Source organism: Podarcis filfolensis (assembly GCF_964270895.1).
Source record: "Podarcis filfolensis genome assembly, chromosome: 12".
Lineage (NCBI taxonomy): Eukaryota > Metazoa > Chordata > Lepidosauria > Squamata > Lacertidae > Podarcis > Podarcis filfolensis.
In genome coordinates, this window is record NC_139614.1 from 48,890,630 (window position 1) to 49,339,170 (window position 448,541).

The following is a 448,541-nucleotide window of genomic DNA, read 5'->3' on the forward strand; positions in this document are numbered from 1 at the left end:
TGGTTTAACTGCGCACTGTGTGAAGAAGCACATAGTGTTTTGACTCCTGCCCCGATGTTGCTACATTTCACGTGGAGAAATCAAGAAAAATGGAGCAGAAGAGCAATTCCGCTATGCACAAGCTTTTTTTATGAGTAGCAAAGCTTTAGACCACTGCCATGATTTTAAAACTTGCCTGATCTCCTTGAGGATTCCTTTTCCTCTTGAGGTAAAGCTGTGCCGGCTCTTGCTCTGAAACGGCAACAACAAAATAACAGCAGCCACCAACCAACTCTTTCTAATAGCCAGCTAATCAATTTGAGTTACTGTACACATTAGTAATGCCTGTCTAATTCTAGTTCAAATTAGGTTTTGGCAGAGAGTGAAGTACAAGACATCCTGTCTTCCTGGAGCGGAGCTTGGATTTACAGCTCCCTGAGGAATGTCGCAAGAGGAAATCCCGTCTCGGCGCGTGCATGCACACACCTTTCCAGTTTGACTCTTCCCCCTTCTCAAAATAAATCCTTGATTGGATACATTAAGTCTTCTATTGATGAAAATGCTTCTAAGCTGGCATCTTTGTGGTGAACTTTCCCCCTCCCCTTTGAAATTCAGCAGATTTGTATCTCTGGGAATGCTGAGAACTTCGGAACTGTTGATGATGCTCGAAAGGGCCGCAGGCAAGTGAGGTGGGGCTGGGATCAGGCTCTGGGTCAAATTGCTCAAATTGCACAGCTGCTTTGGATGCAAGGTCTTCACGAGGCCTGATTTGTCCCAAGTGGCTTGTGGGTTTGGCTGACAGCAGCCTAGAGAGACCCCTTGATCAGCAAAGCCTAATCTGCCTTGTTTGCAGGACTCAAGGTCTGAAAAATGCATGCTAGGCAATCATGATCTGAGATAAACACACATGTACCTGGATGTCATATTACACAGCCCTTCCCAGCCTCCTCTGCTCACCTCCTAGCAGCAGTGAACAACAACAACATCCTCAGCAAGCAGAAGTGACCTAGTGGAGCAATATGTATTCCTGCACGCGTTGTAGCTGTTTAAAACACTTTCGCGTGTGTGTGCGTATTAAAGCAAGTGTCTTACTTCCCATGTAGGCAGGAAGAAAGAAGAGCGATGAACTGTACTAGACTAGGCAATGCCTTTTTAATCATGGGACTTTTTTTGCACCTAGGGGTTTAGTGACACTTGAGTCCTGGTGTAACTATTCTCTATGCAAGCACTGCTCCAGGAAGACAGGATGTCTCTATGTTCTGTTCTCTCTGTTGGATAACAGGAGTAGGTGGATATAGGTATCTGGGAGGGCGGGGGGAATGTTATATATAATGAAATCTGTTAATGGTATATGTTTCTAAATGTGTTTTAAATCGCTTGGAGACCTTTGGGTAGCAAGCAACTCACAGGTCTAATAATAATGATAATAATAAGGTGGCTGTTCAGGCTGTTCTTGATGACCTGTTCCCGATGAAGTCTCTCTTAACTGACCAGCTGTGGCTACAACCCCTTTCCACTTATGCAGCTGCAGCATTACAAAGGGAGTCGCTTTAGGGGAGCTGCAAGCCAGGAACTCTTTTTAAACTTGCTGCAAGCATGTTTATTGGTCGATAACTGTTAAGCAAAGCATCGATAGCTTTGGCAAACCCACTAGCACTGTTGAAAAAGCCTCCACCTTGGGGCTTGTTTACACGAAACCTTGCCTAGCCATTCACTTCAGCCTAAGGCCCACTGGCAGCTTGACTTGACCGCTTCAGGCTCTGTCGCCGTTCAGCCTTCGCAAATCATGTGCTTATTATAGTCTATTAAGGAAACAAAATTGATTGAATTGTTTCCTGGAAAACTCCCTTCCCCCATCCCGTCCCCCTTGCTACGTGACATTAAAACATGACCAAGAAGAAAGGGGAGAGGACTTGCGTCCACCCCTCCCTTTAATCGCATCTAAAAACATACGGTGTGCAAAGTCCGAGAAAAGCCTCGCGGAAAGCTTGCAGATTATAGCTCTCGCTGGAGCAACATTGAGAGGCACAATAGTGCAGGTTTATTGCTGGCACGTTTAACAAAGGAGGGATTAAGGATGGACATTTTGAAAAAAGTTGACACAGGCAGGGAACCACCTGCCTGAGAGCTGGGAGTATGGGAAAAATAAATTGCTGCCAAAAGGACAGGTAACCATGGAGCTACTCAGCCCGGTCTCATAGCCAGCAGCTTTTGCCACAGGATTGCACGTTTGCCTTGCCACAGTAAAGCGAGAGGACCAGCTACAGTGTGAAGGTGCTGATGTCTGCATCAGCGCTGCTCGTTGCAAAGGGTTCCACACACTTGCCGTAGTAAACGGACAGAATGAACTGCAGTTTTTATATAAGTTGATATCTGCATCAATATTGCTTGTTGCATCGGTCTTCTCATTGTTCCCTGCACTCCATCCATCCCCATTTACTAGAGACAGTTCCTTTTTTTCTGGGACGAATCCCAGATAAATCACTCCTCCCCACCCCACTCCCAGTTTTTGCTTCTGGAGAAGTCCTGTTCAATTTTTGTGAGGGCAAATTGTGAGGACTGCTCCTCTTTGGGTTTCAGCTTTCTCCCCAGGGTTCTCTAGAACTAAGATATCTGAGTGGACAGGTACATACTGCATTTAATGCCCAGACATGTATCGAATTTGAATTGAACTTTATTACGGCCACTGGCCCATCACACAACAGTTTCCCATACCAACATAATGTACTTAAAACTCCAATTTTAAAACCGCCAAAACTTACAAAAAACAGACAAGAACCAAAGCAAAACAAAAACAAAAGACCAACATCATACATTACACTAAATTTGTAACATAAACATCGCCCTCTACTCATAAATTAGTAGAAGACATCAATGGTGATATCACCTAATTACATCCTAAAACATAGATCATAGTTTAGAGGGATTATCCGAGCCGCACAGGAGTCCGTTTCTCTTCTTTAGGGATAGAACGCTGATCAAGAATCTGGCAACCATGAGTGATCTTAAGGGGTCATCATCATTTAATAGATATCTCAGTTTGGCTTCATTTGTATCATCGGCAATTCCCTTTAGATATTGAGCAAGAAACTTGCTCCTGGCCGATGAATGAAATGCACAATCAAAAATTATGTGATGCAACGATTCCGGTGCCCCACAATTACAATCACATAAGAGCGATATCTGTCCATTGGAGAATCTATTTCTCAGCACGTTCGATGGGAAGGTGTTGAATCTTGCCTTTACAAAAGCATATCTATGAGCCGAAGAAGTTAAGGAATTCAAATAGTTTGGGAGCCTTAAGAGGGGTAATAAACCAAGGTTTAGAGGTGAGCAGGTACCATTGCCCAAGACCATTTTCTGCTGCAAGTCCATCTCCTCTAGTTTACAGGCTACTGTTCTTTTAGCTGGAACTATATCCTGCTCTAGTAATTTGGATGGGGAGATTCCCATTGCCGTAATTTTCAGTTGTAAATTTTTTACCCATGGGCTCTGGAAATCATCTCTCCACATGCATTGTATCAAGTACAAGTTTGGGAGATTGTGCCATAGAGATAACCAGTGACAAAGTATGTGCTTCCACAGAGCGTTTTCCAGGGATACAATATTAAGTTCCATGCGTAGCGCTGTATTACTTACACAGTTGGGCAGTTTCAATATCCCTCTTAAAAACTGATTTTGAATAACCTCTAGGTGGGATAAGTTGACAAAAGTCCCCCAAATTGAGATGGCATAAGCAATTGTTGGGATCACCTTGGCCTTGAAGACTTTCAGCGCCGATGGGATATGAAGGGCCCCATCGGTGAAGAAAAATCGCAAGATCGCCAAGGAGATAGCTTTGGCTCTATTTGTAACATAGGCTACATGGGCCTTCCATCTGAGGTTATGTTGTAACCAAACTCCCAAGTATTGGAATCTATAGACTTGTTCGATGGATCCTCGCATGCACAAACATTAAGGTGCTATGTAACACTCACACAGCATTTCACAGTTTGACCTGCTGATAGTAGATGGTTGGGTTTCTTTTTCGAGCTCATCTTTAACCCAGTGGTTCTCAAACTTTTTTCTCTGGTCTACACATTCAGAATAAACATTTGCTTTGTGCCACACTGTTTTATTGGCAAGAAATAGATTGGCAAACACAACTAGGATTGTCCTCCGTTTCACTTGATGTTCTTGCTTTCATTTTGAAAAGGTGTCTATCCACAGTCTGCACATTTTTTATATATTATGCAATACTATACTATACTATGGGACGTGGGTGGCGCTGTGGGTTAAGCCACTGTGCTGCTTGGACTTGCCGATCGGAAGGTCGGCGGTTCGAATCCCCGCGACGGGGTGAGCTCCCGTTGTTCGGTCCAAGCTCCTGATAACCTAGCAGTTCAAAAGTACACAGTGCAAGTAGAAAAATAGGTACCAATCCGGCGGGAAGGTAAATGGTGTTTCCGTGCGCTGCTCTGGTTTCTTCAGAAGCGACTTAGTCATGCTGGCCACATGACCTGGAAAAACTGTCTGTGGAAGTGGACAAACGCCGGCTCCCTCGGCCAGTAAAGTGAGATGAGTGCCACAACCCCAGAGTCGTTCGCGACTGGACTTAATTGTCAGGGGTCCCTTTACCTTTTTATACTATACTGTACTATACTATACTATACTATACTATACTATACTATACTATACTATACTGAAATGTTTAAATGTTTCCTTGATTGTCCTTGAATCTTCCCCCCACAGTTTCCATCCTCTCCTGCCACACCAATGTGGTGCGTCACACCCTTTGAGAACCACTTTTTTAACCTAAAGAACAAGCACCTGCTTTTCTTTTAAAGTGCCTGCAGAGTAAATGAATGCAGCAGTCAAAGCAGAGCAGCGTTCGTCAACCTGGAGCCCTCCGGATGTTTTGGACTACCAGTCCCATCAGTCCCACTTGGAATCCATGCTCAAACGGCTATGCCCATGCCTGCACACGTGCGCACTCACAGACACGTGACATGGCGATGCAGCTGTACAACCTGTGTAGGAGGAAGCCTGTGCTTGCTCCTCAAACCAGGACATGCCTGAAGCTCAACACACTAGGCGGGGGAGGGGAGAATACATTAATTATCCAGCTGTGATTCGATTACTAGAAAGCAGAGGAAATGGGGCTAGCTGCATGTCCATGTATCTGGTATGAAACACTTACTTAATTCAATCAAGGTTTATTAAGCAGCACAGAGGGTGTGGCTGGAAGAGAGGAAGAACAGGCCAGATATGAAAACGGGGTCTGTGCCCACAACACTGTCCCATGTAAAAAATTAAAATTAAAAAATCAGACGTGTTTTTTAAGAGCACAGCTGACTTCTCAAACATTCGCCTAGAGTCTAGACCCCATACGCTGCTGGAAAAGTATGGGTGCTTTAAAGTTAGCTCTTTCATGTCAGCTGTCCCCAACAGCCTAAGCCAGGCAAACTCCAGCCCTCCAGATGTTTGGGACTACAATTCCCATCATCCCTAGCTAACAGGACCAGTGGTCAGGGATGATGGGAGTTGTAGTCCCAAACATCTAGAGGGCCGGAGTTTGTCTGTGCCTGGCCTAAGCCCTTCTGTCCCTGATGTTTGCTAAAAAGGCGAGAAGGGGCAGCAGCCATAAGCAGCAGGTTATCAATGCCTTTTCAAGTGCCAAGTCCTAGTGAAGCAGAGCAGAATGCAGGGTTTGGGCGGGGGGCAGACTTGACCAGCAGCCTAGGGTGGAGGGAGGGAGGGAGCAAGCAAGTGGGGAAACAGACAGGCAGGATTCAGTGTGGAACAGGAATCCCCTCCCCAAAGGCCTGGCTTTCAGGACCACAGACAGAGCCCAGGAGCAGATGACTTGCTAAGGCAAGAACAGCAGTCTCAACTGAGCCCTTTTATACTCCCCGGCCCAGATGGAGGCTGGTCTGTTAGGGAGAATGGAGCAATGCCCCAGCAACCTCATTCTGACTCCAGCCAGCTTCCCACTTATTCACAACTAGTCCAGGAGGTGGCACTGCTTTTTGACTTCCTTCTCCTTAAAACTCAACAGGGAGGCTGGCAGATAGAATTGGTTGGCTCTGGCTGTCCCTGATGTCAGTCACCCTGCCAGTGGACACCAACGATCACTGCCTTGTGCAAACTACAATCCCTCTCACTTTCTGCATCTTGAAGAGCCTTGAAGGCGCACCCCTCTGGCTTGGAGCCTGCCACTCTTGCCACATCTCCAAGATCTTATGCCTTGGAGGATCACAGGGTAGAGTACAAATCCCTTGGGAGTGTGGAAGCTGCCTTCTCAGTGCAACCAGGCTTGGGAGTTGCAGTCTCTATAGGCATAGGAGGTCCTTGATGGTTGGAATTGGGCTCAGCAGTGGGGTTTGAGCCCTGCGCCTCCTCAGTCAGCACCACTGATGCCTCACCCCTTTGGGTCCATGCCCAAGTTCATGCTGGATGTCAAGGTCATGGCACAAAGCTTTTTTTAAAAATATATTTTTATTGATTTTAACATATAAATTATAAAATGTACCACAAAACTTATCACTTATACAATCTTTTTAGACTTCCATCAGCACCTCTGATGATCCACCGTTTTAACCACTTCTTATGCGTTTCTTAACTTTATATTTCCTTTATATCTCTTAACAAATCATCCTTCCCCTTCTCCATTTTTGCAATACTTCCAATAATACTCCTCACAAAACTTCTTGCAAACCTACAAACGTCTGATCTTCACAAATACTTTGCAAGTAGTCCGTAAATTTACTCCAGTCTTTCGTGAATTTCTGGTCCCGCCGGTTTCGAATCCTTCCTGTTAGTTTATCTAGTTCTGCATAGTCCATTAACTTCATTCTCTATTCTTCAATCGTCAGTAATTCTTCTTGCTTCCATTTTTGGGCCAATAATATTCTTGCTGCTGTTACTGCATATAAGAAGAGCTTACATTCCTTTCTATTTATATCACTCCCCACAATGCCCACTAAAAATGCCGGTTTCTTTATGAATGTATATTTCAACATTTTTTTCATCTCATTATATATCATCTCCCAGAAGCATTTCACCTTTTTACATTCCCACCACATGTGATAAAATGTTCCCTCTTTTTCTTTACATTTCCAATATTTATTACTGGTCATGGCACAAAGCTAATGCACAATCCATACCCGACCCTAGCATGGTGCTATATGCAAAATACACACTCTGTTTTTTCTCATTCTCCCTTCCCTTCATTCTCATTCTTTCTGGGGACCTTGCAGTATGCTCTCAAAACCTAGCATCGCTGTCAAATTCCATCTGCAACAGAATTTATAGAACAAACATTTGGGGTTCTGCTAAGACAAACAAACCTGCCAGGATGCACCGTTGCTCTAATCAGGTCGGTGTTGCCTATCTGTGTGATGCTTTGCGCCGGTGAGCAAAATATCCTTGCAGAAGGCTACAAAACTGAATAGCAATGCATGAAAACACCTGGGAGGGGGTGTAATTCAAACGAGCAGGGTGTTAATTAGCAGCACTTCAAGATCCGAAAGCTGTGACTCTAACCTATGAAAAAAGAAATTCACAACAGAATTCCCCTCATTTCCATTTCACACATCCTCCCTAAAAACCTTCTGAAAGCAGCTTGAGCATTAGGAGTTTGCATAAAATGTAATAAATATAGAAATAGTTGCTGCACTATCAATCATACATAACTATCTGTTGCTATGACAGTGTTGAAAAAGAAAGTTTAATTTTAAGTTTGTGGCACCAGTGTCTGAACAATCTGTAACCTTTGAACCTTAATTTTCACTGCCTTTCTTTTAATGGGAAAGCTGCCATTTCCACAAATTCTGTGTCTTCATCCCTTCCTTGATTCTGTGTGAGTCTCCACACGTAGGCAAGACAGTTTCAAATTCTGGCCATTTTTAATTCAAATAAAAATTTAAATAATTAACTTCTAAAGCAATTTTCCTTGGGAAAGCCTTTATGGCACTTGTCGCTATGTTGCTACGATGGTGTGATTTTAAATGGTTTTTCTATGTGAGTTGAGTTTATATTTTTCCTTTTATGCTATGGACACGATCCAATTCATAGTTCAACTGATTTACCCTGGGGGAGATCTAAGCATGTGCTCCAATTCAAATGAATGAGATTTCAAAGCTTTGGCTGGATGGTGCTGCCCCTTCCCGCACCCATTTTGGCATGCCATTAGAGGCTTGTGGGGTTTTTTTGGGGGGGGGGAATACAGATTTTTAAATGAAAGCATATTATAAAAATATGAGAAGAATCTCTCCCAAAGCCTGCAAAATATTTCCAGATATCTTTTTCATGGTCACTCATCACTAAATATAACACAGACATATGCATACACATATTTATATTTCCCACAAGGTTATGCAGCAAATTATACACTGTAAGGCTGCCATTCTTTACACACCTACCTGGGAGTCAACAGTTCTTACTGCTGGGTAGACATGCGTAGGATTGCACACATTCCCCCCCCCCCCCAATTGGTACTGCTTTTAGTTTTGCTAGACCTGCCTATCAAATGAAGGAGATGGGGTGGTGATGAGCTACTGTCTATTGGAGTGCATTAAACAATTAAGGCAACAAACAGGGGGATTACTAAAGGAAATTCATCACCTTTCCTTTTATTACCTTGCATTAAGATTCTTTTCTCCCAGATGGATTTTTAACAGTTGTGCTATTTCAAAAGATGAGATAGCCCCCATTAACAGCTTCCCAGTGCAACAGGACTGCTTTTAAATAATACCACCATTGTTGCACACCAATCATGTTCTTTCTTTTTTCCTTTTCTTGTTAGCAGCAGGGTTCCCAGCTAGATAAATGAATGAGCAAAGTTATCAGGTGGGGTTGAGAGATTGTGTAACCCCTTCAGCAGTGACATAGTAGCGTGTAAAGATGATGATGATGATGATGAAGTAGAGCCGAAATTTGAGAGAGGAGAAAAAAACGACAAATCTGTATTTCTGAACATTCTGTTTTTATTATTATAGAAAATAAGAACTGAGATTGCAGTTTTAAAATTTGTGCACATGCAGTGAACTCTCTTCTCCAGGCCGGGTGGGGAAGAGGGAAAAGGCTCACCCCTATGGCCAACTTGGTAGTGGCTTCCAAACTTAGACAGCTTTCATGGGGGTTAGACATAAATGGAGGACGAGGCTATCAACAGCAACTAGTAATTGTGGCCGGCTGAATATTACCTCCAGGATTTATATGCATCAGTCACGGTTACTGGGCAGGAGAGAGAGCCACTGTCCTGATATCCTGCTTGTGGGCCTCCCAAAGGCACTTGGCTCGCCACCCTCTGAATAACAGGATTCTGGACTAGATATTTTCTTTTACAATACAGTAATCTTTATTGTCATTGTCCCATACAGAACAACAAAATTGAAAAATCTACATAAGACATTCAAAAACCAACAAGCCTGCTATTCCAGCTGTCCCAACCTGATTAGCCCCCTAAAAATTCCGATACCCCATTTTAAAATACAAAATATTCCCATAGAGACTCCTTAAAGGTAAAGGGACCCCGACCATTAGGTCTAGTCCTGACCGATTTTGGGGTTGCGGCGCTCATCTTGCTTTATTGGCCGAGGGAGCCGGCGTACAGCTTCCGGGTCATGTGGCCAGCATGACTAAGCCACTTCTGGTGAAACCAGAGCAGCACACGGAAACGCTGTTTACCTTCCCGCTGGAGCGGTACCTATTTATCTACTTGCACTTTGACGTGCTTTCGAACTGCTAGGTTGGCAGGAGCAGGGACCAAGCAACGGGAGCTCACCCCGTTGCAGGGATTCAAACCGCCGACATTCTAATTGGCAAGCCCTAGGCTCTGTGGTTTAACCCACAGCACCACCCGCGTCCCATAGAGACTCCTTACCCCGCATTTAAAACCAAAATCACATTTGGATAGAAACTGTTTCTCAGGTGGCTAGTCCTAGTCTTTATAATTCTGTACCTTCTTCCAGAAGGCAGAGGCTGAAAGAAATCGTTTCCGGGGTGTGCACTGTTAGTTTCTGTTTCTCACTGTGCAGCTGCTGGGAGTCACAGGACTCTGTTTACATTCCAGAGACCTTCCAATCTCACGGGAAAGGAGACGGGATGTGACGTTAGTGGTTTCCTGTTTCCTTTGTTCCTTTGTTCTGTTGCTCTCTGTTCTCACAGGGAGAGGATGTATATTTCTTTGCTCTCTGCGTATCTAGAAAATAAAGCATAGCAATGTAGCTCATACTATCTCATCCTTCCGCGTGCTGTTTTGATGCTCTGCTGGGACGACGTGCCTGAGGTCTTATTAAAGGATCAGGTCTTCAATTAACCATTGGGAGGCGATTCCGAAGGTGAGCCTTATCAGCTCAGTCGAACGGAGATTCCGACATGCACTACCTTGCACTATCTCTGCAGCTTTCTTACGGCACCTGGAAGCATAGATTTGATCCAAGGTGGGAAGAGTGCACCCAGTTATTCTCTCCGCAGTCTTTCCACCCTGGACAGCATTGTTTTTTCCCTGACCGTGCAGCTCCCAAACCACACACACAGACCATAAGTTAATACACTCTCAACAGTACAATGGTAAAATGCCATCAGCAGGTCTTTGGAGAGATTGTTTTTCCAGAGGATTCTCAGAATATGCTTTGCTTATGGTCTTTGTCTGTCCTTATGGCTGGCTTTCAGTAGTACAGAAAGCCAGACCCATCTCCCTAGAGGAGCAAAGCAAAGCAAAGTCTCCATTAGGCTCTTAGCAGTTGGTCCCTTACCTTTCCCTCCCCGACCTGTCCACAGTGATCCATGCGACGGTCACCTCCAGGCTTGACTACTGTAATTCGCTCTACGCGGGGCTGCCCTTGAAGCTGTCCCAGAAACTCCAGCGGGTGCATAATGCTGCAGCGAGGCTCCTCACGGGGTCTCTGCCATGGGAGCATATTCACCCAGTGCTTTTCCAGCTGCACTGGCTCCCGGTGGAGTACAGGGTCAGATTTAAGGTGCTGGTTTTGACCTTTAAAGCCCTTCACGGCCTAGGGCCCTCGTAGCTACGGGACCGCCTCTCCCGGTATGCCCCACGGAGAGCCTCAAGGTCCATAAACAGCAACACCCTAGTGGTCCCGGGCCCTAAGGAAGTTAGATTAGCTTCAACCAGAGCCAGGGCCTTTTCAACACTGGCTCCGGCCTGGTGGAACGCTCTGCCTCATGAGACCAGGGCCCTGCAGGATCTGATTTCTTTCCGCAGGGCCTGTAAGACAGAGTTGTTCTGCCTGGCCTTTGGCTTGGAGCCAATTTGATTCCCTCCCCCACTTTCTTTTTCCTTTCTCCTCCTGTGATGAGGCTGCATTTTAATATTTTAATGTTTCAATATTTTAATGTTCTATTTTAATCTTGTTTTTAAGTTGTATTCATTCAACTTGTTTTTATTATTGCTTGTTAGCTGCCCTGAGCCTGGCCTTGGCTGGGGAGGGTGGGGTATAAATAAAAATTATTATTCTTATTATTATCCTTTGACTCGTGCTTTTCTGCTCCAAGCTCTTCTCACAAACATAGGTAGAATCTGGAGCACACAAGCAAAAGCTGGGAAACAGAGTGGGAGCCAGAGTTGGAGCTCACCGTGTGCTCCTTGTGTGAGCATGCTGCCTGTTTCACTCTGCCAACAGACGGGGGATAGCATGCGCCATCTCTTTGAGTTCTCCTTGGCCCCCAATACCCTTTTGAGGACAGAAAACCAAAGTGCACATTTATCAGTTTTCGTTTCCAATCTAGAGCACTTGCCAGTTCTGCACATCTATGTCCAAGCCCCGTGGGCCTTGTTGCACCTCCTTTAGGGACATAAACACAGACACATGGACACGTTTTCCTAGGGATTATTATCTAACATTTACATTAGGATTGCCCTTGAAGTCCACCGCTAGAGCAGAAGCTGCACTTCTTTCCTGGCAAATAAAATATTGGGCAGAGAGAGGAGGGAAAAAACATTGAATTATAAAGATTTCAGAACTAGAACTTCCTGAGACAAAATTAGTGGATTCGTGGGTGAATACGTTCTCAGGAATAATAGCATTTTGGGCATGCACATGTTTGCCTACACTAACAGCTATGAAGATTGGAACAGGCACGATGTTTAATAGGAGAAAAATGCAATACTGTCTCCATTCAGGGGCGCCTCTTTATTTTCTCCTACCTAAGTGGTTTGGTGCCATTCATTTCCATGGGGAAAAGTAATATGCAATCTCCAGAATGAAATGAACTCAACAACCGCCCTTCTCCATCCAGGTTAAATTGCCCTGCGCTTTTTCGGACATGTTCTGCTGTTATCACAGTGACTCTCATCACTCTTTCTCTCGTTTCGAAGGAACAACACCAGTGACCTTATGGCTCTCCATATTTCGGAGAACCAGGCAACTCTGTTTCCAAAACCTTTTCCGAACAACAACAGTGAAAGGAAAAATAAGAAATAGTGCCAAATAATGTCTGAACAGATTTTATCATTTGCACACCACTCTCCTGGGGTTTTGTTTTTTGGGGTGTGTGTGTGTGTGTGTGTGTGTGTGTGTGTGCTGGAGCTTGTCAGTGGCATACTTTTAGATGTTGAAGCCTGCCATTATGTTTGTCTAAGGCACTTTTAGGAATTCTAAAGGTAACAAGTGGATTGTGAAGTGATCAAAGAGTGGGGGGCAACAAGAGGAAGCAATTCTCCATGTGTGTACTACAAGCTGGCTACCTAAGCTGTTTGATCCTTAGCTTCTGTGTGTGTGAGTAGCTCCCCTCCCTCCTCCCACTTTAAAATCCCTACCTGTGCCTGCAGCTGAACAGGAAAGGTCAGTTCCATTTCAAGGCTGTGCAAATAGAGACTGAATCATTTAGCAGTGACTCATGTGAAAATTAACTTGATGCAAATGCTAATTTGACAACCTGAAAATAGGGAGGCAGTTTCAGCCAGATCAAACACTGGGCTGCAGAAGGGTGAGTATATGAGTGTGTCTGCCCTTCACTGTAGTGGCTGCTCTATGAATCAGGGATTCCCCAAATTGAGTCTTGTTCTTTTCCTTACACTCACCAAGCCTGGGCAAGCCACTCTCAGCCCCAGACTGCAATCTTCCAGGGTTTGTTGATTTAGTGCATTTCGTTACCTCCTTTCTGCCAATGCAATCAAAGCGGTTCGTGGTTTAAAATAATGGCTTACAATAACAGAGACGTAATGCAAAAGGGGAAAGCAGGGGCAGACATTGGTAATCTTTTGCAATATGGCACGCCGTGCGAGGCCAAAATTTGGCATCCCCCAAATGGACCTTCTCTATTATGGATCTTCTCAAATTTGCAGCTTCTTGGCTCAGTGTCCTGTGTGGTGCTGGAGAAAGGGAAGAGGAAAATAAGAAACATTCAAGTACCACAGCTGATGCGGGAAACAGTTCTGGGAGGGAAGATGACAAATGGCAGCTGGTCCCTCCACACTGATGGAGGCTTCAGTGTGAAACTGAATCACAATCTATCAAGAAGTTGAATTCTATCCATATGGGTCTGAATAGAAGAAATGACTTCCTACCTAGCCCACTGCAGATATTAATTAACTCAGCATTGTCCAGTTGGTTGTTTTAGTATCCGTGTTGTAAAGGCTCACCCTGCTTATTTTGCACACATTCTAACTCTGATTGAAGTGCCATTATCTGCATGTCTTGCATTTCATTTCCTTTGACCCCCACCGCCTACAACTCCACCTCCCTTCTTACAACCATGTGCCTATAATATATGTGTAACTGAGGATTAAACTGCATGAAGTGCCATAATAAAATGTGTTTGTGTTTAAGGTGTGATAAGACTTTTTGTTGTTTTCACTGCAGTAGACTGGGTACAGGTAAATATATTTAAACAGAAACAGATGTAAGATGACCAGAATATGGGATCGAGCTTTGTGAGGGCTATCCTAACAGCTCATTCCGGAAGAGCTGGTTAATGGGTGCTGGATGCATTTGAGAGACACCATTTTTGATGTAATTAATAAATCGTTGTCACATTGTATAAAACAAATCTGTTCCAGTCAGTTCTTCTGAGGGTCTGAGATGATGTGTTAACTTTTCCCAGCAGGGCTATGTGTCACACACTCTTTGATACCAAAGTTTGATAATGAGTTGGAATTGCAGAATAGCATTGCTTTATCCCCATGTTGCATACATAGAATCAGCTCCACATCCTATATATATTTATAAAGGTAAAGGGACCCTTGACTGTTAGGTCCAGTCGCGGACAACTCTGGGGTTGCGGCGCACATCTTGAGGGAGCCGGTGTGTGTCCGCAGACAGTTTCCGGGTCATGTGGCCAGCATGACAAAGCCCCTTCTGGTGAACCAGAATAGCACACAGAAACACCATTTACCTTCCCGCTGGAGTAGTACCTATTTATCTACTTGCACTTTGACGTGCTTTTGAACTGCTAGATTGGCAGGAGCTGGGACCGAGCAACGGGAGCTCACCCTGTCATGGGGATTCGAACCGCCGACCTTCTGATCAGCAAGCCCTAGGCACTGTGGTTTAGACCACAGCGCCACCCACGTCCCTATATATATTTATAGTGGGCCTCAAAAGAATGCTGAGGTATGTGGAATGCTTAACTGGTATATAACTCAAGACAGAACCCTCAACAAAACAAACCAGTCAAGAAGATCAGCCAAGTGACATTTGAAATGCTCTTTCTTGTTGGGTTGCAAATTATGAGCAGAATCAGGAAGACATTTCCTTTGCCAAAATTGGAGCCTCTAAAAAAAAAAAAAAAAGTACAAGTCCTTGCCTGCTTTCAAAGTGATCTCTGAAGGACAGGACGTATTATTTGGATGAAGCTTATTGATTGGTTGCTTCTTATTCTCTCTTTTTCTCTGCGTTTGAAATCATTTTTGCAACACAGACAGGGAGGAGGGGAGGCTGGGGGGGGGAGAGGGAGAGAGAGAGAGAGAGAGAGAGAGAGAGAGAGAGAGAGAGAGAGAGAGAGAGGAAAACACCTGCTGCCCCTTCTCCACAAACTTTGAGATAAGAATAAGCATGATTTGCAAATTTGACCCCATATATATGAAACTGCTTGGGCTCCTGCTTGATTAAAGGGATTTTATTTGATTAAATCTGCATTCATTTGCATGCACGGAGGGGAATTTTGCTTGTAGGTTGTATATGGAGCAGAACGTACCATCTTGAAAAGTCAGTCTTTCCTGTGTGTGAGAGAGAAAGGGGGAAAGCATTGGCTAAATGAAGATTTTATATGCCTTCTCCTGTATTTGTTTCTAGAACTAATTGACAGTGCTCGGGCTGCTGGTGTTTAATGCCCTAAACAACTTAATACCTCAAATATCTGAGAGATTGCCATGTTCCTTACAGACTCTCTCAGGTGTTAAAGGGGGGGGGGTAGTTCTACACCCCCCCCCGAATTTCAGTGTGTGTCTGGTGGCATGGAAATGGGCATTCTTTGTGGCATCCCCTACATTCTGGAATTCCTTCCCCACAGAGGTGTGCCTGGCTCCTTCGCTACACTACTTTCTGTGAATGATAAAGACATACCGTATTTTTTGCTCTATAAGACTCACCTTTTCCCTCCTAAAAAGTAAGGGGAAATGTGTGTGCGTCTTATGGAGCGAATGCAGGCTGCGCAGCTATCCCAGAAGCCAGAACAGTAAGAGAGATCACTGTGCAGCGATCCCTCTTGCTGTTCTGGCTTCTGAGATTCAGAATATTTTTTTTTCTTGTTTTCCTCCTCCAAAAACTAGGTGCGTCTTATGGTCTGGTGAGTCTTATAGAGCGAAAAATACGGTACCTCTTTACCTTAGCCTTTGATACTTGAGATGTTTGTTTGTTTCTGTGACTGTACAGTGATACCTTGGTTTAAGAACAGCTTAGTTTATGAAAAACTTGGATTAAGAACGCTGCAAACCCGGAAATAGGTTTTTTGGTTTGTGAACTTTGCCTTGGAATAAGAACATGTTCTGCTTCCTGTTGAGTGTGTTCCGTTTGTAAATTGAGTTCCCCCCTGCTATGGGACAGCACACCTTGGTTTTAGAACGCTTTGGTTTAAGAACGGACTTCCAGAACGGATTAAGTTTGTAAACCAAGGTACCACTGTAATTTGATTTAACTGTTTTAAATTCGGAATTATAAAATTGTTGCAACCTGCCCTGGGACCTGCTGGTGAAGGGCAGGTAATAAACTCAACAACAACAACAATGCAGCTTAGGGCAATTGTCAGCAAGACAAAAGGGTTAAATATCCCCTACCCTTGTGCTGTGGTCCTGATCCTGCTCACCCCTTGTTCCCGTGATTGCTATTATTACAGGAAAAACAGGCACATAAATGCATTTACACATTTCATGTCACGTGTACTTTAGCCCTTGGTCTGGTGTATATTATGTACAGCTCCTAGCAGCATAGTAGCAGGAAAGGAGCAAGAATATGGTCATTCTAGGGCTACCTTTGACTGTTTATTTCAGGCATTAAAAAGAAGGAGATGGGGATATGAGCCTTTTACTACAAAAAGGTTCATGGATGGAAGCTTTCCTGCTATGAATGAGCTTCGTTAAAGGTAGTCGTGTTCTTACTTGGAGCCAGTGTGGTGTAGTGGTTAAGAGCAGTGGACTCGTAATCTGGGGAACCGGGTTCGTGTCTCCGCTCCTCCATATGCAGCTGCTGGGTGACCTTGGGCCAGTCACGCTTCTCTGAAGTCTCTCAGCCCCGCTCACCTCACAGAGTGTTTGTTGTGGGGGAGGAAGGGAAAGGAGAATGTTAACCGCTTTGAGACTCCTTCGGGTAGTGATAAAGTGGGATATCAAATCCAAACTCTTCTTTCTTCTTCTTACTTACAGAAACTTTACTATATGGTGAATGGTGTGCATGGCTGACTAGAGAGAATAAACTCTCAGGGGGCTGAGAGTATGGCGTGGTTATTGCGTGCAGCAATTTAATCAAGTACAGCGCATGGAAATGTAAAGCATCATCATTGTCCTGAGGAAAGCGCATGTGCACACACACACACACACACACCACTCCATAGCAAAAATATATGATTTTTAAAAAATCCTTTCATCAAATGCTAAGTGAAAGGCACTGTCAGGGGGGAAATATAGCCTGCTACAATTAACAGTGACACATTTTAATGCTATCCGGAAAAATGAAAGCATGATGAAAGCCATCAAGCATTCAGTTTTAATTGTCCCTGCATTCTCTCAGAGGGTTTTTGCCAAAGGACTAAGCATTAAATGCTTCCTGGGGTTTCTTTTTAGGATGTAAATGGGACATGTGTCCTGGATAGTGTATCTTCAGCTGAATATGTTTGGAAATAAAAAAAAGGGGGGGAGCTTATTCACTTACTGAACTTAAGGGTTGCTGTTGTTCAGCGCTAAACGCTTGATGTTCTGGCTAAAGAGAACACGCATCAGGGTTTTAAATTTTTTTTTATTTTGGGTGAAAGTGGGGAACTCCCACAAAATCTTGAGGTTGCACTTGCTTCTGAAAGATCTGTCTCACTACACCAGTCCTCTGGCATTGTGCCCACCAGTACCTTCTATCGTCTCAGTAAGCATCCCCTCAAAAATTCACAGTGCACAAGAGGCTGCTTGCTCTTCCTGCTCAGCTGCTGTTTGACCTCGCTTGGCCTCTCCTACATTGAACATAGCCCATTAAACATGTCCATATTTGACTGGATGCCAGGACTGAACACCCACCTTCCCTTTTGTTTCTAAACAGAGGGAAAGTGCAAAAAAGTCTCTGTGCAAGCAAGCACAGAGCACAAGCGAGATGCCTCTTCCTTCACTAATACTACTACTACTAAATTGTTTATACCCCGCCTATCTGGCTGGGTTTCCCCAGCCACTCTGGGAGGCTTCCAACAGAATATTAAAATACAATAGTCTATCAAACATTAAAAGCTTCCCTAAACAGGGCTGACTTCAGATGTCTTCTAAAAGTCTGGTAGTTGTTTTTCTCTTTGACATCTGGTGGGAGGGTGTTCCACAGGACGGGTGCCACTACTGAGAAGGCCCTCTGCCTGGTTCCCTGTAACTTGGCCTCTCGCAGTGAGGGAACCACCAGAAGGCCCTCGGCACTGGACCTCAGTGTCCAGACAGAACGATGGGGGTGGAGACGCTCCTTCAGGTATACTGGACTGAGGCCGTTTAGGGCTTTAAAGGTCAGCACCAGCACTTTGAATTGTGCTTGGAAACGTACTGGGAGCCAGTGTAGGTCTTTCAAGACTGGTGTTATGTGGTCTCGGCGGCTGCTCCCAGTCACCAGTCTAGAGGTTTGGTCTCTCTTTCTTCTTATTTAGACAGGACAACCATTTCATGACTGGCACCTGTAGCATTTTCTCAAAACTCTAAATGTGCCCAATGGCCCCAAAAGTCTCTGAAAAGAGAGGTTCCATATTTAGCTGCCATTGCTTATATCAAATCCATTTTGATCTCATCTGAGCTATTGGCTGTCAGCATAGCCTTGTGGTAACAAATACCGCAAGTTGATCTTTTTCTTTGAACCGTAAGTGTTCTTGGGATGTTCTGAAGCATGGAAAGGGTTGTTTTCAAAATGTGCAGCTTATCTGGTTCAAAGTACTTGATGTTGCTGAGCAATAGATCCAGAAATGCAGTCACCATTATCCATTCCGAAAAGGTGGGAAAGACCTACCCAGATTCCTGACTATTCATCTGCATGTCAACAGGACCTTATAAAATAGCATCATAATAAAAAAAGGCACACGTCTCTAGCAATCTTCCCTCACCCACCTGAACCTGAGGGAAACTACGTTGCTTTAATTGCTTTGGTTGCTAAGTAATAGAGGCCTTTCAAGCCTCCTTATGGCAAAGAGGAGGAAAAGTGGAGAGTCCTGTGGAAAATACATCTTGAGGCAATAGCATTTCCATAAAGCAAAGTAACTGTTGCAGCCATGGCTTGCTTGAGATTTCCCGAGCAACACCAAAAAACCCCCAAATCCCCTTAGAGAAAAATACAAAAATAATACCAAGCCCTTTTCAGATAACTTTCACAAATGTTTATGAATTCCCTGTTTCTTCTACTGTGCCCACACATAACTTAGGTGAGTGGTGCCCAAACTTTTTTCAAAGAGGGCCAGATTTGATGAAGTGAAGGGCCGTGAGGGCCGGCCAAAAGACCGACCAAAGTTGCTGAGCTTTTTTTAGGATTGAAGTTGTTGTTTTTTTAGGGTTTTAGGATTTTACCTCAGGAAATAAACTGCCACAGGGGCTGGATTAAGCCGACTTAGGTTGTTCCATGGCTTCCGAGTCTTAACTTGACAGAGTAAAAGTAGCGTCCACCAACCAGGAGCAAAGGAACCAAGTGGAGACACTAGGGCAGAGTTAGCAGGATCTGACTTGGAAAGCTGTCTTCTCTGAATCTCCTGCTAAGGCAGGAGAAGCAAGGAGGCAGCTCCAAGCCCCAGTTCAAATCAGTGACTCCCAGCCTTTTTAGAATGGTGGCCCACAAGACCAAATTTACTTGGGATGATGACCCGTCGATTTATTGAAGCTGAATGTTAGAATATTCAGGGGAAGATAAAAGAATGTGCTTCTTTAGGCAGTGCATAGTTAAACAACAGAATTTGCTCACACAGGAGGCAGTGATGATCACCAAGCTGACTGACTTTAAAAGAGGATTAGCCAAATTCACAGGATAAAGCTATCAGTGGTTATATTCTGCCTCCTCAGTCAGAGACAGAAATGCTTCTGCATACCAGTTGCTGGAAACTGCAAGAGGGGAGAGTGTTCTTGTGCTAGAATCCTGCTTGCGGGTTTCCTCACAGGCATCTATTTGGCCACTGTGAGAATAGGCTGCTGGGCTAGGTGGGGCATGGGCCTGATCCAGCGGGCTCTTATGTTCATACGGATTTCGGATCACTGGTCTGTGGCAGCTGTCGGTTTCATGCATTTTAGCCGCCTCTTTGCCTCTTTTATAACCATTACTGGAGACATCCAAGCAAAATATGAACTTAATGCCCCTATTAATGTGGAATTCGTTGAACTATTTATAATGCTTACATAGTTATTCACAGTTTTGTTTATGGGAATGCAAGAACACCAACCACCTGGTTGTGGGTTATTGCTTCATAAGCTATAAAAAATGTATTCTAAAAACTACAGTTACGCAAGCAGTGTTAGATCTGAAGAACTTCAAACCGCCTTTGCTTAACTACTGACTAACCCTGGCAGAAAATCCAGTGGCGATTTGATGGTGGTGCAGGGAGTCATTTTGAATGACTGCCACAGCAGGTACCAAAGGCAAGCTGCGGTGGTGGTCACTCAGGGTGGCTCCCTCTGTGAGCACCTTTTGCTGGCCCACTCTGTTTTTTTTTTTATAAATCATTTTTATTGATTTTTCCAATAAAAAACATCCAATTAATATATCCAATCATAATACTCCAGTTAAAATAAAAAACTAAAAAAAGACCAAATTATAGTCCAGCTGCCAGACAGGAGTTAAAATGCAAGACTCAAGCCTACCTGCAGTTTGGTTACAAGCATGAAAGCAGTTTTGTTATACATATGCAAACAAAATGAAAAGTCGCGCGAGAGATTCATCATACCAGCTAAGGCTCCCAAGCAGTAACTATTTTGAGTTTACTTATATAGCCTGTGACACACTTGAAGGTCATGGCCCACAACTTGGGAAATACTGGCTTGAAGTATTCCCCTTTCCCTGAGAGAGAATTGCTAGGGGTTCTGGATCCATCCTTTTCATTATCAGGGTCTGAGACGCAGGATATTTGATGGCTCTGCACTCTGCTTCCGGAATAAAAAAGGTAAAGGGACCCCTGACCATTAGGTCCAGTCGTGGCCAACTCTGGGGCTGCGGCGCTCATCTTGCTTTATTGGCCGAGGGAGCCAGCGTACAGCTTCCAGGTCATATGGCCAGAATGACTAAGCTGCTTCTGACGAACCAGAGCAGCGCACGGAAACACCGTTTACCTTCTCGCCAGAGCAGTATCTATTTATCTACTTGCACTTTGACGTGCTTTCGAACTGCTAGGTTGGCAGGAGCAGGGACCGAGCAACGGGAGCTCACCCCGTCACGGGGATTCGAACCGCCGACCTTCTGATCGGCAAGTCCTAGGCTCTGTGGTTTAACGCCACCTGCATCCCGCTTCCAGAGTACGTGGTGTCTAAAACTGAGGCCTCACTTCTCCCTGCAACTTGCTGAAGGCAGACTTGTAAGAGCAATGTAACAGGACAGAATAGAAAGATCTTTCCTCTAAGCAAACGCTTGCAAGAGCCATTGCCATTGCCTTTTCCTCTAGAACAGGGATGGGGAAGCTGTGGGCTTTCAGCTGCTGTGGGGTCTCCCAGCTCCCATCAGTCCTAGCCAGCATGGACAATGGTGGCTCACGGCTACCTCGAGATGAGGGACGCACCCGTGTATTTATGTAAAGCCAGTACTACCACGAACCCTTTAGATTTGGCAGGACATGCACGTAAACACATTCCTTGCGCTTATATTTCGATTTCCCAAAACCGCCACCCTTGTTCTGACAGGTGTCCATTAGAGCTAAATCTCAAAACAACTTACCGAAAGGAGGGAGCTGCTGCCACGACACTTAGCGAGGAAAAGCTCTTCTTTCAGACACGCCTGCCCTTATCTCCCATCAGCCAGCACCTTCTCCACACCATTCCAGGCTCAGATAAGTGATGTTCTTATACCCTGAAGGTCCGTTCGCATGGTGACATGCTGTTCCCCACAGTCCCATTGAAGGGCTTGATATGACACATTCTGGGACCTCGTGGCAGGCAGAACGCTGGGCGGACACGGGGCGGGGACTGGAATAGCTGGGCAGCAACTCCCCAAGTATTGATGTGAATCCTTTAGCAGTGTAAAATCCGTTAACAGTGCAAACCCTGCAGCGCTTTAACACCCAGATGAATAAGACGGCCTGTTTCTCCATCCCAGAGGCCCCAGCCACCTTTCTTCATACAGTGGTACCTTGGGTTAAGAACTTAATTCGTTCTGGAGGTCTTTTCTTAACCTGAAACTGTTCTTAACCTGAGGTACCACTTTAGCTAATGGGGCCTCCTGCTGCTGCCGGGCAATTTCTGTTCTCATCCTGAAGCAAAGTTCTTAACCCGAGGTACTATTTCTGGGTTAGCGGAGTCTATAACCTGAAGCGTCTGTAACCCAAGGTGCCACTGTATAAAGAAACAGTCAGTTCCAGCTGAATTTGATGATGTCAACCAAAGAAATACTCTGCCTCCTGATTCCCACTGCAAATGTGTCACTTATTGGGTGAGATCAACACCACAGACTTAAAATGATTCAGCAGTCGCTCCACCTGCATTGCGGGGGGTTTGGACCAGATCAAGGTTTCCCAAACTTGGGTGTCCAGCTGTTGTCGGACTACAACTCCCATCATCCCTAGCTAGCAGGACCAGTTTTCATGGATGATGGGAATTGTAGTCCTAAAACAGCTGGGAAACCCTGGACTAGATAATCCTTGAGGTCCCCCGAGGCTCCCTCCAACTCTATAATTCTATGATTCTCAGGGAGCTCTGGGAAGTCTGAGAGGAGGCAATAGGAAACCCAAAAAAGTACAATTTCCAGGACTGTGGTTGCCAAGATTCTATTACAAATTATAGCATTCGTTCTGGAAAGCTATTGTTTATTTACTTATTTTATTTGTGCATCACTTCCCACACAAAAGTCTCAAAGCAGCTCTCAACAATAAGGAAGACAACATAAGTACAATGTGTAAAACTAAGCCAACTTGGTATCTCCAGGCAGGGTGTGGGGCAGGTGGAATGTCCCCTTCCCGAAACCTTGGAGTGCTGCTGCCAGTCAGTGTGGACACTATCAAGCTGGATGGACAAATGGTCAGTATAAGGCAGCTTCCTATGTTCTTATGTTCCCCAAGCATAGGAAGTCATTTCAGTAGCAGCTTGTAAATAAACCAAGTCTGTCATGTGTGGCTTCTCAACCCTGAAAATTATTTAAGTGTGTAGACTGGGGTGGGATATTATGGGCTGTTCTAGGGTCCTGCAAGGGTAGCCTTTTACACCTCAAACCTGCACAGTCAAAAGCCACTTAGCCACTCACGTCTTGTATATTAAGCAATTCTCTATGCACAAACTCCTGAGCAATTTCGCACACCTACACAACAATCACAGTCTGGAAAATGGTAGTGTTTTTAAATAGGAATATGATGGTAATGCACTGGGGGTGGGAGCTTTAAGTGCTTAACCTCTTGTGCCACGAACGCTCTAGGCTTTCAACCAGCCTGCCAGCACAGCCTTTTTAGCAGGACAAAGGGATCTGTTGGACTCCAATGCCCATGAGCTCCAGCCAGCAGGGCTGGGGGCCAGGGATGATAAGGATTATAGTCTTAACAACCTCTGAAAGGGCACAAGTTTCTCATCCCTGCTCTAGAGAGCAAGGGCACTCTCCAGGTTGTGGTGGTGGTCTGTGTGCTACCAGCTGACCCCCCAAATAGAGCGACACCAGACTTATAAACCCATCTTTCTAGGTTAGCCCCTCAGTCTGAGCAAACAGTGCAGGCTCTCTTTCACCTAACACCACGTTGCTTTGTACCCACTCTGGCCTAACTCGCTTTGTTTATCCGATTTGCTTTCGGATCTCCAGAATCCATGATTTATACTTCCTACCTCTGGTTCACACAAGACCATTTGTGTGGTCCGGGAGAGGACTGTTATTGTGATAACTATTTTACTATTAGGCTGTCTGTCAGTATGCTCCTTATTACATTTTGATCACCAGTGTTTTGTAATGTGCCTTGAATGTTGCACACCACCTTTTGATAAAGGGCGGTATATGAATCGAATAAATAAATAATGGATAAATTGAGTTGTGTCGGATCCAGAGTCTGTGGCCACCTGCCACAAACTAGGCCCCAGGCCCAGCTGTTGAATATATAACCAAGCCCATGTTCTGCATGTATTTACTTAAAGCTGAATTCAGGGGGGGGGGACCTCAGACTTAGAGGCTGTGTGTGGCCCTTCAGGCCCCTCTACCTGGCCCTTGAAACACTCCTCAGGCTGCACCCCAGAAATTGCCTGGTTTTATACCCCCAAGTGTTTCCCCCTGGCTGGAATGTGCCCTTGAATGCTGATAATGCCTCTTGCCTGCCTGGATGGATGTCAATCTTGAGGCCTGTGAGTTTCCTCAGGACTCATAAGCAGGAGATAAGCCCCAGCTGCAGCTTCCTGGCTGAATTTCAGCCTAGAGATCCCTATCTAAGGAGTGCTGCCATAGCCCTTTCTCCCAAGGCCCTTGAGGAGCCAGGGTGCTGCTTTGTGCTGGCTAGCAAGGAGAAGAGAAAGCAAGGGAGGCCAGCAAATCTGCCTGCATGCCTTGCCCATCTTGAGGCCTGTGAGTTTTTCCCTGTTTGTTTCTTGCTCTGTTGCTTCTATGGATAAACAGTGGGCGTTTCTTGTTGCAGATGCTTGTGGGGAGCAAACTCAATGTGAGAGCCCTTGAGAGCTGGTGTTAAGTTGCTCAAAAGAGTGGGGTTGGTTTGCACAGAATGGGGCTTTCTTCCTGTGAGAGGCCAATGGGGAGCGAATGGGCTGCCATAAGTGAAAAACAGGGCGGGAATGGTTGCCAAGTCCATTGGTTGTTTAATCTGTTTAAACGTCCTAGGTTTTGTTTTTTCCCTAGCTGTTTGGTTAGACTGGAAATCTAATGCTTTTGACAATGTCGTTTAGCTTGTTTACCTTATGACAGAATTGTTACTTTGGTGTTGGTTGGACCAGTTCGTCTGATTTTTGCGTATTGTTTTTCTTGTTACTTTGTTCCCTGCTCTGGGCCTGGAAATACTCCGTGAAGAGCAAGCTATAAATACTCTTAAAAAGAAAAAAGAAAAAAAAGTGGCCATTGGGTTGAATTAGGCTTGCCACCCCCGACTTAAACCACTGAAAAATGACAAGGATGTATCACAGCATGGAACATTGTTTTTCCCGTTGCAAATTGTTGTGCTTACTCACCAAAACAGCAATGCAATTTGTTAGAATCCAGGCATAGTATATATGTTTTGAGCAGAAATAGCTTAAGAGTATTGTATTCCTTTCATTTGCCGGCTTCGCGTGAGGCAAATGGTTTGAGCAGTAGTACTCTGAGGAAACAGTCTAGCTGAAAATGTTCTTCCAGGTAAATGAATCGGGAGTCTCTTAACCCATATTTGGTTCTTCTGGGGAATATCCCACAGCCATGTTTAAACACATTTACATTTTCTCAGGAGTCGGGTACTTTTCCTGTCTCCCACAACTCCTGGGAAAACATAAATGACTTTAAACATGGCCACCCTGACAAAACCATGGTGCAGCCATTTTGTTGTTTCTGCACGTTTTGCTATTGACCATTCTAAGCCTGCATTGTTGGAGGAGGCCCTCCATAGTTTTTTTTATTTAATTTTAATGCTTGCATGTAAAGTGGCATTCAAAACAGAAAAAGAGAAAGCTTTATGCCCTTCCGTTCTTCCTGGGAATTATCGCAAAGAGCGGGAAGATAAAAGTTGCCCAAAAATGGGCATCGAGAATTTGACAACCTGTTCTCCGCCCTCAGTCTCACTTGGGCAGCAATTGAGTTTTCATGTCCTGCTGCTGGCTGGTGAAGTTTTAGCAATGACATACCCAGCTAGGAATCGAATCACTTTGATGCCTTATCTCCCGAGATAAGGTTTAGTGGCCTGTTTGGTGGCTGTTGTAATGCTACTTTAACAGCTTCTTCTTGAAGTGTCACGGAAGTGCTTTATTGCCTATTGTGAGAATGGAAAAGTTGACACCATCCGCAGCAGCAGCAGCCTTTTGCAAGATGGCTGCCAAGGGCCCCCAACAAAATGGCCGCTGCCTGGTCGGTTGAAACTTGTGCCTTTTGCTTTCCCCCTACAATAACTGCCACTGGGGGGTGCTGCTTGAAAAGAAGATGGTCTTCATTGAAAACCAGATGTTCACTTTCCATGGAGGATGAGAAGGGGTGGGGGAGACAAGCTGGGCCGTGGGAATTCACGGTATCAAGGGGGCAGATCCCACCCACCCCAAATATAATGGCCCCTGTCAGAAGACCTGTGGCATACTGCTTCCTGCAACTGGGAAGCTTTAAATTTTGTGGCTTTAAGAGCAGAAAGGCATCCACACTGGCTGGGGGATGGGGGGTTCATCTTTTAAGAAGTGGGTAAAATTAGATATAATGTTATTGCTGCTGTGAAATCATGACCTCTTGAGCTCAAAATAAGAGGCATTTGCCTAGTAAGGCACCCCCATTGAGAGTTTTTCTCTCCCCCCCCCCCACACTGAGATTCTGCAAATCTCTGGATAGCAAATGCAGGACAAGGTGGGAGAAAAAGGACAGTTTTCCCTGGCTTAAGAGGCAACGTTTTTTGGGAGCAACATTTTTAGGTGGTTTCTACAGCTAGTGCTCGGGGTGTCCTGAGCAGAGAGAAGCTCTAAAAATTCTCACTTTCTCTAAGGAATTCTGGCCAAAAAGAACCCCCCTTAATGCATCTATCTCACTACCAAGGAAATGTAACAAGCAAATAGAAAGAGGACCTATCCAGTTGACGCTGACACAAAACCCCACACATACACTATAAAAAAGAAAATAAGTTTCACCCCCCTCCTCTTCCCCCTTTTTTCCTTCTTTTTTCCTCTTCTTCCCTGACCTTATACTGTACTCAACACTGTCTCACAACAAATGTAATGGAACTGTAGAAAGAACTTTACCTGAAAAAAGAGACAATGCATGTACTTTTGTAAACCAAGAAAATATTTAATAAAAATGATTTTAAAAAAGTAATAAAGAAAACCCCAGTATACACTATGTAAACACCACACATTTAATGCACATCCTCCCCCCCCCCAAAAAAAATATTGGGAACTGTAATTTGTTAAAATACAAATACCTCAAAAGCCCACCTTTTCTGTGTTGTCTTTGGCACACACAAAGCCTTAAATCCCCATACCGTACCACAACTATAATTGGGGCTAAATATGGCCTTTCATTGAGTTACGCATACCTATCTCCAGCTCACTCTCTTTGTTGTCTCACCTCTGCTGAGTTTTACATTCCTCAGGGCAAATACTCTGTCCTCTTGTACTTTGTAAAGTGCAATGCACATTTATTATATTATTGCCAGTATATGTATTAACTTCTGAGAACCCTTTAAGCAGGGCAATGATGGTAACCTCCCTCCCCCAATATATGACTCCCAGCACCTAGTGCTCAGGTGGAAGTTCCATGACTAACACATGTTGTTCAGAGAGATCAACTTCCTCCATGAATGTAACACGGGGTAGCCAACATGAAGCCTTCCAGAAGTTTTCAGTTTCAGCTTCCACCATCTCTGACCATTGACCAAACTTGCTGGTGCTGATGGGACTTGTATGCCACAACATTGCGGGGATTGGGGTGGCAAAACATAGACTAACCTTTTAAAACACACACACACGCCTGAGCTTTAAATGCGGAATCACTAGTCGTTTACATGACACATTTGCTGGGATCTTGGAAAGACGTCCACAGTGAACAGCTTCAGAGTTGGAGATCTTCAACTCAGTATTGGATCAGGACTGGTTCAGCTGAGCTGGCGATTTAGGAATTACATGACGGAAGATTTGCATGTTGTTTTGGCACCACGGCGTGTAGGGAATCGAAAGCAGAGAGCCAGCCTTCTGTCTCCAGAAGGCAGAGGGCGCCATTTGCCCATGCTTGGTAATTTGAGGATAGCCAGTCGAGCAACCAAGTTAATCCTTTTGGCTCACCTGCCATGAATGCTCTGCGTTTGGGCCAGGAATTCATTGGGCACTGTGAGCTTATTTTGGCAGGGCACAAATTCATGCCCTCCCATATTTTGAAGATGAAAATGGGGGCAGTCTTGTCTTCATGCAACACCCCCCACACCCTTATCACACTCCCTCCATGTTGACGAAGCCTCTCCTCTGAAGAATTTGATCTCAGAAACAGGTGTGGTAGCAAACTAAGCATTAATTTCCTTTAAAACAGAAGAGAAAAGCAGCATTTGTGTGCTAGAGCCTCCGGGGGCCATTGCGTAGATCAGATCTCCCTCTCCATGCACAGAGGAGGTCTTCCTCTCAAATCTACCCCTCTGAGTGTGCCGAAATCTCTGCTGCCTTTGCCATTCTGATGTCAGCTCTCTGCCCTCGGTAAAAGCACAAAGCAAGCATTCAAACTTTGGGACCTGGCAATAATAAAGAAACTAACATGAGAGACCCAAAGGCAACAGATTTTCAGCAACTTGGAGTGACCACCTTCTTTTCTGTTAATCGGAAGATGGTGAAACTCAAGTATACACAGATCTGGGACTCATAACTGGTTTGTTTAAATTTGTAACGGCAGTCTGGAGTTGGAAATGCTACTTTTAAGGATAGTCCCCAAGAGGACCTAAAAGTCAGAGAAATGCAAAAGTATAATTTAGAAATCATTCTCCTCACCTGCATCTGGTATTTGAAGTTAGTGTGCGGTACTATATATGGCTATACAGTTGGGTATTGTTTATGCTGGAATATTTAGGAATATTTTGTTTCTTGCAGTAAAACTTTCCTAAAACTTTAAAGGATAGTGTGTTCTGCTGGATCCAAAGCCCTTTTGTTCCTCTGACACACCTGGAACAGGAGAAGAGGTTGTCAGCCAGCCCTGGTGCATTTATTATCACTTACATTGGAAGCAGCAGGAGGGAAAATCCAGGAAAACAAATCATCTGAAGAAAGGTGGAAAAGGGGAAATGTTGGCTCAGTTTTCCACTAACAGTCGTACCTTGGTTTTCAAACAACTTTGTCCTTGAATGTTTTGGCTCCCAAACGCTGCAAACCCGGAAGTGACTGTTCCGGTTTGCAATCTATTTTTGGAAGCCGAACATCCCGACGGGGCTTCCGCGGCTTCTGGTTGGTTGCAGGAGCTTCCTGCAGCCAATCAGAAGCCGAGCTTGGGTTTCTGAACGTTTTGGAAGTCGAATGGACTTCCAGAACGGATTCCGTTTGACTTCCAAGGTTACGACTGTACTTGTTCCTCTGCCTCAGATTCTCCCTCTCCTGCCTCTGTGTGATTGCCCTACCCTGGTATGGTCCAGTCCAAAAGTTAAGCATTTTTCAAACCTATTTATTTGAATGGGAAATGGTTTACCCTCAAACTTCACTGTTTCGTGACAATCGATGGGCTCTGAAAGTGCTTAATTCTGGCTGGAGCTGGCCTTTAATGTTCCACAGTAGGCCTTCATTTTGTTTTATTTTACTTCGTTTCGAAATAGATCTGGTGGTGCTTTTTATAGAAATGGCTGCCACTCAGAACACACTCAAACATTTTATTATCTGGATAAGCAGCTGGGAGAGTGGGAATGGGATGGAAGCTGGTGCAAATATCCACACATTAGCAGTCTTAAAAAAAGAAGGCAGCCTAATACCCCAAACCCAGAATAGCTACAGCAATTGACTGCAGAGAGGTATGAGAAAATAGGGGCTGTCCTATCTTAATGGGGGAAGTTGGACCGTGTGCAAGCTAAGGAAAGAACCAGGGCCAGAGATCTGATGGCTTATTCAGTTGATCTATGATACAGCAACGTGATGAATTATAAGCATGCTGGATATGCAACTTCAGAATAGCTGCCATAACTTGGGGTCAGGGGATATGGCAGCTAGATCAGGGTTGGGCAGGCCTTAAGGCTCGCAAGATCCACTTTGCTTTTAACTGGAACACAAAGACCCGCCAGGTGGAGGGCTGGTACAAAAGATATGCACTTAGTACATGGCAGCAGGGGTATAAAACTCTGCATGTTGTGGATATGGTGAAGTTTTCCTTGCTCTCTTATACAGTGGTACCTCAGGTTACAGACGCTTCAGGTTACAGACTCTGCTAACCCAGAAATAGTACCTTGGGTTAAGAACTTTACCTCAGGATGGTAAAAGTTCGAGGGTCTGGCACAGTGGCAGTGGGAGGCCCCATTAGCTAAAGTGGTACCTCAGGTTAAGAACGGTTTCAGGTTAAGAACGGACCTCCGGAACGAATTAAGTTCTTAACCCGAGGTACCACTGTAATACTGTGAGCATGGCTGGGGCAACCCAGTCTGATGGGCGTCATATAAATAATACAATTATTATAATTGCTATTACTAGGATCTGGGGACATGTTGGAAGATTCGGGACAAAAGGAACTAACTCTTCACACAGCCCTTAGTTAAACTGTGGGGCTCGTTTCCACAGGAAGTAGTGATGGCCACCAACTTGGATGGCGTTAAAAGACGTGTTAGAAGCATCAGTGGAGGATAAAACTATCTGTGACTACTATGAACAAGTGGCTGTGTCCCACCTCAACTCCCAGAGGGAAAGCCAGTTGCTGGGAATCACATGTTAGGAGAGAATGCTGTTGCAGCTGCTGGAGGGTGGAGACTGCTGCTTGCCGGCTTCCCATGGGCATCTGGTTGGCTGCTGTGGGAACAGTGCTGTGCTAGAATTCTGAGCCCAAGAATTTGTACCCAAACGGACCCCTTCCATGCAAGGATTCACTCCTGGTGGGGTGGGTGGGTGCTGAGATTCATTTTGTTGCCATTGTTAAACTTTTGGGAGTCTGACGCCCTTGCCAATCTACAGTGGTACCTCAGGTTAAGAACTTAATTCATTCCGGAGGTCCGTTCTTAACCTGAAACTGTTCTTAACCTGAGGCACCACTTTAGCTAATGGGACCTCCCGCTGCCACCGCATGATTTCTGTTCTCATCCTGAAGCAAAGTTCTTAACCTGAAGTACTATTTCTGGGTTAGCGGAGTCTGTAACCTGAAGTGTATGTAACCTGAAGCGTCTGTAACCTGAGGTACCATTGTACTTGATCTCAAGATGCCAAGAGACCTATCAGTAGATCCTGGATCTACTGTCTGCCCACCCTGAGTTAGAATGGGTGCTTTAGTCGAGCTTTCTGCATTGTTGGGGGATTAGGTGACCCTAGAAGTCCCTTCCAACTCTACAAAAAGATAAAATTTAAAAAATGATTCTATGTATGTGAAGAGCTCCAGGCAGATTTGTTGCAGTTTTCTGTTGCTGCTTTCTTTAAAAAATAATAATTCATCTTGTTAAGCGCCTAGTAATTTTAAAATCTGATATTAATTAATTGAATTAAAATAATCAAGAGCTTTCTAGGTGATCAGCCTGACCTTTATTTAGCACTAAATGGGATGTGTAAGAGATTCATTAGGATGGATGTTATAAACACATTAATAGAAATTGGAATGTAAAAAAGAAAACCCACATAAATTTTTAGAGGAGTGAGTTCAAAAGTGTGTGTGTGTGTGTGTGTGTGTGTACACACATTTTGATTGCACCTGAGATTTCTTGCAACGAACACTCCACATCTCCAGTTAAAAGGTTCTTAGTGATCCATCACCATACCTATTTCCTGCTGTGGAGATGGGGGCGTGATTAACAAAATCAATCCTCCTGGCAAACTGGGAATATCCCCTCCCTCGCCCAAGTTTAGGATATTCCACCACTCTTCAGCAGTTTCTTTAAGTGGCTCACGTAAATGTAAACAAGCTTTAATAACAAACTGAGAGAAAACCTTAAGAAAATAACATAACGTCTGAGAGAAACTAAAACAGCATCATGAGGCAAGAAAACAAGAAGAGACGGTTGGTCCCACTTAAGTGACGCTCTTAACGGAACACACATTGAAGGGAGGGGCTGATACCGAAGCAAAACACACAAGCCCCGCCCACCAGATACCAAGCACTCTACTATTCAAATTAGGGCCCAGTGTTTTTCTTACATTTCCAACCTCTGTCAATTTCATTCAAACATGTTATGTCCCATTGCAGCATAAATTTAGCACTAAATTTTGCATTTAGTGCTCAAACCCATTAATCTGTGATTTTTTAAAAAATCCATATGAAAATTCATTAAATACACATTTTATTATTCAATATGAATGTGTGCTGGTTGCAGAGCTAGTGATTTCCTCTCAGCTACCCAGTGAGCCTCATAGCCAAGCAGGGATTTGAACCCAGGTCTCCCTATTCCAGGTCCACTACACCACATCAGAGCTCTCTCTTCACCTTCCCTTTGAATAGTTTTCTTGTATTTAAATGCATCACATGGAACAGGAATAAGAAGAGTGAAGCAATTGGACCTTATCTCGTCCTCTACCTGTTGCCGAAGCTGCATAGGGCACAGAGAGATGCAGAAGGAGACATGATCTAGCCCATTTTCAGGAAGATTAAGTCCTCTCCTTCGGATTAGTAAGAGGACACCGCTGCAAATGTGTCCGAATTCTGGGAAACGGCCCTGACCAAGAGTCTGTAACAGTATCCTCCTAGCCTCTGAGCCTCTCTCCATCTCCAGTAATCTCTACGTCTAAAATCAATACGGCTGCTGAACCCCATCCATTTGTCATGAGTGTTTGTTTCCTGTGATTTCTTGTCCTCTTGCCAGGTAAGTCCTTGGCTAGCGATGCAGGCCAAGTCCCGCTGCACAAATGTGCCAATGTGACTGCCAGACGGCGCGATGCTGGCTCCCGTTACAGCCATATCAGAGAGGAAGCTGGCTTGGGACGTGAATTGTGTTTTTTTCCTAAAGGCCACCCAGTGAATCTTGGGGCACGGTTACATGAAGCTAAGGCTGGAGACAGACGGTCATTTCTAAGAGGCTCGGAAGCTGTTTGAGAGGCCTCGTTTCCCATGGTGTGCAGCAACACATTTATTTTGCCACTCGGCAAACGTGCAAAGTGTGTGCAAATGGTACAAAACTGTAGAAAAGAAAAAGCACCTAACAAGTCAGAGCCAGGAGTGGGGAGGCCACCAGGAAAGGGCCATTGGTGGACCTCTCAATCAGTAAGAACAGAGGAAACTGCCTTCTTCTGAGTCAGACCACTGGTCCATCTACCTCTGTATTGTCTACATTGACTGGGAGTGGCTCTCAAGGGTTCCAAGTGGGAGGAGAAGAAGAAGAAGAGTTTGGACTTGATATCCCGCTTTATCACTACCCGAAGGAGTCTCAAAGCGGCTAACATTCTCCTTTCCCTTCCTCCCCCACAACAAACACTCTGTGAGGTGAGTGAGGCTGAGAGACTTCAGAGAAGTGTGACTGGCCCAAGGTCACCCAGCAGCTGCATGTGGAGGAGCGGGGACGCGAACCCGGTTCACCAGATTACGAGTCCACCACTCTGAACCACTACACCACACTGGCTCCCTACCTGGAGATGCCAGGGATCAATACATGGGTCCTTCTGCATTCATGATACATGTTCTACCACTGAGCTATGGCCCTTCCTCAGGTCAGAGAAGATGGGGCACTCAGAACGCAAAATGCACTTGCCCGATAACCCATGCAAACAATCCAATCCATGTGCTAATTGCTTTTTAAAAAATGTCAGCCCTATACCTTATGTGGTGTCTGTTCCACTGTTGAACAGCTCTTACTGTAAGAAAGTTCTTCTTTAGTCGGAAACTCCTTTCTTGTAACTTGAAGCCATTGCTTCAAGTGGAGTAAGTGTGTAGTGCTCCATCATTCAAAGTAGCTTCAACTCGGGGTGCGTGTATGTGTGTCTCATCCGTTTCCAGGCTAATGGAAGGGATCATATTCAGCCCCTGCAGTACACATGAGGCATGATCTGCTCAGAAGTTTTCACACACAAGAGCAGTTATGTGCAGCCACATTCTGTTTGCAGTCCAGCACAAAGATGTGGTCCAATACATTTCGGCACCTGAGGCAAACCATGAAATGTCACATACTGCCACCAGGGAAGAAGGGCGTTTGTGAATATCTACATCAGGAACAAGGGAGGAATAGATTTTTACATCAGGTCAGGACGGGGGCGGGGAGACCAGTAGGAATTCCCATTTTCCAAGAGGCCACTGTAGTATAATAATAATAATAATAAATATTTTTTTTGTACTCCACCCATCTTTCTGGGCTGCCCCAGCTGCTCTGGGTGGCTTTCAACAGAATATACAAAAATGCAACCAAAGCACCATGGTGGCAGGGGGAAGCTGATGAGGATCCAGCGTCCAAGGAGCACTTAACAACTGTTGCTACTACCATGGCAACAGCAGGGGCAGTGCCTTCCTCGGAGGCTGGATCTGCTACCCCTGTGGATCCTTCCGCCTGAGGCAGCCACCTCATCTTGCCTCATGGATGAGCCAGCCCTGACTACACAAGCAAAGAAAACAGGAGGTGGTCTGTCATGGCTGACTGGTGGACTTGGTTCATCCTTGAGTGAAACAGGCATTGCGGATTTTCACAGCAGCCCCACAAGAACCTGCAGAACCTGCTTGCTCAAAGACAGGAGTGGTACAAGGTGTTCAAGCACCTTGAGCAACAATGGTTCTGTCTCCAAACGTCAGCGACTGCCTCCCCTTTTCCCACCTCGCCTTTGCTCTTCATCTCCCGATTCCTCTCCCCGTGACTTGCAATGCAATTGTATTTCAACAAAATCCTCTCTGCAAACAATTAACAATGCTATTTCCTGGGTTGGTGTAATTCCCGCTGTATATTTAACAGAGCATTCGCTTCGGTGAACACTTGTATTGCTTGGAAATCCTTAAGTGTTTTATAATGCGCAGTAGGGAAGGCCTGCAAAATCTATGATCCATCAAGCCAAATGCACCACATGGGTACCCTAGCTTGTTCAAGTGCTTGACAAAGGTGTGCCACCCGGGGGCTTCTGTTTTTTTTTTTTTTAATAAAATATTTATTGAAATTTTACAAAAACATAAATTTACAAAATACAAAAAAAGAAAAAAACATGCAAAAATACATAAAAAATAAAAAATAAAAATAAAAATACAAAGTACAAAAAACGAATAGATACAAAAGAGTTAAAAACAAACCCATTTTTTGTAACTTTTAAACTCATTAGCTTGTTTCCTTGACTTCCTCACACCTCCCCTTTTTGTATTCCCATTTAAATAATCAAATCAGCAAATCCTTACCCTCTTTCGTTTATCTTAACTCTATATCTTAACATATTATAGCTCTATATTTTCATCCATTATCAACTCATTTTTGCATATTCTTATGAACTTTGTTGCTAGTGCCTCTTATTTTCAATCCAACATCATTTTTAACATTCATTAATTTTACAGTGTTTCTGAAGATAGTCTTTAAATTTCTTCCAATCTTCTTCCACCAACTCTTCTCCCAGGTATCGGATTCTGCCAGTCATTTCCGCTAATTCCATATAGTCCATCACCTTCATCTGCCACTCTTCCAGGGTGGGTAAATCTTGTGTCTTCCAATACTTTGCAATGAGTATTCTTGCTGCTGTTGTTGCATACATGAAGAAAGTTCTATCCTTCTTTGGCACCAATTGGCCGACTATGCCCAGGAGAAAGGCCTCTGGTTTCTTCAGGAAGGTATATTTAAATACCTTTTTCATTTCATTATAGATCATCTCCCAGAAAGCCTTAATCTTTGGGCATGTCCACCAAAGGTGAAAGAATGTACCTTCATTTTCTTTACATTTCCAACATTTGTTATCGGACAAATGATATATTTTTGCAAGCTTGACTGGTGTCATGTACCACCTGTATATCATTTTCATAATATTCTCTCTTAAGGCATTACATGCCGTAAATTTCATACCGGTGGTCCACAACTGTTCCCAGTCCGCAAACATAATGTTATGACCAATATCTTGTGCCCATTTAATCATAGCAGATTTAAGCGTTTCATCCTGTGTATTCCATTTCAACAGCAAGTTATACATTCTTGAAAGTATCTTAGTTTTGGGATCTAACAGTTCTGTTTCCAATTTTGAGTTTTCCACCTGGAAGCCAATTTTTTTGTCCAAATTATAGGCCTCTCTTATTTGATAATAATGAAGCCAGTCTCGCACTTTATCTTTTAATTTCTCAAAACTCTGCAATTTCAATTTATCTCCTTCTTGTTCCAATATTTCCCAATATTTCGGCCATTTGGCCTCCATATTGAGCGTTTTCTGAGCCTTCGCTTCCATTGGTGACAACCACCTTGGGGTTTTATTTTCCAGTAAGTCTTTGTATCTTATCCAGACATTGAACAATGCTTTCCTGACAATATGGTTTTTAAATGCTTTATGTGCTTTAACCTTGTCGTACCACAAATATGCATGCCACCCAAAAACATTTTTAAAACCTTCTAGGTCCAAAATGTCCGTGTTCTCAAGAAGCAGCCAGTCTTTCAACCAGCAGAATGCTGCTGATTCATAGTAAAGTTTAAGGTCTGGCAGGGCAAATCCGCCTTTTTCCTTTGCATCAGTTAATATTTTAAATTTTATTCTGGGCTTCTTGCCCTGCCAGACAAATCTAGAAATATCTCTCTGCCACTTCTTGAAACAGTCCATCTTGTCCAAAATTTGCAATGATTGAAATAAAAATAACATTTTTGGCAATACATTCATCTTCAATTCAATTCAAAATCCTTTATTAGGCATAGCACACCACACATTATCAAACAAACATCATATACAGACTGTATAAAATACGGGCTCAGCGAACACAATTTATCCCAGTCTTTACAGCTGCAATTCGACCCAACAAGGAAAGCTTCAAATTTGACCATATTTCTAAGTCTTTTCACTTCTGTCCAGCATTTCTCATAGTTATCTTTAAATAAGTTTAAGTTCTTAGCAGTCATATTAACCCCCAAATATTTTACTTTCTTAGCTAATGTTAAACCAGTCTCCTTCTGAAACCTCTCTTTCTCAATCGGTGTTAAGTTTTTCTCAAGAACTTTAGTTTTTGACTTGTTCAGTTTAAATCCTGCCACATGACCAAATTCTTGAATCAGTTCTAATACTCTTTTCGTACTAGATTCTGGCTCCTGTAACGTCAAAGCTAGGTCATCTGCAAAAGCTTTCAATTTGTATTGTTTGGCTCCGACCTGAATACCTTTAATCAGACGGTCCCTTCTAATCATATTTAACATAACCTCCAGGACCGAAATAAAAAGCAATGGGGAAATTGGGCAGCCCACCCGGGGGCTTCTGATGCCTGAAGCAGCGGCCTCACCTGCCTCATGGCTGCGCAGCTCTGCTTCCTTTTCACATGCTCGAAAGCCTTTTTTCAGGGGGAGAGGGTGGTTTTGTTCCTTCAGCAAAGTCTCCCCTCCTCTGCCTAATCACTACCTATGCTATAGATTTGTAAAATATTTGTGTCATGGTTGTCTTTGACCCTTGTCCAATTTCAGCTGTGCTAGACTCATAAATATCTGTCTCTCTTTCTGCCTCCTTCCTCCTTTTTCCTTTTCCTTCCCACAGGCAGCCTGCGTGAGTCTCATCCTCCCTTGCTTAATAACAGTGAGTCACTATTCACACAACACTAAATTAAGCTGCTAATTAAATATGAGGGTTTTCTTGTTAAGGCTCTAGACACGCTGTACTTAAACAGCACGCTAAATTATTATTTGCTTGCATCTTTCCTCAACTTAAAAGCGGGGGGAGGGGGGGGACAACGACTTTTCATTCAGCTTGACTGAACCGAAGACAAGCCCGCGCTTGCAGAGGCACAGATTCCAATTCTCTTTGGGCCTTGAGGTTGTGCCATTTTTTTTATTTTAAATCCAGATTCTACAGAAGCTGTGGAAGTGGTTTGAGTTTGCTGTATAAAAATTCGGCTGGTTATGCCAAGTGCTTGCAATTTAGGAAAAACGCAAATGAGTATGGTTCCAAACTCTGCCCCTTTCTTCCTCCCAATTTCAATTCCAAAATGCCGCCTCCCTCACCTCCTTCACAGCCTCGCTTTTTCCATCAAGCCATTGGCATCACCCTCTCACTTTCTAGAAAAAAAGCCAAAAGTTCCTGGAACTTCAATAAGCACATCTCTCTCTCTCTCTCTCTCTCTCTCTCTCTCTCTCTCTCTCTCTCTCTCTCTACCTTGCATTCCTCTGGTCAGAAGAGGGCAGGGTTGAATCTAGCTGATAGTCAGGGGAAATACACTTTGTACTTTCCCATTAAACCCCAAGACTTTGACCTGCTCCCCCCACTCTCCGCCCCACCCCTGAGAGGCAGCCATGAAACTTGCTCCAACCATGTAAGCTTAGAATCGCTTATTGTAGCTGCGTCACATTGCTAACATGTTCAGCTTGTAATTGACTATAATCCCCAAGGCCTGTTTCACGACTAACAAGTGACAAAAGGTTGACGAGCCTTTTCTGTAGCAGTTCCAGAAGTCTCAAACGAGTTTCCTGTGCATTACAACATTGTACCTCTTTGATGAGTTTTGGGAAACCTCCTGATTTTTGCTGCTCACTCCTCAATATGGTGTAGCTCAAATTGATTTCTGGCCATTGTTTGAATGATACTCCAATAGTCGTACCTTGGAAGTCGAATGAAATCTATTCCGGAAGTCCGTTCAATTTCCAAAATGTTCGGAAATCAAAGCACAGCTTCTGATTGGCTGAAGGAAGATCTTACAGCCAATCGGAAGCCGTGGAAGCCCTGTCGGACGTTCAGCTTCCAAAAGAAAGTTCAAAAACAGGAACAGTCACTTCCAGGTTTCGATCGTTCAGGAGCCAAAACGTTCGAGAACTAGGCTGTTCGACTTCCAAGGTACAACTGTAGTATGTTAGTCTCATTTGCAAGGGTGAAGAGAGGCCTATTATTTAAGGAACAGCCACAGTGGATTAATTTGCATGGCAGACATGCTTCAGAAAATTTGATCACTGTTTCAGCCATCTGTCTTGCTTGTCTCTTCAAACTCTAAAGAAGCTGCTTACTTATTTTTAGATTTTTTAAAAAATTTAAAAGCAAAGCATGGATATTTTTGCATTTAGAATACAGTGGTGCCTCGGGTTAAGAACTTAATTCGTTCCGGAGGTCCGTTCTTAACCTGAAACTTCTTAACCTGAAGCACCACTTTAGCTAATGGGGCCTCCCGCTGCCGCCGCACCGCTCTGCACGATTTCTGTTCTCATCCTGAAGCAAAGTTCTTAACCCGAGGTACTATTTCTGGGATAGCAGAAGCGTCTCTAACCTGGAGCGTCTGTAACCTGAAGCGTATGTAACCCAAGGTACCACCGTATTTCATTTAGAACAACAACTTGTGGTCCTCATCCCTGACACAGAAGCACAAGGAACTCTCTCTTTCTCTCTAGCAGCTCAGCTCTTGCAAAGCTTAGCTTACTGGCAACCTTTCAAATGAAACTGAACAGAAGGAAGTCAAACTACTAGAAGGATTCAGATGCGAAAGAGATTTGTAGGAAACCAGTTGGCAATCCAATAGTTACACCGAATGTTCATTCCTGTGGGCAAGGCAGTTGCCTCCTTGAGCTAAAGAGGTCATCCGATTCATTTGCTAGAAGGAGAAGCTGTGGCTGGTCTTGTCTTCTTGAATTTTGGTGCTTGGGGAGGGCGGCGGCATGGAATCTTTTCAAATTCTTGCAGTTGAGCAAGCTCTGGTGCATTTGCCATGAACGAGCAGCTGCCAAGCCTGGTGAGGGAGGGGGAGCGGGGAAGGAGTCTCCACATCAAAGGCTGCCACCTTCATCTTCATATTTACTACTCCTGTATAAGTCTGCCAAGTTGCAACCTGGTAATGGATGCCATTGATCTCTGCAAGAGGGGTGTCCCTACATGTTTCTCCAGATTGTGATTCTTTGGCCCATCAGCCTCCCTCACCTGCTGAAGTAAACAGGACTTCCGATGTCCCTCACAGCGCAGAGGCATTCAGGGAACCCCATCTGAGAAAGGAGAGAAGTATAATCAGTGAAGCTTTTCTGCCTGTAAGAAGGGGGGAGGGACTCACCTGCTTAATTTCTGCAAGTCAGGCTGCTGTTAAGGGCATAGGAACAGTGCCAGTTTTAAAAAAGAAAGTTGGCAACTCAGAGTCTGAAACATGAAGGGTGGTGAGAGGGGAAAGGGATGAAGAAAACACTTGTGTACCCATATTCCATGGGTCAAGGCCTGCTGATAATATTTTTGGCTGATTTGGGGCTGGGCTGGGCTTTTTAGCCAACCTGCCTTGTACATTTGCTAGTTTGAGAATTGCACAGAGGCTTACAAGCCTCTGTTAATCACACAGACACGGTGTTTGCGTTAAGGGGGGAGAAAAACCCCACAGACCCCTGAGCTAACCTTTTCTTTCTCAGACAAATGGTCTTTTGTACTGCAGCTGTGTGGTATTTTCCTCCTGCTTTTAAATTGGTTCCTTGATTTCTCTCGTTCCTTCTTTATCTGCTCTCGGAGACTTTTCCTGATTAGAAGAGATTTTGCACTTCACTACTTGATTAAATAATGAATACATTTCTGTTTGATTTGCCGTTGCTTACTTAATTAAATTTCTTTTCAGTGCCCCAATTTTCATTATAATTTCAATTTTGCATTTAATCACTGTGTTGTTCTTTGCTGCCACCTTTCCTAATAGGGGTCTATTCTCCTGTCAGAACGCTCAGCAGAACTCAGATGGGAATTACATGCATATATCAAGGGCAGAAAAACATACCTTCTACTGGTGCAGTTATTTTAGAAGTTAATGAGGGAAGGGAGAACTTAGCAGAGGCTGGAGCAATTTTTTGGTCCACGTGTGTCTCAAAGAAAACTCCATCTAAATAGTCACGGGAAGTAGCACAGAAGTGGTTAGAGCTCTGTATAATCTTGGGGAAGACATTTGTGGTGTGTGAATCTTGCGAGCGCTAGGGGAATCAGGTCAGGTGAGACCAGAATGATCAGCTGTCCCTAGTTTAGAAGTAAACCACATTTGAATCCTTCTGGCACTTTGACCTCCTCCTGCTCAGCTTCAATTGTTGTCTGTAGGAGAAACTTTGCAAGAGCTCAGCTGCTAATAAGCTAAGCTTTGCAAGAGCTCAGCTGCTAGAGCACAGCAAAATTCCTTCCTCTGTGCCAGGAACGGGGAACCTATGTTATGTGGATCTATAACTCCAATCATTCTTAACCCCTGGCCATCCTGGCTGGGACTGATAGGACTTGAAGTCCAACGTCATTTAGAGGGCAACAGGTTCTCCATCTGTGGCCTGTGCTTTTGGGTTGCATCCCGTTCAATGGCCCAGAAGATATTTCCAGTCAATCGTGCCTAAAGTAATGATTTCACCTGCTAATCAGGTGTGTGTACATGTGCATGCACACACACATGTGCTTTGTGTTACTCCCCATCTTATGTATCTAGCTAGCAGGGCCAGTAGTGAGGGATGATGGGAGTTGTAGTCCAAAAACAGACGGAGACCCAGATTTGGGAAACCTTGTGTTAGAGGGCACCTTTTTGCTACGTACCATTACAGTCTCTATGAATACGTATCACTTAAAAGTTATCTCCAACATAAACCCTGTGCCAAGTAAGAACCGTGAATGTTAGTTGAGAAATGCTGTCGGTGGCCATTGACTCCAACAATCTCCTGTGGAGACCAATCATAGTTTGAGCGTACGTTTCATTCACATTTCAAATGTAATACACTTCTGTGTGAGCTGGCACTTAGTAGCTATATTTGGTCATTTCTTCTTCTTCTAATGGACCCGTCTAGCTCAGGCCTACACAACTTGCAACCCAAATGCAGGCCGCTGGCCACATATTGCAGCTCCAGGCAACCCGGTGAGGCACACAGGCTCCTTTGCAAAGGGGGCATAAAGGACACGGGCGCAGATGCATGTCCTTCCCAAGGGAGCCTAGGTACGTCTCTGCAAACCAACGTCCAAGCTATCACCAGAATTTTGCATGTAAAATGCTAGGGAATACAGATTGGAGGCACATTCTCTACATTTAGCCTTACTTGGAATTTATGCTTACTTTAAAAAAAAATAATAATCATCATTTTTTCGATACAAACAACAACCGCAAAAGACACATACAACAAAAACCATATTAACAATAACACAATTTGACAATTCAAATATGACTACACCTTTTTAACAATATTTTCCCACCTCTCTCTCCTCCCCCACCTCCCACCATTATCCGCCTTATCGCTTAAATATTCATTCCAGATTTCTTCATATTTATCCATTCTTAATTTGCGTCGACATGCAATTCGTTCGTATGTAGCTAATCTGCCCATATTATCAATCCATGTGCTCAATGGAATCTTTTTGCGGCTCTTCCAATTCATCAAAACAAGTTTTTTTGCTTCTAATATAGCACGGTACATCCATTTTTTTTGACCCCTTGAAATCTCCCATGTTTCCGGAATATAATTTAGAATTAAATTCAATTCCCCTAAATAACATTTTTATCATTATTATTACTCTTTCTATATTTATGCTTACTTGAGGATTACAAAAATGCTCTCTGTGTGGTTTTGATGGGCCTAATCTGGTTGTCATTGAGCAAAGGAAAGTATGCCCAAGGGGACAATGGAAGGATACCAATACCCTGCAGACCCACCTTTCCCAACCTGCTGCCTCCCCAGATGCTGCTGGACTACAACTCTCACCACCTCTGACAATTATTGGCCATGCTGGCTGGGACTGATGGGTGATGGAGTCCAACAACTTCTGGAGGGCTGCAGCAGAGCACCACCTCTGCAGCAGAGCACCAGCCGCATCACACCATCCCGATAATAATTAGCCGTACCCAATAAGAGGCAGTGCGGTGTAGTGGGTAGAGTCTTGGACTTAGGCGAGGGAGACCTGAGGTTCAAATCCTACCTTAGTCGTGATGCTTAACTGGAGAAGTGTAAGCCGCTCAGTCTTTCTCTCGCACACCTACCTCACAGGTCTGTTGTGAAAGCAAAATGGTGAGGTGGGTTCCTGAATGCCACCTTGGAGGCAGGGCATAAATAAAATGTGAAATAGGCAGCTGCCATCTAGTATTGATTTCACCCCCACTTTGTTATGGCTTTGCCGGAAGATCCTGAGAATTAGTTTTGGTGCAGAAGACAATTCTATTATAGGTTCCTAGACAACCCAATGAAAGCAATGACAAACCTAGACAGCATCTTAAGAAGCAGAGACATCACCTTGCCAACAAAGGTCCGTATAGTAAAAGCTATGGTTTTCCCAGTAGTGATGTATGGAAGTGAGAGCTGGACCATAAAGAAGGCTGATCGCCGAAGAATTGATGCTTTTGAATTATGGTGCTGGAGGAGACTCCTGAGAGTCCCATGGACTGCAAGAAGATCAAACCTCTCCATTCTGAAGGAAATCAGCCCTGAGTGCTCACTGGAAGGACAGATTGTGAAGCTGAGGCTCCAATACTTTGGCCACCTCATGAGAAGAGAAGACTCCCTGGAAAAGTCCCTTATGTTGGGAAAGATGGAGGGCACAAGGAGAAGGGGACGACAGAGGACAAGATGGTTGGATAGTGTTCTCGAAGCTACCAGCATGAGTTTGACCAAATTGCGGGAAGCAGTGGAAGACAGGAGTGCCTGGCGTGCTCTGGTCCATGGGGTCACAAAGAGTCGGACACGACTAAATGACTAAGCAACAACCGACAACCCAATAACAGTACCCAGAATTCCCTGAGGCAGAGATGTGACCATTAAGCCTATTCAAGCCTTTGGTTTAGCTGCGCCCTAAGGAATACGAGCCCTGCCAAGCAGAAATGAAATGCTCTGGGGGGATGTGGGTGTGTCCTATGATTGACAGCCAAGCTCCCCGAGAGGCTCAGATTCCACCCAGCAGAGGGCAGCATCCACACACCACGTCAGCCTGCAGACAGATCCGGTGTAGGTGTTAATTGAGGCGCAGGCTTTTGATAGCATGCAAGAGCCACCTGTAGGGAATTCCTCCTTAAAAGTCCTTGAGGCAACTAGCTAAATAACACGGAAGAGAGAAGCCTCTTAACAGGCGCTTTGTTAAACCCACTTCTGCAAATCGAGCAAAATAGGCATAGCTGCCTTTCTGAATAAGGACTCTTGTGCAATTTTTTTTTATTCTTCCCCCGGAGGAGTCTGGAAAGGCGACATGCTTGCATATTCTATGCCCTGCTGTTTTGCAGCTCTCTTTGAATCCTTCTCTCTCCCCCCCCCACCCCCGCACTCCGTCTCATATTCTCCAGCTGTTCCTAATTACCAGGGACGGGCTCTCTTCCTTGTTACCTTCCTCCTGACTCTGTTTATGCCCTGGAAGAGCATCTTGTTGTTTGAGGGGGGAGGCACTCTGGGAAGGCGCCCGTTGACAACCTCCACTATCGTGGAAGAGGGAACAAACGCTTGTTTTCTGCTGCTCTGGAGGGCTGGGCTCGAACCTTTGGCTTCAAGTGACAAGAACGGAGATTCCGACGAAACATACAGAACTGAATCACAGGGGGTTGGACTAGATGACCCGTGGGTCCCTTCCAACTCTGTGATTCTATGACATGGGCTCACTGTAGCTCAGTGGGAGAGCACCTGCTTAGCAGGTACAGCAACCACCAGGTTCAGCCATCATCTCCAGGTAGGCCTGGCAATGTCCCCTGCCTGAAACAGGATCAGCAACAATGTCTAGACAACACGATGACCATAAACATACGTAATAGACAATCTTTATAGAATTCCTTCAAACCATAACAAGTTCAAAATGTCTCGAAGTCTCTGGAAATCTTTAAATGAAGCGAGGTACCAAACTTTGTACAATGAAGGACAAGCTGTGAAGCTTTGTGTATTCAGCAAATATGACATCCAACACTGAACAGTGATTCCAAATATTGACTACTGTTTCGCAGAATTCTTCGCCAGCGTGGTGGGAGGATATAGAATTGCTTCATAAACCCATCTTATTTCGAATGAATGTATGTAAATGAAAATATCAAATGCTGTGGAATGGTGCTCATGTAATAATGTAGGCACTGGAACAGGATCAGGCCAATGGCTCATCCAGTGCAACATCCTTTCCTCACACAGTGGCCAACCAGATGCATGTAGGAAACTCACAAGCAGAACCCGAGCACAAGAACACTCTCCCTTTTTGTGGTTTCCAGTAACTGTTATTCAGAAGCCTGATGGAGGTGGGGCGTAGCCTCATGGCCAGTATCCATTGGTAGCTTTGCCCACGAAACTGAAAATGCCTCTGCCTTCCACTGACACCTTCCATGCCCAGCCACAAGGGTGGAGAGCATCATGCCCAAATGAAGCCCCTCCACACACCCTAGCCCCCCGGCACCCTCCACAAGCAACACCTCTTGCTCAGTCACACCCGCTCTCCCTCAGACAGCACCCTCTTTCCTCAGGCCTCACACCTCACTGGCCCTTCACATCCTTCCAGCAGGTTTTGCCTGGTCCTTTAAGCCTGACCTCTCGAATTCAAGTTACAAGAAAGGAGATTCCAACTAAACACCAGGAAGAAATTTCCCACGGTAAGAGCTGTTTGCCAGTGGAATGGACTACATCAGAACGTGATGGGCTCTCCTTCCATGGAGACGTTTAAGCAGAGGTTGGGTGACCATCTGTCATGGATGCTTTAGCTGTAAAGGTAAAGGGACCCCTGACCGTTAGGTCCAGTCACAGACGACTCTGGGGTTGTGGCACTCATCTCGCGTTACTGGCCGAGGGAGCCGGCGTACAGCTTCTGGTTCATGTGGCCAGCATGATTAAGCCGCTTCTGGTGAACCAGAGCAGCACACGGAAACGCCTTTTACCTTCCCGCCAGAGCGGTACCTATTGATCTACTTGCACTTTCTACGTGCTTTCGAATTGCTAGGTTGGCAGGAGCAGGGACCGAGCAGCGGGAGCTCACCCCGTCATGGGGATTTGAACCGCCGACCTTCTGATCGGCAAGTCCTAGGCTCTGTGGTTTAACCCACGGCGCCACCCAGGGGTTGGACTAGATGCCCCTTTTTCCACTGGTCCTGCCCACTGCTGGCATGTGGCCCTTGGAAGGTTGACAAGAAAGGAACACGGCCCTCAGCCCACTGACCTACCACTTTCTTACTGTGTATCATGGTCTCACCTGCCCCTGTCCCAAAGGGAGAACCCCGGAGGCTGCTTTTGCTCAAATAGCTTCCTTTTCCTGCAGCATATTTATCACAAAATGGGAGGAATGAAGTGCCGGCAAAGTCGGAACCCTCCTCCCTCCCCTGTCTCTGCGTGACCTTCTCTCCCAGGCCTGCTCAGCAAAGCACATTATGAAACGCCAGTGACAATTTCCCTTAAACTGTAATATGCTGTAAATGCATGTTCTAACACACACAATACCCTCTGCGTTTCTGCCGTGGAAAAGTTCACGGGAGTTCAGTTTGGGCAGAATTAGAGGAACACGACCCATTTTCCTGGCATTTTCCGAAGCAGGCTCCTCCACCTTCTGAGAATGAAAACAGCAGTCCTGCAAACTGCCAAACACAACATGAATGTGTCTTTAAAAGAAAACACAGCTAAATGAAATATAAATGCAATAGGCATATGAAGGAGCAAGACTCCAGTAGGGAGGTGTCTTGACCCTCGGCTCCCAGCAGCCATGTTGTGGATGCCACCTGGGCTGCGACCGAAGCCCTATCATGTGGCTCAGTACACAGTCAGCTGGCCCAAATGGCCAGTCCCTATCCAACAGGCCCTATAAAACTCCAGTCTCAGAGCTTGCACCTCTCGTAGATCCAGAATGGAACCTGCCAGATCAGCATCCGGCCATCAGGGCAGAGTGATTGCATGTCATTTATGAATACTTCCTGTGGAGCTTCTCAAAGCCATTTAACAATAAAAGCATACATAGCAATATTAGAACAGTCAAAGCAATTTCAAATGCAGGTTAAAAAAAATGGAAGAAAATCTACTCTTAAACGGCTTGTTGGAAAATGAAGGAGGCATGAAAAAAGACAATAGAGATGGTGCCTCTCCTCTTTGTAACAGAGCTTCTTTGCCAGTCACACCTCACTAGACTACAGTGTTGTCTGATACTGGCTAAAAAGAAGAATCCATTTATCGGGCAACATTATAGTCAATGGAGTGCTGAATATTGATAGTTAAATGTTTGTGTTTGGATATCTAGGTAATGTAAAGCTGTGGGTTATTGTTTCTTTGAGGGATACTAAAGCAATGTATTTAAAAATTCTTGTGCACGCTTGTAAAGCCTTTTGAATTAACATGTTTTTCAAAAGAAATATATTTTTTAAAAAGTTTTAAAAAAATAGAGATGGTGCCTGTTTAATATGCAACAGGAGGAAGCTCCAAAGTGCAGGTGTCGCTACACTAAAAGCCCAATTCCACTCTAAAGGTGCAAGATCAGATCTTTTCTGCTTGGCTTGAGAGCATTCCTTAGCAGTTTATAACAGGCATAGGCAAACTCGGGCCCTCCAGATGTTTGGGACTACAATTCCCATCATCCCTGACCACTGGTCCTGTTAGCTAGGGATGATGGGAATTGTAGTCCCAAACATCTGGAGGGCCGGAGTTTGCCTAGGCTTGGTTTATGAGGCTCTACCTTGATTTGCCAGGCACAGCCAGGCTCTGTCACCTGGCCCACTGGCTGCCATCTTCTTGCTCATCAAATTTGCAGATAGGATGGGAGACACCTGGATTACTAGCAGTACATGTGAAAAGGATCTAGGGGTCTTGGTGGACCACAAGCTTAACATGAGTCAACAGTGTGCTGCAGCAGCAAAAAAAAGCTAATGTTATTCTAGGCTGCATCAACAGAAGTATGGTGTCCAGAACAAAGGAAGCAATAGTATACCGCTTTATTCTGCCTTGGTCAGACCAGACCTGGAGTCCTGTGTCCAGTTCTGGGCACCACAATTTAAGAAGGATGTTGACAAGCTGGAATGTGTGCAGAGAAGGGCAAGCAAGATGACCAAGGGTCTGGAAACTAAGCCTGATGAGGAGCGCTTGAAGGAGCTGTGTATGCTTAGCCTGGAAAAGAGGAGACTGAGAGGAGATATGATCGCCATCTTCAAATATCTTAAGGGCTTTTATATGGAGGAGGGAGCCTGCTTGTTTTCTCCTGCTCTCGAGGGTAGGACTTGAACCAATGGCTTCAAGTTGCAAGAAAGGAGATTCCGATTAAACATTCGGAAAAAACTTTCTGACAGTAAGAGCGGTTCAGTGGTGGAACAGACTCCCACGAGAGATGGTGGACTCTCCTTCCTCAGAGGTTTTTAAGCAGAGGTTGGGTGGCCACCTGTCACTTATGATCTAGTTGAGATTCCTGCATTAGGGGGGTTGGACTAGATGACCCTTGGGGTCCCATCCAACTCTAAGATTCTATGGTACAGCTTTAAATGTATAGTGTAGATGGAGCCCTGGTAACAGCAACAAAACACTGTCCGGCTGGCTGGCATGGTCACCCACTAATGCTTGCCGAATCTCCTTTTAGAACTTAAGCCCTTGGCCTGAGAAAGCAAACTGGGAGTCAAGCCACCGACATGGATTTACACCTAGGTTACACCACCTGTTTCTCTGGCTGCCAACCCAAAAGGCACTTTCTGCACCTTAATCTCTTCTTACCTGGCCTTGCGGGAGCCGGCCTGAATTTCCAAATCATGTTTGTTTTAATTGGCTCCTGACTTTTTTGTGCCATTTGTTGAATGCACAAAAGGAGAACCTAAGAGGGGCATTTGCCGGGGGTGGGGAGATGAGGGAAATGAAATTCTATAATGAAAAATCTTGTATATTTAATAATAATTTTTTAAAAGCCTAGACCCTAGCCATTCAGCTAATGGAGAGTGAAGGGCAGGAAGAATGAGAAAATTGCTTTGTCTATGGGCTGTCTTTTATCACTCCCTTTTATTATTCAGCCACTCAGATATTGCTGGAAAGCCTTTCTCTCCCTGAATGCTCTTTCCCCCTCGCTGAGGGGTAGTTTTTCTTGCTTAGCATCTTATCTCCTGCCTGTGCTGTGTAACCATTAGTGGGCAGAGTCTAACTGCATTTTCATCCAAGGCAGAGACAGAGAAGCCTTCCAGGTACAGCACTTGCTGAGCTGAGCTAGGGATGGAAAATTTGCCAGTTTCTCTTCTCTTTCTCATTTTCCCAATCTTCAGTCTAGTTTGTTACATCTCAGCATCCATTTGCAATGTATTTTACACACACACACACACACACACACACACACGCCTCCATCAATGGTTGTAATTGAATAATATTTTAGATTTGGAAGGTCATGATAATAGTTTTGGGTTTGCAAGCTTATTTGTGGTATGAAAAGGTGAAAGTACATAAAGGTTTCACAAACCACATAATTAGGAAAAAAATGTATAGAATATGGGATAAATATAAAAACTTATTGGAGACCAAAACACCACTTTGGCTTTCGCATTTGGAAGCCATAGCAGTGAAAAAGAAAAAGAAATATGTTGGAAAGTTGGGTGACTTATAGAAATTTGCTAAGAGAGGGAGGGTGGAGAATTTAAATTTAAAAAGTTTTAAGGATTTATCAGGGGGGTTGACAACAGGGATACAATATCATCATTTGAATGAAGTATTTAAAAAGGATATGAAGCGAGGATATGTGGAACAACTATCACAAATAGAGAGAGAGAGACCTGTTAAACTGCGATGTTAAAGTGACGTCTAAAATGTATAAGATGTTATTGGAATAGGAGGCAAAGGACAAAAAAGTGAAATCTTCAGTACTACATTAGGCAATAGATATTGGTCATAATATAGTAATGGAAGCATGGGGACTATTATGGAATACGGATATAAAATTTGCAGCATGTTATCATTTTAGAGAAAATTGTATGAAAATGTTATATAGATGGTACCTAACACCTAGTAGATGGGCAAAAATGTATAAATCAAAATAGAATAAGTGTTGGAAATGTAAAGAGAAAGAAGGTACCTTTTCCCATATGTGGTGGTCTTGTAATAAGGTTAAAGCTTACTGGGAAATGATATATAGTAAATCGACAAAGATGTTTAAGACAGCATTTGTAAAAAAACAGAAGATTTTCTCTTCGGAATTATGGGATCAAAACTACCTAAACAGTATTGAAATTTATTTATTTATGTATGCAACCACAGCTGCAAGAATGTTATTTGTAAAAACCTGCAATTTCAAAAACATATATGAGATATATATGAGAATAGATGAATAAAAGAATAAGATAATTTGGAGTATACAGGAAAGGATGAAAATAAATGCAAAGAAACGCAGGAAGAGAGGGAAGGGAGTCGGAGTCTGAAATATTAGAATTATTGCTGACTAATTGCTGTAACGTATATAAATGAGAACTATAAATAAAATTATTTTTTAAAGTCTTCATGAAAATTCAGCAGCATTTTAGAGTGCATTTCTCCTAATTCACATGTTTTGGTGTGGAATTTTGCAAGGAATTTCCCATAATACAATACTTTTTTATATGTTAAGGTAATTAATATTTGCATTTTTATGCATGTTCTCCCCTAATAGACGTTTGGGGGTGGGTCTGGAAAATGGCATTGCAAAATTCAAGGGTAGCTATATGTTCAGTTCATGGATTGTTTCAGGATGTGCAAAGGAGAGGTAGGTTTTCATTTTAATGTAATGGTCCCATTCCTATTGGTCAAGAATTATGGGAGCTGTAGTCTAGGTAGGAAGAGGCAGTGACATAACCTTCAACTTTTATGTGCCTGCGGCAAAACCTGGCCGCTATCTCTCAGCCACTCACCCCCACCACTCTTGACCGAGCTCTTTCACTCTGTTTTGGGCGCTGCTACCTGAAGCAATTAATTCACTCTTCTGTATGGTAATGTTGGCTCTGGGCCATGCAATCAAACAAAGAATAATCCAACCGCATTTTGACCTTTGCATGATGTGTCTGCACATTCCTTTCCAGGGAAGTTGCAAGAACGTCTCATCCCTGTGATGAAGAGGAGGGACTTGATGTCTGGGATTTAGGACATAGGAAATGAATGAGATCACTGGTCCGGCTTGCTTAGAATTGCTTCTGAATATCAATTCCTAGGGATCACGATTGTGGAGGCGGCTGCTTCGCTTGAGCCCTCATTGCGGTTTCCCCCTAGGCTTCTGGTTGGTGGCTGTGAGAACATGATGCTGGAATAGTTCAGCCTCTGGCCTGACCCTGCTAAGCCCTGATGTTGGGCCACCTCAACCAAGATTTGTAAAAGTTCAGGTTGGAATGACACACACAGGCTTAGCTGCTTTTCGTTCCAGGGTAAGGGAGGGCGGCGGTTACTCGCTTCTGTGTTTCTGACCTACATAGGCTTCTCCTTGATTATAATAAACATTCTGCTGAAAAGCCATGATGAATAAACAGAGCTTCACGGAGCCTGAGGTCTGACTCTACCCTGGAGTTTAAATTCTCAGGTTGTAAGCAAATCGGCTCACCAAGGCATTTGCTGGAAGGGTTGACGTTGCAAAATTTTAACCTTTCAAGGACAATTTCCCTTGCATCCCACCTCTTCATAATCTCTCTCTCTCCTTCTCCCCCCACCCCCATTTCTTAAAAAGAAAGCTCAGTATTTTCTGGATGGAGGTTTCTTTGTTTTTTAGGTTTGAGGGGTATGAAGTGGGTGGGTTCTGAAGCCTACCCGCGGTGGGATTTACGTCTCTGCCCCTGGTACAAAGCTGAGTATTATGAAAAGCAGTGGGTTTTTTTGCATAGTGATCAGCGTGTTGTGCAAATAGAGGGAAGATTCCTGTTGTGGTGTGCTGCTAAGCACAAACTCCTTCTAACAGGAAAGCTCCAGGGTGACAGACACATCTTGGAACACATCTTGATGCTAGATTTTTGTTAAAACGAGTTGAGATTGAGTGCAAAGAGAACTGAGTCCTGTGTAAACAGTACTTGGTTTCCACTGAATGTTTCAGAATTCTGCACTAAGGCAGCCCAAATGCAGAATTCCGCAACCTGTGTATATGAAATTGCATTTCCCTAATTTATTCAGCTGGTCAAGGGGGGAGGGTCTGGGCATGGAACCCCAACTTCTTTAGACGATCTGTCAGATACCAGTTTCAACTCTATGAAGCTATTTACAGCAGAATCCTGATGTTGTCTACTCAGAAGTAAATCCTATTGAATTCAATGAGGCTTACTCCCTGGTAAGTGGGGTTGGGATTGCAGCCGTAAACTCTGGAATCTTAATTCAACATGCTTCTTATTGTGAGAATCTGAAGGTTGATCCATGCATGACTTTACATCATTTTACATCGTTTTCTCCCCCTGTGGTTTCGACCTTCCAGCGATGGACAAACCTGTCAGCTTTGATTCCTCATTTTTCCCATTTTAAGTTTAGTTCTCCACATTACCACATCAGTTTGTGATTTTTTAAAAAGAATCCTTAATTTGTTTTTTAAAAATCCTTATGAAAATTCGCCTGCAGATTTCTCCTAATGCATTTGTATTGTGGTGTGCAATTTTGCTCAATATGCATGCTTTAGAATACTTTCCCTAATAGTTGTATTTCCATTACTATAATTCATTTGTCTGTGTTACTTTTACTAATTTACAAGCTTAATTCCAGTATATGCACACACACACACACACACACACACACACACACACACTTATACATACATAGATTTCTTGACCGGAGAACTGCATTTCAAAATTCGGAGAAGTTCAATTTTTGAGGCATGCCTGTGGTTCAGTTCACCCATTGTTTCAGGAAGTGCAACTTAGATTTGTCTTTAAAAGCGAAACTAAATTGAATTACTCTCCCATACCTACTTACAGAGGAAGACGAATATGGCGTCCATTGAAAAGTGCAATGCATCAGGTGGTACCAGGTTCTACGATACCCTTCCACAAATAGGACACAGAGTATCCTATCTATGATGCCTGTTTTACACCTGCGGAACATCCGGGCATGCACATTTATGTGTGAATTCAGCCTAAGATGTTGCTCTTGCTCCATCCTTGATGAGAGAGCCGTAAGAGCTTTGGATCCCTGTGCAATTATTTGCTCAGGAAATCATCTCATTACTTGTCAAATTTCTCCTTGGCTGTTACTTTCACATAAGGCCGACTAGATATGATGATGCTATAATGGTAATTATGCCAGGTTCTGGCTGTGACACAGAATCGTTCACCATTCGTGGAGGATTTCATAGAAGGTAGCCGTCATTTCCACCCTGGCTGAAGAGCAGTAATGATTTGTTGGAGATTGTAGTGGTGTTAGTTGCTTCTGAGAAAGCTTGTTCAGCGCCTTGGGACCTAATCAGCATGACTCAGCCAGACCTTAACGAGGTTGCTAAAGCAACCCGACATGTCGACTGTATGATCTGGAAGTCGACAAATTATTCCAACCACTTGGGTGTCTTACGTGCCCAGTATCACCGGCGTGGCTCAGCAGAAACCCTAAATAGTGCGGGAGCACAGCGCCAGGTGGGGCATAATAATTCACTTCTGGCCAACAGCTGCATATTGCAGTTGCAAACTATGGAAGATGCACAGCTTGTGGAAGATGTTTCTACCACCTGCGCGTCAACCAAGACTCTTATATAAACCAATAAGGGGTCACTGGGCTGCCAGTAACATCCTCTTGGTGGTTCTCGAGCTGAGACTGCAGAAGAGCCTGTTCCTCTCATCTGGGTCTAAAGACTTTTGCTATGGCACAAGGGTAGGTTTGCCTGCCAAAGGAAAATTATGGTCTGGCTCAGAGTGGAGGGTGAGAAAGCTTCTCCCCTCCATTTATTTTTATTTTTTGGTTCGCTCTCGGCTTGTTGCCAGATTTGTGTGTATGTAAAACACAATCTGGGGTTGGAAGACCATGATTCTGCATTACTCTGCAGTGTGTCCATTTGGAAACAGATGTAGGTGGTTCCAGTAGCGTGGGTATGTATCCACACCTTCCCAGGGACGTGGCAGGTGGGTATATATACCAAGTTTGCAATCACCACTTCCTTTTTCATTTATGTGGGGCAGGTGCAGGGAGGAAAACCAAACAAGGGGCATATTTTCACATCCGGATCAGTGAAATACACTCACCCTTGTGGATGGCAGGATCCAGACTCAATCTAGGTTGAAAGCAGCATGTTGAGGATTGAGAAAATCTACATTTTTTGTTCTATGAACAGATTGGTGTGCCCACTGCCGATGTTGTGCCCACTGGTGTGCCCACTGAAGTTGCCGTCCTGTACATACCTATCTGGGCCCAAATTCCATTGAACTCAGTAGGGCTTACTCCTGCGTAAACATGCATAGGATTGCAGTGTAAATAGGTTTACCTTACCCAGACACCTAAATAGTAAAGGGTGTTTTTTTGTTTTTTTACAGGCACGGCTGAGTAAAAAAATAAAATAAATCAGTTTCAAATGAGCTGGATGGAGTCCTTTGTTTACTGCATGGCAATCCCTCTGACTTGTAAACTGCATTGGCAGAGAGTTTGAGGCCATTAAGATTCACATTTAATATTTACAAATCCCTATTTATCTCTAAATGCCTTTCTGCCTGTGCTATCAGCGCTCGCCTGCCTTGCCTCTGTGCGTGATGTGTTACGTTGCACCCTGATTACGCTTAGGAGAACCTGCAGGCAAAATCTGGCACAAAAGTGTGTGTACACTTTCCCAAATCATGTAGGCTACTGCCTTAAAGAGTGCAGAGCTAAATGTATGTATTTTTTTTTCAAATATATGTATATATATAACAGGTTTTCAGCTGAACGGAAGTTTGGAATGTAAAACAGGAGCGGATCATCTGCTTACGTTGCCATGATGGGTCCTTCTGTGTTTTCCATGAGTCTAGTGCCTTGATTTGCCAACAAAGGTCTGTATAGTTAAAGCCATGGTTTTCCCAGTAGTGATGTATGGAAGTGAGAGCTGGACCATAAAGAAGGCTAATCGCCGAAGAATTGATGCTTTTGAATTATGGTGCTGGAGGAGACTCTTGAGAGTCCCATGGACTGCAAGAAGATCAAACCTCTCCATTCTTAAGGAAATCAGCCCTGAGTGCTCACTGGAAGGACAGATCCTGAAGCTGAGGCTCCAATACTTTGGCCACCTCATGAGAAGAGAAGACTCCCTGGAAAAGACCCTGATGTTGGGAAAGATGGAGGGCACAAGGAGAAGGGGACGACAGAGGATGAGATGGTTGGACAGTGTTTTCGAAGCTACCAGCATGAGTTTGACCAAACTGCGGGAGGCAGTGGAAAACAGGAGTGCCTGGCGTGCTCTGGTCCATGGGGTCATGAAGAGTCGGACACGACTAAACAACAACAACAGTGCCTTGATACAGAGAAGCTGTTTTCTGCATGCTTCCCTTATGAGGGGCCACTGCATGTGAAAGGCACATGGGCTAGGGATCGGAGAGGAATTCAATTCTGTTCGCATTTAAAGGCAAGCCTACCAGATTTGCCCTTTCTGAAACAATAGGCAGACCAAAGCATGCCCATCCTTTGACACCCGCATTTCTCTGAATTTTTCAATACAGTTCTCGGTACAAGGAATGCATAGGAAAATGAACCTACTGGAGTGATGTGTGCCTAAAAATGCACATAATCGTTAACACACAAAAATGGTTTTTTTAATGGGAAATTGGTTTATCAAAAAAAGTCTATTAGATAACAATGCATGCAAACACATATATATTAGAAGAAAATCAGCCTAAAACGCTGATGAGTTTTAATGAGGACTTAAAAAGAAAAGTTGCAATGTGATGTGGTAATGTGGAGAGCTAAACTTAAGATTGCAAAAATGAGAAACAGAGGGAAACCAAAATTGCTTGATTCAGCTATCCCTAAACATGGTTCAGAGAAACAGATAGTGCTGTGGTTTGGCAGAGTAAGGTTGCAGATGCTGAAATGCAGGTGAACTCCAGAATGAACTGGGGTTTGGGCCACTTTGTGATTCCCGGCATGCATGGGCATCTAGAGAAGCACATAGGGAATTTGCAGCCTTCACACTGTGAATGGGGGTCTTCCCAGCCATCTGGTAAATATGACAGAGGGAACAGTTCTGCAGTTTTAGACTCGGGGTTTTATAGGCGCCTGCCTCCTTAGAAAGTGAACAGGGAGAAGGTTATTTTTTTCTCTCTCTCTCTCATATAATAATAGAACCCAGGGCAATCCAATAAAACTGAATGTTGAAAGATTCAGGACAGGCAAAAGAACTATCTTTCCCACAAAGAACGTAGTTGATCTATAGAATTTGCCCCCGGAATTATTGATTTACATACAGCTTAATGTCAGGGTGACTTCTATGCACTCCTTCAAGTACGCTGGATGTTAAGTTGTACAGATTTTTTAAACATTAAGGCCAGTACTTCAAATTTGGTCCAGTAATGCGTAGGGTTGAATAATTCTGAGCTGAGGAGTTTGTTTCCGTTATGGCTGTGTTGGCTGGTGGGACACCTAGGGGGTATTTTGGGGGGGCACCAGTTTGGGAAGGCTGCCTTGGGATGACCTCACCTCCCTCTTGTTGTGCACCTTGAGGCCCCACCAATGCCACAAAGCTCGTGGTGTGGGTCCTGTTTATATTTTTTTAGCTAGAGATTTTTATTTTATTTTATTTTTTTAAAAAACACCCTGTGAGAGGGAGAGAGTCCTTTCCCCTGATTGCTCCACTTCTAATCTTGCTCCAGGAGGGCTTTGTGATATCTGGGATAGAAGGTTATGTGACCTTCAAGTGTGAACAAGCTGATGGAGGCGCAGAGGAAGGGATAAGCCCCTGAAGTGATTCTGCAAGGAATGATTTGGTGACAAGGTGCTGAAAGCAAGGCTGTCAAATTCACAGCTGTCAGGCCATAGGTACTTGGAGATGGGGCTGCAACAAGGGGGGTGGGTAGTCAACACAGTGCCCTCCAGATATTGATAGGCCCCAGTTCCCACCATCCCTGAGTCCATCGGCCTTTCTGATGGGGCTGGTGAGAGCCCAGCTGACTCCGGCTCCAAAAGCTGAGGCCGCTGAGGAGGCCCAACACCATCTTGTCTGTGAGTCCTGGAATATCTGCTCTCCCCTGCCCTGCCTCACCTCTTTCAACCTACAAAAGTTGAGGACGCTGAACAGACTCTTAGGCCGGGACATTGTTTGGGGTTTTTTTGCTGGAGTTTTTGTTGTTGCTGTTATTTTGATATTATTTTTTTGCATCTTTATTTTTTGATACTACGATTTATGTGGAAATTTTTTCAGTTTGGTTGTGTACATTTTGACATGTTTTACTCGTTGTTTATGACTCCTGTGTTTGCAGTGATGTAGATCGTTCCGTGCTGAAAGCTGCCTTGAGCATGGTTTTAACTAAGGAAAGGAGGCATACAAATAGAACGAAGATGCAGAGTGCCACAGGTCCTCCCGCCCCTCCTTGAAAGTAAAAAAATGGCCACATTCACACCATGCATTTAAAGCACCAGAATACAATCTTAAGCTCTCATGGCTCCCCCCAAAGCATTCTGGGAGCGGTAGTTTGTTGAGGGTGCTGGGAGTTGTTAGGAGGTCCCTATTCCCCTCACAGAGCAACCATTTCCAGAGTGGTTTAATACAGGGAAATCTGTGAATTGTAGTTCTGTGAGGGAAACAGGGGCCTCCTAACATCTCTCAGCACCCATAACAAACCAGAGCTCCCAGAATTCCATGCAGAAGTCCATGGCTGCTTAAAATTGGTATCATAGTGCTTTAAATGTGTGGTGTGAATGTGGACCACTACCCCACACTTATGGATGAACACACTGCAGAGCTGATGTGAGCTAGCAATAGAGAGACCGAGTTGTACTGTGGCTTTTGCCTGCCTTTGGCCAGCATAGTGTGCCTTGGTGGGAGGTTGGGGCTTGCAACCCCTCCAAAACCCCCACCCCTCTGTGGGTCAGAAAGCTGACAAGATCTGTGGTCGGCTTCTAGATTTCACCTAAATCAAAATTTCACGACAACTTTGGACGTCACTGCTTGGGGGAAACCTCGGAGGAATTTCGAGTGGTGTTTTGGTAACAATGTTTAGTGAAGATGTCCAAGGTTTTTTTTGGGGGGGGGGTGCTCTTGTGTAGACCATGGAGGATGAAAGGAAGTAAAAAAAAACGAGCCAACCAGCAGGTTCTTAGCGGGACAGTCCTGGCAACCACAAGGAGTCAGCGGGCCCAAAGAAATGCCTTGCCTTCTAGATTCAAACTATGTGTGGTTCCTCGCTGGTGTGATTCTTTCTGTTAGTGTTTTCCTTAATGCAGAGCAGCTGTGGAGGCTGTGATCAAGGACAGGAGAAATTCTGGGGAGTGGGGAAGCTCAAATTTGTGCTCAAATTCGTGTGTGCACACACACCAGCAAGGTACATTTCCACCCGTGGTAGAAAATGTTTTGGGAACAGTTCTGGGTACTTTTCCTGTGATGCTTATTATCCTGAAAACACACACCAAACAAATATATTGAAAAATTTAGTCTGTTTGTTGATTGTTGGTGTGTAAAATTCCAAGGCGACGTTGAACCTTATATGTTATTCTCACTCATAAAATCTGACATCCCGCTTAAAATACAACAGTAAGCCAGGACAATAGATGTACACAGCGATCTTTAAACTGTACTTTTTGTATATGCAAAAATGCTTTTATGAAATTTTATTTCATGTTTACATATGTAGATGAAACTTTACTTTTGCTTTTGAAAACCCCGAAACGAAGAATATCAACCACATATAAAACTAAAAACAGCTGTTCTTGAAACAAAAACGCAGTCTTCTTTACCACAGTCTTGAGTTAAGGGTCTGGTGGCAGGGGAGGGGCCTGCTTGACCCTTTCCCTCCCTCCTCTTTGCTCAAAACTGGCTCTACCTGCCCAGTTGCTTTTTTATGTGCTGTTTTCTCACTGTGGAGAGAGATAGAAGTGGGATTGCACCAAATAGCTGGCAGGGAAAGGGTTCAACAAGCCCCTCGCTTTCCCTGATGCTGCTCCTCCACTTACAGCCTTGCTTTAAAAATAACAACCACGACCCTTCGAGGGAAAAAAGTTACACGACCCGATTGTCACATGCCATTTGAGCGCGAGTCCTTTTTTTGTTTGTTTCCTCAGCCTCTTTGGTATCACCCAGAGGCACAAGAGCAGTTGGGTATCATGTCCGCCTGTCGTCTGGTCTCCATCAGGGTGTTGGAGCTGATGGCCTGGAAGCTTTGGAAAGTTTTTTTCCCCCCTTTTCAGTTGGCTGATAAAAAGGGCAGCGAACATTCTCAGTATTACACGTTCTGGAGCACCAATCTTATCGGCTCCACTTAGGGTGCATTCTATATGTACACTGCAGGCCAGCAGTCAAGAGTGCCAAGCTGAACTATGTGGAGCAAGATTCCTGGCTGTGCGTAGGGGATGCGTAGTGGGCGGCGAGCAGTTGCCGTATCACGTTGCGGGTCATGGAATCTGTCACATTAGCAATGGGACGGGGGACCCTTTTTTCAGGGCCGTGTTCCCATCTGGGAAAGCTTCTGGGGGCCAGAGGCAGAAGTGGGCAGAGAAAGGAATGTAGGTTTTACCTTTATGCAGCCAGCAGGTTTCTGCACACACAGCCCTCTGTCCTGTATCCTGGGAGGTTTGTCGGAGTTCCAAGGGCACATTCCAACCAGGCCAAAACATTCAAACAGGATGCAAAGTAGGGCTGGGCAGGGTGTGTGTCCTGGCAGAGGGGGTGTGGCCTGGGGCAGAGTCTCAAGGGCCAGAAAGAAAGTCCCCAAGGGCCACATTTGGGTCCCTGGACCTGAGGTTCCACACCCTAGTTTTAGGAACTGTGGAATCTGACTGGCTTCCTCTTCTGTGTTCTGAAAAAACCCCACAACCCTTCATTTTAGATGCTTTTTCTCTTCCCTTCCAGCGCAGCCAGTTCATTTAATTTTTTTTGCAATGCTGCCAAGGCAGGATAAGATGCTCAAGCGTCTTCATCAGAAAGAACACAGAAGGTCTCTGATTGTGGTGGTGTCAGAAGGAGCATTTTAATTAATCTGTGCGTCTCCTGACTGTAGCCTGATTCATCATTGCAGCTATTAGGCTTGGCTGAAGCCATGTGGAAGGGCCTGCTTTTGTGGCTAATAGCTGGCCCACATAACCCGTGGCTACCTAGAGGTCTTGCTCTTGATTTGTTGGGTATGGAACGAGCCTGCAAAAGGAGCTGCTTGCTTTTCCTTTCTAAAGAGACTCCGGTGTTTCCCACCGAAGCTTGCGTCTTATTGTAGAATCTTAGAATTGGAAGAGTCATCTGGCCCAACCCTCTTCAATTCACTTCTTCCAGCCTTTTTTCTGGGGGAAGGAGAGAGGACAATCCCCACCTGCAGCAGGCCAACTTAGAACCATAGAATTGTAGAGCTGGAAGGGACCCTGATGATCATCTAGACCAACCCCCTGCAATGCAGGAATCTTTTGCCTTGCCCTGGATCTGACATCATATAGTGTGGGGCTGGAGGGAAATAACCTCGCAGGGCCAGAACAGAAGCCCTGGTGCACCTGATTTGGGCAGTGGGATGAAGGTTCCTGCATCCTTGCCTTTGAGAGCAGGACACACCCACCCTGCAAAACCCACCCACACAGAACCTTAGTCAGTAAAACAGGCTTGCTCATCCCAATGTGCTACAACTGCAACACTTGATTAAAGCTTATGGATTTGGGGCAGGGGGAGAAACACATAAAGTCACATTAAGCAGCCTTTGATGCTGCAGCAGAAATCCATAAAGGCTTTGTAAACGGCTATGGGCTGGCGGGATTCATATACGAAGGTAAGTATTGTTTAAAATAGATTGGAGAGAACTGTTCGGTCTCGATGAGCAAAGTGTACCGTGGGGAAACGGCTGTCCAGTGGGATCAATATATTGAAGGTAGTAGCCCAGGCAGAGTGCTTACTGAGAAACACTCCTGATGAAAGGGAAAGCTAGGCAGCCATTTCCACCTATGAATAGGCTTTATCTTGCATCTCCCTCTCTCTCTCCATAGATATATTTTAAAAATTGCTTGGAACCGTACTTTTAGAGCTCACATTGATTTGCAAAGTCCCTGAAGCAGATGTATAGAGGGAACTCTTGGGAGATCTTTTGTCGGGGAGCTGCGAGATTCTGATCTTGGGTGGCTCAGTTCAACCTAGCTCAAATTATTACATTATAAAAGGCAAGAGAATACAGGCAGTAGGGGGTGGGAGGGGGTGGTGGGGAGAAACATACACACACACACAGAAAGAGAGAGAATTGAAGCAGGGCCCACTCCATCAGATCTGCTTAAAGACTAGCTGCCTTTGGCTCTCCACCGCCACCAGGAAGCAGCCATTCCATAAGGATGTAGCAGAGAGGGGAAAGTGGTCAACATTTCCCAACGTTACACCATTGAGTTGGATTTATGGCGCTGCAGAGGGGTTGTTTTGTGCTTGTTGGTGCAGCAATTTGGTGGGGTTTTTTGGGGGATATTGAGCGATAGGCCAAGCTTTCCGTAAGCTGCTGCAAAGATATTTAGGATGGTTTGGAGGTCATCCTCTGAGTGTGCGCACACTACAAGGCAAATCTTAAAAAAAGAAAGTAGTATAAGCACTGATAGCTGGGGAACACTGGTCTGCAAGCACTCCAACTGGTGTCATGGACTTTGAAGAAGCACAAACTCAGGGCGAAAAGGAGAAACGAGCTAAGAGGAAGGCATGTTTGGCAAATCCTCATCGTGATCAACTCCCATCCAGAATCCTATGTCCCCACTGTGGAAGGACGTGTGGATCCAGAATTGGCCTCCACAGTCACTTACGGACTCACTGTTAAGACCATTTTCATGGAAGACAATCTTACTTGGCTACGAGTGATCGCCAAAGAAGGAAGCAGAAAGGGAGAGAGATGAGAAGCAGGGCCACTCCATCGACTCAGCTGACTTTGGCTGTCCCTCTCCCTCAACTGTTATCTTGTCCTTACGTCAGGCTGCAGCAGAGGGAGAGGTCCAAGATGGGGTCACCCCACTGACTCTGCTGAGAGGCCAGATCCTTTTGGCTGATTGTTTCCCTGAAATGTCTCCATCCCAGCTTTCAGGGTTTCCCTGTGTCATGGGCTAAGTCAGGTGCACACAAAAGTCTTGCAGGACATCCTGGTCCCCCTGTTGGGCACCTTGTGGACGAAGAAGGAGATGCTTAATTTTTTCCCTTGTACTCTGCCTTGAACTCCTTAGGAGGAAAGGTGGGGAATAAATGATGACAATGATGAAACCTATTTGTTAATCATCATCATCATCATAATCATAAATAAGAAGTAAGTCTCTTTGTGTAGGGGCTTGCATTTAATAATATTTATACCCTGCCCATCTGGCTGGGTTGCTTCTGCCAAAAAAGGAAGAGAGAAATGCAAAGATGAAATAAGTAAAAAAAGTGCTCCACTTTCACTTTGTGCTTGGAGCATGATGCACCAGAACAAGCCACATCTCAAGGCAAGCAGCAAAAGTTCATGCATATCTACCCAGGGTCTCCTTTACTGGGCAGTTGGAGTTACCATGACTTTGTTTAGTAAAGAAACAAGTGTGTTGCAATGCCCCCTTTCTCTCTCCCCCGCCCCCCTGCAATGCAGCATTTTCCCAGGATGTTTTGGGAATTGTTGCCATTTTAACACCTGATACGGCTCGTGCTTTATTGCCCTCCCGTTGTCGGAGGGCCAGAGTCGCTGTCTGCTTTGCATTCCCCGATTCTTCGGCGGCTCCCTGGGATACACTTCCCAACTTCTGGCTCGCCTTTCAGAAGCGCCTGTAAAGAACAGACAATAATAAACATGCAGCCTCTTACCCCACAGAGCAACCATCTGATATTTAGGAGTTTAAGAGTTCAAAGAGGATTAAATCATCACTGGCAATGAGAGAGAGAGAGAAAGAGGAGAGGAGGAAAAAAAAAAACCCCAACCCACCATGTTCTTGCTTTTCAGAGGTGGAATTGGCAGCAGCTGTTCTAATATTTCATGCGCTGAAAAAGATGGGAGCTCTGATGGGGAGGTGGTGGTGGGATCGCTCAAGAGTTAGCCTCCTGGCTACAAATGGAATGGGCCTTTATTCCTTGGGAGAAAGTAGGTGCAGCAGAAAGAGAGTGTGTGTGTGTGTGTGTGTGTGTGTGTGTGTGTGTGTAAAAACAATGCTACATACACAAAATTACGGCTGCTCACGCACCCCTGGGTTTATTCACCAGTTCCTGACTCTGTGCTGCAACCATTCATGCATGTTTGCTCCTCCCTCCTGATGCTCTTCATGAGACACTGGGATGTAGAGAGACCTGCTTCCTAGGCAATGGTTGGTGGTACCCATTGTGGCTGGTAGGGCGGAAGGCAGGGAGCCAGGCAGTAGGTGGCGCCATAGCCAATGGCCAGTAGAATTGGTTAATTCTAGATTATCTCTTGAGTTCTACAAGAGCAAAACTGAGCCCAAGGAGGAGGAAGGTGACAGCCAGTGCTATCCCTTGGACTGGTTGTAAGTAACAAGGGAAGACAGCGGCTGTCTGAGGGCCCCATTCATCCTAATGGACAAGCCTCCACTGTTTCTACTTACCATAGCACAGTCATCACCTGCTAGATATCATGGCCTATAACTCCCACCAGCCCCATCCAACAAAATTAGAGGGCACCTGCTCAGCAAAGGTTGCCATAGTAACCCAGTAGCGAGCACCAAATCATCCCTTCATCGACATGCTCTGTGATACACAAGGAAGCTGGGATCAAAACAAGTTTAGGGACCTAACATAGTACAGATGGGGCACTTTAAAAGGATCCGGAAGGGGGTGGGAATCTGCAATTAGAGAAATGTTCAGATATTAACCTCATTTCCCTGCAACTCAAAAGGACACACATTTGTGTGTGTGTGTGTGTGTGTGTGTGTGTGTGTTTACATGTGTATAGCATAAATTAGTACATTTTTATTTTCACAGTGCATCTCATTCCCAAAGTACTAAAATATTCAGAATCCCAAATAAGCCTGAGTTGGCTGGCAAGCTTCAGTGTAAACTACAAACCTAGTACAAAACAGGAGTATTTTCCAAAACGGGAAACTTTTGGGGCACTTTTAATTCATCACATCTGTGGGTGCTTCCTCATGGGAGTTTAAAACTTTAAAAAGGGGTGGGGTTTGCTGGAGACAGATGTTTTTTTAACATACAGGATATTCCCCAAAAAGAGAGAACCTGGATTAATCCCTCCATAAACACCCATCTGGAAGCACCATGTAGCTAAATAGTCTGGAAGTTCTCTTCTCTCTTAAGTTTCTTCTTCTGTCTCTATTTCTCCTCCTCTATGTCTCCTCTCAAGAGGTGGTCACCTGCCTGCTGACGTGACCTAACTGTGGCTTAGAAACCCACATTTGAGGACCACCAGCATTGCAGCAAATCCCTGCTCCCCCTTGCACAAGGGTTGCATCCAATATTTGTCATACTCATAGTGGACCCATCGAAATCAATGGACCCACATTAATTTCAATGGGTTTCTATTGTTAACATTGGATATGACTAGGGATGTGTGGCATCTTTTCCCGTTTCACCCGGTATTCATTGCATGCATCAGTTTCTCTTCTGCTGCAGTTCAGCTTCTGCTGTGGCGAAATTACACAAGTTACATAATTACATTGTTAATGACTATTATTCTTATTAAGTGTACTTCCCACCTGCCCTGCTTCCAAAGGAACCCCATTGTCACCTTTTCCTCAGTCTGTACCACTGCCCCAAGGGAGAAAGCAAACTCAGGGTAGCTGAGTGGCTTTGCATTCAGAAGACCTCTGGGTAGGGTTGGGAAAAGACTCATTGGAGAACCGCAGCTGGTCAATGTAGGCAATAATGAACTACATGGATCAATGCTTAGTTTTTCTGCTCCTCCTTCTTGCTCATCTCCTTACTTGCTTGCTGAGAGAGGGCAAGTGAACAGGCATCAATAGCAAGGACGGGCGACAGCTAGGAGGCATCAGGAGTTGACAGTGAGTCCCCTATTGGTGCATGGGGCCCCATCAGGTGCCCAGTGATGCCAACCCCTGGCGTGCTTTGTTGTGTGCTAGTAAGGGACTGATTTTCACAGTAAGAACGCGGGGACGCAGATGGCGCTGTGGGTTAAACCACAGAGCCTAGGACTTCCCGATCAGAAGGTCAGCAGTTCGAATCCCTATGACGGGGTGAGCTCCCGTTGCTCGGTCCCTGCTCCTGCCAACCTAGCAGTTCGAAAGCACATCAAAGTGCAAGTAGATAAATAGGTACCGCTCCGGCGGGAAGGTAAACAGCGTTTCCGTGCACTGCTCTGGTTCTCCAGAAGCGGCTTAGTCATGCTGGCCACATGACCTGGAAGCTGTACGCCGGCTCCCTTGGCCAATAAAGCGAGATGAGCGCCGCAACCCCAGAGTCGGTCACAACTGGACCTAATGGTCAGGGGTCCCTTTCCCTTTACCTTAAGGGACTGATTTTCACAGTAAGAATTCCAGAAGCAAAGCCCAGAGTGGAACTGGAGAGGTGTGCAAACTGCTGAGGATCCTAGCAGCATGCATAAGATTGCTGCCATCTCTCTTCTGCATTCATGTTGCTCCCAAATGAGTAATTGCTGCCCAAGATCTGCACTTTCCCTCCCTCGAGCTTTGCACCCACCCAGAATCTGTGCCGGGAAATACACTGTCTGTTGTTGTCACGGTAGCTCTTGTTCGCCGGAGCGCTGAGAAACCGCCATGGCGATAACGACGACTAATGAGTTTGCAGCCTATCTCCTCTGTGATAGCAGCAGCAGCTGCCGGCAGGTCCCTGTGACATTCTGGAGTTGTTCTGTGAGTCGGCAGAAAAACTAATCCCTATAACGGAAGAGAAGCATGCCTCTTTGAGGATCAAAATCATGGGGGAATCTCTCTGAGATAAAAGCGCACATAAAATGTTGTTCAGCTCTCTGGGATACCCACGATTCTGCACAAGTACAGAATTTAGTATAAAGCACTTCATTTAGCCTCCTGAAAGATTTGCCTTTAGTTTTTCCCTGTTCCTTTTATTTTAAAAAGAGCACAGCTATGGTCTTGGCAGCGTGTGATTCTCAGACACCCAAGGAGAGGGGGGGGGGAGGTTAAGGGTCAGGGCTTCAGTACTGCCAACATGTTTCACTTACAGCAAAATCTGAGCTGAAAGTCTCGCTGTAGGAATTTCAAGAGAAGCAATACAACCGTGGTTGGATCCGTACATTTCCTCAGGTGGGATTCGTTCCTCCATCCTTCTTGTAACTCCCAACTGCGGGAAGCGAAAGAAATTATGCAAAGGAAGCAAAATATGCACAGGTTGCAGAATATATGCAGGTTGCAGAATCAAGCTTTTCTTGGTGCTGAACTACAGAGGTGCATCTGTTATTTGAGAGTGCAGGGGATCCACAGTGCCAGCTGGAGGGCCTCCTTACTTTTCCTCACTTCCATTTTACGTGAGGCTCGGAAAGGTATTTCCCCCGGAGAAGCCAAAAGGCCAATAAGAAAAGTCCTAGAGCAAATTGTTGTGGAAATCATGCATCCCCCGCTCTAGAGCTCCACCAGTGATGAAGCCACTCTGAGCTTTCTCTTTCACATCAGTGATGGGAAATTACTCCACATGTGCAAAGGAATGTAGTTGAGGAGCATGGGAGCTCTACACCCAGACACACAAATTGGGCTTGTGTACATGAATCGGGACAAAGAAGCCAAAACTTGTTTCATTCAGCAATGAGGAAGGAAAGGAAAGGAAAATTTGAAAGACAATTGGCACAGCCTTTGGAGCCTTCCTTTTTGCTCTGCACTGCTAGGTAAAAAGGTAAAGGTAAAGTGACACCTGACCATTAGGTCCAGTCGTGGCCGACTCTGGGGTTGCAGCGCTCATCTCGTTTTACTGGCCGTGGGAGCCGGCATACAGCTTCTGGGTCATGTGGCCAGCATGACTAAGCCGCTTCGGGTGAACCAGAGCGGCGCACGAAAACGCCGTTTACCTTCCCGCCGGAGCAGTACCTATTTATCTACTTGCACGTTGACGTGCTTTCAAACTGCTAGGTTGGCAGGAGCAGGGACCGAGCAACGGGAGCTCACCCCGTCACGGGGATCCGAACTGCCAACCTTCTGATCTGCAAGTCCTAGGCTCTGTTGTTTAACCAACAGCGCCACCCGCGTCCCTGCACTGCTAGGTAGGGTGGTCCAAAATTAAAGAATGAACGCCATGGCAGAGTGAGTCCACCTTTAGCCCAGAGCTCTAAGCCACTTTTCTCATTTGGTTGTTATTTATTAAATTTCTATTACTCAGCACTGATGCTCTCATTTGATACATTGGAATGACCCAGTCACACATGCTAGAATGACTTGCCCTCAGAAATCTCCCACTGCATTTCTGTGTTCATAGCTCTTCCAGACACACGTCTTCCTGCTTTCCCCCAGGTATAATAGAGAAGTTCCTTCCAGAATACCTCTTCCTGTTCTTCAATAGATAACATGATCCAGGCATGACACTTCCTGGCTTCTTTGTATGCAGTAGAGAAGCCCCTCTAAGTATGCCTCTTTTCGGGTGCAAGAGGCAAGCACCATGCCTCTTCCACAAGAAACGTGCCTTTCATTTTGATTCAGAAAAACAACAACACTGTACTGCAGGTCTGAGAAGTTTGAAAAACCACAGAGTGGGATTCTGTTTCAGCTCAGGCATGTTGATTTTAAGTCTCCCGCACGTTCCTTGCCTCGGTGACGGCTTTGTTAATTAAAGCAAGGTTAGCCCGATCCAATTCATGCTTTAAGTGACTGTTTAACAGAGACGGTTTTGCCACAGGGATGTCAGCTGTGGATTTTGTCTAATTAAGGGCCTAATAGACGTGTCACTTTGCCTTAGGTGGGCATTTATAACAAGCAAGTCTTCCCATGGCGGCTGTGAAAACGAGTGCTGGAATCTGTCCCTCTCGACTCTTCCGATTCAGAGGCTCTGTGAAGCGGGCTTGGAAAACAGTTTGCAGATAGGAATCCTCTGCAGTCCTGGAGGCTGCCTGGGCGCCGGACCCCAAGGGGTTAATGTTGTGTGGCAAATGACCGCATCTTGTGGGGCTTGATTGCTTTTAATTAAAAAAATTTTTTTTAAAGGATTTATGTTGGGATTAAGTGGGATAATTATTGATTGATCTCTGCCTTGTAAACTGAAGAGCATTTGGATTTATCACTTTTTAAGTAGGAAATCGCTCTCTGCTCTTTCAACAAGGGAGCCTGTTCCCAAGCCCTCTTGACCACTTTGCTTTCCCTGAAAGAGAAATCAAATCCTGCCACTCCATCTCCTGCTCTATAGCTTTCTCATTGCTGCAGCTCCAGGAATCGATTGCAGGGATCTCTTCCTGGGACAAGTGGTCCCTATCTATCACCGACCTTCCAGCAATCAGAAATGGGTACCTTGTGTTCAGTGTAGCCCTGCTTACAAGGCAGAGGCTGTATTTTCTGGGCCCTCTCTTCCTGGTAAATCCCCTTCTCCGCATTTTGCCTTATAAGGGAGATATATTGGGGATGCCCGTCGGTTAACTGTGTGCTGGAACTGTCCTTAAAAGAGGTATTCCTTTAATTAAAAAAACCCAAAAACCTTTTTTCCCATTATAAAACAAACTCAAATCAGATTACAATAAAATATGTGAATGCAAGTTGGGTTAAAAAGGGAGAGAGTTCAAATTACAATTTAAAAACTCAATTCAAATGACTAAAATCACTTCCATGCATTCATAGTGCAAGTCTATGCACATCAATGCAGAAGCAAGTCCCATTGAGTTCAGTGGGACTTACTTCCAGGTGAGTAGGAGACAAAATGCGCTCTCCTAGACAGCCACCTCCCAGGTGTCCTACATTTAAGTTGCAAGAAATTGATAGTGAGTCCAGCCGGATCCATTATGAAATGAAACATCCTGTTAAATAAATGAGGGAGGAGAGGAATAATTGCTTAATGCTTCAAAAGCTACTGCAGGACAGATGTGGCAGGTCTCCCTCGCGAGGGAATCCCACTGACAGGGGCTAGTCATTGAAAAAACACACAATTGCTGGTTATTAGCTCAGCCTCTCTACTGGAAGACAGCCACTTGCAAGAGCAGTCGCTCAAGGCTGGGCCACCTCAGTCTTGGAAGTCCAAGGCTGAGGTTGAAGAGGAGTCTGGAAATGGGTTCCTATGGCCAAAGCTGTGAGGCCTGTAACTTTGAGCCCTTTGCACAGCGGGCAGAGGTTTACTGTTTGCGGTGGGACCCATTTTTCCTGCACAACTTGATCCTTTGCTGGTTCTCTTGGTTGCCCTTTGGCTTAGTCCCCTGCTCTACCCCTTAGCTCTTACTGCTGGCTTGAGCCTCTGGTCTTCAACCTATACCACCCTCACAGGCATACTTAGTAAGGAAGAGAAACAGTGAAGATGGTTGTATTCTGGCAGGCCATTGGGAATGGAATGGTTTGGTTTTTTTAGGAAAGGGCTTTAATAGTTCTGTGCTTTTTTTTATTTTTACCATTTTTAGCACCTGCATTTTAACAGATTTGTTTTCATGTTGCATTTAATTCTGTTTGAGTTTAATTGCTTTTGAATTAATATCTTTTTGCATGTTGTCTGCATTGTTCTAATTTGCATAGGCTGCCTTGAGTCCCAGTCTGGGGAAAAGGCAGGATGATGGTGATGATAAATATTAATAAATAATAATAAATAGTGCTAATGCAGGTAGTTCCCACTTGATGACTGCCTACCAAGACACCCCCCTTTCACAAGGCTTCACAGGCAGTTGGATTGTCCCTGTTTGACTTTAAAGAACATAACCTTGGAGAAGATGATGTAAACCAGGACAAAAACTAGTTTGGTTGGAGGAGGAGCCCTAAAAGAAGCTGCTGGGTGGTGGGTGGTGCTTAGCAGAATCAAGCAGTTTTCTGGCTTTCGGGACTGGCTGGACCAGTAAATCACTGGCATGCCTTCCGGAGAAGGGTTTGGATTTGATATCCCGCTTTATCACTACCCTAAGGAGTCTCAAAGCGGCTAACAATCTCCTTTTCCCTTCCTCCCCCACAACAAACACTCTGTGAGGTGAGTGAGGCTGAGAGACTTCAAAGAAGTGTGACTAGCCCAAGGTCACCCAGCAGTTGCATGTGGAGGAGCGGGGAATCGAACCCGGTTCCCCAGATTACGAGTCCACTGCTCTTAACCACACTGAAAGACAGAGAGAAACACAATGACTTGCTCATTGCAAACATCCTTTTTGCTGGCAATCTCAGGCCAGGAAACGGAGGGCTGTGTCTGACTCAGCAGTATAAGTCATCATTGCGTTGTGTGCACATACGGACACACACACACACATGCCATCCCTCGCAACTTGACTGCCATTGATCCGTGAAGAGGATGCCGGGGCCATCTCGCATGACTGCAGCTGTGCTTCCCCGCGAAGGCGAGAGGCATCCAAAATGTATCTGCATCCCACTTGGCAGGGATTATCAAATGACACCTTGGGCTAAAAGCGATCCTTTGGCAGAGGCAAGAAGTTCAGGGTCCAGTGACCCTTGTCACAGAGCATGGCCCCCTCTGCTCCCCAGCAAAAATAAAATCAAAACCCTTTTGGTTGAGTTGCATGGAGAGAAAGGAAACACCATTATTATGTTGAAGTCCCAGTGTTTCTCAAACTCTCCAGCTGTTGTTGGGCTACAACTCCCATCATCCCTAGCTAACAGAACCAGTAGACAGTAATGATGGGAATTGTAGTCCAACGACAGACCCAAGATCGAGAAACACTGTTTAAACAAACAAACACGACCAACATTTGAAAGCCCTCGTGGTGCAGGTTGATTCGGATGAGCATTGGCACTGGTTTGTCATGCCAAAGTGACAAGCTGCGGAACTGGGGGCGAAGAGGGGGACCCTAGCTCAGTATTGGAGCACCTGCTCCTTGCATCCACAAATTTCCTGGTTCTGTTCTCAGCACCACCCATTAAAAGATCTCAAGTAGCTAGTGATGGCAAGGACCTCCTCTGCTTGAGAGCCTGGAGAGCTGCTACCAGTCAGGGTGGGCATTGCTGAGTGCTGTGTTACGGCCAGTATATGGCAGCTTGATAGGTTCAGTGGAAGGCACCTTGGACTACAGCTCCCATCAGCTTAGGCCATGGTTGGCTAAGACCAATGGGAATTGTAGTCCAAAACACCAAGTTGGGGAAGGCTGATTTAGGGGCTGGCAAGCAACTGCAGAATACGTGTACTTAGGCCTCAGGCCTCAGGTACAGTGCACAGCCTCAGCCTTAGTCATAGGACTGGCAAACATTATGAAGCTTTTGTTATTGTGACTTCCCTTTGTACTGTTTTTCTAGAAAAAGAGGTGCCAGAACTCACCATTAATGGCTCCCTTGTTCTCTTATAATGGCAATGGCATCCACTTGAGAAGTGCCAGAACTGAAAAAAAGCCCTAGGTGTCTACTAGACCCCTGTTGTTAAACCTTGGGTTGCCCAATGTTGTCGGACTACAAAACCATCATCCACAGTCAGCTTAATGAATAGTCAGAGATGAGCTGTAGACCAACAACATATGGGGACCCAAGGTTGAAGAACAATGCACTGGACCATTTGAATCACATAACCACATTTCTAGGGACTGGCCATCACTAGAATGAAACATGGCTGTTTTACACATTCAACATCGAACACCCCAAGGATGGATCTTTTGGAACATTGGACTTTGAACAGCAGGTCCCCACCTCCATTGGAAGGAGGAGATACAAACTGGGCAAGCCTTTTGATGCTCTGGAGTATCACATGTTGAAATAGTAATCAAGACCACAGTCTAGTTGAGAGCAATATACACTGAAGCTCAGCTTCGGTCATTGGAACTTAGATCCTAATCGAAACACAGGAAGCTTGTCTGATACTGAGCCAAATCTTTGGTCCATCTAGTGCAGTATTCTCTACTCTGACAGGTAGAAGCTCCCCAGAGTTTTATGCAGAAGTCTCTCCCAACCCTACCAATTAGGTGCCAAAGATTAAACCTGAGGCCTTCTGCACCAGGGAGTAAATACTCTCCCAGTGAGCTACAGCCCATCCTGTCCTATCTATCTCTCCAGTGGATTGTGGCCCAAAGCTGGGGTGTGTGTTTGTCTGTTTCTAAACACATTTTTTTTTCCTTTCATGGGCAAAAGCCCTACCTGTCCTCGGCTCCCCACAGGCTCCACAGCCTGACCGTAAACATTTTCCTCATATTCCTATAAGTAGCTTAACTATATCCAGTCAAACATAAAACCAGACAAAAGGGATTAAAATATTATCCTAAGGCAAGGGGAAAATTGAAGGCATTTACCTGAAATCCATACTGAGCTGGCATCTCCGCTGTGCTGATGGAGCAGTGTCTTTCTCTCCCGCAAAGGGCCTTGCAAGGGTCCTGTGCTCAAGTAGGTTCCACGGGTATTAACCACAAAGAGGACTATTCAGCACTGCGGCACCTGCCGTGCAGTGACAACAAGGCCTCCCCCCCCAGGTTTTAATGCACCCACAAGGCAGCACCAGCTTACTTTTTTCTCCCAACGCCAGGGGTTGGGGAACCTGTGACTCCAACTCCCAAGACAGCCCAAGACTCTGTAACCAGTATTCATTTATTGCAATTACTGCAGTAGTTGGAGATGGTGGGAGCTAGAGTCCATAAGATGCATGAAGCATAGCAAGCTCAAAATGTTCTATTTAGAACAATCTCAAACAACCCAGTGGGTGGTTTCATTTAGCTGAAGAGAGGAGGGATATAATGCGGGGCAGCCCAGTCCGTGTTTTATGTATATTTCAGTTGACCAAGGTCTGGAGCATTCCAGCCCAGATCTCAGTGCAACAGTACTCTGTGCATGAATTGTTGTTGTTGTTTAGTCGTTTAGTCGTGTCCGGCTCTTCGTGACCCCATGGACCAGAGCACGCCAGGCACTTCTGTCTTCCACTGCCTCCTGCAGTTTGGTCAAACTCATGCTGGTAGCTTCGAGAACACTGTCCAACCATATCGTCCTCTGTCGTCCCCTTCTCCTTGTGCCCTCCATCTTGCCCAACATCAGGGTCTTTTCCAGGGAGTCTTCTCTTCTCATGAGGTGGCCAAAGTATTGGATCCTCAGCTTCACGATCTGCCCTTCCAGTGAGCACCCAGGGCTGATTTCCTACTGGGGAAAACCATAGCTTTTACTATACGGACCTTTGTTGGCAAGGTGATATCTCTACTTCTTTGTCTTTGTCCATGGAGTTTTCTTGGCAGGGATACTGGAGTGGCTTGCCGGTTCCTCCTCCAGGTGGATCACATTTGGTCTAAACTCTCCACTATGACCTGTTCATCTTGGGTGCCCTGCTCAGCATAGTTAATAGCTTCTCTGAGTTATTCAAGCCCCTTCGCCACAGCAAGGCAGTGATCCAGGAAGGGGGTGCACGAATTAGGGGGACCAAAACCTTTCATTTTAGCTCAAACACCAAGCACAAGGAAAGCCTACTAGAAATCAATGTCTTTAGCTGCCTCTGGGTCCAGTCGCTAGAGTTATTTTTGTAGGACCTGGACCAGAGCTGCTCCAGACCATGGTGAACTGAAGCACACCTAAAACTGGAGTCGCTAACATTACAGAATCCAGCAATGTCTGGAGGGCCCCAGGCTCCCCCCACCCTGTTCTACACTGCAGGTGGATGCATGCCTTGCAATGTGTGGTGGAGATTGCAAGAAGAATCTAAGAACCAAAAGACCTGCATAGACAAGCATCTTGCTTCCTACAGTGACCCACCACATACCTATAAGAAGCTCTCAAGCAGGACATGAGAACACTTGCTTGCTCCCAAGCGACTGGTCTTCAGAAGCAGGCATGCTTTCTCTGATCATGGCTAGTAGTCAGGGATGGGAGAGAAATCCAGTTCCGTTTGTATTTAAAGGGGAATTTATGGACTTTCCAAAGCAACGTGCAAATCCAAACACAGCTATCCTTCAAAATTCGCACCGAACCGAATTTTGCAGTGCAATTCTCCAACCAAGCGATGTTTACAAAAATGCAAATATTAGGTGAAAATATGCATAAATATGAATATATTGATGGAGATAACTTACAAAAGTGTGTGATATTATGGGGAAATGCTGGCAAAAAGTGCACATTAGTCAAAACTGTGCACAAAATGTTTTTATTAGGGAAAAAATTGCAGTAAAATGCTGCTGAATTGCCATGGAGGCTTAAAAAACAAACAAACCCAAAACCAAATTGCTGCAGAGATGTGGAGAACTGAATTTAAGATTGGAAAAACAAGAAACAGAGAACCAAAATTGGCAGACCCTTCCATCCCTACTGGCAGTCATTGCACCACAAATTTGTCTAATTCAGGTTTAAAGACCTCTGAATTAGTGGTCATCGCAGCAATTTGTGGGAGTTAATCCCATAGCTTAGCCACGTGCTGTGTGAAGAAGCCCTTCCTCTTGCCTGCCCTGAATCTTCCACAGAGAAACGAGTGACTTACGTTTCCACATTTCACCGCCCGTTGACTCATCTCAGAAGAGGACTCACTCGTGGGTCCTATGAATCTCCCAGTGCGTGGGTGAGTAGATGTACAGGCTCCATTTTTCTCAGCAAGACAACAGGATAATAAAAAAACAAGACCCGAGCTGAGGATTTACTTGTGAACACACGTACTTCCCTGTGAGCAAAGGTTGCATCATTTAGAGAAAAGGCGACATGGTAAAAATATATAGAATTATGCATGGTAGAGAGAAAGTGGATAGAGAAGAGATTATCTCCCTCTCTCATAAGACTAGTGGACATTAGTGAACCTGAATGATGGAAGATTCAGAGCAGAGAAAAGAAAAGCATTTCTTCAAACGGTGCCTAGTTAAACTGTGGAACTCACTGCCACAGGGAGCAGTGATGGCCACCAAATTGGATGGATTGGGCTTTCAATGGCTTCCAGCCACAATGGCTGTTTCTGTAATCAAAAACAGCATGCTTCTGAATCTCAGTTGCTGGAAAACTCTGGAGGGGAGAGGGATGTTGCACTCGGGTCCAGCTTACAGGCTTCTCCAAGGCATCTAGTTGGCCACTGTGAGAACAGGATGCAGGACTAGATGGGCCCTCGGCCTGATCCAGCAGGGCTTGTCACATCTTCTTATGTTCTTCCTACTTAACCACATATTTTGTCACACTTCTGTAGCCAGCTAACACAGCAGGTCACACTCACACACTAGTAATTGACTTCTTTGTATACATGCGCCCACCGATGCCATATGATCATGGAAGCATAGCTGATGGCAATAAGAGACGGGTCCTTCTCAGTGGTTGCACCAGTTCTGTGGAACACTTTGCCCCATGAAGCATGAGTGGCCCTTTCTCTGGCTGGCTTTCTCCAGTTGGTGAAGAGAAGTCTATTCTTGGAGGCTTTTGCCTAAGCACCTGTTGCAACGCTTGTTTTACTTGTGGCCTCTGCCTTTGCTGTGTTTTCATGCTGTGCTCTTTATTGGTGCACTGTGTTTGTATCAAGATTTTATAAAGCTGCAAGCTGCCCTGAAAGATCCCAGAAAGGTGGATAGAAACCTCTGTGTATCTGAAAACATGTGCAGGTCTCCACCTGCTAGAGCAGCAGTTCTCAACCTGTGGGTCCGCAGATGTTGTTGGACTACAACTCCCATCATCCCTGAGCTCTGACCTTGCTAGCTAGGGGTGATGGGAGTTGTACTCCAACAACATCTGGGGACCCACAGGTTGAGAAAGGCTGTGCTAGAGCATAAGGATCTCCCCACAGCAGTGATGGGAGAACATGCCGCCCTTCAGATACATTGGTACCTCTGGATGCGAATGGGATCCATTCTGGAGCCCCGTTTGCATCCTGAGCAGAACACAATTCGTGTGTGCGTGGGTCGCGATTTGCCGCTTCTGCGCATGCGCATGACATCATTTTGAGCATCTGCACATGCACAAGTGGCGAAACCCGGAAGTAACGCATTCCATTACTTCTGGGTCACCGCGGAGCGTAACCTGAAAACGTTCAACCTGAAGTGACTTTAACCCGAGGTATGGCTGTATTGCTGGACTGCAGTTCCAAACATTCCCACCTGTTGCAGCCAGTGCTCAGGGATCACGAAAGTCGCAGTTCAGCAGCCGTTGGAAAGCCACAGGTTTCCCCTGGTTCATCAATTCAAATGGCAGGAACTTCCTTTAAGACTCGCTTGCCAAGATATGCAATGCACCATCTTTTCTCCAAGCAGCATGTGAGCCATACAAAGAGGCACACCAGTCAAATCCTTAGTGATTAAAACGGGAGCACTGTTTGCCTCGGGGTGGCAGAGGGCATTTGATTTGGATGTCTGGAGCCCCAGAGAGCTGCAGGGTCTTAGTCATGAGCATCCACTGTGTAGAGCTTGGGAGTGTGAACATTCTCTCCCAACACTTGCTCATTCTCTGGGCACCTGCCTAGCTTTGCTCAGATATGTGCCACCCAAGAGCAGCTGATTTTGTGACAGCTGCAAAGCAGAGGTCATGTGGGGTGCCCTGCATAGGACACTTCCTATATCGGAGCACCTCAACAGTACATGCTAAGATTTTGTCCAGCAAGTTTTCTTTACGGGGTTTGAAGTTCCAATCAGGTCTCGTGGTTGAAGTCAGGAATCCAACTAAAATGCAGGATCAGTTGGAAACCCCTTTCAAGGACTGGCATCTGCAGTAGGGTTGGGCAATATCTGGTTTTCAGCATCGTGATATATCATCAGCTAAGCATTGTGATGGGACGCGGGTGGCGCTGTGGATTAAACCACAGAGCCTAGGACTTGCCGATCAGAAGGTCGGCGGTTCGAATCCCCGTGATGGGGTGAGCTCCCGTTGCTCAGTCCCTGCTCCTGCCAACCTAGCAGTTCAAAAGCACGTCAAAGTGCAAGTAGATAAATAGGTACCGCTCCGGCGGGAAGGTAAACGGCGTTTCTGTGCGCTGCTCTGGTTCGCCAGAAGCGGCTTAGTTATGCCCACATGACCCGGAAGCTGTATGCCAGCTCCCTTGGCCAGTAAAGCAAGAGGAGCGCTGCAACCCCAGAGTCGTCCGCAACTGGACCTAATGGTCAGGGGTCCCTTTACATTTAACTAAGCATTGTGATATACCAATACACCACAATGTCTGAAATAAGGATGAAGCTATGTAGAGGCATCGGGTGCCATCTTCAAAAACAGGCATAGGCAAACTCTGCCCTCCAGATGTTTTGGGACTACAATTCCCATCATCCCTGACCACTGGTCCGGTTAGCTAGGGATGGTGGGAGTTGTAGTCCCAAAACATCTGGAGGGCCGAGTTTGCCTATGCCTGCTCAAAAATCTAAAGGGTTGTGACATGGAAGATGGAGCGAGCTTGTTTTTTCCTGCTCTGAAGGCTAGAACATGAGCTTCAAGTTACAAGAAAGGAGATTCTGACTAAACATTAAGAACTTTCTGGCAGTAAGAGCTGTTTGACAGTGGAACGAATTTTCTTGGAAGATGGTGGACTCTCTTTCTTTGGAGGTTTCAAAGCAGGGGTCGCCTGGCCATCTGTCTCGGATGCTTTAGTTGAGATTCCTGCATTGCTTGCATTCCTTGGGTCCCTTCCAACTCTACGATTCTATGAAGAGGAGGATGCCAGGTCAGCATCAATATCAATATCAATAAAATTCAAAAATTCAGGGGTCATTTTTTTTGGAGGGGAAAAACCCAGTCAGTAGACATCAAGTGATCACCAGGGCTAACTGGCCAAGTTAGTCCTACTAGGGCCAGCAAGGAGACCAGGGAAGAATTTAAATGTGGGGTCCCAGAAAGGGTTTCTTCATAGAAGAGGAAAGGGGGAAAGGGAATAGAGAATCAGGCTAATTCAAACTGAAGGCCAGGCGGAATAGCTCTGTCTTACAGGCCCTGTGGAAGGAGATCAAGTCCTGCAGGGCCCTAGTCTCGTGGGACAGAGCATTCCACCAGGTCGGAGCCACCACTGGAAAAACCCTGGCCCTAATAATAATAATAATAATAATATTTTTTATTTATATCCCGCCCTCCCCAGCCGAAGCCGGGCTCAGAGCGGCTAACAACAGTAAAATGATAAAACATTCTAAAATCATTTCATTATAAAATTAATTCCAATCAGATTAATGACAACCATTGGGCTAGAGTTCTGTGAGGATTGCCAAAAAGGGAGTCAGGCTGTGCCCTGGCCAAAGGCCTGGTGGAACAGCTCTATCTTGCAGGCCCTGTGGAAAGATTTCAAGTCCCACAGGGCCCTAGTCCTTGTGATAGGGCGTTCCAGCAGATCGGAGCCACAGCCGAAAAAGCCCTGGCTCTGGTTGAGGCCAGCCTAACCTCTCTGTGGCCCGGGACCTCCAAGATGTTTTTGTTTGAAGACTGTAAGGTCCTCCGTGGGACATACCAGGAGAGGCGGTCCCGTAGGTACCAGGGTCCTAGGCCGTATAGGGCTTTAAAGGTTAAAACCAGCACCTTAAACCTGATCCTGTACTCCACCGGGAGCCAGTGCAGCTGGTATAGCACCGGGTGAAGGTGATCTTGCAGTGAGAACCCCGTAAGGAGTCTCGCCGCGGCATTCTGCACCCGCTGGAGTTTCTATGTACTTGAGACTTTCAAAAGTTCTTGTAGGTGCCCCTCATCCCTGGTGTTCCTGTGTTCCTTTTCTCATTACGGACAGAAAGTTCCTTTCCCTTTGTGGCGACGGCATTGCGCTTCCCCTGGTGTGTGTCTTGGCTGTCTTGCTCAGACAGGCAGCAGGATACTTGATCCATCAGATGTGCAGCTGGGCTCCAAAGAAAGAGACTGCAGAAGTATGCAGCCCTGTGGAGCCACAAGGCCACCCCAGCCATGCTCAGCATGGCTGATGAGAAATGCCCAGGCGGGACAACTGCGGCTGTCGGTCAGCTTTCCGATAAGACCCCACAACACCCGCCCAGCCCACCTGCTTATGCATTCTGCTGAGTTGAGCTGGGAGGATTCTTGCTAAGCAGGCAAGTGGCCCGGCATTCCTTCTGTGGACAAGGACCAAAGCAAATGAGCCAAGCTCCACACTTAATGGGAGACAGGAAATGGGTCCCAGAAACAGTTTGCAACTCAACCAGCTGCTAAGCTGTGATAAAGGGGCTTGTCTCTGTGCATGTGCAGATGGCCTTTACCTCCATGGGAAGGCAAAACCCACTCACCTGCCATCTGCTCAGGTGCGAAGCTGCGTCATGAGTGAAGTGGCCATTCACTGGGCGAAATGGCATTTTGTTTCAGAATGCAAAATTCATTTTTAGAATTATTATTTGAACCTTTTGCATTTCACCTTGGGCAAAGTACAGGGTTGTCCAGTACAGCACTTTTTAAAGTGTTCCTCACTCCACAAATCCCTCAACAGTGAGTTTTCAAAAGCAAATGCAAGCGGCAAGACCTGGCTTGACGAAATACCTTTATCCCTTACGTCCACAATTATTTTCAGATTTAAAATATCTTGGGACATGTTCTTGGGACGTTTCAGTCTTGTAAAATTAATTCCAGTACTCAATATGGGTGGGGGTGTACAGTATATGGAATTGCCTCCCCATCTCTCTGGATTTCCAGAAAGAGACAGTCAAAAGGGGACAATCCATCTGTGATATTCATTCTCTCTCTCTCCCTCTCTCCCTCTCCCTCTCTCTCTCTCTCTCTCTGGCAGAGGAGTTTGCATTTGTCCAAAAGCTTCCATTAGCTTTGCATTCCAGTTATAATCTGCCATCCCTAACATGGTAGCATCTGTTTCGGAGCTAGTATTATATAACCGCAATTGGCTTGCATTGGGATATGTTAAAATTGTGGGTGGGGGCAGGAGGGACATTTCCTGATTCCAAATGAGAGAGGAAGGGGGTGGGGGAGAGACGGTTGATGGCCCATGGTATGTCTCTCACTGCTATCTGTTCTGGATTTTTATCACAAACCCTTTTTGTTCAGGGTTGCTTCTGCAGCACAGATAATGTTTTCAACTTTGCCTTGATTACATCGCAAAGCCCCCTTTGAAGAGATCTCACACTAATTTGGGGCATTAGCCACTGGCTACAAAGTACAAAAGTGAACATATGAAAATCGTGATGCATGATGATGATGGTGATATAATAAAACACCCTCGAACGACGAGACAGTGGGATTATTTGCAAAACACATCCTGCATGTCAGATCGGTCAGGAGGCTAAAAATATTTCTTTCTGTCTTTTTTCTTTTTTAAAGTGACTGGCAAATAGCATTAAAATGAGACAGACGGAAGCAGATAGAAGGGATTATGAAGCAGCTCACTTAGGATTGTGGAGTTCATTCCAGTGGCTGTTTTTTGCAAGTAGGCAGAAAGACCCCGATGCCTCTGATCACACCAGGGTTGCCAACTGGCTAGAAAAATAGAGCTCAGCCAGCTCCTGTGTCTCTTAATGGCAGCTTGATCTGCAGCTGGGGAGGTCCATTTCAGTTCCTCTCAGCTTCTCATTTTTCCAACTTGAAGTTCAGTTCTGAACATTTCCATATCAGTTTGCAATTTTTTTTAATTAATTTTTTTTAAGCCTTATGAAATGAACCAGAATTTTAGTGGAAATTTATTATAGTTTATAACAACTTATGTGGAACTTGTTCAATTCGATTATGCATTTCTAAAATATTTTATTTCTGGTCATGAGAGAGAGGAGGATCTCTCTGTTGTGACGTCTCATTGGTGCAGTGCCCTCCCTAGGAAGATTCACTTGACACCAAACCTGATGTCCTTTTTGAGCCAGGAGAAGACCTTTTTATTTGCCTAGGCCATCCATACAATCTGGTTTGAATGTTGCAACGTTTGTTTGCTTAACAGATTTGCTAGCACAATTTTATCATTGGTTGTTTCAATGCTCTAGCTAACTGTTCAGTTGTAAACTGCAAATGTACATGTTTTCATTGTGAATTGGACTTTCTTTTATGATTGTCGTGTGCCCCCCTGGGAGTCATCAAAGAGATTCCCAATACGCAAGTGAAAAGATGGACACTGCTGCTGTTTTGGGCAGTACTCCATGTTTTTAGCGCAATGCAGTGTTTAATCTAATGTAAATCTATTGCCCAAAGAGTAACCCCACCATGAGATAAAGTGATGGGAAAGGCTTAACAACCCTGTGGTTGTGTGCCGTTGGGCCACGACTAAAGACTTAGGAGCTGGCCCGAAAAGCAAAGAGGCAGCCTCCTTTAGGACTTCCATGACAATGTCCATCTCTACAGGGATAGGGTAGTGTAATGGTTATAGGGGTTGCTCGTGCGTAAGTTACCGCCACTCTAGGCTAGGTTGCCTGGTTAAACCTTTTCTGTCTGGACAGCCCTTCACTTCGTGGCTGTTTCAGTCGCTAGCAGAATCCGTCAGTGGGCGTTTCTTGAACCTCTTCCAGCAAATAAGTTCTTTGACGCCAAGTCGCCGCCTACTCTCCCTGCGCGGAAGTCTTCTGCGCAGGGTGGGTGTGGGCAGCGGAGGACCCATGCTCTCCTCGCTGGTCTCCGGCGAGGAGTCTGGGAGCCACCTCTCCGCTTCCCCCATCTGCCCCCCTTTATCCCTGGTGTTACGCTGATTTCCTTCCCCAGCAGATGAGCTGCCTCTCTCCCTGCTGGGCCCTTCTCCAGCATCGCTTTGGAGCCTTGCCTCCGCCTCTAGCTCTGATGGCAGTTTCCTGACAGGTAGCAAGCCCAGCTAGAGGGCTTTGGGTTGCCCTGTCTATGCCTGAGTTCCGCTATAAGAATATGACTGCAACGCGTCGTCTTCGAAACTCAGAAATAAATAAGCCATTCGCCTTACAGGCAGACCTGTCTGACTCTTCAAGCAGATTAGCAAGGAGACAAGTGCTTGGGACAAAAACCCTTACCTGTATCCATGATGAGCAAAACCAGCCACTTGCTAGGAGAAGACCCGGGTTGTCTGTACAAATATGTGGGTGAGTCACAGTAGCTGACTCAGATCCGCTGGCAAAGTGCCTCCGGTGTGTGGCTTTTAAGCACAAAGACATTCAGGACTGGGGCATAGCTATAAAAGTGGGCCAGGTGACTGGCATCGGAGAGGGGGAAATTGCACCCTTCCTAATGGAAGGGGGTCTTTTATTTAGCCTGTTGTGTTACATGTAGCATTTTTGCAGGGCAAGGACTACAGGCCACATCTCAAGGAATGGGTCTGCCTCTTTTACATGTGTTTGGTGGCCAAGCATGCTGTCTGCCACGCATGATGGCCCCACAGCGCATTGCAGAGGATGCTGGAACATGTAATGCTCTTCATGTAACCTCCCTGCAAGCAAAGCAGCACGAATGCATACAATCTAATCGCCGTGTAAGCTCTGTGATATGAATGGGAAAGTCCCAACCCAGTGAGAAATCGAAGCCTAAGAGGACCTCTGCACCTGGGTGAATGTGCCAAGTACAAAGAGCATGGGAAAGAATGACCGTCCTTTCAAGCATGGCATTGATTCCACACACACTCCCGCAGCACTAGTCCAAGCCCAGGGCATGTGAAGTTACTTGAGCTCCTGGCTTGTCAGGCTGCAAAAATAGCTCACACTGAGGACCTGACAAAAGCTTACCTACTGCTCTGCAGTCCGGCACCTTCACTCGTCACCCTGGGGCTATCAGCACCGTTGGAGGATTATTATTAGTTTGAGTTTGCTCTCTGCCAACGGCTGTTCGGTTTCCACAGCCTCACCCCCCCTCCCTCGTGCTCCTTATTTAACACATACACTATCTGACAGGTCACAAAACACAACCAGGGATTTGTGTTGAGCTTGTCGAGTCATGAGTTGTTCTGGCCTATCTCCGATGGAGAGCTTGGTTGCAACAATTTCTGGTTGCAGTTTCCCATTGCAAGGGTGCCCCCGAACACCTGTTGGTGGGAAACCCAGACGGGAGAGGGACCAGTCTTGCCTGGGGCCTTCCCAGGGGCACCAGGTTGACCACTGTAGGAGTCACAGTGCTGGAGTAGGTTGATATTTGGTCTGATCCTGCAGGCCCCTTCTTAGCTTCCTCATCACTGCTCTTGAAATATGTTCACAACTGCTTGCTTTTAAGGCTGCTGGTTTGAACTGGGACTATTGTTTTATCGCCCCTTTGGCTCTGTTGAGCAAGGGAAGATCAGACTCCTGAAATCTCGACAAGGCCCCAGCTCTGCATTGCTTCCTCCTTCCACAGCCCCACCTCCAGAAGTGGCAACTGGAGAGTAGGGGCCAGGGTGGGGGAGAGGGAATCCTTCACAAGCTCAGTTTAATGTGACCTAAAATTAATGGAAGTCTTTCTATAGATCATACCACACACTTCAGAGCAAGCTTTTTCAAGTTTAGCAATTAACCTCCCGATAAAAGGGTTACCTGAGAAGGATTCATTGATTCACCTTCTCTTAAGATGCAAGAGCCATAGCGGTCTGCATTTAGCTGCAGAAGAAGACACGAAGGTATTGCTGCAGCTTTTGGGACAGCCAGGCCATTTGGCACCAGAAAAGCGTCCTCTTCTGAAGGTATCCAGTTCATAAAAGGATGTAATCAAATCTCCATTTCCTGGATGCAAAACAGTGTCTGCGGTTCTGCGGTATCAGCTTATGATTAGCCAAAATATAAGTTTCACAGCCTCATTGGGGGCTGTGAAATTTGCTTCACTTTCCTCAATATGGTTGTGTTGTGGGTTTTTTGCCCCAAAGTGCCAAAGTTCACAGGAGAAAGGGAGTTCATCATTTCATTGCCTAGACACCCATGAGGCCCCTTCCTCTCTTCCCAGTCAGTGCCATGAGTTGGATCACCGCAGGGGAAGTGATAGGGCCACCTGGTTGTCTAGGCAACAGGGCTGGTCCATTTTAGGAGAAGTGTGGCAACTATCTCAGGCAGCTAATTTTGGGTGACATGAAAGGGCAGGACACTTGTTAGTTCTTTAATTTATTATGACTGTGTTTTTACTGCCAGGGAGTGGAAAGAGGTGCTTCTGGGATTCTTTGTCTCACTTGACTGTACCTTGGCCTATGGGCACGAAGCACCTTGGCTTGGGGACCAGGGAAAGGCATCATTTGCTGTTCCACCTCAGGCAGCAAAGATGTCTTAGGCTCTCCTTCTCATCCAGTGCTATGGCTGTGACTCATTTATCCTGAAGGTGGCAAAGTTTGCAAACAGCTGCAGAAAAGGCAAATAAACGGCATACAGCAGTTTTTAGTAGTATTATTTTTTTACAGCAGGTATTTTGTGCCCTACTTATTGTAGCCTCTGTTACAATCCTGTTTTTGCAGTTGGACGATCTGGAACCGCCTTATGCTGAGTGGAACCCAATGACCCAGCATGGCCCAATTGTGCAGAGCCCTTATTCAGGTGTTGGAATTTCACACTGGATGGGCTGTTGCAGAATGCAACCATGTTGGGAGCAGGGCTAAAAGTGTGGTCCTGCGTCTTTGTTGAATTGGCAAGGCCCTACATGAGTCATGCACGAATAGGTCTCATGTATATGTGTTTTGAACAGGAAATGGTGTTTTGTTTTCTGTTCTACAGAATGCCTCTCCTAGTATTAGCCTGCCTGGTTCTAGGAGATCCTTTGTCTTGTAGGTCTGGAGGAAAGGCTTTGAGTTGTGACATCAGGGCTGGATTAAGCAAAATAAGCGCGTGCTTAGGGCATCAAGGGAAGGGGGGCACCACATAAATTTCCCATTGTTGGATTTTTCACATTACTGGCCACATTCATTTTCTCTGTTCGAGTATATTAAAAATCCCAACAGAACAACTGTGTAACAAAGCAGGATGGATGCCTTATCTCTACTAAGTATAGAAGCAGATGTGTTATGTAAGATTAGTTTTGAGGATCTGATCAAAGACTTTGCAATCAGGAAAAGTAGATTTTAAAAAAAATATAACTAAAGTGGAAGTACAGAAAATGAAACATCATTTTCCATCGTACTGTAGGTTTTGTTTCATTTTAAAAATAACAATTTATGTTAAAGGTAAAGGGACCCCTGACCATTAGGTCCAGTCGTGGCTGACTCTGGGGTTGCGGTGCTCATCTCACTTTATTGGCCGAGGGAGCCGGAGTACAGCTTCTGGGTCATGTGGCCAGCATGACTAAGCCGCTTCTGGCGAACCAGAGCAGCGCACTGAAAGGCCATTTACCTTCCCGCCGGAGCGGTACCTATTTATCTACTTGCACATTGACTGCTAGGTTGGCCGGAGCAGGGACCAAGCAACGGGAGCTCACCCTGTCACGGGGATTCAACCCGCTGACCTTCTGATTGTCAAGCCCTAGGCTCTGTGGTTTAACCCACAGGACCACCCGCGTCCCTAACAATTTATGTTACAGGTTATTATTATATATATTTGAATTAGATGTATGTGATGGCAGCAAAAGGTTTGCTTTGGGCCTCTAAAGGTCTTAATCCAGTTCTGGGCAACATAAGACACGGCCTCCTCTGTGGTGGCACCTCAGTTAAGGAATTAAGACAATGTTTAGTGCTGGAGTTTTTGCCAGGGACGATGGGAATCATAGTCGAACATATGGAGAGCCATAGCTCCCCTGTCCCTGCTGTGAATGTTCTTATCCTTGATTAATTGTTCTAATCTTTTTCACAAAGTCATCACAATTACATAACTGCATGCTATATTTAGAAGCACTTGGTTCATTTCAGACAAGATGGAGAAGCACGAGAAGCAGGCAGCATCAGACAGTTGAGCACCTAGTTATCACGCCACATATCACCATGTCTAGAATGAACTGCAGTGATCAAATTTCAGAGAAGTGGGCGGAGGGCAGGGATCATCCTTATAATTAGGTGTTTTGCCCTCAAAATTGCCAGATGTCGTTTCGTTACACTCGGGGGAATCTCATATGGTACTTCCTTAACGTGGGGAGAGCCTGCCTCTGTTGCACCGTTGAGGAACCCTTTGTTTAACCTCCTTGGGCAATTCTCCTCTTATGCTGTCAATAGCAGTTCTTCCACATCAGTTAACCAGTCTGGTCTCATAAAAACAACACTATTTAATGCTGATGAACTCGAAGCTTGTTCAGCTTGAAACGGAATTATCGGTGAAAACAGATCCCAGCAGCCGGTCACTTTGACAGCGTCTGGGCCGCATGGTACTGCGTTTTTGGGGGCGGGGGGGGGACTTTCGAAAGCCAGGAGCCTTTTTTTTATATATATAGAAAAGGAGTCGGAGCAGATCCCTTGCTGGAAGCAAAGCACATTCTTGAAGCATGGTAAAAAAATAGTGCTTTTATTGGCAGGTTTACAAGCAGAATCCATTAGTGTCTAATATCCTGCAGGATAGAACAAAAATAAAAATAAAATGCAACCCATGTCTTGCTTTATCTGACGTCACTTCCTTCCTTCTGCGCTCCCTTGGTTATCAACTGCCAGGAAGCGGCTGATGATTCCAGGCGGGTGTCTCTGTGGTAATACAAGGTTAGAAATGTTGCTGACTCAGTATTTTGCCTTGCAACCTAATTTTCTCGGCAAGCAACTCCCGTCATTTTTTTTGGGGGGGGGGGGCGGCATCTCTGGTTCCTAGTTCATCACGTAGAGCATTAGCATCATCAATCTCCGTGGAAAAGGAGACAATTTTATATTTATATTTATATATATATTTATATATATTTTTAAGTAAAAAAATATCAAATATAATAAATTTATGAAAGACCATTCACAACATATACAATAAGTGTTACATTGCTGCTACGGGAGCTACGTGATTCCTCCGCCCATCTCTCTCTCTCTCTCTCTCTCTCTCTCTCTCTCTCTCGCCTTCACTCTCTTATTATAGAATGCAAGGTCATACATTGCCGTAAGTAAACGCACTAATATAAGTAAGACCTTAAAATGAAAAGTATGCGGTCAGTTTTTATCTGTGTATAGTTATAAAGTACTTACTGTGTTACAGTCTAGCGTCTCCATAAACACACCACTGCTAGGACAGCCCCAGGACCTTGTGCTGGAACCCCCCGGCCCCCTCCCCGGCCCCTCCCTGTGCATATAGAAATATAAACATTGAGCAAAGTTGGAAAGAGAAGGGTCAAAGGTTAGACGTCTGCCAACGCCTTGACATACCCTGGTTCAGGGCTGACCTCCCTTCCTGCGTCCTTTGCAACTAATGTTTAACAAGGCTGCTTCAACTGTTGTGTGGTTACATTCTGTAAACAATATTCTTAAAGTGTCCTAAATGAAAAACTCAATATATATTTTTTTAAACCATCGACTCTTTGTCTCTGTCGGGCGACAACTGATCGTCTAGATGCTCGTCGCTTTTGCTAGAGTCGGTCAACCTTAGCTGGAAGTTGTCGCTGGTGCCCCTGGTGACGCTGTCGTAGGAAGGAGGGAAGGAGGTGGAGGACAGAGTTTCTGACTTGTTTATCGGCCTCCCGTAGTTCTCGCTCATCATGAACGCGATGAGGCCTTCCCTCTCGGGAGCGTCCTCCCCTAGGTGGCAGGCTTTTTGGCGGTAGAGGAAGGAGGCCTGCTTGAGGGAGCGTTGGAAGAGATGGCTCCTGTAGGCTCTCTGAATGACGATGGCAGAAATTTCTTCCTGTTTCCGCCTGAGTGTGGTTGTGATGGGTTCGTAAGAAATCTTTGAGGGGTTGGCAGCCATGAATTTCTCCTCCATCTGTATCTTGAGGGCGTCCATCTCCCCAGACTCCCCCAGCACTCTTTTGGTGAAAGCAAACAAAATATCTAAGCAATGGATCCTGTCCCCACTCACCATGGGGAGGTCCATAGCTATGAGCTTGATCTTATTTGGTTTCGCAATGCGTAAAGGTTCTGACAGAGCGTCCGCGAAGTTGGAAAGCGCGGCATACTCAATAAACTGAGTGGCTTCGGGGTCAAATTTCTCCCATATTTCATAAAACATATCAAAGTCGTCCTCACTTAGAGGCTCTGTGCTCTCTTCAGTAGCGACACTGAAGTTCTCTAAAATAATAGCTATGTACATGTTTACAACAATGAGAAAGGATATAATGATATAAGTAACAAAGAACAGAATTCCCACTGCGGGGCTGCCACAGTTTCCCCTCGAGCCATTTGTATTGATATGGCTTGGATCACAATATGGCGGCCCAGTGTTCAAAATGGGGCTGAGAAGACCATCCCAGCCGGCGGATGTAGTGATTTGGAAGAGACAGAGCATGCTATTGGGAAACGTCTGGAAGTTGAACATGTCGTCGATCCCATGCTCTTGCTTAACGTAGGCAAAGTTGGCCATGCCGAAAATGGCGTAAATGAACATGACCAGGAAAAGCAGGAGGCCGATGTTGAACAACGCAGGGAGGGACATCATTAAGGCAAAGAGAAGAGTTCGGATTCCTTTGGCTCCTCTTATAAGTCTCAGGATGCGGCCAATCCGAGCCAAGCGAATGACTCTGAAGAGGGTTGGGGAGAAGAAGTATTTCTGGATGATGTCAGAAAGTACAGAGCCTTGGGGGGGAAAGGGAATAACCAGTTAGTTAACCAGCAAAGGTTATGGCGTTTTGGTTGAAAGTAGCATCTCAGGTTTACCAATTAAGGGACATCCCTGCTGAAGCTCAATTGAGTATGCGAGTAAGGATCCGCACAGAGCTCAGTTGAGCTCTTGCATCCCTTCTTTCCTTCCTTTGGGGGGCCTCGATACACACATGCAAGGGCATCTCACCACGTTGCCCTTGGGATACCAGGAGGCTTGTTCATAAACCCAAGAAGAGTTCTGCTGGATCAGACCAAGGGTCTATTTAAGCCAGCATCCTCCTGTTGCTCTGTCCCTGCTCCTGCCAACCTAGCAGTTCAAAAGCACATCAAAGTGCAAGTAGATAAATAGGTACCGCTCCAGTGGGAAGGTAAATGGCATTTCCGTGCGCTGCTCTGTTTCGCCAGAATCGGCTTAGTCATGCTGGCCACATGACCCGGAAGCTATACACTGGCTCCCTCGGCCAATAAAGCGAGATGAGCGCCACAACCCCAGAGTCGGTCACGACCGGACCTAATGGTCAGGGGTCCCTTTACCTTTACCTTTTACCTCCTTCCTACAGTGGCCAGGGCATAAGCAGGGCATAAGCATAGCCCTCTCCCACTGTTCTTTCCCAGCATACTGCTTCTGATCATGGAGGCAGTGTATAGCCAGCATGAGTAATAGCCATTGGGAGCCAGCTCATGGCTCCCTTACATCCATCCTGTTGAGTAACCTGTGATCTAAAACGCTGCAGAGGAAACCAACAGCACAGGTGAGCCTTCTGCACCATGGGTTCAGCCCAGAGGCCATGAACTGCTATACAGATGTGCTGCAGACACACTGGAGTAGGCCAAAGAAGAGTCAGCATGCTCCAGTGTGTCACTGCTCCCAAGAAATATTCACATGTGGTTTACCCCTGAAGCCAATCAGGCCACGTGGATCTAGGCAAATCCACCACTCCAAATTCTGTATCTGTTGAGGGTTTGACTTACCCACTATTGATAGAATTACGACGACAAAATCAAAAATGTTCCACCCGTTGGTGAAATAGTAGTGCCTCAGAGCCACCATTTTCAATATGCACTCTGCAGTGAAGATGGCAACAAAGACCATGTTGATTTTGTAAAGGATGTTCACTTTTTCTGGGCTCTGGTCATCAGTTTCCACCATCATGGTGACCATGTTGAGGCAGATGAGGAGCATGATGCAGACATCAAAGGCTTGATTCAAGACGGCATCAAAAATGAAGCCTTGATACTTGTTCTGGAAGATATTAGAAAGACACGTTAGATCAGTGGTTCCCAAAATGAGTGGTATGGCTTGGGGGGGGGGGGGTTACCTGGAGGTTTCCAAGAGATAAGGGAGTGGCGGGGGGGGGGGGGCCAGGCGGTGCCGGAGGTACAAATGACTATCAGACTTCGAAAAGCTAGTATCCCTGAATCAAGCTCATCAGTTAAACTGAATAGTTTTGATTGGATTTTGATACTGTTTTGAATTTTATTGTGTCATTATTAGTGAGTCGTGCAAACCACTACTCTGAATAATGCATTTTTTATAGGGTACGGGGCACTGGGGATGAGCTTATGCAAACTACTGCAATAGATCAAAGCAGCCAACTCAGATAGTGCCATATGTTTGCACCTATTTGGGCCTGAAATGGAACTTTTATGCAGTTTGGGTGTTCAGCAGTGGCCGGCAGGGAGGGGCACCTAGGCACACAGCGGTGGGCTCCTGACAACAGTATAACTGGCAAGTCTAGGGACTGTGCAGGGTCAGGGTTAAGTGGCAGTGACATCAGGCAGTTCGGGAGCCCTGGTGGAGCCAGTTCAGCACTTCTGCTGGTGTTCCTTCCCCACCCGCTCTCTATTCTGGTACATGGTAGTGCCCCTGCCAGGAGGCCAGGTCTGCAGCACCACCCCTCCTTGTCACCAGCTCCTGTAGGTGTTCACACTTGCACAGCACCATATGAAAGTGCGGCAGTTGTCAGGAGGACTGTGATCCTAGCAGCTGCCTCAAATATTTGTTGGTTGAAGCAGTTGTTGGCCCCAGAGGTGGCAAGTCACAGGGTGGACAACCCTACCATGCAATTTGAAATAATAATAATACCCCACCCATCTGGCTGGGCCTCCCCAGCCACTCTGGGCGGCCCACAGCACATATAAACCATCCAACATTAAAAACTCCCCAGCGCAGGGCTGCCTTCAGATGTCTTCTAAAAGTCAGATAGTTGTTTATTTCCTTGACATCTGGTGGGAGGGCGTTCCACAGGGAGGGTGCCACCACCGAGAAGGCCCTCTGCCTGGTTCCCCGTAACTTCGCTTCTTGTCATGAGGGAACCACCAGAAGGCCTTCAGAGGGGGTGTTGGTCCAAAGCATTCTTTGGAATGGAAGAATAGCATCATGTTTTTGGGTGACAGAGTGCCCTACCCCAAACACTTTCCATTCAATTCAATGGGAAAACTCCAAAATATTTTAATAGAGCTCAATTTACAAACTTTTTTTTTCTTGATTGGTGCTATAAACCTCTCTAGAAATATGACAGGATGCTTGTGTAAAAATATGTGTAATATTTGTAATAATAAAAATATGTGTAATAAATAACTACAATGGATATGATTCTGGTGGACATTTTTTTGAAGGGGTCAGTTGGTATCAACTAAAGAAATCCATAGAATGCCTCACCACTGGCCGTGGGATGGGTTTTTGGGGTTTCTTGGATCCCAGTTTTTTCATGGCATTGTAATATTTTTTCTGTTCCTCCGTCATAAAGATGTCTTGTCCACCTAAGTATAGGGAGATAAAACTAACATTAATTTGGATGGCAGAAATGGCTGTTTGTGGAAAGCAAAACCATTTTTAATTACTGAAGGTCTCCATTTCCTTCCCTTCCTTTCCCTCCATTCCTGGTAGCAACCATTAAGCTATCTAATTATATCTCAGTAAGAATTAAAACTGTGCGTAGGTATCCCGAAGAAAGTTTGTTAATCATTTTTACTGAGATATTGATCCTATCAAAATTCAACAGCTCCATGGAATTGAAGAAGTGCTGTCTGCCTTATCAGTTATCAGCCAGCGGATGACCATGAAATTCCACGAGAAATATCACCAGAGGGGTTAGTCTGTGACTAAATCGCACTTCCCAGAGCAATACATAAACTCAAGCACAGCTCTCCTTCAAGATGCAAACTTCTCTAAATTTTGAAATGCAGTTCTCCAGCCCCAAAAATGGGTGTATGAGAAGGAAGTGCACATAAAAATGCACGTTATTGGTGAAAATAATACACAAAAACGCATTGTATTAAGGGAAATATTGCCGGAAGGCTAAATTGAATACAAAATATGCACATTAGGAGATTGTTGCTGGCATCCGTCGCAAGAGAAAATGGTGTGCGCCTCTGGGGTGAAGTCAAATTGCTGCATCAGCAGCACTGAAGAGGCTGCTCTGACGCACAAGCCTAGGCTGTGTGTATGGAGGTCCTGGGCTGCCCAGATAACAAGACCCCCCTCTCAGCCTTGTTGATGTGGTCCAAAGGAAAGCAGAGCAAGACGTTTGACACCAGCTTGGCTGTAGGAAATGCCAGAAGGAGATATAGAAGACGCCATCTAAGCATCTTAGGGACTCCACTCCAGATTTCTATTGGGTTTACTCCTTCGCCTTTTCTTCTCCTGAATACATCCCACAAGGCAGCAGAGGTTTACAATAAGAGTTTTTCTTCTCTAAGTGCAGGGTAGGGACCACAGAAGGAAGGACGTGTCCCCCACCAGACCTACTACCCCTCCCCTAACACCCCATATGCCCCACATTAGGAGAAATGAATGGTAAAATGCTGATGAATTTTCATGAGGACTTGACGGGGGCGGTATGGAAATTGCAAACATATGGGAAATTTGGTGAACTGAATGTTAGACTGGAAAACAGAAAGGGAGAGAAACCAAAACTGACAGATTCATTCCTCCATCCTAAGAGGAGGAACTGATACGGATTATTGGGCCAGCATTTTTCAGAACCAGATTAGAATTCATTGTTTTTCAGCAGTGATTTATTTATTGCATTTTTATGCCACCTGTTCCCCAAGGAGCTCAGGGTAGTATGGCTTGGACTATGTACTGGCCACAATATTTCCATGTTTATTTCAATTTTGGAATAGCTACATACAATTAGCTGAGTGCTTGATTGCATTTCCTCCATCTTTTCATTGTTACCGTTTTGCACAATGGAAGTAATATATAACCCCTTTCCTTTCCTTTTTTTGTGGTCCTCTTTGGTCATTTGTGCAAACTTCAGGAGATACTGCTCACTGACTTTGTCTTTTCCCTTCTGAGTATTTTGTTTGGGAATAGGTGCATCACAACATACTGACCAGCAGTTGAATGAAAACAGGTGACAGGGAGAAGCCCACAGCTCAATGGCAGAACACTTGCATTGCACACAGAAGGTGCCCTCAGGTTCAATCTCTGGTATCTCTAGCTAGAAGGATCAAGGAGGAGGAGACAACTCTGGAGAGCCATGACTGGTTGAAGTAGACCATCATGGGCTGGATGGACAACTACTCTGGCCTCTAAGAATTAACCAGATCACAAGGGGAGGAGGAACCCTACCCAATCACTGTCCTGGCAGTCTTGCATCATTGCGCACTCAGGTCCTGCTTTCAGGCTTCTCATAATGGGCATCTGATTGGCCAATGTAAGAAGGGGATGCTGGACTAGATGGGTTATTGGCTTGACCCAGCTGCAGGGCTCTTGTGTCTTTCAGGCGGAGGTCTACCTGCTACCTGATGCTTCCAACCAGAGATGGCAGGAATTGGATATTGGGCAAAGACCATGGTCCACCACTGAGCTATGGACATCCCTGCCCCACTTCCACAACTCACAGCTGCCTGGTTGACAAGGTGTTACTTATCTTTTTCTTTTGCTGATTGAAATTGTCAATGATAACACCGATGAAGAGATTCAGAGTGAAGAAGGAGCCAAAGATGATAAAGATCACAAAGTAGAGGTACATGTACAAGTTATATTCCCAGACGGGCTGCTCCTCACGCTGCAAAAAAAAAAAAGCAACATGGAGAAAACAAAGAAAGGGTGATGAATGTCCACTGGCATCCTAAACTAAAACCAAGGTGTGTGTTTCCTACTTTGAAATGCACAACACATTCTATGCAGCTCAGAGAAATTATTTGGCTGCTAGGTGGATACCAGGCCTCACCTACTGCATAGCCTATGACATCTGAAAAGAATTACTTAAAAAACTCTTTTTTCAAATGACAGTATTTGCTCATCACGAATGTCTCGACCTTCAGTTGGGAGTTGGTGGAGGGCCTGAGCCAGTGGGCACAACTATCTCCACATGATGAGTGTATGCATATTTGTTGTGTGAACTGAGTTTTAATTATGTTAGCCTGATGGCTATTTCTTTCGATGGGGCTAATTGCATTTAATGTGTCTCTTCTGTTAAAAAAAGAGTTAATGCTAAAACAGTCCAAATTTCAAGGGACTCTGGTGTTTCTAGTTGCCAATTAAAGCATGATTAAGTAGTAAACTAAATAACACACATCATCAAAAAAAATTAGTATAAGAAGAAAAGTCCAAATTGATGCTAAAACATGAGCAGAAGTGAGAATGATTCACTGGAAAAATCTTCTGCACAAGCCTCATCAATGAGCATCACTCACGAAGCTTCCCTTTTAGTACAATGTAGGGTGCTCAGAATGAGTCACCTTGGCTTTTCTGTGCATCTCCCATTTATTTTGATGCGGGCTTTGCAGGAGAACTTCCCAGTAGATTGTGTACATTACCGGCAAGCAGGAGACACTGGTTCAAACACCAAACAAAGAAATAAAATAATGCAAGACGTTAGTAGACAAAGTCCTTTATCTGAGCAGCCCACCTCTCGTGAATCCACCGCAGCATACATAATTTCCATCCAACCTTTAAAAGTTGCCTAGGAAAAAGAAAAGCAATGCATGTAATTAAGACAATCATAATATGCATTTGCGTTAATGGTTACTTTATAGCTTTGTACCTTATTTGCACTATTATGTGGGGGGAAATATTTTTCACTGTTAGTACAATAAAAAAAAACCAAACCACCCCATGGATTTTGGCTTATGTAAAGGAACAGAGTTAGCTATTGAGCAGGTTGTCTTCTATTATGGGGGATGCTTGTTTAATGACTGAAAGCAAGCTTTTAACAGGCACCAGCTTAGATCCTAAGACAAGTTAGCTCAAGAAAGTTCACAAAAGGCTGCCATCCTCTTCTCGCTGCCCCACTAAACAGCCATGGCGTGGGTCAGAGGCAGCATTGTGCTTGCTGGGACCGGGTGGGGTGGCAGTGGGATGAACTCTGGGGTAATCACGTGTGATCTGAAGCACTGGTCTGTGTGTGATAGGGAGAAGGGAGGAAACAGGAGAGGCAGTCCGCTTTGCCCTAAGTAGCACCCTGGTTTGTAATGGCACACATACTTCCAACCTGTGTGGCTGATGTCCATTGGTACTGGTAGGTGAGAGAGCTGGGAGGCCAACAGTAGGGGGCGCTAGAGCCAATGACAAGCAGAGCCAACCAGTCCTAGTTTTGTCATCCATCCCCCCATCCCTGCTGAGTTGCGCAAGGGGAAACACTGAAACTAAGGAGGAGAAGGAAGGTGACAGCGCCACCCCCTGGACTGGATGTAAGTGAGAAGGCAGGGCACGTGAAAGCTAGTTGGAGGTGCATTGCCTCATTTCCTCTAATGCACCAGCCTCCCTCAGCAAAACCTGAGTGTGCTTTTTGGAACCGACTGATTCGTAATATGAAAAAGGAGGGTTGAGAGGCCTGAGGCGATACAGCAGCTTGTTTCACTGAAACAAATGATGATTTAATCCTGTACTATTGATCCCTTTTGCAGGTGGTTTAATAGTTGCTTCCCAATGTTTCTGTAATCCTGCGGGTGGCAACCTGAGCCTCTTCTAGTCCCTTCCCACTTAAAAGCCGACTCTCTTGCCCAAAAGAGGTTAGGAGGAGGAGAAAGAGGTTGAACTGCCTGCTCTGTGGAACACTCGCTCTCCAAATTGCTCTAATCTTTCCTCACAGCTCTCTCCCATTGGCAAAGCAATCTTCCATCTCTGCATGGCATTCCCATCTGGGGGCATGATTTGGCCAAGATTCCAGCTGGACTATAAACGGGGCGTTTAGCATTGGAAAAAGAAAGAACCCGACAATTTCTGAACTTCACAATTACGGTTCATGAGCTGATCTGGATGGTAATAAGGCATTGTTGGATAGCAGAGCTGTCAATTATAAAGCTGTTTTGTCCCATCCAGCTCCCCTCCCCTTCTCTCCCCCCCCCCAACTCCTGAGGAGCCTAGTAGTAAGATAATCCAGAGCTCAGTTAGGCTTCTGGAATCCTTCGCAAGACACTTCTGCAAAGAAGTGGTGATATCGTGAAAGGCAGGGGTGGGAAACGTAACTGGGAGGGAAATAAAATTACGGGGGAATTAGTAACCACTTACAGACCAGATCTGAAGGTGGTAAGATCTTTATGGGAGTGTTGTGTGATATTGTCCTGCATGGCACAGGTCCAGCTAAAATACTGTCTGCTATTGAAATTAGTTATAGGCTGGTGTGTATGTGTGTGTTGGGATGAGACTTAACTGCTGATAAATTCATCTTGGGGTCAAAGCTTACAGCTGATGATTAGGCTATTGCATAGAAGGCATGTGCCATCAGACTGTGGCTAACTCTGAATCAAACTAAAACAAAACAAGACCAGATAAGCAACACAGGAAGGCAGTGATCTCAAGTTTGTGCCTGAAAGGGGTCAAGTTATGCTTTGGCCCAGGAGGCCAATGGGCCAGCTATGGGAGTGGGCAAGCCTAAATCACCCCATAGGGCTGGTGGTTGTCCCTGCCTGTGTAGGAAACAAACAACCCCCTTGTCTACTATGTCATCACCACCACTTCCCAAAGCTGGTTGCAAAACCTTAAATCTCATCTATCTATGACTTTGATACAGCAAGCTCAGCTCTTGTGAACTTTACCTCCAAGGCCAATAACATTGTTTGGGAAAGCTGAGAAATAGTATGGTATGGAACTATGTCTGTTCCAGTGCAATGGGGAATAGTTTCTTGGTCCTATGCACTGCCATCTGGTCTGGTCTCTTGCCTAACAGAGAGGCTGTAGCTCAGAGGTAGAGCATATGCTTTGCAGACATGAGATCCCAGCTCAACCTCTGGTCCCTTCATTAAAGCAGGGGTGAGAAGCCTTGGGCCCACAGCCTGAACGTGGCCCCCTAGGCTTTTCTACCTGGCCCTTAGCACTCTTTCCAGACAGCACCTCCACTCCCTGGTGCCACACCTTCACCAGCCTTGCTCAAATGCTTTTGCAAAAACCTCTGATTTTTGCAAGATTATACTGTAGTTTACTGTATAAAGGCAAGAGTCACATCTATTCCTCTGTCTGCTTTTGCCTCTGGCCTTTGCCTGCCACCAGCACAGGGCCCCCAAGAGGCTTCTCCTGGGGGAAAGCAATCCCCGGTCTTAAGAAGGCCCCCCACCCTTGAATAAAAGGATCTTCATGCAGCAGAGCTAAGCAAGACCTATACGCCTAAGCAGCTGCCAGTTTGAGCACACAGTACTGGGCTACATGTCCCAGCCAATGGTCTGCGTCAGCATAAGGCAGCTTCATATGTCCACAGGAAATTCTGCTCAGCCCCCTCTCTGACTTCTGGAATTTCATTAGGCAGCATCACCCACACACTTTCTAAGCAACCCTGTCTCCTTGGAGGATGAAGAAGAAAGAAAGCCAACGTTTCCCAAGGAAGTTGAATGAACTGGGAGGGCCAAACCCAAAATGCTCTTTCCAATCTCTCCATCCTTTCTGCATCCTGCGAAGTGGGCAGGCAAGCAAAGGATTTGTCGTTGCGCAGGGGGCTACAAAAGCGGGGGCGGGGGGGGGGAGATCATATAGAGAAGAACTTAGTGGCATGGTGACCGTCAAGGGAGAAGCAGGATCAGGCCGGAATAACAGGTGCAAGGTTATACTCAGCCTGCAGTGCTGTATCACAGATACAAAGAACAGGCATTCCTGACTTAGCCTACAAACACACCATGTGTTTAAAGGACATTTGAAGCACATGACTTCACTCAAAGAGTCCTGGGAACTTTAGTTTGCCTTTTATAGAGCGACAAACCTGCTTAACAAACTATTGTGCATAAGCAGCCTTGGTGAGGCTGGAGCATGTTCAAAAGACACAGACCACTGTATCCTGAGCATGTTTACTTGGAAGTAAGTCCTGCTGAGTTTAGTGAGACTCGCCTCCTAAGAAGTAGAGCTTCCAACTAAACATTAGGAAAAACCTTATGATGGTAGGAGCTGTTCAACAGCGGTATGGACTGCCGTAGGAGGTGGTGGACTCTGCTTCAGTTAAGGTTTATAAATAGAGCTTGGATGGCTACCTGGCAGTGATTATTTAGCTGCAATTCCTACTTTGGACTAGATGCCCTTATGTTCCCCTTCCAACCCTATAATTCTATGGTTCTGTGATAAGTGTGTGCAGGATTGCAGTGATAGCATGCATTAGACTGAATGCCAGGGGGGCAGATTGCTCCCCATCAAGAAGGCCTGTGGCCCCCCACAATTCCATCTAGTACTAATGGGGACACAAAACGGTGATCCATCGCAGGCCCTCCCAAATTCATGTGTCAAATTTTGCTTCCTCTTTCGTTTTAGAGTGCTCTTTGCTATTTTAAGTCCCCTGTCTGAATATTACTAATTGCAAGTAGGGAGAAACAAACAAAAAGGTTGGCTCTCAAATTGTGCAGAGTCTAGAAATATTTGGTGCGTCATGACATCGATCTATGAAATGCCCTAGTAAATTTAGCAGAAAGTTAGAAACTGCAACACAGCACACAATGCTCCCTCTTTTTTCAAAAGAGACTGTTTCTATCGGTATAAAAAGCCACACATTTGCAAGCTTTGCTTTCAGGGTAGAAACAGGAAAAAGCAGGGATATATTTGCTCTGCAGTGTTCAACATGCAAGCTAATAAGTGCATCTGGTTCACCAGGTGTGGGCAGTGAAGACGGGGGCCTCCAATCTAATACTCTCTTCTGAAAGTAGGAACTCCCCTACTACACACATTCAGGCCTGGATTGACTCATCATTTCTGGATTCATAAATCAGGAAAAAGTGTAGAGGCTGAGTCTTGCTCCTTGAGTCATCTTCCCTCACCCTCTCTTCCATTTCTCCCATTACACACCAACTTCTGCACCAACATCTGGTCTGCATTAAGCCATAGTGCCCCATTATGCCCAAACTGGGGGACACTGGCTTAACATTGGCTAACAAAGTAGGAAGTAAGTCAGGATGTGATCTGAATGCTCAGAGATGTCTGGAAGGGCACAACAGCTTCCAGCATAGGCTCATCAACATTCTTTGCTCGGTATTCACTGAAGAGTGCAAAGGTCATATAAGAGCAAAGCATGTAAAAAACTTGGGGAGGCATTTGAACTGGTAGCGGAACCGGTGGTGACATATTTGCCTTAAATCACCTTCCCACCACCAAATTAAGAAACAACTTGCACCACTTTTCTCCTGACCCTGACTAGCCATCTCAGTCCTGGACCAGTGTCTGACTGTACTCATGAACTATTTATTTATTAATACCAGATATTTACTAGTTGCATTCCAGGGCCGAGCCATCATGGCACAGCGGCACACAAAGAGGGATAAAAACAACAGAAGCTTCAGTAAGCAGAATATGAAGCATTTTGCGGATACGGAGAAATAGGTGCCCGATTCTGATATGCTAAGCTCTCTTGTGCAATAGTAAAAATATTTTAAGACTCTCTTGAATGCCTGAAGAGGCTGAGTGAATATTAAATGGAAGAGAGTTAGTTCCATAACAACAACAACAACAACAACAACAACAACAACAACAACAACAACAACAACATTATTTATACCCTGCCCATCTAGCTGGGTTTCCCCAGCCACCACCAAGCAGGACCACCACCAAGAAGGCTCTGTCTCATGTGCTCTCCAACCTATCTGATGGGAGTTGTACTCCAGAACATCTGAGCCAGGTGGAACAATGGACAGATATGATACAAGGCAGATTTCTGTGTGCTGAAGGTCACTAGCTGAGAAGGCCTTTTCCTCCCCCCTTAAAGGGGTTAGATAAAGGCACATTGGAGAAGTCTATCCACAACCATTAGCCAAATTAGGGAAACCAAACCTCCATGATCAGCAGCGGTATAGCTCTCTGTTCCTGCTGATGGGGACACATAACAGGGATTGGCTATCTTCATTTGGCTGGTTATTGATTTAGAGAACTTGTTTGAGGGGAGAAATGTCCTGGATCCGCAGTAGTGCAAGTGGAAATTCAGCTACACGACTTTCCCTGACCACTGCAACCTCTTGCACCCACTGGAAAGCTATTTCATTGTGGAATGTCATCTATGAAGAGCAACCACTCACACGAGCCCCTCCCCGCTTCTCTCTGCTGATTTCCACCTCCCTCTGCAGTCTTCCTTTGGGGAAGGGCTGTAGCTCATGCTTTGCTTGCAGAGGGTCCCAGGTTCAACCCTAGTATCTCCAGGTATGGTGGGATAGAGACCCTTGCCTGAAATCCTGGACAGCCACTACCACTCAGTGTAAGCCAACAGCCTGACTCTGTAGGAAGGAGATTCCTATGTACAACTCATGCTATTCCAGAGGGTCCCTCAGATTTCGAGAATCATCTGGGGGGCTGCAGTGGAGGTATGAGAAAGACCCTTCAAAAGATTTTTACTCAAGCTATTCTAACCCACTGTTTCTTGGATCAGATTTGTCTGAACTCTACCCTGGACATCCTATTTTCCACACTGTTTTATGATTCAGACTCCTTTATCGGATCAATGCTGTTGCTTCCTGTTTGAAGTTTATTAACTGTTATCTTATTGTTTGTGTTGAAGGGTAGCTTATAAATTCCTTAAATTAATTGATGTGCAACCCTACCCCAATAACAGGCATACTGGCATAACAACATGGAAGATTTAGACAGTTCATTGGTTAGATTAATCAGTTCAAACTGTTTCGACTGGCTAAATGGATTCCTCCAATTAATTGGCCAACAGATCTATCTATCTGAGCTTCAAGTGCCATACATGTTCTTAGAAAAGGCATTCCAGTAAGGATGGGGCGGAGAACCCGTGGTCCTCCAGATGTGGCTGGATAACAGCTGCTTCCATCCCTGACCACTGGCCATGTTGGTTGAAGCTCATGGGACTTCAACAACCCTTGGAGGGCTACAAGTTCTCCATCCCTGCTTCAGAACTATTGGGTTGCCCTCCCCAAAAGGCAAATTTATGCAAATTGATTCAATTACTCAATCATCTACAGATCCAGCTTCACTGAGTGCTAAAAATGTACCTTTTCTCTAATGCCCTGGACTTGCCTGTGGTTATTGCCAAATAGGCTTGGGAGTGCCTGGTTCATCGAACAGTCTACATGATTATTGACTTGCTACTCTGTTAAGGCTGAAGATGGTCTTACGGTTTTGTTTTGCTGTGTTATACATTTGACCATTTGTGAACCACTCTGTGCGGGGTGTGTGTGTTTAAATTAAGAGTGGTGTATAAATGAATTTATTACTAAATAAATACATTGACTTAAGATTCCTTCGGTCAGTGTGACTGCCTAATAACAACATGAATAAGTAGTAGTGAACTTACCACCTGCAGCAGAGCCAGGTAGCCTGCGCCAACATTATCAAAGTTGACCCTCACTTTTGTCCAGTACAACTCTCCAGTCTCATTCAAGTTTTGGCAATCGCTCTTGTTGTTGACCAATGATTGGTTCATAGGGTCATCACCTATCGTGTTGTTAATGCATTTCCCAAACTTCCCAGAGAACAAGTTGACTCCCATGATGCTGAAGATGAGCCAGAAGATAAGGCAGACAAGCAGGACGTTCATGATAGAAGGGATGGCGCCTACCAAAGCATTGACCACCACCTTCGATGAATGAGAAGAAAGAACACAGTTATTGCAGGGGTCCGGCTTTAAGTCACAACTCCAAAGTTGCTACTCTACACCCACTATCCTGAGTTAGGCTGGGAAAAGCAGAATGACATTCAATGTCTTTAGCAAGAATGATGTTAAACTAGTAGAATACGTTCAATGGATTCATCTAGGATCCTTCAACTGAGGAACATCCTCTAAACTGTCTATGTATGATGAAGGCCCTGAATGAACACAGCCTAGTAAAGACTAGGTAACACAATGCCCATAATACTGAGTGTACAATGTGTTGGCTGCTTTTGATGACTGATGGAAAATCAAGTTGCCAGCTCCTGACCCAGGGACACCCATGCTTTTTAACAGCTCCGAGGAAACGAGAAATTACTCAGAAGCACAACAGGAGTTCTGCTTTCTACAGCTGAGTGGGGAAAAAGACCAACTGCAGTGCCAGAATGCAAGCCACGGTACCCATACGTACATTGTTTGAATGAGCTGGAGCAGACAGAGCAATAGTGAAGCCTCTGGTTCAAGGCTGGCTACAACTGGTGCCAAATGCGGCCTGCTTCCTAGTTTATTCAGCTAGTCAGAAGCATGTTACTTTATACACGGTTATCAAGCTGCAACCCTATACATACTTACTTGGGAGTAAATCCCATTGAACTCAATCAGACTTCTAGGTGGACATGTATAGGATTCACAAGTCCTTTGGATAGATTGGCTATTTTAAAAAATATTTTTTGACAGCTATCTCCTTGTGCTGCGTGGCATTGATCCTCAAAGGTCTAAGATGGAGCAGCCACCCTCCAGGTGTTTTTTAGACTAATTAATGAAATGATATAAGTCCATAATGGTGTACTACCATCATAAGCAGCCCAATTTACATAACTGCTTAAACTAGTTCATTGTGGCTGAAGGCAAGACTCATAATCCAAACCTTAACATAATCTTCAACTGGAACAGCATTGTTCCTCAAAGGTCTACAACAGGGATAGCCAGCATGGCTCCCTACAGTTAATGTTGGAACTCCAACTCCCATTGGCCCCAGCCATATTGACCAATGGCCAGGGATGCTGGGACCTGTAGTCCAACTTCACCATGTCAATGACTCTCGATCTAAAAGTTAAATATAATCTGGGCTGGAGGCCAAGACACCACTGATTAGAAAGCAAAGACATGCTGGAAGGGTCATGGTAATAGCCATGGCCTATACATTCTATCCAGTCAGTGTTCCAAGTCCTGTGGCAGAGGAACAGACCCCTATATACACCTTGCACCTAAAACTGCCTTCCACAACCCTCAAAATGTTGCTGGACTCCAATTCCCATCAGCCCCCAGCCAGCATAGCCAATGGAAAGGGATGATGAGAATTGTAGTTCAAAACATCTGGAATGCACCAGGATGGGGAAGGCTGACTTAAAGCAATATGTGAGGTATCCATGGTGCTGATTTGCACAATCTTTCTCCCCTTTTGTAAGAGGAACGAATTAGTCACCACCTTCTATTTCACATATTACTTGAAATGGAAGATGGGGGAAAGGGATGCATCCCTGTCCCTCCAGTCCTAATTTAGAGTTGGATTGCCATCCTGTAAGTGGGCCAACTGGGTCTGCCACTATTTAACCCTTGATTTCATTTCCCCAGTACACAGTATATTGCCACCTCCCGCATCTTATTATCTACAAAAATCTACATTTTTTTCATGGACTGTAAAGAGGATCAGAAGCAACACAACATGTTTAATCGGGCATGCAAAATAATACTGTACAATTAAGGATATGATAATGTACGATCCGGCCCAAAGCCCAATGATGTCAGGGAGAATGATGCCGATTGACTTTTGGAAAGGTTTGGGACCAAATAAGACATAGATCAATCAAGATAATACCATCAAGGGAAGAAAAGTCACATTTGCAATATGGTTCTGAAGCAGCAAAAATGAATTATGTAGCAAACACATAGTGTCGTCCCTGGCAGGAAATAGTATAATGGCAACATGCATTCCAATGGACAATATGACCATCAAATTACGGACACATCACTCAATATTTTGAACCACCATATGTACAGTACAAAGGGTTTACATGCATGCAGAGCATTACACTGGGGCCCAATCCAGCAAAAGGTAAGTCACGATCCAGCAGCAGAATGGAGCTTAGATGCATTAACTTAAGTTCTATTGATTTAAAACTGTGCTTGGTTCAGTCGTGGCAAACTTTTGTTGGACTGTTTCCATCTTACTGAGATATATTAAAGGCTTGGGAAGTCTTCTATAAATCTGGCATTATCACAGACACTGCCAACTCTTCGTCAAGACTGAAGTAGAGGAGTGCAATAATTGGTCTACCCTTTGTGGCTTTCTCTGAATTTGCCTCCTTCTGCTTTTCCGAGAGCTCCTGACTTAACCTTCCTCCCCTTCTGCTTACATTTTGGAAACTGAGACAAAGTGGTAGTGAACTGGGGAGGGGATAACATTTTGAGTCACGTGTGAATTAAATTACGGGAAATGTCACTTCTTGTCCTCTAACAGGCCAGTGTCTGACTTTCTGACAAGCCCATCATATAACATTGATTTCACCATTAGCATTTGCAGTGTCTGTAAAGGAGAAGAATAGAAGGAGGATCACAAGACTCTATATACATCAGAGGAAGGCGATTTGTTCTAGTGCATTGGAAAAAATACTAATGATGATGACTTTTTAAAAAATGTATTTTAGAAATCAAGGATAGGGCAGTCATTTGTTTTAATTGTGAACAAACATTCTTCTTTTGTAAGGGGGGGGGAGGGAATGTGGCCCTCCAAATGTTGCTGGACTCCGAATCCCATCACCCACAGGTCAACGGTCGGGGTGATGGGATTTGTAGTCCCAATAGCATCTGGAGAGTCTCAAGTTCCCATGTGTTCTGTTGGTATAGAACATTAGTACTGACACTTGCAATGTAATGATTTGCTGGGGCAACCCAATCAGATGGGCAGGATACAAATAAATTATTGTTGTTGTTGTTGTTGTTGTTGTTGTTGTTGTTATTATTATTATTATTATTATTATTATTATTATTATTAAACACTGGCTGCCTCTCGTTTAGTACGTTCTAATACAATATCGGCCGTATAAAGTTGTGCTGGTTATCCCTGGAAGGAAACAGGAGGGACTGCTGTGGGACAAAGGATTTCTATGGAAACAGAAGAGATGTGGTCATTGACTATCCTGCAGGGAACTGGACCGTGTGTCAGGAATGCGGTCAAGGTGTGACTGGGGTGCACAGTAATAATAATAATAATAATAATAATAATAATAATAATAATAATAATAATAATAATAATTTGTACCCTTCCCTCCCTGGCCAGAGCCGGTCTCAGGGTGGCTAACACCAGTAAAATTACAATAAAAACATAATAGAAGAAAAAAACACCCCAATTTAAAATACAGGTTAAAATACAATTTAAAATGCAGCCTCATTTTAAAAGTAGCCCATAGATCAAAACCATAAGGGGAGGGCAACATAAGGGTCAGACTGAGTCCAAACCAAAGGCCAGGCGGAACAGCTCTGTCTTGCAGGCCCTGCGGAAAGATGTCAAGTCCCGCAGGGCCCTGGTCTCTTGTGACAGAGCGTTCCACCAAGTCGGGGCCAGTACTGAAAAGGCCCTGGTTGAGACCAATCTAACCACCTTGAGACTTGGGACCTCCAAAGTGTTGTCATTTGTGGACCTTAAGGTCCTCCGCGGGGCATGCCAGGAGCACTCATGTGAGCACTTAAGCTCACATGAAATAGACAATAGCATCCATGAGAGTGCACATCTGCGTTGTGCTGATAACAGGACCGGCCGGCCCATCAGGTGGACTGAGGCAGCCACCTTGGGCAGCAGAATCTCACTGTAGGTGCCCCTACAGATGCCATGGAAGCAAGAAGTGGCAGCTTCCAGCAAGATCTCACTGTCTGGAGGTGCCAGAGATTAAAGCTGGCAAAGCATGCACTCTGCCACTGACTTATGGCCTCTCCCTAATTAGCCTTAGGCTCTGTCCCTGTTGTATTCCCCTCTGGTTTCCTTTTGAAAGGAGGGCAGGGAAAAGATGTGCAAAATTATAGTCTGCTTTTCTAAGTGGCACTTCATTTCTTATGTCCCAAATTCAGATACGCAAAACTCCAAATCGCAGTTTGGCTCTCATTATGTGCTTTGCTTTTATTTTTCTACAATATCTGCTCCCTTATCTATTTGGAAAATACAATCTCTGTACTGCTTTTATGTTTTGCAACTCTGATTATAGTCTCTCTGTACTTTTCGATTTTGCATGAGTAAAAAGCTTAATGTAAAAAAAAACAACCCCCAACTGTTTTAGAAAAAAAGTTAAAGGAGAGCAGGGGAGGGATGTGAACAATTAATCGTAAAGCTCTCCTATGATTCACTGTCGTTTGTCATTCACGGCTGTTCCTTCATCATAAATCAGTCACTGTATTGCTGGCTCGAGGAAGAAATAGCCTTCATGGTAGCCTGGAAAGCAAGAGTGGTAGAACATTTTGTGCTCAACAGCAGTGTAGCCTGTGGTGGTTATGAGTGAGAGCTATGCATGTGGATGTGTTTATATCTGCCCACCTTTTTTGCATGAAAACCAGGAGATAAAATACTTTGGGCTTGTATGTCTAATGTCCAGAAACATTTCGTTTAAGAGCTGCTTATAGTTTGTGCCCGCTCGTGCGTTTCTGTGATGTCTGTGGCATTTTTGTTGACCCAATTAACATTATTCAAATTAAAAGTACAGTGGCACCTCTGATTATGAACTTAAGTCATTCCGGAGGTCTGTTCTTAACCTGAAACCGTTCTTAACCTGAGGTACACTTTAGCTAATAGGGCTTCCTGCTGCCGCCACACGATTTCTGTTCTCATCCTGAGGTAAAGTTCTTAACCCAAAGTACTACTTCCTGGTTAGCGGAGTCTGTAACCTGAAGTGTTTGTAACCCGAGGTGTTTGTAACATGAGGTACCACTGTATTAAGAAAGCAGCTCCTGTTCGAATACTGGCCAAAACAAAATCTTTTGTGATGACTCCGTGTGTGGTGAATGCAACCACACACATTTGGTCCTTGTTCAATGTCCCTCTGTGCCAACCCAGAACTACTGCGAATACACTGCATGGCACACATGTGAGATTTTAAGACTTGAATTTCCAAATGAGGAACGCTGTGGGAAAAGGGACATGCACGCATTCAAGACACAAGCATGCGGGTTAAGCAGGGTGGGGGTGCAAAAGGATCCACCAGGCCATGCAATGCCCAGCCTTCTCTCTCCCTTCTCTCCTGTTGCCTTCTGAACACGTCAAAGAAAGCTCATTCAGGTAACAAGACAAAGTACAAAAAACTTGGACACAAAAACATTTGGAGGGCAAAGCTACCCATGGCTACTCACTATGTGCAGGGACACAAGACACAATAAGAGATTGAGTGTTGGGGGGGAGAGACTCATTTAATTTCATTGTACAATGACAATAAAGGTATTATTATTATTATTATTATTATTATTATTATTATTATTATTATTATTATCATCAGTTGCTGGGAATCACAAATAGGAAGGAGTGCTGTGGCACTCAGGTCCTGCTTTCAGGCTTCCCAGAGGCATCTAGCTGGCCAGGATGCTGGACTAAAGAGACCTTTGGGCTGATTCTCCTGTTCCTTGTATGTCCCAGGGCAACAAAGCACAATTCTCTTTGACACCCATTGATGGCAGTAGTTGGGTGTTTAGAAAAACGTGAGGTTATTACCATGACTCAGCGTCATGGTAATTTAAGAAAGCTTGTCCTTCTAGAGCAGCCGTTCTGGCCTTGCTAGCTAGGGATGATGGGAGTTGTAGTCCAACAACATCTGGGGACCCACAGGTTGAGAACTGCTGTTCTAGAGTCTAGGATGTTTAACCTAAGCTTCTTTTCCTTTCCTTTAGCTTCACTGAAAAGAATGCAGATTGATCGCTTCTCGGCCTTTTGGCTAAGATCAAGTGTAGTAAGAATGCAGATTGTAAAGCACCTGCTCTCTCCAATTGTATATGTGTCAAAAAAACAACAGATCTGTTTCCTCAGTATTTTCTGACTTGCGGAGGCCAAAGGAACCCAAACTGAGCTCAGACTGAATGAAGGACAAATGAGAAATGACTTTATTCATGAGATTAGAAATTCTGCAAATGGCCTTTTATAAAAGAGCTCCCGATCTAGGTGGGACTATGAGAAGGGGCGAGGAATTTAACCTTTTGTTGAAGTCCTGCTTTGGATCACTGTTCTACCCGCCCCCCCAAAAGCCATCCCCATTGCTCCAGTTCAGGAAATGAGGAGAGGCACCTGGTTGCTGATAGAAGGATTGAGAGCCAGCGTGTAATAATTAGGCATATTGGACAATTACTAGGGAGATCAGGGTTCAAAAACCCCCTTAGCCATGAAGCTGGCTAGGTGACCAGTCACTGTCACTCAGCCTAATCTGCCTCACAGAGTTATTGCAAGGAGAACATGGGAAGGTGTGGGAGAACCATATATGCTACCATTAGCTCCTTGGATATAAATGCAATACAACAACAACAACAACAACAACAACAACAACAACTGTCACATCTAGTTTGCCCCTGAAAATGACACTTCAACTCCTTGCTTGGACATAGGGAGTTGAATCTTCTCCACCTGTTGCAGCGAAACAGCAGCTGCTGCCAGGACAAAATGCCAAAACAGAAGGGTTTTTTTAATGAAGCAGAGTGAGTGGTGATGCAGGGCATATGTATTCGTATCTGAATATGCAACATACTTGGGTCCCCGTTGAAGCAGTTGGGCATGCATGGCTACAAATGTACACATGCATTCCTTCAGGTGCTGGAGGGTATGTGTGTATGTCTTGAGCCACGGGTCCCCAAAACCCTGGTTTTGGAACCTGATTTCCTACAATGCCAACACTGCGGGCACTCAGCAAACCAAGCAGACTACCAAGCTCTGTAGGTCAAGGCCACCCTCTAGGCTTCAAAACCAGCCTGAAAGGTATCAGCCAACCTCCATGACCAGGCTGTGAGCCAGCTCCTCATTCTGATGCCATAAGAACAGAAGATGAGCCATAGTCCAGCACCCTGTTCTCACAGTTGCCACCCAGATGCCTGTTGAACACAACAGCACTCTGCCCACCTGCAATTCTTGACAAGTGGTATTCAGAAGCATCATGTCTCTCATCACAGCAAAGGTAGAACATAGCCATTGTGGTAAGTAGCTTCTACTTCTGCCTCGTTTTGCCCTCTGATCCAGAACTAGGCCTGGGCCACATTCTGTGTCTGTGGACCATTGTCTGCCTCTCCAAATCTGAATTCTGATCTGCCTGTGCTAGAGCCCAGCTATGGGCCCCAGTATATCTGAAGGAGTGTCTCCACCCCCATCGTTCAGCCCGGACACCGAGGCCAGGTGCCGAGGGCTTTCTGGCGGTTCCCCCACTGCGAGAAGTCAAGTTACAGGGAACCAGGCAGAGGGCCTTCTCGATAGTGGCACCCGCCCTGTGGAATGCCCTCCACCAGATGTCAAAGAGAACAGCAACTACCAGACATTTAGAAGACATCTGAAGGCAGCCCTGTTTAAGGGAAGCTTTTAATGTTTGATGTATTACGGTATTTTAATATTTTGTTGGAAGCCGCCCAGAGTGGCTGGAGAAGCCCAGCCAGATGGGTGGGGAATAAATAATAAATTATTATTATTATTATTATTATTATTATTATTATTATTATTATGCTGTCTCTGAGCTTGGGCAAGTTTTGACAATAGCCCTCAGCAACCTACTCTATTGCATGTGTGCCACAGTTCAATGTCTCACTGTGTAGCCCACCACTGCACGAACCAGTCCTGAGCCAGAGTTTAGAATAAACACAGGAAGGAGGGCGGAGGATGGAGCGACTACCTAGGTGTATTCACAGAGATCAAGGATGGGGAAACTTCATTTGACCCTTGCCTCAAGGTACCTTCCCTTCACATTCAGTCCTGATGCTCTGATTAGCCCACCATCACAGGCCCCATTAACTTCAAAGAAGTTTCGCCAAGTCCACGGGCTTGAAAACCAGGCTATTGTCTCATAATGTGTTCCCACAGAATGAACCTACGAGCTATTATCCTCCTTCCCGCTTGATGTATTTGTACTGGGGTATTAAAACTACTTAATACATGTCTTATAGGGGCTGAATTTCCTTCTGCACTCTAGAGCATATCGTCAGCTGGTAATAATGCCAAGTTTTACTGTCCGTAAGCCATGGTTTAAGTGTGGCTAAATCTACTAAAAATAAAATGACTTGATTTTCCTGGGGCGTGTGTTCGTAATTATTCCTCACTCAAATCTGACCAAGTAAATGCACCAAGAGAGGAAGAAAAGGGCCCAGTCCAGCACAGCAGGCACTAGGGGTGGAGGAGAAATTCGACTCACAACACATTTCCAGCTGAATGTATCAGATTAGCACTTTCAGAAACCAAACACAGCTAGTCTTTGAAATTTGCACTTATGTGATTTTTGTGATGCAGTTCTCCAACCGAAACATGCAAAAATGCAATTATTCAGGAAAAAAGGTGCATTAAATGAAGGTATTTGTGAAAATAGCGTACAAAAATGCATATGCTTGAAAAAAAATGTACATTAGTCTAAACTGCATATAAGTAAAGGGACCCCTGACCATTAGGTCCAGTCGTGACTGACTCTGGGGTTGCAGTGCTCATCTCGCTTTATTGGCCGAGGGAGCCGGCGTACAGCTTCCGGGTCATGTGGCCAGCATGACTAAGCCGCTTCTGGCGAACCAGAGCAGCGCACGGAAACGCCGTTTACCTTCCCGCCAGAGCGGTACCTATTTATCTACTTGCACTGGTGTGCTTTCAAACTGCTAGGTTGGCAGGAGCAGGGACTGAGCAATGGGAGCTCACCCCGTCGCAGGGATTCGAACCGCCGACCTTCTGATTGGCAAGCCCTAGGCTCTGTGGTTTAACCCACAGTGCCACCCGTGTCCCTAAAACTGCATATAGAATTGTGTTAATTAGGGAAAAACTTGCACTAAAATGCTAATGAATTTTCATGAGGATGTTTTTTTCTTTAAGCTTGCAAATTGCTTCAAAATGTGGTGGGCTGATTTTAAAATTGAGAAAAGGAGAAAAGGAGAGAACCAAAACTAGCAGTAACACATGCACAGAGTCAGAAAGTAGTTGTCTGCCTTGGTGGTGAAATAGGAGGCTTGTGTTCAAATCACAACTAAATTATCCTCAATTTTTAGGGCGGTCCTGTGCCCAACTTTACAGACAACAACCCTCTGGTTTGAGGGCAAACAGGCCTGCTGCTCTTTCCCACCAGGCAGAAATCCACTGTTTGCCCTATTTAACTGATAATAATTCTTTCTAAATTTGCACCTATGTATATCAGGCTTCCTCAGCCTCAGCCCTCCAGGTGTTTTGCTTAAATAAAATAAAATTATGGACCTTGTTAAAATGAACATAAGGTATGATTTTAACAGAGACATTATGCAGAGGTTCAGTTGGTTTAGAGCGCCAGGCAAGGGCTTTTTTGTGGTGGTTTCCTAATGGAAGAACTTCCCTTTTATAGTACAAGCTCCATTCCTGGTGGCATTTGCGCAAGCAGTGAATACATTCTAAATCTTAATTAATTCATTATTATTATAGAACTACACAATGTTTAGAAGGCATCTGAAGGCAGCCCTGTATCAGGAAGTTTTAAATCTTTGACATTTTATTATTATATTTTTATGTGCTGGAAGCCGCCCAGAGTGGCTGGGGGAACCCAGCCAGATGGGAGGGGTATAAATAATAAAATCATTACTGTACTACTATTACTATTATCTGTATGGCTTGGCAATATATAATTGAATTTTTTTAACTTTTGCTTTTTAAGATTTATGGATTGTATCACCAACATTTTACTCAGAGTAAACCTATGGAAATTAATGGGCCTAAATTTGTCATGTCCACTCATTTAAGTGGGTTTAATTTGAATATAAATAACACTGGACCTAATTTGTGCTTTAATTTGTGTTACATGGTGGTCATATTTCATTTTGTTCTTTCATGTAAATCCCTTTTGGGGAGGGAGAATTGCAACAGCTGAAAAGCAGCCTTTATTTTAAACACACACACACACTGGAACAGCTGAGTGATGATTTTGTTTATCTGATGACTTCTCACTTTTTGATTCAAATGATTTCTCAAAGCAGAGAAAACTAAAAAACAACAACTAACAAACAGTGCAATCCTATGTAAGTCTACTCAGAAGTAAGCCCCACTGAGCCCGCTGGGATTTACTCCTGGGGAAGTATGTCTAGGATTTCTGCCTAAACCTGCAGTGTCAGCTTAGCAGCAGGCAAGAATATAACAAATGGGACTAAGCTCCACTATACTTGGAAGCTGAAATCCTGCTTTAAAAGAAAACCTGTGTAGGCTGCCCAAGCCCTGAAATTTGATGACTCTTAAGAGGTAATAATTAGAAGAACCTGCAGGACTAAGAGGCCTCACAGCAGTTTTTAGGGTGCCCAAATTGTAAGCAGCTGCAGAAGAAATGGATTTGGCAAAATGGGCATTGACCGATGTCATTACCTCTGCATTGATCTTTGCACTTTTAGTATACCAAAACGAACATAACTCAGACACACTCATATAACCAGTGCATCTGAACAAAGGCATTAAGCCCCTTTTAAACATATTGCATGTATGCTTGATTGACAGAGGTGGCCTAACAAAGGAAAGGAAGTGGTAAATAAACGTCCTGAACATATGGAGGGCACCAGGTTGGCTGATCTGACCCTATGACATATTTTCCAGACTGATATATTTTAGAGCACATGAACACTTTGCACCAGCCTTCCCCTGAGTGATGCCAGCACCCAGAAGCTGGGGCCGATGGGAGTTACATAGAATCATACAATTGTGGAATCCTGACAAAATGAATCTTACAAGCAACATTGGTCCAAATGCTTTCCTAGACAGAAAATTATATATGCAAATATGGCACAGACATGCACAAGGGAACCAAAAAATACAGAAGGGATTGCAATCCTGCACACACACACACACACACACACACACACACACACACACACAAATGCTATGTTCACAAACAAGTGAGGGCGTAAACAAGCATATTAATGTCTACATCTCCAATTGCAAAGGTGCTTTGAAGGAAAGCAAGCCATGGGCTTCAAATGCAAACTCTTTCTTCCAAACATTTACATATTTGACAGAACATCACATGCTAGCAATGATAATTTGGCACATTTGTGAGCATTTGCTTTAAAAGGGGAGTGGGGAGAAACAGCCATATCTGCTTATTGCAAACGCTCCTTTTCTTTTCTTAAAAAGAAAAACATTTTGTTGTTTTTGACAATGTATTTGCACAACGGAAATCTGCACTTTTTGTTTCCGAATTTGAACTTTGTGGTTTGCATCACCTCTATTTACATGCATCCAGCTCAGAACTCTTGGAAATAGAGGGGAGCTTGAAACACGGCAAACACAGAAACACAGAATGGGAAGTGGGGCAGAAGACCATCAATTCCACCTTCCCAGCTGAAGGCAGGATCCTTCACCCATTGTGTGGGTCCAAGCAAACAGCAGGCCACTGGAGGTCACAAGCCATGAATAGGAATGAGCAAGGTGCAACTCATCATGTAAAGCCAATGCTTCCGATACCTGCATGCAAATGGCCTGAATGGAAACATGCACACACTGTTTATGGGATGGCAAGTGACATGTGCAATGAAATGGAGAAGAGGAGAGAGGCGCAGGGAATGGCATGCATGGCAAGCGCAGCTAATCCAGGCATTTCTTGAGCAGGAATCCTCCAAATGATTTGGCCACATTTCTTTTATGTTCACGTTTAAATGCAGCTGTAGTGCACACTGTCTTTTGGGGAAAACTTTCCACCTGGTTACGGGTTATTTGGGTTTCTAGAAACTGAAATTGGGTAAAGGGTGTGAAAACAAATTTGTGCATGAGAGGCGAGAGGCTATAGGGAAAGCCAGCCCATTCTCAGGGTCCATTCTCAATCCTTAATCCTACATAAAGATCAGTGCTGTGTGTTAAATCTCCGCCAGGCCTGGTAAACTCTAGAGCCAAGATGCAAACTATGGCCACATCCACCCCATACATTTAAAGCGTTCTTATTACTCTTTAAGAGTCATGCATCCCCCACCCCCAAAATCCTGGGAACTCGAGTTTCAGTGTTTCCTAAGAACTCTCAGCTCCCTTACCAATGATAGTTCCCAGGATTCTCAGGGGGAAACCGTAACTCTTAAAGTGGAATAGAGTGCTTTGAGGGCTCATCCAGACTTCCTTTTGTGCTGCGTTTCTAGTCACAGGCCTGCGCCTTACAGCACCATGAAGGTAGCGCAGTCGGTACAGCATGAGACTCTTAATCTCTGGGTCCTGGGTTCGAGACCCAAATTGGGCAAAAGATTCTGGCATTGCAGGGGGTTGGACTAGATGATCCTTGGGATCCCTTCCAACTCTACAATTCTATGTCTGAATGCTTTTTTATTCCCCGTGAAAACCCACTCTTTACTGCTGAATTGGAGCAAAACAATTCAGGAAAACCTGAATTGCCGTTTGTTCACATTTAGTGTTAAAAAGCTACTGGGAAGAATGGAAAAAGGGGGTTTGGACACAGCGCTTTAAAGCACAGACGTGCACATAGAAAGTGAAGGGCAAAAAGCTTGGATGAGCCCTAAATGTATGCAGTGGAGGAGACAAAAAAGCCTCAGAAAGACTGACAACAGCAAACATGAAAATATGTTTGGTATTGCCTTCTGAAAGATGAATTCCAGGCACCCAAATGTATTAGCATTCCTATGGCAACTCCCCAAGAGCACCAGGTTGAGGAAGGCTATTGTAGCCAATATAACTTATGGCTGATTCATGCATTTGACATTTTTAGGTTCAAGAAATATCTGACTTGTGGGTTAGGGATATCACATGTATGTACTTTCAGTGGCTGGGTTCTTGTGAACAAACATGGCAGTGGGAGCCTAATCTTTCTCTTAACACTGCCTTGGCGTTGGTTTATTGGGCGGCTAGCCCATTTCAAGCCATGTGCACCATTTGCAGCAGGTGCCCTATGGTTTTATTACACCATTTAAATGTGGGGGGTTTTCGGTAGCTGAGTTCAAGCAGCAAAATGTTAATCAGCTCATGCGCTGGTCTAGATACAGACTGAAGTAGTAAAATATCTTGGTTTAGATGAGACTATAAGCATAGGGAATGTATGTGCACTGGAAACTGGGTGGTGCCCTCATGCCATGCCCTCTCCTTGGGCACACTTGAGACATAACATTTGCCTAACACCTACATCCACGAAGCCCAGAACAGCTGGATTTAAACTGCCCAGTTTCCCAGCCCTTTGCAAATATTACTTCCAATGTGTGGCCATTTGGTAGTCACAGAAGCAGGAGTGGCACACATGCTAGATAGGTGAGATCTTTTCCTGACGTGGGGATGGCTCTCTGCATTTAGACCCTTGTTCAAATAAATAGCTTCAGGCAGAAGAGGAATCTTATCTGTCTATGTTAACTCTTAATGCAGGATATAGTAGGAATGAGGAACCGTAGAACTATATAGTGTACCAATTTGGACATCACAACAAACCATAGTTTAGCAGGCAAGTATGAGATGCAGGCTTAGACACTCTTCCTCCCCTCCCAGAAGCAAAGCCTATGGTTTTTGCTTAACCAGTGGTTTATTTTTAACCATGGCTTCTTTGAAATATGAACTTCAAACCATGGTTTATGAAGCTGGCTTGTTCAAACAAATCACAGTTAATACTATCGTTTAGGGTTCTGATATCAGTGGTTAATCAAAAGTGGAAGCAAAAGTTTCTGAACTCTACTTTGTAGCTGCGCTGGAGGAGAAAAGGGGGAAATGCATGGACCGGGGGCTCACCTAGGCTCCTTCGCATCACTATGAACCATGGTTTGCTGTAACACCCAAAGGCAGCCTTTCTGTGAGGGGTCAGATTGATGGCAACGTTTGCCTCACCTTCTGGCAGCTTTTGTGGGTGCACAAAAGGCCACCTTAAAGCTGGAGAAGCCAAATTGTTTTCTTTGGAGCACCTCATTACTGAGGCAGGTTTGTCAGCCAGATGTGCGCCCAGCCTGAAATGTGTTTGTAAAGTGCTGTAGGACAAGGAATGCGGCAGGATTAGCTCATAAGGGAATCCACCAGGGTGGGCATCAGTCAAAGCTGAAGCTACTCCTACAAGCAAGCTGGATGAATTTGTCAGAGGAGGAGGGAGGCGAAAGAGGGGGTATATTGCAACATATGGCATTTATCAATTGTTTCATTTACAGCTTAGGATGAAAAACGAAAACAAAAACACAATTAAGGAATGAATGAACAAATGATGGAAGGAAGGAAGGAATGATGGCCCTCACAACATGCTGGTGGATGTCCATGGACAGGTGGGCTTCGATGATGGGTCATGTGGGTTGTTGTTTTAACTGAATCTTACCCTCATCCCTTCAAATCGTGATAGTGCTCTTAAGGGTCTCAGCGCTCTGAGGGTCCTAAGGGATTTAATGGGACCCATTTCGGAGTATCCAAGTGTGCTAGCTATGAGGCTTACTAATGAGACCTGAATGGAGAAACAAAATGGAAAAGTCCAAACCATTAGCACAAATCCTACCATTCAGCTTCTCTTCTCTGGATTTTCACCTGTAAAGATAAGCCTGGTTAATCAACTGATGAAGAAAGAGCCTAAAAGGAGGAAAAATATATAGCATTAACCCAGCACGAAGGCAGCGGCAAAACAACCCCATCAGCATTCTCATGTATAAAAATCATTTCCAGGAGACCTTCAGGATATAGACCCCATTCACTGATTTCCAGTGCAAAATGAAACCACAAGACTTCAAAACCAGAGGGAACCCCCGTCTTAAATGTTGTCTTACTTTCCTCAAGGTGAACACATGGAGCTCCAACCGATGTCAAAAGTTGGTCAGAAAAAGGAAGAAAGAAGGACCAGCAAAGTCTAATTCTGGCAGTGTTTTCCTGAAACACAAACTTTTTTGTGTGTGCAGTTGATTTGATTTTTATATATATAATTGAATGGAAACAGCAGAGATGTGGGCACAGCTCCCATTATTAAATTATGCAAACACTGTAATTTTGTGCCCTCAAGATGAATCACTTTGCAAGACCCAGCCATTTATTACGATCCTTTGAAAAAGAATGCCATAGCCTGTGATGTATCTCTGTAATACCCAATTTCGTTGTGTGTGTGTGTGTGTGTGTGTGTTTTAAATGGTGTCACTATGTTACACCCTTCTCTAGAAAGAACTGTAGCCATTGCCTTGCTTTGGATTAGCAAAATGAAGCCGCCATGTGCCACCTTAAGGAAAGACTGGATGGCCCGTTAACCTGTGGGAAAGAGAGAGAAGGTGCTGATTACTGGAGGTGAACACACTTCATAGACACTGAAAGACGACAACCCTTACCCTTATGCTCTCAAATCGGGACAGGGCTCGGAGGGGCCTCAAGGCCCTCAGCGTCCTGAGGGATTTCATAGCGGCCAGGTGGTCATAGCCGAGAATTGATCCTATCTGGCAAATAACTGAAATCTGTGCAGATCGAATGGAATTTGAAATTATTGGTCAAGGCGAGCAAAGAGAGAAAGGAAGAGACACAGAGAGAAAAAGGAACAGCACAATCAGGGGGAGATTCTGAGAACCCGGGTAAACTCACTTGGCCGTTTTGATACAAGTGCAGGTGTAGGTTGTGAGCGAACAGGGGCTACGTTTCTAACGAAGTGTCTGCTTCACCGTGACTCAATGTGCCACGTGGCTCACCAAAGTGCTTAAAGTGGGCTGTGCAGTGGAATGAATGCCCAACTAAACACTCATCTCTGGGGTCATTGGGATGAAAGAGGGGTGGAAGGCCAAAATCTGGGGAGGGTGGGAATAAAATTGAGAAGTTGGGGTTGGGACAGGGGACCAGCAGGATAAGTGGCAGTGTGGCTGCCATCTTCCTTGCTCCCAACAATGCCTCAGGTACAACACAATGCAGGGCAGTATCCAAAGAAGCAGATCTGCTGGCTCAAGGACTTTTGAGTGGGCAACAGAACTTCCCCTCCCTCTCCTCCCCTTGCATTCCCCCAAATTTGTTCTAGGTTTTCTTCCAACCCTCCAGAGCAGATTTGCGGGGAGTACAGGAGATGTGAGGGGAGAGGAGGGAAGTTCTGCTACACAGGTGGAAATCATTGTGCTAGCTAGTGGATCTACTTTATAGTGTCATTCCAAGGAGACAATTGGACAAAACATAGCCACCTGTTGGACCACCAGTAGAGGCCCATCATCACCTCTTGGGACAGTGCCCAAATGGTATTTTAAAAGGGTGGAGGTGCTGCCACTGTAGCTTGTCCCAAGAAGCCTCCGCTCCAATTTTTCAATTTTCTCCACCCCGCCCCCCAGTTTTCTGCCCCAAGTACTCCCCACTCTTCCTCCTCACCGTCACAAGGTTTTTACAAATCAAATTAGGTTGTTTTAGTACCCAGCTGCTGGTTGGTTTATGTTTGTGTTTATCACTCTGATTTTACGGCTATTTTATCATTTTATGTGGTGATTTGTTATGCTTATCTTTACAAGATGAACTCTGCTGCTTCAGTCTTTAACGTACCTTGTCCTGGGCTCCCTTGGGAGGAAGGGCGATTCACAAAACCAACAGCTGAATTGATTAAAGTAACTAGATGCAATAGGGGCAACCTCCTTTCATTGACTTGTGCACCTAATTCATTCATGAGTAAGGCAAAACCTTGAGAAGGAGGCACAGCTGGGTGGGAGAACACCTGCTCTGGATGCAGATTGCCCACAGTTCCTGCACTGCAGGCGGTTGGACCAGAGAACCCTAAGAGTCCCTTCCAACTATGACTCTTGTACACTTAAACCGTGAAATGCACTACAGGTGCTGCTGTCCTCCTGACATAGATTTATCAGGTGTCTGTTCTGTGGATTAGGCAGGGAAAGGCTGCAATAGCTGGCAACTCTTTGCAGCCTTGGACACAGTCCATAGGTTGAGGTGAGTTGACTAAATACTCCGCTGTTGATTTTGGAGGTATTTCATTTCTCCCTGTCAAATTTTATTCATAGGAGAAACCTCAACCGTATAGGCTTGGCGCTTTGGACTTGATTAAATGTGACCTCGGAAGATATTTTTAAAATAATCAAACAGCTTTCAAAATCCGTGCTGACTGCCCCACATAGCCCAGGCAAACGCGGAAGTCAGCACTTTTCAAAGAGAGCTTCCCTGCCCCCTTACCTCCCCCCCCCATGCAAGCTTGTTAAGCAAGACCTGATTCTTTCCAACGCATCTGCTTGAGCCTCTCTCTCCCGATGAATGTTGCACCCATAATCCTGTCCTGCTAGAATGCCACACAGCAGTGCTTCCAAATGTAAGACTTCCATGCGCCTTCTAGTAATTTGTACGGAATTGGTTTTATGCCTCTGGAAATGCTTGCCGTCTCACTTCACACATTGTTCCTATTAATCACAATTCCCGTTTACAACATTTGTATGATGCCCAATAACAAAAGTTCTCTGAGAGAAAAGTAAAGGCAAGATTCTAAATGTTACGTCAACTTGGGTAGCCATACTCTCTTGGATGAGTAAAGCATCCGTTTTTTGCACAGGATAACACCCTAGAGCCCCGTGAGGCTGCAAGGCTGACCACTTTTTCTTCCTGACCTGAACTTACTTGCCAATGCAGCTGGAAGAAGTACTGTTAGAAAGCTGGGGTGGAGGGGAAGGTGGTCAATTCTGCTAGCAAAACCCAACATTGGTTGCTAGGCATGGAACTAAATTCGAGAGGAGGATGGGGATTAGTGAAATGGCGGCTGCTGTCACATTGGCACTGGTGGATACATAAAACTATTGTCAAAGAGCGAGCTGACAGTAAATCACACCTTAACTCCTTATTAGCAAAAACACAGTCTTTACGGACTTGGCTGAGTGTCAGGCCTAATGAGCAGCTCATCCTTGGTAGGTCGTACCCCATGATTCAGTTGCCAAGACTCAAAGTCCCTGCCTCTCCACAGCCATCTAAGTCCCCTCATCTCCAGGGCTTTCCCCAAATTTTTCCTGCATGTGGCCTGGCACTGTTCCACCCATTTCAGCCCTCTTCTGGTTCTGTAAGACAATGGGGGAGGTGAGCTTGTTGCAGCAGGAGCAGGAGGCACCCATGACTCTTCGCCAGCCTGACTCAACTCTTCCTCTTGGCTTCACCTGCTTCAGCTTCTGCCTCCGATTCTGGGCTTCTCTCTGCCACAGGCTCTCCCTGCTCACTAAGCCCTGTTACCTCCCCAGCTCCCAACACCTCTTCCCAGCCTTCTCCCTCTGACGCCAGGTTCTGATCCTGCTTTCCTTGGTGGTTCCCCAGCTGGTTCCTCCCACCATTCCTCTGTGTCGAACCAGTCCATGAGACCTATGCAGTTCCCCATGGGAAGGGTCACTTGGATGCCTCTTTTCCAGATGAAAGGGGCAGAATCCTCAGAGAGGACCCTTGATCCTATGAACTGCACTGAGGTTGATCATTTTAGGAATACAGGAAGCTGGCATACACTGTCCAACTATTACTCCACCTAGCTCAGCATTGTCCACACTGACTGGGTCTGCAGGGTTTCAAGCATGGGGTCTCTCCCAGCCAGACCTGGAGATGATGCAGATTGGTTGAGACTTACTGCATGAGAAGCAGTTGCTCTTCCATTGAGCTACAACCCTACCATTCAGGTAGCCAGCAATGTCCCTGCGACAGCAGCAGCCATTATGCAAATAACCATCTTCCACTGAGAATAATTTGCACGCCTAGCTTCCAATGGGAAGAGGCCGCCATGCTTAAGAGTCCTGGAAACAAAGGGCCAAGAATGCAAAGGCGAGGAACCACCAGCACTTACCCACTGACCTATCCAGCGGCAATGAGAAAATCTGGTTTAGAATTTACATTAACATCACATGCTCAATTTCAGTTGCTAAGCTAATGGGGCAGCCATTTCTTTCTCTCACCTTCACTGACCTCCCAGGACTGGTTGTGAGGATAATGAAAGGCGGCAAAACTGGATGGTGAACAGTGGCGTAGAACATAAATAATGAGCAGGCCATGTTGTTGTTCCAGACCCTCATTCATATCAGTTCGGAGCCAAGTGAAAGATAAGCTCAAACATCATTAAAGACTTCCTAGCATTTGTCCCAGGGGTATGGCTGCAGATATGTGGCATTATGTGACACCCAGCCTCGGAGAAGAGGGCACGCAAGGCGAATTCAGGCCAAAAATATGCAGGCTGTCCTCAGCCCCCCTTACCCTCGCTTCTTCCGCACTGAGCCCTCCCGTAATCCTCAGCGTTTATAGATATCCTGGCCCCACCTGTTTCATGCTCTCATTGGCTGCAGACATTTTTAGCTCATCACGGCTGGTGACTTAATGTTAAGCTTTGGGGGAAACCGGTTGCTGGGTATCCACTCAAGCAAAAACTCAATACCTTTTGGCATCCGGACAAACCAGAGCATTTCCATCAGGGCTCTGTTTGTCGGCAATTATTGACCGTCCCCTGTTCGTTCAGATCTGCATCCAAGGGAAGATGCAGAAATTGGAACATTGTGCCTGGGAGAGCCATCGGAAGCGACAGCTCAGGTCACAGACCTAGATCATGTCTACCCCTGTACTTTTAAACCGCATTTAAAGCAGATGCCCCCCCCACCGCAAGAATCAAGGGGACTCTAGTGTACCCCCTTTCAGAGCTATGATTTCCAGCACCCTTAACACACTAACATTCACAGGATTCTTTGGGGGAAGCCATGTGATTTCAATGGAAGGTGTGGATGTGGCCCTAGAGAGCCATGGAAGCACAGTCTGTGGAACCTCAGGGGCTGAGCCTTTTCCTCCTTCAACTTTCCCTCCACATCCATCTTTTGCCTATGTGTCTCCTCCATCATAAGGCCTTCTATTGGAATCTGTTTTCTATAACATACTGTACTACAAATATGTACAGTTGTAGATTGGTTTCCAAACAACTTAGTTCTCGAACGTTTTGGCTCCCGAACGCCGCAAACCCGGAAGTGACTGTTCCGGGTCTCTGAACTATTTTTGGAAGTTGAATGTCCGATGGGTCTTCTGCAGCCAATCAGAAGCCATGCTTTGGTTTCCGAATGTTTTGGAAGTCGAATGGACTTCCAGAACGGATTCCATTCAACTTCCAAGGTACGACTGTTGTCAGGGGTTCAGGAGCAGAAGGGACGGATGGAGAGGAATCGGAGGGAGAAGTTAGCGACGATAGCCGACCAAGGTCCCTAAGTCTCTCCAGCGAATCGGAGGATTCACAGAAAGGGGCTCCCGTGGGCAGAGCTGGGGGGTTGCCAAGAGGGGCACCTCAGGAAGGAGGGACCAGAGGGGATTCAGAGAGCAGCAGCTGGAGATCCGGACCAGCTACGCCACCAGAGAGCAGCAGGGGGGAGGAGTTCCAGGCACCAGCGACAGGCAGCTCTCCGGCAGCAGCCACGCCTGCGTCGGAGAGCGAGGAAACGGTAGAGAGGAGGGTCGGAGACAGCGCGCGCGCGCCAAGTTCAAATGTAACAGAGGGAGGCGCAATGAGCAGCCCGGAAAGGGAGCCAGGTCCTAAAGCCCGCCGAAGGGAGGGGGAGGAATCCGAAGGGTCCGCATCCGAGGCATCCAGGAAGGAAGGAACCCCGGGGGGTGGTAGGACCCAGAGGCGAAAGGAGAGACGCAAAAGGTGGAGCAAGGCTAGGGTCTTGAACTGGTGTACAGGAGGCGGAGATTCAGATGGGACTTCGCCGATCTAGGGAATAGACGTAGAGACGCACGCTAAGATTTGGAAATGGAAACTATACTTCAATAAAGACTTTATACCGTTCTACCGGCTAGCGTTGGTCCTTTGTGAGCCGGGACCTAGAGGCAGTCTCTGACAGTAAGTCCCATCTCTCAAAGTTTTCATCAGTTCTCTTTGACTCAAGCGGCGTGTGGGGAGCGAAGCAGGGAGGAAAGAGGACTGGTGCCTTGGGAGCTCACAAGAGTCAAGCGACATGTCTACTGAAGAGCAAATTGCTTCCCTGCAAGAAGCGGTAACGCAGCTCAGCGCAGAGATACTCGCCTCCAGGAAAAGAGAGGATGAAGCGGCTGCTGCATGCCGAGATCTCCAAGCCAGGTTGGACGTGCTTACTAAGCAGGCACAAACGGGGTCCAGATCCGAGGGGATCGGGTTGGGGAGGAGAGGAGGCAGCATTGTATCTCACTTCGATGGGAATTTACAGCAGTACCCCAATTTCCGAGCAGACGTGCAGTTTGCGCTGAAACTGCTGGAAAAAGAGTTTAGAGATGAGCAGGAAAAAGTGGGGTTTATCTTGTCTCATTTGCATGGAGACGCGAAAGCATGTCTGCGCAATCTGTGGAGAGATATGGACCCAGCGCTCCAGAGTTCAGCTGCATTCATTAAAGCGATGGATTCTTGCTTTCTATCGAAAATAGACATTGACATTGCCCGTAAGGACATATTTGGGCTGAGACAAGGGAAAGCCAGCGTGAGGCAGTATCACTCCCGCTTTTTTGCATTGGTCAATGCCTTGGGGTGGGACAAGGATTCCCCCCCCGTTAGAGATCTTTATTGGGAAGGATTGAACCCCCAAATCAAGGATGAGATAGCGCGGGGGGAGAGACCCAAAAGCACCCAGGAAGTGGTGGACAGATCGCTCGCAGTGGGGGTGAGGCTGGAGGACCGCCCATGGGACAGAGAAGAAGGGCGTTGGGGACGCACACCAGCCAGAGCGCCCTCCCTCTTGCCCAGGGATGTCGCGCGTGCGCAATCAACGCCTCCGCAAGCAGGGGGGGAGGAGCCAATGGAGATCGGCGGTGCTAGAGCTCAATCAGCCACCAGAGCCTTAACACCGGGAGCAGTCAAAACAAAGCAGCCTAGAGGGAACAGGAAGTGTTACATCTGTGAAAGTCCTAAGCACATGGCGAAAGAGTGTCCCCAGAGGCTCCACAAGCACACTGCAGCTTCAATGACAGTAATGGGAGCAACTCAGCAAAGTGAACCACAGCAGGGAAACGAAGGAGTCTGGCTGGAAACAGAAGCACTGGGGGCCAGCCAGGCGAGTCAGTAAAGAAGTCCCCAGAGATTTTGAAGCCCACGGATCCCCTCCCGCCCAAACCAGTGGTGCAGCTCACCGCATCGCTCCAGCTGCCCAGTGGTCTCACTTTAGAAGTGCCGATTACGATTGACTCTGGCAGTAATGCGGACTTTATCGCACTGGAATTCCTTCAACAACACAACATAGCGCTACTGCCAGCCACACTGCCCCTGAACGTTGTCACAGTGGATGGCAGGGAACTGCTAGGGGGGCAGGTGGTACAGCAGACACCACCTATGGTGATGCAAATTGGGAATCACCGAGAAATAATCAGCTTCAACGTCACCCAATTGTCGGACACGCCAGTAGTTCTGGGAATGAGTTGGCTACACAGGCACAGCCCAGCATTGGCATGGTACCAACGCCAACTGACTTTTGGCTCCTCCTACTGTGCGGAACACTGCATTCTGCCTAGACCAGAAGGGGAGGAGGATGACCCACAGTTACATTTGGGCACGCTGCAAGCAGTACCTCTCAAGTATTCTGAATTTTTGGAGGTGTTCTGCGAGAAGGAAGCGGACAAGCTACCCCCCCACAGACCCTATGACTGCAAGATTGATCTCCTGCCGGGGGCGACGCTGCCAACAGGGAAACTGTATTCCATGTCTGAGGATGAACTGCAGGAACTTAGGGAGTTCATAGACCACAATTTGAAGCGCGGGTTCATCCGGGAGTCGAAAGCTGTAGGGGGCAGCCCAGTATTCTTTGTGAAGAAGCGAGACACGCCCCAGAAGAGGCTTGTAGTGGACTTTCGAATTTTGAACTCGAAAACCAAGCCCTCGTCCTTCCCCATGCCCAAAATAGACGACCTGCTCGCGACGGTAAGGAAAGGACGCGTTTTCACCAAGTTGGATCTGCGAGGCGCGTACAACCTGATTCGTGTGCGGGAGGGCGACGAGTGGAAGACGGCCATGTTCACACCACTGGGCACCTACGAATACAGAGTTATGCCCTTCGGATTACAAAATGGCTCTCACTGTTTTCAAGCCTTTATGCATCACGTGTTGGCGGGACTCCTTTACAAGAAGTGCGTATGCTTCCTGGACGACATCCTGATATTTTCTGAGTCGCGAGAGGCGCACGAGAGGGATGTCAGGGAAGTTCTGCAGAGACTAAAGGAGCACAGGCTGTACGCCAAGCTGGAAAAGTGCCAGTTCGACGTGACGGAGGTGGATTTCCTGGGCTATAAACTGTCGGACAAGGGGCTCGCCATGGACAGCGCCAAGGTTCGCTCAGTATTGGACTGGAAAAGCCCGCGCAATCGGAAGGAAGTCCAGCGGTTTGTCGGCTTTGCCAACTTTTATCGCAAGTTCATCAAGGGGTTCGCTATGCAAACGGCGGCCATCACCGACACGCTCAGCTCCAAGAAGAAGAAGTTTCTCTGGACGGAGGAAGCGGAGCAGTCCTTTCAGAAACTCAAGCGTCTCTTCGCGTCCGAGGAGCAGCTGCTGCATGTGAATCCCAGCAGACCAATGAGGGTGGAGACAGACGCCTCAGACAGAGCCGTGGGAGCTGTACTGTTGCAACAAGACCAGCAGGGGGACTGGAGGCCGTGCGCCTTCTACTCAAGGAAGCTCAGCAAGTCGGAGCAGAATTACACCATCTGGGACAGGGAGTTGCTAGCCATCCATGCAGCGTTCAAGGCGTGGCGGCACTTCCTTATCGGAGCCAGACACACAGTGCAGGTCCGCACGGACCACAAGAATCTAGAGTACTGGCGCACGGCGAGGTTCCTGAATCAGAGGCACATTAGATGGGCAGAGTTCTTCGCGGACTTCGACTTCAAGATAGAGTACATCCCGGGTGACAACAACATCATGGCGGATGCCTTGTCCAGAAAGCCGCAATACCTCGAGGAGGAGGCACCGTCGGCAGCCAAGCACATTTTCGCACCGGAAGCGTGGGCTTGCGCTTCGGCGACCGTGGATCTGGACGCCGTACGTCGAGCGTTGCAGGAGGACCCCTTCGCGCAAGCCAAGATGGAGGAGGTGCACAAGGGCACGGTGAAGGACGACGAGTTCCAGATCAGAGACGGGTTGCTCATCCGCAAGGGAGCACTCTACGTGCCGGGGAATGACCTCCGCGCGAGGGTGCTGCAGCAGCTACACGACGCCCCCACTGCCGGGCACTTTGGCAGAGAAAAGACTGTAGAACTAGTGACCAGAGACTTTTGGTGGCCCAAGATGCGGGGGGAAGTAGCGGATTACGTCTCGAGATGCGACACCTGCCAAAGAGCCAAGTCAGTGCACAAACCGCCGGCGGGATTGCTGGAACCGTTGCAGACGCCGTCTGAGCCGTGGGAACGGGTGGCCCTGGACTTTGTCACGGATCTGCCCAGTTCGAGGGGAAAGACGGCAGTGCTTGTGGTGGTGGACATGTTTACCAAGATGGCACACTTCATCCCGTGTGCGAAGGTGCCCACGGCAGAACAGACCGCCAGGCTGTTCATAGACCACGTGTTTAAGGTCCACGGTCTGCCACGATCTATTCTATCCGACCGGGGGCGGCAGTTCATCTCGAACTTCTGGCAAAAGTTGATGGGCATCCTGAACGTCAAGATCAATCTAGCGTCGGCGAGACACCCGCAGACCAACGGACAAGCGGAGAGGGTCAACGCCATCATGCAGCAGTACCTGAGATGCTACGCCAATCAGCAGCCTAACACGTGGGTGGACTACCTGCCCCTCGCAGAGTTCGCTTACAACAATACGAAGCACGTGTCGACGGGGGTGACGCCGTTCTTCGCCAACAACGGGAGGCATCCCAGAACCTTCCCAGGTTTAGAGAGAGTGGGGGAGGGGGAGCCGCAGGCAGCGGAAGACTTAGCGTCAGAGTTGCAGGAAGTCCACGAACAGCTTAGGAGGCAGTTGGAACTGGCCAAGCACGCATACAAACTGCAGGCTGACAGACACAGGAGAGTAGGGGAAGACATACAGGTGGGAGACTGGGTCTGGTTAGCAGCGCAAGCAGTGCCGACCAAATCGTTGGCCAAGAAGAAGCTAGGGCATAAGCAGCTAGGGCCTTACCAAGTCCAGGCACAGGTCAATCCAGTGGCCTTCCGGTTAGCGCTTCCGGAGGGTTCCAGAATGCATCCGGTGTTCCATAGATCGGTGCTCACGCCCTACAAAGCACCGCATAGATTTCAGGAGCCAGGCACAGCACCAGATCCGCCCAGAGAAGGACCCAGGGAAGGGGGGTCGCCAAGAGGGGAGCGCATCAACGAAGCCACAGAGATTTTAGACTCGAGATGGGGGGAAGAGGGAGTAGAATACCTTCTTGCCAGAGAGGATACCCCGGCCAGCGCCAACAGTTGGGTGCCGGGCTATGCCTTGGACGAGCCTCTTCTCAAGGAAGAGTTCCATGCCATTTTCCCACACAGGCCCATGCCAGCCGAGTATTTCGACGACTGGCTCTTCACACCCACACTTTCAGGCAGCACGTTCCTGGGGTTCGACTCGGACGAGGAGACGGCACCACACATACGCTCTCCGGAGGGTTCAACCTCGGGTTCTGCCTCAGACCGCTCCTATTGGTGGGATACTCAACCAGAGGAGCAGTGGCGCAGGAAGTGGCTGGGGGGTCCCTGGCAGGCATCACCCTCAGAGGGGAACGGGGGAGAGATGGACATGGACGTGTTGGGGGAGGACGGGGGATTTGAACACGAAGGCAGGGAGATGGAAGCAGAGGAGATCGACGTCGACGAGCGCACGGAGGAAGAGCCAGACCTGCCCGATGTGATGTACGACACGGGGGAAGAACTGTATCCGGCACTCACCCCCGCCACGACGGAGCACCCAGAACCCACACCGGAAGGAGGGGAGGGGGGAAGGGGGGGCTTCGAGGGGGGGATGGATGTCAGGGGTTCAGGAGCAGAAGGGACGGATGGAGAGGAATCGGAGGGAGAAGTTAGCGACGATAGCCGACCAAGGTCCCTAAGTCTCTCCAGCGAATCGGAGGATTCACAGAAAGGGGCTCCCGTGGGCAGAGCTGGGGGGTTGCCAAGAGGGGCACCTCAGGAAGGAGGGACCAGAGGGGATTCAGAGAGCAGCAGCTGGAGATCCGGACCAGCTACGCCACCAGAGAGCAGCAGGGGGGAGGAGTTCCAGGCACCAGCGACAGGCAGCTCTCCGGCAGCAGCCACGCCTGCGTCGGAGAGCGAGGAAACGGTAGAGAGGAGGGTCGGAGACAGCGCGCGCGCGCCAAGTTCAAATGTAACAGAGGGAGGCGCAATGAGCAGCCCGGAAAGGGAGCCAGGTCCTAAAGCCCGCCGAAGGGAGGGGGAGGAATCCGAAGGGTCCGCATCCGAGGCATCCAGGAAGGAAGGAACCCCGGGGGGTGGTAGGACCCAGAGGCGAAAGGAGAGACGCAAAAGGTGGAGCAAGGCTAGGGTCTTGAACTGGTGTACAGGAGGCGGAGATTCAGATGGGACTTCGCCGATCTAGGGAATAGACGTAGAGACGCACGCTAAGATTTGGAAATGGAAACTATACTTCAATAAAGACTTTATACCGTTCTACCGGCTAGCGTTGGTCCTTTGTGAGCCGGGACCTAGAGGCAGTCTCTGACAACTGTTCTCAGTGCTTTTTAGGGGTGTGTGTACCCCTGCGTCCCCTCAGGAAAAAAACACTGACTGTACTACAAACCTGAGATATCGCTTCCTTCCTTACAGACCCTCCCGGGTGTCAAGGCCAGCCGCGGAGGCCCTCTTGGTAGCTACACCTCCCTCAGAAGTTCACAGTGGTGGTGGCCTTCTCCATTGCAGGCCCTCAGCTATGAAATTCCCTCCTCACAGAGGTACATCTAACTTTTAGCGAATGCTTAAGGCATACCTCTTCACCCGGCATACCTTTGACACCTGAAGGGCCCACCCTATTCCTGTGACTGTAATTTGCTTTGACTGTTTTTAATGTTTCATTGTTGTAACCCGCCCTGGGAACTGCTAATGAAGGGTCTGTAATAAATTTAATAGTAGTAATAGTAAAAAATAATAGCCATCCACCTTCCCCCTATTTGGTGCTGAGGATGGAGGCGGTGATGGGCCTTCAATTAAAATACAGACACGAAGTGAGCCCCAGGCAATTAAATCCTGCGGAAGCACTGCAAGCGCGGATTCTAACGCTTACCAAAATCTCTCTGAATCAACTGAAAATATGCAGATCAAGAATCATTAGCAAAGTAGACCAAACAATACTATTACTAATCAGCTGTGACAGGGAACGAGCTAAGTATGTAAATGTTGAAACTAAGCACTTTCTAGAGTAGTTTCAGATTCCGTTGAATCACCTGGTGTTAACAACTTCTTGGCAGGAAACATGTACTGCCTGGAGGCTAATTAGTAAAATGCTTCTTTTAGTGTCACTGACTGTGAATTTGCTCTTTTGGTAGCAAAGCTGCATTGTCTGACTGAGAGACGCAACATTATTCACTGTATTCTTCCTGCTTCCAGATTATATCATACATATATTGTTTGTGACCCACCAAATGGTGTGGGATGTTTCTGAACATTCAGTGGGCCTTCTCTTCTCTCTCTTCTCTCTCTTTCTCTCTCTCTCTCTCTCTCTCTCTCACTCACACACACACACACACACACACCCTATTCCTCCACCTATGACAAACTGTAGGCATGTGTGAACTTTCCCCTATTATTTGCATACTGTTGTGGTTGGCATCCATGTCTCTTGAGTGACAATGGAGTGTGCCTTTGGGGGTGAAGTCAAACCGCTGCATCAGCAGCACCAAAGGGACCTCCCTGGGGCAAAAGCCTGGGCAGTGTTTATGGAGGTCCTGGGCCTCCCAGACAACAAGACCCTCCTCTTGGCCTCACTGATGTGGTCCAAAGGAAAGCAGAGCAAGACGTTTGGCACCAGCTTGGCTGCAGGAGTTGCCAGAAGGAGACATGCAAGGCGCCATCCAACTGCCTTAGGGACTCCACACCGGATTTGACAAGGTTTTACTCCAGAGCCTTTTCTTCTGAAGATGTCCCACGAAGCAGCTCTTGGGGATGGGATGCTTATAGTGGTAGGGCCTCATTTTTAGAAAACCTCTCATAAATAGATTCAAGAGAAGCTTTCATTAATGTGATGTATACTGCTTTATTGTACAGGTATTTGGGCTTTTATGCTGGGAATCTCTTATGTTTACTTCCGTACCACAGTGCAATTATGTTATTACGTTTTTACGTCAACAATGCCTAGCGAATTTATTTCACGAAGTGTCTCATAGATGCAATAAATAAATAAAAAAGATACCTAGGAACCAAATTAAAACTTCTTTTCATTCAATGAGACTTATTTCCCTGTTTTTACCATTTTATGCTTTTCTAGTTGCTGTTGTTCTCACTTGCTTGCTTTTAATGATGCTTGCATCTGTAACTGGTTGCTGTTTTATTTATTTATTTATTTTAATTGTTCAGTGGTGTGTTTTTTTTTGTGTGTGTTTTTTGCTCTTTTTCTCACAAGTCACTTTGGGTACGACTGTAGAAAACTTGACTCATAATACTTTCAGATAAATGTCAGAAAGACCACTTGCCCCTGTAAAGACCTGAAAGATCAATGGGATCACCTGGGGAAATTCAGCTCGTGTCACCGCCCTAAAGAATATCATAGGGTGGTGATGTGGAAATGGGCATTTCCTGCTACTCCCCCTGTACTGTGGAGTGCCATTCCCTCTGCTATCAGTTGCTTCAGGTATCTTGTAAAGCAATATACCCAACCCTTTTGCCCAGGCAGTGCTGGATTTAGAGCAGAGCAGGTGGTTCTTCTGCACAGGGCGCTGAGCCGAGGAGGCACAAGGTAATAATATTAATAAACCTATATTTTTACAGGTACCTACCCAAAGTTGGGGGACGCGGGTGGCGCTGTGGGTTAAACCACAGAGCCTAGGGCTTGCCAATCAGAAGGTCGGCAGTTCGAATCCCCGTGTCGGGGTGAGCTCCCGTTGCTCGGTCCCTGCTCCTGCCAACCTAGCAGTTTGAAAGCACGTCAAAGTGCAAGTAGATAAATAGGTACTGCTCCGGCGGGAAGGTAAATGATGTTTCCGTGTGCTGTTCTGGTTTGCCAGTAGCGGCTTAGTCATGCTGGCCACATGACCCAGAAGCTGTATGCCGGCTCCCTCAGCCAATAAAGCGAGATGAGCGCCGCAACCCCAGTGTCGGCCACGACTGGACCTAATGGTCTGGGGTCCCTTTACCTTTACTTACCCAAAGTTAGTGGGCTGCCAAATTATGTGTTCGCTCAGGGCACCATATTACCAAAGTCTACCGTTGCCCTAGGTGTTGCCTGAACCTGTTTTGTGTGCTTGAATTCCTGTTTTATCGGTTTTCATATGCTTTTATATTACCATTCTATGCTGTATTTTTGTTTTAATTAAGTTGCCTATTTTTATGTTATGCAGTACTTAAGAGAATTTTAAAACATCAAATGGTTTATAAATGTGTTTAACTTAATAAACAGATAGGCGGATGACAGAGGTTAAAACATGTGACATGGCTGCTTGCATTCCTCCGGTCAGTAGAGGGCAGGGTTGAGACAAAGAGATAGTCAGGGGAAACACTTTGTGGTTTCCCACTAAACACCCAAGCTCTGCCCCTTCCTCCTGCACACTCTCACTCTCTCATCCTGCACAAGGCAGCCATGAAAGTACCTCACATGATTTAGGCTCAGACTCTAAAGCCATCCTTGTGCATATGAAGCAACTATAAATAAACAGCATGTTTTATTGACCAGTAGGATTCCTGCACATTTTATTTCTCCTCTTTTAGCAATGCTAGTTATGCGTTAATTAAAGAGATGGTGGGTGGTGGGTTATCTTCTGATTCCAAGCTACACACTCACTCACTCACTCACTCACTCACTCACTATAAGCCAATGGTTTTTTGTTGTTGTTTTTTTGCATTGTTGAATTATACTTTTCCCCATCCCTCCAAGTAACAGCCAATAAAGTTCACTGGGGACCAAATCAATGCACTGGTTTTTTACCATGTCACATCATCACACATTTTGAATTGTTAAACGTTAGCGAGGACATGTCTGATTGCTGAGGTTTTTTGTGGTGGCCACACATCAGCCCTAACATCAACGGAGAAGGAAGGCAAAAAAGGCTATACGTTTAGACAAACTCTGTGGCCTTCCTTAACTTGCTAAAGGCTTCTTTAGCAAGCTGGCACCATTGTTATTGCTAGATCCAGTGCCACATTGTTCTTGAAGCAATCTGCTGTTTCTCTTATAACAAAAATGCATTGGAAATCCACTACCTTCGCATAAAAGACTTTTAGAAACAACAACATACGATTTAAGTCTGGTGGTGGCTGTTTGGGAACAACTGATTACAGCAGATTGCGCAATTACTGCCAAGGCAACACAAACCTCCATCTTGCTAATCAACAGGGGGAAAAAATCCAGAAAACAATTAAAAGTCATTAGGAGACATCAATGCATCTACTCCATACGGCAACTTCTTTTTCAAGCCGATTTGGCAGAAGGCTGGCACTCAGTCTAATTCTTGAATGAGATGTTGTTAACCTGCTAGCCACTCAAGCGTTGTATAGAAGACTCTCTCTTTCTCTCTCTTTTGGCCCAGACGTGTGTGCATTTTGTTAAACTTGTATTGCAGCCAGACATTCTACACTTAATGGGGAAATCCTGGAAGAGGCATAGCTTTCCAGGAAACCATTTGAGAAAGCGGCAGAGCATTCACACACACACACACACACACACACACACATCCTCCACAAACACAAAGAGAGGGAAGGAAGAGCTTTGCTGCCTGTGACAAATGATGTGCATGCAGAGTTGTGCCCTAGAAACACTGTTGCTCTAGAACAGCTATGGGGAAACTAGCTAAGCCCTCCAGGTCTCAGAAATTTCATTTTGAGCAAACCACGGCCACCTTTCCTGGGGCGGACTTCGTATTTTGTAGGGCAAGGGAAAGTTCAAGGAAGAATCTTTGTTTGCACCCCTGGCTTGAATTCTAGCTACAGCTGCAAAGCATGAGCACACAAGGTCCGCTCTCGAGCCTTACTCTGCAGCCAAAAGTCTGCACTTTTTGGATTTGGTGCCTCTTTCTGTCATCCTGTGGAAAGTGGTAACTTTTGGCTACAAAGGAATAATCCATAGGCAAGCCAGGGATGTGAAGGAAGAGATGGGGCTGTGAAAGGAGAACCCTCCTTTTCAGCCACACCTTGACCTTTGACTCACCTGGTGTCATAGAATGTCAGGTGACTGACAGGTGGACAGGCCCATCCAACTATTAGAGTGGTCTGGCCAGATCTAGTCCCCCACTTCTCCTCTAGAGCCACATTGTTGTTCTAGAACCATTCATGACCCAGAACCACTGCCCCACACTGATGGGACCACTGAGGGTTTCCTCTGCCTAGGGCTGATTACAGATGAAGTGGAAGATCACTGACTGGGTTTCACCAAGCACTTGCAGTAAATACACAACCCGGGTGGCAACACCATGCTGATTGACACCAGTCCACATGGAAGAGCAGAATCAGTATAGTTGGTTCAGTTACAGCACCACCAAAGCAGCAATGGTAGCTCTCCGTGCCTTCAACAGGGGATGAAAGCTGGCCATGGCTCTCCTAATAATGGACTTGCATGATACATGTGTTTTTGAAGCACCCTGTTTATCACATTTACAGGTGCACATGTGAAAAACTTTTGATGCACACCTTAAAAAAAAGGTGGCAGGTGATCACGGCTGTCAGGGAATCAGGAGCAGGAGCAATGGGGAGAGAGGAATGGGAGAGCGAAGGGGAAGAATCCGAGGGCAGCGTAGGGGAGTATGACAGTGGTCCGAGAGATTCCATGAGCTTCTCCAGCGAATCAGAAGATTCCCAGAAGGGGGCGCCGATGGTCAGGGCAAGGGGGGTCCCAGGGGGGACGCACCAGAAACAAGGAGCCAGAGGGGAACCCCAAAACAGCAGTGGAGGATCGGGACAAGTTTCCCCACCAGAGCGTAGTGGGGGGGAAGAGTCACATGTGTCAGGGCCAGCGTCTCCTCCAGAGAGGGAGTCAGGGCTGACCACGCCTCCATCGGAGAGTGGAGGAACGGAAGGGAGGTCAGTTGCAGCTAGCCTCCCCGAAGGGGGAAGCAGTGACAGCAGCAGTGAAACGGTCAGGAGGAAAGCTGCTGGCTGGGCGCGCGCGCCAAGTTCAAATGTGCAGGCGCACGGGACAGCAGGAGACCCGGATGGGGAACCAGCTCCTAAAGCCCGCCGGAGGGAGGGAGACGGCTCAGGGGAATCAGCCTCAGAGGAGGCTAGAAGGGGCGAGACCCCGGCGGGCAGGCGGACCCAGAGGAGGAAAGAGCAGCGGAAAAGGTGGAGCAAGGCTAGAATCTTAAATTGGTGTCAAGGGGGAGGAGACTCAGACGGAGCATCAGCGGTCTAACGGTTGAGACGTAGAGCTGCGCGCTGCGGCTCTGGAAGTGAAACAACTTCAATAAAGACTTTTGTACTTAACAACGAAGCAGCGTTGGTCCTTTGTGAGCTGGGACCTAGGGTAGCTCTGACAACGGCTTACAGCTACAAGGGTTGTCCAACGCTGTGTGTGCAAACTTTTATTAGCACAATGAGACTTTCCCTTCTTCTCCCTGTGCAAACTTAAATTTTGTTCTGCAGAATCCTCCAACCCTCTAGATCAGATTTAGAGGTGGGGGAGGCTGCAGGGGAGAACAGAGGAAAGTTAAATTTGAGTAAGTGGAAGTAACAACAGTATTGGCTGTGGTAACTTTAGTATCATACAGTGCAACACAATGCATGATGTTAGGATTTTTATGCAGCCGATGCTGCTGGTGTGATTAGTATAAATCACATGAGATGTCTGAGAAGAGTGTGGGAACGGAAGCAAATCCATGCCTGGGAGCAAATGTTTCACGTCTGCAGCCCTCCACTGTGATTTTCAACTGAGGGAGAACTGGCATGTTTGAAAGAAAATTGGGAAGTGCACCTGAAGTTTGGCAGCTAGCATGGAAAGATTAAGGGTGGAACGTACAGAGAGAGAGAGATGGGAGAAGAAGGAAATGAGACCATGAAAAGCCAGAGCCCAAGTTACTAGGCAAAACTTTCTGAAGTGCAATGGACTATTATGATAATGGAGCTAATGTTTGAAGTCGCCTTTTGAAAAGATGCGGTGACATGACATATTCTTGCTCAGCAACCTATTTACAAGCTCAATTCCAGGAATATGAAATAAAGGCACTCAGCAAGAGAGCTGACTTTAGGCAAGGTGGTCAGAAGAAAGTGATGGAACGCCTGTTGTCAGAAATTGCTTTGTTTTATCTCACACATGGTTTTGCTGGTTATGGTGCATGGGCTGCTCAGATAATATGCATTTTTTTTTACGCAGCTTTTTCAAGTTTTGGTTCTTTTGCTTTTTGTGAAAGAGGCACATTGCTTTGAGATACATTGGAGCCCATTATCAGAGATCATCCTTCAGGGATTCTCTACTGGACAAAAATAGTCTTTAGTTGATGGATTATGGGAGCAAGCGAGAATCTGCTTCAATAATCCACAATGATGAAATGGTTTTTACTGCGCCACATGTAGAAATCAGTGTCAAAGACTTGCCACAGAGCTGGGTAAGTAGTGGCTGAGGGAGCAGGGGGAGGAATGCACCCCAAGCATTGGCTTTAAAACGAATTGGATTTCCTGCCCTTTTAAGTTGCTGATCTTGTTTTTAGATTTCAGGGTAAAACCGCACATGATGGGAAAGTTCCTTCATTTGAACTGTCTCTCTCTCTCTTTTTTTTTTTGCTTTTACAAAAAGCAGCCACATGGCCCCCACAATTTTAACTGGGCTTGTGGAAAAGGGAATCTAACTATTTGCCACTATGCAATAGCCCCAAATCAAATTGCCAGCTTTCAAAAAAAGAGAGAGAGGCAAAAAACTGCAGAAGGGAATATTTACCGTATTTTTCGCACCATAGGGCGCACCGGACCATAGGGCGCACCCAGTTTTTTGGGGGGGAAATAAAGGGGAAAAATTATTTCCCCCCCAGGCGCGGGGCTGGGGCGGGGGAAGCTCGAGCTTCCCCCGACCCCAGCCCCCAAACAGACAGCTCTCTGCAAGCCGTGGGAGCGCTCCCACTGCTTGCGGAGAGGTCCGCGAAGCCTGGGCGCGCTGAGTTCAGAGCGCGCAGGCTTCGGCATGCTGGCAACTCTCCGCAAGCAGCGGGACCGCTCCCGCTGTTTGCGGAGAGGTCCGCGAAGCCTGGGCGCGCTGATCTCAGCGCGCGCAGGCTTCGGCATGCTGGCAACTCTCCGCAAGCAGCGGGAGCGCTCCCGCTGTTTGCGGAGAGGTCCGCGAAGCCTGGGCGCGCTGATCTCAGTGCGCGCAGGCTTCGGCATGCTGGCAACTCTCCGCAAGCAGCGGGAGCCCAGCGCTGGGCTCCCGCTGCTTGCAGAGAGGTGTGCGAAGCCTGGAGAGCGTGAGGGGTCGGTGCGCACCGACCTCTCTCACTCTCCAGGCTTCAGCGAAAGCCTGCATTCGCACCATAGGACGCACACACATTTCCCCTTCATTTTTGGAGGGGAAAAAGTGCGTCCTATGGTGCGAAAAATACGGTAATGGTCATAGACATTTAAGCCTTCATGCTTCATCCACCACTGTTTGCAGGTTTGGGGAGGGGAAGCTATTGAAATCAGGGAATTGGTTCAAGCAATGTGTTAGATCCTCCCTCCCTCTGTACTGTGGCCCCAATGCAAATTGGTCCCTCTTCATAGTAGGGGACAGAATGCCCACCTTGTGTTTAGTTTGACTTTTAAGTAAAATAAATTCTCAGCCCCAGGCAACAACCACTAAAAGGGGACTCTCTTGGAGCCAGAAGGTAGCTCCACCTCACTGAATTTTTTCCTCCATTCTACTCAAATCACTGAAACGTCTCCTCATGCGTTAGGGTTCATATTTCATCTAAGCACTACTCTCAACACTTGAAAAGCCACAAGTGCTAAGTGTGACGTTGTATGCTGTAAGAATTTCTTTTTTCTTTTAAAAAGGAACTCTGTCCAAAATAAAGTGGTTCTCGGTATCAAAAGGTGAGAGGGAGGAGGGCCCATGTTTCCAAATTTAGGTAAATTAAAATATTAATAGGGAGGCTGGAAGGAGGAGAACAATATTACCTGTACCACATAAGATATTAAGGACACAGCAGAATATAAATGAGCAGGAAATAGATGGGCAGCACCCAATGGAAGACATTTGCACAGGAGGTGGACATTGACCAGTTGAGTCTGGAGAATACCTGATCTGTAAATGGTGTGTATAGGTAACAATGACATCATAATTAGTCTGCAGCATCTACAAATGCCATGTATTGTGTAAATAAGCCCCTTCCTACTGAAATGAGAGATGTGTGACCTACAATATTTGCTAAGCAAACCTACCTAAGAACATAAGAAAAGCCCTGCTAGATCAGACCAAAGGCCTATCTAGTCCAGCATCCTGTTCCCACAATGGCCAAGCAGACTGCTGTGGGAAGCAGCCCCCTAGTAAGACATGAGTGCCACCGCCGTCCACCCTAGTGCTCCTCAGCAACTGGTGTCCAGAGGCAAAGGTGAAAAGGTAAAGGACCCCTGGACAGTTAAGTCCAGTCAAAGGTGATTGTGGGGTGCGGCACTCATCTTGCTTCAGGCCAAGAGAGCTGGCGTTTGTCCACAGACAGCTTTACAAGTCATGTGGCCAGTATGACTAAACCATTTCTGACACAATGGAACACCGTGATGGAAACCAGATCGCACGGAAACGCCATTTACCTTCCCGCCACAGTGGTACCTATTTATCTACTTGCACTGGTGTGCTTTCAAACTGCTAGGTTGGCAGAAGCTGGGACAGAGCAATGGGAGCTCACTCTGTTGCAGGGTTTCGAACCGCTGACCTCATCAGCAAGCCCAAGAGGCTCAGTGGTTTAGACCACTGACATGCAAGATTATATGCAACTATCATAACTAGTATTCCTTCAGGAATCTGTCCAGTCCCTTTTTAAAACCATTGAAGCTTGTGGCCATCACCACAGCTTGTGCGGGCAAATCCCATAGTACTAAACGCATTGTGAAAATAAGTCCTTCTCTTTGTCTATCTGAAACCTTCCACATTTCACCTTCATTGGATAGTCAGCCCCTGGTTCTAGAATTAAGAGAGATGTAGAAAATCCAGGCTTTTCACGGTTGGTGACAAATTATGCAACAGCATAAAACCAATGAAACCCAATTTAGTAATGTGATGGCTGCAGAAACAGTTTACAACTCAGCAGCCCCAATGACCCACACACTATTGCAAAGCTGTGCAGTATGCAAGGCGCCATTCTTCTGATAGCTCAACAACCCTCTACCTAATAGCAGGAGCAATGTCTAACGCTTTGTGAGCATTGATTGCAGCAAAGAGTAAGCTAAGTGCCCCCCAAGGCAGTGCTGGGGTGCTGGGGTATGCTTGCAGCTGCAGGAAGAAGTGGCTGCCAGCCTCAAATGTTTCCACTGTTCTGTTTTCTGCAGAATGTCATGCCTTCTAATAGGCAACTGCTGCATCGTCCTGTCTCGTCCTTGGCCCTTATCTTCTGGGTTTGATTTTAAAAGGGGTCCCGGGCGAACATCAGCAGTGGGCCCTGATGGGATGTAGGGGACTCGGGCAGCTGAAGGAGAATGCCATGTGCTGACAGCAGGACTGATTGGGTAGCTAAGAACTTGCAAGGAACATGAAAAGGAATGCCACACTGCTACTACCAGGGCCACATATCCAAGCAGCATGTGAACTACATGAGTGGCAGGCAATTGGGAGGAAGGAACGTTTGTGCCTTGATCTCCTCAGCACCCTTGTCACAGCCACAGCAGTGGGAGCAGCAACTGTTGGGAACACAGTGAGGAGAGAAGCTGGGAAAAAGAAGAACCAAACTAAGAGTGAAAATGAGGAGCCCTTGCTTGGGGGAGGGGACCCACCTGCTCTTTGAGATCTTTTAAGGGATGCCTGCTCTTCCCCCAATACCATTCTCTTGGGCCCATAACCTATCATGGAATCTCTAGATGTGCCCAGAGTCCATAGAATCTCCAGGCTCTGGTCAGGGATTCTGGGGAGGGCACGTGAAATAGAGTTACAAAGGCAACATTTGTACCAAAAAAGACACTGGGAGAACCTTGGTTTAAAATCCCCAGAGTGATTAAAGGCCTTCTGAGGCAGAAATCTCTGCCTGAAAAGACTGGCTAAGATGTATAAAGTAAAATCAGATTTGTGTTGGAAATGTAAAGAAATGGAGGGAACTTTCTTCATATGTGGTGGGCACGTAAAAAGGTTAAAGACTATTGGGAAATGATTTATAATGAGATGAAAAAAATGTTTAAAACAACCTTCCCCAAAAGACCGGAGGCATTTTTGCTAGGAATCGTTCAGACAGAGGTTTCTAGGTGTCAGAAAAACTTATTTATGTATGCAACAACAGCGGCCCAAGTTTTGATAGCCCCAAAGTGGAAAGTGAGGGAGGTCCCAACTAAGGAGGATTAGCAACTTAAGATGATAGAATATGTGGAACTAGATGGTCCAATGTAAAGAATAAGAGAGCAAGAAGAAGATGTATTTAAAGAGGAGTGGAAAATCTTTGCTGAATATATGGAAAATAATTGTGAAAACACAGGCAGCATTAAGGTAAATTCAACAGTATAATAAACACTTGAGTGACGTAAGATAGGAGAACTGACTAAAATGGCTATAGTAAAATATGCAGCAATGGTGGATAAATTAAATGGATCACGGAAGGTGAAGTCGCTGTATGTATGGTATTGTGTAAGATGTTTATTTTGACCACAACCTTCCCTGCCACAGAGATGCCCTGGTGAGTTTCATCACCCAAACAGCTTTATGGTTAGGATAGAAGCATTTCCTAAGAACCAACCTAAATAAGCTCCCTCAAATTTGAAACCATTGCTCCATATGCCCTCTTCAGAAGTTCTGGTACAACAGTGTCCCTTTCTTTTACCTTGCTGAGAATCCTTAAAGCATGAGGTGGCCATATACATTTAAAATTCCTGTACTTTGAGTTTGGCAGAAATATCAACTTTGAATGGTTTCTTGTAAATGCGGTGAAGGGGGACTGCTATCAAAAATCATCACTGTCCCACAGTCTGGTATTATGTGGGAGTTTTGCTAAGGGCTCTCAGCTCAGATGTCACCACTGAATGATCCCTTTACCTCTCGCATCTATAGATTTCATTTTACAGTGAAAATAATGGCAAATTCTATCATTTCACTTTATACTTTTTTAAAAAGCCTAATTCCACAAGTGCATTTTAAGCTGTCCTTCATAGGACCCAAATGTAACTCAATCCACATTCAAACTGTGAACTGTGTTCACGTAGCTCAAAACTGAACTCATTCCACATTGCTTTATGAACCGACCCAGAAGAAAAACACAATACTTACATCTACAATGAGGAAATCAAGCCAACACCAGGCATTGGTGAAGTACTTCTTAAAGCCATAAGCTACCCATTTCAGAAGCATCTCTAGAACAAAGATGTAAGTGAAGATCTTGTCAGCATATTCCAACATGGTTTTAATGTTCTTTTTCTTGTCGAGGTAGATGTCTTCAAATGCCTGGAAGTAAAAAGTGGTGAATTAGAGTGCTACATTCTCCAGATGTTGTCTTTGGGGGGAATTCTTTTTCTTTAATAAAAGGCTCTGTGAATAAATGACTACATGCCACTGAATATTTATACTGATTATTACCCTGTCAGAATTGACCAATGAAGCCATATGGTGGCAAACAATGAATTCATGAATCTACTGTTTGTTCTGCAAGAAATACGATAATTTGCAACGCTGGTGTGTGTGGAGGGGTATATGCAGTGTTGCACTAGGATCTTGGGCAGAGATGCTTCCCATCACCTGCCAACTGATCCTTTAAACAAGAGATGTCGGGAATTCTTCCCTGGCTTGGATTTAACCCAAGCCAGAGAAGAACTCAGGGGTCTAATTAATGCTCGCTTCTTATTAGAGATGGGGATTATAAATGCCTGAAATTTATATCCAATCTTAAAGTAAAGCAAGCTTCGCTGGCATGTCTTCTCTCAACACACAACCACACATATTTAAAAGTCTAACGCAATAAGGGAAAATAACAGGTTTTAAGCTTACCAGAGCTCCACTGCTCAGGAGAATCATAAATATGATGAAAGTTTCAAACCAGCTGTGTTCAACTATTTGGTAGCACGTTTTCCTCAGTCTCCACCAAATCTTGCCAGGAAATTTTGTGGTGTCTACTGAACAGCACGGGAAGAATCGGACACAAGCTGAAATGATAAAGGAAGACCAGAAAGAGTTGTTTAATGCTAGGAGCTACTCGGAGGGTAGTCCCAATTTAAAAACAAAAGAAAGGCCTCCTGGATCAGGTCTATGGTTCACCTAGTGCAATAGCCCACCTAGTTCTGTTCCCAATGTGGCCACTTTTATCTGTCCTGAATCTGACAACATTCAGCATCACTGGATGTGCATAAGTTCCAGGGCAACGAAAGAGGGATAAAAACTTTTTTCTATCCACTACCTCCATGCCATGCATAATTTTAGGCACTTCTACCATGTCACCCCTTACTCGCCTCAACATTATTAAACGTCTTAATCTTGTACAGAGTGCTACTGTGCATGAATGCAGTCTTCAGTCCCTTCAGTTTACTGAAGTTCATTTCTGTCTTTCTGTTCATCTTCCACTTCGTTACAGACTTTCATAGACTCACACTGATGGAAGGGGTCTTGTAGGCCATCTGGTCCAACCCCCTACTCAATGAAAGAAACCCAGAGCTAGAGCAACCCCAGTAGATGGGTTTCTACTTCTTGAGGCAAGCGTTTCCATTGTAAAACCACTCTTGCTGTCTATCTCTTGGTGTTGAACAAAAATCTACCCCCTAGTAACATTAAGCCCATTAATGGGATACAACCTGGAGGAAACGGCCTCATGGCTAGTTTACAAATAACTGACACTCTTGAGAGTCCCATGGACTGCAAGAAGATCCAACCTCTCCATTCTGAAGGAAATCAGCCCTGAGTGCTCACTGGAAGGACAGATCCTGAGGAAGGACAGAAGCTGAGGCTCCAATACTTTGGCCACCTCATGAGAAGAGAAGACTCCCTGGAAAAGACCCTGATGCTGGGAAAGATGGAGGGCACAAGGAGAAGGGGACGACAGAGGACGAGATGGTGGGACAGTGTTCTCGAAGCCACCAGCATGAGTTTGACCAAACTGCGGGAGGCAGTGGAAGACAGGAGTGCCTGGCATGCTCTGGTCCATGGGGTCATGAAGAGTCGGACACGACTAAATGACTAAACAACAACAATCTATACTTATCCATAGTCTTGGTAAAAGAAATTATGTACACTATCTATTTTAGTCTTTATGGTTTTTGTTGAAATACATGGTTCCTATGACCCAATTTATAGCCTTTGGTTCTGCAAAAAACAGATACAGAAAAGAATAGTTCTACTATGATGAAAATGGTGAATTGAAAGGCATTGTGGGAAAAGGCCTTAACTGGCTAAGTCGGGGATGGGGAACCTGTGGCCCTTCAGATGTTATTCGATTCCAACTCCAATCAGCCTCAGCCAGCTTGGCCAATGGTCAGGGATGATGGGAGTTGTAGTCCAATGGCATCTGGAGGGCCATAGGTTCCCCATCCCTGAGCTAAAGCAGTAGCTTTGTCTCCTTCCTATACATATTCAATGGTGAATAACATCTAACTTACAATGTTCGATGTGACTCATTGACAGCAGGTACAGCGTTGCCAGCATCCCTGTAGCTCTGTTGGGCAATGTGTTCCAGAGATGGCAATGCTTTTGACGCCATTTAAACGATCCTTATCATTCACACAGACACTGTCACCTCCCCCCACAATAGGGAACATTTAAAGTCCTTTCCGTTGAATGCAGTCATTTTCTTTTCATAGTGGACAGGTCCCCTGCCCCGCCCCACCCAGCTCTAGGCTTTCATTCAAAAATCCTAACTTAAATCACAATAAAATCTCTCTCTGTGTGTGTACATGCATGCAAGCTGAGCGTAGTGTATACTAGAACAGCAGGCTTTTACTGCTGCTACAAGTGGAAGATAATTCCAGGTTGTCACAGCTCAGGAAAGCTCAGTCAGAGAAAAACATCTGCAAATGAATTAAAGGCTAGAAATGGCCAACTTATTGTACATTTAATAGAAATATTCTAAGCCTTGAGCAGAGGGCCAAAGGAGATGTGATGCTTATCACGTAGTCTGCCCATATGTAGCCGGTTTTTTAAAAATAGCAATAATTCCAAAATAGCCCACATATATCACACTCTTTTCTCCAGACAGTGTTTCACTGTTGACTTAGAAGGTGGGTGTGCTTGCTCTAGCCCCACCCCCTTTAATTCCATTGCCTTTTCATCCACTCTTTTATCACATAAACCACACTAAGAGGGTGGTGGGCTAAGGGAATCTATTATTTGCAAGATTTTTAACATGGGGGGATAAACTGGAAGAAACACCATGGTACCATGGCTTCTGTGGAGGCAGATCCACCAAAGGTGAAAAGAGCCGAAATTCAAAGCCAGGTCCAAATGACGCCCCCCCCAAGCCATGTGCCTGCATTTTCAAGGGAAGACCTACCCCTCTTCTGATGTACTGACCAAGAGCACCTCTGTGTGGTCTGGATTAAGGTGCTGTTTGTTTTCCTACATCCAGTCCGATGGTTCTGGATTTCCACAGTCTCACTTGAATGAGATGGACAGCTGGGATAGAGTTGGGTGTCATCTGCAAACTGGTGATGCCAAACCCCAAATCACCTCCACTAGTGGTTACATCTAAATATTAAGCATGGGGAACAAGGTAGGGGCATGCAGGACCGCAAAGGCCAACTGTTAAGGTATGGAATAGGAATCCACATGCTGGAGCTCACCATGAATGTCTCCCTTGTTCTTTTATAATGGCAATGGCGCCCGCCAGAGAGGTGCTGGAGCCCTGAGCACCACCATCTGGAACAAGCCATCCAGAAAGGTCTAGAACGAAACTGGTCTAGAAGTGTGCCCAGTTCAGTGGCATGGGGCTGAGAGGTCCAGCACAACCAACAGAGAAGTATTCCCCCTGTCCAGTTTCTGGCACAGGTCATCTACAGAGGCCGTTCCCTTCCCAAAATCAGAGCCAAAGCTGGATTGAAATGGATCTGGAGCCGAGAAGAGGGTGGAATGCTTAAGTCATTGTCTTACTGAACTATTTATTTTGTGCATTAAAAAGGTAAAGGGACCTTTTTAAGTGGCCGACTCTGGGGTTGCGGCGCTCATCTCGCTTTATTGGCCGAGGGAGCCGGCGTACAACTTCCGGGTCATGTGGCCAGCATGACTAAGCCGCTTCTGGCGAACCAGAGCAGCGCATGGAAACGCCGTTTACCTTCCCGCCAGAGTGGTACCTATTGATCTACTTGCACTTTGATGTGCTTTCGAACTGCTAGGTTGGCAGGAGCAGGGACCAAGCAACGGGAGCTCATCCCGTCGTGGGGATTCGAACCGCCGACCTTCTGATCGGCAAGTCCTAGGCTCTGTGGTTTTAACCCACAGCGCCACACGTGTCCCGGATTTTGTGCATTACGCTATACTAAAAAAAAGTACTGAAAACAGGAGACATCTAGAAACAAACAACTGAGAAATGCATACACTGGAATGCTTGCATCGTCATACCACACCCTTTTCTGACAAGTGAATTCATGTTGGGCTGTTACATCTAAGAGGAGCTGCCAAGAAAATGCCTGGGAACTACAGACATCCCCTTCCCTTGCAGAGCTTCTGCTACCTCATTTGATCATCCTTCACATGCCAAAATGCCGTTCTGCTGACTGCAGGGGCTCTTGCATTTCTTGCAAGTTATCCCCATCTGATCCCCACTAAGCAGGCTTGTTTCTGAATTAAATAATCCTCTGGGATATGCACGCTCGTGGATATATGACAGTTTAGCTCACCTTAGTCTCCCACTCTTCCCTCCCTCCCCACCTTCCAACACATCAGGAAGAACCTCATGGAACAATCAGTTGCAACAGAGACTCAAGGCTGTCAAGTGATTGCATTTGTTAACTGGAGAATTAGACAGCAAAAATCTACATTGCATCCCTGTCTTTTCAGTGGCAGGTGGAGTTGAGTGTTTACCAAACACAGGCATGTTTTCATCTTAAGAGTGAAAAAGGCATCTTGACTGATGCAATCAGCTCAAGGTTACAGGAAACACCCGTGAATCAGCTTGGTGCAATCCAGTGGTGAGAAGCAAGGGTGGAACTGGGGCAGCTACAAATCTATCTATCTATCTATCTATCTATCTATGCTTCAGGGGGCCAGTGGGTGAAGGAGACAGCCTCACAACAGCTTCTCCCTTCCCCTCGTTTGGGGGCCATCAACCCTCCTGGATCCCAAGGGCCGCTGGGACTGCTGAAGGATCTGTGCCTTGGATGCATGTTTTTTGCACCATGGCGGTGCTGGAGATTGCAGGACCCTTGATTTCTGTGGATTAGTCAATGGAGACAGGTGTGATCTGTGCTTTGATGGTGGTTTCATTAATGTGAGATTTTTTGTTTCACATATTGTTTGGGAAAGCACAAATTAGGTAAGTTCATCTTTCAGTGTGAATGGAATCAAATTTCTCCCAGATTCCTTCTTCCAGGTAACGGGTTCCATAATTAAACTACTCTTGCCATCATCAGTTTTCATGTAATGTTCAACCAACAAGTTTAGATCTGCAAGTTTAGATCTGCTTCCTGCAAGTTTAGATCTACTCCCGCCCTCTGGGGCAGCAGCAGATAGCAAGTTTCTGCCCTCTTTTCTGTGATTCTCCAGTGGAATAGCCCAGGAAAGCTGTGACAGTTCTGATCATGTGTTTCTAGCTTAAAGTCAGGAAAAGAAATGAAAGCAGCCCATCCTTACGTTCTGGGAAGCAGTCTTCTGGTTCCATCATCTCTTCTGCCAGCTCAGGCATCTGCTCCAGAAGCTCTGGCGGGATTGCCAGGTCCACTGTGCTTCCTTCCGACAGACTGATTTCATCAAACTTCTAGGGGAGAAACGGGGGCAAAGGTGAGGAGAGGAAGAACATTAATCAGTCTCCTCTTAGCGGAAGTGGCTGTGCTTTAAAGAAGGAGCCAGCGATGGATGATTCAGCCAGCTGGAGAGAGGATGAAAGGAAGAAAAGATTTGCTCATGCATTTTCATACAACACAGTGACCATTGCAAAAGGGATGCAGCATACGACAAATGAACAAAATATGTAAAAATGAAACAACTGCACAGCAGCGTTTTGTAATAAAGGAGACGTTTTTGCTTAGCAATTGGAAAGATTAAGATAAGTGCCAATTTCAAAGGAGATCTGTGTTTCTGTTTGCATATAGGTTCAGAAAATGCAAATTAAGTAAGAGTGCGTTAAAATGAGAACTGAATACTTTTTGTTTAAAAAATAGCTTCTATTAATATATAGCCCTTCCCAATAGAAATACAGAAATGTAAAACTAATGTGCCATGTGGCTTACCTCCCTATTCCACTTATAACATGTCATGGGTGCAGGTTCATAACCTTCTTCCAAGAACTGAATAAATTTACCCACCAGTCCTTAACTGGTCCTCCATGGGGGGGGGGGAGGTTCAAATACAGAGGAAAATAGCATGTCTGGAAGAAGTCTAGAATGCTTCTTCCTAACATCTAGTTTTCTTGGTGCAGTTAGGAGCATCCATCCACACCTTTCCCCACTGGCAGTCCTTGGTATGTCTTTTCTGACACACTCCCAGTTCATCTATGGTGACAGTAAGACCTACCAACTTGGCCAGAGCCTTCCACCATCTGAGAGCACATTCTAGAATACGGCCCATAATCCTTTGCAGAAGGCAAGATTCCTGGAATATGTGCTCATAGGTTCCTCAGCAAGCAGAGGCAGAAAATGTTTACTGCTCCCATGGATAAATATCACTTGGTGGTTCAAATCTTATTGCGTCCTCGGTCTTTAAACATTTTCATGAGCTCCTGTGCTGCCAAAGCACAAAGGGTGTTGGGTTTGTTGTTGCTTGTGTGGTTGATATTCCAGGATAAAAAGGAAGAAATATCAACCACCTAGCTTTCAAAGAGCAATCTGGAACTGCCTCCATATGGACAAATCTGCCTCTTCAGCAATGTCTGAGAGAAGAGATGATCTTTACCTTGTGGCTAATTGCAGCCTCCTGCTTCTCTCCCGCCCCTTCCCCCGCCCCAATTCAAATGAATCCACCAGACAGAGAGAAAGCACTACCTTCAGAAGAAGAGATTAAGGGCAGAAATAACAGCTCTCTGGAGATTTACGTGAAAAATGCTCCTAAAAAAACAAAACTGCAATGGAAATGAAAACATCTGAGCAGCTGATTATTTGGCTGCTGCAGACTTCCTGGGAACATAAAAGATGGGGCCATTTTCAGGAACTGAGATCCTGTTTCAAAGATGGATTATGAAGGGAGACCAAGATGGACACTTTTTAAAGAAAAGGTTTGGTAAACCAAGTTATATGGATGACTACAGCCCAAACTAGACAAGAAGTAACAAAGGCTGCATACACTAAAAATACATTTAAAGCATATGTCTTCCCCCCAAAGAATCATGGGAAAGCTGCAGTTTGTTATGGGTGCTGTAGCTCTGAGAGACTGCAAACTACAACTCCCAGGATTCTTTGCGGAAAAGCAATGTGCTTTTTAATCTATGGCGTGACCAAAGTTTTCCTTAGTAGGGAAATAATAGCTCTGGGTGGAATGGTGGTGGTGGTGGGGTAGTTAACCCCCTACAGTACTGAGGTCCCAATCCAAAAGCCCCTAGGAGCTGTAAAGATCTCCAATGTCTCATCTAGTGATGCCCTTAGAAAGTGACTACTTTTTGATATAACATCCCAGGGTCCCTGTTTGTCTGTCTTCTCCTATTAAAATGCTTGAAAAGAAGGCAGGGGGAGTTGGAACTACCATACCACACTTTGAAAAGAAGGAGTAAGCGCGATACAAGGCAGGCAATGCAGGAGTGCTTGCAGTGTTTGCTTTGATAACGATGGCCTGCTTTGAAGATGGTGATTTGGTGCTCTGGGAGAAGGTGCTCAAACCCATCCTTCAGTTCAGATTCCTCCTGCCCCCCAAAGTTAATCAGAGTAAACATCCTCACAGCAACCCCCAAATTAACACACCAGCCCATTGAGGGGCGCCTCACTAGAGGAAGGAGTTAAGCACCATCTCTAATAGCACTGTGTCTCTGATCTTTAAATCAGCTCAGCCAGACTTCAAAATGAGAAGGACCACCCAGCCCCCCTTTCTCATATGGTTTAGCTTTAAGTCCCTTAAAGAGACTCCAAAAAGAAAACATTAGATTAACCGAGCAGGTGAACAGAAAAAATACATTGGTTGTTGCATCAGCATGCATAAGCCCCAGCCTGATAACCTGACAGTGACAAAAGGAAAGATTATAATATCTGCAAAACTCAGCAGCACAGCCGCAGGAGGGATGAGAGAGGAACCAGAAACGAAGCAGCACAATTAAAAAGCAACAACAACAGTGCATTGCAAGCGATCTAAGAGCCATTTTAGAGTCATCCATATAAACAGAGGTGGGGGCTGGGGCAGTGAAACACTTTTGTGGTACGGAAAATATCAAGAAGCTGATGGCGTGGATCGCTGATTTGGACTTGTCCCTCCTCTATTTAGGCCTCAGTTTCACCCCTGTTCCTCAATTTGTAGCCAAAGTTTAGAAACCGGAGCATTCCGCTTGGCCTTACTCCAGTGTATATGATTCTCTTTTGAATTCTGCTTGTGATTTCTGCATTGCCTCCAACTCTTCTCTTGGCGGCTTGACAAAGCTGTTGGCGTGCTTCCTGGGTTGCCCCATGCGCTTGAGCTAGTTGCCATACGAGCCACCAGACATTTTAGCCATTGCGTGCTTCCCAGGGCTTGGACATGAAATTGTGGGTCCAGTTGTATGTGCTGTCCCACACGGAGCTAAGTCTTCAAAAATAGCATTATCTGGGCGTTGTTGCTGGTTGTTGCTGGCGTATGTCACCTCACATGAACTTCTGCCTCATTTTTCACTGTTCCATGGACAGGTGCCATGCTCTTTGATCTCCCTCTTAAACAGTCACAAATAGAATCTAATTGTGCTCTTTGGAGATGGCATTTGTGTTCTGCGCACATTTAAAGGTGGCGGAGGAAAGCAAGCTTGTTGCTGTTGCTGCTTCTTACGACCGGGCCATTCAGAAAGTCCGACTTGAAATGGAAGCATGCCATTTTCCTTTTCCCACTTTGTTTCGTATAGAGTGCACCTGGGTCCCAGGCAATGAGTTTCTTGTTCATTGAGTCGGTGTGCATCGATTCTCATGCTGAATGGGGTAAAACCATCCCCCTAACTACTAAATATTCAACTTTGTAAAAACGTGGTCTGCAATTCAACAAAGTTATATGCATGTGCTCTGTATGCAGCCGGGGATATATTTAATGTTTCTATGACAGGCTGAGCAGGCAAGGTACCTTTTAAGCAGAAAAACAGCTTGCTGCCTCAGTTAACTCGTATGTGTGGTTCCACCCCCAGGAGAAACTTCAGGCACCTCCAGTTATGCAACTTCCTCCCCCGTGCTCTGTAGGATGGTTGCATTTGTGAATGTATGCTATGTGCAACTGAATTTATGCTTAGGACTGAAACTGCTATATGGCCAGCTTTTCCTCCAAATGATAGACATGATTTCAGGCTATAGCAGAGAACCCAGCTCATAGCCTGAGCCTGAAACTTGGCAATTGAAACCAGCTTTTGTTTTTTCAAATGGTGCATTCTGGAATTCCATTCCTGGACATTGCATGAATTCTCTGCTTTTAATTCTCTCCATACTTACCACAGCTATTCTGGCCATTCTGTGTTGTTTTTCTTTGGCACCGGATAGGCTCATTTATAAAGGAAATGATCCCCAGCCCCATGCAACCCTCGCCAATTTCTATGGCATGCACTACAGAGTTCCAGCAACGGACAGCATGCAGAAAGCAGGCAGCAAACGGTTACCTCTTGTTCCCCTACTGGTGGGACCGGAGGCTCGTCCTTTGACTGTTTGTCCGTTTGCAACTCACTTAACTCTTCGCAAATCTCAGAGGCCTGGCTCCGAACAGCTGGGCTTTTGTAGCGCTGCCCTTTCAGTTGCTGTTGTTTGTCCTGGTGGAAATAATCCTAAATGGGTTTATTCCCCCCCCCCTTTTCCAGCATGCTCATTTCATAAGCAGAACACACAGACAGACACATACGGCCCCAGTGAGAACAGAAAAATCAGCATCAAATATGCTCATTAAAAGTGGCACCTCGGGGCAGCAAAGGGTGAAGGAACAAGATTGCATTTAATTAACTGTGCAATTTTTACAATAATTTCCATTGCACTTTGACAGGGTCATCAGACTCAGGCAAATTCAAACTACAGACCTTTGAGCTACGGCAGCTCTCTGGGAAACTCATGGCTTCGTTTGGCCAAAGCAGTTTTACTTGGTTCTTGGCCTTACTCCATGCTTTCCTCCGGGATTGGTCACAGCCCCTTCGTGAACCTCCCCTTCCTGTCAGCAGCACTGATTTTATGCAGCAACACACCACACATCTCGGGAAGATGGTGGATTCTGCTCCTTAATTAGCCCCTGCCCTTTCCTCTGGCCTCACTGCCCTTTGTCAGATACTCCAGGCTAATCTGCTCACTAATACATACCCTCCTGGACCCTCCCATTTTTGTGTCCCCTCCCGCAGAGCATTTCCTATTGGAAGAAGGGCTACTCCAATGGGACAAAACACACACACCCTCCACCGCCTTGAGAAAACCCCTTAATCCAGATTCACAAAAAGAAAAACACACACCGCAACAGCTCGGGGCCAAAAAACAAGCACCCCCATTTTGATCAGTGGGATGTTGGAGGGCCTGCAATCCCTGAGGGCCATTTGCCAGTTGTGGGGTTGGGCCAGAGAAAAAAGGAGGCAGAGCACTAAATGTAAATATTACCTTTGCAGAAGAGGCCAGAGGTGGTGAAGGACATCTTCTTGCCAGGGCCATTAGGGGGTTTGTCTGGGGAAGTGATGTGTTCTTGTGAGAGACTAAGGGTCAGACAGAGAGGTTTGGAGGTCTGCATTCAGGCCCTGGACCTGAGGTTCCTCACCCCTGTGCTAAGCCAAGACAAGACCTCCCAAGTTTGCATGTTAAAACTCTAGGGACTAAACCCTGTGCAGAACGAGTTCCTGAGCTCCTCAAGAGGAGGATAGGAGGTTGATGAGTTAGTTGGGTGTGGGTAGAGAAGGGTGAACAGTGGGGAAGACTGGCCCACTGCTCCATGTCCTTTCCTTTCTTCTGCGGCTCGGGCATGGTAGCCTGAGGAAGGAGGGTAGGTTTCAAACCAGCTGTCCCCAGCATTTAGAGACAAAAGAAACTGCTCACAACTCACATTAGATCGGAAGTGAAACAGACTGCTTCTCACCCAAGCAATTAATTGATGAACCAATACATATTTGCTCTTCAGAGCTCTCCACTAGGGAAGTCAAGGTGAAACATATCTCCATTATTTTGTGAGGGCAGTGTTTTGAAAAACTGGCCCATGGGAAAACTGGGAGCAGGAGCCAAAAGCATACTCCTGCAGGTGACCATCTCATCCTGCATGGAATTTTTCTGGGGGGCTCTGGCCCAAGTTTTCCTAGGGGCAGACCTTCAAAGCAGGGCTGAAGGACAGAAGACCCCTTCTGCAATCTGAGCCAAAGAAGAATTTTAAAACCTCTCCATTCTTAAGGAAATCAGCCCTGAGTGCTCACTGGAAGGACAGATCCTGAAGCTGAGGCTCCAATACTTTGGCCACCTCATGAGAAGAGAAAACTGCCGAGAAAAGACCCCGATGTTGGGAAAGATTGAGGGCACTAGGAGAAGGGGATGACAGAGGACCAGATGGTTGGACAGTGTTCTTGAAGCTACCAGCATGAGTTTGACCAAACTGCAGGAGACAGTGGAGGACAGGAGTGCCTGGCGTGCTCTGGTCCATGGGGTCACAAAGAGTCATAGAATCATAGAATCATAGAATCATAGAGTTGGAAGAGACCACAAGGGCCATCGAGTCCAACCCCCTGCCAAGCAGGAAACACCATCAGAGCACTCCTGACATATGGTTGTCAAGCCTCTGCTTAAAGACCTCCAAAGAAGGAGACTCCACCACACTCCTTGGCAGCAAATTCCACTGTCGAACAGCTCTTACTGTCAGGAAGTTCTTCCTAATGTTTAGGTGGAATCTTCTTTCTTGTAGTTTGGATCCATTGCTCCGTGTCCGCTTCTCTGGAGCAGCAGAAAACAACCTTTCTCCCTCCTCTATGTGACATCCTTTTATATATTTGAACATGGCTATCATATCACCCCTTAACCTCCTCTTCTCCAGGCTAAACATGCCCAGCTCCCTTAGCCGTTCCTCATAAGGCATCGTTTCCAGGCCTTTGACCATTTTGGTTGCCCTCCTCTGGACACGTTCCAGTTTGTCAGTGTCCTTCTTGAACTGTGGTGCCCAGAACTGGACACAGTACTCCAGGTGAGGTCTGACCAGAGCAGAATAGAGTCGGACATGACTAAACGACTAAACAACAACAACAATGTTCACCTCTCCTTTGAGGTAAGCTATAAGTGCAATCCTACATTCATTTTCCTGCGAGTAACATACTGTCATGTTTATTTCCAGGCCCAAGCCCAGTGAATGCAGGAGCCAGCCTCCACACCATGCTCCCAATCGAAAGAGAAGCAGATTTGTGCCCAGACGCCCAAGCTGTTCTCATTGCACAGGTCTTTCTGGCAACTCTGCAGAGTGGCTGTGTGTCAAGAGGGCTGCCCTCTCTTTACAGGGCTGCCTGGTCCAAATATAGTTTGAAGATTAAAAAACATAAGAAGAGAGAGCAGGGACCTTGAAGTGTGTTGTCAACGGTTGGCACCTGAACAACAGACTAAGCAGGCATGCAGATTACCTGATCAGAGTCTTCGCCACTATGATCAGATAGTTTGCATTTCTATTTAAATTACAATAACTGTTTCTAAATTTGCACCGGCACATACAAACAACAACAACAACAACAACAACAACAACAACAACAACAATAATAATAATTTATTATTTATACCCCGCCCATCTGGCTGGGTTTCCCCAGCCACTCTGGGCAGCTTCCAACAAAACACTAAAATACAATAACCTATTAAACATTAAAAACTTCCCTAAACAGGGCTGCCTTCAGATGTCTTCTAAAAGTTTGGTAGTTATTTTTCTCTTTGACATCTGATGGGAGGGCATTCCACAGGACGGGCACCACCACCGAGAAGGCCCTCTGCCTGGTTCCCTGTAACTTGGCTTCTTGCAACGAGGGAACCGCCAGAAGGCCCTCGGAGCTGGACCTCAGTGCCCGGGCAGAATGATGGAGGTGGAGACGCTCCTTCAGGTATACAGGACCGAGGCCGTTTAGGGCTTTAAAGGTCAGCACCAACACTTGAGCATATGCGGATTTTATGCAAAATCTAGGTTCTCTTTGGCTCTCCTTTTTGGGCGATGTGTGTGGCCATTGTACAACTGCATCAAACTGCCTTAACTCCCCTTGCTACTGAAACGCATTAACAACGCTCTGCCTGGTTTCAATGGTTTGCTAAGGAGAGCTTTGAGGAGGGGCTTTCCCTGCTGTTTAAAAAGGCAATTACAAGCAGAACAGGTTTTTTTAAACAATAGTTATTTCCAACTCTTTGCATTTGGCTCATGCCACATCCTCATGTTTTACTGCCCGTGCTTGATGAGCCTAATATTATTGATGTCACGGTTATTAGCCCACCTGCCATGGTTGGACAGTTCCCTCACTGCGGGGAACAGCACAGCAGAAACAGAGAAAAATGTTTCATTTCAGACTGAAATAGCAGTAAGGACAAAAGAAAGCTTTTTGGCTAAGTAATTTGGAGGCGGGGAAATAAATGCTTTCCGTTTGCCGAGTTCATACTATAACCACCCCCTTCAAACGCTGCTATGATCTTTCAGTAAATTTATTTGAGATTATATTACTGATTTCCTGCTGCAAAGGGCATGGGACTCAATGCATATTTTAACTTACTACAAATTGATTCAGTGCCCCCGCCCCCCCAGCCCCAAACTGTACCCTGGGCTTAAGAAAGTGCTGCAAGTAAATGCTGGGCATGTACTTTAATCAATTCTCCACAGGCCAAAAGATCACATTGATACAATCAGGGGAGCTGGAATTTTGTCTGCATCAAAAACAGTCCATAATGGACAAGGGAGAACCTTAAGCAGTGCAAGAAATCAGCCGCATTAACTTTTCATTTCTTTAAAATTGACATTCCCTCCCCCGAACGAATTGCAAGCATAATACAAATAATTTTATTCATACAGCTCTTTCGCACTAATTGGGGCTTTATGCAAAAGACAATAAGATGCAGCAGTTACACTTGAGGCACTCTGCATAATCAATGAAATGTAACATGACACAAAACAGCAGAATCCTGTACATGTCTACTCAGCTCCGAGTACACCATTGAGTTCAGTGGGACTTGCTCCCTGGTAAGTGGGCCAAGGATTGCAGCCATAATTCCAGTTGGAAAGGGGAAGTGGAGACAGAATTGCCACATCTCAGGAACTGTTCCTGCATATGGAGTTGGGGTGGGGGGCAGTTAATCTCTTTCTCAGAGCCTGTAGGAGTTACCGTATTTTTCGCTCTATAGGACGCACTTTTTCCCCTCCAAAAATGAAGGGGAAATGTGTGTGCATCCTATGGAGCGAATGCAGGGTCCTTGGCTTCAGCGATAGCAACGCGAAGCCTCCAAAGCGCAGAGGGAGCACTCCCTCCACGCTCCAGAGGCTACGCGTTGCTTTCGCTGAAGCCTGGAGAGCCGCCTGAAGCCTTTGGAGCGCAGCTGGACCTCACGCTGTGCTCCAAAGGCTTCGGGTTCCTTTTGCTGAAGCCAGGAGCGAAAGGAACCCGAAGTCTTTGGAGCGCAGCCCCTGTTCTGGGGGCTGGGGTTGGGGGAAGCTCGGGCTTCCCCCGCCCCAGCCGCGTGGCTAAAACGAAACCAAGACAGCCAGCAGGATCCATCCCGCTCGCTGTCTTGGCTTATTTGCTCTTTGGGGCTAGGGGGAGGAAATATATTTTTTTCTTGATTCCCCCCCCTAAAAACTAGGTGCGCGGTATGGTCTGGTGCGCCCTATGGAGCGAAAAATACAGTAAATCTCTGAGTTGGTCAACCAGAAGCACATGAGATCCACTCCAGCTTTTCTCCAAGGTTCTATGTTTACAAAGGCAATAAATAAATAAATCCTGTTTACCCCCTTCCCACAGCATTTTTAACATTACATTTTATCTGTATCATTACATTGCAACCACCCCCTAAAAAAAAAAGTTCTCTTGAAAATTCATCAGCATTTTAGAGCAATCATATCCAAATGTACACATTTTTGCAAGGGTTTTTGCCTTACATATCCACTTTTGCAAGCAATTTCCCCATATATAATGCATAATTCATTGTTTTCCCATGAACATGCATCTTATGCAGAATTTTCCATAATAGACACATTTTTTTGAATACATTATTCAGTTGGAGAAACTGCATCCCAAAATTCAGAGAAGTGTCGCTTCCTAAGGAAAGCTTTATTTTGGGTTGCAAAGTACAAATTAGGAAGGTTTGCATTAAAATTTGAACTGAATTGAACTCATCCCCCCCCCCATACCCGAACATAATTTACAGAATTTGAGAACACGCGGGCAGGAATTCTGCATTAAAATCAGTAAAAAAAATAAAATGGATAACTGTTTTCCAAAAGAAATAACTACATCACAGACAACTGCCAGGCCTGTTCCCTGCTCAACCAGATTTGTATGCATGTGTATGTGTATGTATATGTGTGCAAACACACACACACACAACTTTCTTTTGAATTCCAAACAATTCATTATGTTTGCTGCAACAATAATACTTTTATTGACAGCAAAGATCCCCCACTGTGGGATGCTTATGTAATCTGTTCGTAATTGTTTTATGTCAAGCGCTGAGTTGCCAAGGCAGTATTCATCATACTAATATTTATTGAATCAGTGGTTTTTGTAATTTATAAGGTAGAAAACATCAAGCGAGGCAATAAATTCATGCATACAAATGGAAACCGGGGTGTGAGCGTAGCTTTCCATGAGTTGCTTTTGGAGACAGGAATTTAAATTGTGTAACTACAGCCTCGTTCTCTGTGAAGAGCTCTCCCTGTGCTTTAGCACTACCATTTCAGGCTGCAGGCGGAAGTTCACAAGGCTGAGTACCTTACCATACAGAAAGGAGAGATATACATAGTTTACATAAAATAATCCTCTGTCCCTCCCTGCGCATCTTAAGGAGGAGGATTCTAGCCTAGCATTCACCTTGATATCTCATTTTTCATATGCAGGGACATTTCTATATTGAGAAACATCTGGCAAAGGAGCTCATACCTGCACTGTGAACCGTTGCAGCCCAGATACAGTTTTTCTATCTCAATAAGAACTGAGAACTTAAGGCTTCTGCTTAGACTCATGTAGGGTTGCCATATGTCTGGAATTTCCCAGACATTGCCGGGATCTGGCCATCGGAAACAGTGTCCAGGTGGAATTCACTTAAATGTAGATTTAGAAAGACTTAGAAGTGTAGATTTTGGCAAATTTCCTTTAAAATAGATTTTTACAAACCCAACAGCTTTGGGGCAAAATTAAAAAAACTCCACAGCTTTTGTGTCTCGATTTTCACTTTTTCAAATATGGCAACCCTAACTCATGAAAATATATAGTTCTGCCATCTGCAACCTGGTGCTGTCCAGATGTTATTGGACTCCAATTCCTATCAGTCCCAGCCAGCACAGGCAATTGTGAGGGCTGATGAGAGTTGTAGTCCAAAACACCTGGAGGGCATTAGATTAGGGAAGGCTGATTTATCTATTAAAGCCAATTTCTATACTGCTTTTCATAACATACGTACACCCCAAGGCAGTTGACAAGAGAATGTTGATGTATCCTCAAGGCCAGTTCACATATGGTCGTCACTGACTGCAGTAATTTGGAGGCAAGAAAATACAGTGGTACCTCGGGTTAAGTACTTAATTCGTTCTGGAGGTCCGTTCTTAACCTGAAACTGTTCTTAACCTGAAGCACCACTTTAGCTAATGGGGCCTCCCGCTGCCGCTGCGTCGCCGGAGCACAATTTCTATTCTCATCCTGAAGCAAAGTTCTTAACTCGAGGTACTATTTCTGGGTTAGCGGACTCTGTAACCTGAAGCATATGTAACCTGAGGTACCACTGTAAAATGCTTTCCATTTGTTGAGTTCATACTATAACTACACGCCTTCAAACATTGCTATGATTTCTCAGTAAATTTACATGAAATCATATTGTTGTTTTCCTGTTGCAAAGGGCATGGGGACTCAATGCATATTTTAAGTTATTATAAATTGATTCTGCGCTCCCACCCCCAGTCAAAATTGAACCTCTGACACCACCAACCACTGACACACGGGCCCCAGAGATTTGCCCATGATGTAAAAGGTTCTCCACCCCAATTTACTCATTTGTTTAAGAACCATCAAGCACTGACTTGAATAGCTCAACACAACACTCCCTTGGATTGATTTTGTCCAGCACTGACTCGTAGTTCAGACTAGAAGGCAGTAACCAGCTAATTAACCCTTTGCGCTAGGCCCAAATACAGTGGCAAGAGCCTGTTATCCCATCTCAATGCGGATCCAGACCTTGCAGATATGCCCCTACCACAGTCTATTGCTATATCTGAGCAGGAGTGTTCATAGAGGTGCAAACTGGAAGCTCACTTAAAGCTTACAAACCCTACCTGCGCACATTTCCTTTCCAACACTGACAGCAGCAGTTCAACAGTTGTGCATGCAGGTGGATGGCGGTTCTCTGAACATCTGAATCAGGAACAAAGTTAGTTTCAACTAATATTATTAAGTGGAAAGGTCATGTCTTTGTGATGGAGCACGTGCTGTGTGCATGCAGAAGATCCCAGCTCCAATTCCGGACATCTCCAGGCAGGGCTGGGAAAAATTCCTAGAGAGCCCCTTCCAGAAAGAGTGTAATTAATTCTGGGCTTGATGGACTAATAGGGTATAAGGAAGCTTCCTATGTTCCTAAGCTTCCTAAAGGTAAAGGTAAAGGGACCCCTGGCCACTAGGTCCAGTCGTGACCGCCTCTGGGGTTGCGGGGCTCATCTTGCTTTATTGGCCGAAGGAGCCGGCGTACAGCTTCCGGGTCATGTGGCCAGCATGACTAAGCCGCTTCTGGTGAACCAGAGTAGCGGACGGAAACACCGTTTACCTTCCCACCGAAGCGGTACCTATTTATCTACTTGCACTTTGACGTGCTTTTGAACTGCTAGGTTGGCAGGAGCAGGGACTGAGCAACAGGAGCTCACCTTGTCACAGGGATTCGAACTGCCGACCTTCTGATTGGCAAGTCCTAGGCTCTGTGGTTTAACCCACAGCACCAGCCACGTCCCCTTCCTACAGCACAACAAAACAGGGAACATCTGAGGATAAAAGGCTGGCTTTGGGACACCGTCACAACCCAAACAGGTTGGTTACATGGTCCTGCCATGCCATTATGTTCTGCACAGGATCCCTGATTACTGGGATTACTAGAAGATGAAGGACGTCAAGGCAAAGGAAGATGTCAGTAAAACATCAGCATCAGAAGAGGGGAGAATAACAGGCTGTAAATCTCTGTTTGGGAGGTACACTGCCCCCCACACACTCAGCAACCCCCTTTCCCATCAACAATGATGAATATTCAGTGCACCCTCAATCCCTAAATTCATACAAATCTCCCTGCCCGGCTTTATTTCCTCTAAAACATACACAACTTCATTCCTCTAAGGGTTCTGTTTTTAAAATTAGCCTTAAGTGGGAGAACTTGGCAGAGGGCAGCATTGGCAATGCTAATTTCTCCTGTTATCAGTTCAAAAGGCACAAGAGTGCTTCATAAGTGTTCATTGTGCAGCGCCCAAAGCCACTACCTTTAGCAGAAATTGCTCGTCGACGATGTTTTAATCAGCGTGCACTTTATTTTCCTCTTGGTAATTGGGCTCTCTCCACAATGCAATACGAAGAATCAGGTATTACAACATAATGGGTTGACAAACACGGTCTCTTAAAGACTGGAGTGCGCTTTCTAACATTCGCTGCCGATTGCCGCCCGCTCCCAGGCACTGCCTGAAATAACCGCAGAAGATGCTTTTCAATCAATTAGGGCTTTTTGTACATTTTCACCGTGATTGAGAAAGCCTCGTACCATCACGTCCACCCAAAGCGGTCGGAGGTGTCAGGGCAACCGAAGCCACCACAGCTTTACAGTTTCACTGTTTTGAGAAACCCGTAAGAAAAACGGAGAACTCGCACAAGAAATGACTTTGGAGCAGAGACTGTGGTTTGCAATCAGAAGCTATCCTCAGGCTCATGTGCTCTTGTCCAAAACCATATATAAAACTGGAAGATATTCTAGGCTTGAGCCAAAGTGGCATTTTAAACTTCACTACTGGCGCTGTGGGTTAAATCACAGATCCTAGGACTTGCCGATCAGAAGGTCAGCGGTTCGAATCCCCGCAATGGGGTGAGCTCCCGTTGCTCGGTCCCTGCTCCTGCCAACCTAGCCGTTCGAAAGTACGTCCAAGTGCAAGTAGATAAATAGGTACTGCTCCGGCGGGAAGGTGAACGGTGTTTCCGTGTGCTGCTCTGCTTCGCCAGAAGCTGCTTAGTCATGCTGGCCACATGACCCGGAAGCTGTACGCCGGCTCCCTCGGCCAATAAAGCGAGATGAGCGCCGCAACCCCAGAGTCGGTCACACCTGGACCTAATGGTCAGGGGTCCATTTACCTTTACCTTACTCAGGTTGTGGACTATGAACGAGTACGCTTCCCCTGCCCCCAAATTCAATGATTCTTCAGGATATCTGCACAAGTACTAAACCAGGTGAGGGTAGCCAATGGGTCTCAAACCCTTGGTGAGTAAAAATCTGGAGTGAATTCCCTAAGACTGATGGATGGCGCCTTGTATGCCTCCTTCCAGCAACCCCTGCATCCAAGCTAGTGACCAATGTTTTGCTCTGCTTTCCTTTGGACCACAGCAGGAAGGTCTTGTCATCTGGGCAGCTCAGGACCTCCATACACACTGCCCAGGCTTGCACCCCAGGGAGGTCCCTTCAGAACTGCAAACACAGGAAACCGCTCTACTAGAAAAATTAACCAATAAACTGAAACTGACACGGGGACAAACAGAAGAAGACGCCTTCACCCCGGTATGGCTCCCCTTTATCACATACACAGCCCAACAAGACAACGATAAAAATCCACCAACAACATACAAATCAATACGGCAAACCTGATCCAAAACACACCCCACCCCCACCCCACTCACATGTGAAAACAAAGACCACCACAGCCAACCACAAATGAACAACCGCATCCTAGGCCAACCCCAACCTCTCTCACCACCAAAGGAACACAAGTGAGCAGCAAAGAACCTGCACAAGCAACGCTGACACCAAACCCTACATATAGTAAGTAAAATAGAAACATGGTCTCCAGGTTTGAGGTTCTTCAAGCCTGAGCTAAAGGGAGGGGGCAGATTTGTGTGATTCTATGTGCAACAATACGTAAAAACTGAAGAACTCTGAGAAAGGGAGAAGCGGAGAGAGGGCTGGGCTGTGAGCTGTAAGCTGAAGGCAACTTGGGGTGCCAGAACTTGTAGACTCCTGCCTTGTAGGAGTGCCGGTGCTGCTTAACGTCACTTGTGCTCTATGTATATATTTGCAAATAAGACCGATATTACAAAACCACCATAAATTATCCAGCCTCCTCTACTCTGAAAGGAAGCCAAGCCATAAGAACATAAGACAAACCTGCTGAATCAGACCAATGGCCCATCCAGTCCACCTGTGATTCCCAGAAACTGGTATTCAGATACCTGATGCCTTTGACAGTGGAAGAAGTACATATCCATCATTGCTAGTAGCCACTGATAGCCCTGCCTTTCATGAATTTGTCTGGCCCTCACAAGTGGAGAGAGGGCTGTTACATCCATGTCCTCCTTGAGGGCTTCCCATGGGCATCCGTTTGGCCACTGTGAGATGGATGCTGGACTAGATGGGCCTCTGGTCAGATCCAGCAGGACTCTTCAGACTTTGCTAATGACAGCTGTCTACCCGCAAGCAACCTTCCTTAGCCAACATTGCAGGAGGAAAGTTTGGTGCATTCATGGGCAGAGCAAATGATAGGATCCAATAAATCTGCTTGTGAACCGTGTCTGAACTGAGTGGGCAGCTGAATACATGCCCCAGAACCTTGCAATATATGACAGATACTCAGAGATTACTTCTGCAAATGAAATGAAAGCTCTGATAATCTAGAGGAAAGAAGCACATACTTAAGTCTTGGGCATCTATTCAGTGTTTCTTGGTTTGTGGCTCCAGGATAGCACCAACAGCTCAAATCACACATGTAGGCACCCCCCCAAAAAAACCCCTTGATTATTTCTGAGTAGCAGTGTGACTTCTCCCCAAAAGCAAAAATTGTGTGAAATGCTCATTTCAGAGCAGAGTTTTTGCTCTGGGGGTGAAAGAGGGATCCTTGAAATACTACCCAGCAGACCATGAGTGACATATAGGCCAAAGTCTGGGCATTTGTCCAAATGCATGTTGTCAAATGAGCAATGCCTGATATCATTCATTCGAGTGCCATGGATTTTTGTGACTACTAGTGGTTTATTACATTTGTCTTCTACGGCTTCACATACCTTAGGTGCCATACTACGGCACCTTGTCCTGAATAAGCAACTCAGAAATCTTTGGGGCAAGAGTGTGTATGACAGCGTCACTTACACTGGAGAAAGTAAGTGATGGAAGGAAAAACAATGACCAGGTCTTAACTGAAAGGAGGGCAGGCATAGGAATACAGGGGTACTAAGACTCTGGGGTGGAGAGTGGCGGCAGAAGCAGCTCATTGTTTGGGGTGAGGCTACTATGCAAGAACACCAGACTGGCTCCTGCCAATGTGTTTGTGCTGCACTGACCTCACAGAACCACAGAAATGCAGAGCTGCGCTGGGGTATTGGAACTATATGACCCTTGGGATCACGTCCACCTCTACGTTTCTAGGTTTCTCTGATTCTATGAGATCAGCACAGGGCAAACACATTGGCAGGAGCCAATCTGGTACCCATTTGCACCGCACTGACCTCCACACCCCTCCGCCTCTCCCTCTTGGTAAGCAACCATGATCCACCTGTTGGGAAGCTAGCGTAGCAGATCCTTCCCACCTGGCAATAGTGGACAGAGAATCTTAAACAGTGTGCTGCGTTGTGTTGTGTGCATTTGCAAAGCAGGTGTAGTATCTAATATTTCTATTGCACTGTGGCATATTCTGAAGCTCATCGTTCACCAAGAACCTACTGAGAGGCAAAGGAGTCAAGCTGGGAATGCATAGAGTTCATAACTCACTGAGACCTGGCACCCTTGGGACTGGAAAGTCAAGGGCTTCTGCTGGAAGCAAAAGGCTGTAGACCAATGGCAGTGCACATGTGTTGCATACAAAAGGTCTCAGGTTAAATCTGCAGCATCTATGCGAAGGGCGTCAATAAATAGCACTGGGGCAGAAGTAACTTCTAGAGTCCCCTTCATGCATGAATTGATCTCCATGTTACAGGAGTCCCTTAGCTTAGACCACAGTGAGACCTCTTAAATGGAGTAACATCTGAAAGGGGCATATGAGTGGTGTTAGATCTGTAAGTGTTTTGCCTAGATGCCCCAATGGACTCCTGTTGACCTACGTTCCCTCCTGCCTTGACTCTAGGCTGAGTGAAATTTTTGATCTACCCTGTGGACCACCCAAACACAGCACTGTATATCATAGAATCATAGAATCATAGAGTTGGAAGAGACCACAAGGGCCATCGAGTCCAACCCCCTGCCAAGCAGGAAACACCATCACTCCTGACATATGGTTGTCAAGCCTCTGCTTAAAGACCTCCAAAGAAGGAGACTCTACCACACTCCTTGGCAGCAAATTCCACTGTCGAACAGCTCTTACTGTCAGGAAGTTCTTCCTAATGTTTAGGTGGAATCTTCTTTCTTGTAGTTTGGAACCATTGCTCCGTGTCCGCTTCTCTGGAGCAGCAGAAAACAACCTTTCTCCCTCCTCTATGTGACATCCTTTTATATATTTGAACATGGCTATCATATCACCCCTTAACCTCCTCTTCTCCAGGCTAAACATGCCCAGCTCCCTTAGCCGTTCCTCATAAGGCATCGTTTCCAGGCCTTTGACCATTTTGGTTGCCCTCCCACCCTCCCACTATATCTCCCTCCCACCCTCTTTATTGAGCTGTAGCTCAATGGCAGAGCTCATGCTTTGCATGCAAAGGGTCCCGGGTTCAATTTTTGGCATCTCCAGGTCAGACTAGGAAAAGACCCCTGCCTGAAAACACCCAAGAGCCACTGCCAATCAGTAGGAGACTAGGTGGGCCAATGATCTTGCTCAAGATACAGCAGATTCCTCCGTGCCATTGCGTTCCTCTGCTTTGCAGAATCACCACGGCTCAAATCTGATGCAGAACGGAGCATGGCTTAAAATAAGGATGTGTGTGCATGCTTGTGTGTCAAAATTAGAAGTTACATTTGGGTGCTTTAGATAAGTGCAAAGGCTTCCCTCGCAGCAGCAGGCAGCTCACTCATGTCCATATGACCCAATTAGTCAGCCCATCATAACAAATGTATACAGGCAACTTCCGAAGACAAGTGAGCAAATGATGCTGGTTTAGCACAGCCCCTGTGTGCTGCGCTCCAAAGGATGCCAGTGAAGAACAAAGCTGCCTCCTTGGTCAAAAATGGCAACAGTGAAATAGCCATAACACTCTGTGTGTGCACACGCACACATGCACACAAATGCACATCAAAATTCTGATTTCTAACCATTAAAAAAACCAACAAAACCATATTTCTAGACTGCCATTCAGGAGAGAATGGTCACGGGTCATTTTCAGGAATTTAAAAAAAATAAAAAAATGTCCATGCAAAAAAGAGTAAAAGACAATAAAACAAACATTTTAAATTACATGAAAACAATGAGAATCTTTGCCAAATCCCCAGTGTCCAATGGGATGAAACAGTTCTCGCTAATGGGGAAAGGGGTATGTCAGGGAAGTGCCATCAGCTCAGAGGCGAGAGGTGGAAGGGCAGTTGTGTTATAGGGAACCTCCGAAGATCTTGAGAAGCAGCTCCTCCTCTGGAGAGGAGGAAAGCCCTGCCTCCAGTAGGGAGGAGGTGCAGGGACCAGGAGATGCTAGGGAGAGCCTCAACACAGAGCCTGAGCAAAGCGGAGGGGAGGGAAGTACCCCCTTGCCAGCGCCCACTCTGCGCAGTAGGTTTCGGCGCAGGGAGGGGCGAAGAAGGTTGGGGGTCACGCGACTGTTATGCTGGGGGAGGTACAAGGACCGGCCACTCCCAGATTCTGCTAGCGACTGAGCCAGACATGAACTTGCGACGCTCTTCACTGTAAATAGTTTGCACTAAGAATAAAGCTTGGAAAAGACAGGTCGGAGTCTTGCCTGTTTGCTCTCGAGCAACCACACCACCACCTGACAGGGTACATAGAGACAGTGGACAGCATTCCACAACTCCCAAGTCGCCCAAGAAAAGGCCCTGCTAATGGTAGAAAGTCAGCCTTACTACCTGGGCGGTTATACGTGTACTCACTCACATATAAGTCCTATTACAGTGGGGTTTAATCCCAAGCAGCTGTGTAGAAGATTACCATCTAAAGCAGGGATGAGGATTGTCTGGCCCTCCAGATGTTGGACTCACCTGTTGGGTCAGGGATGATGATGTTTGACTACAACTACCAGCTGGAGGGCCATGGGTTTCCCATTCCTGGTTTCAAAATATACACTTTTGTGTGCAATTTTGCCTAAAACACTGGGGTTTTTAGTTGAGCAATTTTCCCTAAACCAGTTTACCCTAGTAGATGCAATTTTTGTACACATTCCTTGGCTGGGAACGGGACTGCTAAATTCAGAGAAGTGTGAATTTTGAAGGGCTGTGTTTTCAGTTGTTGCATTGTTTTGGAAAGTGTGAATTGGGCTGGTTCATTTTTGAGCACAATCTGAATCATATTTCTTCCCCATCCCTGGCACCCTATTCCAGCCTGTGCTGTGCCATTGTATACATCTCATGTGCTTTTCCCCCTTAAAACCAGTAAACACAGCATTTTGTGCAAACATTTATGTAAAGAACTTATTTTTGAGAACATGTTGTGTGCCAAAAACGGATTTCAAAATCTGGAGAAATATGTGATGTAACTGGAAGCTGCACTTTGAACAATTGGTGACTTTGGGAGCTCAGAAAGGGTCAGTCTGCTGGAAGAAGTGGACAAAGCAAATTTCTCCCCCATTTCTAACTCTACAATCCTATGATCCCTACAACAGAGTGCTATTAGATGTGAACCAGTCAATCCTACATTCAAGTCCCTTCCATGCCACAAAGACAGCTAAAGGTTTGGGCTAGACAGTACATAAGAACGCCCACACTGAGTCCATTCTGCTCATTATTGTCTGCACTGACTGGTAATGCCTCTTCAATCAGGATTCTTTCCAGGTCTGCCTGGAAATGCCATACTCTGAGTCTTGGGCCTTCTGAATGCAAAAGGTTTGCTCTACCATTACGTCACGGCCTTTCTCCAATGAGAGGAGCGAGAGACATGGTGCACCTGCCCAAATGGATGCCATATTTGGGTGCCATGGAAAACATCAAAGGAAATGTGATGTGTTCTTTTTGCTCCGCTCTTCCTCTTCCAGAGCTTCCTATTTAGGCACGGGATATTTTCAGAGGTGTGCTACTTTATTGCACTGCTCAAAACTGGTCCTTGCTCGGCGAAGGGGGCTGTTGTCCAGTGTAGGTCTGGATAACAGAAATACTTGTGGAAATTAAATTCTGTTCAGTTAAACTACACAACGCTCAAAAGCAGGAGAAACGCTATCTCACCATCTGAACTTTCCAATTGCTGTGCTCAAAAGCACAATGCGCCCTGCTTTCTTGAAATCCTCCGGGCTTCTCCCAAACTCAATTCCTGGACTTTTTTTGTTGTTGTTAAGACTGTTATCTGATGCTCTTCACTGGAGTGGGAGCTCAGGAACACTAGTACTCGACAAAAAGAAAAAAGAGTGGCCATTGTTGCTAATCTTTGATGTCTCTCTATACTATACAAGATCATGAAGGGCAACGATCAACTACAGCCCCCTTTAACTGAGTATAAATAATAATTTATTTATTTTTTAAATGTTTGACGGACTACTGTATTTTAATATTTTGTTGGAAGCCGCCCAGAGTGGCTGGGGAAACCCAGCCAGATGGGCGGCGTATAAATAATAATTTTTATTATTATTATTATTATTATTATTATTATTATTATTATTATTATTACAGGAACTCCTATACAGTGCTTGATGCAGCATGGCTTCATGGGATGGCAGCGGAAAGCAGAGAATGGGGAACTGGGTGCAGAACCCGGCTCCTGAGAATTGCAGGTTTCATTCGCAACAATCACAGAATAAAGTTAAGAGAAATTATGCAGGTGTGCTTGGTTTGCACAATTTAAGCCAAGGAAATTTAGTTGGTATAGAAAACAGATCATAGAATCATAAAATTGTAGAATTAGAAGGTACCCTGAGGGTCATCTAGTCCAACTCCTTGCAATGCGGGAATCTCAGCTAAAGCATCCATGGCAGATGGCCATCCAACCTCTGCTCAAAAACCTCCAAGGAAGGAGAGTCCACAATCTTCTGAGGGAGACAGTTCCACTGTGGAACAGCTCTTACTATCAGAAAGTTCTTCCTGATGTTTAGTCAGAATCTCCTTTCTTGTAACCTGAATCCATCGGTTAAGGTCCTACCTTCCAGAGCAGGAGAATACAAGCTTTCTCCATCTTCCATGTGAGAGCCCTTTGGATATTTGAAGATGGCTACCACATCTCCTTTCAATCTCCTCTTTACCAGGCTAAACATACTCATCTCCCTCAACCATTCCTCATCATGTTTTGTTTTCAGACCCTTGATAATCTTGGTTGCCCTCTTGTGCACGTGTTCCAACTTGCAAATATCCTTCTTAAATTGTGGCACCCAGAACTGGACATAGTACTCCAGGTGGGGTCAGACCAAGGCAGAACAGAGTGGTACTGTTACTTCCCTTGATCGGGACACTATACTTCTGTTGATGCAGCCTAGAGAGTAGCAGTAGGTTTTTTTTGCTGCTGCATCACACTGCTGACTCGTTAAGCTTGTGGCCTACTTAAGATCCCTAGATCTTTTTCACATGTACTACTGGCAATAATAAATGTGATGGCACATAGCTAACCAAATCTGGCAACGTGGCAACTTTGTGAAGCCAATTCAGATTCAGGCAATGGAACACTGTCCTCACTTTGAAGTGGCTTTGTGGCTCCTCACTTAATCTAATCTGATGAGTTATCTGGCATCAACACAAAAGGCAATTCATACTGAGGGTACAAAGCATTGTCTTCCCTTGAATTATGTGTTTGGAAGGAAGTTGTAATACAATTTTGTGTCAGATTGCATATCCTAGCATTGGTTTTTCTCCCTGGGTAACAAAACAAGCAGTTTCAGTTTCCAGGTTGAGATCCATAGCACTTTTGACAGCCATGTTGTGCTACCCACACAGAGACCCACTGAATAAGAACCCCCAAGGCAAAAGTCCCCCAAATACAACAATCTTCCACCCGAGTCTTTGGTGGCAGGCTAGTGGGAGAAATAATAATAATAATAATAATAATAATAATAATAATAATAATAATAATTCTATGCCGCTGTTCATCTGAGGATCACAGGGCACTTTAAAAAATGAAAACACAATCATGCATAACATAGTAAGAAACGAATACAATAACTGCTTTAATCAGTCGCCTCAAGTGATCCTACACAAAGCTGAATCATGCAAGGCCCCACGCTTTTCACTGACTGCTCGGCTCTTCAGTGGACTTTGGTATTGGATCCATTACGTTAACTGCACTTTGGGGAAATGCAGAAATAAGTATGTCAACATTCCGACTTCTCTCCCAGCCCAATAGGTTAATCGCATTGGCAAGCGGCCTTGTAATGAGATGGGTTCCTGTGCGTGTGGAGGGAATGGTTCTTTTGCTCCGGACTTGCCGTCACATGTATCCGAGTTCCTTTTGCCTGATTTATATCAGCAGCGACTCCCGAGACAAATCTACTTCATTACAGGAATCCCCCCCAAGGAAAAAATCTGGGGGCAGAATGGTGGGTTCCCCTGTGATGGATGTCAGACACGGATATTCATTAAGGAACACTGACCCATCTGCTGCCTTTGCCGTGTTTCTTGGGTGAACGACAGCAAATTCAACCCACAGAGGGAAGTGATGCAGAGAGCCAGTGCAGTTGTCATCTTGTGAAGGCTAAATATCAGCTGAATAGATTATAGGGAGATTGACTGACTATAAGGATTTTTTATATCAACATTTGATCGTATTCCCATGCTGTCTTTATGTCTTTGCCTTTTCTTTGAAAGCGATCTCTGCTTTTTCTGCTCTCTGGTATTCACGGGGAGAGGCCCAGCCGCCCTCGGAGCCAGGTGGCGTGGCAGGGGGCTTTGTGGGTCAGATGGGGCACTTGAGGGCAATTCAGGATACAGCAAGGCAGGTCAGGGAAACAGACCAAGAAACAAATGGAGGAGGCAAACCTAGCAAAGGAAGCAGGGCGAGGACAACTCCAGGGGGTAGCAATGGGCTACCCAAAGCTGTCCTGCTGCCCCATTCATTCATCCCAGATCTCAGTCACAGCACACTTGTGTTTTAATGTGTATACCAAAATCTTAGCTCCCTTAATTGTGGCCTTTGGAAGCCATTCGCTCCCCCAAACTAGTTTTCCTGGAGTCACTCTGGAGGCCGGCAGAGACATAGCCTCCTAGGAGAGGGTGGGGAACCCCGGGCCCGGAGGGACACATGGGGCCCTCCAAATCTCTCTGTCCGGCCCTCAGGACTTTCCATTCCCACGCCACTCATTTCATTGGCTCCACACCCTCCTCTAGCTGGAACACACCCTTGAAGTGTGGCACTGCCTCTTGCTTGGAGAATGGAGAGAATTGGGTGTCTAGAAGTCTCTGGTGTTTGCATGGAAGACTGTCTCGCCAGAGTGGTGCATGCTCTAGTTATCTCCTGCTTGGACTACTGCAATGCGCTCTGTGTGGGGCTACCTTTGAAGGTGACCCGGAAACTACAACTAATCCAGAATGCGGCAGCTAGACTGGTGACTGGGAGCGGCTGCCGAGACCTTTAACACCGGTCTTGAAAGACCTACACTGGCTCCCAGTACGTTTCCGAGCACAATTCAAAGTGTTGGTGCTGACCTTTAAAGCCCTAAACGGCCTTGGTCCAGTATACCTGAAGGAGCATCTCCACCCCCATCGTTCTGCCCAGACACTGAGGTCCAGCTCTGATGGCCTTCTGGCGGTTCCCTCACTGCGAGAAGCCAAGTTACAGGGAACCAGGCAGAGGGCCTTCTCAGTAGTGGCACCCGCCCTGTGGAACGCCCTCCCACCAGATGTCAAAGAGCAAAACAGCTACCAGACTTTTAGAAGACATCTGAAGGCAGTCCTGTTTAGGGAAGCTTTTAATGTTTAATAGGTTATTGTATTTTAGTGTTCTGTTGGAAGCCGCCCAGAGTGACTGGGGAAACCCAGCCAGATGGGCAGGGTATAAATAAATTATTATTATTATTATTATTATTATTATTATTATTATTATTATTATTACTATTATTACTATTAATATACCCTAAGGTACAAAGGTAAGAGTCACATCTATTGTTCTGCTCACTTTTGCCTCTGGCCCTCTCCTGCCACTGGCATGTTGCCATCAGGCTGAAATTTTTGGAAATAAGTGAACCTGCATCACAAAATTTGGAGGCGTCTATGGGGCTTCCTATGGCCTGGAGCATTTTCCACCAGTTAAGGTTGGCAAGTTATCTGTATCCTCTTCTAGACAGAGATAGCATTCCCACAGTTACCTGTGCTCCAGTAACGTGGGGCTACTGGGATGCATTGCAAGAGGAGCTGCCCTTGAAGACTAGCCTAAAACTTCAGCTACACGGCACCTACCACAGAGCCTAGGACTTGTCGATCAGAAGGTCGGCGGTTCGAATCCCTGTGATGGGGTGAGCTCCCGTTGCTCGGTCCCTGCTCCTGCCAACCTAGCAGTTCGAAAGCACGTCAAAGTGCAAGTAGCTAAATAGGTACCGCTCCGGCGGGAAGGTAAACGGCGTATCTGTGCACTGCTCTGGTCCGCCAGAAGCGGCTTAGTCATGCTGGCCAGCTCCCTCAGCCAATAAAGCGAGATGAGCGCCGCAACCCCAGAGTCGGCCACGACTGGGCCTAATGGTCAGGGGTCCATTTACCTTACCTTACCTTTACCATTCTAATAGGGCGAGGGAGCCCTATTGGAAGGGAGCACATCATGACAGGTTTGAAACAGTTACCCTGGATACCAGCCTGCTTCCAAGCACTCTCCCAAATGACAGTTCTTTCCTTTTATGTGCAGAACAGCTGAAAACCTGGGTAACTGCAGAACCAGCGTCTCCCACGCAAATATGCTTGGACATTAAGATCGTCCTAAGATGGTCTGCTCTGCATTCTCCTGCCTTTGAAGTAAGGAACCCAGGGATGGAGGAAAGGACTTTTTCCACCGGGGCTCCTTCTGTTCTGAAATGACCTCCCCAAGGAAACTTGCCTAGCATCTATTTGTTGTGGTGGCGGCAGCTGAAAGGACCTTTTCATCTAACCCAGTCTTTTTTCTGTCACCTTTCAGGTTTGTTTTAATCTAGAGCCCTGTTTCCGCTGTACTGGACAGAGCGCTGCTGTGGCTGTTTTGAAAACAGTTTTTGTTTTATGCCTTTTAAGAAGGTCTTATTGTAGGCTGCTCTGAAAGTCTTCAGACTAATAGAGCAGAAGGTAAATACTTTCAGCAACCAACCAAACAAAAACAAACAAACAAACAAACAAACAAACACTTCCTGCTCTCTGTTCTGATAACACTTCTTTCTCCTCCTGCAGTTCTGTGAGATGGCTCTGCGCCCGCCTCTTCCCACTGCCAGGAACTAAACACAAGTAAATCTGCTAATGGAGCCATACAAAAACAAACAAAGTTAATCAAGCACAAGCAATCAAGAACTAAGATTCGTTTCTTTGATCAGACAGATGCAGAACTACCGAGAAAACCAACTGCTGAAGGTTGGGAGGAATTAATTAATGCCGTACAGAAAATGTGCATTGGCCAACGATCAATGAGCTTGGGACAACTGATGAGCGGAAAGAATGAGCTTTCTTTACCCAGACAACATGCTCCAACTCCCAGAACCAACTTAAAAAAAAGAAGTGTTTAAAAGAAAATAGTTGAGATGCAAGCTAGCTCCTCAGGCATGTGGATTCTGTCTGATCAGGAATATTAGTTAGATGAGGCGAACACAACCATCCCTTGCGAAGCCACTGGGCTTCCCTTGACAAAGGGTCTCCTGCAGTAGCTATTCTGAGGGAAAGGAGGTAGTGGTGGTGGATGTTAGAAAGGGAAGAAATCATCAACAGTAGGGGATTATCAGATGATGGACAGTGGTCCCCCTGAGCTTCAGACAGGGTCCCCACCCCAGCTCTACCTGGAGATGGTGGAGACGGATGCTGTGGACCTGGGATAGCTCAGTCAGTAAAACACGAGACACCCACAGGATTGTGGGTTCAAGACCCATGTTGGGCAAAATATTCCTACACTGCAGGGCTTAGAATAGATGACCTTCCAACTCTACAATTCTATGAATCAGGAGCTTTTTGCATGCAAAGCTGGCACCCTCCCCAGTTGCAGTTGCTCCTATAGTGAACAAAATGGACCTTTGTACTGATCCAGCAATGCTGTCCTCATGGGAGGACATTCTGTGGACGGAGACTGTTAAAAACCACTTACGTGAGCCGGCAACTTCTAGGTCAAAAGTGGTTAATACAGAAGAAGAGTTTGGATTTGAGATCCCGCTTTATCACTACCCAAAGGAGTCTCAAAGTGGATCACAATCTCCTTTCCCTTCCTCCCCCACAACAAACACTCTGTGAGGTGAGTGAAGCTGAGAGACTTCAGAGAAGTGTGACTAGCCCAAGGTCACCCAGCAGTTGTATGTGGAGGAGCGGAGACGCGAACCCGGTTCACCAGATTACGAGTCCACCGCTCTTAATCACTATACCACACTGATTACAGGTGTGGGTAGTCAAGTATTCAAGTAAAATATTTCCAGGGCTGGAAACATTTCCAAACTTATTTGCAAAGCTTTTCTATCAGGTGGCCTCAACATGCTTAGGAAAGATATCAACCCAACTGATCTCATTCTTCAATGAACCTGATTGCACACTGCATCTGCGACATCATCAAGCCGCCACCACTAACTAAATATTTGGAGGCACAGCATGAAAATGGCGAGGAACCACTCAGATGAGGACTTGTAAGGTCGCAGCAACATTTGCTTAAGGGATGGAGAAATAAGGTCAACAAAAACCCCACTGGTGCAGCACTGAAAACTTCAGTATTGTCCTGTCTATCTTTGTGAGTCTAGGTCTAAATTATGCACATTTGCTTAATTATTCCTCCAGATGGAATAAGTCCTTCAAGAGGAATAATAATTAGATATGCACAGCTTTTGGAATGTTCTTCACAAAGACTGGGTGGAGGAGGAAATGGACTCCAGTTTGAACCCAGATAAAGGATTTGATCAAGGGCCTTTGAATCTGTGTGGATTGCAAGCTGTAAGAAATCAAGCCCAAAGCTGCATAATTTATGGTAATCCATTACTGTAGAATTTAGGATAGCAGTCTTCAAACTGTACTCCCTTGGATTCATCAGAGGTTCCCTGAAATGGGACCCAGATGGACAAGTTCAGCGGAGGCTCCGTGGTGGAAAGGATCATAAACGGAATAGAAGCCAAGCATCATTTGTGACTTTCTGGTGTTTGTTTGGCACTCTCAGTTTATCATTTCTTTTTTTGGAAAGATTTATTAACTGCTTAATTACAGAGATTTCTAACTGATGCACAGGACAACATTGAAGATAAAACACAGCCTAAACCCTCAAAACAATTCACAGAGAGACAGACAGACAGAAAATAGTAACTAAATTATATGCTGGGATAGGCTTGCTGGTTTGTTTGTTTTTTAAAGTTTTCAGCCGGTGTCTAAAACAATACAGCAAGGGGACCTGCCTAATGTCAATAGTTCATACAGGGCACCTAGTTAGATCTGTTGGGTCACTGCTATGTGAAAACTGTGCAAGGACCCTAAGGTGCTCTCTTCCCTGCAGTACGCAAAGGTCCTGATGGAGATGACCCCCAAATATGAAGAATTAAAAAAAGGAAAACAAAAGAATTGAAAATCCTTGGGCTAGGCAGCTGATGACCTGCACACTGATTCCAGACCCCACAGGCTTCTCAGTGAGAACCCCTCTTCTATCTCATCATTCTGCTGTACCCCTCATCCGCTTTCCCCTATGCATAGGGTTGCAGGTTGGCGGCAGCTGGAGAAGAAGAAGGAAATTTGATAGGAAATGGGGAAGTGTGGGGGAAATGGAACAGAAGTTTTGCTTCCCTTTATTATGCGGCACAGCGAGACGCTTCCTAGCAGAAGCAAAGGTGTGAAGAGGGCACAATATGCAGAGGGCTCCATAAAAGCTTCTGTTGCTGGAGGAAACAGGTCTTGACCAAAGAGTTTTGGTTCTGACAGGAGTTTGTGAGCAGACCAAATGCTGCTAGCCCTTTCAGTCGTTGATCAATTCAAAATTTCCCACAACCATGACCCTAAGGCCTGAGAGAAAGTGTTAGTCAAGGGAGTCTTCCGGTGTTCTCTCCTCAGTCTTTTACACGCTCACAACTGGCAATGTTTCACACACATTCAGTCTCTCTCTCTCTCTCTCTCTCTCTCTCTCTCTCTCTCTCTCTCTCTCTCTCTCTCTCACACACACACACACACACACTGTATGAAAAATGGGAATGCCATGAAAACACCCACTTCAGTGCACAAGATAAAAACCCTATCCAACTGCCCCAAAGACATCAAAAGCACATTAAAATGTCAAAAATGGAGACAAGATAAGGAACTCATTTACTGCCTTGTCTTCCAATGAAACATGCTGCCCCCTTTCCCTACACATCATCCCGAAGTAACATTTCAGTCTCTGGGATTCCTCAGAAAGAGATACACAATTCTGAGGCCTTGGTGAGGCTGATCGAACCAAGAAACTTTACAACCTTCTTACAAAGAGGCTCTCTTCCATTTTATAATTTGAATTATCGACAGCCATTTTTATAGTAATCACTTTCAGACATAAAAGCATTCACAGGGTATAAGAAACTGAGTCACACTATGACATTTCTCCCCGCTCGAAACTCCAAAGCCTGAATAAAAGCCCATCTCTACTTTGCCAAGGCTTTGAAGGAAACCACAACGCAGGCAGAAATGACGTTTAGAAAACATCTATTCTACAAAGCTGCACCAGTTTTGTGTGCTTTTTACTGTCACGGCTTTATCTAAAGAATCCTAGGTATTGTAGTTTTATGTGGATACTGAGAATTTTCTGCTTGGGATCCCTAGATCCCTCACAGAACTACAGTTCCCATGATTCCCTAGGAAAAGGGAATGACTGCTAAAATTAAGCCGGGGTGTAGTGATATGTCCTTGTAGGCCGCAGAAATTGTTGGAAGCTTGCTGAGAGGAGTTTGCATGGAATTAAAACAGATAGACCAAGGGACCTCCAGATTCCTAGAGCTTGGGTCTCTTTGCTGACCTCCCTATATCTTTACAGTTAGACTGATACATCTTAGGTTTCATCCAGTTTGCAACCTCCTCCTCCTCCTCACACCTCTCTCTGGGACCTTGGCTCTATCCTCTAGAAGCAAAGGAAGAAGCATAGCTGCCTCTCCCTTCTCCAAATTAGCTAGCTAGCTTAAAACAAGAAACTTTTTCTATCCGAGTTATGTGTTTCCTATAATAAACACCATTATTTTCTTACTCTACAAGCATCTCTCTGTGCGTGCAACTGAAACATGCAAAGTCTACTCTTTAGCCAAATTCACAAGCCATACACTGAACTCTCTGCATACCAAAAAGCTCCAACACATTATTCGGCTCCATTTCAATATACACAAACATCCCTGTTGTGACCAGGAGGCGCAAGGCCAGTAATATACAAAGACGAGTTGATCTTAAAAATTATATCCAGCTATAATATATCTTCAAATATACATCAAATATACTATAATACCAAGCCAAGCCAAGGGTGATGCTATGGCCGTACCCATGGATGTCCAACCTGCAGTTTGGGTGCCACTTGTGGCGTAGGCCTGGGCTTGTGAGGCTACCATAGATTAAGGATCAAATTTCAGCCTCTTCCCCCAGTACTGCACCACTGCTAGCAACAGGGCTAAGAAGGCAAGAGAAAACCTCCACCCCACAGCATGGGAAGCCACATAGCATGTGCTACAATAGCCATGTCTACCACACTGCCTCCAGGCCCCCAAAAGTTGTTCACCACATCAAAGAATTACTGAAGGATGAGCAGCTTACCTGGTCCGTTTCCGTAAATGTGCTCTGCTCATCATCTTCAATGTCAGACTCTCCCGGAGCAATGGGGACACAGATGGACAAGTTTGGGTTGGTCATGAAGTCATCGTTGTGGTCCACCTGCTGCTTCTCCCGGTTTCCCTCAACCCCGTCGCCACCGGTGTGGTTCTCCTTGTGGTGGTCCTCTTCCTTGCCAAACTCCATGCCCGTGTGGTTGTTGACGCAGTTGTGGACGACGGCTGGGTTCTGAGCCGCAAGCTTCATCATGGCTTTTTTTTCAGCCGTCGCCTTCGGCTGCCTGAGGACGCTGCAACAGAAATCCCACATGGCACGTTTGGCGTAATTGAGCCCCCTGTTGATGCGTGCAAAGGCGAGCTGCAGGTTGTTCATCTCCCCGTCTTCATCTGGAGCGGAAAGGTTATCGGCACTGAAGGAGCTCAACAGCAAGGCAAGGAACAGGTTCAACACCTGAAAGGAAAGGAAGGGGTGTCAGCCATTTTGTTTGGGAAATGGCCATAGCTCAAGTGGTAGACACAGTGTTTCTTAGACTTGGGCCTCTGGGTGTTGTTGGACTAAAATTCCCATCACCCTTGACCACTAATCCTGATTACAAGGGATGATGGGAGTTGTAGTTCAACAACAGCTTGGGACAGGCTTCCTGAGCCCACCCTCCATGCTGCAAGCCCGGATTTTATCACAGCACACAGAATACACACACAGCTCACCAACACTCATTTGCTCACACAGGAGAAGGGAAAACCTGCCCAAGCTTCATTCATTTTGGGAATTGAATGACCTACTTTAAGGGGAACCCTGACATATGGCGAGAGAATGCCTTCGACCACTGCAGTAATATTCCTCCTTTCGCACTGTGCTCATTCTTAATTTGCAGAGTTAATAGAAGTGCCTCCAAAATTAGGTGATTTAAAAGAAAAGAGCAGGGGGAAGGCAGGCAAGATGCATTTTGTTTTTGTTATATTTATATCTCACGACATGAATGCATGTGCAGTGATCTGGAATGAGTTATTTCGGATCTATTGGATTTTCAATGTAAATGTCTTAGATCAAGAGAGTCTAGATAGGAGGGACCTCCAGAATGTCCCCTTGTTCTTTTCAAACATCTTGAGAAGCAGAGCCCATCTCCCCTATTATAGCATCAAAGCAGACCATAGCTAGGAAGACATTTTCCCCTAACACTGAAGTCACTGGATCTGGGGAATTCCACCAGCAGCAGCCACACATTCTTCAACTGTGTCCCTAGCTGAAGTTTCATTACTTCCTTCCATAGAAGTGATCAGGTTGGCCATGGGTCTAACTAGAGATTGGGGAAGGGAGACCATCAGCTTTGTTCCACCCCTTTGTCCAAGCTGTCAGAGGTGGCCCTAACTTCCTTCTCAACTAGCCGGCAGAAACGCCACCTTAAACTTCCACTCGCCATTGGCTGGAGGAAAAGAGGGTATCAGCTTCTGATTCAGGCTCTTGATTCAGCCTTCCAAACAACTGCTAGAAGAAAATTCAGATGAAAATTGGCAAGGGATAAAACCTGACTCTCCAGGGACACCCAAACGGCAGAAGACAAAGTTGCAGGAAAGCAAAATGCTGCAATCCTATAATTCACATCCCCCCCCCCCCGCAGAAACCAATGGAAAATTTCTGAAGGTCTTGATGGACCACTTAATGATTTTTCTGCCTGTTGTAGCAATTGCATTGCACTGTGCCACATGTTGTATGGTATTTAATTGCATTTCTATTGCTTCTTTTATTTCCTATATATTGCTGCAAGCCACTGCAATCTCCAAGATACGGTTTATTTACACACATATATAACCTGAACCTCTGATGGAGGGTCTCACAGCAGTAACACTCCAAGAGGGCCTTGCTTCTCCCATTGCTGTGGCCTTGGATCCAAACGGAAATCTGCCATGGCTCCCTGACTCTCTGCTCCAGCTTGTTGCGTTTTGCAGGCTGCCACTTTTTCTCTCTCAGCTCACATCCCTGCGAACTGCAATCCTAAACAATTACTCTCCTTCCAGCTCTGGCATTTGTCCTGCCAACTAACCCAGAGCTGAGGGGATGGGGCCGGCCTACCCTTTGCCGACTGGCATAGACTTTGCCTTCTTAATGGCTCATCACCTTGCCTTTTGTTCTCCATAATGGCTCTTCTCCCTGGTGATTTCCTGAACCAGAAACTGGTTTGGCCTGTATTTTAACACCTTGCTAAGCATCTGGCAGCCCATTTTAATACTCCAAACATTGATTAAACTCTAGGAACTTAGGGGAGGATCTGGCACCCAGGAACTTAGGGGAGTCAAGGTGCCCACAAAATCATAGCAATACTGTATCCTGCAGAATTCATACTGTAGGACAATAAAATACAATATAAGAAATAAAAGTAGAAATAAAAACACAATTAAAAACAACTATGAATATGCAATGCCATCTCCAGTCTTCTACCAAAAATCCACCTGAATGAAGCTCATACACCACTTGTGGTCCACCAGCCATTTTGGGAACCCCTGCTGTACACCTTTCCCTGGCTAATAGTTCCACTGAATACAATTTGACTTTATTCTGAGCAGGCACACACTGGATTATGCTAAAAGGATATCTATGGAGAACATTTACTTATCTATTCAGAGCACCTATTGAGGGCTGTAGAAAATTTCCCATCTAAAATCCCAAAGAGCTGCTACCAGTCAGTGTCAATGATAGCGCGCTTGATGGACCAAGGCACTTTTCTATGTTCCATTGGCAGAAAAATATGGGTTTAAAAGTATACCACAATTATCTTTTTTTATGTCAGATGTGCCTAATTTGTTGCAAGCCACTGTTCTGTGTGTCTGCTAATTGAGAGATTGCCAGAAAGAGTCCTTTCCTTTTGCCTTGGTTCATGGGGAAGCAAGCAACTGTGGTGCATAAGAAGGTCTCCACCTGGAGGGGAATTCCCTGAGGGCTGGACTGGGACATCAAAGCATATTTAGGACTTTAAACATCAGCACCTGGAATTGCCAGGGGTGGCCCAGGGCAGTTCTTTAGAATAGCTGTAATCTGGCTGTAAATTGCTTTGAGTTGCCTTGGACAAGGTAAAGCGACTAACAAATATAATAAATAAATAATATTAAATAATATGGTCCTTGAGGTTAACCACAGTTAGTCATTGTCTTGCAACATTCTGAACCAGCTACAGCAGCCTTCCCCAACCTGGTGCCCTCCAGATGTTTTTGACTACAACTCTCATCATCCCTAGCCAGCACCACCATGGTCCTCAACATCTGGAGGGCACCAGGTTGAGGGAGATTGAGCTAGATTTTCTAAACAGTCCTCAAAAGCATCCCCATGTTGAGTGCGTGATAACTGTCCAGTTTGGAGGTGACCAAGGTATGGCACAACCTTGATGGCAGAAAGTGAGGAGGAATTAAAGAACCTTTTAATGAAGGTGAAAGAGGAGAGTGCAAAATATGGTCTGAACCTCAACAACAAAAAAACGAAGATCATGGCCACTGGGCCCATCACCTCCTGGCAAGTAGAAGGGGAAGAAATGGAGGGAGTGAGAGATTTTACTTTCTTGGGCTCCATGATCACTGCAGATGGTGACAGCAGCCACGAAATTAAAAGACTCCTGCTTCTTGGGAGAAAAGCAATGACAAACCTAGACAGCATCTTAAAAAGCAGAGACATCACCTTGCCAACAAAGGTCCGTATAGTTAAAGCTATGGTTTTCCCAGTAGTGATGTATGGAAGTGAGAGCTGGACCATAAAGAAGGCTGATCGCCAAAGAATTGATGCTTTTGAATTATGGTGCTGGAGGAGACCCTTGAGAGTCTCATGGACTGCAAGAAGATCAAACCTATCCATTCTGAAGGAAATCAGCCCTGAGTGCTCACTGGAAGGACAGATCCTGAAGCTGAGGCTCCAATACTTTGGCCACCTCATGAGAAGAGAAGACTCCCTGGAAAAGACCCTGATGTTGGGAAAGATGGAGGGCACAAGGAGAAGGGGACGACAGAGGACGAGATGGTTGGATAGCGTTCTCGAAGCTAGCAGCATGAGTTTGATCAAACTGCGGGAGGCAGCGGAAGACAGGAGTGCCTGGCGTGCTCTGGTCCATGGGGTCACGAAGAGTCGGACACGACTAAACGACTAAACAACAACAAGGTATGGACAATATATTTTGCAGGTATTCCCTGAACCATGAAGTCTACAAAAGCAGAGATCCTTGGGTGTCTGAATACCAAATTCCATGTGGCATTCCATGCCTGTAGAACAGAAGACTGCTGTTCCTGGCATTTCTTGGTCTCTTTCGGTTTAATTACGAAAATCCGTGCCTAAGAACTCTTGCAAGCCAGCACGACCTTAATTACACCGCTACCACTCGATCTGAAGTATCCTGTCATTATTAATCCATCAGGCACTCACCGTAATCACCGTGATTAGCATGAATGCATTTTGGCATCAATGGCACATATCCCATTGTCCGGCCGAAATAACCTCCGTCGGCCTCAGAATTGAACAGAAAGCTGCTTGAATTCAATGAATGGGGCCGAAGCATAATCCAAAAGGGGGGGACGGAAAAAGCTAATTTCACAATAGTAAAGTGACCTTTTCAATCCCTGTAAATTTCGTGTTCGGTGTAGAATGGCTTCACAGCAGGGATGGCATTACGGGTACAAGAGTGAGAAGCCACCTAATACATGCATAATGTGGAACACAACACAAGTGACTGGCTCCGTTCCACCCCAGGAATTCAAGTTCCCACATTTTCAGGTTCTGCCATGCCAAGCGCATTCTGTAAGGAAAAGGAACAGAGGAGGCACAGCAGCTTTATGGCATGGAGAGGGAGGGGGAAGAAGCAAATGAAGTTGCCTCTTTCTTACAGAGGAGGAAGGGAAGAAAGTTATACTTGAATTTCAACCATCTCTGAAGAAATGCCAGGAACCCCCGAACTTTCTACACTGAAAGTTCACCAACAGATAAAGCTAAAAAAAAAAAAAAAAAAGTTCCGCAACTTTTGAGAGAGGACCCTTTTGTGGTACATGCGTTCATATTCCAAAATGCCTCAATCACAGTACTACATCCACTGATAGCAATTACCAGAACCTATTGTTAACTGGAAGTGAGTGAATGCTCACTGGAATGACAGATCGTGAAGCTAAGACTCCAATACTTTGGCCACCTCATGAGAAGAGAAGACTCCCTGGAAAAGACCCTGATGTTGGGAAAGATGGAGGGCACAAGGAGAAGGGGACGACAGAGGACGAGATAGTTGGACAGTGTTCGCGAAGCTACCAGCATGAGTTTGACCAAACTGCGGGAGGCAGTGGAAGAAAGGAGTGCCTGGTGTCCATGGGGTCAGGAAGCGTCGGACATGACTAATCGACTAAACAACAACATTGTTAACTTTCCTGGTCTGCTCAGGCTTTTTTAAAGGTGAGAACAGGGTGACAGTGACAGTCCTGTCAATTTTGGTAGGGAAGCTGGTGTTACTTTTTCTCAGAGATTTTTGTCTCATAACAAACCTGAAGGATAAGGCAGTAATCAGTGGCTGCAGCCATCCAGATCTTTCCCTGGGGCAGATTCGCACCATACATTTAAAGCACATCCAATGCACATTGAAAGCACATCACTTCCCCTAAAGAATCCTGGGGACTGTAGTTTTCTTCCCACAGAGCTACAATTCACAGCACCGTGAACAAACTACAGTTCTCAGGATTCTTTGGGGGGAAGTCATGTGTTTTAAATGTGTGCTCGGTGTGCTTTACCCTAAATGTGTGCATCTACCCTAAACGGCCTCGGTCCAGTATACCTGAAGGAGCGTCTCCACCCCCATCGTTCTGCCCGGACACTGAGGTCCAGCGCCGAGGGCCTTCTGGTGGTTCCCTCATTGCAAGAAGCAAAGCTACAGGGAACCAGGCAGAGGGCCTTCTCAGTAGTGGCGCCCGCCCTGTGGAATGCCCTCCCATCAGATGTCAAAGAGATAAACAACTACCTGACATTCAGAAGACATCTTAAGGCAGCCCTGTTCAGGGAAGTTTTAAATGTATGACATATTAGTGTATTTTTGGTCTTTGTGGAAGCCGCCCAGGGTGGCTGGGGAAGCCCAGCCAGATGGGCGGGGTACAAATAAATTATTATTATTATTATTATTATTATTATTATTATTATTATTATCTCTGACCACTAGCCATGCTAGAGGGAGCTGGAATCGAAGGGATGGATTTAGACACTAGGAGAGGTTTAGTTATTACAGTATTGCTTAAACTTGGAAGCAAAGGTTGATTTAACCTATTAGAAACAATAATCCAGGATGCTTTAATGTGGAGTCGGTTTTCCTGGTATTGCCCCTTTTCTCCCCTTTAAAATCAACCACCACACACATATTGTTTTGGGAAGAAATGAAAGCAATGTTTACTTCCATAATCTACGTCTCGAAGCAGCAGTTACAGCAGCAAACACGGAGGCAGGTTTATAATGGCTATCTAAGTTGTGAAAATACAAAATCTAAGTTCAGAAAGATATGCAAATGTGGTCAGCTTGGAAGCATGATGAAGAAAGACGAGGAAAGGCTACCAAGGAAGGATGTATGAATGAATGGAGTGTTACAGCTTCCTGCCAAGGCAAAGGAAGTGATCTCACAGAGTTCTCTCTAGCAAATTTTACAGGAGAACTCTGTAAGCCTCAGCCCCTTCATGTGCCTATCTGGCAAAACATGAATTGTTGGTTTGACTGCAGTAATGTCCAACACCAACAACATCTGGTGGGCCACAGGTTTCTCATGCTTACACTAAATGCTGCTGTGAGTATGGACTTCAAGGTCACTTATGGCTCCCAGCAGCCTTTTAGAGTTATTCATTTATCTAGCTGGAGGCAACCACTCAGTTCATCTGCACTCAATTTTAAGCAGGTGACCCCCTTCACCCAGGTACCTAGTTAGGCACAGAGGACCTCTAAATCTCTTTCCGCCATGTTCCTTATTTAAGTCTTTTAAGTGTTCCCTTTTTCATAGCTGCGTAACTTTATCCTGGCACACCTGCACTCTTGCAAAGAGAGTACTTTTTCATTCTAGGTATCATTTATCATAGGCTATTTGCGTTCTCTTATAGACCTTTTACAACACACACACGTGCACGCAAGCACACACACACACACACACACAGATGCAGCATACTTAGAAGTCCATGCTTTTAACCAGAATAAAGTAAACATCAGTTATCATTGTTTGCCGCTGCTTTTTTTTCTTTCTGAACAGCCTGCCTCGGAGTCATGAAGTCTAGTGTTTAGACAGATCAAACCATTTTATATGCAATGCCCATTTGCTTGCTATCCCTTCGCTTATATTGTCTCTTCTGCTGCTCTTACTGTGAACGATCTTTAACAATACCCAGGGCGCGCTTGTATCTGTGTTTCCAATACAGGGATGCCTCGTGATGAATTAGCTCCTGCGCTCAGATGCTGCGCTACCTTCCGTGCTGTTTGGACGCTGCTGTTCTTGTGAAATGGATTGGCGCAGGGTTTCCCATGGTACTACTGACATAGCAACAACCAGCAGCAGGTGGATGTGCACAGGTCTACTTTGGAATCAACCCAGAGTAAATGGATTTAATTTACTGGATGGCCACAAAATTAATAGGCCAGCGGTCACCAACCCAGTGTCCTCCAGATGTTTAGGACCACTACTCTCATCAGCTGTGCTGGCGGGCTGTGGCTGATGGGAATGTTAGTGCAAAACATCTGGAGGGCACCAGGTGAGTAAAGCCTGGCCAAAGTTGTGTCCGAGGATGATAGATTCCATGGTGCAGTCTGAAGGCACCTACGCCTACCACCCTGCTGAAGCTAAGCAGGTCTGGTTGCGGTCAGTACTTGGATGGGAGACCTCTATGTTGCCTTGAGTTCCAGGATGGAAGAAAAGGCAAGCTATTAAGCCATTTCTCCCTTCCAGGCTCCTTTGACACCTCTCAGGAAGAAATGCACAAACAGGAGATACCCAGAGCTGCTCCTGTCCATCAATGTCCACCACGATAACAAGGCATCACACTTTCCCATTTGCGATTTGAACCCGGCATTGTTCAACAACCTGAGTTTGCAGGGGGAGAAGCCCTGTCACCTGAATTACATTGTCAAATCAGAGCAGATGCAACCTCTCTGTTGCTGTGGTTACTACCATTATTTGTACAACCATGCATTTCAAATCTGAATCCACACCCTTCCATCGCCGTGCATTTTGTTTTTTGCTCCCCATTTCCTTTACTGCAGTTTGCCGGCAGAGAACGTAAATCTACATTCAAACAAAGGTTCTCTCTCGACTACAACACCAAACAATGCATAAACCCACTCTCCTGTTCCCCCCTCCCCTTCCTGCCAAGAGGCCCCCTGTCTCTCAGAAATCATAGAGGTTATACCCAGTGTTGACAGCATTCACTCAACACCTTGCTTGGGGTCGCTCAAGGCAGAAAATCCTCTTGTAGGTTTGAGAGGCGTGTCATCAAGAAAATGGATTTTCCTGGCTCAGGGAGGCTCACGGGGTGAGAGTGAAACACAGCAGCATGTTTTTTAAAGAGCGCTGGGGCTGCTCGGCGTGTGCCCTCAACATCTGAAGGTGTGTTTTATTATTTGTTGATTTATTGAAAACGTTTACACTTTACCTTTCTAGCATCAGCCTGGGGGACTCAAGGCAGCATCTCAAAGGGATGGATGTGGACTGGTAAAAATAAAGAAAACTCAGTCCTGAGAAGAGAGGGGCTCTGCGGTTCTTCTGATCAGAGAGACTTTGCTCCGCTGGTACTAGATGAGGTTGCACTGCTCTCTTAAAGCAGGACTGTGGGACATCAACTCTTCTGGGCAAATGGTCGAAGACGATGGGAGCTGCAGTACAATAACATTTGAAGGGCCAAAGGCTAACAACTCCTGTCCCAAAGGAAGGCATTTGTATCTTGGGGGGCACAGGATTCAGCTGTATTATTGTAGGGTTAGTTAACCCCTGTGGCAAGAAGTGCCTTTCACCTGCTTAGGCTGGCAAGCTCACTGCAGTCTCTCCTGGACAGAGACAGCCTGGTCACAGTCATCCATGCTCTGGTGACATGAGGGGTTGATTGCTCTAAATGTGTTGTATGTGTATATTTCTTCGAAGCTTTGTGGGAAATTCAAAGATAAAGACTGAGCCCTCTGTGTGTGTGTGGACTCAACCCTGAGCAAACACTAGCAGGCTCTCTGCAGCTGCCTGAGGACCAGGTCAGGTTATGTCCCTACTATTGTCTCCTCTGTTTTGGATGGAAGTCTTCCCCATCACCTGCTGCATGGTCCTGTAGCTCCAGGTAGCAAAGGTGGTGTCCTCTAGATGATGTTGGACTCCACCTCCCATCACCCTTTGCCACTGACCATGTTGGCTGGGGCTGATGCGAGTTGGGAGTCCAAAAATGGCTAGAGGGCACCTCCTTGCCTATCCCTGCTTTAGATACAGATACTAGGAATTGATCTGTCACTGAGCTACAGCTACTCTGCACTTGGGCCAGCAGAACTGATAGCCAGAAAGTGGATGGCAAGCAAAACCTTCTAGCCTTTATGTCAACATATTGAGTATCTGGCCTTGTTTACTAAAATTGATAGACTTAGTGGGACTGGGATAGCTTCAACCAGCAGGGCCACCTGTGCTTTGCCTATGCCCAGCACAAACAGATCAGATTCCAGGAGACAGTCATTTGCATAATTTATTCCAATCACAGAACCTGGACATTCCGCAGTGCAGAATTCTGGCTTCCATGCTGCAGAAATTGTGTGTGTTCGGGCACAAATGTAGACACAGTCCTGGCAAATATGCTAGATAAGGTCCTTGTGAGAACACTACTATGGCTCTCTAATTTCTGAAATGGCGAAACACTGAATCAATTCATTCCTGAAATGCTGAAGCCAAAGAGGCTGCAAACGGAGATAGTACTGAAAGGCAATTTCATTGAATCAGCAATCTTACAGCTGCAAGAGGAAGCCAGAGACTCTGCTATCTAATCCATCTCCTCTGTGCCAACAGAGAATCATTCCTTGTAACAGGGGTATATTTCCTAGGTCTTTTGTAATATTGTCAAACCCAGAGTAAAGTTTATAAAAGGACGCACTCCTCCCAAAAGCAATTTACATGACCAGTTATCTGCTATATTGTTCCCTTTTGGGTTATTTCAGCTATTTGTGCTGGGCTAAGAGGCTTATTCCATCCCTCCCAGCCCACTTCCTCCTTTATCCTGTGCTGAAGTCATAATCCCATGCTTTTGACATCCTATGCTGCTGATGCTGGAATGACGGAGAGTTCACAACTTCAAGCAGAAAGAAAAGCCAGGAAGTAGAAGGAAAAGGATTTGAGAATAGGACAGTGCCTAACCACAACAGTAAACCACAGCCCACATGGCACTATCTCAGGCAAGCAACAAGGAGCGGACCCCCTTGTTTTTGGCAGAGATTCACAAGTATTGCTGCCGTTTTATTCCAGTATCCTGCCCTCCTTCCTAGAGAGCCCAGCATGGCTAACAACAGCCACAAAAAGCTTGCCTACTAGTCACCTGTTATGTGACTGCCACCAATTACTTCTCCTCCTCTGAGTTCCCAAGTGCTTGGGGCAGACACTTCTCTCCTTTGCACAGAGAGACTCCTGCCCTTGCAGATCTTCTCCAAATCCCAGTGCAAAGGTATTAAGTACATCTGTGTTACTGATAGAGGGCTTGGAAGAAGCATTGGGTCTTGTGCTGTGGCCAGGACAGGCTGCAGCTTTGAGGAGGCCACTGGCATAGAAACCTCTGGTGGTTGAGTGGACCTTCAGCTTGAGCAGGTGTCCGCTCTGTGGCCAGGCAGCCTCTCCCACCCCTCCCATGTATTCCCACCAGAGGGGAAAGCGAGTGGGTGAGTTTACGAAAGAGGAGTTGCGAGGGTGCAGACAGGGTGGTCACCACTATAACTGCCCACAGGGTTCCAGAGTGGATATAGCACCACTCAGGTGTTTGTTGCGAAACTGCAATGGAAGGTGGCACCAGTAAAGGGGAACCACAGTAGCGGTGGTCCCTCATCAGCCATGTTGCTTCACTGCCCTTGGCATAAGATAAGAAACATCAGGTGTCTCCCAGTGCTTCAAAGAGATGCTTGTTGTTTCTTACCTGCTCCAAATCTGAGTCAAACGAGAGCTCTGGGGATAGGATGTGCATGCTGTGAAGTGTCCTGTGCATCAAATGGGCAGGAGCGCTTCCATGTGGCAAGTCGATTTTTGGATCTGGCTATCAATCTGCATTCTGTTTGGGTGGTTCACAGGCTCAAGAAGCCTGAATAAGAATTCTAGAACACAAGGTGCCCATTTCCTTTGATGGGGGCATGACTGTCTAGAACAGGGGTCAGCAAACTTTTTCAGCAGAGGGCCAGTCCACTGTCCCTCAGACCTTGTGGGGGGCCGGACTATATTTTGAAGAAAAAAATGAACGAATTCCTATGCCCCACAAATAACCCAGAGATTCATTTTAAATAAAAGGACACATTCTACTCATGTAAAAACATGCTGATTCCTGGATCATCCGCAGGCCGGATTTAGAAGGTGATTGGGCCAGATCCGGCCCCCGGGCCTTAGTTTGCCTACCCATGGTCTAGAACACAGCACTTTTACGAGTATGTTAATATGGTGGCTTCCCACATATTCAATCTGGGGCAGGGCATACACCCTGAAGAGCAGGAAATGTCCAGGGAGGAAGAAAGCAGGTGCAATTCGGGACATGCAAAGGTGTGCCCACCTGCTCAACACACCTGCACAGCCAATGCCAATTCCTGCCTAGCAAGTTTGATTATTCCATACACTTCAGAGAGAGTGGTCAACATATACCCTGAAATAAAGGGTAACTGGCAACCCTGAAAGGAGCAAAGGATTCATTGTACAAACAGGCATATCGTGCTGCTGATTTAAAAACGAGTTCTGTCTCCTCTACTTACCATCCTGCACTCCCCGCTCTTTGTAAATTCCCTTAGTCAACAACTCGCAGTCCCTCTGGGCCACAACTGTGCCAGCAGCTGTTTCACTAGACCCCACCTTCATCTCCCACAGGAAAAAACACACATCTTAGCCTGTTTTTCTATGCAGTCCTTGGCCTAATTTCAAAAGCCTTCTGCACTGACCTCTGACAAGATCTCTGTTCTTCTCTCACAAGCCTGCTGGGCAGAGATGGGGATGGGTGGTGGCAGAAAGCACTGCTTAGCTTCAGCGCTACCCAAAATCCGCAGGAGGCCCCTGGCAGATTGAACCATATAGAACGTGGCCCTTGACTGGGAAAAGGTTGCCCTTGATTGGATCCAGCAGGGGCCACATATTCCCTAAAGAATTCACCTGAGCCACAAGGCTTATGTAGGAGAAATCAATACATAACAAATTTGTATCAACTGCATGGCATCACAAGCTTAGGTAGAAAATGGGGAGGCAGGAAGATTAGGTCATAGGAAGAAGCTAGATGTTCCATAACAGGTAAGCCTGCATAATAAATTAAGAAATTGCCCAGTAGCACCTAAGAGACCAACTAAGGTAAGCCTGCAGTTAGGATGGAGTGAGAATAGGGCAAGAACAGGGAGTCCATCTGCACTGCTGAAGGGTAAAAGAAAAAGGGCAATATTTTCTCGTGTGGAACAAGCCAAACAAGGGAAGTGAGATCTAGAGTTTATTTGAAAAGGCACGCTGCACATGGGCATTTAACATGACACAAACAAAGACAGAAATGGAAAGAATCAAAATACACATCTAGGGACTGTTTGGAACTTTTGACTCGGGGGAAGAACATGTGGATGACATCTGCAGTGTGCAAATGACAAATGCTCGGGGTAGCCATCAAGCCCAACATTAAGGGGAAAGGGGGAGAGCCAGTCAGGGGAAGGCAAGTTCAGAGCTGGACTACGAAGCAGCTGCGTAAAAAAGGAATGGAGAGATAAGTTTGGAGGGATTGTCTTGGGCTTGGACTGTGTTCTTTGGGGCTATCTTCTGGAGCATGCGAGATCCCAGGCTGATGGGTCGCCTTTACTAGTAGAAGACTGTCTTTTGAAGTATGAGAAACCTTTTGTCTGCCACCTGTTTGCTTGTGCAAGGGAGTGTGTGTGTGTCCTCAATAAAGCTTTTATAAAACTTTAAACTTAGTCATCTTGCCTGTACTAATTTGCGTCTGGATAATTTGAGTCTAGATAACTTGAGTCTAGATTCCCAGGGACCAGGGAAAGCAAAACAGTTAGGAGGTTTTAGGATGCCTTCAATCCTGATACCAACTTAAACACCCATGGAATTCTAAAACTTCCTAATTTTTAAATATCTTGTTTTTAAGACTCTGTGGTGAAGTTAGCAGTTTTTAGCTCCTGTATTTGATAGTGATTTTAGCTCTTTAATTTTTTAAAAATTATTATACTGGTGTTTGTAGGTTCCTTTTCGCTTGATGCATTTTTAAGCTTATTTTTTTAAGGGTCTCCCCATGATGTCTAGATAATTTGTTTTTTGAGGCAAATTATAAATGCAAATGATAAATAAATAAAATTAAAACTGAACTTGCACTCCCATTATGATTAACAGTCTCCCGTTGATTTCAATGAGATACAATTAACTTTCACTGAATCGGGGGCACAGCCTCCTCTATCACACAGAAACCTGTTCAGGGTTTTAACATCTTATATCAATATGCCTTCATAGCTGTACATTACCGACTGGGCATATTAACACATACCAGACTTAATTGTGGACACCGTAACTCATAGCGCAGTCCACATCAAGGTTGTAAGTTGTGAGCGATTAGTAAGTCAAATACAACAAAACAACAACTCAATCATAATCATGGATGTTGCTCATGAACTCTCAGAGGACTACATTTTAACCAGAGATTATGATGTTAATTTCTTGTTGGACTGTGGACTACAACAGTGGTCTTCAACATTTTCAGATGCAGGGGCCACCTTTAAACCCAAAACATACATTAGGGGATCCATTATTTAACTTTTTACCACATATGGTAAAAAGCATGCATTTCTCCTAAGATACACATTTTTGCATTCAATCTCACTGATATCCATGTACTACTAGTGAAAAACTGCACATTTCCCCATTAGTATGTGCATTTTTATCCATGTTTCCCTCTAATATGCATGTGTCTGTACACTTTTCTAGCTTGACAACTGCATTGCAAAATTCGGAGAAACGCAAATTTCAAAGGATAGCTGAGTTTTAGTTTGCATATCTTTGGGGGGGGCATGTGGCTCAAATAAAACACAAACCAAGTAAATTCCTCCCCTATCCCCGCAACATAGCCCTGCAAATGTCTTAACCAAGCTGCTTAAATGCAACTATCTTAAAGCAATGCAATCACTGCTTTTCGCTTGAAGATAGCGTAGGGCTAAGAAGAAACAGTGGGCAGCCACTCTCAAGAGAGGAAACTGGTTTATTTTTCATTGTGAAATGTATCTGAGCTCTGCTTTAGGGGATAGCTAACATTAAACCCCACTGCTTTGGTTCACGCTGTGTTACCTCCAGAACATAGTGTCCTCTTTCTCATAATGCTATTTGGAAATCAATAACAAATTCCTTCACTTTGTAAACATTTTATAAATGCAGAGAAGCATGGACCACAGCCATCTCCAGCCCCAGTAAGGAGATGGCTCTCTCGGTCCTCCACTTCAGAGAATCTCTGGATTCCACAGCAAGGTTTTCCCCTGCCTATTTTGGAAATGACATACGTGGGGTTAGGCTACGAAACCGGGGACAGAAGCAAAAGGCCAAGACTTGAATTTAAATGGGCACCGTGGCCGTACAACTTTTCAGAACTGAAGTCAAAACAATGAAACACTGATATGACCTCAAAGAATGGGAAGCGAGCAAGCGCAGACTTCATGATCAGGACAGCTGATGGTCAATATGCAGCGTGGCGGGCTTCTGAATTACATGGGCAAGTCAATTTGTCAGCATGTGACAGCAGCCACATCCCTGGAATGGCTTCAATGGGCCACCAAACCAGGTGAGGTAGCCAATGGGTCTCAAACCCTCAGTGAGTTAGGGACTTCCTCTGCATGTGAAGACAGGCTCTGGCAGATTGAGCAGATGAGACCAATACAGTGGTACCTCGGGTTAAGTACTTAATTCGTTCCGGAGGTCCGTTCTTAACCTGAAACTGTTCTTAACCTGAAGCACCACTTTAGCTAATGGGGCCTCCTGCTGCCGCCGCACCACTTGAACATGATTTCTATTCTCATCCTGAAGCAAAGTTCTTAACCTGAGGTACTATTTCTGGGTTAGCGGAGTCTGTAACCTGAAGCGTCTGTAACCTGAGGTACCACTGCAGTGGATCCAGTGGTCAAGAAGGCGGTTTCTGCGCATGCTGTACTGGGAAGTAAAAGGGCTGATGGGGTTCATTAACCTGGGATGGGAGCCCATGTAGGAGAAGGAAAACTTTGACCCTTGCAGGACATCTTTGGGAGAAGAAAAGGGCAAGGATTAAACCATACACAAATCCGGAAGCAAAGTTTCAAAGATGGTTGGATGGTGCCTTGTACACCTCCTTCTAGCAACTCCTGCAGCCAAGCTGGTGCCAAACATATTGCTCTGCTTTAGCTTGGACCACATCAGCAAAGCCTAGAGGGAAGTCTTGTCATCTGGGCATCCCAGGACCTCCATACACACTGCCCAGGGAGACAGTGGTTTGACTTCACCCCCTGAGGCTCGCTCCATTGTCTCTTGAGACAGACAGATGCCAACAACAACCAACGAAAGTGAAGAAACCTTCAAACATGTAGCCCTCCTTTGTTTGTGGATTAAGGTGGCACAATCTAGAAAAGAGCTTTTCCACTTGATTCTTACGAAGTATAAACTTATGGAGTATAAGCTTGTCCAAAGTGCTTTATAAAGCAACACAGAAATAGTAGTGGATGTGCTACTTGGGTCACTGTTCTTCGATCCACAACCAATGTCCCATAGCAGTTAGAACAGCCTTCCCCAACTGGACGCCCTCCAGGTGTCTTGAACTACAAGTCCTATCAGCCCCTGCCAGCTGCATCGCACATGCCTGTTGTACATACAGTGGTACCTCAAGTTAAGTACTTAATTCGTTCTGGAGGTCCATTCTTAACCTGAAACTGTTCTTAACCTGAAGCACCACTTTAGCTAATGGGGCCTCCTGCTGCCGCTGCGCCGCCGGAGCACGATTTCTGTTCTCATCCTGAAGCAAAGTTCTTAAACTGAAGCACTATTTCTGGGTTAGCGGAGTCTGTAACCTGAAGCGTATGTAACCCAAGGTACCACTGTATTACTGAGGCAATATATATGCCAATATTCAGCGAGCAAGTAAATGGAAAGTATTTTTATTACATTACAACTGAAACAGATTTTATTTCACCTGGAAATAAATAAATCTAAATAAGAATGCCAGCCACAGCGAGGATTTTTTTTTTCTAATTAAACACATTCGACTTGGGAATTCCTTGAGAATGAAAGGAGAGAGGAAAGGGCTCGCTTTTAATTTTGTATCCATCTGGTTTTCAGAAACTTTCCCCTTCACTTTCTCCCAGTTGGGCTTTACGGCTGTTCTAATTTGATGTCATTCGTACTGACAAGAAATAGATTGGTGCCAGTGTGATCTGTGGATAGAAAGTTGTGCTCCGACATATAAGGTCCCGGGTTTGTATCTTTCCTCTGCTGCAAAGCTGTTCTAGACACAGAAATCAATTGATACAGTCCTCTTGCAGAACTGTAGCACCTCAGAATGCACAGAGGGTCTCACTTGATGAAAAGACCCTTCAACGTTAAGATCTTCCTGGGTACAGAAAGAGAGCAAGGAGACTTTGGAATAGGATGCTTTCGGAGGAACAGACTCCCCTATCCACCCTGAGCTGCAAAAATCCCTCACGATAAATTTAATGCATCCACAACTATTTGAAAGCATTCTCTGACAATTCAAGGGCAGCCATCTGCCTCAGCTTTAGTTCCTCAACCCAGTTCATTACAGTGGTACCTCAGGTTAAGAACTTAATTCGTTCCGGAGGTCCGTTCTTAACCTGAAACTGTTCTTAACCTGAGGTACCACTTTAGGTAATGGGGCCTCCCGCTGCTGCCGCGCCGCTGCCATCGATTTCATTCTCATCCTGAAGCAAAGTTCTTAACCTGAGGTACTATTTCTGGGTTAGCGGAGTCTGTAACCTGAATTGTCTGTAACCTGAAGTGTCTGTAACCTGAGGGACCAATGCATACTTTCAACTGTAAAGGTAAAGGTAAAGGGACCCCTGACCATTAGGTCCAGATGTGACCGATTCTGGGGTTGTGGCGCTCATCTCGCTTTATTGGCCAAGGGAGCCAGCGTAAAGCTTCCGGGTCATGTGGCCAGCATGACTAAGCCGCTTCTGGTGAACCAGAGCAACGCACGGAAACGCTGTTTACCTTCTCGCCGGAGCGGTACCTATTTATCTACTTGCACTTTGATGTGCTTTCGAACTGCTAGGTTGGCAGGAGCAGGGACTGAGCAACGGTAGCTCACCTCATCACGGAGATTCGAACCACCAACCTTCTGATCGGCAAGTCCTAGGCTCTGTGGTTTAACTCACAGCGCCACCCGCGTCCCTTATACTTTTAACTGTAGTAGCCTGCTTAATACTGCTGTTATAAAAACGAAGTAAGGCTTCCAAAAAGGTTTGTAAATTGCTGTGGCAACTTTCTAAAATAATGTTATCCCTCTTCCTGAATCTCTTTACTTGACACAAGCAGAAGAGGGACCACCAGAAAGCTAAGGGAAGGGGAGATAATAGTCATGGACAACCTGTGGCCTTTCACCTGGGAAGAAGAATACTCCCTCTTCCTCAAAAAAGCAGCACAGAAAAGGATCTTTCAATGCAGAGTTGAGGGCTGGTGTGGCGGCAGCAGCCTACGGATCCATCCAACTGTGACATTTCAAAGAATACAGATACAGCGATAGGGAAAATTGGAACTGTCAAGCTATAGTCCCAGTTGTACACCTTTTTAAAGGCACAGGAACCCTGTCACAAAAAGAGGGACAACCCTAGAGGACGCAACTACAAAATGGAAGAAAGCAAGCAAAAGGTGTCAGCAGATAAGAAGAAATAGCAACTCAAGCTCTGCTGTAGCCCATCTTTAAAAGTCAGCTGCTACAACACACAGTCCTGCCATTTGGTGGGCAATTCGCTACTAACCCCCATCCTGCCCTCTTTCAACCTACTAAACTCTAAATTTTGCAGATTGCTTTGTAAAATTGTTTCATCATCTCTTAGGCCTATTCCCGCAGGGCAATGTACATCCCACCCCACATTTTATCTTCATAACAACTGTGTGAGGCAGGTAAAGTTGAGAGGCAATTAGCGGTCAAAGGATAAGGTAAGCTTTCAGCTGACTGGGGGGAATTGAAATCGAGAGCTCCATGGTCTAAGTGCAACTTACAAAACCACTGACTCTCTCTAAAACATTCTTTTTTCTAAAAAAGGAATTTGGAAGGACCTGGGGAGGGGGAGCTTTAAAACCGAACCTTAACACAGCACTAGCTAGCATCTTCGCAAGCAGAACAGAAGCAAACAAGCTTACAAATGGGATGACAATTGTTTTGAGTCTCTTGTGCTCGCTTGTGTCCCAGAATGTGCTTATTCATCTGCTAGAGCTTCCTCTCCTTGGCTAAGCAGGATGTGTCTGGAGATGAATTCACTTTGCTTAATGAGGTGTCCAAGGTGATGTAATATACTCCGACTTTTCTCTCCTTATCTCAGACGTTGCCTTGGGCTTCCTGGCTGCTTCCCAACTTTCTTTCTAAGGCGCTTTCCTAGAGCTATGGCTGTGTGCGTGAGTTGTTCTGCAATCATGCCGGGATAAGCTGAAGCGCTGGAACTGGGGCCCAATATTCAGCATCACAAGAACCTGTGCTTTTCATTCTATAAATCTAAGCAAGCCTCTAGTCCTTAAGAAAGTAAAGATAAGTTTGACCGTGCATGAGCCTGCAGCTTAGCAAAGCCGTATAAAACTCTGGAGGTTTCACTTTGTGGAAAGAGGATTACTTCTTCACCCAGTGCATGCTTAATGTATGGGACTCATGGCCACAAGCTTTGGCAATGACCACTGGCTTTGATGGCTTTAAAAGGGGGACTGGGTGCAGCCATGAACATAGCAATTGCTCCTAGAATTTATCTACACATCCTCATCTCACTGCTTCCCCGCACAGAAAACCACTCTTTAGCACTCAATCAGAGCAAACAGCAATTGGGTTTTCCACAAATTGCCATTTGCTCCCACTTAGTGGGGTTTCCCTGGGAAAGGCGCAGGGCAAGGGGGAAACCGTTCGGACCTGTGCTTTCTAAGGGACGAGCGGAAGTGTGGACAAGCCCTTAGTCACAGTAGGTAAAGGGACAGCTAAAATCCTTTCTATAAATAGATATAATTCATCTGCAAAGTATACACATTTGCAAAAAATTTCTGCTCTAATTCTGTCTTGTCTGTCTAAAAAGGAAAAAGCCCCCCCTTACCTTCCTAACATCCCGTCATGCTCTAGCGTGACCAAGAGAAACAAGATATCGCATGGGTCCATGCAGATCAAATCAGGATTGAGTCTCAATGTGTAGCAGGCTGCTAGAGGGGAGGTTTGTTGGCCCTTACCCCCAAATATCCCCGATGTACTCATTTACGTTCTCCCATATAAATGAATGGTTACTGCTCAATTTTATAGGGGGAAATTGCTGCGCTCCATTTCAGGACATGTTCCGCACAGCTTTCAAAGGCCCAGGAGCCTCTATCTTCTTTTGCATCTTGTCACCCTAGAATTAGCAGTCCTCATATCAAGGTTAACCCCTTGGGACAATATATTTGGAATAGAAGGGGAGCCCTTCGTTTACAAAGCCTTTGCCATTTCTCCTTTCACATAACACAGAATATTGTTCACAGGCACCGGAGGAATATGCAGTCAAGACTCAAGAGCAGAATCCACATGGGTCAAATGCTGGTGCAGCTTTTGCCCCGGAAGCAAGCGATTAATACTGTATTTTGAAAAGAGTGTAACAAGGTCAAGCAATTACAGCCCTGCGATAGAAGAACAGAGAGGAGACTGTGTGCTTTCACTCTCTAAACTTTAATGGGGGTCAGGGTGACCCAGGTAGCAACCCAACACATGGTGGAGGGTGAGGAATAAAGATTTCCCAAACATTGTACTTCAGCGTTTCTCAATTATGAACTGAAATGTGCATGTCCAGCATCAGAAGGAAGACACATCTTGGCCTGCAATTTAAAATCTGAATTATGAGACCAGTGTAAACTACACTGCATACTTCGCATAACCGATTCATCTTTGCTATCTTACATAATATAAATTAAAAGACGCCTGCTCCTTGGGAGAAAGGCGATGGCAAACCTAGACAGCATCTTAGAAAGCAGAGCCATCACCTGGCCAACAAAGGTCCGTATAGTTAAAGCTATGGTTTTCCCAGTAGTGATGTATGGAAGTGAGAGCTGGACCATAAAGACGGCTGATTGCCGAAGAATTGATGCTTTTGAATTATGGTGCTGGAGGAGACTCCTGAGAGTCCCATGGACTGCAAGAAGATCAAACCTCTCCATTCTTAAAGAAATCAGCCCTGAGTGCTCACTGGAAGGACAGATCCTGAAGCTGAGGCTCCAATACTTTGGCCACCTCATGAGAAGAGAAGACTCCCCGGAAAAGACCCTGATGCTGGGAAAGATGGAGGGCACAAGGAAAAGGGGACAACAGAGGACGAGATGGTTGGACAGTGTTCTCGAAGCTACCAGGATGAGTTTGACCAAACTGCGGGAGGCAGTGGAAGACAGAAGTGCCTGGCGTGCTCTGGTCCATGGGGTCACGAAGAGTCGGACACGACTAAACGACTAAACAACAACAACAAAATTGTGGTTTTGCAAGCTATAGGAGGGGCAAGGATGCTGAAGCTTCACCTACAACCACCAAAAATCTTATTCAGCCACCTTTGGAGCCTTGAAATTTCAGCAGGCCATTGCCTATATGCTTTCCAGAATATTTCTGTTATCATGAGGACTATAAACATCTCCCTATGTGTGTGTGTTTAGGGTGAGATTCTGAAGAAGGCAGAGGCTGCACTGACTACCCCATTCTAATCTTGAACTCCTATGGGACTTTGGGATACCACAGAGGCTGACATGCATTCTCATCCTTGGAATAATTTTGTTGTTTTTTTTTCTGGGTTACAACACTGCAGAGTTCAGATGTTTTATTTATCCGAGGGTGAAAGAACTTCCTGCCTCCAACAGCTAATCCCTCTCGTAGTTAATTGTGCTTGTTAAAAAAAAAAATGCTCCTGATCTCTTGAATAAATACACTCTTAACTACTTTGTGTCTGATAAATATTTAGAAGCCAGAGGATATTGTTGATTAAAGAAAAACATCCACTTTGGGGAAACCGGTTAGCAGAAATACAACGTTTAAAAACTGCAGCTTTTGCTTTCGCCCCTCTCTCCAAATTATAAGGAAATTAGTATTTCAAAGTTGTTGTTGTTGTTGTTTGCAAAAGGCTTGCTTCCTGTGGGGAAAATATTTATATTTAGATGCTAGCATCAGCTTGGATGGTAATCATATTGCCTTCCTGAAAAGCCTTGCCTCCGTGTCTAGATGGGATATAGGAAACTGTTTTCTACTGAGTCAGACTGTTGCGCTTGTCTAGCCCAGTACTGTCTACACTGACAGGAAGTGGCTGCCCAGGGTTTCAGACAGGAAGTCTTTCCCAGTCCTACCTGGAGATGCTAGGAACTGAACCAGGAATCTTCTACATGAAAGCCAGACGCTCTACCACTGAGCTGCAGCCTCTTTGCTATGCATTTTACAAAATTCAACTGGAAGCTTTTTGGTTATGCAAAAAAAACAACAACAGAAGACATCTGAAGGCAGCCCTGTTTAGGGAAGTTTTTAATGTTTGAAGTTTTATTCTGGTTTTAATGTTCTGTTGAAAGCTGCCCAGAGTGGGGAAATGCAGCCAGATGGGCATGGTAGAAATAAATAACAATTGTTGTTGTGTGTGAGTATTCTATTAATGTTTTAATTATTATTTTCTCCTGTGTCTTTAGCTATTCCTATTTTATATGTAAGTGGCCTTGAGTCCCTGGCAGGGGAAAGGCAGAGTATAAATAGAAGAAGAGGAAGAAGAAGAGGAAGAGGAAGAGGAAGAGGAAGAGGAGGAGGAGGAGGAGGAGGAAGAAGAAGAAGAAGAAGAAGAAGAAGAAGAAGAAGAAGAAGAAGAAGAAGAACAACAACAACAACAAGTAAATCCTGTCAAATTAAAAGGGACTTATTTCTTGTTCACTATGTGCAGAATTTCAGCCTTAGCATAGTGAAAGTTTTAGTTTTCTCTGTATGAACCTTCCAGGAAAGGGGCCCTCACTGAAACATACTGTGAGGTATTTGAAGACCTGACATTGATCAATTGCATGATTTATCTACTGACTAGTGAAATTTGAGAGGCTTCTTTCCAAAGACCAGCACTTTGGTTTTCAAACAGTTTGTGGTTAATTGCTCCTCTTTACAGTATTTGCTGAGTTTGGATAACATCCTTTCTGGGCCCACATAGGTATGGGGAGTAGGAACACATAATCAGTGAGCTGTACACATGACTCCATCAGAATTCTTTTTGTGCCCTATTTATGTGTACGTCCACTCCTGGGCATTGATAAAACACAGCACAACAAGAATCTTAATGCAGTCGTAAGTACAGCAACTTTATTTGGAGGAGTTTGTTGTTGTTGTTTGCGGAGTTATCATGGTGCACAGGCACCCCAATAAAGAAGGGGGCATGAGAAGAGACATGGAAGGAGACATGAATGAACTGAGAGCTTCAGCAAACTGCTTATGCACAGTTGTGTGTATGAAATTCAGAAATTAAAACTGGAACCTTGGAGTGCATTGCTTCCCCTAAAAAAAGAAGACCAGCTAACCTAATCCCAATATCTGGGTAGAAATTCCAATGCGGAGAATTTTAGAAGCATCTCCTAGCCCCTGATAAAATAGTGTCTCTTAACTACAAGAAATGTAAAAAATGTAACTGCTGGACTCTTGGTTATTTTCACATTAACTGTCACCTGCCAGCAGGAATTTTGTCAGGCTTCAGCAGAGGGTAAGCAGGCCAGACCACTCTATCAGTTCTGCTAAAAGACCAATTCTACTGGGCCTTTCCTTCCTCAGCTGCCACCTGACAGCAGACATTTCGTCAGGCTGCTGCAGGGAGAGAAAAGGACGTACTGTTGTCCAGTGCCACTGGGCACTGACAGGGCAGAAGCCAGGAAAACCAACAACAGGACCAGTGACAGGCAGAGTCAACAAATTCTAGCTTTGTCCCCATCTTCCTCCCTACAGAGTTGTACAGAGATTAAGGAGGAGGAACTGCTATGCAGGACAGCCTCCTAAACTGGTTGCAAGTAAGATGGTAGGCAGGTAGGGGGCTGGCTGAGGACAAACTGAAGTTGGTTGGGCACTGCTTCGTTCGCCCTAAAGAATCAACCTCCACTGAGTGCCTCCTCCACTGGATTTGCTGAGAGATTTGTTGCATTGTGTTCCAGATCTCCCTGAACTGTTGTTCCCTGTTTTCCTTTCATGTCTGCTTGTGGTGGCAGCTCTCTACAAATGACCAGTAAGTTGTCCAATTTATATGCACAATCTAGAACAGTGTTTCCCAACCTTGGGTCTCCAGCTGCTGTTGGACTACAATTCCCATCATCCCTGACCATTGGTCTTGCTAGCAAGGGATGATGGGAGTTGTAGTCCAAAAACAGCTGGAGACCCAAGGTTGGGAAACACTGATCTAGAATTCTGAACACATTCCACAAGCTTCCTAACATGGAGTGTGTGCGTGCACACGCATGCACACACACAAGTGAATGGTCCTTATCCCTCATCTAAAAGAAATGGTTTGGAGTGGCTCTCAGCATTTAAATCAGGGTCTATGGGTGCCCCTGTCCCACTAGCACTAATGAACCCATATGGCAATTTAGGCAGAGGAGGAAACCCATCTCTCAGATTTATGACTGAGGCCTGCTACTTTACAAATCACTTTCCCCATAAATGGTTGTACTGTCCTCTATAGCTCTCTGAGCTAAAAAGTGCCTGGCAAGTCCAGCTAATCTGCGCTTTCCCAGGCTTGTTCTTTTATTTCTTGTGCTCATCTTTGCCCGATCTAGATGCTCAGCCCTCAGCATCTCTGAACTCCTGAGCTTATGAAGCAGGGTACCATTCAGCCGTCACAAACTAAAAGCATGTTGCTCCTTTAAGAGGCCTGGAAATGCTTGCTCCATATTTCAGGAGATGGAGGTGGTGATCTGTCTGGAAAGCAGGGTGGTGACGAAACAGGCCCAGAGATAGATGGTGAACGAGAAGACTGAAGAACTAAGATCAGCAGGGTTATAAGACAAGATGGAACCCTATTGGTCCACTGCGTCACCTGACACTTGCTGAGTTGACACCAACAATACCACCTCTTGGTCATCAACAATCCTGATGAATACTAATACTACTACTAATAATAATTTATTTGTACCCCACCCATCTGGCTGGGTCTCCCCAGCCACTCTGGGCGGCTTCCAACAAAGATTAAAAATACATTAAAACGTCACACATTAAAAACTTCCCTGAACAGGGCTGCCTTCAGATGTCTTCTAAATGTCAGGTAGTTGTTTATCTCTTTGACATCTGATGAGAGGGCGTTCCACAGGGCGGGCACCACTACCAAGAAGGCCCTCTGCCTGGTTCCCTGTAGCTTTGCTTCTCGCAGTGAGGAAACCGTCAGAAGGTCCTCAGAGCTGGACCTCAGCATCCGGGCAGAACGATGAGGGAGGAGACAGGCTGGCAGCTCCCTTTCCTGCCATAACAACAGTGCCTGGGCTTTATTTCTGAAGTCCTTGGCTCAAGACCCCTGGGACCATACACTGACACAGCATCCAGATCTTTTATTCTGATGATATCACCAGATAACATGGATAGCTGGCTGCTGGTTGCTCTTCTGTGGCTTTTCTGCAAGGAGAACTCTTGTCCTCTTGGCTGGGATGCCTTCGGGATCTGACCTTCCAGTAAGGTATGAAACCGCGTGAATATCTCTTAGTGGTGGCACAGAAAATTCCAGGCTCTCTCTCATGATAAATGTATCAGGTGACCTGATTCATCTACTGTCTTGTTCAGAACTAAAGTGAGCAATTCGGTCACAAGCCCTGCATCTCAGGGTCGAAATTTCAGCATAGCTGTTTAGAGGTCAGAGCTCCTAATGTATTTCTCTCCCTCCCTCTTGGCAGCAAGATTTGTACTGCCAAGCAAGCATGTTAAGAATTTTCAAAATCACACCACAAAACTCCCCTCTGAGTGACAGGTGGCATCACATGGCCCCTTGGTGTCACCTCACATGATGCAACAAGGGTACAATTACATTTTGCTGGCAATCGCCGGGACTCCTGACAGAGTGCCGTTAACGAGACACTCCATCGTTCCTTAATAACTTGCCAAGCCACAGTTTGCTGTATTAACCCCGTGACCTTCATTTCCATCTGAAATGCGCCAAGCCATTTTGCAAGATCTAACTGTAAACATCATTACGCAAGGGTGGATAGTCCCGAAACCGTTTCGGTGCGAGTGTGTGTGGCTCATTCCACCCATTCCCTGATTCTATCAGACCCTTGACGGCATTTGTCAATGACACTCCAAATGCAACGAGATTACAGTTGTGCATCATAACGGCGCTAAAGAGAGCTATGCAGACCCTAATTTGGTGGCCGTGGTCAAGATATTCAATTCCACAGGGATGACTAACACAACCTGATGGGAAACTGGCAGCCTTGCCACAGTACTGCAATGTGCCAGAATGCATTTCAGGAAGTATGAGTTAATGCCAAAGGCTTAGGAATCGCTGACATGCTTTTCCAGCTACAAATGTTAACACCTAGATGATCACCCATATCTTAAATTCAAGCCAATATGAAGTTATTCTATACTGGAAGCATTCTACTGAGGCCTGGCTAGCTAGTAGGAGAGCTTTGTAGAAACACAACCAGCTTATAGATCTCAATACAGCAATACATTTAAAGGCAGGATAAGCAAGGATTGCCATTTGGGTGCCTTCCAAGTTTTTGGACTACAACTCCCATTATCCCTGACCATTGGCCATGCTGGCAGGAGCTGATGGGAGTTGAATTCCAACAACATCTGGAGGGTGCCAGTATAGAGGATTGTAAGATCTCCTTCTCAAACATACAATTACATGTGAGCTGCTTCTCTTTTGCGCTACCCTACATGGCTGTGGGGTAGGTGAGTGTGTGAATTCTACAATGATGTGCATGGGTACAATTGCATGAGAAGCTTGGGTGGTAGCCCACATGGTCCCATCTCTCTCTCTCTCTCTCTCTCTCTCTCTCTCTCTCTCTCTCACACACACACACACACACACACAAACACACACAAACACACACACACAGAGATTGCATGAGATACCATTCCAATGAAGCTGTTTCCATGTGGTTGCATGTGTGTATGAAGGCTGGCATTCCAAGTTTTGGGCAAAGACTACAGAAGAAGACAAACATCTCCAAAGCAGGAGCTATAACACACACAGGCAAATGCTATGTCTCAGTCTCAGGCACACAACACAGAGTGACCAATTCAAGAGCACAAGCCTTTGAACCATGGTACCTGAAAGGAGATCTATGGACCCCCAACTCCCTGACATACCACCACATGAAAAGGCAACACAAGAGATGCACTACCACCCTCTGAAGCTAGAACATGACTGTAGTCTTCCAGTTCCTGCCAAGACAAGCTCCTGTGCTGCATGTTGAGGATACTGAAAAGAGGCCCCTGAGGGTTTCTGTCTCAGTGTCCTGGTGCACAGAGCGTTTTCTGTGTCCACTGCTATCACCTCTGCCTTTCCCCGCCTGAGGTGTGTTCCCTGAGGAAGGATAAGGAAGGCGGCAGCAGTAGCAGCAGCAATGGAGGCTACTCAAGGATCTGTGCTAACACAACTCTAATCTGTTTGCTTCTGACAGGCTATGAGCAGGGCTGAGTTTTGCTCTGATCAACTTTGCACACAGTCGACTGGAGGAGTTCACGTTTGTGAGCTTCTCCGATAGGTTTTCTTGCGACACACACAATGAGTCTGCAATAACACATGTGGAGGACACCTTCTAGCCTAGGTTCCAGGCTCAAAAGCCACAACGTCCTAAACATGAGCCCCGGAGACCCTGAAAACCAGCGGCTGTTGTGAGTGGGGAAGCATGGCATGGCGGAGGAGAAACTCTTTCCAAAAGAAGAAAATGCCTTGTCGTACTTACCACCAGGTTGCCAATCACCATGACCAGTAAAAAGACCAGAAGACACAGAGGCTGCCCGGCTACTTTCATACAGTCCCACATGGTCTCGATCCATTCGCCACAGAGGATGCGGAAGATGATGAGGAAGGAATGGAAGAAGTCGTTCATGTGCCAGCGGGGCAACCGATCCGTGGTGCTGATTCTCGTGACGTGCTTGTAGTACAGGTCCCCAAAGAGCTGCATGCCAACCACGGCAAAAATGAAGACGATGATGGCGAGGACAAGAGTGAGGTTCCCCAGAGCACCCACAGAGTTCCCGATGATTTTAATGAGAGTGTTTAAGGTCGGCCAAGACTTTGCGAGCTTGAAGACCCTCAGCTGTAAACCAAAAAAACACAACCCAACAACTGAGAACTTGCAGATAAACAAACACACAAGACAACTCTGCGCCTAGACAAGAAAAACACAGGAGGATGCATTCAAAATGGCAAACCACACAAGATTTGACTAGAAACCCACTTGGGTTGGGATCCAGACTGAAACACTTTTGCTGCAGCTCAGCAGCAGAGGATACACTTTGCCTGCAAAAGATCCCAGGTTCATTCCCTGGAGAGTTGATGCCAGTTAATGTAGACAATATTGACCTATATGGCTCAATGTTCTAATTCTCTATAAGGCAGCTTCTGATGTTTCTCACACCCAATACAGAGCAGAGAACCCAATGGGTTACTTCACAAAAGGGATACAATGGGCTGCCTGACTACTTTTGCTGTACCAGTTGGGTTGATTTCGTTGCGATGGAAGGTTTTCAGAGAGGTAGAAACAACCCCCTCCCCTTACCCAATTAGTCCTAGAGCAGGCATATGCAAACTCCAGCCCTCCAGATATTTGGGACTACAACTCCCATCATCCCTAGCTAACAGGACCCGTGGTTAGGGATGATGGGAATTGTAGTTCCAAACATCTGGAGGGCCGGAGTTTGCCTATGCCTGTCCTAGAGCATCTTCTGTTACAGAAGAGGATTGGGTAAGAGAGAGGGATTCAAGAAGCACAGCAAACTAACACGGGACCATAATCTTAGCTATTTATATGTCATGGCCTGTCTCTGGAGCCCCCAGCATATTTAAAGCAAATAGTAAAAGCTACTGGCTCTTCCTTAACTGTCCCAATTATTCTCCGCAGTGTTGATATTTGCTTTGGAAAAAAGCAAACAGGCAAATAAATTATTAATCCTGCCAAGTGCTCCTGTCTTTTAGGTACATTTCAGAACCCTTTTGCCCTATGGCTGCTGCTGCTTTTTGGTGCTATTATCCATCTTCTTCTATGCCTTCAGAAACTTCGGAGTCATTTGCCCACAAACGAGGTCTGGCTGTGGAGGTTGTTTTTTGAGCTTCTGAGACATCATCACACTGGTGTTGTGTGACACCAGCAAAGCCATGTGGGTCACCAACCAAGGCCAGTTGGGTGACATGTCAGTGTGGACAACTGAGGGCAAAGACTGCAAGTGCCACGTAGGAAAAATAGTACTGAGAATAAGCACATCAAAGCAATATGAATATGCTCCTCAGAAAAGTGCAAAAAATAGCCTCCAAAGGAAGGCCTGGTGCAATATATATGAACATAGACACCAAACAAAAGTAAGCCGTTTCAGCTTAGCCATAGCAGGTTACCCTTAAGTCTGAAAATTGTTACTTTCAAATGGTCTTATTATGAAAAAGAGAAACAAGAAGTCATTTTTTAAATAATGCATGACAGAGCTGCAGTTTTCAGGTGAAAGAGTTGTGTGATTAAACAAATTCCCTCTAAAAACTGGTAAAAGGTGTTGCAATGGGTGTGCAAGACAGAGACAGACAGACAGACAGATAGACAAGCAGACGTAATACTTTACCAGTCTGAAGGAGCGTAACACAGACACATTTCCCATGCTTGAAAGACTTAGTTCCATCAGGCTTAGCGTGACAATTATACTGTCAAAAATATTCCAGCCCTGCTGAAAGTAGTAATAGGGATCCAGAGCTATGAGTTTGAAGACCATTTCAGCCGTAAAAATCCCAGTGAAGACCTGTGGAAAGGAACAGAATGCTAAGCTGTAAGCAGGCTTCTCCCGTCACAGGTGGCTCCCTGCAATTATGAGAGCACAGCTGGAGGAAGGGGGTTGCTTACCTCCCAAAACCTCCTTTCCCACCTGCCGCAGGGCGCTAGAAACTTTACAGTTTTAGCCAAACACCCAGAGCCGTCTTTCCCATTGGTGTTAGTGGCTCATTGCGCCAGGGCGCCGGCCTCTCAGGGGTGCCCTAGTGAGTGGGGGAGCTGTGCGACTTTGCCGGCAGCCTCCCCTTTCCCTGCACGCCCACCAGTTGCGCCCCGCCCAGTGGCGTAGCGTGGGGGGTGCAGGGGGGGGCGGCCGCACCGGGCGCAACATCTGGGGTTAGGGCAAATCCATGGGTTAGGGGGCGCAAATCCAAGGGTTAGGGGGCGCAAATCCACGGGTTAGGGGGCGCAAATTACTTGCCTTGCCCCGGGTGCTGACAACCCACGCTACGCCACTGGCCCCGCCAACTATATGGCTGGTGGGCGAGCAGCTTCCTTCCCAAGCCTCCTCAGGAGGAGAGTGATTCCCGCAGAAGCTTAGGATGGAAGAGCATGTCCGCCAGCACGTTTTCCTGCTTGATCGTCACCACCACGCCAGGGATCAGGGCGGTGGGGGAGGCAGAGGACATTCTCCACTGCCCCCTCCCTTGTTTTGGAGTTCCCTGGGGGGGGCATGCCGGAGAGATCTTTGCACCACGGCGCCAGATATGCTTAGGACGGCCCTGCAAACACCGGAGCTGTTTGAATCATGACCTCTTAATCACAGGGGCAAGGGTGTGAGCCCCACGTTGGGCAAAAGGTTCCTGCACTGCAGGGAGCTGGACTAGATAACCCTCCTGGCACATGCCAACTCTACAGTTCTGTGAGAGTAAATGGGTCCCTTCTGAGCTCACTCCACACATGCAGAAGCATGAAGTGGAAGTAGACAGGGTTTGGTTCAAGGATGCACGGCTGAAATTTGAGACCTTCTGGAAAGAACATATGTTGCATATCAATGAGACATGACCTATGCCCTGCTGCATTCCACAATGGCATCCCAGCCCATAATGCCATCTGCAGCTAAAAGCAGTCCAGTCTAGTCTAGCACCTCAAGATCCTGCCACTTTATTTCGCTGCAAGGGTGGACTAAGTCTTAGAGGGTTTTAACAAAATAGTTTTTATCAATAGTATTTCTTACAGTGCTGAATGGCACTTTTTAGTGGGAAGAAACTCCAATGAAAATCCTCATTATTACATATTTTTACATAGCTGCTTCTTTGTATATATTTTAAAATTTCATATATGGGTGTTGTTGTTTTTATGGCCTATATTTGCAATGCCTAAAAATGGTTTGGTGAAGTAAGTAAAGAATTTACAGAAGATTGGATGCCATACAGTCATTAGCCATGTTAGCTAAAAGGAACTTCAAGATTCCACTGTGTTAAGTGATGAGCACCTGCAGGCAACTGGCCAACCAATAATAATAATAATACATTTTATTTATACCCCGCCCTCCCCAGCTGGGCTCAGGGCGGCTAACAACCAATAATAAAAACAAGTTGAATGAATACAACTTAAAAACAAGATTAAAAGATATTAAAACATTAAAATGCAGCCATATTGCAGGCATAGGCAACCTTCAGCCCTCCAGATGTTTTGGACTACAATTCCCATCATCCCTGACCACTGGTCCTGTTAGCTAGGGATCATGGGAGTTCTAGGCCAAAAAATCTGGAGGGCCAAAGTTTGCCTATGCCTACACTATTGGAAGCAGGATGCTAGGCTGGACAGACCCTTGTCATTCCGGTTCTCCCTGCCTGAATGCACTGCATCCATGTTGAGAAGAATCTTCTTACCAGATTACCGATGTTGAGCACGTTCTCGAATTCCTCCGTCATCTTGTAGTGATCCATGGCCATGAAAAGAGTGTTCATCACAATGCAAAGGGTGATGGTGAGGTCACTGAACGGGTCCATGATGATGAACCTCACTTTCTTCTTGATCAGCAGCCACAGCGGGCAACACTCCCAAATGAGAAAGCGGACGGCAAAATGATTCCAGCAGGGGGGACATTTCTGTTGGGATTCCTCAAGCTCTAAGTGAGAAGGAGCAAGGCACACAACGCAGGGGTCAGAGAATGGCAGGCAAGCAAGGAAACGGACACATTCCATTGAGCTTTTAAGCGTCTCCATTCGGCTGTCAAGGCTCTCCATCCAGCCACACCTTCTGCCAAGGCCACATCCTCCAAACGGCCATGGCTCTGCACCTTCCACAAGTGCTTTTTCGCCCGGTTGGATTACTATGTCCCTGAACTGTGGGGATGTGGCTGTAGGTGGAACTCTCTGAATTCTGCATGGCTGCAATGCAGCCTACATAAGTCAAAGTAGGAGTTATGTCTGTTGCTCTGCTCACAATTGCTTCTGGCCCTAATCATCATTGGCAAGTGCCTCCCAGGAAGGCTGCTCAAAATGGAATGCAGCCACCAGGCTTACAAAGGCCCGCCACCTCTGATTTAAACCCAGTTATATTTCTTCAAAGGGTGGCGCTGTGGGTTAAACCACAGAGCCTAGGACTTGCCGATCAGAAGGTCGGCGGTTCGAATCCCCACGACGGGGTGAGCTCCCGTTGCTCGGTCCCTGCTCCTGCCAACATAGCAGTTTGAAAGCACGTCAAAGTGCAAGCAGATAAATAGGTACTGCTCTGGCGGGAAGGTAAACGGCGTTTCCATGCGCTGCTCTGGTTCGCCAGAAGTGGCTTAGTCATGCTGGCCGCATGACCCGGAAGCTGTACTCCGGCTCCCTCGGCCAATAAAGGCCGCAACCCCAGAGTAGGCCACGACTGGACCTAATGGTCAGGGGTCCCTTTACCTTTACTTTTTATATTTCTTCAAAAGGACAACTTACACCTTCAGGTGCGTTTCTTCATTTCGATCATCTGCTATTGCTATTGCCACTGCCGCCACCACGCAAATATTAATATATATAATAATATATTGTCTGCTAAGTTCCACAGCAAGTGGCAGAGCACATGCTTGATTCATTTATTCATTAATTGCTTTCATTTCTGCCCCGCTTTCGATATAGAACACTTGGCAGCTTGCAACATAAGCATACTTAAAAAAACACACCCATATTTACAAAGAACCTTAGAACAAACACATTGCCGAAAATACAGTAAACAGAGACTATAATAACTCTCTGCAGAATCATACCACAGAAATGACATTCAAAAGCCTGCCATTTGCTCTGCAGTTCAGTAGAATGGAGGCAAAACCACCCCAAAGCATCCATTGGCAAGAAAGAAGGCTAAAATTGTGGCAGTATCTGGACTGGAGCCTGGATAGCTTAGTTGGTTAGAGCGTGGCGGTTATAACACCAAGGTTGCAGGTTTGATCCCCATATGGGCCAGTTGCATATTCCTGCATTGTAGGGGGCTGGACTAACTTAGGCATAGGCAAACTCCGGCCCTCCAGATGCTTGGGACTACAATTCCCATCATCCCTGACCACTGGTCCTGTTATGGCTGGAGTTTGTCTATGCTTGGACTACCTGATCCTTGTTGTCCCTTCCAACTCTACAATTCTATGACCTCATTCTTTGCAATAGACATGAATTACTGCTAGCGTTAGCCAAAGAAAGACAGCAAATATAATTTTTTGAAGCAGACATGCAAGATCAGTCGCATATAGTCTAATCTATATAATAATAATAATAATAATAATAATAATAATAATAATAATACACCACCCATTTGGAGTATATCTATCTATCTATCTATCTATCTATCTATCTATCATCTCTCTATCATCTATAAGCAACAACACAGACATATAATACAGTGAGAAGAGCCATAGCTCAGTTGCAGAGCACATGTGTTGGAAGCTGAAGGTCCAGCTTCAACCCTGGTGCATCCAAGTGAGCAGACAAGCCAGCAGGTGAAGCCAGACACCTCTGTCGGGAACCCTAAAGAGGCACTGCCAGTCAAAGGAGATGGTCAAACAGTCTGACATGCACGGCGGCAGTTTCCTGCATTCCACTACTGGTTGTTGTAAACGAAAGCGGAATTCAACCTTGTCCAAATGACCTTGCTTCCTGCCGCTTGGCCAACTTTGGCACCACAGTGTGACATGGCAAATAACCGCGTCAGCTATATGTCTGTTCCTTACTAGCTTTAGTTTCTGAAAGCCACGGCAGTCATGACAGCCTTTCTTAAAGGTGACCCATGCAGAAATGCTTGGGCCACTGCCATCTTACATTTCTTCGTGGTTGATACAGAATTTAACAAGATCTTTCTCTCTCTCTCTTGAGCAGAGCAAGGTCAGGAACCACTGGATTGTTTAGATAAAAATCTCCCAACCCCAAACCACAGCATCTTCTTCTCAGGCCTGATCCAACATATGTAGCAGAACACTAAGGTGGCAATGCACTGCATCATTTCTGAATATAGATGGGGGGGTCACAATTTTAAATTAAAACCAAATTAAAACCAAACCCCAAAATCTTGCAAATAGAAAGCCAGCAGAGCAGGCAAACTGCTGCATGAGAACATTTCTCTGTGCCATATTCATTTTTTTATGTTTCTCTTCTGCGGGTAGAAGGCAGGATGTAAATGTTAAGAAGATAAATAAATAAATAAATGTTGTTTCCCCACATGGTGTTTGAACTGGTGCAGTCCGCTATAAAACACACACCACACACACCAGCCTCAGACAAGAACTTCCAAATAATAGCAGAAATTTCAGACATTTAGCCTGATTCCATTTTGGAGATTTTTGTGTGGGTGTGCAAAGCTTCTTTCCTTCGTACGTTCATAATTAGCAGCGTTCATGCAGTGCTGATAGCACAGCACATCTATCAGCTCCCTTTACAGAAAAGCAAACCTTGGAGGAGGAATTCTGAGGGCAAATCCTTGCACCCAAAGTTGGGTAGGAGATGTAGGCAGGAAATGCAGACAGACGTAATCAATAAATAATATTTAAAATAAAATGGAAGAGGAAAGGAAGGATCGTCTGATACCTAAATTAAAACTATTGGCTTCAGAAATATATTTTGAAGACGTTTTGCCTCCACAAGGAAGACTTTTGGCCAAAATGGGTTGGACAACCTTTAAGCTCTAAATCAGGGTTTCCCAAACTTAGGTCTCCAACTGTTTTTGGAGGACAATTCCCATCATTTCTGACCACTGGCCCTACAAGCTAAGGATGATGGGAGTTGTAGTCTAGAGACAGCTGGAGACCCAAGTTTTGGAAACACTGTCTAAATTATGTGTGAATGTATGTGTCTTCTAATGAGCTGAGTGAAAGACGATGAGTTATGGGGGTGCGGAGTGTGTGTATTCCACAGTGCTTAGTTTGTTTTTGGTTGTTAGTTTGTTAATGTTGTTAATATTGTTTTGCGGATTAGGAGTGCTGTAATGCTTTGTGAATTTCATAACATGACTCTTCTTTTGGTTGTGCTGTTTAGCCTGTTTTTAAACTGTTCTGTTAACAGTGTTTTATAGAAGCTGGTTGTTTTATGGATGATTTGTTAATTATTTTATATGATTTACGTTGTAATTGTGATGTTCCACTGTGTTATTATTTACTGCATGTAAGCCGCTTTGTGACTCGTGTGAGCAAAAAGTGGCATGGAAATATAATAAATGAATGAAAACGAATAAATGGCCACAGCCAGGCTGTGAACCCACTGACTTCTGAGAAGGCGTGTCTAGGACTGCACTGCCAAGTACCCAAATCTTGATCCCAGGTTTCCATGGAATTGAGAGAAGTAGGAGGATGGCTTCAAATTTGGGAGTGTGGGAGGGAAAGGCTTAGAACTGGTCTGGGGAAGGAAGTTCAAAACGCAATCATAGTAATGTTCCATGTTATAGAGGAAGCTACACGGGCATCTCTTGCAGCTGCTCCCATATCAAAGGTCCTATTCGGTGCGAAGCAACTGAGCTAGATGGACCACGGCCTGCCATTCTCTCAAGATTCTCTGACTGTACTTAAGAGAGAGCAGCTGGACTTCACGTCTTACCTTCCATGGCACTGGTAATGATGCTGACAGCACTCACAGCTCGTTGCCTTTGGAAACGTTCCTCAGATTGATCGACAGAAAGGCGGTGGGGTGACAGAAGCTGCTTCTTGTTCACTTCTTCAGATGGAGTGGTCTGTTTCAACAAATGCACCCAGTTAGCAACACGTAAATCCCGATTGTTTTATTAAATTGCCAGTTGGTTTCCATTTTTGGCCCTTCCAAATGATGCAGAGGTTGATATACTCGAGGAGACTAGCCTTTTATGTGCCTTTATCATATGGGATAGTTCAGTTGGTAGAGCATGAGACTCTTAGGATAATACGATAATCTTTATTGTCATTGTCCCATACAGAACAATGAAATTGAAGGGGGGGATCTACATAAGACATTCAAAACCAACAAGCCTGCTATCCCAGCTATCCCAACCTGGTTAGCCCCCTAAAAACTCTGATACTCCATTTTTAAAATACAATACACTCCCATAGGGACTCCTTACACTGCGTTTAAAACCAAAATCGCATTTGGATAGAAACTGGTTGGTCTTAGTCTTTATAACCCTGTACCTTCTTCCAGAAGGCAGAAGCTGAAAGAGATCATTTCCGGGGTGCGCACTATCTCAGGGCTGTGTGTTCAAGTCCTCACTTTGAGCAAAAAGATTCCTGCACCGCAGGGTGTTGTACGGTCCCTTCCAACTGTACGATTCTATGAGTTCTAAGGAAGATACTGCTCACTTAGCCTTTTAAGCTGCAGTTGTGTACAACAACATGTTGACAGCGGAAGGGGAGATACATTAAGATACCTTATAAAGCCTGGAAGGAGAGTTTTTGCCAGGTGCCTAAAGGATAACCGTGCTGGTGCCAGGCAAGCCTACCTGGAGAGGGAAATCCACAAAGAGTGCTGCCACCACTGAAAAGGCTCTGTTTTCCTGGTGCCACCTGCCTTACTTTGGCTAGTGGTGGCACTTGGCAGAATATGGTCTGAATATGACCTCAGCACAAAGTCCGGTTGATATGGGAGCTGATGTTCCTCCAGAGAACCTAGTCTTTCAGCTGTTTATGGCCTTTAAAGGTAAGCGCCAGCCCTCCCAATTTTGTTTGGAAATGGACCAGAAGCCAGATGGGAATAGAGTGTGTGATATACATCTAAGGAAGGAAGGGCAAGGAAGGAAACATGACCTGGGAATTAAACTAGGCCCACAGATCCCAAGGGACAGTTCTGTTGCCTCTTGGCATAGGAAAATGTGCCAAAGGTGCATTGCTTCATCTATTAGCCTCCTAAAGATGACTAAAAACCTAGGCAGGATAAGTGTGAAGAAGCTAGAGGAGGGGGAATACACCAGGGAGTGAGTGGACCACATCTCTCTCCATTTGGACTGATTGAAAATGTTTCCCACTTGAATTGGTCTAATACCATGGAGACAAATAAATTGCTTTACAATTTACATGTAAATGAAGATCCATAGCACTATCAAGTGCATCTGTCTTTTGAGAGCTTGCGGTTGGAAAGTACGGCAACAAGGAGAGAGGCTGCACTCTAAAGCTATTTGGGCACTGGTGCATCTTAGAGGTGGCGGCAAATTTCAGAACAGTGGCAGTTTGTAGACCTCACCTGCATTATGAGCCTCTGACGCTCAGGTCTGAGCCATAATAGGTTCAACACTGCTACCCGCCAGCCCTCCCTTACGAAAGCAGGGAGAGGTGTTGGGGAGGACTGATAAAAGTTGGGCATGGATATCCGGGGGATTTTTCAAGAGCATCGTTTGCTGCAAGGGTACACAGTACCATTCCTGGCACAATCCACTAAACAGGCAGGCATGGGAAACAACAACTTCCACACATCTAGGAAGGCCTAGGACCCACGTACCTAAGGGACCGCCTCTCCTGGCATGCCCTGCAGAGGACCTTAAGGTCCACAAATGACAACATTGTGGAGGTCCCAAGTCGCAAGGTGGTTAGATTGGTCTCAACTAGGGCCAGGGCCTTTTCTGTACTGGCCCCGACTTGGTGGAACGCTCTGTCACAAGAGACTAGGGCCCTGCAGGACTTGACATCTTTCCACAGGGTCTGCAAGACAAAGCTGTTCCGCCTGACCTTTGGTTTGGACTCAGTCTGACCCTTATGTTTCCCTCCCCTTATGGTTTTGATCTATGGGATACTTTTAAAATAAGGCTGCATTTTAAATTGCATTTTAACCTGTATTTTAAATTGGTTTTTTCCCCCCTATTAAGTTTTTACTGTAATTTTACTGGTGTTAGCTGCCCTGAGCCTGGCTTTGGCCGGGGAGGCCGGGGTATAAATAAATAAATTATTATTATTATTATTATTATTATTATTATTATTATTATTATTATTATCAGCCTGTTAAGCAGCACCAAGCTCTAAGGGTGAGTCTAACAATGCCCACTGTGCAGAGACTAGAAGGGGAAGCTGGGAGATCAACCTCCTCTGAGCTCGGTTTTCCAGAACTCAGAAAGACTCTGAACATTTTCTGGGAAATTTCCAAGAAAGCTCAGAAAAAGCAAAGTCATTATGAGGTGAGCCAGGTAAAGCTCACCCATCAGTGACAAAGCTTTAATTTGCCATGTACATCGGGAGCTTTTAAAGCATTAAAGATTGCTTAAGCAGGCTGCAATGTAAATGACAGACCTAATGCAACACAAGCACCAGAAATTGATGAGACTCGGGATGTAGCATAATGAACTATTGGCCTCGAACATGTAGGATTATATCCCAGAATGTCATCACCTGGGAGTTCTCTCTGCAAAGAAATGAAGCACCAACCCAACACTGAGAAATTTTGCCAGCCGGATCAAAACCCTTCTTGCTTGTCCTTAAGTCCTTCTGAAACTTTTACCCTCTCCATTTGCTTGGGGCAACATCTAATGGCAACTTGTTTGTTACCCAGTTCAGGAAAGGCTTTGTAGTGGAGCTTGGCACTTTTTTGTTTCTGTGTAGACTGAGAGCTTTATAGGACATGCAGACTCCACCTCTACCAGGCTTTCATCCAGGTCCTGATCCAGGCAAGTGTTCACATGAGTTTCCCTCTCCTCCCAAGTTGACGCACATACACCTAGCCGGGTACTTTGCCTAAAACTCTTGCCTGAGATCCTTCCTCCTTTGCTCTTGAAGCCTTGGGGGTGACAAGGAAGAGGAGTCATAAGACCATAAGAAGAGTCTCCTGGATCAGGCCAATGATCCATCCAGTCCATTCATTTGTCTAATCCTGCCCCCAACAGCAATATAGAACAGGCCTCCTCCATCTTCTTCATGACAGTCCTTCTTATTTTTGAAGATCACTATCATGTCCCTCCCCCACTAAATTTATGTTCCCCAGGCTAAGCAGACCCAGTGCTTTCAACTGCTCCTGTTAGGACTTGCCAAAGGCAGCCGTTAAAAGGTTCAAATGGACAGAGGCGGGCTGTGGAATCCAAGGCAGGCAACCAGGGGGTTGGGTTCAAAAGGGCAACACTATAGGGAGAAGGGGAATTGGCCAAGTGAGGTTCTCTCCAGTGAAACAAGTTGCCCAAACTGAGGAACAAGATTGGGGGACATAAACAGCACCTCGAAAAGAGGAATTGGCCTCCAGAGCCAGGACTGCTATTGCAGCCTAGGTGCTACCCCAGAAGTGCAGCGCTCAATCTGCCAGAATAGCTGTTGAGTCACAGCACTGGCAGTGCAGAAGCCATGATGCTGGATCCTTCCAATTTGTAGCAGTAGTTTGACACACACACACACACACACACACACACGTCTTACACACAGCCTGCCTAGCTGCAGAGCAAGAAAAACCAAAAGTTCAGTCTCCTAGTCAAAGGCTAGACTACTTATCCACAGAAGACAACCCCATCGAGAATATATTCAGCGAGCAGAGGGCATACTACTCCTATCAGAAGATGCCAAAAGAAAGCAAAACATCCAAGTCTCACACCATAAGGCTCTTGTTCAGAGGAGGGTACCCATTAGGCAAGCCACTATGTATCCTTAGCAACCCATTAGGATGCGTGCTGCAGACCACAGACACTTAGCCACAATAAATATTTTCTTCTTCTTCTTCAAGGTTCTACAAGACTCTTTGGGTAGTCCCAAGGCTAGTCACAGAGTCAAGCCACTGAAACCAATGGGCTTAACTTTTGTAGCAACACGGCTACCCCTCTGGAAGTCATTAGTGAAGAGGGTGAGTGAGGTAAGTTACATTGCTTCCATTCCATGTGTGGTTTTGATGATGGACATTCCTGCTGCACATGCTGAACATTTTCATCTGTCAACTTAGGCAAGCCGGCAAGCTTTGTTTTTCCTTGTTTGGATCTCCGTTAATGTTTTTTAAATGACACACAGATACCAGCTGGTGCGACCGTGGTAGGAACCAATCTGTGATGGGCAAGTTTTGATTTTACAAAGGAACAGGCTCCTGGCAGAGCAGGTGATACTCCTGGGGTAACAAAAGGAAGCTGACCATTTAACTGGCAGAACAGCTTGGGGGTAGGCTCAGTGCCACCCAAACACATGTAGATGCAGAGAGGAATTGTGAAGAACTACTTTCAGCAAATTCAGGGGGTGGGGTCTGACATGGACTGATCCAGGGTTATGTGAAAAATGCCCCCCATCCACAGCTCTTTCTTTCTTTCTTTCTACATGTGACTTAAAATCAGATACCGTTGGTCCATTTTAACAAATTTCACAGGGTCAGGAAAATAATAACTCATATTAGAACCAACAAATGTTCTGAATCCAGAATGAGCTTTCAAAGAATATATTGTGCATGTCATTAGAATCCAAGCTGCCTCTTTCATAAATGAAATCTCAGAATGGAATTAGACATTATGGTTACAAATCTGGTTTCAGAAAGAACGAAGGGCTTACCAGCATGGTATCTGGGGAAAGAATGCCCTGGACACTGTATTTTTTCTAGGTCATTTCTGGATAGAATGGGAGCAGGCAGCTGTAGGGTGGCGTTTTTAGTGCCAACTGCTATTCCCTCGCCCCATGATGCACACACAACACAATGCTCCAGAACAGTCCAACGTCAAGAGTATTCTAGAAAAATAAAACGGGCACTGCCAGAAGCTGCTGCTAAAATCAGCTCTGCTGCTGCTATCCCAAGGAATAAAAGCAAAATAACAGATTAAAAGGTAAGTACCAAAAAGTGCTGGACTTGAACAAATAAATAAGAAAACTGAAATATTTAATGATGAAATTAAATTAACAAAACAACAACACCACCATTTTGCACACCCCCATTTAGACATGATAAAATTCGCAGGACTGCCTCTGAGAAACAGCAACTCCATACCCTCTTCCAGTCCACAAAACTGGCAACCATCAGTCAAAGGCGGAGCAACATGCAATATAATGAATGATGTTATGGCACGTATTTCAATAGCTGCACACAACAGGGAAGTGGAAGGGAACTCAATACAGGGATCATACAGGGAATTGTGAATAGCAATTGCTCCTTTAGCACCCAGGAGCTAATGGTGGGACTTGGGTATCGAGCAAACACACACATACACACACACCCCGCTTGGGGAACTCCCTTTCAGTTTTCACCTGGCTTGACTTCTCTCCCCTTCTAGGCTTGCCATGGCCTCCTTTGCCGAGAGAGCAGAACAAAATGGAGCACCTTCGCACTGCAGAAATAAGAGGATCGGCTATGGGAGTGAGGCTAGTGGCATTGATTTGCTTCAGGCGGCAAAAGTGCCAAGGCTGTCCTTGTTAAGTCCCAGCTGGAAATTACCCTTCTCTTAACACTCCCATGCAACTATCCAATGCTTCCCGTTGTATCTGCTCTACATGCAGTAGAACATTTCCAGCAAGAACTGGAGCTTATTCTAATCATCTAATCACAGAATTTGCTAAGACTCATGCCAAGATGACAATCATCCAACTTCACCTGAGAAAAGTCTATGAAATCACTTCCCAGAACTCAAACAGCCGCAGCAGTCTAGAATCTTTGTGGTGAAAATGTTGCTTCCAAATATTCAAGATAGCTCAGTCAGTAGAGCATGAGACTCTTAATCGCAAGGTCATGGGTTCAAGCTCCATGTTGGGTGAAAGTTTCCTGTATTGCATGGGATTAGACTAGATGACTTTCATGGTCCCTTCCAACTCTGCATTTCTATGATTCTATGAATAAAATTATGAATTATGGTGCTGGAGGAGACTCTTGAGAGTCCCATGGACTGCAAGAAAATCAAACCTCTCCATTCTGAAGGAAATCAGCCCTGAGTGCTCACTGGAAGGACAGATCCGGAAGCTGAGGCTCCAATACTTTGGCCACCTCATGAGAAGAGAAGGCTCCCTGGAAAAGACCCTGATGCTGGGAAAGATGGAGGGCACAAGGAGAAGGGGACGACAGAGGACGAGATGGTGGGGCAGTGTTCTCGAAGCTACCAGGATGAGTTTGACCAAACTGCGGGAGGCAGTGGAAGACAGGAGTGCCTGGCGTGCTCTGGTCCATGGGATCACGAAGAGTCGGGCACGACTAAATGACTAAACAACAACATGAATAAAATGCCCTCTGCAGGGATCCCTGGGAGCTCTAGAGATCCCCAAAAGAGAATTTTTAGCACCCTTACCTACACTGCAATTCCCATAATTCTTTGGAGAACGTCATGACGGTTCAGCTGATATAAAGTCATGATGGTTCAACTAGTATGAAACTGATGTGGGTAGAATGAAGATCAAGGGCAGCAAATGAGGCTGTGACTTCCATCAGCCTTAGCCAGCAGGGACAATCGCAAAGGGTGATGGGAGTTCTAGTCCATAACATCTGGAGAGCACTATGTTCACTACTCCTTGATAGACAATGTAATCAAACAACATCTGGAGAGCTCACCCAGTGTGGAAGAAAGTCCTTAAAAACAATTCAACCACAACTGCTACAACACTGAACCACACTCATGTGTTCCTTTTTTTAGTAGGGTTATTTGAATCTTTCCAAAAAGAGTAACTGTACAAAGTCACAAGCTTGCAGCTCTTAGCTCATTTCACATGGCCTCAATAGATTAGATTCCAAACGCGCTTCGTAGAAGCAAGAACACCCTTCCTTCTGCATCACCAAAGTGAGCATCTGTTGCTATAGTGCCCTGGTGAAATTTCCTAGACGACCACTGAGGTGCCAAGAGTGTTTTCTGCTGGCTGCCCACTCCAATTTTCAACAGACATTTGTAAAAAAAAGGGAGGGATGCTACAGAAAGTAGCACGAGGGGAGAAGCAATAGTTTCAAGGTCTGGAATGGATAGGGCTGATGTGAAAAGTAACAGGAAGTTTCCCATCAGCTTCTGCAAGATTTAGACCAATATACCTCTTTGGGAAGGCTGAGTGTTCTCATCTCCTGCTGACTGAAGTGGGAGTCGAGAGCAGCACTCTCAGCTTTCAGGAACAGCAGCAGTAAATGAGCAAACTGAAGAACTGTCATTGCCATCGCTAAGCTGCTTGCATTCTTCAGATATGGTTCAGAAACTGTGTTAATGAGTTTACAAATAAATAAGGGATGGCTCATAAGTTGTTAGCAAACTTAACAGACAGAGTGAGTTGCCAGCAGGCTCTAATCCAGCCTTTTGCAGCCTGCTGTACTCCAGATGTTTGGGAATACAACTCCTTCAGTCTCTGACCATTGGTCATAATGACTAGTTCTGTTGGGAGAAATCTGGAGGGCACCAGGTTGGGAAAGGTTGCCTTAGTCCCCCAGTCAGCTTGGGCTCTGAGAGCTACAGGTGCCCCTAGGCTTCAGTACTGGTCCATCAGTTGATCCCAGTTGAGCTAACATGCCAACGGAGCCCACCAAGGCTTGTAAGACTTCCTTCTAAGCCAACTCCTCAATAATTCACTGCATTGAGTAGCAACAGAAATTCAGGGACTTGCCTGCTAGATCTGGTATCTGATCTCAGTCCACCGATGGCCATGTCTCCTGACTCCAGCTCTTGATTCATGTCTGCCTAGCCCAGTACATGAACTCCAGGCCAACCCTGACCACATCTCTTGCCTCTGGACCATTTGGCCATCACCTGTTTGTGTCAGACTAAGTATCTATTGCATCCTGCTACAGAGCCAAGTCCCAGGCCTGACACGGGTGCTATAAGTCAATATGGAACTTGACAGACACAGAGCATGAGCATTTTAATTTTGATGGACTTCCAATGAAGTTTATATAAACACCAAGTTTTTCTTAAGTAACAGTAACCGCAATGGAATAACTAGAAATAGCTCACAATCCTGATGGAACTTACAAGAAATCATGGGATAATAATTTTCCCAATGGCAGCCCCAGCCCTAGCCCCCGAGAAGAAAGAAATTATGGAACACTCTATCAATTTGGGCAGAGCCAGTCAAGGTATTATAAGATCAGGGCTCGGGAGCTAAACTTTGCCAAGATCAGCTGAAGGATGGAACAGAACCAAAAGCAAAGTAAGAGAGGAAACACTAGGGAAGACAAGCAAAAGGTGTTAAGATTCCTGCTCCATGATTACAGTCATGGGATTGTTGTCTATCACATGACGGTGTATGTTTTGACTCCACAGAGTGGGAAGTGACGGAGACAGGATGTTTGTGTTACTGTGTTCCGTGAAGTGGGACTATTGTCCTTTGTTCTTTCTCTTTTGCTGTCTGATGAGAAAGAAGAAGGAGCTAAGTCAGAATGCTCCAAGTGTTTTATATGTAAATAAATGTAGATTAGCCAAATGCTGAGCTACTGAGTTCTGCGCAAACTCTGCGGATCCCTAAGTGTGCTGATATCTGTTGGCATCAGTCGCTGTGATGTTCAGGCAGAAGAAAGCTTTTGAAGCTCCTGAATGATCGACCAGGAGGGAGAGAACATGCCAGTCAGGCATGTGTCTCTACCAGGGTCCTACTCCAGAGTAGGACGGGCTCGTGACAGAAGGTACCCTGGATAAAAGGATGCTAAGAGGGGCTTTTTTAAAACTGGATGTTGCATCCTTGGCCCTCAGAGGTGCCACTTCAAGAGTAAGCTTCAGAATTTTTTTTAGCATAGGCAACCACTAATCCCCAAGTCATCCTAGCCAAGCTCACAAATATCTCTAAGGCAAGGGCAGCCAATATGACGCCCTTGAGATGTTGTTGTTGGGCTAACTACATTTCCCATGATCCCTGACTACTGACCATGCTAGTTAGGGCTGATGGAGTCCAGCAACATCTGGAAAACACCATATTGGCTTATGCTACTCTAAGCGCCCATTGCAACAGAGATGTGTGTTTGGGGATACTAGGCCATTGGAATTCTCACTTTCAACCCCTAGTAGCTACAGTAACACATTGCCCAGGACTGCATCCATCAAACCTAACACACCTTAGCAGCCATGGATGGTGTCCCACCAAAGGTTTTAGAAACTTCCTGGGGTTTTTTGCTGCCAGTGTGGTAAACAGTTGCAACGCAGCACAGGGCTGTGCTTGGTTTGGTGGATGACAAAGAAAATCTGAACACAACATACAATAATAAGTAGACCCACCGTGTCACCTGTTCCAGGTTTCTCCGTAATAACTGGTGGCAGCAGCACGTCTGTCGGAGTCGTTGGGTCCGCGCTTCCTCCTCCTCCTCCTCCTCCTCCTCCTCCAATCAGCGAAACCACACCATTGCAATCCACCGAGCTGTTCCTCTTGCCATTTTGCGTGTAGTTTGGAGAGCTGTGGCTGGTTTGGCTCTGCACGCTCAGCCTCCTCCCGCTCCTGGGGACCAGCAGGGACCCACGCTGGCTCTCGCTCTCCCCGACGGTGCTGATATCGTCATCGGCAAAGTCCGCCTCCGAGCCAAGGTCCCTGCTGCGCAACCGGAAGCTGAAGACGCTCCCGTGGCTGGCCTTGCGCTTCACAGAGTTTTCCATGGACCCAGAAGTAAAACCCAGCACGGTCTTGAAGGAGCCAAACAGGGCGGAGGAAGGAAAGAAATACAAGGGGAGGAGTAGAAAGGAACGAATGTTACTACGCATTTACATAGAGTCAGAGAGGGTGTCTAATTCTACCGCTATAGTTTAGAACATTGGTTCTCAACCTGTGGGTCCCCAGATGTTGTTGGACTACAACTCCCATCATCCCTGACCACTGGTCATGCTAGCTAGGAATGATGGGAGTTGTAGTCCAACAACATCTGGGGACCCATAGGTTGAGAACCACTGGTTTAGAACAAAAGAATGGGCAATTCCCAGCCAGTAGGTCAAACGTAGAACATGGGGGGGGGGAGGCTTCCCTCATCTCCCCACCCTCTGCATGTAATCAGGTTTGAAAACATCCTGTTGGGAGCCAAGACTAATTGACACAAGGGGACATTGAAGAATACCCAGGGTAGGGAAATGGGGGGGGGGGTGGGGGCGCTGAGGAAAAAATAAAACCAAAACCACAGGCATTGTCTCAGAGAAACATTGGCTCTTCTCTAAGACAACAGACGCTGTTTTACTTCCACATTTGCAGGTACAGTGGTACCTTGGGTTACATAAGCTTCAGGTTACAGATTCCACTAACCCAGCAATAGTGCTTCAGGTTAAGAACTTTGCTTCAGGATGAGAACAGAAATCGTGCTCTGGCAGCGCGGCAGCAGCAGAAGGCCCCATTAGCTAAAGTGGTGCTTCAGGTTAGGAACAGTTTCAGGTTAAGTACAGACCTCCGGAACGAATTAAGTACTTAACCCGAGGTACCACTGTACGCATGGAATATTTGGTGAAAATTTAGTGGCCAACACAACTGCGTGAACTGGTCCCATGATGCAATGAAGTAAGAGGGGGGAAGGAATGAAACAGAATGATGGCATAGAAGGAGAAGCGAATCTTTCTGGTTGTTAAGGGGCAAAGAATCTGGTTCCCACTCTTTTTGCCAGTACAATTGGGGAACGGGGGTGGGTCAGAACTGATCTGCATTAAGACAACTTGTCCTCACCCCTTTCAAAAGGTGCTGAGCACCCATTTGCAAAGGAAATGCCCGCTGTAAGCCCAGCCCTGCTCCTTGTCGTGTTCTTTGCTTAGATGACAAATTGCTGGATGCAGAATGAAAAAGACGACTCATCAGTCGGAGGAACATGCTGAGAAACGTGCTGCTTTGTTTCACGTCCAGTCTGACTCTTTTTTCCTCTCTCTTTTTTGCATTCAGCATGCCAAAAACCCATTCAGAGCAGAGCAGAGCAGCTCATGCAGCCGCTTTGGCTTTAACAACCTTGTAATTAGTGAGGCAACCCACTCAATTAAGCAACAAGAATGAAGGCACTCGAAAAATAAACACAGTGGGGGGGGGAACCCCATTCATATATCACAGACAGAGCAGTAGTTCTGGGTGCATTTTCAAAGTCGTGTGCGTGTGTTGCTTATTTATCAAATTTATGTCCAACATTTGCAGGGCTTTCAGCGTGCCGATCGATTTTAGTGCTAACTCCACTAACAGCTAAGAATCTGGAAATTTTACACAGACTGCCTCTGTTAATTTGTCCAGTTCAGAAAATTGGAACACCTTGGGAAAGAGATGGATGCACAGCAAGGGGAGTTTCTAAAAGTCGCTGGTACGGTGGTCTTTATGACATGTCAGAGCATGGCTATTTCTCTTCTTTTTTCTGCTTGTCTCACAGCGCTCTCTATACCGCACAGGTTCAGCTTGTGGGACTGTGGATATGAACACAGGAACGTGGCCTGATCCTGAATCACACCACTGATCCGTCTCACCTAGTACAGTGGTACCTCGGGTTACATACGCTTCAGATTACAGACTCCGCTAACCCAGAAATATTACCTCGGGTTAAGAACTTTGCTTCAGGATGAGAACAGAAATTGTGCAGCGGCGGCACAGCGGCAGCAGGAGGCCCCATTAGCTAAAGTTGGTGCTTCAGGTTAAGAACAGTTTCAGGTTAAGAACAGACCTCTGGAACGAATTAAGTACTTAACCCGAAGTACCACTGTACAGTCTCCTGTAACTGGAAACAGCTGTTCAGGGCCCTGGGCAGAGGATGGTCTTTCCCATTCCTGATACTGTATGTGACAAAGTCCTTCTCCTGGAGGTCAAGGATTAAAGTAAACAGATCCAAAGGGGGTGGACAGAGAAGTGACCAGAGAGGTGGGTGCGCCCAGGGCACATGCTGAAAAATCCAAACATGTTCACAGGCCTAGAGAGGTTGGCAACCCTTGTACTGATCCAGCCCGGAGGGAAATCCTTTCCTATCTTCATGATGAGTGATTCCTTTTCGAGAGGAGTTTCCCCTTCAGTGCCACTTTTGGGAAAGACTCAGAGCTGTAGCTACAGGGGAAGGGGGCTAGCCAGGATTTTTTTGCCTCAGGTGAAGCCTCCAGAGGGGCACCATTGAGGCTCCCAGCCTGTGGGGGGTGCCAAACTGGGCCTTTGACCTGGGTGAAATAAGGCCTAATTTTACTCCTAGAAAGACTAACCGTCCTCTGCTGACCATCCTCCGATTCAGATTTTGGACCCTTCTGATCTTCCCCATCCTCTTCTCCCGCTGAGGATTTCTTCTTTCTTCTCCGGCTTCTTCGTTCCTTGGAATTTTTCGATGCCAAAGGTGACATTTCAAATGAGCTAAGTGACATCGAATCAATTCCTCGGGCTAATGCCTGGAAGGGGCAGAGGAACGAAACAGAAATATGCTACCTTTAAAACTATATTTATATAACACTTTATATATATAGCAGAGAGAGGGGGGGGGAGGGAGATCTTTAACTTATAGAGTTAGCCTCGTTCAAAACAATTTCAGCATTCCTCGCCAAGCAAAACTTGAAGAAAACTAAACACGATTCAACATGCTAGTGATTTCCCCCCCACAGTGGGTTTCACAAAACCCTTAAATCACAACAGTGCTTAGAAAATGTTTCCCTACATATAAAAGAGGAAACCTAATTTAGTTTTGAGCTGAGTTTTCAATTTGAAATTTGGTGAGAGTTGCAAAGTTCCCTGACCACACAACCGGCCCACACTGGCCCAATAACGGTCTGAACTGGGTGAAGTGGTACTATGACCAAGTGCACTCAGAAACCCTGTGTCTTGGCTGGAACTTGAATCCTGACTCCATCCCATCATCTACTGCCATGATTCTCAAGTGTGAGGCATTGCAGACTGCCCCCCCCCCAAAAAAAACATGTTCAAGAGTCATGAGCAAACATTGATAATGTTGAGGCATTTGAGCACAGACATTACCATGAGGGCAACGGAGCTGGACTTTCTGGGAAATCTCTGCTTCTCCCAAGAAAGCAGAAGCAACAGCCCACATTATTTCTGTTGATACAGATTTTTCTTTTTCTTTCCTGCAAGCAAAATCTTATCCTGCAAAGTGACAGAACCTGCTGTGACCAGGGATCCAGAGCGATAAACACAAACCATGGGCTTAAAGCACACAAACACACACACACGCCAGCCCACACGTACATAATACACAGATAAGATAGACTTTTCTCCTCTGCATGCCTGGACAGCATGCCCTCTGCGCCAGCTATCTGGAGAAATCGCTGCAGGAAAAGTCTGATAACACCAAGAGGTGCTAGAATTGGAGCAGAAGCCAAATTAGGTGGGGGAGCGGGAGAGAGAGTAAAAATAATAATAATAATGCTACAACACAGCCTGGAAACGAAACCAACTTCTCCACCCTGCGATAATCATGAAAAAAGGAAGCCAATAACTAGGAAAAGGACAATAAAATACACATTTGGGAAGAGGTCAGCATTGCATCCTTAACTGTGTCATATCCCTCCCCCAATGTTCCCATTATGTAAAATGAGGTGGGAGACAGAGATTGTACCATTCCGGACTATACCCACTTGTCTGTTGTTGAGGGGGACCTATTTTTATTTTCCTATTACATCCTTCCTCCAAGGAGCTCAGAGTGATGATCACCCACCACCACCACCCGCAACATCCTGTTCACTGCAAGTTCATCTTTACAACAATCCTGTGTGTTGAGGTCAGGCCAAGAGGATGCCAAAGTTCGCCCATGAGCTTTACAGCTAAGCAGGGATTTGAACCCAGGTTTAACGCAGCTCTTTGGTTATGCCGAATCACGGTACTTAATTAGCCAGCCCAAACACATTAACTTGGCGAAAGAACCTGGCTTGGCAAGCTTGCTCTTATATATTCTACCCACAGATACAGGATCCTGAGAATTGGAAGGGTATCAGGGTTACATCTAGAATGACCCCCACCCCCAAACTAATATCAAAATTAAGGTGGTGCAACATTCAAATCATTCAGTTGAAGTATGAAGTGGTATAGTACACTTCTGTGTACCTCGGGTTACAGCCGCTTCAGGTTGCATTTTCTCGGGTTGCGGACCGCTGAAACCTGGAAGTACCAGAACGGGTTACTTCCGGGTTTCGGTGGTCATGCATGTGCAGAAGCATAAGTGCCGAATCGCAACCCGCGCGTGCACAGACGCACAGATGTGGGTTGCGAACGTGTATCCCACACGGATCACGTTTGCAACCCGAGTGTCCACTGTACAGTGGTACCTCTGGTTGTGAACGGGATCCGTTCCGGAGCCCCATTCACAATATTGTCAGAAGGCAACCCGCGTCTGCAGGTCACGATTTGCCACTTCATGCGCGAGCAACGAAACCTGGAAGTAACCCTTTCCTGTACTTCTGGGTCACCGCAGGACGCAACCTGAAAACGCTCAACCTGAAGCAAACGCAAGACGAGGTATGACTGTACCTCATAATACCACAAACTGGGTCTTCAGGACAGTAGCATCTTCAGAAGGATGATCTGATCCACTGAATATGTTCTCACCTCTAAGTTTTGAGGGATTCTGTCCCCCACCCCCCGAGAGAAATCAGATTTAATTAACAGCCACCCACAGCAGCCGCAGGAACAAACGGCAAACCATCCCACAACAATTGATGCCAGCTTCATTCACGCTAATCAGACCCATTGTAGTATTATACTCAGCAGCAGTGCTCCTGGCCTACAGTTGGTGAGCCTCTTTATTTGCACAAGAAGAGCATTGGCAGTGTTTAAACAGCTGACCCCCCGTCTATTATTCCACTTGTTGAATAATGGGATACTAATGGCTGTTTGAAGTTGCAAGATCAATACAGCAAATCTAAAAAGAATGCTAATTAACTTGAACTAATGGTGAGGGCAGCAAATATTGAATGAAGAGCCATTAATTTCCTTCTATTGAGCATGGGAATATCTTTAAAGATGATGATAATAATAAACCAACTGGCTCTTTCCGATTGTGTTCCACACAAACACACTCACACACACTGCCAATTAACACATGGCATCGTAGTGGGATGCTAAGAGCTGCTTCCACCGGTGACATATTTTGCACACAGATAGGAAAGAAAGCTCAGGGTGAGGGAGTCTGGGTTGTGAGGTTTGTGCATGTTATAAAGGCGCTCAATACCACTCAGGGTGAGAGACTGAACTGTCAGAAAGAGAGAAAGGCCCAATCCGGGTGGGAGGTATGCTTTATGTTGCTGTGTGTACAGCTTTGTATTGCTTTAGGTGGAGGTGGGTTAATAGCTGTAAATTACGTTTAATGCTGCCCGGGATTCTTTGTAGATCAGACTTTGCTTTGTGACAAGCGGTTGGCTGGGAATTAACTATGTTATTGTGGGTAAGGTTGGTGGGAATGGCTGAGAGCGAGGTTTGCATGTGGGAGAGTGCTGTCAGGGGCTGGCTGGATGACAAGGAATGGTGGGAGGTGCCAACCGGGCTACCCCAAAGGGAAACCCCAGAGGAGGAAGGCTCAGAGCCTGGGCATTGGTGGTGGGAGAGGTCAGAGGAGGAGACTGGGAGGAGGGGCTGAGTGAAGGGGCAGAAGAAGAAGAAGAGTTTGGATTTGATATCCCGCTTTATCACTACCCGACGGAGTCTCAAAGCAGCTAACATTATCCTTTCCCTTCCTCCCCCACAACAAACACTCTGTGAGGTGAGTGGGGCTGAGAGACTTCAGAGAAGTGTGACTAGCCCAAGGTCACCCAGCAGCTGCATGTGGAGGAGCGGGGAAGCGAACCCGGTTCACCAGATTACGAGTCCACCGCTCTTAACCACTACACCACAGTGGGCAGGGATTGGAACTACGTGATTTTGCCAATTACGTAACTCAGCTGTCAAAAGAAAGATGAAAGGAACACACCACCACATGGGCTCCTCCAAGACGACCCCCTGGAATGATTACAGACCTCCTGCTCTTTCTTGAGAGCCTCCATGGCTTCTTGAAACTTCCTCTCCTTCGCTTCCATTTCAGCAATGGTGGCCTGGTTCTGCTCTTCGTATGCCATGGCCACCACAGCCAAGATCAAGTTGATCAGGTAAAAGGAGCCCAGAAAGATGACCAGCATGAAAAACAGCATGTAGATCTTGCCAGCAGATCTAAGCGTCTGAATATGACCAAGAGAGGGGGGAGAGTTCATTATTAAAATGAATTGCTAGTTTTAACCTTTGTGTTTATCAAAAGCAACTCTTCCCGCATTCTCAGATAAGGCTGCTGAAATGAAGAAGGCTTGGTTGGTGGGAGGGACAAGCAGTTTTTCATTTCTGTTCTTGTGATAGGTCAAGAGCCCATGAAGTGTATTGGTCTTCCTTAGCCTGGTTGGCTCAGGAAGTTCATTATATGGCAAGTCAGGAGGAACAAAACACTGCAGCTCAGTTCTGGTAGCGTCCAGAGCTGAAAGGCACTCCAGTGTGTCCTCTTGCTGAATTCTATGCCTGCCTCTCTTTCTAAGCCAATATTTTGCACTTGGCTGGGATAGCTCAGTCAGTAGAGCATGAGGCTCTTAATCTCAGGGCTGTGGGTTTGAGCCCCACGTCAGACAATTGCAGGGGGTTGGCAAGATGTCTCTCATGGTTCCTTCCAACTCTGCAATCCCATGATTCTCTGGTGGGCCTCAGTGGTCTAAGAGAATACAAAGTAGATCCCACAAGCTTGGAGTTCAATCACCCCTGCCTTAGGTATCGGTTCCTGGTTATAGAATCACATGTCACTACTAACACCCCAGCCACTTAGCTTGTTTAAAGCTTTCTGAAATGAATGTCAGCTGCACAGGCAGTATTGCATTTATTTTTACAGGTTTGTGTATTTTAATGTTTCTAGCAAGCCAACCAGAAAACTTTTTTTCAACCAGGCAACCTAAAAATATTTTATTGAAACAAAAGAACAGCAAGACACGGATAAAATTGAGGAAGTGGAATTATTATTTCCACAGGAACACCAAGGTTTATTTACAAGCAAATCCACTTAGCCTCCGCTTACAAAGCATCAATCACTGGCAGGTATCGGCGAAGGCAGCATGGTCTGAAAGTTGGTCACTAATTCACTTGCACTGAGTTAGGCCATCAGTCCATATAGGTCAATAATGTCTACAGTGGCTAGCAGAAGCTAGCCAGGATTTCAGCCATCGGTCTTTCCCAGCCATGTTCTGTGTGCAAAGCAGATGCTCTCACAGAGGTGGGGCCTCTCATTTAAGCATGGCAATGCTCACAAGGGAATTTAACACTGATGTGCCCAAGACTTGCCAGCGGTGTGCACTAAACTGCTCTCATGAATCAATGCATCTATTGTTGTCACAACTTTACATTTTGCAGAGCTCTGGTATGTACATGGAACTCCATGGGTGCGAAAGAAGGCCTGTGGAACGCCCTCCCACCAGATGTCAAGGAGAAGAACAACTACCAGATTTTTAGAAGACATCTGAAGGCAGCCCTCTTTAGGGAAGCTTTTAATGTTTAACAGACTACTGTATTTTAATACTTTGTTGGAAGCTGCCCAGAGTGACTGGGGAAACCCAGCCAGATGGGCGGGGTATAAATAATAAGTTCTATTCTATTCTGTTCTGTTGTTTCTGCTCTCGCAGCTGGCCCATTTATCACGTATGCTTGAGGCCTCACTTTTGTGTGCGCAAAATATTCCCCAGTGCATAAAATAGGGAAAGAGCTGTATGCATGGAGGTCCTAGGGTTCAGTGAAGCCTGGCATATTGACTGCTTCCTGTGTTATTATTCAAAAAGAGCCATTTCCCCATGAACAATGCTGCTATATGGGTGAGGCTGATTAATGGGTTTTCCTCACCCAACTGGCATCCTTAATCCTAGGTGGGTGCCAATTAAATAGGAAAATTCCACATGACTGTCTCCACTTATGTGGTTGTGACAATCACATAGAGCCACGTAGGGTTACACTGCAGGAAACCAGCAGCCCTTGCAACCCTGTGACCCTGTAATGGAGCCAATTCATGATTTGACAAATACACAAAGCGGGCTGAGTTCACCAATGTGCCTTTTCCTTCTCAATTTATAAAGTGGACTACAGAAAGATGATGACTTTATGTGTCACATGTCAACAAACGATTCTTCAAATATTCAAGGGTTCACATTGCAGCTAACAATTCAGATTTAATTTACAGGCTGGTTAATAACATAGGTTTAAACGCACCTGATCTTCCAGTCTTATTATGAAGCGACACAATATGGTTTCATGTTTGTTATGACTGAGTCAACAAGGCAAAATAAATGGCTGGAAAGAACATATACCGTGGGATTTATCTTGTGGGAAATGATACTGAAGGAACAACAAATGTAGTCCTCAAACTACGTTGGGAAATTCATATTTGAGTTTGACATTGTTCGTATGGCGGAAATGGAGAAAATTTCCTGCTCCAGGTACTTCCCCAGTCTCAACTTTCCTAGGACATAATATAAGCGACTTAGGCCCCAAATACCTGAACAACCGTCTCCTTCCCTACAGACCGTAGGGTGCTAAGATCAGTGGAGGGGGCTCTCTTGGTTGTTCTACCACCCTCATAAGCTTGAAGGGGAGACTGCAACCCAGGAGAGGGCCTTCTCTGTGTTGGCCCCTAAGCTGTGGAAGGTTAATTTGGCAGCTTCATTATATAGCTTCTGGCAAAGGCTAAAGGCTCACCGCTTTTGACACCTGGAGTGTATATTTTTAGGATCCACCTTATTTTTGTGATTGTAATCTGCTTTAAACTGTTTTTGATATTGTGTGTTAATTGTTTTAACCCACCTTAGTATGAAGGGTGGGTGATAAATAGCATAATAATAATAATAATAATTTGTACCTGGGAGACAAGTTTCCTCCTTTCCTAAATGGAAAGCCCATAGAGTCTGTGATGTGTTAAAGGAGAAGGTTATCCAGAAACAAAAGCAACCAGACAAATCAGTCTTCTACCTGTTGATAGAGGCGTTCCCAGCAATCCTGCGTCATGAGGCGGAACAAGGAGAGGAAGGCCCAGCCAAAGGTATCAAAGCTTGTGTACCCAAAGTCAGGATTGTCACCAGCCTTCAGACAGATGTAATTGTCCGGACATGAACTGCAGGAAGAGAAGCAATAAGCAATCAAGGCTACTGGTGGGGAAAGTTCTCTCAGCTCAGTTTGGAAGTTTGATGGTCATTGAATAATGTTTTGGGTTTTTTTAATAAATAAAAAATGGGCAGCACTGGCACACAAAACTTTGCAGCAAATGGTACTCATCCTTCCATGCCAGAGGCAACGCCTCTCTGTCTCGCTGCAGCAACCACAATTCCTGACTTCCCTTGTCCCCTAAATGCTGCCACCTGAACCAACCTGCCACCCCCTGGTTCCATGGTCTGGACAGTCCTAGAAAAGATATCGCTCCTCCCTTCCCTGCTAGAGTTCTGAATTGACATGTATGTAACAATGGCTTCATCTTATCATGCTACAACATCATTTTCTACTGCCTTTCAACTACAGTGGTACCTCGGGTTAAGTACTTAATTCGTTCTGGAGGTCCATTCTTAACCCAAAACTGTTCTTAACCTGAAGCACCACTTTAGCTAATGGGGCCTCCTGCTGCCGCCACGCCACCGGAGCACAATTTCTGTTCTCATCCTGAAGCAAAGTTCTTAACCCAAGGTATTATTTCTGGGTTAGCAGAGTCTGTAACCTGAAGCGTATGTAACCTGAGGTACCACTGTAGTGATCTGTTTTCTATCCAAGCCCCCTAGAACATTAAATATCACTCAGGTCACATACAGGGATGGATGAATCTGCCCATTTTGATTTCTTTCATTTCCCCAATATTAAACTCAGTTCTCCACATTTCTGTAGCAATTTGTGACTACGTCTTTTGTCATGAAATTTGATCGGCATTTTAGTGAGAATTTATCCCAACATTGTTTTGCAAGCCATATCCCCTAATATAATGGATCTTGTATGATAGTTATTTTCTCAAATCTATGCATTTTTATACACACTTTGTCCTAATATATAAATTTTTGCACACAATATTTGACTGGAGAACTGCGCTGCAAAATCTGGAGAATGTGAATCTCAAAGGATAATTGTGTTCTGCTTACCCTGCTGCTTTGAAAAGCGTGAGGCTGGGAAATCTGCCTTTCAGGAATCATGTTCCCACTGAGGAACCCTCAAAAAGCCCTAGGTTCCCTGGAATGCAGCTGGAAAACTTTTGCTCTTTTTTACAGAACCCAAAAGGATTTAGCCAAGTCTCTGCTTTCGGATTTTCTAGCAAATATACTCTGGACAACTTATATGCCCAGGGGGAAGGAACGAGCCTTGTCACGTTATCAAAATCTTCTGATATACAAGGAGTGGCAATGCAAACGTTTTCCATTAGCATCTTTCCAGAAGAACATCCACAGGACACCATACGATTAATCACAATAAAAAAGTACAGTGCTATTGATTAAGGACAGTTAACAGCATCAATCTGGCCACCCATCAATCAGGCTGTACTCAACAATGCGGGATGGCAATTTATTTATTTTTAAAGGCTTTTTTGTCAAATCAGCAACAGAGATTGTATATCCCTGATATCAACCTCTACTGTATGAGGCAAACATAATTAGCTGAAACAAAAAAATTTTTTTCCTTCCAGTAGCACCTTAAAGACCAACTAAGTTAGTTCTTGGTATGAGCTTTCGTGTGCATGCACACTTCTTCAGATACACTGAAACAGAAGTTGCCAGATCCTTCTATATAGTGAGAAGGTGGGGAGGGGTATTACTCAGAAGGGTGGTGGGAATGGGTGATTGGCAGATAGCTGTGATGAGCCTGTTGACGACTCTTAACGACTGCAATAGGTCTTACAGGAAAAAGCAAGGGGTGAGAAGGTGAAAAATGGCTTTGTCATGTATAATGAGATAAGAATCCAATGAGATGGCTTTTTCCTAGCTGAGATGGCTTTTTTAAAGGATTAGACAAATTCATGGAGGGTGTTCCTCAATAGCCATTAACCGTAATAGCGAAGTGGAACTTCCATGTTGAGACACACTGTATCCCCGAGTACCACAAGGGACAAACAGAAGGGGACGGCAGTTTCCCTGTTTGTGAGCTCCTTGGTGGCAACTGGCTAGATCACAAACAGGAGCAGATTGTGATGGACCCAGCAGGATGCTGGAATTCGCAAAGAACGAATTCTCAAGCATCCCTACCCACATGACCTGCCTGAATCCGCCCAGCTCCACCCACTAAGTCACCCTTCAACCTGCCTCCAGGCACCAGAATCTGATGAAACAATGGCTAGCTACTCTTAACAAATAGGTTCTCTCTTTTGCGTTACACACCATATTCCAAAAGGGCTTTAGTGCAAAAAGCATTTCTTTAATTCTACCTCTGCAGAGTGTCTAACAGGTGCCTGAGATTTTTTTTATGTGCTAATAGGGATTTTCTAATGAAACACTGCAGCAACAGCAGCAACAACAACAGAAATAGTTCCCTAAAGAGGTTTTAAAAATAACGTTGAGGTTCACTGGAGAATTTTCTAAGGCCTCGTTCTCCTCCTAAATTACTCGTATTTATAGACTTGAGGTGAAACAATACATCTGAAACCAGGGAAGAAAGATGTTTCATCCTATAGAACATAAAATTTACTTTGGTCTCAATCTATAAATGAAAATGAGGGTCCAAGAGAGGATAATGGCAATTAAGGTTTCTATAGCAACCATAGCTAGGATGCCGTTGCCAAAGGTGCTCTCTTGTTACATCTTCAAGTCGCCCCAGTGGCTTCATTTCTTTCCTTGGGATTTGCCAGCCAAGCTTTCTTGACAATTTCAGAAGAGGCAGAAGGCAAAGGCCTCTCTAGTGCCCATAGAAACAGGTTTCCAGGTGGCCATTCCCCTCCCGCACTCCTGCACTTTTAACCGTGGCAACACGGGCAAGAAGCCAAAAACCTAGAATGGTAGAACTGTAGAGTCATGTAGTCCAACGCCTTGCATTACATGAATTCATGCAGCTGTCCCATACGGGGACAGAACCTGCAACCTTGGCATTATCAGCACAGCACTCTAACCAACTGAGCTATGCAGGCCTGCCAGTGGGAGTTTCACCTGTTGCATTTTTGCGTGCCCTGCAGCTGTGAAAGGCCCAGGAGCCTTGCCACAGAAAAGGTGGCAACCCTGAGAGGCCAGACTTGTCATGAATGAAATCCGTGTATTGTTTACTTTTTTAAACGTGCTCTTTCATAGGTGTAGGTACCACCTTTCATTACGATGAATATCTGTGCAGGGTAGTCCCTGACTGTAGGGAGGGAGGTGCCAAGCATATTATGCTAGTTATTTGTGATTACAGTGGTAACTTGGTTCTCAAATGCCTTGGTACTCAAATAAATTAGAACCCAAACACTGCAAACCTGGAAGTAAGTGTTCCGGTTTGCAAACTTTTTTCAGAAGCCAAACATGCTCCATTTTGAGTGTTACGCTTCCGATTTGAGTGCCGCACATCCGTTTTGAGTGTTACGCTGAGGTCTGCCTGTTTTTGCTATTTATTTTGCATTTTTGTTTTTGCAGCTCTTTTTGTTTTGTTTTGGTGACTGTGTGGAACCCAGTTCAGCTACTGATTGATTGTGTGACTGCAGTACATTGTTTATTGCTTTCATTTTATGGGTCATTGGTATCGTTAGATAGCAAAACTCATGTTAAGTTGCTGTTTTAGGGGTTGTTTTTAAAAGCCTGGAATGGATTAATCCATTTTGCATTACTTTCTATGGGAAAGCGTGCCTTGGTTTTGGAACACTTTGGTTTTGGAATGGAATTCTGGAACGGATTAAGTTTGAGAACCAAGGTACCACTGTAAATACATACAGTGCTACCTCAGTTTTTGAATGTAATCAGTTCTGGAAAACGGTTCGAGTTCTGAAACATTCAAAAACCAAAAACTCAGTACGGAAGCCTCAAAACGGAAAACTCAATACGGAAGCCACGTGGCATGTTCGACTTCTGAGGCGTATTTGAAAACCGAAGCATTTACTTCTGGGTTTATGGCGTTTGAAAACCAAAACATTTGTCAACAGAGACGTTCGAAAACTGAGGTACCACTGTATATGCCTTACACAAATCGTGTCCTCCCTAAAAGAGGGCACGTGTTGCAGTGAGACCTGGAGACTGACCTCCTGGTTGTGGGTGGGTCTACTGGATAGCAGCAACACCCGATTGGTAGGTCCCTTGTTGTTGGGTTTAATCTGGCCAATGGGGTACAGTCTAAACGGATTGAGGGACCTATATAAACCCATGCACATGTCCCAGAGCTTCCTCTTTCAGTGCATGCATTCGGAACACCTGCCCACCTCTCCCTAATTTTAGGGCATTTTGCGATTGACCTTGCTATACCGTCATGTGTCTGTCGTTGGAACAGGAGGATGGCAGGAATTTTCCCCACTTGGCTGATTGGCTGTTGCCATTTGGGTTTCACCTGCTACGTAGCAATTCGTCACAACTTGTAAGGTTGCAGATAGGCTCTGGTTCAGGTGATAGGGATGGGAGAACGGTCTCGCCATCCCTATATGAAGGGTATTCCATTAAAGGAACCCAGGGACTCAACTTGGTTTGGTCAACCCCCGAAAATGGGTTGTGCCCATGCCTGAGTCCAGGGGAGCATCTGGGGAGTGAACAAAGTCTGTTCCCAGGCTTTTCACCTGCCTCAGGTGTTCACCCTTGGCTGACCTATGCTGGAACCCTGGGCCAGCGCTACCTGCAAGGGTGTAGGGAGCTAGTCGAACCAGAGCCTATGCAACCACTCACTTTTCTGTAATCAATAAAGTTGTGGCCTAAATTCTGCAAAAAAACAAAATTAAAATTTGAGTCAAATGTGTCTTTATTTAGGGGGGACGTCTCTGGGTCTGAACACGCAAATGGTTGAAAACAAATCTTTACTTTTCAGGCTGCCAACTCTTGAACAACAAGTATTATTTACAAACTGCTCTCATCTTCACAGTCAGGATAGAGCTAACGGGAAAAACTGCCAACTGCCAACTGCCAATTGTCAACTGTCACCTCCTTACTCCGGTACCATCCATTCTTTGTGAAATACATCCCCAATGAAATTGCATCACATATACTAAGGCATATTAAAGATGTCTGAATGGCACATGCATAGTGTGAGGACAGAGTCTGCTCCTGCAATGCTTCCTTGCGCTAAGTTCTTCACTGATTGATAGATAGATAATTTATTACGGTCAAAGACCAGCTCATGTAACATAACACAATAAAAACAGCGTTCATAAAGATAAAATATACAATTGGAGCAGACTGCAGCAATAAGCTCATGAGTTAAAATTGAGATACACCCGTACAACTGAGATTTGGGCTAGCATAAAAAATTGACCCTGAGGCGCCCCAAAGGGCGACTTCAGCATTTCCCTAGTAAGCTATTTTATTCTAGAGGATGATCTGTGCCTACAAATCTGGGTGCAGAATCTGGCTACCAGCCAGGTAATCTTGTGATCTTTGCCTAAGATGAGAATTAAGTTTAGACTTGTCTGAAAGATTGGAGAGCCTCTTCAGCAAAGGATCAATAGATCTCAACATAAAAATATATGTTCGGGGCCTCCTATTTCCCCTAATGGGCAGGCACAAAGTCTCTGTTTCGTACAGGACTCTTCTATAGGAGCCTTCCAGAACCGGTGAGGGCAAAAGGTCCTTCACTGAACATGCAGAGGAGCCCTCAGGTGCCTGTAGCTCAGGGGCAGAGCTTGCTGACTGAAACCCTGGATAGCCTCTGCCTGCCAGAGTAGGCAACCCTGGGCTAGTACCTGCAGTCTGGCTCAGCACATGGCAGCCTCCTATGTTCCTAAGAGGGCACCTGTCAGTCTCCGGAGCAGCCACAGTTTTTAGACTTCCAGAATCAGATGCCATTTCAGTGATTTCCAAAGGACGTTAAAGAACACAAGCCTGTTCCCTCATCTCCCGAGGGAGAACACTGGAATTAATCATCAATCAGTCTCTCCCTTGTATTTCTGATGTCTCACTCCCACATTTCACTTTTATTCCCCCCCTTTCTTTTTCTTTCATATTTTTTTCATTTTTCATTTTTTTTTTTTAAAAGGCACTAATCCACAACATCAAACACATTATCAAGTTTCCAGGAGGAAAAAAAGAAATGAACGGCTAAAGAAAGAACTGGTAATAAGACTCCGAAAGAATACAGCTTTGAACTGGCAAGTCACATCACTCTTCCTCCCCCACTGTTTGGAAAATTGCATTATCATGCCTGAAAGATTCACCACCACTGCCATGTCTATTATTGCTGACCCTTAGAAGGGGAAATCTCCATTCTCCTGTAAGTAGGACAGAGCTGAACTAATAACTATATTTGAGGTGGGGGGAGTGGCAAAATAAATATATATATTATAAAATAAATAAGCCCTAGCATGGGTGTTTCATTAGCTCTGTTCTTAACAACATTCCTATAGAGGCTGTATTTTACTGTTTTAAAAACATAATTTAGACAGAAGGAATGCTGGTGCCAACGTAGAAACTATGAAGTGCTACCTCATTAAAAAGCTGTAATAATACTAGGTTTTGCTTAACTATCATCAAATATTACTTACCCAGCATCTGTGCTGTTGCCACAAAGTAGTGCATCCATGGTGCCCTCTTTTTTGAAGTAGTTATCTGCAACACAAACATAGTCAGCATTTATTTCCAGCACGTTTCCTTCACAAAAGGTGCAGTGAGCTTGGGAGAAATTGAGATCTTTCACTGGCTTGGTTATGGTAGGTGGAGAATGGTGCAAAACTCCTTGCAACACAGAAGGCTAGCACTGGGCTAGAATCATTCACCCAGGTATATTAGTTTTCTACAGGCAAGGATGCATTTTGTCAACATGGGGGACCATATGAAAACAATACCACAACGTCTACCCTATGAACCTATACCTTGGGCAGTCCCTTTTATGAAGGCAGCAGCCACGCTCTCTAAACTAAGTATCCTCCCCAAACTACAGCTCCCAGTCCATTGCCCCCATAGAGGTGGCATCCTCTTGCATAAGATTCTGGCACACAGACTCCTCATGCTTAGATGGCTCTGCAGATAAGAAGAGGGGCTGGATTTCTATGGGAAACACAGGTGAGGCCTGTATACAAGTGAGGGGAGAAAGGCTTGTGCTGTCCATCAGGCAAGGACTTTTTCCACCTGCCTTTCCCCACCCATTCCAGCCCTAGGAACCTTTCCCAGACCATGACTTTGAGAACAGCAGAAACAGTGGGGAAGAAGGGAGTGCATGGATATTTATTTAAAAAAAAACCAAACAAATTTATAAGCTGTGCGTCCTTGTTTCTCACCTTGACCCTTTTACATGATTTTGCATGTTTCGTGGTATTTTATGCATTGTGATTTGCCATTATTTTTACTGATTATAGCTTAGTAATTCTTTATTATAATTGTTAAGTGTAAACTGTTCAATTACAGTGGTACCTCGGGTTAAGTACTTAATTTGTTCTGGAGGTCTGTTCTTAACCTGAAACTGTTCTTAACCTGAAGCACCACTTTAGCTAATGGGGCCTCCTGCTGCTGCCATGCCGCCGCAGCACAATTTCTATTCTTATCCTGAAGCAAAGTTCTTAACCTGAAGCACTATTTCTGGGTTAGCGGAGTCTGTAACCTGAAGCGTATGTAACCCAAGGTACCACTGTATTATTTGCTATATTTAATTTTACTGTTTATTATTATATACTAATGGATCATTGAACATTGCTTTATTTGATATGAGTTGCTTATTTTAAAGTTATTGTGACCTTTTTTTGTATCGGATCAGATTGTTATTAGGTGTGTGATTTTTGCTGTTTATTTTGTTGTTTCTTCAGCTTGTAAACTGCCTTGTGTATAGTTATAGAAAGGCGGCATACAAATTAAAAGTGAAATGAAACGAAATACAAGATAATGGTCCGCCTGGCACCACATTTGCCCAACCAAGGAAGAGCAAGAAAGAGGGAAAGAGAGTTCTGCTTTTGGTGTCATCCCTCGCGCACATCCTCGCGCCTACGTTTGGAAATATCTGGCTTTCCCTTGCCTTCACAGCATAGTCAAGAGATGCAACAAACAAACAAAAGCCTACAGAGACATTTCTTAAGGATTTATTCTGGCCCATGACTTCCACCACCAACTAGTTAGGGCTAAGCCAAAATGCTATCCCTCCATATTTCACCATCTATTTGCAGGAACAATATTTAAAGGGGGAGTGAAGGGGAGCAATGGGCAGGGGGGTGAACTTCCTATAGCACTTCCTGGTATCTTAAAAGCTAACAGCTGCCATTTTTTTCCCCCAGCGGAGTGAGGACAGGAGTTCCTGCCCTCATTCTGTCTTCAGAATGCTGTTGCATGGTGGTGCCAACCTGAGAGCAATGTCCTTGCTCGCCTTTCTTAAAAAAATAATAATAATAATCCCTCACTCTTGACTGGCTTCAGAATAACACTACACTTTCATGGGTTGCCATCCTGAAGCCGGGCAGAATGAGGGTCAAACTTCCTGCCCTCACTCATGAAAAAATGGTGGCCTTCGACAGACTAAATGCTGGGATACAAGTGAAATGAGCAAGGAAGAAAATTCGGGAATCTTTTGCACCCTCATTTTGAGCTGAAAGTTCTGCTATAAAGAAAAAAAGGAAGTCTTTCATCTCAGCAATGAATAATACAAAGGGACCCGAAGAGCAACTTGCTTCCAGATAAGCTGCATTGTTTCATAATCAATAACAAACAGCTTCTATTTTTTAGTATTCTTCCCATCCATTCCCCCACCTCCAGGGAGCTAGATGCTGGGTGTGATGGTGTTGAGTGGAACTTAGCTGTGTCTGGATGTAGCAAGGCGCCTATAAAGCATAACAGCATGACCGCGGCAGGAAGGAATGTTCAGAAAGCAGCCTCATACCAGCTACGGGAGAGATAAAAGATAAAACGCTGGTGCTAGCTGTCCCCCTTCCATTCAAAGGGGGGAATCACTCTAGCTTGACACAAAAACAAGGGGCTGTTATTTGGGGACACTTCCACTTATGGACTGGATGAGGGCCTTGTCAACGAAACACAGCGGAATGAAGTGGTAGAGCCCTGGGGTGGTAAAAGAGACTGTACCGCTTTAGTCTGGAGATGAGGGTTCTCACAATGAATAGTTATGCCAAAAAGAAAAACAAAACAACAAAACAAAACAACAAAGCTAGCAATGAAGGGTACAGACTTCACAGTCAAGACCTTTGTTTCTGAAAGAATTTGTTTACGTATGCAACTATGGCCGAATGGATTTTATTAGCACAACATGGGGGGAAAGAAGGTGTGCCAGCTAAAGAAGATTGGCAAGTTAAATTAATGGAATATGCTGCAATGGCAAAATTGACAATGAAACTAAGAGGAAGAGACGACAACAAACTTAAAGAAGAATGGAAGATGTTTATTGCATTTGCAGGTGCCCACAACTCTTCCTCTGCAGCTGAAGTCTCCATGTGCTCTTGTGAACACATTAAGGGCATCCCCTCCAACGTTTATCCCATGAAAATAGGGACATTCTAAGGAAAATCAGGACATTGTGGGATCAAATCCAAAACCAGGACGGCTTCTGTAAATCCAAAACTGTCATTGGAATATAGGGACACTTGGAGGGTCTGTAAGGGTTCGAGTGGGTTTGTTATATCAAATTCAACAACAACGCACACATACACAGCCTTAGCCAATCCTGGTTGCCACAATTCCCCACAAAAACAGGCCTCAAGCAGTTTCAATTCCTTTTGACTAACTTCCCTCTAAAAGCAAGGCCTTAACCAGCCTCAGCTACCACAAACTCCCTCAGCAGAAAAAGGCTTAACCAGTGTTGCACTACTGCAAGTTCTCTCTCCTTGACATAGCGTGTTCTCCTTCATGGAAAGTACGTGTTGCGGTGGGGGCCGCCAGGACACTCCAAAGTTGGGAGCGGGCTAATTGATCGTTGGCCACTGATGCGATTGGGGCTTCCCTTGTTGTTGGGAAGAAGTTAATGTTGCCATTTGTTGATTGACAGCCAGAAATGCTAAAACTCCTTGCACGAGGCTAGGGCTTCCTCTTTTCGCCTGTGCATCGGATTGCCCATCCCCCACTCCCTAGAATTAGGGTTGTTCGCTTTGACCTTGCTATGCCTGTCATGGGGTCGTCTGCTCTTGGGGCAGGGGCCCGGTAGGAATTTTGTCCATCTGGCTGATTGGCTGGGGCCATTTGGTTTTTGCCTACTGAGTAGCAAATTGTCACAACTTGTAAGGTTGCAGTTAGGCATTGGTTTATGGTTTGGTTGGTTGAGGGGCATGGATTGGCTGTGCCTGCCCCTCTAATGCTGCTGCTGCGAGGGATTCCGTTAAAGGAATCGGGGGCTAACTATTGCTTGTCCACTCTGTCAAGGGGGCTCGGGCCATAGCAATGAGCTCCTGGTTGCATTTGGGGTGAGGGCAGGTTCCCTGCTCCATCGCTACCCCCAAGTGTATTCCCCTATTCTGACTTTCGCATCGTGCGGAATGTCAGTCTGTCCCCCATGGTGGGGGCAGATAGTCGCAACCAATGCCTAAGCAACCACTCACAAATTTGTATTTTAATAAAGTTGTGGCCAAAATTATGCCAAAAATCAAAATTATGCCAAAAATTATGCCAAAAATTCTGTGTGATGTGTGAGTTATTGGGGTGGCCCTGGGGACCTCGACACGCAAACAGTTTCCAACAATGTGATTTGAGATTCCTTCGCTAAAGGCCAGCTGTCAGGACTTGTGATGTGGGAGCATTTGAGCATACAGGGATGTTACTCAGCAGTTGCCAGACCCTCAATGTTCCTTGACTTTCTGTCCCACTTCTGGCATTGCAGAAAGCCTCCTACCTTTCCAGACAGATTTATCAGAAACAGGCTTCCCACCGATCAAGAAACGCTCATCCCCTCCAGCAGGTATCTCAGCCTCGTCTCAAGCCGAGGTGCAAAACCGGCCGGCACTTCTAGCCGGAATAATTGGATCCGAAAGGCAGACTTTCAAACGACAAGGAAGCCTTAGTCACAAGGATTCCGACTGCCTCATGCAATGCAGAAAAGATGCCAGAAAGGAAATTATGTAGGTGAGGCCAGATGGCCTTTGAGATTGCAAAGAAACTCCCATCACAGGACAATCACAGACAAAAACTTCCTGTCACTTGTCAAGAGAACTAGCAGAGTCTCCCTCAACCATTATGGACTATGAAGTCACTGAGTGACCTTAGGAAAGCTCTCCTTCCCCTCACAGCTATCTGCAATAATACTGGTCAACCTTTCAGAATTGCTTCAACGATCACTGAGACAATGTTCCCTGTGAAGTGCTGTGAACGATTAGGTTGCAAACTTGTGCACAGGGCTGTTTTATTTTTAATTAATGGTCTCGTTCACATGTACTACAGAGCATAAGCCATGGTTAATGAAATTGGTCTGTGCATGGTACTTCTCCTTCGCGAGCAGCTTCACTGCACAAAGGGGACGCCACTTCCTAAGGAGCAATGTAACTCCCCTCCTGAACCAATTTTAAAATACGGTTCAAATCAAGTTTTTAAAGGTTTTAGAAAACCTTCTTTTTTAAAAAAACCCAAACTGAATGAATCCAGAGCAGGGCAGGTGATTCCACCCATCCACAGCCCCAGTATATAATGGGTGGAACAATATTTCAGGTATCTGGAACCCAATATATAGACAAGTCACAGGATATCTAGCAAAACTAGACTGTGGCTTTTGGGTCAAGTGCACTGGGAGGGGCTTCCCCCCAAAATAGTTTCCCCCCCCCCCAATGATGGCAAACTTCAGATTCATCCAGCTATTGATCTGTTTTGCTTCCCTCCAAGCCAAACAGCATATTTGCCTTTTGCTATTTACATCTCATAAATCTAGGCTGACTCATAAATCTTAAACTCCATTTTATTACTAAATGTACCCTTAATATCTCAATCAAGATGTATTTTCCACTGTCAGGCTGGCAGGCCAGAAATTTTAAGCTTCTTTCCTAGAAACCGTAATGTCCACCCACACAGAAGCATCCATATATAGTATGTGTGTGTTTTCCCCTCTGACCATCGAAGCATTGTTCTTCTAATATTATGCATTTGACACACACACACACACACACACATATATAAGATCCAAGCCAGCCAATAATGTATATATACATTCAGACTTCTGTTCATGAAATAGTGTGTGGAATCTTAATGCTGGCAATGGCTGAGTGATGCTCTAAATTCCTACGTCTTAACCTTCATCCAGGAAAACTAAAAACTCAATAGTTTCAGGGGCTAATAGCTGTTTGTATTTTAACCTCAGTACATTATGGGATGCAGGTGGTGCCATGGGTTAAACCACAGAGCGGTTCGAATCCCCACGATGGGGTGAGCTCCCGTTGCTCGGTCCCTGCTCCTGCCAACCTAGCAGTTCGAAAGCACGTCAAAGTGCAAGTAGATAAATAGGTAGCGCTGCGGCAGGAAGGTAAACGGTGTTTCCGTGAGCTGCTCTGGTTCGCCAGAAGCGGCTTAGTCATGCTGGCCACACGACCTGGAAGCTGTATGCCAGCTCCCTTGGCCAATAAAGCAAGATGAGTGCCGCAACCCCAGAGTCGGCCACGACTGGACCTAATGGTCAGGGGTCACTTTACCTTTACGTTACCTCAGTACATTAGTTTTTAAATACAAAGTAAGAAACTGACTTCAGCAGTTTTAGGGGGTATTTTTCTTTCTCGAGCTGGATTCAGATGTTTCTTGGGGGTGGTACTGTCCCCTCCCCCTCCCAAAGCCAGGTGAGGTGTGTTAGAAGATGGGACACTTATCTGCTTCTTTGGGTTGGGTTTTCCTCAAAAAAGCAGGTTGGGAAGGGACCCAGCATGGGATATTGGCTGAGACAAAAAAGTACCCAAATGGCAAAGAATGGGTAGATTTTGTGAGGGTGGTTTTTGTTTTTTTGGCCCCAAGCATTTTGCATTAGAATTAAAACTATAAGCGGTAAGAAGAAGAAATTTAGGAACCTTATTTGCTGCCTCGCAAGTGACAATATCCTAGGACAGCATTAGGCAACCTGGTGCCCTCTAGGTGGACCATTGCTGGACTCCAATTGACCAAAACAACTTTTGAAGGGGGGGGGGCATCATAAGATCAGTGACAGGCACACTCCCACATTGGGCTTGAAAAACCAAATGACTGGGTACGTGAAAGACTCTGTTCCCTCTCCCAAGCTCCCATGAGCATCCCTCACCTGCTCACCCACCGACCTGCCTATCTCTCTGTCTTCCATCCTGCACCTACCTTCCTTGCTGGTCTAGTGGCAGGGAGAGGGAAGCAAATCTTTACCTCCCCCCACTGCGCTCTCTGATGCCTGATACTCCACTGTGGTAGGGGTACTGTGGTAAAGGGAAGGCCCACTGAGAGGAGGATGCTGGCCCACCCTAGGTCTTTTCCCAGAGGCCCACAAACCCCTGGGGCTGAACCTGAGTCCCCCGGGAAGGCTATTATTGCCCTATGCTATTTCATTTGGATTCTGCCCCAGATGCTTCATTCATGGGCCCCTATTTTCATGCGAGCTTTCTTTGAATAGACCATGATCCCCTGAGCAAGCATGGGCATCTCTTCCCATTTCCCCTGGATTCTGTCTGAGACACCACTTCCTAATGAACAGTGGCAGGCTTTTACTTAATCTAGTCCTCGTTTGATCGAATTTAGCGTCCCTAATCCTCGCTTTATCTGCATTCGCGACATCAATCTTCAAGCAATTGAAATGCGGAATCTTATTATGTAGCGTGATCAATACCCCTCAAATGATGTTAAGTCATTCATCTCCACACAATACTTACAAAATGATTGATTCCCCAGCGCCGCCACTCATTTGCCCTAAAGAGTTGTAGGGTTGTTTTTCTCCCACAACCACATGACAACAATGAAGCACTAAAGCCTGGGAAATAAGAAATGAAAGGGCCTAACCAGTTCAGGGTGCAAGTCCTCCCTTCCGCAACTCCTGACCATGTGCAGATTGACTCTCTGCCAGTTTTCTCTCCTAATTTTTCTTTGCGTTACAAAGGTGCCTGCAAACATGACATGAAGGCTGGCAACATCCACCTTGCCATGTGGGAATCCCTTGCAGATGACCACAGTGCCTGGAGACAGGCAGGCAAGTTATGTATCCACAGCAGTGATCAGAGGAGGAAGCACAGACAGAGGAAAGGCCATGGTGCATCTGCAGCAGCACAACTGGGTAATAATAATAATTTATTATTTGTACCCCCCCATCTGGCTGGGTTTCCCCAGCCACGCTGGGCGGTTTCCAACAAAGACAAAAAATACACTAAAATGTCACACATTAGTGTGGGTTAGTTGTAGTTTCCAGGTCACCTTTAAAGGTAGTCTCACGTAGAACACATTCCAGTAGAGCATGCACCACTCTGGTGAGACAGTCTGTGGGCAGGTAGGGTCTCAGCCTGCGTACCAGGTGGAGCTGACAAACAGCTGCCCTGGACACAGAATTGACATGCGCCTCCATGGACAGCTGAGAGTCCAAAATGACTCCCAGGCTGTGCACCTGTACTTCAGGGGCACAGTTACCCCATTCAGGATCAGGGAGTCCTCCACACCAGCCCGCCCCCTGTCCCCCAAGAACAGTACTTCTGTCTTGTCAGGATTCAACCTCAATCCATTAGCCACCATCCATCCTCCAACCGCCTCCAGGCACTCACACAGGACCTTCACCGCTTTCACTGGTTCTGATTTGAAAGCAAGGTAGAGCTGGGTATCATCTGCATATTGATGGACACCCAGTCCAAACCCCGTTCACGTGCCTTCACCTGCCCCAGCCACAACAAAACATGTCTCTCCCACATCAGTCTCTACAGCCACAGCAGGCGCTGCAACCCTCCAACAGCTTGACCTCACCCCCAAAGGCACATTCCTCCATCGCTTCCCAAGGCAGACAGATGCCATACTCTCTAACATTTCACGGGTGAAAACAGGAGCAGGTTTCACCACATCCCAGTTCTTACACCAAGAACTGTTGCCTGAGCCCTTTAGTTACCATGCTGAAAAATGCCATGATTGCTGGCTGCTGTATTCATTCACCTTGAAGTGGATTGCTCTGTGCTGTTTCAAAAGCAAGGCAGGTGTTCTGTTCCTTTGGTTAAAGAAGTCCTGCAATTGGCTAACAGCCATTCAGAATGAGCCTCTCCAGCACAGGTATTGAGAGGCTGTGAGTGTTACATGGCAGAACACTGCATAGCACATTCCTAAGCATGTCTATTCAGAATTAAGCTCCACTGAATTCAATGGGGCTCGCTCAGTGGTATGTGGTGATAGCATGCCAGCTGCAAGTTCATGCACGTGAGTCCACATTCATTAAGGGGAAAAAACACTTCTAAAGTCCTACATATTGTAACCTTTACTCACAGGGGAGTTGTTCCAGCCACAATAATCTTGGTTGCCCTTTCCTACACCTACAATATCCTTTATGAGGCACAGCAATCAGAAATGCACACAGTATTCCAAAAGCAGTTGCATCATAGATTTGTATATTGGCTTGATGATATCGGCAGCTTTTACTTCAGCTCCCTTTTCTATCGATCTCTAGCATGGAATTCACCTTTTTCACGGTGGCTGCACGCTGAGTTGACATCTTCATTGAGCTATCCACTAATTGTTGGTATTGAACCACCAGTTAGAGACCCACGTTCCCAGGCTTGTTGTCTTTTAAACAGCTGCACAACAGGCAAAAATTCAACAGATGTACCCTTTCTAGCATGCCAGGAATGGCACTCCTGTTGAGGTTTGGATGAATGCGTTGCCATTAAAAAGAAGCGATGTTTGTTGTTTGTTTGTTTTTGTTTTTTAAAGGCAGCAACTCTGTTAAATAAATTCATAAAGGGAAAGTACCAGATATGAGATTGAAACCTCAAAGGCATGGTTCAGCAAGGAATCTCTATTATTATTATTATTATTATTATTATTATTATTATTATTATTATTATTATTATTATTCCAGCCCTGACTTCCTGTTCGAATCAGACACTCACTCTCACAATAGTTCTCTTGTTTCAGGATCCCTGCACAGACTAGTTTTGCAGCAGAGTATTGCAATCCTTCATCTATTAATTTGATTTCTTTACCCTTCCACAAGACGCCTGCCTAGACATGCATCTTTTTAATGCTTTTGTTTGCTTGTTTCATTGTCCTGATAAAACTGGGACTGATCTAGATGTAGAGTCTGGAATTGCATATTTGTTGCTGGCCAGGAAGTTTGTAGATAGGCAGCAATGTAATCAATGCAGCCTTCCCATTGATGGGGAGAAGGTAATGCTGTGTGTTCTTGAAGGGACAGGGACGCTACTATTCATTTTCTTATCATCATTTATCTTAAACATTTATATCCCTGCTCCTTTTTTGCATTAAATCATGCCTGGTTCAGTTACAGGTGCATGCAATGGACAGAAAAGGGGGGGAGCCACAAGAAGGGTTTTATCGCAGGCAGAAAAATGAAGGGTGGCATGCAATGAAGCAGCAACATTAGCACAATAATATCTAGCTGTGCCATGGAAATTCCCCTCCCCACCCTCCATGCACCACTTAAATCTGTTCTGGGGTTTCCTCAATCCTCCAGTTCAGATTTGGGATTGGGGGAAAGACAGGGCAATTTCCACTACCCAAATGGAAATCCTTGTGTGACCATAGCTACTTTGCTGGATGCCACCCAAAGTGTGGTTTATGATGCTCAATTGGGCTGCAATCCCAAAGCAACAGTAGCAGCATTCCCACATATATATATATATTTTTAAATCACTTATCACAAAGCTTCTCAGGCTCATCTATCCTTTGAACTCTGATAGGCAGCATTTCAGCCCCCACCCTGCAACCAAGGTGTGACTCACATCCCAAGGGCTCGGAGCAACTAACTTGCCCAGTGACAGCTACTGGCTTCTGTTAATGTCCAGGCCAAAGCAAGATACAAATACTTGATCCTCTGAGCTGCTTTCTTGGTGAACTAATTGCCCTTTGTTTAACCCTCTTGCCATCTTGCTCGGCCTTCAAATCCTGAAAGATTTCAAACTGTTTCATTCACCCATTCATCCTAAAGCTACAGCCCTGCCAGCTAGCCTATAAGCAGTATCTCACAGGAGTTAACAGTAACCATATCAGAAAACATCTTAAAACCAACAAGCCAATAAACACCAGGGCAGCCAAGATCGCAAGGCAACGGGTGGCAGCTTGGAGGCACGCAGCCGCAATCAGGTTTTAAAGCTGGGTGCCATGACCCACAACTCAGAGGCCAGGCACGGAGCAATGGACACAAAGGGGGATGAGGTTCTTGGGTGAAGAACTGCCAGGACAAACTTCAGCACTTTCTCAACCAGAAGATGCAGCCGTACTATCCTTATCCGATACAGGAGCATCTCCTCAGCCACACAGGTGCCTCACATAATTAGGTGAGAGCCCTTTAACAGCAGGTCCCCTCCTCTGGGGAGTTGCTTCACTACAATCCAGGCATCATATTTTAGGCTTCAGTTTGAGCAAGGTGCTCCTAGAGGCAGCAGCTCATCAGGCTACCTCTATGTGACTATGGAGCTCTCCAAGGTCCTGAAGGTATTCTGTGGGCCTTGAACTCTTGCCTCGGCCTCTGGGAGGGACACTGCCCAGCTCTCCCAGGCAGCCTTGGGTTCCTGTAGAACAGAACCCTGGGAAAACTGCGAGGCAGTCAAACACTGGGGCAGTGAAGCCACATAATAGATCAGTGGGGAAAGATACAGCCAGAGAACAGAATTCCTCAGGCACTAGACCAGAATCAGAAGCATTGTGGCACAATTCCACTCGTCCTTTTGGTAGCCTGACGTTTGCTGAGCTGGTATCCTCAGTTCCATTCTCTCCCTGGAGGCCAGCTTCACCTGAGTCTCTGGTTCAAGACCCCTGACACTCTGCAAATGCTAATAATGTTGCAGCAACAACCATTCTGCTCCCAAAAATGTGCCCCCACAGAAAAAGTTTTCAGCAGCTTCCTAAATATCCCTACTGAGCTGTTCCAACTGGCTTCCTTGGCTATGAAGCCACCACAGAGGAGGCCCTGCTCCTTATCATTCCTTAGCCGAGACAGCAGAAGGACCCAAAGCAAAATCACCCCTGAAGATCTTAGCATCTAGGAGACTTCATATAGGATGAGGCACCCCTGGAAGTATCCCAACAAACAAACACTGCTAAAAGTTGCTAGTTGGCCTTTTAAATGTTTCCATGCATAATGCTGAGCCTTCTTGGCACAGAACTCTGAGCTTCCGCATGGTGTCGAACTTGGATTTAATTATTTAAACACAGAAGCAAAGAGAGTGTGGCAATCACACAGGGTCCCCGGACGTTTGACGGTCTATTGACCCTGTGCCACCACTGTGATTGCTTTCTGCACTGCCACCAACCCGTTTCTCCTCACGGGTACACACGGAGCCCAGTCAGTTGTTAACATTAACAAATAATCAAGTTTATTTTTAGGCATGGTTTCAGTTAATTTTTCTCGGCAGTTTCTTAATCTTAGTTCCTTAACTGTCCTATGCGTTGCTAAAAACTTCAAACTGATTATTCCAACTATCTATCTGACTCCACCTAACAATTCCTCTCACTCTCTCACCACACAACTCAACCAACCCACAGACTTATATCCTCCCTCTTCCCTCTTCAACTCCCAACTCTCAACTGACTTCCACACAACACTCACTCTCACTCTAACTCCTCCTATCAGTTTCCACTGGCCAGTCACATCACACTCATTTTAACCCTTTCCTTATGACCCACCTAGGAGGCAAACGCCACAGAGAGCATCTTACCTGTATCATTTAAAAAAGCATCTAAGGATGGCCACCTCGCCTCATCCGGTATGAATGTGCCATTAATGGTGGTGTTAAACTTCCGGACACACTTCTGCCTCAGATTTCCCATGAAGAGTTGGAGCCCTATGAGGGCGAAAACACTCAAGCAAAAAACGGTCAAGATCATCACATCGGCAAGTTTCTTAACTGACTGGATAAGGGCACCTACGATGGTCTTCAAACCTAAGGAGACAAAGGTTAGCAGGTTATAGGATGAGATACAAAAGTGCAAGAGCATTGTACGGGTATTAAAAGTCAGTGCTAGTAGCATCTACAAGACACCCACCCCAAGTATCTCCCAGTTGTGAATGCATGGCATAGGTAGAATTCCCATCGAATTTCACTTGTAGTGAAATTCGGAGAGAATTTGGAGGCTCCAGCTCAGGCAAAACATCTGTTGGAAGTCTGAGGGAAATGAAAATAATTCCGGTAAGACTAGTGAAATGAGGCAGGGAGTCTGTCCCGCTCTGTGCAATGTGAAAGTAAAGACTGTTCCATCCTTATGTCCCAATTTCTTCCATACATTTTCCTCCCTACTAATCTGGTGTAGTTCTGATAATCTCAATGGGACATTTGCCATTAATTCCAGAAGGTTTGGCTTGCACCCGATGTTGTTTGTAAATGCGGTATTAAGGTTCCAGTCCTCAACCACTTGGGGATCAATGAAATGCTTTTAAGAAGCAGGGTCAAAACTGGTGAAACCCAAGAACAATGGCTGGTTCTGTATTTGTAATAGCTGCCAAGGGGTTATGCCTATAGCATCAGCTCCAAGGTTTCAGAAAGCCTTGGGCAAGTTCCCCTACATGGGCTCCCATCCCTCAATTTATCTACCTCTGCAATACAGCAAGTCCAGCGGGCTCTTGTCAGTGGGACTCCACCTGGAGTGTGGGACATCAGCAGATTCCTGAAGGTGCCACCCCTTCACACTGACTCTGTGTGTATGTTTGCACAACATCTGATAATAAATGGTGTTTTTTAAGATGAGGAAAAGGCTGTAACTAAGCTCCAAGCCAACAAGATAGGGTGTACACATATACTCAAATAAACTTTATATTTCTGGTGTGTGTGTGTGTGTGATTTCAAGTTCTCAAACAAAAGACTGTAGAGAACCAGAAACCAACCTCCTAAATTCCCTGTGCTTTTACAGAAGTCAGTCCCACCGAGTTCAATTGGACTTAACACCAGGTGTAGGATTACTGCCTTTGAGAATTTTCGACAGTGGGTGAAAGTAAGATCCCGTGCCCAGAAATGTAAAGGTTTACAACTAAATTCTCAGCATTTTGGATTTCAGCATTAGGGGTGAACTTGGAAAATTAGTTAAACTGAGAATGCATATAAAATTTGGCTTTGATTCTGGTGTTTCATTGGTTGGGTAGGAGGAAATCCCTAGTGCTCAACTTCGATTGGACCAGATTTTGGTACGCAAGAGATAATTAGCCAAAGAAACCGGCCCAATGGTGAAACGCAGTAGCAACTTCTTAAAGAAAAACAGGTGTTCAGGTGAGTGGAGTGGGTTGGTTTGGCTGTCTGTGTTGTTGACAGGTAGTTGTTGCCAAATTTGCAAATTCCTTAATGCCGTGTTGTTCAGGAAACCCCTATGGCTACTGGAAACTTGTGCCGGGGAGTTCCTCAATGAGAAGATCAGTCATGACAAATAAGCTTCCTGGATAGAAAGCTTGGCCACCACTCAATGCCATCCAGACCAGTACTGCCTGCTCTGACTGCCAGCAACTCTCCAAAGACCCAGAGGGGAATCTTCGCTATCGCCAGCTACCTCAGGTCCTTTTCAGCTGGCAACTGAAGGCAGGAAACTTCTGCATGCGAAGTGTGTGCTTAGCCTGCAATCTGTGGATACTTTCCTGTTAGACAAATAGAGAGCTCTTCACTTACACTGGTCCAGCCAGCCCAGCACTGACTGCCTTTACTGCACTCTCCAAGGTCCCAGACAAGAATATTTCTGCTGGAGATCAGTGGTGCAGTGAAGGGGGAGTTTAGAGCAGGAGAGACAGAGTCATCTTCTTGGACACCCTGATGAATGCAAACTCTCCTTGTCCCGGCAAGCCAATGAAGGGATAACAAAGCTTTCAAGTTTGTTTGTGACTTATCACCATAGAGGAAGACAGAGGAAAACCAAGCAGAGGTGGGATGCTTAATTTTCTTTCCTTTGATGAAGTTCCTACTTCCTGCCAGCATTTTAATGGTAACGCTTCTTTGCGAGATTGCTTGTGTTTTTAATTAAATGCTATCGGTTGCATTTCAGCTGGCTGAAGATCTCTTGGTAAAGCTCAATGTGTTTTACAAGCTGAACCAATGTAGTCATTTAGCAGCATCTCCCGCTTCAATGGAGCTTATTCCATGGAAAATATGCGCAGGATTGTATTCATGCTGATCCTAATAAATGGAGCTTTATGCAGTTGTATTGCTGCTCTTTGGGTTCACATGCGTTTATAAAAAGGATGGCGTTTCGCTGTCATGGTGAATGCCATTAGATTTCTGCTGGAGACTGATGTTGAAAAAAATGTTGAAATACACATTCATAAAGAAACCAGAAGCATTTTTACTGGGCATTGTGGGGAGTGATATAAATAGAAAGGAATGTAAGCTCTTTTTATATGCAATAACAGCAGCAAGAATATTACTGGCCCAAAAATGGAAGCAAGAAGAATTACTGACGATTGAAGAATGGAGAATGAAGTTAATGGACTATGCAGAACTAGATAAACTAACAGGAAGGATTCGAAACCGGCGGGACCAGAAATTCACGAAAGACTGGAGTAAATTTACGGACTACTTGAAAAGTATTTGTGAAGATCAGACGACATTTGTAGGTTTGCAAGAATTTTTGTGAGGAGTATTATTGGAAGTATTGCAAAAATGGAGAAGGGGAAGGATGATTTGTTAAGAGATGTAAGGGCAATATAAAGTTAAGAGGTGGTTAAAACGGTGGATCATCAGAGGTGCTGATGGAAGTCTAAAAAGATTGTATAAGCGATAAATTTTGTGGTACATTTTATAATTTATATGTTAAAATCAATAAAAATAAATAAAAAAGATTTCTGCTGGGGACTGAAGGCAGAACCCTCTGTGTGCCAAACATTTCCTCTACAGGTGAGCCATGGAACCCCCTCTGCAGAAAGAGCATTGGATGTGTTCTCAAGAGCATCTGCCATTCACATGCGTTAGCAGAGAGGCCCAAGAGGAGCTGTGTGCACCCTAAGATGCTCCCCAGCATCTTCTGTAAGAGAGAAAGGTTCCATAGCAAGCACCTATGGGTTTCTCAGCAGAACAGCAAGGCCATTGCCTTGAGGGAACGTTCTCACGGAGGCGCACAGCAACAAAGTCGGTGCAAAAAGGCAGGCAGATCAGCTTTCTAATGATTCTATTTCAACAGAACAGGGAACAGAGCAGCCAAATAGTCCATCAATTAGAAATCCATTTGGATCCTGTTTCTAAAGGCAGGTCCAGCCCAGACCTCCTCCCGTTGCAGTTTGTTAAAAGCTGTCTTGCTTCTCACACTCCGTCTTCATTGTCCCCGGATTAGTCTTTATGTTTCCTCCTCTCGGGATTGTGGGCTCAGTCTCTCTCAGAGAATAATGCTGATCAAGCACAAAGAATAGCTGTGCTATTCTTTCACACATCAGTGACCAATGCATGAAGATGTCTCGACGGATTGCGAACTAGCTTGAAGGGGGAGCGCAGACAGAGACGAACTAAGCTAAGCAAGACTTGCTTAACAGAAACCATCTATCACAAATGGGCAGGTGCACGTAAAACTGGCAGAAACATTCTAGTTCTTTTAGAACATATGAATAGCCTGTTAAAATAACATTCTAGGCAATGTGTGCTTTTTGAAAAGGCTCTGGTGGCAGAAGGCAATATAATCCAACAGCTGGGAATATAAGGGGGCACCAGAAGATGTCTGACCAAACATAAGTAAGGGGTAGCAAGAACAGTCTAAAGGTAAAGGGAGCCCTGACCATTAGGTCCAGTCATGGTCAACTCTGGGGTTGCAGCGGTCATCTCGCTTTATTGGCCAAGGGAGCCGGCGTACAGCTTCCGGGTCATGTGGCCAGCATGACTAAGCCGCTTCTGGTGAACCAGAGCAACACATGGAAACGCCGTTTACCTTCCCGCCAGAGCGGTACCTATTTATCTACTTGCACTTTTGATGTGCTTTCGAACAGCTAGGTTGGCAGGAGCAGGGACCGAGCAACGGGAGCTCACCCCGTCGTGGGGATTCGAACCGCCGACCTTCTGATTGGCAAGTCCTAGGCTCTGTGGTTTAACCCACAGCGCCACCCGCGTCCCATCTAAGAACAGTCTAGTACCTAGTTAATGAGGCACCATTTGGGCAGCTGCCATGTCAAAGACCTCAGGAGCAGAGAGCTAACTGAGACAAGTCATACAACTAAGGCCAAATATCCCTGTCTGGCAGAGTAAGGATGAGCCACGCTTATGTGTTCTTTCATCTTGCTCCCCTCCTCCAGTTCTTCCCTCACTTCTTTCGTTCTCTCCTCCCCAGGCGTGCTAGGCTACAGCAAAGCCAAGCTAGTTAAGGACAGACGGAAAAGCCCTGCAGGATCAGGCCCACGGTATATCCAGCCCAGCATCCTGTTCTCACTGTGGCCAACCAAATGCCCACGCGAAGCATGCAAGCAGAAACTGAGAGCGATAACACTCTCCCCTTCCTGTAGTTTCCAGCAACTAGTATTCAGAAGCCTATTGCCTCTGACAGTGGAGGTAGAAAACAGCAATCATAGTTAGTAGCCATTGATAGCCTTGTCCTCCATGAATTAGTCTAATCCTCTTTCGGGGGCTATCACTGTTTCTCGTGGGAGTGAATTGAATGGTTTAATTATATGCTGTGTGAATAAGTACTTTCTTTTGTCTCTCCTGAATCTTCCAGCGTTCAGCTTCAATGGATGTCAGCGCAATCTAGCATTATGAGCGAGAGAAGGACTTTCCTCTATTCACTGTCTACGTGCTGCATAATTTTATACAATTCTAACAGGCTGCCTCTTACTTGCTGCCTCTAAACAGAAAAAAAAGAGCTCAAATGCTGCAAGCTTTCCTCATTTGGGTTGCTGCTTTTTGAACCTTTTTCCAACCTTGCAATGTCCTCTTTGAGGTGAGGCAAGAAGAACTTTACATAGCATTCCTAAAGCGGTGGCACCATAGATTGGTATAATGGCATTATAGGGTGATGCTTGAACTGGGAAATGGTGGTTTCAAGGGCTTATTTCAAACCAGGGTGTGAAACCCGGACTTTGCATCCAGTTTTCATATCCTGGTTAGCAGGGAGCCCTTAAACCACAGGTTTGTGGATTGAGCATCATGAGGAAATGTGTCTTAAAGAGACTAAAATAACATTTGTTCTCGGGCTGATTTGTGTGAAAGTGTGCACTATGCAAGACATACCATGCAGGATTTCTTGGTATAAACCAATAAAAACCTGTCAGCGTGTCCCAAAAGTGTGATTTGCCTGGAATCCCATTACTACTATATCTACCATTTGGAGTCAGTGCATTATAGTGGCTAAAATGTCAGAGTAGGAATGGAGAGACCTGGGTTCAAATCCAGACATAGAGCTTGTTAAATGACCTTTGGCCAATCACCACTCCACAACCTAACCTACTTCACAGGGTTGCTGTGAGGAGGAGTGGGGGTGTGATAAATATGTGTATAAACCATTAACATTCTCTTTTATTTCTTACTCCTTTCTTGGAACTGCTGTGTTAGATATGGTTACAGAAGGAGAGATCGCTAAACCACAGTCATAACCCTGTCCCTTGCTCGTAAGCTTCTAAGTTTAGGGAAGCTTTTAATGTTTGACAGGCTATTGCATATTAATATTTTGTTGGAAGCCGCCCAGAGTAGCTGGGGAAACCCAGCCAGATGGACGGGGTATAAATAATAAATTATTATTATTATTATTATTATTATTATTATTATTATTATTATTAGGAAGAGACTTGCTGTATGTGATTGAGCGACAGGCTGTGTGTCCTAACCCTTTCTCATGTTTATCACAGTATTAATATGCCAGGTCTCTTATCAGGGGTTTCAAGCAATCATCGTAGCAATGCATATCGCGAATGAAGCAGCGTTTTTAATCAGTTGAGGATTAAAGATCGAACCCAAACTTGCAAAAAAAAAAAAAAAAAAAACGTTGAAAGGGGGGGCAGAATCAACACGGGAACATAGTAAGCGGTTTTCTTATTTTTATGTTTAAAGAAAACAAACTATCAAAAAGCAGTTGTTCACCCAGGGTTGGTTTATGGGAGAGGCAGTCCTAATATTACTAATTTTTCAGGTCAGTTTCCAAACTGTGTTCTATTCATCCAGTTATTATGGTTTTAAATAGAAATATAATCCCCTCAGTGTTGGGTTTTTTTCATGTTTAATCTTCTCAGGCATCAGAACATTTCATTTGGATTCTCATAACCCACCCCCTCTCTGCAGCCTGTGATATTCCACATACAGGCAGGTGTGTGCAATGTGTTGTCTATTAAAGCAAGCACAAACCACCAACCCAGTCTGATTGTGTGGAGGCCCTCCAGGCTCAAAATGTCTCTGTTTGCCACCTGCCTGGGACTACATATGGTCCCGAGTATAGCGGGAAACAATACACGGCTTATGGGTGCCATTTTGTCTGGCGGATAACACGTTACGGAGGATCCTGGTGTGAAGAATCCTCTGACGTTTAGCAGGACACTTACTGAAAAGAAAGATATTTGCTGGCTGCATGAAAAGTGACATCATTTATCATTAGGACCAACTAAAGTATTTTCGCCCGCAAAGATTTCACCTGAGGGAGGAATATGGGTGCCATTTTAATGTGTGTCTGTTACGTGTTAAAATTACTTACAAGGCTTCCAGATAATTTTGTGTTGAGTCACTTCAACCCACCCCTAAAATGGCTGGGAATGTAACTTTCTCTTCAAATTAACTTTGTTTCTGCCTCATTTTATATATACTCGCCTGTGATTTTATATATATATATATATATATATATATATATATATATATATATATCACAGGCGAGTCCCCCTGCACATGTTCTATTTGCTTGTATGTTTTAATATTGTTTCAAGGCTGCATTTTTTGTTTTTAACCAATATTGTTTTTATATTATAAGTATATTGTACTCTTAAGAGATTTAAGAAACAACAACGCATCAAGCTGTTTAGATATGCTGTTTAAATAAATAAATCCAGGAGGATTAAAGCCGTTTTGAGCCAAAACTGCCATTGACAACAGTGAGGGCAACCCAATCAGGCCTGATTCTGACTACTATTGTCAGCTGTCTGAGGGAAGAGCTGTGTGACAGGAGCTGTCCTGCCTTCCTGGCCTGGATGTTGTGACCAGCTCTGTTCTGGGGAGTGGCGAAGTTTTTCAGGGGAGGGTCTGCTCTTTACCAAGGGCAAGATGGCCAGAGCCGCCACTGGCACCGGCTGCAACCTGAAGAGCTTGCTTCCCCCTCTTCCCTCCCATTCCCTTTTTTTCCTCCCATGTCATGACCTCTTATACTGTTGGCCTCAGGACAGGGTCCGGGCTTAGATCTGATTTATGTTAAGCCAGTCCGAGAGCCTGAAAGGGGATACAAATATTGTATGTAATTAATGTCCCACCGGGTGAAGGGTGAATTGTGTCCTTAAATCTCTCTCACTGCCTTTGGCAAAGCCATGCCCAGGAATCGCCATCTTCTTTCCTGGTCCTCCTCCTCCTCCTATGCCTTTTATGGCTTAGGGTCCTCGTATTTACGGGACTGCGTCTCCTGGTCTGCCCCACAGAGGACCTTAAGGTCCATGAATAATCTTAGTTTAGAGGTCCCGGACCCTAAGGAAGTGAGATTATCCTCCACCAGGGCCAGGGCCTTCTTAGTGATGGCTCCGACCTGGTGGAATGCTCTGTCCCATGAGACTAGGGCCCTGCAGGATTTAACTTCCTTCTGCAGGGCCTGTAAGACAGAACTATTCCATCTGGCTTTCAATCTGAACCTGGCCTGATCTTTTGTTCCCCTTCCTTCCTCCCCCCTCCCCTTTTTGTGAAGATTGCCCACTCTGGGATCCCACAGCTGGTTCTCCCCTGGTCTCCTCGCTGGCCCAAGTGGGACTAATTTAGCCAGCTAGCCCTAGTGATCATGTAATGTTTATTGGATGGCTTTTCCCCCTAAATTGATTTTTGATTCTCGATATTATTGTTATTTACGTTTTATACCGTATTTTATGCTGGGTGTTTTGTAGCATCAATTAAGTGTTTTAAATTTGTTGTTAGCCGCCCTGAGCCCGGTTTCCTGAACCTGGAAGGGCGGGGTATAAATGAAAATATTTATTTATTTCTGCCTGCACCCTGCCATGCAGAAAGGAGACATGTGAAGGCTTTCCAACCACAGAAATAAAAGCATTGCAGGAAAGTTTGATAGCTGCCTGCCAGGATGCTGTTACGGGCACAAGAGCAGAGGAAGTAAAAATTACAGCTGGCCACCCTAGACTTTTCCTAAACGGTCTTTAGGTGATCTCTCAGGTATTGGGGGCAGAGAGAAGAGAAAACTTTGCTCAAAGGTCTCTGCGCTCCCCAGAGCTAGCTGCCATGTTCTGAAAGGTGATTGCTAAGATGTATTCGAACTTCAGCGGCGATTCAATCTGCAGCGGAAAATAATCCATCGTTGATGTGATGCCAATGGGAGGCAACAGCATTACGGCTTAACGGGACGGGCTGTTTACTGAGCTGCGAAGGCATCGGTTTAACTCCTTCCACCCAAGCATAAAATTGAACTGCGCGGAAGCAAAGTCGCTCATTAGACCCGAAGGGGAAGACCTTTCACGGCCAACGGGGCGACTTTTTCCTGAACTTCTGTGGCATTTCTGAGGTGCCCTTTGGAAATCAGTTCCCCTGAGAAGTGCTATGCTATGCTTGCCCCACTGCCTATTTTGCTTCTTAAACAAGGCCAAGTTGAAATGTTACCCCCACCCTTCCCATTTCATTGCCCCATTTGTAAGAGGCAAAATGGGAGGCCCCTTTTAGTGATTTTTCAGAGCGGGGGAGAAAAGAGAAAATGTAGGTAAATTGCTGGCCAGAGCAGAGAGCGCTTTTGTCCAGGAGGTGGTAATTAGTGGTCACAAATGTGTAAATCTATCAATTTCTCTTTTTTCAAATGTAGGGTCAGTTCTCCACTTTTCTACATCAGTTTGCTATTTATCTATTCATTTATCATCTATCATCTATCTATCTATCATCTATCTATCTATCTATCATCTATTTAATCTATCTATTTATCTATCATCTATCTATGTTGATCACTCACAGACATTTTAGTGTGACACTACCCTAATATACACATTTTTGCAGAGCATTTTTTCTTAATATAATGCATTTTGTATATTATTATTATTATTATTATTATTATTATTACTAACAAATGCTTCTTTATGCACACTTTACCTCAGTATATGCATTTCTTGCCTGGAGAAACCAAAACTGACATTCTTCCTCATCTCTACATATTCTCAAATTCCTGTTTTTATATGCCTTTATATTGCTGCTTTTCTTATTTTGTGTTGTATTTCTGTTCGAACAATATTGCATGTGTGTGTGTGTGTGTGTGTGTGTGTGTGTGTATCCATTTATAAATGCTTTAAAATAAATTATACATATATTACAGGTTGGGCTGAGCCCCATAGAAGCAATCTTCATGAACGTGTGCCCACCACCATTAAAAAGTGCAGTGATTTCTGGGGGGAGAGGAAGCAGGAGTGATAAAATTTAAGCATTGAATGGAACTTGCTTCCACGTGAGGCAGTGATGGCCACAAACCTAGATGGCTTTAAAAGAGGAATAGACAAATGCATGGAGGAGAGAGGGCTATTGAAGACTACTAGCCATGCTGGTTAAGTTCTGCCTCCACAGTTGAAGCCAACATTGCTTCTGAATACTAGTTGCTGGAAACCGCAGGAGAGGAGAGTGACTCTTGTGCTCAAATCCTGATTGCGTGTTTCCTATAGGCATCTGGTTGGCCTCTGTGGCAACAGGATGCTGGACAAGATGGTCCTCTGTGGCAACAGGATGCTGGACTAGATGGTCCTCTGGCCGAATCCAGCAAGCTTTTATTGCGTTCTTACATTCACAGTGAGGCTCCCTCACTCCACACCGCCCCCAAACAGAACGAAGACAGGAACGTTGCCTGACCTTTACCTGGAATTGACTTTGCGACAACACCACACAAATCCAATTTGCCAAACGAGTTCCCCAATTGGTTGGGACCGCTCAAGTAAGGAGGGCAATCAGTGGGAAGAAATGGCACGACAACAGCAGCAAAGAGGAAACAACTGCTGTGAACCGTGGGGAAAGGAGGGGGCATGGAAAAGTTAAAAACGGAAAGGTGTTTTCAGGGGATATCTTGGGCTCTTGAAAATATTCACAGGCAAATATTTGGGACACCTCGAATAATCCACAGAACTGGGCAACTGCTTCCACATGCCACGGGGGCCTTGGGCTCGCGTCTCTCAAAGAGCAGCTATTCATGCCACATGACAAACAACTTTTGGACCTGGAAAGGATATCAAAAGCATTCTGTGGCGTGGTTGTCTGCTCAAAAGCGCAGATGGGTCTGAAATCACACTGGATGTGAAACCTTTCAGCGTGCCCAGCCATCTTGGGAGAATGTGTTAGCTACAAGGGCCAGCAACGTATCTTTTATTGCAATCTTTTGTTTGTTTTTCTGCGTTTTTCTGAAGGAGGAACGGGATGTCGCTGGGCTACAACTCCTATCAGCCACAGCCAACGTGGCCAATATTCAGGGATGGTGGGTAGTAGTATTCCAGCAACTTCTAGAGGCCACTACACTGACTCCATTCCCAAAGGAGTAGGGGAAAGGATTCTTGGCCTCCACTGTTGGAGGCAGCATGCCTGTGAAAACCAGCTGCTTGGCATCGCCAGTGGGGAGAATCCTGCTGTCATGCTCAGGTCCTGCTTGCAAGATTCCCACTGGCATCTAGCTGGCCCCTGTGAGAACAGGATACTAGACTACTTTGGCCCTTGGCCTCATCCAGCCCGCAGGCTCTTCTTATGTTATTATGTCTGTAGACAGTTACTTCAGGCTGTTGAGGAAGGCCCGTGTGGTGGGTGTATGTGTAGGAAAGGGCCATAACTCAGTGACGGATGTCATGCTTTCGATGCAGAAGGTATCCGGTCTAATGCAGTTAGAAGGACCTGGTGGCAGGTGGTGGGAAAGGCCTTTGGAAGAGACCTTGGAGAGATGCTGTCAGTCAGTGGCTCAACTGAGCTGTGTTGATCCGGTCTAAGGCACCATCATACATTCTAAGTGGGAGCAGTGATATCATGGAAGGATAACATCTGAATTAGCCAGAGTGCTTGCATGTAAAGTCACACAGGGAGAAGTCATAGTCCAGAACTGCGTAGCTTGGGATCCATAAAGATCATGGGTTGTGGCTTCCTCGCTGCTTGGCAATGCTTTTTGCTGCCAAACTAGACATGCCATGAATTGTGTGGATGTAACTAGCATGCCATCTTTTCCCCTCCGTTTTGTAACAGAGGTAGTCACCAATGAAGGCTTCACTTGAAGTTCAAACAGTGACTCTGGAGAACATGTTTGTGTTGGGACGGTGGCAAGGAGAGAAAGGGTTCAACCTCCCTTCTCTACTCCCACTCACCAGGGTCCCAGCCCTGAGGGTGCTAAGTCCCAAAGCAAAAGATGTGCACGTTAATTGCATCAACACAATTAGCACTGCGTCCAGGTTGACCCTCAGGTAGAGAGAGAGCCAAACCAGGACTTTTACAGAGTCCCTGGCAGGAGGCCACAGGCAGACGCTGAGCTGAGTTCAGCTCGGCGGGTTGTAAGTCAGGCAGACTATACAATTGCATGCAGACATATACTGCTCCATTATAAGCTGTAAAACAATTAAACTAGCAAACAACAGTCAGTGAACCAGAAACCTTGCAATTAATGCTCAGACTAAAGCCATGACCAAAAATCCCCCCCTCTAACAATTTCACAGAGCTGTTGGTCTCCTGTGAATGGGAAGGGGGATTTTTGGCTGTTTTCGGGTGGCTGGAAAAATTTCACATATTTTTGTTGCAGGTGGTGGGGTTGATGCACCTTAAGACAAGATTGCCAAAGTGGCTTATTAAACTTGGCATCCTACTGGCTGCCTTTTCAATTGTTTAAAGGTACATAGAAATGACGCAAAGTACTATCATCCCCCATGGACCTTTTGAGCTTGAAATCTCAGCCAGGACAGCTGCTAAAAAGGCTTGTGGTTGGAGCAACTATGAATCTTTCTTTTAACTTTCTTTTAACTTGTAAAAAGAGAACAACAACAAAAAAAGACCCTTAGGCCATCTTGTTTTAAGGTAAACCAACCAAAATTGACAGTAACTTTCTCCAGTACCTTCAGAGTCAGTTCCCCACCCTGTCCAAAAGCTGGCCCAAAAGTTTCAGCACAGGTCTAACTCATACACACTCAGCAAGGTGATACCACAGTGATCAGTTTTACTGGCACGTCTCAATCTCTTGGTGCAACAAATAATTAGCAGCGCTCTACATCAAAGCTGTTAATATTATCAGAGTCACGCACATTTAGGACACCATCAGAAATTATTCTTGCATGGTACAACCCGCCTGGGAAGTTCTCCTGCACAAGCACCACTGAAATAAACAGGACTTGTGCGGTCTTGCACCGCTTTCATTTGTTTCAATGGTTAGTGTGCCCAGGGTGACTTCCAGGTGGGTTCTGCCTCTTAAGTCTGGCATCCAAATGCAAACGAGGATCAACTAAAGGGGGGGAAAGCAGTATTAAAAACAGCAAGCAAAACCGAGCCTTGGAAATCAGGGAGCATTCCTCAACACCACCCCAGCTCTCCTACGAAAACCAAACACGTTATTTGTGTTATTGCTCTTTGTGGCATCCGTACCAGATGTTGGCAATCAGCTAAGATACACATCAAAAAATTTTCCCCTCTTCCTGTTTCTTGGAGAGGCAGACGAAACTGTGATTAGCACTGTCCTTGTTTGTTAGCACCTTGTCTAGTCTCATCTCCCTACAGAAGGCTTTCCCTTTTCTTCCTTTCTTTGTTAATTAAAGAGTGTTTTCCTGAGTCGGGCAAGTGTGTGCGCAACAGAAATAAATAATAGATTCCAGTGAATGTGTGGCGTTGCTAGTTATGGGAGGAACTCACAGGCCAGAAGTTCATTCAATCTTGTCAATATTTTATCTTTCCTGCCCTGCCCAATTACTGCAGTGTACGGATGAGGAGCCTGTGAAACACCAATCAACTCCTGGTCATTGACCATGCCTCTTAGAATTGGTGTTCAACAGCTACATGGCCACAGATTCCCAATCCCCACTCTGTTGAGGGACTCATAGGGATATATGTACGTCCCCTTGTAACATTACATTAGGTATTATTATTACTGTCTAAAAATGGAGCCCCCCTATGACAGTTCTCACATGTTCCACCTGAGAAAGAAGTTCATATTCACTTCGGCAACCTAGGAATGTTGTGGAACCCCCATGAGAAATGTCACGAGTCCTACCAAAACTCTGTTGGTTCGCCTTCTGGTTCCTCAGATGTTTCACCTGTAGAAGGACCCTGTCATGGGCCCGGAGTCAGCTTCACCTGCTAAACAGCAGCCTGGAGGGGGAGAAGGCAGAATGACTTGACCTGCAGCTGATCAGCCTTCAAGGACAGGAAGAGAAGGTCATTCCGCATTCTCCCACTTCAGGCTGCTGTTCAGAAGGTGAAGCTGTCTCCTGGCCCACAACACTCCAACATTCTCAATGAATTTCACATTGGATGAAGTTTCTACCTATGTTCATCCCTATTAGACTGGGGCAAAGGTGGGGGGTCTGTAGCCCTTCAGAAGCTGTTGGAGCACAACTTATTGGCAGCATTTGCAAACAGTCACTTACCTCTAACCTAAGTGGTACAGTGGGGCAAAATCTGATGGCATTAAAAAGAAAGAAAGGAAAAGGCAGACCCATTCATCACCATCACTCTCGAAATAACAGGTGGGAAATCTGTGATGCTCCAGATGTTGATAGATTAAAATTCCTCTCATGTCTGACCATGAGAGTTAATTATGAGATCTTGACTGTTTTAAGGGCCCAATGGGTAGCTAGCTAGTCTTGGATCTGGCAGATAGCGGTTCCATTCCCACCTCTGCCATATGGATTTTTTATTGTGTTATTTCTTTCTTTCTAGGACCCTGAGGTCCAACAACAGGCATATGCTAAGAATTAAGTCTGGGACAAAAATCCACTCTTGGTTCCCCCCCAAGCTTTCTTTGTTTCAGCCTCCTAATTTGGGGGCATGGTTTGTTCTTGCTTCTGTTGTTACCCAGAGATCTACTGGTAGATCCTGAACTATCTTCTGCCTCTTCCCTGCTTTAAACTAATGAAAGCAAAGTCTTCGTAAATCTGTATCTGTATCTATATTATACCTCTATCAATATCTATCTATTTATATGGAAAAAAGACTTGTCCTATTGACTCCGGCACCTGGTGTGGTGGCCAAGACATATTATAAGAGGCAGAGATCAGCTGGGCTTAGTGCCACAACTGGAACACCCTGCTAATTGCAGCTACAGCGAAGTTTCGTGGTGACTCTTGGGAGTTCACAGTAATGAAAAGCACCTGGATAATTCAAGGAAAAGGGGAAAAAAGAGTCTCCAAGAAGACTAAAGGCAGGCATAGGCAAACTCAGCCCTCCAGATGTTTTGGGACTACAGTTCCCATCACCCCTGACCGCTGGTCCTGTTAGCTAAGGATCATGGGAGTTGTAGTCCCAAAACATCTGGAGGGCTGAGTTTGCCCTGGCCTGACTAAAGGAATTCTTCAAGGGCACCAGGCTGGGGTCTTCACATCCCACCCATTTTCACTGAAAATGTTAACTGAACTTTGATGAAGGGCAGCGTTTACACATTTTTAAAGAATAAATTAAATAATGGTAATTTGGGGGGGGGGGGCTGCTTAGAATAAACCAGCTCAAGCCTTTTCAAAGGAAGCTCCTAAGGGTTTGGATGAGACAGCTGGAAACTTTGTGCTGAGGATATAGGTTAAGCAAGGAGATGGGGAAAGCACCAAGATCAGTGGAGCAGAAGGGAGACCAGCTCTGGTGCTTCTTGTACCAAGCTGTTTGTTGTTGTTGTTGAGTCGTTTAGTCGTGTCCGACTCTTCGTGACCCCATGGACCAGAGCACGCCAGGCACTCCTGTCTTCCACTGCCTCCCGCAGTTAGCACTAAGCTGCTTATTTAGCTTCAATAATAATGATATTAAAATCAGCATCAAAGTATACCATTTTTATTAAAGCTTAAAAGTGCAAAACCATGCACATTATAAGTGATTTAAAAGAACAGAGGCTTTAAAAAAAATCATGTACAGTAAATTGTCTTTTTTTAGGTACTTTTTTAAGGTACTTCACACACACACACACACACACACACACACACACACACAGTGTTGTGCTTTTAAGTGTTATTACAAACGTTGCACTTTTGTATTATTTTCAGCATTACCATGATTTGCATTGTGTGTAGCTCCTGACAAATGGGGCTTACCTCCTAAATCTGTCGAGCTAAACAAAAAGTTGAACTAAATAAACAGCTTATTGCAAGAAGCACCAAGGCCTGTCTCTCTTTGGGGACATAGGGCAGTAGGTATACCCCTCAACTGCCCCGATTAAATTGGGACATCCCATGGAGACCCAAAACACACAATTTTTTTGCCTCTGTTGTCTCACGAGAGTCATGTGACTTGCATGAGAGCGCAGTCAGGAAGACACAAATCCCAGTTTTCAGCCTCAACCTGTTGGAGGGTATGGTAAAGGTAAAGGGACCCCTGACCATTAGGTCCAGTCGCGGACGACTCTGGGGTTGCAGCACTCATCTTGCTTTATTGGCCGAGGGAGCCGGCGCACAGCTTCCGGGTCATGTGGCCAGCATGACTAAGCCGCTTCTGGCGAATCAGAGCAGCGCACGGAAACGCCGTTTACCTTCCCGCCAGAGCGGTACCTATTTATCTACTTGCACTGTGACGTGCTTTCGAACTGCTAGGTGGGCAGGAGCAGGGACCGAGCAACGGGAGCTCACCCCGTCGCGGGATTCGAACTGCCGACCTTCTGATCGGCAAGTCCTACACTCTGTGGTTTAACCCACAGCGCCACCTGCGTCCTGTGGAGGGTATAGTAACAGGATGCAAAAGAGGATGAGGCTTTTGTACCCTTAATAGTCATGCAGAAGAGGGTAGCTTCAGCAGGTGTAGCTTGCCATGCAAATCCCATATATTTTGCAGCAAGTAAAGGTACGGGAGCCCTTTCCTCCTTCACATCTGGCCACCCTTTGGGGACAGGACTTGGTGCATGAAGGCTTGCCTTGTCCTACTTTCTGAAAGTAGTTCTGGCTCATGGCACTGAGGGCTGAGTCCTGCAAGCAACTCCTGATACCCAGCATCCTTTGCTGCGACGCTGGTTCACATATCGCTTGGGCTGCTTACACAGTCAGGCCAGTCCTGGCGTCTCAGCTCGGCTCAAGATGGAGACAAGATGGAAGCTGAAGTGTGTGCCCAGGGGGGAAGCCAGTACTTTCTGATTAGCATTCAAGTCAGAGGCAACAGGAACGCACAGGAAGTTTATTTTGGTTGCTGCCTCATATGCTCTTTCTAAATCACAGCGCTCAGCACTCCGGTTCAAGTTATGGCAGGTCTCCCTGCGTTTAAACCTTTCCTTAGAGAAACTTCTACCTCACACAGTTATTATTCTGTTATTATTTCAGCGGAATTACTTAGTTATGCAGGGCAGTGCGCCTCATCTGCACACCAGCCCCAAAATGTACACTGTGTTGTGTTGACAAGACATGCCAAGCCCATCAAATACACTGCGTGGTGGAGAGCCTGTGTTATGTTTCAACGTGAACACATTCAGCCTCGTTCCTTTTATCCCGGGAAACTGAGAAAAAGCAGATGAGCTGCACTAACAAAACTAGCAGCATTTTTGCTGCTATGTCTGATTGTGGGGGTAGTGGGAAGACGTATTTTGCCAATCGCTTGGCTGTCACTGGTGAAATTCAGCGTGAATTCAGCAGTTCCTAATGAGGTGAAACATCTGAGGGGTATGAGATGGCCAAGTGTGTTGTATGACTCAAGACTACAGGAGGACACCCCCTCCCCCGTTTCCCACTGACAGAGCATTTTCCATTTGCACTTCGAAGTGCAAGAGGACACCCCCCTTTTTTTTAAAGCTTCTGCCATTAAAACAACAACAAAAAAGCTCTATCTGAAACCTGAAGCAGTTCAATCCATTTTCCCCCCTCACAACTCCTTCTGCTGCCTGGGTTAAGACTAGCCCTGAAGAACCTTGGGATGAGCCAAGAGCTTTGCATAACGAGAGTAGATGAGTCTAGATCGATCAGTCGATCTAGATTTAGAGCTGTAGATCTAGATATATAAAATCTTGCCACATACTTCGGAGGGATGGTGCCATGCTGTTGTATATTACACCAGTTCTATAAGGTGAACAGGAACTACAGTGGTACCTTGGGTTACATACGCTTCAGGTTACAGACTCCGCTAACCCAGAAATATTACCTCGGGTTAAGAACTTTGCTTCAGGATGAGAGCAGAAATCGAGCTCCGGTGGCGCAGCGGCAGCAGCAGGAGGCCCCATTAGCTAAAGCAGTGCTTCAGGTTAAGAACAGTTTCAGGTTAAGAACGGACCTCCAGAACGAATTAAGTACTTAACCCGAGGTACCACTGTAAAGTAATGTAGCAATGGTTGTATGGAGAAGAATCTGTTCTGGGCGAGACTGTAACTGATTCCCCCACATTCAACCATTTCCAAATCACTTCAGTTCCTGTTACTACATGTTCCCTTCTCCTTTCCTGCCTCATTCTGAGGTGATGGTTTTTCAGCTCAACTTTTCGCTGCAAGGTGGCCACGAGTGAGGTGTGGGCACAGGTGTTTTTCTTCCCAGTAAACATTTACCCAGCACTCTGCAGCCCTCCTGGCTGCCCACACTTCCTGATCTGAAAAAGCCCACCGAGAGGAGCTAGGTCTACCCCTGGGCTTTAATTCCCAGGCAGGCACCTGCACCCCACCTGTGAAAAATCCACTGACATTTCTCTCCCCTTTGATCATTTCCAAATGCAATTTCTTTTCTCAAAAACTGATAGGAAATGGCGGGAGGGGGGGAAATAGACATACAGGAGAAATTTTCAGCAAACCATACCTTAAAAATATACTAAGGGTGCAGATAATGTGTGCTGTTGCTTTGGTGTTCCTGTTTCAACCGAGAGCGCCACAGTGAAGATGTTTGCCATCTAATGGAGTGAAGAAAATCTTCCCATCTCCTAAATGGATGTTGTTGTTTTTCCTCGCCCACCCCCCTTTTTAAAAGCAGTCTCTTTAGACTATTTTTGACCTGTAATTGCCAACATCTGTTCAGGATAATCATCTACAGGAACTACCATGCACGGGGTTGTTTTGCCACCTTCTCTACCTTGCCATGCAGGTCAAAAATGTTAAACACTGAGGCTGAATGAGACCTGTCCATAGATACACCTAGGGCACATTTGCTTGTTTTCCCCATCGATCTCCTTTCAGAGAAAATACCGTCCTCCATTTAAGAGATGAAAGCAACTGTAACTAAGCATCTTTAAATGCTGACAAGGGCAACAGGGACTGCATGTTTCTTTTGCTAAAAAAAAAAAAAGGCAATGGGAGAGGGAGCCAAAGGTCATGATCTACAGGAATATTCTTCACAATGGAATGAAAAGGAGCCGCATAAAAACACGGCAGCAGCACGCCATTCATATCAGTGGCCCTTGTGCAGAAGAGCATTTTGGCAGAATTGTGCCCACATTCCCTCTGCACTGAGCTACCAATTGATTGATTGGTTGGGTCGGAATTAACTCAGATCGAATGATAATGGCGAGGCAGCCCACAACAGATCCTTCAGATTCCTTTATTCCACCCCAAACAAAGCAATGAATGGCATTCGGTTTTAATTTAGCCTGGAGGTCAGCACAATGACAAAAAAATTATTGATCGGCCTTGCAATTTTTTTTCTTGTGGTTGATTTTTTTTTTCATATGTTGCCATTTACCCCAAGATTTTTATTTCATTATTTAAAGAGAGAGTGGGGGAGGGGAGAGAGAAGCAACCCACTCAGATTTAGTCATTTATGTCCAACTAGCCAATCTGAATTTGTTGGACTCCCGTTCCCAAATTGTACGAAAACAGGGCTGCGGGAAACTTTGCAAGGCGCATTCTCGGCTCATGATTGTCATGGGCTGGGAAATTTCAGAGCCCTGAAGAGCCTTTGATCCCTCCACCAAAAATTGCCGGGAGTGGGGTAAACATATGAAAAAAAAGTATTCTATTGACAGGACCCATTCCCCACACTCATCCATTCCCAGGTCAAGTGCCGTTCATTATTTCAAGCTGTGTCCTACCGACAGCCGTTTTGCTACGGGGAATGGCGCATAAGCTTCTGTGAGTGCACGCAGCCCAAGTGTTTAACCTCAAATTGTTTTTTTCACCTGAAATGACTGAGATTGTTTTCAGCGCGCGAAGAACTCTGAACGTTCGTAAGGCTGATACATTGCCCAGGTCCACAAATTCAGTTATGTATCTGCAAACAAGGGAAAGTCACACACAAGAAGAAGACCGTGACAACAACGCCAGCAAAGTAATGACAGAAGAAGAGAGAGAGAAAGAGAAGAGAGAGAGAGAAGGGTTTGGGGAGGGACAGGAAAAAAGTCAGTTGTAGCTGAGAGCAGATATGCAAGGATCAGGGCTTCTTACCTGGAATGTACGAAATAGTTTTTAAAGCTCTCAATACCCTGAAATTCCGAAGTGCGGAAATTTTGCCTAGTTTTGTAAATTCTCCTACAAACCTGTTGAATTAAACCACAGTTATTTGGAAATACATAGCAGGGCACATGCAGCTGGAGATTGCATGAACATCGCATTGGCTCATTTAGCTTAGGGTGGTGGGTTTCAAATCTCCTGCCTTTGGGAAGCCCTGCCCCAGCTTATCTTCCCTGCTGCAGAAGCTCTGCGCATTGTGGAAGTTTATGAGATCTGTTTTGGGGCACAGAGTTAGCTTACGTGGCATATTAGCCAGGGCTCTCAGGCTTCATCATCAAGCATCATGGGTTTAATTTACAGCCACCTTTCTTCTGGGATGGAGCTCAAGACAGCATACAGAGGGTTCCTAACACGGTCTCCTTTCCAGGCACTGATCAGTCCCAGATAAACATAGCCTTAGCAAGGCTGCTGCACCTTGTGCCATGCACCATATGCTATAGTGCCCTGTTGCGAATTCAGAGGGCATCTTGGAACTCAACCAAAAATATCCTGCAACAATGCATTGCCGAGCAAGATCAGTATTAGCGGGCGAAGCGTCTTTCTTGCCCACCATTACTGATATTCTCATTGAGGAACCCCTGAGAATGCTTCTAAGGTAGACCACCTCACCATTGGAAAACCACTGACTTGGGGCAAAGACATGACTCATCATGACTTGGTCTTGGAACCATGGAGCGACAATCATCTTCCTGAACACAGAAGGGTTTTGATGACTGGCTTAGATTTGGTAGGCCAACTGAATCATGCCATTGGTGAGTGTCATGGAACAGGAAGACAGGGGTGGTGTGTGTGTGTGTGTGCTGCACAGCATAGTGGAATCCCATCTCTGAGCTGCCTACAATCAGGCCAGAAGGGGAAGGCAAGGTTGGCAACTATTGAGTTTTTGGGCATGGGTCACATAAAACCAGCCAGGTTTGAATGCTAAGGAGCAGGTAGGCATCAAGAGAAGCAAGCTTTCTTGGAGAAAGCAACGCATCTATCCCAAGCTGAAGGTCAATTCAAGGGGACTGGAAATAGTTAATATTACTGGACGACGATGATGATAAGGTTGTTATGTTGGTTTTCCCCAACCAGATGCCCTCTAGATGCGCTTGACTACAGCTTCCATCATCCCTGACCACTGACCATGTTGGCTGGGAGCTATAACCCCAAACATCTGAAGGCTGGTGTAAAAGGATTGCGAGTGTGTGTATGTGTTCTAATAATTGGGAACTACTGCAAACTCTGCTTTTAGTAGAGTATCATTCCTACGGCAAGCGACTCTGAGTGGTTTTTTTAAAAATGAGGAATGAGGAAACCTACAACCTCCAAACTTTATAGATCAAGCACTGGGCAGCTGGGTGGAGGCAGAGACTTCAAAGTCAAAAGATGGAACATCCAAGCAGCCTTAATTTACAGTCTCGCAGCTCTACACAAGAGAGCTGAGAGGGATACTGTGGGAAATTCTCATGCAAATTATTCTAGTTTTAATGTGTTTGCCGTACATTTGAATTTATATTTGATATTTTCCTCAACATTAATTATATTGTACTAAATGACTGAGGGTGTTTTTTTTTTGGGGGGGGGAGACAGAAACAAGGTGCAAAACGTTCCTGAATGTGGCAACTTGCAACAAAGTCCTCTAACCGTAATCAGAAACGCTTTAATATTCCATTTTCTTTTCTCAAAACTTCCTATTTTCAAATGCAATTCTGGAAACGTTTTGAATTCAAAACGTGAGCTCTAAAATGTAGCTGAGTTATTTCATCTTTGAAGTTGGGCTCTTGAGCGGGAACCTTCCCACTAAGTTGTTAAAATGCATCAACAGGGAAGCAATTTGGGGTGGGGAGTGGGGGTGTGAGATATTAAAACGAAAGAAAGCAAAGCTCAGTGCTGCCTCCATAGGAGATCTGCCTGGGATGAATAAAGACCCTACCAGCCCTTCTCTTCATTGGGGCAGGAGTGAGAACAGACAGACAATGACATCATGAGACTCGGTAACTTAATCTTTCTATTTAAAAAGGACCATTCTGAATGCTTTGTCTGGAAAATGCATTTCCTTAAAACCACAAATATTGTTCATGGATTTGAATCCTGCCAATTCCTCCTCCTGTGGCAGCTTCCAACTGTTTAAAGCAGGGATCAGGAACCTCTGTGTCTACTCAGATGTTCTGGACTCCAATTCCCACCAGCCCCAGCCATCATGGCCAATGGTCTGGGATGATGGGAGTTGAGAGTCCAGGTTTCCCACCCCTGATTTAAAGGATCAAAAATAATACAAAACAGAAAAACAAAACACCTTGGTTTAAGATTGATAGGGAGATTAGGTAGCTTCTATCACACTGTGGATACGCTCACACATAATACTAAGCCATAGTTTCTTTTAACTATGGATTGTTCAATAAACCACAAGTAGCCTCACAAATGATCAAGTGAGTCGCAGATTGTTTTGCCTTGTGTTTCTATTGCTTAGTGAGCATCCTTGGTGGGTGCTCAAGCAAACCATGGCAAAGCAAAGTTGTTGGATTTGGACACAATGCCAAACCAAGTCACAGTTTGTGAGTCAACCACAAACCATAGTTTCATAGTCCAGCCAAGAAACGTCCATGGTTAGTTGACTACGCTTTGGCTAAGCAAACCATGGCTTAGTATTGTGTGTGAACCAGGCCAGTGTTAAATGGAGTGTGGGCAGGAAAGAGAGAACAGGACGGGGCTCAGTGTCCCTTTTAAAATATATTCTCTAATTCCCCAAAATATTTAAATTACATAAGCAAATAAAAGATTAAAAACAAGTAACGCAATATCTCAGTTAGAATGCTTCTGTTTTCACTAATTCCTGCAGTTGAAAATGGTCATTGTACTTCTCTTATCTGGAGAACATGAAAGCTTGAACACTGTTTTGTGACATTTTGGTTGGCCTAATCAAGGCATTGCCCTAATGTCTGAGCTTTGCATAGAAATGTCATAGGCAGCATCTCTTATGTTTCATGGCCTTTTGACTACACTGTTTACAACCCATCCTGCTCCTGCCCCTGCCTCCTAATACTCATATATTTTTCTACTTTATGCATCTGATGTACTGGGCTCTAGTCTGCGAACTTTTATGGCACCCAAAAACTGATCAGCCTCTACGGTGCCACAAGAACCTTCCTTGCTCTGTCTGGTCTTTGACCGCAATAAAGATTGATTGATTGAGTGAGTGAGTGAGTGAGTGATTGACCTTCCTTGCTTCTGTTGCAACAAACTAACATGGCTATCCCTTTCAGATTCAAAAACAGGTGTGTTTTCCCAATGGGCCAAAATCAGATACATCCCTCCCTTTACCTGTCTCTTTCCCTTTCCAGGGCAAATCATTCCCATCCCCTTTCTTGTTGGCATTAGCCATGGTTTAGCCTTGTGGTGGGGAACCTCAGGCATAGAAGCCAAATGTGGCCCTCCAATCATCTCTATCTGGCCCTCAGGATTCTCCCCACACCCCTCAACATGCCTTCCTTGGGTGCTTTTTGCCTGGCTGGAATATGTCATTGAACTGTGATAATGCTGCTTGCCTGCATTATCCATCTTTTGACCTTGCAGGGGGACTTTATCTTAACCATGTGAAATTCAGATACCACGTGAAACTCAGCTACCACCTTAGCCAAATCCTATGCGATCCACAGCACAGTACACCTCTTTTCGTGTTTGGAGGGCCACTTGCTTGCAAAGAGAGTATTGACTGATAAAAGAAGAGCCAGCGGTTCTCTTCGTTACCTAAGAACGTGACAGAGATGTACAAGTGCTGCCATCCGCTCATAGTAGCTCACCTTGTCTGTGCAAGGAACATGGCGCACAGAGTTCTTGGTCCTGCTACCAGCAAGAACCATGACACAATGACCTAGACACTCTGAAAGCCAGAGCATCTTTCTTCGTGCTGACACTGCATCCCCATCTCTTCCCACTAGATTAACTAGGTGGGAACCAAAGGCCAGAACTGGATGCAATGGAGGATGTGTGGCTGCCACCGAGAGCAGGAGCTCTGCATCTCATCCTCCTCTTCCTCCTGATAACATCTAGCAATACCAAACATAGGGAAGGGGCATAGCTCAGTGGAAGAACATCTGCTTTGCATTCAGAAGGTCCTAGGATCAATCTATTGCCAGGGAGGGCTAGGAATTGGTCCCTGCCTGAAACCCTGGACAGCAACTGCTAGTCAATGCAGACAGTCCTGTGATAGATGGGCCAGTGGTCTGATGTTCTGCTTTCCCCCTCACTCCTGCAAGGCTTGGGAACTGCTGCTGTTTTCTGTGGCAACCCCAAAAGGAAAGGGGGTGCACAAACACTACAGAAATAGGTGCAGCCAAATTTGTACGAATATAATTTGCACTATTATTCCCAATGCCTTCTCCCTGAACCCGTTGAGAGTGACATTGTCTCAAAGGTAATCGCTTGGATGCTTCGTGCTCCTGGTGGGCGGAAACAGAGTCAAAGATGGATGGAATCAGAGACACAAATGCTCCAGATCAGTGTTTCCCAAACTCAGGGCACCATCTGTTTTTGGACTACAACCCCCATCATCCCTAGCTAGCAGGAACAGTGGTCAGGGCATGATGTTTTTGTAGTCCCAAAAACAGTTGGAGATCTCTGAGCTTTTGGGGGGGGGTGTTCTAGATTGACTACTTTAGAATAAAAACTGACCTGCTTCATTCTTCATCGTGGCTGCCTCAGATTAGAACCCCCAATCCTATGTAAGTTTACTTAGAAGTAAGTCCCACTGGATTTGACAGGGTCACTCTCAAATAAACATACTGATTGTTGTTGCTGCTGTTGTTGTTTAGTACAACAGACCAATGCAATTAAAGGTAAAGGTAAAGGGACCCCTGACCATTAGGTCCAGTCGTGACCGACTCTGGGGTTGCGGCGCTCATCTTGCTTTCTTGGCCGAGGGAGCCAGCATACAGCTTCCGGGTCATGTGGCCAGCATGACTAAGCCACCTCTGGTGAACCAGAGCAGCGCATGGAAACACCGTTTACCTTCCCGCCGGAGTGGTACCTATTTATCTACCTGCACTTTGACGTGCTTTTGAACTGCTAGATTGGCAGGAGCTGGGACCAAGCAAAGGGAGCTCACCCTGTCGCGGGGATTCAAACTGCCAACCTTCTGATCGGCAAGTCCTAGGCTCTGTGGTTTAACCCACAGCGCCACCCGCGTCCCAAACACCAATGCAATTACTATTCTCAAAAGGAAGCAGAGAGCAAATCCCTTTGGGGTGATTTCAGTGTGCAATGTCCACACAAACACACTCATATATGTCAGAAGCCTACCAATTTGTTCTTAGACAGTCGGGGTGTGTGTGTGGTGGTACTTCTTCTCCTCTCTGATAAGAACATAAGACTAGTCTGTTGGGTCAGGCCAATGGCCCATCTAGTCCAGCATCCTGTTCTCGCCTGTAGGAAACCAGGGAGCAGAACGTGAGCACAAGAGAATTCTCCCCTCTTGTGGTTTCCAGGAACTGGTATTCAGAAGCATTTCTGCCTCTGACCATGGAGGCACAGCACAGCTTTATCTTACATGAGTTTGTCCATAAGCCATCTAAAGCTGGTGGCAGTTGCTGCCTCTTGTGAGAGTGAGTTCCATAGTTTAATGGTTCCCAGCAAAGCGTGTTCTCCTTCATGGAGAGCACGTGTTGCGGTGGGGTCTGACAGGCCACCCCTCTGTTACTGGGTGGGATCGTATAGATGGTCATAGAAGTGATTGGGCTGTTTGAGTTACTGGGGAAATTCTGATGTTGCCAATTTGTGGGATGGACCAAGGGTTTTATATACTGAGCACGCAGCATTGAGCGTTCTCTTTCGCTGCGTGCACCGGATCACCCGCCCACCCTCCCTTATTTAGGCCTTTTGTGTTTGACCTTGCTATGCCTGTCATCATGGGGTCGTCTGCTTCGGGGGCAGGGGCCTGGTAGGAATATTGTCCATTTGGCGGATTGGCTGGTGCCATTTGGTTTTTGCCTACTGCTTAGCAAATCGTCACAACTTGTAAGGTTGTGGTTAGGCACTGGTTAATTTTTTGGTTGGTGGAGGGGCATGGATTGGCTGTGCCTGCCCCTCTAATGCTGCTGCTGCAAGGGAATTCTGTTAAAGGAATCCAGGGGCTTGCCATACTTTCGTCCGAATCCCTGGCGTGGGGCTTGGGCCGCGCAAGCCCCTGGGAGCATGCAGGGAGAGGTGAGGGCCTGGGGCTCAGCTCCATTTTCTCCCCAATATTGTTTCTTACTGGCTTTCGCTGGAATCCGGAAGTCAGTTCTGTTCCTGGGCGGGGACAGATAGTCGTAACCAACGCCTAAGCAACCACTCACATTTATGTATTTTAATAAAGTTGTGGCCAAAATTATGCCAAAAACCTTAAACAAAAATTCTGTGTGAATTGTGATTTATTTGGGGGGTGGCTTGGGGACCTCGACATGCAACTGGTATTTGAAAACATTGCTGCCTCAAACTGAGCAGGAAGACTGCAGCCATCATGACTAGTAGCCAGTGATAGCCCTCTCCTCCACGATGGGTCAGATTGCACTGTAAAGGCCTAGGGCCACTGCAAAAGGATGCTCCATGCCTTCCCCAATGGTTGTGCACTCAAGACCTCTGGTAACTAAGGAAAACAAGGGCACACTCACTCCCAATGTTCCCTTGCCTCTCCAAGCTCTCCGGAAACAGGATACGATTGTGGCACCTGCAGCTTTCGCGGCAAGCAGAGAAATCCTTGCAAGTTAGGTTATGAAAACCAATGGGAATTAGAAGCGTTAAGATTTTATTGGCGCTTAACCATATGCTTGAAAGACCTGCCTAGAGGATAGCCTAACATTTGGAGACGGCAAGCCTTCATGTGGGCTTATTAGCACAGTAGGTTTCCATTGTAGCTGCAGCGAAGCTAATGAGGCCTTGCCACCGTTTCCTGATGGAGCCAGCGTTTAACTTAACAAATTTATCACCTGATAACAGCCCAATTAATCCAGGCAACCATTAAATGGGATGGGCTGTGCAGATCTAAAGGTTTCGTTTATGAAGCTTCCTGGACTGAAGTCCCAGGCAGCTTGTGCTCCTGTAACTGAGGTAGGAAGAATGCTCTCATACGAAAGGACAAGAGATGGAGAGCCTCTGGCCTGTGGTCTCCTGAGGCCATTTTGGCCAGGAGTCCTGCAACTTTCTAGCCAGGCACCAGGCACCCAGATTATGGGCATAAGGCACCATGGGAAAAGTTAATTTCCGACGGTCAGAATGCTCTTTTTTATTTTTACGGAAGGGACTTTATTAAAGAAACAGGCAATGGCAGGGGCCTTTAGACTTTTAAACAAAAGTTGATTTAATTTTTTTTAAACTGCATTGTTTATTTGTTTTTTTGCAAACAACCCTAAAGCAGTTGCCAGTGAAGCCAGAGTTCAGGTTATAAAAGCCAATTTGATACTTGCAATGACAGTGGGAGTCAAAGCTTAAGGTACCTCCACTTAAGTGCTTGCCGGAACTGCAGCCAAGACTTTTTTTAAAAAAGGGGGGGGTGGACGAGATTTTTAAACTCAGGCGGAATTGCCTGGTTGTCGTGGCAATGCCCTTTTCTGCGCCATTACTTCCCTTCCCTTTAAAAATGTCTTTCCAGTACAATTACTTTTATTTTTTTCAAAAATAAAATAAAATGGCAGTGCCTATTGACTGCCCCCCCCCCCCGCCGGCGTGCCTTTACAGCCCTTGTCGCCTGCGATACCTTAATTTGCTCTTTGCTCTGGGTGTTCCTATTTCAGTTCCCTTCGGCCGGCCAACTCAGCAGCTGTCCTGAATAGGAGATCCTTTTTTTGTTTTCATTTGCAGGGAGCGGGCTTAGGGCTGGATAATTAAGAATTCGCTTTGAACAGAAGACGAGAGCCCAGCCAAGACGTAAGCTAGCAGGCTGCCAGGCCAGCCACTGTCCTGCCAAGAGAGCAGGCGGGCAGTCCACCTAATAGGCAAGCCCAGGCGGTTGCCAGAATCTGCCTATTGGCCAGGGGGCGGGGGAGAGAAAGCAACCCAAGACTGCAGCAAAAGGGTTCCAGCCCTGCGGTGCACTCTGGCCCTAATTGGGACGGCAGCCGTGTGGGTTTTCCTTCCGCCATGCCAGACTAGAGTCCTGACACAGCGATACTGCCAGGTTCTGCAAAGTGCAGACCAACAGGATGCTGTCCTTGTGTAAGGCTTTTTTTTTCATAATAAAGAAAAACCCACAACTGTTGGTGCCAAAACTTGGAAAGAATCAGTAGGGCGGGACCATGCAAGTCTACCACACTACCTAGCACATCAGCATAGGAGCATAGGAAGTTGTAACATACCTGATTAATATTCTACCGCCTTTTAAATGTGTCTGTGGGAAAGGGGTGGTGGTTGTTGTTTTGCTGTATTGTTTAATTATTCACCTGTTTTTATCCTGTATGTTATTCTGTGAACTGCCCTGAGATCTTATGATGAAGGGTGGCATATAAATGAAATAATAATAATAATAATAATAATAATAATAATAATAATAATACTGACACATCTTTGATAGTTCCAGCTCAGTACTGCCTAGACTGACTGCAGTGGTTCTCCAGGATTTCCCTTTTAAATGCATTCTTGGGAGGGTCTGGGGTTTTGTAGGGCTTTTTGGTTCTTGTTTTTATATATGCTGGAAGCCACCCAGTCAGATGAGTGGGGTACAAATAATAAATTGCTGTTGTTGTTCTTATTATGTTTTTATATTGTATTTTTATGTTGTGAACCATCCTGAGATCTACAGATTAAAGGAGGTATGCAAATTTAATTTAAAAAATAAACAATAAATTTCAAGCCCCCTGGTCATAGAATTGTAGAGATGGAGAGGACCAAAAAAGTGCCATCTAGTCCAGGAATCTTTTGCCCATCATGGGACTCAAACCCACGACTCTGAGATTAAGAGGCTCATGCTCTACTGACTGAGCTATCCCACCTGGACGCGTCAGCAATTGCAACGTAGGACCTTCTACGTGCAAAGCAGATGCCTTGCCACTGAGCTACGGCCTTTCCCCCAAGTGATTAAGAAGCTGTGTCATACTGAGTCCAGAATTTGGCCCATCTAGCTCAGTGTATTGTCTACACTGACTGGCAGAAGCTCTCCAGGGTTTCAGACATGGGGTGCCCCAGTGCTACCTGGAGAGGCTGGGGATTGAACCTGGAAGAATGCAAAGCAGATGCTGAAGCCCTGAGCCATGATCCCTCTCCAGCAGCCAGAGGTGGAAAGAACTGGAGAGGAAAGAGGAGGAAGGAGGAAGGGATTCCAGGAGATGGAGGGAGGCAAGGGGAGAGGAAGTCCAGGTGGACTGTCTCCTCCCCACAAAGGACCATCTACCATCAGCTGCCCTGTGGGAAAGGATCCCAATGACCTGCCCTACGTGTTGATATTGTTTATTGTGGTTTGAAGTACACTTTGAAGCAGCTTTGGGAGCCTCCTGAAAGGTGGGGTATAAACAGTTCAGATTAATAAATAAAAACTCTGCTGTTGCTTGCCCTGTTTGAAAGCCAAAGCGGGCATTTGATCTTGAAGCTATGCTAGCGGGGAGGAAACCCCCTACAATCTGTTACCAGCAGCAGTTCTAAAGGAGCCTCGCCGCCATGGGAAATGGCTGTGCAGGCTTTCAGCATGTTCACACAGGTAAAACTACAGGTGTACGCAATGGAGGGAAGAAGAATTTGCTGGAGCCGAGCTGAAATTTCAGCTGTTCGGTCCCAGTTTTGGAGGTGGGGGAGAAGCATTCGCGATGAAAGTGATGGGCAGAACATCGTCTAAGGAAATTCTGCTCTACAGAGTGTCACCGGGTGGCGTCCCCCAAATTGATATTTTCTGTTGTCCTGTGGAGTGTCCTTCTTTCTGCTGTATGTGAAGAAGCAACCACCAGCTGCTTCAGAGGTTTTGTAAGAACATACGTTTTGACCCAGACTTTTCCTGACCCATAAGACTGAGCCCTGCTTGATGTGTATGAATGCCCTGGTTCTCTATTTGATTGGCTTCCATATGTTTTATACTGTTAGATTCATAGAACTGTGGAGCTGGAAGGAACACAAAGGGTCCCTAGACCAGCCTCTTGCAATGAAGGAATGCTGTTTTATCGGTTTTAGGTCGTATTTTTGTTTCAACTGATACAGCACATAGTGAAAACTGCTTAAATGGTCTTTTTCTTCTTCTTCCTTTGAAATATCGAGCAGTTAATAAACACTTATTTATAAGTAAGTAAATGAAATGCGCCTCTCCTAGTTTGCATTTCAGGGTGTTTTGAGGGCTATTCTGGGATGGGAATGGGAAGCACAACTGGCAAACTGCCAGTGAGGGGACAGGATATTTCTCTCTCTCCTAGAACTCCCCTTGGAATGAACAATGCCAAATTATGACACAAGATCATTCCAGAGGCAATAATGGGAATCAAAGTCTGTTATTAGAGATCCTGTATCCTCCTCCCTACCTCACAGTTCCCAGGATTCTCTGACAAGAGAAAAACACAAGATTTGTAGATTTCTGGAATTCCCAGATCCTTCACATTTCATGGATCTGAAATTCCCGGGGTTCTCTGAGGAGAGTGGATCCCTATCCTATCCACTTTAAGTCTGCGGTACAGACATGTCATTGGTCATGGCCATGCAAAGACAGTTTCTAAGCAGGTTGGGAATTGCCTGGGAGTCCAGTCAAAGTAGTCGAGACTAGACTCCCCACACTGGACTGTTTCTTATCTGAAGAAGGACCTCCATTTGAGGCAGATTTCCCAGGAGCCATAAACTGGGTTGATTAAGTCTTCAACTTATTCTAAATCACTGTTGATGCCATTTTGGTTCTCTTGGTGCAGGTGAAAATAGCTGCTTTTCTGGGCTCTGGGACTTGCAACATGTCCCATGTGTTGGGGCTACTACATCAATAAAAGTGGTTAATAAATTCCATTCCAGCAAGAGCCCTGGCTTGGGTTAAATGGGTGGACATGGGTTGCCTGCACAACTGAGAAAGAACAAAAGAATCCCATATCAGCCTCGTTGCTCCAGGACCGTTAAAGCACATGAATTTCTTGCTAGGATAGCAGGGAAGTCATGGGGAGTTTATGGGAGCAGGGGAAGAAAACCTCGGTCCTGATCTAGCCAATCACCTTTTAGGAGAGGAATGAGAAAAATGCTACTTACGCCATGACAATAACAGAAAAATCTAGCCAGTTCCATGGGTCCCGGAGGAAGGTGAATTCCGTCATACAAAATCCTCTCGCCAGAATTTTTATCAATGATTCAAAAGTGTAAATGCCGGTGAAGGTATACCTGCAAAGGAGGGGTTGGGGGGAGTGTTAAAAGGTCCAAGAAAAAGAGAGACAGAGTGTGTGTGTCAGTAGTTGTGGGGAGAGATAATATATATCCCGTTCATCACCCAACAATCGACAACAATCTGCACGTGTGAAAAGGGCACTGGGGTCAAAACACCACAAAAGCTTTCATTTAACCATCCAGCATTGCTTCAAACTCAGTGCATTCCGATGGGTGCAGTTCACCCGTGCTACTGCAAATCATTAAATGGTGTACCTGCATGTTCATTTTCCTGAGTTTATTGCTCCAGCCAAAGGCCATGACAAACTCATATTAGGCAACTACATTAATAAAATAATACAGAACATACATCCATAATATAAAAGAGACTTTGCCAAGTCCCTGAGCATTAAAACACAGTTTCCTTGTGCATCTCTGACAGCTCCAATTCTAAAATTATTCCGCCTTTTAAAAATCTAATTTGCTAACACCCATGGATGTAAGTTACCAGAGACACCAACAAACTCAAATCCATCTTGATTTAAGATTAAATCTCCAAATCGCCACAACAATTTATAGCAATTCCATCTACAGTGGTACCTCGGGTTACATATGCTTCAGGTTACAGACGCTTCAAGTTACAGACTCTGCTAACCCAGAAATAGTGCTTCAGGTTAAGAACTTTGCTTCAGGATGGGAGCAGAAATCATGCTTCAGCGGCGCGGCGGCAGCAGGAGGCCCCATTAGCTAAAGTGGTGCTTCAGGTTAAGAACAGTTTCAGGTTAAGAACAGACCTCCGGAACGAATTAAGTACTTAACCTGAGGTACCACTGTATCTCCCTTTTCCTGATTTTTTTTTTTTTTTTTTTTTTTTTGCAACTACTGCATATAGTATCACTCTTTGTGTGATGAAGCTATTATTGTCACTCAAAAGAAACTGTACCATTTCTGCCAGGATGTGCCTGCTAGCTTGGGTGAACAAAGGTTTTAGAAAGTGATCTCTTGGATCTCTATATAAGGAGCAGGCTAACAGATAATGAGTTATATCTTCCACCTGAGGTTGACCACAAATAAAAAGTCTGTCTACGTACAGGACCTTGGTTGTATGTAGCAGCCATCCCAGACTGCAGTGGGCTTCAACTGAAAACACAGCTCAGTAAAGGCATTTCTTAAGGAAACTGGTGAGAGTTTGGTCGAATAACTAGCTCTAAAATGCTCTGTTCTCAAGAACAGATATCAAGGGGGAAATTTGGTGTTTCAAATTAGTTGCAACTAAGAGCCAATCCCTTAGTTGACATTTATTCAATGTCAAAGCAGAGTTCCGGAAAATATTAATAGTGTTAAACCTCTTGATAAGCTGATTTCCAGAGTTGGTTATCACCCAATTCTGTATAACACAGTGCAGGGAAATGCTTAACAGGCATTGTAGCAACTTTTAAAATATACTTTAACTGAGTGCAGTCTGCTCCTGCCTTAATGTGGCTACCCAGATTCTGTACAGACATGAGTGCCTGGAATGCTCTGGTCCATGGGGTCACGAAGAGTCGGACATGACTAAACGACTAAACAACAACAACAGATTCTGTACAAAGAAGAGCTGTTGATGTTCCTGAAGGTAGAGAGTTTAGCTTCCAAAAGAACTTATTCTGCACGGTTTCCAAACCTTTAATGGAGCTCAAACCACAGAGCCTATGAGTAAGCACTTTGCTACCAAATATCTTTAAGGCAGGTTTAATCAGCTGCCCTTCTTTATTGTAATAGAACTTTATCAATCCCCCTATGTTTTTTTGTGCTTTGACTTTCACTGCTCCTATATGACACTTCCAAGACAGGGCTTAATTAAAGAATATGCCCAGGTATCTAAACGAGCGAAATGGTTCTCATGCTCTACCGACTGTAGTTTTCTGATCTAAGCACCATTTATACACAGGCCTGTGCCAAAAATCATAACATTGGTCTTAAGAATAATTTATAGAAAGTATGCACTGAACACCTCCAAGAAATTTTTGAGACATAATCAAGAAAGAGGAACACTAAATAATCTGGATACATGAAATATTGAGATCTTCCTGTTCCTAATTACTGGATAGAGTAAAAGTTTGCATTGGCATTGTTTACATGGCACCAAATCATTAATATAAAAGTTTAAAAGAATGGGAGTCAGAAAGCAACCTTGCTTCACTCCTTGTGACATTTTAAAAGCATCAGTCATACCACCATTTAAACCTACTCTGACCCTCATTTCTGTATGGTTCTTGGGTCAACAGCAGAAGTCTGCAGTCGATGTTAGCAATTTGAAATTTCTCCCACAGTCCGTTTCGATTAATAGAGTCAAATGCAGCAGAAAGATCAATAAAGGCTACATAAAGATTGTTCTTAGTATATTTCCTTATAATATGGTTCAGAGTGAAACAGTGATCAATGGCACTGTGTCCTCCTCTGAATTCCACTTCTTCTTCATGAATAATGTTATTTTTGCAACGGTCTGGTCATTTTTTGAAGGAGATACCATGCAGGGACACGGGTGGTGCTGTGGGTTAAACCGCAGAGCCTAGGACTTGCGGATCAGAAAGTTGGCGGTTCGAATCCCTGTGACAGGGTCTTTGCTCGGTCCCTGCTCCTGCCAACCTAGCAGTTCGAAAGCACAAAAAGTGCAAGTAGATAAATAGGTTCTGCTCCGGCGGGAAGGTAAACGGCATTTCCGTGCGCTGCTCTGGTTTGCCAGAAGCGGCTTAGTCATGCTGGCCACACGACCCGGAAGCTGTACGCCGGCTCCCTCAGCCAATAAAGCGAGATGAGTGCCGCAACCCCAGAGTTGGCCACGACTGGACCTAATGGTCAGGGGTCCCTTTACCTTTACTATGCATGTTGCCATGACCAGTCGTGACCGACTCTGGGGTTGCGGCGCTCTATCCCGACTTCCTTTTCACAATATCAGGGCCGGTTACAATGATGAACACGTAAATATAAGATACAAAATGTGAAATGATCCAGTAGCACCTAAGGTAAAAGGTAAAGGGACCCCTGACCAATAGGTCCATTTGTGAACAACTCTGGGACTGCAGTGCTCATCTCTGGCCACATGACCCGGAAGTTGTACGCCGGCTCCCTGGGCCAGTAAAGCGAGATGAGCACTGCAATCCCAGTTGTTCACAACTGGACCTATTGGTCAGGGGTCCCTTTACCTTAGGTGCTACTGGATCATTTCACATTTTGTATCTTATATTTACGTGTTCATCGTTGTAACCGGCCCTGATATTGTGAAATGGAAGTCGGGATAGAGCGCCGCAACCCCAGAGTCGGTCACGACTGGACCTAATGGTAAGGGGTCCCTTTACCTTTACCATGCATATACTGTAGCTTGGAGGAGATGTCTAACAAGCTAACTGGGTGATAGTTTTGTGGATCCTTCCTACCCCCTTTCTTATAAATCGGTGAAATACCCATTTTCCACCCAGAGGGCATTTGGCCTGTATTGTTTATGGTGGTGAATAAGCCAGCCAGGATAGGAACCCACCATTCTAAGGTGGACTCATATCCTCTCCAGGAGCTTTATTTGATTTCTTGCCGGAAATAAGGGCCTTTATCTCATCACAGGAGACTTGTTCCCATTCAGGTATGTTTGAGAAATCCTTGCTTGTGCACATGATTATCCAGCATGTTTGATAGGGCCTGAGGCACAAGAACTAGCAACATGCATAGTAAAGGTAAAGGGACTCCTGTCCATTAGGTCCAGTCGTGACCGACTCTGGGATTGTGGGGCTCATCTCGCTTTATTGGCCAAGGGAGCCGGCGTACAGCTTCCAGGTGATGTGGCCAGCATGGCTAAGCCGCTTCTGGCAAATCAGAGCAGCGCACGGAAACGCCATTTACCTTCCCGCCAGAGCGGTACCTATTTATCTACTTGCACTTTGACGTGCTTTCGAACTGCTAGGTTGGCAGGAGCTGGGACCGAGCAATGGGAGCTCACCCCATCGCGGGGATTCAAGCCGCTGACCTTCTGATCGGCAAGTCCTAGGCTCTGTGGTTTAACCCACAGCACCACCCGCATCCCTAGCAACATGCATACTACCCTACTTATTTGGATACAGGAGATGCCAAGCATGTGCCAAATATGCACCTGTGCATAATTTGCCAGTTGCTTAAGAGGCCCTGGGTTTTGTGTACTTTGCTGTAATGGAAATGATAAAGGAGTAAGATTTTGTGGGACGCAGTGAAGATTGCAAAGAACTGTAGCATCCACAGTAAGCCTTTTTAAAAATCTGCTGCTGACAGAGCCACGTGAAGGCAGCTGGCTCTCTTCATTTCTCTAGCTTAAATTTTGCATTGTGCTTTAAGTGGCTATTTGCATGGGATTTTCCATGTTGTTTTATCTCCAGAGAAGCTCGCCACAATTCATGCATGCAAGTCAAGCCACACACAGAGACAGAAGGTCTCAATCCATTCCTAAGTGAACGCCCATTTTGCACGTGTTGGATCCTAAGTCTGTTCCACCTCATTTACTCATTAAACTACTATAATAATTATTATTAATCTGCATGGATTTTTTTTATCTCAATAATACTTAAATGGGCATTTCATCACAGCCTTTTTAAATATGTATTTTATCTCAACGTACATATTTCTAAATGGATTTTGTCCTAAATTATGCATTTTAAAACTTTTTAAAAGTCGAAAAGCTGATCTGCACATTAGTCCAGGAGGTTCAGGTCAGGTAAGTTCCCACTGGAATTCAGAGATATCAAATTCCTGAAGCAGACTACACACCCCACAGGAGGTGAAAACAATTTGACCTGGGGCAAAATTCCTCTGTGAACCCCAAAATGAGAGCCAGACAAGATGTAAAACAGTGTGTTCCTGTGCAGAATTTGCTATTCTGCACTGAGATACAGTGATGGCAACAAGCCTAAATGTTTTTAAACAGGAGAAAATGGTTATGACAAAAATCATGGAGGCCTATTATGGGCTACCAGTCCTGACACCTAAACAGAACTTCCATGTGTGGGAAACATACAAACATAAGACAAACCCTACTATTAGTTCTGTTACCACTACCACTAACTAATAAAAATGTCACAAACTATTCTTCATAAATAAAAGCAAAGTTTTTACAAGCCACACACCCTGAGGTAAGAAAACATGCTGCTGTTGATAGGTTTAGCACAGGGATTCCCAAACTGGGGGTCTCCAGCTGTTTTTGGACTACAACTCCCATCATCCCTGACCACTGCTCCTGCTGGCTAGGGATGATGGGAGTTGTAGTCCAAAAAATGGATGGTGACCCAGGTTTGGGAATCCCTGGTCTAGCAGAAGGGTGGGGAACCTCAGAGCCAAGGGCTGCAGGTAACCCTCCACACACACACACACACACCCTCTCTCTCCAGCCTTTGGGGTTCTCCACATGCTGAAATCTCTCACTGCCGCTACTCCAACACTGTTCTGGAGTGCTTTTTCCTGTAAGGGAATATTCCTTGTCATGCAGTCCAAGGAAGGTTGCTCACGGGGGGATGTGGCCCTTGAGCTGCCAAAAATACAATAAAATTTTAAAAATCCCCTGCTCCTGGTTTTAACATTTGGAAGGAGGGAAAGAATATCACAGCATTTTCACCGTTTCTGGAAGTTGCGGCCTGCGTGTTCCCCACGAACCTGACTCAAAGAAGGGCATCTTTGTCATCCTCTCCTCCAGCGCCAGCCACCAGGAGCAGATGGCCGTGTTTATCATCCGTCAGTCAAAAATAAAAAGTGGGTTCTGGTTGGCTCAATGAGCCACACTAATTGTTTAATGCACTGCACTTAGTTTAAGCTTTTGCATCTGGTATCTATTTTCATAAGGAAGAACTTGCAGGGATGCAAACTTGCTCTGCTTAATTTTATTTTGTTTTAAATAGCAGGCTTGGGAGGGAAGCAGGGATTATATCTTCCCCCGCCCCCGCTCCCTCCCAGGCCGATGGAAACTCAGCTAGTGTTCCTAAATGAGGTGTCCAGCTAAGCTTCAGAAACATTTATATAATCAAAAGCCAATTCTCCAAGTGCCATTACTCTCTGGGGAATGCGTGGCCCTCCAGATGTTGTTGGTTGGTCACTGTGAGAACAGGATCTCCGGCTGTTTTTGGACTACAACTCCCAACATCCTGTGCTAGCAAGACCAGTGGTCAGGGATGATGGGAACTGTAGTCCAAAAAGCAGCTGGAGACCCCAAGTTTGGGAAATGATCTAGAGCAGGCATAGGCAAACTCCGGCCCTCCAGATGGTCCTGTTAGCTAGGGATGATGGGAATTGTAGTCCCAAACATCTGGAGGGCCAGAGTTTGCCTATGTCTGATCTAAAGGCTCCTGCCCCCATGTGGTCCTTCCTCTAGTGAGCTATGGCAGGGTCACATGCTGAGGAGGAGGGCTGGTTCTTTACAGCTCCTGTTACGTTCTGTGGGGCAAACTAAATCAAATGCACGTGGAAAAACTGCTCATGGAAGGCCAAAGCTGGTATCTGTTAAGTATAACTGGTTTAATTCACACCGAAATGGGAATACCTGTATGCATTGGTGAAAGGGTTTAACTTGAAGATTCCACTGAAGGTAAATTAAGAGCAAAAAGGAGCTCTCTGAGCTGCCATGATGGGCTGATAATTAACTCCAGTTACAGATAGGTAGCCGTGTTGGTCTGCCATAGTCAAAACAAAAAACTTTTTTCCTTCCAGTAGCACCTTAAAGACCAACTAAGTTAGTTCTTGGTAAGAAGTGTGCATGCACACGAAAGCTCATACCAAGAACTAACTTAGTTGGTCTTTAAGGTGCTACTGGAAGGAAAAAATTTTTTTGTTTTGATAATTAACTGTTATTGTTCTCAGATAGCTCTGAGCTTTAACCTTAGATCACACAAGAAGGTATTGAATGGCAAATTCGCCATCTTCCGAAGGGTGGTGGCTGGAGTTCTTCGTTCCTAGGCTCTGTGAGAGTGAGGGTGAGAGAGAGACAGACCTCTGTTTCTGGGTCTGTTGGAATTATTTCATATTTTGTAAGATGCCGAGCCTACGCCTTTTCTGCCATATGTCTCATGGAACTGTTTGGATGTATCATTTGATACATCTTCTGTTCTGAAGAAAGTTCTACAGGTAAACTTTTGAACAATCTAATGTGTCTGGACGATGCTTCATTTAAAAAGGAATCAGTTTTTAGGCACCAAGTCCCTTCAAACTGCACAGTATGTTTGATCTGTATCAACCACAACTACCACAGACACACACTTTATTCCACTGATGGCTCCAATTCTTTGACTCTGCCCCCATATCTGATTTTCCTGAATTCAGGTCCAACTAGAAAAAATAATTCCAGAATCGGAGGCTGCACAATTATGCTACACAGCTCCTTTGGTTCTTTTCCGCTTACTACATGAGTGAGAGAGATCACATTTTTTGTGAGAAAACACCAGCCAGTCACACATTGGGGCATCTGCCTTGCAAATAATGCTCTTTAAATGTTCTGGTTTGTGATTTAGAGCAAGGCAAACACACCTTCTCTCAGTGGATCTGTTTCAAGAGCGCGCATGCATGCCAAGAAATGCCCGTGATCCCGCAAATGAACATGCAGAGCGGTTCTGATACGAAGCAGTCAAATGGCAAATGGGAGGTTTCAAAAAGAGGGATAGAGAGAGAGAGAAAAAATCAGCAAAATACTTACTCAACGTATTTGTTCCAAGGAGGGAGTTCAGACCATGCCATGAACACACAGTTGGTTAAAATAGTGCACATGATAAACATACTGAATAATGTAAAAGCACAAGTTAAGGAAAGTACTTTGAATGAGTATTTAAAAACAAAAAACCCAGCCCTTGCACTTCGCACTACAAGCAACATCACAACCCTTTCCTGGTTTGTTCCTGTTCATCATTCCCATGTAAAGTGTGATTGCACATTAAGGAAGGGTCTGTAAGAAATCTTAAGTGAGCAAATTCACCGCAAGTTCATAAACCAAACTGACTTAAAATTTACAGAATGTTCCCTATTGAAGGAGAATTACATGAAGATGATGTACAGATGGTACACAACACCAGTGCAGTTAGGGAAAATGTACAAAACTAGTTCAAATATATGTTGGAAGTGTAAGGAAAAGGAGGGGACATTTTATCATACGTGGTGGGATTGTAAGGTAATTAAAAAAAATTGGGAAATGATATGCAACGAATTGAAGAAAATGTTCCATTTAACATTTGTTTAAAAACCTGAAGCATTTTTTATTAGGGATTGTAGGGAAAGATCTGCCAAAAAACCTGAAAAACATCTTCATGTATGTGACAACGGCCATGAGAGTTTTACTAGCACAAGGATGGAAGACTGAAGAAACCCCAACTAAAGAATCATGGCAAGAAAAATTGATGGACTATGCAGAACTGGCAAAACTGACATACAAGCTACGGGACAAGGATAACTGTGACTTTAAAGATGAATGGGAACCCTTTACAAAGTATTTGAAGGCGCAACAAAGCGAACTGGACTCCTTGGCTGGTTTTGAATAAACATTCACAAACTTTTTATTGATAATAATCAGCTAAATAGTTTGAGGATCTATACAACTGTGTAACATGCAAAAAACAGCATTTTTAGAGAAATCAAAGACTGGAACTGAGGGAAGTTGGGGGTGGGGGCGGGTGGGTTCTATGGGGGAGGGAGGGGGAGGGAGGAAAAATGGGGGGGAAATAAGGATGATATATTTCTGGATAATATGTTTTGTTTTAATTGTGAATAAAAAGTTATTAAAAAAAATAAAAATAAACCAAACTTCCACTGGCAAGAGAGCACCCTTCCGCAAACAAAAACCAATGCTCTCTGAGTGTGCGAGTGATACAATGGCTGTGCAAAACAGATCAGTCGTTAAATACATGCTCTTCTTCTTAACGAAGGTCATAAGAACTCCTGAGAGATGGAGCCACCTCTGCTATTTATTCCGGGCAAACGCTGGCTTGTTCCAAGTACCATGCTTTCTAGTTTTCCAGCCCATGGACTGGGAGGCTGACACACTCCATCTAGGCTGGTGTTGCTTGTTTTGACTGGCAGCAGCTCTGCAGGGTCTGGGGCAGAGAAGGGTCTTTCCCATTTCTTGCTACCTAGCGGTCTGTTGTAGCTGGAGGTGCTGGAAACTGAACCTGCGTCCTTCTGCACGCAGAGAAGGTGCTCTGCCACGAAGCTGTGGTTCACCTCCCCAGAGTAAGACAAACCCATTCAGTCAAACCTGCTCCTCTTTATTCCAGTGTAAGTGACTCTGCAGGGTTTGTCTGCATCAGAAGCAATCAAATGACTGAGGAGCACCTGATGGAGAGACATGGAAGATGGAGAAACTGCCCCTAGTGGGACACCTGCTGGAATGCAGTGGTGCCAGGGCCACAAATCGGTCAGAAACACAGCAAGCTAATACAGCTGGCGTCAACCCAGTGCCCTCGAGTTTCTGCTGGTATCACTGACACAGACTGGCAGCAGTTCTCCAGGGGTTCACACTGCAGAATTTCCCATCCCTGCCTGGCCAGCAGCAGCAGTTGAGCCCGAGACCTTCTGCATGCAAATATCTTTTGCCACTGGGCTGCAGCAATTTCCCAACCTTTGTCCTTCCTGGGTGCCCTCTATAGGACCTCAGCAAGAGCTGGCACAGTCTAGGGGACAGAATAGCGATCTGGGATTGGAGAAATCCAGGTTCAAGTCCCATTTTTGGCCACTGAGCCAATTGCGGCCTCTCAGCCTAATCAACCTCGCAGGGTTGTTGTTATGATATCGTGTGGGAGGGATTGCGTATGCTGCCCTCAATCTCCTGGAGGAAACAGAAATATTAAAATGCAATAACTGCTAAATAATCAATCGTACACTCTCCCTGCTGCTAGAAATGTAATTCTGATTCCCCCCTCCTGCTCCCCAGAGTTTAAAATAACAGTGTATGGGTGGGGATGGTACGCACAAATACATAATCAGATTAAAAAATACTGAGAGGGAGACGTACACGTGAAATGGGGAAAGAGGGGGCCCCACAGAGATGGGATTGTGAAGTAGCCAAGCTAAGCCTCTCTTAAAATAAATTTTAAAAGGCCCCACGTTGAATGGGAGCACAGGTGCAATGGTGCAAACTCAGCATTAAAAAAAAGAGAGGCTCCGTTAAAGATGAGAGTTGGAAATGCCTGGGAAAAGAGATGTTGCAAGCTGTTTGCAAAGACCACGCGAAGGGAAGCTTGCTGAACAAGTTTTGCTTACACAAATGCTGGGAACCAAACAATCGTCTCATCAGAGTACACGGGGCTCTACAGGGTATTATAAGCAAAAGTGACAGCTCCCTGCCCCAAGGAGGTTACAATCTATCTTTAGAAAGGGAGGGAAGCAAGACAATGAGAGATCGAGGCAAGAAAATGCTGCTTAATATTTAAACACCTAGGGTTTGTTCTAGCTGGGGATGAGGACTAAGGGAGTGAAATCTAAGATTTCGTGGAAGAGGGGGAGGGACAGAGAGGTGGCATCGTGTAGCTCAGCCACCAACAACTAGGGGTGCTTCAGATTTGGGCCACCTCTGCCACCAGCCCCAGCTTGCAAAGCCATCCTGGATAGGACTGGTGGGAGCTGTAATCCAAAACATCTGGAGGGCAGCAGGTTGGCAACACCTGATGTAGCTATTCTTGGGGGGAGTTCAAGGCATAAGGACCATCACAGGAGAAGCAGAGAGGGAGGAGACCTTCAAATAGCTCAAGGACCATAAAGAAGGCTGATGGCCGAAGAACTGATGCTTTTGAATTATGGTGCTGGAGGAGACTCTTGAGAGTCCCATGGGCTGCAAGAAGATCAAACCTATCCATTCTGGAGGAAATCAGCCCTGAGTGCTCACTGGAAGGACAGATCGTGAAGCTGAGGCTCCAATACTTTGGCCACCTCATAAGAAGAGAAGACTCCTGGAAAAGACCCTGATGTTGGGAAAGATGGAGGGCACAAGGAGAAGGGGATGACAGAGGACGAGATGGTTGGACAGTGTTCTCGAAGCTACCAGCATGAGTTTGACCAAACTTTGGGAGGCAGTGGAAGACAGGAGGGCCTGGCGTGCTCTGGTCCATGGGGTCACGAAGAGTCAGACACGACTAAACGACTAAACAACAACAACAACAACAAAGTATAGATGGAGGAACAAGGGAACCACGCAGTGATACATCCCAATAATTGGTGACATATCCCAGGATGTCCAGCACTCAGATTCATTACCAGAGGCAGATCATCAAAGGAAATGCCATCCTGCTGGACATGTCTTCAATCTTCTCCTCAAGTCCGTGACTACAATGAGGCTACAGGGGACCGATGTCTGACATCAACTTGTAGCATGCCCTACATCCAAGTAGCGTAAACCTTTAAGCAGGATCTCCATTTCTGTTATGGGGGAAAAGGGACAGTTTCTCCACATCTACTGCCACTGCCACCACCAAAATAAAAAAAATCATCTCGGTTGCTAACTACCCCGGTTACTCCCGCATGAAAACTTATGAAACTAGTAATTGGACTCGAGGGGCTAGTCATCCAAAGACTGATTCAAAAACATTTTCCACTACTGGGACCTGTTCCTCCCGATGAATGACTGCAGAGAATAGCAGATGGCAAGCCTCATTTTCTGCTGTTATTACCTGATGAACATAAACACTATAAAAGGGCCTTGATCCGCCACCCAGCGGTACCTCCTCCCAAGTAAGCTAAGGGTCTTTGAAGGCAGCTCCTTACGGAATGAGCAGCAAAGGAAAATCTCCCAGAGCCAGGTTCTGACTTTCCCCACAGGTATAAACAGGAATGGGGAAAAATAAGAAGTCTTAAAAGTTGAGAGACATCACTGCTGTTCACGATGGTTGGGAGTTGCAGGACAAAACAACTGGAGGGCACCAGGCTGGGGAAGGATGGTGTAGAGTGGCTCATTCCAAAATATGGGCCACCATTAGGAAATACTTTCTGGCTGGGGTTATGCAGGACACTGTCCCAACCAGGATCCATCTCTGCAAATAGCATGTCTGAACCCTGCTGCGCACAGAGCCTGGGGCTTCTGTGCCTCTAAATCATGGGTAGGCAAACTCAGGCCCAGGGGCCGGATCCAGCCCAATCACCTTCTAAATCCGGCCCACGGATGGTCCAGGAATCAGCGTGTTTTTACATGAGTAGAATGTGTCCTTTTATTTAAAATGCATCTCTGGGTTATTTGTGGGATCTGCCTGATGTTTTTACATGAGCAGAACGTGTCCTTTTATTTAAAATGCATCTCTGGGTTATTTGTGGGGCATAGGAATTCATTCATTTCCCCCCCAAAAAAATATACTCCGGCCCCCCACAAGGTCTGAGGGACAGTGGACCGGCCCCCTGCTGAAAAAGTTTGCTGGCGCCTGCTCTAAATACAGGGTAGGAGAACCTTAAGCCCAGGGGATAAAGGTGACCTTCCAGGCCTCTCTGTCCAGCCCTTGGGACTCCCACTAGGCCCCTCCCCTGGCCACACACCCTCTTACCAAGCCACGCCCATTGCAAGGCCTGGCATACAAAGAGAAAAATGCTGCAATCTCTGAAATTCCCCCTCTTGCACAACGGCACTGCTACAATAAGTGCCTGTGCATGCTGCGGTGTCCAGGAGAACCTTGCAAGATATTATCCCCGTGTTAAGAGAAATGGAGGGTATGGGGAGCTGAAATTCTGGGATAGTGGGTTGATGGCAGAAGCAGGGTTTTAACTTTCCGTTATGCAATTTTGTAGCTGCTCCACGCTTCAGCACAGCCACGAAAGGCGGAGGGACCCTGTCCTCTGTTGCATCTGCCTGCCCTAAATGCACGTCAGCCATCAGCTTTCAGCCAACCTCTGGCATTAAGGGAGCAACACTTTCTGAGATAGAGCACCTTTTGGCAAACATATGCTCCAGAAATTGGCGGCTGCGTGGAATCTCTTCTCTCCAAAGCCAAACTGACTACTATTCCAGAGTGGATTGTCTAGAATAACACAGATGCCAAGCTTTAGTTTCAAACACTTAAAGTAAAAGTAAAGGGACCCCTGACCATTAGGTCCAGTCATGGCTGACTCTGCGGTTGCAGTGCTCATCTCGCTTTATTGGCTGAGGAAGCCTCCGGGTCAGCTTCCGGGTCATGTGGCCTGCATGACTAAGCCGCTTCTGGTGAACCAGAGCAGCGCACGGAAACGCCGTTTACCTTCCCACCGGAGCGGTACCTATTTATCTACTTGCACTTTGATGTGCTTTCGAACTGCTAGGTTGGCAGGAGCAGGGACCGAGCAATGGGAGCTCACCCCGTCACGGGGATTCAAACCGCCAACCTTCTGTTCAGCAAGTCCTAGGCTCTGTGGTTTAACCCACAGCTCCAAATACTTATCCCCAAACAAAATTCAAACTCTGAAAAACTTCAGAAGCGGTCTCCAAGGAGGGCAGGGGAATAATCAATACCAAATCTGGGCACAGGTGGAAGTGTACAATATGGGCATGGTCTTGGGGGGACTAGTTCAGCTTTCTAAAATCCCAATTTCTTTTTAAAAAGTGGGTTTCTAGTCCTTATGATTGTGAATACCAGCCAGAAAGTGTGCAGGCAATGTCTAGTAATATTTGAGAACTCAGAGGAGCTTCTGAATCAAGAGCGGCAACAGCTACTCTGTTTATATCTGTTGTAAACCACTTTAGACAGCAGCATTTGCAGAAAGGGGGGTACATTTGACTTGAAAAAGATTTCCATTAGCCAGACAGGCTGAAGCTAAAACATAGCTCCTTGCTGCTCTCTATGATTAGCATAATTTATTCTGCTAAACAGTAAAAACATTGGTGTGGAAAAGGCATCCCCAAACATGGCCCTCCAGATGTTTTGGGACTACAATTCCCATCATCCCTGACCACTGGTCCTGTTAGCTAGGGATGATGGGAGTTGTAGTCCCAAAACACCTGGAGGGTCGAGTCTGGGGATGCCTGGTGTAGAATAAGAGTAATAGTGCAACATTTTCCAGGTGCACTTTTGGGAAGAATTTACAATTACCACGTGGCCCTTTCAGGACACTCACCTGAGTGGTAGCCAAAAATGTCCCCAAAAATGTCAGTTATACCACTTACAATTTCTTTCTGTAAACCACAACAAAACCCAGGACATAAAATATCTCAAAACCCAGGAAATAAAGCATCTCAAGAAATCAGATTGGGTATAAATAAGTCATTCAATGAAACCTGATCCAGGCAGCAGAAATAAGCACAAAACAGAGTTTTAATCCAGACTGAGACTGAGACCGATAAGTCCACTGGTGTTTGTCATTGGAGCGCATTTTCGTCCCAGGCTATGTTACGAATTTAGGACAACAACAAAAAATATGCCATGGAGTTCTTGAAACAAATACTGATCCAGGAATGCAAGACCTAAGCACACATTGATTTGTTTTGAGATATTTTACTACCCCTAAGAAGCACCAGAATTTGGTTGGGGCCAGTAAAATGCCCCCCCCAAACCATTTGTGTACATTAAAAATAAATAAATGTTGGTTTAAGAAGGTTCAACAGGTTGCAGGTTCAGTCTGACTTGCTACAGCTCTTCAGTTTGTTTTACATGACACGCCACCCAGCCCAGGGCCCCAGATTTCCCCTTGTATCTCTTGAAATATAAGGCAGACTCATTAAATACACATTTATCCTGCATGCGCTCCATCTTTTGCTAGAGCATCAAAGGCAGTGGAAGCGGAAAGCATGCTTTGCTGAGTCATGAGTGACATGCATTTTAATAATCTGTTTAAAGCAGCCCATAATGCAAGCACTTTGTTGAATTAGAGCCATCAACCCTGTGCTTTCGCATACAGATCTGTGCATATATATTACGGTTAGGCTGCAGAGGCAGGCTAGGTAGCTAAGCTTCTCTCGGATAAATATATGCTCCCGAAAGTGTCTGAGCTTTCAAGCTGAACAGAGCAACTACATTCGATCCTTGCTATAAAAAAACCACCCACACTTACTTTTTTAAAAAAATAAAAAAATAAAAAAAATAAAAACAGTGCATTCACTCCAAAATGTACTTAGGAAATAGAAGAGACTGAAAATGCCTTGGCCGTCAAATGTGGATAAAGAATGACATTTGCCTTGCCTTACATTCTGAGCCTGATTGCACTGACAGCATCCGTAGAGCAAAAAAGCAGCCGCCCCAAGGACTCCCAGGAAATGTCATGAGGTGTATTTGTCTTGTGGCCAATGAATATGGTTGGGAGCGAGAAATCTGACCCTCGGCCCCAGCAGTGCAGAGCAACTTCAAAAACGCCAAATAAAAATCGCAGCTTCGGCTCTCCAAGAGGAACAACCACAAGTTATTCCCCCAGGTTTGACTTCCTGCGCCCAGTGTCACAGACTCATAGAAGCACCAGGTCGAAAGGGACCCATGGGTCATCCAGCCTGACCCGCTGCAATGGCAGGAATCAGAACTAAAGAACCCCAGACAGACGGCCACCCAACCTGCAATGAAGAAGAGGCCACCACCTTCCAAGGCACTGTCAAACTGTCACAGCTCTCCTGGCACGGAAAAGTACCACAGGCCCTCTTGATGTCTCTGGTTCTGCAGGGTTTAATTTTCATTGGAGGGACAAGTGTGTGTAGGGGAGAGTGACCATGCGGTCCCTTCTTGTGCATCCTGCTCACAGAAAAGAAACAGATGTAGCACAGCTGGACGCCCAGTGCCACAGCGAGGTCAGAAAAGCCTCTTGTATAAGATCATTTGACAAGAGGCCTTTGTCACTGTGTTCGACGTTGGCACTGGTGAAACACGACCAAGGCTTGCTTCTTTGATTCTAGGTGAAGGACCATGGTGGAGGATTTGCCGTATGTGCAGAAGAGAGAGTTTTTGGATTTGATATCCCGCTTTATCACTACCCGAAGGAGTCTCAAAGCGGCTAACATTCTCCTTTCCCTTCCTCCCCCACAACAAACACTCTGTGAGGTGAGTGGGGCTGAGAGACTTCAGAGAAGCGTGACTGGCCCAAGGTCACCCAGCAGCTGCATGTGGAGGAGCGGAGACGCGAACCCGGTTCCCCAGAAGGTCTCAGGTTCAATCTCTCGGCATCTCTTGGCAGAATCAGGCAAGTCAAAGCCAGATGCAACCACCCCTTTTGGACTTCCTGCTTCACTTGCCGTCACGGCGCTGTCAGGCAAAGGAATGTCCAGAATGAGAAATTAATTCTTTGTTGTCACTTCCCCACAGGTCCACATGCACAGCCTCCTAACACAGTTCTTGAGCAGCAGCCCTACTTTTGCTGCCTGTTAAAAAGTGTTATGTACTGAGTGAATAGGATCCAAAATGCAGCAGTCTGATTGGTCCTAGAACAATGCAGCAGTATGATTGGTCTGCAGGAGCCACCCAATCCGGCTCCAGATGGAAGTGAATCCACAACCTGATTGGCCTACAGGAGAATTCCAGAATTAGCCAATCACGTGGGGCCCATTGTGTAAATAATGTATATAAAGCAGATACTTTGAGGGAACATTCATTTCCTCCTCACCACTATGAGCTGAATAAAGAGCATGAAATCCACTCTCGACTCAGAGAATATTTCAAAAAGTCTTGTGGAACTCGGAAAAATTGACAAAACAATCTTGTGACATGCCATGCGGCTGTAGACAGGGCCTCCTGTTTAAAATGGACTTGGGGGGAAATCCTACTAAATGTGAACAAGTGCAGGAGATAGCCTGAAGTATTTTTGTTCTGTGAACCACCCTGAGACCTCCAGGTATAGGGCGGTATATAAATTCTAATAATAATAATAATAATAATAATAATAATAATAATAATAATAATAATAAGTGCACTTGGGAAAAGGCATGTCCTTCAGTCCTGCCTCTCTCAGCTACTCCGAGGTGTGAACGCGATAAGGCAGTTGCTGCAGAAGAGAGGCTCTGCCCTTGCCCACACCCGAGCTGTGTGCAAGCAGACAAAAACTGCGTCTGCGTGTAACGAGCTTCTGTTCCTCCATCTCCAAAACTCTTCTGGCCCTGGGCATAGCTGTCAACTTACAGATTTGAAAATAAGGGACCAGCAGCCTCGGAAATAAGGGATCAGCAGCCAAAATAAGGGATTGTAGTCAACCAGCAGCCAAACGAGGCCTCAAGTGGTGGTTCCCACAGCGCAGCAACCCGGCAAAGGGGATGCAGCAAGGAAAACCACCGTCACCTCTCCGCTGGGAAGCGCTGAGCAAAGGCGAGTCCCCAGGCAATGCGGCCGATTTGACTGGCACAAGGCATGCAAGCTCCACCCACCAGTCATTCTTATTGGGTGAGCAACGCAGCCAAGCAACACAGTTGGAGCCTCCCTCCTCCCTGGCCGGCAGGGAGGGAGGGAGAGCAGCTGCTTCTTTTGAAACCCGGGAAATTTAAGGGACATCATCAATAAGGGACAGCAGCGAGACACGGCGCTGGGATAAGGGACTTTCCCGCCAAATAAGGGACGGTTGACAGCTATGGCCCTGGGAGACAGGGAAGCAGGAGAAGTCGGGCAGAAGGGAGGAGGAGGTATGGAAACCCTTGACTTTGCACCTCCTCCTGCCTCTGACTCACATCCTCTGGCTGTTTCAGGCTCCCCCAGATTGCCAATTCCCTTTTCCAGGTCAGAGTCCAAGCCTCACTTCTCCTGGTGCCCACCCCTGACCCTCTGCTAAACTGGCACCTGCAATATGAGTCTTGGCCACCCACAGCATGGGCACTGAGCAGAGCAGCAAGAACCGATAGCTTTCTTCTCCGATGGGCTACAGCAAGAAGCCTGGATGCCTTAATATTATACCAGGTGAGGGGGGGGGGATAAATAAAAAGAGTGTTGGATAGGAGTCAAATGTCTTGCTGGGTGGAGAGGTTCCCATAACAGATCCTTCCCCCCACACCCTCTTTGAGAAAGCATCCTCTGTTTTGCCATCTTCGCCACGGGACGCTCCTTGCAGATGGCCCTCTAAGCCCAGCAAGGTTTGACATTCCTCTAATTGGAAGGAGCGCAGCTGAAGGTAAAATAAAGTGACTCTGAAAAGCTTTGGCCTCATCAGAAAAGCCTCCTGCTTGGAGGCCTGAAAGCCTTCCATCGGATCTTTAAGTGAACTTCATGCAGAGAGATGGGGAGGACGCTGGCAGAGGGGATCACTAGCAGGTCAAGGGGAGCCAAGGCAGCCAGAAAAGGGGAGCCAGAGGAGGAAAGGATGACAGCAGGGCAAACAGATAATCCAAACAGGGCAGGGGGAAGGAGCCCCCAGAACGTGTTCCAGTTTTACAGCTCACTGAAATAGCAGCAGGAGGTGCCCCCTGAACATGCACAGAGTTTTCTCTTTGCCACTATATGCCATCTTCAGCGGTAAACAATGAGTGTGATATCTTGGGACTAGGACACCTCAGCCTCCAGGACAAAGGACGACGCCTCTGGCTGCCACAAGTTCCAGCACTCCATGCTGGCAAGTAAACAAGGAGAAATGGCCACAGAATTCAGCTTTCCAATAAAAAATAAAAACCTTAAGTGCTGTTTTTAATAAACAAAACAAACGGGTTTCTATCCATCGTGAGCGGAAGTTTAAGACAATGACTTCAGGTATCCCAAGCATCAGAGGAGCGCTTGAACAACATTCACAGTGCTGTGATTTCCCTTTTTTTCCTGCATAGCCACAAAACCAAGGAAAACCAGAATGAATTATGCAAAGTCTGAGGAAGTATGCAAAGGTGTTCAATTTGTATCATGTATAATTCAGCTTGTTTTGACGCAGGATTTATATATAAATATATTGGTGCAAGAGCACACACAGCATTTGACACTGTGTTCCCCCAGCTGGTGCCTTCAGAATATTTTGGGTTAGCAGTTCCTATCAGTCCCAGCCAGCATGACTAATGGTCAGGCATAATGACATCCATTTGGGGAAGGCTGGTTTAAGATTTGCAGATTTTGCTTTATTTTCCTACGCTGTATATTACTACCCTGCTCCCCACAAATACAGATCTCTAAATCCTAATTTCAGTTGGTTCCAACCCTCACGTATATATCGATGAATAGGAGCGACATGCTCAGAATGCAATCACATGTCATGTATTTTCCACCATGCAGAGGTCTGATGGAGACAACCCAATCAAAAGGATATGAATGTACCAAAATTTTAATTGCTGCTCTTCTGATTCGATGAAAAGGAGTAAGTATATACAAGGCAGGAGTGGCACTAAATCGAAAGATTGTCTTCCCTTTGTTCAGTACTATAAATGTCTGGAAAACAAAAGAGAGAGTGAAAGAACATTTAAGGTCTGCATTATACGCTCACGAGATAGGACCCTCCAGAAACCAAAGGCTATTGTATTTCCTACTCATAAAGTACATGCCAAACGATCGCACCACCATTCCTCTTTGAAAACAAAGAGATAAAGGCATTGTCACCCAGGCAAAAGAATTAAGCTCAATAGTCCAGGCTGCTCTTCTTGGAGTACAATGCATAATAGCCAGGGGTAGCATGCATGTGCAAAAATATCTGTGTGCCTCATTGCCACTTTAACAACACATATGTAGAGCAAGGTCAAGTCTACCCATTGCTACAGAGTGCAAAATATCATGCGTTGTTCCACATGTAAAATAGCAGACTCTACATGGATTTCTTTTCAAAAAGGGCAGGCTCACCATCTTCTATGGAATTGCCTCTATTGTGTAACACCTATTTGCACAGTCCTATTTGCACCACATTTTTAAACCTACCACTTGTTTGGGACACTCATTCTCAACTGCAAGGGTCTGTTTCCACTCCAGGAGCAGGGGAAAAACCCAGTGATTTGCTGTCGCCTACCTTCCATGCATTAGGATCTGGACGGACCAGTCCGCAAACCCCCTAAATGCACCATTCTGGACCGGCTATATTTTGGCATACTAGCATTGCCAACACTCCCCACTACCCCCTGCAGGGCTCCTCCGAATTTAAAAGCAGGGTTGCAAGTAGAAATCCAGCAGTTTAAGCCTTCTTCCATCATCCCTACGTCTGCATGCCTAGAAAAAACTTGACCTCTGGAATCTCTGCTCTCACCCAGTTTTTAATAGCACGTTAACCAAATGCATTGCCCTTCTCCTGTAATACGATCGATTAAGTGAAATGATACATTCACATGCCCCTAGTTCAGAGGAGGCAGGATTCTGGCACGGTTTTTAGTATTAACACCACTCTCCCCCTCCCCTTCCCCATGACATAGAGTCACCAGATTTCCAGATTTCACTTAAAAAGAAGACAGTGAATTTGAATCATTTGTAGAACCGGATAGATGAGACAAAATATACAGGCACTATCCTTCTCAATTTTTGCTGGTGAGACATTAGACTGCTCTGTGTTTTACTTTTGCCTCCCCCCCCCCAAAAAATATATATATTCTGTGGACGCCCACAGCTCCACCCTCAACCCTGGTCATCCATTTTCCAAACATTAAGCTCTGGGAGTTTCAAACTCCTAATTCTTGCATCCTTAAACGAAGGAGGAATTATTTCCACTGGGGAAAGAGGTGGGGCAGGGAGGAAGAAGGGGGGAAATCCACGCCTTCCCCACTACCTCCCGCTCTCGCTCTCCCCCTCCGCCATCTTTAACAACAAGCGCAGAGCGGGCGGGAATGACCTTGTGATCGCTGTAGAAAGGGTCAATATCCTCCAAAGGTTCCCCAATGAGCTCCGACGGAGGAGAGCCGTAGATGTCGGGCAACTTCTTGCAGGCCTGTAAGTCAAACTGAGGCCGCAGAATCTCCTCGTCGCCCAACTGTTCCCTGTATTCCTGCTTGGCGCTCCTTGCGATCTTCTCCGCGATCCGCTTCTCGATCGCAGCCAGGGATTCGGGCGTGAAGCGGTGGAAGCTGTTAGAACCCAGTGGCAACAAGAAGTCGGCCATCTTTTCATCCTGATACTTCTTTGTACTGGCCTTTACTCCTAAAAGTAAAAAAAAAACAAAAACAGGAAAAAAAACCTGAAAAGAAAAGAGAAGAAAAAGGGCGATATTAGGCAGGTAAACAAGAAATGGCAAACAATTTAACAAAGGTGGCTTGGTAACAGGCTCTTGAGCTGTTGGGACAACACTGAGGCAGGAAGGCTGTGTGTGCAGCTAGGGTGATTGTTAAGTTGTGAGTGAACATATCAGACGACACAGTGATTCTTCAAACAGCTCTTGTTTATTCACAGGCCAGGACAGAACTGAACTGAAGGGTTCAGTCAGCCTGCTTATATAGAGCTCCAGTACAACGTAACTGTAACAATTTCCTAAAACTATCCAATCACTGAACGTCACTTTCGATCCCTTATTTGCATAACTATCTACAGTATCCCCCTGCTGGCCCTGGGTGAGAACTTCAGTACATAACAGGGATGGTACTGGCCAGAGTGCCAGGCTAGAACCTGGGAGAACCTCTCTTAAAGCCATCCAAGTTGGTGGCCATCACTGCCTGCTCCATGACTGCAGTCATGGGATTTTTGTCTATCACATGACGTTATATGTTTTGACTCCACAAAGTGGGAAGTGACGGAGACAGGATGTTTGTGTTACTGTGTTCCATGAAGTGGGACTATTGTCCTTTGTTCTTTTTCTCTTTGCTGTCTGATGTTAGAGAGAGGGAGCCATGTTGCAGTGCTCCATGTGTGTTTATACGTAAATGAAGTAGATTAGCCAAAATGCTGAGTTGCTGAGGTCTGTTACGCAACTGCAAAGACTCTGCGGATCCCTAAGTCTGCCATTGTCTGTTGGCATGTGATGTTCGGGCAGAAGAAAGCTTTTGAAGCTCCCAAACGATCGACCAGGAGGGAGAGAACATGCGAGTCCGACATGTGTCTCTGCCAGAGTCCTACTCGAGTGTAGGCTGAGCTCCTGACTGTGAGCTCTACATATGTTGCGCAAAGTGCATATGACTAATATGAGATAGACAAATCGTACAGACTCTGCTATTCTCATTTATTGTGAGAGATTAGCCTATTCCCCAGTTTCCATTTTTCGCTTTGCTCCTCCCTGGAGAAATCCTACAGACACCCATAAAAAGAAACAATTCCATCAAGTGCATCTCTTCCTGTGGCTGCTGCATAAGGATGGCAGATAGTCACTTCCAGGTGGCCATTAAAGGCACAGGACAGGCTCAGGGTCTGCACACGGTGGTGCTAAGCAGGGCCAGATTTAGGAAGAGGTAAACCAGGTTAAACCACAGAGCCTAGGGCTTGCCGATCAGAAGGTCGGCGGTTTGAATCCCCGCGATGGGGTGAGCTCCCGTTGCTCGGTCCCTGCTCCTGCCAACCTAGCAGTTCAAAAGCACATCAAAGTGCAAGTAGATAAATAGGTACTGCTTCGGCGGGAAGATAAACAGCGTTTCCGTGTGCTGCTCTGGTTCCGCCAGAAGTGGCTTAGTCATGCTGGCCACATGACCTGAAAGCTGTACGCTGGCTCCCTCGGCCAGTAAAGCAAGATGAGCTTTCGAACTGCTAGGTTGGCTGGAGCAGGGACCGAGCATCGGGAGCTCACCCCGTCGCAGGGATTCGAACCACCGACCTTCTGATCGGCAAGCCCTAGGCTCTGTGGTTTAGACCACAGCGCCACCCGCGGCCCTAGAAAAAACAACATGTGAATAACACTTGGGGATTGGGGGGTCATGTTCAAAAAAATACCCCACATTATCATACATTTTCCCCTTTCTGCTTTGTCCCCGATACCAACACTTGCCAGGCCTGAAAGAACCTTCTTCACCAGTGAAGGTCTGTCATAGAATCACACAACTGGAGAGGTGGAAGAGACCCTGCAAGGGCAATCCAGTCTAACCCCCACAATGCAGGAATAACTCCACTGGGGTAAACGGGTGCATTGCCCCATCAATCTCGGTCTGCCTTCAACAACCCCAACTGCCTAGCTTCATACTTACAACCAGTCTGGGGTGGCACTAAATGTCACCTTCCTTCTCCTTACTGTCAGTGTTGTCCCACTGTAGAACTCAGCAGGGAGAAGGATAGGGTCAAAACTAGAATTGGCTGTGCCTAGAAGGAGTTGTCTCCTTCATGGATCCCTGCCTTGTCATGGTGAAGGGGCTTGAATAACTCAGAGAAGCTATGAGTTATGCTGTGCAGGGCCACCCAAGATGGACAGGTCATAGTGGAGAGTGATCCACCTGGAGCAGGAACCAGCAATCCACTCCAGTATCCCTGCCAAGAAAACTCCATGGACAAAATAAGATGAGTTTGGCCAAGCTGCGGGAGGCAGTGGAAGACAGGAGTGCCTGGCGTGCTCTGGTCTATGGGGTCACGAAGAGTCGGACACGACTAAATGACAACAACAAGAAGAAGAATGAGCTGTGGTTGCACTTGCCATTGGCTCTGGCTCCACTTAGTGTTGGCCTCCTGCCATACACCCTACTGGTTCCCAGTGGCAGCCAGCCAGCCCTGTCCTTCACGCATCTCATGGTGACATTTCCTTGTAAAAACTAGATATATGGACACACATTGGAGTCTCTGCATTCTTCTAAGAGAGTTGCTAGATATTGCCTGGAAGGCCTTGTGGTGGCAGGACTGCGGTCCCTGCTGTTTAGCGAGCAGTTCCTAGATAATTCACGGCCGTTATTCTTCGCAACACCCGCAAGTTTGTCAGCAAACAAAGCTTCAACTGATCCCAGCATGACAAAGGGAGTATTTATTGACTCAATTTATGTGAATGGAGCATCCCTTCACATTGCCAATTCTCCCCGTTCCAACTTTGTTTTACGACGGACTCATTACATTGTTATTGATCGCAGGCACATCACAGGAAAACAACTTCCATACCCATACCCTTAAAATAAAAAAAGAAGAAGCAGCACTTTGCCTTGCTGCCAAATTCAACACGGTGTAGGAATACAATGAGTCGCACGTAGGCCTGGACTTAAAACAAGATGCCACCCTTTTTAGTTAAACCTAGCCTGTATTTCACTTCACAGTTGACCTCGTCTTCACTAGGAGGAGGAAACTACAAAACAAAGAGACAACTAAAAGGGGGTGTGTGATGGAGCCAATCCTTGCTGGTGGTGGGACAACGATGAGTGGTCAGAGGGAGAAGACTGGAAAGATGAAGTGTCGGAAGCTGGAGGGTAACAGGACTTAGTGAGCTGGGAGAGTCTGTGGCAGAGAGGAGTCCAGAATTAGAGGCAGCAGCTGAAGCAAGAGAACAGGAGGGAAAAGGCTGATGAAGTCACAGGTTTCCCCCCTCCTGCTGCAACAAGCTCCCCTCCCAGAAACAGAAGAGGCATGAAAAGGGCAAGGCACAGGTTGATTATATGCCGGCGCAGTCTCTGATTGCTTGGAAGAAGCTTGGAAGACGGCTGTGAGGAGGTGGGGACTTTCAGTCTCAGCAACCGATTTCCAGGGAGGAAGACCACTGGGAATTAGCTGCTGTGCTCATTAAGCCTGACACTGGAGAGGGTGTTTTTGCTAATAAGAGTTAACTTCTACTTTAGCTCCGGCATGCTCCAGTGGCAGCCAGTTGCTGGAAAGCACAGGAGGGGAAAATCCTGATTGTGGGCTTCCCACAAGCATTTGATTGGCCACTGTGAGAACAGGATGCTGGACTAGATGGGCCATTGGCCTGATCCAGCAGAGATCTTCTTATGTTCTTGCAAGGCCAGGGCTAGGCATGGCATCCCCAAAGGATCCTGGGAGCCATCATTTGCTAGGGGTGTTGGAAACTGTAACTCTGCGAGGACTGAACCACAGTTCCCATGGTTCTTTTGTGAAGCTACGAGCTCCAAATTGAAGGAGTGGATGTGATGCAGACCACTACCTTGAAAGGAACAGAGGGATAACTGCATGCAATCTGAAAAAACAGGAAGTGATTGCCCCTGTGTCCTCCCCAAAAGGGCGCTGCTACTATGGAATCTGGGTCCTTCACGTCTATCTAAAATAGTTATATTCCCCCTTTCAACTCTGTTTAAAAAGAGGTTGACAACAAGGTTAAAACAGCCAATTCACAGCAAAATGTCAATAAGGCCAACAGTCAAAGAATAAGAAAGAAAAATAGGGGAGGGGGAAAAACATTTGCTGGCTCAAAAAGAAAGCAAAAATGGCTGCCGTGAAAGCTCAGGCCCCGACAACAAAGCAACACAAAATTGCTAAATTCAATATCTAGTTTGGTATCCGTATTTTTATTATTATTGTATTTTATTATTATTTTTTATGTGAGAGCCTCTCTAGCAGTCTTTGACAGAAGGGCAGCCTACACGTTTATAGAACAGGGGGGCAAGCAAAAGCTTTGGAGAACAATCCTGTTTTTATCCGACGGCTACAAGAGTGGAGGCAGGCAAGAGAAAGATGGCCCTGGGGAGAGCGTTCTGCAATGGGGAGCGGGGGCAACAAAAAAGGCTCCATCTCGGGACACCCATCCACCTCACACCAGAAAGCCGAGGCACCCAGAGAAGGTCGTACAGCAAAGGATCTTACACGTTGTGGTTCCCGAAGGGTGTGGCAGGAAAGGGTGGTGAGAAATTCAATGACAATCAAACTCACTGACTTCGCATACATACTTAAAGTACATATGCGAGAGGCTCATTTATAATTATATTTTGGGAACGATTCGTGTTCCTATATAGCTGCATCGTTTTATACTTTCTGAACGTCCCGTGATCATATTATAAAGCACATGTGTTCTATGTCATTTATCAAGCGCTGCTAGGAGCTGTTTCTTTTTGTTTCCCAATGTATTTCTTATAAACGAAAAAAATTGGTGTGGTATAAGCAAGTTACTATTCTTAAAATGTGGCCCAGAGAAATTTTTTTTGAGAGCCACTGTCTTACAGGGTGAGCAAGACCATATGGGAGCCGAAATTCCATTGGATGCCTTGGTCCCAAGTTGTAGGGCGGTGTGTGGGTGTGCTTTAAGTCAACGCCAACCCTTCCAGTTGAAGCCAGAAGTCAGAAAACCCAATGAAGTGTCTTTTTTAAAAAACAAACAAACTGGCAATTAGAGATGATGGGGAATTTTGACGTAAATTTATTGTGGAGGTTGCCAATGTTTGCTTATTTATCCCACATCTGAAGAGAAATCAGTCCAGCGAATATGATATGTATCTGCTGTGGTTGTAAAGTGATGGGGATATGTACTAGAAAGTGTGGGATAACCATCAATTGACAGGAAGTAGGATCTGAACCAATGGATTCAAATTACAAGAAAGGAGAAATTTTAGGAGGTGTTCAGTGGTGGTTTGGACGTCCTTAGAAGGTGATAGGGACAAGAAGCTACAGTTAGAACTGGATATGGAACAACTGATTGGTTCAAAATTGGGAAAGGAGTACGACAAGGCTGTATTTTATCTCCCTCTTTATCTAACTTATATGCAGAATTCATCATGCGAAAGGCTGGGCTGGATGAATCCCTAGCCGGAATTAAGATTGCTGGAAGAAATATCAACAACCTCAGATATGCAGATGACACAACCTTGATGGCAGAAAGTGAGGAGGAATTAAAGAACCTTTTATTGAGGGTGAAAGAGGAGAGCGCAAAATATGGTCTGAAGCTCAACATCAAAAAAACAAAGATCATGGCCACTGGTCCCATTACCTCCTGGCAAATAGAAGGGGAAGAAATGGAGGCAGTGAGAGATTTTACTTTCTTGGGCTCCATGATCACTGCAGATGGTGACAGCAGCCACGAAATTAAGAGACGCCTGCTTCTTGGGAGGAAAGCAATGATAAACCTAGACAGCATCTTAAAAAGTAGAGATATCACCTTGCCAACAAAGGTCCGTATAGTAAAAGCTATGGTTTTCCCAGTAGTGATGTATGGAAGTGAGAGCTGGACCATAAAGAAGGCTGATCGCCGAAGAATTGATGCTTTTGAATTATGGTGCTGGAGGAGACTCTTGAGAGTCCCATGGACTGCAAGAAGATCAAACCTATCCATTCTTAAGGAAATCAGCCCTGAGTGCTCACTGGAAGGACAGATTGTGAAGCTGAGGCTCCAATACTTTGGCCACCTTATGAGAAGAGAAGACTCCCTGGAAAAGACCCCGATGTTGGGAAAGATGGAGGGCACAAGGAGAAGGGGACGACAGATGATGAGATGGTTGGATAGTGTCTTCGAAGCTACAAACATGAGTCTGACCAAACTGCGGGAGGCAGTGGAAGACAGAAGTGCCTGGCATGCTCTGGTCCATGGGGTCACGAAGAGTCGGACACGACTAAACAACTAAACAACAACAACAACAGAAGGAGATAGACTTTCCTTCCTTGGAAGTTTTTAAACAGAGGCTGGACGACCATCTGCCAGGGATGATTTAGCTGCGATTCCTGCCTTGGGGTCTCCTCCAACTCTACAATTCTATGATACTAACACCTGCATAAACAAATCAGGATAAATAATCTGTATTTGCTGTCGCATACCTTCTGCAAACAAAACAGAATGCATTCTCAATAAAGAGCCCGCACAGTATAACGCCTGTACAAACTTTCTGTAACAAATCATGAGGAATGCACAATAAAGAGGTTAAAGACCTTAAAACTACTCACACCGGCAGAAAAAGGGCCAGGCATCATTCGTGCAATTCACAACCACATGAATAGCTTTTCTGCAGCAAACAGCAGGCCCATGGGGGCCCCAACTGGATCAGCACCTGGGCAAATGATGGGGGGGGCATTGACCCTTTGCTGCCACTGCAATCCCAATGAGGATTGCTTCCAATTTGAATTGGGGAGGAAAGGTCCCATTCGTGTCAATGAAAGCTCTTCTTCCAATGCCAAAATAGCAGGTGTCCAGTCTGAATTGGGACCCCAGTGCGAGGGGGTGGAGAGCAAAGGGGGAAGGCTTCTCCCATGCTGGGGTCCTACTGACTTTCACAAAAAGCTATTCTTGTAAATGTTAATTGCACGAAGGGCATCTCACCTAGTTTTTGGACTGGCGTGCCTTCTTTTCCCCAAATCCCTGCCCTGCCAACCCGTCTAAGAACGTAACCTCGCATCCCCAATGAACCTCTGCTCTAAATTAACAGCTCACACCATCCACTAAGGAACAGAACATGCACAAACAAATATCCCTGTAAATCTTACGTGACTTATAATAACAACAACCAAGTCTCAGAACTCTGTGAGCCAGGCTGCTTACCATCTCCTCCTGAAATGCTTTTCTAGCACGGGGGCGGGTCGTGCTGCCTGAGAACTGAGCAGGAAACAATAGCCTATAATTGGGTAACCTGTACTCTTTCACCTTGGATAAAGGCCCCATCTACCTTAAAAAACAAACCCTGCATTAGGGAAGTTGTTATGTACTGAGTTGAATAGGATCCAAAATGCAGCAGTCTGATTGGTCCTAGAACAATAGGATCCGAAATGCAGCAGTCTGATTGGTCCTAGAACAATAGGATTCAGAATGCAGCAGTCTGATTGGTCCTAGAACAATAGGATTCAGAATGCAGCAGTCTGATTGGTCCTAGAACAATGCAGCAGTCTGATTGGTCCGCAGGAGCCACCCAATCCAGCTCCAGGTGGAAGTGAATCCACAACCTGATTGGCCTACAGGAGAATCCCAGAATTAGCCAATCACGTGCAGCCCATTGTGTAAATAATGTATATAAAGCAGATATTGTGGGGGAACTTCCATTCCTCCTCACCTCTATGAGCTGAATAAAGAGCATGAAATCCACTCTCAACTCCAAGTATATTTCAGAAGTGATTAGTCATTTTATTTTTTAAAAATAAAGGGTTGTTTTTAAAGGTGTTGTCTTCATAGTGCATGGATTTTTGTAAGTTTGATCCCCACTGAAAAAGCCCTCACTGAATCCCACCATATTGGATAATTATCGCCCAGTTTCCCTGGGCCATTATTGCATTCAAACCAACAATTCATGTTTTGCCAGACAGGCACAGGAAGGGGCTGAGGTTCACAGAGCTTTCACGTAAAATTTGCTAGAGAGAATTCCGTGATCTCACTTCCTTGGCAGGAAGCTGTAACACTACAGCTGGGCAGCCTCCTCTTTCTTCATCATGCTTCCAAGCTGACCACACATGGAACAAGCTGGTTTTCTCTTCCTCTGGAGGCCAGGACCCGAACCAACGGATTCAGGTTACAAGAAAGGAGATTCCAACTAAACATCAGGAAGAACTTTCTGACTGCAAGTACTGTTTGACAGTGGAACAGACTCCCATAAAGGTTTTTAAGCAGAGGTTGGATGGTCATCTGTCATTGATGCTTCAGTTGAGATTCCTGCATCGCAGGGGGTTGGACCTCAGGGTCCCCTTCAACTCCACAATTCTAATGTGAAGAAGAAGAGGAGGAGTTTGGATTTGATATCCCGCTTTATCACTACCCAAAGGAGTCTCAAAGCGGCTAACATTCTCCTTTCCCTTCCTCCCCCACTTTAAACTGCTTTAAAATGCTTCTCAATAAAGGCATTGTATTTCTGAGCCATGAGACCTCTGGGTAAAGGTAAAGGTAAAGGGACCCCTGACCACTAGGTCCAGTCGTGGCCGACTCTGGGGTTGCGGCGCTCATCTCACTTTACTGGCCGAGCGAGCCGGCGTACAGCTTCCGGGCCATGTGGCCCGCATGACTAAGCCACTTCTGGCAAACCAGAACAGCACACGGAAACGCCGTTTACCTTCCCGCCGGAGTGGTACCTATTTATCTACTTGCACTTTGACGTGCTTTCGAACTGATAGGGTGGCAGGAGCAGGGACCGAGCAACGGGAGCTCACCCTGTCGGGGGATTTGAACCACCGACCTTCTGATCGGCAAGTCCTAGGCTCTGTGGTTTAACCCACAGCGCCACCCGTGTCTGGGTATAGGGCAGTATATAAATTCAATCAATCAATCAATGTGTGTATGTTGGCTTCAATAGATTTTGGCACCTTTGTGAATTTCTCTTGCGTTTTCCCATCCAACAGTAAATGCAACCCAGTGGCGTAGCGTGGGGGGTGCAGGGGGGCCCGGCCGCACCGGGCGCAACATCTGGGGGTTAGGGTTAGGGGGCGCAAATCCACGGGTTAGGGGGCGCAAATTATTTGCCTTGCCCCGGGTGCTGACAACCCACCCTACGCCACTGATGCAACCACACAGAAGGGGGCAGCCATCAGGACTTGCCATCCACTCAGCTCTGGCCCAAATGCACATCTGCATTTCATGAGCATTTCACCAGTCAATGGATGTATCTCCAAGCTACAGCACTAATGCATACATCAACCACTCTGTCTGGCAGACATTTGTCAGTAATGTAAAATTTCGATCCAACATGGCCAGGTCTATATTTCTACACTAATGAATAAAGACAACTGATGATAATATCTGCCACTGTTGGCAAGTGTTTGCAGTTCGATCAATAGTTTTCTAAGAACTTCCTCTTCTCTTTCCCTACCCAGCCAGTTTCCACTTCTTTTCCAGAGAACCAAGAGCTGAGAAATATGGCCAAGCAAGACATTTCTGGTAGTCCAGCAACTTTTGGAGCATTGCAAGTTCCCCACCCCTGTCCTAAAAGATAGTGCTTCGTTTTATACTTGCCTCTCACCTACCCTTAAAAATGACCCCCTGTGTACAGAAATCCAACTTCATAGGTTCAATGGTAGAGCACATGCATTTCCTAGTAAAGGTTCTGGATTCAATCTCTAGCACCTAGCAGTTAAAAGAAACAGGAGATTATGTGAAAGACATAGGAGCATGGGACACTATCTACCATAAGCACCTATTGGGTAGTACCTGTGCCATCACTAATCACACACCATCCTAGTGACAAAGAAAGCTGCCTTATACGGAATAACACCATTGGTCCATCTGGTTTGGTACGATCTACACTAACCAGCTGTGACTCTACAGGAAAGGTGGCTAACCTGCAGCTCTCCACTTGTTTGTGGATTCCAACTCCAATCGACCACTGCCAGTGTAGCCAACTGGGTGGTGGGAGTTGTAGTCCAGCAACATGCAGAGCACCACAAGTAAGACACCTCTGCCCTGCAGTGTTTTCAGGTAGAAGGCTTTCCCAGTTTTATCTGGAGATGCCAGGAACTGAACCTGTGACCTTCTGCAGATGAAGCATGGGCTCTACCATTGAGCTACAGTGTTCTGCTTTAGACCCTAGAGAAGGCATGGCCAAACTTGGCCGTCCAGCTGTTTTGGGACTACAACTCCCATCATCCCTAGCTAACAGGACCAGTGGTGAGAGATTATGGGAACTGTACTCCCAAAACAGCTGGAGGGCTAAGTTTGGCCATGCCTGACCACCAACCAGAGAAAACAATGCTGAGCTAGATGGACAAATAGCCTGGCCAGGTAGAAGGAGGCACGTTGGGTTAGGACTCTGTGTCACTCTGCTTTCATGTATATTTCAGCCTTCCACATTTGGTACAGTCACCTGCGCAAGCAGATAATGCGATTTTCAAAAAGTTGACCCAAATAATGGTGAGCATCACTTTGCTACTGTTCTCTGCGGTTGCACATCTTGTTCCCCATTCCAAAAAAACACAGGCAGCAGCATACAGCTGAATCATTGTTGCCCAGTTGCTTGGGGAACATGTTCCCCCACCAGAAGCACAGACAAATGTATAAATTAATGACGATCTGAATCACTCTTGCCGGCTGCAGAACGCATGTGCAGCCAGCTTAATTGTGAAACAGCTTGCATAATTAAACCACTGAGCTCTTTGGTTTCCTGGATCTGAAAACAATATTCACAAACCTGCTTGGGATGCCGATCTTCAATATCGGACATGTTGGGTTCGCTTTGGGAGTGCAAGGTTGCGGGTATTTGCATCATCCCTGCCATGACTCCTGTCTAGGGCTGTTTGAGCCGTTTCCCTTTACCTGGATGAGCTTCCGGAAACCTATTTGGGGAAGGACCATTGGAAGAGCATCTGCTTTGAATGCAGAAGGTCCCAGGTTCAGCCTCCCCGCATCTCTTGGCAGGGCTGGGAAAGAGACCTGTCTGAAACCCAGGAGAGCTGCTGCCAGTAGTGTAGACCAGCAGTTCCCAAACTTACCGGTAGGTCTCTGTTTTTGGACTACAACTCCCATCACCCCTAGCTAGCAAGACCAATGGTCAGGGATGATGGGAATTGTAGTCTGAAAAAACAGCTGTAGACCCAAGTTTGGGAGACACTAGTGTAGACAATAACTGAGGTGGAGGAACCAATGGTCTGGCTCAATATGGCAGCTTCATCTCTCTCTCTCTCTCTCTCTCTCTCTCTCTCTCTCACACACACACACACACACACACACACACACCATGATCTGCTTTGCACCAACGGGATCAAATGTATTATCAGCCCAAAATGGTCAGTTGGTTGTACTCCTGTGCCAGGGCCCTCCAGATGTTATTGGACTACAACTCACATCATCCCTGACCATACCAGTTGGGGCTGATGGGAGTTGGAGTCCAGCAACATCTGGAGGGCCACATGTTTCTCACCCCTGACCTACACATTCAGCACCTCAGCCAGCAACAACCCCACAACATCCCCCCAATAGATTGGCCTGATAACGACTCTCTACTTGCCTTTCCATACATGGATCCTGCTCCACGTTTTCGTTTTTTTTTAAAATTAATATTTTAAATTTGTAAACGAAAGCAAGTTCAGCTTTTAAAAAGCACACGCAGAGCTTCACAAATCTAGGGCAGCACAGTTGCAGCACTTGATTTCTACTGTTGCCTCACTAGACTTGGGTACTGACTGACTACTCCGCTTTCAGAAGACTGTTCCTCCTCATTAAAAGAGCAGCAGCATGCATCCATTGCCTAAGCAAAGTAATGCATGCTTGAAGACGGTGAATGAAACAGCTGCCAGCCTTGGCCAGCACCAAACAAACATTGCCACTGGTGAGGTGCTGGCTCAGAAGAATATGAAGGGGTGGGAGGTTAGGAAGAACAGCCCAGAAGCTGCCCCTGCCATCCCGGCCCTCAACAACATCCACCGCCTAAAACTGCCGACTTACACGGTATGGCCCTCAGGAACTTTGAATAAAACAATGGATGTGTGCATCTAAAAATGGAGAGTGCCAAGTGATACTAACAGACAAACTGCACATGCAGAGGAGACGCCTGAATACTATAGCCTCCCTGGGAGATCCTGTTAGGGTGATGCCACACTCATATTTTGGAGAAGGCTGATATTTATAGATTTATTGGGTTCATCTGCTTCCTTCATGTCCATAAGCACGACCCTCTACAATATATCAAAACATCAAAATGGAAAAGCTGCCTAAAATCAATACAGCCTATTAAAGCGATTGCACCCACCTTGAGATTCGCAATCATCAGCGTCTAAGCCACCAGTTCATCCAAAAACTATATGCGCTTTAAGGAAAGGTTTGACTCGTCCTTTGAAAAACTGGAAGGCTTTGTGGAAGTTGATAATAGTCCATTATTGCTTATTGTTACGTTCTCAGCTAAGAGCATCCACAGAACAGAGTAGCGCCACCAAGAAAGCCATGTTGAGAAATACAGGCAAATCCCCATTTGTGCACAATTTGCATGCGCATGACCACGGCCGCATGACCATTTTTGGCACCCAAGGGGGCGGGGCAAGGGTGGAACAGGACAGGCCAAGTTTAAGAGCCTCCAGCTAATGCGCGGTGCCTCAGAACACAACCCCCATGTAAATGGGGAGCTGCCTTTACTGCAAAGTCGCAGTGGAGAGCATTCTCACTGTGTAATCTTACGCATGTTTCCTCAGAAACACATCCTACCGTGTCCAACAAGGTTTGCTCCCAAGCAATTCTGCGTAGTATCAGAGCCTTAGTTCATTTAAAGAAGCGCAATGGAACACAGGAGATGAAACAATCTCTAAGGGCATGGTTGCACTATTGCCTTTTTCGCTCATCTAGCATGATTTCCCTTTTGTCCTTTCTAATTAAAAATAAAATAAAAGGCTGATTTTGTACAAATGCACCAAAGCATCTAAATCAGGTGTGGTTTACCTCAGGCTAAAGACTGCATTCTATTCCATACAACCTTCTGGAGGTCACATACCAGTAGTGTGCATGGCAGTGGAGCCATTAATGTGAATTTCACCCTTGTACAACAGGCTAGTTTCTACATACACACATGCCCCCTTCCACCCCTTCCATGGTGTCTTTATTCTTTTAGGAGGGAATCAAGGGGTCTTACCAGGAAAATATTAGAAGACATTTCAATCTGGACAAGGAAGATTGAATTGCGTATTGTATTGAGAAACTCACACGAGTTTGCAACTAGTTTTCTGCTGTGTAAAGGGGAATGCAAACTCTGATAAGTAAAGGAACTTGCTAACGCAAGTTAGGAAAGATATTAATAAACAATACAGTGGTACCTCGGGTTACATACACTTCAGGTTACATATGCTTCAGGTTACAGACTCCGCTAACCCAGAAATAGTGCTTCAGGTTAAGAACTTTGCTTCACGATAAGAACAGAAATCGTGCTCCGGCGGCGCGGTGGCAGCAGGAGGCCCCATTAGCTAAAGTGGTGCTTCAGGTTAAGAACAGGTTCAGGTTAAGAACGGACCTCTGGAAAGAATTAAGTACTTAACCCAAGGTACCACTGTATATCCTCTCCTGCCACCCTCAACATTCCCACATTACCAAAGGTTGAGGGCACGTTCCAGCCAGGCAAAAATACTCAAAGACTGTGCAAAGTAGGGCTCAGAATAGAGTGTGGCCTGCGAAGAGTCCTGAGGACCAAGTACAGAGGTCTGGAGGGACACGTTTGGTCTCCAGGTCTGAGACTCCTCATCCTTGGTCTTTATGAATGAATGAATTTACTTTATTACGGTCACAGACCAGCATAGACATCTAAATAAATAGCATAACAGTATCTTTAAGCGGATAATTATAAAATAAATGGGAGCAAGAACCAAACGTAGATTAAAACACATACATAAAATACTTGATTAGGCATAGGTAATGGTCTTTATGAAAACATCTCACTTTGGCGCTCTAACACAGATATATAGAAGCTGTGGTGCTGAGAAAGAGTTTGAGAGGAAGACCAGAGAGGTCAAATGCTATTTTAAGATGCACTCCTCAAAGCATCTCCTTCAAAATGCAACCGTCAGAACACTAGGAAAGTCCTGCTGGAACAGGTTAAAAGTCCCCAGCATGCTGTTCTTTCAGTGGCCAATTGGATGCCTATGGGAAGCCAGCAAAACAGGGCCTGAGTGCAAGAGCATTCTTCCCATCTGCGATTCCCAGCAACTCGTATCTGGAGGCAGCAGTGGAAGGAGAACATAGCCACCACGTCTAGAGATGGCACCAACAGCAGCTCACCCGGTTTCTTGGCGATGGGGCCCAGTCCTAGCCAAAGCACAGGTGCATCTCCCTCCAGCCATCAGCAGCACTCCAGCCCAGTTCAAGCATGTAGGGCACACTGTTATGAACCTCCTGCATGGACTGTTCCACTTCAAGGTGCAGTATATAATGGCATTTCCCCTTGCATGGGTTTTCCATCAAATGGGTGATCACAGAGAATAGGCTGGCTTAAAATCAAGATATTATTTTACAACTCCTCTACGATTTTTAAATCTCTAACAATAAAAATGGTATTTATACAGCTTCATCAGTGTGAGCACAGATCCCTGACCCAAAACGGGTCACCATCCATGATTTAACAGAGGAGAGATGACAGAGGAAGGAGAAGAAAATGGAGCCAGGGATAAATGGGGAAAGAAGATGTGTTGTTGTTGGATGGGTTTATGGCAAGTTGCAGAACGGGACTGTCAGGTGCTGGTGGTGGTTGCTCGTGAGTAACCAGGCAGGACTCCGACCTGTCTTTTACAGGTTTTATTGTGCCAACTATTTACAGTGCAGAGCTAAAAGATTCATGTCCATCTTAGTCACTTGCAGAATCCGGGAGTGTCCCCTTCCAGCTTCTCCCTCAACATAAGAACTTCAGCACCCCAAGCCTCCGCCATCCCTCCTTCCGTTTCATGCCTCTGCGCAAGGTGGGCAACGGAAGTGGCGTGTGTCGCAGCATCCTCGAGCCCTTTCCTCGCTCGGCTGGGCCCTTCCCTCTCTTCTCCACTGGAGGTGTGGCTTTCCCCACCGCTGGAAGAGGAACTGCTCCTCAGGATTTTTTTTTTTCATGAGTAAACTTTTTAATCCTTGACATTGCCACAAAAAAGTTGGAAGAACTATTTGTCCACCTTCTTTACAGAAGAATATCCCAGAGAAGGAGACTAGGCCTTATTTAGCAATACACAATCCTCCCTGTTTTCCACATCTATCCTAAGAACAGACTATTCCCCAACTCCCAGTGTTTTGTCTCTCTCTTACAGAAGGGAGGTGAAGCCTGTACTTCAGAGAGGTTAAAATATGCCAAACCATTTACAGTTTTTAAACATCAAGTAAACTTTTAGAAGTTAACACATTAATTTTTTTGGAGGCTCTCTGTATCCCAAGCACCCCCCCTGCCTCACTCCCCTGTTCCGATGGCAGTCCCCTGACAGGGATGGAAATGAGGGAGAACGTGGTTCTTGGGGATAGATTTGAAGGACACGTTTTAAGCTTTCTTTTCTTTGTTTAAGACAAAATAATACCAGTACCCATTGCCTGTTTCATGTACCTGAAGCCTGTAGAAGACAGGACTGAACCCTCTGCCAATCAGCTGATAGGTGGGAGGGGCTCAATCCTGCTCAGTTTGACTCTGTGAAGGAATCTCCACAGAGAATTCCCTTGCAGACCTGAGCCTGCAGAAAACAGAGCTTCCTGTTCATCAGGGGACGTGTGGAGTGTTCATTCCTGCTCAATCTCTCAGCCCACCCTCCCCAATCCCATAGGCCAACTGTGACAGGTGGGTGGTCCCACTGGCCTGTCAAAGTTGCCCCACAGACTGCAGGGAGATAATGATCCAGCTCACAGAGCCTAAAGGGTTCCTTCGCAGGTGGGGGGAAAATATGCCTTCACCACGAGAACCCCACTACCGCTGATTGTAAGATCTATTTCCTGAACCAACAACTGGTTGTTATAACATTTCATAACACTGGGTTTGCAACTATACAGAACCTTAATAGATGCAACCCACATGAACTGCAGAATCACATTCCCTTAAGAGAGACAATTCTTTATTTAGAAGCCTTTCAATGCCTGCAGAGATACCAGAATCAAATGGTTACGCGAAGGCTAAATGTCCAGAAACAAGGCTTGTAAATTATTGAGCGAAACAGTAATTCTTTTTTTGAGATGGAAAGTTAATGTCCGTGCTGTTTGGTCAGTGGAACAATAAATATTAATAAATTAAGAGCTGAAACGCACGGCAGAGGTCAGGTAGTTGGACAAAGGAACGGAATAGCATCCCATATTAGCATGGGCAGATAGAGAAAGAGGGAAGGACTTTCCTGCACCATTAACTGTGGTGTAAAAGAGGGAGCTTCAGCAGGTGGGGTTTGTCATGCAAACCGCACCTGCAGAAACTCCCTGTTAAAGGTGCAGGAGCCCCAGGCTCTGGACACCGCTTCAACTTCTGAAATGCCCTTGTTTAGGCAACTATTAAAGGTGCAGAAGGGACACGGGTGGCGCTGTGGGTTAAACCACAGAGCCTAGGACTTGCCGATCAGAAGGTCGGCGGTTCGAATCCCCGTGACGAGGTGAGCTCCCGTTGCTCGGTCCCTGCTCCTGCCAACCTAGCAGTTCGAAAGCACATCAAAGTGCAAGTAGGTAAATAGGTACTGCTCTGGCGGGAAGCTAAATGGTGTTTCCATGTGCTGCTCTGGTTCGCCAGAAGCGGCTTAGTCATGCTGGCCACATGACCCGGAAGCTGTACGCCGGCTCCCTGGGCCATTAAAGTGAGATGAGCGCCGCAACCCCAGAGTCGGTCACGACTGGACCTAATGGTCAGGGGTCCCTTTACCTTTACCTTTAAAGGTGCAGAAGCCTCACCTGCTTTTACATCTGGGCCCTCTACCTGACCTGAACTATATTCCTGATGAGCCTGGAGAGATAAATGATGGTGTCTCCCAGTGCTTGTGATGACATGCTAATTCCTAGGACCAGCAGGAAACCCACAGAAACAGATACTATACATAGGAGCATGTCAATCTGCCTTAAACCATGTTCTGTTGAGCTCGGTGCTGTTGACACCAGCCGGCGGGGTTTTCCAGGGTTTTTCCATTCGCACTCCTGCCTGGAAATTCCAGATACTGCATGCAAATAATGTGCTCTAACCACTGATGTTACAGTCCTTCCCCTAGAATATGCAGTGCAAACTACACCTGTCTACTCAGAAGGAAGCCCCACCGAGCTGAATATGGCTTACTCCCAGATAAATGCATAGAGGATTGCAAGCCTTATTGTTCTGTTTATAATGCTCAACCTCAGAAGTGCCACCTGCTTGCAGTGTAAACACAAATCTCTTTTACACAGAAAGGCAGCTTTCAACACCATCTGTTTGAGAGATGGGCACGATTCAATCTTAACTTCTTTGTTGGATTGCATTGAATTCCGATCGGGTTTTTAATCACATGGGGGGGTTTTTAAGTGACGTCTAATTTTAAAGAAATACATAGGTATGAGATTTAATTTTCTTAAAAATAAAAAAGCAACCCCCCTTTTTTATCCACCTGGGTAATGCATACAGAAGCTTTTTATTGCTATGTTTTTAGTGAAAATGCACGGGGATTAAAAAGACGAGAGAGAATTCAGAGAACAAAGGATGATAAAGGGTTGAGATTGCAAGATATATGTGGAAAGGTCAAAAGTACCAGACATCTTCAGCGTACTAGAAAAAAAGATGATGGGGGACGTGATAATAGCCTTCAAACACAGAAAAAGCTACTGCCAGAAAGAACAAGGATAACAATGGCATTCCCGGTCCTTTACCACCAAAGGCAGAAGTGACAGCTGAATGCATTCAGAAGGAATGCATTTTTTAAAAAAAGGAAGCAAAAACTGCATAGCTTTTACAATTGATCCAGAAGTAAACCAGTTATCTGAAGCATCAGGGCAGCGAATTCTGATCAATTCCATCTATCGGCTCAATCAACTAGGTCAGAAGTATGGGGCCTTTGGGATCTGGGGAGGAATGTGGCCCTCAAAACATCTGTGTCTGGCCCTCTTGACTCCTCCTAGTTCACCCCACTCACAGGGGCGGACTTTGCTAATCTTTCGCACTATGATGCCCTGTGCAAGGCGGAAATTTTGTGCCCTCAAATGAATCTTCTAATTATGGATCTTCTTGATTTTCCACCCCCAGAGCTCGATTCCCTGTGCAGGGGAGCTGCCCACACCGCCCTAAATCTGGTGGTGCCACTCACAGCAATGCCCCTTGTACTTCACGCCCCCCCAAAAGCCCCAGACCTATTTTCAGCAACTCGGCAGGCTTAATCAACTCTGGACGGGCCGCTGTGTCTATAAATTTCATCCACTTTGGCCAAAAGGGAAGAAAGCTATAGTCACTGTTTAGATTCCATGTTTTAAAGCACGGAGGAACAAAGAGCTCTCATTTTATGCAGAGTGGCTTGGAACCTGGAGTGCAGATTGAAGCAGAGAGAGCACAGAGCAACTCAGAAACAGATTGGGATTTTTAAAAATGCACAGATAACAGATGCAAGGCAAATTTAGGGCCCATGCACACCCCTAATATATATAACGTAGATAGAACCTGTTGTCAGTCATCGTGCATAAAGATAGCTATGAGAAGGGGGAGAACTGGGGAAAGATGTAGGTTGTAAGAAGCGTTTAAAGTTAAACAAGCATAGCAGCAGAATGTACATGAGGACATTTTAAAAGTCCACCTTTAAAGGGAGGAGCTGGTCCACGCCTATGAGGCAGAGACCTATTTGACATGTACCTTGACCAGTAATCTGCATACTTCCGGCTGCTGATTTTATTCTTTGTTATAAGCCTGTTTTTAATGCTGGGTTTTATCAACAGTATAATGTATATTTTATATGCCTTGTAAACTGTGTAGTGGTTTTATTTACAGTAAAGTGGTATACAAATGTTGTTGTAGTTTTTATTTTATTTTTAAAGCGCTTAGCAGCAGCACGTTTCTTTTGCATGCAAAGTACCGTGGTACCTCGGGTTACATACGCTTCAGGTTACATACGCTTCAGGTTACAGACTCCGCTAACCCAGAAATAGTGCTTCAAGTTAAGAACTTTGCTTCAGGATGAGAACAGAAATCATGCTCCGGCGGCGTGGCAGCAGCGGGAGGCCCCATTAGCTAAAGTGGTACTTCAGGTTAAGAACAGTTTCAGGTTAAGAACGGACCTCTGGAACGAATTAAGCACTTAACCCGAGGTACCACTGTAAGTCCCAAGTCCGGTGCCCGAAATCTCTAAATGGGACTGGGAAAGAAGACCTCTTGCCTAAAGCCCTGGAGGGACGCTGTCTGCCAGTCGCTATAGATACTAAGGAAGGTGGACTGTTAGTCTGACTCAGTAAAGCACACTTCAGATCAGAGAAAGGAAGGGTAAAAGCCAATAGAGATTCATGGCTTGACAAGTAACAGGATCAGACGAGGGCAGAGAACAAGCTGAAGACACTAATAAGAGATCAGGAAAGACAGATAGTGGAATGAGCAGGCCAGTAGTTACGAAGAAGAATAATCAGGATCACTTTAAAGAAATGGGAAATTATGCGTTTCTCTTGTTTGTCTCTGACACAGACAGGTGTAGTGCACCGAATACCATTCTTTAAAGATTTGATGGAGCCTGCAACTGCAAAGTTCTGATCCCGAAAGAACTCCAGAATGGATGCTAGGCTGCAAAGGGCACACACAACTTTATTTCTGGGGCAGGGAGAAGGAAAGGTTTGGTCTGGGATGAAAAGGGTCAGTGACCACCGGGTTTTTAAAAGGCAATTTTCTTACTACAGCAAACTCTGGTAAATACAACGTGGATTAAAAATTAAACGCAAAGGAGCCAGACACAGTGAAGGTCTGGTCACATAAAAAATATGCAGTGCTTGCGAGTATAACGGACACATTTTATTTTATTTTATTTATATAAAACTATTTCTATACCATCTGTCAGAGCTGCCCAAGGTCCCAGCTCACAAAGGACCAACGCTGCTTCGTTGTTAAGTACAAAAGTCTTTATTGAAGTTCAGTTTCACTTCCAGAGCCGCAGCGCGCAGCTCTACGTCTCAACTGTTAGACCACTGATGATCCGTCTGAATCTCCTCCCCCTGTACACCAATTTAAGACCCTCGCCTTGCTCCACCTTTTCCGCTGCTCTTTCCTCCTCTGGGTCCGCCTGCCCGCCGGGGTCTCGCCCTTTCTAGCCTCTTCTGACGCTGATTCCCCTGAGCCTTCTCCCTCCCTCCGGCGGGCTTTAGGAGCTGGTTCCCCATCCGGGTCTCCTGCTGTCCCGCGCGCCTGTACATTTGAACTTGGCGCGCGCGCCCAGCCAGCAGCTTTCCTCCTGACCGTTTCACTGCTGCTGTCACTGCTTCCCCCTTCAGGGGGGCTAGCTGCAACTGACCTCCCCTCCATTCCCCCACTCTCCGATGGAGGCGTGGTCAGCCCTGACTCTCTCTCTCTCCCCAATGGAGGAGACGCTGGCCCTGACACATGTGACTCTTCCCCCCCACTACGCTCTGGTGGGGAAACTGGTCCCGATCCTCCACTGCTGCTTTGGGGTTCCCCTCTGGCTCCTTGTTTCTGGTGCGTCCCCCCTGGGACCCCCCTTGCCCTGACCATGGGTGCCCCCTTTTGGGAATCTTCTGATTCGCTGAAGAAGCTCATGGAATTTCTCGGGCCACTGTCATACTCCCCTACGCTGCCCTCGAATTCTTCCCCTTCGCTCTCCAATTCCTCTCTCCCCAGTGCTCCTGCTCCTGATTCCCTGACATCATCATATCATTAAATACCAGTGCAGGGTAAAATATAAAACACGATTCAAAGAATAAAAATCCAGGTAATAATCAAGGTGCCTGATCAAAAGTGATAATTAACCAGCTGCAAAGGCTTGGGTGGCAATAAAAATATATTCAGAGGCACCTGAAAGTCAAAAGCAGAATGCCTGCTGAACCTTTGCTGGAAGAGAGTGTTCCACAGAATGGGACAGGTGGTGACACTCAATGCCTGATTTCTAGTTGAGGTTAGCCAACTAGTAACCTTTGTAACATGGGGAGCAACTGGCAGTTTTCCTCTGGATAATCTCTGATCCTACAGGTAGACAAGGGCTCAGGTGGCCATTAAGGTGTCCTCTGTGCTTGTTGTTCAAGGGTTTGTATATCAACCTCAAACCTGGCCTGCGTCAGCAACAACGCACAGGCAAAATCTGCAAATATTATGCTGTATACCTACATAAGCAAATTATGTGTGTCGTGCATGGACCATTCAAAGTGCTGGCGCTGTCCTATTAGGTAATCCAGCAATGTTGATCTAGCAAGGATCTCCTTATGCTCTGATGCAAACACACTGACCACGCTTCGTTGTTTTGGCTTCACGTTCTCCTGGGCAGAGGGATGGGATTCTGGGACAGTAAAAGCCTATCAGGTTGACAGCCTTTGAAAGCAGCCTTGTTTTAAGGCCCAAGGGAGCTTTACCGAGGCTTTCTCTTCACCCCAGCCACCTCCCAGCTTCTACAAAAGATGTCAGCCGCCCCGGCTAGCCTCCCTCTCCACCCGCCGCCGCAGCCCCCCCTTCCTCTCGCTCTCCATCTCTGGCTGGCTCTTCTCTCCACCGGACTGCTGCCACTCGCATCCCACAGAAAGAATTTTATCGCAAATCACTCAAGCCTTTCCTTAATGAACAGCAGCTTCAAGGAGGAAGGCTGAAAGCTATCCTGAAGTGAATCTTGAGTGCTAATGCAGGAAGAGCGAAAAGATCTGATAAACTCTTTTGAAAGCACCTGAATTCCAATAAAACATGTGAATTACTGCGACCAGGAAGGATTTCTGTGGATCGAAACGGCATCAGACCCCTTATCCTCAACAACAACAACAGAAAAAGGGAAGAGGAAAGGAAATTGGGGCTGGAACAATATTACTCAATGATATTTTTGATTTTAGGAGTTGCGCGCCATGGGAAAAACACTTCCTGTTCCAACAGACCTCTAAGAATATGCATGGATTTCTGGGCACTTCTCTGCATGTATGACCACAAACTCCCGCTGGGTGCTGGTGTCACAGCAGGGTCAGTACCATTCTGCTGGTATGTTGTCTCCACAGATTTTTGCTCAATTACTTCCAAAGGTTTATGGCTCAACTTTCAGCCAGATGACTTCCAAAGTGATTTTCCTGGCACTCAGTGTTGGGATGTTCCGTTCCACCTTAAGTAACAGGCATGATTGTTGTGTATCACATGTCTGTTTATACTCCAGCACAGCTTGCTGGGAACTTCTGTTTGTGTATAGTTTTTGCTTTAGCTGTCTTGCTTTGGACACGAAGGAGATCAGACATGTTTCCTTTTGTCCTGATGGACGCTGAATAAACTGCTTGTAAATATGCTCACACAGCCTCTCCTGCCACTTCTGTTGCGCAGTGGTTACTCTGCTGAGCAGCGTGCCCTAGCTTCTGGTCGCAGATTCATGCTGCACCAAGGACTGGAGTTTGCCTGGCACACCGGCCGGTGGGCTGGAGCCAGCTGGGGGCCTGCCAATTGCCCCCGTTCTTGGCTGCATGCCAACACTCAGGTGCCTTTGCCACAGCTGTTGCCTTGAGCCCCTTGTGGGGATATTCCCCAAACTCCATAAAGTAAGATTGTGTGGTCAACACAGCTAATCCATTTCTGAACAGGACTATTTTCCCCCTAGACTCCTTGTGGGTCCTGTGGGTGCAGTGGAATCCATGGGAATTGCATCTCCTCCAGAAAGATATTAGCTATGTTAATTGCATGATAGTGGACATCATCACTGCAGATAGCTCAGTCGGTAGAGCCCGAGACTCTTAATCTCAGGGTTGCGGGTTTGAGCCCCACATCTGGCAAAAGATTCCTTTATTGCAGAGGGTTGGACTAGATGGCCCTGGTTGTCCCTTCTAAATCTACAATTCTAAGATTATATGATCATATGGACAACACCACTATATCGTGTGTTGCAAATGCATCCTCATGACCCCCAAATCAGTGGCTGTTGGTGTGCACTGCGAAATGGTCGGGTAGAAGGCAGGGAGACCAACCTTGGTGGAACCAGAGCCATCAACACACAGCGGCAAAATTTGCATTTTCCAAAACAATATGTGACCCGGAACATATCCATCCTTCAAAATTCACACTTATCTACATTGTGCAGTGCAGTTCTCCGACAAACCACTGTTTACAAAGATGCATTTATTATGGGGAAAGTGGTAAGGTTTTAGAGGAAACGATGCAAAAATAAAAATAAAAGTGTATCGCACTAGGGAAAACTGCTTGCACAAATGTGCACATTAGTCAAAACTGCACACAAAAATGTGCTTCTTGGGGAAAATGCACACCCAAATGATGATGGGTATTCCCGAGGACTTCTTAAAAAGTAATCTGCAAGTTGCAGCAGGAAAATGGAGAACTGGACTCGAGAAAAACATGAAACTCACGAGAACTGAAACGGGGACCTCCCTCCATCCCTATTTGAGAGCTTCCCCTTCCGATTGCTGTGGCTTTGTTTACCTTTCCTGCATCCATTAACACAAAGGCAGCCACATAATTTATGGAAAGTGATGGCGCTTTGATCTTCTGGCAGTCTATAGGTTTGTGGCCTCTGGGCCCTGTGCGATTATCAAGACGTCCACCTGGCTCGAGTGAGCATTAGGGCTGAGACAGCCAGATCAGCGTTAATCAAGGCTTCCTGCTCTCCCAGGCCGCAAACAATGTCTTCCTCGGGCATTTGGATTATGCTAAACCTCAAGCAATCCTGAGGTTTCTCCATGTGCCAAGCCTCGCCTGAGCTGATTTATTACGGTGGTCACATAGACAGGTGCCTTCCAACAGTGAGATCTCAGAGATAACATTCAAGATTGACAGCCGCTGTAATCGTTTTTAGGAGCGGTGAGCAAAAGGCAAGATTTGTACAGGACTCTTTGTGTCAGATTTGGGGATGTGAATTAATAAGGCTGTGGGAGGACAAGAAGCGCTCTTCTTTCTCAGAAAACCAAGGCAAAGTGTATGATGGGTTTTTCTTCGTCTTACATAAAAAAAAAAAATCCACGGGGTTAAGAGATCTCAGGATCCTTAGGAGGGTCTTGCACAAGTCAGCATCCATTCACCAGATACTAGATCCAGTATCTGACATTACTCTCTGTCCAGTTGCCAGAATTTATGTATTGCACAAAGCGTGTTCTCCTTCATGGAGAGCACGTGTTGCGGTGGGGGCCGCCAGGACACTCCAAAGTTGGGAGCGGGCTAATTTGATTGTTGGCCACTGATGCGATTGGGGCTTCCCTTGTTGTTGGGAAGAAGTTAATGTTGCCATTTGTTGATTGACAGCCAGAAATGCTAAAACTCCTTGCACGAGGCTAGGGCTTCCTCTTTTCACCCGTGCATCGGATTGCCCGTCCCCCCCCCCCCCAGAATTAGGGTTGTTCGCTTTGACCTTGCTATGCCTGTCATGGGGTCGTCTGCTCTTGGGGCAAGGGCCCGGTAGGAACTTTGTCCATCTGGCTGATTGGCTGGGGCCATTTGGTTTTTGCCTACTGCGTAGCAAATCGTCACAACTTGTAAGGTTGCGGTTAGGCATTGGTTTATGGTTTGGTTGGTTGAGGGCCATGGATTGGCTGTGCCTGCCCCTCTAATGCTGCTGCTGCGAGGGATTCCGTTAAAGGAATTGGGGGCTAACTATTGCTTGTCCACTCTGTCAAGGGGGCTCGGGCCATAGCAATGAGCTCCTGGTTGCATTTGGGGTGAGGGCAGGTTCTCTGCTCCATCGCTACCCCCAAGTGTATTCCCCTATTCTGACTTTCGCATCGTGCGGAATGTCAATCTGTCCCCCATGGTGGGGGCAGATAGTCGCAACCAATGCCTAAGCAACCGCTCACATTTTTGTATTTTAATAAAGTTGTGGCCAAAATTATGCCAAAAACCTTAAACAAAAAATTCTGTGTGATGTGTGAGTTATTGGGGTGGCCCTGGGGACCTCGACACGCAAAACCCTATGCTTATTATTATTGAGATTCTTAATCTCAGATTCGTGGGTTCAAGCCCCATGTTGGGCAAAATATTCCTGCATTATGGGGAGTTAGACTAGATGACCCTCGTGGTTCCTTCCAGCCCTACCCAGAAACACCTGGGGCATTTGGCAGGCAGATCATGTGCTGTGCCACTGAGCAATGGCCTCACACCTTAAAGAAGTTTTAGTTTAATTGGCTGACTGGCCTACTTTTAGCCTGTTATAATCTGGATTTCTAGATAAAAAAAAACCAAGGCAATCAACCTCTAGGTTAGAGTGTGGAGCTTTTTTTATTTAAAAATAATAATTTGAATGCATTATTTAAAGCAAAGGAGCGACGGCTTGGTATCTCCCCCTCCCCTGGGGGAAGGTGGCAGCCCTGTGAATGAGCAGGTGCTGGCTGTCTCTTAAGCATTTTTTTCATGCTCTGATTACGCGGGCGACCCATGTTGCCCGTTCCCAGGTAGCAATTCCAGGTGTTTGGCAGCTGTTAGCTCTCTCTCTCTTGCTCTCTGTGGGTGCTGGAATTCACATCTCCCTTACCAGGATTACAAACAACACTGTCTGGAGCTTGACAATAGACAGGGCGGGGAATGGGAAGAGACACGCTTCAGAATGGAATCTTGTGCCGCTGTCAAAAAAGCCAAGAAAAATCACTGTGTCACTCCTTTCAACCCGAGCCGCTGCTGGTGTCTTGCAGTTCCCTGGCCAAAGGGTTATGCATGGAAGCTTTTGAAAAGGGAACATTTCAGATCTCACCTCTGCTATGAAGCACACTAAGTAGATGGGGGCAAACCTCTGTTCCAGAGCATCTTTCCTCCTCCCCCCCCCCGCCCACCATTCTGTAATGTGGGGGATATAAACAACGGTGACCCCCTGTTACAGGACTTGTACAAGGGTGACTCAAATAATGCATGCAAAACACTCAAAATGCAAAGCAAATGCCAACTCGCAGTGATAATTGTCATCGTCACCACGATCATAATGAAGTGTGATACTTGTCATGTCTACTCAGGAGTAAGGCCCATTTGTACCACGGGGCTTGCTCCCCTTATATAGTATTCCAGCCTTCCTCTACAAACCAGTTCAGATACTAAGTTGTTGAGGGTTTTTTGCAGACATGGGATATATTAATGTCATTTTTATTTTTTATTTTTTATTATCATAAAAATATCCAGATCCGAATTTTACTGTTTTTTCAGATTCTAATATCAGCTGCCAGATAGAAAGTTTGCTAGTAGAACCAGTCAAATGATATCTAGTTCGTAATAATACTACTTGCCTAATTTAGGACTGATCTGTGACTTCCATATCACCAGTTGTCAATTCCTGGTACAGATGCATCTTACAATGCTGGTCTAGGCAGGTCTACTCAGAAGAAGGTCCCACTGAGCTCTGTGATGCTACTCCCAAGTACTCCCGTGCAGAGGTTGGTGGCCTTAATTCAGGCATAGGCAACCTCGGCCCTCCAGATGTTTTGGGACTACAACTCCCATCATCCCTAGCTAACAGGAGCACTGGTCAGGGATGACGGGAGTTGTAGTCCCAAAACATCTGGAGAGCCAAGTTTGCCTATGCCTGCCTTAATTAGTAACATGTAGGCTGGGCATTGTTTTCTGAAATAGCTGCACAACTCAGGAACTAGCCGGAATTTGAGAGTCAGATCTGTGTATGTTTTAGAAATGTTTGCACATTGTGATTAGCACATTTTATGTACATTTCCCCTCCGATTTCGTGACTTGTTTATGTGTGTAACTGATTCCTCACTTATCTCAAGGCAGCTTGCGAATGCCAACTTAAACGATACAGAAATGGAAAAAAATTATAGGTGTGCGAAATAATAACAGCACAAGGCAGTACGACAGACAGGCAGATATTGATATCACCTCTGCCTGCCATTGCTCTGCCCTCTGTCGCCTTATTCTGATTTCCCCAGCTGCATTCTGGTGCAGATCCTAACCCACCAAGTTTTGACCTGACTTTGCACCCAATCTGTGACTCTCCACCAAAGCCCAACCCAAACTGCTCAGTGTTTGAAATTAGCCAAGTGCCAGGTACATTTTGCATCTGCCTTTTAACCACTTGCGACCAAGTAAAGATGTCTGGGCACCAGGACGGCGCCTGACGTGCCCACCATCTGGGAGGAGCATAGAGAGAAGAAACGCCGTGGTGCACCTGCAGCAGCACAACCAGAAGCCTTCAGCTGCCCCAGCTGCAACAAAACATGTCTCTCCTGTATCGGTCTCTACAGGCACGGCAACCTTGCAACAGCTTGACCTCACCCCCCCAGAGTCTCCCGAGGCAGATGGATGCCAACCAACCACACAACAATTCTATGCTCATTTGCAGAAGTGGCCAAGGACATCCCGTTCAGGTATTTCTTGGAATGAATCTGAGTAGCTTCTTGGCAACCTGTGTTTTTTTTTTGGGGGGGGGGGTGGAATTGGTAACATGCAGGGCCGCATTCTGCTCCACTCGCAAGGTTACATCAGGCAGGCAGAAACATTTGGCTCCCTCCAATGCAAATTAAAACCGACGCATTAAAATGGCTTGGCCGTTTTGCTGATCAGGTCCAAAGCCTACGCCTTCCTCCGCGTACGTGAGCTTTGCCTCCTCCGATTCATCTTGTGTGTGTTCTTCCTACCAGCCCTCTGTGCTCCTCTCCCCGCCACACTTTCCTGTAACTGCCACTGGCTCCCCTCCCAGCAACTTTCTCCCAGATGAAAAGCTAATGCGAACCCTCTTGCAATGCTGTTTTCTTCAGAACAGTGGGGTGGTTGTTAAGAGCACTTGATCACAGGGCGAGTGTGGGGTGAGCGAAGGGGGTGGGTGGGCAGACAGCGAAGGCAGGAGCCCCAAGCGTGGGATGCCAGCAAAACTTTTCTCCAGACGACACCTCCTGATGTCGGGAGGCTTCCCGTGTTCTCCCCCGCCTTCGAAAGCTGAAATTATAAACTCCTTAGCAACAGAACGGCACTTGCAGAGAAACCTGCCTGCCTAATGGGTTTGGCAGAGCGGCGGCAAAGCCTCGACTTCTGAAAGAGCAACCTGTAATTCAGTGTCTCAGGTGCTCCGCTCTCCAGGAGAAGAAAAAAGCTCTCGGATCACTCTAGGAGTGAAGCAAACCCTTGACCAAGGGTGAATGCAACATCAAGTCCCGATTCAGACGTTACGTGAGCAACCCTGCCCCCCCCCCCCCAGGTATCAAACTGCCTGTCAGCTCAAGACTGAGCGTGGAGTCAGTTCACACAAGCTAAGTGGCAAAAAGGCATCAGACGAAGGATATGTATGCATAGGGTTACCATTACAGTGGTACCTCGGGTTAAGAACTTAATTTGTTCTGGAGGTCTGTTCTTAACCTGAAACAGTTCTTAACCTGAAGCACCACTTTAGCTAATGGGGCCTCCTGCTGCAGCCGCGCTGCCGGAGCACGATTTCCGTTCTCATCTTGAAGCAAAGTTCTTAACCCGAGGTACTATTTCCGCGTTAGCGGAGTCTGTAACCTGAAGCATATGTAACCCGAGGTACCACTGTATTTAATTACTGTGCTATTTATTTGTTTAAATTGATATGGCAGCTCACCCAAAAAAATGCTCTCAATGGTTAGCAAAGTGGAACAGCAAACAAGCCTCCTGCGATATTTTAAAAAGTGCAAAAAACAATAATATTAAAGAAATATTAACAAAACCTTCATTCATAGCAGACAGACACAGTGTGTGTGTTTGTGTAAAAAAACAATGTGCAGCTCAGCTTAAAACAATGTTAAAAAATGGAGGTAGTGAAATGTTTATATTAAAAATACCAAAGGCTGAAGGGCTGTTCTTTTAATACAAGGTTAAAAGGCATGCATGAATAAAAAACTCTATACCTGGCACCAAAAAGACCATAAAATAGTACCAGAAGAGGCTCTCTGGGAAAGCTATTCCATAACTTGAGAGCCACCACTCAAAAGGCCCTTCCCTTTGTAGCCACCCACCTGACATAGCGTGCTGGGGACACATAGTGCAGAGCCTCCAAAGAAGATCTGTAGAACCAGAAAATATGTTGGTCACCCAGGAATGTTCAGTAGGGAAAAGCCCTAGTGACTTCTTGGGGTCCAAATGATGCAGCGTTCTTGTTCTTTGCTACAGTCCTGGGGGCGGGAACCACCAGCAAAGGCCGATCTCTTTCCACCATTGTCACTCTTTGCAGAAAGAAGACAAGAGATCCACAGGGAAGGTGTGGGGAACCTTTCACCTGCCTCCACCCTGATGGGCCAACTTTGGCAGGTGGGTGGGACAAGCCACCTGTCAATCACTGTGTAGAACCAAAGGTTCTGGAAAGCCTATCTTGGGAATCAAGTGGTAGTTGTTGGCAGAATGTTTATTTGTTTATGCTGCTGCTTTGACAGATGCTCATTGGCTTGATTTGATGTTGTGCTTATCTCTAGGCTTGAGATGTTGGGCTCTGGGACCAGAGAGGGGAGCTATCTGTAAGACTTGGGTATTTGCCACCTATGCCCCCAACAGCCAGGTGGAGTGATGTGAGGTTCTGGCCAAACTGACACATGCTGTCTTTTTGTACAAGTAATGAATGAATGCTTTCCTGGGCGCAGACAAGTCACAACGACCTCTCACTCCGATAGTGTCTGACCTACATCTGTAAAGACAGTGGGGCGTTTCTTTAATAAAGCACTAGAACTGGCCATTCTGGTGTTTTTGACAGCCTTGTTTGACATCCCTGCATCAAACCACTCACACAGGCCCTCCTTTGGGCCTGGGGGGTCAGGACAACAACCAAACATCATTATGTTCCACCCATCTGTCTAAGTCCCTTGGGCAGTGAATGCAAGCTGGCTGCTGGGTGCTTGGGAACCACAGTGCATGGGGCTTTGTCGACTATGCCCAGAAAGTACTCGCCATTGTGCTTGCAAAGCTACTTTCAGCATGGATCTCAGGAAGTCTACCAAGCAGGGCTGACTTCACCGCCCATCAGCTAAAAGACAGTGTGTTAGACCCTACCTACTGCAGGAGCTGGTTGCATCTCTGTCTGCCCCACACCTGATGTCACATATGAATCTGGGACCTAGGCCAGGGTAAATTCAGCCCATGGGCTGGAGGTTTTCCCCACCAACTACCACAGAGCCAACTAATCCATGGTCTTTTTCAAGATCTACCTCATTGCAAATGTGGATCAAATCTACGCTTCCAGGTGTCACAAGAAAGCTGCAGAGATACTGCAGGATAGTGCACACCCCGGAAATGATCTCTTTCAGCTTCTGCCTTCTGGAAGAAGGTACAGGGTTATAAAGACTAGGACTAGCCGCCTGAGAAACAGTTTCTATCCAAATGCGATTTTGGTTTTAAACACAGGGTAAGGTAGTCTCTATGGGAGTACATTGTATTTAATTATGGGGTATCAGAGTTTTTACGGGGCAAACCAGGCTGGGATAGCAGGGATAGCAGGCATGTTGTTTTTGAATGTCTGATGTAGATTTTATCAATTTCGTTCTGTATGGGACAATGACAATAAAGATTATCATATTGAGAAGGGATTGGGGCGTCTAGATGGCACCTGGGGTCTCTTGTGCCCATAGGGGTGAAAACAGCTGTGCCATTAAAAAAAGTGTCTGCAGAAAGTTCTGTAGTGGAGGTCCTGATTGCCTTTCCTATGTCAGAAATTGTGTCCAACTCAGTCTAGCTACAATCAAGTGGGATTTCCACTTTTTTAAAAAAGTGCATATATCATCAACAATTTGCATGTTTATCCAACAGCATACTGAAAAACCAGTGCAACTATTTTAAGAGCAAAACTGCTCCAGGGATTTGAAGAGGTGATAGCACTGGTGAAGTCATAATTATTGGCCAAACAGTATTGCCTCTTCTGTAGCTGGAACTAAATAATTATTATCACCCATTTCATTACTATACTGCTTTATGTTTTCAAGAACAAAATCTCAAAGAGGTTTACAACACATCAAAACATCAAATAAAACTATCCAGAATAAAACATTACTGAAGAAAGTCAAATATAAAGTATGCATTCAAAGCAACATTAAACAACAGGAAACTAAAATTCTAGATTCAGGTAGGTAGCCGTGTTGGTCTGATGCAGTCAAAATAAAAATAAAAAATAAAATAAATGTCCAGTAGCACTTTATAAAGTCCAACTAATTCTGATCTGGTATAAGCTTTTGTAGTATCTGAAGAAGTGCGCATGCACACGAAAGCTTATACCAGAACAAACATAGCTGGTCTACAAGGTGCTACTGGACTTTATTTTATTTTATTTTATTTTTATTAGGAAACTAAAATGTTATCTTAAAGGTTTAAAAATAAATGAGGTCAACTACAGAATGCACATTTAATGCAGCAACGTTAAAAAAAAATATATCTTAAGCATTGCAAAAGGAAACATTACTAAAGGAAGTCGGTTATAAAACGCACATTTAAAGCAGAATAATTAACAAGAGAATAAAATAGTACCATAAGCATAGGATGTATCCGCTGCTGTTGCTGCCAGTTGTGCCAATGGTGGTTCATTGTGGGCTGCAGCTGTGGAAAATTAGGCTTGATGACCTGGGCCTGCACTAGGAGACAGCCAAGATGGTCTCTGGCCTCCCCAGTAGCCTCAGCTTTTGCAGCTGGAGTCAATCAGAGACCCGCCCTTCCAGGCCAGGTGGGAAAAGGCCTGCTAGGCAGGGAGCAGGTCTTCCAGGATTTGCAGCCGTGAAACCATTTTCCCCCACCCAGACCTCATTGCAGAAAGCAGTGGGTGGTGGAAAATATGGGTGTTTGGAGGGCACTGAAAGTGCTATCAAAACTGCCTCTCTCACTCGAAAACTCACATATGCCCTCTGGGAATATTTTATAGTAAGCGTTTTTGCAAACCCTGAAGATTGCACAGTAAACGTTTTGTGTTTTTTTAAAAAAACAAAACACCAAACCAAACCACATGTGCAAAATGAAAGTCCGTGGCTGCAGTCTTGGTTCTAGTTACGCTTGCTTAATCTCATTTATTTCCACGAGGGGAAGCCCGTGTAACCGGGTGCGCATTTGTGGCATAAACAAGCAAACCCGAACAACACGCACAGTTTCTTGCTGGTGCCCCGAAGACATGCAGAACGACGATGCCATTCCACCAATGTGACAAATGCAATATGTTCCGAAGCCTCCGCTGCATTTATTTATTTAAAAAGAAGGTAAAAAAAAAAAATTAGCTGCCAGTCATCGGATGAGGAGAAGTGGCGGGTGCGTCTGTGACCCTGGCAGGCCGCCTGATGAACAGCTGGGATCAGAATTCTATCCCTCCTAAACATGCGGAGACTCTGCTTAGTAAGTAGTCTTACCAGATGTCTCTGACACTGCCTGATATTCTTACTGACCATGCAAACAGCTCCAGCCCCAAACCTTCTAGGTCAAACCCTGACCTCAGGCACGTCTTCCTCGATATCTCTCTCACACAGAAAAATGTTGCTTTGCAGATGCCATCAAGCACTCAGGAACACAATAGACTTTCAGCTGAGTCAGGGGCAACCAACTGGTAGAACAAGGGTCTATGCCATTGGTGGCCATTGCCAGGCACCTGCTGAGGTCCCACCCCCCCACCTCCAATGCCCTCAGCAACATCTCATCTTAGGGGTCCCTAAAACCCAGAGCCAGCACTGTAGACCCCACAACACTTTTTGAATGTAGTCCCCAGAGACCTTAAAGCAGCCTTTCTCAACCTGTGGGTCCCCAGATGTTGTTGAACTACAACTCCCATCACCCCTACCTAGCAAGGCCAGAGCTCAGGGATGATGGGAGTTGTAGTCCAACAACATCTGGGGATCCACAGGTTGAGAACCGCTGCCTTAAAGGAATATGAATCCTAAAAACATATGAAGGGCCTCTGACATACCCTCCAACATTTCCCTATACAGGGCTGCCTTCAGATGTCTTCTAAAGGTTGTTTAGTTACTTATCTCCCTGACTCAGGGGTCGCATAACTCCATACCCTCCAACACTTCTCCGATGAAAATAGGGATGTCCTAAGGAAAAGCGAGACATTCCAGGATCAAATCAGAAACCGAGACAGCTTCTGTAAATCTGGGACTGACCCTGGAAAATAGGGACACTTGGAGGCCCACCTCGTCCAGCATGGGTCATTCCCACAGTGCTCAGCCAGCTGCCATGGGGAAACCCACCAGCAGAATAATGGTCTCGGTAGCACTCAAGGTACGGGAAAGCTTGCACAGTTTTTAGATGTAGGAGAAATTGGGGAGTTGCGGTCAACAGAAGTGCGAGAAAAATGGCAAAGAGTGGGAGAGTCCTTTTATTTACACCAGGGCTAGGGGACCTTTTTCTAGGCAGAGAGTCACATTATTTCCTGGGCAACCTTATGGAGGGGGGCGTCACATGCCAGTGGTGGGAGGGGCCAGAGGTGAAAAGTGGGCGTGGCAACGAAAGTCAATGTCAACTTTGCACAGGAGGCTGGTTTCTACACACACAAAACCCCACCTCCATCCAGGCCGGGAAGAGGCGTTATCTGAGCTGAAGGACACATTCCAGCCAGGCAAAGACACTCAAGGAGGATCTAATGAGGGGTGTGGCTGGGGGAGAGGTTTGACCCACAGGGAGTCCTGGAGGCCAGGTACAAAGGCCTCATATCCTCATCTGCCCCAGGCCTGAGCCCCAGTGCTAGATCTTTGGATTCTCTATGTAACAGTTCAGCACATGGTCCATCAAGAAGCAAAATGCACACCCGGCTTCCATACCACATTCCAGAAAGCACAGTTGCCACCAAATGGCGATGAATGTAGGGACACCAGTACCTGGGGAGCAATGAGAGAAGAGGGCAGTTGCCTTCATGCCCTGCTTTTGAGCTTCCTGGAGGCCCATGATTGGTTGCTGAGAGGAGCATCTGGTAGAACCTTACATTCTAAGTGGGCAGAAGCTGGACATCTGTAGGTCACCTCGTGGTTTTGCATGGCTTTGGTTTTGCATGGCTGAGACTGGCTCCTCCATGAGGCCTACCAAGCAGCCTTCCCTAACCTGGTGCCCTCCAGGTCCAGTCAGACTCCAGCTCCCGCCACCCTTGGCCATTGGACCATGCAAACTGGGGCTGATGGGAGTTGCAGTCCAATGCACCTGGAGGGCACAAGGTTAAGGAGGGCTGCTGGGGACCTCCTTGCACCTCCTTCTGGGCACAGGCCAGCAGTGAGAGGCTAAGAAAACGTCTGCTTCAGTTTGTTGTAACCTCTTCCCTTTCACTTGCAAGCTGTTTCCCTGCCTCCACAAAGTTAGCACCCTTTCTGTCTTCTGATAATGCAAACACACACACACACACACACACACACACACACAGCCTGCTTGGATGTCCTCCTGCTTCTCATGCCATAGAGGTTACCGGTATTTTAAATTTACCTACAGATGGGAACCGAGAAGACAAATGAAAAATTGATGCAGCACCCTGGAGACTGATTGTTTTATTGTAGGCATGAGGTTTCAGGGGCTATATAAGCGATGTCATCAGATGCCAACAACAGTAGCGAGTGCTGTGCCTCCTGGACTCTGGTACCGAGCACAGGCAGAAAATAGAAACAGGAGGAAGGGGCAGCAGCCAGCCTGGGCATTTGCCAGCCAAAGTGGCCAAGGCGTAACGGAGAGGGGAGGGGGGCCTGGCCCATGCGGTGCAGATGTGGCAGGATTCTGCACAGGTGTGAGTCAAGGGCTTGTGGTCCCTCTCTGCTGCCTGAAATGCTGCTCTGAGGCAACAGCCAGTAAGTGCACAAGCTGGGAACAGCCAGGAATTTGCCTGCACAGGTCATCAGATGCACAAGGGGGTTGTTCAATTACTCATCTGCCCTTCCTGAAATGAGTGACTCTATACACACACACACACACACACACACATGACAATCCACATATTTCCTCAGCAACCTCATGAGAGAGGTTAAGCCAGCCTTTCACAGCTTGGCACCCCCTAGATCAGTGTTTCCAAAACTTGGTCTCCAGCTGTTTGGTTTTTTTTAAGACTACAGTTCCCATCAACCCTGACCACTGGTCCTGCTAGCTTGGCTTGATGGGAGTTGTAGTCCAAAAACAGCTGGAGGACCGAGTTTGCCTATGCCTGAAATAAGGCCACCAACCTATGCACACTTACTTGGCTTGGGAACCCCTGCCCTAGATGTTCCAGACTGCGATACCTGTGGGCTGTGGATGATGGAAGTCATAGCGCAAAGCACCAAGAAGTTCCCATGCCGCTGACCTGCAATTCCTATTACCAGAGTGCTTAGAAATGTGGCTGGGGCTGGGTCTGTGTGTTGCGCATGTGAGCCCCATGCCCAATATCCCTGCATGCACAGCCTCCACTTCAGACGTTCAGTGCACTAAGGTCTGAAGAGGACTTCTTCCTGCCTGCATTCATCTGAACATCCATGGAAGCCTTTCCTCAGCTGAGAGCCCCTGATAGGGCTGGATTCCCTGACACAGGGCGGCTCCCAGGACAGTTGTGGGGAACCTTTGACCCTCCAGGTATTGCACAAGCGCCCTCTCCCTTCCCGTGGTTTCCAGCAACTTGCATTCAGGAGCATTGCTGCCACCAACCACGGCTAGGATGACTAGGAGCCTTCAATAGTCCTCTCCTCCAGGAATTTGCCCTAGCATCCAAGCCTTCCTGAAGCAGGCAAATGGTTATAGGAACCTAGTCACAAGATACATGGAGGATGTGTTAAACAGTGAGTTAAATGGTGAGCTTAGGAACTGAATCAATCTATTGATCCATCTAGTTACTGCTCTGATTAACAGCTGCTCTCCAAGGTGTCAGTCAAAGGTGGTTTCCAGATTCTTAAGCAGGAGATGCTGGAGATTTCATTATATTTATTGCATTTATATCCCAGCATCCCCACCTCCTCCAAGGAGCTCAAGAGGGCATAAGTGGTCCTCTCCCGCCTTGCTCAACACCCACAACAACCCTGTGAGGTAGGTTAGGCTGAGAGAGAAAGTGACTGGTACAAGGTCACCCAGTGAGCTTCATGGTCCAGTGGGGATTTGAACGGGTGGAGCTGTGGGTTAAACCACAGAGCCTAGGACTTGCCGATCAGAAGATCGGCGGTTCGAATCCCCGCAACAGGATGAGCTCCCGTTGCTCGGTCCCTGCTCCTGCCCACCTAGCAGTTCGAAAGCACGTCAAAGTGCAAATAGATAAATAGGTACCGCTCCGGCAGGAAAGTAAATGGTTTTCTGTGCACTGCTCTGGTTCACCAGAAGGGGCTTAGTCATGCTGGCCACATGACCCGGAAGCTGTACGCCGGCTCCCTTAGCCAATAAAGTGAGTTGAGCACCGCAACCCCAGAGTCAGTCATGACTGGACCTAATGGTCAGGGGTCCCTGGTCTGACACTCTAATCATTACTCCACACTGCTATAGGGAGACCTTCTGCATGCAAGGCATGTGCACTGCCGCTGCGAGGTCCAGACATTCCAGAATCACGCAGAGGCTGGGAAATGCACGGATCCAGCCCTTTCTTATCAAAAGTGTAAGCCAGCAGTTGTTATGATCCTGGCGGCACAGGGAAGAGTAAACATTCCCCACTGAACAAATAAAAAACCAACTTCCAGAGGTGTGTCTGCATTTAGTCTGCCACAGCAAAAACGATGAAAGAGCCTGGTACCAACCTAAAGACTATACGACATAAGCTATAGTGACCCATTGAAGTCCACTTCATCAGATGCATGAAAAGGCAAAGGGACCCCTGACCATTAGGTCCAGTCATGACCGACTCTGGGGTTGCGGCGCTCATCTCGCTTTATTGGCCGAGGGAGCAGGTGTACAGCTTCCAGGTCATGTGGCCAGCATGACTAAGCTGCTTCTGGTGAACCAGAGCAGCGCACGGAAATGCCATTTACCTTCCTGCCAGAGTGGTACCTATTTATCTACTTGCACTTTGATGTGCTTTCAAACTGCTAGGTGGGCAGGAGCAGGGACCGAGTAACAGGAGCTCACCCCGTTGCGGGGATTCGAACTGCCAATCTTCTGATCGGCAAGTCCTAGGCTCTGTGGTTTAACCCACAGCTCCACCCGCGTCCCCAGACGCATGAAAGGTAATGTTAAATTGGTAGGCAAATAGACAGGTGCATACTTCCTGTGGGGGAGAACAGAGGGGGTGGGGTGGAGAGGAGAGGAAAGGAGGAAACAAGACTGCAACAAGGACAGTGATAATTACGGAAAAGCAAAATAGCTACAGTGACAACAAGGCAGTGTTGGTGGTAACGAAAGCATCCTGGCACTGGCAAACTAGTTAACACATGGAGTGCAATGACAATCCCTAATCTCAATTCAGGACGCAAGTGGCAGGATTGAATATCCTGATCAACTGCAATTCAGTGGTTTCACATTGCAGTTCCACCCATGAAGTTCTTTTTCCCCAAGCACAGCCACGTTAAGGTCAAACTAGTCTTGCACCACATAATTAAGAAAACAAGCGCAATTAAGCACTAATGGACATGATAAGGTAACTAATTACAGTATAGAATATAGGACTGGCAGACGGTACTGAATGTGTAACAGCATTTTGCAATGAAAAAAGGGCAGCTGAGATGCAATATAAGCTAGCTCCCTGTTTGTTTTCTTAATGTACAGTACTTCTATCCCGACTTCCATTTCACAATATCAGGGCCAGTTACAAAGATGAACACGTAACTATAAGATGCAAAATGTGAAATGATCCAGTAGCACCTAAGGTAAAAGGTAAAGGGACCCCTGACCATTAGGTTCAGTTGTGAACGACTCTGGGGTTGCGGTGCTCATCTCGCTTTATTGGCTGAGGGAGCCGGCATACAGCTTCCGGGTCATGTGGCCAGCATGACTAAGCCGCTTCTGGCGAACCAGAGCAGTGCATGGAAACACATTTACCTTCCTGCTGGAGCGGTACCTATTTATCTACTTGCACTATGACATGCTTTCGAACTGCTAGGTTGGCAGGAGCAGGGACCGAGCAACGGGAGCTCACCCCGCCACGGGGATTCGAACCACCAACCTTCTGATTGGCAAGCCCTAGGCTCTGTAGTTTAATCCACAGTGCCACCCGCGTCAACAACAACTGATAGATGGTCACGAAACATATCGTGCAGCCAACATGACTGTGCAACATGACACAGCAGCAACTCATACTAACACCTTGGAAAGACCTTTCCTTAGTGTCAGACGAGGTCAGTGGCCAGTCTCACTTCCCAGGGGATGGCAGTCCATAACTGGGGTGCCACCACAGAGAAGGCACTACCTCGTGTCACCACCCAACATATCTCCCCCACCCCACCCCGCGAGCCGTGGGACTCCCAACAGATCCAAGAGACTAAGGCAAGTTGATCCAGGGACAAGGCATGCTTTCAGCTACCCTTCTCGCAAGGAGATGTCCAAGAAGCTGTGGGGTCTTTCGCTAAAAAGTGGGGAGGGGGAGGCTGGACCTCACTTCTAATCTCTAAGGTTGAGATCACATGTGCACATTCCAGCCCTTTATTGATCACTTGGGAATCTTTCCTCCACTCTGTGGTGTCCCAGTTTTGCATTTCCTTTTCTGGTGAGAGAGAAACAGCTTCCATACCAGCCTGCCCTGGAGACAGGCCCGAAAAATCCCCCCCCCCCCGCCGAAACTTGGGAACTGTGATTCACCCATCACAGAGCTACGATTCCCAGCATCCTTAACAAACTACAAATCCCAGGATTCTTTGGAGGGGGAGGTCATGTGCTTTAAGTGTACAGTGTGTGCACATACGCTCCTGTGCAGCTGGACCCAGATGCAATCCATCATCACGCACCTGGTGATGGTCTGTGTAACGTTTCTGTGTTGTATTGCCCATTTGTACAAATGCCATTTTCTTCACCGCCCTCCCTTCCAATGAAACTCCAGCGAAACTGACATGGTTCCCCCCCCAATCTTGCCAGTTGTCAGTTCTCCCACAGATGGGTTGTGGGAAGGAAAAGTGAAAGAAATAGGGCACCCTGCAGATGCCCACAGATTTGGGTAAGGTGGAGGAATTGTACCTGTGTCATTCCTGTCAACAGGGATGAAACAGATGTATTCATACAACGCAGAGAGACAGAATTGTAAAAAGAGAAGAGGAAGGAGGGAGACGATGACAATTGCACTTCCAAAACGGACACAACTCTGGGGGGAAAGTGATGGTTGGAAGACACTGTTTTTATCATTACCGTATTTTTCCGTGTATAAGACGCCCCCATGTATAAGACGACCCCTAATTTTTTGAGCCCAAAATTATGAAGTAAGTAATTGCAACATTCTGTGTATAAGATGACCCCCAATTTTAAACTTTAAAAAATTGCGAAAAAATATTGTCTTATACACGGGAAAATACAGTAATTTTAATAGATGTTATCAACTGTATGCTTTTTTTGTAATTTTTATGTAAGCTGCTTAGAAAATTTGGTAATCACCTTTTTAAGAAGACAAAAAGAATAAAAGTTCAATTTATTTAACTATATTTCTAATCCACCTTCCAACAGAAATGTTCCCAAGGCAGCGGAGACACACACACACACACACACTACAGATATAATATTAATCTGAGGGCCACATGCCAGTTGTGGGGTGTAGCTGGAGGTGAAAATGGATGGAGCAACGAATTGTACATATAAAAAATTTGCCGAAAGCAACACCAAGCAGCCTCAAGTGATTCCAAATGCCTGATGGGACAAACAAGCAAAAGTATTCACAAGAGACCAGAGAAGAGCAGTGACAAATCTGTCAGTTCATAGACAAGAGCACATTTCTCATGGGTGACTCAAAAAGAGGGGGAGGTTGAAATAGAAAGGCAGAGCCACCTTCCTGAATGGCCTTTCATATATTTCAAAACCTGATCCAAGCAGATGGACAGCCACGTGTCAGTCTTAAATACAGGAGCATGAGAAGTTGCCCTGGGAACTTTAGTTTCTTAAGGGTGCTGGAGGAATTATAGCTTTGCGAGGGGACTGCAGTGCCTAGGATTCTTTGGAGAAAGTCGTGTGCTTTAAATGTGGTTCAGATGTGCTTTTAAGGTATGGTGTGATGGCCTGAGATTCGGACTCGGATGCTGAACCTGAGGGATCCCAGCCTGCACAGGATTCCCTGCCTCCAGAACCAGCTGAGCTCGGGCTGGGGCATGAGCCTGAAGGGTCCTCACCTGTGCTGGATCCTCAGGTGCAGGCACCAGCTGAGTCTGCTCTGGCCCCTGAGGTGATGGAGGACCCATTGCCTGCAGGTGCTCCACTCTCAGCCCTGTCAGAGGAAGCTGAGGTTGCCTCTGGGTCCGGTAACCCTCCAGCCTCTCCTGAGCTGCAGAGGCTCAGGGCAGAGAGGGGGAGGGAACTAAGTTCCCACAGGAGGAGTGCTTGCCTCCAGGCCAGGAGAGGTGAGTCACCAGAGGATCGGGGCCGCCCTGTGCTTGGGGCAGATAAAAGCCGGCCGGCCCCAGTCCCAAGTTGCGGGAGCAACATTGTTGGTTGCTAGTTCCTGCCTGAACCCTGTCCTGCTTTCCTGCCAGAGCTCCTGACCTGTCCTGGCTCCCTGCTTGCATGCCTGTTCCTGACTTCACCCAACACCCTGCCCTGCACCCAGCTTCAGCTACTACGGACTGCCTCCACATTGCATCTTTGACCACAGACCAGACTTGGACCTCGCCTCTCGGGTAACCCATGGGACCAGCACATATGGTGTGGATCTGCCCCTCAATTGGACCACTGCTTCATCTACATCTGTACTGTCTACATTGACCAAGGGCACCTCTCTAGGGATTCTTCCAGAGCTTGCCTGGAGATGAAGGGGATCAAACCTGGGATCTTCTGCACACAAACACTTTTCTGCTGAGCTAAAATGCTTTGCAACTGCTTAGAGCAGCGGTTCTCAACCTGTGGGTCCCCAGATGCTGTTGGACTACAACTCCCATCATCCCTGAGCTCTGGCCTTGCTAGCTAGGAGTGATGGGAGTTGTAGTTCAACAACATCTGGGGACCCACAGGTTGAGAAAGGCTGGCTTAGAGCAAGGGTGGGGAATCCTTTTCATTCCCTTTCTGGGGGACATTTTCTGAGGGCAACATACCAGGGGTGGGCGCAGCCAGAGCCAAAAGCGGTTGAAGTAATGAATGCAAATTTTTATGTTTTCTAGAAGGCTGGTTTCTACACCCACCTGTGCAACCCACTCTTATCCTCCAGCCACACAACCAGAGTTCAAGGAGAGGTCTGAGGTCCATATAGAGAAACTACAAGGGCCACGTTCGGACCCCTGGCAGAGATTCTCCACATCCCTTAAAAGGCTTAATCCTGTGCTCAAGAACATCCTGGGTTCAAAGGCCCTTTCAGTAGCAATCCTGGGCATCTTGCTTTCTTCCAGCGAACGAGAAGGAATAGAAGAACAGAGGAGGCAGAAGGAAAAACTTGTGCCTGCATCCAGTGCTGAGCGCACACCAGGCTGAAAACAAACCAGCATCTGCACCAGGGAAAGCTGTGGCCTTGTAGTAAAGGGAAAGGGACCCTTGACCATTAGGTCCAGTCGTAACTGACTCTGGGGTTGCGGTGCTCATCTCGCTTTATTGGCCGAGGGAGCCGGCGTACAGCTTCCGGGTCATGTGGCCAGCATGACTAAGCCACTTCAGGCGAACCAGAGCAGTGCATGGAAACGCCGTTTACCTTCCTGCTGGAGTGGTACCTATTTATCTACTTGCACTTTGACATGCTTTCGAACTGCTAGGTTGGCAGGAGCTGGGACTGAGCAATGGGAGCTCACCCCATCGCAGGGATTCGAACTGCTGACCTTCTGATCGGCAAGTCCTAGGCTCTGTGGTTTAGACCACAGTGCCACCGCCTCCCTGTGGCCTTGTAAGAATTAGGCAAATGTACACAATTGCTCTTGCTAAATGATGGGGAAGGTCAACAACTTATTTGGGGCTCTAAGGTGAATCAGGCACCTAAGGAAGGGTGCTCCGCACTCTGCCTGCTGCTTCTTCTGGTGATGTTGATAGATCCTGATGATGAATCCTGACAGAGTTCTAAATATTGGAGCACAGAAAGAGAGAGAGATGAAGAGGGATCGCAGCCAATAACCACAACAGCTCAAGGGAGCACCGAGTCTTGATCTGCCTTGGATACAAACGGCGAAGCCAGCCTTTCCTCTCCTTGCTGGAAACCACGATGTGTGAGGCAAGGGAGCCCCAGACTTTACCCCGTGCCCAGACAGCTGATGTGCCAATCCCTTTGGTTCCGGTCTGCTGTTTTACTGCTAATGCAACAAATAGCCTCAGGGGCGGTGAAGAGGGAGATACGGTATCCATTATGGCAAGCTGGGAAGAGCCCTTGCATTGAGTGCTGAAGTTAGCGTGTTTGTTTTTGCTTTGCGTTTGGGGACTAGAGATCGCAACTCGAAGGCACAGAAGGGCCTTTCAGCTGCTTTGCTTTTGTTTTACTCTTCCATTTGTTTAGCTTCATGTCCTTCCCTTTACCCTTTTCATCTGTTTTTTCCCCCCCTGCAGCACTTTAAGATGATTTCCTGAGATTCAGGCAAGGGATTTTCCATGCAAGAAGAGATGCCTTCAAGGTGGCAGCAAAAAAAAATAACAATACCAAACCTTCTGTTCCTTTGGGCATATTTACTCTTCCCCCTACTTCCCCGCCAGAATAACATTTAATTTAACAAACCATCAGCTAAAGACGGGGGAGAAATTCATTCAGTAATCCGCACTTCCTGAGCCAATAAGTGAACTGAAAACCCAGCTGTCATTCAAAACACACACTTTTCTGAATTTTGTGATGTACTCCTCCGACGAAAAAGTGGACACAAGAACACACGTATTAGTGAAAATAATGTGCAACCCTACAATGTATTTCAGGAGATTGCTTGCATTAAATGTTTATTACAGTGGTACCTCAGGTTACAGATGCTTCAGGTTACAGACACTTCAGGTTACAGACTCTGCTAACCCAGAAATAGTACCTCAGGTTAAGAACTTTGCTTCAGAATGAGAACAGAAATCATGCTCTGGTGGCGTGATGGCAGCAGGAGGCCCCATTAGCTAAAGTGGTACCTCAGGTTTAGAACTGTTTCAGGTTAAGAACGGACCTCCAGAACGAATTAAGTTCTTAACCCGAGGTACCACTGTACTTGCACAATTTTTAGAGGACATCTAAAGGCAGCTCTGTATCGGGAAGTTTTTAATGTTTGATATTTTGTTATGTTTTTATATGTGTTGGAAGCCACCCAGAGTGGCCAGGGCAACCCAGCCAGATGTGCGGAGGTATAAATAATAAAATTATTATTATTGGGCAAAACTGCATATATCGGGAGAAGTGAAAATGCATGCAAATTTTTATGCAGACCTTTCACAAATATGCTGAAATGAGACCAGCTGAACTTAATGTTGGCAAGAAGAAAAACTAAGAGAAACCAAAACTGGTAGATTCATCCATTCCTACTAGCGACCAGCATTAAACCAGCACCCTATGAATTCCTTGTCTCCATACTAGAGTTCTTCCATCAGCATCACAGAAAGAGGGAAAGAAAACTCACACCAAAGAAAGCAGTGCAGAAAATATCCCAGGATGCCCACTGTTGAGGAGTGGGGTATTCTGGGCCTGTTTAAAGTGCTCCAGCCTCTATGATGCTCCCATTGTAGATACGGAAGACTTCAGGGCTTGGGGAATCAAGTTTGTGTGTTGCAAGAACCCCAAGTCCCATCAGCTGGATCCATGGACAAAGAGCATGGTGCCCTGGCACATCCACTGAGCATAGGGGTTCGTTCTGTTTTTTCAGTACTACCATGCCAACAAAGGCCCGTATAGTTAAAGCTATGGTTTTCCCAGTAGTGATGTATGGAAGTGAGAGCTGGACCATAAAGAAGGCTGATCACCGAAGAATTGATGCTTTTGAATTATGGTGCTGGAGGAGACTCTGGAGAGTCCCATGGACTGCAAGAAGATCAAACCTCTCCATTCTGAAGGAAATCAGCCCTGAGTGCTCAGTGGAAGGACAGATCCTGAAGCTGAGGCTCCAAGACTTTGGCCACCTCATGAGAAGAGAAGACTCCCTGGAAAAGATGCTGATGTTGGGAAAGATGGAGGGCACAAGGAGAAGGGGACAACAGAGGACGAGATGGTTGGACAGTGTTCTCAAAGCTACCAATATGAGCTTGACCAAACTGCGGGAGGCAGTGGAGGACAGGAGTGCCTGGCATGCTCTGGTCCATGGGGTCACGAAGAGTTGGACACAACTAAATGACTAAACAACAGCTACCTTCACAGCCCTTCCATACAAAGATCTTATTTTTAGTTACCCTAAGCTTTCTTCACTTATTCGGTCTAACTGGGGGAAGGACAGTCATTTTGATTTGAGGATGGCGCAGTCATAACCACTGGCGACAGGGGGGACAGCCAGTCGGCTGGCGGCAACACCTCTAGCACCTGCTGCTTGAAACACCTGCCTCCCTCTGCCTAATGGTAGGGCTGGGCCAGGCTGCAGTACCACCCCCTGGCCATCTGATACGATGGGGGCGCTACACTGCAGCAGAGGGCAAGCCAGCAGTGTCTTCCTCACTATGGTGGCACATTTAATAATTTGCCTGAATCCTCCTGCAACTACAATTTCTGGTCCGAGGCCGTTGGCACCTTGTTTCCATTCTGGCTGAAAGAAACCAAAATCCTCAAGGATCATTCGACAAGTTAACATTTTCTTCATGAACCTTGTTGACTGGCACTGCTGATTCCACATTTGGAAGAATGGATGGACTTCATTCTTTTTCTCTCTCTTTTTTTTAATTTTCCAGACTTTATTAAGAAGTTAAAGTAACAATCCAACAGGAAATAGGAAGTAAATAGAGAACGAGAAGTACAAATCCCCCCCCCCAAAAAAAACCCCAGGGTTCACAGTTATTACCTCATAAAATAAAGGCCATTCTCAACAGGTTACTCATTGAATTAGATGTTACAACAAGAGTCCAAAGCAGATATTATGAATAAAAAAACAACCCCACATATTTCATTGGGCCTTGCCATCTCTGTGATTGACTTGTCATGTAAGTAAAAAGTATCTCCAAATGAAGACAAAATCCATAGGTTTATCTGCACCCTGAGATACCCTTAATTTTTAAGTAAATTTCTCAGAAGTTAGAATAATCATTACTGTATGAAACCAAATAGTTAAAAGAAAAACCTGAAACTTTCCTCTTTACATTTGAGACACTAAAACGTAGCACAGATCCTAACACACTACCTCTCTCTCACACAAACACACTGCTGCCAGATAAGCCCATTCGCTTCTCAGTGGTTTTGTAAAGCTACTGACCATTGGTGTTTGTCCAAAAAGCACTCCTCCTGCTTTCCAACTGGACTCCACAAATGGAAATTAATTGGGCATTGATATTGATGATAGGCTTCTATATTTAGCAGGCTGTTTAGTAGCCAAAGCATAGAAAGATGATCAATATGGATGCATTACTTTTTTCAGGAAAGCTGTGCCAGGGCACAAACTGGAATGCTACCCTTACGAGAGAAAATGTGCTGGGTAACATTGAGATACAGAATTACAAAGGTTCAGGGAGGCTTCCTAGCCCACACCTGTGCCTCCCCACCCCACCACTGGAATTCCAAATCTAGATTTACGCAATGCAAAACTGAACAGTCCCCTCACACGTTACAAGCTTAAGGGTTGTGCACACAGATGTTAAGCTCATTTAACATGTGAATGCCACAGATATCCATTTGAAAGCAGGACTCTCAAGACAGATACATCTGTCAGGGAGATGCCACTGCAAGAAGCTGTCTAGAGTGTATAAAAGGTAAAGGTAAAGGGACCCCTGACCATTAGGTCCAGTCGCGGCTGACTCTGGGGTTGTGGCGCTCATCTCGCTTTATTGGCTGAGGGAGCCGGTGTACAGCTTCTGGGTCATGTGGCCAGTATGACTAAGCCGCTTCTGGCGAAGCAGAGCAGCGCACGGAAATGCTGTTTACCTTCCTGTTGGAGCGGTACCTATTGATCTACTTGCACTTTGACATGCTTTCGAACTGCTAGGTTGGCAGGAGCAGGGACCGAGCAACGGGAGCTCACCCCGTTGCAGGGATTCGAACCGCCGACCTTCTGATCGGCAAGTCCTAGGCTCTGTGGTTTAACCCACAGTGCCACCCGCATCCCGTCTAGAGTGTATAGTTGGTGGAAAAACTCAATGCTAGGGTTCAATCTTGGAGGAAGAGCTGGGGGAACAGGACCCCCTTCCAGCAGATGTCCACACTTCTTGTGACCTCAAAGAACCACTGAATCGTGAGGTCCTTGCCCCAAGAGGACCGGAAGTCTTCACACCAGCAATCCAGGTTCCTGGGTGGCTCTCAGATTTCCCTCCTCTGCTCCAGGGAGACAGGAGGAGAGGAGGAGGAGAGGGAACTAGGCAGCATCTTCAAGGCTGCTGACAAAGTGCCCAGCTAGCTGCCTACTTGAGAGGAAAGGGAAACACCTGGGAACCAAGGGAAGCCTGCTGGGTGAGATCAAAGACTTGTCTAGGCTGGCATCATGATATTGACAAGTTTCGCTGATTGTTTTGATGCTGCGCACCGCCTAGAGATTTTAAGCAACAGTAAATGGTTTATAAATGCTTTTAAATAAACAAACGAAACATAGCCTGTTAGAATTACCCTGCATGAAATCTGTCATATTCCCTTTTTTTCAAGGCCATCTCCCCTAGTGGCCATTTTGTGGCGGTGCGTCTTCCTTGGTTAGTTTACACAAGGTGAGGTTTTGTTTCGTTTTGGCAGCAGTGGGTTTTCACTGCTATTGAAAAGACAGTGCGAAGCAGATCCAGCTTATTCCCCCCCTGGGATGACCCCAAAGGTGTCCAATGTGGATTGGGACCACAGTAGGGTCGCGAAGAGTTAACCCCCTAGGGTGACAGGCCTGTTCAGATGGATAAGAACATCAAATGGCCATTCAGCTGTGGAAATGGTAGCAGGTGCCACATAATACTCTGCGCGTACAAGATGCTAGAGCATGAGCCTCTTAATCTCAAGGTCATGGGTTTGAGCCAAAGATTCCTGCATTGCAGGGGGTTGGACTAGATGACCCTTGTGGTCCCTTCAACTCTACTGTTCTATGATTCTATTATCTTTCAGTGTGGGAGCATCTGCAGTTTGGAACACCAGGCAGGCACCTTTCTGGCACTTGCTCACAGCATGTTCGTTTAGCCAAACCTCTCCTAAACATGCAAAAACATTACATGTGTTTTCTCTTTGGGGCTACTGTTATCTTTTCAGTGTTTCTTAACAACAACAACAACAAAAAACAATTTATTATTTGTACCCCGCCCATCTGGCTGGGTTCCCCCAGCCACTCTGGACGGCTTCCAACGAAGATTAAAAATACATTAAAATGTCACACATTACAGTGGTACCTTGGGTTAAGTACTTAATTTGTTCCGGGGGTCCATTCTTAACCTGAAACTGTTCTTAACCTGAAGCACCACTTTAGCTAATGGGGCCTCCTGCTGCTGCCGCGCCGCCGGAGCACGATTTCTGTTCTCATCCTGAAGCAAAGTTCTTAACCCAAGGTAATATTTCTGGGTTAGCGGAGTCTGTAACCTGAAGCGTATGTAACCCGAGGTACCACTGTAAAAACTTCCCTGAACAGGGAACACCCATTTTAAACTGTTCTTTTATCAAGAATTTCCACGCTTCGTTTCATATCGTTGTAAACCGCTTACAGGCTTTCTTGCAATCAAGCGGTATATAAATCTTGCTAAAGAAAACAGAAAATGCCTTGATGGCATCAATGAGCCTTTGTCATCAACACGCAATGCTTTCATCCTTCTCTTTCTCTCTCTCCCCCTCCCTCCATACCAATGGCATTTTACCCAGGACCAAGAGAGGCTGTCGCAGCTGAAAACAATAAGAATGCAACTCTTGCAGGAATGCCCAATCTTATGCAATCTCTGTTATGATTTCTAGGCCAAAAGAGGCATGTGAATATCAGATGCTTATGTGAACTGATCAGCCCCAACATCTTTCCTTCCTTCTTCCTCCATTGCTCTCTTCTTTCCTGCCTTGTTTATGCGACTGAACAGCGGGCCTGTTTTATTATCACCTTGAGCATCGCAGCGAAAACCATTTCAAATCTGGGGACCAAATGTTCATTTCCTGCCACGGCTCTTCCATATGGATTGAATGGTAATCTCAAGTTATGGTTTTGAGGCAAAGAATCTCTCTCTCTCTCTCTCTCTCTCCCCCCTTCCCCATCCAAACGATAGACATGTTAGGATTGCCCTGTGGTTTATTTCCTAGAAAAAAGAATGTGTTTGTACTCACCATGAAGTTGTTACAGTAAGTACAGCCAAAAAAACTGATTGGGTATAAGTAATAAATTGTTGTTGTTCTGTTGTTGTTGTACGCAGCCCATAATAATAAAACAATGCATCCGCTATATCAATTTGGAACATCTCCTTTTACAGCGCCTAGGAGGAGGGAGCAAATCTGAAGCAAAGCACTCAAAGATATCCGGATTTTTGCAGGCTGATTGCCACCTGAGAGGGAGTTCAGCAGTTGTGGCACCACCATTGATAATTCCCTATCTCGTTTCACTAACCTCTTGGCTTCTACTGTGGATTGGACAACAAGAAAGGGCATCTTTTGACGAGCAAAGCAGCTGGGTTGGTAGCAGAGAAGATGCTCCCATAGGTACTTTGTTCCATGTCATTTAACGCTTTATATGCTAATAGCCAAACCTAATTAGAACATAAGTACCTGAAAAGAGCCTTGCTACAGTGGGTATGGCCCAGTCTGGAGGCTGCTCAGAGTGGCTGGGGCAATATAGTCAGATGGGTGGGGTACAAATAATAAATTTTTGTTGTTGTTGTTATTTAGTCCAGCATCCTGTTCTCACAGTGGCCAACCAGTTGTCTATAGGAAGCCTGCAAACAGGACCTGAGTGAACTAGTGCTAGGTAAAGGGACCCCTGGCCATTAGGTCCAGTTGTGACCGACTCTGGGGTTGTGGCGCTCATCTCGCTTCATTGGCCGAGGGAGCCGGCATACAGCTTCCGGGTCATGTGGCCAGAATGACTAAGCCGCTTCTGGCGAAACCAGAGCAGCGCATGGAAATGCCGTTTACCTTCCCGCCGGAGTGGTACCTATTTATCTACTTGCACTTTGATGTACTTTCGAACTGCTAGGTTGGCAGGAGCTGGGACAGAGCAATAGGAGCTCACCCTGTCGCAGGGATTCGAACTGCCAGCCTTCTGATTGGCAAGTCCTAGGCTCTGTGGTTTAACCCACAGAACTAGTGTTAGGGCTGCCATATTTTGAAAAGCAAAGAAGAGGACACATTTGCCAACTTCTACTTTTAACTAAGGATCGCTACGACGACTCTCATTTTAAATACCCATTTTAAAAAAGAGGATGTGTCCTGGGAAAAGAGGACAATATGGCAACCCTATTTTTAGTGTCCTCCCCTGTTGTGATTCCCGGGGAGTTGAGATTCAGAGGCATTAAAAGTCCCCCTCCCCACTTTATCCTGAGAACAGCCCCTCAGGGGTAAGAGTGCCTGACCCGAGGCAACCCAGGAAACAGCAAGGTTAAACAAGGATTTCAACTGAGAGTTCTCCCATCCAAAACCAACACTTGAGCTACTGCAACACACTGTTCTTTAGTTTTAGAAAAATGTACAGATGTACAAGTTGAGTGGGTTGCAAGTGTGCAGGTAGACAGTCAAGGCGTATGCACAGTTTTAGGAGATGTGCAAGGGTATAAGTGGAGCAGGTTGCAAGTGTTCAGGGAGAAAGAGTTTGCTAATCCCAAATCTACAGCAGCACCTCTGAAGCCCGCCATGTCTAAGAAAGAAAACTAATCTCAGACACTTGCAGACCTGCAAGCAGTTGTGGCTACTTGCACTCCAGATGCTTGGAAAAGCAGGTGGTCAGTTTTAAAGCCATCAACAGCCATTGAGAACCATCGAGTCACTGGGACTTCCGGGTTAGCGCGATCGACTAATGGCGGATTCCCTCCGAGCTCCGGAGGAAATCTGCTCAGTAGGGGACGGGTCCTGCCGTGGCGGTGACGCGGGGACCCTCAGAAACCACAGGTGCTGAAGCCTGTGGACTTGGTGACTCGGCGGGCACCATTTGCGCCCCGACCCGCGAAGGAGCCTTTTTAAAGGCTTCGGAACGGGGGACAGGGAGCGGCGCGGTGCTGTGAGTCGACTGCTTCCCCTACGGAGTGAAGCCGCATGCCATGGTCGGAGAGCGCTGACTTCTTCCTTTGAACATTTGGACTAAAAGTAACAACCCGTGAGTAATACGGAAATTGGACTTAAAATTTCTTTTTTGGATTTGGCACGAGCGGGGAAGGCGCAAAGAGGAAGTCCGTCTCCCCGTCTTGTAAACATCTTAAAGCAAGGACTAGATAACTAAGGTTGAGAGAACACCTTCTTCTTGAGAGGATAAAAGTAATTAATTTCACGTTTTGGCAGTACAAGTGAATTTGCTGGAGGATAAGAGTTAATTTTGAGAGTGGAACCGTCACCCCCCCCCCAGGACCCGGGAGCGATCCGTGAGAGAGCCTGTTGAAGAGACATAGAAGATTTTGACAGCTGTCAAACTAGCTGTCAAATCTGGGGGGAAAAGAGAACTTTGTTTCTGTTGCCTTTGCTGGTTATATTTGTTACATTCAGGTAATAAATTTTTGAAAATAAAGAGAAAAAGTTAATTTGACTTTTGGATTGGAACTGGAAGGAATACTAAGTAACCAGAACTCCTCTAGAGGGGGCTCTGGGACATTACAAGAATGGCTGCAAGTGGAAAAATACTGACTGAACTGGAGAGGGCTTTCCTTCTCCTGGGAAAGTTACAAGAACAAAGCAATGTTTTGGCTACAAATGTCACAACATTGAATGAAACAGTAAATAAACTTGCTGAATCTGGAAGGGACTTGATTCAAGTCTTTGTATCTGAACAAAAAGTTTTTGTAGCTGAACTAAAAATCTTTGCAGCTGAACAAGAAAAGAAATCTGAAAAATTTGAGAAAGTGGGGAAAGAGATATATGAAGATTTGGAGGGAAAGGAAGGAGGAGCTATAATGCCGCAGGTGATTAAGGAGAGCCAGAGGCCTGCTAAGATGGATATAAAGGAAAATAAGAATGAGATTATAAAAATCTGGTTTGAATGGAAGAATGAGGAATGGAGAGATCTCCTCATGTGGAGACCTGAAGACTTATGGATTACAAACTTGACTAAAGTGGAAGCTGGAGTTTCTGGGACATTTGGACTTAAAAGAAGTAAGAAACAAGATTTGGACTACACTTTTAAATATGGAGGTCTGGCTGGAAGAAATATGGACCTTACTGGGACAGAGCTTCTCCGAGATTTGGTGTTTAATATAAAGGACTATCAAAAAAACCGGCAGAGAGGAATTGAGAGAGAATTAAGAGCCTCGGACGTGAGGTCACCAGGCTGACAGCAGATAGACTGATGGACATTTGTTGGAGTTCGAAACCGGGAAAGGCGGGAGTGGGGCATTGGGAATCCAAAGGGTGTACAATTATACTTTGTTTCTTTGTATTTTGTTTTGCTACTTATATTAAAATGGGGAACTCGTGAAAGGGAATTGGGGTCGACCTTAGAAAAAGATATTAAGAATAAGTACTGACACATAAAGACTGAGGTTTATGTTAAAACTGGTTAACTAAAATGAATTAAATATAATAAGGTAAAATTTGGGGATAAGAACTTGCTGAACTAAAAATTGAATTGGAATACAAGAAGGGGAGGTGTGGGGAAGTCAGGGAAATATGTTATTGAAAGTAAGGAATGCAATTATATGTGTGTTTTTTGTTTTTTGTTTTTTGTTTGTTTTTTCTCTATTTTTTGAAAAGTTCAATAAATATCTTTTTTTAAAAAAAGAGAACCATCGAGTCACAAAAAGACTGTTTTTTTTTGTTTTTTTTGCATAAGACAGCATGCCTAACACAATATATCTAGGTTGCTCTTGCTTTTATTTTATAAGGAAACAGAAGGCATGGAGATTGTTATAATTATTAATTATTAAATTTTATTTATACCCCGCCCTCCCCAGCCAAGACTGGGCTCAAGGCGGCTAACACCGGTATAAAAACATTTGATTGAAATACAACTTAAAAACAAGATTAAAATATAACATTAAAATGCAGCCTCATTTCAGTAGGAACTCACATCAAAAACTTTTTGGGGGATGAAAACGTCAGTCTTCACCAAGGCCAACTATCCAGACTGGTCCTACGTGGGCCAGAAAAACACCAGGGAAGTCCCCAAATAGGAGTTCCATCACAGAAGAAGAAAGGAAAAAGGAAGAGGGGGAGCGGATCAATTTGATTCCAAGCCAAAGGCCAGGTGGAACAACTCTCTCTTACAGGCCCTGTGGAAAGAAATCAGATCCTGCAAGGCCCTGGTCTCATGAGACAGAGCGTTCCACCAGACCGGAGCCAGTGTTGAAAAGGCCCTGGCTCTGGTTGAGGCCAAGGAGGCTGAGGCTGAGATGGGGGCCTTTTGGGTCAAGAGAAATGATCTTCATTGGGAGTACCAGAACCAACACTTTTCTCGCCAACTTTAAAAGCATGTCAATGGCTTCCCTAATTTTCATGTGCTATCAACTCTCCTTCAAACAGAGCTTGGCGTGAAGTGCCTGAGAGCACATTGCTGGCCCAAAGTCTGGTGGCAGTATGGGGACTTGAACCCAGTTCTGTCCACTTGATGCAACACCCACTTTCATCACCCCCTGCCCCAAACTCTACTCTCCACCCACCGTGGGTCATCTTATGCAATCCAGGCTTCAGGGTGTGCGGCACAAGCTCATCGCAGGGAAAACTTGCTGAGAAATCTTGAGATTAGGAAAGCAAAAGAAAAGCAGCAGCAGCAGACCCCAACAACAGCAATGGCATCTTCCACCACCACCCCCAGCACAAGAAAAAGATGAACTCTGGTGGGAAACAAAGCTCTGTTTTCTCATAGCCAAGCTTGGCATCCCAGGAGGTTGCTTTGGTCACCAGCCCCTGATTACTCCTCCCTGAAGGACTATCTACACCATGGGTCTGCAAACTTTTTCAGCAGGGGGCCGGTCCACTGTCCCTCAGACCTTGTGGGGGACCGGACTATATTTTGAAGGAAAAAATGAATGAATTCCTATGCCCCACAAACAACCCAGAGATGCATTTTAAATAAAAGCACACATTCTACTCATCTAAAAACACCAGGCAGGCCCCACAAATAACCCAGACATGCATTTTAAATATAAGGACACATTCTCCTCATGTAAAAACACACTGGTTCCTGGACCATACACGGGCCAGATTTAGAAGGCGATTGGGCCGGATCTGGCCTTAGGTTGCCTACCCATGATCTACACAAAGATCCACCCAACAGTTGAAGGAAGTAGTACAGAAAAGCTCATCCTCCTTCAAGAAAGCCAGGCAGTACAGACCTGCATGGTCAGCATCGTGTTCATGTGTTTTCGCCTTTTTAGCTTGCAGTGGGGGAACATCAGTGTCCCTTCTACTAATGATAAGCACAGGGGGGATAGGATTAGAGTAAGGATGGGAGAACCTCTCAAATTTCAGTTTCTGTCCATTTCAGTTTCTCTCAGTTGCTCACACTTATGCCCATACTCCCCACATTTCCACATCTGTTTGTGATTCTTATTTTATTTTTTTAAAAAATCCACAAGTCCTCAAGAAAATTCACTGGCCCTTTAGTGTTAATTTCTCCTAACACACACATCTTTGCATGCAATCCTGCCGCATATATACATTTTTTTGCAAAGCATGTTCCCCTAATGTAACGCATTTTCTGAATGCGGGTTTCACTAAAATATGCATTTCTATGCACACGTTATCCCAGTAATATGCATTTGTGCATGCATTACTTGGCTGGAGAACCACATTGCAAAATTAGGAGAAGTGCAAATTTCAAAGAACGGGTGCATTTCGGTTCACAAAGTGCAAATTAAGTAGGTTTTGCATACAAATGTGAACTGAATCAGCTTTCTCCCCTATTCCCAGATTAGAGCTATGCATGCAGATGCAGTTGCCTTATATGACAAGGATAAATCATGCATCCAAGTTGTGAAATGAGGTACAAACATTTTTTTAAAAGTAAGTTTCGGAAGTTGGACAATTGGGAGAGCGGAACCATGGTTGGTTCTTGACTGGGTGAGGCCTTTGGCCTGGAATCAGTCCTGCCTATGAACCCACTATCCAGGTTTATGAGCTTGCACTAGACATTTCCTGGGCTCGTTCAAGTCACCTGCTGAATACATGAGGGCTAGAATCTTGAGAGCGGCAGCTGAAATTCTCAGGATGCTGGATTCTATGCTCGATGAGCCTACACACTTAAATACGCGCAGCCCTGCACTAGACAACACAACCTTCTTTTCTCAAGGCACGTAATGCAATGACTGATCTGCAGAGTCCTTTGCTGTCAGGATTCAGCACATCAGGGCATAGGATGTGGGTGGAGAGGAGAGGGAGGGGAGAGAAGGAGAGAGAGAGGAAAAAATGGAGGCAGAAAGGCTCAGAGAGAACATCATGCCACCTTCCGCAACTTAGGAGTCGCCCACTGAGATGGAAATCTCTTCTGAAAAAATGTTCTGAGGGGAAACTGTCACAGTCAACTGGCCTAATGCTGAACCTAGGCTAAAGATAACATTAAAAAAAAAAATCCTCGTGATCCTGATAAACAAGTCAGACCCTCCACAGGAACAGCTGCAACAGAGATAAAGCTTCTAAGCTGAGCAATTCGCAGCAAAACCAAGAGCACCCAGCTTGGTTTTTTAGCATTAGCAGCGGCAGCAAACATGCCATCCGCTCCGCAGAGGGGTATTAGCAAAGAGAGTGTGCCTACGGTTCAGATCTCACCCTGTCCCAATAACGCCCCTATTCAATCTCATTTTTCAGCCCCATCCCCTGGCCCGGTCTGCAGTATTGAGGGGAGAGGGTCCACAAAACGGGCTTACCTCACAGGAATGTTGTAAGGAGCGCTGAGATGGGGGGAAAATATGAGTACTTGGAAAGTACTTTGCCATGCTTGCAGTCTCGGAAGTCGGACCTGGGTGGATTCCAGAAGCAACCCAGACATTTTCGCATTGCAAAAGAAACAGAGAAGAAAGGTGAAAATAGAGGCACCCCGGTGCAGCCTCGGCCAACCTGGTGCCCACCAGATGTTTGGGACTACAGTTCCCATCAGGCTAAGCATGGAGTTCAGCTGGGTCCAGGGGTATGGCATGGCTGTCAATCAGGGCTCAAAGAGGCAAGGCCAACTCCGTCCACTTTGCAACTGTGCCACAAGCAAAAGGCAGCTGCTAAACAGCTGACTGCATAGAGCACACTGCCCCGCTCTAGGTAGGCAATTTGCCTAACCTCCAGGTCCGACCTGATGTTTGCCAGGCCCCCTCCAGGTGGTGGTTGCAGGGCTTGAATCTCCAGGTGGGCCTTTAATTATTGCAAGCTTCAGAGTGGCAGTAGGTGGTTGCATATTGCAGCACAGGCACTCGAGTCTGCCCTCCTTCCCTCGCACCTGCAGGGCCCACTCTACGACCTCAAGAGGGGTCACCCCTGGGTCTCATGTTTGGGCCCTGAAACTTCAGACTCTGGAATTCTCCTGACCTGGCAAGCCTACGTCCAGGTATTCACCAAACACACCAAGAGGTAAGTGAGGAAAGAGGCAGCCACCAATCTTAGTCTGCAGCTACCAATGCCTCAGGATTAGAGATGGGTGAAGCTATTAAAGTGCATTTACCTCCGTTCCTTATTTTCAGTTCTTGACATCAGTTTTGTGATTATTATTATTATTATTATTATTATTTAAATCCTTATGAGAAGTCATCCACCTTTTACTAAGAATTTCTCCTAATGCACACATCTAATGCAATTTTGCCTAATATGGAGTTTTGCATGCCACTTTCCCCTAATGCAATGCATCCTTGCATGTTATATGCATTTTAATGCACACTTCACTATAGTACATGTTTTTGTTTTTTACACATTACTTGGCTGGAGAAGTGCAGTGCAAAATTCAGAGAAGTGTGGGTTTCAAAGGATGGCTGTGTTTCAGTTCACGTATGGTTTCAGGAAATGTGATCCAGGTAGGTGAACCTTTGAATGAAAACCGAATCAATCCCTCCCCCCCCCTTAATCAGGATTCACAGGACCAGTTCTAATTGCCCAGCTAATTTCCCCTCCTCTTCCCTCCTCTAAATTTGCCCATTATTGTTGTTAAAACTGTAACTAATTCACCTAAGCCTTAGAGCAAGTCGGGCTCTTGTCTGAGCACCTACTCTGAAAGCTCAGCGCACTGACTCCCCCTGACTGCACTTGGGGGGGGGGCTGGCAAGCCAGAGCAGCCAAACCTCTTAAGATGTTCCGCTGCCTGCAGGCACCTTCTCAAGAATCACTGTGATTTTAATCAGGGTTAAATAACCCCAAATACACAATCACCCTCTGGTTTTTTTGTTCTTAACAGGGCACTAATGCAAATTGCAATTTGCCGCTCTGCGCTTTGGGGTGTATTCGTGGTCACGTGGCGCTTTGGCTGACGGAAATGGAAGCGCTTGAAAAGGCACAGCAACCTCCCCCCCCCCCACCTTCCCTCAGTACCAAGCAGGATCTTCTACATCACCCATTTCCAAATATCAAGGTTATGGGCGGTATTCAGCTAACCAGTTCCACTAGCAGAAGCCAGAACAAGGACTCTTCTCTCCCTGTGCACACTGGCGGAGGAAGGGGGTTCGGTCATCCCTGCCCCAGGTGTCATCCCTGGGGGGGGTGACTTCGCCGTGCTGCCCCCCGGGAGTTAGCTCCGCCTCTGCCTGTGCAGCCCCAGAACAGAACATGGGGGAGGGGACCAGATGAACCTGGGAATCCCTTCTAACTCTGCAATTCTAAGATTCTATGATTCTACAGCATTACGTTGAATTTCTTCCTATGAGCCCTATGTACGCATTAGCAGGCATGTCCAAGAGACTGAGATCTATTCCCACTATAAAAAACTGGCAGTGATCTATCAAAGTTGTTGAGCTTTTTTAGTTAAAGCCATGGTTTTCCCAGTAGTGATGTACGGAAGTGAGAGCTGGACCATAAAGAAGGCTGATCGCCAAAGAATTGATGCTTTTGAATTATGGTGCTGGATGAGACTCTTGATCAAACCGATCCATTCTTAAGGAAATCAGCCCTGAGTGCTCACTGGAAGGACAGATCCTGAAGCTGAGGCTCCAATACTTTGGTCACCTCATGAGAAGAGAAGACTCCCTGGAAAAGACCCTGATGTTGGGAAAGATGGAGGGCACAAGGAGAAGGGGAAGACAGAGGGCGAGATGGTTGGAAAGTGTTCTCGAAGCTACCAGCATGAGTTTGACCAAACTGCGGGAGGCAGTGGAAGACAGGAGTGCCTGGCGTGCTCTGGTCCATGGGGTCACAAAGAGTTGGACATGACTAAACGGCTAAACAACAGCAGCAGCAAGCTACCACGATCTACCAAAGACCCCTTGCGATCTACCAGTAGACCACGATCTACCTGTTGGCCATACCTGCATTAGGGCGTACCCTAGTATACAAAGGGGCGGGGGCGCTGCGCTTTTAGCCCCATTACCACTGCTGGGTCCTCTTTTTTCCAACATGTGATTCTCTGTATTGAAAGTGTGAGAGCTCTGTGTGATTGGGACACCAGCACAGCACTTCTTCCATCTCCTTGGGCAATAAGAGCACAAGAAGTGCATGCAGGATCAGGTCAAAGGCCCAGCTAGTTCAGCATCCTGATCTCACAGTGGCCAACCGAATGCTTGTGAGAAACCGGGGAGCAGGACATGAACGCGAGAGCCCTCCTGCGGTTTCCAACAACCAACATTCAGAAGCATGACTGCCCTCCAACTACGGAGGCAGAGAATAGCTCTTGTGGTTAGCAGCCTTCATGAATTTGTCTAATCCTCTTTCAAAGACACCCAGGTCATTGGCCATCAATGCCTCCTGTGGTAGCCAGTTCCATAGTTGAACCAGGTGCTGCACAAAGAAGACCGATGGGCCAGACAGAAAGGCTTGAGGGACCGCATTCAGTCCCGGGCCTGAGATTTTCTGCCCCTTTTCACTGAGATATTCTACCGAGCTGGGGGTGACGTGTACTTGCTTGCAGCTAAACCTACTTCCAGCTACGCTCGGTGTGCTAGTTTCTACGGTTAGGATATTTGCAAATCATTCCGTTGATTCTTGTTTTTACAAGTGTCGCAAGCCACCGTGCAGAGGCTGTTCTGCTGCAAAAGTGAAAGGCGGGCTGTAAATCTTTTTAATATCTCAAAGGCCTATCGGGTGCTTCCTGCTAAACATTAAAATATGCCTCCTCGTTCTGCTCTGGTAGGCACTGCCGATGCTGAGCACGTGTAACGGGGGAGGCCGAAAGGAAGGGAGAAATTGACAGAAGGGGAATCCCGTGCAACAAAAGCCAGATTTTTCGGGGGGGGGGAGGGCGTACGTGTGCGTGAGGGAAGCATCAGGGAACTGGATCGTCTCCAGCATTTCCAAACAGGAATGCCCCTTCTTTTCACGGACTGGCGATTCTGCTGGCAGCAAACTGAGCATAAGACAGGCCAGTCGCCTCGCCGGGCCGTGTCCGAGAGCAGCGATGCCCTCGTCTCTGGGAGATTGCAAATCAAGATGTCAGCTGTGTGCAGGGAACACCGGAGAAGCCACAAAGCTCAGCCACTGTGAAGGGGAGGGAGGGTGCGGAAACATCTGCGTCATTTGCAAAACACACACACAAAAACCCCCGTCTCTCGTCATGCGGGAAGTAGCTTACTCCAAAAGACCCCAGACGATCTCCCCTGTAGAATTTTGGTGTACGCGAGAGCTGATACAACAGAACCGCTCAAGAGGGGCCTAGATCAAGGGGGCGGGGCCTTTTGCAGCTCGAGGGCCACATTTGCTTCTGAGCTACCTTCCAAGGGCCGCGTGACAGTAGAGAGCAGGGCCAGAGGGGAATGTGGGCAGGGCAATGAATGTAAGTTCCGGCTCTCTGCAGCAGGCTAATTCTTGCACACCCTCCGACACACTGGGAGGGAAGTTATCCCTTTTTGCAGTGAGAATTGCCCCCATGCCTACTACTTGACCCTTAGGTGAAACAGATATAGGTACCTATAGCTATATTCCCACATCGCCTTGGACCAAAGGAGACTCCCCCCCATCAGCTGCTGCTATTGGACTTCTTAAAAAAGCAAGTCAATCATGGGTCTAATTGTGCCCTTATTATCTTTTTGGTTTGTTTCTTTAAGGAATCAAACAAATGCTCTTAATTCAGCCTTGAAAATATATCTATTCAATACATCCGGCTACTGAATTGGAAGGAATTCTTATTTGGCAGAGGCAAGTTGTTACAGTGGTACCTCGAGTTAAGAACTTAATTCGTTCTGGTGGTCCGTTCTTAACCTGAAACTGTTCTTAACCTGAGGTACCACTTTAGCTAATGGGGCCTCCTGCTCTTGCTGCACTGCCGATGCACGATTTCTGTTCTCATCCTGAAGCAAAGGTAATATTTCTGGGTTAGCGGAGTCTGTAACCTGAAGCGTCTGTAACCCGAGGTACCACTGTATTTACAAGACTGATATAAAATACCCTGCTTTTGTGAACTTTTGGTTTGGATTTTTATTGTTTGCGATTTAACATTCGTTCGTTTGCTGCATTTATATCCCACCTTTCCCTCCATGGAGCTTAAGGTAGCGTACATGTTTTCTTCCCTCCTCATTTAATCTCCACAACAACCCTGTGAGGTAAGTTAGGCTGAGAGGCAGTGAGTGGCCCAAGGGCACCCATCGAGTGTTATGGCCACATGGGGATTCGAACCCTGGCTTCCCAGGTCCTGGTCCAACACTCTAACCACCACACACACAACCCACCGGCTCTTGCACATATCCAATATATAACTGGGTCCGGCCCACAGATGAGGCAGGGTGGGGCACCCACCTCAGGTGGTGGACTAGCCTCCACCGCTAGCAGCACTGGTTTCCAGAGGGATCTTGCAAGATTTCACCTGACGCCTGCGCGGCTGCCAGCACTTTGCAAATGCTTCCATGCGGCGCAGGTACAAGAGGTGTGGTGCCGGCAGTGGGGAAGCAGCAAGGGGGTGAGGCTGTACATTCCTGTTTTGCCTCAAGTGGCAAAATGGCCTGTGACTCCCCATATAGAACATTGAATACATCCTAGTGTGGGTTTTCTAATTATTATTATTATTATTATTATTATTATTATTATTATTATTATTATTTATACCCCACTCTGGGCGGCTCCCAATCGAGCATTAAAAACAATTACAGCATTAAATATTAAAAACTTCCCTAAACAGGGCTGCCATCAGATGTCTTTTAAAGATAGGATAGCTGCTTATTTCCTTCACATCTGAAGGGAGGGTGTTCCACAGGGCGGGTGCCACTACCGAGAAGGCCCTCTAAAACATGCGGAGAATCTTCCTCTTCCTTACTGAAGTCTCTTCTCATCCCCTGTGAAAATCTGAAAAGGCACCGATGGATCGCATCCTCCAAGCAGTCCCAGATAACTTGGCTCCTATTTAGGTGGCCTTTCTTTTCATAAAATCCTCCTGACGTTTACGTCTGCCAAAGGAACAAGAATTCCTGTGCAGCGCACGTGGAAACTTAATCAAAGGACACACGTAGTTGTTCCTTTCTAAACCAGGATGAGTTGTTTGGGTTGGCAATCTCCAGCCCAATCTCTCCCCCTGCCCACAGCACACAAACACACGTTTGCCTCCACTGTTTAGGTAGCTGTTGTGCCTTACATAACAGCTTCCGATGCCTCATTGCTCAACTCCTTATTCCAAATATTGCCAGTCAACCGGTACAGGCATTTCCCAGCGATGAATCTCGCCGGCAAGAGCCCGTCTGATTTACAGATCCATTTAAGGCCCCTTAGTAACTGTTACTAGAACTCCTCAGAGTCAAAAGAGAGTCGCCTGCTTTCACCGAGGGAAGCCTCCGGTGCTTATAAGATAAAAAAAGGGGGGGTGAATGCACACATTGGATTTGCATTCACTGGGAGAGTTAAGTTGATCATAGGTGGGTTAACAACTAAGCAAGCTTCGCTTAAGCCAGCCATCCCCAAATATAGCTCCCTAATGCAATAATGCTCCAAATTTCAAAAACGATGCCTTGCTAACAAAATTGTCAGATCCATCCCCCCACAACGATTCCTACAATTATGCTGGCATTTTTTTTATATATATTTTTTTTTACCAGCTGGGAATTGCTCTAAACTATCTGTATCCAAGATTAGAGCCAAGCTGATTTTTCACACACTTCAGCTTTTGCATTTTTCAGCAGGGGAGAATGTTTCAGATGCAAATTTGACCAAAAAAAAAAAAAAAATCCTTTACAAAATAGCTCAGGAACCACTCAGCAATCTTGTTCCGAAGGATCAGGAGCATTGCTGAGTTTGGTTCTTGTAAGAGAGCTCAGTGGCTGTGCAAAGCCTTGACGAAAAGGCATCTGGGGCTTCTCACTGGGCTCCCCCAACGTTAATTTATCGCATTTGCACCTCACCTTTCTTACAAAGAGCTGACAGCAGTGTATTTGGCTGCTTATACACCATACACTTAAAGCAGATTGAAAGCATATTCATCCTCCCACGAAAAGAAAACAATTCTGGGGAATGTAGTTTACCCCCCACAGAGCTACAATTCACAGCACCCTTAAATACTACAGTTCCCAGAATTCTCAGTAATAATAATTTATTTATACCCCGCCCATCTGGCTGAGTTTCCCCAGCCACTCTGGCTCCCAATCGAGTATTAAAAACAATACAGCATTAAAAAAACTTCCCGAAACAGGGCTGCCGTCAGATGTCTTTTAAATATAGAATAGTTGGTTTTTGCCTTGACATCTGACAGGAGGGCGTTCCACAGAGCAGGGGGGATTTGTATGTATGGGCCACACACAGCCTTTGATTATCTTCCTCCCCTCCATTGCAAAGTTCAAGAACACATTCTGGGTGGGCAAAAACATTCACAGAGCGTGAAAAGCAGAACTGGTGAGGGGTGTGGCCTGGGGAGAGGGGTGTGGCCTGGGGAGAGGGGGTGTGGCCTGATGAGAGGGGGTGTGGCCAGAGTCCCACCGGCCAGAGAGAGAGGCCTAGGGAGCCACATTTAATCCCTAGGCCAGAGCTTCCCCATTGCTGTTCTCTATGCACACAAGAGGGGGGAAATTGCAGAAGCCTGCACATTTATAAGGTAACAACCCATTCTCCCACCCGTCTGCAGAAACGACAAGTCAGTTGATTTGACGGGCTGATTCCCAGATTCAGAGTTCAAAACGAAAAAATATTTTTTTATTTTTTTGCAGGGGGCAAAGAGGGTTTGTCAAGCTTCGGGGAGCATTAAGCAACCGATGACTAACAGCAGGTTAGGAAGTAACTTTCCCCCCAGTGGGTAACTTGGTCCATGAATCAAAAGCCTACGGCGGAGTTTCTTCCACCCTGAGAAACAAAAGACGGGGCGAGGCGGCCCAATGATCTGATCTCGGGTGGCAGCTGCAAATATTTGAAGGGGTGCTCTGGATGAGCCCTTGAAGCATCCATGCGCAGCAACATGCAGGGGGCGCCTTAACTCATCAAGGGCCAGCTCAAACATGGAGCGTTTTCCCAGAGCGACGCGTCCCAACCGTTCCTTGGGAAACCAACCGAACTGAGAGCAATGCCACGGACATGGGATGGGCTGTATCTTTTCTTGACGAGCACATTACTGGCTCCTGATGGTTGGGAGATTTTCCCCCAGCATATTCTGAATGGAGCCAGCCAGCCGTTTGGGCGCCGTGACGCCCCCTCCAGGAAAACGAAAGAGGGAAGGTGTTGCGTGCGCGTGCGAGCAAGAATAGCAAAAGTGAAAGGGGCGATTGTTTTGAGAGAGCCAGCCAGCTAGTTGCCCGCTCTAGTCGAAGTATATTGGGGTGCAGGCATTTCTCTCTCTGTACTGGGCTGGGTTGGGGAACCATGTGCAGCCCAAGGGCCACACCCTGTTCTTTTGGGGGCCACATGCAGGGGCAAAAGTGAGTGAAACAATTGGTGCAAATTTTGCCTTTGCACGGCAGGGCACAATCAGACACACATACCCGTCTTCCACCCAGACAAGCAAGAAGAGTTCAAGGATTCATTCCAGCCAGGCCAAAACAGTCGAGGAGGGTGCAGAGGATGGTTGAGGAGAGGGGCATGGCCTGGGCATGTGGTTTGGGAAGAATGCATTTTGCCACGAAGCCTGAGGCTCCCCATCCATGCTCTGGAGGATCAGAGGTAGAGCGGGGACCTGCTTCATGCAAAGACAGCACATGTTGTTTGCCTCTATGTATGCTCTCTTTGCAAAACATCTAAGCCACCCATGATCTCTCTTCTAAGAGGAAGCCAAACCCAAGTGGAGCTGTCCCCTAACTCTGCTGTTTTTGAACAAGTTAAGAAAACACATGTCTTTGGGGTGTTAGTAGAGTCACTTAAACAACACAGACAGAATCCAGAGAGAAAATATATCCTGACAACATCTAACTGAGCAAAACTGAACAAAAAAACTTGCATAGTTTGGGGAGAAAGGAGCAGAGAGACTTGGACTTTCTTCGTTCAAGCCTTGTACATGGCAAGAGTACATTCAATCAACCATAAGAAGGAGAAACTCCTTCATAAGGACAAAGTCAGGGCATGTGCTACCTCAGTCAAGATCATGTCACTTTGCCTGGTTACTAACCAATACCCCACATGTCCCCCTTCTTGGCTAGCTGACTTTAGCGCTAATAGATTTTAACCCTTCACTTACAAACTTAGAATAGAATATCATTTATTACGGCCATAGGCCCATACAGGTAAAAACAACACATAAATAACAGCTTGTGCCGTAAGGAGAAAAAAAAAGCAATCGCTAAAACACTACTATAACAATAAAATACTATAAAATGGAAGGGCATACTACGCCTTAATTAGCTTGTAGAGCTCCTTGGCGTCGCTTTTGGGAAAGGACAGCAACTAGGAACCTAGCCACCTTCAGGGTCGTGTGGGTATCCTTGTCCTGCAAGATTTGGGCAAGGTGGAATTTTGGTGGGGTACCCTCTAGTTTCTGTATGATTGATCCCAACAAATTTGCCCGTAGCACATTAAACAAGGGGCAAGTGAACATAATGTGCTGGAGCGACTCCGGCGACACCTTATCACATTCACACACGGCGGGGGCTTGACCCTTTGAGAACCTATGTCTCAGGACATTGGAGGGAAAAACGTTAAACCTCGCTTTGGTGAAGGCCAGTCTATGTGCAACAGTCGAAAGGGAGGAGAGGTATGATGGAACGCAGTAAGTTAAAGTGATACCAATGTTCTGGGGCGAACAAACACCTCCCCCCAGCGTATAATTTCGCTGTAAATCGATGTCATCCAGTCTTTGGCGGATCAGTCTCTGAGCAGTGATTTGGTCTAGTTTTAGGGAATCTGAGGGAGAGATTCCATAACTCAGGAGTTTGGCATGAATTCTGCTAGTCCAAAGGCTGGAGAATTCATCTCGCCATAAGCATTGGGCAAGGTAATGGTTTGGTAATCTATGCCACAATGATAACCAGTAATTGAAGGCTTGCTTCCACAGGCAAGTTTCTAGGGATGCGACCTTCAATTCTAGTCGCATGGCTGCGTTGCTTACGCACAGGGGGAGCATTAGGAGCCGACGTAGGAATTGGCTTTGCAGAGTCTCAAGGGGAGCAAGATCTGTCATCACGGCCCAGAGCGGGGCAGCATAAGCAAGCACGGCAACCACTTTTGCCTTGAACACCTTTAGGGCCGAGGGAACATGCAAAGCTCCGTCCGAAAAGAAGAATCGGAGGAGCGCATATGACAAGGTTTTGGCCTTATTAAGTAGGTGTTGAATGTGAGCTTTCCACCCCAAATTGTATTGAAAAATGACTCCTAGGTATTGAAATTTTAGGACTTGCTCTATTTTTGCCCCACCAAGCTTCCATTTGTATAATCTCCGGCTTCTGGAGAAGATCAGGATCTTGGACTTGGCATGGTTGATGGTTAATTGATTGAGTTGACAATACGTGGCAAAGATCTTCAGAGCTCTGGTTAGTCCAACACGTGTATAGGATAGAATTACCGCGTCGTCCGCATATAAAAGGAGTGGGCAGCGGTAATCCGCTAGTCTAGGCGCGTGTGTACTTGGAGATGAGTTGACTAGGGGTGCTCGCATGTCGCTGATGAATAGGTTGAATAGGCAGGGAGCCAATATACATCCTTGGCGCACTCCCTTGTTTATTGGTATCGAGTTTGTAAGGTCGCCCGCTGGAGTGAATCTCACTCTGGCAAGGGTACCTTCGTGGAGCTGGCTTATGAGCCATAAGAGTCTTCTATCAATGCCCTGTTTCGCAAGTTTCTCCCAAAGAATATTTCTAGGAACGCTGTCAAAGGCTGCCTTTAGATCTAAGAAGGCAGCACAGAGGTAGCCCCGGGGGGGGGGGAGGAGTACTTCCGTGCCAGATGATAAAGAACTATCGCATGATCGGTTGTAGAGCGTTTAGTTCTGAACCCTGCTTGTTCATGGCCAATCTGGTTAGTCTCATCTACCCATCGCAATAATTTAGTCATCAAAAAGCTGGCATAAATTTTCCCTATAATCGAAAGGAGGCTGATGTTACGGTAGTTTTCCGGCTCCGTTGGAGAACCTTTTTTATGAATTGGTACAGTAATGGCCTCCTTCCATGTTTTGGGGATGAGACCGGAAGCGTTGATTGCATCGAAGGTTTTGGCCAAGATGCCGGCCCACCATTGTGGGTGTAGTTTGATGGCTTCAGCAGGGATCAGGTCGGGCCCAGGGGCTTTGCCCGGTTTCAGCTGAGCTATTAACTTGGCTATTTCATCAGGATCGGTGGGAGGCCAAATAGGTAGGTGGGTAAACAGGTGCATCAGATGGTCGGAGGGAGCATCTGCCTGTGAGAAGCATTTCTTCAGGAACCGTTCCCATGTCGGTGCAGAGATGACTGTCCTTGGGGAATTCCTCCCCCTTCTGTTAATCAAAGACCAGAATTCCCTGGATCTGTGTGGTTTTGAAGCAGTAATCAGAGCCTGCCAACGATTATGTTGCCACTCACGCTTGGCAATTATCTGCGTGCGTTTGTAAACTTGCTTGGCTTGTGCATAGCTAGCTGGCAGAGTAGATGCATCAGAGGTCTTGTATGCATTATATATAGCACGGAGGCGCTGTCTTGCTTGTTTGCACTGAGAATTATACCAGGGAGCACCGTGAGTATACTCGTTTCGATTTAAATTTTTGGGTGGTAACCTGAAGAAGGACGTAAGATCAGTCATATGATGGTAGAAGCGCTTCAATACTATGCTATGCTCGTCTGAGGCAGAGCCTATGTTGGGATAGGGCCCGAGGATTTCTTTTTGAAAGAATTCCAGGAACTTTTGAGCCTGTGTCTCCGACCATTTGATTCCTCTTACTTGGAAAGATTCGTTGGTTACCATCTGAGTCGCATGTCTATGAGCCTCCGGCTGCCAGTTCAGGGAAAGCTTAGCAACAAGGGGAAGGTGATCACTAAATTGTACATTCTCGATCTTAAAAGTGGAAGTACACTTAAATAGATCCCTAGAGACCAACAGGTAATCGAGGACGCTGTTTGATTTAACGCTCAGGTGGGTGAAATCCCCTGGAATATCGGGGAGGCATGTGCCATTTAAGGGGACCAAATTCAAACGGATGGCCATTTGATAGAGGAGTACTCCAGCCTCGTTTACTCTGTGGTCCTTAGAAGTTCTCTTCATGATGTGTTCCAGGTCATAATTATCAAGGTTTGGGGTAACCCACCATTTGGCTTTGGTCAGCGAGTCCCAATTTGCTGCCGTACGGGCATTAAAATCACCACCAATTATGGCCGGGGTGTTAGGAAACTTAACATAGCATGAAAGCAAATGCTCTTCTAGCGAGCCCCATTTAGAGCCCAGTTCAAGGGAAGAACCCCCAGGTGGCAAGTAAACATTTGTAACTAGGAGCGAGATCTTTTCCCCCGCAATCAGCCCGGTAAGGGCGTAGGGAGGCAAGGCCTGTACTAGAGTAAATTTGGAATGTAGGTTGAGGGAGATGCCTATTATTAGGCCCCCTTTAGGGCGGCCTCCTTTCAGGGAGGGCATGTGCTACCTCAGTCAGGGCATGTGCTACCTCAGTCAAGATCATGTCACTTTGCCTGGTTACTAACCAATACCCCACATGTCCCCCTTCTTGGCTAGCTGACTTTAGCGCTAATAGATTTTAACCCTTCACTTACAAACTTAATGATCTCTGCTGTTGTAGTTCCAACATGAGGTTTTTCGCTTTCTACATATTTGGGGAAACAGTCCATTTATTCCTACACTGTTGCTTTCTGTTTCTTCGTGTATCTTCTTGCAAGGAAAAGAAAACCTTGCTACAGTAAGAAGTGGGTTGTGCAACAGCTTTCTCTCTCTGCTTTCCTGCTTTTTGCTTTAACTTGCAAGGCATTTGTATGTGGATAGCATTCAACAATGGCACCCCCTACCAGCAGGTTAAAATTGCGCAGCCCATTATACCACCAAGACTCAATCGCCTCATTCTAGTCCACATGTACATCACATGTTAAAGCCATTCTGGACTACTTCAGCTTTTAGACAGGGGTGTCGTTTTTTTTTAATTCTTTATGCTTCCTTCCTCCCCACACAAACTCCATGATTATAAGTCTTATTTATTAATTTAGATTTGTAGCCCACCCCAACTCAAAAGTCTCAGGGCAGCTGAAAAATATAGTTACTGCAAACCATTATTTGCCTCCAAACCAGAGCGTGAAACCCAACCATGGTTTCCAGCTTTGGCTTGAAGGCATACGATGGTTAGCTATAACCACAGTTTTCCCAGTTTGGATGTCACAGCAAACTATGGTTGTGCAGGAGATAATTGGAGAATATGAGTGACTGTAGAAAGAGGTGGGAGCCCGAAACATGTTTCCAATGGCATGACAGCTGAAGTGAGCCATTAAAACCACACACACACTTTGCAAACTGAACCCTGAGCCATAAACACCAGTCAAGATCATGGGTCTTGTGATACTTTCCAAAAAGTGCACACACTTGAAATTGGGAAGAGATGAGGGTCCCAAAACCATAACTGGAGTGGGCGAAGACACTGAGAACACCTCTCTTTGCCCCCCTGGTATTTGAACTTGGCATGCCCTTGGTAGGTCTGCTTCTGGGCTGCCCACTGTTGAGAAGCAGGATGCTAGACTAGGTGGGCTTTCATGGGCCATATGTTCTTATGTTAATAGGTAATAACAGGGAACAAGAAAGTAAGTTAATCCCCAAGTTGTGTTGAGCATTAAAGGTAAAAGTCGTGACCGACTCTGGGGTTGCGGCGCTCAACTCGCTTTACTGGCCGAGGGAGCCGGCGTACAGCTTCCGGGTCATGTGGCCAGCATGACTAAGCCGCTTTTGGTGAATCAGAGCAGTGCACAGAAACGCCGTTTACCTTCCCGCCGGAGCGGTACCTATTTATCTACTTGCACTTTAACATGCTTTTGAACTGCTAGGTTGGCAGGAGCAGGGACCGAACAACGGGAGCTCACCCCGTCGCGGGGATTCGAACCGCCGACCTTCTGATCGGCAGGTCCTAGGCTCTGTGGTTTAACCCACAGCGCCACCCGCGGTGTTGAGCATTAGGCATTTTCAAATAATGAAATGTTAGCTTTTCTTCCCAAAAAGAAGTACTCTGGCTTAAATTTTGCCTGCTAGCCTATTTCCACAGATCACGTCAACGAACCCACCTTCTGTCCAAGTGTTCTCCAACTTGGTGCCCCCCTGCCTGACGTTTTGGACTACAATTCCCATAGCATCAGCCCAAAACATCGGGAGGGTACCAGTCTGGGGGCAGGGAAGTCTCTGAAAACCTATCCTACGAGATGGAGCTATGGTATATTTTCAGTCCGGGCAGAACTTACCATTTTGTCCTTCTTATTAGTAACTCTAATTACTTTGAAAGAACAGAAATGAGATAAATCCCTCTAAGAGCAGGAAATGTGTGACCTGATTTCCAGCCTGATTTAGAAGCCGTCACTCGGCAAGATAAGCTTAGAGAGAGACACTGTTGGCTCCATGCGGGCCCATAGCTTGGATTTCAACAGCACAAATTAAATTAAAGATACGGCAACGACAACATCAAGCAAAGCAAAGCACACAGTCCCTGTTACTCAGAGGTTACACTCCAGTGGAAACAGATTCCACCCCCCGCCCCCCCCCCCCCGGTAACAACAATCTCTTTTTCTACACTTTGGTAGGTTTCAACATGAAAATGCAACGCTTTCATATATGAATATAACACCAGCTGGTCTTCCTTCGTGCATTTCTACTGGGAATGTCAGCGGGAGAAGCTGTGCCAATCCTTGGGATCTACAGATCTGTTTGAACTGCGATTACCATGGGAATACGGACACATGAAGAGCCCTGTTGGATCAAATCAAAAGCAGCCGGTGCAGTCCTGGTTCCAAGAACAACTTCACACTTCACGTGGCTCCAAATCCAGATTTGTTACTGAGCTTGCACTCCAAGGGAAGAGGCTGCTTAGGTGTTTACCTGAGCATGTGTCTGCAGGCATGTTTGTCACCTTCGTACCTTAGGAACACACCGAAAACATCAGATGTGCAAAGAAGCTTTCAGATTGGGCTGCCTGCAAATTCTCTCTCTCTCTCCGCCTCTCTTTAATGCAACTGCTGGATTAGATTTCATAGACCATACGGCGTTTTATTTTTAGTCCAGAACTTTTGGTCTCCTGGGTCAGTTGTTTTAACTTTAAAACATGGGGAAATTCTGATTCAACAAAGCCTCGCGTGTTTTAACGTCATACGTCAGGATAAATTCATACTTGCTTCTGCCAACCGGGCATTTGCGTACGTTTATTGACCTGAGGGCCTCCATGGGCAAGACGCTGGTTCTATAGTTAGACAGACGGCCCCAAATATTCAAAAGGGATTCGAGGTTGGTTCAATTTTGTGTGTGTGTGTGTGTGTGTTAACACACAAAACTGTGAAAAGGCTTGAAGGAAAGAAGGAAGGGACCCCAGTACACTAAAAATAAATAAATACGGGGGTCTAAAACTGGAAACATTAAAACAAAAATGGCTTGGAAATCAGGGAAAGCCAAGATCAAATCTCCACCTGCCCATGAAGCTCAATGGACGACCTTGGAGTATTCACTATCTAGGAGTCTTAACTACGGGGTTGCTGTTAAAATCAAATGCAGAGGGGGGAATTCCTTAGTGAGATAAAAATGTCATAGGCACACCAATAACGGGCATATAATAATGCAGTACATAAAATCCACCAGCGAAGGGGAGCAGCACAAGAGTAAAGAGTTGTTTTTGTTATTACTGCACTGATATCTTGCAAATGCTCAGTTCTCAAGGGCATTCCCGAAACTGATGTTCTCTGGATGTCTGTACTACAACTCCCACCAGGAGGGCACCAGGTAAGGGAAGGTTGTCTTGAAGCATCAAAGCAACGCAAAGCGGTTTGCTAGCTAAAGGCATCCAATCTAAAGCTGGATTAAGCAAACCAGCAAAGATGCTAAAAGGATGACGTTGTGGTGGGCTTTCCATATGGAGCTGGGACTAGCTGGCATTTCAGATCCTTTCCAACCAACCCTGCAATAGATCATTCCTCACAGCCACCACCCAAAAAGTCGCTTAAGTCTACAATCCTATACACATTTAACTAGGAGTAAGTCCCACTGAACTCTTCTGAGAAGACATGCATGGGACTGGGCTGTTAGGCAATGAACCAGGCGTCTTCCTAAAAAGGCCAGTCTTGCTTACAGCACAATCCTATGGATCAGGCTTCCTCGACCTTGGCCCTCCAGATGTTTTTGGCCTACAACTCTCATGATCCCTAGCTAGCAGGACAGGTGGTTGGGGATGATGGGAATTGTAGTCTCAAAACATCTGGAGGGCCGAGGTTGAGGAAGCCTGCTATAGACGTCTACTTCAGAAGAAGTAAGATACAAAACGCCAAGAGGAAGAACCCCTCCCCAACAAGAACCCCAAAACAATACCCCAGCCCAAGAGTCTGTTGAACAGCCTCAGCTTTTGTAGCTGGAATCAGTCCGGGCCCCGGCTTCCAGGTCAGGTGGAAACAGTCTTTGCAAGGCAGAAAGTGGGTCTTTCAAGACTCATGATCAAGCCAAGATGCTCTTATCTAATCCTAGCTCTCAAGAATTTCAGGCAGCCTTAGCGGGAGATGCCGAGGGCAGAACCCGTTATCTTCTGCATTCAAAGGAGATGTTCCACCACTGAACTGCAGAGCTTCCAGGTCCCCATTCTGGCCACGTGGCACAGAAGGACGCCATGGATGGTGATGTCAAAAGCCACCAAGACATCCAGGAAAGTCAGCAGGCTCACATTCCCCAGCCTATCTCTCAGCAAAGGTCATCTGCCAGAGTGTGACCAAGGCATTCACTGTCCCCAAGCCAGGTCTGATAACCAGCTTCATCCAGAAGTGCCTGCAGTTAAACTGCCACCACTTGCTCTCCCGCTTTGCCCAAATATGGCAAAATTGGCGTTCACTCACGACAAGCGGGATCCAAACACTGATGGTTTAATTGATAGTGGCCTCACTCCAGCCTCTTTCGCAGGGCTGGAGGGCTGCCACGTCTTCCTGGAAGGAGGGGCCAACGGAAATGATGGAAACAGCCAGGCTTTCTTGGCAAGGTTTAACCAGTCCGGGAAGGAGGTCTTGATCCTGTGGTTGGGTCAAACAACAGCAAGCATCTCGCCCACAATTCTGGAGTGCAGCAACTCACAACTCACAACTCATCCAAACAATATGGGCAAGAGATGCCTAGGGCATAGGAGCGAAGGAGTTCAAGAATGAAGGGAAACCATCTGTTTCATTCAAAGTGTTCCCATTTCAACTGCAGCAACCACATTGCAGAACACCACCCCAAGGTGGTCTTCAAGTCTACCATGATCACTGGCCTTTCAGGGTGCAACGATGTTTCAGGAAATCATCTGGACTTTGTTAAAAGATGGCCCTAAGGAATTTATTTGTTGCTTGTCAGGCAAGGACTAGGAGGAAATCCAAATCTCCACTCAGCCATGAAGCTCACTGGGTGACCTCTGGTTATGCAGTGTCTTTGGGACAGAGGAAGACATATTAAGCCCAATCAGACACCGATCCATCAGTATTATCTGCACACTGACTGGCAGAGGATCTCCAGAATTTCAGACAGGAGTCTCTCCTAGTTCTACCGGGAGTTGGTAGGGATTTGACCTGAGACCTTCTGCATGCAAAGCAGATGCTCTACCGCTGAGCTATGGCTCCATGATTTCACCCTGAACTACCCTCACAGGTCTGTTGTGAAGATAAAACACGGAAGGAGAGCCATACATGCCACCTTCAGCTCTCTGGAAGAAAAGCAGGACATAATGTGTTCTTGTTTTAAAAATTGAGTATATGATTTGAAATTATATGACACTATAAGTTGCCTTCGGAACGCGGGTGGCGCTGTGGGTTAAACCACAGAGCCTAGGACTTGCCAATTAGAAGGTTGGTGGTTCGAATCCCCGCAACGGGGTGAGCTCCTGTTGCTCAGTCCCTGCTCCTGCTGACCTAGCAGTTCAAAAGCACGTCAAAGTGCAAGTAGATAAATAGGTACTGCTCTGGCGGGAAGGTAAACGGCGTTTCCATGCGCTGCTCTGGTTCGCCAGAAGCGGCTTAGTCATGCTGGCCACATGACCCGGAAGCTGTACGCCGGCTCCCTCGGCCAGTAAAGCGAGATGAGCCCCGCAACCCCAGAGTCGGCCACGACTGGACCTAATGGTCAGGGGTCCCTTTACCTTTACCTTATAAGCTGCCTTCAGCATTTGATGGAAAGCAGAAAAACAAACCACCACCATAAATAATAATAATAACAATAATAATAAATTACTAGAGCTTGCTTTGCAGGATGGCGGTGAGCAAGAACTCAGTCCCTTTCAGCAACTCCCATTGTTCCAGCTAAGCTTATGCAAGAGCTTATTCTGGTGGACCGGCCCAAAAGCCATAAAACGAAATCACCAATCGCTTTATGCAAGCCTTTGGCCATGACTGCAATTCTGCACTTTTCCTTTGCAAAATCATTCCTCTCTAAAACACCTCCCCCCTCCCTTTCAGGGAGCCAGTAGTCCCCAGCAGGTAGAACCCAAAGAGCAATCCATGAAGTACGAATAAAATATTCTAAAGACAATTGCTGCAAATGTGCCATGTTTTGATTAGAAGCTGGGTTTTACCCAAAAAAAAAAAAAAGCCTTGCAAATAAACTCAGAAAGCTTTTGCACTTTTAAACATTACAGTGGGTTGAAATCCAGAAGGCAGCCTTTCTGAGAGTCAAGCTAGGTGCAGTGCAGGGGATCCTATGAGCAGGAACTCTGATGGTTTGGGGCATTTGGTTGTATTGGGGTTTTTTTGTCCCCCCTCCCCACATGTCTGCCTTGAAGGCACGGGATAATAAGGTGCCTGCCCTCTGCTGTTATTCTATTTTTTTATTTATTAATCTTATACAGCCCTTCATCCGTTGATCTCAGGGCAGTTCACAACACAAAATTGCAATATTTAAAAAAAACACAAAATGCATGATAAAAATAAGAACAAAGCAAAACCAATAATCCCTGCTCCCACAAAACATTGAAAAGGGCACCCTTCAGTCGTAGAATGGAGACCCTGTGTCACTCCAGATGTGGTAATAATAATAATAATAATAAAAGTAATAATAATAATAATAATAATAATAATAATAATTTATTTATACTCCACTCATCTGGCTCGGTTTCCCCAGCCACTCTGGGCGGCTTCCAACTGAATATTAAAAAAAATACAGCATCAGACATTAAAAACTTCCCTAAACAGGGCCGCCTTCAGTTGTCTTTTAAAAGTAAAATAGTTGTTTATTGCCTTGACATCTGCTGGGAGGGCGTTCCACAAGACAGGCGCCACTACCAAGAAAGCCCTCTGCCTGGTTCCCTGTAACCTCACTTCTCGCAGCGAGGGAACCACCAGAAGGCCCTCGGCACTGGACCTCAGTGTCCGGGCTGAACAATGGGGGTGGAGACGCTCCTTTAGGTATACAGGATTGGGTTCATCAGCCATCAGGGCCAATGGTCAAGAATGGTGGGAGTTGGAGGTTCACAGGTCATCTGCCCGGCCCCCTGCTTAACTGTCCCATTGACATTTCCCTAATCTAAATCCCACCCCATCCCCTGGGCTGCTATTAACATCACAGAGGTAACCCAACTAACACCCGCTTCAGGAGTTGTTTTTAGACTGGGGACACAGTGTGTGCCTGTACAGTGGTACCTCAGGTGAAGTACTTAATTCCTTCCAGAGGTCCATTCTTAACCTGAAACTGTTCTTAACCTGAAGCACCACTTTAGCTAATGGGGCCTCCTGCTGCTGCCGCGCTGCCGGAGCACGATTTCTGTTCTCATCCTGAAGCAAAGTTCTTAACCCGAGGTAATATTTCTGGGTTAGCGGAGTCTGTAACCTGAAGCGTTGTAACCTGAAGCGTATGTAACCCGAGGTACCACTGTAGTGGCGAAAGGGTTAAACATGCCCTCGGCCAACACCACTTTCTCAATTTTCAAAGCAGATGGGCTGCCCATTCATTATTTAAAGACTGCGGGAGGTCATGATTGTGGGTCCTGTACATTGTGTTCTGTTTGTTATTATTTATCCTATTTCCATCTCACATTCCCTCTGAGGACCTCGAGGTGGCTCTCCCCATCTGCCCGGTTGAACCTCACGGCAGCCTCGCGAAGCAGGTCAAGCCAAGAGTTTGTGTGTGGATGCCTAGCCCAAGATCAGCCAGCAAGCTTCACAGTATATCCAGTCCTCATTCGACAGTCGCACCTCGTGACCAGCTCAATGGCACCTGCCGATCTACGTAGCCAAGGAAGGACTTGAAGCTGGGTCTCTCCACAGACTTAATGTGATACCCCTAACCATGACATCACAATTGCCCTAATTTTGCCCCAAAGCCAAGCTTCCAGTGAGCATATGCCCCCAAAAGCCTTAGGAGTCATTTCCAGGCAGGTCTAGAACCAATGGCTGGAAATGACAGGGGAGGATATTTTGGACAACACTTAATAATAATAATAATAATAATAATTTTTTATTTATACCCCACCCATCTGGCTGGGTTTCCCCAGCCACCCTGGGCGGCTTCCAACAAAACACTAAAATACAATAACTATTAAACATTATTAAAAGCTTCCCTAAACAGGGCTGCCTTCAGATGTCTTCTAAAAGTTTGGTAGTTATTTTTCTCTTTGACATATGGTGGGAGGGTGTTCCGCAGGGCGGGTGCCACTGCCGAGAAGGCCCTCTGTCTGGTTCCCTGTAACTTGGCTTCTCGCAATGAGGGAACCGCCAGAAGGCCCTCGGCGCTGGACCTCAGTGTCCAGGCAGAACGATGGAGGTGGAGACGCTCCTTCAGGTATACTGGACGAGGCCATTTAGGGCTTTAAAGGTCAGCACCAACACTTTGAATTGTGCTCGGAAACGTACTGGGAGCCAGTGTAGGTCTTTCAAGACCGGTGTTATGTGGTCTCGGCAGCCGCTCCCAGTCACCAGTCTAGGTGCCGCATTCTGGATTAGTTGTAGTTTCCGGGTCACCTTCAAAGGTAGCCCCACATAGAGCGCATTGCAGTAGTCTAAGCGAGAGATAACCAGAGCATGCACCACTCTTGCAAGACAGTCCATGGGCAGGTAGGGTCTCAGCCTGCGTACCAGATGGAGCTGGTAGACAGCTGCCCTGGACACAGAATTGACCTGCGCCTCCATGGACAGCTGTGAGTCCAGAATGACTCCCAGGCTGCGCACCTGGTCCTTCAGGGGCACAGTAACCCATTCAGGATAAGGGAGTCCTCCACACAGTGGCGTAGCGTGGGGGGTGCAGGGGGGGCGGGCCGCACCGGGCGCAACATCTGGGGTTAGGGCAAATCCACGGGTTAGGGGGCGCAAATCCATGGGTTAGGGGGCGCAAATCCACGGGTTAGGGGGCACAAATTACTTGCCTTGCCCCGGGTGCTGACAACCCATGCTACGCCACTGCCTCCACATATGGTAAGAGAAGCACCCTGATGGTAAGAGCTGCTCTGACAGGGGAACAGGAAGTGGTGGTGGTTTTCTGGAGGCACTGCCTCCTGCATTTCTGAACATGCATTGAGTCGGGCTGGACTAGATGACTTCAAGAATCTCCCCCACCCCACCCCAATTCTTATGACTCTTATGCCTTGCAAAACTCAAAGAAATCCTAGGCTTGAAATTTAAAAAACAAAAAACAAGTGTGAGCAACCTTTGTCCCACCACGTTTGGTGAACTACAATTCCCACCATCAATGGCCATGCTGGCAGGGGCTCCCGGGAGTTATAGCTCAGCAAAATCTGAAAGGCCAAAGGTGCCCAAACGTTTTAAAAATAAAATCAGAGAAACCTGTCAGACTGCAGCAGAACAGAAGGCTCAACACCTTTTCCCACCCCCACCACGGTCCTTTTCCCTTCCACCAACCCTCTTTCCTGGAACTCAGATGCCAATTCAGCTGCTCCCAATATACTCCCTTCTCTCCTCCATCCAGGGTCTGCTTCTTCCCCTTTGCTTGAGTGGATGTTTGCTAAACGGCAAAGACCGACCCAGAAAGCATTACCGCTTTGAGAAAACACTGGTTTTAATTTTATTTTAATTTAATTTTGATGGAAAAGTTAACAGAAAGGGTACGTGAAAGAAAACAACGTGAGAAACTACGTAACTTTTACAAAACGTGGTCCTCCTTTATTACATATGCATCAAAGAAAGAACATGCATTTAAACCACCTAAGACACATGGGAGCATGTGGAATGATATTTTTTAAACCAGCAACTGTAGAAATATTTTTTTTATTTGATTATATTACTAATGTAATTACCTGGATGTAGTTGTGGCTGGGTTTTTTTGGGAGGGTAGGGGAAAACTGTATTTGATTGCTTGTATTTGATTAGATGTTGTTCTTATATTCAACTAATATTTTTTTATTTTTTTAAAAAAGAGAAAACACTGAAACTCTTGTCGTGCTGTCTACAGATGAGGGTGTTTCTGGGCGAGCAGGTGCGAAGCTGGACGGGGGTTCTGCACCTTTTAATAGTTGCACAGAGCGGGAGATGGGATTGCAGCAGCTGCAATTTGCCAGGCAAGAAGGTGAGAAAGGTGCTCACACAGTTCCACTTCCAGGCAAGAGGAACCCGGTGCATTACAGGCACAGGAATGTGAACTCCTCAAATTATCTTTGGTGCCTATCATGTTTTTAAAACTCTGTAATTTTCTCTCCCTCCCTCCGCCCCCACACACAAACACAAACCTTTAAACCACTAAATTTGTAGCGCTTAAAATACATCGAGCAAAAGCACCGGGGGACAGACTGGAAAAAAGGGAGAGAGAAACGGGAAAGCCTGCAACAAAATGCTGCAGCGTAGAGTGCTTCTGTTTGCATCCACACCATATCCTCTCTGATACCACCCGTAACAGGTAGGGGGAATTGTGGGAACTGTAGTTTGTTATGGGTGAAGACCCCACAGATTCACAATTTCCTTCACCCTTAACAGACAGAGGAGTCTCTCTGTGACTGTTGAAGTGGTATAATAACACTTTAAATGTATGGTGTGGCATTGATCCTAGACTCCAGACAATCATAGAATTGTAGAGTTGGAGAGAACCCCAGGGGTCATCTAGTCCAACCTGCTGCAATGCAGGAATATTTTGCCCAACATGGGGCTCAAGCCTACGACCCTGAGATTTAAGAGTCTCGTGCTCTTCCGACTGAGCCCAATCATTCCATTCCTGCAACCTTCCAGTTTTTCATTCCCTTTCCCCAACAGTCAATCGGCATTCCTTGGCAACTGAGCATGCACAGTCTTCTCTGGACTATTTAGCGGGGGGGCAGCTTCCCGCTTCAACAGTTTTCTGTATTTCTGCAAAACGTGGGGTTCCTTAAAGGCCACTTGTATCTCTCTCTCTCTCTTGTGCATGGGTAGTGCTGTGCTGACTTCCTAAGCAATGGCACTCATTGCATGAGCATCAAGAATAGAAGGAACGGTGGCGAGAACAGCAAAGCCATGAAGTATTCAAGAAGAAGAAGAAGAGTTTGGATTTGATATCCTGTTTTATCACTACCCTAAGGAGTCTCAAAGGGACGTGGGTAGCACTGTGGTCTAAACCACAGAGCCTAGGTCTTGCCGATCAGAAGGTCGGCGGTTCAAATCCCCGTGACAGGGTGAGCTCCCGTTGCTCGGTCCCAGCTCCTGCCAACCTAGCAGTTCGAAAGCACGTCAAAGTGCAAGTAGATAAATAGGTACCGCTCCAGTGGGAAGGTAAACGGCGTTTCTGTGCGCTGCTCTGGTTTGCCAGAAGTGGCTTTGTCATGCTGGCCACATGACCCAGAAGCTGTACGCCGGCTCCCTCGGCCAATAAAGCGAGATGAAGGCCGCAACCCCAGAGTCGGCCACAATTGGACCTAATGGTCAGGGGTCCCTTTACCTTTACCTTTAAGGAGTCTCAAAGTGGCTAACAATCTCCTTTCCCCTCCTCCCCACAACAAACACTCTGTGAGGTGAGTGGGGCTGAGAGACTTCAGAGAAGTGTGACTAGCCCAAGGTCACCCAGCAGCTGCATGTGGAGGAGCCGGGAAGCGAACCCAGCTCACCAGATTACAAGACTACCGCTCTTAACCACTACACCACACTGGCTCTCAGAGGCTTTCTAAGCATACATTACACCTATTCAAAAGCACTCCATTAAAAGCTGGCACCAAGGTGATCCCAAAAGTTGTGCAAGATCTCATACCCAATCCACAACCTGCTCTTAAGAACATGAAGAAGAGCCCTGATGGATCAGGACCAATGGCCCATCTAGTCCAGCGTCCTTTTCTCATGGTAGCCAACCAGATGCGTATGGGGAACCGGCAAGGAGGACCTGAGCACAAGGGCATCTCTCCCTTCCTGTGGTTTCCAGCAACTGCTGTTCAAAGGCATTACTGCCTCTGACCATAGAAGCAGACCATAGCCTCTAACATGACTGGTAGCCCTTGATGGACATATCTGCCACAAATCTGCTTCCAAAGAATTTGCTCCTGTGTTCAGGACCTCCCTCAGCAATCATAGAGTTGGAAGGGACCCCCGAGAGTCATCTTGTCCAACCCCCTGCGATTCAGGAATCTCGGCTAAAGCATCCATGACAGGTGGCCAACCAAACCTCTGCTTAGAAACCTCCAAGGAAGGAGAGTCCAGAAACTCTAGAGGGAGACCGTTCCACTGCAGTGTTGAAGCCATTAAGGTTTCAGGGCAACACGTGTTGTTAAAAGGCAGGGGCCTTTTACAGGAGCATTAACAAAGGGCAACTAATGCATGCAAGAAACAGGAAAGGTAAAGGGCAAAGGGTCCCCTGACCATTAGGTCCAGTCGTGACTGACTCTGGGGTTGCGGCGCTCATCTCGTTTTACTGGCCGAGGGAGCTGGCGTTTGTCCACAGACAGTTTTTCTGGGTCATGTGGCCAGCATGACTAAGCCGCTTCTGGCGAAACCGGGGCAGCGCACAGAAACGCCGTTTACCTTCCTGCCGAAGCGGTACCTATTTATCTACTTGCACTTCGTGCTTTCGAACTGTCAGCTACTAAGTGCTTAGGGAGACTCTGATACAGACCCTGGATTAGGGTTGTGAACCACCCTGAGCTCTACAGATAAATGGCAATATACAAATTTAATAAATAATAATAATACAAAAGTGTTTGCATTACCATATTGGCCTGAATATGGCTGCACCCAAATATAAGCTGCACCTTTATTAATTGATGGGGGGGGGGAAAGAAGAAATGCCTGAATATAAGCCGCTCTATTCCTCACTGCTCCTGGCTGCATGCTAGACTGGGGGGGGGGGAGCCACACTGCATTGCCGGCGGCCTTTCCTCTTCCTCGCTCTCTACCCTTGGATAGGGGACTATGCGCGGGGCAGGCGCTGTTTGCCCCATGCTCCTGGCTACATACTGTAAGGTCGCAAATATAAGCCACAACTTCAACTTTTCACGTTCGGAATCTGGGGGGAAAGTGTGGCTTATATTCAGGCCAATACGGTATTTGTCACTGTAGTCAACAATAACCTGCAGACTAGATTACTGCAATGCGTTCCGTGTGGGGCTCCCCTTGGGGCTAGTCTGGAAGCTCTAGCAAATGCAAACTGCAGCAGCCAGACTACTGATGGGGGCAGACAGCTGACAGCACACGCCACCACTTTTGGCACATCTGCACTGGCTGCCCATATGCTGCTGGGCGGGGATCAGGGCTCTTGTGTTAATATACACAGCCCTGAACAACTGAGGTCCAGTATACCTTAGGCAATTGACACAATCACCGAGATCACCTGGAGGAGCACAGTGAGTTGTCCCCCGTGTTTCAGAGGCCCAGCCAGCCTCAGCCAGAAGTCAGGCATGGACTGTTGTTGGTCCCATAATGTGCAACACACTCCCAGGAGAGATTCCCCAAACATCCTCACTACTGACTTCCAGGCATCTTTTGCAAAACTTCTCACCCTGACAGTCTTCTGCATAACTGCTTAAGCTTTCTCGATTAGCCGGTCCTTTCCACAACTGTTTTCTATTGTTTCTACGGCAGCTTTTCAGTTTGTCGCACCCGTGTATGTTGCTGTAAGCCGCCTTGATGTTACATCTGAGTCAGCTGTATACAGATATGCCTATAAATAAATGGACTAAAATAGAGGGAGATCCCACAGAATGAGCTGGCTAACTTCGCCCTTGAAATCTCCTTGTGCTGGAAGCATAGAGCCAGGGAGCAAGAAAACCTACAGGAACAATCACAAAGCTCAATATATTATTGAGTGCAGATTCCCTCAAGGGAGCAGAGAAAGAAGACCTCATGGCGTTCGCAGTCTTCCTCAGGAGTGTAGCTGAGGTGGAATGGCAACAGCGCCAGTCTCAGGTACGAGTGGAGGCACATAGTACATTGGCAGGTTTTCTGAAAACCATTGTTTTTCTTTTCAGTATGGAATAATTAGGTGTGCCTTCAAGGTGGCCAACAGAAAGCCAGAAATTCGGAGGCTTGGTGAGGGCAGCTGGCTAGGGCGAGAGGCACCATGCCCCTTCTCACCAGCAGTGTTAGAAACTCAGATATGCTATAAGCTAATCACCAAATGGCACCTTAAACCTAGGTTACGGTCAACACAACAGAATGTCTAGGCACCATTTGTTGTTGTAGTGGGAATTATCATCATTTCTTTACTCGGTCCAGTATACCTGAAGGAGCGTCTCCATCCCCATCGTTCTGCCCAGATATTGAGGTCCAGCGCCAAGAGCCTTCTGGAGGTTCCCTCCCTGCAAGAAGCCAAGTTACAGGGAGCCAGGCAGAGGGCCTTCTCGGTAGTGGCGCCCACCCTGTGGAACACCCTCCCACCAGATGTCAAAAAGAACAACAACTACCAGACTTTTAGAAGACATCTGAAGGCAGCCCTGTTTAGGGAAGCTTTTAATATTTAATAGATTATTGTATTTTAATATTCTGTTGGAAGCTGCCCAGAGTGGCTGGGGAAACTCAGCCAGATGGGAGGGGTAGAAATAAATTATTATTATTATTATTATTATTATTATTATTATTATTATTATGCTTTAAAGAAAGAAACCACAAAGTGGTTTACAACACGTTAAAACATCAAATAAAATAATCCACAACGAATTCAAATTTCAAGGAAAATACTTCAGATCCTTCTCTACGTGACATTTTGATTTCCTCATATTTATTTACTTACTTAATTTATAGAGCTGAGCCATAGCAGAAGTACTCTAGGAAGCCAATGTGGTATAGTGGTTAGAGCGTTGGACTAGGACCTGGGAGATGAGGGTTCAAATCTCCACTCGGTCATGAAGCTCACTGATCCTGGGTGACCTTGGAGTCAGTCACAGCCTCTTAACCTACCTCATAGGTTTGTTGTCGGGATTAACTGAGGAGCAAGGTAAACCATGTACTCCTTGGAGGTGGGCTATATATGCAATGAAGAAGCTCTTCTGCTGACCTGCTTCAGAAACCTGGAGGGGGCATACAGGTGGAGATGTCAATTGCCAACCTGGCATCCAGAGATCTCCACACATGGACCCACGCCAGTAGCAAAATGCACTTTGGCGCCTGGCTAATTTCTAACACAGCTCCCCAGCCTGTAGCCTAACACAGTAAAGCACATTCAGACGCCGAATGCTGCTGGCAGTGCAGTGGGTGGAGGACACAGGGGCAGGGAAAAGGAAGGAATAAAAACAAAATGTGACTCAATCTCCCCACCGATGTGAAAGCACCAGAAAGTTATTGCACAACAGCTTTGAAGCTGGCTCATCATGGAACAGCAGGAGCAGTCTGCATGGGTAGCGAGGGCATAATTTTGGCAGCAATGCCCTGAAAGATCGCCCATCATTCAGAACTCATTCCAGGTTTTGCCAATCACTCCCTCCAAGAATAACTTTGAACTTCTTTACCTATCATTTATCATCTCCTAGATGTCAGAGTTGGTTTCTTTATTCGTTTTTTCCTAAATAACATCTGCAGTTTCAGGATGGAAGGAAAGAATCGGGAAATGTGTTCAGTTGAAAAGTGCGCCATTGATCATTGCTCAAATTTACAACATGACAGGCATTCACTGCAACAGGGGCAGTGGGGCTGGAGTAGGGGGCAAACAGCTTGTTATTTCTCACTGTAAAAGGGTCATCCACTATCTGGCAGAGGCGGCTGCTTGCCCTGGTATTACTCAACCCACACCAAGGTGGGTTGCAATTGCACATTTGGGGTGTGTGACAAAGTGAGTCAGAACCACAAAGAGGGAGTTAATAGGCTCCGGACAGCCACACAGCGGGGGGTGGGACAAGGCCCCAAGGCAGACCAAGGAATTCAGAAGAAATTGGAGAAGGAAATTCAAAGCTGCCACTTGGTATTTGATTCCTCCTCAGTTTTCTATATGTTTCACTATTGCCCTCCGCTGAAAGAAACAGATGCCGAATTTGCATGAAAACTTTCAGAACCACATTGTGTTTGGCACGGGTCTTTGGCTTCCTTGTTTGAGTCATCTAAATAGGGGGCCATGGAGCGGGGGTGCCCCCTCTCAGCTTTCCTATCTATTTGCTTCACCTGTTAATGGTCTCTTCCCCCATTAATCCTGAAGATGGGACTGAGCACCACAGGGCAAACACACACATACTCCCACCCCAAAAAACACCAGCCCCCACAAGTACATAGGAAAGTACTTTCCATCCACTCAAACCACTGGAGAGCCAGTGTGGTTTAGTGGTTAAGAGCGGTAGACTCGTAATCTGGTGAACTGGGTTCGCGTCTCCGCTCCTCCACATGCAGCTGCTGGGTGACCTTGGGCTAGTCGCACTTCTCTGAAGTCTCTCAGCCTCACTCACCTCACAGAGTGTTTGTTGTGGGGGAGGAAGGGAAAGGAGAATGTTAGCCGCTTTGAGACTCCTTTGGGTAGTGATAAAGCAGGATATCAAATCCAAAACTACTACTACTGGTCCACCTAGCTCAGTATTGTAGAAATTGACTGACAGCTGCTCTCTGGGGTTCCAAACAGTAGACATTCCCAGTCCCACCTACAGAAGGTCTCTGACATTTCCAGGTGTTCCACTGTTGAGCTACAGTCCTTCCACAGGTGACTGTATCCAATTGGTTCAAGAAATTCGGAGGAGCCGGGTCAACTTCTGCTACGATTTCATTCCCGAATTCTGCAGCAGACCTACCGCACAGGTGCTGTGGGATAGTTTGCCCCCAAACCTGGGCAATTCACCAGCCATTGCCCCTCACAGATACTGATAACAGTATTTCTAGGAACTGGTTCACAAAAGCCTGTACTGTATATTAACTGCGTCGTCAGTGTCGAGTGGCAACTTGTGTCTGCGCACAGGCCGTTGCGGAAATACGGAACCACAAATAGAATTACTGCATCATCACCTCAACATGCAGTGCTTTCCCTCCCTCAGGAGTCAGTTCACACAGTGCAGAAAAAATTGACAGGATGGGCTTGCAGGTAGAGGTGTGAACCAGGCCTGGGATGGGTCTATACTCACAACATGAAAAGAGAAAAGCAAAGGTTGGCATTTTCCCCTTGAGCTTGCAGACAGAAAGACTGGATGGGTGGCATGCAAACCATGAAAGGGGGCACCCTCCTAAAAGCAAATGGACTTCCAGTAGCCAAGGTTTGGCGCCAGCTACCATTCAACAGTCACGAGACCATTTTTATTTCTCTACCACATAAAAACATAGGGAGCTCCCTTATTTCAACTGGAAACATTTGGCCTATTGAGCTCAGAGTTATCTAGTGGTTCTCTGGGATTTCATATGGGAGCCTTTTCCAGGGACCTGGGACCTTAATTTCTCTTAAGCTTTACAGAGCGCACAAAAAGTGGCAAGCCCAGAAACAAATTTACAAGCCTGCCAGCTCGTGCATGCCCATTAGTCACTGGAAGGCTCAAAGACAAAAAAGAGGAACACCTCTTTCGGCAGTGTCCCCACCTGGAGACAATTTTTGTCTCGCCATAGCCAAACAGCAAGCAGCTATTTAGAAATCAGCTCTCTTGTTTATCGTACTCTTCCCACCCAGAAATTGCTGGTGCTCTTGGCAAACGCTTTGCAAGGGCTGAGATACAGATGGAAATAAGTGCCAATTCCCCAAAAGAGGCAGCTGCCCCCTGCCCATATATATTTATTCTACATTGCTCATACCCCACATAGACAGAGGAGGCCACTTCCTTTTATCCTCACAACTGGCACATGAGGTTGGTTGAGTGTGTGTGTGATGAGCCCTATGCAGTAGCGGCTGGTCGATTAGGGAGGATGGGGGCACTGCCCCACATTTCTCAGCCTCTCCTCAGCTAGCTGTCACCTGCCTGCCTTGTTACTCGCAGTCAGTTCAGGGGATGGATCTGCCCGTCAGCTTCTTCTTCCTTAGTAGCCTCAGTGCTGCTTTTGTAAAACTCGAGAGACGGGAAGATGGGGACAAAACTAAATTTAGTTGGCTCTGGCCGAGCCTCCCTCCCATCCTCTCTGCCAGTCCCAATGGAAAATAGGCACGAGTACTGGCCCAATGTTAAGCCGGTGAGCTCTAGGGGCCATTGTGTGGCTTTGAGCTCAGCTGGTTAGAGTGTGGTGCCGATAATTCCAGGCTTCCCTGGTGCAAATCCCTTACCACTGACTATACCTCACTGACTTTCTTTCGCTCCCCATTGCTAGCAGGAGCAGAAGGGATCATGCAAATATATGCACACTTGCTCAGCAAATTCAGCACTGCGTGGTGCCTTGGGTGGTCCTTCTCACTGTCGGCTTGCTCTGGCACTGCCCGTAATTTCACCCAAATGCTTGTTAGATCCCCCAGGAGAAGACACTCAACTTTGTTAATAATTTGCTAAATATCAGGCATCAGAAAGGAAGGGAGAGTAAGGCGGAAAAGCAGAGCAGCTTTTCCATGCGCACATTTAATCGTCCCTTTTACTTCAGTGTCATGTGTGTAAATATTAATCATAGCATTATCTTTGACCGGTCACGTTGAACGAATTACGTAAACTCAAAACTTCTTAACGTGAAACCTTTTGATGTGCAAATGTAAAAACATCACGGCTCCTGCCACAAGCCAGCATTTAAAATCTGCTTCGTGGTCAAGCCTGTTGCCTAAAGAAATGCAGCATGATGAGTGCAAGGTAAAGGAAGGAACCACCTAGGAGTGCAAAGGTCGTTCTTAATCTGCCAGGGGAAAGGCCAGCTCTGTTTTGCTCCCCTCCCATCTCAACCAATGGCTCTCCAGCATAACTTCCCCAGAAATTGCAAAATATCCTCAACATCCCAGTTCCTCTGCCCCCCTGCCAAACTCCACTGTCCTCTCGGAATAAAATGGAGGCATTCTGGCTTTCTCACTGGGCTGACCTTTTAGCTCCCAAAAGCTTATGGGATCTGCCTGTTCCATCTGCAGCTCCACCTGCCCTGGTTTCGCAGGCCAAAACCAAGGATCAGCTATACGTGTTGGAAAACACATCCCCATTCTCTCTCTCTCTCTCCCCGCCCCATCCCTTCCCATGTCAGTCACACCACCTTGGAAAGCGAAGCAGGAGAATCCAGAACTCATCAAGAAATGCACACTCAGATGCTATGGAAAGGAAGAGCGCGTCTGCGCCACTAACTTCAGGACCCTGGACAGAGCTGGTGCTTAAAAAACAAAGGAGCCAACACAGCCTGTTAATCATTCTTGAAATATTGTTGAAACTGGACAGGAGCCTGTTGAAGACATTCACGGGGGCTGTTTATTTTTAGTATTGACAAATCCCCTTTGGACCACGCAGTGTTTATTCCATCGGATGCCCTGTCTTTCAGAACAGTTACTCATCACTCTTGTGGTGAGCCAAACTGGGTCCCCCAGATTTTGAGTGATTTCTTTTTTTAGCGTGACTGAGAGGTGAAGGTGGGGGGGAGGAATAAAGGGCAAGGAAGAAGTTACCCCAGGAAATTCACAGGTTCTGTCAACATAACCTAGGAGCCCTTTTTGCCTTACACCTTTTGGACAAAGGCAAACTTGTTGCCTGGGTTTTATAAAGATAAGTTCCTCACCTTTCACTTTCAGTCCCGGTTCCCCATCACTCTTTTTTGAAGATGAAAGTGTTTTTTATTCCCACTGCTGTTTACTTCCCCTCTACTCACCTCCCCCCTCAACACACACACACACACACACACGGTAAGACTGTAATCGTAAGTGCACCATCATAGTTTTCATTATTTACTTCATAGGAAAATTGGGGCGTTTGTGTGTAATAAATGAATAAAAATAGTGAACAGACACCAAACTTTTGAGCCATAAATTTTAAGAAAGGTCTTTGGAAAATGGAAGCTAGAACAATATACGTATAAAACATGAGGTTTTCAGTGGTAATTGAGGCATCCATTCTCATTCCAGCAAGGGGGAAACGGGTGCCTTGTTCCCTCCTCCAACAGACATCTCACTAAAACCATCCTAAAATCCTCAACTCTTCTTTTTTAAAGCAGACAGCTTCATTTTTTAGTCCACTGGGCCCAGAAGTCAAACTTTGCAGTTCATTTGATTTCTGGTTTTAAATCAGCTCTTATTATTATTATTATCAAGCCCCCTTTGCCCCCACCTCCAGGATAGTCTGATTCTAGCACTTCAGCTTCAGACTTGATCTCTTTAAAAAAACAAATAAATCCTTATTTCTTCCCTTTCCCCTTAAACCCACCATGACGCCAGCGTGAGAATAGAGGGATTAACTTGCAAAATATAATTAGGTTACCTACAAACTTTAGAATCCGCGGGAAGGAGAAGATCCCGGGTCCACGCAAGCTTTTCTCCTCCTTTAGATCCATTCCCAGGAATCACTTCTTTTTCCCCTTTTCTTTAAACCTCTTCCCAAGGCAGAATTCCCCCGTCTTCCCAAACCAAACCCCCACGATGATAAAGAAAGGAAACTTACTGTGGCTTTTGTTTTTTGTTGTGTGTGTGGTTTTGGTTGTTTTTTTTTCTTCAGCAGGACTTCCCCGCTGCTTTGCCCAGGCAGACTTCCAGAGTCATTCCAGAGTGAAGTTTTAAGTCCGGCTTTAATAGCTCCCCAGCGCCGAGGAGAAGCCCCTTCCCTTCATCGCCGCGCCCCTCGGCCCCTGGGACGACCCCTCTCCATCCTAGGCGGCTGCAGCTGCCGGCGGGCCATGCTGGAAGTGGTGCCAGCGCCTCCGCGCGCGCGGATGCCAAGAGATCGGCTGGCGAGGCAGGCAGGCAAGGCAGGCAGGCTGGCCGGTCCAGGCGAGGGAGGCGGTAGCTTCGCACGCGCCGCCTCTCTCTCTCTCTCTCTCCCCGGCGCTCGCTGGCTGCACTCTTGCTGCGCCCTCGCCCTCCATTCCGCTCGCCTGGCGCTGGCAGCGCTCGCCGAGGCGCCAGAGCTGTGGGGCAGCGACCCCTGCTGGCCGCGCGCGGAGCCGCCAGAGGCGCTGGGGGAGGGAAAAAGAAAACCCCCAAAGGGGGGCGAGGCGAGGGGTGGGTGCGCTTGGGGGAGGGGGAGGGGCACCGAGAGAACTTTCCAGAAACTTTGGGAGTTCAGGGAGGAGAAGGGAATGGGGTCCCTTTCGGCTTCCGAGACTGCAGTTGGACTTCCGGCGGAGAGGCGCTCTTCTTGCCTCTTCCTCAGCAGGAACGTGGGAACCGGCCTTACACGCGAGTCAGGCCCTCAGTCCGTCTGAGCCAGTGTGGGCGGCACGGGCTGGCAGGGACCTCGCGGCGTTCCAGGCAGGAAGGGAACCGGCGGGGGCCAAATTTGTTGCGCTTTCAAAGCAGTTTTGAGCTGGAGGCTCCTCGCAGGGGTTTTATTCCAGTGGCTGATTGGGTACCCCCTCCAGTGTGGACGGCTTTGCTTTCTTTTTTTATATATATATATAAATTTTTATTAATTTTCCAACATATATTAAAACACAATACAACTGACAATACATAAACAAACAAACATATAAACACGTATAATTTCATAACCTCTTTTCCTTAAACCTTGTTTCAACGACTTCCCCATACCTCCCTTTTCTGCATCCCTGTTTTAAACTTTTCCAGCAACCCCTAATTTCAATTACTTATAATTCACTTTCTTTAATCCCTTTTCTCTTACCCAATTATTTGTCCCTGCAATTCTGTTTTACATTACCCATGACATTTTAGCACTCATTAATTTTACAACAGTTCTTAAGATAAACTTTAAATTTCTTCCAATCTTCTTCCACCGTCTCTTTTCCTTGGTCGCGGATTCTGCCAGTCATCTCGGCCAGTCCCATATAGTCTATCACCTTCGTCTGCCACTCTTCCAGCGTGGGTAGTTCTTGTGTCTTCCAATACTTTGCTAAAAGAACTCTTGCTGCTGTGGTAGCGTACATAAAGAACGTCCTATCTTTCCTTGACACCAATTGGCCTACCATGCCCAGGAGAAAGGCCTCTGGTTTCTTATGAAAGGTACACTTAAGGACCTTCTTAATTTCATTATAGATCATTTCCCAGAAGGCCTTGATCCTTGGGCACGTCCACCAAAGGTGGTAAAAAGTACCTTCAGTTTCATTACATTTCCAGCATTTATTATTGGGCGTATGATAAATTTTTGCAAGCTTGACTGGGGTCATGTACCACCTATAAATCGTGGACGGCTTTGCTTTCGTCGCTACCAAGACTTATTGCTCAGGGCGCAAATTTTTCATGTTAAGGTGGTGGGTTCGAAAGATTTCGGCATTGCAGGTTGGAGTAGATGACCCTTGGGGTCTGGGCAGGGCCAGATTTAGGTTTGATGAGGCCCCAAGCTACTGAAGGTAATGGGGCCCTTTAGATGTCCAGCTGTCCTTTGTCAACAACAAATTGTTGCTGTTTTTTTGTGTGTGTGTTGAATATATGCTATATGGTAATTCATGGACCTGTTGTTGTTGTTGTTTAGTTGTTTAGTCGTGTCCGACTCTTCGTGACCCCCTGGACCAGAGCACGCCAGGCACTCCTGTCTTCCACTGTCTTCCGCAGTTTGGTCAAACTCATGCTGGTAGCTTCGAGAACACTGTCCAACCATCTCGTCCTCCGTCGTCCCCTTCTCCTTGTGCCCTCCATCTTTCCCAACATCAGGGTCTTTTCCAGGGAAATTTATGGACCCAGCAGGTATCTAAAGCCATTTGCACATAACAAAATATGTATTTTATCAAAGTAATTGTTGAACTGAAATACAATTAAGAAGAAGTATATTAATAGTGAAATACAATTAAGAAGTATATTAATAGTGAATTGATTATTAAGCTCTAACTTAAAATGATTGGGGGCCCACAACACAATACAAACACTGTTGCTGTGTGTAGGATTTATTTGGTTTTTTATCTTATGTTTTGGAAATATACATCCAGGGCTTTTTTTCCTTTAGTTTTTTTGGGGGGGGCAAGAGAGTGGGGCCCTTAGCTATAGCTTGTTTAACTTATATGTAAATCCGGCACTGCCCTTGGGACCCTTGCGACTCTACAATTCTAGGATTCTTTGTTAGACTGCGGACCACAGGCGCTTACCTGGGAGTAAGCGCCATTGAACTCAGCAGGACACTCTGCTGAGTAAGCACGCAGAAAGCTCTGTGGGACTTAACAGTCCTGGGTAATATTTCCGTTGCACCCCGCTCGGAGCGCACTTTGTAGAGAAAAGCCATGCAATAAAATTAAAAGTGATGAGGAAAATAAAGGTGACCCCCCCTTCCTTTCTAGGAAGGAGTCATTGCTTTCAGTGGATTTGATACTGACAAAAGAAAGCACATCGTTCCTTCAAGTCACCTCTGCGGAGTTTTGAGGAAATTTACTTAAGCGTTATTCGGTTAATTAAAACCCAGCAGATTAATCCCTAGACTCTCATCATGAGATTGCAGAGGACGGGGCCATACCACTGGCAAGTGCGGCGGATCAGTGCCGCAGCATACTCTGTGCGTGTGCCGAATTTTGGGACTGGCACAGAACCGTCATGCACTCAGTTATTGTAGTCCAGGGGTCAGCTACCTCTTTTAGCCGTGGGCCGGTCCACCATCCCTCAGACCTTGTGGGGGGCCGGACTATATTTTGGAAAAAAAATATACAAATGAATTCCTATGCCCCACAAATAACCCAGAGATGCATTTTAAATAAAAGGACACATTCTACTCATGTAAAAACACCAGGCAGGCCCCACAAATAACCCAGAGATGCATTTTACATTCCACTAATGTAAAAACATGCTGATTCCTGGACCGTCCGCAGGCCGGATTGAGAAGGCGATTGGGCCAGATCCGGCCCCTGGGCCTTAGGTTGCCCACCCCTGTATGTAGTCCTTGCAGGATGAAGACCCAGAGGCAGCTGACCTGAACCAGGCCGCATTCATGCACTATGATAACCACTTGAAACAGTCATGGCTTCCCACAGAGAATTCTGGGAGCTGTACTTTGCTAAAGGTGCTGGGAGCTGCCGGAAGACCTCCTTGTGCAGCTTCTGGAGCTACAATTCCCAGACTGGTTTAACCAGTGCTATTTTTCTTTTTTTAAAAAAGAGGCGCTGGAACTCTTCGCTCTTACAGTTCTGTGAAGGGAATAGGGGTCTGCTAACAACCCCTCGGCACTCTTATCAAACCACAGCTCCCAGAATTCTTTGGAAAGAAAGAAAGAGCTGAACTTTTTGGGTAACCTTCCAGATATTTGCTGAACAGCAATAGACTAGAAGATCGTTGCGTAATCTTCACAGTTTAGGCAACACCACCCTCTGCTGGTCGAAGAGGATATTGCAGCGAGTAGGTTAGTGGACAGTGACATTTAATTAGTAACTCGCGGCATTAAGTCCAACTTTATTTTTTCATTTGATGCTTCAAAGGCTAATTAAGCCCTGGGACCTATGCACCTGAGAGCACTTGCTCCAATTACATTACTCCTTCCCTTGTTTTTTCTTTATAATGGATTCCTCCCCACTCCACCCTTATATCGTTTCAACTCAGAATTTATTGCAAGTTCTTTCAAGTGTTCCGTACACATATAGTCCCTATGGCTCCATTGCAGCTTTCGTCCATTTATCTCCCAGACTTCCTTCGAGTCCCCAGTCGTGCCCTATCCCCACTGGAGAGGGTTGTGGCGAAGGCTGGATTAGACTGGCCTATGGAGACTGGCTGCCTTGTGAGCTTGAACCTGGGTCTCCCCAGGACTTATCAGACACTTTAACCACTACACCCCACTGCCCATTATAGCTTATTCCAGAGGACCTTCCTGAACTGCAGCTCCTATCTCTGGGACACTGTGCCACAAATGCATGGCATGCTCATTGTGACCACATACTTTCAGAATTTGAGCGGAAATACCTTGTCTTCGAGACAATGTTTCAAATGCGGGCATTTGTTATGAGAGAAGCCTGATCCCTCACCTTTCCTAATGATTTTACCTATATCTTATAGCAGGCATGGGCAAACTCCGGCCCTCCAGATGTTCTGAGACTACAATTCCCATCATCCCTAGCTAACAGGATCAGTGGTCAGGGATGATGGGAATTGTAGTCTCAGAACATCTGGAGGGCCAGAGTTTGCCTATGCCTGTCTTATAGGATCATAGAGTTGGAAGGGACCCGAGGGTCATCTAGTCCAACCCCTTGCAATGCAGAAATCTTAACTTAGGCATCCATGGCATGTGGCCATCCAACCTGGTGGGACAACTGCAGTTTTCTTTCCCAAGGCCTGGGACAGGGGGAATAAGGTAACTGGGGATCCAGACTGGACTCAATATGCGGGTTGAAGTTGTTCTTGGGAAAACAGTTGAGGAAACCCTGACACATGATTCCTCAGCCCTCCAAGGCTTCAGCCCCACAGGCCCCCAAGCCTCTTCCCTCCAGGGCCGGAGTCAGACAGGATCTTGGCATCATTATTTAGGGGTGCAAGGGCACCTATAGCTCCTTGAGTCAGTGAACATTAGAAAATCAGTAAAATGGTAAAATTTAGATCTTATTTGAGATACTGAAGGGGAAATGCAGGCTGCAGCATGGGATTTCCTGGCCTGTCTGGGCCAGTTGAGTACAAGCCATTACGAAACGATGGTGACACATCAAAGAAAGATCCATGGATCTGTGCAAAATAGGGTTGCCAAGGTTACCGGGGGGCATGGTGTCCTGCAAGAAAAATGCATCCCCTAGCAAATGTTCTTGGGGAGGAAAAAGGAGGTGCCAGAATTGGAGGCAGAGGCCATGTGGGGCAGAACCATCTTGGCAGGCTGGGACAGAGGCACGGACATGGTGTGCAGGATCTTGGACTCCAGTGCTGCACTGCTTTGGGGAACAAGCCCCCCTTGGGATGTAACGCTGTGAACTTTCTTCCTCCGCCTAGATCCAGGTGTATATAGTTGTAAAATAAACCATACGTCTTAAAACACTACACTCTCTGATGTGCCTGCACCCCCAACTGAAACACCCCTGGAATCTCGCTACTGATCAGCAGAGGTTGGGGGTGGTGTGCAACCTTTGTAAGAATACCTCCGTATTCACAAGGCTAGGCTAGCTCCACCCACGTTTTACAGGCAGGGAGGGGTCTTCTTCCCCACAGAGGAGAGATGAAAGCGAAAGAGGGTCCTTTGCTGCAGCCAAACTCAAAGAGGAGAGAGCTACCCATGGCTAGCTATAGAGCTGGAGGCAGCGATGGTTCTGAGCGCCGGTTGCTAAAAAGCACCGGAAGGGAGAGTGCTCTTGTGGTCAAATCCTGCTCGCTGGTTTCCCCCAGGCACCATCTGGTTGGCCACTGGAAGGGTCATTGGTCTGATCCAGCAAGCTGTTCTTGTGTTCTTAAGTGCTGCTTCCACTCTAGTCCTCATCCTCCAACTCCAATCCGGCTGCTAGACTTGGAGTGGGATGAAGGAGCCATCTCTACCTTGACCTCCTTCCTGCTTTCTTTAAGGAAAGCATTGCAAGCCACAGCTAAATGCCAAAGGCCTCCAAGCCATTGAGAGAAATCCTTGTCGTCCCAGATGGTAGCTGCATCTCTGCTGCCATAGGGATTGAGCCATACAAGTCCATGTTATCAGGTTGGCCATTGCCCCTCGCAAGAGGCTTCTCATGCGTCTCTAGCCGGGGGTGTCATTGCCCCCAAGTGCACCAGTGGCAGTGGGAGGCGGGGTTTTTCACTCCCCAGACAACACATTACGGCAAACTTAGATGGAGTCAGTTCAACGTTTGGGTGTGTGTCAGCAAGGCCTCCCCTCAGGTCTCCTTCACATGCAGAATGATTGGGCCTGAGGTTGCAGCATTGCGTCCGCAGGCTCTCCCTGCGCACAGAGAGACCAGCACACATACAACTGTGCACGTTTGGAAACCATGTGCAAAGCAAGTGCATGCGAATCAGGCTTTGGTACAGCAATGGCTGAGTGGTAAGGGAAAGGTTAGTCTTCTGAGCAATTCCAAAAGATTACAGGTTTAAGAGGAATTAGATCTTCTCCAAGTCAGTTTGCAGTAAAAACACGGAAAGCTAAGCACGCAACAAGAACAGATTCAGCTACGTTGAAGCCATTTGCAACTGCTGACTCAAAGCAGTGATCGGCTCTTTAATGTATAAAAGCTTTGAGGACTGCAACGGCAAAGTCTACCTTGAACAGGGGTCTCTAGGGTGAGAGTGGGCACAGGCACCTGCATTTATTCTGGAGGAGCCCTATTAAATCCCACACGACTTCTACAGCGTAAGTGATTTGTGGAGAGCATCCTTGGCGTTCTCCTCCCCAGGGTCTGCTAAAGCAATACATTGTCTGCATATCAGCCCTTGATACATTTGGGGTTGATACAATTAGGATTAAATTACTGTTACATCATCAGACTTTGCGAAGAGTAATCTCTCCAGCAGCTTCTTGGAAATCGTGGCTAGAAAAATTGCCCAGGCAAATTAAACAGAAGAGAATTGCCACCTTAATTCCCTGGTTCAAAGCATCCTCCTTGTTCCTTAAATCTTGCAACTCTGACTAAAGGCCATTTCACACATTACAAGCAATCTAGGGTTGCCCTTTTCCTTTAGGTATTCATTTTCACCTTTAGCACCCTAAACAATTTGAGAGCAGGTCGTCTTAAGGACCAGCTGCATCCATATGAACCAGCCTAGGTTGTAAAATGGACTTTCGGAGACCCTGTTTTCTAGACCACCAATACAATATCTTTGATGGGCAGCAACCAGAGACGGGGCTTTTTAGTGGTGACTCCACATCTTTGGAATTCCTTCCCGAGGGAAATATGCATAAACCCATCAATGCTATAAACATAACCCATGCTCTTTCCTCATTCCATCCATATTTCTGGATTGCTTCTTGGTCTGTTTATTGTATTATAGTAATGGCAGCAACATGGCTACAATAATATATACACATCATGGTGATTCTTGATATGTTTATCATATTCCAGAAGATGCTGTATCAACAAAACATGCAGCGGCTATATTGGTCAGACAGGGAGGTCGAAAGTGTTAAGTTCCAGTTTGGGCAGCAACCAGTGGTTTTATGTCTGTTATTCTGCAAAGTGCCATGTACATGAAATATGTTACATAAAGAGTAACAGTGGTGAATAGAACAGCTTTCTATCCGGTTGTTTCTGCTCTTTGTGTATTGTTTCCAGATGAGCAATTGACTTTGTATAAGCATTCTTTCTGCCTGTAGGTAAGCGATGAGCTAGGGCTGCCATGTTTCAAAAAGTGAAAATCCGGACACAAAAGTTGTTGAGCTTTTTAAAGTTTTGCCCAAAAGTTCTTGAGCTGCTTTTGCAAAATCAAGAAAAAGAAATCAAGTTTTTGAGCTATTTTGAAGAAGATTCGCCAAAATGTAAACTTCCAACATTTCCCTAGACATTTTAGTGATTTCCGCCCGGACACTGATACCGGCTGCCATATTTCAGCTATGTCTGGAAAATTTGGGACGTACAGCAACCCTAGATGAGCAAGTAGCTACCTACCCTTCTGCCTCAATTCAGAACAGGCCTACCTCAAATTAGGATAACTGGGGTCCATTGGGACTGGGCTCAAATCAAACAATTTAAATTCAGACCCACTGCACACAGCTGCAGCCCAATCAGCAACAGGTTGCGGCCTAAAGGCCTTCCAGGCCCCAATTCCAACCCCCAAAGAATCCCACTTTCCAGACTTAATTGGATGGGAAGGAAGTCTTCTGGCAGCAGAGGGCTCAGCCTTAAAGTCTGGATGCTCTTCCACTGCAGACAGAAAGAATGCAGTTCTTAATTTCCTCTGGCTCAGTCCACTGACCCAGAATGCACTGGTAAGTGCATTTCTCGTGCTTCCTGCTGGCAATGAGCACTCCCTGCCCTTGATTGCACTCCCAGGTTCCATGAGACATATAGAAGACTCCCCACCAAATTAGAAATCTGAAATAAGAACCTGCGTGAACCACCAACACAGGGGAAAGGTAAACACTTGCCAAACTTCTTGGCTGGTGCATCAAAGGAGCCCTCTATTTCCAGACCAGAAAGAGCCGTACTCTGGTCCCATAGGGGCCAGCAAGTTATATTTTCTGTGGTCTTAAGCTGACTTCAGTGCAGTAAGGAAAGAATCACAGTCATCACAGCAATGATACCCATGTCCGAGAGATGATTCTAACATAAAGATTATGATAACCTTTCACAGATCCTTCCCTTATCATGCAGCTAGAAAAAAATGAGCAGCGATAAAGGTAGTATGGTAAAAATAATGGCAGGTGTTCATAATGTCTTCTTGGATTCCTCAATAAGAGAACCATTGTTTGGTGTCTGAGTGGCGCTGTGTCTGTTTAAAGGTGTGCTTGACAAGCATCTACATGTTAGACCTCTTGCCTTTGTCTGTAAACAGCTGGCCATCTCTAGCTTTGTTGTTTTTAGGAGACTCTGCCACTTCCCCCTCAAAAGCATCATCAAGTTCTCCAGTAACACTGCGGTAGGATGGAGGAATAGATTCCAAGGATGTTGTGTGGGACTTGTCTGTGTCTGTGATATAGTTTTCATTCATTAGCTGTGCAAGGAGACCTTCCTGTTCCGGAGCATCTTCATCAAGGATATCTCCATCGCTGGTTTTGTGTCGGTGTAAGAAAGAGGCCTGCTTCATGGAACGCTGGAGCAAATGACTCCGGAAGGCCTTCTGTATAACAGCAGCAGACGCCTCCTCGTATTTCCACCTGAGCGTGGTGGTGATTGGTTCGTAAGAAGCCTTGGATGGGTTTGCTGCCATGAATTTCTCCTCCATTTGTTGCTTAAGGGTGTCCATCTCTCCTGAGTCTCCAAGAACCCTTTTGGTGAAAGCAAAGAGGATGTCCAAGCAGTGGATCCTATCCCCAGTTACCATGGGAAGATCCATGGCCATCAGCTCAAGCACGTTTGGCTTCTGTATGCGCAAGGGCTCTGCCAGCGCATGAGCGAAGTTAGAAAGTTCGGAGAATGAAATAAACTGGGTAGCTTTAGGGTCAAACTTCTCCCACACCTCATAAAACATTTCAAAGTCATCGTCACCTAAAGGTTCAGTGCTCTCTTCTGTGGCAACGTTGAAGTTCTCCAGAATAACTGCAATGTACATATTTACAACTATGAGAAAGGATATAATTATGTAAGTAACAAAGAACAGGATGCCTACAGCTGGGCTCCCACAGTCACCCTTGGAGAAAGTTGACGTCATGCCGAGGTTCGGGTCACAGAATGGAGGCCCAGTGTTCAATATGGGGCTGAGGAGTCCATCCCAGCCAGCAGACGTGGTGATTTCGAAGAGGCAGAGCATGCTGTTGGCAAAGGTCTCAAAGTTGAACATGTCATCAATCCCAGCCTCCTTTTTGACGTAGGCAAAGTTGGCCATGCCAAAAATGGCATAAATGAACATGACTAGGAAAAGCAGGAGGCCAATGTTGAACAAGGCAGGGAGGGACATCATCAAGGCAAAGAGAAGAGTCCTGATCCCTCTGGCGGATCGGATCAGGCGGAGTATTCGCCCTATTCGCACCAGACGTATCACCCGGAAAAGTGTAGGCGAAAATGAAACCACAATGCCGGAAAGCAGGCTGCCTGAAGGGGAGAAATAAGCAACGAAAATATTGAATGAACTAAATGGCTGCTCAGCAGGCTAACCCTTAATTGTTTAAAGTTAAAAGAAGTCCAGCAAGGGGTCACTTCTGCATTTTCTATTGTATTCCTAATACAATATTGTTGCTGGTGTCTGATCCCTTCCGGGGGGCTTTTAAAACATAGTTTTGGAAGTGGGAGTCATAGTTCTAAAATGCCATGTAATTAATTTTGGGCACAGTTCAGCTAGAGTTGAGCACTTTAAAAATCCAATTTCTCAGGGTTTCCTCTCTGGTGGACTCCATATGGCAACCTCAGGGGACACAATCCCTCTTTGGCCACAGCTCCCAGGTGTTCCTGGGACACCATACAATTACATCATATTTGACATATGTGGCTGTACCTAAAGAATTATCAGAACTGTTGTTTGCCCCCTGGCAGAGCTACAATTCCAGCACCCTTAACAAATTACCATTTACTGGATTCTTTGGAGGAAGTCATGTGCTTGAAGTGTAATACAAATGTGTGGTGTATGTGATGAGGTTTAAAATGCTTCAACTCTGGTTGGGTTGCTAAGAGCTAGTCAAGAGCACATTGTTCTGTAGCGACTTACCAACAATTGACATGATCACGACCACCAGGTCAAAAATGTTCCATCCGTTAGTGAAGTAGTAGTATCTCAGAGCCACCAGCTTCATGACACACTCTATTGTGAAGACGACGATGAAGAGGATGTTTATTTTGTTAAGAACAAATGTCTTCCCTTCGGACTGGTCATCGGACTCCACCATCATCGTGACCATATTAAGGCAGATGAGGGCCATGATGGCAACATCGAAAGCTTGGCGAGTTACGATGTCAAAGAGGAATCCTTGGTATTTGTTCTAAAGGCAAGGGGAGAAAGATTCTCCAGGATTTGTGCAGAATCAATACATAGCTACTTGTTATCCTTCAATAATTTAGTCAGACAACAACATATCAAAATTTGCTTAAACCAAAAAAAATAAGAAAGAAGGAAGGAAGGAAGGATCAAATATCCCTTTCAAGTGGAAAAAGGTGTCTTTCATGTGTTATTGGGGGCCTTCCCACAGCAAGTGGAATTTCGAGTTAAATGTAAAAAAGAGAGAGGATATTCTGGAATTTTGATGAGAATGATGCTGTGCTGATGCCATGAAAATCCTTGCATGCCTGAGCTGCATTGCTTCCACAATAAACTCACATCTGGAAGCACCCTGAGCCCTGTCACTTCTTCCAATATACTGAAGGAAATGTGAGATTACTTACAATTTATCCAACAGAAGCATTCACTCACTGCCTTTAATATTTCCATTTAATTCCCTATTGCAATAACATACCAGAGTGCTCTTAATTCTCAGTCCCAAGATTAAACTTTGTATTCGCCAACTAAGTTTGCTCTGCCTCAATCAGTCTATTAATCATACATTAGCAGCCTTATTCCTTTTTACATTTCTGTTCACCTATTGGAAGTCTTTCGTCTAGAACAGTTGACATGTACTCACCAGTGGCCGTGGGATGGGTTTTTGAGGTTTCTTGGACCCCAGTTTTTTCATGGCATTATAATATTTTTTTTGTTCCTCCGTCATGAAGATGTCTTCTCCACCAAACTGCAAGGAGATAAGACAACTAACATTATTGGGTGCAGATTATATATTGTTTGGCCACAAGAGGGGCCTGAGCACCAGAGCACTCTCCCCTCCTGCAGTTTCCTGTACAACTGGTGCTCAGAAACATGCACCTCCTGTTCTAATGCTGCCTTTTGCCACCAAAGAGCAAGCACAGTGCTGATTTCCCATTTGGGATAAGAGATGCTTTAGGGATGTTGGAGAATTCCAACAAAAAACGAAGAAGAAATGTAAAGGGCTGAGTTTCATGCATTCACCTGGGATCAGAAACGGAAATCAGTCAATGAATTCAATTGGTATCTGTTTGCATTTTTGTTAATAATAATAATAATAATAATAAGAAGAAGAAGAAGAAGTTTATACCTCAGCCACTCTGGGCAACTCCTAACAGAATTAAAAGCACACAAAAACCTCAGACATTAAAAACTTCCCTAAACATTCCCTAAACACTGACATTAAAAGACGCCTGCTTCTGGGGAGAAAAGCAATGACAAACCTAGACAGCATCTTAAAAAGCAGAGACATCACCTTGCCAACAAAGGTCCGTATAGTTAAAGCTATGGTTTTCCCAGTAGTGATGTATGGAAATGAGAACTGGACCATAAAGAAGGCTGATCACCGAAGAATTGATGCTTTTGAATAATGGTGCTGGAGGAGACTCTTGAGAGTCCCATGGACTGCAAGAAGATCGAACCGATCAATTCTTAAGGAAATCAGCCCTGAGTGCTCACTGGAAGGACAGATCCTGAAGCTGAGGCTCCAATACTTTGGCCACCTCATGAGAAGAGAAGACTCTCTGGAAAAGACCCTGATGCTGGGAAAGATTGAGGGCACAAGGAGAAGGGGACGACAGATGACGAGATGGTTGGACAGTGTTCTCGAAGCTACCAGCATGAGTCTGACCAAACTGCGGGAGGCAGTGGAAGACAGGAGTGCCTGGCGTGCTCTGGTCCATGGGGTCACAAAGAGTCGGACATGACTAAACGACTAAACAACAACAACAAACATTGTTTCATTTACTTTACACTGAAATGAACGTGAGTGGGCAGCAAGGGGAATAACATAGAATTTCGAAGAAACTGAACTGCAGTAGAACAGAAATGGCACAGATTGTGATGAATACAGGTTGGAATGGAAATCACTGCCTTGTTACATCCCTAATCCTTCTGCTGCCTTTTTTCCTCAAAGAGGCTTATATCTTAACTTAATGCTTCAGTGCTTCAGTCAGAGATAAGGGATCTTTTTAGCTGTTATATGATGTCAGGTGACTGGCAGGTGGGCGTGGTTCTCCCGATACAGCCTGTGGGCCCAACAGAAAGGCCTGCTGAGTCTAATTAAGCCTAATTAAGGTCAGAGTTTCCCCATCAGAAGCATGAATTTTCTTTCACTAATGGAGACTGGTCCAGTAGAAGGCACCCATCTAACTAGTCTGATTCTTCAAGGGTTCACTTTCAACAGGCGTAAGGAAACAAACACTTTCTAGATACTAACCTTTTTCTTTTGTTGATTAAAATTATCAATAATGACGCCAACGAAAAGGTTCAGAGTGAAGAAGGAGCCACAGATGATAAAAACCACAAAATAGATGTACATATATTTGTTAGCTTCCCATTTGGGCTGGTATTCCACCTGCAAATACGAAAAGCACATTGAAACATGACTGAGAAAAGAAAAGGGGAAAAGGAGAGAAAGGCAATTAAAGTGGGTAGGTTTGTGGCGACCCCTTGTTAACATGTTTCTCATTGGTTGCTGTACCAAGAGATGGTGGCTGCAATTGGAGCTAAGCAGCTACAGCACTGTCTCTGAGCAATTATCCAGAGAGGTTTGCAAGAGGGAAGTAGACATTTATCATGGGATCACTGAAGTTGCCCTCTGGCTCATTTATAAATCTCTCCCCATTGCCACAGTAAGTCACTTATGATGAATCTGCTTATAGTTCATTCTTTCACTAAGACAGTCAGAGCAGTTTATATATGGAGAGGCCCAGATAGGCTTCCATCCAGACTGCTTACAGGAGCAAACCTCTTTTGCTGCAGCAGTAGAACTGTGCCATGTACCTTTCATGGGGCAAGGAAAGCTTAACACATTACTGCGGATGGGGGGAAAGGTTGGTTCAGTTTGCATTTAAAGGCAAACCTTTGTAATTTGCAGTTTCCAAAACAATATGCAAACTGAAACACAGCCATCCTTCAAAATTCACACTTCTCCAAATTTGGCAATACAGATCTCCAACACATGTAAAAAAAAATGCACATACTAGGTTAAACTGGGAATATAAAAATGCTTATATTCATTAAAATAACAAACATGCATGCATTATATTTGGGGAAATTGCTTTGCAAAACTGTATATCTTAGGCAAACTTGCACACAAACGTGTGTACATTAGGAGAAATTTGCTGATGAATTTTCAGGAGGATTTTTGCAAAAAAACGGAAACTTATGTGGAAATATGAAGAACAGAACATAAGACTGGAAAACTGAGGAACTGAGAGAAACTGCAACTTACATTTTCAGCCCTGGCTACCCATTACCCTCCTAATATATATCTGTGTTGTATTCCTCTCCCGGACCTATTTTTTTCCTGTGGAGGAAATGTTATATAGACTTCCCAGTTTCCCCACTCCAGATGGGAAATCTGTGGGGAGGAGCTTTAAGCAGCTGCTGCCACTCTCAGTCACAACTTCCAAGAGAGACTGTTCACAGAGCTCCTGTGCTATTCCTACTTTGGTTCCCTGCCTTCACACAACACATTTGTCGGAAAGCCCACCCCTGTATAAAACCGATCACTGTGGGAAAGCCTAACCATATTAAACTGGAATTTAGGGAAACGTCAGTGCCTCACATAAAAGTACAACCCCTGTCTGAGAACTTTACAGCTCCATTACGCCTGTTTTGAATTGGCCCTTCAGGATCTCGTACTGCGTGGTGCAAAATTGATTTGTCTCCTGTTTGGGTTTTCCTTAACAATACTTGAAAGGCTGTTTTCGGTTTTTTGCCTGTGCTGAAGGCAGGCTAGATCACCCAGGGTGACTTAGCGAGACCTTTTGCTGGGTCTTGAAAAGGCAAGTGTTTGATAATTACAGTTAATTGACACTGCAGGAGCAAGACTACTATGTACAAAGCTGACCTCCCAGGCTGTCTGCCCAATTTAACCCCTTTATTTACAGCTTTGTTCTATGAAAATGATCACCCTTAGGCTCTCTGAGGGCCACATTAGATCATGTTGTGCTAAATGTTACCCTGCCTTGCTCCAAATCACTGGCTGCTGTGGTGGGTGGTTCTGGGAAATAAAGAACACTTTGATGGCAAAACAAGGGTGGATTCTACTAGATGTTACTGAGAGAAATGGAGGACATTAGACTGGATAAGCCTGAGCTAGACACACAACTGCCATTTTCAGTGCAGCCATAATAATAATAATAATAATAATAATAATAGTTGTTGTTGTTGTTGTTGTTGTTGTTGTTGTTGTTATTTTGTTTGTACCCCACTCCTCTGGCTGGGTTGCCTGTCTGACTAGGTTGTATATGCTTCCAGCATATACGAAAACAAAACATGAAACATTAAAAAGCTTCCCTATAAAGGGCTGCCTTCAGATGTCTTCTAAAAGTTGTATACCGTATTTTTTGCCCTATAGGACGCACTTTTTCCCCTCCAAAAATGAAGGGGAAATATGTGCGCGTCCTATGGGGCGAATGCAGGCTTTCGCTGAAGCCTGGAGAGCGAGAGGCATCGGTGTGCACTGACACCTCTCGCTCTCCAGGCTCCAGGAAGCTATCCGCAAGCCTTGCTCGCCCAGGGGGACTTCCCCCGGGTGCGCAAGGCTTGCAGGCGGCAGCCTGGAGCATGGGGCACCCTCCGGAGGACACCCCGTGCTTCGCGCAGGTGTCGGCAAGCCTTGCGCGCCCCGGGGAATTCCCCCCGGGCGTGCACGGCTTGCGGGCAGCAGCCTGCAGCGTGGAGCACGGGGCGCCCTTCGGAGGACGCCCCGTGCTTCGCGCAGGTGTCCGCAGCCTGCCGCCCGGCGCGTGGGGCGCCCTGAAGCAGAGCGCCCCTCGCGCCGGGCAGACATCGGCCAGCCCCACAAGCTCGGGGGACAGCGGGGAGGCGCAGCGCCGCCACCCCACTGTTCCCCGACCTGGTTTTGGGGGGGGAATAAAGGGAAAAATTTTTTCCTTTATTCCCCCCCCCAAAAAGTAGGTGCGTCCTATGGGACGGAGCGTCCTATGGGACGAAAAATATGGTAGTTATTTATCTCATTGACATCTGATGGGAGGGCGTTCCACAGGGAGGGCACCACTACCAAGAAGGCCCTCTGCCTGGTTCCCTGTAACTTCACTTCTCACTGTGAGGGAACCAGCAGAAGGCCTCTCAGAGCAACATGTCATACACACTGACATGAATTTAGTTTGACTCTTGAGCGGATTCCCTTGCATTACTATTACACCACTGAGCAGGTGAAAAGAAGAGAATGAGCATGTGCATTTCTGTAACTTACATCAGTTGAATCTGCTGCTGCATACATTATATCCATCCAACCTTTGAAAGTTGCCTAGAGGAAAAACAGACTAATATAAATACGATTAAGGTACGTCAATAGGTGTGCTGAAAGAGGGTGGGAAAAACCTAGTGAATCTTTTTGAATTCTTTGCATCAGTCTTCACTCAGAATATATTGTGCAGATATCCACACCTGCCTTTGAGTAAATATAGGCCAGTGACCCAAAGGACGCTGGTTTCTTAGATATGACGCCAGTCCTGCTCAGCTCAGGCTGTGAGGCACCAGCATTGATGAGCTAGCCAAACTTCAGTGGTAGAAAGCATGCTTTGCACACAAGACTCTTCGATTCAGTCCCTGACATCTTCAGTTGATAAACTTAAGTAGCAAAACTTAGAAAGACCCTCACCTGAGACCTTAGAGAGCCAGTCAGAGAAGGCAGTGCTGTTCCAAATGAGTTTGGCTAAATCAAGCAGAGTTGGCTAAAGGTGGGGTTTGAGAGCTAACAGGCAAAGTAACAAGCCACCAGGTCCAAAGGGCATTCCTGGAGTCCTTAGAGGAGATTACTAATGCTTTGAGCAATTAACTTATGGCTATAGTTATTATACATGGAACGCAGGTGGCGCTGTGGGTTAAACCACAGAGCCTAGGACTTGCCGATCAGAAGGTCGGCAGTCCGAATCCCCACGACGGGGTGAGCTCCCGTTGCTCGGTCCCTGCTCCTACCAACCTAGCAGTTCGAAAGCACGTCAAAGTGCAAGGAGATAAATAAATACCACTCCGGTGGGAAGGTAAACGGCGTTTCCGTGCGCTGCTCTGGTTCGCCAGAAGCGGCTTAGTCATGCTGGCCATATGACCCGGAAGCTGTACGCCGGCTCCCTCAGCCAATAAAGCGAGATGAGCGCCGCAACCCCAGAGTCGGTCACGACTGGACCTAATGGTCAGGGGTCCCTTTACCTTTATAGTTATTATACACTCAGAAGAAGTGTTACTTAGAAAGAAAGAGAATGGCTTATGAAGCAAGGATGAACCTATACACTGAGGGAGTTATTGCAGCAACAGCAGCTATCACAAAAGTCTTGCTTTTAGGTATCACTAAAGGCAACAGCACCAACAGTGAAGGCAGAAAGGAAAGAGAGAATGAGAATGCAGAGACAGATGCATTGTGCTACAAGACCTACCACTTGGAGAAGAGCCAGGTAGCCAGAGCCAACATTATCAAAATTCACTTTAACTGTAGTCCAGTATAATATTCCATCGGTCCTGTTGTGTTCCTTGCAGTCACTGAAGTTAGTAATTATGGTCTCATTTATGCTGGCATTTTTTTCAGTCATGTTAACGCATTTTCCAAACTTTCCTGCAAACAAATTGACTCCCACAATGCTGAAGATGAGCCAGAAAATGAGGCAGACCAGAAGAACATTCATAATAGATGGGATGGCGCCCACCAAGGCATTGACCACCACCTTTGAAAGGTGGGGAAGAGGGGAAAGAGAAAGGGAATGAAACAATTTTTTAAAAGTCATAATAATAACATAACTTTGAAATAAACAACTTTCCTCAAATGAATTAGTATTCAATAACCCACCAGAATATAATAGTACACAATGAAATTAAATATCAGCAAACAATATTTAAACAGAGATTCACTCTTAACGATTATAAAAAATAATTGCCAAATTATAATCCATAAAAATATCAGCAAATCACAATGCAAAAAATACCACAATACATACAAAACAAAGACACACAACTTATAAAATTATTTAAAAAATAATAATCCATGAACTTCACCATAATATATCTAAATAACAAGAAGGAAAACAGATTCCAGGGCAATAAACTGTGTCTTTCAACCTCTCTCCTTCCACACACGCCCCCAAATATAAATTGTGGGTTCAGACTGCATACTGAATGCCCCTACTCAAACCCATTCATAGGAAAGCTATGTTCAGATCAGATCAGCAGAAGTATAGTTAATCTCAACAAAGCATGTTCATGTTGAAAGGGCACCATAATAAGTTTACTAGTCCTTGCCACTGCCATCTAGACTCAGTCCAAGCATGATAGATTCAAGTCGGTGTTACCATGCAGTGTTAGAGATCATGATGGGGAATAGAGAAGGCGTGGTCTCTTAGGTATATTTGAACCAAGCGGTAAAATGCTTTAGAGATGAGAAATAGCACCCTGTGTTGCACACAGAACACAGTAGGGAGCTGTTGCAGGTGATGGGACACCTCAGTGAAGAGGTGACTTATTTCAAGAACGTGATGGTGCTGCATTCCATGGAGATAGCCTGGTGTCATTTTGAAATGTGTGCTAGCATGAATGTCTTCTGTATCACAGCAACAGGCTGCTCTTCCCCTTAGAGGAAGTCTGATTTTCAAAGTAATTTGAAGAACATGGTTTGATCTCTGCAGCCTTAAATCCACTCCCATGGTCCTCATACTCTAATGTTTCCATACTAAAGGTAAAGGTAAAGGTACCCCTGCCCGTATGGGCCAGTCTTGCCAGACTCTAGGGTTGTGCGCTCATCTCACTCTATAGGCCGGGAGCCAGCGCTGTCCGCAGACACTTCCGGGTCACGTGGCCAGCGTGACAAGCTGCATCTGGCGAGCCAGCGCAGCACACGGAACGCCGTTTACCTTCCCGCTGGTAAGCGGTCCCTATTTATCTACTTGCACCCGGGGGTGCTTTCGAACTGCTAGGTTGGCAGGCGCTGGGACCGAACGACGGGAGCGCACCCCGCCGCGGGGATTCGAACCGCCGACCATGCGATTGGCAAGTCCTAGGCGCTGAGGTTTTACCCACAGCGCCACCCGCGTTTCCATACTATTTACCGTCAAAGTTAACTACTGTGTTGTGGTAACAAAGATGTCTCCTGGACATCTATTGCCACTGCTATTTTTCTAGAAAAAGAGGTGCTGGAACACACCACAAGTGCCTCCCTTGTTCTCTAAGAATGGCAATGGCACCCACCTGAGAGGGGCTGGAACTGAGTTCTGGCTGAAAAAAGGCCTGTCTGTTGCCAACAATATAGAACATGTTCATAAACCTCTCAAGACCCGCAGAAATCTTTGATGTGCCAAATGGGAATCCCTGTTCCAATCTCCTCTACCACCCCCTCATCACAGTAGCCTTCAAAAGAAACAATTTACAAACCAAAGGCCTTTTCATAGGGATAATGTTCAGTGATGGCGTTCATTCAACTTACCCTCATCCCTTCAAACCGTGACAGGGCTCTTAATGGCCTCAAAGCTCTTAGGGTTCTGAGAGACTTTATGGGACCCATGTCAGATTGTCCAGCCAAAGTTGCTACGAGGGTTACTAAGGAGACCTGCAGAAAAAAGTAGCGAGGGGAGATGTTAAGTAGCAAAAGCACAAAGGAACAATTTCACTATGTATCTTAATCTGCCTCCTAGCCATGCACAAACATTTTTCATACATGCTAAAGCACCGCTTTTTTGAATTCTGGTGCTGGAGGAGACTCTTGAGAGTCCCATGGACTGCAAGAAGATCAAACCTCTCTATTCTGAAGGAAATCAGCCCTTAGTGCTCACTGGAAGGACATATCCTGAAGCTGAGGCTCCAAGACTTTGGCCACCTCATGAGAAGAGAAGACTCCCTGGAAAAGACCCTGATGTTGGGAAAGATGGAGGGCACAAGGAGAAGGGGACGACAGAGGACGAGATGGTTGGACAGTGTTCTCGAAGCTACCAGCATGAGTTTGACCAAACTGCGGGAGGCAGTGGAAGACAGGAGTGCCTGGCGTGCTCCGGTCCAGGGGGTCACAAAGAGTCGGACACGACTAAACAGCTAAACAACAACAACAAAAAGCACCGCTTCAAAACAAAAGCATAAAACCATTTTACACAAATTGCAGGGCTTCCGTTCAGGCAAGGAGGGTGCAAGAAAGCCCAGTCGCTATACGGGCTAACGGCACACCCATTCCACAGAATGGTTCAAAGGCAACACTTACATCTACAATTATGAAATCAAGCCAGCACCAAACATTTGTGAAATATTTGTGGAATCCATAAGCCACCCACTTCAACAGCATCTCCAGGATAAAGATGTAAGTGAACAATTTGTCGGCATAATCCAGCATGATTTTAACATTTGGTCTCTCACTCAAGTGTATATCTTCAAATGCCTGGAATAAGAAAGTTAAGATGTATCTTGCTACTGATCAAGCAGAATTTTTAATTTGCAGACTTCTTTACAATCTTTCCTTAATTGTGTGAATGTACTGCAATTTTCCAGTCCTACTGCATAACCAAAATACTGGAGCTGTGCCAAACATATATATATATATCCATGAGAACTGGGGGGCACAGGACATGACAAGTGAATGATCCCAGTCAATCATGTGATGTTACGACACTGGCAACCCATAACATAAAATACTCAGGGTGGCTTACAATAAAGTAGGGGTGCTTAAAATTCTCCGCACCTGAATTTTTCCTGGATTTTGTTTGTTCCAAACTATCTTACCCAAGTTGTGGAACAATACTAATCTATTAGCAAAAACTTGCTATTCTTCCATGTTGATTTCCAGATTTCACCTGGACCACTGTCAATGTGACATTTTCTTCAGTTCTTTCCAACCATTTAATGGGATAGCTCAGTTGGCAGAGCATGAGCCTCTTAATCTCAGTGCCGTGGGTTCGAGCCCAACGTTGGACGAAAGATTCCTGCAGTGCAGGGGGTTGGACTAGATGACCCTCATGGTCCCTTCCAATTCTACATTTCTATGATGTAATGCCTTCCTCCTCTCCAGGAGGAGAATGTGCACATGTATTCATCAATATTTATTTAGTTATTGTATTTATTAGCTGCTCTTCTTCACTGAAGATTACAGAGTGGCATACAATAGGGTTGCCATATTTCAAAAGGTGAAAATCCAGACACCAAAGTTGATGAGCTTTTTTCTGGGGGGTGGGGGGGATTTGCCATAAATAAATTGATGGTAAACATGTTGGCAGGGACTGCCTGGCTTTTAACTTGCATCCTGTGGCGAGGCAATCTGCTGCGGCCACTGGTGCGCTGGGCTCAGCCGTGGCGCCAAGACTGTGCTGCCCTCTTCACTCAAAGGCTACCCCGGCACACTGCTGGCACAAGCACAGCTTGGGGTGAGCACCGCTCCCCAGAGCCTCCAACTGTTTGGGGTTTGGGGAGATAGGGGGGGCACAATTTCCAGCCAATCCCAAGCCTCTGCATTCCTCCCCGGATTGCCTTGCTGCGCTTCCCGCCGGGCATGCGGCTGAGTCTGGCACGCAGCAGGAGCCATGTCTTCTCTGGCCAGATGCACTTTGTAGTGCACCAGACACAGGAAGGACAGCCAGGGTGCATCTCAGCGATCCCACAGGGAGGCTCAACGGGCACCTCGGGCTGCCTGCCAGGGTGAGGCCGTCCTGGGCCAGTGAGGCAGCCAGCAAAGAAGGCCCATCCGCCCCGGCTCGGTGGGCGAAGCGGAGCATGGCACTGCAGCTGGATTCCTTTTTCCCTGAAGGCTGGCATGCGCACACTTGAAGTCTCCTAGTTTCCCCATGGTGAGGTGTCCCAGCACCGACCCCTCTCAGAGACCCTCACTTGAGGCAACATTCCCAGGAGCCGCAGGGACCCCAAGCCCCACCCAGGAGCTCCCTGTCTGTCTCAGCACTCTGCAAGGGAAAGGGAAAGGCCAGAATGGAGGTGTGGGTCCCCTCAAGGACTTACTCCGCCTGCCTCAACAGAAGTGAGGGGCGCCTGCCCAGCCAGGCTCTAGCCAGGCGTGTGTCCGTCCCCCCACTATCCCACTCACTTAGGCATTTGCTTCCTTTTCTGCCTTCCTTTTGCTGCTGCATCTGTGACTGGAGCTGTTGGGGAGGCTGCATCAATTTGCCATACGTCTGGGTTTCCCCAGTCATTTTAACCCTTATCAGAAATTTTCCCCAGACACAATTTCCAAGGGCCCCAATCCCATCTATGCCCGGGAAAACCCAGCAGCCCTACATACAACAACTAACCAGCAGGTGACATGATTATATAATTCATTAAACTAATGAGCACATTAAAACTACTAAAACACTTGACTGGTGAAATACAGTACAGAAAGAAATCTTGATATGGTGGCACGTGCCATGCTGGTAAAAGAATAATGGGTCCACCATAGTCTCAGAGAAATTTGGCCTTCCAAACAGCGTTCCCAGATTAAATAAATATCCAATGGTGGTGGTGATAGAGGTGCACGAGTATTTCCCCAAATTGAAAACCTGATCCAAGCACCCAGGCAGGCTTCATTCTCACTTCAATCCTATGCACTCTTACCTGGAAGTGAGTTCCCATTGAACTCAATGGGATTTATATCGGAGCAGACATACATAAGATTGTACTGATCAATGGTGCTTAATACCATCTGGCTAGAGCTCCAATCCCCAAATCAGCAAAATGTGTTTGCTAGCATTATTTCATCTTGGAATGGGGTGGTGGTTTAGAAATATAATCTTCCTTTTCTCTGCTCTGTCCAGTGTGCCACTTAAGCCACAGAGTTTTGCATGTGAGAATCAGATTAACATACCAGAGCTCCGCTGCTCAGTAGAATCATGAACACAATGAAGCTTTCAAACCAGTTGTGCTCTACAATTCGGTAGCATGTCTTTCTTAGGTTCCACCATAATCTGCCTGGAAACTTTTCAGTGTTCACCATACACCAAGGATAACGCTGCGCAAATTCTGAAAGAGACACACAATAAATAATAATCCACATTATGGGGTTGGTACAACCCTTGTACAAGTTAAACAGTACTGGCGAGGGGACTGACTTTTAGCATGTATCCTGCAATTAATGGAAGCTGGTGATCCCCCTTCCCATCACTGCTCTCGCTTACATCATTGTCAGCAAGTGGAAGCATGCAAAAGAAGACAAGAAGCACAGGCTGGCCATTTTGGGTTGCAGCCCCATGTTTCTGAAATTATGTAGCCCTGCCTAGAATAAATAGATGAAGTGCATCCTTACTTTCAGGAAAACAATTATCTGGCTCCGAGTCCTCAGCTAGTTCAGGGATCTGCTTCAGGAATTCTTCTGAGTTTGCTAGGTCCACGGTGCTGCCTTCTGAGCAGCTGATAATGTCGGCTCTCTGCAAAAGAAAAAATATAGCCTTGAGTTTTCTTTTCTACCAGGCATTGTCTGTCGGTTTTGCCTAACAGGATTGCAACTAGAATTTTATATTAATGTAGTTAGCAGCCACATGTGGATTTTAAGAAATTTAATGCTAGGCATATTGGGAAGAGTGATTTTCTCATCAGGACCACGGTGCATGGGAATGGGAGATTTAATCTTTCAATTCCTAGGTGAAATCCTGACAAAACCCATCCTGCACCACAGTGCAACAATTAGCCACCGGAGTCAATAGGAGGATTTTTTCCTAAGGCTAATATTTGCACAGGGAGGGATGTATTTTTGCCATGATCATAAGGGTTAAAGGGTTAAAACTCATCTCCCCACATGGTATGGTTTTGGTGCCTGGTATTAAATTAAATTAAATCGGTGACACGCTTGCTGTGTGATTAATGTAACACATACAAATTTCTGATCTACAATATCCATTTCAGCACCAAAAGAGAGGTTCAAAGGCTCTGAATCAGCATGCCTTACCCCTCAAAACAAGCAGACAGGCAGGCAAGCAAGCAAACTAACTAACCAAACAGTCAAAGGAAGATACTCAAAACAACCTGCTTGGGTTTCAATTCAACATATTGAATGGTGACGTTTCAATTAGAGTTGTGACATTGTTTGTTTCGTCCTGATTTTAATGCAGCCTTTCTTTTTTACCCAGTTCTGCAATCAGGGCATTTTATCATCTGGATTATCATTATCATTATCATTATCTGCTTTTGCTTTTCTTTATTGGTGAATAACTTTTACCTCTTTTTGTTTTGGTGAGGAGGACCCAGCTTTCCAATGCATACTTGTTTCCCCAGGAGAGGAGATTTCAGATGTTCGGCTCCAGGCATCGGAACTCTTGCTCCGCTCTCCTCTCAGTCGCAGCTGGTTTTCCTGCTGAAGAGAAGCCACATTCATCTGCACTCAAGACCATACCACTTGTATTTGTTTTTTTGGGGGGGCGGGGGACCCTTTCCCTCCTACTGTTAGTTAAAGCCATGGGAGCTAAAGAGAGATGTATTTCTGTGACTCAAACAAAATTACTGTCATCTGTAGGGGAGTGGATTCTAATTGGGACTGTGGCAGAATTTCCCCCTGCACCACTTCCCAGTGAAAATCTCTTGCCCAAGCTGGTATTTGCCTCGCAGAGGGAAACATACAGGTATCCATAATGTAGTTGTATGTTGTGCCTCGCAGGGCAAATAGCACTGGAAGAGGGCATTTTCATGCAAGCCTTCAGGAAAAAGATACTCCCACTACATTCCTTATCAGAATCCCCACAGCCCCTGATCTCCCAACATCACATATAGTTTGGCCTTCCGGCAGGCAGCAAAACCAACAGCTTTATCAAGTGCTTCCTGAACCACGGTTCATTGATGGTGAGCTGTGGTGGACCTATTGGGTCACGCTGTGTATGAGTAGCCTGTACCAGCTCTCTAGGTGGAGTAGCTACAGCACACAAGGGAAATGCACTTTTGTTTCCCTGGTTATTGCTTCTTCTCAGTGCCATTTTCCTTCTCCGCCCTGATCCTCAGCCTCGCTTGCCCAACACTGCCTCTTAATCTGATTGGCTGCAGCCACCCATGTGGTTTTGTTTACAAATGTTTCCCGGTTAGATTAGCGTCATGATGCTTCAGGATGTGATCAGTCAAATTTCACGCGAATGGGCAGGGGGTGGAGGGAAGCTGTGCTAGGAAATGAGGTGAACAATTAAGAGCAAAAAAGGGTGTATTCCATATTGAGCTTATTGAAGGAAATGTGGGGATGATGATGATGATAGGAGGAGGAGGAGGAAGAGGAAAACGACACACAGGACTGCATTGAAACAGCCTATGAGCAAAGGTGAGGGAATGCAGCTACTAACACTGTTAGGGCAGAAGCTAATCTTGTTCCTCATGAGGTGACCTTCTATCAGCACAATCACATCATTGCTTCTGCTTCTCATTAATTCTACAGTGTGACAGAACGTTCAGAAAGTGGGACAGAATATTGAGGACTGACATTAATATTGCTGTCTCCATTTCTGTCCGCTGCAATATTTGCCCGCCTTTCCTTGAACATGGAAAGGTGGCCTTCAGCTGACTCCTTACCTTCTCAGTATATTCTGTCTCCACGGCTGCCCCCTGCTTCTCATCAGCATCTTCAGAACCCTCGCTATCGGACTCGGGGGCAGCAATGGGAACACAGACAAACACACTGGGGTTGCTGATGAAATCATCCGGGATATGAACTGAGCACCTCTCCCCGTTCTTCTCGATCTCTCTGTTACCATGGCTCTCCTTGAAGTTCGGGAGATCTTTTCGAAGCTCCAGCCCGTTCTTCTCAGATTCACATTTTATTTTCTTCTGAGCTGCCTTCCGCTTGTACCCAAGAGCTTTGAAACAAAAAGCCAACATTGCCTGTTTTGCTGCATGCAGCCCTCGGTGGATCCGAGCGAAGGCAATTTTAAGGTTGTTCGTTTCTCGGTCGTCTTCTGGGAGTTGGAGGAGGTTGTCAGTGCTGAACGAGTTCAGCAGCAGGGCAATGAACAAATTGAGCACCTCAAAGCAACGGGAAGAGCAAATGTTTAACAACATTTCTAGCATAATTGTTTTGGTTTTTTCTGAAGAGAGATGGAAACACCCAATTCTGGCATGACCAGGACAAGGAAACCAACCAACAGCCAGGAATAGGCAAAATTTGTCAATTTTGGTTTTTCCTAGTTTCTCATTTTGTCAACCTTAAGTTCAGTTCTCCACATCAATTGACATGTGTGTGGGTTTTTATTTTTTTTACAAAACCCATGAAAATTGATCAGCAATTTAGTGCAAATTTATTGTGATATACACACTTTGTATGCAATTTTGCCTAATATACGCATTTCTGGAAAACGATTTTCTGTAATAGAATGCATTTTTATGTTAGCTTAATCAATATATGCTTTTTAATGCACATTTTACCCTAGTTGTATGCATTGTCTACTCTTAAAATGATACATCTGTTTTCATTCTTATTAATTCTTTGCAAACTAGTTTTAGAGCATAGGTGGAATGAATAAATATCAACAAATTGGAGCAGAAAATCTCCCAACAAAGCCAGGTTAAGAGTGAGAGGCAGGTAAGATGCTTTACTTCCTTCTCCTGTCTCCTTATTATGTAATTTCCTTTCATTTCCCAATGGCTTGAGAAAAGACTGAAAGAAGAGTTTGGATTTGATATCTCGCTTTATCACTCTCAAGGCGGCTAACATTCTCCTTTCCCTTCCTCCCCCACAACAAACACTCTGTGAGGTGAGGCTGAGAGACTTCAAAGAAGTATGACTAGCCCAAGGTCACCCAGCAGCTGCATGTGGAGGAGCGAAGACACGAACCCGGTTCACCAGATTACGGGTCTACCGCTCTTAACCACTACACCACACTGGCTGATGTGAAAGATGTGAAAACATAAGAACAGTAGAAGGGCCCTCCTAGATCAGGTCAATTGCCCATCTATTCTAGCCTCCTCTTCACACAGTAACCAACCAGATGCCCATGGGAAACCTGCAAACAGGACATGAGTACAACAGCACCCTCCCCACTTGTGATTCCAAGAACCTGGCAGAAGAAGGCCAGGACCGATTTTCTGGAATACTACCATTCCACATACTTGTCTTGTCTTATTTTAAAGATACAGCATGAGGATGGACTTTTCAAACACATTTCCCCTTTTCATTAATAGCAAAGCAAAATTTTGATAAAAAGGGGAGGGGAAACCAAAAGGTATCTGTAAACTCACCACTAAATTTCCAATCACCATGACCAGCAAGAAGACAAGCAAGCACATTGATTGCTCATTGACCACCATGCAACCCCACATGGTTTCAATCCATTCTCCACACAAAATTCGGAAAATAACAAGGAAGGAGTGGAAAAAATCTTGCATGTGCCATCGTAGTTTGCAGTCATCGGCCAATTTCTTACAATGAGTCTTATAGTTGCCCCCAAATAGCTGCATTCCAAATACAGCGAAGATAAAGACGATAATGGCCAGAACGAGGGTGAGGTTGCCCAGAGCATCCACTGAGTTTAAAATTATCTTAATAAGGGTGTTTAAGGTTGGCCAAGACTTCGCCAACTTGAAGACTCGCATCTGTTGGGGAGGAAAGTATTGTACTGTTAGATAACCAAAGAGCAGAACAGTTTGGCAGTTTCTATTTTTTGTAGCCTTCAGTTCTAACTCTGTTTATCCTTCTTTTCAGCTTCATCTTGCCTTTTTGTTCTCTTTTGAACATATTGTTATTTATTATGTCCGACCCTCAGCAGCCAAACAAGTGCCTATGGGGAAGCCCCAGAGCAGAACATGAATGCAGTAACACACTCCCACTCATTTTTCCCTAGCAACTGGTATTTATAGACATGCTCTCTGCGATGCTGGAAGTAATAGTTGGCCATCGTGTCTAGTGGCCACTGACAGCTTGTCTCCTTCATGTCTCTCCCAAGCAGCACAGCACAGCACAGGAACTGGCCTTGGACAAGTATTTTCAACTCCCTTCCTGGTCCTGAAAGCACCGGGTAGCCTTGGGGAAGTTGCTGCTTCTTGCCCTCAATTTCCTCTATCTGAAAATAACATCCCTCACAGGGCACATCTGGAGATTAGCAAATTAAATCTTTCACAGTGCTCCACAGATGTATAATCAATAGTGATCTTCTGCAAGAGATGTAGCTTGTGGGAAATCCTGTCCTATAAGCCAAAAAAAAGAAAAAGGAAGGAAGAGGAAAAAAGAGAGCAAGGGATTACCAGCCTCAAGGTCCGTAAAACTGTAAAATTTCCTTTCCTGCTGCCTTTTTTCCCTGATGCCTTATTCTCTTTGGGTTCACTGCTCAGTTCAATGATGCTTATGAAGACAATCACACTGTCAAAGATATTTGAGCGCTGCTGAAAATAATAATAGGGATCCAGCGCAATGATTTTCAGGATCACTTCTGCAGTGAAAATTCCGGTGAAAATCTGCAAAATAGAAGTGGAGACGTCAAATCTGTATGTTCCAGAATCCTCTCTCCTCATGCCAGGGTTAAGGACAGTTCACATGACAAACAGGCATGTTGAGAAGTCCACAAACCCTTCCTGGGGGGCTCCATTGCGGTCTGGCACTCCCTCCATCACCCTTCACAATCAGATGAGGGAGGCCCCTTGGGCTGCGTCCCAGGCAGCAAAGGAGGTCCCTGGGCTGAGCTTGCTGCCCAGGCAACAGATCCTGCCAGCTCGCTCAATCAGCCAACTGTGAGTGGGCAAGGGGGTGGGGCACTCCTGGAGGGTGAGCTCAGTCCACTCCCATGGCATATAAGAAGAGCCTGTGGCTTGTCCTGGCAGCCACTCCTAGAGTCAAAGTAAATGGCAGTATGTCTGCCACCTTTCCTTTGGCTTGCGCTATTAGACAACATTGTGGGATTTATAATATTGAATATAAATTAGTTTCATTTGCAGACGATATTCTTTTGTTTATTTTGTACTGTTCAGGCTAGCATTCCCATCTTGATACAAACAATAGATGCTTTTGGTAAAGTATCTGGTTACTCTCTTAATTGCTCCAAATCAGAACTGATGCCAATAAGTCAAAACCTGATTACACATTCATCCAAGGAATATAAATTCCAGATTTGTTCTGAATCTATTAAATATCTAGGTATGCTAATACCAAGAGATATAACACAGTTTGTCATAGTTAACAGAAATAAATTAATAAAGGAATTTTCTTCAGATAGTGATAGGTGAGAGTCATTGAACCTTATACCCTTTGGGGAAGGGTGAATGCTATCAAAAAATGATGTGATAATAACAAACGCATAAAAGCTTATTACATGCTGATGCAGAACATCCTGCTTGCCAGAATTCGCTTACCTTGTTGCCTATCCCAAGCATGGCCTCGAAATCAGGGGACATTTTATAGTGTTCTAGCGCCATAAATAGAGTATTCATCACAATGCAAACTGTGATTGTGAGGTCCGTAAATGGATCCATAACAAAAACGCCCACATTCTTCTTTATCTTCAACCACAGTGGGCAAAAGTTCCACACAAGATACTTTGCAGCGAAGTTCTTCAAGAAGCGGGGGCATTTCTGATTAGATTCTTCAAGTTCTAAACATTAAACACAATAAAGTAAGGTCCCCACTCCCCATGGAAAAAATATTTAGAAACACGCGCCTATGGTCAGGATGTGGGATCAATAAGGACTTGTGAGAACATCTCCTACTGAATCTGTTGATGCTCCAGCAGAATTCTTTTTTAAAATGTATGATCAAGGACTATTGTAATTGATATCTCTGTTAGAATTCTTGCTCCATGATTGCAGTCATGGGATTGTTGTCTTTCACATGACGGTATATGTTTTGACTCCACAGAGTGGGAAGTGACGAAGACAGGATGTCTGTGTTACTGTGTTCCGTGAAGTGGGACTATTGTCCTTTGTTCTTTTTCTCTTTGCTGTCTGATGCTAGAGAGAGAGGGAGCCATGTTGCAGTGCTCCGTGTGTGTTTAAATGTAAATAAAGTAGATTAGCCAAAATGCTGAGTTGCTGAGGTCTGTTATGCAACTGCGCAAACTCTGCGGATCCCTAAGTGTGCCGGTGTTGGTTGGCATCGGTCGCTGTGATGTTAAGGCTGAAGAAAGCTTTTGAAGCTCCCAAATGATCGACCAGGAGGGAGAGAACATGTCAGTCGGGCATGTGTCTCTGCCAGGGTCCTCCTCAAGTGTAGACTGAACTCCTAACAATCCCATGGGCCAGTTCTTTGTAAGACCATAGGAAACTATTTTATGTCAGAAGCTTTGTCCAGCAGGTTCAGTGGCTTTCAGGAATCTTGCCTAGCTCTTCATGAAGACACCTGGGACGCACCTGGGGCTCTCCACATAGAAGGCATGTTTCTTTGACCACTGAGCTACAGCTCATGTGACTGTATTGCTATTCCAATTTCACTAGCTTCCTATCTGTTTCTGATCCCAAAGTGCTAGCTAGTTGAAAATCCCTAAATGGCACCTCCCGCCCTACCGGGGGGCAAAGGGTGAGAGAAGATCTACATTTATTTTATTATTTTTATTTATATAAATTTGTATACTGCCCTTTATCTGAAAATCTCAGGGTGGTTTACAGCATAAACATACAAAGTAAAAACACAAAATTCATATGAAAAACCAGAACCAGAACAAAACAAACCCGTAGCCCCAACTCCCACATCAGGAACAAAAGGACAGTAAAGGTCTACATTGGGATCGGCTACTCCTGAGATTCCTGCCACCTGAAGCAGTCGTCTCATCTTGCCTCAAGGGTGGGCCAGCCCTGACTCCCTATTTAAAGGTGATATGCAACACAGAAACAATACATAGACCCAGGTGCAAGTGCTAAATCCGCCCATGTATGGCATTTAAAGCATGTCCTTAAGCTTGGTAGCCAAAAACTATATTGGCGCCCATGAATATACAACAACCTACCTTCCAGCGCACTGGTAATGATGCTGACTGCACTTGCTGCCCTTTGTCTTTGAAGTGGGTGATTATAATAATCTACTGAGAGACGCTGAGTTTGGAACCTCTTGTTGGCTTCATCACAAGAAGTAGTCTGTTTAAAGATGTAAACAACATGTCTAGTTATGGAAGCTTTATGTGCTTCGATTTCAGGCAGGAAGAGAAACAGATATGAACGTAAATATGCTTATTGCAAAATTCAGTAGACCACACAGTCTTAATACATTCGGGGGAAATGTCGAGTGACAATGAGTATTATTGTTCAGCTGTTCTAAGTTTCATTTTCCTCTCACTTCACTATTTATTAGTTCCTTCCTCACCCAGTTTACATGTAACTCAGGACAACACTTCATGCATTTGATGAAGCAGGCTGTAGTCCATGAAAGCTGTCATAATGCATTTGTTAGTCTTCAGTATGCGTGTGCCTTTGGAATCTTAGCTTTAGAGCTGCACAGCAGTCCTTAGCTAAAAGAGCATGCATGCAATATGGTGCAGAAAGAAAATATTTGCTATTTATTCATTCCACAGGGCTCTCACCTCTTAGCTCTTGCTACTCCTTCTTCTTTAAGTCTGCCCCTGCCCCCAAACTTTTTGGTAACACTCCCCACCCTCCATGCCCACTATTCACAAATACATTTACAGTGAGATTCTATGAATGCCTACTTTGAAGTAAATCCCATTGAGTTCAATGAGGTTTACCCCCAGAGAAGTGGTTAGAGGATAATAATCTTAATTGTTGTTGCTTTTGTTGTTGTTGTTTGTGTATATATATATATAGTGTGTGTGTGTGTGTGTGTGTGTGTGTGTGTGTGCTGCAAATTGCCCTGGGACTAATGATGAAGGCTGGGGAAGAAATTTAAATCATCATCATCTGTAGGGAAGTAATTTGAGGATAATTTTTAGGGGTGGAATAATTTTTCCTCTAGGTACAGAAAACATACATAGCAAAAATTGATACAACTGGGGGGAAGCCACCAATCAGAAAATTGCATCTGTCTGATTACATTCTCAACTCACCAGATCTCCTTTCCCAGGATTTTCCATAACTGGAGGAAGCAATGACCCTTCACTGGAAATGGGATCCATGTTAAATGGCCTTGTTCCACTGCCCCCCATCAATGAAACCATCCCATTGCAATCGTCTCCAGCGGCCCATCTGCCAGGCTGCATGTAGTTTGGAGCTGTCAGGCGAGGACTGTAGCTGGTTTGACTTTGGATGCTTGGACGCCTTCCCATTCGGGCAGCCAGCAGTGTGCTGTGCTGGATCTCCGTCTCCCCAATGCTGCTAGATTCATCCTCCCCAAACTCAGCCCTTGAACCAGCATCTCGGCCGGATACATGGAAATTGAATACACTTCCATGACTTGGTCGGCGTTTGGTTGGGTTTGAACTAGGACCGTAATTGTGGCTAATGAGAGACTGCAGGGGTCAAAAGAAGGAAAAAAGAGCAAGAGTGATGCAGACTTTGACATGCTCTGTACTAAATACATTTAATGTTGAGTGTAAGAGTCACTTACAGAAATCCTACCAATTGCAGCAGAAAACTTTATGATTGGCCTTGTGCCTTCCTGTTAATAAAGAGCACTCTGCGTTCAGAAGTGGCAGCTTGTTAGGAGTGATAGCCTGCTTCTCATTAACTCAAGTCTTGCACATACACTCCTGTCTCCCAGCTAACTACTCCACAAAATTTTCCACTTGTACATAAGTCTGTTAATCACTTATGGCTTCCTTACCAGTCACAGGAACCAAGGAACTTGCTATTTATAAGCCTCTGTTAATTCTCATACTTACCGCCATGTAAGACCACCAGGAAGGATTACCATTTTGTAACACCTTTATTCAGACAGATGACAATGCAACTGATTTATTCTATGGCTTTTAGTTGATTTATGGACAGGGTTTGCTATTTTTTTATTGTTGTGACCTACTAGTGACCTCTTACTGAGAACTGCTAAGAGTAGAGGAAAAACAAATACATCACATATAAAGCTTTATGCATAGATTGGTTTCCTACTGTTGTAGAATATATATACTTTCTAAAATGTAAATTTTCTAAAAACATTCATGTAGATTTGGGGTTGGCAAATGCTGATTAAAAATTAAGTGTCTTAGTTAAAACCTTTTTTTCTCCCTTCATTTAAACTCCTCCATCTCTGAGGACAAGTTAGAGTGCAATTAAAAGTGAAAAGAAATAATGGTTAGTTAAAGCTATGATTTTCCCAGTAGTGATGTATGAAAGTGAGAGCTGGACCATAAAGAAGGCTGATCGCCGAAGAATTGATGCTTTTGAATTATGGTGCTGGATGAGACTCTTGAGAGCTCCATGCAAGAAGATCAAACCTCTCCATTCTTAAGGAAATCAGCCCTGAGTGCTCACTGGAAGGACAGATCCTGAAGCTGAGGCTCCAATACTTTGGCCACCACATGAGAAGAGAAGACTCCATGGAAAAGACCCTGATGTTGGGAAAGATAGAGGGTACAAGGAGAAGGGGACGACAGAGGACGAGATGGTTGGACAGTGTTCTCGAAGCTACCAACATGAGTTTGACCAAACTGCGGGAGGCAGTGGAAGACAGGAGTGCCTGGCGTGCTCTGGTCCATGAGGTCACAAGGAGTCGGACACGACTAAACAACTAAACAACAACAAAAGCCTTATGAAATAACTACCGGTTTCCGATAGCTGTCACTAGACTGTGACTTTGGGGTTTTGGGATCTTCCCCATAATCTTCCATCCCCAAAGACAACTTTTTCATTCTGTTGCTTCGTTCTTTGACCTCTTTAGAACCTATAGGTGACACTTCAAATGAGCTATGAGACATGCTGTCGTTTTCTTTCGCAGCTAATTCCTAGAATGAAGAAAAAGAGAAGTGGGCATTGTACCATTATGTCTTCATATGAGATAATAATAATAATAATAATAATAATAATAATAATAATAATAATACATTTTGGTATGACAACTTCCCATTCACAGATAACAGTTTGCATTGGATATCCAAATTACTCACAACCTTCATGATTTTAAAGTTAATCACGGTGTTTTTCTAAAATAAATTTTGTCTTGACGGATTTTTCTTGCCCAACAGGTGTTAGCTATGTTTCAAGTCTGAGCTCCTAGTTTTTGGACACATGAAACATGGAAGCTGGTGCTTAATCTCCTATGGAAGCACCATAATTAAGTGGTAAGTTCTTGCTTTGACCATGTTAGATCCCATCCCATGTTCAATTTATGCTTTCCCCATTCTAAAGACCTTTTTTTATGCCAGCAGATCTATGCAGCTGTTAAAAAAACATTTCATTAGTCGGTCATTTTAATTATCATTTTGTATTGTTTTTAATGGTGTTTTATGTTTTATTGTATACATACTATATATAACTACTGCTATAAACTATGTTTCTGGGGAAATGGAGGTAGTTGTAGATTAGCAATGGGGCAATATATGAACCTCCTGCTCTTTCTTCAGCATCTCCATGGCTTCACGAAATTTCCTTTCTTTTGCTTCTGTTTCAGCAATAGTGGCTGTGCTCTGTTCTTCGTAGGCCATCGTGACCACGGCCAAGATCAAGTTGACCAGGTAGAATGATCCCAGAAATATGACCAGCATGAAAAACAGCATATAGATCTTCCCAGATGCTCTGAGAGTCTGTAGTCAGAAAGAATATATTAATCATTCTTTTGGTTGTGATGTTTACAAAATGTTAAGGTTTTCATCACCAGTTTTCCCTATGTTAAAGGGGAAAAGGCCTTTGAAACCATATAGAAAACAATGAACCACACTAAAAATAATAATACAGTAATTCATTAACCAAAATAAAGATGACAAAAGAAACAACATTAAATCTAAAAATGACACATGAAAGTCTATGTTATGGATGATCCTAGCTTTGCTTAAAAACCGCCAAGGAAGGAGAGTCCACAACCTCCCAAGGTGGTCTGTTCCACTGTTGAACAGATCTTACTGTCGGAAAGTTCTTCCTGATGTTCATTCGGAATCTCCTTTCTTGTAAATTTAATCCCCTGGTTCAGGTCCTACCCTCCAGAGCAAGACAAAACAAGCTTGCTCCATCTTCAGTGGCAGCCCTTGAGATATTTGAAGGTGGCTATCATATCTCCTCTCAGTCTTCTGCCTTTTGGACCCAAGAGAACCCTTAGATGGTGTCAGGGAACTGACATCGGAGCCAGAAGTGGAGGCAGGTCTCCCAAGCGATGCCGGAGAAGGGCCAAGCAGGGAGAGAGGGGACTCATCAGCTGGGGAAGGAAATCAGCGTAACACCAGGGATAAAGGGGGGCGGAGGGGGGAATCGGAGAGAGGGCTCCAGGACTCTTCGCTGGAGACCAGCGGGGAGAGCACAGGTCCTCCGCTACCCACACCCACCCTGCGCAGAAGACTTCCGCGCAGGGAAAGTAGGCGTAGACTTGGCGTCAAAGAACTTCTTTGCTGGAAGAAGTTCAAGAAACGCCCACTGACGGATTCTGCTAGCGACTGAACAGCCACGAAGTGAAGGGCTGTCCAGCCAGGAAAGGTTTAACCAGGCTACCTAGCCAGGAGTGGCGGCAACTTACGCACGAGCAACCCCATATAACCATTACAGATGGCTAACAATATTTTTACATTTTTTTTAACAAGAAGGAACATTCATAACTGTGATCCCCCTTCTGTGCTCTGAGGTGGCACAGTTTATTTTACCAGCTCAGGACTCCGTGACAACATTTCCATCTCATATTATCACCCCAGGATTCCACTTGGTAGACTCTAGCATATCATTCTGCTACTTATATAGCTATGACGGGAGCTGTAAAAGGTAGGCAAAGCAAGCCGCTTCAAACGACTATGGCAGTTTCCCCATGCAATTTGTTTCAAAAGAATTGAAGCATGTACCTGTTGATAGAGGCGTTCCCAGTAATCCTGCGTCATGAGGCGGAACAGGGAAAGGAAGGCCCAGCCAAACGTATCAAAGCTTGTGTACCCAAAGTCAGGATTTTCTCCAACCTTCAGGCATACGTATTTCGGCGGGCAGGAACTGCAAATAACAACTTTGTTTCAGTGATAAAATTCTCCGGCATTTAAGTATGAAAAGAAAGTTGTGCCAGTACAGTGGTACCTTGGGTTACATACGCTTCAGGTTACATACGCTTCAGGTTACATACGCTTCAGGTTACAGACTCCGCGAACCCAGAAATAGTACCTCGGGTTAAGAACTTTGCTTCAGGATGGGAACAGAAATTGTGCTCCGGTGGTGCGGCAGCAGCAGGAGGCCCCATTAGCTAAAGTGGTGTTTCAGGTTAAGAGCAGTTTCAGGTTAAGAACTGACCTCCAGAACGAATTAAGTACTTAACCCAAGGTACCACTGTATATGGAGAGACTTGAAAATATGTGAATCTTTTTTTTTTCTTTCTAAAACATGGCTCCTACATTCAGCAGAGCTGTGGCTCCCAGTAGGTTGGCCAGAGTGGAATTTGTGGCCCTCAGGGTGGAAATCGTTCCCCACCCTTGCAACAGAACTGCAGCTTCAAAATGAAAATGGTAAATCTCAGATCTTACCACACTGGGGCACATTCACAATGTTCCACATGCAAAAATGATGAGAACATCACATTTGACTTTGAACGCACAAAAATTGAATTTGAGAATGTGGGCCACAGTTTTGAGAGGAGGGGAGGTAAGTAAGCAGAAAGTAAATAAATATACGGAGTGAATAACAGATATTAAACACACTCATAACAGGTATTATGTAAACTTACCCACCATCTGAAGCATTGCTGCACAATAAATAATCTTCAGTGTCATTCTTATGTATGTAATTCACTGCAATAAAAGAGTCAAGGATAAATATGGTTCCAGATAAGTAGAGGTTCTAAAACAGCCAGTCGTTTTGTCAAAACCCATGGTTATCGACCTGGCTCATCAACAAACCACGGTTTAAACTAACCACTGTTCCTCCAGTTCTGATATAATGTGAAACGGTTTAGTTTAAAACCAGAAGTGGGTGCTTCTAATCACATCTGTGCTAAAGGAGGGGAGGGGAAGGAAGAGTGATTGAGCCCAAGGTTTCCTGTTGCTCATGCACTAAACTAAACTAGGGTTGCCATATTTCAAAAAGTGAAAATCTGGACACAAAAGTTATTGAGCTTTTTTTGGCCAAAGTTGTTAAGTTGTCGAGCTTTGGCAAAATCACAAGGACATTTTGGAGCTAATTTTAAGGAAAACTGGCAACAACACCACTGCCTCCATGCAATATTGTCAGAACTTGGAAGCTGCAGCCATGCAGCCCCAGTAAGCGAGGCTTCAGCGGGGACAGCAAGGGGGACGGCATCATTTGTGCACAATATGGTTACCAGTGTGGTCACGCCACGGATTTGAATAATGGCATTATGATACTGGATTTTGCCTTTTACACAACTGCTGCACATTTGAATGACTAGCATCCTGTCCAGTGAAGCTGAACATTAGGAGATTCTAGGCAGGGCAAAACAAATACTTCTTCACACATAGTTTAACCTATGGTATTCCCACCCACTAGATGTAGTGATGACCACGACCTGGATGACTTAAACAGAGTCCGCTGTTTTATTTGATTTGATTTGTTTTGATTTGTTTTGTTGTGTTGTGTTGTGTTTCATGATGGGCGTAAAGCCGAATAAACATTTTGATTAAACAGAGAATTAGATCAATTCATGGAGGTTAAGTCTTTTTGATGGCTACTAGCCATGAGGTTATGTTCTACCTCCACTGTTGGAGGCACACTGTGCCTGTAAATACTAGTTGCTAGGTGTCAGAGTTACACTTAGTGAGCCACGTAGAGTTACACAGTGAGCCGCTGTGAGAACGGAGCGTTGGACTTGATGGCCCTTTTGCCTGATCCAGCATGGCAGAGGCAAATTTAGGGGAGCATGACAGGTTTACCCACACTGGCTATTGAGCCGAGAGGGTGCTGCAATAATGATTTAGAATGGAAGGCAAGAGGTGGGGGCTGCTGAATTTCGGCATCACACCGCTGAAATTTGAAGGCCCAACATTCTCCACTGAGCCTCCTTCTTATGTTCTTATTTTTGTTAGACAATAGCCTTTTTACGTAGGAATTGTTAAAGAACTCTTCGGTGGATGCAACCAAGACTTGGTGATGTGTTCATTTTTAATTTGTCAGTATGACTTAGTACTTGATCAGTTACCACCTCAATTCCTTGGACTCCCATCCTGTGCAAGTTCAGGCATGGGGTTCAGTTACAATCACACCACTCATGGAAGCACACTTGGGAGTTTGAAAGTAAGATTGCAATAATCCAAAAAGGATTTATCCCAATGCCACCCACATGGCAAACCTACCAAAGCACTTATCTGACACTTATAAATCTCACTATTCTTAGGAGTAACAGTCTGAAGTGGCAGACGCGTGTGTCTTGTTTGCTAGGACCCACTTCAAACCTGGAGACAGAAGAAGGAATAAATCCATTATTTTGCAAAGATCTGAGGACAGCATTTACCTGGGCTATTGGTAAAATTCTCATACGTAGTCAAGTTCTGTTTAGATGAAAAGGATGTTTCATTGGACATGCTCTGGCTGATATATTCCGTGTAGTTCTTGACACATTTGTGTCTCAAATGTCCTTTAAAGAGTTGAAGACCAATGAGGGCAAACACACTCAGGCAGAAAACAGTCAGGATCATAACATCTGCGAGTTTCTTAACAGACTGGATTAGGGCACCTACAATGACTTTCAGGCCTGCAGAGGGGGGAAATGAATGACATATGAATTCCAAAATCAAAGTACCTACAGAACAATTTGGAGTGTCCAAATGGACCTAGAGTTATTTTTGCCCCTCATTCATCTATGTGATGAACTATTGTTTGTAGCTTTGATAAAAATAAATAGAAAGAAAATGTATTATGGATACCGCATGGGGGAAGGCAGGGTTGTCTGAGCAAATTTCCAGCAGCTCAGTTTCAAAACATGTATGTTTTGAGGGGACAAAGAGGTATCTTTTAAGGCAATAAAGTAGCAGCAAGTCTGCTATATATTTTGGAAAGCTTGTCTGTTCACTATGCATTTGGACACCTCTAAAAATATTGAAACTCGTTTTTGCATGATGGTTTCTGAGATCAAGAATAATAATAACAATAAATAATAATAAATTTTATTTATACCCTGCCCTCCCCGGCCAGAGCCAGGCTCAGGGTGGCTAACACCAATAAAATCACAGTGAAAACATAATGGGGGAAAGGGGGGGGGGAGAGAAAAGGGAAAAAAACAATTTAAAATACAGGTTAAAATGCGATTTAAAATGCATCCTCATTTTAAAGTAGCTGATAAATCACATTTTCGTCTGTGTTTGGATATAGTTGGTGACCATTTTGAATCAAGACGGCAGACTGAACTTTTCAAAATTGCACTGATTTTACCCACTGATTTCAAAATTACTTTTTTGTTTCTTAGAATTCCTAAGCAACGGCTGAATACAAAACTGCTAGTTTTTTTAAAAAAAAATAAACACAGATTTGGTGTGTCATATCCACTCTGAAAGCAGAAATTGCTGTGCAGGATAGTAAGTGATCTATAGGCAATAGCGGGCTGTTTTTAATAACTAAAATGATTAAGTAATGTGATTAGATGCCCAGGATTGTGCCATGATATTGATAGCAAAAAGTCCATTCATGTCCTTGTTTTCTGCCATCGATGTGATGAATGATTAGACTGCTTATAATTTGCCACATTAAACATGTCATTGTTTAATTTTCTCCAACCAAAATTGTGCATTAACAAATTGTCATCCTTCCATTTCTGAATTCTGGATATTGTTCAGATTGCTGCAAATACACAATTTGCTATGATTTACAGCTTGCATCCATTAAGCACTGCCCCTGTAGTACCCATAAGGGTTGCCCCCTAAATTACAGCAATATATTTGATTCAGATTGTGCTGATATAATCAATATGCATAAATGTTGCATTTAATCAATGCACATTCATTGTTAAGTGAAAACTGTGTCAAACACCAATGCACAATACAAGCATACACCAGTTCTGATACTAATTTTAGAACTTATCTGAGGCAAACTCAAAGTGAAACATAGTGGAATGTAGTGCAAATAAACCCATGCTTTCCTAAATATTCTGTGTACAGCACTTAGTAAATTGTTTTATGTGCTCCATTTAATAAATAAAAACAACAGATGGATGGAACAGAGAAAATCTGTTCATTGTTGGTAGCAAACCTATACAGCATCCGGCTCTGTAATCAGTGGGCTTGAATTTTCAGCACAGTTTGTATGATTTGTAAACGGGCAGCCAGCCAGCATGTTTTGCTTTGTATAAAAATAATATCAAATGAACAATCACTAACCATAACTGTTTGCAACAGGACATGAAGCAATTGATTTTCTCTACAGGTGGTACAGCGAGCTAACATTTTTTTAAAAAACACCTTCAAATAATGAAGGTATTTCATCCGCTTAGGGAAGATAACCTATGGGACATCTGCATTTGGAAGTTTTCAGAACAACATTTTTGGGGTGTTTTCAAAATCAGCTCCCTCACCCATCCATACTGAGGTAAATAAAAAATACGATAGGTTTTTTTGTTTTGCCCTCATGAAAGTTTCAGGTTCTTCCCCGTCCCCAGCATGTTCCTCATGCACACAGTGGTGGTTTTTTCCCCAGTGTCTGCATAATATCATTGGCTAACCCATAATTCTCCCATTCATTTCAGATTTTCCCTTTCCAGGGAAAATCCAGTAAGCACAAAACAACAAACCAACAACAAACAGTTGCCAATACCCCATTTGCAAATTAAGCCCCTGTTTGGAAGTATCTCAGTTTACCAGCAACTTGCAACACAGTACAGGATACATGTATATTTATGTATGGTATTCTAGTATTTCACAGATAAAAATAGGTACACTTGTGAACATATGTCTATCATACAAAGAATCATGTCAAGTCCAGTTTTGTCCCCCACTATTAGACAATGCTTCCTGTATTTAACGTTCAGATTGCCTCTCTTACTACACTAATTTAAAAGTAAAGACAGTGGTTTTTCTTTTCATTATTGATATTCTAGGGAAACACTATTCTTTTAATATATGAACAGTTCAAAATAAACATTGGCAGGTGCAGCATGTAAAATGACTGTGCATGCCCTGTTGTGACGTGGGGTTTGTGATTTCAGCTCTCTTGACATAATATGCTGGAGACAGTTCTGTAGTAACGCTTCTTTATTACAGCAAACAAGACTGAGAACTGAGGAGGGGAGAGCTACATTTATAGGGACAGGGAACTAGCTAGAAAGGATACATTTTGGAGGGAACAATATCAGGCAATCACAGTCCTGCCTTTTGGAGGAAACCAATAAGACAGAGGATCCAAATACAGCAGCTTAAATGAACCAATAGTAGCTGTACCCTCTGGAACCAAAAGGCAGTTACTTTACCCTAATGCAAATACAGACAACAATAATACAGATATAAAATCCTTTGACTCAATACACAACACCCCTCCCCCCCTAGTGAGCACTGCAGACGTAATCTCTCAGGTACTGTGGGGGCCTACAACTTCTACTTGATCTCCTGACAACAGGTGTTGCCGGTTCTGGATTGGATGTTACCTGTGGTAGGGGGGGTGCTATAGGGGTTTCGTCAGGAACAGATGGAGTCCCAGACATTGCAGGGTCCCCTACCTGTACCTCGTCCTCCTGAGGACTAGCAGACCCTGGTTCATTTGCTGAAGCCCCTGGTGACTGCACCTCTGGGCCATTTTCACTCTGGTCTTGCAGCTCTGCGTCGTTAGCCAGGGATGAATTATCTGACCCCTCCCTGCTGAGCGCCCGGCGCCTCAGCTGATCTATATGTCTCTTCCAAACTTGCCCATTTTCCAAGGTCACATAGTAGGACACAGGTCCACTAGTCCGGGTGACCACACCAGCCACCCACCGTGGACCTCGTGAATAGTTCCTCACCCAGACCAGATCTTCAGGGGCGAGATACCTTGTTGTGTCAGCCTCAGCCTGGGGGGTTTCTCTTGAATTACGGTTTGGCATTTTATCGGGGTGGACATAATCCAGCACCGTTACCAGTCTTCTACCCAAGAGCAGCTCAGCTGGCGACTTGCCCGTTGCAGTACACGGCGTCGCATGCTGCAAAAATAACATTCGCGCGATGCGAGCTGACCAGTTACCCTCCATTAAGCGCGCAATGGATTCTTTGGCTGTTCTTACCATGCGCTCAGCCTGCCCATTGGAGGATGGGTGAAAGGGCGCGGATGTGACCCCTCTTATGAAGTTATCAGCCAAGAATGCCCTGAATTCTTGGGATACAAAAGCTGCCCCATTATCTGATACAATGGTCTCAGGTAACCCGTGGGTTGCAAACAGCTGCCTCAACACCTTGATTACGGCAGCTGATGCCATGCTAGGGACCATCGCCACTTCTAACCATTTGGAATATGCATCGACAATAACCAAAAAGACCTTCCCCTGGAATGGCCCAGCAAAATCTAAGTGCAGCCGGCTCCAGGGAGATCTGGACTGCTCCCACCAGTGAACTGGTGCTCTGGCCACTTCTGGCCGCACCTCTTCGCATGCCTTGCATGTTCGTACCCATTGTTCTATGTTCTGGTCCATTCCAGGCCACCACACATAACATCGGGCTAGCGACTTCATCCTGACCATTCCCGGGTGTCCCATGTGAAGCGTCTCAAGAACCCTGTTTCTCAGTGGTGCTGGGATGATCACCCTATCTCCCCACAGGAGACAACCCTTATGCATGGACAACTCGTGCTGCCTTGTCGCATAAGGCCTGAATTTGTCTTCATGCGGACCACCTGGCCACCCCCTCCCCACCCAAGTGAGCACACGGGAGAGAACAGCATCTTTCCTCGTTTTCTCAGCTATATCAGTAGCCGTTACAGGAGCCCCCGGAAGTGTTTCCAGCATCATTATGTCCTCCGCCGGAGCAGGATCCACATTGCTTCCGCCAGGAAGAGGCAATCGACTCAGCGCATCAGCGTGGCACAACCGTTTCCCCGGCACATGGGTCAAGGTGTACTGGAACCCGTTCAGGAATATAGACCAACGCAACATTCTGGGGGAGAGAATTTGTGGCGTTTGTTTGTTCGGGTTGAACAACCCTAACAGTGGTTTGTGGTCCGTTTCAATGGAGAAATGGCGACCATACACATAATCATGGAACTTTTTGATTCCTGCCACAATTGCAAGCGCCTCTTTGTCAATTTGAGCATAGTTGCGCTCCGTGGGCGACAACGTACGGGAATAGAAAGAGATGGGCTTTTCCGACCCATCCGGTTCCCTATGACTCAGCACCGCCCCCAGGCCGTATTGAGAGGCATCACATGCCAGGACCAGCGGCTTCGACTCATCGTAATGAGCAAGGACGCTCCTGCTACTCAGCATTCCTCGCAAGGAGTCAAAAGCCTTCTGCTGCCCCTGCCCCCATCGCCACACATTCTTTTTCTGCAACAGTCGATGTAATGGTTCAGCTACCGAAGCTTTGTGGGGTAAGAACGAATGATAAAAGTTAATAAGTCCCAGGAATGACTGCAATTGCGTCTTGTTCTGTGGTCGTGGTGCCTCGATGATGGCCTTAATCTTAGCATCTGTGGGGTGGATGCCTGATGCATCAATTTTAAACCCCAAGAAATCCACGGTTGGCACCCCAAAACTGCATTTTTCCTTTTTCAGTTGCAACCCCACCTCCTTGAACTTGAGCAACACTGCACGGACACGCGCAACCAGTTCCTGTGGGTCTTTTCCAGCAATCAAAACGTCATCAAAAAATGGCAAGACCCCTGGCAGACCTCTTGACAGGCGTTCCATGAGCCCTTGAAAAATCCCTGGGGCCACACAAACTCCAAATTGTAATCTGTTAACTCTGAACGCCCCTTTATGTGTGACAATAGTCTGTGCTTCCGCTGATTGTGGGGTTACTGGCAGCTGTTGGTAAGCTTGTGCCAGGTCAATTTTGGCGAACACCTTGCCCCCAGCCAGTTTAGCCAACAGATGTGATACGACTGGAATGGGGTATGAGTTTCCCCTGAGTGCCTTATTGATAGTACATTTGTAATCTGCACAGATCCTGACTTCCCCATTTGCTTTAAGGGGCGTGACAATTGGAGTCTCCCACTTAGCAGAGTCCACGGGTGAGAGAACTCCCTGCTTGACCAATTTATCCAGCTCTGCTTCGATCTTGGGTTGCAGTGCAAATGGCACTCGCCTTGGTTTGAGTCGGATTGGGGCCACCCCAGGGTCCAATTCGAAGTCAACTGGGGGCCCTTTATAACAACCCAGTTTTCCATTAAAGAGACCGGCAAATTCTTTGCATAATGCCTCGCTCATCTCAGGGCAGGTTTGGATTGAATTAAGCCCTGATATACTCAGTCCCAGGGCAGGGAACCAGTCAGTGCCCAGGAGACTGGGGCGACTGCCCTTCGCAATCACCAGTTTGAGTACCGCCTGTTTGTCCCGGAACTGTACTCTCACGGCACACATTCCCATGACATGGATGCGGCCCGCTGAGTATGACTGCAAGGTTGCCGGGAAGGGCTCCAGAGGGGGCAACTTACCCCTGGGGAAGAATGTCCTCGCGGTCTGGTCCGACACGATAGTGAATCCAGATCCGGAGTCCACCTCCATGTCGCACAGCTGACCCTCAATCTTCACCTTGACGTGTGCCTTGCCTTGCGCTGGAAACTGCACGACCCTCCCGTTGATCTCCGTTACGTAGTGGCAGTCCTTTAGAACATGGTTTGCCGTGGACGGTCTGCGATGCTCCAGTCTAGTTGCTCCTGTCGCTCCCAGCGCCGCCGATCTACAGACCCTGGCGATGTGACCTGTCTTCCCGCACGTCCGGCACATAGCATCCCGGAAACGACAACTCTTCCGCTCATGGTTTCCGCCACAACCAGGGCACCTGCCTCGGTGATCTTTGTGCACTGTGCAGGCCTGACGCACTGACTCAACCCCACGGACTGGGCTTTGGCTCGGAGTAGCCTCTAGCTCGTCCATGGCATGCGCAACTTCTATCTTAGGGGCCTTGCGACTGGCATCAAGCTCCTCTCTTTCATAATTCTCCGTGGCAGCGGCCTCCTTCAAGGCTGAAGCAAGGGTAACCTCTTCTTTAGCCACAATGCGTCTTCTGGCTTTCTTGCTGCTCAGACCACCGATAAACCGATCCAGGAGAGTCTCTTCCAGACATTGGAAGTCGCAGTGCTGAGCGAGCTTCCGCAGTTCAGCTAGGAATGCAGATACAGACTCCCCAGCACGCTGCTGCCTCTTATGAAACTCCAACCGCCGGGCCATCTTGGTCTCAGTAGGCGCCAAATGGCTTGTCAGGCAGGCAAGAATATCTTTGAGAGGTGTCTCACTTAGCTTCGCTGGAGCAAGCAATGCCTTGGCCAGCTTGAAGGTCTCAGGCCCACAGTAGCTCAGGAATGTGGCCCTTCTTTTGCTGGCATCGGTGATCCCTTGAGCCACTGCGAAGAACTCGAAGCGTTCGACGTAGTCTTCCCACGTGTGGGGCTCTGATGGCTGGAAGGGCTCCAATACCCTTGGACTCTCCATTGTCCTGTGGGCAGGGTCGTCTTCTCAGCCGGCCAGTGAGTCTTGTTCTTAGCTACAATCCGGACTCTGAGGCAGGGCTGCGTTTAACCGCTCCTCAGCATTCCGGATCCCACCTTCGTCGCCAGTTGTTGTGACGTGGGGTTTGTGATTTCAGCTCTCTTGACATAATATGCTGGAGACAGTTCTGTAGTAACGCTTCTTTATTACAGCAAACAAGACTGAGAACTGAGGAGGGGAGAGCTACATTTATAGGGACAGGGAACTAGCTAGAAAGGATACATTTTGGAGGGAACAATATCAGGCAATCACAGTCCTGCCTTTTGGAGGAAACCAATAAGACAGAGGATCCAAATACAGCAGCTTAAATGAACCAATAGTAGCTGTACCCTCTGGAACCAAAAGGCAGTTACTTTACCCTAATGCAAATACAGACAACAATAATACAGATATAAAATCCTTTGACTCAATACACAACACGCCCAACATTTATTACCTGCCCATCACCAAGAGGTCACAGGGTGCATTACAAGATTATTATATTGTTATAATATAATATTTAGTCATCCTTCACCCTTAGGTCCCAGGGCAGGTTACAACCATTTAAAACACAACATTAAAAGCAATTTGAAATGCATTACAATAACAAAAATGCATCTAGGTGCATTGATGCATATGCACGAGCCTTAAGATGCATCATTCCTAACCTAGAGATTCACTTCTAGAGAACTGGGCATGGGGCTCAAGCCTGGAAAATGACAGCTATAGCAACTCATCCAGGCAAAAAGCTAGCAAGCCTTCCTCTATGTGCCGCCCAAAGGAACAGCTACAACACGATTGTCTCTGATAAATGAATACCATTGAAATATATGCATCTGATGTGCCATTGACATATAGATTTGAACTTTGCAAGGGCAAATGCAGCCTGATTGCTGTCAGAAATAATTCAGAGATTTTTCATACCTGGGATAATGGAAACGGTTTTTAAAGCTCTCAGCACCCGGAACATCCGAAGGACGGAAACACCACCCATATCAATAAACTCTCCCAAAAGTCTGTAAAATCAAAATGTGAAATAAGTTTTTAAAAAATACAAACTTGGGGGAGGGGTTACAGCAGCAACACTGGTCCCCTAACCAGCCTTCTCAGTAGTGGCATCCGCCCTGTGGAACGCCCTCCCACCAGATGTCAAACAGAACAACAACTACCAGACTTTTAAAAGACTTCTGAAGGCAGCCCTGTTTAGGGAAGCTTTTAATGTTTGCTGCATTACTGTATTTTAATATTTTGTTGGAAGCCACCCAGAGTGGCTGGGGAAGCCCAGCCAAATGGGCAGGGTATAAATAAATTATTATTATTATTATTATTATTATTATTATTATTATTATTATTATTATTATTAGCTTGACCCAACTACAGCTCTGCTCAACATACTCCTCACTGTGCCCATGAAAGGCATTTTAGTGGCAACGAACAGCTATGCTGCTCTTGAATGGAAGCAGAGCTTGGCTTCCAGTTTGCAGTGGCTGATTGGCACCTTACATTTACCCCCAAATCCATGCCCTGGCCTACAGGTGTATAACTTGGGGAGGCCTTACATTCTGGGTAAATGAACGTCACAGTCGATCACATGGCCACTGAAGGTAGAATTTGCTGCCTTTCAGAAGTGGCGCTGCCACCTGCCCAGGGCTAAAATGCCCTCTAAAGAGCTGGCACAGGGACACCCCACCCCATGGAGTCCGATGCAGCCATGGAATCAGCAAGTGGGGTGGGGGGCATTAAGTTCTTTCTCACTGTCCAGAAAACCAATGGCCTGGCAGAAACAGAGGGACAGCCCTTAGAATCATGGAACTGTAGTGTTGGAAAGAGCTCTCAGGGTCATCTAGTCCAACCCCCTGCAATGCAGGATTAAAATCCAGGAGCTTGTCTACAGCCTTAGTGTCTCTACCGTGCAAAGCATTGTATATGCAACAAAGATCCGGAAGGACCTTTGTTGTATATGCAACAATATATATTATATTACATTAATTTATTTTAATTTAAAATTAGTATTTAAATTTAAAATCCATTTTAATTTAAAATTAATGTTAATTAGCAACAATCAGTTTGGAGGTGCAAATATAGTGAGAAGGGTGGTAGGAAAGATTTGACTCGGCCTAGCCAGGGCTAGTTTCATTTCTGCTAAATGTTTGTAAATACAAACTGGGAAGCCCAGCCAGATGGGCAGGGTATAAATAATAAATTATTATTATAAATTATTATAAATACTGCAGTTACCTTGGTTTACAACCATAATCCGTTCCGGAGGTTTGTTTGTAAACCAAAACAGGTTGTAACCCAAGGCGCGCTTTCGCCAGTGGGGCCTCCCCCCAAAAAATTGTTCATAATCCCAAAAAAATGGGTTGTAATCCAAAACAAAAAGGTTGCAAACCAGGATACGCACTTCCGGGTTTGATGTTTTTGTAATCCAAAGCGTATGCAAACCAAGGTACCACTGTAATCATTACATGAGCCTTTTTTTGAGGGGCTCTTACTTCAGGCTGAGGCCTGCAGCAGGAGGTAGCCTTTGGGGCCTGATTTTGTTTTTGTTTCATATTTCTCTCTCCCCACGGCCACCCCTTCCTTCAAAATAAGACATCTAGGCAATCTTCCATGTATGTATTAGTCAAGACCAGAACTTTGGTTTTCCTTCAGGCCTATCCATGGCCTTTATCTTGGTGTATTCAAGTGACATGCGACTATTTTACTGATGTACAGTGGTGCCCCGCAAGACGAATGCCTCGCAAGACGGAAAACCCGCTAGACGAAGGGGTTTTCCGTTTTGGAGGTGCTTCGCAAAATGAATTTCCTATGGGCTTGTTTCGCAAGACGAAAATGTCTTGCGAGTTCCTCCGGGTTTTTTTTTCTCCCCCCCCCCTTTTTCCCAAGCCGCTAAGCCGCTTATCAGCTGATCCGCTAAGCCGCTAAGCCGCTTATCAGCTGATCCGCTAAACCCGCTAAGCCGCTAATAGCGCTAATCCGCTAAGCCGCTAATGGGCTTGCTTCGCAAGACGAAAAAACCGCAAGACGAAGAGACTCGCGGAACGGATTCTTTTCGTCTTGCGAGGCATCACTGTATTTTTTACTTTTCCACCTCAGCGTTCCTCTCAAGAGCTTGGAACATTTCCTGGGCAGTCTTCTATTTTAGGTATTAGGCTCAGATGGTGGCCTTTTACCTCAGATTTATAAAGGAATACTGCTACTTTCACATCTCTTTCCAAAGCTTTCTGGGCACTTCCTGGCCAATCATGGCTCCGTCTAGGTATTAGTCAGGCTCAGAACTTTACCTCAGGCTGAGGGACTATGAGCAGATTTTGCTGAGGCCTGTAAATTGCTCGTGCTCCCTTTTATTCCCCTCAGCAGAGTTTCTGGGCTTAAACTACAATATGGTTCCATATTGTTCCATATGGGGAAAGTTACCAATATCCTGGCATTTTGAGAGAAGCTAAAATTGACAGATTCGCCAATCCCCTACTGCAGGGTGATCACTTGCACCACCTCAGCAAGGCAATGGTGAGGAGGGTAATTTTACCACACATTTTGGGGACAACCATTGCAAAATATGTAGTAGAACGACTAGTTCTAATGAAGGAGGTGAGGACAGGTGACCCCACCTAGGCCCGAAGTCACCCCCCCAATAATCACCCCGGGCCCCAAAACTGTCCAAAATTCCCTTTCTCTCTCCTAAAAATCCACAGCTACAGCTTTTCTGTGGATTCTCACAAGATGCTGTGCATAGGCAAAATGTTACTTTTATCAGTACGAGAGAGCTCCAAAAAGCTAATGAATAGGCGCTGTCAGAGCAAGCCTGAGAACTGACTTTTATCTCATTCAGTTGCAACATCTTGGACATGCTGAACCACAAGGCTCCTCGACCCCCTTGGCTTCTCACCCCCTTTCCTGGGAAGAGTCCAAAAGAGTCCCAAGACAGGAGCTTTCTGTTCATGCTCAGGGGAACTCATGGGGCAGGACTCTTGAAGAGGAGGGGAAAGGGGAGGGAACTGGAAGGGGAATATATGCTCTGTGCAAATGGCTGTGAACTCGTGCTGGTTTGTGAGTTATCACACACTTGTTCCTTCTACCAGTTCATGGATGGTAGAAATAAAGCTTTTTCTCTGAAACTATTCCTTGAGTGTCTGTTTGACTCCCACTCCCTTTCCCGGGTGCAATACTTTTTCCCACCCGAGGGCAAAGCCTCATAAGGCTACACTAACACCTCAAGCGACATGGGAGTCAAAAACCCTCAGCGAAGAAGTATCTTATCTTCAGAGGAGAGTGGACCAGGGGGTTGGATCAGCTCTCTGCCTGCTGAGTCCCAAACAGGATGGAAGCGAGACACACACTTCCTCCAGGGACCTGCAATCCTCTATTAGGAGCCATTTGCAATTAATGGTGTGTTAGTGCTGCCTGCAGACAAGGCTCTCAAAGCACTGGCCTTTTAGTACCGGAGCTGCATGGAGAAGGATCGGGCATAATATACAGAGAGTGCAGAATGTAGTAATGGGGAACAGAATTCAACTTCCTGAGAAAGCCAATCTCTGGTCCTAATGCCTGCAAAAATATTAGGCTGGAGAAGCTGATGAATAACTATTTGAGCATTTGGGGGGAATCCCAAGTTTTACAGTAGCGCAACAAAATCATTATGAGCGAAATCTAAAGGACTAGAAAGCATTTCGTGATGATATGAATGGCAGCTGCCTCGATAAGAGCTGTCTCTCCTTCCTCTAATAGCTTTTGTATGTGCTTTTTACCCAGAAATTAATTCAAACTTCTTTTAGGCTCAGAGATCAGAGTCAAGACTAGCATTTTTCCATGTATAAGATGCCCCCATGTATAAGACGACCCCTATTTTTTTATCCCAAAATTAAGAAGTAATTAATTGCAACATTGCGTGTATAAGACGACCTCCAATTTTAAACTTAAAAAATTTGGGGGGAAATACAGTCTTATACATGGAAAAATATAGTAAGTATTCTAAACATGGAAGGGGAATAAGTGCATGCTATGTTGTTGTTTTTAAATGTCCCTTTTAGCCACCACTGTCCAATTTCTTAAAAGGAAATTATTTAATTGCAGCAAACACTGATGCTTACGCCATCACGATAACACTGAAATCCAGCCAGTTCCATGGGTCTCGAAGGAAGGTGAATTCATTCAAGCAAAAGCCTCTTGCCAATATCTTGATTAGACATTCGAAGGAATAAATGGCCGTGAAAGTATATCTGGGGAGTGAAAGTATACAGGGAAACAAGGTCAACACAGAAAGTAAGGTAACAATCATAAGATATATTCCTCTGGCTTACCCCAATGTTTTCAGTTTTAAATGTATGCCGATTTGCCAACTCCCCATAGAGTAATGGAAAGTGAGTATTCATGTGACATTTGGTCCTTTTCTGTCTCGAGGCATCATAAGGGACTAATAAACTGTAATAACTCTTTTTTTTTTAAGTAGAGGAAAAGGCTGTGGGTTGACCTTAACAAAGGCATACTAAGAGTAAACCAATTTGCTGCAAAAAAAAGTGATAGCAGCTTGGTCAGAGGGCATTCTGAATATTACTTTGTTGGATTTTAGATTATGAATTTAAAATCAGTGTTGAAGTTGCTTTTCCATTACATATTGTTTGTGGACTGAAAACAGCAACAGCACTCAATACTGACCATATTCACTGCATTGAATAAGTGAACATTAGCCATTTCTGCTCCTGTTTCCATTTTCTTCAGCATTCTCTGGCATCCCTAGCGGTGTGTAATAGTCCCCAGATAAAGGCATCCAAGCTTGAAATAAACTCAAACGAGGAGCATATGAATTAATCCTTGCATAAGACACATTTTTCCAAAGTGTGTTCTGCATTTTTAGGTCCTGTATTAGGAGAATGGAGTAGAAATAGAAGGAACGATATCACCAAAGTTACTTACTCAACATACTTCGTGGAGGAAGTCTCGCTGCTATTTGACTGCACGTCCGCAAGAGCCATGAAGACACAATTGGTGAAAATAGTGACCATAATAAACATAGTGAACAATGTAAGTAACAGGAGTTAAGGAAAATGACAATTGAAAAACTTTACACTAGCATTTGCTGCGGATTCTCAGCTTCAAATGTGGGTGTGATGTTGAGCATCCACAAACTGCTAATATTATCCCCATAAAAATATTAGGTTTGTAGAAGTAGCACAACTTTTCACACACCCTATGACAGCCTTCCACAACATGGTACCATCCAGATGTTTTTATCAGCCCCACCAGCATAGCCAAGGCCCTGGGGATTATTGAAGTTGTAGTCTAAAGCAGTGTTTCCCAATGTTGGGTCTCCAGCTGCTTTTGGACTACAATTCCCATCATCCCTGACCACTGGTCTTGCTAGTTAGGGATGATGGGAGTTGTAGTCCAAAAACAGCTGGAGACCCAAGCTTGGGAAACACTGGTCTGAAGAATCTGGAGGGTACCATCCTAGAGAAGACTGCCTTACAAGGAGTTGTGTTCCAGGTGTGGATACACCTCATATCTCTTCCTGAATTACAACAGAATTTGACTGAATGGCAGCAGTGTGACATTGGGAGAGAAGATATTTCTCTCAATACTGGAACTCAAGGCCACCCAGTGAAATTGGTTAGATGCACATTTGTCCTGAACAACAAAAATAACAAAGAGGGATTCTTTACACACATACACCAAAAACCACCATCAACTTAATGCAGGATTAGCCAATGTTATGCTCTCCAGATGTTGTTGGACTACAGTACCCATCAATCTTGATCATTAGCCATGCTGTCTGAGACGGATGGGACCTGAAGTCCAAAACATCTGGAGGCCATCTTGTTGGTTAACCCTACCATAATGGGATCCATTGCCATGTGATATGCAGATGGCCTCTGGATCAGAAGACTATAAAATAGATAAATGAATGAATGGAGGATTGGTTCATGAATAGCCAGTAGCCATGAGAGATAAATGGATGTTTCCTGGTCAGAGACAGCATACTCTGAATTGCACTTGCTGAGGAACAATGAACAGGAGAGGTCTGTTGCTCTTGCACTTCTTCTTCACGTAAAGGATATGAATGTACCAAAAGCTTAATTACCATTCGTCTGATTGGATGAAAAGGGCTAAAGATGTACAAAGCACGTGTGGCTGTAAATCGGAAGATGGCTTTCCCTTTGTTCAACACCATAAATGTCTGTGGGTGGAAATACATTAACTGGAAACATTGTTCTATGTCAGTTAATGCTAATATCACATGATGTGCTCCGTCCCTAAGTATACCAATTAAGGGGAATGAATTTGGGAGGTTTTTTTAAAAAAAGTAGGCTACAAAAAAGTTATCAGGAGTGTTCATGAAAGGCAGGAGAGAGACTGTGAAAGCTGCTGGAGGAACAGGTTCCTCTGTCTTCCTAACTTGCTCACCTTAAAGGGCTAGCAGGATTCTAGGGGCTGATATGTGACAATCAATCATTTATTTGTATGCCATCTTTCCAAAGTTCAAACCGGCTTACAACATATAAAAATGACAGGGTGCAACTGTCAAAAGCACAGGAAAGAGAATGAAAACCTAGTAGAATAACTGTAGATTGATCAGCGCTAACTGGAGAAGCTGAATTGTGATATTACAGTCCTGTCAGCCAATAGTGGGTTCTTCTCAGTCTCTCTCCAGGATTGTAGTTATCAGCTAAGGCTAAAGTCTGCTCAACGCTACACTAGAAATCAAGGAGAATACACTGTCAGAAGGAAATCTGCAATGTTAATGAAGCCCTATTAGAATTATTTAAAAGGCACACAACTCTCCACCTTCCTACGATCACCTTGTTTCTTTCAAATAAATCCAATCAATAATGCAGTTCCCACCCCCCCTCTCATTATATTACCAAAGCCTATGGGCCACAAAACATTTCTTCACCTTATGATCATGATAGTAGGGGTCAAGATCCTCAAGAGGTTCTCCAATGAGCTCCAGAGGAGGGTTTCCATACAAGGCAGGCAGCTTCTGGAATACCTGTAGGTCAAGCTGAGGGCGTGGCTTCTCTGCAGGGGGTGGGTCTCCGCATGCTTTCTTGGCCGCAATGCGTTTCTCAATGGCAACCAAGGATTCGGGAGTGAAGCGGCGGAAGTTGTTAGCTCCCAGCAACATCAAGTCAGCCATTTTTGCATTCTTCTCATAAGCAGAACTTACTCCTCGTTGCAAAATTCACTGTGGAGCTATATCTGTGTTTGGCCACACGGTTGGGAAACACTTTCTGAACAGCAGAGCAAAGTAGGAGATGACTAGATAAGGACACCAACTGAAATCTTAAAGTCATAAAAAGTGGTTTAGTGTTGCTAATGTGGCAACTCGTTTCTCGTTAAGTGCACATCCGCTTACAATTTAATAAAACAAAGGAAACTTTTCATTGCAGAAAGGGGAAGCCTCGAATATTATCCGGACTATAGACAATTCCCGTAAAGTGTAAAATGGTCAGAAAGAAAGAAATGGCCACACAAATTAACTTTCATACCCCAGAGGTATTCTTGGAAGATCTCCATTGATCTCAGTAAAGGACAATGACTCAGTTGCATATGATGCAGCCTCAACTGCACAGATTCAGAACGGATAAAGTTAAGTACTTCTCCACACAACGGATAATTAATGGTGCAACCACTGTGCACACTTAGGTGCAAATAAGTCCCACTGAACACACTGCCAAAAGTGATATTCAGTGACTTAGATAGCTTTAAAAAGTGGCTAAACAAAGTCATTGTAGTTCTATCAAGAGCTCTCAATGAGATTTCCCTCTTTAGAAGCAGTATACTTCTGAATCCCAGGATTACTGTATACTGATCGAAGAAGATTGCCCTCATTCTTGACTGACTTTGTCATGGATTAAAAGCTAACCATGACATCATGTTCACTATGGGATTTCGGATTGGCTAGGAATAAAGTTCCTAAGATATAGACCAATTAAAAATGGTATCAAAGCAACTATCAGTCAGGAAACAAAAAGGCAAAGAATTGTGGAAGTTTGGGAAATAATTGCACACACCGTCAAAAAAAAAAAGAAAGAAAAAATGACTACAGTTTCCTAGAGATGTTGTTCTCTGGATGCAAAATTTGGGTTTCCTTGGCACATTGTTTTGATATTTCTTCAAGTGCATATTACATCAGCCCTGATTCCAAATACAACCACCAAGGAAATCTGTTGAGATTTACTGCAGTTCGCATTGTTCGAGACAAATGATAGTGGGGCAAAGGAAAGCTAGTCTGAATTATGTATGGATTGATAGCACTCCTCCGCAGAGCACAGAGGGAATAGTATAATTGCTGCTCTGCACCCTTTGCCAAATGTTGCAGGCACCTGCCCAATAGTAGCTTGTTAGCAGCTGCGGTGCTTCTGTCAAAGCATGCCCAGCATAAAAGGGTCACAATTTGGTTTTGAAAACCTAACCATATGCACAACTATGTCATTTTGCCCTGAGAATCCTCCCAGTTGCCACACGGAACTAGACATTTAATACTGGATGCAGAATTTAGCACCCTGAGAACCTTAGTGTGCATTTTTGTCTAATGCAAAGAGCCCTGTCAGGCAACATGTTATACACTATTATAACATACACTAGGAGCCTAGTACCCAGCATTACTCGGGATTTCTAAGAAACCAAATAACCAGGGCAGTTTTGAAAGTTTCCATCCACCATCTTAATTTAAAATGGTATCCAACTGTATCAAAATGGTATCCAGCTGTATCCAAACTGTATCCAACTGTATCTCAGGAACCATAATGTAAAATTAGGTTACGATATCTTCAGCAATGTCCAAATATATAGCGAACAAACAACTTTCCAAAATATTTAGCAGACTTACAGCCTCATGCCCAGTGCTGCGAAGTGATGTAGGGTTGTGTATAATGCCAGTCCTAGTCATTATTATGTGACCAGGTTTACAGCTTAAAGAGCTCTTACCCTTCCCCAGCATACCTGGGGGTGTTACCTGGAATGGGAGCCTTTTTAACTTCCCATGGAAGGAACCAATAGCTGTGCTGATCTCAAGAGGATGTGTGTAGCGTAATCTCTTGCAGAGCATGAGTAGCCGCTACACATCCAGCTTTTAAGTGCTGGATGACTTAAAAGCTGCTAGAATCACCTACGGGATGTGTGGAAGAGCATCTCATTTCAGCCAAGTGACCATATGCACTCAAAGGCTATACAGGGAGAGCAGGGCTGCTATTTAAGTTATCTGGGGAATTTTTCATTTTATGCCAAGCAGGACCACTGAGAGGTAGATACAGGGGGTACTAATGTACCAGGCCCACTGCCAGCAGAGGCCCAGACTCTCAGTCTTGTGTGTGTGTGTGTGTGTGTGTGTGTGTGTGTGTGTGTGTGTGTTTTAAGTATGCCTTTAGCTCTCCTACAAAGGAAGCTATGAAGCAAAATGTGCAGATGTCTGTGAGATGATCCATCTTTAAGTGTTTTAGCCAATGAGTGAAGCTGTGATTGACAGATGAGTTGTTTAGACACCAAGTGATAGGAATCTCTCTGTGACTCTAAAAAGCTTCTGTTTTCTCATCTTCTAGTCATTGGAATCTCCATAGTTTGCCCTTCTTTTTTTCATAGTAACCAGGATGCATCTTTCCTGTGGTGGATTTGTCTGAGATCAGGTACTCCCTAGAAGTACTTGAACTGCAAATACTGCTACACAATAAATGTGGCTGGGTGTTATCCCTCCCCCCCCCCCAGCCGCCACAACTACCACTGGCATGGAAGGTTGCTCAGATGGAAATGTGGCCCTTGGTCTGAAAAAGTAATGGAGACAATGATAGCTTCTAGTCAAGTGGGGGAAGAAGTCAATGAATGCCTATTTAAAAAATAGGAAGCATTTGGTCCTTGATCCTGCTGTTAGAGATGAGGGAAATAGGTTTCTACACACATAAGAGGTAAAGGTAAAGGGACCCCTGACCACTAGGTCCAGTCGTGGCCGACTCTGGGGTTGCGGCGCTCATCTCGCTTTATTGGCCGAGGGAGCCGGCATACAGCTTCCGGGTCATGTGGCCAGCATGACTAAGCGGCTTCTGGCGAACCAGAGCAGCGCACGGAAACGCCATTTACCTCCCCGTCGGAGCGGTACCTATTTATCTGCTTGCACTTTGATGTGCTTTCGAACTGCTAGGTTGGCAAGAGCAGGGACGAGCAACAGGAGCTCACCCCGTCGCGGGGATTCGAACCGCCGACCTTCTGATTGGCAAGTCCTAGGCTCTGTGGTTTAACCCACAGCGCCACCCGCATCCCACGACACACATAATATTCTCTGCTAAATATACAAGAGGGTCTAGGAGACGGAATTCTCTCTGTACGCCACAGGAGAAGTGGGGAACCATCTTTTCCTTCTGGGCAGCTTTCCGGAGGATGTGGATACACATGCCCTATCCAATAATACTAGAACGTAGGGTGGAAGGGATCATCCATTGAAACTGACTAGTAGGTAATTCTTGGCAAATAAAAGGAAGTGCTTCTTAATGCATCACATAATCAGTTTGCTGTTGCATGATGTGGTAATGGCTAGTCGCTTAAATTACTTGAAAGAGGAAGTTAGAATGTCATGGAGGAGGAGAGGTCTACTAAGCCTCATAGTTCTATGGTACTTCCATGTTCATCAGCACTGTGCCTTTAAAGAAAGATGTAGTTCTTGGGAAGCAACTCAACACCAGGTGAGGCCTGCCAGTTTCATGGCCACTAATGGGAAGACGATGCTGGGCTAAAGATCTGTTCCAGCTTCCTGCGTTTTCATGTTTCAGGATCTCTTCCCAAACCTCACCAATAATTTATTAATTTACTTGCTTCATTTATGCAGCCACCCAATAACAGAGGTTCTCTGTGAGGCTCACAAAAATAAAATACAGTATAAAAAAAATTATAACATAATTTCAATACAATTTAAAAATGAATTTAGTGATTTGTTGACAAGTGGAAGGAAGTGCTCTGAAGGTACTGTTCCCCTTAAATCTTTAGACTGGGGCACCTGGATTCAGCACAAAACACGATGATCGTGTTTTTTGACATGATATAAATTCACTCCCCGACATTTTTGCTATGTTAAATATTTTCTAGATATCCTCCGAGAGATTGAACATTTGCTGCATATGCTCCAAGTAGTTGATATCTACATTGGATCTTCTGTTGTATTTCAGTTCCTTATTTCATGTCTGACAGTAATTGATAGTGGGTTGTAATCCTATACATTATTTGACAGCAGTTAATAACTCACGTGCAGCGGCATTTAGCGTCTGACAGCATTAGATAGTCTGTATACAGTGGGATTTATTATTTGACAGTATTTGGCAGCTCAGAGACTTAATGTTTCATGCCTGCCAAAATAATCAAGAAAAAGTCCATAAGGCTAAAAGCACTTGTACATGAAACATTGCAGTAAAACCTCATTTACAAGATACAAATTCTGCACAATTTTTGAGTAGCAAAATGGGGAAACTCGCTAGATTTTCAATTTTTGGACACTGTTGTTTTCGCTCTACCCCATGTGAAATCTGAGTGGTTTAATCCATACAGTTAAGCACTTCTTGCTGCCTTAATGTTAATACAATTGTTTAATTGTCTTGAGATGGCACTCAATCTTCTCTGTCCATTGAAGGGCTGTTTCACTTGTGAAGTTTCTTGCCAACCTCAGTCTGGGCACTCTCTTCCATATTTCCTATCTCCTACCATAGCTCCCTTCCAACCCCTGTCAGTGCTGATGAGCACCTACCTGCTCAGAACCAAAAGTAGAGGAAGGGAGAGAAGGGTGTGCAGTTCCCTGGGACAGCAGGGACCCCATGCATACAGAGTTCTGTGAGGTGTGCTGGGGTTTACTATTACAGTAACTAAAAAAATAATTTTATCTGGCTATATTTAGATAATGGGAGAGGGTGCAACATGGAAATGCAAAGGAAGTAGGTGAAAGCAGCAGGAGGAGGAATGGAATGGAAGTGGCAAGGATTATGAGTGAGCAATACAGTTTAAAAAACTTTGTTTTGGTTGAAGTTGAGAACTGAAGGAATTAAAGGATAAAGTTTGCAAACAATGGGTGGGTTTTCAGGATGAAAGAGGTGGTTCCATGTAAGAGTTATTGCAGTTGCGGGAGTATTTTAAATATGGAAGACAATGGAGTTTACACTAAAAAAGCACACATCAGCAGTCATTCTTGCCATACCTAATTTATGCAGGGTGCAGAAACCAGGTTTTCTTGATAGGTATGTTCTCAGTCTGCACCTCCCAAACTTATGTGCAGCTCAGAACTCAATTATCCACCGGCTTTCATACTTCCTGAATGTCCTAAACTAGTTCTCAACTCAAAAGATATAATGTTCAAAAATGCATATTTTGGGAGAAAATCATTTTAAAATGTGTTTTTATAAATGAATTTTCGTGAAGATTTTTTTTATCACAAATTAATGTAGAACTGGGGTGGAACATACTTATTCATGAACACATGCAAAAATAACATGGACCAGAAATAGACTGAGTTGCCTATCTCTATTTACACTCTTAAAACCATATGCTCCCAACAAGCCAGAAAAATAACAGTGAGCATCAGCATTATCTTATTCGAAAGCCAAACCATAAAATCAAATAGCCTCCAAAACGTTTCATAGTGTTTTGACAAGTTAGAAGGGAAGTATGGTATGGAATGTCTTCTGGAACATCATCCCATAGCCTTATCAATCACTTTAATTGAATTGCTTCTGAGCAAGGCCCAAAGAATTCTGGTAGGCCCTCCAGATGGTGTTGGACTCCAACTCCCATAAGCCACAGTCAGCCTGCCCCATGGTGAGGGATGACAGGAGAGTTCAGCAGCATCTGAAGGGCCACAGGCTCCCCACCTGTGCTGTAGGGAAACCCACTCTGTAGTACTTCTTGGAGGAAGGAAGGATGAAATACAAATGCAATTGCTTATTCCATGCTGATTCACCATAACGAAATTAGATTGCCATCTCCAAGAGCCACCACCAGCACGGAAACCTTCCGGGAAACCTGACGCTAAATTACGAAGCAATCATCTCCTCCGCCAGCCTCTTCTAAGAGCTTTTCCCTCTGAAAACCCATCGCAGGCTAAGCATTTGTCATCCTCTAAAGTGAACCATAGACACAGAAGATGAAATTGTGTGGCTGTTCGGGACTTTCGGATTCTAAAGTGGAATGTTTAGAATATTTACTAATGAATTATTGGGCAGCTCAGGAGAATAAACCAGAGATCAGAACAAAGTTGTCTAAAAAATATGTGATAACATGGCATGGAACAGCTGATCTACCATCATCTCTAGCTTACTCGACTTTCAGCAGTTGACATTTGAACAATTCTTGTTCTATCATTCATGTGGCAGTTGCACATTGTTTCACAACTAGCTTGCTGATAAAGAACGTTACGAAGAAGCTGTTAGGACTGATAAGCCAAGAACCCCAAACTCAAATTCTCATGGTGCTGGCAATGCCCTTCAGCTAGTACATTTTACACCTATAATTCCTTTGCCCCTCTCTTGCTGCCTGATTCGTGTAAAAGGTCAAAGAGAAGAGGGAACATAAGTTAACAGTTGTTGGACTTGGTACCATCTGCCGGCTGAATTTGACCCAGAAGGCATTAGATGCTGAAATTTAGGAATGTCTCATTGTCATTCGGGAAACCAATCGTGAACGTTGATGCCTTATTCTTATTTCTTCTTTGCTGTAAGATTAATGGCTTTTCTGGTATTATTACTTTTGGCTATAGACACCTCTTTATCAAATTTATATTTCTCGCCAACATTCTCATTTACAAAAGCCCTGGTTAAGCCATTGTGCTCAAACAGTATATCCAAGGTTCACAGCCAATTGTGCATTATCTCAAAGCAAAAGGAAGCATTGTAACCAGCAGTGCCTTTGGGAGGGGGTGGGCAGGGCTGGTAGTGGTGACCTGGGGGCCACCAGCCCAGAGCTCCTATGCCACCATCTCACCTGACACCATACCTTTCCAGATAAACTCAGCGCCGCCATTGCCAGGCTGTCTCATGTGCCACTGCTCATAACACGTATCAAAAATGTGTTAATTAAATCCTTGCCAAAAAGGATCAGTGGGGCATCGGCAAACAACTGCATTGCTGTTTCATTCTGCTGGTTATGTGTTCTGCTGGTATAGTCTCCTTCCCGTTTGTTTTTTAAGTAAATGAAAAGGAAATCCTGCCTCATCAACCTAGAATTCTATGTGTGCTCCAACAGACAGTATACACTTTGATTTTGGGGAGGGAAATGTAAAAAATAAATTAAAAATCCCTCGCAAAAATTCTTAAGAAGATTTAACAGTCATAGCATAAGAGATCCTCTTCTCTTAGGGATCAATAACTGGTTACAAAGCTTGAAGCAGAAAATGTGGTTAAACAGACAATGTTCACAGTGGAGAGAAGCAACAGTTTTTATATGAGGCGTGGTGATATAAAACATATTCCTAAACAATTTGGAGTTGAGAGTTCACCCATGAGTTAGCCAGTTTTACAGATAATACTATTCAGTTTGGTG

The 448,541-nt window shown here is 45.7% G+C and overlaps 2 protein-coding genes and 4 long non-coding RNA genes across 17 annotated transcripts in view; 3 read left to right on the plus strand and 3 right to left on the minus strand.

Moving 5' to 3' along the window:
- Positions 1 to 22,105: 22,105 nt before the first annotated feature.
- LOC310746346 lies at positions 22,106 to 127,748 on the plus strand. Its single transcript, XR_014540656.1, has 3 exons — positions 22,106 to 24,296; positions 117,749 to 117,862; positions 127,646 to 127,748. It is a non-coding gene; the product is annotated as an uncharacterized lncRNA (long non-coding RNA).
- LOC310746325 lies at positions 65,053 to 67,584 on the plus strand. The gene is made up of 2 exons (XR_014540631.1): positions 65,053 to 65,439; positions 66,904 to 67,584. It is a non-coding gene; the product is annotated as an uncharacterized lncRNA (long non-coding RNA).
- On the minus strand, positions 85,626 to 387,920 carry LOC310745917 (sodium channel protein type 5 subunit alpha-like). Of its 6 annotated transcripts, XM_083579149.1 has the most exons (29): positions 387,609 to 387,920; positions 299,754 to 300,095; positions 298,255 to 298,375; positions 286,837 to 286,924; positions 279,054 to 279,182; positions 267,572 to 267,663; positions 247,976 to 248,200; positions 235,751 to 235,814; positions 229,117 to 229,258; positions 226,113 to 226,310; positions 222,366 to 222,545; positions 219,459 to 219,857; positions 209,996 to 210,128; positions 205,835 to 206,073; positions 203,797 to 203,970; positions 201,930 to 202,286; positions 174,644 to 175,108; positions 148,987 to 149,133; positions 144,879 to 145,002; positions 140,097 to 140,251; positions 139,383 to 139,556; positions 116,287 to 116,409; positions 115,302 to 115,424; positions 100,531 to 100,812; positions 93,730 to 93,783; positions 92,742 to 92,883; positions 90,528 to 90,628; positions 88,838 to 89,108; positions 85,626 to 87,838 (listed from the first exon to the last, which is right to left on the minus strand). In XM_083579149.1, exons 2-29 carry the CDS (start codon positions 300,018 to 300,020, stop codon positions 86,613 to 86,615), a joined length of 6,195 nt encoding a protein of 2,064 aa, XP_083435275.1. In that variant the 5' UTR covers positions 300,021 to 300,095; positions 387,609 to 387,920; the 3' UTR covers positions 85,626 to 86,612. The 6 variants fall into 6 exon arrangements, with proteins under 6 accessions (XP_083435275.1, XP_083435274.1, XP_083435278.1 ...); XM_083579148.1 differs by lacking the exon at positions 387,609 to 387,920 and having other exon boundaries at positions 90,528 to 90,632; positions 92,746 to 92,883; XM_083579152.1 differs by lacking the exons at positions 148,987 to 149,133; positions 387,609 to 387,920 and having other exon boundaries at positions 90,528 to 90,632; positions 92,746 to 92,883.
- LOC310746336 lies at positions 128,441 to 130,732 on the minus strand. The gene is made up of 3 exons (XR_014540647.1): positions 130,171 to 130,732; positions 128,549 to 129,803; positions 128,441 to 128,507 (listed from the first exon to the last, which is right to left on the minus strand). It is a non-coding gene; the product is annotated as an uncharacterized lncRNA (long non-coding RNA).
- Positions 387,921 to 394,940: 7,020 nt separating the features above from the next.
- On the minus strand, positions 394,941 to 437,424 carry LOC310745924 (sodium channel protein type 5 subunit alpha-like). 6 transcript variants are annotated; one of them, XM_083579216.1, is made up of 24 exons: positions 437,254 to 437,424; positions 433,962 to 434,053; positions 425,916 to 426,155; positions 424,176 to 424,239; positions 423,313 to 423,454; positions 421,879 to 422,076; positions 421,099 to 421,278; positions 419,449 to 419,850; positions 418,399 to 418,525; positions 416,813 to 417,051; positions 415,712 to 415,921; positions 414,710 to 415,063; positions 413,048 to 413,497; positions 411,720 to 411,854; positions 410,811 to 410,931; positions 410,373 to 410,527; positions 407,793 to 407,966; positions 407,028 to 407,150; positions 404,995 to 405,279; positions 403,815 to 403,868; positions 400,806 to 400,943; positions 399,192 to 399,296; positions 398,285 to 398,555; positions 394,941 to 397,674 (listed from the first exon to the last, which is right to left on the minus strand). In XM_083579216.1, exons 2-24 carry the CDS (start codon positions 434,029 to 434,031, stop codon positions 396,443 to 396,445), a joined length of 5,469 nt encoding a protein of 1,822 aa, XP_083435342.1. In that variant the 5' UTR covers positions 434,032 to 434,053; positions 437,254 to 437,424; the 3' UTR covers positions 394,941 to 396,442. The 6 variants fall into 6 exon arrangements, with proteins under 6 accessions (XP_083435342.1, XP_083435345.1, XP_083435341.1 ...); XM_083579219.1 differs by lacking the exon at positions 437,254 to 437,424 and adding an exon at positions 436,214 to 436,284 and having other exon boundaries at positions 411,720 to 411,851; XM_083579215.1 differs by lacking the exon at positions 437,254 to 437,424 and adding an exon at positions 436,214 to 436,284.
- The window catches only part of LOC310746308, a 35,841-nt gene continuing 22,800 nt past the window's right edge, over positions 435,501 to 448,541 (plus strand). Inside the window, exons 1-3 of one of the 2 annotated variants that reach the window (XR_014540608.1) lie at positions 435,501 to 435,652; positions 438,114 to 438,307; positions 438,895 to 439,061. This is a non-coding gene — a long non-coding RNA (uncharacterized lncRNA). Of the gene's footprint in view, positions 435,653 to 436,446; positions 436,551 to 438,113; positions 438,308 to 438,894; positions 439,062 to 448,541 lie in introns of those variants that run through there. The other variant, XR_014540609.1, reaches the window with a different exon arrangement.

Bases quoted from the DNA above. Each gene is read 5' to 3' on its own strand.
- LOC310745917 (XM_083579149.1), bottom strand. From the start codon at position 300,020: ATGGCCGACTTCTTGTTGCCACTGGGTTCTAACAGCTTCCACCGCTTC. The intron at 93,784-100,530 runs GTAAGTTCACTA...TCTTTTTCCTAG, and splicing joins ACCTGGCTCTGCTGCAGGTG to GCAACTTTTAAAGGTTGGAT. The intron at 92,884-93,729 runs GTGGGCTGCTCA...TTTTTTTTGCAG, and splicing joins CTGCGGTGGATTCACGAGAG to CGTGAGGAGCAGCCCGTCTG.
- LOC310745924 (XM_083579216.1), bottom strand. From the start codon at position 434,031: ATGGGTGGTGTTTCCGTCCTTCGGATGTTCCGGGTGCTGAGAGCTTTA. The intron at 410,932-411,719 runs GTAAAAGTTATT...TTTCTTTTGCAG, and splicing joins CCTCACCAAAACAAAAAGAG to AGAGCCGACATTATCAGCTG. The intron at 407,967-410,372 runs GTATGTTAATCT...TTCTTATTCCAG, and splicing joins TACTGAGCAGCGGAGCTCTG to GCATTTGAAGATATACACTT.